This window comes from Suillus discolor (genome assembly GCF_016758755.1).
Source record: "Suillus discolor strain FC423 chromosome Unknown F5147scaffold_5, whole genome shotgun sequence".
Lineage (NCBI taxonomy): Eukaryota > Fungi > Basidiomycota > Agaricomycetes > Boletales > Suillaceae > Suillus > Suillus discolor.
This window is the reverse complement of record NW_024541252.1, coordinates 1-504283: the sequence shown is the minus strand read 5'-3', so window position 1 is coordinate 504283 and position 504283 is coordinate 1. Positions and strand designations below refer to the sequence as shown.

The window sequence follows — 504283 nt, the reverse complement described above, 5'->3', positions numbered from 1 at the left end:
AAATCTGATGAATGTGAGGTATCTCAAACATAGGGGAAGTGATGTGAAGGTATGTGATGCACGGGAGTGTATCCGAGCAGCCAATGCTAGCATGGGAATGTCTTTTCCTACTTCTCTGTATAACCTATCACTGTCTTCATCTGCACAAATGCGATGGGTGCAAACAACTCAATGTCCGAGTGTCCGATGGTATCTGAATGTCCGAAATCATTGGCCGATGCAATGTCCGAAAATCTGTGTTTTTGTCCTATGTGTCCCCTATGTCCGTGTCTTGGGTCCAATGCTAGGTTGTCCCCATTAGGGTGCCTATATAAATGATGAAGGAACATATTCGTAAGTGCGAAGTAGAATTTCAGATAACACAGTCAAAATGATACTAGAGTCATAAGAAGGCACCTGTCAAAGGTGCTTCTGGTCTTCTATTGGTCCTGAGATGGGATCGGGGGATCTTCATGAAACAAGGCCGGTCTAGGCCAGGTCCGGATATCTGTGCCAGTTCTATGGGGACGTATAGATGGTGGATTGTGTGGTCAAGGGACAATGAACAATAGTAGAGTGGGGGCTCGTGTGGAAGATGTTACTGTAACATGTAGGACATTTTTAACTAGGAAAGGGGGACACCCGTGTCCCCCACTGCGTCTCCTACTCTGCAAATGCCCCAATGGAGGGTTGACCTCCAATGGTCCACCATTCCCACTGGCCATTTTAGATGCATGAGTCTGCTACTCTGTGGGCCGTGCTGATACTTGTCATGTGGAGAATGGCCTTTCATGTGATATGGTTATACATGTACTCAGTTCACCGAAGTGTTTGTCGTATGAGGGGAGTAAATGGAGCATGGGAGAAAAGTAAAGTAAATGGTAAGGTGGATCTAGTGCGGCGTGCTGCTGAGGGGTCCTTCTCTGTACTGTGTCTCTCTTTAATGAATTGTCTCACACACCTTTTTATTAGTAAGCTGCTCAGGCTATATCTCTTATTCTTCTCATCCTAGGATCATGCTCTGGCTGAGAGCAGGGCATGGCCATGGCACCATCAGCTTCAGGTAAGTGGGTCAAAAAATGAGATTGTGCACTGGCCAAGAGCAGGATATGGCCATGGCACCATCAGTGTCATAGCGGCAGGTAGTGATGGGCATGAGGGTACTTGATGGGTATGACATTAAAATATGCTGTAGATACATAGGTCAAGTTAATAAAGACTAGATAAAACAGGACTCACAACCCTCAAACTCCGAAATGAAATCCTATGCACAGCGTCTGACAAGCTAGAAGAAGCCTTGGGCAGTGCTTGAAGAAGTTGAAAGCAAAGTTCAGTTTTGAACAAGGTCATGATTCATGATGTGTCCATCACTGACCAATTGTTGGACACTGGAACTTGTCATTTCAATGTTTACCACAACCACCCACCTCAACTCATCATCCTCGTCAGTCAGCAGTAAGCACAGTCCCCATCTTCATCTCACAGCCATTTCCCTCATTGCTATCATTAACTAAATATTGCAAGCACCATCCAGCACCCTCTTTCCATCATCCCCATCATGGATCCTAATACACAAAGGTAAGTTGCAATTATGTTGATTTGTGAATTCCAAACCTCTGATGAAGAGATGAAGAAAATCATCCCAAGGTGCTCCAGCCCTGGTTTTCTTTCCCTCTCCTGCTGTAGCACTCGAGCTCATGCTGAGCATATATTCAGTTATTTTCCAATACACATCCAATGCCCATCACTTGCCAATCATTCCCTGATGTAACCTGATGCTAACCCGCTCAAACCTGATGCTTTGACTAGTGGACCCGATGTTTCAGCCACATTGGCTGACCTGAAATCCTGCACACTTGTCCTATCTGTGTCCCATTACGTCTTGCTAGCCCCACTAGGTGCATAGTTGATTATTTTGCACATTACTCATGTCATAGCCAGCGCTATTACATGTTTTTCCATTATCCGCAGCACCTCATGTTTATTTACATGTACTTTGGACCCGAAACCATCGGCCACTACTTTCGCCTATGGGTTTCTGGATTTCTATGTACTTACATATATATATTGGACTGACCTTGAGTATTTTCATCATCCAAGTAGTAGGGAGCCATTTCCCGATACTTAGTGGTCAAACCCGATATTTTGTAGTTCTTAGTTGATATTGTGAATATTACCGCTCTTTCTATCCGAAATACCTGTCATTATCGTTAATCCGCATACCACTTGCTTTTCCGACACTCGCTATTGCGATTCCCACTAACCCACTAAACCCAAACCCAAAACCTGCTAACCTGAAACCCAAAAACATCGGACCCAACACTTTGGCATCAGACATCGTAGATATACCTTCGGACATTGTTTCTCACACTCGGACTTTTGACTGTATATCATTTCACTAACTGCAGATCTATTCCAAACAGGTAACCCCTCAGATCGAACACACTTGCTCTGCAAGTATAGCAGATTAGGCTGTGCAAGACCACAACACATTTTATATTGCTAAACACTTACTTCATGTAGTGTCCAGCCATTGTTGTATCTTTACACTGCCTCTCCCTCTACTGCTGCCACCTTGTCTAAGCCTGCAGGAACTTGTGCTGCTCTACAATGGAGGCCTGCAATGACTGATCACAAGGTTAGGAGGCTGCATGGTGTAGCGGTACCATTGCCTGCTTACCTGGGTAAACCAGGGGAAAGTGAGATAAAGACTCAAGTTCGAGCCCTGCCCCTGCCCTGGAGGAAAAAATTAGTTTTAATTTTCTCCGGTTTCGACCGCTTACTGACTGTGACCACTGCACAGCCATGAAACATCACCAAATAAACCTATCTCTGCATTTGGAAGTGTGGATAGTCCAGTGGGAAAACCAATACTGGGAACTGATGGTGGCATGCAGAGTGGGGGGCCTGCACGTCCAGGAGTGGTTGACCTGAGAGCTATCTAAGTACCAATTTTGGCCCCACACTGAGGCACATCAGTGCCATTGTTAGTCAGGAGGGAATAGGAGGGTCTAGAGGTCACGTGTAGGTTGAGGGGTCACAGGATTCACTACTTACTATCCTTGAAAGAAACATGTTGGGAGGGTTGTATGAGAAATGGGGGGTGTACAGATACATTGGGAAGTCACAACCACCACAAACTTCTGCCTTTAGCAGGTGTTACCATCCTCATTCACACTTGGGACATTGTAAAAGTCACACACTATGATTACCAATACCTGTACATACTGTCTGACATAGGGCATTGCCCCAACAGACAATAAACAAGGATTTCAAAAAAAAATCACAAGGTTCACAGGACAATGAGGCATGCAAATACTAGTAGCAACAGTGGATGAGCACTTATTCATAGTGGCAAAAAATTCCTTTACTTAATTCACTTGTACACAATGGGCTTTTACTTGGCACCTTTTTACTACTTATTTGCTTTTCAGTGCTTGTGCACACTTGTGAATCACACACTTACTTGTAGACACTTGTGAAAAAAATGTGACAAGTGAATAAGCTTGAATAAGCAGCAATTTTTGGGACAAGTGACAGAAAAGGCTATTAAGGAATGTGTGGATTTACTGATGAGGCCAAGCGAAGCTGGAACATCACTACTCTCATTGACACCTCAGTATAAGTATGTAGTGCCATCTAAAGTGGCAAAGCCCACTACCTGACTTGCCCTATTGTACCAAGTTTCCACATTTTTCCGTTACTGTACAATCCTATATGCTGATACAGCAGAGGTGAAGGCCTTGCTTGTGTTCACTTACCCTTTATAAGGACACTAATGTGCGATTTCAAATGCTTTCTCAGCCACAAGAGACTATCACCATCATATTCAACATTGTGACAGTGCAACAAGTGCAACAAAGGCTTCTGAGCAATGCAGTTTGGCACAACAAACTCAAAATGTGGATTTGTAAATTCGACATCTGTTGGCTCACCAATCAGAAAAATCATCATAACTATCTGTAGGCCTGTTAAACCCAATGTCTCCTTCTGGTAAACTTTCAGCATGATACTCATTAATCACTTGAGAACAAGCTGATCGACAATCCTGTGAATACAGGGTGCACATACCCTTAGATGTATGGTCAATGATCCTATCCAACAATTCATCCTTGGTACCCACAAAGCACAGACCATGCCAAGAAATGATTGCAATGACTTAGACACAGCTTCATATGCACCCCAACTGTGGAAGATATTGAGAATGCAAACAGTTCTCCTGTGACAGTGTGGGTACAACAATTCTGATGGTGATGAAAGATTAATACAAGTTCACGCGGATCTGTAATAAACAGATGCTCTCAGTCGTTGCGCGTGAATGCAAATGTCTTTGGTATTTTACCTGTAATAAATAGATGCTCTGACATGACATAAGTAAAGGTAAAATATAAAGTAACAACTGGTCTTACCTCAGTCGTTGTGCGTGAATGCAAACGTCTGAGGTTCAAGTGCGAAATCTGTGCGAATGAAATAGTAAAGAATGTCCTTGTACAAACGAGACAGTAGTGAGACTGCAACAATAGTAATAGGGCGCTGGCCCGAGCAAACAAAAGATTTAGTAAGTACGATAGCAAAACAAAAGAAACAAGAGTGGACAAATAGAAACATACGACTCATTGGGTTGAACCAATCAAAAGACACGAATATCGAAGCACCTTGGCTGCGGGCGCACTTGCTTAATTCCAACAGGTGATTCAGAACAATGTATTAAGTCTTGCAGAACCTAGCTGCTATTCAACCCTAAAAGGTTTCTGGACCAGGCTCAAGGCTCAGAGGAGAAGAAATGTCATGAAAACTTGCTGAGTACTCAGACTCATACTAGTACTGGTGAAAAGGTAACTTTCTTATGTAAGCCAAGGTGCAAACATAACACTAAGTAAAACAGTCTCTACAAGCCTAGCCAGGAATCAGTTCCTACAACAGTCTTCTTGATGACAAACAGAGTCTAGATCACTGCAAATACTCTGTGCAACAGTCCAAAGATTATCGCTCGATATCACAGAAGTGTCCGTGCTCATCAACATATCTAACATGCAGTTAGCTAGATCGGATGAAGCTACTGCAACCTTACAATATGCAGTATAATCATGGTGCTTGGAATGTGTGTCTGAAGCCAAGCACTTGCCATGGAGAAAATGTGCAATAACAAACTGTGTAGCTTAACAACTGAATGAGAATGCCCAAGTGCCAAGCCATGCAAAGAGCACGCCTGGTTAAGCAGCTCAACATCAGACAATAAAAGGCTAATACAAATCCCAGATTGACATGACCCAAAAAAAATTAAAGACAATGGATGCAGATTGTCTGCAAGACAATGAAACTGCCCCACTGAGGGATGACTAATGGGATGAACACAAGTAGGCACCATGCGCAGCTTCAACATTGTTGACATCATCATGAAATATGCATAAAGTGTCTAGAAAAAGCAAAATGAAGTTCGCAGAAATTCCAAAGAAAAGCAAACTGAGACACTCTCACCTCAAATGCCAGACAGAGAGAGAATGAGGATTGTGAACAGGGGTCTCATCTTCCTGACCGATGGTGCACCCCACAGCATTCCAGTTCATCCCAACAACTACTAATCAGAGTTGAGAGCGTGTGTGACCATGAAATCAATGTCGGTGGTGAGTGAGTGACCTTCATCAGAGGCCATGAGAACTTCGGAGAAAAGCGAGCCCACACAAGCAAGCAGAGACAAGACAATGTCACGATTTGAGGTTGAAAACAACAGATACTGGCAAGCAGCTGACAAATGACATGATGATTTGGAAGCTAGAAACAGACAATGTTGCAACAAGCAGACAAGCATGAGATAGTGCACAGTACAAGGGAAGACTAGCAAAAGGCTAGGTTTTTGATTGATTGATCAACACAGCCCATTACTATATAAAGTGGAAAAAATAGGGTCGCCAAAATCGGACGAATCTACCACCAAAACGTGAAAATCAAAACCTGCATATGTCGCAAATTCTTAATTTAAACTTCAGTGCCTTTTATGGCATTTCAACGTTCAAAGACCAAACATAAATTGAAAGCGCTTACAATAGCAGAGTCACAATTGTAATCAAATTGGAATGACGGTTGCAATTGAGATGGCAACCGCTGTCACAATGCGTGGCAATCTGTCTTAGTCATTGTAATGAGCTATTTGGCTGGGAGTTGTAACAGGCAATTGCAATGTCAAACAGCGGCTTGCAAGTCAGATTGTAATGTTTATTTGTCAATTTTAATACATTATTTATATTTTAATATTGGTATGGTACTGGTGGCTCATCTGCGGGGTGCGCATTCCGTCATAATACATCCCTATGCTCCTCCATATATCCATCTCCACAGATAATCTCATTGGTGTGGATGACGATGCGGTGGTGGTGGTTGTCATAGTTGGAACTCATTTGGCGGAAACATGGGGGGAAAGGAACTCCGACTCGATGGATTTTGATTGCTGGGAGGACATGGTTTGAGTTCGAGTAGCGCTGGAGGGTGCGGTTGGATGAAGGTAGGGTTCTGGAGGATATAGTTTGTAGTTAGCGGTAGGGTTCCCATTCCACATCAATGAAATCATTCACCAGTATTAGACTGAGTGCGAGTCAGCCGCACATCTCTCCCGTTGGCTTCAACTCCACTCAGGCAATGACCCGATGGCCGATGTCTGGTAAGATGGAACTGTTTGAGTATGAGCGAGCGGCCATGGTGGCATGGATGTGCATGTGGAATGTGAGCGATGAGCTGGCTCGAAATTGAACGGACCACTTACTGATCACCCGGCGGTCAAATGCCTCTCTGGTAAGACGGAACTGTTTGAGTATGAGTGAGTGGCCATCTTCGTGTCCTTGGAGAACGACGCGACCTTCATCTATGAGATCATTGGGGTCTTCAATTAATATCTTTGTTTCTAGGGTGGATATGCTGCGGTAAGAATGACTTACTGTTGTCTAGTCGATTTTTGCTGCCAGAGGTCTTCATCGCTAACTTCGTGTCCTCGTCCTTGGAGAACGACACGACCTTGATCTACGAGATCATCAAGGTCTTCATTTAATATCTTTGTTTCTAGGGTGGGTATGCTGCTTACCGTGGTTTATTATAATAGTTGATGATTTTTGCTGCTGGAGGTCTTCGTCGCTAACTTCGTGTCCTCGTCCTTGGAGAACGACGCGACCTTCATCTACGAGATCATCAGGGTCTTCGTTTAATATCTTTGTTTCTAGGATGGATATGCTGCTTACCGTTGAGTCAATTTTTGCTGCTGGTCCAGGAGGTCTTCGTCGCTAACTTCGTGTCCTCGTCCTTGGAGAATGACGCGACCTTCAATCATGAGATCATCCCGGGGGTCTTGGTTTCATTAAAGGCAGAGGGTCCAAGGAAAAGTTATCATCTACTAATAGCGGATGGTGGTGAGAGCTGCTGTAGCGGTGTTGAGTATCAGAACAGTTGTAATGTGGTTGCTGTAGAATTAAAGTCTCTGAAAAATTTTGTAATCTTGTTGTTATGTAAGCATTGTCGATTGAACTCGATTGTAACGACATTTTTGCGTTCAAATTCAAATGCAATGCACTACACTAGACGGTGGATCACTAACTGTAACAATTTCTATGAGACTTTTTGAGAACGACCACGACGAATATTGCTATGAGTTGCTACTGCCCTTTTCCCCCTAGTCTTTCCCTTCCCTCGGCCCCTGCCTATTATCTGACCATCAGCTTCATCTACATCAGCTTCGTCTGCTTCAACATTAGTATGAGCAGCAGCTCGAGATGCTGATTCAGATGCTTCTTCTGCAGGTCGGTTGACGAGACCTGCATTGAGACCTGGGCCTGGACCTTCATGTAGCGCTACTGATGCTGGTGGAACCTCATCTGCTTCACTGTCTGATGACATGTCGAGTGCGAGCATAGCGCGATTGATTTCATCCGAAAAGTCTTCGCCACCAGCGGGATTGAGGGTGGACAACTTTGCGGTGCCAAAAATGTGATTGTTGATACTGACCATAATATTCTTGATGCGCCTGGTGTCCCACTTTGTAATGAGCATCTTCTTATATTGAAAGAACAGGTCTTTGTAACTGATGGTCGATGATTTCCCCACTCCCGAACCGGGAAATTCGGAGTCGGGTGAGAGCAGAAATATTGCCTGCGTTCAAACATCAGTAGATATATTTGATGCAATATACACGACGTACGATAACTGCCGCCCATGCGATAGATCCTGGAGTGACTTGTTGAAAGTTCCACTTCCGAGCATTAGTCTTTGATCCGCCACAAGGCTCTTGATGAAGCGAGGTGACGCCATGCAGTGATGCTCTCAGAATCTAGTAGATAGACCATTGTCATAGTAAGTAGCATACATGATACAAATATACGAGCAGTGAATGATAGCGCACCTTGGCGAAAAGTATCCAGTTGCCGAAAACAGTCTTGAGGGTGGTGTCTTCTTGCAGACCTGGGAACAAAAGAGGCGGAAAGATTTTATAAGCCTGCGTCTTGCCAGACACTCCAAGCATCTTTTGAATTTCAACAACGCCGGCTCTGTCGAAACTAGGATTGGCAAAGTACTTCGCAGGAAGGTCAAAAATATCTCCAGCAACGCCACGTAATTTTTTGATCTCGTTTGAACGAGCATCGCTGATGCACTTATGTACCTACCATAGTTAAAGAATACATCAGATGATAGTTAGAACAAAACAAAATATGTGACGTACGAGGTCTTTGAAGTACACACTCTGTATGGCTCGATGGACGCGTTCTGGGAAATGCTTGTAAAGTTCGTCTAAGAAGGCCGTTTCCTGAGTTGCAGCAGTCTTGTAACGGTCATGGCTATCGAATGGTGTAGGCAAATCCGGCAGCTTCTTGGTGAGAAGTTCATTGTCCGGAAACATCTCCACTGTCATGCCGTATTTACGAGCATACAGTGAGATGGTCTGTTCGTGAGCAACGAGTTCATCAGGTGCTTCAACGCGCCGCTTCCGTTTGGGCTTCTCGGCAAGTAGAACTTTGTTCTTCTCCTTGAGAGCACGATTTTCTTCGCACAGACGCTGAACTTCGAGCTGCAATGCTTTGACTGCCTGGAGCACGATATCAAGTTGAATATAGTTAAGATAATAAGTTGTAGCTAGTACGTACATCCATGAAATCTCCCTTGGAGGCGTTGGGCCCTGGGATGGAGATTTGCTCGATGTTGCCCTCATCGAAGTCATCATCGGAGTTGCTGTCCGATATGTGCACTGAGAGATGAGACATTGTCCTACAAGATGTTCAGTGGCAAGACAGCGAAGGAAGAAATGGTGTGATGCACCTTATATACAATTCGACACGTTGCCTACCCACATCTTCTTACGTCTTTGGGAATGACTATGGTGGCTCGGCATTGTGATTGATAGCGGCAAACTGATGTGAGGCACGTAAACGAGCGCACGACTAGAGGGTGCCCTCGCAAGATGAAACTTTAAAGAGTGAACCTTAATACACGTGCATCAAAAGGGCTCGTCACAAACCGGCTGATAGTCTGATTGCTGATTCAGACCCTTGAGGTAGTTAGGAATCCCCCAGGATGGACGCTTCACGACCTTCGACCCTCGAGGTAGTTCAGGATCCCCCAGGATGGACGCTTCGCGACCTTTGACCCTCAAGGTAGTTCAGGATCCCCCAGGGACGATCTGGTGGCGACTAAGATGGGGTTGGGAGGATGCATCTAGTGATGGTGATGGCCGGTGACATGGAATTGGGAGGACGTGTCTAGTGGCGACTGAGATGGGGTTGGGAGGATGCGTCTAGGAGATGGTCAGTGACAGAGATGGAGTTGGGAGGACGCGTATGGTGATGGAGATAGCTGGTGATTAAGATGGGGTTGGGCCATGATTGAGTTGTTGATTCCAGCGCTGATGAGTGCTAGGTGATCTTGGGGGTTCTTGGAAGAGAGCTTGATCATGAATGGCGAGAAAGTCTTGAAGGCGTTGATGCATTGAACAGAGTGAAGTCGGTGCCGAGGAAAATGAGGTATATCATGAGGCAGAGTATGCGGAATGTATGTCTAGAGGCGGTGATGACATTGCCTGGTATTCACGAGAGGCAAAAGCAGACAGTCAGTGAGACCAACGAGTGAAGATACTAGTAAGCAGGCATACCATCTGTAAGGGGAGGAAGACTATGTGTGGCATCAAACACGTACAAGGTGCCCTGCCTCAAGATGCAGCGCCTTCACACGAAGGAACATGTCGGTGTCAACAGTATCGACAACAATGTAATCATTGCTACCATCCGGCACTAGGAAAGCTCCGCGGATGATCGACCTTACTGAAAAAAATTCAGCCTGCGCCCGGGGTCTTGCTCGCACACGAAAGATGGAGAGATGCTTGTCTTTTCGGATGCGAACACCAGTGGGAGCATCAAATGGGTGAATAAGGGCAAGGGAGAGGGCTGTATCTTCCAGTGTACATTCAAAAACAAAGAGCAGGCGACCAAAGATGATCTTGTCGGTTGTCTGGACGAACACACAGTCGAAGCGCGGAGTACCAAAGAACTTGGGATTACAACGAAGGAAATCGGTATGTTGGCGCCAATCTACCAATGACTCATAGTTAACCTTTAAGAAACGGCACCCGGTAATCTATCCCTTCACGTCAGTATAACAGAACGCAGCCAAACTGGACAATGATCATCGTACCTTGCCATTTGCTTTGAGCTGGACCCGCTTTCCGCCTGGTAGAGGGACTTGAATGGCTGGTAAAAAGTTAGTTAAGAAATCATTGAGCCTGATACGAAAGTTAGTAAATGCGCTGTCATGTCTGTGAGTGTTCTCGACAGATTCAAAAGTCTGTGGAGCTTGTCTGGATCCAAGCTTTAGATGAGGCGAGTCGTTCGAGACGACCAAATCATCCACCACGGAATTGTCTTCGTCCAGCACATTGTCGACATCGTGTGACTGATACTCATCGAAGTCGGATATGTTCCGGCAAATGCTCTCGGCGACCACTTGCCAATGATTGATGCGAAGAATCTGTAAATATTGTAGCAGTAGTCTAAGATCAACAAGTCAATGATATTGAGAATAAAATCTGTTACCTGCGGCGCCACATTCCTGAAGTTGGTGCGCATTTGATACGAATCTTTCAGCGACCCGTGCATCTTCTCGTTTGGCTTCGTGTTGTAGTTACGTGTAGCTCCTTTAGCTTCGATGTTGTCAAAGATATGCACACTCATGTGCAATTTGGGGAAGTTCCAGTTCTTGTCGCTCGTGTCGGCTGTTTTAGTTATATATTGCTATTATAATAAGATTCATTGACGAACAATTTCGAGGGAAGTCAAAAAAACACACCTGGAGATAGGTTGAGAACGCTTGAACTGCGTGTCGGCCTGCACGGATAGTATCAGCTGTGTGAACCTCGAGTGCTGCATATAAATCAACTTCAAGAAAGAGTCGAATACAACGAAGTAAGAGGTAGCCGATTGGACACTCGTCCTCAGTCACAATGGTATGTGCAGCATAGATCACCATCTAAGAGAACAACCATCAGACTCGACTCATCAATAAGAACCTACGAAAACATACCTTCGAAATGTCTTCATACACGCTACTATCCGCAAAGGAAATGCTCATGACTTGCGATAGATGTTTGAGATTGCACCACCGTGGAAACGCCTCGTAGCTAGTAACACGAAATCAAAAAAGTCCTAAATTGCAAGCTATAGACTTACTTGTGGTCCATCTGCGCTACACTTGCTCTCCCAAGACTAATGATTATTCTCTGCAGTTCGGCCCACAAATGATCGCGGTACAGGCCACCATTGAAATGGAGCCTATCCCACGAGAGTGCATAATGTACACAAGTAAGCGCAACGATCCAAAAAGCGTTCTAACATGGTTGGGTTAGTAATACAACACCGCTGGTACTATAGATAACAGAATCTTACCTGGACATCACGAAGTCCATATTGTTTGAGCATATCATCTCTCTCTTCAGCGGTCTGCTTGCCCCGCGCAACCTGCAAGACGTTCTGTGACTGATCGGATGTTCGACGAGGATAGGCCTTCAAAGTATCCAAAAGGTCGTCATGGGGAACGAGACAAACTGGGCATGGCCACAGGGACTTGATCCCTCGAGTGAGCGACATAACACATCTAATACATTGACAAGTAGTCAATTATTCATATGTACAGATAAACGAACGCACTGACTGTTCCTCGTAATCGGCTGACAAGATTAATATCGAAGGAAAGAACCAGCGTTGGATGCTGTCGAGACATTCAAACCATTGACCTGTACTAGATTTTGATGCTAGCGGAGAGAGAATCTTCAAGAACGCCTCGTGCCAAACAGTGTTCTTGAAATTGACCCAGCTTGGCTTGCCAGCGTGATCCTTCTCCTCCTTCACCTAGAACTACGATCAGTGCTAACCGCTAACTAATGAAATACTCCATACAATAGGAAGCCACCCAACAACGTAGCCGCCACCCATACCTTGACCATTGCGAATGTCGGTGGGAAGGTTCGCAAGGCGTGCAACAACGGGGTAACCTCTTGCGGTACCAAATGAGGACAACTTCGTCTTGTCCGCATACAGAATAAACGCCAGAGGTTTGGCGCCCTCTGGTAGCTGAGACTATGAGGCAAAAGAATAGATCAATTCATGAATACAAGAAATCACTACAGCAGTATTACATACTTGAACATTCCAAAAAGCTTCAGCCGTGTAAGGTTCATCTACAAAGTTTACAAATGTCTCGCCATCAAACTTTGAGAAGCGCTGCGCATCAAATACCATGTGCGGAAAGAGCTGAGGATCACGAAGGAGATCAGTAGCCCACTCCCAGAGATTGCGATAGTGTAGATCAAACTCTCGTATGGTACCGTCATACGGTACTGAAATCATGTCTTGAGTAAACTAAACTTGAGAGTCGTCAGAAGCTAAAGATCAGAGAAAGAAAGAAATAACCCCCGTAAGGCGATGGGAAGCAGTCTCCCACCTGTCGTGAATGTCCTTGTGGGTCCGGAATGTGAACTTCTCCTGTCGGGAAGTGCACCGGTTGCAAAGTCGTATGAGCTGATCAGTCTGCTCGTTGTTCAAACAAGCCTCCAGGGCAAGTTCAGCAAGTTCAAACTCTAGTCGCGACTTGAATGGCGCCCAGGGGTGCTGGTTAGGCGGGATAGATGCCAGTGGGGTTGGACGCCGTTTGAAGTCCTCAAAAGCGTGGACCTCAGGTGGGATCCCACTGCTTGGATGATACTCACACCTAATGTCGTCAACCCGGAATCTGGGAGTGCTTGCACGTTCAGAGACATCGGCATCAGCAAAGTGATCTGTGAACAGTGAGTCATGAATTATAATACATAACGAATGTAATTAAGATTCTGACTTACCGTCAATATACCCCATGCCATCATCCATCTCGTTTCCCATAAATTCATTGGCACACTCTGAATCGTTGACACTTGCGCGTGATGATTGATGTCTCGTTAAATTTGAAGGGCCTATGAGTCAGTTTAAATACAAAAACTTAGACTGATAGACAAATGAATTGAACTTGGACATACCTGCTTCTGCCTCTAAATCTTCCCTTCGAATGGATTCCGCAACAAGCTGATTCTGACGCTGTTTCTCGGCCTTCTTCTCACAGGCCTTGCGATGAGTGGACCACCCACGTGGTTTGAGGTCTTGTTTGCACAGATCGCAGAATTTTGTGCGTTCGGGGGCCATGTCCTGGATAGACGGGTAATATATAAGTATGGGCAAGGGAGGGAAACTGTTGAGAATGTGGTCGAAGGCGAGCTGTAGGATATCCATAACGTTGTAACCGCATTGTAATCGATTGAAACTCCGCTATAATGATTACATGAAGGTTGATAGCGTCATTGTAATCCAATTGTAACGTGATACCAACGGTTCCTGATTACAATCGATTTCGGAAATTTGCGACATAACCCACTCCCTAATGGTAGCAGGAATTGTGTCCAGAATCCTAACTCTACTGAGGTGTGTAGTACTCTCTCATATCTCACATGTACACTTACTGATGTATTCTAGCACTCGTTCTCGCTAGGTACTCTATCAATGTTGCAGCAGTAGCTCAGTGGACGTGCGAAGTCAACTAATGTATATTGATATGTACCTGTTGCAGCAGTAGCTACAGACAGTGTCAGCTAAATAGGAACTATGTACGAAGGTAGTACTAACCTCAGTGGATGTGCGAAGTCAACTGAGGAATGTTGCGAGGCGTGGGAACAAATGGTATTTGTAGGTAGATAGAAATGAAAACGGTACTGAGTGTCCATAGTAGCAAGGATTGATATAACAACACTCCCCCTCAAGCCGAGCACAGGCCGAGGGCAGAGGCAAAATGTTTGACCTTTAAGCTAGGGAGGGGTTTCGTAAGTGTGTCTGTGACTATATTGTCCGTAGGGCAATAAACTAAAGAAATTGAGCCTTTGTCAACAGAAAATCTAATAAAATGATACCAGATATCAATATGCTTAGTCCAGGCGTGAAACACCCTGGACTGAGCAAGTGCAATTGCGGACTGATTGTTGCAATGAAGGATGGTAGGTTGGGTAAGCGGACAGAAGATTTCACTAATGAAACGTCGAAGCCAAATGGCTTCTTTGGCAGTGTGCATCACTGCAACATATTCTGCCTCTGTCGTCAAAAGAGTCACAAGCTCTTGCTTCTTCAATCCCCAAGATACTGCTTCGCCATCTAGCAGGAACGCATAGCCGGACACTGCATGTCTATGCTCCTGCGATGCACCATCGGCATCGGTAAATCCCTCCAGCCCTTGCTTGCAGCTGCCGAAGGTAAGCACAAGTTTCTTCGTGCCAATGAGATAACGATAAATTTTCTTGACGGCCTCCCAGTGTTGCATGCTGGGGTTGGCACCGAACTGGGTGACTGTGGAGACCGCGAATGCGATGTCAGGGCATGTACCTACTGTGAGGTGCATAAGCAACCCAACGGCCTCACAATAGGGTACATTTTTTATTTGTGCAGCCTCAGCTGGTGTTTTTGGGGATTGTGAGTGGGAGAGTGGGAGATTAGGATCCATGGGAATAAAACTCAGCTTCATATCTACAAAGTTGTACTTCATGAGTATGGCGTCAACATAGGATTCATGTGAAAAGGAGATGGTGTGCGCAACTCGGTCAAGCATCACCTTCATGCTGAGTAAGGATGCAACTGGACCTAAGTCTGTAAGCTTGAAGTGTGCAGCAACTTGCTGCTTGAATTCAGCAATAAGTGAGGAATTACTACTGGTGATGGTGCAGTCGTCAATGTGAGCAGCAAGAATGAGAATGTCCATGCCTATATGCTTAAAAAATACCCCCCAGTCTGACTCTGCTCTTGTCATGCCGAGACTCCTCATCAAGTGGCATAGCTCCAAGTACCACTTCAAAGCTCCTTGCTTTGATCCATACAATGTGATGTGCAGGCATGCGATGGGATGCTTGAAGTGTGAGTTGATGTTGAGTCCAGGTGGTAGTTACATGAAGATGACCTCGTTTGCGTTGTAGGACTGGAAGTCCCTACAGCCTTGTAGAGGCTATTTTTGTGGTATCCCTCAGCACCCTATTACTTTCCTACATGAAGCGCAGCTTTCCCGCGAGTCGCAGTTAGCGGCCGCTACTTTTCCGTGACGGCCGCAATGTTCCCGCGCGCGCACAGCCGCGCTTAGTGGCCGCTTTTCTCGCGCTTCATTGGCCGATGTTCCGCATCCATCCATAGTCCAAAACCAACCCAATGGTATGTTATTTCATGATTATATTTACATATCAGACCATTTTCGCATCACACCACCTTTATTTCATCATAGACCCTTATTTACATATAGCTTTACATACCTAACTCAGTAGCACATCAGCTCGGTTCCGTTTGACAGCGCTTAGCGCTATACTTAAGCACTAGCAGTACATATCATTCAGTAGCTTGTTTTCCGGACATTCCAGTAGCAACTCCCATTAGCCTACAGTTGGTAGCTATTGGCAATCAGTATCCATTTACCACTCATATTGTATCTGTTATCACCTCACTCTACATCTATTTCTATTGTCCTTCATCTCTATTATCATCCGAAACCCTCACGCATCGGCCGCTTCGCAGCCGCATCTTTCCCACGCCTTTGGCCGCCGCTACATTTCCGCGCTTCGCATCGGCCGACAAGCAGCACCTTCTGCATCCATTTCTAGACCTTTGCTGCACTAGCTTCCCCTTTAGGGTCAAATGCACTTGTCCCACAAGTATAGCAGATAGGCAGTGCACAATCTACAACATAAAGATATCAGTTTGGAGCCTATAGAACCACTCTGAGTTGTAAATCTACAGTGTCTAGTTTTCCGTTGAGAAACGCGCTATGGAAATCAAACACATCAATATCCCAGTCGTTGCGTGTGGCAATTGCCGTGATTGTTCAGAGTGATGTGAGCTGTGCGACGGGTGTGTATGTGTCGTAATAATCGACACCATAGACTTGTGAGTACCCCTTGGCTACTAGCCAGGCCTTGTACTTATCTATTTCTCCGTCCACGTTTCTCTTAATGCGGAAGACCCATTTGCACCCAACAATATTTGCTCCCACCGGCTTCTCTATGATCGACCACATGTTTGCGTCTTTGAGCATGGTGAGTTCCTTGTTCACTGCATCATCCCATTTCGGCCAGTCAGTTCTCACACGAGCTTGTTCCAGCATTGTCGGGTCTGTACTCTCAACCTCGGCGACTCCTGCCATCATGGCAAAGACTTCTTCATTGTCCTCGTCAACCTCTCCATCCTCCCCCAGCATCCCGAGCTCAACTGCTAGATTGGACTCTTCAGGGACTTGCTGCATCCCGCGAGGTACATTGCTGCTTCGACCGTCTGTAGTGCCTGCGCCGTCGCGCAGGCTTTTGATGTACACTGACTCTACTCTTACTCTTGCAGAACGGCACGGCTGCACATTGCCCTCAAATTGGGAGCCTAGGTGGTCAGTAGGAGGAGGGTTGGTCGTTGGAGGTGATGATGGACCAGTGAGTTTTGAACCGACATCATTGATTCGTACTGTGTGGCTGACTGTTGGCAGGGTTGTTGAACCAACATCATCGGTTTGTACCATGTGGTGTCCCCCTTCTTCAGGTCTTTCTAGAGGTATGCGGACCTCTGCAGTGTCGAATCTGACGCTACGTTCAACCACCACCCGCCGTGTTTCGGGTAGATATACTCGATGCCCGTTACTCTGCGGGTCATAACCCACCCACCGGCCTTCTATTGCGTGCATGTCCAGTTTGGAGTCATCTGTCGTGTGCACTTTGACACGGCTCCCCCAGATAGGTAAGTTCTCTAAGTTGGGCCTTTTATTGAATAATGCTTCATATGGCATTTTGTTATTCAATGCGTGTGTGACAGTTCGGTTTTTCAACCACATTGCGTGCATGGCGGCTTCTCCCCACAGGTACTTGGGCAGTCCACTGGCGTGCAACAATGCATGAGCCCTTTTGACGATGGTATGATTCAAGCGCTCAGCGACTCCATTGTGCTTGGGCATGTCGTGCATGGTGAGTTTGCGTTCTGTCCCTTTGCTACTTAGGTGACGTGTGAACTCCTCACTAGTGAATTCTCCACTGCAGTCTGAATGCAAACACTTTATCTTCATGTCGAACTGCGTGTTTGCCCATGCTTCATACTTCTTGTACGTGTCAAATGTCTTGTCTTTGGTCTGCAGGAGATATAGGTGAGTGAATCGTGTGTGGTCATCAGTAAATGACGCGAAATATTCTTTGTGGCCAGGAGTTCTTACTGGAGAGGGCCCCCATAAGTCCATATGGACTTTGTCACCGAAGCTTTCACGATACACAGGGTCGCAAACTTTACCAATGGGCTTTCGAGTGGCTTTTGTGTACTCGCAGGACTTGCAAGTGTCCATTATCTTTTCGGCCGCATCAAGATCTATTCCAGTGATCGTGCTGTAGCACTCAAGCTCACGCTAGGCTCGTATTCAGCTATTTTCCCATGCATGTCAAATACATGAATCACTTCCAATGTTATCTGACACTCATCCGCTCAAATCTGATGTTTATCCACTAAACCCGATGCTAACCCACTAAACCCGACACTAATCCGACGGACCCGACGTTTCCCACGCATCGGACCCGATATTTTCCCGCGCACTTGTCCTCCCTATGTCTTGTCCTGTTGTATCTATCCCCACTAGGTGCGCAGTTGTTCATTTTCACATCGCTAACATTGTAGAATGCGTTATTACATAGGACATCGGACCCAAAAATCAGCACTACTACATTCGCCTATAGCACTCCAAATTTCTACATAGACACTATATATTTCGCATACCTCCTACCTATTTACTTTACCTTTCTACCTCCGAGTAGGAGGAGGTCATCCGATATTTGTAGTTCTTAGTTGGATTCCACAATATCATCCTTTCTTTATCTGAAACATCTGACAGTAACCCGCCATTCACTATCCCCGACATTCGCTATATTCCCGACGCAAACCCGACGCTGACCCGAAACCCAAAAACATCAGACCCGACATTTTTGACATCGGACTCATAATTATACCTTCAGACTTTGTTTCCCGCACTTCGGACTATCTTCCTTTTGTTTTAACTGATTATTCTAATACCATACAGCAAACCCCTCGGGTCGAACGCACTTGTCTTGCAAGTATAAGCAGACTAGGCTGTGCACAACCACAACACATTTTTATATTGCTGGTTACTTATTTCGTGTAGTGCCCACCAATTGTTGTATCTCTACAGCACCATCACGGATCATTTGTGCAATGCTGCTTGGTGCCATGTGGCCTAGACGCGTGTGAATTTCCCACATGGTCAGTGTCTCTTTCACACCTGCCACTCCTGCGAAGCTCCCTTTTGGCCCTTTGATACAGTATAGTCCTTTATTGACCGCTATTTCACCCAGCAATCTCTTTTTGTCATTGAAAATCTTGCAAGAGTTTTCACGAAACAGCGCAGCGTATCCTGCTGTGGTGAGCCAGCTGATAGATGCGAGGGTTACGCCCATCTTTGGTGCGTAAAGAACATCCTTCAGAAGTATTCGAGTGTTTGACTCTCCATTTGGCAGTTGGATCATTATATTGCCTTTACTGATCGCTTCGAAGGTATGTTTGTCCACAGTTGTAATAGGATTTGGGCTGATGCTGACGAAATCGTGAAACAGCTCTCGGTACGATGACATATGGTGCAAAGCACTGGAATCAAACAGTTCAATTCGAGTATGATCGTTTTTGCTCGAATCGGTCAATGTCGCGTAAGTGAACGATGTTTGTTCATCTGATGTGTTTGTTTCATGCATTAACCATACCCCTTCAGGTTCATCATCTTTCGACTTGTCCTTTGCGCTTGCTGCTGTTTCAGTGCATTTGTCTTTGCCCTTAGTGTCTGATTTTTCTTTGCCTTTGCTCCCAGCAGCTCCTCCACCTCCAGGAGCACGACAATCTCTTTGCATATGTCCGTATTTGCTGCAATTATGGCAGTTTCCTTTTATCCTCTGAGTGCGCTGACCTGCGTTCATGTTGTAGGCAGTGTCATCACTCGAGGATCCTGCCTTCTTCGACTTCAAGGCTCGGCGGTCATATTTGTTGACAATTGTCGATATCAACGTATCAGCAGTGAGCTTCATGCTCGAGACCTTGGCTGATGCCATCAGTGCAGATAGATGTGGGTCGTAGGATGCTGGTAGTGAGCTCATAATCATAGCCACGAAGCTTTCGTCGGAAGGTGCATGTCCCAACAAGGACAGTTGTTCTTTGATCATTCGCATTTTGTCAAAGTGCTCTCTGATGTTTCCTTTTTCAGCACACTTCTGGTCCTGGAGTTTTCACAATAGCTCCATGGACACCACACATGAGCGCTGCTCAAACAGGCTCGAGAGGTGCATGAATATTTCCTTCACCGTGTCTAAATTTTTGATTTGAATAAACAGCGAGTCGGGGATTGTCCCCACTATCTGCTGTTTCGTTATGGCCTGGCCCGTGTGCCACTCCTTCAGCTCGGTTTTGTACATGCTAACCTCTTTTATTTCGTCAGGGGTTCCCAGTGTCCATGACGCTCCTCTGCCAGGTAGTCCCTGGGGATCAATCGGCTTAGTCTCAGTGCCATCCAAATGGCTGAGCAGCCTGCAAGCGTTGATGGACCATTGCAAATGTTCCTTGTACAAGTTGTACATCATCCAATTCTCGCTGTCTGCGGCGAGCTTTGGGATATGGAGAAAATCCTCTCTGAGTTTTCCGTTCGAGGTAGACATTTCTTTTTGAGTCTTTTCTTTGCGCGCTTAATTTGAAATTTTCACTATAGGTGCGCAGGGCTCATAACCTGTTGCAGCAGTAGCTCAGTGGATGTGCGAAGTCAACTAATGTATATTGATATGTACCTGTTGCAGCAGTAGCTACAGACAGTGTCAGCTAAATAGGAACTATGTACGAAGGTAGTACTAACCTCAGTGGACATGCGAAGTCAACTGAGGAAGGTTGCGAGGTGCGGGAACAAATGGTATTTGTAGGTAGATAGAATGAAAACGGTACCGAGTGTCCATAGTAGCGAGGATTGATATAACGACAATCGATATAGTATTGTCTCCTAACTCTACTGAGCACTAATTCTCGCTAGTGCGTATAATGCCAATTAATCCAGGCTCAGTGTTTCGGCGCTTGCCGGTTCTATCTAATTACATACGTGGAACCTACTAGTTGGTAGACATACTTAGTAATACTGCTAGCGTGGCTCATTATACCTTCGAGAAACAAAATTCATAGTCCTCAGTCGCTCGATGCTCTTTACCTGGTTTTGCTTCTGAATCCTCGTCATGCCTTGTATTTCGCTTAGAAAGGCGGTTACGTTCTTTGTTCTCTTTGCCGCTATTTTTGAGAGTTCATTAGCATCCATACTAGCAGTTGACTATGGGTCGGACTGGATCAAGGCTTCGCTCATGAAGCCTGGTGTGCCCTTTGACGTGCTACTGAACAAGGACTCCAAGCGAAAGATACAGTCCTCAGTAGCATGGAAGAAAGACGAAAGATTATTTGGGTCTGACGCGGCGAACATCGTGAGTACCGTTCCCCACAACATTCTGCCCTTGGTCTGACAGAACACAGGCGTCCCGTTTCCCTCAAGACTCATTCTCATCCCTAAAATACCTACAAGGCGCACCATTCAACTCTGATATCGTCACCTATTTCACCTCCATATCTACCGCTCAGATTTCTGAGACCGACCGCAAAACCGTTGCACTGAAACAAAGTGACGGCACGGAATGGAGTACGGAGGAGCTCGTCGCGATGCAGCTATCATATATCAAGAAGCTTGCTGAGGATTTAGCAGGCGAGTCGGTACACGAGGTTATCCTCACCGTTCCACCATACTTCTCCCAGCTCGAACGCGACTCGATTGCAGATGCAATAGAAATTGCAGGATTGAGAACACTAGCATTGGTCAACGACGGCACGGCTGTAGCAGTCAACTACGCTATGACGAGGACTTTTTCGACCACTCCCGAATACCATGTCATTTACGACGCCGGCGCATCTTCGACACGTGCCACCGTGGTTTCGTTCGCTGCGGCCGAGGATCCCAAGACGAAGGCATCATACACGCAGATCAACGTTCTGGGTGTCGGGTATGATCGAAATACGGGCGGGACAGAGCTAGATCTGAGGTTGCGGGATATTCTGATAGACAGTTTTATGTCAAAGCACCGCCGGGATATACGAAAGGATAGGCGCGCTATGGCTAAACTTTGGAAGGAGGCTGGACGCGTCAAGGCTATCCTCAGTGCCAACTCAGACGCGACGTCGACAGTAAGCAAGCTTGCTAAACATAGTATGTGGTTTCGATGCTCACAGTCTTCAGGTGGAGAGTGTTGCATTTGACATTGACTTCAAGACCAAGGTTACTCGCTCGGAATTTGAGGACGCCTGTAAAGACCTTCATTCGCGCTTTGCAAGACCCATCTATGATGCACTTGCGAATGCTGAGCTTTCATTGGTATGCATGCCCGTGGGTTGTCCTGCAAATATTGTCTGACACACTTACAGACAAATATCTCATCCGTTATCTTAACAGGCGGAAATTCACGCACGCCCATGGTCCAGACCGCTGTAAAAGCAGCTGTTGGCGAGTAAGCATTACATATCTTTTCATTTTTGGACCATTGGAGTTTACATGTTTATTAGAGATCGCATTGCACTCAATGTCAATGCTGATGAATCCGCCGTGCTTGGCGCAGCGCTTTATGGAGCTTCCCTCTCTCGTCAATTCAAGACCAAGGACATTCGTGTAACTGATGTCTTAATACATGACATCCAGGCGTCGTACCTCGCATCTAATCCAGGCGCGCGAACGATTCACACGACAGTCTTACCTGCTGGGTCGAGGCATGGTGCAAGAAAGACTCTAACGTTCAAGCGTAAAGAAGATTTTTCTGTGATACTGAACTACCCCGATGAAGTCATGTCGTGCGTGTTCCGTAGACACAAATGTTCATATTTTATTAACTTTATTTCTAGTGGTTTCCCCCGCGAGATCCTCGAGGCAAAGATTGTTGGCATCCCCAAGGCCATTGATAATCTTACTGAACGTGGGGCACTCGATCCGGTGATCAAGGCTACTGTCGTGCTTTCCGAATCCGGCTTTGTGTCTGTCGGAGACGCCATAGCCTATGGCGAGATTAAAGACGATTCCATCACTGGTACGTATTTCCGCTTTTTCCTGTTCTTAATTATAAAGCTCGAATAGGGAAACTGAAAGGCCTATTTGGAGGTGGGGGTGACCAGGTACCATTAGAGACTGATGTTGATGAAGGAGCCCCAAAGGACGAGAAGATCGAGAAGGATAAGAAAGATAAAGCTAAGAAGCCGCTTGGGAAGGACCAAAATACTATTCCACTTGAGGTCGAAATTGTGTACAATTCCCAGGGCCCACTGAGTCTTGTAGCGAAACGGGCTGCACGTGAACGGTACGTCTGCATTGTCTGCGTTCATAAGACTGATCGGAGTCATGCTGCGACAGTCTCAGGGCATTAGACAACATGGAGATGTCAAGGCAACTTCGGGAAGAAGCGCATAATACTCTCGAAGGATACCTGTATAAACTACGGGATCTCTTGGATGATGGTCCAGAAACGCCATTCATGAAATGCTCTCAGTCATCTGAAAGGCAAACACTTTCGAACAAACTTTTGGAGACCATTGCATGGCTACATGACGAAAGAGACACCGCCGATACAGTGCAGCTATGGGAGAAGCGATCGGTTCTCGAGTAAGGGTCCTTTTTGGGGAAGGCTATTCGAGTGCTGACCATTTCTGGACAGGACTCTGGAGAAACCAATCGTACACCGCTACAAGGAGATCGAGTCTTTCCCACAGGCACTGAATAACTCACAAAAGTGGAATTGGAGTACTAGATTATTCCTTACCCAAGCAAGGGAGAACATCACGGCAGACGCCATCGCAGGTGTTCCTTCGAAGTGGACGTCACAGGAGCTTGATGCGCTCGAGAAAGCACTCAAGGAGCATGAAAGTTGGCTTCATGATGGCGTTGAGCGACAAAAGAGGACAAAGATGAATGAAGACCCGGCGATAGAAACTAAGGACATGCAGCAGCGAGCGAAGACGTTGGAGCAGCACCTGCAAAGATTGGTGAGGAGAAAGGTACCCAAAGTCAAAAAGACGCCCGCGAAGCCTGGTGACGCCGATGGATCATCATCTACTGAACCAACGCAGGCACCTGGGGACTCGGATAGACAGCCAGGACATGACGAATTGTAGATGGTATTCATACTCATTAGATGGGGTTTGCGTCACATCTGTTAATCTACATATATATGCGCAGTTGCGCTCAAGTGGTGTCCGCTGCGGGTCCAGGTAAGTGCATGATGTGTGTTTGTCGGTGCTTGCCCAGGGCCAATGTGGCCTATGATACAATCATTCGGTGGACAGCTTTTATCAACTTGTAGATATCTCTGTCCTTCTTTCACCAAAAATCACATTACCGCTTGCCAATCTATCGGAATCTGACTCCTTTGTTCAAACTTGGTCGGCCGCGCCGTTTCAGAACTCTCAATATCGGCTGTGACCCATGTCCAAGCGGAGCTACGATAGCAGTGCTCACGAGAAACGCATTTCCAAGTATCGTGTCAACGACGACGATTTGTTCGAGTACGTATGCATGAGTCAACATCGCCCACCTCATGCAATTGACTGTTTTTGGATCCGCGACATAGATATGTCCTTCGTGTAGCGTGCGTACCCTTGCCCCGCGTACCAGCACCAACTTGAACCTCACGTCATCTGCAGTATCATCAGCTATGTCATCCAGCCGAAAGCGTCCAATCATCACGCTCACGCCTCCGAAGTAAAGGAGAAGGAACATCATTCAAAATTCTCAGGAGCTATATCCAACTCCATTGTATCCATAGGTGATATATTCAAGGACCTCAGGGATGGGTCGAAGAGCGTCAAGTTTCCAGAGAAACTCCTCAAAGTATTGGAACAGAAACTGCAGAATATAGCAATGGGGAAAGATGCTGCGTCCGTGGCATAACTGCGTTGTGCTCTGGGATTATATGCTGACACTAAGATTGCAGGTATTCTGACCAATTAACAAGGCGAACTATGGCCGTTTTTTATGGGCAGTTCATAGGTGACTCCTTCAGGAGGCAGATGAAGGAGAACAGGAGCATAGAGGAGTTGATCTTGATGTTTGCCTCACAAGCCACCAGTGTGCTCAGGAAGGAGCCCACACTCGCTGATGATGGATGGAAGGTTGAGGTGAACAATCAAATTGCACAGTTCGTGAGGATGCTTCGGGATTGCTTGAAGACTCTGAGCCATGTTTCGCCCGAGCTCAATTCACGCCTGGATATGTATCACGCCAAACTTGCACCACCGCAGTCTGCGAATGATTCGGGGTACGACTCTGCATCGGCGTCGCGCGACCGGGGAGATTCCATCAGTACACAGCCGAGCATCAGCCAAAGTATTTCGGATATGCCCTTTGTGATGATTGTGGCACGCCTGTTCAAGATTCCTGAGAACGCCATGCAGGGCGAGGTGGATCGGATGTGGAAAACATGTACGGAGAAGGTGAGTGATGCCCTTCTAGCAGAACTTGCCACTGAACATCAGTAGGCTGCTGTTGTAGACCTCAAGGTGAGACGACGGGTAAAAGAAGAGTTATGTATTGACCGTGCGCGTATTGCAGACTTGCTTGAAGAATATCAACGCTGGCGCGCCATTTCCCGGTAGAAAGGAAGACTTCGGCAGTGATACCGCGTGGAATCATTGGCGCACTCAGGAAACCTCAATTCTCTCCCAACTCATGGTAGCGATGGTGTCGCTTAATCCCGAACTTGCCAAGTCCATGCCTTCAGATAATGGTTCCATATATGCTACATCGGGGGCTCGTCCAGGCTCGCTGCCCTCTACTCATATCGACTCTCCTAGTAGAACGAAGCGACATACTTCGATTGGAAGCCGACATTCGTTCTTCGGAGCCGTAGACGAAGGCGAGGAGAACGGCGACGACGAGGGGGACGACGATGACGAGATTCGTGTTGGCCACAATTTCACGTTTATTCCGCCAAATCCCAAGAAGTTCTACAGGCGTCTTGTCGAATACTGTCTCGTTACGGATCTAGAGTTTATGTTCAGCCCCGAAGTGGACGATGCTGATGAAGTTCCCTTGAGTATCCTCAGTCCTCCTCACGTGGACCTTATAAACGAATGTGCGATGCGTTGGCGCATAAACCATACGTATCGTGCGACGTGTTTTTTGGATCAGATCAAGCAACTATATGAGCGTAGCGACGTTCCCATGGAGTGCATACCAGAGGCCCTGCAAGGTACCACGAAGTTATTGCAAGATCTCGAGATAGACAAGTGGCCCATCCAGGATGTGCGTGGACAATACGCATGATCTAACCCGTCACTGAGTTTCTTGATAGTCAGAACTATTGGCATCCGTCTATGGTGGACTTTACAACATCTTCCTCTCTTCTCTATATCACACCATGGATACCCTGCCGAACCTAAAAGTCAGCGTGGCCCAGCCATATCTCACTATTCTCGACCTCATACGGGAGAGTGGACTCATCGAGCGTTTTGAGGCAGATATTAGTACCCGTTTGTCAGACTTGACGACTCACATTCAAGATGTGTCAGTCCAGTTTTATCAAGAGAAGATGCAATCTTTGCAAGCAAGCCCCGGAGTCAACCGGGCGTTGCCATTGCTGCTGATGACGGACGAATTAGAGAAGGCAGCCAAACAGCTGGACAAGCGATTTCCTGATCCTCTTGTTGGGTATGACCCTGCACGAAGCTTGACGTTGGGATACTGATGCTATGCGTTTAGAAGGGTAGATCTAGTTTCTCTTGTAGTGGAAGCCCAGGTTCCACTGTTTGTCAGCGAACTTCAGAACTCCTCGAGGCGTTTGTATGAATCGTCGATGAATGGTCCAACCCCAGATGTGCCTATACAAGACATATTTTCGCTCTACCGACGAACGCAAGCGTTGTTGTCGATGTACAAAGCATTTGTTCCTCAGTGAGTGTTTTCGTAGGGTTACGGCGAAAACCTCATTGTTTGCAAGGGGACAACTGGAATTTGACCTTGGGCAGTTTTTCACGCCATACATTCATCACTGGCTCGTTGACACAGACAATAAGACCGGTCAGTGGGTGCAAGCTGTAAGTCTCATTCACAGTTGCTGGGATTAAGCTGAACAGGAGTTGCCAGGCAATCGCAGCGGACAAGGTTCGTGCTATGCTTGTATTCTCCCATTTTCTACTTAATGCTACTCTAGTTTGAGGCAGAGAATACAGAACGACATAGTGCATCTGTTGTCGATCTCTTTGACTCCCTCCGTAGTCCAATATCTTTCTTGCAGGACCTCGAGTGGTCAGATGAGTATCAGGAGGCGAGATTTTTCACCAGTCTGTCCAAGGTGCTGATTCAGTGCGTTTGTCGCATAGTGTTTATTGACGATGTTATTCCCAGACGATATCCAAGGCAATCGAGCAATACTGTCGCTCTGTCGAAGAACTTTTCATGACAGAGATGTTTCCACGCCCAACAGACTACCTGCAGCCGCAGAAGTCCTCTGCTTGGCTCGAGAAAGCCAAGTCGCTTGCAATAGCAGGCGAGAAGAAAATCGAACCATTCAACTTCCGCCCAGAGTCTTGCGTCAAGCTGAACAACGTTGAAGCTGCGCGGAAGCTCCTTGACAATTTGTATAACCAGATGCAGGTGGACAAGATCGCAGACACGATCGCTAACCACGGGCCGCCTGTTCCCGACAAAAACGAGCGGCCGCGATTCCTGTTTGCTGTGAAGATTGTTATGGCGGAGGACTTGATACCACTTGATAGCAGTCCGTCCTCATTGCTAGACACCTTCGTGACGCTCAGTGACGAGGCTGGGAATCGCCTTGTGAAGACGAGGACGATTTATGAGAGCTTGAACCCACGTTGTAAGTCTCCGTCAAAACTCTTGGACATGATTCGTTTATATGCCGAAAAGGGGAAGAGACTCATGACATATCGATCGACAAGCCTTTATGGTTAATGTGCAGTATACGTGATCGCGCGCTCATGGGTCAACATGACGTTGTTGGCCGGTCCTTCATATGCCTCAACCCCAAGGAATTTGGTGATTTCTTGACCCATGATGTATGGCTGAACCTTGAGAACACCAACAATGGCCACCAAGGGAGGATACTTCTTCGAATCAGTATGGAAGGGGAGAAGGATGACGTGCAGTTCTACTTTGGCCGGGCCTTTCGATTCCTAAAGCGGAGTGAGGGAGACATGATGCGGATATTCATTGACAAAGTAAGCCGTCGAATACGATGCTTAGGCTCTTATTCTAGATCTTATTTGTTGCTAGATGTCACCATATATACGACAGTCACTGTCCCGACCTGTCCTCAAAACCTTGATCAAAGCCGGATCTCTGGGGCTGGATTACAACAAGGCACTCGGGAATGTCACAGCGCTCTATCGCTCAGCACTGGGCTCCAATGCCAGTGAGGTGCAGATACCTCTTCCTCACAACGAGAAATCTCGTGTTCGGCCCGAGGAACTCACTGACGTGGAGATTGAACGCGCAATCATTCCTCTGTTCGATTATTTCGACGCCAACCTCCATATTCTCAACACCTATCTTAGCGAGACTGCAAAAGACATGGTGATGATGAGAGTCTGGAAGGAGATTCTAGTTATAATAGAGGGTCTACTCATACCGCCGTTGTCCAAGCTCTCTAGCGACATGAAACCACTCAGTGACAAGGAGGTAGACATAGTTTTCAAGTGGTTGAAGGTGCGTATGATACTTTTGTGCGCGTACATTCCTGATAGCTTCAAACTAGTTCCTCCGCGACTATTTCTATGCGGAAGGCGAAGGCGTTTCGCTGGAAAAGCTACAGAACCAGAAATATCGGGATGTTGTCTCTATTCGTTTGTACTATGACTGGCATACGTACGCAATCTCGTTTCACGTACTGGTAACGACGCTTCATTTTGCTTTGCAGGGATACTCTCATGGAAGAGTGTGTACGCACCATGCAGCAAAGCTTGCGCGAAGCTGTTCCTATCAAGAAGCGGGTGAAGAGTGTATACAACCAGCGGAATCTGGGGACCATTAAGGAGCGCAAGAAGGTGAAGAAAGAGGAGAAGGAAGTCTCGAACGGTGAAACTATTATGAGAATTCTTCGCATGAGGTATGCATTACACGGCTCTTGTGGGCATCAATTCTAACCGAGGTACACAGACCAAACACACAAGAGTTCATTGCCCAGCAGCTTGAAATGATGACAACTGTGCAAGCCGAGCGCGAACGTGCGCAAGTTGATAGACAGCCACGAAGATCTCAACGACCGCGGCAGGCGGAAATTCCTCAAGTTCCGCCACTGCCCTCCGCTGCCTCGTAGCCTTTGTACATTGTACACCGTATACCTTGCAAGCCCTTTGTACGCATCTGTTGATGTATCTCGGGATGGGATGATGTATTTACACGTGTCCAAGAACTAAATTATTACAGACTCTCTAGTGGAGTGGACAATAACTAACGTACAAGAGGCTGCGGAAACTAGGTCGACTGGATTGAGAAAGTACAAACTCGACGAATGTGCATTCCTGTTTACACGTGTATCAAGATCAATCTGGTGTAGGCGTTCAATCCTTTTGTTGGGCTGACGATAGTGTTTGGTCATTATATTGAATACATGGCTGTTTCGCAACCTTGTTCTTTTCGAATCACAGTGCTGTAGTATAGTCAAATGATTGGAGTGCTAGGATGACTATCACTTGAATGAAATCACACTATCGCGGTACAATCGCGGCGCTTCGAAAGTACTTACCTTATTTGGCCAATATTATACTTTCGTCGTACCGTTTACTTGTGAAAAGTCGCCCACACTGTGTCCACAGCGACGGCGACCCTTGCGAAGACAATGGTGCTTTATTCCCCAGATCGGGTGCTTCCCTGTGCCCGGATTTTATGAAAAGCAGACCGGTGGCCAGTGGAAGTCTATCAATTCAGAAATCCCCTTTCCTTCAGTCCACTTCAGCTGCCACCAGTGGCGGCATTGTCGTTCCCTTTTTTCACTTTCTCTGTTGCTGGTCATCCTCTGTCTTTGTAGCATTTAAATTTCCTCTCTGGTATAGCGTCACTTTGATCTTCTGTTGCATTTACGTCGCCCGCGATGCTACCAGCCAAAGCTTGTGAGTCGCTGCCATCCAGGAATGTACTTGCGAGCTGACAGGATGATGGTTGTTAGATGTCTTCATCGGTCTCAATGCTGTCCGCACTGTTAGCATTATTGCTCTTCTTTTGGTTTTTTCTAGCAGCATCCTGGTGATGGTCGATGACATCGAAGCAGTCAACGCATTTGTCGATGGCGGGAGCAACTCGAGCTCCACAATTAACTCTGACTACATACAGTGAGTTTTTTTAGTGCACGTCATCGCGAATGTGCTCAATATTCTGCCTAGAAACAGTACAGTTCCTAATCAGCCAGCTGGCGTGTTTTGGGCAGTATTGAACCGGTTGTTGATCATTGCACAGACCGTCGTTTTGATTCTTTCAGAACTAGGTATGATATTGGCGATAATATGTTAGTATGCGTTATCTCAACCTTTCTCAAGGCTGGCCCGCGGGGTTCTTTGATTACTACTTTCCCGTTCTCGGGAGTGACTTTGGACTAGGTGCTCTTGGAGTGATGCAATGTTTGTAAGTTGATATACCCCTCCAATCGTTTTCTTGTCAACTCATCCGTACATCAATAGGATAGGAGCTTCTGTTCTTTCTCACTTCGTCAAAGTCTTCCCCCTCGTCTCCGGTTTCTTCCTCTTTTCCATCGGCTGTCTCAACATGCTAATCGGCCTTATCTTCCGAGAACGTGCCAAGTCTACGCGTTCCATATTATCATTCCGGGACAGAGCAGATGACATGCTGTCATCACTCGATAAAACTAAAGAAACACCGTTCAGCAAATATAGGATGGATCGAGATGCAGAGATGGGTGGGTGATAAGATTTGGGTTTGCATGGGCGTCACTGACTTTTACTTGCTGTAGGCGTGGGTGTCAAAGAACCGGATACTGCGCACGCTCGCACTTAGGTGTATGATGGATGCTATCGTTCCCCAATTTCCGCCAGTATTTAAACAATGTCCGCTGTGCTCTTGGGTACTATACTAAGTTATGTAAACATGTATTTTATCTTTCTATCCATACGGCTTGCACTGAACTCTGAAACTACTCAAACGACTGTAATTCTTGCTCTGGTAGCGGCGTTGATCAAGCCTGATCTGACTTGACGGGGATATGGATTTCAGTGCATAGTTGACACTATCTTGGAGCTAGAATTTTATATACGTTCGTCACAAGTTGCAACGGCAGGTTTTCAGCTACCGAAAAATGTATGGATAGTATACATTGCAAACGAAGATGGCAGGTATTTGGTATTGGTATCGTACATAGAGGACGGTTCGAAATGCATCAGAGGAAGTGGGTAAAGCACATCAATGAGAGTCCATAGAGAGATGACATATCAATACGACCCGTGAAGGATGAGAAGGTCTAATGATTACCGTCCGTATATTCAGGAGAAATACAACCAATGAAGAGCCAGAAGCGAGTCCAGAGTCCAACGTCTCTTATCGTTGCGTAAGGGCGTGACGCCGTTGCTGAAACTGTAGCTGCGGTAGCATCACCGGCAGCAGGCGTGGTGGACAACGAAGAGTCAGCTGTCTGTGGTTGCGAAGATGGTCCAGCGATGTTGGGACTGGGAGGCTGTGGGCTTCCTGCAGTAGAGATCTTCGAGTGTGATGGTTTCGTTTTCGTTTTCTGTTTCTGTTTCTTTTTTGCAAATGCAACCTCCCCTGCTGAAGCATTTCTCTATGTAATATTAGATGAAGTTGCCAGTGAACATCCGAGAGAGAAAGAACATACACGTTTGCCCTTCGCATACGGAACTTCAACAGCAGGGCTGCGCCCTTGCAACTCGGTAGCTTCATCGCTTCGCCCACGCTGTTTCACAAGGTTTCGAGCCCATTCGAGAGGGGAGGATGGTGATGTAGCATGAGCACCAGAGGGGCTGCGGTTGCGGCGGAATAAACGACCAAGAAACGTGCTGCCTGGCAGTACTGAGGAGTGGGGATGGTTTCGTGCGGAGGACTGAGAACATGAAGGTCAGGAAAACAAAACCGAATTGATAGTGATGACATACATGGGAACGATCTGGTGGGACACCATCAAAGAAACCTTGAGGTATCCGATGATTAGGCGGACGTTGTTGCACTGGAGGTCGTGTAGCACTAGCCTAGTAGAGCTTATATAGTGAGAACAACAAGATCTTTTAATGAAGCCGCGGTCACGTACATGGAGTGCCAACTTGTTGACCAGGCAGAGCGCATTCAGCTGTGAGAATATACAATGGGCATTTATATCGACTCACCTTTGAATCCGAAAGTAGGTCGTCGAGGCTAGCTTCTTTAACAATCGCAGCAACATCCCATGTATACGCGTTTTCACCACAGCCAGTGGATATCAACTTTCCATCTTGCGAAAACGATACCGTAGAGTTAATGAAGACTGCGTGCCGGAGAGGCGGACCGATGAGTTGTCCATTGTCGAGGTCCCACAATAGCACTGTATTCCAAGATGCGCTTGCGAGGATGCGTTCATTTGGTGATATTGCAATGGCCCAGACCCAGTTGGTGTGCGCCTCCAGTAGTTCGGTTTGCTTCCATGTTTTGATATTCCATTTCCTAATCGAGCGATCGTCTGACCCGGAGATAAGAGTTTTTCCGTTCTTGGTCCAAGCCAGGCAACCCACTAGATGTGTATGTCCTTTGAGAGTTGCGACAAGCTCGCCTGTCTTTGCATCCCAGATTTTGATCGAGCACTCGATACGTTCAAGTCTTTCAGTCCGGGGCCCATCATATCCACCAGTCGCAATCATGGACATGTCTGGTGAATAGACCACTCTCCACACGTAGGTGTGCCCGGTCTTGATTGGCTCGAGGATTGTCTCTCCGCTTTCGACGTCCCATTGCCTTGCGGTCCCATCGTCATATCCGCTTAACACTCTTTGACCACCTCGACTCCAGCAGACAGACGCCACTGACTGTGTGTGCCCCATCCATCTAGCGATGACTTTGCGTGTGTCGATGTCCCACAACTTCACTGTGCCGTCCTCACTCCCGCTAACCACTTTCTTCCCGTCCGGAGACAACGCTATACAGTACACTTCACTTTCTCCATCTCTCCAGTCTTCTCCTATCTGTTTCCCGCTCTTCAAGTTCCATACACGCAGCGAGCCGTCACTTGAACAAGTGATGATTCGCTGTCCACCTGGCAGGTGTACGACGCCTCGCACCGGGTTGGTGTGTCCTTTGAATTCCTGGTGGGGTTTTATTGCTGATGTCTCTTTCGTTTTAGTGGTGGATGAAGCCATAATTTCAACTACGAAGTGCAGCACCATCTCAGCTTTCATCGATCAATTTCTAAATCACCACTTACAAAGAAGCCTCTAATCGGCGATGGGCAGGCAGCAGGGAACAGTCGTTTTGGTGGTCAAGTCAGAATTGAATCCACTGCTTCCTGGTACGTTTTTGTACATGCTGTATTCCGGTGTTCGCTTCACAGCTTATACACAGCATAGGCTGTGCACCTAAAGCGCCTAAACATCCACATGATCTCATTACGTTAAGCTTCAGTCCATGATTAGCTACTAGCTCTCAACAACTATGAAAGGCGAGAGGCCCTTCTGCCAAGCATTCCCATGGGTTCTCAATGTCAGCTGCTGTCGAACGCGACGATGAATTGGCACTGCAGTGGCTTGCGTTAGCTATATGCTAGCAACATTTAATCAGCACTGAATTCTCTCAAACTCACTGGTGCTTCAAGTTAGAGTCATCCTCTACCTTCAATAAGGACGTACATCAGATCAGCAACATCTTACGAACAAACAGCTAAGGAACATTTCCTATCATGTACTTCACTGAAATAGAATCATACGCGGTGTCCAATCAACGAGAGTCATCTAAGCAGCGTCACAGTCCGCATCATAGGCTGCGTCACCGTGGTAAGCGTCATGCTTACAAAGAGTCTGTTAGCTAGGGCAAGAGGAATGCTAGGATGGTGGCGGTTTCGAGACGAAGTCGGCTTTTGGTGTGCGGACACACTGCGTCAAACCAAGCTGCTCAACGTTCAACAGCATAATCATATCAGTACAGCTTGGTAGCGCAACCAACGTTGTATCCCATGCAATCGACATCCCGAGGAGTCGACAGTCACGCTTGTTCGTAGCGCAGAATATGACGAACGGTGACTACAAGTAGCGAACTTCGAAATTGTGAGGTTCCTCGCGAGCAATGAATTGTTTCGCAACACGGGATCCGCGTAAGGATTCGATTTTTGTGTTTTAACAACTAGTACACATCCGAGTCCGTCGTTCAGCAGTCCATTACAACACGATAAATGCCAGGCTCAGAAACTGATGAAGTACCGCGGGTTTCAAAATAAAATCAGGAAGTTACAAGTCAAGACGGCTGATGTAATCGTCACTAGTTCGATTTTAAATGCATCCGTTTAGCTCAGTGGTAGGGCACGCCACTCGTTAAATGAATGGAACCCTTCATTCCCCCGTAGTTCCGGCGACAATGTTTCCATGCACACCCCACTCAACCCCAAAGCCGAATATCACCCAAGCTGTGAGGACTGTGGCGAACCCAGCTCCAACCGCCACCCAGCGCGCATATGAAGACACAGAGCCTGATACAGGGCTCTTCAACATTACTTCCTTCTGCTTTGGCGTCGCACTCTCATCCTTGCTTTCCTCGGTAGCAGTATGCAGGCGTAGCTCCCAAAGCTTCTCCACTTCTCTTTCCAGATACTTTGGGCGTACCTCTGAGAGCCGCGCGGCGGGAAGACACCGCTTCCCGAATGGTGTATAGCAGGCGCCCAGGAGTGCACCTGAGACAAGCACGCAGGCAAACGCATATACAAGCCAGACCGTCACAGCACTCTCGAGCGAGTCGTTGGGGGAGAGGTCTTGAAGCCTCCCAGCTGCCGTCACGACGATGACGATGGAACCCTGAATGATCGATTCTGCAAGAAGAGACAGTGAGCGTGATGAGATGGAGAAGAACCAAGCATACTTTTGATGGCAAAGCTAGAAATCACGTCAAGAAGGTCAACAGTGAAGATGTGCTAGAGAACTCACGCCGTTGCATAGTAGCGAGAATCCGGTATAATGCTGCGCAAGATCTCCACTTGCGGAGCTGGTGTTAAGCTCTGCAAGATAATGTTAGAGTACTAGTGAATCGAGGATCTCGTGCATCTACCTGAGCAAACGCATAGAATACATATGCGCAAACTAAATTGGATTCAGTACAACATCTACCTGAATTGTCCCAACTCACCAAAAGTCGGCACTGTCTCGGAAAATCTCAACAGCAACATTGAGATTAAGAACATACACCCCGAAAGAAATACTAGCCTTATGATCAGCTTCTGCATTACCAAATGAGAGGACGCTCACGGATAGTCACACGGTGCCCACATGTATCAATAAATACGCCCTCCAAAGGGACAAGTCCAACAGGAAGGAGAAGGTAAAAACTCGACACCCATCCGCCAACTACGGCGCCTTTCTTGAGCCTTTGCTGTGCGAATTGCCTGCGTAAAATTTAACAGTCATAACACTATCGAAAGACAATCACTCACGTAGATATTGACAAAAATGACTGCACGCCAGCGTTTTCGAAGGTCGCAAAAAGAATCACAAACCAAAAAGTAAACGGCATCTGGCGCACAGCTGGCCAATTAAACGTTCTAGCCTTACCCGTACTTGGCTGGTCGACCCGTTTGGAGTGATCGACAACTTCGTAATGTGAACGAAGGAATTTATCAAGGATGACGATACAGATAGCACAGAGAAGAGAGAAGAGGCTTATGACGGCGCTTATCCAGAGAGGCCATGAATATGAGCCAAGATTTTGGGACATCACGTTCGCGGTGCTCTGACCGATATATTGAGCCAGATTCGCCATCGACCTACACGGTACAAGTGCACATGAGTTGTGAAGGTGTAGTCATAGAACCTACCATATGAGACCTGACAAAACGGTCAAATAGAAATATAAGGATCGCTAACGATCATGAGGTACCTCACCTATAGACACTCCGAAACCTTTTCCCGGCGCAAAATATGTGGTGAAGATTTTGTGCTGTGCATTATCTAGGGATCCGTCACCGATAGCCGCGATGATCTTGCCCGCCATGAGGACATGATAACTATTGAGTCCGTTTGTCGTTGCGCCGGCCTCTACGATGGTGCCTGCAAGATGAAATGCGGCAAGTATGACAGACATGAGTGGGCCTCCAAATTTATCGATGACGAAACCGAGGGCGATGCAGAGAAATGTGTTGACCTTTTCGAGAGTGAGTACGTCGGTTCCACGTTAGCGGAGCAAGACCGGCCGTACCAGATTCGTTACAGCTACCTAGCGATCCGAGAACGTCAAGACTGCTACTGGCACGATTATGTTGAGCAAAATACTTACGAGAGTAGCAAATTCGGAATTGTTAATCTTCAGTTTTTCCTCGATCGTTGTCTTCAGAGCAACGATAAGACCCTGTAAGCATGGAAATAATCTGTTTAACTTGAAATATGGGTGCGTACGTTGGACCAATGATTTCCGACTTGCACAATTCATGAGCTACTCAGAAAAATTCATGGAGATGGATACTTACATGTGCACATGCACGTTAATGCAATCATCACTACCTGCCACCTTAAAGGTAGCTTTGGCTTGGCAGCAGGGACTGGGACAGACAGAACACTGATTAATGACTGACGTTGGCCATGTTTGCCTTCGGCATCGGTAGGAGCAACAGCGTTGGCGGAGCGAATGCTGGCGGTGGACATGATAGGTGTAGAGGACCCACTCACAAAAGCCTGGATGTGTTCTTTTAATCCAACTTCAAAAATAGAAGCAGAGAAGCTCTTTCGAGTCATGCAGCCCGATAGCAAGCGGGGACCAAGCGAGGACCATTTCGTGAAGACAGTCAGGGTGTTACGAGTCCAACACTGTCCGACAGTCCCAGAGATCTTGAATTTACTATGTGCAGCATGATCCTAATAGCCTTATGTTGATATTGATATTGATGTTACCTCCACGGTCCCAGCCCGGTTATGAGGCAAGCCGTCATAAACGGACGAATTTGAATTTGAATCAAGAGCGATTATCAAGGTAATTAGTAACGAATAAGCATTCATCCTTGCGCCGTCCGGAGGAAATTTCCACGCCATGAGAGTATGCCAAATTTGGTAATTTTTGCCGCGTTAACAGCGGACGAGTTCAACATGTTCCGTCGCAAACCAGGACCCGCGTTCTCTCCTTATCGCACTGAACTCACCTTATTACTTTATTCTCTCTTCTACATGGACATCCATACTCTTTTGGGAAATATTTAACCCTCATGCCTGCTATTGCACACTCACGGCCTCCGAGAAACCATACGACGATAGGCATATCATCATTGTATACGATACTCGTGCTTGCTTCCTAAGGTAGGTCCACTTCAACGTAATGTGTCTTCATTGACAGAGCACTTCGTTGTCTGTGGACAGTGCGCTCTGCAGTCGCAGTCATGTTCTCCGGTGCGGAGCAGTCTTGTTGTCAGATCAAATCCCACCGCACGTACTTCATTAATGGCAATATGGTTCCGAGATTTGATTGCTCTTCGGGATAGAGATGTGGATATACTAATACCCTTTTTTTCTCTATACCAATGCGTGAGGGTACATGAAGATAATGGTGTGAGCTGTAACACAGTTCATGACAAGCGTGCCGTAGAATTGGAGGTTAGGGGCATTAATCGTCCAGTGCGTGACTATCACATCTATATTCTTGTCCCCCTTATCGGCCCGGACAACTTTTGACCTGCTCCGTCGTTGTATTCTGTATTTGGTGTGTGCTCGCTTGTGATGGTGTATCGAATGCTAAAAGGAGCAACGTGACATGGAAGATGCTCATAATTGCGGAGTCGGGGATTAGGTGTGTACGCACCACTACGATACAAATAACGGCTATAGTCTCGGACCGGAGAGAATTTTTTGAGGCATAGCGACAGGCTTGCATCTGCGAAGCCCAAGCCAAAGCGTTCAGAAGAACGTCGCGAGGTAGTCCACGTTCAGCACTGCAGGCACCCGTCTCCTAAGATAAGGGTCTGTTAGCTAGGGCAAGAAGAACGCTAGGATGACGAAGATGGCAGAGTTTCGAGCCTGCGAAAGTTCTCGTCAAGGGGCTACCGCTACCCCAACCGTGCTTCTGGATTATACTACTGAGCCTAGATGCCCAGTGGGAATAAAGGTTCCGTCTCGCGACCGCAATCGCATTCGATTATCGGCCAACTGCATACGGTAACCGTAACCCACCGGGAGGGCTAGTGAGGTAGGAAGCTTCGCACCACAGGTCTCGTAGCCTTTAACACACTCACCGAGGGACCCCTTCGGCCGTTTCCGAACCGATTGGAAATGTGGTAGAGAGCTCGGAGACTAGTACCCTTTGCGGATCCTGGGATCGTGTTGATAAAGGGACCTCGTATGTACTAGCATTACAACCCGACTCCACGCAATATGAAAGTCGCCTTCACATTGCGCGGAGCAGAAGGTCCACTCGATACTTCCCGCAAATTTATTGCGGATGAGGCTTGCCCTAGGAATCGAACATACTTCTGCAACAATCCTATCCGCGTCATAACAATAAGTCAAAGTTTTTATCTGCCCGGGAGAGCCCACGTCCTTGACCGGATGAATTAACTCCGTCGCATTCGCGCTCTCGTTCTCCAGCATGTTTTCTTTTTTATCATGACGTGTTTAATACATCATCTCATATCGATTTCCACCTCAGCGGCCTACTATGCGCCTACCCTCTCGAAAATACCAGATAACCAGAGACTTGACTTCCCTTTCGATGTCAATACGTTCCGGTGTCCTAGACTCGTGGCTACTCCACTGGGCCATTCCACCAACGCATTCAGGAACTAGATAGGCATCTCCCGCACTATACTTTCTGACGATACTTGATGGGGACTAGCCGTTGCCTTGTCATGAGTCAGATGGATTTATTATAGAAGTCTGTGCCCGAAGAAACGTATGCCCTTGCAAATTGAAAAGAAAACATAGACTCCCGGATGGTATTAATGCGTGTCGCTCACGGACTTTGTGCCATAGCATCCGTATTGTTGTAGCGGATTGATTCATTAGTACTAATACGCCGATGCGTAACCTAGACACGCTGCGAAAAAAAGAACTGCCCTCTTGATAAAGATCGTGTCTCAACAGCATCTATACTCGATGCATCCTGAGGCACTCTTGAGTTCGAGATACAGCTGTACTCATGGCAGCGGATCAATTCCACAATTGACTCATCTGGATCTCACATTTATTGTCGTCAATTTTCGGGTAAGATCGATCGATCAATCGGTGTGCATGCATATGAAACATTCCATTTTTACACTTATACGTTGAGCTGGAAAATACTACCGAAACACTAATGTGATACATCTTCACGTAATGTACAAAGAAACTGAACGTCCACATATTCGATGATGATGGAGAAGAGGGGTATGCTTGCACAGGTATAGAGAGCGGTCAGCATGTCCGCAAAATGGTCATGAACGTCGTTGGAGAACGACAAAGGAGGAGGGGGCAACAAGATCGTCGTAACGCCACGAAAACCCCAAGAAGGGATACGTGGCACTGCTTTGACCAAAACCGGTTTGATCCTAGCTTGAACACTCCCGACCGATAAATCCAACCATGCAGACGTGAATCAGTCTTCCTCCGGAACCTCGTAAATACTGGACAATGAAGGTCGGCGACGTGGAGTCATAAGACTGGTGCTGCTCCTACGACGGTGGTGGCTGCGCTTGGAGGGAGAAGGCATGGAGCTTGACAGTGGATGAATGTTGTTAGACGGGTGCGAGGTGGGGACTGAGGAAATAGACAGGTCGTCGGATAAGGACGACATGGAAGATGACGGAGATGAACTATAGATGACGTATGGTTCTTGCTCTTCCTCGCTCGATGATAGAGAGAGTGATGACGCAGAGGTAGTCAAGCGGGTAACATCACCGTTCTCTGGCATGGGTGATGATGCTGCAAGCCTACCTGAGCAGCCAAAGTTCATCTGAAAATTGCATTAGTGACATAATTCATGACATATTTGGAGTGATGATAACTGACCACATCCTGCCGTGCACTAGTCGCCCGAATCCACTCAGCAACACGACGAGCCCATTCTCTCTTTTTCAGAAACTCGATCCGTTCTTTCCTCTGCTGTGCGGTTTCGATGAAATGTTGCTGTCTCCCGCGAACATCATACGGAGGGGAATAAACAGGGGTCGTGGCTGGATATGATGAAGCGAGCAGGAGATCGTTCACAGGGTATCCTGCATCGTATAATTGAGACATGGTAAAAATATAGAGTGGGTAGGTCCAGATAGTGATGGTAATCTAGAAAGGGAGTAAAGTTGTGTACGAGGGTTGTCTCTGATTATATATGACGGCATGAATCGTGGTCTAGAATATTTTCCAGAAGCGGTTCAAGCTGTCTCGGATTAGTCAGCGTCAATTTCATTTATTAATCCGATTCATTTTGGAATCATCCGATGGCGGATCCGTTCAATCCGGGTGTAAGCTTGGACTAAGGTCTAGCTACATAAGTACTGTACAGCAACTGAAGCGAGCTTTGCACATATGGTCTCATAAAATTTGGACCGAGGGATACATCAGGATGGAGTCACATCCTCCTTATAATTAATTATAATCCATAGTCCGACATGACGTCGTATGCTGTTTACCTGTCACGACCCGGCGGTTATCTATCATGTTTCGCATCCGCGGTGATACCGCGAAGCCCATCCCAGAGGTTCGGTTCCAATTAGCTAGTAGTGGTGCTCACATGCCCCTCGTACCTTTCTTCTGCTCTGTTTTTAAGCCCTTCAGCCATGGCTATAAATCCCTTCTTCAATCCATTCCCAACGAAGGCCCTGACCAGATACGCGAGGAGCCCACCAAACACCTCAACCGTCTCATAACGTGTTTTGCCTCCCTCAACTTCTACGAGCGCCTGCCACCGTTCCGCGGTGAGCAACCAGTGTGGCATTTCGATGTTCACCCATGCTGTACGATAATTTTCGTGATCCAATACTGTAATCCGCTCGAACGCGGAGCCTGGAAACCACGGGTTGTCATATGACGGAGGAATGTGCACCGGGTGGATATATAGGTAACACCCTTCACGTGGAGTCTCGTCGGGCAGGTGATTCTTCCGCGCATCTGTGATGCGTTGGTCTCGCCTTTTCAAGTTATTTGCATCAACTGCAAACGTTGTGAACAGCATAGCTTACACGAACGGGTTCCTAGATTACCGAGTCAGTTAGGTGATGGTTATGGAGAGTTAGACCGGTCATCGTCAAGTGTGCAGCATTTACCATTCCTTGTATGACTTCCAGTCCATCAAAACTTCCCACACTTCTTTGCGAGGCGCATCTATAACACAAGAAGATGAGACTGAGAAGACACCTTTCGAAGAAAGTGGGGGAAGACCAGTTCTAGACGACGACATGGGACTTCAAGGTAAGCTAGCTTACGAACTTCTTCAAACAGTGTGGATTATGTAAGCACAATGATTCAAGACAAATATTGAAATAGGGCAACGCGGCGTGCTGGGGGCAGAATTGTTTGCGAGCAATTGTGCCGGCATAACCGGCAGAAGCGGCAAAACCATCACTTCTGCCGCTTGGCAAAATTTTCAAAGCGCTACCAGGCTATGTGTATGACAATGTATACTAAGTGTCACTAGGAAACACCATTAGAAGACATCAGCGCGTCCACATCCCACTGTCCGTTGTCGCGTGAGGTGTGATCAACTACCATGATCTCGTCGTCAACAGATTTCGGTACAAGACTATCAACATGCTCCAATTCTGCAAAATAAACTTGGCCCTCTAGCACTTCATTTCCGTCAACCAGCTCTCGTTCCATGGCTTCTTTCTCGCGTTCCAGTAGCGCAAATGCAGCGTCAATCTCGTCGAGTGATATGGATTCAGGAATCAGGACCCACAAGATCATCATCGATGTTCTGAGTCTGAGGTGCGAGTGGTGGCGCCCATGCAAAATTGGCTTCTAGGTCAGTAGCCGTATCGATGTTGATGCCTGGCTCGGCATTGGTGTGCATGTGTGCGTGACGTCGACGAATTGGCTTGCCATTAACCACGGCCTTCTGATGACTGTGGTAGCGAAGATTTACTCGAATCTTGGCCAGCGCTTCAAACGTGTCTACTGAGAGATTGCAGCGCTTCGGAGACTGAGTGCTACCCATATCCGAGAAGAGGCGTTCGACGTCAGCAGCATGGGGAACAATGGATAAGAGGGTGATTGCAAGTGCCTTCAAAGGATGTCCGTCAGCACTGACTGCAAGACTCTCCCACCATGCTAATCCATCAGCGTGTCCACCTGAAAATGGTGCGCGACAGAGGAGTACAGGTTGTACAATTGAAAATTTCTTCTACTCTACAGGTAAGGAAGTGCAGTTGCTCTGAGTCGTTCGAAAAAGGCTACTATGGCCAAGTAAGGTGAAGAAAGCTATTGCACTGTGATCCCTGTAGTTTGACATTCTGCCGGATTCTGCCCGCAGAATTCTGCCATCTGCCGGGCAGAACCGGTTTGGCAGAACCAGTTGGCAGAATGGCGGACTTCTGCCCACAACGCCCCTTGCATTGAACCGTTATTGATCCCTTTGGGTGTGATTGTTACGTCAGCATTTTTTTTCTGTGAATGAAGATCTAAATGTTAGTGGTCACTCATACTAGTAGATGCTAGTAAGGCCCTAGTGAAAGCAACTTGGACGCGTTGTATTAATATGCCGTCTGCACTTGCGAGTCAGTTGGCCGCATCCGCATCTCTAAATGCATCTCTTCTCGACTCTCACACCAACAAACGGAGACGGACAGAATCATACCTTTTTACTGGTCGAGATGCCGACGTTCATGACCTCGACTCAATCCATGCACTTGCTAGCAATGCCTTCGCGCAATTATCCTCATTGTCTCCTGCTTTTACTGCGCGAACTGCAAAACTACCTTTAGATGGGTCTTCCCTGTCTGTGGACTTTGACCAGACTTTATTTTCCGAGGCTGCAAGGAATGTCGATCGCACCATGCAATCACGGGAAGTGAACGCAAACCTTGATCACACGCTGAACGCGTTCTTGTCCCTGTTAGGACCGTGGCTCATGGAGGCGCCTACAAGCAAAGTATTAGAATGGCTGGTCAGGAGATTTCGGTATGTTTGTACCATCTTGTCAGCTTCTGCAACTAACAACGCCCCTGAAGCATTAATGAATTTAATGTCGATGCAGTTCTCTCCCTCTTTTTCCCTTATCATGAATCCCCGCACTTTGTCAAGATGCTCTCAATCCTACACATACCGTGCGTTTCGTTGAGCTTCATGCGTGCCAGTTTCATTTTTGACATCTGTCCCCAGTTCTACTTCCATCTTTTCATTTCTGCTACCATTTAAATCAACAGTAACGCCTCTTGCACGGAGCTCGATTGTCAAAGCCATGGCTGCCAACCAAGCGGTAGCAAGATTTATTGCATCGTTACTTCCAACTGCGATCAGAGGTAAGAATCTCTGTTCGAATCGACTTTTAGCACCAACATAACGCTTTTAGGCTCATGTTCTCATCGTACACTTGTGGCTTTCAATGCAGCCACAATGCACGACTATATCGCATCTTCGCCGGCTCTGGATGAAGGCATTCTTGCGTTTCTGTTGTCAGCTCTCCTTGCGCCATTTCAGACTAGTCACAGTGATGCCAACGCAACTGTAAGTTTCCGAATTATGACGCCTTGGTATTACTGACACGATGCTGCCTTCCCTTAGCTCGGTAGTTACGTACTGCTTTCCACACTTTCGCATAAAGTTTCGCTGTCATCTGCTGCCGTAGTAGCTATCATCGGAGCAATGGCCACTTCAGCTGCTCCAAAGGGTAAACGGAATACGAAGGACGACAGATGTAGCGAACAATTTGTCAAAGTCGCAATTGCAGTATGCTCACCTCAAGAAGAGCTTGAGACTTTCCACGCCAACACAGGGAATTTATGTCTAAAGATTCCGTAAGTCAACTTTGGGAATGGCAACCCTTTGATGTTGAAGTCGTGTTCGCAGCACATTTACGGAAGAACTTCGAAGTGCAGTTCAGTTTGTTGGAGCTGAAAAGTTTATCTTGCCGCTCCTTGAATGTCTCAAGCCCCGGTATGTACAGGCTTTCTCAACCATCGAGAACAAGGACTTATTATTATTTAGACTCGAGGAGCCTGTTGTGTCCTCTCTTTACGCTGCAATTCTTAGTGCCACGGGTACTCCTCTGAGATTGCTTGAGCGCTTGGTGTCCTCGCTCATACGACTAATTCTCACTAGCAGCGATGAAGAGTCTGTCGCAACCTCAACGACTAATGCTGCACGTGCTCTCTTGTCTCTCGTTCATCAACGTCATGTTGATATCCTTCGTGATGCCGTGGGTAAAATCATCGAGGACGAAGAGAGCGAGCACGAAGGCGACGATCAGCGATTGAAAAAGAAAGAGCGGAAGACGAAAGCGGACGAATTGATGATCTCGTTTTCAGTGGTAAGTTTCCTCAGCGTGTCACTACATATATAAAGAACCTTCTCAGAGTCATCCATGGGCTCAAAGTACTGACGTCAACGAAATTGTCGTCGCTTCAACAAGCACCGCCAAGGAGGCACGCGTTGGGGCTGTCGAGCGGCTATACAAAATTCTGCAAGGGGGGTTGACGCTCGAGGCATCTGATAAGGTAACACTATCGACATCGTTGTTCCTGGTTTTTTTTACTAACATCAGTATTTTAAGGCCTCAATACAGTCAGCTCTGCTTGCTCGCGTCTACGATACGCACGCTGGAGTTCTCCACGTGTTGTACTCTTCACCTGAAGTATTCCTCTCGACGGTTACTTCAAGCATCACCCCTCAAAAACTCCTGGATGCCATCGTCTCACAGATTGGTCCGGACCCACCAGCTCGCGCTATTCTTATTGCACATGTTGCTTTCCTCGCCGGTCATTTCAGCAAGACCTACCCGGATTTATCACAAGCTGTACAAGAACGCGTGCTATTTCCGTACCTGCTTGCCAGCAAATCAAAGTTCAGGACTGCGCGGGGAGTATGGAAGGCGCTGAAGGAGGCTGGAGGTACTGCAACTGGATGGTTGAGAGGTTGTGTGGATATTTGGGAAAAGGCTGACCTTCTACGTCGCAAGAATGATGAGGAGAATGACGAGGCAGACGTAGACATGGAAAAAATCAGCCAGGCCAATCTCGATGTGGCAGCCAAGATTGCAGGTGCGTGTTTGTTTTCTTGTAATGTCATCATTTGCTTATTTTTTTTTGCAGAGAACATCCTTGCTTCCAACGACAGTTCAAGCGATATTTCCCTCATTCTCCTCAAGCTACATGACCCCCTCCCGCACGGTCGCGCCCTTGCTTACCTAGTCGTCCGCGTCTTGCTACTCAGCACCTCATGTGGACAGCAGGTCGACATAGCCTTACAGGTTCTGGCCGCCATGAAGTTACACTCTGTTGACGGTTTCGGCGATCTTGCAGATAGCTCCACGAACTTGCAGGAGGCATGACTATTTTCGTCTCTGTCTTCGATTTGCTGAATATGTGACAGGTGCTCAATGACGCTACGCTGGGCATGAAAGTCACGACAAAGCCTGGAGGCAGAATCACCGTGATGTTTCTTCAGGCATCCATATTGGCGTTGATCCCGGCTATTCGACTAGCTGACGCACGTACGCCTACTTGGATTACAACTTCATCATTGGTACGTTTCGAGCCTGACGGTTTACCAGTTGCTCACTTTCCTACTAGAGTGATTTGCTATCTGAAAAGAAGAGCGTTGAGGACCGTTATGTTGCTCTCATGCAAAACCTATACGCTGTCGCTGTTGCTTCTGGAAGTACCACTCCATCGCAGTTGTCTACTCATCTCATCCAGGCGCTCTTCCTAAACCTAAGGGATACTTCTCTCATGTTCTTACTTGGCGTCCTTCTCGCGCAATCTCCAACCCTGGAGCGCGTGCGAACCCGTGCTCTCTTGCATGCTTTAGCGTTCTTACGCGGGCACAACTCTGACAATGCCGTCGACTTTCAGACGGTATTGCCTTCATTCATAGCAGTGCTCATGGATGCGCGAACAGACAAGCAAGGCCGTGCTTTGATATTTGAGTGTATCTCGGTGTTGGCGTCTACCTCGGAGAGGAAACATGTCTATGGGCTGGACACTATATACGGGGCAGAGTCTAGTAAGTTTTCTGTCCCTGTTATACTATCCGGCTTCACAGCCATTTCACTGCTTAGCGCACCTTCAATACCTTGACGCAAAGGATCTCGAAGGCTATTTGAAGGCTCTTCTCGAATCCCACACTCTCCTTGCGCAGGACGGCAATTATATCAAAGTATTCCACCAACAACACTTTACCGCTGCTAGTGCAAAGTATGTTTGCCTTGTAATCATGTCTTCGCTTTTTGTTTATTCTCTCTCGACTCAGATACAGGCGTCGAGTGATCTGTTACTTGCTGTCGCACGCGGTCACTCATCCAGTGCCCGAAGCTCGCATATCCATCATGTCCTCTGTCGAGGATGTATCAGACACTGCAAGATCGCATATGGTGATATCTGCCATGGAGACATTGGCCAAAGACCCAGCTCCCATCTCAAAATTATTCGGCGTCAACTTCCACCGGTACACCGTTCTCGTAGCATCTACGTTCCTCAGCGTCCCTGTTGGAGATTTGAATACAGACACGGAAAATTCGGTTTGGAATATTTTCTCATTGGCGTTGCAAACATACTTCAAGCCAAGTAAGATTTTTTTTCTTTTTTTACATGAGCGGCGGCTTGACGATTTGTAGATGCAATTGCTACAGCCAGGAAACTATTTTCGGACGCGTTAGAAGAGAGGCTTTTTGCGCATCTCGACATGACACGGCAGGCTCAAATATGCGACATCCTTTTGTCGGCAGGATCGCTGGGCAATGAAGTGGTATGATGACGTGTCAGCTGTAACCAGAATTAGGGCTGACTGCGATAATAGTATGTATGCGCGAAGGAGCTTCTGAGCAACCTTCTGCAGGACGTCCATCTGATCAATCATCTGCTTGTGGTTTATCAACCAGCTGGAGCCCAGCTGGATACTCCTGCCAGTAAACGTGCTAAACTCGATAAGTATGCATCCTTGTACTATCATTGTGTCCTGTCCTCATTTCCGCGAATACAGCCCGTCTCACGGAGATGTCGAGGAAAAAATGTCGATATTCACTTTCCTTGCTGAAGTTCTCGGAACAAAGGAACTTCCTGGATCACTTGACCTTCTAACGCAGCTTCTTGATACTCTTGGCAAGATCATACATCACGACTCGCCGATTCCGTCCGATACGAGCTATCCTTGCCAAATGCTAATGGCTGCTGTGGAACAAGCAGCGAGCAAAATCACGGTATTTGATTCTATTGCTCGTACAATGGCAACTTTCTGACTACGATGAGAAGGAGCCTCCTGCTAGACCAATCCGATTAGACATACTTGTCGAAATCATCAGAGGTTTGATTTACTTTCCGATTTTTAGTGCCGACTGAAACATTGTTGTCACAGTATCGGAAAACCCGCAGACGTTCAACCAGGCACTCCTCCTCATGGCAAGTCTAGCTCGACTCACGCCTGATTCGGTGCTTCATAACATCATGCCTATTTTCACATTCATGGGCACCAATGTGTTCCATCGCGACGACTCGTATAGTTTCAAGGTGGTGCAAAACGTAAGCATCTTTGTGGCTTGTGGGGTGTAGTGTTTGATTTATGTTCACTTACAGACTATCGAAAACATTGTTCCTGTCATGGTATCATCGCTCAAATCTCGACACCCTCCTGGGCTTGAACTTTACATCGGAGCTAGGGAGTTCTTGCGGATCTTCACGGATGCATCCAACCATATCCCACGCCATCGTCGACAAAAGTATGTCTATCAAGGATTTGACGCTCGTGACTTAGCGCTGATGCACGAGCTAGCTTTTTCATACACCTCGCCGATGTGCTTGGGCCTCAAGAATTCTTGGCCCCGGTTTGCATGTCGCTAGTGGACAGGGTGGCTAATCGGGTGAGCCGGCAACATGAGGACGAGGCTTCAACCTCGTTAGGACTTCCGATATCCCTGCTACGCCATTTCCCCCGAGAGTTGCATCTTCATGTAAGTTTTCTGTGGTGATTCTGGATGCGACTGACGTCTTGCAGGTTCTCAAAGAAGTGTTGCGGGAGGCGCAAAGACTTATTCGCAATATCGCATGTTCCGACGAGGCGGGTGCTACCTTTTTGGATTACGTTCAGTACGCGGGCCAATCACTTTTATCTCACTTTCGTACTCATACATCCATCGCAGCGATGAGGAGCATTCTGCGAGATCGTCCTCTATCATCATCAAACGACGTGCTCAGGCGCTGATTATGTTCGTCGGTCATGCCATCATACCCATGCCTTCCACCGATATATCAAAGGGCGACAACGCAACGACGGAACTTGTCTCTCTTTTGGTCGATCTTGCCACAATAGAAGGCGACAACAACATTTCAGACATCCTGTCAGTCACACAGCAGACCACGTCAAAAGTCATGAATGCCATCGGAGCAGCAGACTTCCTGAACGGAGCTTTGGTCATGCTGCAATCAGACGAGACTAGGGTAGAATCATATTTCCTGTACGAGACCCTTTCTCACGCTGTTTCTAGATCAAGGCTGGTGCTCTTGAAATCCTCGCAGAGAGGATACCCAGAGTTACAGATGCAGTCCGTCGCGAACAACAGAAGACAATCATATCAATCATCGACTTTATTCGGGACGTCGTTTCTCGCCAGTCAGCGGGCGCGCTAGTTAATTCAGCACTCGATGCTTTGAGAGCGATCGGTTCCTCCATTTGTCCTGGCGAGGAGACAGCATTGGTATCTACTGTCCCTTCTGTCATCAAAATCATCAAAGCACGTGCATCATTGCAATCTGCTATAGCTGTGTTGCCGTGTTATGTGTATGGAACTTTTCTTCCCTCGCGTTCCACGTTACTGAAGAATTTGTAGATCCTCTCTTGGACCTCGACTTATACCTCACTTCCGAGAGATTGCACAACAGTGCACATCAGTCCTTCAAGAAGGATTGAGTGGCAAAATGGGTGAGCGACTTGTCTCCCATGTAAACCTGCGTAACAGCTGTTGACTGTTCTGCTCGAATAGCGCAAACCCCAGTGGATGGTGCAATTGCTACCCTACAGGGCTTGGTATCGACGCTTCCCGCTTTCTGTGGTGCTGCAGAACTTAGAGACATCGTCAAACTCCATCTGGAATACTCTGTCACCTTGAATGGTCTCATGACAGGTTTGATGAAAGCTATTGCGAAGAAGATCCCAAGCAACATGCTACTGCCGGTACTTTGCGATCTGTGGCCCAATTTGGAAAAATCTCAGAAAAAGGCACGCACCTCGCGATATGAACATGATTTTGAATATTGATATCCTGTGACAGGAACATGTTGATGGACTCATCGCGTTTTTCGTCTTTTTCAAACGCAGTCTTCGGGTAGCTCGACGTCCTGACATCCAGGAGCACATCCGTTCAATATTCTCGGTATTCCTCGACGGCTTTGGCGTGAACATGAAGTCTACGACTGATGTGAGTCACTTCGTTGGGATTTGTGGTGAGACTAACTAGTACCAGGGAGAACCCCACATCATTTCGGCATTCTTGGAACTTGTTGTAAAACTTAACGAGACGGCTTTCAGACCGTTGTTCCGTCGTTTGTATGACTGGGCATTTGCAGCTGATGATCATCGCACAGCAAACATCGAGCGCAAGGTCACGTTTTGTCACATGTATTCTGCCCTATTGGATTATTTCAAGGTGCGCTCGTAACACATCTTTCAAGTATGACGTTATTAATCTAGTGCAGGGCTTGATGAATCCATATATGTCAATGCTTCTTCAAGCTTTGTGCGACATATTGGAGTCTTTGGCCGCAGGGTCAATTCAAAATGCGTCTCTATGGTTGGCAACAGTTCAGACTCTTACAAAGAGTTTTGAAAATGACGACGGTGGTGAGTGAGAACACGCGACCTACCTTACGCTGCGCCACTCACTCGCAATTTTTGTAGTATTCTGGCGTGACGACAAACTGGCCTCAATAGCAAAGCCTATCATAGCTCAGATTTCGAGTTGCATCAAATTGAATACCGGGAAACAAGCGCTGACTGATTGCTTGATTGCTATGACGAGCGTGGCCGTAGATGACTCCTTACTCAAATCGATCAACATCGACCTGCTCATGCATACTCGCGCAGAGGATGCTCGTGAGCGCATATTTGCTCTGTCCTGCTCGGAAGCCCTCTGGCGCGAACATGGTGGGAAGCTCATTGGTTCGTTCTCGTGTTGTGCATGCCATCGAGGATAATGCTAACATCATGATAGGTTTCGTAGCAGAAACCGCTACGTTCATTAGTGAATGTGCTGAGGACGAGAACGACAGCGTCGTCCGCGAGACACACAAACTCAAGAATGCAGTTGAAGGCGTGGCCGGGAGTATTAGCGGATTATGATTGTGCAATCCTGTCATTCTGGACTGATTTTTAAAGGGTGTAAGCTCGATAGATGCTGACTCGATGTACTGTGGTCAATACACGTCGATCGATAGCAACGCCGCCCGTGCCTTAATCATCTTGTAAATATCTACACAGTCAAACTTGGGCCCATTCTCCGCCGTAATCAATCCTTACACAAAACGAGTTCACTTGGGACAATGGTCTCGTAGTATCGTCTTCTGTCACTGCCCCACTTTGCATTCATCATTCGCACATGCCTCGAGGCTGTATCTAGATACGAGGTAACCATCTTCAGTGAATGATCTCACACGTTTTTTGTCCTCAGACAACGCAGCATTAATGATTTGTCAGGTGTGCTTTACTCTCTGCTCAACACATCACATCACATTCCTATGCCATGCACATCCATGATCGAGTTATATGCTCTACCGTAAGCCTCTTAGAACCATCATACTCCATATCGTTGAATTGTGCTTGAAACCAGATGATTGTTGTCGAACACGTAACCTGTCTGACAGTGGTCAGCGATTGGTTGGTTCAATCAGATGATCAATTGACTAGTGGTCTCCAGGACATCGACACCCTGCTTCCACCATTCATGCACGATTTAGCACTCCTTCTCTGCGGCCCAGATGGATCATGAAGGTGGCCAGACGTTCTTGCTGATCTGATACAGTATTAGCCATCTAGGGTTTCACGACTCGCTATCACTTCTTCTTTTGCTTCGCTCAGGTGCACTATAGAGCCACTGCGACCTGATCAAAAGTCCGTATATTGAGGCTTAGAACATCGTGATCAGCGCCTTACTAATACTTTTCCAGGTGCGCTTGCATGATGCCTTCCGACTTGAAGCCCCGGTTCTCTTCTCTACTTCCCTCTCACTGCTTCTCATTTCCTCGCCACGCGTATTCATTCAACATGTCAGAGGCAAATATTCACCTCGTAAGTATATTTTAAAGTGTCATACTCGACATCGCCGAATCATGCTTGAACAGACATTGATCAGTAATAATTGTGCCAGTAGCACCTGAAACAAGAATGGACCTGGATATCTGATGATCTGGTGTTATGATCAATCACGCCAATAGTCGCTGAGGACATCGACAGCCGACTTTTACCCTTCACGCACGACTCATTACTACTTCCCTACTGTCTAGATGGATGATATGTGGGTGAGCATGCGTCTCGCCTGTTCCGCTCTTATCTACAACCCTCAGCCATTCAGTATAAATGTATGGATTGATAGGTGGATAGCGTGAATAAAGGTCATCAGCGACGAGTCCTAACCTAATGGTTTCTCAAGCACGCCTTGAGCCAACTATGTAGGTCCAAAGCAAGACTCTGTTGTATCGCGTCACTGAGAATTCACTCGATTCAGATAAACAAAACAGAGCCAGCTGCAAAAACTTGAAGTGGTAGCAAATCGGGGATCTGATTGCTGGTACATTTGACAGATACTCTCGACAAGTGGCCGGGAGTATTAGTGGATTATGATCATGCATTCCTGTCATTCTGGACTGATGTCTTGAAGTGTGTAAGCTCGATAGATGCTAGGGCTGCTCAATTCTAAGGATTTCTGGTATCCTTCTTTGGGATTAGGTTTTCAATCACCTTTACCTCTTCGTCCTCCTGTCGCCGACATCTTCTACTGTGAAGCTTCAAAGCTTTATGTGTCACCTCGGCTATCCATGATGCTCTATCCCGAATTGCGTCTGGGCACATGTTGACTGTTTACACTGATAGTCTGGATACTGTCGCCATTTTTAATTCACTCGTGGTGAAACCTGGCTTCAATCAGCTCCTCATGAGTGTTGTTGATGTAGTGCTCACTACCTCTGTCGATTTTCGGGTATTTCATGTCTCTGGAGAACGGAATATTGTGGCGGATCGCTTATCACGGAATCGGGCGCAGGTTGCATTAGAGTGTACCCCATACGCGCGAAACCCCTGGGGGTAATGTCATTGTCACGAGGGGCCAGGCAACCCATTCGAGAGGCTTGGCCAGTTGCCAAGCGGCTCGTTCAACAAATCACACCTACACTTCCGCCCTTAACTTGTACCTGACTTTTTGCGACCTTCATCATTTTCCTATCGACGACACCTTATCCCACTTTGTCACTTTCATGACAGCACACATTAATCCTAGCTCGGTTGACAATTATCTCTCAGGCATCTGCAGCATGCTTGCGGAATATTTTCCTGCTGTTCGTTTTGTCCGGTGTTGTCGGCTTGTTGCTCGCACGCTGAAAGGTACAAAGCGTCGATATGGAGTTCCAGTGAAGCAAAAGCTTCCGCAGATCTCGCTCGTGTGTCGAATAGCTTGGCTGGCTCTCCCTCTCATGATGATAAGCTCTTTCTTGCCCAGCTGTTGGATGGCTTTCATAGTCTACTTCGTCTGGGTGAACTGGTCTGACCAGACAACACGAGTCTGCAACTCCGGGAGAAGTTGACTCTGCACACTTCTGTCTGCTTGGATACGAGCAAGCATTCCTTTGCACTCCCTACACATAAGGTTGACCTTCAATTTGAGCCGGGTGCAACAATCGTCATCCAACATTCCGTGCATCCTCAACAAAAGAGTACCTGTTTGAGTGGAGACTGAATCACCTTTGATTTCGAAGTGGACACGGAGAAGTTGAAGTAGTAGTAGTGCCGGAGCCTCGGAGCTTACTTGCCGCGCACGACGCTGGATCACTCGCAGCGCTGAGCCTCAGGTCGAGGAGAAAATCCCTTGCGGGAAAGGTGGAATTGCCTGATCAATCTCATCAAAGCTTTCACAGGCTTTCACTCGCATCAGGCTGGTGTACTCAGCGAATGAGAATTTACATCCGATCATAAGCTCGCAATATTAATGTACAGGGACATCAATAATTTGACATGAGAAATCCAAGTTGCGTCACGAATGCATCCCGTGTCCGTGAATGTGTAACAAGGCCGTTGGTCAAAGCCACATGGAACTGCACACATTATGAGTGGCGACATGTTTGACAGAGGGGGCCCGAATAGAAATAAGAGCGTGTGAGGGCTAGAAACGTTGAAAATCATTGAAGAACGGAAGATTTAAACGGTGGCAAAGTGAAAAAAGATGGTTGAAGTTTTGGCCACGGTTTAGCGCCCCACTAAGGTCACGTACGCAGTGTGGCCCACTCAAAGGTCTTAACGTACTACTACCTACCACCACCACCACATCATCACTACCATCACTCTTCTTCTTCGTCGTGGTTGTCGTCAGTGTTGAGTCGGTCGATGTATTAGAATGTCAAGCAGGAACAATTCTCGGTTCTCTACTCTCAACGTATTCAAGTTTAACAAGGAGAGATCACCACCACCGCCTCCTCCCAAGGACGATCAACACTTTCAACAAGGATTACAAGTATTAGGAGGTCCTTATGGTTCAAGCAAATCGCTTTACAACCCAAGCGTAACTTCTTTGTCTCCTCCTAGCGACCTACTACCATCACTACCAACGACGCCTGACTACAACCGGGCCTCACCTGAGTCCGCTCCTTCAGTCCGTTCTTTTGGTCCTGCAATGTCTATAGAGAGCGAGAAATCAAAGCGAAGCATATTCAAGTTCTCATCGATGGGCAAGCGTAATAAATCAACGAGGAATCTCATAGAAACAGAAGATCCGGAGCCTCCTCAAGAGGATGAGAGCATATCTAAACCATGGAATTTTCAGGTGAGTTTGCTTGTAATTCCCAGTCATCCTTGCTAAATGAACGGCCAGCATCATATCCATGTTGACGAGGGGTGAGTATCCTCCTCTTGTGCTCTACGACCCTAACACTTTTTCCAGATTCGTAGGACTTCCTCCTTCCTGGTCTAATGCTCTTTCCCAAGCTGGTTTTACCGACGACGAAATCGCAGCAATTCACGCCCGCCGCATAGCTGCTCGTAGAAACCCAAATGCATCACGTCCCGATTCACCACTTTCCATTCTTCACCACCCAGCACCCCGAAGTTCATCCCTTGCAGCCCACTCATCAAACGCAACACTCATAGCAAGTGCCTACATCAACGCCCCATCCCCGACGTCCTTCGACTTTTCCCCATCTCGTCAATCCTCATTCGCCACCACATCCTCCTCGCACTCGCACTCTGCTGTCGGACAAGAAACAGTAGACACTCAGTACGTATTCGTCAATGGTACAGGGCACGAAAGCATGATTGATCCATACCCCCTCGACACACAATCCGTGTCCACACACCACAGCAGTCACACAAATGCACCTCAAATCGCTCGTATTCAATCTGAGGCACCTCCTCGGACTAACTCCAGCCACGTCTCGAGCCCCCTGGTGTATTCTCACAGCTTGCCTCCGAGGAATCATCCCCTCGATGTGCATAGCACACACAGTGCTTCACCACGCACGCCTCCGAGGAGAATGTTCCAAGTTGCCAATGCGGACGAGTCGCCGCCTCCTGCTTACCATTCTCCAGTTCGTACGTCTTTTTTTCGGGATAAACATGGGTTCCCATCAGAAGAACGTGGAAGTGCGATAGAAAAGGAGTCTGGACAACTAAGGGAGAAAGAACGGGATGTGGATTCGATCTTGGATATCTCAGCAACAGCAAACACCACCTCTTCATCGCTCCGCACGGGCACAGACGTGGATCTTTCACTTCCGAACGTTGATCCTGCGCTGCTGAATAGGCACATGAGCCCGACGCCTCCACTGGTCATTGATAAGAGGCTGACGAAAGTGGGTGCGTTACCTCCGAGGCTTAGTTTTCACTTGAGCTCGGATTTGGGGCTGGAGGATTGGGGGGCTGGATTGCTTAGTGGGCTGGAAGACGGGAGTGGAAGTGGAAGTGGGGGAGGGAGCAAGAGTAGACTTGAAGACCGACTAGGACTCTCAAAACCAGGGAGATTCATCGAGTCGAAGCGGAAGAGCTCCTTGGAAAATAGAGGGGAAGGCAGCAGTAGCTCGCTCCTCCCTGGATTCTCACTGCCTTCTTCTTCCTCGCGACTATCACCATCCCCATCACTATCACCATCACCATCAACTTCAACATCACGCTCTCCATCAACTTCATCCCGTCCGTCAACACCCTCATCTTCAAAATCCCACTCTCCTATTACTTCTACAACTACATCGACGCCGTCTACCTCCCCTTCTCCTTCTGACCCTTCACATTCTCCTGAATCGACACAGCTGACTTTGAGCGTGCTTTCGCCGATGCTCTCTCCTACACAACCAAGTTCAAGCATGATCTCTCCAACCTCGACACAGACTCTCCCGACACTCCCGGATGTGTCGTTTGGAGCGGATATAACGCTTGGGGCTCCGCTACGTGTTATGATGCCGAGGTCACCTGCACCTGGGAGCAGCGTACCGCCTACGCCAACGACAAGGAACACACCACCGCCTACAACAACTGGAACACCGCCTACACCGACACGGAATGCACAGCGTACGCCGATGAGAGAACTTCCGCCTGTGCCTCCCGAAGAGGTAGAGGTTGATAGTAGTACTGGTCCTGTGTTACCGGATATTTCGTTAGGGCCTGACGTCTCTTCGCTTGGTGTTGGGTTGGGCCTCTCTTCACTTGGACCTGGGTTGGATGTTTCATCTCTCAGTGCTGGTGGACCAAAGATTCCCAGCTCGAGTACCCAAATTACCAGTACAGAACACAATGAGCTCACGAAACCCTTATCGCCTCCGGCTTACAGACCGGGAATTGAGGTTACTGTGTCACCGCAGTCGCCTACCAGTGCGAAGATTTCGGGTGGGGGTTCTTCGAGAAGAGAGGGTGTTGGTGCTTTGATGGCAGGCGATCGTGGTTCTCCCTCGATGACAGGTTCTCCTTTCACGACGGGCGCTTCAACAACAAGCAACCACAGTTCACCTTTAACCACCAGTAACCGCAGTGCCTCTACAACTCTCCTCCCCTTACGACCTCCAGGCGACCGCGACTCCGGAATGTCAACGATGACAGTCACACCCGCTACCATTGTGAGCGTGAGTGGAGCCGTGGCTATCACGTTGGCAACAGCTAGTGTCGTTGACTCTGATTCTGTATCGCTGAGTGCTGTTGAGCCTAGAGATGATGCAGTGAGCCGCACAGAAGACGGCCCGTCCGTTGTGTTGGACTCAGATGGTGCATCCGTGGTGCTAGGCTCGGATGGCGCGTCCATCGCGTTAGACTCGGATCCTGCATGGCCAGAACCCCCTCTCACCCCTGACCTCGACACAACCCCGCGTCAACCCACGCGTTTCCGCGCAACCTCCCTCCGTGTGCAGGGTTCTCCTCACAGCTCACATTTCAGCAGCGATACGGGCTCCACTACCGAAAGTGCACCCCTTGTCACGCCCAAGTTGCACGTGCCGCCTTCCCCGCTCCGGGATAAGAGGTTTGCGCCTGAAGCTGCGCTTCTCACATCAATTACCGATACGTTTGGAGTTGGAGGGCGGGACAGTGATGGCGATAGCGATAGCGATGAAGGGTTCACGCACTTTCCTCCAAAAGCACGCTCCCAATCCCAATTGCAGCGCTTACCAGAATGGATCGCAGACGCCATCTCCCCTCTCTCCGAATTCATGATCGACGTCGATCCCCAAGAATATTTTGCAGACCTACAAGAAATTGCAGAAGGTGAGAGCGGCTCCGTATACGCCGCCCGCCTCGTCTGCCCCGTCCAATCGCTCTCTCTATCCTCTGGAACGACGCACGTAGCCATAAAATCCATCGCAATCCACCCAGCTGTATCTCCAAAGTTCCAAGACCTGAGCCACGAGATGGAGCTGATGCGCGGGGTGCATCATGCGCATGTATTGCGCATGGACGCGTTTTATGTGAATTTAGTGGATGATTCGGTGTGGATACGGATGGAGCTGATGGAGAGGAGCTTAGCGGATGTTGTGGGGCTTGTTGGGGAGGGGTTGTCGTTGCAGGAGAGGATGATTGCGAGGTTTGCTAGTGATGTGAGTCTTTCTTTTCCTTTCTTTTTGTTTCGTTGTGTGGGGTATGCGTTGGTGGATCCTGACCGATGAATGGATGAACAGGTTCTACTTGCGCTCGAATACCTCCAGAAACACCATATCGCCCACCGAGATGTCCGTTCAGATAACCTCCTTTTAAACGCGAGTGGAATCGTAAAAGTTGGTAAGTGGCCCCCTTATATACTCGATTGTTTACTCCGATCATCACTTGTTTTGTTGCCATCTTTTGTTTGTTATTGGAGAAGAGATGCTGATTTCATCTTGATGACCGTTTGATCCATAGCTGATTTCTCGAATGCTGTGCGTGTGACGAGAAATTCTCCGATGTGTGTTGGGGCTGTGGGCGTTATCTACTGGCAGGTGCGTTTCATAAGGTTCTTCGTCCTCCGTGTATGTGTTGATGGTGTTCGTGTTCATGTTTTGCAGGCTCCAGAGATGCGAGTGTGAGTGTATTTCTTTCTTTCTTATTAGGAATCAAATCTCATCTTCGTTTCTTCTTATTACAGTGGAGCGTATAACGCGCTCAAAGTTGATGTCTGGTCTCTAGGCGCAACAGTATGGGAACTAGCACAGACAGAACCGCCCTTTGCAGACGTCCAAGACCCGCGACAAATCGGTGTCCAGTGGCCGCCTCTGCGTCAACCAGAGCTTTACTCGCGCGGGTTCCACGAGTTTTTGAAGTTATGCTCGAGGCCGTATGCATCGAGGCCGAATGCTAATGAGTTGGTGAACGTGTGTTTATATTCTTGTGCGATTTTGACTCGACGCTGACCGGACGTTGGTTTCAATCGTGATTTGGATTTGTAGACGCCTTTCATCCGCAACGCATGCGGCCGAGCGGTGAATGTCCAACTCTTATCACAGTGTAGAGCTATTGAAGAGCATGTGTTACAAAGGGAGAGTGAGAGTGGGGGTGAGTCGTGACGAGTGGATGGATGGATGGACGGACGGACGATTTGCTTTTGTTTTTGCCGGCGCTGTGCCCGCGTTACCCATTCCTTTCATAAAACTATCTATCATATTCATATCGCTATCTATATCCCCAAACTCATTACTCATATCTCACTTATTCCCATTTCATCAGATCTGACGGGGTTTTTACACATCATGATGCCATGGCTTTGTTTGTGATTCAATTTGAGCGATGCTACTGCATGGCGGTGTTCTTTGGGTGATATGGTGGTTGAGTGGGCGAGTGATGATATGATATTTCTCTTGTCTAGCGCTTCGGACAAGTGATGCGAGGGCTTTGGATTGCAATTTGTAGTAGTTCATATACAGCGATCAAGAGCGCAGAGCAACCAATGAGATCTATATTTGAGTCCTTTACAAGTTGAAGCTTTGAATCGGAGTAGTTCCGAGTCATCGGACGTACACCACGATAAGCTGAAAATATTGCTCTCAGCGAACGGGATGGATTCCCGCTAAAAAATCAAGTCTTTGGCCCGAACGCAAACAACTGTCCGCGCGGTGAAGGTCCGTAGACAATAGATTCATGCCACGTACTGTGTGACTTTGGCATGATCAGATTGATGGCGCTTGATCCAGAGATGACCGTGACACTTCCTTCGTATTCCAATAGGTCGAAGAACACCGGGGTATTGCTAACGAAGGTCCACAATATCTGCGAGGTCTCGGTCTAAATTTACATCAAGTGGAAGATGCATCGATGAAAAGCAGGGTGATTGGTAACAACCGACGAACCAGAAGCCATAGCGACCAGGACAAGGGAGAGGAGAATCCAACGACTTGAACTGTGTAATAGCATAGCCCTATTGATGCTGAGCGGCCCGTGTGGAGCCGCTGTGATCGCGCTCACAGATAATTTTTTTGGCGAGACGCCGTGTCTTCGAGAGACACAGGAATCGTAACGGCGCCAGTCCCTGACAAAACATTTGTTTAGACTTTCAATTTGCGGTGCGAATTTTGACCATGAAAACTAAGAAGCACAAACCAATTAATGTCAACACGAACTATGCGCATGCATGCTTTTTGATCGCCCCGTTCTTCGCTGGTGGTAAGTACTTGAAACTTGAAAGGAATCAGGATCATATCATCATCGGCTCCCGTGCTCATCGGAAATCGGAAAGCGTTTTCCACGATAAGACGGCATGACATCCTCTCCTGGCCTGGGACTCCGACTACTACCCTGAGCTAGCTATCCTGTCTTCCGTATTTTCGTCTTGCCTCTGGCTTGGATTCTCCTCAGAATGCACTTCTTTCCGCTGCCGCCGCCACTGGTCCTGTCTTTTGAGTTTAGATTCTTCCTCGTTTGTCACATTCAGGCCTGATGGCAACCTTACCCGTTCTCTGGGATTCCCTATGATGGAGTCCTTGCTTAATTACATGTCAGCATCCCCGAGTCAGGGACGAGGGTCCAGGCATGAGATGCAAGGTTTCAAACGCAATTTTGAGTGGCACATCAAACTACATATCTGCGTCTTTCTATGTGCCACTAACTACGTTGGACTCGCTCATGTTTTTAGCTCGTCACGATGATAGTAGCTGTCGTCGCTCCTACTCTAAGTCACTGTTAGTTGTTCTCACTTCCTTTATGCTCGCGGTTCTAGTTTCATGTCTCTTCAGTGTCCGCCTTGTAACGCCTGCTGTCAGTCACTTCTGTGCCTTGGCATCTACTACTAGTTCAGGCCAGCTCTGCCTGCCTACTTGTCATCCATCAGGTCTCATCAACAGCGCCCGCCTGTCTCCGGGAGGTTTGTCTGATGCCCCTTGTACCCGTTCAGAACAAGACCCGTGAAAGAGTTAAATGTTCTCCGATTAGCGCCCAGGAGCCCTGAAAAGCCGTGATCAACACCGCAATTTGATCCTCAAGAGCTATGATCCGGGCCTCCTGCACTAAAGAAATCGTGAAATTTCAACACTGTTGTTTGACACGCACTACCATGATAATATCTTTGCGTTCCATTTGACCACAAAAACGTCTCTAGTTCTGGAAGCCGTTTCATGCAGCAACTGCGTACGTAGTGGCATCCACCGCCTCCGTACTCTAAGTCTCATAAAAAATATATCAAAAGTCTTACGGTACTAACGGTAGTCTCTTCTAGGCACGACCTGTCCATTGATAATTTAACTTCTCGTCACATATCAAAAAAAAAATTCACTCCAATCAAAAGGTTAGTACGTTATCGTCAGTAACTGGCCCACTTACGAGGCTGTGATGCGTCTAGCGTTTCAGGTGCATCCTATGACCCTGGTGGACCACCTCCTGGAAGCTTTAAATGACCGTACGAAAAGCTAATACAATGTCCCTCTCGCCTCTGCCCGCGGTAAGCTCTGTCTTTGCTGTACCGTTTAATATTCCTTGACTGACATTCTTATTATCCAGCCATTAAACTGAAGATGAATCATGTATCGACAACCACTGATCAGAAACACCCCCAGTGCTATAGCAATCAGCTCAAGCCCTTTTACCACGGAGCAACATCGCGATACACTAGCCCCTCTAGCGGAAAATGCAAGCGCCTGATTGTGCAGTCCGTTAATCCCAGCTCGACAAGTGATTGGAATGAGCACGACGTTCGGTCGAACGCGCCACTATCCACTCGGCTTTCTTATTGGCTGACCAGGATGATATTCAGCCCATCCAGCGAAACGTTTTTGTGGTTATTCGTCTGGATCTTTTATATCTTCACACTATTATATCCATCCAGAGGCCATCCATTCGCCATCCATTACAAGCCGTATTTGAGGCGGTTTGTTGGTCAATTGTGGGCTGCACGCTCACAACGGGAATACTCTCTACGAGCACGAGCAGGTGAAGATGATGTACACGTCCGACGTATCACCCACGCTCTCTACCCTCGCATCCTTGTTGTATTTGATGGAAATACAAGAAGTTGGGCAAAAGTCAACGTTGAGGCCGTAGCGCGGCGAAGACCATATGTGGCTGTCAGCTACCGCTACGCCGACGTGATAAAATTCGGAAGTGAGGAGGCGATCATAGAGCGGGTGCGGTATGCTACCTTGAATCAAGGATTTGACGCGTACTGGCTAGATCTCGAGTGCCTACTCGAGGATAAGGACCAAGACCTATTTCGCATGTCAGATGTCTACCGACTTGCCTCCTTCACACTCATCGTGCTCACCGACGAGAGTGCTTGGCCCGACTGGGGCGGCCGGGTTTGGACTCTGCCGGAAGCTCTCCTTAGTCGCGAGCTGCGATACGTGGCTGGAAACAATGCGGTCACCCCCATCAGTCTCATCCAAATCGCCTCTTTAGCTTACCGCCACCATGATAAAGAATCCCAGATTATCCACTCTTATGGGCTCGGGAAGGATCCGCTCGAGAGGTTGGCGCGCAATCTCCAACTCAAAGAAGCAATATGGCGTCGAGAAAGCTTTTCCTTTCAAATTACGAGTCAGGGCGGAGATTCTCAGGGGAGATATCGCGCAGAAAAGGTCTATGCGCTCATGGGATTTTTCGAGCATCGCATTCACCCGGATCCTGAGGAGACAGAGCTGCAAGCGCTTGCACGCTTGTTTATGGCGAACGACAACGACCGCATTGCTGATCGCATGATCTCAATGTTTCCTAAAGATCGAAGCGCTATAAATCAATGGTACACTAATGAAGACGAATATGGTGCCAAGCTTTGGGACATTGAGCCCGCTGTACAGGTCATCGGCATTACATCCAACGGTTCTCTTGTGTTGGATGGCTGTCGGGCGGCAGCAATTAGGTGGAAGAATTTCCCATCCGTCGCGTTTGCTACGAGGCGCTCTATCCGACGTCTTCTGGCACTTGTAGCGCCATACGTGGCCTTGTTCTTCTTTGTGACGAGTTGCACGATGATTTCCGTTGGAAATGAGGAAGCCTCTGCTAGCGCAGATATCTATGGATCTTCCTCGGGAACCTCACCTCTAGTTGCAGGCGGCGGCGTCATACTCGCTTTCTCACTTATTCTGCTAATATTCTCACCAGTCCTCACATGTTATGCGCACTCTGGACGCGTCGTTCTTGCTTGTCCATGGCTAATTGGAGTCAAAGGAGTCATCTCTGCGCAGGAAGCCTCTGACCACCTGTATGGACGTCAGATGGGGGATTCTCGTCGCACCCTTTACACTCCTTCCGGTTCGCCTTTGGCAAAACCAAGGGAAAATGATTCCCCATTTCGCGAAGGTCACGTTTCGCAGTACGAGGCAGCCATCGCAGCCCCACCATTCGACCCTATTGAAGGTCACATGTTCACCCTCATCGACACCGTCTCGGGCACGATCTATTATTTCCGTGCGCACAGGCCGCCCACGGTCTGTCTTTTTACTGGATCGGAGGGTGGGCAAGGGAGGTTTGTGCTGGCCAGTGAGGAATGCAGCAGAAGTGAGTTGCGACGTGAAACCGTGCTCCGCATGCCAACTTTCATCTCTGCTTATATGCACACTTGTGATTGGATGGCTCTGGGTGGTAAGCCTCAAGACTAGTACAGACAATGACTCACTTCATCGTTACTCTTTTAATAACACCCTCATTTCTGTGGCGCGTTTATCTTCTCCTTTTCGTATTTCCTTTGTACTTGTATTTTTATTGCGTATCGAGTGTGCTCGTGAATAACTGGTTCTTCACCGGACGTCCGTTCATTTGTTCCCCTTCTTTTACTCTTGTCTATCATACGTTTAATATTTATTTGTCCTGCTCGAGATCCGTTCGTGTCTTTATATATATTATAGATGGTTATATTCTTTGGGCTGGGATTTGTTGCAGTTGACCGACCGTTTCATTGTAACCTGTGTCATTCAGTCCTCGTCAACTGAATTCATTTATGAGTGCAGTGCCCTTGACGGACTTACGCTGGACAAAACAGGTATTGCTAGTAACGGCAGTCAAATCCTGACGGATTACATCATAGAGATTGACTGCACAATCTAGGCAGACTTCGAGTAAAGGGCCATCCATGTTTGCTGTTTCAGAGGTGAGAATGAGTCTGATGATAAGGTTGATGAGAGTTGGAGTTTGTGGAGGGAAAGACTAGCTATATTGCGACGAAGTACCGAATGAACTGTCATCGCGGAAGAGAATTTGAATTTTTATATTTGGCCATCTACGCTGCAAGAGGTGAAGGCTACGTTTGTTGCTCGCTCAAAGACATGATTCTATTTCATCCACTCGTCCCTCGCCACGCGATAGACTGGCAACTGCTCAATGAGAAAAAAAATAGGACACAAAACAGAAAGAAAAAGAAAAAGAAAAAGAAAAAGGGTGTAGCGTCGACTGCTACCTTGGTGGAAGCCGCAGTCATAACTTGCATTGACTTTGTGGAAGCAGCAGCAGCCTCCGCTTTGGCAGCCATAGTTGCAGCGTCGGCTGCTGCTTTGAGGGATGCCTTATGCAGGGCAGTCACCTGGGCGTGCAGAGTCTTGAGTTCTTGCGTGTGCAGTTTTGAGAGTTCTTCGGTGGTCGGAGAGGCACTGATACTACTGGTCTTCTTGATCACAGCAGCATTCATGACTCTGTTGTTGAGAGACTCTATTTCAGATTCTTGGGCCTGATACTCCTCACGTTTAGAGACGTTTTCCCGCAGTAGCCTTTGCACCAGCTTGTCTCTCTTCTAGAAAGAAAAGCGGTTAGCACAACGACGCAAAGTAAGACCAGGTCACCGACATCAGCGCATGCGATTGCCTCGTCCCTCGCCCTTTCAAGTTCGCGCTTTTGGGACACCCATGAGCTCGCAGCGTCAGATGCGGTTGAACAAACCTTTCCCTTGGCCTCTTCAATAGTAGCATGCTCCAGCTTCATCGCTTTCATGCATTCATCAACGGTCTCATGGGGAGAGATGGGGATTTCGGTGGTGAGCTAGAGGAAAACAAGTCAAAGTCAAGAGTGTTATGGTTAGTACTGGAAGGGAAAATAAAGGGAAATATTGTGGAAGTACCTCACGCAGAGGGCCATCTTCGTGGTACACACGAATAGCGGATTTTAACTCGGAATTCTTCAAGTTGGGTGGCAAGCTGATACAGGAATCATTAGAATGTTTATCCACCGTGTACCGTAATATGAGGTTAGTAGGTGGAGCCATGGCGGTTAGTGAGTTCATTGTGGTTGGGTACTGGAAAGATGGGAGAGGGCCTGCCCCTGTTTGAGTTTCGGAAGTCAGATGCTTATTACATAATGTATTCAGTACTGCTTAGTAATAATGAAGGACCCTTTTTTGCACCTTGGACACGGAGCCTCGAGGCCTCAGCTCGAGGCTCCGTGTCCACTCCGAAATCGTCGAAAGGTGATTGATTCATTAAGAATACCATGGACGTGCTAGCAAGGAAGATTTCTTTTCACCAGTTACCAGTATGAGTCTGAGTACTCAGCAAGTTTTCATGATATTTCCTCTTCTCTGAGCCTTGAGCCTGGTCCAGAAACCCTTTAGGGTCGAATAGCAGCTAGGTTCTGCAAGACCCAACATTGTTCAGACTCACCATCTGAATTGTTGTACCTTCACCGAATCCATTTGATAGTAGAGTTACTGGTGTGTCTAGTCAATCTGTATCGTTATTTGTCTCACAGCCTCACTTGTCAGAAATGGCACAGCCTGCAGTTCGCCTTGCCCTTGCGCAACAGGATGCCAGGGAGCTCGAGGACAGTACCGTCATATCACTCCATGCTGAAGTAACACCCAGTGTGCTCATCAGCACTGCCATGGATCTTGAGCACGCACAGTAAGTTTATGGTTTCATTCTGTAACAAATGATTTCTAATGTGATTATATTTAAGACATCGTCTTCGGGTAGATGCAGCTGCACTCGGGCTGCATGCGACTGATGCACAGAGAGCAAACATCGTGACCTGCAGGAACACCCTGCAATGCCGTATTGAAGCATGGACAAGTGTTCAAGTCCTATATATGCCCATTGTTGCCAACCTACGTGCCACAGCCCTCCTCCATCAATCCCATCCTCAAAACGCTGGCCACGATGACAGCGGCTTACCGAGTCCAAGGCCTGACTCTGGGAAAGCCGAAGATTTCTCGCTCCTCTTCCCTTCCGACATCTGCAATCTCACTGTTTGTGATACAAAGCTCCTCGAACTTGAGTAGTCGCTGCAGTATGCTCAAGCCAACGATGCACTCAATGAGTGCCGCTCACACATTCGCCTTCAAACCCAACTACTACGTTTTAAGGCTCAGAACATTCGTGGGCAAGGTGCCAACACACGAGCGCGCAAGACTATTGATACGGTAGAGGAACATTTGGCAATGTCTCACATGAAGTACTGCTGTGCTCACAAAGTGCTCGTCACACTTTCAGCACACGTGGATCGCACTGGTTGGCAGCAGAGTTTTCAACTGCTCAAAAAGTCTGATCTTCGGCCTATGGGGGACTTCGGAGGACAAACCCAGGGCACTGCTATCATGTCTTGGATTTGGTGGACGCATGGAGTTTCTGCTGATGACAGTGCTGGTCTTCAGGACTGTGAGTAGCTGTTTGAATTCCCCAAACACAAGTCTATTAGTAACATTTTTTTTCTAGCTCTTCGCGTTGAATGGTGCAAGGCCAGGGCACGCCACAACCGGTGGCATGAAGAAATCCAGCTGCTTATGGAGGAAATGCACCGTGTATTGGCTTTCCTGAAGTGGCACATAAAGTGGTGGGAGGAGCGCGCGACACTTCGAACATTTGTAAGGTCTGAAGATGCAGAGGGGTTTGTTGCATATGCTAAGCGTCAGGGTGCTGTACGCCGTGCATTGTTGACGAGTTTCGAGAACAGGTGGGCTAGTGTTCCAGCACTCGTGGAATCTGCCTATAGTAATTTGGACATTGCCGAAGATGCGTCATATGATCGTGATGAGGGACCATCACTAGAAGCTCCCCCCCCCTTTACATATTGATTGACCTTTGTTTACTTTTTAATAATATAACATTTTCCGAAACCTGTGAGGGATCGAGATCGAGATCGAAGACCCATAGTCCAGAATTCCGGCCAGGGCATATACTTGTGGTACTTGTAGCGAGGCACCCATTGGCCATTGTACGGAGGTCAACGGAGTCCTGATAATCAATGTAGCTATAGACAACCTTACAGGACTGATGTATCATGGTATGGATAACTACATTCCTCAATGTATTACAGTTTATGGCTTATAAGCCAATATGATATATCATACTGCCAGCATGAGGTGTTGGGACTCCCATGAGCTCGCAGCGTCAGATGCGATTGAACAAACCTTTCCCTGGGCCTCCTCAATAGTAGCATGTTCCAGCTTCATCACTTTCACGCGTTCATCAACGGTCTCATGGGGGGAGATGGGGATTTCGGTGGTGAGCTAGAGGAAAACAAGTCAAAGTCAAGAATTTTATGGTTAGTACTGGAAGGGAAAATAAAGGGAAATATTGTGGAAGTACCTCGCGCAGAGGGCCATCTTCGTGGTACACACGAATAGCGGATTTTAACTCGGAATTCTTCGAGTTGGGTGGCATGCTGACACAGAGATCATTAGGATGTTTGTCCACCGTGTACCGTAATATGAGGTTAGTAGGTGGAGCCATGGCGGTTGGTGAGTTCATTAATGGTGGTTGCATACTGGAAAGAAGGAAACTTAGGAGAGAGGGCCTGCCCCTGTTTGAGTTTCGGAAGTCAGATGCTTATTCAGCTTGAACTTTGTTACCCTTTGAGACTTCAATGAATCAATCATCTTTCGACGATTTTGGAGTGGACACGGAGCCTCAGGTCGAAGCAGTACTAGTAATGATTAATGGAGCCTCGTACCTTACTTTCCGTGCACGATTCTGGATCAGCAGCGCCGAGCGTACGTAAGTTGCTGTACTGTTCTCCAGCGCATCACGGGAATGATCAACATAATTAAGCATTGTACCAAGCTCCCTGAGAAGATTTCTTAATCAGACAGTACTACCGATTGCAAACGAACCCTCATGGGATAAAGCATATCGAGTTAGACTGATCCACCACTTTTGACTTCGTACAAATTTCACATACTATTAGAATACATTATCACGTATAATAATCTCCTAGGATCATAATAATAAGCTATAACGATCACAGCTCACCCGTGTCCTTCATCCTCGTTCTATAATCACTTCAAGGGGGAGTCGCAATGTAAATACCAATACCATTAGGTAGGAAGTTCAGACCAGTGGCATTGGTATTATCCGTTCTACCTGCGTGGTCGTGTATTTGAGCTATGTTATATTCAGTATTGCTTTCGGGCGCCACCGCAGACTGCAGTTATTGACTCTTTATGTAAGGAACGACCCTCACAAACCTGGTACCTGAATAGGTCCGTTGCAAGGGAGGCATGGATAGTGATGGGCTTACGGCCTACATAATATGTGCACCTCCACGACTGATGATCACTCACAGTGTTTTGCGTTAGGGTTTCACCTGTCAGTCACCAGCACTGGTCAAGATTCGGAGGGCATTTCAGGATTGGCTTTGCCCCTTCGCCCCGAATTCGCGCCGCCTTGAATAAATTAGCATTGTGAAAATGTACTATTGCACAATCTATATAATCAAATGTTTTTCATTAGGTTTGAAGATTAAGTATGATTGGTCGAGCATGTGCGTTAAAGAACAACCTGAAAGGAGCAGAGGGCAACAGGATCGTCGTAATATCACGAAACACCTGAGAAGAGATAGATGGCACCAGTTTGATCTCAGCTTGAACACTTCCTCCCGATGAGTCCAACTATTCCGATACGAATCAGTCTTCTTCCGGAACTTCGTGAATACTGGACAATGAAGGTCGGCGACGTGGAGACATGAGACTCGCGTTACTCCTACGATGGCAGTAGATGCGCTTGGGGGGATGGGGTATGGAGTTTGACAGTGGGTAGATAATGTTTGACGTGTGCGAGGTGGATACTGAGGAAATAGACAAGTCGCTGGATAAGGACGACATGGAAGATGACGCAGATGAACTATAAATGATGTATGGTTCTCCCTCTTCCTCGCTCGATGATAGAGAGAGGGACGACGCAGAAGCAGTCAAGCGGGCGATATCGCCATTCTCTGGCATCGGTGATGCTGCAAGCCTACCAGAACAGCCAAAGGTCATCTGAAAATCGCGTTAGTGACATAATTTGCAATGATGATAACCAATCACATTCTGTCGTGCACCAATCGCTCGAATCCACTCAGCAACGTGACGCGCCCACTCTTTCTTTTTCGAAAACTCAACCCGGTCCTTCCTCTGCTGCGCGGTTTCGATGAATTGTTGCTGCCTCCCGCGCACATCATACGGAGGGGAATAAACAAGGGTCGTGACTGGATGTAATGAAGCAACTGGGAGGTCGCTCACAGAGTGTGCTGCATCGTGTAATGGGGACATGGCAGAAATCTATAGTGGGGGTCTAGATAGTGATGGTAATCTGACAAAAGCAGCAAGCTGTGTATGAGGGTTACCTCTGATTATATATGACGGCATGAGTTATAATCCAGAATGTTTTCCAGGGTACGCAGCCCATCAACACCTCGAAACATCACATAACGTATTTTGCTTCCCTCGACTTCTACGAGCGCTTCGCGGCGAGCAGCTAGTATAGCATTCGATGGCTCACCCATGTTATGCAATAATTGTCAATGCAGTATTCCGCTTGAACGGGGAGCTCGGAAACCACTCGTCAAATGACGGAAGGATGTGCACCGGGTGGACCTTCCTGTGGAATTTCGTCGGACATGTTATTCTTCCGTGCATATGTGATCTCACCCAACTTGTTCGCATCAACTGCAAAGATCATAGAGAGCATAGCTTACACGAATGGGTTCCTGAATTCCCGAGCCAGTTAGGCGGTAGTTAGACCGGCAAGTCATCGTCAAGTGCGCAGCATTTACCATTGATCATTGTATGACTTTCTGACAGTCCATCAAAATACTTCCCACACTGCTTCAAGTTCGCGAGGTACATGTATGAGACATGAAGACGAGGCTGAGAAGACTCCTTTCGAGGAGCACCAGTTCTAGACGCCACGAAATTTTAAGTGAGCTAGTAAGTACGAAATTTGTATAACAAGCTTACTGTCGGTAACGTTGGCAGTAACGGCGGTACTCCGTGTGGAAATCTGCGGTCCTTTTGTTTGTCGGCTAGTTGAATATACTTTGAGTTATTATGTAAGCAAAAGTGATTGAACATCAATGTCAGCGACCTTCAACGACCTTCTTTTGGAATTCTATCTCCATTTTTCTGATGACTCTCTCGACAATGACACATCTACCACAAGCACGTTTTTAGACAACTATGCCTTCTGAATTAAAAGCGATCTTCTCACCATGATGAGCGACACTTGGCCGGAGTCTAAGACGACCAACGAGTCAAAGCGTTGTGCAAAGGACGTCCGTTTATGATGATAAAGTGGGCATGGGCATTTGAGAACAAGAATATATCAGACGAGCAGCCTCAGCGCGAACGGTTCAGACAGTCTAGACTTGGTCTAGACTCAGGTCTGATCGATCTTGACAGGCAATGTTGAAGCACGGAGTTTGAAATTTACAGCCTGCCTAGTCACAATATTCTTACGGTCTAATAGTACTTCGATGCAACCAGAGGTAAGTCGCGAGTCGTCCTGATAGAGTTCCAGAAGCACCTAAAGAGCAAATTCCATAAAACATGCGCAGGTTACCGATTCATGTGTGTACATGCACAAAACGGTTTCCTTCTCACTGGCACTTGACTCGATATCATTACCTTGCATTCTCCCCCAACTAAGCTTGCGCATCAGTGCAGGCCGCGATTCTGGGTTAATTATAAATGCATCCCCATGGAAAAAAATGTGAGCCTATTCTTATAACAATTTGCAATACAGCACACTTCAAATGTCTTCAAACATTCCCATCCCCTCAAATTTCCCAGTGTTACCACGACTTATAATATTAATGTTCTCGCACGCACGTTCCAAATCCTAAATCATTCTAACGTCGAATCTCAATGATGACATTTTGGCCGCACACCAGCTACATCGAAAAATTCACCTCGATCTCACTATCACGTCCACAGCCTGACCTCAAGTAGCAGATACTCGACTCCTGCACTATTGCTGGTGCTGGCGCCCGCATGTCCATTCCTAGGTGCGTCCCTTGTCGCCGTTTTGAGCCACGTCAACAAGTTGTTGTTGTTTTATGTTTTGTGTCCGGTTAGCACCCTGGATTCCTTCAAATTCCCCTGACTCCCCAGAGGCGCCGGGTCTCAGCTGAAGAATCACGGCCTTCATATCGCAATGCTTAATAGGGTACATGTATCCCCCAGTAGTGTTTCAGCAACTATGTCAAACACGTTTATATTTGTATCCGTATGTCCACCTCGGCGAACGAAAGTGAAAGGCAAGCTCCTCCATAAGCGTTAACAAAACTCATCAAGTATATCTTGCATCATTAAGCTACGCATTCATGAACGTGCTTCGCGCACCTTGTAATCACCTTGAATACATCATCTGTAGGCCAATTGGCGTGAGTTAGCTGAGAAAACAAGATAGCAGTTCATAGGACATTGCATGAGGCGAGAAGATGGATCAAGTATGAATTGCTGAGGAATTGAAGTTGTGCGCTGTCCCTCGACTTTCCTCTCGCACGCGGCCTGAGCAATCATATGACATATTGTCATCGGACAGAGAAAAGAAGGACCAGTGGTTGGTGCAAGTTTGCGTGGGCAGCTGGTGCCAGTAGAGATATTCATCGATTTAAACATTATCAACACGTATAGCAAATCACTTGACTAAATAATATGACGAAAACTTTGTATGTCTCCTTGAAATCTACTTCGGAACACCAGATAACTTCGATCAATACCTTCAAGAAAGTGGTAATAAATAAAAGCAAATTTCCCTGCTCTTTGGAGGGCACCAGACAACCGTTAACTCCACCGAGTATCACACACCACTGCCGGTCGATATTTCTACGCGCTCCTGGAAAGCGATTGAGGTCATACCTGTTGCTGCGTCAGAATTGGCCACGAGCTTGGCGTAGTATTCCCGAACACCAAGGATCAGGCGAGGTCCCAGCACAAACATCCGCACGGCTGCCGAAATCTGAATAAACCCAGCAACAATCTGAGCAGCCAGGGAATCGCCCTATGGGAACGATAAATTGTGGTAGCGTGCATAGGCAAGTGAAAGATTGACATACCATGAAGAATGTTGGATAAAAATCATCAATGAGTTGGAGGCAAGAAACAACAACAAAGCTACCACGTCCGACCCGTCAGTGGAAAAAAGGAACAATAATCACAATATGAGCTTACCCCGCAAAGTAAATGACGTGAGTTTTCATCAACACCGTGAAACCGTCCTCGATCATCCCTCCTGCCGAATGTTGTCGCAGTTCGCGGAAGTGTCTTACCACAATCCAGACTGCGAGACATAGCACGAGGACCTCCCATACAGTGCTGAGTATCCAAACCGTAGACGTAAGAAGTGGGATGTCCCCCGCATAGTTCAACTGGCACTGATAAGTGCCAGAGAGAATGAGTTCCTCTGGTAACCATCAATGAGCCCAATGCCCGTTTATTTTCATTCACAATTAAACGCACCCCCTGAAGTATGTATTGTTGTCATTATAGTGGCCACTGCATCGAAAGTGTTGATAGCCAGGAAGGTGACAATGAGAAATATCAGAATCTTTCTGGATCCTTGATACATCGCATGTAACCGAGCGATGATGATGACTTGCACCATGTTTCAGTCAAGTCGATATCACTGAGGTATCACAAGTGCAAAGCTCACCCCACAGCATCGCAAATACCACAACACCAGTCCAATTCCATACGGTGTACATAATCCAGCCTGACGAATCCAGTCAGCGATCGGCCTTGGGTAGCACACACTCTAAACAGACTCACATCTGTGGTAGTATGATAGCATGGCAATCATTAGTGAACCAAGAAATTGGCAAATGACCACACCCACTGCTACAGGGCACTACGGTTAATTGGAAGGGAATAGCAAGCATCGCTCACAGTATCTGTCAATAAGATAGTCGGAACATTGACTATATGTCGTTTGTCAGAATAAGCACAGACAGCGAATGCACTAAGGGGACATACACAGAATGGTCAGGCTGGTTATGATCGGAGATAAACGATTAGCGCAACACCGATTGTGTAGCCTTCCGAACGTACGCAGCAAATAAGAATCCAAGGTAGCGGACCTAAGATACTTTCAAGTCAGCATAACATGGCAACCGCGACCAACGAGCTACATACACCGAGATATAGAGCTGTCATTAAAGACCATCGTTGTCTCTGGAATCAAGTTTATTTTCATGTGTGTTCCTCTCACACTAGACTCTACTCACCCAGATCAATTCCACCTATAAAGCCATTCTCAGCGAGATGACTGCCCTGGTCATACCATCGACATACCTCTTGTCCAAATGTAAGTGCTGAAAATAATCGTAAGACGTCAGCAGTCTTTTAATGTTATGATGCTCACCCCAATCATACATCACTGCAACACATGTGGCAACTGCGAAACCGCAGCCAAGGTTAGATTGACTCAGCTTTAACATCTGACTGCTCTCCACGAACCTGCAAAATAGCTGCTCAAACGATATGCATCGATGATCGGCCACCAAGTGGGACCATTTGAGACTACAATCATATTGGTAGAGAATGGGTGTGGATGAGGCAAACTTGGTAGATGTATGTCAATAACATTCGCAGTATCATATATAGGCTATGTATACCGCTATCCAGTGCGAGATGAAATCAAGGGGTGAAATCTGGGCAATCTACGTAGATCAAGCAGTTGCATGGTCATCGGGCTGTGTATCATGAGGATGCTAATCAAAATGGTATTAGTGCAGAACCTTCAATTTGCAACGTGGATGTGAAAGTCGACGAACGGTAACGTTCACTTGTCGGGTGGGGTTCTCGTACTCCTTCAAGTTATATATAGAAAATTGATTCCAGCTTGGAACTTTGGAGGTCAGGAGATGCCTAGAGCGTTAACTCTTCGCAAGCAGACGAGTATGAGATTCTGAGGCACAACAACTTGTTAATATATATGTGGAGACAACCTGAAGAAAGGCAAACACACCTATTACACGTGTACTAGCGAAGAACGTTAGGAGAAACAGGAACAGACCCGTCCAATGAAACCAAATTAAACTCGAAATATCACATTTGATATGACTAATTCCACGTTCCGTACCTGATTAGCTAATTATAAGCGATACCGTCTCACTACTACTAGTAGGCCGCACGGGGTCAAGACATCTGCTATATTGGACGCAATGAGTTTGTCAAGCGGTATGAGTACGCTACGCAGCGGCTGCCCCAATACCATTAGGTAGGAAGTTCAGACCAGCGGCATTGGTATTCAGTGAGGCAGAGAGTATTCACTGTACCTGCGTGGTCGTGTTGGTGCCTTTCGCTGCCCATGATGCGCTGATGTCCCTTGTGTTGCATTGCAAGTATTCTACGTTACTTATCAATCGCTTAGAGCAGCCCAGGCCCCATAGTGGCCTTGTCCGAGAGATGCAAATAGGACCGTAAGCAGATCAAGGAACGAATCGACGATTGGCTGCACAGGCCATGCAATTTGATGCGGATATCACAATGGCCAAGCATAGTTCCCCGCGAGATAGTCATGTATTGTTTGTGTGATTATGTGGATGGTTTGTGCTGGCGACCCGGTGTTATGTGTGGTGTGCTCGCGCCGCGGCGTGCGGCGACAGGTTCACACCGTGAATCAGTTGCGTGTTGAAGCCAATGTTGAACTGCCTTTGGGCTTGGGTTTGTTGCAGTTGACTGACCCTTTTGCAACCAAGTGTGTCATTCAGTCCTTGTTAACTGAATTCATTTTTGAGTGCAGCGCCCTCGACTGGCTCGACAGACTTACGCTGGATAAAACAGTAGTATTGTCACAACCCCTTAAACGAATTAACGCAGGGCAGAGACTAGGACTCAAACAATGAAAGATCACAACAGAGGATAGGCAGCAGGTACGTCTTGGATTGCTCACTTGGAGATACAAGAGGTTTGAACTAAAGAACTACTGACTACAAGACACTACCTATATACATATATTGAAACGGAGATTGAAGTTGAGTATGAACTGACTAACCAATGAGAATAATTAAAGGTATCGTACAATTCTATATATAACTATGATGTCATAACATGTGTCGCAGCCGCAGTAAGACTCTGGAACATTCCAAGAGTGTCGCGTGGTATGCTGTCATCATCACGTGATTCAGGTACAGTGGTATTCGGTAATTCTACAATAGACGCTGTAGGTGCTTCCTCAACTATAAATACATTCTTAGGTTTATCTTTAGGTACAGGCGCTATACTTGTGTGCTTAAAAGACTTCGAATTTAGGAAAGTATAATGGTTCGTATTTGGAACTCGTGACAAGTATCACTAGTAGCGGCGATCAAGTCCTGACAGATTCCGCCTTAGAGATTTCCTGCACAATCTAGGCAGATTTTGAGTAAAGGGTCATCCATGTTTGCTGTCTCAGAGGTGAGAATGGGTCTGATGATAAGTTTGACAAGAGTTGGAGTCTATGGAGAAAAAGATTAGCTATTGCAACGAAGTACCAAATGAACAATCATCGCGGAAGAGGTGAAGTGTCACATTTGTTGCTTGCTCAGAGACATGATTCTATTTCATCCACTCATCCCTCGCTACATAATAGACGGGCAACTGCTCAACGAGAAAAAAATAGGACACCAAAAAGAAGAAAAAAGAAAAAGAAAAAGGGTGTAGCGTCGACTACTACCTTGGTGGAAGCCGCAGTCACAAGTTGCATTGACTTTTTGGGAGCAGCAGCAGCAGCAGCCTCCACTTTGGCAGCCATAGTTGCAGCGTCGGCTGCTGCTTTGATGGATGCCTTATGCAGGGCAGTCACCTGTGCATGCAGTGTCTTGAGTTCTTGCGTGTGCAGTTTTGAGAGTTCTTCGGTGGTCGGAGGGGCACTGGTACTACCGGTTTCGTTGATCACAGCAGCGTCCCTGACTCTGTCGATGATAGACTCCACTTTAGATATTTTGTCCTGATACTCCTTACGTTTAGAGACGTCTTCCCACAGTAGCCTTTGCACCAGCTTGTCTCTCTTCTAGAAAGAAAAGCGGTTAGTGCAACGACGCAAAGTAAGACCAAGTCACCAACATCAGCGCGTGCGATTGCCTCGTCCCTCGCCCTTTCAAGTTTGCGCTTGTGGGACCAGGCCATAGTGTCATTTTGATACATCAAAACAGTACTATAAGCCATAAACTGTAATACATTCCCATCTGTCATTATCCACTGTCCATTCTGATGTATCAGGATATATCCTACAGGTGTAGCTTCTTTGGACCGTCTAATGGGGGGTCAAATACTGGAAATGGTAGCACAATCCTGGTTCGACCATTGCATTTGGCCTTTGCTCCTTCCTGACCCGAATTCCCGTATATCTGGGTACAGGTGCTGAGACATAGCCCGTCGGAGTTTCTCGGCACTGAGTGTAATCTTCCTTTCATTCGTTTTTTGACCTAGTAATACCTAGTACGACATCGAGCTAGGCATCCTTCAAACACTCACACGTTATCCTTCTCATTCCTTGCTCCCACCCTCCACTCCCTTTTATTTGGCCTTTTGGACCATTACTGCATCATATTCCAGTGCTATCGTAATCTACAAAGTGTTACAAGTAACATCGGTCACGTGGCCCCCCTATCATTTTCCCCTCATCCTCGCCCTCACCATCTACCGGCTCGTCCTCCTTTACCGACTTTCCGTTGATCGGATCCTCGGGACCGTTCCCGTCCCTCGCATCATCCGCCTCTATGCACGTGTACGCACGTTCCTCTCTTGATTCGACCACCAATGTGGTCCCGCACCTCTGACTCGTGCCACCAATGTGGCTTTCCTCTTTCTGTTTCCCCTGACTGCGGATTCCCGCACGTTGTATTCTTACCGTTGGTCCGTTCCAACGTTTCTCGGTCTCATTCCACATTTTGACCATCCATCACTAATCCGGCTCTGATGCCAGCGCACCTATACCATTCCTGTTTCCCCTTTACCCTTACCTACTGTGCGGTAGCCTTGCCCTTAACCCTCTCCACTTAGTATAAGTAGTCGGTCACCCTGTACTAGATTCTCTAACTTGAATCTACTCAATCTTCCCTGGAACATACTTCTCTCTGAAGCCCCCTCAGCTTCAGTCTCTAGTATCTTTTCTTAGTCGCTCTTCGCGACTAAGTCTACCTCGATCGACCTCATCGTTCGGACAAGACTGTCCTTACTTTGAGTGACTTCTCAAGACATCCGTCTACGAAGTCACGTGACACGCGCGTACTGTGATCGCTGCCGACTCGTCGTCGCCAGTCTCACTTGCCATACCGGATCCTTCCGGTTACGTCACGAACGTTAGCGGACGACGCCCCTCTTAGGGCTCCGCCTAACAGATCTATTTGAGTGCGTAACACAAAGATGCGTATCTTGATTTGTGTCGCACAAGCACACGACTGACTTCGTAAGCAGGTTTCCCGCCCTCCCAGGCTGCAGTGCCTCCACCTGCTTGCGTGCCTCTCTGAGGGAACCAGGGAACTCGAAAGTTCTGTTCATCCGTCCGTCCATGCCGGCCTGTCCCGTCTGTTTGGGACGTTCTGGCTGTCGCAGTTGTAAGAGCACGAGCCCATGTGACTTTGTACATCCAGCAATCCGTGCCTACATGAACCCTCCCAATCCTCTAAACATGCTGCCCATCGTTTGATTTCGCAAGGTACGTCAAAGTGTGGTTGCGCAGCACTGCCATGATGCTTACAAACCAACAATTTCAGTTCAAAAATGTTCGTACAAACTCTGCGAACAAGCGGTAAGGTCTGCACATGTGTAACAGGATCTTCCTCCATTCCGACAGCTTTGACACCTCAGAGTGTTTCGAATGTGTTGACTGAGAGATTATGTTGTCACACAGATTGTGTTAACATTATGAAAGACCGTTTGTTAGAATGCTAGCATCATTTTACTTTAGGGACTCTAACAGTGGGCATTTTCGTGTTCTGTTCAATTCAAACGATTTTTATTATCATAGTTAAATTATCGTAAGGCTGTGACCGTGCCAGTGATTGAGTGTTCCATGAGACATCCTGTCGAGCATCTCACCTAAGGTAAGCTGCTATTGTTGGAGACCCTCCACTGGAATTCCATAAGCAATGTCTGATTCATCTAACTTGGGTTTCATTTTCGCCTGAACTTGACATGAGTATCACTCTGAAAATTAAATCACGTTTGTCACGCTTTTGTCACGTCGCAAAAAAACATGTTCAATAGACTCCAAGAAACACTACATTATCAAAATAAATTGTAAAAAAGAGCTAAATAGGATGACAACTGGCAGTAAGATAGTTTTCCAACTGGAGAGTGTGCAATATTGAAGTCAAGTCTTTGTTCTCCTTGAGGAGCAGTTAGAAAACACAATACAAAGAAGATAGATACGAACTTTGATTTCACCCCAGAAGAGCCTCCAGCGTGTTCATGGGGACGCTTGGCAGATACGTCCTTGATGTGGTTGCCAATAGCATTCGCAGTGACGTGGCGAGTGGATGGTTTACATATGCGACCGGTCCGTGTGTGGCGAATATGGGTGTCACAATCTGCAGTTGCAACATTCTCAGTGCCGTCAGGATCTGCCGTAGCAGGAGCGTAGGATGCACTGGTTGTACTATTGGCATCTGCAGAAGAGGTTAAAAGGTTTGTCACCTGCCATTGTGTTTCGTCAGTAGTTGTCGCTTGCATTACAAGCTGCTCGGTAGGGTGAAGAGGAAGAGAGGGAGATGTGGGAGCCATCGTATGGGGAGCATGTGGGGCCGGTAAAGTAGGCGTGTCAGTGGTGAGACTCATGACAAGCTGCTCGGTAGGGTGGAGAGGAAGAGAGGGAGATGTGGGAGCCATCATATGGGGAGCATGTGGGGCCAGTAAAGTAGGTGTGTCAGTGGTGAGACTCGTGACAAGCTGCTCGGTAGGGTGGAGACTTGCAGTGGTGGGAAAAGTCGTAGGACTACAAGCAGGTGCAGCTGTATGCAATAGAGATTGGGTGAGTGCAGGTTGAGGGAGTTCCTTGCCTGCTAGCACACTGGATGACTCAAGGCCAAGCAAGAAGGCGTCAAAGTCTGGCCTCATCCAGAAATGTGTCCCATTTTCGTCTGGGAGGTTGGGATCTGAGTCAAGAAAGGAGCCAGAGTGGCTATGGAGGTCTGCGGATGTATTCCCTCTGGATAATGGTAGGCTCCCTGATATATCAGGCAGCATAAGGTTGGATGGTCCGTGTGAGAAGTTGGAATCCCAGTCAGAGGAGTAAGAATTATTGAAAGAGTCCGCGAATATATCGTCACTGGATGATGTTGGAAAAGGGGATGAAGGCAGCAAAGGGGAGGAAGGCGGTAGATGGTCTGATACATCAGAACGTGCCAATATATGCTGGTGGGTGGGTGATCCTTGTTGAGATATATCAGCTGCGAGACTGTCGGGTGAAAATCTTAAAAGACTGGCATCGTTGAGGGCTTTGGATCCAACATTTTCCCCTGCCCTCTTGACTGCTGCTTCAGCTGCACACAAGTAAGTCACTGTGAAGTACTGGCTATACTAAGTCAGACGCACGATATACACGATAAAGGTAGTCCCGGAATGGCTCCATAATTCCGGCGTCAAATTCTGGGTAGGCCTTACTGAAATCATTCCCCAGCTTTGTGAGGCCAACATGAAAGCTTCAATTACTGTAAGCATATATCGAAGATATCAGACATCACATGAACTAACCTGTAGCAATCAATCAAACCACCGGATTCGGGGGAGGGACCACCGGCAAGGAGTGTATATGACAGGCCAGTTGCATTGTGAAGTCCCTTCAAGAACTTGTTGACGACAGCCGCAAGTTTGTCGAGATTTCTAAATGGAGATTAGTGAGCACAGCAAGATTTGTATTCAGATCGTGACTAACTGTTGGTAATTCGAGTTGTCCTCACTCCAAATGCCTTCCTTTTTGTCTTTCTCTTGCGTGACCTTCTGCTGCTCGATGAATTCTTTCACCTGCATCTTGATCTCATCAGTCTCGGCCTCATATGCTTTGGCAGTCTCCTTCTTTACAAGAGCTACACATTGTCCTGAGGTGAGCCGCTCCCCAGTAGCCTTAAGCGCTTTAAGTGCTTCCTATACCTGAGGCTGTGCACGTTCTTTGTAGAACAGGACAGAATAAGCCTCTTGTTCTTGATAGGCACGCGTTGACTTTTCGCACTCCAAGATGCTCTCTACTACAGCCTGGAGCACATCTACGGCATCTGCCTTTGCCTGTCGACCGGCCCTCATACTGCCCATGCTATTTTTGAAACGATTATAAAGTTTCTAGCGGATATGTCAGCAGTCTAGAATAGGCCATAGGTGAGTGTTGTTCAAAACCCTCACATTTGTACGTGATTTTTCCGCAGCATCCATTATTTTTATCTCCTCTTCTGTGAGAGGGCCATAAGGAGTCACCGTACTTGGCCTTGGTTCAGGAAACTCGTCGAACCAAGCCTCATTGAGGTTGCAGAAGAAGTTAGTATAGTTCTTGACCTTTCCTATCAATGTTTCTTTGTACTTTGAATACCATGGCTGCAGCCACTCCTCCTGTTCAGGGGTAGTCCACTTTTTTGGTGCCATCTCTACGATAACGCGTTAATAATAGTGCTGCATTGAAATCGCGTGACCTACGAAGTACTGGTAAAAATGACTAATAATGCGTCCCATAAGGCATCAATGAGTGTGTTCATTGGGTAAAGGGTTGATGTACTTCAAGTAAATATGTCTAGACACGTACATAAGGTGTTAGTGAGCGCGTTCATCTCAGGCAAAAGTTGACGTACACTGGTAAAAATGTTGTATGTGCCAGCTGGAATGGGACAAGCAATGTGAAATTTTTGAAGCTTGGTATATCTATAATTAGCTTTGATCTAATACACAGTCCCGTCCCAGAAGTATTTTGTATTCAGCTTCGGTAACACATGTCTTGGGGTAAGCTTACAGTCTATTTCTATTATGCCGAGCGCGGTCGTATGAGCACTGACAGTTGTGTCAGAGCCACCCAGCAGCACAGTTTCTTCCTTCTCTTATGGAGGGGACAGCACGATTCTGGTGCAACAAGCACAGGTACTTCTTCTTCCGTTCTTCAGCCCTTACACTGTATTCCAAGGGAACGGTAGCAACACATTCTGGCACCACTCACTCCTCTTATTCCTGTTCTTCAACCCTTACACTGTATTCTAAGGGAACGGTAACAATATGTTCTGGCACCACTTACTCCTCTTATTCCCGTTCTTTAACCCTTACACTGTATTCTAAGGGAACGGTAACAACATGTTCTGGCACCACTCACTCCTCTTGGTACTTCTTCGTCTTTGCGGCGTAGCAGCATGGATTTCCCATTCTTCAGCTCTTACACTCTCACCCCTTGGATTTCCCGTTCTTCAGCCCTTACACTGTATTCGGTGCAACAGGCGCAGGTACTTCTTTGTCTTCCATTATTCCGTTCTTCAGCACTTACACTGTATTCCAAGGGAACAGTAACAATACATTATGGTACCACTGGGAACGGTGACAACACATTCTGGCACCACTCCCTCCCTTATAGCATGGATTTCCCGTTCTTCAGCCCTTACACTGTATTCAGTGCAACAGGCGCAGGTACTTCTTCGTTATTCCGTTCTTCAGCACTTACACTGTATTCCAAGGGAACGGTGTAGAGACTCGTGCCTCTCATTGTGCAATATTACAGTTTTCACTAGGGAGTACATGGCACGAACTTGTAGCATCACTCTGTATGCTATCCACAGCTATTCCTACATGAGGCGCAGCTTTCCCACGCAACGCGCAACTTGCGCGCGTACCTTTCCCGTGCTTCACGATGTATATGCGCACGCGCTTTCCTGCGCTTGAGCGCTCTATAGCGCCAGCCATCCGGAAGCATCCATCCACTGTCCACCAAGTTCCCTAGTGCGTATATTTCCATTTCTCACATTTGCTTATCGTTCCATCTTTATTTTTATCATGGACCCTTACTTACATATATCTTTACATACCTTACTCGGTAGCGCTTCGGCTCCGCATGACAGCGCTTAGGCACCATACTTAAGCACCAGCAGTACATACACTTACTCACTTACTCTCCCACCAGAATGACAGAGGACTTACTGGTTACTACCCACTATTTACCTAGCAGAACATAGTAGAAATCTATTTGTTTACACCTTGCATCTCCCTTCTCTTGTCTTACATCATATCATCACCTAAGCAAACTCACTCTTACTCTCTCTTGTTTCCGCATACACACGCGCGCATTCCCGCGCTTCGCGCATTCTCGCGCCTCGCGCGCACCTGCGCTTTCCCGTGCTTCGCATTGGCCAACCAGTAGCGCTTTCAGCGCATACCTCTAGATCCTTGCTGCACTCGCTTCCCCTTTAGGGTCGAATGCACTTGTCGTCTCAAGTATAGCAGACTAGGCAATGCACAACCTTACAACAATTATAGATACAGTCAGGAGCATTGTTCGTGCCTTGCTGTATCATTGAACCTTCAACGGTAACAATATGTTCTGGCACCACTCCCTCCCTTGTGAAGGGGACAGTTTCACAATGAGTTCTAGTGCAACGAGCGCAAGTACTTATTTGTCTTTGCAGCATTGACCAGCCCAGATTTCCCGGTCTTCAGCCCTTACAATATGTTCCAATGGAACTGGCTTGTCAAATAGTGCTTAGATATGTAGATAATACATAGGGACAAAATGCTAGTTCATCGCAAATTTCAGTTCTATAGTAAAAGTCTGACAAAATACTTGTTCATGACAGTGGATTCCAGTTGTAGTAAAAGTCTGACGAACTTTTGTAACAGTTTCACACTCAACATTTGTACTTCATCATCCTCACTCATGGGCCGACCAAAGCTTTACAACACTCCTGAGGAATGTAGGGATGCCAAACGAATGCATAGGCGTTCTCATTATACAAGGTATGTTACTGCTATGTACTCAAAGTCTGCGCATCTGACATATCCACCAGTGGTATAGGAATAGATCTGCGATTAGTTCCAAATGAAAGCAAAAATATTGGTCTCGACTTGGACAAGACAAGCACAGCGATACACCCTGCATTGGCACGAGTCTGTCTTCAATGAAGTAAGTTACACGTATCTTAAACTTGAGTTCTATCACTGAGTATTTTCAAGCCATACCACTCAGGATGTAAATACTGGTTTCAAACTCACAAAGAAAACACCCCGCAAGCAAGATCGACTAATGACCTATCTTGGAGGTCAACCTCACGACATTATCGATGGCCTCTATCTTGAATACCTGGAGACAAGGTCATCAGAGAAGCTTCGAGGCGCTGTAGGAATGATGGAGGAAATTTCCCTTGAGACTCGGCAGAGGACGACTTACTTATGCAGGAAGGTATTGGCCAAAAGTACACTAAGGCCTGCCTTGCTACGAAATGCATCAAGACTGTCCTCTCTGCACTAGAGGACTTGTTATGTGATGTTCTTGTGGACGGCACTGACTTACAACAAAAATATAACAGCAAGGAGTTCTTATTTCAACAACTATGGCAGTAGTACTTTGCTCGCACTCATAACTTTGTATTACATTTTAAATTAACAATATTACAAAGTCTATGTTTACCACAGAGGGCCATTGGGGTACTTGACACAACGTCCATCAGGAGTCCCACAGCATCCTGAACAACCATACATCGTACGAGCGCATCTCGGATTGAGCCACGCCCACCACATCCAGCTCTGCAAGGTCTAATTGTATAGGCCATTGTCAACTTACAATTTTGCAAGTGTATAAATCAGTATAGTAAGACTTACATCTCCGCGTGCTTGTTCGGCTAATTTTAACTGCATCTCGTCATCTTCGTCCAACTGAAGCTCCTTTGAGTCCTGGTCAGGCCATAGAACATCCTGCTCGGGCCATATTTGCAACCACCCTTCTAATAACTCCACCTTGAACGTCTTAGGCGTTGGGATCGGAAGCAGCCAGAATTCAGTGAGACGAGGCATTAGCCACACGTGTTGGTCTTGTGTTGGCTGCCAACGTTTTTGCATCTGCTCACCATTTTGTTAGCCCAAGCTCTCAAGTGAGCATTAAATCATGCACTCGTACCTCTTCGTGGAGTGCAAGCAGAAAGGATGGGTGGATATGAATCACCAGGACACGAACTTTATCAGGTCAGTCCCTATCCACCATGATATATCATGTGTGATTCGCCATGTTCTAGTATCCAACTTGATATATCGCCTGGATAGATCAAAGCTTCTCCCTGTAAGGACTACTGTATATTTGTTCAGGCGCCGCATCACTGTGTTTGGTACATTTTTTCATACATTTAATGTTCTGCTAAACAAGTAACGACATGGCAGGTGGACGTCCATCCAAAAAGCCGAAGCTTGTGAGGCATACGATCAGTACCGACTCTGCAGCCGCACATGTTCACAGGCACCAAATATTTGCTCTTCAACGAGACGGGGAATTCGCCTTGCGCACATCCTATCTTCCAGCAAACCCACTCGCTATCTCTGACTCGGTGGTCAAGTCTTCAGAATCTCACAGCGATGACACATTCAATCCATGGAACAAAGTGGAATTTGAGGCTGTACAGAATGAGCCTACTATCTCAGAAGAAGCGATCAGAGGAAAACAAATCAGACAGGTGCATAGGAGCATTATTTTCATTTGTGTAAATGGTGAGCTCATTCAGCCTGGATAGGATGAACTCACTTTTTGGCTGGAAGAGCGACATGCATACCTCGACGAATTCATTCGTTTGGAGGGTAGAGGTGGGGAAAGTCAGTGCCGGTGTGGTGTGTTATCTGCACAATTCCGATGTGAAGATTGTTTCTCGGTCGAGCTGGCCTGCCGTGATTGCATTGTCCAGTCACACTACCATGCGCCTCTACATAGAATCAAGGTGAGTTTTTTTTCTAATTGCATACTACAGAACGCTAACTTCAGGGAATCACTTCAGCAATGGAAGGATGACTTTTTCCATGCGGTCTCACTCAAGTCACTGGGCCTGTGTGTTCAGCTGGGTCATAGACCAGGTGAAGAGTGTAATAATCGCAGAGCAGCATATGATGATGATTTCGTGGTCATCGACATACACGGGATACATGAGATCAAGCTCGACTATTGTGGGTGTGGACACGCACCATCTCGCTATAAACAGCTCCTTCACTTACGATGGTTCCCTGCTACAACAATTGATCCTAGAACAGCGGCAACTTTTGCTGTCCTTGAATTTTTCCACCTTCTTTCATTTGAGTCAAAAGTCTCTGCATACGAATTCTACCATTCTCTCACACGGAGAACTGACAATGTTGGGACTGAGCCAATTCATGTCAGTCATTTTCCGTGCACCTCATTTCAGTATGTGCTTATCGTTGATTTACAGGATCGTTATTCTGTATTCCTCCGCATAATATCAGAGTGGCGACACTTGAAAGTGCTGAAACGATCAGGGCGGGGGCACGATCCTGCAGGTATTGAGGCCACACAAGAAGGGGAGCTAGCTGTATTGTGTCCTGCTTGCCCACAGCCTGGCAAGAATCTTCCGGAGGATTGGCAGAGTGCACCACCATCAGAACGGTGCGTATTTGAATTTGAAGTGTACACATCTTGTATCTAAGCTAATAGAATATGTTACAGGTGGCTGTATGCTCTTTTTCTGGCGATTGATGCGAATTTCCGCCTGAAGCGGCGTCTGGTGTCAACCGACAGCAAAGATCCAGGTTTGAGCCGTGGGTGGGGTTACTTTGTCAAAGAAGGTAAATATAAGGCACACATAAATATGAGCAACGAGGTCGTACAAGAGGTGAGCATAGAGGAGCTGTCACAATATAGTCTTAGGCTGATTTATGACTAGAAAAGCACATGTGTTAGCCACAATGCTGTGAACATGGCGGATACAAAGACTTCGAAGGGGCTTGCTGCAACAGGAGTCGGTACAGTGGATTGTGCTCGCCATGACATGAAGCTTCCAAATGGTGTTGGAGATCTGCAAAAAGGAGAGAAGTAAGGCGCTAACTGCAGTCCTTCCATTTGAATGAGCTCTCATATTACTTCCCTAGGTATCTCAACATGGACTACCTTGTATTTTCCACACTTGTTGCATTTTCACAACTTATCATCTTCAACTTCTCCTATGACATCGCTTGCCAGTGGCATAAGAAACTCTGGAATCGCATGCCCAGCCTTCCTCATGCGCTTCACCTTGATCACTCAAATAAGGTGATAAATTATTTCGTCCCAAAGTTCCACTTGGACGCTCACATCAAAGCATGCCAAACTCGATTTTCCTTCAATTGGACCCCTTGGGTCGGCCGAATGGACGGAGAAGCACCAGAGCGTGGATGGGCAAACATCAACCATGTCGCTGCAAGCATGAAGGAGATGGGTCCAGGAGCTTGTCAGGACACCCTCGACGACCATTTTGGTGACTGGAATTGGAAGAAGATATCAGGTTTTGGTGAGTCAAAACTTTTTTCTCTCACTGTAGTTTGTATAGTGTTCTCATGGTTCCTCTAGGGCGAACATTGCTGCGCAAGATTAAGGAAGCTGTCGAGGCGGAGAAAGATCATCGTGCTGCACTTCAAGAACTCGAGGGGTCAATTGAGTCCTCAGAGGTGGGCACTGCATCCATCACTGAGTGGCGGAATGAGGTTGAGGCATGGGAGGCTGATCGCACAAAGCCGAATCCATTTGATAGTAGAGTTACTGGTGCGTCTAGTCAATCTGTATCGTTATTTGTCTCACAGCCTCACTTGTCAGAAATGGCACAGCCTGCAGTTCGCCTTGCCCTTGCGCAACAGGATGCCAGGGAGCTCGAGGACAGTACCGTCATATCACTCCATGCTGAAGTAACACCCAGTGTGCTCATCAGCACTGCCATGGATCTTGAGCACGCACAGTAAGTTTATGGTTTCATTCTGTAACAAATGATTTCTAATGTGATTATATTTAAGACATCGTCTTCGGGTAGATGCAGCTGCACTCGGGCTGCATGCGACTGATGCACAGAGAGCAAACATCGTGACCCGCAGGAACACCCTGCAATGCCGTATTGAAGCATGGACAAGTGTTCAAGTCCTATATATGCCCATTGTTGCCAACCTATGTGCCACAGCCCTCCTCCATCAATCCCATCCTCAAAACGCTGGCCACGATGACAGCGGCTTACCGAGTCCAAGGCCTGACTCTGGGAAAGCTGAAGATTTCTCACTCCTCTTCCCTTCCAACATCTGCAATCTCACTGTTTGTGATACAAAGCTCCTCGAACTTGAGTAGTCACTGCGGTATGCTCAAGCCAATGATGCACTCAATGAGTGCCGCTCACACATTCGCCTTTGAACCCAACTACTACGTTTTAAGGCTCAGAACATTCGTGGGCAAGGTGCCAACACACGAGCGCGCAAGACTATTGATACGGTAGAGGAACATTTGGCAATGTCTCACATGAAGTACTGCCGTGCTCACAAAGTGCTTGTCACACTTCAGCACACGTGGATCGCACTGGTTGGCAGCAGAGTTTTCAACTGCTCAAAAAGTCTGATCTTCGGCCTATGGGGGACTTCGGAGGACAAACCCAGGGCACTGCTATCATGTCTTGGATTTGGTGGACGCATGGAGTTTCTGCTGATGACAGCGCTGGTCTTCAGGACTGTGAGTAGCTGTTTGAATTCCCCAAACACGAGTCTATTAGTAACATTTTTTTTCTAGCTCTTCGCGTTGAATGGTGCAAGGCCAGGGCATGCCACAACCGGTGGCATGAAGAAATCCAGCTGCTTATGGAGGAAATGCACCGTGTATTGGCTTTCCTGAAGTGGCACATAAAGTGGTGGGAGGAGCGCGCGACACTTCGAACATTTGTAAGGTCTGAAGATGCAGAGGGGTTTGTTGCATATGCTAAGCGTCAGGGTGCTGTACGCCGTGCATTGTTGACGAGTTTCGAGAACAGGTGGGCTAGTGTTCCAGCACTCGTGGAATCTGCCTATAGTAATTTGGACATTGCCGAAGATGCGTCATATGATCGTGATGAGGGACCATCACTAGAAGCTCCCCCCCCCTTTACATATTGATTGACCTTTGTTTACTTTTTAATAATATAACATTTTCCGAAACCTGTGAGGGATCGAGATCGAGATCGAAGACCCATAGTCCAGAATTCCGGCCAGGGCATATACTTGTGGTACTTGTAGCGAGGCACCCATTGGCCATTGTACGGAGGTCAACGGAGTCCTGATAATCAATGTAGCTATAGACAACCTTACAGGACTGATGTATCATGGTATGGATAACTACATTCCTCAATGTATTACAGTTTATGGCTTATAAGCCAATATGATATATCATACTGCCAGCATGAGGTGTTGGGACTCCCATGAGCTCGCAGCGTCAGATGCGATTGAACAAACCTTTCCCTGGGCCTCCTCAATAGTAGCATGTTCCAGCTTCATCACTTTCACGCGTTCATCAACGGTCTCATGGGGGGAGATGGGGATTTCGGTGGTGAGCTAGAGGAAAACAAGTCAAAGTCAAGAATTTTATGGTTAGTACTGGAAGGGAAAATAAAGGGAAATATTGTGGAAGTACCTCGCGCAGAGGGCCGTCTTCGTGGTACACACGAATAGCGGATTTTAACTCGGAATTCTTCGAGTTGGGTGGCATGCTGACACAGAGATCATTAGGATGTTTGTCCACCGTGTACCGTAATATGAGGTTAGTAGGTGGTGCCATGGCGGTGGATGAGTTCATTAATGGTGGTTGCATACTGGAAAGATGGAAACTTAGGAGAGAGGGCCTGCCCCTGTTTGAGTTTCGGAAGTCAGATGCTTATTCAGCTTGAACTTTGTTACCCTTTGAGACTTCAATGAATCAATCATCTTTCGACGATTTTGGAGTGGACACGGAGCCTCAGGTCGAAGCAGTACTAGTAATGATTAATGGAGCCTCGTACCTTACTTTCCGTGCACGATTCTGGATCAGCAGCGCCGAGCGTACGTAAGTTGCTGTACTGTTCTCCAGCGCATCACGGGAATGATCAACATAATTAAGCATTGTACCAAGCTCCCTGAGAAGATTTCTTAATCAGACAGTACTACCGATTGCAAACGAACCCTCATGGGATAAAGCATATCGAGTTAGACTGATCCACCACTTTTGACTTCGTACAAACTTCACATACTATTAGAATACATTATCACGTATAATAATCTCCTAGGATCATAATAATAAGCTATAACGATCACAGCTCACCCGTGTCCTTCATCCTCGTTCTATAATCACTTCAAGGGGGAGTCGCAATGTAAATACCAATACCATTAGGTAGGAAGTTCAGACCAGTGGCGTTGGTATTCTGTGAGACAGAGAGTATCCGTTCTACCTGCGTGGTCGTGTTGGTGATCGAGCCCAATCCAACATCCTTCCACGGCACGTAGACCTGCGCATTCACCAAGTTGGCAACGATGAGCAAGTATGCAGTGCCATTGTGCCAGAGACCGGCATCCACACCCAAATGGTCGTATGTGGCAAATGTGGCATTCGGGTCGACGATGAATGGCTGAATGATGTCTTTGATGATAACAGTGAGGTTAGTCGCTGTCCCCTCGATTGTCGTAACATTGCCGGTTGTGGTTGGGTATTGGAAGGACTTGGAACCTGACGACGTAAGTCAGTTTTATTCGTATCTGAGACATCACATAACTTACCTAGAGCACCATGGTTGAAGGAAGTGAATCCTAAAGCAGCCCATTGCTGCCCAGTGGGAGTGGTGTTCCAATATCTGCAATGAGAATCAAGATATATCGCATCGGGGGGTTCGTGACGACTTACGCGCCACTGCCGAACGCCTGGGGCGTAGTCCACACAGACTTGGTACGGTCAAAGCCCAAAATGTTGAGCCTGTCTTTGAAGGTCTGGACACGGGCCTTGACATCATACAAGGTACCCTTGCAGTTGTCGCAACCACAGTGACCAAAGTCCGGAGTACACGCTGTGTGCCACACAGGAGAAAATGTGGCGTTGATACCAATAGGATAAGCATCCTACACCAGAGATTAGAAACACGAGCGACGAAAATGTGACAAATGACTCACATGAAGAACAATATCGGCTCCATTGACGTAAGGCGAGAAGTTGTAGTCCTGGCAATTCAGAACAATAGAGACAGGGTGGTATCCGTCCAGCGTGTATATCAAGTCATATGTCAACTGCGCCGCGCCTAGGGGGTCTGAGTTGCCATCAGGCTCGTGGGCGGTTTCCCAGTTCAATAGGTTGGGAATCGAGGCGTAAGTCTTGACTTGTTGAGCAACAAGGGTCAAGTTTTGGTAGTTTCTGGATAGAAGATATCAGCAGCCATGTGATGAGGTGGTGAAGTCTGACATACGATCGCATATCATAAACGATGTACATGCCGGCACTGATGGTCTTGTTGATGACTTCTTCGAAAATAGTAAGGTTGTCATAAGGAGGAATCGGGTGAAGCTATGGCATAACGTTGAGTACAGGATAGATCAAATGTTCGCAAGACATACAGTGTTAAACCTGGAAAAGATTTGAGTCAATTCGCAGGAGGTGATAAAGATGTAAAACGAACCCGTCGGCTTTAAGTTGATCGATCATAGTCAAATTTTCCACCAGATACTCGTCGAAATTTATGTAGAAGCCTTGAGGGAGGAAGGGCGCAAACGCTCCACCCTTGCCATCTGCGGGCCTCACCCAGAGTGCGCCAGTGCGCAAGTCAGTCTTAGTGACGGAAGAATTTGTGTCAGGGAGATACAGAAGCGATGCGCCAGTCTTGAATTTCTGGGACTTTGAAGACGAGGGGGCAGTGTATGTAGCGGAGCAGCTGACATTGTATGCAGCCTTCCGAGCCTGGAGCTTGCTGATATCTACGGGAATTTGGAAGTTGGTGGCATTCAGAGGGACGTTTGCTGTGGTCTTGACGGAGCCCACGTTGATTGTGACGCTGACAGTTCCTAGGCCAGCGGAGTTGCTAGAAGAGCCGGAAGTAGAAGGAAGTGAAATGGGCTCAGCACCGGCGATCCAGTCGTAAACAATTGATGTATCCACGATGAACGCTGCGCTCTTGGCATCCTCCTGGAGGTATGGGCGAAAGACAGGGGCACAACGGAACGACAGAAGCGGATCAACACTCTGTGCAGGCAATACAAACTGTCCACCAGGGGGCACCACAGATTGATTTGCCATATAATTCTTTCCGCACCTGGAAAGATTTAAGAGTCAACAAACGATGTGCAGGACCGAAATTGAATTGTATGTACCATGTCTGAGCAAGCGAACCTTGAACCAGGGCGGCGACAGCCAAAGCCGCGAAGCTTTTATTGTATTTCATTTTATCCTCAGGCAAGAGGAAGATTGAAGGAAGGAGGTGTTGGCGTGAAGCTCTCTGAAGATTTGGGTCCTTGCTTGCCCATTACAACTTATATAAGTTCATACACAGCTATTCGCCCAATTTCACTAAACCCAGCAAAGGCAATCAGGATGATCGAACAGCGCTCTACTACCGTGTGATGATGGTGGCTTGCGACGGGTCAGGACGCTGATTAGCCAGAACAGGCTAGAGCCGCGGCTGTGATTCACCGAGCTTGTGACACTTGAGGCGGCTCAGTCCAACCGCCGTTGGTGGCATATTATTTGGTGATCCAAGGCAATATGTAGGTGTCAATTACATAGCTTTTTTAGTTGCCGTGAAGAAAAGTCGGACCGCAGATTGGCGGTAGAGGGTTTGTATAGAAGTCGAAAGGCCTTATGCCATTCAGTGACGAACATCGAATGTTGACCTTGACAATGCTCACTAATAGTTGTCTTGTTCATATCACAGTAGTGGATATAGGCTGTACGTATGAAGCACGAGTATAGCCTGTCAAAATCAAAATTGTGACCTGTGAGTCCGATGCAACCCTACGCAACCGCCTGCTCGGCGCCCGCCAAGCTCTGCTTAAAAACATGCGCGTGTCGTGTCAGGACCGTGATCATGATGCGGCTGTCATGGTTGTAGGCTCAAGTGCGCGTTCCTGCGGGGTTGTTGTGTAACCGGGAGCAAACCGGGAGAGTGCGTAGGTTCAAGTTACTTATTAAGGCATTGGCAGGTACCGAGTCTTCATAGCCAGACAGAAACGCTGCCGAGGCTCCCTCGCTTGAATCTTATTCTCTCTCGAGTGATGGATAAGCCTGGCTAACTTGAAGCAGACTAGAACCTTAGGGCGTTATATTCTGAGACCCTCTCGAGCCATCCTCTCAATTTCAAATTATAAATATACAAGTTACGGAGGTCACCGGTCACTTGCCGCTCTACGACCACTCTCCTGATGTGCACAGTTTTCACTCTGTGCAAGTCTTGACATTACAATGTGCACAATGTCAACATGTCAGACTTGGACCAACTCAGCTAGTCTATACTAGAGCTTCATACTAGTCACCAAGTCGAGATGGCCAACTACTTCCTCTCACTCAAATGACTCGCTTGGAGCCGCCGTGATCGGTACGAGGGAATGTGCATTTGTTCGGATTCACCCCTCCGGTTTGCTTTAGGTTACCGCATCCTCAGAGTCGGTCGCGGTATTCCTCAGGCTGGTCAGCTGGCATAACACGAGATATCAACATTCCCGGATCTCATCCCGAAGGCCTCATGATACCTTCCATAAAGTTAGTAGTGAACAGTTCCGGCTATTTCTAAACAGGTCAGATGAACTCACTGCCTTTGTTCAATTTTGGAGCGAAACAAACAACTATCCCGCAACTCCCTCCCCCCTTCCCTCATTGGTACGTCACATATTTTTAAATTCAACTACTCTACGTCGCTTACAAGGGCTCGCTGACACGATGACTAGCACGCCTCACAAGCCACTAGTTCAGTCCGCTTGGTGACCACACAGCACTCGGTGGCCCAGCGATGCTACACTTCCAAGTTCCAACCAGCCGTAGCCCTGACATTCTAGTTCAACTCCGTCAAACAAGCCACGCCTTTCCAAAAAAATTCCGATAGTCTGTAGCGACAACATCGGTATCCATCGCGTCCTAATACACACTGTGACTCTTGTAGAAAAACGTCCGGGGTACGCTCTTAGCTCCGAGTCTACATGAGCTTCAAGGTACTGATGACTATGGTGCAAGAATTGATCGAGTCTTAAACACGACGTTACTGTATCATTGAGAGCAAGTAGACGAGGATGACCAGCTTGCGAGGGTTTTGGAATGATGGGCCCTGTGAGCCCTGAAAGGCGAAGCGCGCAATTGACAATACGACAACTAGAGTGACTCTGAGTGACATGGCCGATATCTCTCTCTTGATTTCAATGTTGGCAGACATTGTGACCATTATTGATTAATGATTGACGGGCTCAGTCATGCGCCAACGAATCCCTACCATCATGATGTGATGGTGGTCATTATTACGCTCGATCCCGAAGCGCTAGCTGTGCTGCCGCGGTGCCTTTGTTATCAAATAGCTGTCATTTGGATCTTGTGCCCAATAAACATGTACTTACATGTGGAAGAATATGGTATGCCACCCCTAAATCCTTATATATAACTGCGGGCCAACATGCATTGATCGTATAGAACCTGTATGGTCAACTACTTCTGTCATGCTGTGTTTTAGACAGCGCCGCGAGAATGAGAAAGAGCAAGTCGGTTATTTATGGTTCGTACGAGGGATTTCCCGACTCTACGGAGTAGAGAGAGGGTTATGTCAGATGAAAACGTCCAGGCACCTACAAGAAAATCTGCAAGCGCGGGAACTTATTACCTCATTCGCATTCTCTATGTGTTGACAAGTTGAAGTGCATGATTCACCCATTGAATATGAGCTCATGCCCATTGTGCCTTCGGCACAAATCGAAGGAGTGCTACGCACTCCTTCAGGGGAGGAAAATGAGTGTTGTTCCTTTGTCACAGGAAGCCAAGGAGGGCTACGCCCTCCTTTGGCTTCCTGGCCTCAGGCTGCATCCTAATAAATCATGCATTTTGAATAAGATCACACCTTGATAGTGGATTTCAAAAAGAGGTACATTTATGAGCAGCATTTCAAGAAAACTAAAAGTACATAGTACATAAGATCAGTCAGTTCTATATATATATAAGTACATCAATCATTGATACGATCTGTGAGTCCTCTAAGCACTTCTGTATATACTACATTGGTTGTATTTGAGCCTTCTTCATGCTCCGGAAAGATAGCAAACACTCTGTCTGGGTGGGTGCAGCGAGATAAAGCCACATAGAGTTGTCCATGGCTGAAGACAGGAGTCCGCAAATTAAGGCCAACCCACTTGATGCTTTGACCTTGCGCCTTGTTGATTGTCATAGCGAATGCAAGACGAACAGGAAACTGGCGACGCTTGAGAGGGATTGGGTTCTCTTTAGAACTGGATTCCATAGTGATGCGAGGAATTAGGACTGTGTTCTCATCGACCTGCTGATCTTCATCATCTCCATCCCTAAGAACACGGCACCTAAGGACACGGGTGGTCCAAGACAGGAGGATCATGCGAGTTCCATTATAGAGTCCCTGCAAGGGGTTCAAATTGCGCAAAAGCATTAGAGGAACACCTGCTTTGACCTCCAATTTGTGCAAAGGGAAGCCTGATGGGACGAGGGTATGAAGGAACTCTGGGGGAATGTAATCGTATTCTCTCTCCATGACTGAGTCTGCACTGGTAAAGACTGCTTTTTCTCCAGGGAATGATTCGAGGATAGTGGCATTGATTTCATCCACATCAGTGTTCTTTGCAGAAAGAATGGTGCGATCCAGAAAGTATGAATCATTTAAGGGAGGATGATCAGGGAGCAGAATTCTTGAGTATAGGGCATTGATGAGAGACTGGAGATCATTGTTGGGACACCACATGCGGGCAGGGAGGGTCACAGTTCCATCTTCATTTGTGCCCCTACCAGCTCCAATCTCAAGAAGCCACCTTGCAAAATCATCAGAAGTGGGATCTTGACCAAGACACATATTTCTCTTGAGATGGAATATATGAAGCCTTGACCAAATGCGAGATCTGCAAAAGGTAGCACCCACTATCTGCTCCCTGGATCCATGAGGCACCACCGGCAGGGTCTGTCTGAAGTCTCCTCCAAAGAGCATGGTTATTCCTCCAAAATCAGCATCAACATTCAGAAGATCACGTAATGTGCGGTCAAGGCATTCCAGGATATGGCAATGTAACATCGGAATTTCATCACAAATGATTAGGGAGGTGGCCTTGAGAAGCTCATGAAGAATGTCTCCTTTCTTTATGTTGCAAGAGCTGTCTTCATGAATGGGAATAGGGATCTTGAATTGCGAATGAGCTGTACGTCCACCTGGCAGGAGGAGAGAAGTGATTCCGGAGGAAGCCACACATAGGACGATCTTGCCTTCAGCATGGAGTTTTGAAGCGATGAGCTTGCAGAGATATGTCTTGCCACATCCACCTGCACTGTGGACAAAGTATGAATGTCCTGGTCTGTGCTCATCCCGATGCATTGCATCATTGACCACCACATCAAAGACCGCCCTCTGCTCTTCATTGAGAGAAGGAACTCCTCTATCTACCACCTGCTGAAGCTCTTCTTGGTTGTACTGGAGCTGCTCAGCAATCAACTGGTTACCCTCCATGGCCCCCCATCTTGCTGCCATTTGAGAGACAGGCATGTGGGGAATGGCATCCAAAGACTTTCCATTTTTGCGAAGCACTCCATCAATGAGATAGAGACCATAGTCATAGACCTCCTCCTCAGTAGCATCTGGCATGCGAGTGAGACGATGGCGGAGATCATTGCAGAGATTGTCCTTGAAGCGGTTCCAAAGGTCGTCAGGGCTTGTAGGGTTGCAGAAGAGGAGGATGATGGCAAATAGATTTCGTGTATGGTATCCAGTGCACATATGAGAGGCATCCCGCAAGCACTGAATCCATTCATTATCATCATCTAGCAGACCCCTGAGCTGACATGCATCCTTGAAAGTCTCACAGACAACATCATCGACAGTCCGCAGGTGTTCGTAGGAGGTAGCACCTTTGAAAAAACACATTGAGTTTGATTCATACAAATCATCACAGAAATCATACCTTTCACTACGGTCAAAAGCAATCTCAGATAAAATCTCTCTCCAGAGCCAGGGGCAGCAGAATACATTCTTCCAATTGCAACTCCACGCTGACGTATCTTCCAAGCAACTTTTTGCCACACAAACTCTGAGGGGAAATCCTGGTAGAGGAGATCACGGGCTCCAGCTGCCACCATGTTTTCATCAGCATTGGCTTTGAACCATCCAGTGAGGTGAGTCTCCTTTGCTGCTGCACGCTCGACAACATCCTTGGGATTGTCCTCAGGATCATAGACAACCATGTGTTCACCTGGGAGGTGGACTGGCAAGCGGTAGACAGCAGGCCATTCAAGGTGCATCTCATTTTCCATGATGCGCCATGTAGCCTCAATTGAGCTAATATACCTGGAGTCAAGATATGATTTGACCTCATCCACTGGTCCTTCCATCTCCAAAGTCACACGGTCATGTCCTTTGTAGATGTACTTATGAATATACTTGACAGATTTGATTGAAGCACAGACTTCCAAATTGATGTGGCAGTTGAATTCGACCAGCAGTTCTGGAGGGTGAGGAACAACATCTTTATTGGTGAAGACATTGTTATTCTTTTGGATCATGTGACCATTGTCTGGTCTTGCATACTCTGGGTAGCCATCATCCTTCAAGGATGTCTGATGACAGAAAGACTTTGAAAAGTGCTTTTTGCACTGTCCATTCTCCAAGCAACGCTCTGGACTGCATGGGCCATGAAGCATGTATTTTGATACAGCTTCATAGAGTTGTGGGTGCGCATCTCTATCTGGTATCTGAGCAGAGATAAAGGAGTTGATCTGCTCTACAGTGCGTATCTTGTGATCTGAGTCGAGGAAGATGAGAAGGTGCATGTGGGGCAGACCACGCTTTTGATATTCGATGGTGTACACCAATCCTGCAACCTTCCCATAGTAGCCCTTGCGAACCTTCTTCAAGAGCGCTTGTTGCTTTTGGTAGAAGATGCGAGCCACCAAGTTTGGACGATCCACAGTGCTCTGACCTACATAAGCAACATTAGCAACAACATCATAAATCAATTATTAAAATTTACCTGGAAGGAGGTTTTCAGTGATCTCAGGCCAACTCCCATTTGCAGTCATTGTTAGGAAGAGGTCAGGCTTCTTGCAGGCACGGCAAATGGCCAAGGAATCCTGAAGCAACTGGTGCATATAGCGGGGCTTCCAGTATGTGATGATGGAAGAATGATTGCACGACCTGTCTGAGCCAGATCATCTGTGCCATCATTAAGGATGTTGTCTGCCAGGCCTCGGTAGCAGTCCGCCCTAAGCTTTTTTTGGTTTTTGGTGACCCAATTCAGATTGCTCTGTTCGATGGAAGCCCAAGCATCAACGATATACTGCTGGAACAGTCTTCCACCACGAAAGATGTTGTTGTTATCAATATGGATGGGGCGGGGGTGAAGACGGAAGGCATAGTATAACAGCTGGGTCACTTCTTTTGAACGTGTACGTCCGCCTTGAGGGATGTTGAGAGGTATTCCAAGGTGCCAGCCCTCCTCGCCAGAAGGAAAGAGAAGGACATAGTGAAGGGTCGAGTATGCATGGCTGAGCTGACTGATGTGTCGCAGCTGACCACCTTGAAGTCGCAAGACAATATCTCGTTTGTCGGATACCTCCTCAGATCCATCTCCAGGAATGATCACAGCAATTTCATCAGCAGTGGGAAGATTATATCTTTGACCATCTGTGCCCTGCTGAAAGTGAATGCGTGCACGAACTTCTGTGTGCTGCTCTGGAGGCTTCTCGCTCATAACTTGATAGGCCTGCTTATAAAGAGCCGCATAGGGATGATTTCGATAAATCATATCATGGAGGTCTCTGAGAATATGACAATCAAGGCTTTCGTTTCCTGGTTGGTTGGCGTGGATGTCAGTGGCACATTTGGGATCATAAATGTAGATTTGAGCATATGAAGGCTGAATACCTTCAGGGGGAATCAGGCTGCCCATAAGGTGGTGAAGAGATCCATGGATACGAAAAGCATTTGGGCCAGAGCCTTGAAGGGCCCTATCCTCGATGGTGACGCCTACAGATGTGAATGCAAGAGCACTGTTGTACTGGCGAATCTTGGAGACAAATGTTCTGTCTCCATATGCCTGTTGCAGCTCGAGTGGCCATGCTGGAAAGGGAGGAAGGTCGACTTTTCCCTCAAAGCAGCACGTACCAAACCGTGGATTTTGTGCAGATGATTTGGTGAGTCTTTCACATGCAAAATGCATGGCATGGCAGTTGGGGCACTCCACATTAAGAGGACCAAGAGTGTGACGATCAATGGGCTCTGTGTATGGTCGAGCTCCATCTGGGATAGGAATATTTCGGACAGGCGCCTGGTTGATATTTTCATCATCCTCTGCATCACGCTGCTGGCGACATTCTTGCTCCTGAGTTCTTCTTCTTTCCTCGTCGTCTTCATGCTGCTGCTGAGAAGCAGGATTATCATATTTGTGCAATGCCTCTTCAAGACGCTCCTGTTGCTCACAATCCCTCTGCTCCTGGCGGTGTTGTTCCTCTTCTGCCTCTTGACCTGCACGCTGTTACAGTAACATGGCACGAGTCCCCCGCCAGCAGAGAGCCCTCTGCCACTCGCACGGCTATAGACGATACCAGAGCCTCACCAGCTCTATAGACGATACCGGAGCATCACTGGCTCTGTGACGACAGATGATGACAGATGACGATAGACGATAAGCGGCAACTGCCGGCTTAGATAAGCGGTCTGGACCGCACGTGACGATACATGACGACATAGGTCTAGAAGACCTATTAAACATTATCAAGATAGAAGGCGAGCATCGTGCCGCCTTGAGGATGATAGAAGGCAAGCCTCGTGTTGCCTCATGGACTGATAGAAGATAGAAGGCAAGCCACGCGCTGCCTCATGTACTGATAGAAGGATACCACGTGGATCCTATCTATGATGGAAGCGTACCGCATGGACGCTATCTACGATAGAAGCCCGCCTCATGGACGCTATCTCTGACTCATGTAGATAAGCAGATTAGAACCCAGCTTTAGGCTGAGCTTAGATACGAAGAGTAGCCTTATATAAAGGTCGAAGATTACAAGTAGACGTTCCTTACTTTAATCTTACTAGGTTTACCCTTGAACTCCTTGTCCCACTAAAGCTACCTGCTCGACATCGACTCGTACCTTCAGTGACGCCTCTCACTGTCTGTAAACCCTGCTATCATCTCAGCGTAACCCCTCGTTAACCACCACGAGCTACGTTCGAGTACGCAACCTTTGCTTGTCTGTAAAGGCCGACGACTCTCAGCACTTGGTACCACTGTCGTGGTTGTCGCTGTTAGATTATCCTAGTCGCACACGACCGCTTGTCGTAACACACGCAGAATATCATAAGCTTGTCTATTGGCATTCTCAGCTTCCTGTTGCTGCAATCGCTGCTGCATCTGAAGTCGCTCAGCTTCCTGCTGCTGCCATTGCTGCTGCCATTGCTGCTGTAATTGCTGTTGCATCTGCAGTTGCTCAGCTTCCTGTTGCTGCAATCACTGCTGTATCTGCAGTCGCTCAGCTTCCTGCTGCTGCAATTGCAGCTGAATCTGCTGTCGATGAAATTCCTCCTGCACTTGTCTTTGAAGCAAGTCATTTCTGATGCGCTCATTTTCCATTTGCTCTACCTGCCAATGTTGTTGAAATTGAGCGTTAAACTGCCGATAATCAGGTTGAGGTGGTCCATGTAAAGGTTGTGCAGGATTGGGCGCAAAGTAGTGCAGGGGATTGTCGACATTGTGAGGACCAACTGCACCCTCATAATGAATAGGGCCATATATAGGAGGAGCAGGAGGAGCAGGTTGATTAGGAATGTGAGGTACCTGTGGAGGCTGCATCCCGGCTGCCTCTGCTTGTGCTTGCTGTCTTATCTCATTTCTGTCCTGTCGCCGGTGAAGATCGCACTGATGGCGTCTGTCATTTTGAGCTGCATTCACTCACTCATTCAAGCGTGCATTGTAATCAACCAGAGGAGGACGATGAGCACGCTGCACATGTGCAATCACATTTCGTGGCAAGCCAGGATATTGCGCAACTGGAAGTGGCTCATATTGAAAGTGAGGGGGAGGTTGCCAAGCAAAAGGTCATGGAACAGGTCCTGCTTGTGGCTCATTAGCTGGCATAAAATTTGGCTGTGGTGCAGGAGGCAGAGGCCTGTCCTGATTATCATGGGCAGCACGACGACGATTACGTCTGGTAGGAGAAGTCATTTGAAGTCGATTGAGTCTGTCTTGTTCACGTTGGGAGTGTCGATCACGTTCTGGCGTGATTTGTTCTTGATTGCTAATGTGCAGATATGAGCATCATGCACCTTGCACATAGCAATATATATATCAGCAACTCACAGAATAGGTATATATCCATCCATGGTTGTTAAATTCAAACAGTCGTTTAGCAAGTGCAAAATTTGTCTAAACTCATCAATTAGTCATTTCTATTATCATTGATAAGAAATAACACCCACCAAAAGTGTATCACACTTTATTACACTTGGCTGCAGGGAAAGGCAGTTTAACTTGAGAATTCTATTCAAAAGCAGCAGCCAAGTTGTGTAATGATTTGTGTAACCAAAAGTGTAATCAAATTTCTATTATTGCTTTTGATATTCTCGATGCCTCTCCCATATAGTAGGAAAAGTCTGTTGTTTGTCCGTTGCGTTCCCACGGCGCAGTAGGCATGAGGATTACTGTCCACTATATCGTGTTTGGCAGTATTTTCGGACTTGTAAAAATTTCACTCAATTTGTTCGTTTACACTCTTCTTACTTAGTCTTAGTCTTAGTCTTAGCGAGTCCATGCGAGAAAACCACGCGAGTTTCCAAAAAGAGGTTTAAGCGAGGTAAGCGACGCAAGCGAATCTAAGCGCATCTAAGTGTATCTATGTGAAAGCCACGCGAGCTGGCGACTCCTCCCGAAACCGTCGCACTTTACTTCTTAGATTGAATCCTTCAAGTTTGTCTATCTTACCTTCAGGCGTCCTGACCTCAGACGGCTTGTCAAACAAAGCGTTAAGTTGTAATTGGTGACGCTCAGGCCAGACGAGCGGATCAGAAGGCATGAGAGGCCAGGATTCGAGTGGTATTGTTAAAATCGGAAGTCCGAGTACGGTGTCAACAAAGAAAGGGAAACCAATACTCACTGAGTACTGAGTAACGGTGTTTGTCGGCCGAGTCGGGGATTGGCGCACGCGCCGCTACGATATTAATAATGACCGGTCTGACCCGTGACCATTTAAAAGCACCGCAACCTAGTGCTTAGTAATTTGAAATAGGTTCAAACATCCAAGTTAACGTTTGCGCAATCAGAAAGTCCACACGTTCGTTATGTTCTTATTTTACCCAATCTCCCGTAGCGCGGCTGCTTCAAGCTACTGATATCAAGCTATGCGAGGTTCATTATGCATACACGCTGCGACATGCATGATCGACCAGCCAACATTCGGCGGCTTCGACAATATTAATACTGTTGGCTTTCCCGAGCTTTGAGGACGTACGAACTAACTAGTACAGGATTTCACTTGTGGAAACGGTGTTCGGGATTTACCTGACGCTTGTCTCCTGGCTTACAGGTGTTCTCCGACTTTGGCCCACTTGACTTTAGCCTACTTAGTATTCTTTCACCATCAGGAAAGAGAGACAGATGAATGCACACGCAGGAGAATTCGACCACCAGGACACTCGTCGTTTCAAACATACCCGCATCGGTATATGGGATCTCTACGAGGAACGCCAATCACGCATACGAATCTCACCAATATCGAAGATATATGCGCCGATAATCTACAACGTTCCACTTCTAGTTCGCATGTTCAAGGATGTACTCAGCATCAGACGATGCTCCATTCTTCTCCCCGCATACCTTGTAGTAGAAGTTTTAGCTTCCCTCATACCCGCTGTTTCTCTGTGGTACGTCATAATGATGCGACTTCCCTATACATCCATAACGTCGTCGCGCAGGTACTCCGGACAATTGCTCCGCCTTGTAATATCCCTTCACTTTCATCTACCACTGCCAACTTATTTTGCACTAGGTAGAGAGCGTAATGGAAGCACGTACTGTGGACACAACGGTGCTCGTACATTTTGCGGCAGCACATACCATATGCGCAGTTGCTGTGCGCTTTCTCAGATACTCCCGAGACTGCATGATACCTCGTCTGAGCTTGTACATCAAACAATCCTACAATGAACGCATGCTCCTCTCAGCCTCTCGCCTCGACCTGCCCGCATTTGAAACACTTTATGACTCGTACACAGTGCAGGAGCTCAGCTGTGGCTTGGCTCATTGGTATACTTCGTCAATTTGGGACACTATCGAGATGTTGACGGACATCGCAATGATACTTATTCGTCTGCTCTCTCACCTTTTGGTTCTGAGTACAGTCATGTGGGAACAACAGGATGGTCTACTTCTCGTGGTTCTCAGTTTTTTGCAATATTTATTGTCCTGGGACAGCACGGGAAAAACAATGGTCGGATCCTTGGGTATGTCAACAGCTGATGCTTCTAAGCCTTTATTTAACCCAGATACGTAGTTTGGGCCGCGACAACGACCAACGAGAATTTGATTTGCATGCAAGGTCTGAAGGGACTCATTACTGGGCCCTCACACCGTCGAGAGTTTGTCGCAGGCAACTTCAGCGAACACATTAGTGCACGTATGTCGACGCGCCTTACCGGACAATCATATGCTGACCTGATCGAGACCAGGATTTCGCGAAGCATCTCAGCGCATTGGTCACGATGCGGTTGAATTCCCAGAACTGAAACGATTTCGTTCTTTTAAGGACTGTCTGAGCATCACATTCATCATCCGAGAAACAATGCATGTGTTACCCCAGGTACGTGGAGTTGACTTCAGAGTTGACAAAGACGACTAAGTCAATTAGATTGTCTTCTCCTTGCGCGTAGTGATAAATCCAATGACCACTCCAGTCTCCTTGGCATCACTCATATGGATCAAACAAGTCTTTGATCCATCATATTTCTCGATATCCAGCATGTTTTCCACTCTTGCGACCAACTTGACCCGAATACGCGATGTTTATGAGATAGAGAATACACGAAATCAGGTTGTGGATGGCACGGAACCGTTCCCCGAGAATCAACAATCTCTTGCAAATGGCATTTCTGTTGAATTCAAGTTGATTGGTATTCCTTACTTCATAGAATTATTTCTAATGCATATATGTCAGGAATGTTTCGTTCCGGTACCCTGGTCGAGACAGGTGTGCTCTGCGGAATGTATCGTTCAAGATTGAGGCTGGTCAGCTATGCGTAAGTTCATCTACTTCTATGGTGCTATCTAATCACAATAGCAGGTTGTCGTTGGTGTGAACGGCTCTGGAAAGAGTACGATCTTGAACCTGATCTCCCGCGTCTACGACCCAACGGAAGGCACCATCCTTATCGACGACCGTGACATCAAAACCTTGAAACTTGCTGACCTCCGTGCTGCTATGTCCATCCTCTTCCAAGACTATTCGCAATTCCCCCTCTCCGTAAGCCATACTCGTGCAACCTGGAAGTGACGTATTCTAACGTACACGCAGATGCACGAGAATATCGGGCTTGGTAACCCTGCCCTTGCACATGAGGATGACAAGGTTCGCGAAGCCGCCCGTCTCGGCGGCGCAGAAGACTTCATTGACGAGCTCCCTGATGGATTTGATACCTATCTCAACCGCGTCGTGGATAATTACCATGGAGACCTTCCTGAAGGTACTACGACGCTCTTCGGGCATCCCGCTGACTCCTCGTCACGGAATGTCATTGGCGGTGTCCATGTCACCGGAGCTCCAGGCATTCAAATTAGCCGCGGGCAGGCGCAGCGGCTTGCAATGTACGTGACCATACCTTGACTTCTCAGGTCTTGACATGGACTATTCAAATAGCTCCCGCACATTCATGCGGTCGTTGGTCTCTGAAACTGAGTCTTCTGCTGGCATGATGTTATTCGACGAGCCGAGTGCCTCCCTAGATCCTACGGCTGAACATGGTGCGCTCTCTTGTTTCTTCGAGATGCCAATTTAGATGTAGTCATGACTGATGGAAATAGATCTCTTTGAGCGTCTACGGAAGTTGAGGGGCAATAAGACCATGATATTCTCCACTCACCGGTTTGGAAATCTCACCCAATATGCGGACCTCATTTTGTGAGTTTCTGTCTGCTCGAACACCAATGCTTGCTGACGTGGTCGCCGCAGGTACATCGACGAAACTGTCCAGGAAAAAGGAACGCATGATGAACTCATGAAGAAAGAGGGAGAGTATGCTCGTATTTGGAATATTCAAGCGAAATCATTCACTCAATAACCAGATACCGAGACCACAACAATACACCAAAATATTCTGTACCACTGATTCTCATGCATATGTTCAATTTCAGTCACGTAGGTGATGACAGGTGCCATCAGACAACTGATGTATTCTTCCTTGCTATTGTCCCGTCTACTCGGCTCAATTCACTTGCCCCATACTCTCTAAAGTCTGAGTCGAAGACGAACGAACATCTATGCTCAATCGGTGACCTCTTGCACCGTCTTCACGAGCTCTGGGTGCTCTGAGCCTGCATTTTTCAGTCTTTGGACTTCATGTCGTATTGGTCACTTCGTCCTCATAATGACTTCGCAAGTCTGCAGTTCTATTTTAATGCAGTCCATTTCCATGCTCTTAGTGTCTTTGAACTGGGTAGCATGACTCATGAGCATCTACTAATGCTAAGTCAGGGTAATATTGTCAGTACGAGACGTATAAGAAGGCCAAGCACATATCCAGTCAACCGAATGACCTGCCATGAACTAACATGTTTTTATAAACAGGTGGTCCATAGTGCGCGAAGTCGCTATGAGCGGAGTACCGGCAAGAGGAATCAAAGATATACAAGTTTACGCTCAATACGCGTGAAATAGCTGGCCAAGTAAAAGGCGAGAAATACAAGCCCTGCAAAGAACACATGAAACCAAACATATCAACAAAGAGAGATACTGTCGACGTACTGCCGGAGCGACTGATGAAACTTTTCCGTCCATCTCCTTCCCTAGTGTCTTTGATACAGCTCTGCGCATTCACCTGACAAAGTAGATCAATAAACTCATGTATGTCGCGAATGAGCAGACTTATTGAACTCACCTTGGGGGCAGTCCCGGTCCTCGTTCAAGTATAGAGAACCTTGAGCCTCAAAATGCACGAGTCTACGGTGGTGAGTTCCTGGGAATGAGAGGGAGTTGTTCTAGAGGCATGTGGTGGTGCTCTGAGAGGGAGGTGCGAGAGGATGCGACAGATGTGCGAAAGGGGTATTTTGACCGATGTTTGTGTTTTTCGTTTGTCTCAAGCCTCCTCGGGCTCACAAAGTGGTGACCTAGCCCCGAAGATGCAAGTTGAGCTTTGCGAGTGGGAAGACATCGTGGAGGTAAGGCGTACGCATCATGAAAAGGGTATCAACAAGACTCCAACGTAAAGTTCATGGAAAGCACGCGAGGGAGGTGCTGGAGGTATAGGACATGTTTACGACAGGTGTCGTAAGGGATATTCCACTGAGGTAAGGAGGGTCAGAATATTACGTCAGCTTTGTATCTTGACTCGGATTAAATTGTCTCGCTCGTTGTGTCATATTTTTGACTCTTTTTTGTTCACCAGTACATTTTTGGTCAAGCGCCTTCACACGTTCCCTGTGTGCCATGTGGTGGACGAGGACCTTTTTGTGATTATCCTGAATGGTACGATGCTTTTTATTATTATCCGATATTTGCTACTCCTCAGACATTCTGTGCTCGGCTCTGTAGTGAGCCTCCGTGATGCGTCTGTCTCACTGTCGCCAGCTGATTTTAGTCGTCGCCACTGTTCCATTATCTGTCAATTCTTTCTTGATTCGTACCAAGGTGTATTATTTTCGCGTTCGTTTGAACAGTATGCCTCTTGGCTCTTTTCAAGTGAAGAGACAGTCAGAACTCAGTTTGAAATGGTATTGACCTCTCCTTTATTTCATTCTATCTCACGTGTTCTAGGTCTTTCTGTCGCCCGCCGTACCAAAACCAAGTTTGTCGCCGTCATTTGCCTCCACTTCCTTGAACTACGTGCATTGTTCTCTGTTCCTTCACCTTACATCAGAGGTCTTGTAGACACAGATCGACGATGGGGAAATGTGCCACTAGTGATTGGTAAGGGAAAATCAGATCTGCGGAGACAAACGTTGGGACACTGCCAGGCAGGTTGCAAATATCATATTCGCGCGCGGCACTGACGTGATGTCGTAGCCAATACCAATGTGAGAATCAAAAATGAAGAACATCTCGGGGGCCGTCTGAAAAACACCCCAGTTCTCAAGGTAGTGGAAGATGTCTGATGCATTTACGGCTCAGTACTGAACCGTAAAACACATCAAACTTCCTCCACGTTCAGTGATGAAGCGAGTTTTTTTGTGTTTCCGCTAGGTTTTAAGTGGCGTCGTTGATTGACCATATGTGTTATGGGCGGGAGAGACTATCCTGATTGAGTAAGTATATGGCAAGTCAAAACCTTGGTTGATTTGCTGCATATGGCATCATTCACTCAGACTAACCAGAATATGGTATTTTTGGCGGTTTGAACGAAAGATTACTCTCGAAATATCTCACCTTGCTCGATGCTCGTACCCGAGGTGAGGCTGTGGTACTAACTCTTGACCTACCAAATCATTCTAACGTACATCTCACTTTTTATGTGTCAGAACTCAAGCGTCACTGAATATCCAACAACACCTGGATCGAGATGTACCCATCACGCTAGCTACAACGTTCCGGGCCTGTCATCATTAGTGGATAGCGGTTCAGGAGCCGAGAATATAAAGCACATTTTCGATCCTCGGACGTGTGGTCGCTGCTTTTAATGTCTCGGATACGGACCTGAGGCGGATCTCTGGCTAGCCGGTCATGACCATCGAAGACTGCCCTAATACTGAATAGTACACTACAAGAATATACGCAAGTTCGGGGGATGAATGTGTTGCTTACGATATTACATCACTATAACTCATTGTGAGCGCATTCATTTACCCCTGAGTAGGGTCTACAGTGACATTGCTCCTCAGTATTGTGTCTTGAAATCCACGAATTTGTCTCTGATCTTTGCCTCATTCGCTTTAGTATGTCCCGCCGTTCTTCGGGAGGTTTCCAATATTTAATGCATCTTTCCAATGTATGTATGATACATTTTCTCCCTTCTGTTCCACGCTTACCGTCTCTTCCTGGAAACCCCCGTCCCTGTCAATCATTGTCTTTACCATTCTTCTCCAAGTGGTCCAAGATGCGGTTCCTAACCGCCCTTGCTTCCACACTATATTTTTCTTCAGTTACATACGCTTCCCCTTATCATCCAGACCTCACATTCTACAATCTCAATGTAAACCAATCCGCCCAGTCTCCTACAGATTATTCAACCACAAGATCAAACATCACCTACACCCCTTCTCCACAGAACTGGCGTTCAATCCCAATGTACACCGTCCTTATGGACAAGTTTGCCGATGGTGACCCTTCAAATAATCAGTTCTTCAACTCCCCATATGAATGGGATTGGAGAGAAACCCAACTTCGTTTCGGTGGTGACCTCAAAGGTCTAATCTCGAAATTGGACTACATCCAAGGCATGGGCGTCAAGGCCATATATCTCTCAGGTACGATATTCTTGAACATGATATGGCAAGCCGATAGTATGTCCTCATCTCAATCTCATTTACCGCTCATACTCACTTCCTTCAGGTTATTCTCCTCTCGACTTCACCGTGTTGGATCCTCATTGGGGTACTATCGATGATTGGGTAAACTTCATCGACATCCTACACGCACGCGGCATGTATATCATGTTGGATTTCACAGTCGGAACAATGTCCGACCTTCTCGGCTTTGAAGGGTTTGTTCACCCTATCCACCAACTACAATCACTCACATTCACTCACCCATCAGTTATATAAATGCCAGCGCCCCATTCAGTCTCACTGAATATCCTGCAATGTACAAAAACCCAAAGCACCTCCCCTGGGGTTTCGAGCAGTATGTTGATTTTTCCGTAAGTAATTATTTCCGTTCACCTCGTACCTGAACCCCCCTCAACTAACTTTTTTTCCTAGGTCATCAATGAGCGTAACCATTCTTGCCAACTTCCCGTGTTTTGGCAAGAGGATGGAACAATCCTGCCTGCGACGGGATATGATGGTTGTTACGAGTCCGACTTTGACCAATATGGTGACATGGACGCCTTTGGTGTTCACCCTGCCTGGCAGCGTCAACTTTCCAAGTTTGCATCTGTACAGGACCGTCTCCGCGAATGGAAGCCTTCAGTTATGGACAAACTCACTACCTTTTCCTGCATGGCCATCACAGCCCTTGATATCGATGCCATTCGTGTCGACAAGTCCACGGAGATCACCGTCGATGGCCTAACCGCTTGGGCATCTGCAACTCGTGCTTGCGCCACTGATCTTGGAAAGAAGAACTTTTATATCACCGGTGAAGTCACTGGCGGTGACACCTTTGGGTCCCTATACCTGTCAGTCGCTATTTCACTCACCACCGGCACCAATTGATCTCCTTCATAGCGGACGTGGCCGTACCCCGACTATGCTGCCCCCCGGATTCCTCGCCAACTCGACAGAATCCGAAAACCAGTATTTCTTGCGCCCACAGTCGTCGAATAGCCTCGACGGCTACGCGTTCCATTACGCGATATACGGCTCCCTCATCCGTTTCCTTGGACTGGACGACAAAGTGGATCACAATACCAACTTCATCGCCACTTGGAATCAGATGCTCGTGACCGACGACTTCTTGAATCCAAACACCGGCCTTGCCGATCCGAAGCATTTATTCGGAACAAGCAATTTCGATGTTTTCCGTTGGCCCAGTTTGGCGAATGGCACATTGAGATCTGCATTGGCGTCTTATATCACGTACCTGGTCATGCCAGGGGTTCCATTGGTAGGAGTTATACTTGAACGTTTGTCACTGCAGTACTTACCTTTTACAGATCTACTATGGCGAGGAGCAGAATTTCTATCTGTACGACTCCACAGCCTCAAACTATCTCTTTGGGTGGGTCACCGACTGCTTCAAGTGATTACTTTTTTGATACTGCTACTTTCAGCCGTCAAGCTATGATGAGCAACAAGGCTTGGCAGCGCCACGGGTGCTACAAGGTTGGATCCATCGAATACTCCAACATGCCGCTTGAGTCCGCCTTAACGGGATGTGACGACGATTGGAACTCGCTCGATCATTTTGATCCCACGACGGACATGCGTCGCCTCCTAAAACATTTCTTGTACCTCCGAACCACCTACAACGCCCTCCAAGACGGCTTCGAACTCGTACAGCTTGGAAACTGGACCAACTTTGTCGAGTTCCCAGGTTCAAACAACATCGTAACCGAATTGGGCCTCTGGTCCGCATCACGTGCAGGTATACCGAACGTACAAAACCTGACAGGGGAGCACACCGATCAGGTCTGGCTATTGTACTCCAATCAGAACAACTCACAGTCGTTTTCGTACGATTGCAGGGGTCCGCTGTGGATATCGTCACCCTATGTGGGTGGGACGACGGTGAGGAACTTGCTTTCTCCGTACGAGAACTATACGCTCGTGGACTCGGGGTTGTCATATTATAATAACGGAGGGGGACCGTGGTATGGGTGTCTCCAGATGGTGGAGATGGACACGTTCGGCTTCAAGGCTTTGGTTCCTATCAGCGAGTGGGTCCCTGCCCCCCCTATGCTCACCAATTTCCTGCCTGGGCATGACGCGCGCATCGAAGTCATGTGGGGGGAGCCAAACGCCACGATTGTGAACCTCGTGCTAGAGTTCAATGTGGCAATGTCGTGTGATAGCGTCACACAGAGTTTATCGTTCAACATGTCGTCCTCTGGCATCGGTGGGCAGCCTACGCTCAACCTGACTTCGGTGGTGTGCAATGCTGTCACAAATCCCACCATGTCGTCCGTTGCGGGAACTCCGTACTCGCAGTGGTCGTGGTCTGGTACACTGACCGATGTTTCGGATGGGATTTTGGAGATTATTGTTAATAATCCAACATCATTCGATGGGACGCTGTCTACTGGGGTATGTCTGTGTTTTTCTGTACTCTGTCATGTTTTGCTCATGGTTTGTAGAGCATAGATCATCTGCTGCTGCGCAAGGGCGAAGCGAACAATGTCATAGTGTTCCCCGAGTCCGATTATGATAACACAGATTTCAACTACACTGACGGCCAGTATACATTCACGCACCGTGCTTACGGAGCGGATATGTTCAGGTACTCAGGCGACTTCACACTGAGTTGGTCTAACTGGACGAATTGGGAGAATGTTACGACCATACCCGCTGATGTCCTCAGCAATTCTGATACTTTCTGGACGGGACAACATATCATAGTACAATGTGAGTGCTCGTAGTTGCTGCTTCTTTTTTTAGTGTTGACGTTGCGGTAGATTGGAGTGGTGTCGCGACTACCTCCAGCGTCGTCGTGCATGCAGATCTGAACTACAAGCAGCAGCGTCGCGTTCCCCAGTTCCTCGCTCGAGGTCCTTTCAACGACTGGGGTTATGACCAGGGTATCTCCAATGCGATGAACCTAGTCAGCGATGGCACTTGGGAGCTCGAAATCATGGCTGCGTGGCCAACGTACCTGCAACTCAACGTGTTTGGGTACGATGATTACTACTACGGTGACGTCGACGGGGACGGCGTTATGGATCGGCTACCACCAAACAGCATTGCGCTCAACTACCTGAATTTGTCGGCACCCCCCTATCCTGCGCTCGCATGGACACTCATTGTTGATGATGCCACGTTGGAGTGGACTCTTGAACCTCGTGGCCAGGCTTCTGTCAGCGCTACCATGTACGGGCTCCTCTGCTCTCTCTCCCTCATTACCGGAGTTCTCGCAGTCGTCATTTTCATGTACTCTTTCTACGGCATCCGCCACAACCTGTACGGCGTGCAAACAAATCCGGGCGCAAACAAGTGTTCCCCTATCATCGGATCGCTCGATAACAAGTCGATCATGTACTTCAAAGGGAACGTGACGCCTATCATGGAGAAGACCTTTGGGCACAAGCCGAATGCGGAGATTATAGGATGGCCAGAGGACAGGAATAAGCTGCGCAAAGTCCTCATCGCGACGCTGGAGTATGAGATCATTGACTGGAAACTCAAGGTCAAGATCGGAGGTCTCGGTGTGATGTCATCGCTCATGGGAAAAGCTATGACGGACGTTGACTTGATCTGGGTCATTCCAAAAGTGAAGGACCTAGATTATCCCGCTGGTGAACCTGCGGAGCCTATCGAGGTTATCATCTTCAATGAGCCTTATCGCATCGAAGTGGAGACGCACGTGTTGAACAATATCACCTATGTCATCCTCGACAGCCCCGTTTTCCGTACACAGACCAAATCAGATCCGTACCCAGCCCGCATGGACGATCTCAGTTCCGCCATCTTCTACTCTACATGGAACCAGGCCATCGCAACCATCATCCGCCGATTCCCCGTCGTCGACATATATCACATCAACGACTACCATGGTGCGCTTGCTCCGATTTACCTCTTACCCAAAGTAGTACCCGTCTGTCTCTCGCTGCACAATGCCGAGTTCCAGGGTCTATGGCCGCTTCGAACACAAGAAGAGGTGAAAGAAGTCTGCTCCGTGTTCAACATCAGCAAAGAGCACTGTACGAAATACGTCCAGTTTGGAAACACGTTTAACCTGCTTCACGCTGCTGCGTCGTTTATCAGCGTTCATCAAAAGAGCATCGGTGTCGCTGGAGTGTCGGACAAGTATGGGAAGCGCAGTTGGGTGCGGTATCCTGCTCTGTGGACCCTCAAGTATGTCGATTCACTGCCTAATCCTGACCCTACGGATATCGTGGCTTTGGATGAGAACCCGGTGGCTATTCGTGAAGTGCAGATCAATCAGGTTGTTGAGGCGCAGCGTCCGGAGATGAAGAGGCAGGCTCAGGAATGGGCGAATATCAAGCAGGATCCCAACTCTGATCTGTTTGTGTTCGTTGGTCGGTGGTCGAAGCAGAAAGGTGTTGACCTGATTGCGGATGTTATGCCATCGCTGTGAGTCCGTTTCTAGATTTTGTGAGATTCGGCTTTGACGAGACCTCTCTCGCAGTTTTGAGAAACGCCCTTCGATACAGTTAATTTGCGTCGGACCTGTCATTGATCTTTATGGTCGGTTCGCTGCGGATAAACTTGCTCGGTTGATGGAGATGTACCCTGATCGTGTTTACTTGAAACTGGAGTTTACTGTGTTGCCGCCTTATCTGTTTAGTGGTGCTGATTTTGCTCTGATTCCTTCTCGTGATGAACCGTTCGGATTGGTCGCCGTCGAATTCGGGAGGAAAGGTGCCCTTGGTGTCGGTAGTCGACTCGGTGGTCTTGGGTTGATGCCTGGATGGGTGAGTGCTCAAGGTCGTCTTCTTGGGGCACGATTTGATAAGATTCTTGGTAGTGGTTCCCTGTGGAATCTACCTCGACGGACCATATGTTGTCTCAGCTTTCGAAGACGATCAAGCTGGCGTTAAAATCCACAGAGGAAGAAAGAGCCATGCTTCGTGCTCGGTCAGCTGTTCAGCGTTTCCCAGTCGTCGAATGGCGTCAGCGGATGGAAGACATGCACCGACGGAGTATAAACGCGAGCCGAAAGCGAGCTGGTTCAAACGCTTGGCGGGAGGCGGACTGCGGGACTGAGCCCTCTCAGCATGCGTTTCCGGAGGCAGAAGATTGGAACCCTGTCAATCAAGGACTGCCTGTTCAACCTGACTGGGATGCACAGAGCGCCATGTCATCCCCAAGATTTATGCTTAGTTCTCCTGGAAGCCAGGCTTCAACGCCCCACGATGAAAGCTTTCCACCTGGTCTCAACTTCAACCGCGACTCCTCATACCCATTGGATCCTTCTGATAAGGGACACTCGTGGCATAGTTTCGCGACTACTAGTAGTCGGTCTGGGCACAGTGACTTTTTGGAGAAAGCAAACAGGACGAATATACGAGATGTGCCAGATCCTTTCTTGAGTCCGGCGCCCCCTTCGAAACCGTTCGGGTCACATTCTCAGGCTCCAACGGCCTCCATTGGCAGCATCATGAAAGAAAAGACCAGCTCACCGCTAAACAAGGCTATTGTGACGGTGAATATCTCGAGAATTTTGGCTACCGCTATCATCTCATTCACTTTTTAGTTTACGGATTCTGATGGCGGCGTTGCCTCAGACTTTGTGCAAAAGCTGCAAGCGTTGAACTCGGACAACTCCAAGGGCGAACTCTCTATTGAGAAGTACCTCGTCAAGTCTGAGGAGGCTTTCTTCGAACGTGTGAGACGAGACAAAGTGTCCAGTGCAACCAGTCACACTTCCTCGCACCGGGAGTCTATCCAGACCATGCTGGCTCGACGAATTGGAGGCTGGCCGTTGTATACTATCACCATTGCTCTTGGCCAGGTAAGACCTTTGATTCTTAATCTTCATCCATGAGCTCACGTTTGTTCTCAAGGTGCTTGCTGCAAACAGCTACCAAATGACTTTGCTCACTGGTCAAAACTACCAGAGCAACATCCAGCTATATGTTCTCGGCGCTGTATTCTTGGTTTCGTCTTTCGTTTGGTATACGGTGTTCCGCTTAAAGCCTTCTGTCTACGTTCTTTCTGCTCCCTGGCTCTTCTATGGCATAGCATTCTTTTTGATTGGCATTCCCTCATTATCACCGAAAATTCGAGAAACTCATACCATCTTATCGGACATTGCCACTTGGTCATATGCTGTCGCTTCTGCTGCTGCTTTCATCTTTTTCGGCTTGAACTTTGGAGAAGAAGCGGTGCGTCATTTTTTGGGGGGTCCATTTGTGTGCAACTGACGTTTGTTCTTTAGGCTGCTCCTACTGAAGTCTGGATACTGCGCTCTTGCATTGTACAAGGTTCTCAACAGATCTGGGTGGCTGCCCTATGGTACTGGGGTAGCACACTGAATACTGCGACGCCTGGGTCTGTTACGCCTTGGTGGATTGTCTTTATCTTGTGGCCGCTCTCAATAATGTCGTTTGCGTTTGCATACTTGACGCTGCACGGGCTGCCAGGTAAGTCCCATCTGAGTTCTCAAGCACGACAATAATACCAATTACAAAACAGAGTACTACCAACAAACTCCTCCGAAAGTTCCAAACTTCCTCAAAACTCTCTTCCGAAGGAAGCTAGTTCTTTGGTTAGGCTCTTCTTGCTCGCGGCCAAGTTGATGACGCTGATACTCCACGCAAGGTTCCTCGCGTCTGAAATCTTACGTGATTATTGGCTCAGCGGTGTATGTTAGACCCGGTGCTTTGATATCCTTATGTTCTGACCTTATTGCAGCCCTACGGTCGCAACTGGAGTTTCCTGTGGAATGTTCCGATCCCCAAGTGGGCGATCTTGCTTCTCACAATCTTCTTTTTCGTCGGTGTCTGGGCTCTCATGCTCTATATCCTCACGTCTTTGAGTAAGACCCATACTTGGTTGTTGCCCGTGTTCGCTGTCGGCCTCGGTGCTCCGAGATGGTGTCAGGTATGATCTTGTCAATGTTGCATCAATCTTCAGACATCTAACATGTGTCGCAGACATTGTGGGGCACCTCGTCTCTCGCGCTCTATATCCCGTGGGCTGGCTCAGGGGGACCATACCTTGGTCTTGCTCTGTGGCTTTGGCTCGGTGTTTTGGATGCTGTACAGGGTGTGGGCTTGGGAATGATTCTCCTGCAGACGTTGTCAAGATTACACGTCTGTTCCACACTCGCTCTCGCTCAGGTCATTGGGTCTATTTGTGTTATGGCCGCCCGCGCAACTGCACCAAACCGCATCGGTCCAGGAAGCGTATTCCCTAATGTCGGAACATGGGACTTCTCGCATGGTCTCAAGGGCAGCCCGATGGCCTCCGCTCCATTCTGGCTGGCGCTGATCTGCCAGATTGTCATTGTACTAGGTTACTTCTGGTTCTACCGCAAAGAGCAACTAGGTAAGTCGTCATGCAACTTGGCCGTGGAAATGCTCTCACCACCGTTGCTTCAGCTCGACCATAGTTATGCTATTGCTATCCACCGTCATTCATGTACATACTAGAACCGTTACTCCATTCAAGGCCTTCCTTGGATACTTTCACTCGCTTATATTTTTTTCGCTGTTAGATTATAGGTTGTCATCAAATTTCTGGAACTCTGTACTCACTCGCACATCACATTGTCAGCCGAAAATCACGTCGCTAACTCCAGTGTTTGTATGGGTGCCAGGTGATGTAGCCTGCCGGAATGAACTGGCACCACAAGTCCAGCTGAGCGAACGCGCTGTTCGCTTCCTACGTTCGTTTTCTCCCTCTACTACGTGCCACGTCGAGTTCGTCGTACCTCATTCGCACACCTACAGCTTTCTTTCGACCCACCCACTGGCCACTCCTTTTTTCGTCTTCGCACACTCAGTTCATATTCTGTAGTTTAATTGATTGTTCTTTAATGCATAATCGTTTCGTGGCTCCTCAAAGAGTCGTTCGACATGTTCGAATTCGTGAGCAGTTATCCCGCCCTCCAGAGTTGCTCTACCTGCTTGCGTCCCACCCTGAGCTAACGTTCGGTCTAGCCCAACCTGTCAGATCACATCAGCGACTTTCAGGCCAGACGAAGCTAGACTCATATATGTATTTCAAGTATTTTTATAGATCTGCGTTTTGGTGTTGCTAGAATCATACAAGCGGTCCATTCACCTTTAGATGTGAATTATAATAAGAGACGTCTGTACACTACGTCTGTGGTGGTCTTTTCCTCTTCTCTTGGAAATAGCGCTCGAATGTCTCGGTGACATCGTACTCTTAAAAGTGTGGTATATAATGGGGAGGCGTGTTCAATTGGCTGTGTCAACATCGCGAGGTAGTCTGGAGTTTGCTCGGGTGCGTCTGGAAGAGCCTGCTCTGCTTCTTTGAGAGTGTCGAAACTGAAGAACAATTCTCTCTGATGAGGTCGAGAGATTGACACACATATGAGCACGGACTTGAGTGTAAGGTTAGCGCACCTGTAGCGAGTACACAAAAAGGAAACCAACTGAGGTCTCAAAGAGTAAGCATAAGCCCCAAACCGTCAGTTGTGATGTCCGTGGACGTCACGATGGGAAGGCAAGTTTTCTCTCGCCAACACGAGGATGTATTCAAATATCAAATAAATCACGTACTTTATCGTCTGTTTGCGTGTCCATGAGTGGCATTATGCAGGAACTTCAAGGAAGGCAATATACCATCTGAAAAATCGATGACATCATCGGAGTAGCTCGAGTCTCTGTTGCTGGAGATCGCTTCGAAGTAAGAACACGAGAGAAGTATCTCCAGGTTTAGGAAGAGCGCCTGAGTAGACAGCGCGATGGAGTGGACCTCCCAGAAGGCAACCAGCGTGGATGTTTTGCACGAGAAGACATACCTAAAAGTTAACGGTCTTGAATTCCCTATCTCCCCTTCTTTTCAGGTGGCAAATCGGTCTAGTGTGTAGTAGAGTGAGCAACTAACAAGTTGTCGAAAATACGCACCAGCGATGTAATCGAAACGGGAGTAACATCCATTGTCGAGGAATAGCCTGAGTATCAACATGATCAATATGTCGGATTCGGATATCGAAGGCCTCTCAAGTTAGCACAAGGTGGCTATGATTACTTAATTATTTGGCGTTGTGGAACGCCACAGCCACAATTGTCAAGGACCTTGACCTGCTAGAATTTGATTTAAATTAGACTCGTTGCGACGGTGGACATATATATACATACAATCATCACGGGGCCACATCAATCATGATGAGATTACGGATTCAGAATCTGTACGAAGTCCCCGCGTGAGATTCATCCGGTATCTTCCTTCAACTACTAGAAAGAAGTCAAAATCCACTAAAAATGATTACCAGGGCCCAGCAGGTGTACGTCCAAACGAAATCCAACTTATTCCTCAACTCACATGTTCGCACGACAGCAAGTTCATCGAGAGCCTGAGCTCGGACTCTCTAAACATCCGCACTTCGCAACCGTATCACCTGTTGCGATGCACCGGACACTGCCGGGCCCAAATCGCTGGTAGATCACGGTGTCTGCTTATGGGCTACGCCAGAACCATGACGGAAAAGTGTAATGCATCGCAATAGTCCGTTTTTCAACTCGTCTTCAGGGCTATCTTTGTTGTTCGCACCAGTGAGGGATATAAATTTGGACACACTGATAATCAGTTTCCCGCTTAAACTTGAAGCACCCCTCAATGCCTCATCCAATCATATCAGAATTTGATATTATTTTTTCTGGGGGTGAGTGATGCATCTCGCACTGGGGTGACTAACTTGACATAACGCTGTATCATGGTTCAGGTGGTAGCACAGCTTGTGTTGTCGCAGGCCGCCTAGCTACATTAGATCCCTCCCTTACTATCTTAATTCTCGAAGGGGGCCAACACATTCTCAATCAAGCTGCGCATGTGCGGCCTTACAAATTTACAAGTCATCTGGTGCCAACGAGTACCACTATGACATTCAATGTTGGAAATCCAAGTCCACGTCTCAACGGCCGCGCTCCAATCGTTCCGTGCGCCCATTGCGTTGGTGGAGGCTCAAGTGTAAATGGTTTGTAGCGTTCTTGCACTGAATACCATGGCTCTGATAAGTTGACTCGGTCAGCTATGTGTTACACTCGTGGACCTGCCTCAGATTTTGATGACTGGGGAGCCGAAGGGTGGGAATCTAAGAACTTGATCCCCCTCATGAAGAAGGTCTTCGACTGAATCATCTCTATATTTTTCAAGCTGAACTATTCATTGCTTAGCTGGAGACATATCAGGTACAGCCCGATCGCCTAACCCACGGGTACGGTGGACCTATCAAAGTGTCCTCTGGTGGATGCAAACTAGTTGTCTCCGAAGAGTTCATACACGTTGGCACGACATATCACAAGAGGCAATATGCTGAAGACACTGATGATTTAGAAACATGCAACACATACAGTGTGCGCCACCTGAATTTCTTTCACCATGTGTGGAGTCCGCTCACGAGATCCACTTCAGCCATGGGCGAAGTGAGCTTGTGCTCATCATCTATTATTAATTGGGCTCATAGATGAGAAGGTACATTGACGGGACAACTGGAAGGCGTTCCGACGCGGCCCACCACTATGTCTACAACCAAGCTCACAATGCAAATTTGCAAATATGGGTTGGCAAGCGCGTGAAGCGCGTGATCTTTCAGTGAGTGTTCCACATTCAAGTTGGATTTTAACCGTGCCAGACTGCTGATGTCTTTTTCGAATGAAAGAGATAAGCGTGCTGTAGGTGTCGAGTTCACCAGCGATCCAGTGTCTTGCCCAGACGCGGATCAGTCATCAAGCATCGTGAAAGCATCAAAGCTTGTTGTTATCTCTGCTGGGGCATTCGGTTCGCCGGCCATCCTCGAGAGGTCTGGGATCGGTGCAGAAGCAATTCTCAAGCGGTGCAATATCAAGCAACTAGTGAACTTGCCTGGCGTTGGAGAAAATTATCAAGGTCCGCATTCAACCATTTGTTTCATGATGTTAACTTAGGGTTAAGAGATCACAACCTTGTCTTTACTCCATACTTTGCCGCTGAGGGAACTGTTACTATGGACCCCCTCTATCTTGGGGAGGAGAGTGACGTTGTTGTCCAGAGTAAGCATGTTCTCGCCATATTCCGAGTCCATTTAACTACCCATGAAATATTATAGAAAATCTGGCCCAATGGAAAATTGATGGCAAGTCACTTATTGCCCAAAAGTTGGTGCAAAGCCTTCAATACTGGTGACGTATTGATTGGCATTTCAGTAGCAGCGATGCAAAAATAAAATGGCGTCCTGATGACGATGAACTGAAAGCCATGGGTTCAGCTTTTCAACCACGATGGAAAGAGTTCTTCCAGGATCGCCCAGACAAACCTGTTGCACTATTTTCTCTCTGTGCAGGGTGTGCACATTATTTTTGTTTGATGACGCACGAATACTCACGGTAACCAGATCCGCTGGGTTCTCGCGTATCCTTCCTCGTAGCAATTACATCGCTGCCAACTATTTTACAGTACTACTTCCATATTTACTACCCCGTGATTTTTGTTCTGAATTTTCCAATAGCTGTACCCCGTGTCTACTGGCAGCGTTCATATCAAATTGGACGAGAACGGCCAGGAAGGAATCGACTTCAATGCAGGCTTCCTGGATGAGTGAGTCGGAAATTTCAACTCACTGATGTGACTACGATAATCCTCACAGTCCATCCGATATTGTACCTCTTATCTTCGGGTACAAAAAGCTGCGCGAAGTCATTCGACGCATGTCTTCATATAGAGGTGAAGTCCCCATAGGCCACCCTGATTTCCCACAGGGAAGCGCTGCAGTCTGCGGAGAAACAACCGGGCCGGTGGACTTGAATGCGCCTGACATAATCTACACAGCAGAAGACGACGATGCGATCGATCGATACATTCGTGATCGCGGTATGTTGCATCCCTATCGTTATGTCAAGATACTGAATTGATACTCAGTGCAAACGACATGGCATTCGGTATGTACAGCTGAAACTTTCATGCTTTCACCTGGACTTTACGTGTCTAGCTCGGAACTTGCGCCATGAAGCCAAGGGCAGATCAAGGGGTCATTGACGCTCGGTTAAACGTGTACGGCGTGACAAACCTCAAGGTGGCGGACATGTCTATTGCGCCGATAAATGTTGGCACGGTGGGTACTGGTCGGGGATCCTCAATATGCAGTCTAACCGTCTCTCTAGAACACATATTGGACAGCGCTTCTCATTGGGGAGAAGGCTGCGATGATCATTGCTGATGAGTTGGGTATTGAATGTCGATCATCGTGGAAAAGTCCTCAATCACGTCTGTGATCAGTAGGTGTCATTGTAGGAGTAATCTTGAGCATGTACTTTACGCGTCAATCGCTGATACGCAACCAGCATATATATCAAAATCGTGAGGACAATATATCGATTGCAAATTCTGGTAATAGTATATTAGCTTGCAACCTTCTTCATACCACCTGACAAGGATCAGCACACTCTTGGCTTTTCCTTTCCGCGCGCATTTTGTGTGCCAGTCAGTATGTCTACAACCAGGCTCACAACCCCAATTTACAAATGTGGACGTGAAGCGTATGGTCTTCGAGTGAGTGTTGCGCCCTGGATCGTAATCGTGCTCAACTGCTGACGTCTTTTCCGCCGTAGGTGTCGAGTTCACGCGAAATCTATCGACGCATGTCTTCTTACCAAGGTGAATTTGCCGCTTTCAGAGGGAAATGCTGCAGTTTGCGGAGAAGCGATCGGTCCAGTGGACTTGAATGCGCCCGACATGGTCTACACTGTAGAAGATGAGAAAGCGATCGAAAATCTTCTCCGTGATAACAGTATGTCCTGAATTCATTTTCCCATTCTTAAGGTAACATATCTGATTGAATCCCAGTGTGATCGACGTGGTACTCGGTATGTGTAGCTTGTACTTCTACAGGAGGTGCCTTATCCTTGTGTGTGGCTCGGGACTTGTGCCATGAAGTCGAGGGAAGATCAAGGAGTTGTCGACGCCCGGCTAAACGTGTATGATGTGACGAACCTCAGGCCTCAAGGTTGCAGACTTGTCCATCGTGCCGAAGAATACTACTAAGGTGAGTAGTGAACAAATTGGATCTCCATGTGTGATTGCGCACACAACTTGGTTGAGGTCTAGGAATGTCATATCACTGAATTGGCTCAGGTGAATGAGATGTACTGAAACTGCCAGCCTTGCACTCTGAAGAGGATGAGGATGTGCTGCCTGCGTGTCGATGCTGGCCATTAGGGCTCGGTGAGAAATACAGATGTTACTAACATTGGTTATTAACATCAGTTATTAACCGGTTAATAACACCGAGGAAAGTCAGACGCACTTTTAGCCTGTTAATAATTGTTAACAATCATATGTTCAATACAAGAGCCTCCAGCTGCATCAGTCGACTACTGTAGAGATACGACACTAGGTTCGTCACGTGCAGCCCGTGACGATGTCACGCTTAGTCTTACAGGTTCGAATGTCCAGGTGACCTGTGACCTTACCCAAATAGATTCGCCTGCGGATCGTAGTGCTTCGCCGCTCGCAACGCCATTTGCAACCATCTGACATGCTGCTTCGTGATTCAAGCAACTTGCTTCAGTCTGTCATGGATTCACCTCGCATAGCGCTGACTGGTAACGAGTGGAATTGGAGATTCGCGAGCCTCGCAAGTCGAGAGGCGTTGCAATATTTACGTGATGTTCAGAAGAATGATCCAGCTGGATGGACGAGGATTGCTACTGCTCAGTACAAGACTGTCAGCGTTGACCAGGCAACAAACTCCGAGTCAGAGAACGAGGCCACTGATACTACCGGAGCCGAATCCCCCTTTGACGATGCTAGTGAGCATGACCTCGATGCCAGTGACGTGCCAATGGATGCACTCCTTGATCATATGGCTTCCGGGGGTGAACACGTCCGTTCTGACTGCCGTATCGATGCAGATGGCGGACTTCTGTGTTCAAACCACTCCGAAGTCTATGATGTGGGTGACATTACTGCCAAAGATGTGGAGAGTGGCTCAAATAGTGTTCCGAAGGTTGATTACGGGCGTGGAAAGCGTAGACGCATCGCAAATTCGATGTATGATGATTTCTGGTCCCATTAGCGCATAACCTATGTTTTTTTTCCCATATGTCACAAATTAGCTTCGTCCCACCAAAAATTCATGTGACAGTCACACCAAATAGATTCGATTCGTTAAGGGCTGTGACCTGTGACGAACCTAGTGTCGTATCTCTACAGTACTAGTCATGTATAATCTAGTATTTAAATCTCGTTTAGAAACACTCTGAGTGACAAATGTCACAATTGTTACAGGTAACAGTCAAGCGTTTAATCACAATATTTGCCCAGCTTTTTTCTTATCTGAAAATATGTCCGAGTCACCCACAACGGAGGAGTTTGTCAACACTCTCGACAAGCTTAATATTCTTCTCACCAACCTACCTTCCCAGCTTCCCTTGGCTGATAATTACTATGACTCCCAGTACCCCTCCTTTCTACAATTTTCCTTGGATCCTGATATACTTGAGAAGACTGGTGATGAGGTAGCGACTCTAGGTGAACAACTGGAGTCTGTCTTTGGCTGGAAGGCTCGGACTTCAGGTGATGGTGTTATTCCAATCCTAGAATGTGGAAAAGCAATATGTGCCTTGCATGGTATCTTGATGCTATATTACAAAAAATACCCTACAAACAATGTGCTCAAAAAGTGGGTCCATGACATCACTGCTGGAGCAGAGAAAGTTTACGAGATGTATGGTGTCCCTGTACGTGATCCGGAATTTATTTGCAAATTGCACTGCCCCTAAAACTAATCCGAGTTAAGATTCCAGAGTGCTCAAAAGAGCCTGTAAGGCAACAGGGTACCAAACGTCCAGCACCAGATGTCACTATCACGCACTCACAAAGCACTGGCAGTAAGGTATGTAATGTTTCCTTTGTAATAATACCAATATGATATCGTGTTGTCTCCGCAGGCTGCCACGATGGTGACCGACGATGGAGATGCAGATTGGAATTATTAGACTCACAGACAACCTTTTTAACAATTGTTAACTGCGTTTTTGTTGTTAACAATGTTAATAATGTATTTCTAACACGTTAGTAACACAAATGTTAGGAATTGTTATTAACCTGTGTTAACTATGGCCCTGGAGCGCCCGATGTTACTAACAAATGTTAGAAATCGGCCGTGAATTATTCACCGAGCCCTACTGGCCATGTACTAGTATATGTACTCTGGGACCCCAAGACTCCTGAGACCCCGGTCTCTGCCTCATGCTGCTCTTTTTGTTGCTCTCTAGATCTCTACACTCGTCTCGCTCTGGCTCTCCTCCTCATGTCAGGTTCTTCGATGTGATCTTGTTATCCGATATGTTGCGAAATAATCGATCAAGGCTTGTAGCTCAAGCTTCAAGCCCGGATCATGACACGACAGGACATCAATGCAGGCTTTAAATGTATTAGCTAGGCACTTTAGACTTCAGTAAAGATAGTCGCCCTGCCACTACTTGTCAGATTGAGACTCCGATGTTAATAGAAGGAAGGTCATCGTTCCTTCTATTAATGGTCTGCCAATGTGGGAGACTAGTCTCTGATGGCATGATGGGCCGCTCAGTGTGAGTTGGATGAACGGGCTCTAACTGGTTCCCATGCCGCCTTGTTACTTGGTCTCAGACCAGATAATTATCCACCGTGACGTTTTCTACGACACGAAAAAAACAAACCATGTTGGATGGAGGTAGCAAGTTAGTCTGAGCGCAGCTGGCAGTTGACCATCTGAAAGTTCATAACGACCGTCTTCCCATCCATATCAGACGCCAAGTTTCTGGGTCAGAGATATGAATCCATACCACCATTCCAGAGTAGAGAAAACCCTGGACAAGTGAGCTCGCTGATGATATCAACTCGTTGTTCTATTAAACTAGGTGTGTCTGAAGTCAGATACCACACGTACCTAAACCATTGCTTGGTACTTACCTTTTCGCAAGTCCAACCCCCTTTCCAGCTGTACTAGCTAGGTCCGTGCCAGGTACAGGTTCTTTATTATAAGAGACCCCTATTTTTGAACGTGCTTTGGAGAAGCTGGACGGATCATTTGGAAAGGTGATTAATATCATCGACGAAGAGATGTCATCCCAAGGTACGGGTAGCAGAGAAGTTGAAGGGGTGGAGGGATGATATTGCGGAGATGTGGACAGGGGGAGGCAGAGTTTTCCAGATTTCAAGGATCAGAAGTACGCAGGTGGATTGTTTATCGACTAAAATGATGATACAGCAGTGTATGTATTATCACAAATATAAAACCTCGAGGGATAGCCAGTAGCAAAATGTGTCAATGTTAGATGTAATACAGGTAGTTGGGATCCATATTCATGGGATGACAAGTATCAGAAAGGCGGATGATGATGCAAGTGCAGGATATATTAGTCAATGCAAACAGTCCTGGCAGAAGCAACTGGTTGCTTCCCAGTGCAAAAAATGCCAAAATATTGGGCATTTGTTCGAGTGAATACCCTTCGAGGGCAAGAAGGTTCTTCGTTGTCGCCTGATTTAATGTCAGCCGCTGGATATTCCTTAGGCACTAAAGGTCTTGTCCAGTTGTCACCTGGGTCACCTGCTGGGTATTGCTTAGGCACTAGGTGTTTTCGTGCGTGTGACTCCCTCGTAGATTGCTGCTTTATAAATTCCCCAAGCCGGTTGATTCTCGCTCTTTTTTTCACGAAAGAATCTGGTGCTAATAATCATTTGTCAATCTAGGGCTCGTATTGCAGCAGGTTCACATACGTGGCATAGCCTCCGCCGTGTTTGGCTTTGGTACTGATAAAATAGTAGCAGCAGGCGGGCAGGTCATTTTTCCTGCGGCTGGTGCGTTCGGAGCGACAAGTAATTCCTTGATGCCCAGTTGGGTACGGGCAGTGTCAACTCCCCCGTAACGTATGGCGAGATGAGTGTATAACGGAAGCAAGAGCCGGTTTATTCTATCTGTACGGATCATGAGAAGAAAATGCAACAAATTACTGATAAATGTTCACCGTCCAGTTCCAAAGGAAAGGCATGTTTGTGGTGTCTGATTAAAATCAGCATTTTGAAGTACGCTGATTTCAACGGCAGCAATGTCTGTGAACAAGTAATGAACAGGTACAATTTCACTCCCATACGTGTAAGAGTGCTGCGTGCGACCTTAATTACCAAGAGCATTATTAAAAGAGCTTGCGACAATTAAAATTATATTCACCTCAGTCAGGGCGATAATCTTCACAGAAAAACCGTTAGTTGACTGTAAAATGGAATTAACAAGAAAGACAAGACTTTTCGACCGTAGCACTGAAATTCTGAATCTCGCAAGTGGCTGAACTTCAGGAGGTCATTAATACCATCTTGAACATGTTTTTGAGAGCAAAGACGTTCAGTGAGTTCCAGAGTGACTCGTCGACGATGAAGTGTAGGGGGGATGTCATTGTTCATGACTAGTAGAAAGTGGGTGTGGGTGGAGGGAGGTGGAAAGATATGGAAAGAAGAGAGATACTGGCAACACAGAATATGTAGTAATATTAATGTGGCACAGCTTGAGTGATCTCTTGGTCCACGAATATGATTACATAGAAAGCCTTGCCAGCCAGTGCAGGCAATGGAGTCATTAAAAGAATAAATATAGATATCATCACAAGCCCTTCCAAAGTCACCTGTGGATTTCCATCGTTCCTAGAATGTGCCACAGCCATGTCTGGTGGCATACTTGCGTTGCATCATGTTCGCCCATTTATAAATTACTACACCCTAGTCACGGTGACCCCACTGGAACTTTGGTGGAAAAATACAAACCTGTCATATTTACGTACAACATCATCAAATAACACGTCCACAAGCCACAACCTTGCCAACATCTCAAATACAGCGGCTTTCATTACTACAGCGTGTTACTCGGCTGTACCAACCACCGCGCGTCAATCAAGGCGACACGCAATGGAATCATCTACGAACAGAACAGAACAGGAAATACAGAAACAACTAGAGATTCGGAGAGAGATAGAGCGCTTGCAAGCTCAGCTTACACCCTTTCCCGACTCCGCCAACGATGTAATCGGATCTCCCAAGAGGAAACAATCATCTGAAAATTTGCTCGCACCCGCTACTCCGTCTCCTAGTAAGTAAGCGTGCGTGCTCTCGGGGTTTTATCAAATGAACGCTGATGGCAGAGAAGAAGAGGAGGGTCGATCATGCAGGACATACACACCGCCCATTACTTGGCAGAACGAGTGCCACCTCAGGGTCTCTCTCAGCGTCTGGAGCTCGGAGCGTGAATTCTCGGCCTTCGGGTAAAGGTCCGATTGCTGCAGTGCAATACCAGAAACCTGCTCCTTCCAATCTCCTGAGCAAGCTTTCTAAATTATCAGGCGGCACAGCAAAGCAAGAACAAGCAAATTCGACTCAAAGGTCTCACAGCTTACTGGCTCGGCCCGAACCTGAGCCCTCCATTGCTTCAAATCCCAAAATGATTGCAGTGCCACCTAGTGCCTCCCAACCTGTTTCGGACATCGTGCCGAACAGAGATGACCGACTGGCTATCATCGAGCAACTTAAAGTCGGCCCCGTGGATCACAAGCCGCCACTTGACGATCCCCATTTTCAGCGACTTGAGCCAAATTCTGGCATCCGACTTTCGTACGTCTTGTCATCACAATTGAAATCCATTAGATCATTGGACTCAAGAATTGTACGTAGGTCTCGTTCATTACCGCACGATGATTTGCAGGAGTATCTCCGAGGTCGATATTACCTCTCACCGTCTACATTTTACTCTTGCATACGACTGTTACCCAATCAGTCAGGCTACGATGTGCCCGTCGAAGGTGACTGGATCACTATCGCCGTTGTTGCAGAGCGGGGCCCTATAAAGACTACACGTGCTCCCGTAGACATCGCTCCTGGCGACGATGGACGTGCAACTGATGATGAAGGAGGCCCCAGTAACACCGACGATCGTAAAGCTGGCGATAATTCTCGTACCCAGGACCCGCAGAAACAGAAGCCCTCGAGAACTCACGGTAAAAAATTCGTCAATATGAAATTAGTTGACTTCGGGGCGCGTTCACGACCATCGTCGTCAGGCGCAGTGACCATTCGAGGAGACGCATTCCTGACCCTCTTACTATTCGAAGCTGATAGTTTTGACCGTGTCACGAGCGACGATGGCAAAGTCAAGAAGCTCTACAAAGGTGGCAGCAAAGGCGCTTTCGAATCGATGTCAAAGCTTAAAGAAGGGGACGTCATCGCTCTTCTGAATCCAAAGGTCCTCAAGCCCTTCCAGGTGAGCTTGCACGAGTAGCATTACCCATGATAGTGAATAACTTGCTCAGCGGAACAACAAAAATGGAAAACCGCACCCAACCGACAACATACTCGCCGTCACACCCGAGTCCGCCGAATCCATTGCTGTCATCGGACGCGCACAAGACTTGGGCATGTGCAAGGTGCTCAAACGCGACGGAAAAATATGCGGAAGCTGGACAGACAAGCGAGTGAGCGACGTATGCGACTGGCATTTGACGAACGCTGTGCAACGGCAAAGAGCCAGGCGAGCTGAGTTTTCTGCAGGGTAGGTAATGTGAATGGTTCTATACCTTCGCTCCGACTCACGTTCCTCAGGACCTCTGGAATGACAACTTCGTCATCAAAGAAGCGAAAAGCAGATTATGATCCGCAACGCCAGTGGGGCCTGAAGCCTTCTGAAGCATCTGGCTCGCGTGGAGACAATACCACGTACGTTGTCTCAGGGCACGTCGTGAGCGGGTCGAATCGGGATGTCTCGTCGATGTTTGTCGCTGAGAACATGGGCCGCGAAGGCCAGGCGCGCGCGAAGCGAAAGCTGATGCAGGATGCCGATCGCGAGCTGAAGGGCCTACTCGAGAGGGACAAGGAAGGTATGCGTGTTGTTGCCAAGGCCAGGGAAATAGGTGCGATGAGGGCGAAGCGACCCTCTGATAGCGCTAAGGATAAGAAGTCCTCAAAGGGGAAGCAAGCCGCGAGAGATTTAGATGGTATTTCAGAATCTGATGCGGAGACATCGAATGCACCCCAAACGAAGCTGGCCTATTCGGCAGATATCATTAAGAAGCTTGGATTCGATCCTGCAGCGAAAACAGGGCAAAAGCGTGCGGTGCAGTCCTCGGTGCAAGATAAAGTGCGTTGGTTAACCATGTCTACTTGACTCTCTCTAACAGAGTCTTGGTGCTTGTTTCATAGATTGCAGCTCTCGCAGCTGTCCGCGAGTCCCGGAAGGAAATTAATCTTGGTCCGCGACCAGGCCCTAGAATTCGTTCTGGGGTAACTGTTCCTGCATTCATGCTGGAACATGAACTGGACAATGATGATTGTGGTGAGGAAGGGGATGAGAATGTCAGTACTGGAGGTGGACATGAATGTGACGAGTTGGTAGATCTCGATGACTGATTCACAGGCCACTACGGACAGTTAGTGCTCGGATATACGAACAGTCTTAGTTTTCACTTGCAACTTTTCACGTTGGCAATGCAACTTGATGTGGTGCCAAAGGAGCGCGTCGTGCAAGAAGATTCTGCTGCTTGTACTAACACGTTCCATGTGTACTTTCAAATGCTAATGACCACAGATCTCGATTCTCCAAGTTGCATTCAAGCTCCTTGCAAGGCGCCATGCTGCAGGCTCTGACCAACTGGGGTCATCATCTATGTACGTGAAAATGTATTATAAGGGCTATCGAGTGTACTGACACTCAGGGCAGCGCTCGACGCTCGTGCATTCTTATTTTTCCATCCTAATGCGGTGCAGCGAGAAGCGTCATATACGTACCAGTGTTGCAACGTGCCTCCTGTGGAGCATCAGGTCTCTCAAATTTCAACTCCCCCAGCGCGATAGATTTCAGCAGCGAGCACAAATTTGCTTCTGTCCTCTCATACTAATCATGCTTCTAAAAAATCATTCAGTCCCTGAACATGCATGGAATAATCTATGTGATTGGGACACAAAGGCGCTTTCGATTCTGGAAAGCGCCAGTCGTACTCAAGATGCACAGAGATGCACACGTATTACTGCGATACGCACAAAAGCTGCCGCCATTATTTCTACCATCACGCACCAGCTCGCACTAGCTTTCCCGGTGCGCATTCGAGGCAATATCGAGGAAGCAGTCGAGGAAGACAAGATGCTCCTATCGTCTAGAAATTGTCGCAGCGATCTGTTCGTGTATGCTGCCATGGCCATCAATTATATCTGCCGCTCGTCATCATCCGAAGCAGCGACTAAATTTGTTCTTTCGTGAGCAGCCAACTGTGACATATCAATGTTCAGCTTTTTCGACAGATTTCGCAACTTCGGCTTCGGAGGATCCAGTTGCCACTGCCGGATGTTGGCGTCTATATCCAATTCATCTCAGACCCGTTTCCACTTGCAAAACTTCAACATCTCTTCCATGCGGATCAAGAAAGCTTGGCTACGATGCTTGAAGCATTTCACCTGTTATCTTGAATTCATCTGACGGGGAAATGTTGAGATCTATGATCACGCTTGGCTCTGCAACTCTACGCTGGAAGAAATAACACGTGAATGATGCACGACACGAGCACCTTGCATGTTGCTGCCTTGATTTCTTTGTACGACAAGAACCATCGAAGCCCGATTTACTATGCGGCGACCAGTATCAATTTCTGCGCTGGGTTGAACATCTTTCTTTGGCCTATCACAGTAACAAAATTCGAAATATGTCTACGGAGACAACACTGCGACGTTGGGCGTTGTACTTAACAGTGGCCTTGCTTCGCTTACTCTCTTATCATAATCTGGTTGCAAGAGACTCATTTAGCCTTGGTTTGCCGATCGTCAATGAATTAGACATGGCTTGGGTCTGTCGGACAATATTGTGGTTGACATAATTCTCTCAGAGAAGGTACTGTACCCTTCAAATACATGTCACTGAATTTGCTACTTACTACACATTGTTAGGAATGCCATGGCAAAGATGGGTAACTGATCGTCAACAAGAACTGAAAGAACATGAAAGCCAGTACACATGACAATTACACAGAGGACCTCTAGTCCAATTTCTTGTCCGAAACAGCCCCAGTCGCCTCATTGTGCCTACCCACAAGCCGATCAACTTCAGCAGCCTGTTGTGCGGCCTGCTTTTTGAGGTTTGCTGAAGGATGTATGTTTAGTTTAGAAACGAAACATCGATGAAAAGCGATAAACGCACCAAAGTCACGGTCCTTCGCTTCACTCGCGGCTAATTTTTTCTTCAGTTCTTCGATTTGCTTGGATTGGTCACCCTTGGCGCCAGCACCAACCTGCAAAACCAATGATATATAAACAGGAGCCAACCCCGCATGGAGGGTACTCACAACTTTCTTCAATTTGGCGTATTCCTCCTGCGTGTGGATGAGGTCCAAGATGATGGAAAATGTGCGGGTGAGGACCAAAGAGAGGAAGAGGCAGAAACCAGTTAGGTAAGTGTTTCGTTGAGCGCTGATAAGAAAAATACAACGCGTCAGATTGAATCATACGTTATGACAGAGGATGGGGTGCGCACTAAAACTTGCGAGCGGCGAAATTGGTCTCAGTTCGTACGTCGTGCATGCCCTGGCCGCCTGTTTTTGCCATTTCGGTTTCGGCTGTTACACGGAACATGCGTTGGAGGGCATCTAGGAAGAGAATGCCCACGAAGCTGTGACATGATATTAGTAAGTGAGTGAGATGTGAGCGATTAGAGTGCAGACATGAAGGAAATCTTGAGTCCATACGCGACTTTGGCGACGATGGGGCTTTCAGAGAGAAAATGGAAAAGTTTTTTGCGGACTGTGAAAGGGAGTGGGGATACGAGCAGGCAGAATGTTGCCATCTAGTTGAGACGCATTATGAATCATGAATTGAAGTCAGGTGCTGCCGGACTTACTTCTGCTGCTAGGAGCAAGAATGTAAGCGAGTAACTGTGGGACCATGAGAGCTTGTCGAACTCGGTTTGTTCAATACATACTAGATTGTCATCGTGCTTAAAGTCGTTGTTGCTGTCAATGTCAAGGTCGTCGTCGAAGCTTTGAATTTAAAGGTTGAAGTCTACGTTGCAGCCTTTAAATCGGGATGGGTGCACTGCCTGCTGTGGAACGTGTTCAGCGTGACGTCACAGACACGTCCCCATCATTACATAATCGATTCCCATCTACCCCTTGAACGCGTCACTCTGATCACCCGATTACGCTGCCGCAGACCTGCATTCCCATCCAAACCAATGGCTCCACTACAAGTACACGTTAAACACGCAGGAAAAACTATCGATGTTGACCTAGAGACATCACTTCCACCTGCCGCGTTCAAAGATGCGATTTATCAGGTCACGGGCGTACCGCCGGATCGTATGAAAGTTATGATCAAGGGTGGCGTGCTCAAGGTGCGAACTTTTCGTGTTATGCGGGTGCTTCGATAGATAGCTTATTCGTGTAGGATGATACGGATTGGAAAAAGGTGGCCCCTAAAGCAGTGAGTGCGCTCTTGTTTTGTTTTGTAGGATGTATATTAAATATGCGGTTAGGGACAGACGTTCATGGTTATTGGCGCTGCGGGCGAGCTCCCGAAGCCACCTGAAAAACCGATTGTTTTTCTTGAGGGTGAGCGTCTCGGTATGCATGTGATTTAAGGGTTGTAATGATCGCTTTTGCGTAGACATGGACGAGTCGGAAATCGCAGAAGCCGTACGTTTTTTGTATCTGCGCTCGTGTGGATTACTCAGGCTTTTGTTCTTGCAGCTCTCTTTACCAGTTGGATTGAAAAAGTAGGTGCTACAGCAATCCACAGTGTACCGTGAAGTGACGAGTATATTCTCGCAGTCTCGGAAATACATGCTACATGAACGCCACCGTCCAAGCGATGCGTGCAATACCAGAACTTCAGACAGCTCTCTCAACGTATGCCTCTATTTCTTACATACGTGGCTCGTGATCCCATGTCTCATAGGTCACCACATTTGGATGTCCTACCTCGTGCACTGAGAGACTTGTACAGCAACATGTCTCGTACGACGGAGGGATATATCCCTAACTCGTTTTTGACCGTATTGCGTCAGATTGTGCCTCAGTTTGGGGAGGTTGATAGATCAGGCAAGAATGGAATCTTAGGGGGGTACGCGCAGCAAGGCAAGTGTTTTTCTGCCGTCTTTTTGGTTGGGTCGTTGACTTAAGGTATAGACGCTGAGGAGTGTTGGACGCAGCTTGCGAATGGCTTGAAAGAGGTTCCTGGGATCGATGCTACGGGTAATACAACAGCGGGGGGGAGGAGATTCGTCGATCAGTTTATGATGGCAGAGATACGCAGAGAGTGATCCGGATTTTCCCTTTTTTGCTCAGCTTCAGCTGACTGATTCGGACAGATTGAAATGCGACGAAGCGCCTGAAGAACCTAGCACTGTCACGATAGAAAAGGTGCTGAAAGTCGAGTGCAATATTTCGGCGACAACGAATTATATGCATACTGGTATCAAGGATGTATGCATGTTTTTTGTGCTTGGGTTGGTCTTTGCTTATACGTATGCAGGCACTGAACTCTCAATTGGATAAGAACTCTCCTTCGCTTGGACGTCAAGCAGTTTACAGCCAGACATCGCGTCTATCGCGTCTACCGAGTTACCTGACGGTGCACATGGTTCGTTTTGCATGGAGACGCGATATCGGAAAGAAGGCTAAGATCATGGTGAGCATGAATTATTTCTGATTCTGCCTCACGTCTCACGGTCCCTTAGCGCAAAGTGAAGTTTGCGTCAGAGTTTGATGCGTTGGAAATAGTGACCGATGAACTGAAATCGAAGCTCACGCCGGTGTCCAGCCGCCTAAAGTCTATTGAGAAAGAGCGTGCCGAGCGGCGGAAGGTGCGTAAACGGACGAAAGTGGCGCAGGAGGCGTCGTCGTCATCTAGGCCCGCAGAGGAGAGTGCGGATGTTGAAATGGCGCCTGCGAGTGAGGTGGTGCCGGGGGACCTGGAGGAGGAGAGCGTATATCGTGCGCGGGAACTGCAGGAGCTGGAGGGATTGGCTGATGCTGACTTGAAGAATGATTTTGGGTGCAGCGTGACTGGGTTGTATGATCTTGTTGGTGGGTGTCGCTGTGATTTTGCTTGGGGATAATCTGAATTTTGGAATTTTGGACAGCCATCGTTACGCACAAGGGAGCAGACGCTGATGCGGGGCATTATATCGGTTTCGTGAAGAAGAGCGTATTCCATGCGAAGTCAGGTGATGGACGTGCGTTTGATGAAGACGATGAAGATTGGTACAAATTTGATGATGACAAGGTGTCGGTGTTTCCCAAGGAGAAGCTGGGGACGATTGATGGAGGAGGGGAGGACGCATCTGCCTATGTGCTTTTGTACAGGAGTAAGCCGTTAGCATAGTGTTCGATAAATGACGGTGCGTAGGTATAATGCAAGAAGAATACAATGAATCTAAGTACTACGATTCGCATCATCACCATCCAGGTCGTGTGCACCATCTAGGTCGTTTGCGGAGGGAACGGCGGCTGATGCTGCAGCGCCTGCAGCGGCGTAGCCTTGTGATTGTGGCACGACGTCCCTTTGAGTAGATGAGATTCAGATCACAAATATGAAAAATAAGACGAACCACTTGATTTGAAAGCGGGTGACGCGTAGTTTTGTGCTTATATCGCGTACGAGTCTATCAAACTGGATTTTCTCCGGAGGAGTGGCTTTCATGTCCTCATTATCGTACTCTGTGTTCTGATAGTACCCAACGCGTACAAACTCTTGATCACGATAGGATCCTGTGAGGATAAGAGCAGCGACGCCCAGGACGTCCTCTGTTGGTATTTTCGCGGGATCAGGAGCGAGACCCTCGAACTCGAAAGAGTTTACGCCGACTGGGACTGGACCTACGAGGCAGTCGTCTAGTTCTTGGTCTAATTCTTCATTCCCTGGTGAGGATACATAGATGAGCTTCCATTCTAGATCTATATGTGAAAAAGTTATTAGCAGGTGAAAGCTACGAATGAAGTATTATGCTGACCGTCTTTGAGAGGCGCTATGCACTCAAAAGTGACGCGAAAGTGGTAAGGATCCAAAAATCTTGCTGGATTGTTAAAGAACTCGACATTCTACGGATTCGTTGACGATTTTCAGTGATTTTTTGGTAGTGAATTAGACGCACGCGGATTGTAACTATCGACATCGTGGAAGAAGATGATGCGGGGTAAGGCACGTGGTTTGCATGCGGTGTCACTCTGCTTTTGTTTCTTCGAAGCCACTCATGTCTTACTGACAGTCAACTGCGACTACGACACCGACCACGACGACCACGACGACCACGACAGCGAGGGTGGGGTTGAATATGACGTCGGCGATGAGTAACGCGACGACTGACTCAGAGATACCCACAGACGAACTCGCACCAGCAAATCTCTTGCTCCCAATTCCCGCACCTTCTTTAAACAATTCACAGTCTTCGTTCTCATTCTCCCGTGCATCAGATACAGAATGGAACTCGCTCCCACAGGAAGTAGCATCTGCAGACATTTCAATAGCTCGTATGTTCTTTATTTGTCGTTGGTCCGCATGCCTCTAATCTTTCACCAGCTGATGGCAGCTTCGTTGAGACTTCATCTGGTTCAGCTGCCAGAGAATTAAAGAGGCGCTACGATCAATTTCTTGGTGTAGGTAAAGATGTCCGTTCTCCATACGCCATCACCGCCTTCGTCAATCAGCACGGAAAGCAGATGTATCGTGTCAGGTGCGGTTACTCCTGTGTCATCGCCACCATGCACAGCTAATTTCGTTACTTACTTATTTAAAGTCGTCGCGATGCAGTCGCTCCCGCTGCTGCTGCAGAGGAAGCAGGGCAAATGACTCACAAGGTGTCCATGTCCGCTGATGCCTCTCGTACTCGTGCCTCCAAAACCCGTTCCCGCATGAGTTTTCTCACCCAGAATAAAGTAAAGTTCACCGCCCATGAATCTCAGTCTAGTTCCACGACCACGCAGCCGCGTAAGTTAGTACGAAGGACCCGCTCTATTCCAGACATGTTCGGCATGGCTGCTAGCTCGTCCGTTGCAGGCCCATCCACACAACCCACCTTCACTGGTAGGACTCATTCACACAGTGTCACTGGTGCAGATATTCCGCGTCCACAGCCAACTGCGCTTTTCTCTGATTCGCCAAAACAGCCTGTCGCAGACATTTTTGCGGAAGTCATGCAATGGCCAAACGGCTCCGTACTCGCCTCTCCATTTTCGAGTTCTGAGTCCGAAAACAACGTTTTACCAGGTCTCATCCCACATCCATTTGGACTCAGCACTACTTTTGAATCGCCCACTAGACCTTCTTCTCATGGTTTTTTACCCATGCCGCGCGCATTACGGGAGATGCAGTCGTTTGAGTCCGGTTTGACTGCGCGCGCAGGAGATACCACACAACGAACAGATACCCCTGATTCCATCCTCCCTCTCCGTGTCTCACCCGACCTCGTCCAAGATTATTCCCCCTCCCCACCCCCAGGCATCGTCCCACCTGACCCAGAACTCATTCCACTGCCAGAAACGAGCATGCATTCCCGATATTCAACAGAGGTGTTCGATGTTCTCCAGACTTACCGCGGTCTTCCACAGCTGGATAGACTGTTTTCAGATTCTGCAGGGGAGACGACTATCAAAATGTCTCTTCGCGCAGAGGATAGCGCCGCACCCCGTAATGACCCCCGGTTTGTCCTCTGGGGGGAAATACACGTTTCTTCTGATTTGGATGGTGATGATGTCTCGGTGTCGCAGAGCAGCCGTGGTGGAATGTCTTCTCCTTCTAATTCTCGCAGGGGCCGGGGGCCTATAGATGTGCCTGTAGTGCGTGTCGACGGGGAAGGCGTGACCACCAAGGTGCTCATCGCAGCGACAATCGAACGATGGATCGCCCAGCTGACAAGCGATCTTGATTACGACGAACTACTCAACTTCTTCCTCACCTACCGAACATACATATCTGCTGTCGACCTCTGCCACCTCCTCATCTGTCGTTTTCATTGGGCGTTGAGTGGTAAAGATGATATGATACGGAAAATCGTGCGCGTGCGGACGTTCGTGGCTATCCGATACTGGCTATTAACGTTCTTCGTCATGGATTTTTTACCGAACCAAGAGTTGAGGCTTTTGTTGGCAAGTTGGTTAAATACCCTCGTGAAGGATCCTATTTTGAAGAAACATCAGGATGGCCTGGTGAGTATTCCATCTTTTATGGGTTTTTTGAGCTCAAGTATGAAACACAGAACATCGTAAGGAAACTTATTAAAGTCGTCAAAGACTGCAAAGAAGCCCATACCCGCAGACACCGCTCCGGCTCCGTTTCCGCGCGCCAAAGCCTAAATATTCCTACCAGACCCCGGCCCACGCACGTTCTAGGAGAAAAATTTGCAGAAGCCATATCCTCCAAACAGCAAGACGACTCTGATGTAGACCTCGATTTTGCACCTGACGAACCACCCGCACATCCCCAATCTATCTTTCATGCCGACAACAGCAACGCATTTTCGTTCAATTCTGGCAGCGTGTCTTCTCCACCCAGGGCTGCTGCGATTTTGCAACAACCGTTGCAGATGAACATACTCCATCAGAGTCGAGCTTCTATCTCAGCAGCATCTTCTAACACAAGCGATACCACCCCTACGAACAGCTCCCCCCCTCCTATTGTGTTTCCTCAGAGTGCGATCTCTCGTGCATTCGTGAAGACAATCGGGCGTTTGGGAAGATGGAAAAGAGTGTTGAACTCGAGGCAGACTGTGGATACGGGCCTTGCAGTTCCTGCAAACGTTTCGGCGTTTGATTTGGAGTTGAATGCGACGGGGGATCTATTGATGGTCAGGGGCGGTGTTGAGCAGTATCTGAAGATGATTGAGCCAGCGGGTGTGGGTGGGTGTAAAGGGGAGAAGGTGTTGGATGGGGGTGCGTGTCCCGTTATTGGGAAGCAGAGCCAGAATGTGGTGGAGAATGCGGTCAAAGGACTTGAGGCGAAGCTAGATCTGTCCTCGCTGCAGACGCAATTACGGGTTGTTACGGAGGTGGAGGAAGAGGAAGAGCGGGATAGTGTGGCGGTGGGTTCTTTGAGTGATAAGCGCGTGTCGATACAGGAGAAACACCAGACGACGCAGGAGAAACGTCAGTCTACTCAGGAGAGACGCAAGTCTACACAAGAGAAGCGCCTATCCATATCGTCGGTCTCCCGCGCGTCCACGCGCACACATTCAACAGACTCCTTCGGCTCAATCCTATCCTCACGATCACGGATCAACCCCCTCGTCGCCCAAGTGCAGGCCCAACCACCATGGCGTTTCGACGTCGTCTCCATCGACGATCTAGATCTCTCAGATACCTCTTCTGAGGCGCATGGTGAGAATCCACCCGCACCACCAGGTCTGCGCAAGCCCCCGCGTCGACTGCCTCTTAGGCGGGATTTCGAGTTCATACGCCGGTCGGTGGACAGCGTTTCCTCGTTGGGGATTCGTTCTCGGGACTCAATAGCCTCGGGTGGATCTGCTGTGTCATCTGCGTCTGTCGGAGCTGCATTGGGGAATGGTATCCAGCAATGGCAGGTCAACGCCCTCGTGGATTCCTTGAGCGACGATGAGGATAATGGGGGCGTCGAAGAGGCTCTGAAACGTCTTGAAGGCCAGATCAATCCTCAGAAGCGGAAAGAAAAAGCAAAGAAGGTGGACGGGTGGGTACGTACGATTCAGGAGCGGATGGCTGTGGGTGATTTTGGGGATGAGCAGCCGAGGTTTTTTGCGTTGGATAGTGAGGATGAGGAAGAAGAGGAGGATTATGAGATTGATCAACACGAGACTGGAGCATTGAGGGTGGATGAGCAGACTCTTGTGGGCACTGGATCGCAGGTGACGATTCCGAGGGCTACAACGGCGACGGATGGCTTCTTCAGCTCGGTGGCTTCGGAGTTGACGTCTGGGATGGTGGAAGCCATGTTTGGAGGGTCGGGACCGACGTCACCGCCCGCGAGGATGAGCGATTTGAAACCTGCGCCTGAAGATGCTGTTCCACTTGAGATATTGCAGAGCAGGGTACCGTCAAGACCGTCTACGTCCCATGGCTCGCCTACAGCATCCCCCTTTATATTAACCTCTCCATCCAAATTCATATCTCCTGGTCGAAAACAGCACCGAAGCTGGATCCTGAACGTGAGCGCTGACACGATCGTACAGCATTTCTCGATGATCGACCGAGAGCTTTTCTTGGGGGTCAAGCCTGAAGAATTGATCATGGACGATTGGATGTCGTGTCAAGAGGTGAATGTGTTGGATTGGGCACAGTATCTCAAGGACCGGGCGCGTTGGAAGGCCGAGTCACGGTGGAGCCAGAAGACGACTGCACTGGCTGCTGTTCGAGGGCGCTTTAATTTGCTTGCGAATTTTGTGGTTGCCGAGATCGTGATGACGCATCCGAGCGACAGGGCGATGTTGGTGGGCAAGTTCATTCGTGTCGCTTTGGTGAGTTTGCATTTCGATGATGTTTTAGTTTAAATCTGACTTTGCGCGACGTGTTTCAGAAAGCATACGTCCAGAGTAATTTCAATACGTTGGCAGCCATCATCGCCGGTTTGCAAAACGAGTGGGTCGCGAAGGCTATGCATCGACATTGGGGACGCGTGAGGCTGTGGGAGAACGGGGTGCTTCAAAAGCTGAAGCAATTTGTGTCGCCGGACAATGATTTCAAGGCTATGCGCGATGCTATCGCTACTATGGCAGACCCGAAGACTCTGAGCGTGACGACGCGGACGTCTACGGTTTTGAGTAGCAGCAGCACAGACCTACCCTCGGGAAAATCAAAAGGTTCTCACGATGCCAAGACGCCATCAGCCTGCGTCCCATTCATTGGGGTCTATCTTTCTCAACTATACCGCTACAGCAGACTCCCAGATCTGATCGACCCAACCTCACCTCACGACCCCGTTGGCATCGATTCCCAAACCGTCAATTTCGAGTCTCCAGCCCATCCAGAGGTGTTTGATTCGCTGACGCCTCTCCCGCCTTCGATGCAGCTGGAGCCATTGATCAACGTGCATAAGCAACGGCTTATTGCTGGCGTGATCAAGGATCTGGTGGGCGGACAGCATCTTGCGAGCCGGATTCAGTATCAGGTTGATAAGAAGTTATTTGGGAAGTGTCTTAGGATAAGAGGGCTTGATAGGGAGACGATGCAGATGGCGTATGGTATGTATGTGGAGTCGGAGACGGGGGTGGTGCGTCCGACGGGGTTTATCCCTTTGTAGAGTGTCATGCTGGATGTTATTCCGCTATGCCAGTGGGAGGTGCTCACTTTGTGCTGCTTTTGTTCTTCGACATTCTCTTATTTGATTTCATGCGCAATATGGATATAGAGCCTTTTTTCGATCTTTGTTGTATTGACAAGAGTAATGTATGCAATACGTAGTTGAGATTAAGGTCTCGCGAGGACTGATGACGCCGAGCCTGTGTCCCGTACTACATAAGTACAGTAATAGTCGTTGTATATCACCACTGCTGATCATTCATTCTGTTTCCAGTATGTATCATTGCGCTTCTAAGCGCAGCCCAATGCATATATTTCTTCCTGACATACATGTCCTACACATTAAAGTGCGAGACGGGCACTCAGGAAGACTGCGCCTAAATATTTTGACCATGAAGTACTGCATACCGCTCTGCCCATTCGAGTAGCCATAAAGTAGGGTTGGTAGGGGGAAAATAGTAGTAAAATACAAGGACAAGAACGTCAGCACATAACGAGAAGTAATGCAAGTAATGAAACGCTGCTTCATCAATTATGGCCATTCGTGTTGTCAACAGAGACACAGCAGATGCAGAGCACTATGCGAGTCCATAGACTGACGAGACTGTTGACAGCAGGACGCGACGGTGTTGCAGTTGCAGACGCAGGAGTTGCACCAGCAGCTGCAGATGTCATGGATGTTGCGGTAGCAGAGGTCGCTGGGGGACGAGACGATGATGCCTGGCCATGGGATTGACCTTGTTGTTGCTGTTGACCTTGAGTGTGGGTACCTTGCAAAAGTTTTTTTTTCTGGCGCGGTGGGGAGACATACAAGGCCTTTGAGGCGAATTATCATCGAATCAGGCAGAACTCGGAGGTAGACATACCTTTCTATCCTGAACGGTGGGCACATCAACGACACGAGGTGTAGTGTGGTCAAAACGTGGGAAGAGCGAGGAAAGCCGACCAAGGATGGTACCTGATGATGAGGGTGTTGTGCGGCTGCCACGGCCATGACGGGGAGGGGGATGACGCGTTGCAGAAGACTGAAAACTTGATTGTCATTAATACGTTGGACCATGATTCTGAAAACTCACGCCAACGTGTATATCATTGAAAAAACCTGGCGGCAATCGATGCGAATCCGAGAATTTCTGATTTCGACGTGGTGTGGCATCCGTCTGGCACAAAAATGAATAAAAGGGAGGCATGTTTAAAGAAACGACTTATTACCTCTAAAATTGACATGCCGCCAACCTGAAATAATACGGATCAGTACACATCATTGCCAAACATTCAAAGTTGAGATACCTTTGGGGCGGAGGCCTAAGGAACATGCCATGCCATCAGTGTGATCGATAAGAAACAGGAATCAAACTCACAGTCAAAAGTTTACCAAAGCCAGCTTCCTTGACGATAGCAGCGGCATCCCATGTGTATATGTGATGGTCATCGCAGACAGTAGCTAGCAGTTTGCCATCAGGAGAAAAGACCGCAGATCTCACTGCGCCTTCATGGAGGAGGGGTGGTCCAATAGGCTGACCGTTTTCAATGTTCCAAAGTCGCGTTGTCTTGTCAGATGATGCGCTCGCAAGGATACGGTTATTGGGAGATAATGAAAGGGCTTTAACAAGATGTTCATGTCCTTCGAGCACAGCGGTTTGTGTCCCAGTGGCGGTGTCAAATTTTCTAAGGGAGTGGCCTTCAAAATTAAGTGACCCGGAGATAAGTGTGTTGACATCCGAAGACCAAGCCAAACATAAAACCTCGTTAAGCGCTGGCATGTTTGCCTTGAGTTTTTTGAGTAGTTCGCCTGTCTTGACATCCCAGAGTTTCACCGAGGCCTCGTTGACGTTGTTGTGCCCGCCCGTTGCAATCATTGTTGCATCGGGTGAATAGTGAACCGTGCGCACGGGTATATGCCCAGTTTCGATTGGTTCAAGGATGGTCTCGCCGTTGTCGACATTCCACAATCTTGCTATTCCATCGTTTGATCCGCTCACCAGTCGACCTCCGTGTGGACTCCAAGAGATAGACGACACCCCCGAACTGTGGCCTGTCCATCTTGCAGTGACTTTACCTGTCTCGATGTCCCACAATCTCACTATGCCATCTTCACTCCCGCTTGCTACTTCCTTGCCGCCCGGCGACAACGCTATGGCCCACATTGTTCCACTGCCCTTATCCTCCCAATTTCTGCCTTGCTGCTTGCCACTCTCCAAGTCCCATACTCGCAACGAAGCGTCGTCAGAACAGGTGATAGTGCGCCGTCCATCTGGGAGGTACAAAATGCCCCAGACTGGTTCCTTTTGTCCTGCAATCTTCCTTTGTGGTTTGACCGCTGACATTCAGGAGCGTGGTGAGCTATGGATAATGCGCGCCGAATTTATCTAGACAGTCCAGCTCTGCTCTGATATTTTTCTATAGCGTTCTTCAAGAGCACGAAACTTTATTTTGCCAGACAGCAATCGCTGGTGCAGGTCTATCCCTCTTTCGCCTCAGTGGTTTTGGCTGAAGCATGTAATACATTGATCACTCACCAGCAAATTTCAATAGAACTTGATGTGCACACACTTAGAATGAAAGACCGAATCGAAGCATGTGTTTTGTTGGACGCAGAGGCGAGTTAGGGTGCGTGCTTGTATAGGTTGTTTACTAGTTACATACCAGGTGCGCCACACGCACCGTGACATAGCAGCGCCCAAGTCTAAGCTGCTGGCCATGCGGATTACGCATGCCAAAGTCTCGTCATCGACACTTGGGGCGCTCCATGCATTATTGCTATGAACTTCACCTGGCTCCATGAAAATAGGCATTCATATCAATATGATCGTGCATTGATGACACAAGTTGGCATATGTCCACGGCGCTAGTACATGACATTATGACTAAGAATTCCACATTATTTCGTTTAACAGGTATATTCATAATTTTGGCCAAAGTTGCCCAACGGTGCGATTGGTTCTCTGAGAATGTTCTTGATGCTTCCGGTCAAGTCGAAAAATGGCTCGGGGGCATGCTTTTGGTGTACGCTGTCACTCTCGTTGCTCATCGAAGGCCAGTGATTTCAAAAAACGCGTCAAAGCTCGAAACGAGGAACAGAACAATAGCATGCTGTTGAAGTTGGAATTCCAAGTTGTAGTTCTCTGCCGGATGAAGAATATGCGCCCGTCAGATGTCGACGTGCTCCACAGACTCGGAGGGTCCAGAGAAGGAGGAAAATAAAATAGTCATTGGTTGATGTTCTAGTTGTGCATGTCCCTATGATGTATAAAATAACAAGTGAATGGTCGTGAACCCATGCAACTTGATCTGAGAGTCGAATGTAGAACATATAGGTTGAATGCATGCCAGCGGCGTCAAGGCGACGTCACATGCGACGTGACGCCCCGTCACAGCCGCGTCACGACCGTAGCAGGCGCAAAATAACTACGCCCGCTGAGACCTAACCCTATTAGTATTAGGGTCAGGTTCTGTCCTCGTTTCATGAAGCTGAAAATTTTGATAACACGCAGTGCATGTTCATTACATAAACATCCAACATATGTCTACACACGGTGACCATAGAACAGGAGAAGAATTCATCTGCGTCTCGCGAACTTTGAATTCTCTACGTTACGGAAACAGGTACAGCCCAAGAGACTGCTGATGCAGCTGATCGCATTGCGAGGGAATTTCGAAGAGTTCATTTTCACTGTCGTGTGAAGAGCACGGATGCGTATCCACCAGTAGGCGGCTTCCCAGTCGTTATAGCATAATATTCAGGTCCGGTGCAGGAAAACATTGATCTCGGAACGCTTGGTCATCTTCGTAGTTTCGACCACTGGCTGGGGAGCTGAACCCAGAGCTATGAGTTGGTTATTGAACATGTTACTCAGGTCTGATCTCCCAAACGATCTATTCGAGGACACGGATTTCTGCGTTTTCGGCCTTGGGGGCACCGCCTATGAGAAATTATGTTGGCCAGCGAAGAAGCCGTCGAGAAGGATGCAGAGCTTAGGAGGTCATGCAATTTGTTCACGAGGAGAAGGAGACGAACAGCATTGCATGGGGTGGGTATACTTTGTTTACTGCGTTTCACGTGGCTGATCGATGTGCAGGGTGGATGGTGCATTGGACCCATGGATCGAATGTCTCCTAGAAGTTCCCACACAGTTCTATCCACTGCCGCACGAGCAAGATAATATTCCTGCTGGTCGACCATATCCTTGAGCAATGTGGCATCTGATACGTCGCTGAATCCAGATCCTCTAGATGAGGACACGAAGTTTCATACAGCTTCGGTAAAATGTAACAGACGGATCACTGCGGAAGATTGGTTTCAGGACGTACGCCATTTTAAGTTCTCCTTCGAAGACAATATAAAGTACGAGTCTTTGTCTTTTGAATTCGCGGCTACTGATTGGAAATTTCAGATATAATCCTGGAGATGTTGCTGTGATCCATCCGTCCGCAGCTCCATCAGAAGTCGGCTCTTTCCTTGTCGCCATGGGCTGGGCAAATGACGATTTTTTCAGTGGAACATACAATGTTAGGTACGACGAAACAGAACCCAGTAAACCCCATCTAATATCTTACAGATCAAACGTTGCCAGACCGTCTACCGAAATTGTTTCCCTTCGAATTCTATTCACGCGCTATCTTGATTTTAATGCTGTGCCCCACCACTCTTTTTTCCAACTGTTGCGATATTTTGCTACCGATGAGCTTGAACGCGAAGAACTTGATGAATTTGTATCGATAGAAGGAGCGGTACGTCGGGCCTCGTCATTTTTCTTTCTTTTATGACGTGCAGGACGAAATGTATGATTATTGTCAACGCGTGAAATGCACAACCTGGGAAGTATTGTCCGAGTTCCGGTCCACAAGGATACCGAGAGAGTATGTCTTTGACTTGTTTCCTCCGCTGAGACCAAGAGAGTTCTCAATTGCTAGTTCCATCGAGGTGAGCTCGAGTTAAAATGCGTTCACTGCAGTTCAATTCACCTCTGTTTCGTCAGCTCCATCCCTGTGAAATACATCTCTGTGTTGCTATAGTGCGCTATTGCACGAAGTTGAAAATTCATCGGAAAGGCGTCTGTACTCGTTATCCATCAGGGCTTAAATTAGGTCCGCACGGCGTCCTAGCGTAGTTCCTGAACTCATATCATCTCCAGGAGATACCCTTCGTATCGGTCTCAGAAAGGGCTTCATCTCACCTCCTACGGATCCAAACACACCAGTGGTGTGTGTAGGTCCAGGGGCAGGCATCGCACCTATGCGTGCCGTCATTGAACAACGCATACACGAGGGACACAATAGTATGTTTGGCTGTCTTTGTATATCAGCTGATCCTCGATGACCCCAGATACTACCTGATACTTCGGCTGCTGTTCTGCATACAATGATCACCATTATCACACGGAATGGGAATCTCATACAGAAGAACGAAAACTCCGCTACCGCGTTGCGTGTTCTCGTGATGGACCAGAGGGTATCAAATGGACGTATATGCAAGATCCGATGAAAGAGGATGCACAATATATCTGGACAATGCTGGGGCAGCAACGAGGCATCCTTATCATCTCAGGGTGGGTCAAGATTATATGTAACGTATGATGAACCCTAAACTTTTATGATAGTTCTTCGAACAAAATGCCTACTGCTGTGGAGAGGCTCGGAGGAAGGTTGAATGCCGAGGCTGTGGAGTATGTTGCTGCGATGGAGAGGGATGGAAGGTTGATTGAGGAATGTTGGGAACATTCGAAATCAGTGAGCATCAAATCGTGAAGAAGGCATACTCTTTGATAAGCAGATTTCGCAATTTCCGTTGGTCGCATCAAACCTTCAGGCCTGCAGGCTCAAAAACGGTCCCAACTTCGCTCGGCTTTGTAGTCCTACACGGCAAACGTTCTGGCAACGTGCTCGCATCACTGCTGCTTATCGTGCCGTACACATCTTCCTGGAGTAGATACTCAACGAACACATTTTATCGCCACCTCTTCGGACTGCCTGCAAACCTCCCCCAAAGGACTGTCAATTTTTATACGAAGTGGGTTTGGGTTCGGCTTCATGCTAAAGGCTGACCGAATCTGGGAGAGATGAAGCTTTCTATTCCCCCACTTAGAAGTCAGTACCCCCCCCCCCCTCCCCCCAATTAACCTGTAAACCAACCTGCCGGTGAGTCATGAGTATCAGGGTTACAGTAGTGAACAAACCATCTACTCCCTAGGTTGTATGAAGGCTCAATGGTATCCTCCTAAGAACTGTGCGGTAGGTGTAGGGGTAGCCCCCTGACAAGAACCTTCGCACGTTCAAAACTGCTGCCACCTGCCCTTCTAGCGTCCCTCTAGCTCTAGTTAACAGACTCTTATCCTGGGAGACCGGTGCCTGCGGCAGGTACCAAGGATGTGGTCTACTTCGCGACGCTCAACTGGATGTTCTGGCTTCGGCTTCGCTTTGTAGCCAGTCACTAACTCCCAGCTTCGCGCTTGGAAATTGATTGTCCAAGCTCCGCTCAGCTTTGCAGTTCTAGTGTCGGCAGCTACAATCTCACTGTAACCGTCCTAGCAACGTGCTCGCCTCTGCCACCGCTTATTGTGCCTAGTCTAATACTTCCTCCCAGTGTTGTTATCAAGCCGGGTTGTGGCTGAATATATTATAACTGGTGTGTCCTGTTTCGAATTAACCGCAAAATAACTGGGGTTGACGGGTGAAACAACAATCAATTATTTAAAGTGCTAGCTAGTCCGAGTCGTCAATAACGATCGAGCTCGATGACCATATCTCATGCCTGATGACACCCCCCAGACATTTCCGCTAGTACTCTCTCTGTCCTGGGGCAGGTGTGATGACATTGGCTTATAGAGTAAAGCCTCACCATGTTTTTCACGCCTTGGAATCAAATCTCGTCCCATCCAATCTCAACAGACGATCGAACATGCCGTGGATGCAAAACATTCTCTTCTAACCAAAGAGGGCTGTTGCTCTCGTGTCTCGTCAGCCTGCAGTATTCCGTGTGCGATGGCCTGCTAACGGATCCATTTAACTAACCTAACCGGTTATGAACAGGTCAAGTTCTAATTCTTAACGGGTTAGTAACAACACTGCTTTCTCCTGCTCATTCCGACTAGAACAAACACTTCATTCTATAGTAGATACTTTGATGAATACATTTTTTTCACCACCGGACTGTAAACCTCGCCCAAAGGATCGTCCATTGTTCACACGAATCTGTCGTCGACTTACCGGCAACTTCCATAGCTCCTGGCGAGAACGCGTTCAGTCCTATCTTATGATAGTAACCCCAACCTCACCACGCGTCTGAAACTGCCGGCACGAACGGCAAACTGATGTCATAGTACACCTCACACTAGAGCATTCGGCCCCGGAGGTACGGAAGAGACAGGGGTCCCCAAGGCTATCCTACGTAAAGTAAATGGACAAAAAACTTCTATAGCACGCGGCCCAAAGTGTGCATGTGATGTGCAAAGCCGCTTTTCGCTCTCTTTTGCTATATTCTTCCAGCATTCGTCCGTTCTTTGATCTAGTTACATTACCCTGTGTGAGCATGCATTAATTACTAGAGTTCCCGTAATCTACATAAATACTAATGTCCGCGATATCAAAACACAAGCTTTGCCTTTTGGCGTAATAGTTAAGCGGTCCGACGACAGTCTTGACTAAGTCACAACCTGTCATTTTCTCCACCATGACGCTACAATGAATATAACAAGCAAGGTTTCACCCAGCCGATGCACAGGTAACACGATTAGGCGGTGCGTTATTACGATGATTGAGTGGAGCTTCGTGTCTAAAGATCAAACTTAGGTTTAAGATCACTGTCACCGATGGGTCAAGAACACAGGTTGCTTGTCATTCCGGTAGTTTGCGGAATGAGGAGATTGACCCAGACTGGCCCACATACGGGGATATAGTCATCTGAATGAGATATAGTTTATCAGCGGTGACAAAATATATTGCACCACACGAGTTTACCGCATTGATTCTGATAGGAAATGAATGTGTCCCGATGAATGGTTTGGAAGATCCAAATCTTGAAGCTTGAAGAAAATTATTCGATCTGTGAATGCCTGTAATAGCGACGGCGAAGCCAGAACGTTGCGACTACAAAAGAGCACGGGGATCACGGACACTCGCTTGGCGGAAATTAATCCTAGCGGCCGATTATTCAATGACACACCCTATAACACTCCTAGACCGGCTTTGAGCTGATCTGCGAGATCGTCTGCTTCCTGGGTGTTGCTATCTGATTCCTTCCAAACCTTCTCTTCCGTAACACAGCGCTCACAGCGGCAAGGTCCGAATCCCCATTCTGATAATCTCCGGCGTCGATCTCTGAGACTGCTCTGGGGGTTGGTGTATGTAATGAGGAGCTCCTGTCCTATTTCAAAATCCTCCTTTGCGATCACTGTGATGCGCGAGAGCGCGGTGCGCTGGTCCAGGTGTCTTATCGAAACGTTGGGAGTGCAACTGTGGTTAAGGTGAGAGTGCAGCCTGTACAGTCCACCGTGGGCCTCCAGATCTACGAACCGATGTAAAACAGCGAACAAAAATACGATGGTTATGGAACAGCTTACTGAGACTCATGCGGCCCAAGCCACGTAAGAAGGCCTGATATTCGAAAGTAAATTTCTGTAGCTCTTCGGAAATTGACTTTTTCAAGACGCGTGCGAGTTTTTTCTGTTCTGCAGGTGTCCGAGGTTCTTTGAATGCTTGCAAATACAATTCAAAGGCTCTCCGCCAATTCTCGCGATCGGGCTCTAATCCCTGCTCGCTATTAGAGGGTCAGTAGCCATCCGCCATCGAAGTGTTGGGGTTCAACGGCTCACCGAAGACATTGAGCACGTTCTTCCATCCCAAGCTCAGCGAGGCCCTGGACTACTTCCCAGTCCAAGTCGAACGTTGCAGCATCCTGCTGAGAAGCCAGTAAAAGTCGGCTGGTGCACTGCGCGAGAGCATGCAGGGCCATCCACTGCGCATCTCTTGCGAAGGTAAGGAGTGGTACAGATGCGGGATTGCGTGCGGAACATAGGAGAGGGTGTACTTTTTCTGCTTGCAAACGACAGAGTCTATTGCAGTATCTGGCCGTGCAGGGAGTTGCGGTTGTAGAGGCCTCGCAGGATATATGCAACGGGGAATGATCGCGGATGATGGACGAGCAGAAGGAGCACGCCTCAGATAAGTGCTGGAGATCATAGATCTCCCTTTGCAGACATGAGCTCTTCCATTCGAGCAACGGAACGTGTAGGGGAGCTCACCATTCTGGGGCCAGGATGAAGGGGTCCTCTTTCCATAAAACATCCCCTTTGGCTATATTTTCTTTGGCAACGAGGCCCTTGCCCTTTATCGCGTCGAAGTACTTGACTTCTACCCTATTGGTCCACTTGTTGACATCAAGGCTTTTATTGAGGCGAAAAGATGGATGGATGATGTTGGTTGTACTGTTGGGCGTCCCAGGGTCCGAATTGATGAGCCCTTCACTCTGCAAGATCTTTCGGACGCGTTTTTCGCTGACCGTCCATGATGAATTTGCGTGAAGTAAGAGGCTGTGGATTTTGGCGACGCCAGAGGCAGGGTTGCCTTTTTTCAGTTCGATAATAGCTTTCCTGACTTCGTCTTCGATGGGGATGACGTTCCTGCTGGTGGATGACATGATCGTTGGGTTCGACGAGACGGTTTCAAATCATGATATGTTCTTTTGAGTCCTTGGTAATCAATTGCAAGAACGGACGAGAAACTCCTTGTCGAAAGCTCTACCAGCTGCTCCGGACCGAGTCTAACTATCTAGTACGTAAAACTTTGAAGTCAACTTGCAAAACCATAGCACTCAGGTTGTTACTACATCTCCTATGGATAGTAACAGTGCAATGCATGCCACTAAGCTACTGCAACGGGGGAAGTTCTAGCCAATTTTCATCGCAATTGAGAGCTAGCCGTCCATTGAGAGCGTGAACACGAGGTAAATATTGAAAGTCAGTAATTTGGATCCCCGGTTAGCACCGCACGCATCGATGTGACATCATCTTAACTCGACTTGGAGCGGCAACTGCCACTTAGCATCCTCAGAACCTTTAACGTTCGGAGATGACACATGCAATGTCCAATCGATCTCTTTCGTCGGAGTGAACTTAAATGTCTGGATGAGCATGCAAAGGACGATTTCTGACCAACTTGTTAGCCGGAATCTGATCAAGAACGAAACCTACGAACTCATCTCGAGTTCTGAAAACTTGAATCCGCTATGTATGTCCTCATCAGAGACCGACAGTCGTGGCACAACGTTTAAATCTCACATGCACGCTCTTCCACCACCAATGAATGTCATTCTGGAGGAGAAACGGATCACTGGGTATGAGCATTCTAGGACTGATATTCCCAAATACCACTCACAAGTGGGAGTAAACCCCTGGAATCTCGGCATCGATAACACTTTGTGGAAGCGGAGACAGCCATCTTTCCGGTTTCCACTGGAGCGCGTCGTCTCCCCAGATTTCAGGATCTCGGTTGGAGTTCAAGATTGACACAACAACATTCGTGTTCTTGGGCACAAGGACCTCGCGCATATATGTCCCATCATTCCCTTTGACGGGACGCGAGAAGGGGATGACTATATTGTCACCTGCACTAGAAAAAGCAAGGTTCGTTCGAACATATCCGGCGAAATTTGGGTGGGACATACGTGCGTGTGACGGTGGTAACTGGAGGATACCTACGCCCTTATGAGTATATACAAGTCAATAGAAAATGAACCCTTACAAGCGCAGTGTCTCTCGGTATACTGCATCGAGGTATGGCAAATTGACCAGGGCATCATAGTCAAGCTCGCCAAGTTGAGCCATTGCTTGTCGGATTTCCTCGCCCAGTCTGTCTTGTGCATCTTGGTGATGAGCAAGAGTCAAAAGAGTGCGACACAGGGCACCGGAAGTCGTATGCGTTGCGGCAAAAACAAGTGTGCTAAAGTAATATTAGACAGATACATGAATGCAGTCACACCCACCTCATTTGAGCCACAAGCTCTGAATCTGGAAGACGGTCTTCTGCTGAAGCATCCATGTTGGCTCGGACTATTGCAATAGATGGTTCAGTGGTTAGGGACGCATAAACCTTCATGAACGCACGTAGTATGCTCATGATGTCTTTTCCTTCTTGGAACTGGTGCAACACCGCGTCGTCTCCCTTAGAAAGCGCACGTTTCTTTTCCTCAAAGACCTTCGTCGTTATCTCGTCCATAACGTCGACAATACTACAGATCTCCCTCAATGCCTTCCATGGAAAATTCTTCACGACGAATCTCCTGAAGTTGGGAGAACCAACATTGATAAGAAATGGGAGAAATTTCCTCGCAACAGACAATTTGAATAATGTTGGCCTGGAATTCTCGTTAACTCTCACCTATAGAGTTAAAAGGAATCATGGGAATGCGTACAGGAGGTTCTTGACGGCAGCACTGTAAGGATTGGCATAGCCTTCTTTCAGACAATCAAAAGAATACCCCAGTCCGCACTGCCCCACAAGTTCAAGAGCGGTGCGATCGAGCCATTCCAACATATTGATTTCACAGGGCCCGTGCTCTACCTGCGCTGCAATGCCGTCTCGGAGCTATTATATGTGCGCAATCAAGAACGCCACTGACGCCAGACAGATAAGGCACTTACGCATTTCGTTACCTCGAGAAAAGCAGGCACCATGTCTCGCACGTGGCCGATAGAAAACACAGGGTTGAGCATCTTCCGTTGCTTTCGGTGGTGTTCACCTGTATTTGGAATAAGATACAGGGATAACACGACAAGAGTCCCACCGCACCCAAAGTCGACAGCAGGCCATCTCCAAAAAGGACTTTGCTTGTCCTGCAGGGCTTTCCAGTGAAGTGAAACGTCAAGTACAGTGGAAATCCCTACGCCAAAAAGGTACGAGTCACTTCAAAATTGTTCTGATCTTTGACCATGATATGGTACATGGCCTTTGGATCAAATACATACAGCTCCCTTGTCTGTGAATAACATTCTCAAAAAATGCGATGCGTTTGTGCGATTGACGTACCCCAAAAAGTCCATAGAACTTCGATACTGGACCGTAGCGTTCCGCAAGCATCTTGTGGAAATCCCATGCATACCGCGCAAATATCTGTCCCAAGTTGCCTGAACGATTTTGTCAGTGCATCAACTCCCTAAGATTGTGCACTCGGTACCCTTACCTGTCGACCAACGCTGACAGGGGGGGCCAGGAATGTTATCCAGCGGGTTTCTCGCATAGTAGCTACCCCAAACGGCGTAGAGAATTAGCCCTGCGACGCACAACAACTGCCAGACATAGTAGTGCATGATACTGAGTAAATACCTTTTAGTCAAGATCAAAGGGTTATGTATGCCAGAACGTTAAAATTTATCTCATTAATGTCACCCAGACCCTTCTTCCGTGGACCACTGCGTCACGAACAAGAAGCGAATTACTATCGAGCGCTGCGCGATTAACCGGTGATCGGGATCTATTCGTATCCCCAAGTTACTCTTGCACCAAGATGGTTAGCATGATAGAAATATTGACACCAGAGTCGAGGAACAACTTGAAACTAAGAAGCGCGAGTTTTTCCGCACGAAGGCGCAAAAACTGTTGAGGTTCGTCGTTAATGCAACGGGAGATAAAGCGCCAAGACGCGGCAACTTCCCCAGATGCGGGAATAAACAACGGAATAACGGTTCCACGCATATCGAGTGTCTGTTGATAACACAGGGCTCGGAATATCTAGAAAAGGCACTAGAAGTAAGATTTATGTGATGCTATCATACAGCTGAAAAGATAATACGAACTACATAACCTCAATCAACTCTCGCACGTTTCCCGGGCCTACCTTCTGAGTCATCACCACTACCTTCCTCTGGTCGATTTCCAAGCTCTGTTCGTACTTCACTCTCACCAAACGGACCTCTGTTAGACGGCCCATCCTGTCCTCGCTCAACTGAACGTGAACGAGATTTATATGGAATCGTTGGGGCCTGGCCCGACACACCCCTCAGCACATCGAGTTCATTCTCTGCTCTTTGTCGTGCAATGCGCTCCTCTTCCCATAGCCTTCTTATGTCCTCCAACTGTGCTTGCAAGTCACCCATTGCTTGATCCATGAGCAACTTCTCTAGTGTCCATTTCTCAATGTTGCGCGCCTCGTTTTCTTTCAGATGATGGATATACTGCACAGCACGCTGAAGAATTGCGCCTTTTGCCTTTTCACCAGAACTGTTTGGTACTATGCGACCGAGTTCGTTGATGCCCTCGTTGATATTTCCTCGGCGTCGACGCTCGACTTCTTTCTGAGGAATTATATGAGTACCAATGACAAGAGCACAGGAGGACTCATCGAAAACACCTACATGGTTGTCCTTACGCTGGCGGGTCCACTCATCAGTGCCCATTGCAGCGCTCCTGGCGGCCCGGGATCTTCCCGTTGTTCCGGACGGCGGTTGTGGAGCTGTCGAAGGAGGCTGTTCTCCAATGTCTGTGTCACTGAGAGCGTCCCCTCCATCCTGCGTGTGTGGGGCGGCTGGAGGGGTGTGACCTGCAGCAGCTGCAGCTGCAGACAAGTGCCCAAGGTTAGGAGGGCCGCGGGGGTGTGAAGAAGGGCCAGGATCGCCAGGGAATGGTATCGGGTGCTGAAGTTGGTGTTGATTTTGAAGAGGGAACAATCCGGCTTGAGCGAGAGCCTGCAAAGATTGAGCAGCCTCTCCGGTCATATCGCCCTGAGCAGGAGACTGTTAATGTGACAAAAAAATGGTGTCAGCGGCACATTCAATGAAAATTGACGAATATGACAGAAGCAGAGTAAACTTGGACACTCGTAACTCATCAACCATAAAAAGGTAATCCGATATAATATTCAAGGATACTTGGTCACGAACCTTGTGGAAGAGACTCGGTAGGTTCTTGAGGAGATTAGAAACTTGAGCAGCATCCATACCCTCTATCTGTAATGGAATGCGGTCGCCATTGGGAACAGAACCTGCAACTGGTGCTGGTGAGCTCTGACCAACGCTGGTGGTGGATGCGCCGGCGGGAATGGAAGAGTGCTGTGCAGAAGCCATGGTGAGGGCTGGAGTCGCCAACGAGCCAAACAACTGCTCATGTAATTTTATTTATTTTGTGGACTGTTTTGAGAGTTTCTTGACTCACAGTTATAACAGGGATGTAGGCACGGGATGACTTTGAGGGAGCAAGGTGTCGTGCTGGTCACGGGGTAAGGAGGTCAAAGTCACGGGAAAGTCACATGTCGCCTCTTATATCGCGAAACTGATTCTCACAAATATAAACAAATATATCACGCCACCTTAACGGCAACAAAACTCGTGCAATTGTAAAACGTTTTAGTTAATAAGCTAGGGACGGGCGAACGTCCCCACTCGGTGGGATAGTCAAGACAACTTTCGTGACGGTCCTGCAGGAGTCAGGACTGACATAGCACATTTACTACTTCCGCAAGTTTATGATGATTAAAACATGGTTTATCCATTTATCCAACTTGCTTCTTCAGGTTCTGACATGCGCCAAGGCTTGTGAACTCTCCAGGCTAGTTATCCATATGCCGTACGGCGTCTATTGATCCATTTGGTCGTCTCCCTCGGCGGAGTAACAATTCATCGTCTTTTCTCTCGTCTTCATCCTTCATCTGGTAACCTCTTGTTTCTGGTACCATCTAATCAGTGACAATGCGCATATCTCTGGAAGACCCTCTTACACTTGCAATCGCACCTCCTAACGATGAAACACCCAAAGAGAAAGAAACACGGGAACAGGCTGAGATCGAAGCTCGTCGAATAAGCGAAGATATCGACGAGCAAATCCGTCAAGAACGAACCGTGCTCAAAAAGAAGAAGAAACCCGTCAAAGTACTTCTCCTTGGACAAAGCGAGAGCGGTGCGTTTGTCAGGGCATGATCTCGGCAGTGAACTTATTCTGATACAGGAAAATCTGCTACACTCAAAAGTACGTTTCGAGGGCACTCGTGGATTACTAAGGGGTTAAGATGATCACATTTCACAGACTTCCAATTACAACATGCACGACGCGAATGGGCGGAGGAGCGAGCTTCATGGCGGATAGTCATTTATTTAAACCTCGTTCGCAACATTGTCAGGGTCCTGGATATCCTCAGTCGGGAAATTTCACTAGCCGAAAGCGAAAAGCGCCCAGGGTCTACAGGAATAGAGTATCTCAGCGATTCCGACGACGAGACAACCAATCATGAGATTGTTTATCGTTTCTCGGACAAGCATCGTTTCATGCAACGGCGTCTCGGCCCGTTACGCAGCATTCAGAGTGACCTCGAGAACAAGCTCGGTCCTGAATCGCAAGAAGTTCGCTCAACGGCTTCCATATCCGCAACACCATTTGATTCTCCGAGCTTTCAACTACTACCCAAACGCCCCTCGCGAGATTTTGGTATCAATTCAACAAATGGATGGAAGTCCGCCTTGGAAAAGCTGCGCCCGTCGATGATGGCCAGTGCCCGACCTCAAAGACGGAGTGATGGCGATCACGACGAGATTACTGATGTGCTCGTCGCGTGCAAGGAAACCATGTTAGAGTTGTGGCAGGACCCCATCGTCCAGCAAGTTTTGTCTCATCGCAAGACAAAGATAGAAGATTCTCCGGGCTTGTGAGCGTTCCCTATCCTGTATTTTAATAGCCTTACTTATTGGGTCGAAGCTTTTTGGACGACATTGACCGCATCATATCATATGACTATGAACCTAGCGACAACGACATTGTTCGTGCGCGTCTACGAACGGTTGGCGTTCAAGAACACAGAGTCGTGATGGACGACAGTAAGTTATTCAATTCTTCCGAACACTGTCATTAAGTAGCATTCCTCAGGCAACGGGAAAGAGTGGCTATTGTATGATGTTGGCGGAACGAGGTCTTTGGTAATCTTGATCGCTGATCTAGTCATATTTTGGAACTTACAACCCTCCTATGAAGCGTGTAGCATGGGCGTCGTATTTTGATGACGTCGATGCCATCATTTTTCTCTGCCCAATCTCTTGCTTCGACGAGCAGCTCCGTGAAGATCGTCGCATAAACCGCCTGGAAGATAGCTATCTCCTATGGAAATCAGTCTGTTCGTCTCGTATTCTAGCCAAGACCGAGATCATTCTCTTTCTTAACAAGTGCGATCTCCTGCACAATAAGATCAAGCGAGGGTTGTCCATAAAGGATCACATCCCGAGTTACGGCAGTCGCAAAAACGATACCGTTACAGTAATGAAATGTAAGCCCAATTTTATGTACTGTTTGCGAACAGGTCATCGCTATACGTCGATGCTCACGCAATCCTTCTCTTCTTTTCAGACTTCCAACAACATTTTAGGGAAATTTCTAAACAGCATTCTCCGGAGCCACGGCCGTTTTTCATCCATTTCACATCGGTAATCGTGAGTATCTCCCACCGTTTGACGTGCCTGGGTTCCTTGAGAATGTTCCACCGTTGAGGAATTGCGTACCCATGGCCACGCTGGTACGGGGGATGTCTGACTGGTTTTTATTTTTAGGACACCAAGGCGACCGCAGCAACGCTGAGCGTAGGTGAGTGTCCACAACAGCTTAGGATGTTCTCGTTCTCACATGAGTACTCGTAGTCGAGGAAAGTATTCTTCGTACTCATTTACGGAATGCGGATCTTCTGTAATATCGCTGTGTTATCTTATCATGACCTTAGTATACCCCACCACCACTTCACTACTTTCTAACGTGTTGTACCACCACCTTACTAATGTATTTCTCTCCATACTCATTAACAATATTGTCGATGCTATAAATGGCAACGGCCCTACCTACATTTAGGTGATGTATACTATGCATAGGGCAGTAATACTGGTTAACACGCTTTACTGCACCTAGATTGCTATAATCCATTTGTGGTGAGGGGAATACATAGGAAGATCTCTCTGGCCATGGAATTCTGCAACCCACAAATGCAGCCATGCGTCTAATTAAGATACATCTTTTTGCAATGCAGTGAATCATGATGCCCCCAAGCTCATGATATCATCAGAAGTGAGCCCTGAGTATACTCTTACCAGGTGCATGAACTTAAGGAAAAGACGTTCGGAAGTTGTTCAAAACGCGTGTAATGCTGCTGTAATTCTACTGATTAGAACTTGCCTGATAAATGTGTGGTAATTCAAGCTTCATGTCACTGACCGACTGCACACACACTTACTGCTATTCAAAATGTGCAGGCAGGTGAAAGACCTGACGAATGAATTAGGTACCTGACTCCCTCTCGAACATATTACTACTAAGGTTCACCGCCAGTTTTGGTCTAGTCAACGACTCTCAATTGAGTAAATCCTTGGTAGATCACTTAGCAAAAACACTCTAACTAGGTACATAATACCATGAAACGACTAAGACAAATGTCTTTACGAACCCGCTCGACTCTGTCCTTCATCTCTACCGTTTCCGTTCCGCAAGACGGGTGTGGCGAGTCCCCTCTCAGAACGCATTTGCTCATCTGGAGACTGTGAAAACTGCCTGCCAGGCGTCATCGTACCCACTACTCCAAGCTCCACCTCTGGGCTCTCGGCCTCGTCTTCACTGTCATGCGGCGTACCCAGTGCGCTTAGATTCCCACCTGCGGGTTGACCGGATACAGATACATTCCTCCGCGCACGTCTGGCGTGGAACGTGCGGCTAGCAGTGGCATTTGAGAACAACGGAAGAAGATATCTCTCATCTAACGCCTGGAACCATTTGCCATCCTCGTTGGCCTGTCTGTCATCGTGTCTTTCCGCAGACGGACCGGCATCCGCTGAGGTCGTGGCCATAGGGAGTACTTCCGCTTCTGACTCAAAGGACTCCGATGATGCTGCAGAAAACATAGTATTACCGATCGGTGATGGTGGTGCTCCCGAATGGTGATTATAAGTCCGTGATGCATAGTGTGACCCTACTCTGCCTGCAGCCCGCCCATATCCATGTTGCGATGGCGAAAAATATGGTAAGGGCTCAGAATCGTCGGTGTACCTGTTCCATGAACCACTATGGCGGCGGTTCTGCCATGCGTTGCGTCCTGGAGGTGCATCTTCGTCGCTGCTGCTAGCAGCTTCATCTTCAACGCCTGTGCGAATACCAAGGATCTCTAGCATGCGTGCAGTTGTACCCCCGAAGACGAAAACAGTAAGCACCACTACAACAAGGACAGTTGTCCGCAGTGTCTGCGCATTCTCGCCCTTGAACCCAGCCGCGAGTGCCACACCCACTGCACCTCGCAAGCCAGCCCAGAACAACATCATCTGGTAAGAGTGTGGAATCTCCTCTGTTCGCTGTCCCCGAGCATGACGAGTGAAGAAGTTGATCGCTTCAGATAGTGGGAAGACGGCTGCGTATCGGGTGAACACAACTGCAACCGTCGTGACCACAATGAAGAGTGGCTTGACATAGTTGGTAACACGCTCAGATGACGGAGGACTTGTGAAAAGTGAGAGACCGAGGTAGATAAAAATGAAGTTCTCGGAGAGTTGAGCGAGGGTCGAGAAGATGTATTTTGTTGTTCGCTGTGTTCGCCGGGACATGGTATGATATGCATAGTGTTTCAAGGTGATTCCGCAGAACAGGAGGGATACGATGCCAGACATTGACAGGCCATTAGACAAGAAATAGCAGGTATATGCGCAGAGGGCAACGAGACAAGATTCGATGGAAGGATACAGACTCATTGAGGAGTGTTTCAGGGTTAGGGACATTGCCAGGCCGAAACTAACGCCAAGGGCCATGGATACGCTGAATGAAAGCAAGAAAATTCCGATCCCATGGAATATGGAAGAGATGTATATCTCTGTGCCGTGGAATTGCGCGAGAGTTCTGAAAATAACAAGATAAGTGACGGATTCTAAGAGGAGAAAGGCAATTCGAACTTACTCATACATGACAATACTGACCGCATCATTTAGCAGACTCTCGCCAAAGATGATGGTGTAGAGCTTTGGGTCCACCTTATACTGATTGAATATGGCAAGAACGGTCACTGGATCAGTTGCAGATAGTGTAGAGCCGTAGATCAAGCACTCCAGCAGTGTAACATCTAAAGATTCTAGTCCCAGGAATGAGTAGAGATACACCAGCACACTGTCCTAGAACAGTTAAGCAAAGTATCGATAATGCAAGCAGCGTTTTCGCATTTGACGCACCCGACACCGACAGCTGATATTAATGTGCCCAAGAATGCAAAAGTAAGGATGGAGGCGAAATTTCGGAAAAAATTCTCCTGCAGCAAGGTTGTATATGTCTGAATCTATTTTGATATCTGCGCATTACTCACTTGCTTGAGCTCGTATCCGGAGTTAAGAATGATGGGAGGAAGTAGCAAGTTGAAGAACAGAGTATGTTTGAAAGTCTATGAATCAAACTTCAGCCACGGCACTCGCAGTTTTCAAGTATTAGAGACATGCTCAATAGAGCAAGACACATCTGCCCGTGAAAGCAGTACAGAGACGTGACGACGAGTGGATACTCACCAGCATTTCTCGAATCATCGTTCCTGGTGCAAGTCTAACCACCAACCCTACAAACATCCCTGCAAAGATAGAGACGGTAGTCTCATGGATGGCCCGGATTTTCCTGATTTGCAGGTAATAAGATGTCCATAACGAGACGATGAGTAGCAAGCAAACAAGAAACAGAGACCATGACGAATAGTACTCTTCATCTGCTGGAACGGGGGCGTCAGGGGATGCTGCGGATGGCGCCTGTACTGTTATTGGGCTCAACTTGAAGGCCATGAAGTGTACGCAGCCGAAAGTACCACGGCTGTAGCTAAGTCGGGGTTATGGGTACTCCCACGCATTACAACCGTAGCATTACGTAATAAATTCCTCCCATTTTGATTTAGAACGAGCAGAAGCCTGGGTGTATTAATGGATGAGATATACTATAGGACACTCTATGCATATTGTCTCGCTGCTTATTTCATCTCCTCCGGGTCTTTTCTGCCTGAGTTCGAGCAGCGATGATCTCACTTCTCTTGCTCATGTACCACGATTTTGCGTATTGCATAGATTCCATCATGGTGGGTGGTTTGACCTTTGGTTCTACACGGGGGGTTATCTTGAGCCACCTGCGCACCGTTGCACGTTGCAGGATGAAGGACTGTAGGCATGACACCGCCACACCAGTCAGGATGGACAACCACAAACCCTGAATATATAATTATTAGAATTGAATGTACAGGAATTAACAAGGAACCTTACGCTAGGCAGTGAGCCCATGAGAGGGACACTCATGAACGAAAAGATGCGCATGAAATTCATGAGATGGGCCATGTCGGGACGCTCGGCAAAATTAACGTCATTTTTCATCACCTGCGACCACCATTTAGTGTCAATTTCCCAGTGCATGACTTCTAAGCACACGCACCGACATTTGGATGTTGATGGCAACAGTGGACAAGATGGGTAGGATATAGTATGGGTCCGACATAGTCAAGTCAGGCAGAAAAAAGATGCCGCTCTGCTTGAGCTGTTCTACAGGAAGCATGGTCATCTTCCTGACAGCAAAGAATAAACCCAATGTGACTGGGATTTGAACAAAGGGCATGATAATGGAAGGAAGCACCCGCGCTCCCGCTTGTTCGTAAATTTTCTGTCTCTTCAGGGATATACGCTGCAACGCAATGCGGTCGCTGGTGTTGATTGATTTCCATTCCGCCGTCACGGCCTGCAGTTGATCGGTATAGGGAAGTAAACGCGACGAGTTGCGAAGGCTCATGATGTTGGCAGGTAAAATGAGCACACGCCACAAAAGTGTGCCAGCAATGATCGTGTAAAACCACGGCATTCCAGTGCTGACCTGTAGAAGTTCGAATGACCACCTTATGATACCAGCCGGTGACCAGCCAGCGAGGCCTAGTTCTGCTAAATCTCCATATTGAAGGGGTCGGATAACGGTGTCAAGCGCAGGAATATCGATACCCGCACCGCTGTCAACAACAGCTGTTAAACTATCCTGCGTGGTAGTCGCTGGTATCGGAGCAGAGTCTAGCTCCAGTGTCGCTGCATTGGTTGTTGTTGCTGGTTCCAAGTCCACAACAGCGGTACCGATGTTGCTACTGGAAGCTGGTGCTGACTCCACTACCAACGTCGCCTGCTGCTCAGGTATTGCCGATTTTGATTTTGACCACCAGAAGTTACGAGTATGCGGTATGTGCCGAGAAGAGATCACCCTCGGCATAATTTTTGAATGCTGGAGGAAAACTGAGTGAACAAGCGTATGTGACACTCTTCAACACGCACCGGCAAGGTTAAAAACCGCGTTTGGTTTTGAGACACTTGCGGCAATATTCTGTAGTGTCATTAGCAGTGTTATGTCGGTAGACTCATTCATCAGAAACCTACCTTGCACCAGAAACCCTTGGACCCAGGCGAATGCCTACGCGTACCGTTGAAGGTAGAAGCATCAAATTTAATGTCAAGCCTACACTCTGTTCAAGCTGACCACCACCGCAACTTGAGCTGTAAAGGTTAGAGAAATAATTTAATGTGCCGAACCGAGCCGAGCCAGTTTCTCACAGTACTATCGATGTCAATATTTTGGACCCGTGATTATATTGATACTTCACTTCACCTTAAGCTTCATCATGCACACATACCGGTGAGCCCTACGAAAATAACTTGCGATCATTAATATGGTTGAATATTATTATAGAGGTCATAGAGCAGATTCATATAAGCCAATTGATGTCCTTGAGCTCACTGAACTTCGGGCACGCAATCGCACATTTAACGGTGCTTACCGCCGTACCGCCATTGCTACCCTTGGGTACGCACTAACGGCCCTCCGACTATTTGATTCACGTTTTCTTCGAAGTAAGTCTGCTATCTTATCGTCTTTGACTTCCTCCATGATGACCGTCACCTGGTTCCCCCTCCGTCACCCATAACATCGAACAGTTGGTATTGTCTATCTCGTTCTCTCCATTCTCCTTTTCGCTCTCGGGTATATTCGTGCTCGACACTCACAGCACGACTTTTCCGACGGATCAAAAACTAGCGCTCTTTATGAACAGGCGCTCCCTACTGTCGGGCAGGAAGACAAACGAGAGTATGGTCGTCCATTCATAACGGCTGGACGCGATGTTATTGCTGTTGGTGCACTCGTGATGATAGTGGAAATCCTGTTGCTTGCGTTTGTACTTCAAATGTGAACCTCTTCTGTGCTGCAACAACTTCATGTTGGCTATGGTGCGATGATTTACCTTGCTAGCTCGGAGCTCCATCTGAACTAATTTGTATATAGGATCTATTCATACCCGCACTCCTATCCTTCGCTATTTCAGCCAAGGAATGCAGAGCATTTGATACGCCACTTAGTGTCGATGTATTGTAACCATTGTATGAAACTCAAACGCATTTCCAAGGTGGTTTCCAAGGATTCGATCATCCATCAACCGCTGATACGTTTGCGAACTGCACTTGTTTATTTGGATACTGTAGGTATAGAACAATTCTAAGGCCTCGCGGCACAGCCGACAAGCTTATTGTATCATTAATGAGATGAGTACGTTGGTATATTGAGCCGAATTGATACCGGGCAAACGACTGAAAGGATTCCAAGCACACCATGTCCACAAGGATCAAAAAGTGAAAGGGAAGAAGACAAATAACTTCAAAGATAATGCCTGGAGAGTATTTGTCTAAAGAGGAATTGCAACAGGTATAATAATAGACAAGTCCGTTCCAGTCACCATAAACAAACCATCAAAATTCCACAACTATCAGCTACGAGTCTTCTAGACTTGTATAGTGTAGGCCTCAGAAAGCTGTGACCGCAAGACCTGCAGCACCTAAGATAGCACTGACGAGCAACGATACATCTGCATTTATTGACCGGGGACTGCCACTGAGAAGACCACTGGACAGGCCGCCGGCAGCCTGCACAGCGCCACTCAAGAAGCCACTCGAGCAAGTTGTCGTGACGGCATTGTAAAGAGTAGACTGACCACCGAGCAGCAAGCTGTTGCTCAGACCTGGGGCGTAAGGGAGGCTGGACTCGAACGTGATGTATGACGTGAGAATGTTGCGTGTGCAAGTGGTGCAGAGTTGAGTCGAATTCATTTTGGGATCAAGGAAGAGGAAGACGAGATTGGTATCCTGGAATGTCGTGGTGTTGGGAATAAGTGCAGTGGTGGAGTTGCTGACGTCCCGACGTGCGGAAGCCCCACTATTAGACGTTGTATACAGGTATTGCTGCAACGCCTGTTGTTTATTGGGGGTCACCAAAGCCACATTTCCAGCAGCAGAACTGCTGGACGTGGTGTTCAGCTGTGTGACACAGTATTGCCCGTTGTCAGATTTTGAGCATACGGCTTCTCTGAGTGGCGTCAGGACATAGAGAACATCGTAAGTCCTGAGGACATCGGTATTGATATTCGTCGTGAGCTCTGTTGAGCATGCCGAGTAGTAGGACAACAACTGAGAACGAACAGTGCTGTCAGGGCATGCAGCGAATGCAGATGCCGAGCAGAGGTTGCTCAATACAGTGTTGATAAGGCTCGTGGTGATGTCACTCGAGTTGACCCCGGGTGCGAACGCAGATGTCGCAGATGTAATCGGCGTTGTACAGGAGGAGAAGCTGCTGTTGCTGTTCAGACTAGTCAAATAGTCTGAACAACCTTGACTGATTCCTGAAGGAATGTAAGGATTGGGACTGGAGGACTGGTTTCGAAACAGTGTCGTCAGTCTAGCAACCAATGATTTCACCAAACTTGATACTTACAGACTGTGCCAAAGAAGCAGTGATAAATAAGGAGAGAATAGCAAATGACTTCATTGCAAGGTATGATAGATATCAACGAGTGGACGGGTTCTTTGCAGTCGATGGCGACGATGGCGACGAAGTTTCTGTTGTGAAAGAAACCAATCGTGCAAAAATATCATTTACTATTTATAAACAAAGCCAAATACATAACACACGTGGTGACCAGTCACTAGCACTAGTCATGTTTTGCTCCAATTGTAGCTGGCAGTCTGCACTAGCAACGGTTTGATCAAAACTTGCGCCCATTGTGACAGATATCTTAAGATGTCGAATACGAGGCTTCAGGAAGTTATCACCCTCAGCACTCTTCACTCTAAATATTTATGGCATGCCGCCGCCGCTCGTCCCAAGCGGCCCTGTATAGACGGCCCGCACCTTTTTAATGTACCTTTGGTCTTCAGGATGGATGCGGGGGATACAGGGACGAATCGTGGCCTATTGAGGTACTGCTCTTGTTTGCTCTTTCACCTTATCGGTTGGTCTCTACCAATGTGAGTGTACCATTTACCTCGGTACCTGGATTAATCTGTTCCACGCGAGTCTCACTCCACAGATCAGTTGGTTGATCGGGCCGCAACTTGGTATCGCACACTTACAAGGAGCATGCAATGATTTATTGCGAGTCGTGACCGAGCTTACCCATATCCGATCGAGCACGGATCTTGTAGACACCTGCCAAGTGGCCCATACGGCTGCATCACAAATGTCCTACCTGAAGTATGCACCTTTGATTCCTTCTCACACACTAGGTTAGTGATAAGAATTCCCAGTACAGAAGGTTGTTTCTCTCCTGCTCTCCCCCGGTTCCAGGAAAAACCTACTAGTACGGACATGAAAGAGTCTACGTTCTACTCCAGTAAGTCTATCGCCGCTTAATCTCGCCTGGCTCATGTGCGTCACCTTCAGGATCCGCACTGTCGTGCTGACACCGCTTCTGTTCACATACCCCAAACCTATCTGGATTCTTGTTCAGTTAGGTTGCTTCTGCAGACAAATACATGGCATGTACATACAAGGAAAGTACTTTGAGAGCACCAGGACGCTCGGATTGGATCGTACTCGTTACAGCAAGTTGCTTGACCAGAGTCCTGGAACTCCGCTCAGTTCAGGTTGCGAATCCTCTTATCTGCGCTAGGCTGTACATGCGGCAAGGCCAGCTGATATTCTACCGGCAAGGGTTCATCTCCACAACGCGGTAAGCACCGAGTGTCTCCCATAATTGCTTATCGTGGCGACCACTTTTTTGCCGCCTTATTCCATCTAGTATCCATCGAACTCCCTTGGCTTCGATGACCAGTCGTAGGCGGGTTTACTCCGCCGGCTAGAGCCCTGACCTGTCTGCACATGACATGTAAAACGGTGTGATACCCGTCTCACCCCCAATCGCTTTCGATGCTCAAATCTTTGTCGTAGCAACATAGAGGATAGTTCAAGAGTCAGCAGCGCCAGCGTGCTGGTTATCCACAACCATTTCGAGTTGGAATATTGTCAAATAGATCAGTGAAAATAATCCGCATTTGGGTCCATTTCGATCATAATCACTCATTTCCGTCGAGGTGCTGCATGAACCATTCGCTCATGATCGTTCCTCGTGCGGCATATCGTCACTAATGTCGCCACCAGTCTATAATATCGGGAGCGCATTTTAATAACACGTAACCGCTCAGCAGACCACACCTTTTTGTACTTGAATGAAATGAGCGAACGGATGACCTCCCGGGTGGGCGAAATACATAATGCAGAACTGAGGTATTGGAAATCAATTGGAAATCGTGGAAGCTATAATCTGTCCAGCTGAGGGGATTAGCGCAAATCGTAACTGTATATCATTCATCATGGGGTGCCACAAAGGTCTAGTCTGCGGAAGTCGGAGATTGACATGTAGAGTCGTGTTTTATGCATCGATATTCGGCACCATAAACTCGAGAAATAGAAGACGATCTATCGGATTGATGCGCAACATCAATTCCCGCAAAGCCTCGCAACCAACATGAACCTTGTCGTGAAAATAGAGGTGTCGGCTGGTGTCGGGCTCACGGTGATCTTCGATTGATCAATGGGGCGGCGATGCTTACGTCAACAGTCTAATGGCCAATGAAAATAGTTTATCGTTTAGATGTAAAGCTCAAGCGTTCGGACACAACCAGGAAGCAAGAACACACGCCAGCTGGATGGGTTATCTTATCACTCAAGTATATCAGGCAAGAACTTTGTCACAGCACGGAACCCAAGATCTCTCATTGGTGGAAAGGACTCCGCTACTATGACTAAAAAACAGCAATATTATTTCCGGAGCTAGCACGAAAACAACGCGTCAAAGTGTTTTCGGCTTTGCTGGTTCATCAGTAGATTCTAGGTCAGTCCAGGAACTCCAAGAGCTCTTACAGCAGCAAGTTCTGTCCACGCTCCTTCCCCCTTCCCACAATTTGCGCGGACTTCCGTGTTATCTTCCAAAATAAGAATTACAATGTATTTTACAAAAAGTTTCGTCTACAGTCTACAGTAATGGGAAGGCGGATCATCCACCTTGGTCAGGCTAAAAATGCCCCGTAAGCTCTCACGTTCGGATACACCAAAAGATCTCCAGCGTCCGACAAAGGAGCGTCTATTGTGGATATAACCTTCAAAGATCCATGTCCCACGTCCCTCGTCACCCGAGTATTTCTGCGCAAAAAAATACGTCATAAGAACGTGAAAAATACGTCGAGCGAAGCATGGCTAACTGGTTTTCTCGTCAGAGTGACAAGTCCATCAGATAAGCGGATTCTTCCAAAGAAGATAAATGCACCCCAGGTGGCTTCCAGCCTGCGTGGAGTCTAGATGAATGCGTGAGCAATCCAAAAAACCCTTTTAATAACGAAATGCTCACTTCACCAGTGATCACGACATCCAGGGCATGCCGTGGGTCCCTGTGGTTTTCCGAAGAATCAGTTGGGCGAAAAAGTTCATATCGATGTTTTGATGATGATCCTGTGGCGTCCGAAAATTCATTTGCTGTCTTTGAGGTGGGAAGGCATGACAATCGTGTCAACAACTATGAACGCAGTGAGAACCATACGCACAGTGACTCCTTCACAATCATTCATGAATAGATGTTTGAACGCTGACTCTCCGAAATCACCATTCTGCGCAACGCTGGGCAATGGAATGCATGGTGTGAAGCAGAGGTGTTCCTCAAGTCGGCATTGGATAGGATGTCTGGACACGAAATCAGGCAAAACCGTGGGATCCGATTTCTGGGAAGGACATCGACAAAACGATGTTGGTGATGTCTGTGGAGGTTTTAGTCGAGTTCTCGAAGCCATTGATCATCGCCTACCCTGTGAAATTCATCATCGATTAGGACTAGTAAATGATATCAGGCACTCACATATATGTACCTTCCCAAGTTCCACTTAGCAACCCAATGCACGACCGAAGTTCCCAAGTGTCATCCGGCAAGCCCAGGCGATGGGCAATACGATAGAACTCTTCATCGTGAGCGAGACTTCTTGATGCCCGCATCTTCCTTCCCGCACGATCCGCAAAGGGCTCACGGGAGGAGCTTTGATGACCCGAATCAGCGACAAGAGGTGTCCTTCTCCTTGTGATGGCAAAGAAGTCTTCTATAGTAGGACCATCATGTTCCGTGGGGCGTGCAACCGCCTGAGTTTGCGGCAAGTGTTTGGGCACTTGCAGAGCGATCGCCTCCTTCAGTGCAAAAGTGAGAAAGATTGACGCGGAAAGAAGGCTGGGAGTGGTTAGCGTGTATTCCCTAGTGTAGATCGAGGAGACGAGCGCCCGGCAATTATTTGCGATACAAGCGCCGGACATTATTTCTGGTCCTCGGCTGTACGAGCCGTCTAATGATAAAGGGCATCGTCTTGTCCCGCTGTTCACATAAAGCGAAGGAACCTAATTAAATGATGTCAGTGATGGTTTAATATGTGGGCGCGGTCACTTCATCACATTTGACGACCCTGTGACAAAAGGTCTTAGTTCCGAAAGCGTCTGACTGCGTTCCTCCGGCGGCATATCGGTAATAAACTCTGGACGATGCATTAAAATCAGGAACGCCTATATACTAGAAAGGTGTGCAATAGCCTCACTGTGAGACCAAACCAAACATGCGACAGATATAGCTAATGCGCGAGCCGTGTCGTCACGGAGGGCCCCTTGTTGGCCAAGGCAACGTTTCAAGAGCATACGTATATATTGCGCGATGCCGGCAGAGTGAAGTTGAGATTCGTTCATCCCATCGCTCTCCAACAGCATTAGGTAGATTGTCCAGAGGTCGGGAAGGATACTGTGATCGGCAACATGGCGATGCCGGATACGTCGAAGCACCGCACATCGGCGCTGTAACTCCAATGCCAGGTTCGTAGTCGTTGGAGATGGTAGCTTGCTGCGACGGAGATGAGCAACTAGGTCGAATCTACTGCGAAACACCCGCGCATAAAGCTGGGGGCAAGATTTCAGAGAGAGGGCGTCATGTAGGTTGCGGCTACACAAAAGTAGCTGGAGAACAGCACCAAGACCAGTGAGCGGCGCGGAAGCAACAGTGAAGAAAGCTATCTGGGACAGAACATCGACAGGGATTGATTCGAGGTGAGGAAGCATCATATGCTGTGTAGAATCATAACTCCAAGCCCCTTTTAAACTAGAAAGCAGGTGAGTGGCGGAGTGCCGTTCAAGCAATGAGATCACCGCGCGAACTAAGCGGAGGTTCACTTTTCTCATTGAGAAAATCGAAACGTCTGAAAGAGAGGTAAATACACGTTCTCCAGATCAGATCTTGATTGTAATCGTGGCTACATACCCGTGTGCCTGGTTGAATTCATATATCCGTCTTCACAGCAAGTGCTATCGGAAGCGCACCGTAATTCCTGGCCTAATGGTTTCCACTTCTAGCACGGGGCAATATATGTGGCGTTGATTGCGCAACTGCTGTCCTAGTGGTCATCTCCCAGACTAGTACTGCTGAATCAGGTCCGACCGCTAAAGTTGAACGTGTACATCACTTCAAATTTGAGTGCAAAGCAAGAAGGCGGATAGCTTGCTGCGACACCATTGCGCAGTAAATGACTGCTGAGCACTCAATGGATCCACCATATTTTGTGAAACATCCTTTGAGCTTCCAGCATCTGACGAGGGTAAGAGAGCCTCATCGAGAGCCGTCGCTGCCAAAGCAACTTGCTCAAGCACGGAGATGAATAATCCTGACTCGTTGTCAGATGGCAACAAGCGTTCCGAGCATCGAACCACTCCGATGGTGCATTGGCATTATGATAACGGTCAAATGGCGGTGGCAAAACGCATTTCCTAAGATACACCAAGAAAGGCAACATAGGTTTGCACTGCTTTGTGCATTCCCCCATCTGTTTGAAGTTAACCTTGTCCACTGACTGATCTAGCGTGACAACCACTCACAAAGTTGTGCGTGGGTGAAGCGAAATATGAACCCGCGCGTTGCCTACGCACTGTGCGCAGCAGCTATTTCTTCTCTGTATGTAAATGACCTAAACTTTACAATCAATATTGATGCGTGTTTTGTGCATGCGGGTGGCCGATACTATGCAGTGTCAGCGTTATGAACAAGCCAACTCATCATACGGTTGGGACTGTGCTTTGCAGGGAGCGTCTGATGTGTGGGTCCATTTAATTGGCACTAGTACTTTCATCACGCACATTAACAATGATCGTATCGCACAAAACCTTCACATTTCCTAGAATGATGCTTCTTCTTCTTAACTTGTCTTGTTACAGCTTACAAAATCTCGCTCATCCACACCCAGTTTAATTACAGTTCTTTGGGAAGAAGTTAGGCGTGAAGCGTTATGCAAGATACAAGAGGATGCTTACTCTGCATGGCAGCGATATCGGAACTCTGGACGTAGTCCTCGAATTCAGCAACCTTCTCCTGTAGATCATCCAAGGAAACGAGTTCGTCCTCTGTTCAAAAAGTCATGAATGACCCCTTCATCGATACGATGAGGAATGATAACTCACCAACAACCACAGTGATTTGGAGCTTTTTGATGCCATAGCCAATAGCGACTAGTTTGCTGGCACCCCAAACAAGACCTTCCTGTTCAATGGAACGTACAGAGTCCTCGAGTGCTTGCATGTCGGTTTCATCATCCCAAGGTTTAACCTCCAAGGTTACAACAGACTATTTGGAGGCAGCTGTCATAAGCGCCGCGATATAAAGCAAACGAAAAGACCAACCTTCGCAGCTGCTTTGGGTTTATTGGCTTTCTTTGCATTGTAAGCGGCGACACGCTCTGCTTTGAGCCTCTCTGCCTCTGCGTCTTCTTCATCGTCTTCAGCGAAAAGATCAACTTCGTCGTCTTCTTCAGCAGCAGCCGGAGCCGGAGTCGATGCCGATTGAAGGAAAGCCTGCCCAGCCGTGCTTGTGCCAGGTATAGTCGCATGCTCCGCAGCGTAAGACTTGATGTGAGAGTACCATCTGGCAGAATGCGGGTACTTGGATGGCGCTGGTGCCGTGAGCAAGTTGTAAACGTGAACGTCTGCCTGAGAGGGCGTGTACCTGGAAACTAAAGATTTAGCTAAATATAACAAACATTACAAGCCAAAGGAGAATCAGAAGGCTAGGTAAAGAGTTATCGGCATATCTGAGCAGCGGTGTCTAGTCGCTTCTTGGAAACACGGACCATAGCATGATGATCATCACGAAAAAATGTTGAAGGATGGAAAAAAACTCACCCTTCGATGTAGGACCTAGTACTTAGGTGTTGCTCAAGGGTGTCGAAGTTCAAAGACATCTTTATCACTGCAGCGATGGTTGAGTGGAATGGTAAGTTTAAAATTTAAAGTTTTTTTCGAAATGCCTCTTTAGGGCCGGCCCACCGAACAAGCCCGACTTGTCCGACGGTAGTGAGACCCCCGACTCGTACTACAACTCGAAGTACCAACAACAATTTGCTTGGTGCTGTTACATCTACCCTGCAGGATACTACAAGCTGTCGTTGGTAATCCATAGAATGCGAACCTGACGATACCCGGACTAGCAGTTGACCCGATGTGATTTTTTCTGTATACTATGAGGCTTGATTGACTACCCTAGACTGTCACCAATGCTGAGCACTGAGTACTGAGCGTTTGTAAGTCGTCCTTGTATTCCCTTCGTGTGTAAAACTTGTTAAATATGGTGTCCCCTGCATTTTATAGAGCCAAACCATTTCGTCATATTAGACACACCCTTGCCTCATGGCATCCTGTGCATTCATATATGAACTTTTCTATCACGGTGTAGAAAGATCTACGCGGCTTTTGGCATAAACGAAATGCACCGGTACCGGGGAGAATCAATCCCATTGGTACAACTGCGTGACTTTCATCTGACTTTCAAGTTCTCTTGTTACTGAGACTTCTCAAGATGATATGACGCTATTAATTTGCCTGAATTATGGGACTAATGACACAAGGCAAGTGATTATTCACTCCTTACAAAGCCTTTACTCATTCTATGCAATAGGTAGTAATCAAGCAACGGAAAAGCTTGCCAAATGTGATGCAAAACTGTCATCTTACCTATACTTAGACAATTATGTTGGGAATTCTCGTTAATTCTTCGTGAGTACTACTTGCCAAGCCAGTGACAGTTGCTCGTATCCTATGCCGGAACAGGAAAAATCAATTGTTGGTGACGATGGGCCACACAAGACCCCTACTCAAATGTCTGTCCGTCTCGCTTCATAAGGCGGAAATTGACTGATCAGAGTTCACTTATGGAATACCGCTTGATCCCGATATCTCAGCCCTGCAAGGCCTAGTCCCCATTAATGAGAACACGACATTTATACTGCATACCCCCCTTTCGAATAAAATATATAGTCACTCATTCTGGTCTCCGTCTTCCCCGCGATGGAGCGCCATCTTGATATTGACGTTCCTCGCCTGAGACTCGCATACTATGCGCTTCCGTCATTCCTCGGGTACTCACATGATGACCGTCAGGCTACATTCCCGCTATTCTATCCGCCTAATGGACCCTCGCGCTTCGATTACGCTGATATGGTTTTGATATGGAGTGGTGCGAATCTCATTATATTTATTATGAGATCAAGGGTTCGCAAGCAGTCTGATGCGCGTCCATTAGCGATGGTGTCGGCATGGGGGCTCCTTATGATTGAAAGCTGTGGTGGCCACTGGGCTACCGTGAGCGTCGCGATCATCTTGGCTAGTTCTCGCCTGATCGATGTTAATGTCTCCAGTCCATCATGATGTTCCTCTAAGGGTACTTCCGCGTAATGTTCCACTTCATGTCACTCCGGAGTGCTTACCTGGCGACCGCAGCACCGTGACGTCAATCAACATTTGCTGTACTTACAAAAGTTAGTAAGTACAGGAAATTCGAAGTGGTGTGGAACGTGTGGATGCCGTCAAGGCTGCATGCATTCGGGCACAATCTGAATTCGCGCTCGACAACCGTTGCTCGTGCGTTTTTTTGTTCTGCCTGATGTATGTAAGCGTGCATAAGGCTAAAGCCCAGCTGTCATTGTGGTGATTGGCATGAGTGGTGTCGCGCGGGTTTCCGAAGTCGTCGGAATTTAAGTACGCCGTCGGGATTACATCATCTGGATCCTGGAAAGGATACAACGACTATCAGGCCTTCAGGAGTCGTGTGAATGAGTTTTGAGTCGTCGAAAACTCATTCACACGACTCCTGATAGTCATTCGTCTGCATGCTTGCAAGGGTGCGACCATTCATTTATGAAGCCTTCAGGTGAAAGGTAACGTGTGAAGGGTGACAAGGTGGTAAACATTGTATTTGGCGAGTTATGAGAGAGACGCATATGAGCACTGCGGAGATCATCAGATTTGACATGAGAATCGCAGGGCCCGGGAGTGCTGATACGATAAAGATTCTCGTAACCCGCGCATTAAAGAGTTGTAACATACTTTTGCATCCTAGATCTTGAGAATTGCTGTGGTACAGCATTCGTGGCAGTTTTCTGTTCGTGCCTCTACTTACCTATGAGATAAATTACTCGACTGGGCGTAGTATGTACTATGAAGCCTATTAGTGCGGGGAGCTTCATCCACATGCCCAACAATGAAGGCGCTGAAACGCCTACTTATCACCTCGGGATTTGGTGATACGTACTGCCGGCGTATCGACGAAGAGATTGTGCCATTTGACCCACGATCAGATGCGGCGGCTGGGTGTTTTATGAACATGCTCGGACCAGAACGTTTTATCCGAGACTGTGGCGGGAAGCATGTTGTACGTGCGCTGTCGGGAAGTCGCGAATTTGGACCAAAACCTTGCGTCATGACCCCATAATGTTGGGAGTCTGTCCCACGGAAGTACTCGAAATAGCTAAGTTGAGTCCTAAGAAAGATCCTGTTTTGGAACATAAAGTTAACATCTCAACAAGGAATAGAAAAGGAAAGCGCTTAAACTCACAGCCATGGTCCTGAACGTTGACAATAAGTATTGCGTGTTGACGAAGCGTCGCAAGAACGGAAGGGTTGATCATATCCAGCCAGGTTTAGTTGGGAATCACCATAGTCTTACGTGCAACTTCTTCGTGAGATAAAACTCTAGTAATGGTGGATTATCCCCTTCAGCTGAACATATTATTCAACGGTGGCCTTGAAGGCTGAGATGGGCATGAAGAAGTCCTGACGCAAGTGTCGATAGTGATACTGTTATTGGCCCTACATCCGCCCACGCCAGTCATAGTGGCTGTTATGCCTCGTTGCAACTTGAAGTTGGCGATACTTTTGTGGGAACGACCGCGATCTCACCTTCAGGACAAAGGTTTGCTCTTGCGAGTTTTGTTTCCAATGACGTGAGAGCAGCGCGCATAGTAGATGCAATGTTTTTTTTCATCAATGGTTGCAGAATACATCGATGAGAACTGGTCATCTGATTCCATTTTCCATCATAGTCATGCACTAACGATGGCAGAAGGAGTCGTGGACTTTTACCGGGCGGAGGGGCGTAAATGCGGCAGAGCAGTAGTGTGCCTATGAGAGTATTGAATTAGCTCATTCTTGCAATGAGTCATACAGTAAACGCCCGTTCCTGTAGTAAATGCAATGTGACACATTGTGAGTTGGTCTACCCTGAATCGCGGGCGAAAACTTTGCTGGCAGGCCCATCATAGTACTTGCAATCATCTGGATTGGCACTGACGAGAGAGTGGAGCTGGGGTGTAGAAAATGCAGATAGAAATTGAGGCCAGACTTGGTGTAGACACGAGGAGATGCCCAGGAGTTGCGGAATGATGACTGATGGGAGAACGGGATGATGGTCTAGCTATGTAATTAGCGATAAGCGTAGGTATGCAATTGATATACAACCGGGACGCGTCCGACTCGGTCCTCGGAGTCTTTGAAGCGAATCTCGGGACGGAAGGCTTGTCCGAGTCGAACTCTAATAATATTCGAACTCATTATTTCTTTAACGAGTTACCTCCCCGAGGGCCTCAAAACTAATCGGGACTGAATTGAATGGTTTAATATCATACAAGTATACAACTTGACATCGGGTAAAAGTTCGCGCGCCGACTAAAACGTGCACTAACGTTTCAGCAGTGTGAGCCACGGGTTGTTCCCTTTTGCTAACTGATTATCTCCGAATGCACTTCTGGTAATCGAACGCTTCAAATGCCCGCCTGCACTAAGATCAGTGCGTATTATCGTACATTGTACGTCTGTTTAATTGCATCTTCACTCACAAGGTGCGCGGAGCTCAATTCAACGGAAGCGAAGGTCCTGCCCCATGGGGAACCCATGCCCACTAAGCCTATGTAGTGCAACATCGTCTGCTTCGTCGAAGAATTATACGGAGTCGAGATCTCGGGATGATGATCCAGGCCCAAGGTACAGATAAAATTGTTCGATCAGGATGGAAAACGCCATGTTAATTGGGCACGGCGCCACTGCTATGGGTCCGAAAAAGTATGAGGTAAGTTGTTAGTTTAACTCTCGCTTGAGCAATTACGCCTACCAATGTCGGGCACCTCATGCTCATATTTCCTATCGCCGCCTCTTGTTGCCTTGAATCATTTCACGTGCTTTGGCAAAGTCCTGTAGGGCGAAAGGTCAGATACCAATCGAAAGAGATTTAACGTCATCTCGTTGGACGTAACAGGGAGCGGCCAGGGCACGGAGTCCGCGATATTCAACGACAGATATTTGGCTCCTACCGTATGGAGACATTAATATTAGTAAGAGTCAAAAGGTTTTCAGTCTAATAACTGATATTATTTATCGAAGGAAGTACCCGAGATGATGGCACTTACTATTACTAGCGCGCCTCGGATGCGATCTCATGACATGCTGCGCATACCGTGATCCTCTTGCTGCGTGGTGTAACCCGTGTGCGTTCTTCGTCACTAGTACCGAAAGTTTAATCTGAGATTCTTTTTTCCTATTTAGGTAATATGCGTTCCAACAGCATGGCGCAATCACATTCCGGATATAACCGGTAAGTTGGTTAACAAGACTCAATTATATTGACGTCCTTTATATGAGCGGCTTACTTTCGCCTTCCAATGATATCAATGACCGTACCATAGCTTCTTCGCGGAGCGCCCTTGCGATCTTGTTCACATGAGAATCTCGTGCCAATCTATACCCTTCCAAGCAATGATTCGCAAGTCGCCGTTTTACTGAAAAGCAGAGTCATTCTTCGAGTTTTGTCCCTCCTCGAGCATGTCCGCCTCTCTTATCACGACTCCAACTGAGCTTTTAGAGCAAATTGTCCTAATCGCAGCTCGCCAGCATCTCAAAGGCCCACCAAGTGTCTTGCGTTCCCTACGATTAACGTGCCGCATGGCTAACAGTGCCCTTTCACCTGAATCAAACTCATATATGTACTTCATGTTATTCAAGGACAGATTTTCTCCTTGGAGACATTTTCCAGGCGGTCAGCTCACAGTCGATAACATAGAGCATGAGCTGAGGAAACGTTTTCGAGCACTTCAGCGCATTCGGCGAGGCGATGTTGCTGATCCTGACATTCTAGAGTCCCTCTCCACCATCTATATTATGATGCTGGAGGATGATGGTCGGAACTGGGACCAGTTGCTTTGGGCTCGACTTCCAATTTTCATGACGCGCTTCCTTCGGGAACGCTTAATGGTTGGTGCCGAGACCAACAACGGATGGCCCACAGAGAATGAGATCAATGTCTTGGCGGTTTCCATCTTCTGGTTGATGTCCTGCTCAGGTTAGTATTCACCCACAGTCTTCATTACCTGCATCCGTGATTATCATGCCTCCGCAGAGTCTATACGCGATGAAACCGATGAACTCAGGAGAGAGTTCGTGCAACTGCTATCACCATACTCCTTTGCTGGGTTTCGAGTTCGTTCTCTATTAATTATGCTTATTATATTTTTATAACGCATTTTCCAGTATCCATGTTTCACTGGGCTGGAGTACGATTTCTGTCCTTTGGAAAATTCTCCCAAGACTGTTGTCACATCTGCTTATGGGGTATATTCTCCCATTCGTCCAGTTTCAACTACCATATGCTACTTTGGGCGGCCAGTATCGTTCAACCTTCCACCAGTTGCTCCATATGCTATTCTCGTTCACTTCTCTCGTTTGGAGACTCGCCCTCTTATGATCCCTTCACACCTACCAGAGACTCGAGCAGAGGCGATCGCGAACGGTATTTCAGGGCCTACAAAGGAGGACATAGTATACTTTAATACTCGTTGCAAGACTCACTTTCCGGGCACGATGTACGGCAACCGCTTCGACACTCTGCTTAAGAGCCGGCGACATGATCCTGATTGGACGCGTTCCATTCGTGATCCTCTCTATCGCTCCCCTTCTTCCTTACCTGGACAATATATCCCTGGCACGATTTCCGGTCGCTGGCAGGGATCTTTCATCGTTGAGTTTTGTACTTGTTCATCTCACACGTGGACTAATATGAATAGGCCCCATATTATGATGTATACAAGGATATGCTGTCATCTCCCTCTGCTCCGTCACCTTTTCCAACATTTGGCCGGTTCCCTCTTTATGTTACTTTCAGAGAGCTTTACTGTTATTCTCCGTCAATTCCCCTCCCCTTGGGAGGCAATCAAGGCGTATTTGAAAATGCATTTTTGCCAATCGGCTGTCGGTGGCATGAGACCGAGGCTAGTCTTGTCATTAGTTCCAGAGCAAAGGTTGACATCTTCAACAGGCAGGGATTGAATTTACTGGAAAAAACGCGTCGTTCAAGGCCTATTATTCTCCGCCGAGGCAAGAGCACCTCGAAATTGGCTTCGTCGGAGGCACTGCCGGCGAGTCAAAGCCAAGTGCGCATGGTGCTTTTGATGTCATCATCACAGGAGTGGTATGCGCCATAGAATCCTTCCTGTTTCATATATAATAATTCGTTCAACAGACAGAGGATCGATATGCATCTGCTTGGGGTGGCTACCGCTACATGGGACGGATACGACCCTCAGATGGTCTAATCGTTCTTCTCCGTGAACCAGTAAGGAAGGCTAGTCTGCTGTCTTTTCTACGCTCAAGCAGTATGTAGCTGGACCCTCAGATGGTTGAACTTGGGCGAGCGTTATTCAGAGGCTATAGTGCGTTAGGTCGATTCAAACAATTGTTGTGTAGTCGCTGACAAGGTCGCATTAGTTATCTCTTCTCGCAACTTTGTGGGTCGCTGGAGACGTGTGTCGAGCGGCGTTCATCCCCCTGAATGGGAGTCAATATTTAGTTTGTGCAAAGACATGTCATGGGAATAGCGTCAATGTGATCTGCGTTCTCCTTAATTGTGTACATCGCCATAATACCTATTAGTATAAAATACATGTTCTCACACCGAGTGTTTGGGTTAACTTCACCTGCTAAGGAAAAGACTGGCCGATGGCGGCCCGGCAGGACATACCGGTACTACACAACAACTCAACAACTACAGTGTTTTTTAAACAATCTACGCTCACTGCCACTGCGACCGACATAATGTCCACTCAAGCCATTGCGTTTGGCTGGCTCCCTCAGGAGGTGATGGAGAACATTGCTTTCTTCGCAGCAACAACGACAGATATAGGACCTCCCTCCGACCTGCTCCCTTTACTTCTAAGCTGCAGGAGCATATACCATGCTCTATCACTTGATGCAAATCTACATCTTTGCGCACGCATATTTGAGTATAAATTCGATCTCAGTGCTGCTGTTCGTCGTCTAGGCCAGCATATCGCTACGCCTGATGTCTTATCGAAGGAGTTGCGCAAGAGATTTGTTTACCTGAAGCGAATACGGGCGCGGACAGATTCTCGAATCTGTGCACCAGACATGTCGAATTCGCCGATGATCAGCGAGTTGCTTTGGCTCGCCTACCTAATGATGCTTGAAAACGACGGAAAGAATGTCAAGCAACTGAGGGAATACGCTGGAATGGAGCAATGGTTGATGGAGTATTGGTTCGATGATAAGGGTGCATCGTTCGCCTCGAAGGCGCTCTTGGAAGATGTGTGGCTGCTCGATAATGAGCACAATTCTCTGGCAATGTGGTTGTTTTGGTTGTTTCTCAGACCCGGTGCGTCGTATGGGTTATCTCCACCGCTGTACTTCTGTTTAACCCTCATTCACAGATCGTTTCCAGCGTACTGAAAGGAACTATCGGACTTTCGCAACCGTTTTGAAACCGACTGCTTTAGCAGCCAACAAGGTATATCCTTATTTCTACCTCCATGCACCTGCTGATAATCCAAGTATAATATATGCCACACCCCATGGGAGGACTTCATCCCCAGGTCCTGCCTGCTTGAGCCTACGTGCATAAATCACTATTCTAATCCATACCAACTAACTCCACCGACGATGGCTATTCCTGCAATCCTCTCTTACTTCAGCTTGGTGGGTCCACTTGTAGGTCCAGCAAGGGCTGTCCACAAAGGACTACACACACCAAACAGCTTTCCATCCTCTCTGAATCAGAGTCTTGAATGGGAAGCTGACTGGCAGAGGTGCATAAATCTTGCTAAAAGCCCTCTCGCTAGCCAATTCTCAGGTGCATATAAAGTGGGCAGCCTACAAGGTGTGTGGGAAGGTGTCTTTACGGTATGTCGATTCATATCACAAGCCTGAAACCCTCCGATTAAACAAGGTATCTTTAGTACACGGAATTCACTACCTATGCCGCGCTCCTGTCTGGACGCCCCCCTTCGATCCTCCATAATTCTATGGTGGCGCAGCACCGTCAAACATGGAAGTTGCGAGAGTATTACTTAACTGTTTCGAGGGGCGCTGATAGCATTGCTGGCGACCTAGAATCACCACCGCTGAGCTCGGGTGATCCGCTCAAGGCATTTTTTCCATCTGGCATCCGTATTCACGAGCACGCAGGCAGTGCAGAGGTGCACGAGCCTGGGAAAATGGTTCCACTTTCTTACAGGCAGCCATCGGCTTGTGGCGTGGAAGCCGAGGGCCTCTATATTCAAGATATTATTGTCGTAGGAGAGGTCATTAATCATTTACTTATCTTTCAACTGTTCTCATTTTTTTTGACAGGGTCATTCTGCTTGGGGTCAATTCAATCTCATTGGTAGGGTACGACCTTGCGACGGGTTTGTTAGTTTTTTGAAAGAATATGTATGTCTACTCAATTCATATAATGTATCGTGCATGAACTCGTCTGTTTATTAGGTCGAAGGCGATCGAGGACAATGGCTTTATCGGGGTTATCTGGTCGGTAGCATCAATGGGAGCCTCTCCGGACGCTGGCGAGATACACTCAGTCTCCCCGATGCCAATGGTTATGAGGGTTGTTTTGTGATGAGTAGGCGGAGATGATGGAATCATCATATACTGATATCTAGATATAAATTTAGTTTACCAGCATTCTTACATTCTTCCAGGTTTAGGCGAAACCAGAGCGCGTGCATCTCACCTGGACTAGTCTTACGACAAGGTTTGCCGGTCTGTGCAGGATTAGTCCGACTGTTGAGTGACAGAACGAAGATCTTGAGTGAAATGGAAGGAAGGAGTCTGATTCATGATTATGGGCGAGTAGGTAAAATATGATGTCTACGCTGATGTCTATAGCGTTAGTTAAATAGATCATAAAGGATACAGACTGAGGGATGTGGCAGATAATACAGGCAAGTGGTTGGGGTCTAGGAGGATGATGGAATTATTCGTGGATGTCTTGTCAAAGGCCATATGTCAACGTGCATTTAGTTATCAAGGATTCGCACTCACTGGTTAGATCCGAGACTTGGGCGGTATGCTACACAGAAAGTTAGACAATATTGCTGGCAAAATTAGGGACCTGAAATAGAGTAAGAATAAATAGAATGAATCAAACCGTCACGCATATATCGAGTAGCGTGTTCCCGATGACATCATATCACCAGATTAAGATGTTAGCCATCGTGCGTGGCTAATAGGAGCTTGTGCCTGGTGATTGTCAGCTACGATGATGAAGTGTCCCCACTTGCATAAATCGACTATATGAATAATAATTAAAAATACAACAACATAATCAGGGAAGACGTACTTAGCGGCCGCGGCATTTGACGCAAGGCAAGCTAAATTTCGCATCCTCCGATACTCGAGGGGATGGACAAGGTCGTCCGCTCATGCCCTTAGAGCAAGGCTCAAGTACATAGAATCGTACCTGGTGGAGTGAACAGAAGTAGGCTTGAGAGATGCACATCGTTAATACTTTTGCGAGGAGTGATGGAGTGCTACTGTCGACTCACCGCGCATTTTAAAGTAGAGACGAGTGTCGACTCTTGAGACAAATATCTCTTATGGGACGAAGTAAAACTGGTGGTAGTATGGACTCACCAGGGCAGTGAAGTTAAGTAACGAGCTTCGGTGACGTCGGCTCGTCAAGATTCCTAGGGAAAAACAGGACAAGACATTCAACTAGGCTTGTATACAGGTTGTGCTGGATCGCGCCCATTCAATGGGATAGATCGACTTCATGAGCAAAGCCAACCATAGACAGTCCAAGCGAAAATCATTTCGCTTGGACTGTCTTAGTCTCACTTGAATATGCAGCCTGTATTGAAGATCGTCTCGAAGGAGAACCAAACGTAATATTTGAAGTAGAAGTACTGCCACGTGCTTCATCCGACATCCGTTTGAGGAAACTCTAGTATTAACCATCATTATCGATTGGCACGATGAAACACAGCAAGAACGAACGTGTTTTGCCCTCTCAAAGTCACCGACATGGAGTACGCAAGTGTAGGTCCAACTATTACGCCACTATTTTTGCAGAACTGAGCCCCTCCCGTAGAAGGATCTCACCATCCGCAAACTCAGGCGCACAACCGATTTCGAAAATCTCACTTTCCGTATAGGCGGCTATACCGAACATGAGCTTGGGCGCTTCTACCATCTGTGGAGGAATGGCCAAGTCCTATGTATCCAAGCAGAACCTTATCGTCGTCCTGGCATTGACTATCTTCAATCACCCTCGACTCAGAACTTATGCTCATCTGACAAGGAGGCCTTTTATTACCTGCAAGAAGTGCTGCAGACGATGCTCGATAATCTGCAGTTTGGTACAGAGAACAATTGTGCACATCTTGTGAGGCAAAAGGTGAGAGTAACTGAAATCATCCTCCACTCATTATTCACAAACGATCCCCAAGGACAATACCTACAGCCTGATCTACACTAGAAAGGAGTTTGTTCGTTTGAAATGCCCGGTTTGGACGAAGAAGGTCAATTTGGATGATATAGAAATTACTCGCATTGTGGACTGCGCTTTATGGGAGGGAATTCACGAAGGTCATGTAGTGTAATGCCCTCTTGAACATGATTCTCATACCTCCTCGTACAGAAATGGAAGTCGACCTCTTCATGGGCGTACACGCACTTTGGTCTCAATTTGTTGCTGCAGAGAGTCTTGGGCATAAGCTCATGAACGAGGCTGGTGTCAGCCATTACACTTATAAACTACTCGCCCACGTTTACAAAAGTGGAATGATCATTGGTGTCATGTGTGAGCCCATTATTGGACGTAAGCTGAAGTTATACTTGATGCTGTTGTTCGCGCTCATTTCATACAGGGCGCGTGTGTCCTACCGATCGTGCCGCTGTTTTTGCAGCAGTAGCTGATATCCAGAGACACGGAATTCTATTGGGATCTCTCCTCCCTCACGATATCCTTATCACTGAGGAAGGTGTTCGCTTCCTGAATATCTCCGCTGTTCAATTTTACAAGGATCACGATAAGCTAGCGGCCGAGGCAGAGACATCTCACTGGGCTGAATTGGCGAATACCTTTGGGTCAGGAATGATAGCACCCCACACCCCACTTGGCTCTAGAGCACGTGACGCCCTATCCTACGTTATACCTCGCCTGCCTTCTCCTGGGCGTCCAGTTTACACCACTCCCGAGCTGGCCATGATGCGATTTGTTTGGTCGGTGATGACATCACCGGGAGAGTTTGCTCGTACAGACGTTCTGCCATTGCTCAAGTTCAGAGACTCGGAGCAGCAACGGAAGAAATCCGCCGTCACTCATGATCCAAAACACAGAAGACGTGCAAAGATTAGTCACAAAGTACTAATCGCACCTCTTGATTATTCGGAATCGGAAAACCGCTTTGAAGAACTTGACCAAATCGTCCCTACTGATGATGAACCCTACAATCCAAAGTGGCGTTCTTCACAACACACCCCGTATGAGCGCCCGAAGAAGAAGCTCCTTCTCCCACCAAGGGATGATGAATGATCCATGAGTTTCAACTCACAGAACGCATGTCGGTGGATCAATCCACGCTCAATCTGGAGGGTCTAGATCCACAGGTCATATTCACCTTATATTTAATCTCAAGGAAATTATTTAATCCGTTCGTACTTTGCTGCTATCTAAGCTAGCAGCTATGGGATGAAGCGTTAATTGGACCGCTATTCGTGTCAGTGATGTCGCGAGGTAGTGGGCATTGCGGAGATAATCTCGATGGGTCTTGAATCTTGATTGTGTGTTTGTCGAGCCCTGTACATATGTCTTAATTACAGTGTACAAGCTATCCCTGTTTATAGATTTTACCAGAGATGTTCAGGTGGTTATGCTATCATTTCACTCGCACGGTACGTCCCAGCTCGGGATGAACATCTGTCTTCAGGACTCAACATACGTACTGGCAGGTACTTTTGCAAACTCAGCGAGGGCCAATCGCTCGACATGAGGTTATTTTGATACTAGTAGTTTCTGATCCCTAGTTTACATAAATTGCAATTGCCAGGTTTCGGTGATGATGACCACAACAATTGTACAAGCATCGAGCAAGTATATTTGAGCACGCCACTGTCCTTTCACTGGATGGCCGGGACTACCACAGCGATCGACACCAGAATACAACTACACCTTAGAAGGAAGTCGCGTTTTTAACCAATCTTGTCAAAGTGTACAACAGTGGCACTGCGTCCATGGGCTTACGATAGCATGGTCCCGACATCACGATTTGCCTGCCAATCATTCAAATACTATATGTCCAAGTATTTATCTAACAACGTGGCCAGAAAGTTGTCAACCAGCAGCGCCCTTCGCTAAGAAGTCTAGGCTGTGTCATATCGGGTGTCGCAAAAACCAACATCCGACTCAGAGTCCGATGAGTACTATTGGCCGACTTCGAGAAACTTGGTGGGTATTGGCAGTGCAGTGGCGTGGCGCGACGATAGTATGCTAGATACAAGTCCAGGGAGTAACTGTTTCAAATGACCGCGGTGCTTGCCAACCAGCCTGCGCGAGTCAGTTGAATCAAACTTCGGGTTGAAGTGACTGTCGTAGCCCGTGTGACAAGTTACAACCGTATCATATAGAATGGGGTTGTTTGGTTTATCTTTAGACTCAAACAAACACTGATACTATCCACCGGTTGCCTTTCTAACCGTAACAACGACGGAAACGCGTCACGATCAAGAGTCACTGCCAGATTTTGACTGGAGTTGGAAGAAGTTATCTGTTCACTCTCCGGGTCCCCTTCTTTCATACTGCAGCAAACTATCATGTCCTCGTTTGTATTCTCGTGTTATCTACAGGCGGGAACTGATGAAATCCACAGTAAATACGACAGTATTACAGATGCTATCACCCCAACGTGTGCCACGATAAAGCGTACTCCATCACGCGCTAGTGTTTCGAGCACATATTCAACCCGGAAGCGAAGGCGGGTCTCCGTGGCTTCGCTTCACTTGGGACAAGATTTGGCAAGACCATTAGTACCGGAGACTCCAATCGAGGAGATAAACGTAAGAACCTTGCTTAGCCAACATATCATGCTACACAGAGGAGATTTAGGGAGACCGATTTGTGACAGTCCGAACTTCAACGTCATTCCCATTGAATATTACACCGAGAACAAATCGTATCGCCAAAGCATTTGGTCTACTCGATGACCGTGTATTAAGTCCTACCAACTCTCCCTCACTCTATTCAGACCGATGTTTTCGTTCATTGCTTCGCCGAAGTGCTTCAGAGTTGTTTTCAACTTCGCGTGCTGCATCTTTGCTCTCAGCAAAGGCCAATTTAGGGGCTCGGAACCATTTTGTACTAGCACTCGACGGACCTGGGATGTCTACGGACCTTTTCGCCTCTCCAATGGCATGGTCGCATGCCAACTGCATCGGGGTTGCTTTCAAATATGACGTGTATTTTCAGGACCTTGAATCCCGGGCAGTAGTCCACCTATGTCGTTCCTCACTTTCAGACGGGACAGTCCACAGTATTGATTGGGGTGGCAAAGCCAAACCTTATCTCCTCGCGCTTGGGACGACATTTGGTGATGTTAGAGTTATGGATGCCGAGAAAGGAATGCAGCTCGTAGATTGGGTCGATGATGGTCATGGCATGGGAGGCATGCACTGGAATGGTGATGTTCTTGCCGTTGGCAGAGCTGGCGGCAATGTGACTCTGTTCGATATCCGGATGCGGGCTGAGATAGCCAACATCATGGGCCATAAACGCCGAGTACACGGTGTAAAATGGTCGGTTGACGGACACCATCTGGCCACAGGGGATGACAGTGGTATTGTCCATATATGGGACCATAGAGCAAGTAATCTTCTAACGAATGGGGACAAAAATATCCGGATGAAACACAAAGGTCCGGTCAAGGTATGTAGCATAATGAGATTACCTTTCCGCCGCAGTCATCACATTTTTAAAGGCCTTATCATGGAGTCCATGGCAGCATGGCCTGTTGGCAAGTGGAGGGGGTTCCCCCGATGGTGCAATACACATTTGGAATACCGGAAAGATGGCCCCATCCTCTGGCCCTGTGCATACCATCCCCTTACAGACAACTATCACATCTTTGCACTGGTCCCTCCACTGCAAGGAGCTCTTGAGCACCCACGGATCTTCGTGGGCTGTACCCCAAATTAACGTACACCCGGCAGCTCATGCATCAGCCGTAGGTGTAGAAAACTCACTCGCCGTTCATTCTTACCCTTCCTGTCGACAAATTGTTAACGTCAAAGCACACTCCGCTCCTGTGGGCCACTCTTGTATGGCCCCTGACGGATGTTCTGTATTTACTGTCAGTCCCAAGGAGGAGACCATTAAGATGTTTAGGGTGTGGTCCGCGCCCGATGACAAGGACAAAAATGAAGGCAGTGACATGACCTTCAAGTCCACCATACGATAAGCATCAATATTTTCGATGCATGTACCACTACTACTGCTACCCACGTACTTATTCATTCACAGCACGCCACCCACATGCTTCTATATTTTTGCATGTATACCTGTGTTAATGATTTCCTTCTCTTCCTAAATCTGCTTGCATACTTATTTGGATACCTTGGACCCACCTGGCTGGTATCTTCATGTCATCATTGGTGTCCTTGCGCTCTGCCTCTGCTTGGACTGTCCATATGGTTCACCCTAGTACGTATGACGGATGTGGTAAGTGCGTCCTGAATTAAATTGTCCTTCTACAACAAATTCCTTTGAATGAATATCTGGTGATCATTTCACAGGATAAACTTAAGGCCTCGGGAAGCTACAATCAGCGGAGGAGCACAGCACGTTGCCAATCTATTGGGGGATCAAAGCCGCCACAATTTCGCTTTGACATGATCCATGGAAAGAACTTCATGTTGAACCTGTGGGCCAATCTTGAGCATTTATAAAAATCTGACCAATGTCGGTGCCTCAATCTCTCAGGGCGAACTGAGGGGTCATATGCATGAGACGAGAGCCTGGTTCAGATGATGAGGCAATACGTCGTCGTAGTTACGTCGTGGTTTCAACTGAAAATTCTACCTACCTTCCAACATCGGTCTTGCATGTATATCGATTTTCGAGAGTCCATGCTATACATAGATTGCCCTGTTATGCCTGAGGCTTAGTAGTCACATGACGTCTGAATCGGTTGGTGCTATCTTCAATTGTTCAGTGGGAGTTGAATTATAACTGAGTAATACTCATTCACTTCTTCCCGTTGCCCCCTACTTGTCTCGTTAAGGGAGAATCGACTTTCATTCCATATGGCACCTAGTATCGTACTAGTAGCACCTGGAGGTCAGCTACAAAATCAGACACCCTTATTTCCCAACGCTAATCTCGCTTCTCCAAACAGAACCTCGCGAAGGCAATAAGCCACAGCCATTGGGAAATTTTGTCCTGATATTCCTCTTCACCACTTCCACGTTGTGCTTGCTTTACTTGCTTTGGCGTCGCGCAAGTACTCTGCGTGCAGTAGTATCCCACCAGTGCGATCATTTAGTTGAGTTTGTGCTACATAATTTGGACTTATACAAACACAGACTACAAACGTGGACAAGGCCAGAAGGTCAAATTCGCCTCTCCGAGGACGACGGTCCATCTGCTACCGAGTTTCTGACTGATGGGGACGACGAAGATGTCGGAATAGTAGATGATGGTGTGATCCTGGGTCAGGGTGAAGAACGACCGAGGAATGAAGTCATCACTCTACCTTCTGTCAGACCTGACTCCTCATCGTAAAACATATATTTCATCATTTGTTTTGCCATGACCTGCCGCTTGATTCTATTCCTGGGGACGGTAATGCATGACCGCTATTTTCACACTGGGTTATCTGACCTTCTCTATCGTCTCAGAGTATCTCGTTGTTCTAACTTCAACACCATGCCTTGCTGTTTAGATTCCATTATGTTCGCGAGCTAGCGGTCCTAGTTTTACTATTGACTTGTACGACAGGCTCCATGTTTTGACATCTCCCTGATCTGATGTTCAGTGGTCACTCCTTGTCAGGTCTTATCTCAGCAAAGACACAGTGTCCATACAGGTCTCTGGGCATAAAATCTCTCGAATGGTCAATTCTCGTCATGCGCACCCTGGCGTCTTGTTCCTGTCACGAGAACATGCACATTGCGCTTGCTTTTTCGTGTCTTATGATGGCACACTGGATATTTCAAGCTATTCTATGGCCTACCGCCTTCATAGATAACGCCCATATCCTCTGACTCTTCCTCCGCGTTGTTATCTTTTCTTCCAGTCACAAATGGTGTAGCCGCACTGATATACTTTCGGACGATTGGCTTGGCGTGCGCTTGCTGTCACTAACTTTGCGGCGGATATCGAAAGAGTTACCTAGGCATAAGGCGCGGTACGTCTACTCCTAGTATTTGCTATATTTTGTGGCTAACGCGAACGCCTAGAGCAGCACCTTTGCTGCTGATGACACCCTGACTCAGTACTTTGCGCCAGTACCATGTTAATATACATAACATTGTTATGGGCACGAAGTGAGTGGTCTGATGGGGGTTATGCATAAACACTCACAATTCTCATTTCTAAGTCGCAGGGAACTTTTCATGCGAACTACTCCAGTCCAGGTCTGTCAAATTGTTCAGAATGCAGTTCATACAGGGCCCAATCCATAATTCAAAGTTGAACGGGAGTCTGGTTCAGGTCTTCGGGACTGCAAACGACACATTTATAACTTCCGAGTCATTCTATTTCAAACCATATACACATTTAAATTGGCCCGGTGTCTATGCGAATTCAGTCACCAATGATGTGGTCTTACGAAGTCCTCTAAGACCAAAGACAGATTCTACCGAACATCTTTGGTGGAAATGGCATTGCTGCATCCCTTGATTTTGGTGTCTGTGTTGGTCCTTGAACATCAAGAGATGTACGAGACACTCGTGTACTATTAAGTTGGTTTGCAAGTTTCAGACGACGTCGCGTTGCCGCGAATAGATGACAAGTGAGTCAATGTTGCGTTTCGAAATTTTGGACATGTTCGCTGAAGGTCTGCGTTCCAGTACTATTCAGCATTAATCTCATACTTTCGCAGTATGATTATGTTATTTCTTTCCACTGTCTCTCTCTCATGAGTCCCCGACTTCCATATACATCAGGTTACAGTAATTTTTTTGTTTCCATTAACCACTCACCATTCAATAGAAATCTTGAATTCAATCTAAATTGACAACTCTGTCATCTCTCTGCAGACCGAACACACATCGTTTGTGGTAAATGCAAGCACCTAAATACCCAATAACTTCGATTGCCTTGCTTCCAACTGGGCGCAGCCAGTTCAAACACCCTGGGGAGGCCTGGTGACGACATGAATGATTGTGCTCATTTGTCTACCCCCAAGCGAGGTACGGGTATAGGGTTAGAATAAGGACATCGTGCAGCGGCTGTGCAGCATGTGGCTTCTTTTCTCCGCCTAATCACCACAGTGCCAGACTCCAGCAAGCTCTAACCTCCTGTCTGCAGCCTGCCACATTTTCGTATTTTCTTTTCCCCACCCACCGCTCCCTTTCTTGCACAGCCTATTACCTTACGATTTTCTACTATACTCATACGCAAGTCACTTGGCTACATAGTCACATCTACTAGATACTGTGACTGGGGCCCCGGGTGTCTATCCGACCTGCCAAGTTTGTGGCAGTGTGGGCGGGCAGCTCACTTTTGCACAGGTCGGAACCGCCGTGTTACCCTTTCGGAATTTCCACCTGATCTGCCTGCAATCAAGCAAACATTTTGTTTCTCACTACTTACACAACTGCACAAGAGTGCCCACAGACTTGTCAACTGACTGGATATTTCCATGACAAATCAATCGATTACCACGAACCGGCGCGGCAACCGAAACTATGACAATTAAGGAAATGCCGTCGGCAGAGTTTCGACCACATGGCCGCCAACAGACAAACTTTTGGCGTGCCTAGTACCTACGGTTTGGTCCTGGCCAGCTGCGGGCTGCGGTTGGACCGATAACATACAGGTGCCTCATTCATGGCTAGACAGCGTGTCGATTGGAGATGTGAGTCCTGCAGCACCTTGCCTGCTGCGTGTTCGCATAGTGGTCATTGACTTCTAAGAACGCACTATTGCGTAAATGCTAGGGTTGCTCGACCTTCGCATCTACTAGTACAGTCGGACACTGGAAATTACGCTTCTCCAGTGAAGGAGGACTACTGAATTTGGTGCATTGCGGACAAACGCATATCCCCGTTAGTACATGATGGACTCGTCTCATCTCCATGGATGCTAGAGCGGGCCGAGCGCATCTCATCATTGGTGGTGGCCTACTCAATTTGGGGGTCCTTTGGCCAACGAGATATACAGTCCGGAGTATGAGTTGTACTCTACAATCATCGAAATAAGCAAGGGTTCTAATATCTAATACACTATTAGTCTCCGAATCTGCAACTTGCCGGGCAACTCGAAATCGAATACCTTCTGCGAAGCACCCCGCTTGACGTCATCAAGACCCAAGCCTACACGACATCCCACCTATAGTCACCGCTACTATATCACTACCACTCATAAACACTTACCATCCACTTGCTACCGTCCCTTAGGCTCGTTATATGCGTCAACCTTCTTGAGGTGCGCAGCCCCAGCGGCCTGGCAGGACAGGCACACTGAGTAGCAATTATTTCCTCTCCTCTCAGAGTATCGCTAAATGGAGAGCCTGAGATTGAAAACATGATAGCATTAGGCTAGTACTATATTTATGTAACTGTGCTACTCTAAGCGCCGAAGTGCAAAGTTTTGGACGAGGCCGCCGCAGCATCCAGTGGCATGCAATTCCTTCGCATCGGTTACCATACACTTTCACGTTTCTGCAGGCGCAGCTTTGCGGTTGACAGGCCTCTTGTAGTATCATGACCTTACGTGACCCGTATTTGTCGCTGTAGGGTGCCGCAGTGCCGACGGAGTGAGTATATATGAAGTAATCAATGTCATAATAACCCGTACGTACATAGCCGCTAAGCTGGCAAGATACTCAAACACTTTCTTCCTGCTGATCCTTGATGGTCGTTTGAGTGTTCCGGGTTCGCCCTTCTTCGTAAGACGATCATGTTCTCCAGTTTCTCCTCCTTCCTATCATCCATTCCACAACCGAGTCAGGAGCAACGCTCACATCAGTCATTATCAACTCCAAATAATGTCACTCCAACCAATGACGCTCCAGAGCCAGATGTTGATTCTCAGCCACTGGATTACACTGCTAGTGATTCCAAGGCGAAGAAAAAAGACAAGAGGGAGAAACTTGTAAATGAGGCGCGTCTCATACTGTTCTGGTCGAATCTGAAGGGCTCAACAATATGTCGTTCAGACATTCATTGTTGTGCGACCTCCACCGAGTAAATCAAATCACCCGCTCAATCTCCAGGTTCAACTTGTACCCCCGCAATCTCGTCATGATCGACCCCATGCGACTGTCCAGGCGCTCGACCAGTCAACCCCAGATACAGTTGACACCACTTCTGATTCCATTGATCTTCGAAGAACTCCTTCCGGCCAGTCAGAGACGTCTACGTTTTCAGCTTACACCTCTGCAACCTCTATATCATCATATAATTCGTCGTCAACTGCGAGTTCGGGACGTCGCATGATCATTCCACTTTACAATCTTCAAGCTCATAACGTCATGACCAATGTTATAGTTGATGCTGGCACTGATGCCAAAGTGGCTAAATTCGCCAAGAGAGGTTTGGAAATTCTTGGTCTGGCTATCCTCGAACCCATCGAAGTCTGGGGCACTGTTCCGTTGCCAGGTACTTTACTACCAAGCAGCAGCGCGCGCACTAGCATTGATGATCCCAAACGAGAACTAGGTTTGTTCCCTCGATCACCTACCCACTCTTCGAACAGCAGGCCTGTTACGCCCGAAATTTGCACCACTCTCCTTCCGCCTTCTTCGCACACGGATATTCTTCGTAAACCCAGCTTTACCTTCATTCCCACTACCACAGACGAAACCATAACAAGCAACGCACAGCCCCAGCGCGGAGGCGCTAAAAAGTTGTTTACCAAGATGTTCAAGAAAAGAGACACGTCTTCACGAACGCTCCCATTAGTGACGCCGACGGTCGATTTGCAGGGTTTGCCGAGCATAACTTGTGTCCCGTCTCGCCGATCGCATGACATACACCTGTCGAGTCCTCAAGTTGTGGATGTACCTCGTTTTAATGATAACCCCCCACGCACTTCATTGTCAGGAATGTCATCCACTGTCACACTCTGTCCTCCTGTCCTCGGTATCCAGGCTTCCCTTTATCCATCAATATCTCCACTCAAAGGCCGACCCACTAAGTATGTTTGGGTTGTCCGTAAATGGCTGAAGGGCACAGACACAGGCCTTTTGAATGGAATGATGGGCAAATTGAGCGTAAATGGGCGCGGGGATCTCGCTGGAGCTAGCGCTCCGCAGGTGGAGGTGCGTTTTGAGTGGTCACGAGGGCTGAAAAAGGAAAAGGAGCGGGGTAGGAAGTCCCGTACTGATAGGAGATTACCGACGCAAGGCCCCGAGAATGGGAGCGTTAGCCGCCGCGGAAGCGCGGTTGTGGCATCCGAGCCTCTGTTGATGAGGTCGGTTCACAAATCGCCATCTCGTTTGTGTGACCCCCCATCGGCCCTCGATACTTTACCAACAAGCCATAGTCAGTCAAGGTCCTCGCACCACAGTACCAGTTCAGATGGTAGCAATAGCATCGGAAGTAGCGCTCACCGCGCGGACGATTCCGGTGACGACAGTGAAGCGGAGGATTCAGAGACGCCTTGGACGTGTACTCTCACGGTGCAACGCACAGGTCATCCGCCACTGATGCACAGTTCTGCACAACAGCAAGACCATGTCGTTCGACTGAAAGTTGCCACACTTAAGCCGACCCCACACCATCCCCAAGTCGTCGGACTCCTGAAAGTCCCCTTTCCGTTGCCAGACATAGATGTTGAGCGCCTTGCGGTGCACCGTCGTATGGTTGCTGCGCAGAGCATTATCCGAACTGCCTCTAATTCGGGCGAGTTAACGCTTACCGCTGAGGAGATCAAGGATTCGATTTCATCCACCGCTTTATGGCTTGTCGTGCGAGAAGCGTTCGGGGGCGTTGGCCGAGAGCGCAGAAAGGGCGACGGGTGGCGAATCAGAGCCTGATCGCTCCCGGCGCAAAATAATGTCCGTCTACTGCATTCTAGTCTGTGACATATCTCCTCCGACACCGAGCCATTCCTACCTTATCTATCTTGCAATCTATCCTCCCCCCTCACAAGGCATGAATCTATCTTCCTGGTTTTTTTTCGTTTAGCAAGTAGGTACATCGTGCTAATGTATTTATCTCGAACGCCCCTTTACTGCTTGGTCGCGTTTAACTCATCCTCATCTTCACCTGTCATCTTTTCATCACTCATATGATACACTGAAGTCATTACAGTTTTGTACATACTAATGATCTGATTATATTATCTGATATGTACTCAGCATTGTACCTGATCGCAATCATACATCTCGTTTCATGAATCGTATGCAGGCAATTCATGATTGGTCGCGTGATATTCTAGTCATATTGGCAGCAACAGACCAGGGTCTCACGACTCACGAGATGATCTGAGATGATGCGTTCCGACGGATAAGGGATCCCCTCGGTCGTCGAGGCGAGCAACATGCATAGCCTTGAGACTCATAATTCCGACATTAATTTAACATTCCCATCTTTGAACCCTTTCGAACTGAACCTCTGATGTAGATGCTGGGAAGAGAAAACGAAATCTTTCCCGCTCTAGACGGACGGACTATGTTCCGCAGTAAGCAGCGCCTGTGAAAGAATGTTTTTAAAACAATACTTTTTTGTGTTATTCACTAGGGCTGCACCCTAGGATAAATCGCATGCAATCGCGTGCAATGAGTACATTGCCTGTAGTATGTATTGGGCCGATCCCGCGGCGAGCACTCCATATACTTGCCCCGCATATTACAAAAGCGGGCGATCCCGTTGTCAATGTGTTTATCAGATTGACGCGTGGATCAGATGAATCACGATCATACCGCGGACCAGCGGGGCCGAAATCATTGCCAGCGGCTTCAAGGCAACAAATGGCTTTTTTATTGGTTCGCATGCGTCGATGGTCCAACGGAACAGATCGAGACGAGCACGCAATCACCTTTATATGGGAACGGATAAGCGCTGACTCGGAGTACCTAGTGCACCCTGTTTTTGCGAAGAATCGGACTCGGGCTACTAGGAGAGGGAGTCAAGGTGGATTAGTCCTCCACGGAAGGTTATAATTATCGGTGACAAAGTCAGCTTGAGTAACGATGCGTTAAGTCCAACGCTGGCAGGCGCTGGCCTTTAATAACACATAATGAGATCGCAACATGGTTTTGGCTTGGTTACACGCACGACACCGCACGACAGCGAAATAACGGACGATACCAGGCTATACCCTCAGGAGAACTGTGCAGTGGCTAGCCCTAATAGATTCTGCTCCGTGATGCGGCGTTTGGAGTTCATCAAGATCTTGGCCATCGGCGCATCAGAAATGCATCAAGTGTAGTATCATTCATTTCCCCGCACTTTTTGGGTTGAACGTAACCTTCTTGAAGCCCGATCCCCCTACCGTTGTGGATTGAGGTGCAGATAGGCCCACCAAATCTTGGATACGCTGTAGTTCGTAACTGGCACAACCCCTGACGGCCGCACCAGTGCCTCCGTAATCGGCATCTCCTGGAAGAGGAAATGCTAAACGGTTCATATACGTGTTGTCTTGTGATGAAAAGGCTTCCCAGAGAGATTTCGGTTCTATTTGTACCTTGATTACAGCTAATCAAAAGACGCGTATGCGGTAAAGAACTACCACTTACACTTCCAAACCTTCTGTTACTTTGCTCAGTTTGGGCGAGGAAAGCTGTGGCTTCATTTATCCAAGAGAGACGTATGCGGTATACTGGTCTAGCCATCGGTTCGGATGAAATTCCGAGTCGACCACGATGAAATCTTCCGCAGAATTTGATACATGGGGCGCCAACAGGCGTCCATAACACCAGATATTGATTCCCGGGTAGATATCATTAACGCCCAGTTGTCTTGAAGACTGAATAAGGAGACACTTTGAGAGATTTCATCACCGAGAACTCCTTTTGAAATGAAGATGACTCGGATACAGTTTCAACAAACATTATTGTGTGAGCAAACTGGTATTTCGGGGATAAGTTGAATGGTCGATGATACACTGGCAAGTTTCGCGATTAGTAGCCTGAATCGTGTAAGCCGAGAGTTGAATCGAGTAACATGTTGGCTGCACTGTGAAAGCTGAAGTCAGCAAGGTGACCTAGACCTCGTATTACGGCATGTCTAAGAGACGATCTTAGATCGGATTCTTCTATGTAACGGTATTCGACGAACTCGGCAGTTTCTTTAATATCGGGTATAGATACTAACCACAACCCTCTCCGTGGCCTGCAGGGATTCGGCGTGCTAGTGGAGAGCACCCTCGGCTTTCTGGCTTGATCGGTTTGATAGGCAGTCTACCTCCGGTTCATGACCTTTCGCCACTTGGTCCATTACCACTTGATTGGTTGATTGAAGCTTCGTAGAAACAGCCTGAAATAAGCACACACGTACGTCTTCTTGATCGTCTTGTTGGCACGTGGCATTTGGGGGCAGCTCATGATACCGCAGTCAGATCTTGGGCCTTCACCTATCTCTTCCCGATGTAGCGTATGAGTTTTCATACTAGCGCGAGATTTAAAATAACAACGCCGAAGCGGATTCTGGCTATACGGGCTGTACAGATGGATATACTTATTTACCCGACTTATACGAGGTTGGTTCTGCATTAAATTCTCTAGGGACATCATAAATTGCACCAGTCATTCCTGCTCTTCCTCTCCATCATTCCCCTTCTCTGCTTCTCGTAGACGTCGCTCTTCGTACAACGATAATACAGTTCTAATGTCTTCACACGTACGTGCACACAATTCGTATAGCAGCTCTCATCTGACCCTCCTCAGTCTACTAGTGGTCAATATAATTACAACCCTATGGATGACGACATGGTAGCCCCACGGGTCCCACGTAGGACAGCCATGGCTTGTCAATTTTGCAGAGGTTGTGCTTTTACAATATAAAGTACCGATACGCGTACTTACTGAGCACTTCTTTATCAAGGTCGCAAGCTAAAATGTGATGGAAGTCGACCTAGTTGTGGCAACTGCAACCGCCGGGGCTATCCCTGCGTCTATACCCCTGTGTATGACATCTATCTCATTCAAGGCAGAACTCCTTTAATCACTCTTTCCAGCGGTTCGGAACAGCAAAAATAGCCGCATTGCTATATACTTCTCGCAGGATGCGTTTATTCGCCTCGTGCAATTCTCGTTTTCGTGGCTATAACTTTCTTCGTCGCGGAACGTTCTTCCGGCCGATTCCGCTTCTTCAAATCGTACAATGAAAGAGCATCCCCGAAGGGGAAAGTTAGCATCTCTTTGACATGGACTTATCAGATATACATAGGCTACACCTACCTGAGTAATGTGCACGCAGCCTCCTGTTTATAGTATTTGATCAGGCATTTTGTAGATTTAAATTTACTTTTGGTTCTGTGTTACCCACTGACCGATTGAGTGGCTCCGTGTTTGCGTCGCCTTAAAAGCATTACTTATAAGCACGATCATCTCGGAAAAAAATTATCACGGCATCCATGATGGATAACCGCACTTCGTAATCTCGAGCGGGAAGGTCACCCAGGAGAATAAGTGACACGTTTAAACCACGACATCATACTGTTGGCCATTCATTTTCATGGTCACAGCGGCAGTGACGGCACCAATCAATGGAATAGATCCCGATAAGCCCGTCGATCGCAAGTTTGAATACTTACAGTTGTGTGCGAACGACAACCTGGTCGCAACCTGATGTCGTAGTCTGACGCCCCAATGTTTGGTGCATTGAGATAATCGCATGAAACGAAAAGCCGACACCGGGACATGTATAATGCACGGTCTTCCGGATCTCGCTCAGGATCTCGAGTACCTATATCCGGTTCCCCGTCCTGTGTCGTAAAGCATTGCAACTGCTGCCAATGAAGCATATAGCCTCAATTCCTTCAATGAAGTGCACCCGGGTCTGGTAATTTCATTTTGACTGGCTGGCTGTACTCTTCTACTTCATGTAATATTTTCGAGTGCCTTTCAAGTCGGGTATATTGATCGAAGCTACACTTTTGATAAAGCTTTACACTCAACTTATGGTTAACTGGACACTTGGTCAGGTTCGATGCACGGAACCGTTTCTGGCGCTACGTTTTGCCATCCGATAACGAGAGGAACAGGTTATCGGCACCGCGAAGGGTTCTGTTGAAATCCAGGGGTCAACTTCGAATTTGATGTATGAATCTTTGGCTGGCTCCTATAACACATCATGAATAGGGAACGAGCGTTTGAGGTGTCCGCGAGATCCCCGATCAAGTTGAAGGACTTCCTTTTCAAGCACGGACATGGTCATGCATGACTTTGCACAAAACCGTAGTAGTATTAGTATGAGACAGCAGTGCTGCACATGACAGCAATTTCCATACCATTTGAGGGCCCCGCGAGGATTTAGAAATATCTCTTAGTTTGAGATCCGCAACACTAGTTAGTTTCACTGCCAAGGCAAATCAGCCCTCCCTTTCTCGAATGTCTCTGCGTGCCATGCGACTAACCTATGTTTGGCTAACCTGACCCCGGACCAATATTTGATATGACCCCATACGAATGAAGAATGAGAAGGGCAGTACTTGCCGCCATGAAGCCTACGCCAACCATAGAAATACACGGATCGCGGGTGGAAACGTAAGTGAGTCATAAAGTTGTACCATCATGATTATTTCTGATGGAGTGCGGTGAGAACGGATCGTGGAAGCAGTAGCCACCCGAATACATCCAGCCAGTCCATAGATGTTCAATGTTCATTGACGGAGATAGATGTGCCTCCGAGCTCGCGAAGGTTCATGAAGAGGACCTTGTCACAAATGGGATATGAAGATAAGTCGTCAGACAAGCGAACCAAATGTGAAGTAGCCCAGTGAGATGGATTCAGGGTGGCCGCGTAGCCTGACTAAGGCAAAACTATTTGCTCAAGGACTAGTCGGAGTGGTTTCTCAGTCTAGCGAAAATGAATGGTGTGTGAAGGAAGTAGGTTTGCACTATGCACCGCACCCAAGCCGCACCCACATTTGACCAGACAAACGTGGCCGAGATTGTAGTGAAAGGCATGACGTAAGAACCTGAAGTCTTCCCAAGCGCGATGCTTCTCGGTTCAGATGATATCAATATGGACCTCCTTGCTGAACACCACCTGCAGGGAACTTCAGCTGTATTCTATATCCCAAACTTCATCTCTGAAGATGAGGAACAGTACTTACTACGGAAGGTGAGTTCTAGCTGGACCAGTTAGTTCCTTAGGCGGGCTCCTTAGCCAGTCGTCAGATAAAAGATTCCCCAAAGCAGAAATGGAAGATGTTGAACAATCGCAGGTTTGTCATGCACGCCACTATGGAGACGTGCGCAGCAATTCGGAGGCTAATTCGTTATCTTTATTTAGATTACAATTATGGGGCGAGTAGAGTCATCCGCTGCTGGTTGAGGTTCCTCACGCAGGCTCCTTCATTCCATACAGGGGGTGAAGTTCTCCAGAAGAACATCCTTTTTCGCCAGGAATTTCCGGCATTCTTGAATGATTTGTGAGTCGATTATCATGCTTCGCGTAGTCTGTCTCCATCATCTGATCTGAATCATCTGATAACAGTCCTGATGTTCTAGGACGTCTCAGACTCCTTGGGGCCTTCAACCAATCCCCACACAAAGGACCCAATCACGTTATATTGAACGAAGTGAGATCATTTCATCTCACGAATTATTTTCACACCTCTCATCGTCGTGAAAGTATCATCCAGGACAAGGCATCATGGTACGATCCGAAATATACTGTTTCAACATCGATGATTGATACCCAGTTTGAAGCCCCACGAAGACGGTCCCTCATATCACCCAGTCGTCGCAACTATTTCCTTAGGATCGCATACTATCTTCCACTACTATCAGTATAATAAGGATAAAGACAGTTTGAGTGTTGACCCTGGATCGACTCGGATGGGACGTAGCGTCAATCCAGCACCTTCATTGTCATTGTTTTTGGAGCCTCGCAGTGTTGTGGTTACGACTGGGGAACTTTACACAACACATCTGCATGGCATAGACGAGGTAGATGCCGACACATTCACCGGCGATGGTTTCCTGCTTCTTCCCAATGGATCGCACTCACAAATCGTCAATCGCCACATGATTAAAGACGAGACTGTCGCGAGAATGATTGAATCGGGAGGGACGGTCGAGAGGACGACTAGGTACAGTCTCACTTGCCGCGATGTCGAGAAAGTGGCAAGTGGGAGGGTAGCAGGAGTCGTCAATCGTACTTGACTATGGTAGCCTTTGGCCTAGAAGGACGACACCCCCACGTTCAAGTCCTTTGAGAGCCTTGAAGAATAACATTCTTACGTCACGACAGTTACGCTTGGACTTGATTTGGTCAAGGTGTTGAGCGAGGTATAGTATATCATTTGATCCCACAAGGCGCTTCCTTTCCTCTTCTCCACATAATGATCATATATGATAACGATAACCTACGTGGCTTCCTTTGGTGCTCACTCAGCAGCACTGAGCATCGCTCGGGCGGCACGTTGGATTACAGCAGCTAAAATTATGTCTGCCAGTGTAATCTCATGATTCTCGTCAGTGACAAGGAATTTGAACGAGCATTTTGCAAGCACACCGGCTTACCTGAGTTCCCATAATCAGTACAGGGCTCAGGGAATTTAGGGTGCCCGGCTGTGCGCGGGCGGCAGTCTGAACTACTTGGACGTTGTCGCATAAAAAAACCCTTCTGGATCTATTAAATTCCTATGTACAAAGACTAACATCTTCATCGTAGGCCTGCAATAACTGCAGAGCGGCTCAGTATCTGGATTGCGTTCAGTCAGTAGAACTCATCAAAATAGAACATAAAACAGAACTGACACATTTAGATTGGATCAGGAGCACCTCGGAGAGTGCTGTTAGGAGTCATCGGGTTTGATATAGGAACTCCGAGACGTTCTAGGAGTGCTGTAAAGCATTGTTTCGTCGAACAGCCTCTTGTACTAGCTGCTACGCAGAGTAGACTCCACAATCAAACGGTTTTCCGAGTATTAGCTTCTCCAAATAGCTTTACTCAGCCACGACCTATGTTCGTACTGCGCCACGCTCAGTCTTTGAAAATGAAAAGCTTACAACACATTGCTCACTAGCATGTCTTTCAAATCCGCAACTAACCCTGGCATGCATATTCCAGAAGTGAACAACATGCGGGGATTGTCAGGGACCGGTGTCAGTAGTTTGAATGCTTCGCGGATCAGAACCATCGCCTTCAGATGATTTGAGAACTTTGTCAACCGAGTCCAAGGAAAAGAGGGAAAAGGGTTACTTTCAATTTTAGATCTGAAGATGGCTATGTACGCTTAGAAACACTGATCGCAGTGAAAGAAAGGACGTACAATAACAATGTCTGAAACTGAACGTGGTCACTTTAATTTGTGGAACAAATTCTGGGGACTTTCAGAAGAGATGTGTCTCGCCCCTGTACATCTCACGTACTCCAGTCTTCTCCGGTTAAAAATGACACGCATGAGACACACGCCCAGTGACTGGTTGGTACGGTTAAGATTTGCAAATAGACTCGCCGAGGCTTGAACCGCCCGAGGTTGTATTCCTCGCAGATTCGGAGATTAACTAGTGATTGTAGCGCTGGCACTACATTAAAATAACATTAGCGTTCCTGATCATGGCGGAGTATATAGGAGCACATACCGTTATCATGCAACACATGTTGCCTCATTGTTTCCACACTTGGTGAATGGCAGGCACTGGCAGTGCTTGCTGATCAGTGTTAGGTACTGATATGCTCGATAATTCCTTGCTAGAATTGGGATGCACTGCCCAGACTAACGTCTCATTGTGATGATGGACAGAATTATCCACTAGTCTCCCGTGGTCAGACCATATAGACTCGGAGGAAGACAGTCGTTCTTTCTGTATCACCGCGCTAGCTGGAAAACGTTCATTCAGGGGTGCAAAGAACGACTGGAAAGATTCTAGGGACGGTCATCTTCCTTCTTTAAAGTCTGGGTCACAACGATGGAAGGAAGCTTGTCCTAACGCTTAAGTTTCGCCTATCAAAGTTTTGATGTCAAGTTATGAACATTGAACCTTCGCGCGGACGAGAAAGTTTAATGATGCTGCGAGATCAGAATGGGCAAACCCAGTATCCAAATTCTTACTTGCTTCGTACTGCTTCGGTACAAGGGACTTCATAGACTCTTGGCTATGTTTGATCGAAGCTCGAGGTGGATATCCGCCGGCACCGCTTTTGTCGCAAAGGATACTACTGCCTGGCTCGCGCATTAGCCTGAGAGTGTCAACGTTTAACCAAACGTTAACTGTATGTAAGTTGGTCTTGGTGCCACATCCTCAAATACATCAAGCTACTTGATCAGTTCCAGAATGCCCTATGAACTGCAGGAAATGATTGCCGCATCTCACAAGAAATTAATGATATAGTTTTGAGGACGTGACCGATCGATTTGAAGCGGCTTCGGAGCTTGAACATACACAGGTGTGCCCTCGAAATGCCGAGCGGACTATGAAATAGACCAATGTGACTAGATGATTCAGAACTGGTGGTACGTAATCGGTTTAACTGACGATTAGCTACGAACTTTAAACGCGTTCATCTTCTGACCAACTTCTAAGTAAGAGGCATCGAGTGTAACACTAGACAGTGTGTGTAACCACTACTCTTCCACAAACGTAGGTCAACGGATGGTTCAAAGTAACAAGATCTACATATAAGAGACACGATAATACACGAAATCAATACTGCAGCTTCCCAAAAGTCCCGCGTTCTCCGGCCCATCAGTACTTTTTACTTGAACTGCAACGCAAACATCAGCGAAAAGTCATGGAACACGATAGAAAGAAAACGATACTTACGTTCTTTCCATCTGCCCATTTCTTGCCATCGACTTCCAGATCCCATGCAAGTGCGCCCTCAAAGAAGGCTTTCTCCTCTTGGTTACCGAACACATCTAGTTTGGTGTAATTGTAGCTTTCAAAGTCTGGTGCGCAGTCTACGGCCGCCTTTGACTCTTGGCCCCTCAGGATGAGGACACCGGTGATAATAGACGCATTGGCCTGGCCAAGCACGCCCACCGATCCGAAGAGGTACTTGCGCGATGCCTCCAGGCGGTTGAAGAAGCCACCGATCTGGTTAGAGGACATGAAGACTTGCGTGAGTTCTTCATTGTATTTGAAGTCTACGCGCCAGACGGAGAAACCCTCCTTATCGAAGCTGCGAGTGCCTTAGTCAGCACGACCAGCGAAGGAGAGGTATGTGCTTACTTGGCGTAGAACCACTCCAGCGAACCATCAGCGCCGCGCGTATCTTTGTTGCTGTAGGCGCGTTTCCAGTCCTCAAGGTTGAACGTGCTCTTTGGGAGCAGTTCCAAGGGATTCTTCTCCTTGGGCTCCTCAGGAACAAGGTTGCCATCATCCTCCTCATCGTCCTCAGCAACTTTCTTTGGCTTCTCTTTCTTCTCTTTTGGTGCGGCCGGGGGTGCGGGCGCCTTCTCCTTTTTGGGAGGGACGTATTGCAGCGCCTTCTCGCTGTACTCAGTAGGACCGTAGATAGCTTCGAGTTTGGGCTGATGCACAATAGTCTCCAAGAAGCGAACAGTGTTGATAAGTTTGGCGCGTACAGCGGCATCTGCGGTGACGACAACGGCGCGCTGGAGAACAGAGGCAACAGCGATGTCAGCAAGAGTGATGCGGTCGCCAACGAGGAAGGTACGGGTGCTCAAATGAGCTTCGAGGGTGTTAAGGCTGCGCAATTGGTGCTCAGCCATGAAGGTGTGGATCTGTAGGGGGTCATTGAGTGCGAACAGTCCGGTGGCGAGGAACTAACTTACGCCTTTGCTGTAGGGGACGAAGTTGTTAAGCATCCCTGTAATTACATCGGTGAATGTGGCAATTTCTGATTCGGCAAAGTGAACCCATTGATCAACGGTTGCGACATCCTCTGGTGTTGAGCCGAGAAGGCCAGAGTTGGGAGCAAGCCCGGCAACTGTAATCAAACGTTAGTACATGCGTTTCAACCCCACAACAACAAACATGAAAGTGAGAACGGATAACACAATCAGAATTACATGAAGCTATCGACACAGAATTAAGACAGGGATAACTGTAGATCTTCTCATCCTTATGGTATCCTAGCTCAAGATCAACATGGAAAATGGTATGACTCACGATACCGCGCGATCGGGGCACCCTCCGTGAGGTTAAAGCCGTTTGCGCCCTCGAAAGCGGGGATCTTTCCATGAGGGAACTTGGCAAGAAACTCTGGCTTCTGGTTGTCCGAAAAGTGCTTGTACTCGGGGATCTCCAGCTCAAGACCTGCTAGTGCACAGACGCTCCTGATCTATGGGTTATTATGAGTCATATTAAAAAACGCGAAATGATACAAGTGCACTAATTACCGTCTTGGTCTGATACATGGTAGGGACACAATAGAGCTTGCCCACAGGTGCCATTTTGAAAACTTGGAGAATGTGGAAGATGGGGAGAAAGATGAGATGGCTGATTTGATTAGCGCACCTCCTGAAATTTTATCGGAGCACAACCAAAACACAGGTCAGATAATCGCAATGAGGTCCATCTGATCCCATTAGGGCAGGCTTTATCGATCAGAGATAGGGTGACTCCAGTTTCTTTCTAACACAACGTTAACGAGTCATCCTAGTACTAAATCGATATACCCCAGCATTCGATATCCTATGATCAGCTTCCCATTCAAAGAGCATTTCTAAGATCATGGCACTCGCCACATTTTTTGTAATCTGATTGGCTGAGACAAACTTGCTGACAGAGACAGTAATACTTTGGCAGCACGAGTCTTGAATTCAGCGCTCAGCTTCAAGCTTCAAGTTCGGATTGAAAGCTGAAAGGTCCTCTTGGAGAAGCGCTCTGACTATGTAGTGCCGATCCACTCCCAACCTGCCTTGGGTTTTGAGCAAGAAAAATTGCAAGTACACATGAAATGATATCTCCGACGTCCGTCTGCAATCGCGTTAACATTTTATATCGCGTCATAACACTTCGGATCCGTTGACAGATTCACCACTAGAAGTTTTTTCAATCCGAGTCTTCTGGCAGCATCAATTACTTGCGCCTAACTCTTTCTTGGACACTTCCTTAGCCTGGGGTAAGTTCTTAATTTCGCATCGTGCAACTTCTAGTGACCCTGGACTAGAACACGAGTTGACCCACGAGACTCTCGTGTTTGTCGGATGACATCAGATTCAGTGATCAATGTTATTGTGTGCATCGCACTAAGTAGTCCTAGTGCGCTTACGAACGTTGGACCCTCGAACTTGGTTCTAAGTGGCAAAACTAATGGTTCCCGACGGCTGCTTTGCTTTCCAATCTAGGTATCGAGTTGTCAAAGTGTTTGTGCATGCTGGATCTCTTGGTGACGCCAGTACTGTACAGGCGAATGAATATTACCTTCCGACGCGGTGAGGCCTCCAAGTATATCCGTAGTGACAGTTGGCATGGATAGTAATAACTTATAAGTACCATGTCCGTTATTGAATAAGGACAAGCCCGGTGATCGCTGCCAAGTGTGCCTCGGGTGCTGCAGTAGTTGTTGCAATATAATTCGAAACGAAATATCTGAGTAAACAGATCTGCCTCGCGCCCAGTTTCCCAAACCTGCTTGTCGCAATATAATTCGAGACGAAATATCTGAGTAAACGGATTTGCCTCGCGCCCAGTCTCCCAATTGAGCAGGTCTGGGAGTGAATGGCAAGTATTGGCGTCCCTGACACAGTCGACTGGGTCATGTTCCTGGTATATTACAGCCGTCGGCCACCGTGGACAAATCGATCCCACAGGCCAACCTAAATCGTTTTCTCCGGAAACTAGTTGGATAGCATGATCATATAGCATGAGATGTATTTGCGAATGTGAATCCACACAATTCATGGAGTTTGAGGTCACCGATGACGACAAAGCTCGGCGAATTATCGGAGAACTCTGGAGGCTTGAAACACCAAAGTACACCGACAAGTTCTTGGCCACCGAGTGCTGTCCTTGGAACTGCTGAATCAAAATTTTGGAGACCACTGGCAAAGTCCTCGGACCCCCTCATCCACAATGGGTATCGTCGACAATAAATATGACATTCATCTTGTGCAAGACCAGAGCGAATATATTTTCACCTGAAGAGATGACCTCACGGTGAGGTTCTTTCAATGGATGCATTAGGAAATAGATGACTTATTCCTCTAGAAGAATCTAACCTTCGTCCCCTTGGTGACTCCTGCCCTTGGTGGTGGTGGTGGTGAAATGGGGGAAGGAGGAAGAAGGCCACTTCTACACAATGCACCTCTCCGAGCTACGTCACTGTCGTCACCAAGAAGTGTTACATCATTGCACCACCACCGTGGGGTGAGTATGCACGTTCGCACGTTCAGCCAACCCGCCAAGCTGTCTCCCAATGCCATATTTTGTGCCAACGAAAACGTTCTGTCAACCCTTGCGCTTTGCACCAGTTACTAGCGTAACAAAGATTGATGACGGGATTGACACGAACGGCTCAGTGCAACCGCTGTAGCGAGCTCTCGCATCGACTGGGACCCATGAAGGCGGGTGACCAAAAGACTTTACAGTGTAATGGTATGCGAGGGGCGTTGCACATTGACTACTCAATGATGTGGACAAAATGCTAATATTGATGATGATCAACACAAGTGGAGGCTGGAACCGGCTTGAACTGACCCAAACATTCAAGGATGACTCGGGTCGCTAGTTCTTGAAGCCTGAAGTTTCGACTCTTGCTGTAGTCCACCAACATCAACCAAAGGAACTTGAATCTAGAAACCCTTCAAGATTGTACACGATAGATAGGTGCAGTCACCGTACATTTGTGTTTCTTTGCGCGCCCACTTTTTCATTTCTGTCCCACCATTGAGTCTGGAGATGATGTGCTTTTATTAGGTATCGTGAGCTAGGCGTAAGAGACGTGCGGGTAAAGAGAGCAGTATTTGACACACAAAAGATACAAAGTGAGTAAACCATACTAAGGCTATTCCTTTCGTATCTTTTGCGCGCAACGTAGTTGCTGTTATGTGGTGATTTGATCACTTGCCAATGCAAATGTAAGTTTCCTTGTTCAAAATGCATTGTAGGCTGCAGAGCGAGCTCCTTCAGAAGGATGTACAGTACTTGAGCAAGTGGTGGTTGACGTGACAAGTCTGGTTGGCTTGGTTTGAATCCGGAGTTAAATAGGTCGCAAACAAACAACCTCAAACGGACCTCATCGTGATGGACAGCGACGAAGGATCTGAGCTCTATGCCTCAGACGTCGAGCACAACTATGCCACCAACATTTTCAAAGAATCTGAAACTGACGGTCTGATCGATTCTTACCAGCCGTCTTTTGATGCTTATTTTACGCACGCTTCATCACGCACGCGCACATCCACCAATGTCTTTTCACAGCGTGTCGTGCCCCTCAGCCCTGAGGAGCACAATGCTGCTCTCGCACGAGCTTCCGTACATGCTTGTACGCCACAAGTTCCTTTTGATAATTCCAGTTTCAAGAGATGGGCTCGCGAGCTCGACGAAGGCTTCAATATATTGTTCTATGGACTGGGTTCGAAGCGCGGTATCCTCAACGATTTCGCAAAACATGTGTCGAAACTTGGACATGTCGTTGTAGTCAACGCCTTTCACCCTTCGGTAACCGTGCGCGACATGCTTGTGTCCATTGCACGCGTCCCAGGCGTACAATCCACCTCTACATCTGCTCCTACCCTGGAACGCGTAGCGGAGCACTTTGCAAGTTCAGACAGCCCCCATCTGTTCCTCATAGTTCATTCCCTCGACCGCTCTCCAAAACTTGCGCGTGCTATTTCTTCACTCGCACTCAGCCCCCACATTCACATTGCCGCGTCTATCGACAGGCTTAACGCGCCACTGCTCTTCAGCGCGTCTCAGCTCGCAGCTAGGAAAGGTTCTTTCTTTTCTTCGGATCGTCCTACAACAAACGTGGGGTACAGCTGGCTCTGGCACGACCTGACCACTCTTGCACCATACACCACCGAACTCACGTTCGCTGACCGTACCTCCATTTCTGGCGCCTCATCATCCCGTGCACGCGTTGATATTACCAACCCTGTCTCTGGCCCGATGACAGAAACGGCAGCAATGCATGTCCTCGCAGCGGTGACCGCTAAAGCCAAGAAACTGTTTTCCTTGCTCGCTGCAAAACAACTCGAGAACGCCAACTCTTCTGACGTCTCGGAGGTCAACTCCGCACATAACCCTCATGACCAGCAGCATTTTGGCCTGACATACGATGCTCTCTTTACTTTGGCGCGGGACGCGTTCATTGCTACAAATGATACTGCACTTAGAGCTCTGCTTGGCGAATTCAGGGACCACGGACTTGTGGTGAGCGCAGCACAGCCTGGTACTAGTGGAAGTGAGGTGTTGTGGATACCTCTGAGGAAGGAGAGGCTGTCAAAGCTAGTTGAGAACCTGGATAAGGACGCAACATGATCGTGCGCCCGTATTGCTAATTATTTAGAACACATGTTCTCGTGCTGTCTCCGTGAAGAGCTACCGCTGAGTGTATAGGAGGCTCTAGGACAGAAAATACAACATTTTGTTATTTCATACAAATATGGAAGCAATCGGACCAAATAGCATCAATTCCGTCGGAAGCACAGGCGCGCACTGATCGAACGACTCAAACAGAACCACCATTTACTGCGCGTTTCATCGCGTTCAAACTTCTCCACAATGTCGACAACGACAAAAGACGAGTCAGAGCCTGTGGCAGACTTGAATCCGCGCTCGACGACCTATGAGTTCCTGGGCCCACCGGGTGCCTTTCTCATCTCATTCGGCGTCCCTTTCATGACGTATCTCCTATACTTTGGTTGTTCAGAAGAATCTGGCGGCTGCCCTCCTCCTTTACAATCTATTCCAGACCGGTTCGTGGAAGCATTGAGTGACAAGACATTTTGGGCAAGTCTGTGGGATACCGAGGCCAGTTTGATTTACTTGGGATGGTACGCGTTTTGCGTTGTTGCATGGGCGGTGCTGCCGGGAGATTTGGTTGAAGGAGTGACCATGCGTACTGGGGAGAAAAAGAAGTACAAAATCAATGGTTCGTGTCTGGTCATAGCGGCGAGCATTGGCGCTGATGCTGTTGTTATGCAGCTTTTTCGACGTTCCTTTTTGCAATGGGCATTTCCTGTGGCTATATCGTTCGCAACGGTCCCGAGTCCTTCACCTTCTTGTATCAAAAATGGATAGGATTTGTGACTGCTTCGTTGGTTATGTCCTTGGTGCAAGCCTTCTATGTGTATGCAAGTTCGTACCGCACGGGCGCTCTCCTCGCGCTTGGTGGCAACTCGGGAAATTTCATTTATGATGTACGTTAAGTTCGCTTGTTAGTGCCGTTTATGACTCAAGTGACCTATTTAGTGGTACATTGGCCGCGAGTTGAACCCCTCCATTGGTTCTTTTGACATCAAGTCCTTCAATGAGCTCCGCCCTGGCCTCATCCTCTGGGTGTTGGTGAACATGAGCATGGTCTGCGAGCAAGCTGCACGTCGCGGAGGTTTCGCAAACGTGACCGACTCGATATGGGTTGTACTCGCATTCCAGACTTGGTATGTCGCTGATGGACTGTATAACGAGGTTGGTCTCCCCAATTCTACATGATTGAGTTTGTACTAATCCACTGTGCAGCCCGCCATTTTGACGACGATGGACATCACAACCGATGGTTTTGGGTTCATGCTTGCTGTTGGAGACCTCACCTGGGTGCCTTTTGTGTACTCGCTGCAGGCACGCTACCTTGTGTTCAAACCCGTCGAACTTGGACTCCTTCGTACTGCTGGAATACTTGCGTTCAACCTCCTTGGGTATTATGTCTTCCGTGATGCCAATGGAGAGAAGAATGATTTCAGAAACGGACGCAACCCCAAAAGTGATTTTTTTTCTCTTTCACAGATGCCTTTATCAGTATTGATTTACTGCTGTTTAGATTTGAAATATTTCACGACGTCTACCGGCTCGAAGCTTCTCACTTCAGGATGGTGGGGTCGATCAAGACATCCCAATTACTTGTAAGTTCCTCTTTTTTCCCGTGTTCTTGAGATTTGATTCGTGTTGTGCAGCGGCGACCTGCTGATGGCATTTGCATGGTCGCTTCCCACTGGGTTCGATACGCCAATTACATACTTCTATGTTGTGTACTTCGCGGTACTGCTCATCCACAGGCAGCGCCGTGATGATGAAAATTGTGAGAAAAAGTGAGTCGGTCGTTTCCTCTATGGTCGATGTATACTGACCAGTTAACACCAGGTACGGTAAGGATTGGGAGACGTACAAGAAGCTGGTACCATACCGTATTATTCCATATGTTTACTAGGAACGATAAATCGCTACTCACTCTATGGACGATCAACTTTGGAGAACGTTAATGTATTATGTTCTGCTGTCCAGTATTAATTTTTATCATGCAAACGACAGCTGACCGGTTTGCACCAAGGTTGGGGATGTAAGACCTGCGACTGGTGATGTATAACGATGTGTATCATTAGCGCTACAAATGCTGGAAAGTCCATTTCCCTGAGGGTGAGCCGCTTTTACATAAACGATTGCGGGATCAATTGCATAATTAAAATTGGCTCTTCCGAGTCGGAGAGCGCCAAGTTCATGGACCGGATCGTGTCAGGCCTGTGGCTCAGGGACATTGGAAGCACCCGAGGAGATTAGGGTGAACAGTCATGCTATTTTGGGACGCCTTCAATATCATCCGACATATCGGTGTTGATACTCAGTCTATTCCTCGACAACTCCCGTTTCGATTACATCGTTGGTGCGTATTTTCGACAACCTCATTCTACTACACACTAGACCGATTTGCCACCTTCTTTTCAGGGAAGATAGGGAATTCAAGACCGTTAACTTTTAACTATGTCTTCTCGTGCAAAACATCCACGCTGTCACGCTTGCTTGCACTTCTGGGAGGCCCACTCCATCGCGCTGTTTACCCAGGCGCTCTTCCGATACTTCTCCCGTGTTCTTACTTCGAAGCGATTTCCAGCCCAAGAGACTCGAGCTACTCCGACGATGTCATCAATTTTCAGACGGTATATTGCCTTCCTTGAAGTTCCTGCATAATGCCACTCATGGACACGCAGACAGACGAGAAAGGACGTGATTTGATATTTGAATGCATCCTTGTCTTGGCGGTCAGAGAGGAAACTTGCCTCCCCATCGTGACGTCCAGGGACATCACAACTGACGGTTTGGGGCTTATGCTTACTGTTTGGGACCTCAGTTGGTTGCCTTTTTGTGTATTCGCTACAGGTACGCTACCTTATACTCAAGTCCGTGCTCAAGCGTGCGTCAATCCCGACGTCACGGGACCTCAAGGCCTCACAGCTTGCCTTCAGTGCGCCTTCCCCATCTCCGTGAAACATTTAGACGAATTCAACGACATCATGTTGGACGCCCTACCTGGCGATTACGGTAAACATCAATACAAGCTAAGAACAAAAATTCAGTTTCGACATTCTCAAAGGAGCAGAGCAGCCTCCTCCAAACGCACCCGAGCAAACTCCAGACTACCTCGCGATGTTGACACGTCCAAACACGCCTCCCCACTGATCTGAAAGTCAATGCCGTATGCGCAATACAACGAAGCATGCCCGTCGAAACCGGATTAGTACGAAATGCTCAAGTGCGCACCTCTGCAGATTCGTCGAGGTTCAGATTCCTCATACTGGAGAGATACATTGCCTGCCTCAAATCACCTTCTCTTTCAGTCCAGCATGTTCAAGCTGGACCGTGAATCGCAAACAGTTTCCCCTGCAGTCTGCTTATGCGACGACGTTCAAGGGATCTGAAGGGCTGACGCTCGAAAAGGCCTCACTTGACCTGCACACGGGATTCGTTCGCATAGCTACACACCAGCACTTTCAAGAGTACGATGTGGCCGAGACATTCGAGCGCTATTTCCGAGTCTAAGAGAAGAGGAAAAGACTACCACAAGTGTACAGACGTACAGACATCTCTTATTATAATTCACGATAGAAAACGTCTGAAGGTGAACGGACCGCTTGTATGATTTTAGCAGCACAAAAACGCACATCTATAAAAATATTTGAAGTACATGTGTGCATTCATATGAGTCCGGCTTCGTCTGGCCCAAAAATCACTGGCGTGATCTGACAGGTTGGGCTAGACCGAGCGTTAGCTCGAGGTGGGACACAAGCAGGCTGAGCAGCTCTAGAGGGATGGATAACTGCTTACAAATTCGACCATATCGAACGACTCTTTGAGTAGCCACGAGACGATTATGCATTATATAAAAACTTCAATAAGAACAATCGATTAGGAGAAACTATGTATGAACTGAGGGTGCGAAGACGAAAAAAGGAGTGGCTGTACGACGAACGCACGTGATAGAGGGAGAAAACGAATGTAGGAAGCGAACAGCGCGTTCGCTCAGCTGGACTCGTGGTGCCAGTTCATTCCGGCAGGCTACATCACCTGGCACCTATACAAGCACCGGAGTGAGCCACGTGATTTTCGGCTGACGGAGCTCGACAATCTAATGTGTGAATGAGTACAGAGTGTCAGAAATTTGATGGCACTACAATCTAATGGCGAAGAAACTGAGTGAATGAAGGTTCCGGTATGCGCGTGAATAACGGTGAAAGTGATTAACCATAGCATAATTATGGTCGAGCTGAAGCGACGGTTATTAGAGCATCTCTACGGTCAAGTTGCGTGTCGACTTACCTAGTTGCTCTTTGCGGTAGAACCAGAAGTAACCTAGTACAATGACAATCTGGCAGGTCAGCGCCAGCCAAAATGGAGGGGAGGCCATCGGGCTGCCCTTGATACCATGCGAGAAGTCCCATGTTCCGACATTAGGGAATACGCTCCCTGGACCGATGCGGTTTGGTGCGGTTGCGCGGGCGGCCATAACACAGATAGACCCAATGACCTGAGCGAGAGCGAGCGTGGAACAGACGTGCAATCTTGACAACGTCTGCAGGAGAATCATTCCCAAGCCCACACCCTGTACAGCATCCAAAACACCGAGCCAAAGCCACAGAGAAAGACCGAGGTATGGTCCCCCTGAGCCAGCCCACGGGATATAGAGCGCGAGAGACGAGGTGCCCCATAATGTCTGCGACACATGTTAGATGGCTGAAGATTGATGCAACATTGACCAGATCATACCTGACACCATCTTGGAGCACCAAGGCCGACAGCGAACACGGGCAACAACCAAGTATGCGTCTTACTCAAAGACGTGAGGATATAGAGCATGAGAGCCCAGACACCGACGAAAAAGAAGATTGTGAGAAGCAAGATCGCCCACTTGGGGATCGGAACATTCCACAGGAAACTCCAGTTGCGACCGTAGGGCTGCAATAAGGTCAGAACATAAGGATATCAATGCATCAGGCCTAACATACACCGCTGAGCCAATAATCACGTAAGATTTCAGATGCGAGGAACCTTGCGTGGAGTATCAGCGTCATCGACTTGGCCGCGAGCAAGAAAAGCCTAACCAAATAACTAGCTTCCTTCGGAAGAGAGTTTTGAGGAAGTTTGGAACTTTCGGAGGAGTTTGTTGGTAGTACTCTGTTTTGTAGTTGATATTATTGTCCTGCTTGAGAATTCAGATGGGACTTACCTGGCAGTCCGTGCAGCATCAAGTATGCAAACGCAAACGACATTATTGAGAGCGGCCACAAGATAAAGACAATCCACCAAGGCGTAACGGACCCAGGCGTCGCGGTATTCAGTGTGCTACCCCAGTACCATAGGGCAGCGACCCAGATCTGTTGAGAACCTTGTACAATGCAAGAGCGCAGTATCCAGACTTCAGTAGGGGCAGCCTAAAGAACATACATCAGCTGCATACAAATGGACCCCCCAAACATGACGCACCGCTTCTTCTCCAAAGTTCAAGCCGAAAAAGATGAAAGCAGCAGCAGAAGCGACAGCATATGACCAAGTGGCAATGTCCGATACGATGGTATGAGTTCCTTGAAGTTTCGGTGATAACGAGGGAATGCCAATCAAAAAGAATGCTATGCCATAGAAGAGCCAGGGAGCAGAAAGAACGTAGACAGAAGGCTTCAAGCGGAACATGGTATACCAAACAAAAGATGAAACCAAGAATACAGCACCGAGAAAATATAGCTGGATGTCGTTCTGGTAGTTTTGGCCAGTGAGCAAAGTCATCTGGTAGCTGTTTGCAGCAAGCATCTCGAGAACAAACGTGAGCTCATGGATGAAGATTAAGAATCAAAGGTCTTACCTGGCCAAGAGCAATGATGATAGTATACAACGGCCAGCCTCCAATTCGTCGAGCCAGCATGGTCTGGATAGACTCCCGGTGCGAGGAAATGTGACTGGTTGCACTGGACAGTTTGTCTCGTCTCACACGTTCGAAGAAAGCCTCCTCAGACTTGACGAGGTACTTCTCAATAGAGAGTTCGCCCTTGGAGTTATGCGAGTTCAACGCTTGCAGCTTTTGCACAAACTCTGAGGCAACGCCGCCATCAGAGTCCGTGAACTAAAAAGTGAATGAGATGATAGCGGTCGCCAAAATTCCCGAGAGACGCACCGTCGTAATAGCTTTGTTCAGCGGTGAGCTGGTCTTTTCTTTCATGATGCTACCAATGTCACTGTACCCGGACCGACTACTAGTCGCCAAACTATGCCACGAGCGTTTCTTATCCAACGTGTATGAGGAGTTGAAGTTGAGACCAGACGGTACTGACAGAAAGCTCTCATCGTGGGACGTTGAAACCTGGCTTCCAGGAGAACTAAGCATCAATCTTGGGGATGACATGGCGCTCTGTGCATCCCAGTCAGGTTGACCAGGCAGTCCTTGATTGACAGGGTTCCAATCTTCTGCCTCCGGAACCGCATGCTGAGAGGGCTCAGTCCCGCAGTCCGCCTCCCGCCAAGCGTTTGAACCAGCTAGCTTTCGGCTGATGTTTATACTCCGTCGGTGCATGTCCTCCATCCGCTGACGCCATTCGATGACTGGGAAACGCTGAACAGCTGACCGAGCACGAAGCATGGCTCTTTCTTCCTCTGTGGATTTTAACGCCAGCTTGATCGTCTTCGAAAGCTGAGACAACATATGGTCTGTTGAGGTAGATTCCACAGGGAACCACTACCAAGAATCTTGTCAGATCGTGCCCCAAGAAGACGACCCTGAGCACTCACCCATCCAGGCATCAACCCAAGACCACCGAGTCGACTACCAACACCAAGAGCACCTTTCCTCCCAAATTCGACAGCGACCAATCCGAACGGTTCATCACGAGAAGGAATCAGAGCAAAATCAGCACCACTAAACAAATAAGGCGGTAACGCAGTAAACTCCAGTTTCGAGTAAACACGATCAGGGTACATCTCCATCAACCGAGTAAGTTTCTCCGCAGCGAACCGACCATAAAGATCAATGACAGGTCCGACGCAAATCAGCTGTATCGAAGGGCATTTCTCAAGGCTGCGAGACAGGTTTCATCAGAGCCGAGTCCTACAAAATCTAAAAACAGACTCACAGCGATGGCATAACGTCCGCGATCAGGTCAACGCCCTTCTGCTTCGACCACCGACCAACGAACACAAACAGGTCAGAGTCAGGATCTTGCTTGATGTTCGCCCATTCCTGCGCCTGCCTCTTCATCTCCGGACGCTGCGCCTCAACAACCTGATCGATCTGCACTTCACGAATAGCCACCGGGTTCTCATCCAAAGCCGCGATATCCGTAGGGTCAGGATTAGGCAGCGAATCGACATACTTGAGGGTCCACAGAGCAGGATACCGCACCCAACTGCGCTTCCCATACTTGTCCGAGACTCCAGCGACACCGATGCTCTTTTGATGAACGCTGATAAACGATGCAGCAGCGTGAAGCAGGTTAAACGTGTTTCCGAACTGGACGTATTTCGTGCAGTGCTCTTTGCTGATGTTGAACGCGGAGCAGACTTCTTTCATCTCTTCTTTTGTTCGAAGCGGCCATAGACCCTGGAACTCGGCATTGTGCAGCGAGAGACAAACGGGTACTACTTTGGGTAGAAGGTAAATCGGAGCAAGCGCGCCGTGATAGTCGTTGATGTGGTATATGTCGACGACGGGGAATCGGCGGATGGTGGTCGCGATGGCCTGGTTCCATGTAGAGTAGAAGATGGCGGAACTGAGATCGTCCATGCGGGCTGGGTACGGGTCTGATTGGGTCTGTGCACGGAAAACGGGGCTGTCGAGGATGACATAGGTGATATTGTCCAACACGTGCGTCTCCACTTCGATACGATAAGGCTCATTGAAGATGATAACTTCGATAGGCTCTGCAGGTTCACCAGCGGGATAATCCAGGTCCTTGACTTTTGGAATGACCCAGATCAAGTCAACGTCCGTCATAGCTTTTCCCATGAGCGATGACATCACACCGAGACCTCCGATCTTGACCTTGAGTTTCCAGTCAATGATCTCATACTCCAGCGTCGCGATGAGGACTTTGCGCCGCGTATTTTTATCCTCTGGCCATCCTACGATCTCCGCATTCGGCTTGTGCCCAAAGACTTTTTCCGCGATGGGCGTCACGCTCTCTTTGAAGTCTGCGGTCGACTTATTGAGCAATCTGATGATAGGGAAATACTTGCTTGCGCCTGAATTCGTCTGCACACCGTACAGATTGTGGCGGATGCCGTAGAAAGAGTACATGAAAATGACGACTGCGAGAACTCCGGTAATGAGGGAGAGAGTGCAGAGAAGCCCGTACATGGTAGCGCTGACAGAAGCATGGCCACGAGGCTCAAGAGTCCACTCCAACGTGGCATCATCAACGATGAGTGCCCATGCGAGTGAAGGATATGGGGGTGCTGACAAGTTCAAGTAGTTCAGCGCAATGCTGTTTGGTGGTAGCCGATCCATAACGCCGTCCGCGTCGACGTCACCGTAGTAGTAATCATCGTACCCAAACACGTTGAGTTGCAGGTACGTTGGCCACGCAGCCATGATTTCGAGCTCCCAAGTGCCATCGCTGACTAGGTTCATCGCATTGGAGATACCCTGGTCATAACCCCAGTCGTTGAAAGGACCTCGAGCGAGGAACTGGGGAACGCGACGCTGCTGCTTGTAGTCCAAATCTGCATGCACGACGACGCTGGACGTAGTCGCGACACCACTCCAATCTACCGCAACGTCAACACCAGAAAAAGCAGCAGCAACTACGAGCACTCACATTGCACTATGAGATGTTGTCCCGTCCAGAAAGTATCAGAATTGCTGAGGACATCAGCGGGTATGATCGTAACGTTCTCCCAATTCGTCCAGTTAGACCAACTCAGTGTGAAGTCGCCTGAGTACCTGAACATATCCGCTCCATAGGCACGGTGCGTGAATGTGTACTGGCCGTCAGTGTAGTTGAAATCTGTGTTATCATAATCGGACTCGGGGAACACCATGACATTGTTCGCTTCGCCCTTGCGCAGCAGCAGATGATCTATGCTCTACAAACCATGAGAAAACATGACAGAATACAGAAAAAAACAGACATACCCCAGTAGACAGCATCCCATCGAACGATGTTGGATTGTTAACAATAATCTCCAAAATCCCATCCGAAACATCGGTCAGTGTACCAGACCACGACCACTGCGAGTACGGAGTTCCCACAACGGACGACATGGTGGGATTCGTGACAGCATTGCACACCACCGAAGTCAGGTTGAGCGTAGGCTGCCCACCGATGCCAGAAGACGACATGTTGAACGATAAACTCTGCGTGACGCTATCGCACGACATTGCCACATTGAACTCTAGCACGAGGTTCACAATCGTGGCGTTTGGCTCCCCCCGCATGACTTCGATGCGTGCGTCATGCCCAGGCAGGAACTTGGTGAGCATAGGGGGGGCAGGGACCCACTCGCTGATAGGGACCAAAGCCTTGAAGCCGAACGCGTCCATCTCCACCGTCTGCAGACACCCATACCACGGTCCCCCTCCGTTATTATGATACGATGACCCCGAGTCTACGAGCGTATAATTCTCGTACGGAGAAAGCAAGTTCCTCACCGTCGTCCCACCAACATAGGGTGACGATATCCACAGCGGACCGCTGCAATCGTACGAAAACGACTGTGAGTTGTTCTGATTGGAGTACAATAGCCAGACCTGATCGGTGCGCTCCCCTGTCAGGTTTTGTACGTTCGGCATACCTGCACGTGATGCGGACCAGAGGCCCAATTCGGTGACGATGTTGTTTGAACCTGGTAACTCGACGAAGTCGGTCCAGTTTCCAAGCTGTACGAGTTCGAAGCCGTCTTGGAGGGCGTTGTAGGTGGTTCGGAGGTACAAAAAATGTTTCAGGAGGCGACGCATGTCCGTCGTCGGATCAAAATGATCGAGCGAGTTCCAATCGTCGTCACATCCCTTTAAGGCGGACTCAAGCGGCATGTTGGAGTATTGGACGGATCCAACTTTGTAGCACCCGTGGCGCTGCCAAGCCTTGTTGCTCATCATAGCTTGACGGCTGAAAGTAGCAGTATGAGAAAAGCAATCACTTAAAGCAGTTGGTGACCCACCCAAAGAGATAGTTTGAGGCTGTGGAGTCATATAGATAGAAATTCTGCTCCTCGCCATAGTAGACCTGTAAAAGGTAAGTACTGCAGCGACAAACATTCAAGTATAACTCCTACCAATGGAACCCCTGGCATGACCAGGTGTGTGATATAAGACGCCAATGCGGATCTCAATGTCCCATTCGACAAACTGGGCCAACGGAAAACATCGAAATTGCTTGTGCCGAATAAATGCTTCGGATCGGCGAGGCCGGTGTTTGGATTCAAGAAGTCGTCGGTCACGAGCATCTGATTCCAAGCGGTGATTAAGTTGGTATTGTGATCCACTTTGTCATCCAGTCCAAGGAAACGGATGAGGGAGCCGTATATCGCGTAATGGAACGCGTAGCCGTCGAGGCTATTCGACGACTGTGGGCGCAAGAAATACTGGTTTTCGGATTCTGTCGAGTTGGCGAGGAATCCGGGGGGCAGCATAGTCGGGGTACGGCCACGTCCGCTATGAAGGAGATCAATTGGTGCCGGTGGTGAGTGAAATAGCGACTGACAGGTATAGGGACCCAAAGGTGTCACCGCCAGTGACTTCACCGGTGATATAAAAGTTCTTCTTTCCAAGATCGGTGGCGCAAGCACGAGTTGCAGATGCCCAAGCGGTTAGGCCATCGACGGTGATCTCCGTGGACTTGTCGACACGAATGGCATCGATATCAAGGGCTGTGATGGCCATGCAGGAAAAGGTAGTGAGTTTGTCCATAACGGAAGGCTTCCATTCGCGGAGACGGTCCTGTACAGATGCAAACTTAGAAAGTTGACGCTGCCAGGCAGGGTGAACACCAAAGGCGTCCATGTCACCATATTGGTCAAAGTCGGACTCGTAACAACCATCATATCCCGTCGCAGGCAGGATTGTTCCATCCTCTTGCCAAAACACGGGAAGTTGGCAAGAATGGTTACGCTCATTAATGACCTAGGAAAAAAAGTTAGTTGAGGGGGGTTCAGGCACGAGGTGAACGGAAATAATTACTGACGGAAAAATCAACATACTGCTCGAAACCCCAGGGGAGGTGCTTTGGGTTTTTGTACATTGCAGGATATTCAGTGAGACTGAATGGGGCGCTTGCATTGATATAACTGGTGTGAGTGAGTGAGCGAGTAATTGTAGTTGGTGAATAGGGTGAACAAACCCTTCAGAGCCGAGAAGGTCGGACATGGTTCCGACTGTGAAATCCAACATGATATACATGCCGCGTTCGTGTAGGATGTCGATGAAGTTTACCCAATCATCAATAGTACCCCAATGAGGATCCAACACGGAGAAGTCGAGAGGAGAATAACCTGAAGGAAGTGAGTGTGAGTTGTAAATAAGATTGAGATAAGGACATACTATCGGCTTGCCATATCATGTTCAAGAATATTGTACCTGAGAGATATATGGCCTTGATGCCCATTCCTTGGATGTAGTCCAGTTTTGATGTTAGACCTTTGAGGTCACCACCGAAACGAAGTTGGGTTTCTCTCCAATCCCATTCGTATGGGGAGTTAAAGAACTGATTATTTGAAGGGTCACCGTCAGCAAACTTGTCCATAAGGACGGTGTACATTGGGATTGAACGCCAGTTTTGTGGAGAAGGAGTGTAGGTTGTGTTTGATCTTGTGGTTGAATAATCTATAGGAGACTGGGCGGATTGGTTTACATTGAGATTGTAAGGTGTCAGGTCTGGACGATAAGGGGAAGCGTATATAAATGAAGAGAAGCATAGTGATGAAGCAAGGGCGGTTATGAACCGCATCTTGGACCACTTTGAGAAAGGAATGGTAGAAAAAATGATTGACAGGGATGGTGGTTTCTAGTCGGGGGTTCCAGGGAGAGACAGTAATCGTAGAAAAGAAGGGGGAAACTGCATTATACATTGGAAATCTGCCGAAGAACGGCGAGAGACACTAAAGCCAATAAGGCAGATATTAGCGAGACAAAACCATGGATTTTTGGGACACACGAAGGAGTTGAATGCAGTACTATAGGTAAGAGACCCTGCTCAGGGATGAAAGAATAACCGTGCGACGTAATGCTGTAAGCAACACCCGAAGAACTTCGTCTGGCGTTATATTCTTGTGGTGCACCAGGGCAGTCTTCGACGTCATGACCAGGTAGCCAAAGGTTCGCCTCAGGCCCGCATCCGCCAACACACAAGGTATTGAAAACCGCAACCACGCATCCGACAGTCGAGAGGGTGCTTTATCTCCCATGCTTCGGCTCCGCTATTAGTGATGTATAGCGCTCCAGGCCTGTCACGGTCACCTCCGGTTTCTGGTGTCACCTCGGAACGTTGTAGTTCGCCTGAAGGATACATCTCGATCCAGGTACGCTTGAGTTCTGACACGTGAAAAGTGAGGTGTATGCGATAGTACTAGTTCAAGAGTTAGTGCCGTATCCCCACCTCTGGCACGAGCAAACTGAGAAATTTTGAAAGCTATTCAAACCACCAAAATACCATAACTTATTTCTTGGCTAGTTTGAACCATTTGTGACAAATCAACCGAAGTTTTGTTTCATTAATTTGTCACTGAAAAAAAATCACTTCCTTCAAAAGTCCCGAGGACGGACTTCAAGTTGTACCGCGCAACATACCTTATTCGTATCATAACGCCGTGTAATACTAACCGGTCGATTCCCGACTCTACCGACCTAAAACTCCGTTGACCACGTTAGCACAAGGTATTGAAAACCGCAACCACGCATCCGACGGTCGAGAATGTGCTTTATCTCCCATGCTTCGGCTCCGCTATTAGTGATGTACAACGTTCCGGGCCTGTCCCCGGGAACGTTGTAGCTCGCCTGAAGGATACATCTCGATCCAGGTACGCTTGAGCTCTGACACGTGGAAAGTGAGGTGTATGTTAGTATACGATGATAGCTCAAGAGTTATTGCCGTATCCTTACCTCTGGCACGAGTATCGAGCAAGCTGAGAAATTTTGGAAGTTGCCTTTTTGTCCACCAAAATACTTCTTGGTTAGACTGTACCATTTGTGACAAATCAACCGAGGTTTTTTTCATTATGTAATTTGTCACTGAAAAAAAATCACTTGCCCGAGGACAGGCTTCCAATCATACCGCGCAACATACCTTATTCACATCGTAACGTAATGCCGTGTAACGCCAATTCCCGATTCCACCGACTTAAAAGTTGAAGATCACATGTGGTCAGAGTCTAGCGGTAAATTCACTTCATTATTTGATTCTCACATATTAATATTGGCTAAGTACTACATCACGTTAGTGCCGTGCAGGAATATGATATTTGCAAATGAAATTCCCCTACCTCAGTGTCCCAACGCTTCGTCTCTGCAGATCTGAATTGCCACTGCCAAGCTCTAGTGGCACATTTCCGCCATTGTCCTATCTGTGCCCACAGGACCGCTGCCAGGATGGATTGTGAGGTGCGAGCAGACTTTGCCGAGAACAATGCACATACTTCAAGGACGTGGAGGCAAATAGCGGCGACGAAGCTGATTTTGGTGCGGCGGACGACAGAAAGACCTAGAACACGTGAGATAAAATGAGATACAGGAGAAGCCACTACAATTTCCAGGTGGGTGCTACTTGTCTCTTCACTTGAAGAGAGCAAGAGGGATACTGTTCAAACTAAGGGAAAGTGGATAAATGATAGAACAGTGGCAATAACTAAAATCAGCCAGCGACAGCGACACGTCACGGTGGCTCACTACAGAGCCAAGCACAGAATGCCTGAGTAGCAAATATCATAAGATGATACCGAGAGCATGTAATATGCAGGGTAATCGTGAACAGTCCTAGTCCACCACACGGGGGACGTGCGAAGGTGCCTTGACCAAATATGCATAGGTGGACAAAAAGTACGAGGGAGCTCAAATGGAGGGGAAGAACTTCGAAGAAGGAAACAACCAGCGAGTGAGCAAGAGACAAAGCTGACATAATATTCCCACAGATGTTAGGACCGTCTAGTCACTCCAGTGGTCGACTCGAGAAATCCTAGTCCACCTCGCACCCCTCCAGTACTACCCTCCCGTAACCCTCCCGTATCTGTCGCTATACCTGTCGCGCCTCTAGAAACCCTCTCACGACACCTCTCGTGGACCGCCAGACTCGACATGTCTCATACCTCCAGCATCTCCCTCGCGTGCTTCGTTTCCATGAACTTTGCGTTGGAGCCTTGTTGATACCTTCTTCATGATGGTATACCTTGTCTCCACGATGTCTTCCTCGACACTTGCCACTCACAAAGCACCATGTTAGTTCATGATGGCAGGATGTTGAGGTGACTATATGCGCTTGGCCTCCTCCTTGTACGTCTCGTACCGACAATATTACCCTCACTTAGCATTAGCAGATGCCCATGAGCCATATGCTACCCGGCTCGAAGACACCAAGAGCGTGGAAATGAACTGCATCGATGGGCAATTGTACACCTTGTACTGGCTGTTATGGCCTGTTACATGGTTTGCATAGCTACGTTTCTTTTGTCGATGTAGCTGCTACCCGCCCAAGGAAACCAAGTGCCTAGCCAGACGGTATGAAGAGAGGGTTGTATGCTAATATACTATTGCCAGAATTTGCGATCCATATATTGTCCTCACGATTTTGAGATGCGTGTTGATTGCTTATCGATATATCAACGACTGACGCGTAAAGTACATGCTCAAGATTAATCCTGCGAAGACACCCACTGATCACAGACGTGATCGAGGACTTTTCCACGATGATTGACTTCCAATACCCAACTCATCAGCAATGATCATCGCAGCCTTCTCCCCAATGAGAAGCGCTGTCCAATATGTGTTCTAGAGAGACGGTTAGACTGCACATCGATGATTCCCGACCAGTACCCACCGTGCCAACATTTATCGGCGCAATAGACATGTCCGCCACCTTGAGGTTTGTCACGCCATACACGTTTAGCCTAGCGTCAATGACTCCTTGATCTGCCCTTGGCTTCATGGCGCAAGTTCCGAGCTAGACATGTAAAGTTCAGGTACCTCATGTAAAAGCATGAAAGTTTTAGCTATACATACCGAATGCCATGTCGTTTGCACTGAGTATCAATTCAGTATCTTGACATAACGATAGGGATGCAACATACCGTGGTCACGAATGTATCGATCGATCGCATCATCGTCTTCCGCTGTGTAGATTATGTCAGGCGCATTCAAGTCCACCGGCCCGGTTGTTTCTCCGCAGACTGCAGCGCTTCCCTGTGGGAAATCAGGGTGGCCTATGGGGACTTCACCTCTGTATGAAGACATGCGTCGAATGATTTCGCGCAGCTTTTTGTACCCGAAGATAAGAGGTGCAATATCGGATGGACTGTGAGGATTATCGTAGTCACATCAGTGAGTTGAAATTTCCGACTTACTCATCCAGGAAGCCTGCGTTGAAGTCGAGTCCTTCTTGGCCGTTCTCGTCCAATTTCATATGAACGCTGCCAGCAGACACGGGGTACAGCTATTGGAAAATTCAGAACAAAAATCACGGGGTAGTAAATGTGAAAGTAGTACTGTAAAATAGTTGGCAGCCATGTAACTGCGACGAGGAAGGATGTGCGAGAACCCACCGGCTCTGGTTATCGTGAGTATTCGTGCGTCATCAAACGAAAATAATGTGCTCACCCTGCACACATAGAAAATAGTGCAACAGGTTTGTCTGGGCGATCCTGGAAGAACTCTTTCCATCGTGGTTGAAAGGCTGGACCCATGGCTTTCAGCTCGTCGTCATCAGGACGCCATTTTATTTTTGCATCGCTGCCACTGAAATGCTAATCAATACGTCACCAGTATTGAAGGTTTTGCACCAACTTTTGGGCAACAAGTGACTTGCCATCAATGTTCCATTGTGCCAGATTTTCTATAATATTTGGGTAGTTAAATGGACTCGGAATATGGCGAGAACATGCTTACTCTGGACAATAACGTCACTCTCCTCCCCAAGATAGATGGGGTCCATAGTAACAATTCCCTCGTCAGCAAAGTATGGAGTAAAGACGAGGTTGTGATCTCTTAACCCTAAGTTAACATCATGAGACAAATGGTTGAACGCGGACCTTGATAATTTTCTCCAACGCCAGGCAAGTCCACTAGTTGCTCGATATTGCACCGCTTGAGAATTGCTTCTGCACCGATCCCAGACCTCTCGAGGATGGCCGGCGAACCGAATGCCCCAGCAGAGATAACAACAAGCTTTGATGCTTTCACGATGCTTGATGACTGATCCGCGTCTGGGCAAGACACTGGATCGCTAGTGAACTCGACGCCTACAGCACGCTTATCTCTTTCATTCGAAATACATCAGCAGTCTGGCACAGTTGAAATCCAACTTGAATATGGAACACTCACTGAAATATTACGCGCTTCACGCGCTTGCCAGCCCATATTTGCAAATTTGCATTGTGAGCTTGATTGTAGACATAGTGGTGGGCCGCATCAGAACGCCTTCCAGTTGCCCCAATGTACCTTCTCATCTGTGAGCCCAATTAATAATAGATGATGAGCACAAGCTCACTTCGCCCATGGCTGAAGTGGATCTCGTCAGCGGACTCCACACATGGAGAAAGAAATTCAGGTGGCGCACACTGTATGTGTTGCATGTTTTTAAATCATCAGTGTCTTCAGCATATTGCCTCTTGTGATATGTCGTGCCAACATGGATGAACTCTTCACAGACACCTAGTTTGCATCCACCAGGGGACACCTTGATAGGTCCACCGTACCCGTGGGTTGGGCGATCGGGCTGTACCTCATATGTCTCCAGCTAAGCAATGAATAGTTCAGCTTGAGAAATATAAAGATGATTCAGTCGAAGACCTTCTTCATGAGGGGAATCAAGTTCTTAGATTCCCACCCTTCGGCTCCCCAGTCATCAAAATCTGAGGCAGGTCCACGAGTGTAACACATAGCTGACCGAGTCAACTTATCAGAGCCATGGTATTCAGTGCAAGAACGTTACGAACCATTTACACTTGAGCCTCCACCAACGCAATGGGCGCACGGAACGATCGGAGCACGGCCGTTGAGATGTGGACTTGGATTTCCAACATTGAATGTCATGGTGGTACTCGTTGGCACCAGATGGCTTGCAAATTTGTAAGGCTGCACATGCGCAGCTTGATTGAGAGTGTGTTGGCCCCCTTCGAGGATTAAGATAGTAAGGGAGGGATCCAATGCAGCCAGGCGGCCTGCGACAACACAAGCTGTGCTACCACCTGAACCACGATACAGCGTTATGTCAATATAATCACACCAATGCGAGATGCATCACTCACACCCAGCAAAAATGATATCAAATTCTGATATGATTGGATGAGGCATTGAGGGGTGCTTCAAGCGGGAAACTGACTATCAGTGTCTCCAAATTTATATCCCTCACTGGTGCGAACAACAAAGATAACCCTGACGTCATTCTAGAAGACGAGTTGAAAAACGGACTATTGTGCTTTTCCGTCATGGTTCTGGCGTGGCCCATAAGCAGACACACCGTGATCTACCAGTGATTTGGGCCTGGCAGAGTCCGGTGCATCGCAACAGGTGATACGGTTGCGAAGTGCGGATGTTTAGATTTCCGAGCTCAGGCTCTTGATGGACTTGCTGTCGTGCGAACATGTGATTTGAGGAACACGTTGGATTTCGTTTGGACGTACACCTGCTAGCAATCATTTTTAGTGGAGGCTTTTTGTACGGTGTTGATCTTCCGACCCGCGGGTGTACCCGTGCTATACCCTACTAGTTGAGTCGGAGGAATCTCACGCGGGGACTTCGTAAAGATTCTGAAAGAGTAATCTGATTATGATGATGTGGCCCCGTGATGATTGTATATGTCCACGTCGCAGCGAGTCTAATCCAATTCTATAGCAGACAGGTCACCTTGTTCACACAAGGTCTGTCAACTGACAATTGTGGCTGTGGCGTTCCACAACAATGCGATCGTGCGAAACAGCCAAATAATTAAGTGTATGTACGGTTACATATAAGGATTTATAGGGGTGCCATACTACATTGTTTATTGGGCACGAGATCTAAATGACAGCTATCTCTAAATCGATAACTCAGATTCTTTGAAGTGTTTGGTCAGAAATGTCAACAAAGGCGCCGCGGCAGGGGATCGGACGTCATAATGTCTACATGATGCCGTAGGGAATCGTTGACACATGACTGAGCCCGTCAACCAACAATGGTCACAATATTAATGTCTACCAATATTGAAACCGAGAGATATCGGCCATGTCACTCTAGTTGTCGTATTGTCAATTGCGCGCTTCGCCTTCCAGGGCTCACAAGGCCCGTCATTCAGAAGCGCAAGTTAATCATCCTCGTCTACTTACTCTCAACTTGAATGATACAGTGAGGAGCGTTTAAGACTCAATCAATTCTTGTACCATAGTCATCAGTACCTTGAAGTTTCTGTAGACTCGGAGCTAAGAGCGCACCCCGGACTTTTTCTACAAGAGTCGCAGTGTGTATTAGGACGCGAGGGATACCGATGTTGTCACTACAGACCATCGAGAAGAATTTGGAAAGGCGCGGTGTGTTTGAACTAGAATGTCAGGGTTACGGCTAGTTGGAACTTGAAAGTGTAGCATCACTGGGCCACCGAGTGCTGTGTGGTCACCAAGCGGACTGAACTAGTGGCTTGCAAGGCCTGCTAGTCATCGTGTCAGTGAGCTCTTGTAAGCAACGTAGAATAGTTGAATTTAAAAATGTGACATACCAATTGGCAGGGAATGGGGGTAGGGAGTTGCGGGGTAGTTGTTTGTTTCGCTCCAAAATCGAACAAAGGCAGTGAGTTTATCTGGCCTGTTTAGAAACTAGTAGCTGGAGCTGTTCGATCATCACCACTACTAACTTTATGAAAGATATCATGAGGTCGGGATGAGATCCGGGAATGTTGATGTCCCATGCTGACCAGCCTGAGGAATGCCGTGACCGACTCTCGGGATGCGGTAACCTAAAGCAAACCGGAAGGGCGAATCTGAATAAATGCACTCCTTCGTGCCGATCGCGGCGGGTCCAAGTCATCCGAGTGAGAGGAGGTACTTGGCCATCTCGACTTGGTGACTAGTATGCACCCCTAGTATAGACTAGCTGAGTTGGTCCAAGTCTGACATTGTGCACATCAGGAGAGTGGTCTAGAGCGACAAGTGACCTCCGTCACTTGTCGAATGATACTGTATTATGCCATAATTTGAGATTGAGATGATGGCTCGAGGACTGAGGGTCCCAGAATGGAACGCCCTAAGGTTCTAGCCTGCTTCGAGTTAGCCAGGCTACTCGAGACGGGACATGAGAATAAGATTCAAGCCTCGGCAGCGTTTCTGGATATGGAGACTCGGTACTTGTCAATGCCTTAATAAGTCGAGTTTAATTGAGTTTATACCAGAGTAATTGGCCGAGCGTGCTCATCAGCAGACTCGTGCCCGGGTCCACCCGCATTTACCTTTGGTTTGGGGCACTCCCCCTTAGCCACATTGGCTCATGCCTTGGGCATTCCTCGGCACGCCGATCAGGTATCACGCAATCATCATTGCCACCTCCTTTAGTGGAGTCTTGCAGCCTATGACTAGCGAGGCGGGGTGTAATGGGGTTCCTCACCTCTTCTCACTCAAACTACTCGCCTCGCTAGGTACGCTGTTCAAATTTTATTTTATTTCTCTTCTCACTCAAAGTACTCGTATCGCTAGCATACTTTGCGCATTTGTTAATCACATCGAACTTCGTCTCTCATGTCTGAAAATGCACCAACAACGCAAACCATATCTTCCAACCCCTCTTCAAACATCCGGCAGTCCTCTGATAACCAACCATCCTTTGACCAAAACTCAGTCACCCAGTGTCTTATGTTCGTCACCGACTTCGAAAAGGGAGTTATACAAAAGGGGGAGGCCTTGCTCGAAATTCAACAAATCTTGCACCGGGCCATCAGTGAATCAGATACGCTCACCCAGCAAGACTTTAAACCTGGATTCATTCACTTCCTCGAGCTTCTCGACTCAGCATCCAAAGATTCGGACAACATTGGACAGACTTCCCAAGTCGAGAATGAGCCTTCTGGAGAAACGCCCGAACCTCCAGGAGCAGAATCTGTTGGGTCAGCGAGTGTTAAAGAGAGATCTTTGCGAAAGAAATTACGCAGGCGAGCCATGTCAGAAGAGGATGAAAGTGACGAGTCGCAGGATGAGCATGAGTACGTCTTGCGAGGGAAGCGTCGCAAGCTCACTGCGGATCGAGCCGTTTTCTATCCCTGGCTCGACCCCGATCAGTACCGTCATGTCTCCCACCAACGAGCGGAAGAGCTTACCCTCGACTGCTATGAAGAATGGTCTGATGACACCAAGTATTACCGAGGACAGGTTACCGCAACCCCTAGTTGCCCCAGCTTTCCTCTCTCCCAATGGACTTTGCTCCTTGAAGGGAGAGCACCAGACCTCGAAAAGGTCTTGTCAGGTCATTACTCCACTTCCATCGATCCAAAGCAAACTCAGTCCCTTGGAAAGGGATTCGAAATCACTCTCTCGCAACCCACCACCACTCACAAGGTCAAGACTTACGGAGACTGGAGTATTGCGACCGATTTATGGATCGAAGCCCTCACTTTCATTATGCCATGGAAGGAGGTTGAATTACGAGGATATAAACGCTACATCTCGGGCTTCTTCGTCGACGTACACTACGCACTTCACACCCGAATCCTCGACTTTGATAAGGCATGCCGCCTCAAAGTTGAGGGACAAAAATACCTCCGTTTTGACGCCTTCACCAAATTCCGACGACTTGAGGTCTCACACCTCTCATCGCTCGGAATGGTGGCATACGCTGAACTCCATCCGTCCAGCTCGTCACCTGGAGACAAAGGAAATATCAGAGCGGGAGGAGTCCCTAGGAAGGGTCGTGGAGAAGGGTCAGGACGGGGCGAACCTTGCCACAATTGGAACCGAGGTATATGCGACAAATCTGCGACAGACTGTACTCGATTCCACGTGTGTAGCCGATGTCGGGCAGGGCATAAGAGAACCGACTGCCCATTGGCAAAGACAACTAAATGATACTATCGCGGAGGGTCAGAGATTTCGGAGGAGAATGATCTGGGGAGATGACGCTAAGTCTGTCAGTGGTACCGCGCTTTGGACTGAATCTGCAGAACCACTTCCCCGTCCATCTCAGTCCGAGTTTGAAAACGCCGAAGCCCTTTCCACCATTGCCAAATATCCTCAGCTATTCAAGGTCTCAACGCCGATTAATGTTGATCGTTTCGAAACTCTCCTTACACATGCTCGACATCCCAATCTCCCGTTCGTGCGGTCAGTATGCCAAGGACTCCGTGAGGGTTTTTGGCCCTGGGCTGACACACATGTGAGAGTGTACCCCACAACCTGGGAGATACCTTCACCTACTCCGTCTACCTCTCAAGAACGAGACTTCATTCGAAGTCAAATTCTTAAAGAAGAATCCGTCGGGAGGTATTCCTCCAACTTCGGCACTGATCTCTTACCGGGCATGTATTCCATGCCCATTCACGCTGTTCCTAAAGAGGGAGGGAAGTTCCGGCTCGTCACTAATCACAGTGCGGGCGAGTTTTCTCTTAACTCAATGATTGCTAAGGAGGATATCGCCGGGGTTACTCTGGACAATGTCCAGGACCTCGGTGATGCGATTCGAGAGTTCAGACGCCTTCACCCTAACGATCCATTACATATCTGGAAAGCAGATGTGTCCGAGGCTTACCGACATATGCCCATGCATCCTTTGTGGCAAATTAAGCAAGTCGTCTCATTTGAAGGAGAAAGGCGTGTCGATAGGGCAAATGTCTTTGGAGGTCGCGCTTCTCAGCGTATCTTTCATGCCTTCATGTCCCTCGTCATTTGGCTCGCCATCTTTGTTCGCCTTATTCAGGCCTTCATCTATGTAGATGATTCCTTCTCGTTTGCTCGGATCTCGGATATGTCTTACTATGTGAAGTATCGCAAGATGCTTCCTTCCGAAATGGTTTCCCTCCTCCTCCTATGGGATGAACTGGGCATTCCTCATGAGGAGCGGAAGCAAATTTTCGGCTCTCCCCTTCCTGTCATCGGCTTTGATGTGGATCCGAATTTGATGAGAATATCTCTCAAGGACGATTCACGGATAAGTCTCGTTCGGGAGCTCAGATCCTTCGCCAAGTACAATCACAAGAGGACCTTACGCGAATTTGAACATATTGCAGGGACGCTTAACTGGGCACTCAATGTCTGTCCCTTGCTTCGTCCTGGCCTTTCGGCTGTATACGCCAAGGTCAAAGGTAAAACAAATTCGAAAGGTTTGATCTGGTTGAATCGGAGCGTCGTGGAGGAATTGCAATGGGCAGCATTTCACCTCGAACGTTCTGATGGGATCTATCTCTTCAAATCTGTCTCTTGGCGCTATCTCTCTCCCCAAGCTGATGTGCTCGAAGTCTTTTGCGACGCATCCGGTTCTGGCATGGGATTTTGGTATCCTAGCCTTAATATCGGATTCCAATCTAGTCTACCAACTCGCTCCCCTGTAACCGACATTTTCTTCTATGAAGCGCTCTGCGTTTCATCAGCCATTCATGACGCCGTCACTCGTCTACCCATCAATGGTCGACTGGCTGTCTTCACTGACAGTTTAAATACGGTATACATGTTTAACACTTTGTCGGCGGGACCTGGCTATAATCGGCTTCTTATGGATGCTGTCGAAACTATTCTAATTTTCGACGTTGATTTCAGAGTGTTTCACGTTGCAGGAGAAGACAACGTCGTCGCGGATCATCTTTCTCGGTGGCGTGGAAGGGATGCTCTCCTTTGTTCACCGGGACTCAGAATCTCGCCCTTTCAACCCCCTCGACTTGCGCTGGGGGCTGCGCAAAAATGAATCACAGCTCGATCGAGGCTCGGCAGCCCCTCCGCGCTGCCTGGCCTATGGAGCGTCTCATCCATGAGCGCTCCATCAATCTAGGACTTGCTCTTGACAAGTCTACTAACCAAACCTATTCGTCGGCTGTTAACTCATATGTAACGTTTTGCGACCTCCACCGTCTCGCTCTTGATCCCACTCCTGACACCCTCTCACTCTTTGTCACGTTCATGTCAGCGCATATTAATCCGCGTTCGGTGGATAACTACCTCTCAGGCATTTGTAGTGTGCTCGAGGAGTACTATCCGCATGTTCGTCAACACAGACGCTCTCGGCTAGTGTCTCGAACTCTCAAGGGCGCCAAACGGCGCTATGGAGTTCCGGTTCGCCGAAAACTCGCCTTAACCCGTGCAGACTTACAGTCCACACTCGACTCACTTCCCTCACATCCCACTCATGACGACTTACTATTCATCGCTCAGCTCTTTGATGGCTTCTACGGCCTCTTACGCCTTGGAGAGCTTGTTTGGCCAGATAACTCGTCCTTGCGGGATTTCGACAAAGTGACTCTCCGCACTTCTGTTAAGGTTACCGACTCCCATCACTCCTTTGAGCTGCGGCGTCATAAGGCTGACGCGCAATTCGAAGGAAGTACTATCGTCATCCAACACGCGGACTCTGCTGACCCACATAACACCTTCATGTCTTACCTCACCTCTCGGGACACACTTTTCCCGTTTAATAGCTGCCTTTGGCTTCGCGGGGACGGATCAATTCCTACCCGTGCTTGGTTCATTTCCCGTCTCAGAGCTTTCTTCCCCGACACAATCTCGGGTCATTCTCTGCGGGCGGGAGGTGCCACTTCGCTCGCTGCATCAGGTGTTCCGTTTGATCGTATCCAGGCTATGGGCCGCTGGTCAAGCGATGCTTTTCGTATCTATGTTCGCAAGAATCCCGCCTTACTTCACGCACTTGTTTTTAATGGGCGGTCCATCCATGATCCCGTCCACCCTTTCCATTAACACTACATCTCCCTCCCTCCCTCCCTCAATAGCTGGTATTATGGCGCTTGTATTAGGTACGGTCTCGGATTTGATGTCCGAATTCACTGGGGACCCCTTGTCCTCGCAATGGGGTCCCCGACTTGCTGGCTAGATCCTCGCCGTCTGCGTCACTACGAGACCTGAGCGAGGACAATTAGTAGCTTAAACCTAGTACGCACTCGGAGTCCTACACAACAACCCCGCAGGAACGCGCACTTGAGCCTGCAACCGTGACAGCCGCATCATGATCACGATTCTAACACGACACGCGCATGTTTGTAAGCAGAGCTGTGACTGGCGGGCCCCGAGCAGGCCGTTACGTAGGGTTGCATCGGACTCACAGGTGACAATTTTGATTTTGACAGGCTATACTCGTGCTTCATACGTACTATATCCACCGCTGTGATATGAACAAGACAACCATTAGTGACTAGTGAGCGCTTGAGCATTATCAAGGTCAACATTCGATGTTCATCACTAGTAAATTCAGTGAATCCACCGGTTGTAGCCGCCGTGGGAACTGCAGCTGGAGCACACAATTCTGCTCCTGCTAAATATGATCTTTTATCTTGTGAGAAATTTGATTTCTAGATACATAGTCATCGATGCCCGCAAATCTAGCGTAACATGAACAATCCGAGGCAATTTTATGACATTCCTCCGTTGCAGCAGAAGATGGGTACTAGCTAAGGTTGCGCCTCTAGAAACCCTCTCACGGCGACACCTCTCCGAGGCTCGAGCCATGTCTCATACCTCCAGCATCTCTCGAGTCCCTCGCGTGCTTCGAGTTTCCATGAACTTTGTATTGGAGCCTTGTTGATACCTTCTTCATGATGGTATACCTTGTCTCCACGATGTCTTCCTCGACACTTCCCACTCACAAAGCTCAGTTCACATCTACAGGGCTAGGCCAGGACTTTGTCAAGCTCGAGACAAACGAAAAACACAAACGTTGGTCAAGATACCGGACGCGCGCACTCCCCTCGCACCTCCAGCGCATCCCTATCAGAGCACCATCACATGCCTCTAGAACTCCCTCTCATTCCTGGAAACTCGCCACCGTAGAGTCGTACATTTCGAGTACAGCTTTTACCTGGACTTGAACGAAGACGGGGTGAGTTCAATGAGTTTTCTCATTCGCCACATACATGAGTTTATTGATGCACTTCGCCAGGTGAATGTACAGAGCTATATCAAAGACACTAGGAGATGGATGGAGAAACTTCATCGGTAGCTCCGGCAGTGCGTCGACGATATCTCTCTTTGTCAATGTGTTTGGTCTCATATACATAAGGCTTGCATTTTCCCCGTGTATTCAATCACACCTATTTAGCATAAACTTGTATATCTTTCATTCCTGTGCTCCGCTCACAGCGACTTCGCGTACTATGCACCCTTGTTCATGAAGTCATGTTAGTTCATGATGGCAGCATGTTGAGGTGACTGTATATGCGCTTGGCCTCCTCCTTGTACGTCTCGTACCGACAATATTACCCTCACTTAGCATTAGCAGATGCTCGTGAGCCATATGCTACCCGGCTCGAAGACACCAAGAGCGTGGAAATGAACTGCATCGATAGGCAATTGTACACCTTGTACTGGCTGTTATGGCCTGTTACATGGTTTGCATAGTTTCGTTTCTTTTGTTGATGTAGCTGCTACCCGCCCAAGGAAACCAAGTGCCTAGCCAGACGGTATGAAGAGAGGGTTGTATGCTAATATACTATTGCCAGAATTTGCGATCCATATATTGTCCTCACGATTTTGAGATGCGTGTTGATTGCTTATCGATATATCAACGACTGACGCGTAAAGTACATGCTCAAGATTAATCCTGCGAAGACACCCACTGATCACAGACGTGATCGAGGACTTTTCCACGATGATTGACTTCCAATACCCAACTCATCAGCAATGATCATCGCAGCCTTCTCCCCAATGAGAAGCGCTGTCCAATATGTGTTCTAGAGAGACGGTTAGACTGCACATCGATGATTCCCGACCAGTACCCACCGTGCCAACATTTATCGGCGCAATAGACATGTCCGCCACCTTGAGGTTTGTCACGCCATACACGTTTAGCCGAGCGTCAATGACCCCTTTATTTGCCCTTGGCTTCATGGCGCAAGTTCCGAGCTAGACATGTAAAGTTCAGGTACCTCATGTAAAAGCATGAAAGTTTTAGCTATACATACCGAATGCCATGTCGTTTGCACTGAGTATAAATTCAGTATCTTGACATAACGATAGGGATGCAACATACCGCGATCACGAATGTATCGATCGATCGCACCGTCGTCTTCTGCTGTGTAGATTATGTCAGGCGCATTCAAGTCCACCGGCCCAGTTGTTTCTCTGCAGACTGCAGCGCTTCCCTGTGGGAAATGAGGGTGGCCTATGGGGACTTCACCTCTATATGAAGACATGCGTCGAATGACTTCGCGCAGCTTTTTGTACCCGAAGATAAGAGGTGCAATATCGGATGGACTGTGGGGATTATTGCAGTCACATCATTGAGTTGAAATTTTCGACTCACTCATCCAGGAAGCCTGCGTTGAAGTCGATTCCTTCCTGGCCATTCTCGTCCAATTTGATATGAACGCTGCCAGCGGATACGGGGTACAGCTATTGGAAAATTTAGAACAAAAATCACGGGGTAGTAAATATGGAAGTAGTACTGTAAAATAGTTGGCAGCCATGTAACTGCGACGAGGAAGGATGTGCGAGAACCCACCGGCTCTGGTTATCGTGAGTATTCGTGCGTCATCAAACGAAAATAATATGCGCACCCTGCACAGAGAGAAAATAGTGCAACAGGTTTGTCTGGGCGATCCTGGAAAAACTCTTTCCATCGTGGTTGAAAAGCTGAGCCCATGGCTTTCAGCTCGTCGTCATCAGGACGCCATTTTATTTTTGCATCGCTGCCACTGAAATGCCAATCAATACGTCACCACTATTGAAGGTTTCGCACCAACTTTTGGGCAACAAGTGACTTGCCATCAATTTTCCATTGCGCCAGATTTTCTATAATATTTCATGGGTAGTTAAATGGACTCGGAATATGGCGAGAGCATGCTTACTCTGGACAACAACGTCACTCTCCTCCCCAAGATAGAGGGGGTCCATAGTAACAATTCCCTCGGCAGCAAAGTATGGAGTAAAGACAAGGTTGTGATCTCTTAACCCTAAGTTAACATCAGGAGACAAATGGTTGAACGCGAACCTTGATAATTTTCTCCAACGCCAGGCAAGTCCACTAGTTGCTCGATATTGCACCGCTTGAGAATTGCTTCTGCACCGATCCCAGACCTCTCGAGGATGGCCGGCGAACCGAATGCCCCAGCAGAGATAACAACAAGCTTTGATGCTTTCACGATGCTTGATGACTGATCCGCGTCTGGGCAAGACACTGGATCGCTAGTGAACTCGACGCCTACAGCACGCTTATCTCTTTCATTCGAAAAAGACATCAGCAGTCTGGCACGGTGGAAATCCAACTTGAATATGGAACACTCACTGGAAGATCACGCGCTTCACGCGCTTGCCAACCCATATTTGCAAATTTGCATTGTGAGCTTGGTTGTAGACATAGTGGTGGGCCGCATCAGAACGCCTTCCAGTTGCCCCAATGTACCTTCTCATCTGTGAGCCCAATTAATAATAGATGATGAGCACAAGCTCACTTCGCCCATGGCTGAAGTGGATCTCGTCAGCGGACTCCACACATGGAGAAAGAAATTCAGGTGGCGCACACTGTATGTGTTGCATGTTTTTAAATCGTCAGTGTCTTCAGCATATTGCCTCTTGTGATATGTCGTGCCAACATGGATGAACTCTTCGAAGATACCTAGTTTGCATCCACCAGGGGACACTTTAATAGGTCCACCGTACCCGTGGGTTGGGCGATCGGGCTGTACCTGATATGTCTCCAGCTAAGCAATGAATAGTTCAGCTCGAGAAATATAAAGATGATTCAGTCGAAGACCTTCTTCATGAGGGGAATCAAGTTCTTAGATTCCCACCCTTCGGCTCCCCAGTCATCAAAATCTGAGGCAGGTCCACGAGTGTAACACATAGCTGACCGAGTCAACTTATCAGAGCCATGGTATTCAGTGCAAGAACGCTACGAACCATTTACACTTGAGCCTCCACCAACGCAATGGGCGCACGGAACGATCGGAGCACGGCCGTTGAGACTTTGACTTGGGTTTCCGACGTTGAATGTCATGGTGGTACTCGTTGGCGCCAGATTCCTTGTAAATTTGTAAGGCTGCACATGCAGATCTTGATTGAGAGTGTGTTGGCCCCCTTCGAGAATTAAGATAGTAAGGGAGGGATCCAATGCAGCCAGGCGGCCTGCGACAACACAAGCTGTGCTACCACCTGAACCATGATACAGCGTTATGTCAAGTCAGTCACCGAGATGCATCACTCACCCCCAGCAAAAATAATATCAAATTCTGATATGATTGGATGAGGCATTGAGGGGTGCTTCGAGCGGGAAACTAATTATCAGTGTCCAAATTTATATCCTCACTGATCCGAACAACAAGGATAACCCTGGCGTCAATCTAGGAGGCGAGTTAAAAAAAAACTATTGCGATGCCATTACGCTTTTCCGTCATGGTTCTGGTGGCCCATAAGTAGACATGCCGTGATCTACCAGCGATTTGGGCCTGGCAGTGTCCGGTGCATCGCAACAGGGTGATATGGTTGCGAGGATGTTTAGATTTCCGAGCTCAGGCTCTTGATGGACTTGCTGTCGTGCGAACATGTGAGTTGAGAAACACGTTGGATTTCGTTTGGACGTACACCTGCTGCAATGCAAATTCATTGTAGTGGAGGCTTTTTGACATCTTTCGTATACATAGCTGAGCGCTGAGGGAAGATAACGGAGGAATCTCACGCGGGGACTTCAGCCTTCAGGGGTGTTTTGTAAAGATTCTGAATTCGTAATCCCATCATGATGATGTGGCCCCGTGATGATTGTATGTCCACGTCGCGACGAGTCTAATCAAATTCTAGCCGACGGGTAGACTTAGTAGAAATTAGAAGCAAATGTTGTTTTTATCGTCATTGCTGGTAGAGTGGTCCAACTCCTGGCTGGCCACTATCCAATGTCAACTTACCACGGCAGCAATCAATTTTGATTGAAGATGACAAACGCTATTGTTCAGAAGCACAAGAATCTACGTGCGAGAAGCGGTCGTCAGAACTAAGGAGTGTAGCTGAACTAAGGATGGTAGTGTCCGATGTGTGTCACAGGATCGATGAGATCTAATTCCCTCACATCAACACCTTCAAATGACTTGTTCTTGACTCGCCGGCTCTGCAGCTCCCGTTTGGTAAGCCAAAGATGTAGGAGATGCAAGCAGTCCTTTGCCTGGAACAGCGTCAGTATAAGGTCATCGTTTATGATATCGGTGTCATACGACGGTGAAAAGACCCAACCCTAATGAGTTTCTCCACCTGGATCGTTTCCTTGGTAAGAATCCATGCCCTTTGATCAAAGGGAACGAGCACTTACCAAACAGGATCACATTCTGCCCAAACGGGAGTTCCCCGCCACGCGACGCTAAGACCCATCAATCCAGCGACGCTGAGCCGTTTCACAGGGCTCAACTGGCGCCACATTTCCTCATCGATCCAAGTCCCTACCAGCGACGGCCGCACATCAGGCGGAAGAGGTGGGCGCACAGCAAGGAAACGACGTAAAAGCGGTGAATACTTGGATAGTCGATACAATAGCGAGCCCATGAAACTGGAGATGCGCGGGATAATCAAGGCTCCTCCAATCAGTCGCCCAAGGGAGGTCCCCGATACCCGAATGGTATTCTCGGCGGCTGCAGCAACGTCTCCTGCAATGGCTTCGCCATCGCCATTTGGATTATTGTTGGCACCATTGTTAGCAACACCTGCACCTCTGTCCTGTTGGCCTTGACCATTAGGCTGAAGCTGGGCGTTCCGTTCTTCGCCGTTAGCATTGATGCGAATGCGAAGAAATGGGTCGTCATCCTCCAAAGCAAGCATCATGGGCTGTGTGGTATTGGTGGCATCCGGTTGCGTATCCAGCACCCATCTCGAGAACTGAGAGAACAGGCGGTTATATGTGATACGAACAGACGGATAGATGATCAAGCCGAGCAATACTGGCGGAGGGGGCCAGCTTGGGAGTAAGGGGAACATTTCCCGTTGTATTGGTTCCTGGATACCCCAACGATCGAGAACTATGCGCTTGTCAGTCCGCGGAGGGGTGGACGTTGGCCATGCGAGGAGAAGGGGAACAAGTGGCGTGACACTAGAGTTAAAAGGAAGACGCGAGATGATGAGAGCAAGGGGAATGAGTGGAAGATTGAGGTAGCAATGCCACGGCCAATTAGTAGGGTCCTCCGTTAACAGGAGATCATACATCCTACAAGCATGAGATTTGCGACTAGCTGCCAAATGAAAGTGGCACGTACTCAGCACCCAGAAACTCCTTCAGAGCATAGGCACCATATGCTGTGCTGAGGATATACATTCCTATAAAATCTTATAAAATTGAATCTTAAAAGTAAATGCCCACGGACCAGTCCCAAGAGAAACCACCACCACTGTCACGCTTGCGATGGTTACAATCTTTCCCATCGTCGAGAGGCCCTTGTTTGCTGCGTCCAAGATGCGTAGAATGAGTGGATTGTTGCTTTCAAGCTCATATACTGAGCTGCACTGCGGGCACTTGAGAGCATTTGGGGCTCGTGAGCGGTTCTGCTGCGAGGTCTGTATCCATTGCAGTAGACAGGACTCATGTGCAATAAGTGTGCATTTGCATGGATGCGTCCATGCTCGGGGAGGATGCTCGGGTGCTGAGAACGGACAGACAGGTCAGATAAGCGCTTGCATGACAATAATGCGCTTTCGACATACCATCATACCGCTCCTCCTCCCTGCAAATGTAGCAAAGCTTGATCTAGACAACTGTGAGCACCAGGGCTGCGCATATTTCAATGTATGCGTACCCTGAGGTCGCTAATGGTGGGCACTCGCCGTTGTGCCATGATGGTTCAATAAGGAATATAACTTGGCAGCATCATGTGTGGCATAAACGCTTTTAGACGGTAGGCTAAAGCTTCTCATAACTAACTTTGTGGCGACAACATAAATCAGACGCAACCATCACATTAACATCTAACAAAACGTGGCTACAACATTCACAAAAAAGTTACTACGAGTAGAGAAACAAAGTCTCTGGGATTATTTTGAACGAAGAAACGTAGAGAACAGTTTACTCATTTCACTGTGTAACCCGACACAATTTTTACGGCGCATACGGATTTGGGGTGCGCGACTGCAAATCACGATCATCATCTTTCTTGTGGTCTTCCATCGGAGGAGTACGCGCGTGATCATGCCTCCTCCTGTCAGGAGAAGGGCTCCTCCTCCTATCAGGGCTCCTGCTCCGCCTCCTCCTGTCCCTCTCCCTGTCGACATCGCGGTCACGTTCGCGTTCGCGGTCTCTGTCACGGTCGTCATGACGGTCGCGGTCATCTCTGCTGTCTCTTTCGGAGCGACGACGAGGGGGGCTTCGAGAACGCTCACGATCACGACCTGAACGATGAGGAGGAGAAGAACGCCTCTCGTACCGCCAAACAGAAGAAGGGGGATTCTTTGCCCACTACAAATATAATTAAGGACATTGAATTGCTCTCATGAGGTGCTGACTTGCCTGAATGCTCAAGCGAGATCCCTCAAAGTACCTTCCATGCCTACGCCTGACGCGTCAGGCAAGTTACAAGTGAACGTGTGAGAGAGAACATACATATCGTAGTAGGCATCTTCAGCATGGCGCTGGCTTCGAAACTCGACGAAAGCGTAACTGCGAGACGGTGCGAGACATGTTGAGCGATAGGTGATTCTCGGAACCCGAAACATCGAATGATATCGCAGCGCAGAGCGGCGAATACGAAGACGACTCGCGAGTGACTAATCGAATCGACGAGACAAGGCAGCAGGGCATCGCAAGGCAATCGTCCCTCGAGTCGTGTTGACTGGACAGAGGTGAAGAAAACAAAAATTATGATTACACTTACGGGTTCGAACTAGCATGAGGATTACGCGGGGCTGGAACGTCACAGCGGACCAGAGGACCGAATCTAAAAATACGAGGAAAAAATTGAACATTTTTTGACGGATATAAATTGAAGGTCATAGATAGGCTCACCGTTCGAATTCGAATGCGAGGTCGCGTGCCCTAGTAGAAGGATGAAATCCACTGACGAAGAGGATGCGCGGCATTTTCGAGTGTTGGGCAGACAGATGGTCGTGGTTTGGATCTAAGAGGAGCAGGGTTTGTGCGGAGTGTGAACTCGTCATATGTGTATCTATTTGGCTTTTGTGGCGAGCACGACCATCAATTTTGAGAATTGAGACCTGGTTGATCCAAGAGCCTTGACACCAGGTATACTTCCTGTCGACAGTTTCCAAGTGTTATTTTTGATGATTTTTGTAGATGCTGTTCGCGTATGCAGTATCTTGTCTTTTCTCTTCATAGACGACCATCGCAGTCTACTTTCACCCGACTCTATCAGAGGACTTATTCTTCTCTATCTGGCAGTAAACACCTCGTCAATTTCGCGAAGCAAGCTTCCCTCATTACAAAGGACCCTGTATGGGATCTCGTTTTTCAACTGAAACGCGAGCGCAAAGATGAACAAATACACGGTGCTTTGGAGAGCTGTAACATACCATTCCTCGATTATGTTCTCTGGAAACATGTGGTATATTCACCCAACCTAAACACAGCAATATCTGCAATAGAACAGAGTCAGGGTTTTGCAAGTCAACTCCCTGAAGGTTCTGCCAATGCGCGTCAACAGACGTTGCAGCTTCCCGCGTGGGTTGCTTTCTCCTTACTCTGTCACAAAGTTCGGACTGCGCAGGATGCCCAGGACGGTCTGTTACGTCTTACGTTTAAGCATTCGTGGTCCCTTGGCTCTAAAGACCGCCCAGCATTATTGATTCTGTCCACGCACGCGCTCGCCCACTTCGACATTCTTACGCCGATGCGTAAAATCGTGGAGCAGTTCCTCGCACGCACAATTCAGTTTCCTGCATTTCACTTCAATGCTTTTCTCCGCGGCCTTTCTGGTTTCACTCGTTCAGAAGAGGCGGCCAATCTTGCTGTATCTGTACTCGAGGCAATGTCAGCACGAGGAGTGCCGTTATGGCTGGAAACATACAAGTCGCTGATGCGAGATCGTTTTGTCACTCTCCAATTGACCAAGATCCTCCACACGAAGATGGTCCACGAAGGAGTTGTACCAACCGCAGAACATTTAGAGGCCTTCCTTCGCATCTTTTCCAAACATGGAGCCGTTCAGGATTCACAGGAATATCTCCGTGCCATCCGTCGATACTGTGTAGAGCATGGCCTAACAGTACCTCACGGGCCGGATGTTCACCTCCGCGGTGCTGATCTCTCAGGGACAACACACCCTGCAAACACGCTATATATCGGATCTTTGCGGCATGACTGTGCTTCCGCGTTTCATTATCTCCATAAGCTTCTGCAGCTTGATGCTGCCCACAACTCTAGATCTGTCACAACCGTCCCAGGACCTTTATCTCGCCACGCATCCACAAAGTTCTGGTCTGGTACCAAGACCAGCGTGGACATCTTTGATTGGACAACTGCACTCATTTCTGCAGCAAACGACAAGCGGACCTCCACATCCACCCTTGTCACGCTTTTTGAGCGCGCACGCGAACGAACGAAGCAGTTCAGACCCACCGTTGTCACATATACCGTCGTGCTTCGTGGCTTACTCTTCCGAGGAGCTTTCGATGAAGCCTTAAAGATATGGAATCAGTTGCTCGATTCAGATCTTTTGCTTGATCGCAAGGCACTGACTGTGGGTGTACAAGTCCTTGCTCGTGGAGGGCACCCGCAGGATGCATTCTACCTTCTGAACTCGTTCATGGACGCACAGCGCACCTCTTCGCATCCAGCATCCCTTCCAAATGACAAACATATTGCCCCAGCAGTCCATCATTGGATCAATATCATCGTCATCAACGAATTCATGGTCTCCCTACTGCGCATTCGCCGCCCAGATGTCATCTTCCAGCTGTGGGACCACCTCGAACAGCTCTATTCTGTGCTTCCAAACGAAGCCACGTTAAACATCCTCCTCAAAGCTGCCGTGCTCGCAACCAAGATGGATAATGAGTCTGTGCGAGGGACATTCGCGCACTTGTTCCATACGCCTACAGCAGAGTCCAGCAGCCCTATCGACTTGATCATGGAACAGCTTCAGTCTGCGCATCCGCCGTCAGTCGTTGGGATCTGGAAGGACCGCCGCGCGGGTGACGTAGCTCGAGACATTTTCCGTACTATAATGTATGGAAATTGGAAGCGGCTCCTAGATGTAAAGGCACCCGCCTCCGTCGTGCACTCTAAGAACGCTGAGGCTACCCCTCTTTACCCGCTAGTGGAACTAGCCAAAAGCATTACAATACCGTTCTCCACGCGCAAAGACCATGATGCGCAACTGAAAATCATTCCCGCAGATGCCCATTCACCCGAAAAGAAGCCATACCATCCCTATCTGTCTATCGTACCCACCGACCTGACCTTCTCGACCTACATCCAGCTTCTGGGTTTCACTGGGCGCGCTTCAGAAATTTCGCTTACACTCGCGTGGATGCGCGCGCTTCAGATAAATCCCTCGCGCAACACATTGTCGATTGCGCTCGTGTTCTGGGCTGAGGTGTCCTTGCACGGTCCATTGTTTGAGGAGTGGGCGGAACGACGAAAGAAAGGGGAGAGTGAATATGGGCGGCTGGTTAGATGGATGACTGAGTGGGTTGGGGAGGAGGCTCCGACAGAGTCAGACATACAAAAGGCGTTGAGAGCGGTGGCCAAGATGAGAAACAGTTCTTTTGGTCGATCATGATGTACGATATTCCACATTTTAATGCCGGGTTTGTTTGTTGAAGTTGATGCAGCAGCCACTAAGCTCTGAGACACCCGATAATCATTTGCCTCACGACAAGCGAAAAGACACCACGAAAAATATATATCACTAGTTGGCAGATTGTCCGTGAATCTTGAGTGAAGATGAAATAGTACAGGGAGGAAATAATGGATCGACTAAAGCAGAGAAACTGTTAGTAACGGAGGAAAGAATCAGTGACTTGATCATACACCTACTGACGGTTTCTGTCCATCAGGAATTGCAAACCGAGAAGATAATTTCCAATAATAAGTGAGAGGTCAGCAGAGGCGATTGTGCTGCGACTTGGGCCGCGGCTTTGACGTTTCAGCATCTCAGGCCAGGAGGGTTACTTTTCAAGTGGTCTGTCAAGTAAGGATCACCTCGGGTGGCGTATTCTTGATTGTTCAATCCCGGATTGTCGCGGCCTGAGAAGGAGACGGTATAAGTATTATTTCAATATACATCAGAGACAGACTCACCTTCGAGTTACTGGGGTTGCAGGTTGGAGAAAAAAAACGGAGGAAAGCAGGAATTATCGCTCATAAAGAGGACGGGTCGGAGAAGTTATGGATACACTGCGCAGCAGCGACTAATGTGACTCATACATCCAGAGAAATCAACGCCTTAAAGGACGAGTAAAGGAACTTCGTCGTTTAACAATATCCTCGCATAGTCGTGATCCTTCTCGTTGTCCAAACCGAGATTATGTGCCATTACTCGGTTTTAATTTTCCACCGGAGTGGGCTTGATCGCGCTGTCGACCTCAGCTCGCGCATGTTGGCGAGGAAGCAGACTTCGTAATCATAGCAGTGTGCCACGACCGGACCTAGCGGCACTGAGGGGGCGAGTAGGATGGACCGTCAGCCAAACACACTGCAACCTCAACTAGATGCGGAGACAGAGCTCGGCGTGCATCATCGGTTTCATGAACAGGGGACCCGCTCGAGCTCACAGAGCAACGAGAGTGTTAAGTTAATGTAGGCCTGGTACCATTGAAAGCCATGGTGCGGACCAGTGGCCAGACCTGAGATGCTGAGACCTCCAGTGTTAAACATTAAAATGTTGATGTCCATTAAAAAGGTCACTTTGGAAACCTAGGCGTGAATAAGAAAGCAGCGTCAGTGGTGAGGCTGGCAGGTGTGGCGGACAAGACATACTAGCAGCTGTTGCGTCCTATGATGCCGGGCCCTGGGTACGATGAAGAAAACAAAGCGTTAGTCATCTGCTACATAGACAGCGAGCACGACACATACTCTGTGGTGCTGAGCGTGGAAGATGAAGGACGGGGCCACTGGCGAAAATGACGAGAGTGTCAAATGGTGCCAACGCTACTGCATGTACCTCATAGTCACATCCCTTAGTCGAATATCCAGCATGGGATGAGGAGGCTGAAAGCTATGTGAAGATGAACGGGTAGAAGAAAGAGCGGATGAAGGGGTGAAGCAGGATCTAGGGAGTTTATATACTACAAGCGGCTGACATTATCTGGTTTAGGATAGCAATGATGCCATAGAGGGGTAAATTCGCCAAATGCGGATTTGTCGCTCGGACTCCATCAGTAGCTGCACGTGCACGATGATACACCAAATGTTTCAAAATTTGTTGCTCCTCCAGGAGTATATTCTGTCCAGCTGGGCGTTTCAAAGGAAATTGTAACTTCAGGCATGGTTTCCCAGATATCTCATACTATTGCATACTCATTGATAACCACCTGGACGCATATATGCACCAGCGATATTTTTTTTGGCCGGTCAAGCTTGGAAATCTTCATACTAAGCAATGTAGTGGACGAATACTATCTAAGTCTCCAAAGACCCTTGGCAAGGTACACCAATCTCGACAGCCCATTGGGGAACCCGACTCGGAAATGCAATCATGAACAACACGAAATAAAGAAGCGTGATAAACAAATATTCGAAATCACAATATCACACCATCGATCCTCCGCGAGTCACGACCGGCGACTCTTGCGTCGATGAGCAGATATTATGCCACCCTCGGTGGAAGAAACATTCGCTCCGAAGTAGTAAAAAACTGCGACCCTGATGTCGTTGTGAAGAGTCATGATCATAAATCATCGCACCTGTAATAATTTCATTTCTCGATTGTGCCGGCTGATCCGAGTCGTGTCAGTATCTGAATTCTGTTGTAGAAATCATATTCATCCTAACAACAAATATCAGATGGGCACGAAGTGATATATAAGCAGAGACTGGCCAGAAGCGTGGACCGTAGACTGTCCGATGGAAACACCTGAAGTCCCGTCATGATGTGATAAGTTGCTACACCCCTGATTTTCTGCCATTACGAGACATGGGAAAGATGAATATTTTAAACCAATCTTATATTAATTAAACCGGTACAACATCGACTTGTGTCAAGCCATGAAACGGATGCCTCCAACCACACTTCCACCTGTCTGCAGGATACACGCGGCCTCTCATGGTGCTGGCACTCCCGCCTATATGATCCATGACGAGACGAGAAGTGATGACCAGTGTCGAGTTACGCGGACATAACAAGTCCTTTCCCCCAAGGCAATCTTGTATGATGATATCTGCAGGCCGGTACCGCACAGAGGGGGGTATGGGGGAGTGCTGGAGAGCATGTATGCGCATTATGTACGTGAGAATCGGCAACAGGCTGCGGTGGATTATCAGGCCACTGAAAGAACAGGGCCGTCAGGGCACAGAATATTCGCGTGAATACGAGACACGAACCTGCCACCGGTTCCAACAAATCCTCCATATTTTCCACCACGTTGGAGTTCGTTCATCACGCTGAGGACGCCTCGCCATCCCCACTCGTCGCATATCGGAAAATCATCTTCCACGAGCATAACCCACTCTGCCTGAGATGGGCCTTTCTCAGAAGCCCACCGGAACGCTTCTGCAACATGTAGATGCTGACCTGAATATGAGTCAATATGTATGTCCGTGTCTGTATAGAATGTAATAGGCATCTGAGCATAATGCTCCTTCGCCTGAGTGAACGACGCATGTGCAGTGGAATGTGTGAACACAGAGAGCACTGTGTTGGAGTCGATATAAGGAAGATATGAGGAGATGGTTTGCGATAGCAATGAGTCGGTGGAAGCTGCGTCATTCGAACGGGGATAGGAAAGGATAAGGATCTCCAAAAAGGGGTGTGTTCCTTGAGGAGAAGTGGGCATGTGTAATAATATCGTGCTCGAGACTATGGTAGCAAGGATGAAATGCACGAGTAGTATGAGGAGCAAGAAAAGCACTGCAGTCTGTATGACTGTGCGCAACCGTCGTATGTCCCGCGCCATAAGGTGGTGGGGATGGTATTGTGGGGATGATGTATTCGTGGCCTGAAAAGGCCATAGAACTACAGAGGCTATAGAGGCCATGGAATAAGTCCATGGCGCATTGTCGAACCAGCATAGGGTCAAACATGAACATATTATTGTCAGTAATTTCATAGTATCACTGCAATACTTCTGAAGCTGCGAATTTGTCCATGGCCAAGCACCATGCGTTATGAGGTATGCAGTGAGTGCAGGACCTATGCCGCTTGATGTCTCATATAACGCCCAGTGGCTGAATAATTGGGGGTATGTCCATCCTACGCTCCGACAAAGTAGAAAGCCGAAAAGTGTTCTTGCGAGAGCAATAACGACCCAAAAGGCGAAAAGATGAACCGGTAATGCCTGCGGGAAGCATGCTACTATGGCGGCTTGAAAAAAGCGCGAAAGGTGACTGGGTATACATGTTGGAGAGGCCCAAAACGCTGTAATGAATGGTAGAATATCCTTCCCATAGATGAGTTGTTGAGGTGTGAACTGAGCGAACCGCCAGGCAGGATTCAAGAAAGATATGACAAGAGGGAGAACGAGACTGAGAGCGAATACAATATTTATTTTCAATGGTCCAGGTTGAGGCGAATTCCTGGGAGACATCCTGGCATTGTCGTCATACGAAACGTCGAGGTGAAAATGCTGATGGCAACACTATTTGCGGTCTTGAACAGCGTTGCCCTCGGCCGGCCGGTAAGCCATATGAAAGCGTTCCACGACGCCCATAATTAACTGACACCGTTTCTGAGAAAGTTATGATGAGCCTGTGATCATTGATCCATACACGGTACCGGTGCGGGCGGTTGCCACCTACGTAGCTTAGTCAGGGGTAGTGCCTTCGGGCGTTGTTGCCGCTTGTAGGTAGCATTATCATTAGGTTGAGGTTGGGTCGAGGCCTGAGGCCACACGAGCTTCCGTCTGCCAGAGGCAGCACATCGCCAGCCGCGCCGGTCCAACGTAGTACTATTAAGGTATGGTTATCAAGTTATATACCTTGTTTGTACAGGTGTACTAATGATGTCATTAGACACAATCACTGAGTCACGTGCGGATCTGTCCGTGTACTATACATATAGGGTGATAGGCTCGTCGGAGCCCGTTGGTCCATGGAAGTGCGGTGGATGTCCCTTATGTGACCAATGGTGGCCAGCGGTGATCTCATACTTCTACACGTTAAGTTAGCCATCCTCGGATGGGGGTTAGATCAATCCGCGCGGTCTACAGAAGCCCTGCGTCGGCATCTTGAAATATCGTTGAGCTTTGAGGCGCGAGGTATATACTATTATTCCTGAGGTCAAGCTCAGGCTATTGGGTGCAGTTTCTTGTAATTGACATGTAATAAGTGCACAATGTCATGATACCACCTAGGTCCTGTTATCAATGAGTATGATGAATTGGTGACACGAATAAGATCCCTAACAATGAATGTGCAAAGAGATTATGCATGCTTAATGCTACAAAACGTATCTGAAGTCCCTGTTTTGCCTATCTGTCAAATCCAGGAATTCCTAGTGAAGGTAAGTCATCAGCCTTGTATACAAACGGTAATCGTCCATTCGGAGAACCCACCTTGTCGACCTTAATTTCTACACGCTTTCCATCCTCAGTGATTCTCTCGATCACGTATTCTTCTTCATCGTCAACAGGCTCGGCATCACGGATCTTGTTCTCTCGGACGAGAACGGCACGGATGATAAGGAGAAGTACCGGACAGACGACATAACATGCGCCAATTACAGCCCATGGGACGTGGTTACTGCACATGTGATTCGAACCTTCCTTCCTAGAGTCACTCGAAAAATAACCTACCGCGGCTTGTATTGTGTTTTCCACATGAAGGGGCCAGCTGAGTTGCCAATGCAGTATGCCGAGAGCATGATGGCGTTAGTAACAACCTGCAGGTAGATTTTAACTTGAGGAATAACTGCAATAAGTTACATAGCACCTACCTTCTTCGTATGACCAGCAGTCACACTATTAAGCCACGACAACGACAGGACGAATCCAGGCACACTGACCCCAGCTATGAAGCAATGAGTATACAAACTCACACCAGGCATCAAACGCACTCAGGTACTGGCCAATCAGAAGTCCAGTCTAATATCGTGTAATGAGTGATATTGAAGACACCCAGGTAGATCGCGGAAGTAAGCCACATACCCGATTCGACCAAGGAAGCAGGTTGACTAACAAGATACCCAACCACGCTGGGACGAAGTAAATGGCACCAACATATGCTCTGGAATTGGGCCGTCGTGCAGCGAGCCGAACACCAGTAAAGATTGCCAATATTTCAATGATACCAGGAACACAGGACAATAGAGTCGTCTGTAGAGCGCTAAATCCGAACGAAGCGAGGATGAGCGTCTGCTGGTTTGTCAGTGAGTTAGGCACATTGTCCAAAGCCGAGAAGAGGGCGAAGAGCCATGTCTTGGGGTCGGTCAAGGCTTCAATCATCCTAGTGATGTTTATGTGAGGAATGAAAGATCACAATTGCATAAGACACGTACTGCTCCATCTTGAAGTGTTTGTTTTCCACCCCCGTTTGGTTTTCCTGTGCTAAATGTAAAACAAGGAATAATACAAATTCGTTTAAGACGCGTACCTTAATGCGCTGCACAGCTTTCGCCCGCTCGTCAGGAGTGAGGAACCAGGCGTTAGTAGGCGAGTCGGGGAATAAGAACCTTCATCCGGTGATGTCTTAATTGAAGGGAAAACTGAAAACCTTTATATACTCACCAGAATAAAATGGCAAGAATGAATGTAATTAATCCAGTGATGATCATGAGCCTGCGATCTATCAGAAAGAGTATGGTGGAATAAAAGGGAATGCCCAACCATTGCCACGGTTGAAAGCCTTTGGTATTGATGTGCAAAGCACCAAAGCTGATGAAACCAGAGATGATTTGTGCTAGAGTTTGCTGGCTTAGGCGGCAACGTTAAGCATCACATTTTGTAAGCGCACCAGTGCCATTCATGAGAACTAGGTTTCCCCGTGCGCGTTCAATTAGTTGGCTTGGCAATCATGTGTGTATGGGAACTTACACCAATAACCAACCCGTAGGGTCTGTTCCGTTCGAGTGTAGAACATGGAGCTAACAATCAAGAATCCGGCAGTGATCGACCCCTCACATACGCCTAGCAACAGGCGCACAACAAGAAGCCCAGCAAAGTTTTTGCATGCTGCATGACATGCAAGTGCAACTCCCCAGACGAAGATATTGATACTGATACATGCTGTCATCGAAGTCCATATCGATGATGTGTTTGAAGCCTACCTCATCCATTTCCCGACCGGGAATCTTTGAAGGGCAAGGTTCTGGGGGTACTCGAAGACAAGATAACTGAGATAGAACACTGTGCCAAGCCTGGAAGATACATTAGGCACATGGAAGATCGAGTGGTGTATATCTTCTCACCAATTGTACCTGAAGATAGTTCAGCATCAGGCTCAAGCGTCAATTCCAAGATAAGAACAGCTTACTCATTCGTAGTCAGATGCGTGGCCTCCCTGATAACACGGAGTCAGTACCGGGTTGGCTAGTCTCGATACACGACCCTTACTGAATTCCAAGGATGGCCGCAGAACCCAAGGTTGTCTTGTCCATGAATTGGACCCTGTGCGCGAGTGAGCGCTGATTCGTGGTGAATACAGTCAACAAACCAGTAGAGAGCTGGACCGCGATTGTCAGACGCGATCATCATTGATTCAAACAATAGTTGACTCACCACACATCAAGGGCATGATATGTTTATCGATCTTCTTCCTGGAACAAAATCGTACGATGTTGATGTGCATACAGTTTCAGAAACGCACCTTATTCTCAAAGCCTCATCGGGATCAAGAATGGAGGTTAAACCAGCGACGAGCTGAGCACCAGTGTCAACATCCTTAGTTGACACAGAAACCCCTGCATGTTTATGGTCCTTGAATACGCCGGAGGACTCCAAACTCATTTTGAGAGGACGTGAAGGTGCAGGCGAACTGTGGATTCAGGAAGAACTTCCTTCCAGCGCTTGCAAGTTTAATGGAGAAGTTGATTCGCCTATTTTATGTCGTCCCCTCATGGGCCTGACGCATCGTTGGCGCAGATAAGGAGCTATAAGGAGCTACAGAAATATATGGGTGCATGGGCGTGTGCCTGGTCCTGGAGCCAAACCAGGTGACAGTGGCAACATCCAGCTGATCTCGGTCAATTGAAAGGATGTCATGATGAATGCACATATCATGGTAGCATGCGGTAACCCAACCTTAAAAATATCACAATGGGGACACTTTTTCTCGCAGATAATCAAAATATTGTACATGATATAAGTCTGTGAGATACTAAATCATCTCGCTGAGTAACGGCACGGGACGGGAGAAGTTCGGCTTTCAAACAAACTTCACCCTTCCGATTAGCTTCCGATCAACATTCGTAATTTTTGCTGGGCGTTTCATTTACTCAGTCACGGTAGTGGACGCTCTCAAAGGTCTTTCACTCACAACTTCCAGACCTGGCTCGAATTTGTTTGGTACGTCTAACTGCTGAGATGGCATGTCTTGTGCACTGAATGTCACGCGGCTCTGTATAATATATATGAACATTATATAGATCTGACTAAGTCACAACACACTTACGACAATAATCCAACTGCCAATAGCTGAACCAAAGCCGAACGGTTTTCCAACATGACGTCCACCATCACTGCGACCGCTTCTTTACTGCCGACGGGGCAGCTCAGCACACAACCGCCCATCGCGCAGGTCATTCCCATACTTCGTGCGACATTCAGTCTTCTGCGTACTTTCTTGTCCCAGGCCTCGCGACTTGTGGTCGCGCTTGCCACTCCGTTACTCATCTTCGTGCCCCTTATATCCCGCCTGCTTGGTCCAATTATACTCGTCTTCCATATCGTATTGGACGTCGCACTTTACACCCCATACACGATCATTTCCAGCGTAGCTGTTGCGCTCTACCCCATCTATATGTTCTGCGGTGTCGCTTGCATCTTTGGCGCGGTTCTTGGCATTCTTGGGAGGTCTTTGGTCACACTCTCGAACAACATCATTGCTCCCGAATTACCGAAGGCTGAGTTGCTGCATCCGAAGCTGTCGATGCGACCGAAGAAGAGAAGGAGAAAGAGTTCTTTTGCTGAAGATTCATAGTCTCTTTTACTTTTACTTCACTGTTCAGCAGACTGGTTGGGACTTTCAGTAATCTTGTAGAGCGCAGGCCGTCTAAGTCTACCCCTTGTGCATCCTTTCGTATGTCTATTAGCTATAGTTCGTCTCACGCATCCAGAATCGCTGACTCCCACGAAGTGTCATAACCGAGAAGCAACGACTGGTTTGTTGACTAGGGGAGACTCACGGAAGTGTGGAGGTCCGCTACGGCCCACCACGGTCTTCTGTTGCCTATCTCCACTGCCTCTTGCACCTTGACGCCCTTGCGCAGCCGCTTGCTCTCTTAACCTCTCGCAGTTCTCCGTACAATCATGATGTAACTCTAACCTAGTCATAACGCACATGTGTTGGGTCGAAACTCCGAATTCCGACACTGAGCCACCTTCTGTGCAATTTCTTGTCTCAAGCCTCACGATTTGTGGTCGTGCTCACCACTCCGTGATTCATATTTGCGCAGCCTATATTGCGCCTGTTTGCTTGACATCGCAGTCTACACCCCATTATACACCCCGTATACGTTAAGCCGCGCTCGTGACCCCTTCTTTCGAACAACGTGATTGCTCCCGCAGTTATCAAAGATCGTTCAGTTGTCGCAAGGGTTGTCGCTGCGACTGAGGAAGAGAAACAGTTAAGAGTGTAGGCTGTCCATTGACGAAGTCTTCCCGCAGCCTCTTGCGCATTTTATTTTATGTATAGGCCCTCAAGGATTCATTCAGGCAATTGCTTGACCGTTGATGACTGTCAACTACAGTGCATCTCACGCTGTTCGGGATAAGTTGGCTAAATAAAATGTAACCTAATACACTGAAGTAGAGGGGTGTTGTTACTACATCCTGGTAGTGATATCGTCTTCCTATACATATTCTTCGCGATCGTCAAGACGTTGATTACCTGCCCTGCGACTGTATCAAATCATATACCGATCTAAAAGTAACTTTAACATGACAAAAACGGAAGTTTGCAAAATAACTGACCAATTTCGTCGGGGTACTCATACGGATCCAAGTAGGAGAGAGGATCCGTTGTTCTATCATATCTGTCAAGTATCCCGATGATCGATGTGATGGCCTGGGATGCAATGGTATACTGATCTAAAAGCAAGCTTCAGCACGTCGAAAGAAGACGTTGCAGAACAACTAACCATGTTCGTGGGGGTGGTGATGCGGATCTAAGTAGTGCAATACGTCCCTCTTCAGGTGTTGGTACTCATCCATCTCCCGAACTTTCCGGCGTATCTCTCCTGAAAGTGTTGTTAGCATTATATCTCAGAATCAGGAAAGCGTTTACCATAAGACGATAAAGATTCCAATGCGGCAGTTATGCGGAGAACCTCGCCAGGATAATGACTACTGAGCATTTCAACCAGTATCTGGTCATCCCTTGTGATTTCATGACGCAACGATTCTGACATTTTCATGAGCGTGTTGCGCAAAGGGTTGTTTTGAGACTCTCACCGTCACGCGCAATCTTTCTTAAAACATCATTGAGAGCATCGATGTCCACATCCGTGGCTTTAAGGCACCACAAAAGAGGTCCTATGATTTCGGCGCCAACCATCGCCTGGCGTGCGTCCTCTGTATCTTAATCAATGTGCGTTCTCGACAGCAACACGTAAACCAACCGTGATCAGCAATAATGCGCAGGTAATTGATAGCGCTATTCTGAACTGAGTCGAGCGGATGTGCTTCGATCATCTTGCGCAAAATCCCAATGACGTTTGTTGGGTATCTAGGGCCATCGGAATCATCCATTGCGTTTTTGACTTGTCTGCGGAATGTCTTCTCCAGGACGTACTTTGCCGCTTTCTTGAGTCGCTGATGGGGTGCATCCTTGCAGCCGAAATTCCAGGAACCGTTATCGAAAGACGGTCGATTATTTGGGTCTAACATCATGGATCGCAGGTCATCTGCACAACTTGTAAGAACCGCATAGACCGCAGGAATCCAGATTGCCAAACCATTTTTGAATATGTCCGCAAGGATATCTATGCCTTTCCGATGAATGGTCCCGTCAAAAATGCGTCCATAGATCATCTGCAGCAAATGCAGGTCCACTTTAGTGTTCAGTATCTGTTCCCTGGCCTCGTCTGAACATAGCCCAGTCAAATTTGTTGATAAGATGTCTCGGAGCACTTACCGTATTTCATGAAAGTTAAAAGCGCATTCGCAGCAAATAATGCGTGGTCTGGTTTCGCCAAATTATCGACTATGCTGTCCAGGCCTCCTTCAGCGATGATTCGTTTGCGGAGTTCAGCTGAGACAAATATCAGTTTTCCTGAAACAAGCATTTTATAGACCATACTGTGTTTTGATAGCGCCACGAGTTCCTCAGTCGCCTCCTTGCTCTTTTCCACTGCGTTATCTCTCGAAAACGCAACTAGTTTTCCGATGTGCGGACCCTGTGCGAGATCGTAGCGTATGTACGCTGAGTCACATGGTGAGCAGGGTCTTCTTAAGCAGTTTTAGATACGAACCAGATTCAGCAAGCAATATCAAGCCGCGTAGTCCGCCGCTCAAACCTTGCTTATCGAACTCAAACCGGTTGATCAATGTGACAAGGATATTGCGGCGTATAGCCTCCGCACGGAGTGCTGTTTTCGGAAGAACATCAGCATTGATCGTAGGAATGGGAAGGGTGTGTACCTGGACTTTTGCGACAAATTTCGCATAATGCAGCGACTGCAGCCGGAGTGACAGAGATTTCACGACGCTTTATCAAGTTCGCGAGTCGTTTCATAAGTGCTACCCCTCGGGCCTCTCCGAAGTTTCCTGGACACGATATATTTGAACATACTGATTCCTGTGAATCTATGTCGCGACTGACTATTTCCAGCCACAGCTGCCAAGATCTTTAAGGCAGGAACGACAACGGTCGGGGCTGAGATAAAAATGTGGAAGAGGAACGAATTGAGAGGTGAAGACTTACATTTTTCTCTCAACATAATAAGGATGGTATCGATGAAATCGGAATGTCGAGAAATAATGAGAGATGCATCATCTTTAGTTCGATCGCATATGAGGGGGCATGTTCGAAACGATTCAGATGAATAATGCAACTAACCAAAGTGTTGGGCAAGGTATGACAGCGTCCTCATCGCGATTAGTTTGTTCTCGCCGGTGTTCCGACAGAGGTCGACGATTCGACCAACCATATCCTCTTTAAGGAGCTTCTCTCTTAGTGTTTTGATCTCGCAAAGAGCCGGAAGAGCCGCACAGGCTCTGCCTTGGTATTCCGTGTCTTGGAGCATGGCAGGAACGTCAAGACTGTCTAGTGTTTTTTCCGTGTCTTCGTCCGCGTTCTCGACTGTGCATTTCTGAGAGTTCGTCGAGGCAGCAATGTAAAAGCGAGACATACTGAGTGCGCAGTACGCGACGAATGCGCTGAGGCACACTTTACGAGCATTAATGCGTTCTTTACGAGCATTGATGCGTTCTTTACGAGCATTGATGCGTTCTTCTTTGGCTGCGTCAGTATCTATGTTTTTCGGGTCCGACATGGGAGATGTCTCCTCCTTCTCGTCTGGTGCGTATTTAACATCCGCAATAGTTTTGCCATGAATGCCAAGCAAGGCTTCTAGCGTCTCGAGTGCATTCACCTTCCGCGCCGCTTCAACTCCGAGTTCTGCAATCCATAAGATCAGGTCAGTATGTCAAAATTGTCTGAGATCTCACCAAATGAACACATGAAGGCCAAGCGATCAACATAATTCAGGGTGTGTTTCCTGTGAATTGTACCAATGAAAGCTTCAGCAGTCGAGCGCTTGAAAGGAACTTCCCAAGCATGGCCTAATTGTTCCTGGTCATAGGCAAAGTGAAAGTGAATCGCTTCAGGCCATTGCATGAAACTTTTCCAGAAAACTGCTTTTGGTTGGTAGTTGGAACGAAATAGAACCGACGCATGGAGCTTTTGACCAGGAAAGATGACACGGCCTCTTCCAAGATGTGGTAAAAATGTACTGAACATCGAAGTCAGATAAAGTAACATTTCCATTCAGTGTGGCATACTGGTTGTTGTCGCCGTGGCGACGATGCATGATCGGCAAAACCTCAAGGAGCCACCATGCGACATTCAAAGAGCTTTTGATATTGTGTCCACGCCAGTCTTCGTATGCGAAGTCTATATTGGAATTGTTTAGCAGGAGTCCGGCCGCGAGAACTTCTTCACACATCCATAGTAGAGGCATGTCTTGCAAGGTAAGGTGACTAACTGCCTTTCCCCTCCGTGCGCCTCCGCTGGAACAAGTTATTAAAAGATTCCATCCTAGTGCAAGGGGTACATACATATCCGAATGATTACCAGCAAACCAAACCTCCTTAACATGTTCGTGCGAGGGAGGTAGCCCTGGTTTTGATTTGGATCGTTCGCCCATGCCACCGCAGACATACTCAGGTAGGAATTTTACCCTGAGCTCATCTAGGGCCAGTGCCTGGCGGAAGTAGCGAATGTGATCGCATGTATTGGCAGACGGCAAATTCCTTAAGCTATTAATACCAATAGACGACACGGTGTCCCTGGATGGTCCGTCAGAAATGCTGGTATGGCTACATTCGGGGACGACTCGAATATTCACCATACGCCGACGAAATATACCGACGCGCTCGTCGAGAAGGTCCGTTTAAAATCCTTTGCAAGACTAATATCCTTGAGTTTCCCACTCTTAATGGCAGAGTAATACTTGAAGGCGCTGCGAAAATCAGCCGGTCAGTTCAAGAATAGTCATCTATAGTACACACTAGGGAATTTGGTCTTTGTTGCCGGGAATGATGAGCCCCACCTATCGGAGGAAAGAAAAATGAACAAGAATACAACTCGTGAATCGATCGATAAATACTTCGTGGATCATTCCCGCCAAAGCACGAACTTGGTATGCACCTCTTGAAAATCCTGGCCTCGCTTTGTAGCAAAACAAATGAGGCTACCAGGGGACTTACCAAACAGAAAGATCTTGTCACCATCACGGTACCTGTCTGCGAGCCATCTATAAGCGTTCATAATCGATCGGCTGACATTACTTCACTACCGTCACTATGAATCATAGAAGGTCAAACACACAGTACTCACTGGGCAATGGCTTGGTCCAAGATATTCGTGGCCCGTTCCACCAATCGCGCGTGCGCGAGGCCTCCAGGTCTTCCATATGTTCCCACGCCTGTAAGGTAGCACACTAACTGTTTATCATTCTTGACGATATTACTACACAGTCGGATGATATTGGTGTTCTGAGCACAGATATAGTCGCATCGCATCACCGTGAGAGGTAGGTGCAACATACTTTAGTACCAAACTTGTTGGATGTCCCGTCTGCAGACCTCAATAATTCAAATTATCTGAGACTGCAAGTTAAAACACGAACCGATGCATACAACCAGATTCCTGCCCATGTCGGGGCCGGTGTGACATCTACAGCTCGGGGGACATGGACACGATTGCTGTGCCTTGAATTTAAACTCAGCAACGCAGCAGCTTTGGAGTCATTAACGCTCAACTGATGACATCGTGGGTGGGATTGGTTTGGATTCCGAGGAGGTTGGTCAGTGACTGGAGTATGCAAGATGTTGGATAGGATTCCTTGCAACAGCGAGGTTTTATATTGTGCCGACCAAAGTATGCCCGTGGACAAGGTGTGCATGTGCCGCGTGCGGCAATACTCTGCACAGTACAGGAGGATACCGCACCTCTGAAACATGTAGCCTACTGAATAAGAGGGACATGCTATTGATGAATATTAATGATAGGGCGCCATTTCAATTTCGCATGAATTCGAAGTGTCGCAAATTTCATGATCTGTTTGACAGTTAGAGCGCTAAAGAAGCGGCAGAGCATTGAAGACAGGTGTCCTCATGCACATGTTCCATCTCCAAGAGACGCATGCGAGTAACGTGTGATCGCAAAGTTGAATGGTATCGGAATCATCCTAACATCACTGAGCCAGTCATTCGAAAAGACAAGAAATAACCCTAAGCGGAGCCTGCTGAATTTGCATCACTTCGAGAAATCAGTATGCGAGGTCAAACATGAAGACAGTGGCACTCATCAAGTACATTTCACCAATATGCCATGTGTCAAACGAGCGGGAGCCTGCCGCATAGGGTACTTTGCGCGCTAACAAGTGGGACCCTTTTGTTTGTTGAGCTCCACAAAGAAGTCCAGTTTATCGATATGAAAGTAGCTGGCCGTCGGCTGCTGGTTTCAACTAGATCCGACTTGTTCCGTCACAGTTTGCTGAAGCGGACTTTGACAGCACGTGGCTTGGCCTGCCATGCTCGGAGCGGCAGGCTCAAACCTTCTGCTTTTGCCTTATTCTTCTTTTCGTGACCCTAAGCTACTTGGTAATTTGATGGGCTTTGAGCGCCTAGATTCTTGCACGCATCCGCATGCAATGAAGACAAGTCCAGCTGGGAAGCAGTGGCCATGGGTAGAGAGCATCTGAAAATCCTTCTGCGCCGCCCTCTCAAATTTACTCATGCAGGAAGTTTGCTGTTGCAAACTCTCGGGTTTCTAGCCCATCTGGGCAGGGAATCTGACAAGGGAAGGGAACTATTTGATCACCCGCCCTGACTCTGTGGATTAGGCTGCCTTTACCTTATTATTTCTCCCATTGCTCTTGCCTGCACTGCTCATGCAGATGCTTTCAAGCTACTGCCTCTTCCTCACCTCGAAGCGTCGCTCTATGGCTCCTACAATTTGGGATTCAAGGTTCACTTCGCTGGGTCGCTCTCACTCCTACTGCAACGGAATTGCAGCTCACCTCAGCTCTCTCACAGGTTACGACAACTATCAGGCTTCCACCCAAAAACAATACTCGCTTTATTAAAGCAAACACTTCTTTTATCCCCACTATATCATCTATTAAGACCGTTGCATGACAGCAAACACTTCATGGGCCTACCACCAGGATCCATCCAGGGATTGCAATTGCATTTCAGACTTGACTGTCAACTATAGTTCATCCCATGCTGTTCGGAATAATTCGGTACAAAATGTAACCTAATAGTAGAAGAGCGTTGTTGCTACAGCCTAGTAATGACATCGTCATTCGCGATCGTCGAGATTTTGGTTACCTGCTCTTCGACCGCATCGTCACACATATACTTGTTCTATCATGTGTCAAATACCCTGATGATCGTTGTGATGGCCTGGGATGCAATGGTATACTGATCTAAAACCAAGTTTCAGCACGTCGAGAAAAAGATGTTAAAGAACAACCGACCACGTTCGTGAGGGTGGTGCTGCGGATCTAAGTAGTACAGGGGATCCCTCTTCAGGTGTTGGTACTCATCCATCTCCCGAACTTTCCGGCGTATCTCTCCTGAAAGTGTTGTTAGCATTATATCTCAGAATCAGGAAAGCGTTTACCATAAGACGATAAAGATTCCAATGCGGCAGTCATGCGGAGAACCTCGCCAGGATAATGACTACTGAGCATTTCAACCAGTATCTTGTCATCCTTTGTGATTTCATGACGCAACGATTCTGACATTTTCATGAGCGTGTTGCGCAAAGGGTTGTCTTGGAACTCTCACCGTCAGGCGCAATCTTTCTTAAAACATCATTGAGAGCATCGATGTCCACATCCGTGGCTTTAAGGCACCACAAAAGAGGTCCTATGATTTCGGCGCCAACCATCGCCTGGCGTGCGTCCTCTGTATCTTAATTAATGTGCGTTCTCGACAGCAACACGCAAACCAACCGTAATCAGCAATAATGCGCAGGTAATTGATAGCGCTATTCTGAACAGAGTCGAGCGGATATGTTTCGATCATCTTGCGCAAAATCCCAATGACGTTTCTCGGGTATTTAGGGCTATCGGAATCATCCATTGCGTTTTTGACTTGTCTGCGGAATGTCTTCTCCAGGACGTACTTTGCCGCTTTCTTGAGTCGCTGATGGGGCGCATCCTTGCAGCCGAAATTCCAAGAACCGTTATCGAAAGACGGTGGATTCTTTGGGTCTAACATCATGGATCGCAGGTCATCTGCACAACTCGTAAGAACCCCATAGACCGCAGGAATCCAGATTGCCAAACCATTTTTGAATATGTCCGCAAGGATATCTATGCCTTTCCGGTGAATTGTTCCGTCAAATATGCGTTCATCGATCATCTGCAGCAAACGCAGGTCCACTTTAGTGTTCAGTATCCGTTCTTTGGCGTCGTCTGAACGTAGCCCAGTCAATTTTGTTGGAAAAATGTCTCGGGGCACTCACCGTATTTCACGAGAGTTAAAAGCGCATCCGCAGCAAACAACGCGTGGTCTGATTTAGCCAAATTATCGACCATGCTGTCCAGGCCTCCTTCAGCAATGATTCGTTCGCGGAGTTTAGCTAAGAGAAATATCAGTTTTCCTGGAACAAATATTTTATAGACCGTACGGTATCCTGATAGCTCCTTGAGCTCCTCAGTCGCCTCCTTGCTCTTTTCAACTGCGTCATCTCTCGAAAACGCAACTAGTTTTCTAATGTGCGGACCCTGTGCGAGCTTGTCGCGTATGTCGTCTGAGTAACATGGTAAGCAAGGTCTTTTTAAGCAGTTTCAGATACGAACCAAATTCAGCGAGCACTATCAAGCCGCGTGGTCCGCCGCTCAAACCTTGCTTATCGAACTCAAACAGGTCAATCAATGTGACGAGGATATCGCGGCGTATAGCCTCCGCACGGAGTTCTATTTTCGGAAGAACATCAGCATTGATCGTAGGAATGGGAAGGCTGTGTACCTGGAATATAGCGGCAAAACTCGCATAATGCAGCGATCGCAGCCGGAGTGACAAAGAAATCACGACGCTGTATCAAGGTCTTAAGTCGTTTTACAAGCTCTCCGCCTTCGATATCCTTTGCGATGTTTCCTGAACACGAAATATCTGAACATACTGATTTCCGTGGATCTATGTCGTGACTGACCTTTCCCGGCCACAACTGCCAAAATCTTTAACGCAGCAACGACAACGATCGGGCCTGATATACAAATGTGGAAGAGAAGCAAATTGAGAGGTGAAGACTTACATTTCTCTTTCAACATGACAAAGATTTCACTGATGAAATCGGATTGTTTAGAAAGAATGCGAGATGCATCATCTTTAGTTCGATCGTATATGAGGGGGCATGTTCGAAATGATTCAGATGAATAATGCAACTCACCAAAGCGTTGGGCAAGGTATGACAGCGTCTTCATCGCGATTAGTTTGTTTTCGCCGGTGTTCCGACACAGGTCGACGATTCGACCAACCATATCCTCTTTAAGGAGCTTCTCTCTTAGTGTTTTGATCTTGCAAAGAGCCGGAAGAGCCGCACATGCTCTGCCTTGGTATTCTGTGTCTTGGAGCATGGCAGGAACGTCAAGACTGTCTAGTATTTTTTCCGTGTCTGCGTCCGCGTCCTGGACTGTGCATTTCTGAGAGTTCGTCGAGGCAGCAATGTAAAAGCAAGACATACTGAGTGCGCAGTACGCGACGACTGCACTGAGGCACACTTTACGAGCAATGCGTTCTTCTTTGGCCGCGTCAGTATCTGTGTTCTTCAGGTCCGATATGGGAGATGCCTCCCCCTTCTCGTCTGGTGCGTATTTAACATTTGCGATGGTTTTGCCATGAATGCCAAGCAAGGCTTCTAGCGTCTCTAGTGCATTCACCTTCCGCACCGCTTCAACTCCGAGTTCTGCAATCCATAAGATCAGGTTAGTATGTCAAAATGGTCTGGGATCTCACCAAATGAACACATGAAGGCCAAGCGATCAACATAATCCAGGGTGTGTTTCTTGTGAATTGTACCAACGAGATCTTCAGCAGTCGAGCGATTGAAAGGAACTTCCCAGGCATCACCCAACTGTTCCTGGTCATAGGCAACATGAAAGTGAATCGCTTCAGGCCATTGCTGGAGATTTCTCCAGAAACTCGCTTTCGACCGGTAGTGAGCGCGAAACAGAACCGACGCATGGACCTTTTGGCCAGGTAAGATGGTGCGACCTTTTCCAACATGCGGTCTACAAGTGTTCAATATCTGAGTCAAACGGAACAACATTGCCACTTACACCACTGTATGCTGGTTAGAATTGTTGTAGCAAAGATGTCTGACAGGCAATAGCTCGAGCAGCCACCACCGAAGTGTTAACGAGTCGTTAATCTTGGGTTCCTTCAAATCTTCAAATCTGAAAGCTATCTTGGGTGGATTGAGCAGAAGCCCCGCATCGAAAGCTTCTTCTCGCATCCATAGTAAAGGCATATCTTGGAAATTGAGTGCTTTGCCCGTCTTCTCCCTGTTTCCACCACCGCTGGAACAAGTTGTCAAATGATGGCCTTCCCGTGCAGGGGATACATACATATCCGAATGACTACCAGCAAACCAAACCTCCTTGACATTATCTTCCTTGACATCCTTGACAGCATTGTTTGGAGGTTGCGCCAATTGGGATTCGGCTCGATTGCTCGTGCCACCATAGACATACTCAGGTAGGAATTTCACCCTGCGCTCATCAAGCGCAAGTCCCTGACGGAAACAGCAAATGTGATCGCATGTATCGGTGGATGGTAAAATCTTCTCCTTCCTGATACCAACAGACGATACGGTGTCCCTATACAGCGTATTAATCATGCTGGTGTACTCGCACTCAGGAATAACGCTCACCATACGCCGATGAAATGTATTACCACGCGTCTGGAGAACGTCGACCTGAATCCTGCCGCAAGTAACTTATCCTTCTGCCTTCCACTGTTGATGGCGGAGTAGAGCTCGTAGGCACTGCTGGCGTCAGAAAGCCAGTCAGGAACGATCATCGGATATACTCACTAGGGGATCTGTTCTATGTTGCCGGGTAGTATGAGTCCTATCTATCAAAAGAGTATTAAACAAGAAAGATCATAGATCATAAATCGACGTTGATGGATACCTCGTGGATCATTCCTGCCAATACACGAACTTGGTAGGCACCTCTCGAAAATCCTGGCCTTGCATTTTAGTGTAGTTGACTATATGCAATGTCCAAGGAACTTACCAAACAGGAAGATCTTGTCACCAGGACGGTACGTGTCTGAGAGCCATCTGTAGGCTCCCATAATAGTTCGACTGATATTACTTTACTGACGTTACCCCGAACCATGAAAAGTCCAATAATGATGCTTACAACGCAAAGGCCAGATCAAAGACACTCTCGATCTGCTTCATCCAGTGTGTGTGTCCCTTAGCATACGTTCCTACACCACTGTTGTAGTACGTTAACTGCTTGCTATCCTTGACCATCTCGCTATACAGTTCGACGATATTGGTGTTCTGAGTATAAATTTTGATTGTCAAGAAAATCAGAAGGCATGAGCGTCAGACGACCTACTTTATCACCATACTTGTTTGATGTCCCGTCTGAAGAGATGAATAATCGTCATCGGGAGCTGTAAGCTAAAACGCCCACCGATACAAATGACCAGATTTCTCCCTGATGCCTGGTCCCCGGAACACTTACACGATATCATAATCCGAAATTGTCAGCGACTACCCAATTTGGAGCCGTAATAGTAGGATATGCCACAATGGTGGCTTGAGTGCGCGAGATGTTGGATGAATTCCCTTGCATCAACAACGTTTTATATTGTGCTGGACAGGGCCTGGCACGAAGGTTTGGTCATACGATGACCTGTGCATGCGGCGCACGTGGAAACACTACACCCGGCCTCCTAGAGAAGCGCCACACTAGATCCATGGAAACTGCAGTACGATTAAGTGCAATACTTCGTTATTTTGCACACCACGTTGCAAACCTTATAGCTCAAGCAGCTGATACACGGCAAGGATCAGTAATATCCTTGGCGTCGGGTACGACGTTGGGCGTCTTGTTCAATTTGTATGAACACAGAATGTAGGGGCTCAATCGGGAAGTGATGAACAGAGGATGGAACATGAGGCTGCATTGTGGCGACGCCAAAACTCTGGGATGGAGATAAAGTCGTCGAATGAAAAATCACAGGTTACGTACACGGCTTATTTTAAATCATATTACATCCCCAAACTCTTGTAGGGTAGAAGTGACTTTGCGGCTCACATGACTTGTGAAGCTTTCAAATATCAACCGATCCTTGCCCTCAACCCAGATGAAGAAAAGATCGCATGCAATGTCACTTGAAGTATAAGATGATCGTTCGCGACATTCAACCGAACAACGCAGGACTGGCAAATCTTGATCCGCGCAGATTGTCCCTGAAAGTTTCCCCCTTCGTGCTGCGCGGGACCAGGTGTTACTTAGGGCATGCACCAGCATGGTTGAAGAATGATCATGAATCGCAGGCGTAGCCGAGGTTGTAACCGTTATGCCATTAATAAGTGCGAGAACATTTCGTAAAGCGCTTGCTAGAATGTCTGCAGATCGAGCGCCCGGAAAAGCGTGATGCAGCGTGTTGCGAGAAGGCATTATATTCTGCAAGGCTGGGTTGGAGACACGAGCAAAGGCCTGGACAGTGATGAAGTAAATAGCTTGCGTGGTGGTGAAGTTAACGAGAAGTCATACATCAGGAAGCCTGGCATCTTGAAATGACCAACCAATAGCCCAACGACGAGTTTGACCCTGAACAAACTCTGTTATAGCATAGTTGTCTACCTTACGTCACCAAATTAGATAGTAGACTGCAGACTTCCACGACGCACGCACGTTGTGTTCGCGAAAGAGGGATATAATATCAGGGATTGATGACATCTTCCCAAGCATAGAAGTGTACCATCTATGGGGACGCATCAGCACATCTGAAGTCGCACTGTCGATGCAATTAGGTCACCGGCACTTCGTCCTCAACTGTAGGCTTTCTAAAAAAATCCGAGCAACAAAATTTGTCTCTCCCCCTGGTGTTATCATCTCCACTTCTGCTCCGGAGCAAACCTGAGTCAATTGGTTAAATTATCTTACATGAGTGAACACTGTCTTTCTCACTGCATTTGGACCAAACTCCTTGAATTCGGCTGAGCGCGAAACGTCTTCGGCGCTGCTATAAAACGGTGGGTTACACATGGTGAAGTCAAAATCCATTAGACTTGTATGAAGGGGTTGAAGAATAGGCCCATCAGCCTGTACACGCTCGACAACAATGCGACTGTCCATAGAATTCTGAGAAACGTTTTGTTTGGCGAATTGGATGGACCGTTCGTCGATATCTGAATCATATGTTCCCGTCACATTTCGAAAGTATATGTACCGTTATGACACTTACCGGTAGCTACGAAGTTCCAAATATGTTCAATACCACAAGCCAACAACGGGTAGATTGCTGAAGCACCAGTGCCACTGAGTGATGTTTGCTCCACGTGCATTCAGACCAGTGCTAATGTGACGCACATGTCAAGTCCTCTGATGGCAGCGGAACCGCAAGTGAATTTCACTATATCTTGTAGCCAAAGAACATAATTTAATCTGTGGAGCAGATTTCAGCCTTCCTGCATTGATCTTCTAAAATGTGAAAGCACCTGTTCGGCACCTAATGTGCATCTGGTGTGAGATAATATAAGTGCGCAGCAAAAAGCCTTACCGGAGGGCAAAGTCTATCGTCCGGTAGGGTTAATGAAAGACCATAGTCAAGATGAAGGAGTGCTTCTGTTAAACGCCTGCCCTCATTAGCGTACCGCAACAAACGGAGCTTAGACTTATCATTGCTCACTTTTGTGCAGGAAGGTTTTTGAAATTTATCGTGCTTGATCCTGTATGGTTGATGAAGACACTGGATAATTTCAGTATTTCTCCGAGGCTTTCGTCCGATGAACGCGTACTGTGGTCTGAGAGGAGGGTAGCGCCTTGCAAGGTCAGCAAAATCAGGAGGTTTATTATACGGATTGCGAGGATGCATGTAATGTGATTCCCAAGAACTTGAACAACTCAAGAGTAAGAGGGACCGATCACTGGTCGTTGAGTGACACAGTGACTTTAGTCCGAGTCTCCGAGCATCACCAAAATTCCCCAAGTCTGAAATTACCTTATGCGGACACTTTCCCGCGCCACAATCTTTTACGGACTGATGACGCGATGACGATTGATGGCAGGTTCAACAACACTCCCTCACACATACCTCAACACTCTCCTAAACGCGTAAGGCTGCCATCAGTCTGACGTGCCGCTGGTAAGTTCAGATTTCCCCTGATATGTTATTACCGTATCAATTGACCAATGTGTCACACGACAAAATCATTACATTGTTGTCGATCGTGTTTTCGTCAATGCACACAGTGTTACATTTACGCGTCGTTCGGTGTCACACAGCTTACTCTGCAGCTGGGCTCTGCTTCTCGCGCAACATTCTGTAAATATCACGAAGTCTTGTGTTCAAGTTTTACTACTGACACCAAAAGTTAGAATGTTTTGGGAATTCCAGGCAACTCCATTTCCCTCCTTTCTTCTTACCACCATCTTCCCAACAACTTTTCTCGCCGCCGCTGCCTTCCTCCACTGATTCCACGAGTCTGAGTGTTTCGTGGATTCAGGTAGTATAAAAGGTATTTTTCAACGCATATACTCATGTTTACTAAGTAGATGAGTCTATGGGCCCTTTTGCAACAGTCGAAGGTACATCCCCTCTAGCGACATCGCCGACGGTTCAATGTATTAGTTGTCCCTATTGCTTGCCTGCTCTCACCTGCCTCGTTGCCTCACGGTCGTCTGCTCTCGCTTGCCTGCTCTTGCCTGCCTCATTGCCTCGCGGTGTGGTCTCGCTTGCCAGCCTCGTTGCTGCGTTGTATTTGCTGCCGTCGTGTTGATCCTGTCGTGTTTCGCATTGTTATCATGTTTTCTGGTCGCATATCACATTTTCTGATCGTGAGTCGAGGGATTTGTATCATTAGGTTATAGCACAATTGACAGGAATACAACCGATTTTGTTTTACACACGCAACTGAGAGAAATGTGGCTACAACATTCGACAAGATTACAACGGATGTGCAATATTATATTAGTCTCCACAGCGAGTCTCCTATTGTGAAATATGTTGCTCCCAAATTCATCATATTTCGCGCGATTGCAACCGTTTTCAAAGGCCATGTTCAGTTTTTCCTGCAGGGTTGACTTGTGTCACTGGGCAGTGCGAGAGTAATGCGATGATCATGTGTGTTATTGATACGTGAACCAAACATCACGTCAATAACACCAAATATTGATAACATTATCTCGTCGGCGGTCGTGTCTTAACCCTTAGCCCTACCACCACCATGTTGGCCTGTCGCACTCAAACTCGTCTGATCCCCTATTATGATTATTTCTCGTCGTATGGGACTTCACTTGGAAAGTGTGAGCACACTACATATATACATCATCGGAGTCATCACTAGTGCCCTTGAAAGTCAGAACATGGAACTTTGGAGGGGTAAGCCATCACATAACGAAGTTGGAAGAGCGAAATCAAGTAGTCTAAGCATCCACAATCGTGAGTTCTCAGATTACATGCCAAAATATAGTGCATATATTGACTTTATTTGATCTCGCAGTCTTTTGAGAAGATCTTGTCACTCGAAGTGCTAGACAACCCAAACCCTCCCAAGTGAATTCTCCCTTGGCAGGTAATCTAACGAACTATCTGATGCAGAACTCTGTGCAGCTCACGGTACCTGAAAAGGGAGCCAACGAACTTCCGAACATGGGTGTTGACCATCCTAGACTAGCACAATCTAGGTGTGTCTAAGTTTTTGTTTATCCATGTACGTACATTGCTGACAAGCATCTTTGCTCATTTCTGTGTGCTTGTGCATGCCTATGCCTATCTCAACATGTCTGTGTCTGATGTCTTGCACAATAGGTACAATTTTTCACATTTATAACTATAGCTGATCATTTGTGTAGGAACTTACAACGCACAATACCGGGTATCATTTACACACCAACCCAGCCGCACATGGTGGCCGCCTCTGCTGGTCTTACATCATGTCATGTGCATAATTGTTCTTGTGGTTAGCGCTGGAAGGCTGAGTGCGTGTCTTCAGATCCCATTGCCAAGCGGTCTTATCATCAGATCCGCTGACCATTCACTGGCTGTCAGGAAAGTAGGATATGGATCGAATCAACTCTCCATGACCCTTCAAAGTCGTTACCGGTTTCAGAATCGATTTCGTGGCAGCTGCCTTCGTCAATGTGGAAGCCATGGCTGCATCTCCACGAGCGGTAGTCAAGTACAGGAAAGGTAGTCGTTGGGTGCATTCAAATTTCGAAGGTGAGGTCTCCTGGTGTCAGTGTAATTTATGAGTCATGACTGACGTGAGCAGTGATTTGAAGATGGGCCCTCTGGTAAAGCCAAACATCAGTTCATTTGCGCTGGAAGTCCAGATGAGATTTTCGTGTTACTGAGAGGTTAGCGAAACTGGAAATATCCAGTCCTGGCATCGATAACAGCAACTGGCGCCCTGGAGGTTGTCATTGGTGATGCATAGACTATGAGAGCGTGTTCGAGTCATAACTCTGCAACCCATGCGGATAGCAAGCCTGATTCAGAAGGGGTAGATGCAGGTGCTGGTGTACGGTTCGTCTCATTGTCGACACTGCTTTTTCTCACTCAGGATGTGTCTTTCTCGTCTGTCTGTCTCTCTCATTTGCAACATTCAAGCCGCTGTCCACTCGTCGCATGTTTCGCTCTTGTCGTCGTCCCACTTCTCATTCGCAGTTCGCATTCAAGCTGCTGTCTAATCATCCTCTTGTTGTGGTTGTCATACCGAGTCTCCTTCAGAAGCTTTGGCGCGTGTCTGCTCTTAGAGAAGCTTTGGTGCATGTTCCACTCTTAGATGTACTTTTACTTTCTGCTCATACCATGTAATGCAATACCAAAATGAAATGGTCTTATCAGAATTCATCACCAAATCAGAACGTATAAGTAGTATTGGCATATCAATGCTTCTAAGCTCAAAATCTGCGCTAAGGTACGAGTTACTTACCCAACCTCCGCCGTCTTATCTTCAATTGAGTTTCTCAACCAGATCTTATAAGTTGTTTCCCCAGCCTTCCGCACACTGATACATCTGGTGTACCTTTTGCGACCTTGTGCATCCTGGTCAGTCATTATCAGCCCTTATCCGAGTTGGGGAATTTCGGTGATGAGTCTGGCCAAATTACTAGCGGCTTACTAAGCGAGTCCAGAGTCCGACCTCTGGAGTCACATCCTCATACCACCGTGAAACGCCTGGTATCGTACGACCATGTAACAATGACCCCACCAAGTCTCCCACTGGAAGCACAGTTCAATTAGACCACAAGTGACACACCCGTTGACGCATCAATTACTCTTATCCGGTGGTCCTCCCAAGATAAAATAAAACTACTTATGTTCGCTGAACATTTCCATGTTCTCGTGCATACTGGTTTAAATTCGTGATTTTTGACTTTTCTGGGCCTGCTGTCGCGTCCTCACTCGCTCAAATTACAGAGAGAATCAAATAACCCCTCAGCGAATCCTCCAGTACCTTTATTCACGATTGTTTTCTTTTTCTTCCACCTCACTTCTAATACACATGCACTGTATTGGGTCTTCTGGACATAGACTTGGAAGATCATCCATTCTGTCACGAACGAGTGTCGCTAGTTGATTGAAGTATAGCCGATATTTAATGGCGAGACGATAAAGACTCTTAGGAATGTATGGAACACTTTTTCCTCATCCAAAATTAGCCGCTCATAAAATTAAGATTTCCTCCCGAGGCGTGAGCTATAACTGTGAGCCAGTTCATGCGGCTTCGCGCATAAAGCCGTCGTGTTTTTCAAGAACCCTCTGATTGCTGAGCTCAATTCTATGTCTGCCAAAAGAGTCTTATCTGACATTTACTTGTCCGTAGTTTGGGTGCCTAGTACTTCGGCAACCTTGACGGTGTCCATTGAATGTCTTCCACATAACTCCGGGAAGGAAGTTTTACATGAGGTCTTCGGGTTCAGAGTTATTTGCGTCTTGTGTTTGGACCATGATATCCTGATCGATGCCGATTCCCGAGGACAAGTATGAGCGCTTGAGCAACGAGCAAGAGATCGCTACTATTTGCGAGGAAATGCATCACAAGAACTACGATGCTACTTCTATCTGTAAAGCGGCCTCCAAGTGATGAATATGAAACAAAGAACAAGAGTTCTACCACGCATAAGATCTGATTTCTTCGCCCATTCTAGATGCATAAATATATCTGATATCTCAGGCACGTTTACCAAATTCGATATCTTTTGGGTGCTTATACTTAGCGGCATCTGATTGGAAACGATGTTCACACCTACGAGCTGCGTGTTGTCGGACTGCTTTTCCTACGATACTCGTGGTCAAATTCAGAACATCCATTGAATTCAACAAACGGCAAGATCGGGCGTGAGTCACTAGTGCTGGGGTAGAATTATTTACGGGCAATTATGCTGATTATGCCCGCAGAAGTGGCGATTCTTGTCACTTCTGCCACTTGGCAAAATCTCAAAGCGCTACAAGGCTATGTGCATGACAATGTATGGTATAGGAAACACCATTAGAAGAGACGTCCGCATCCCACTGCCTGTCGTCATGTGAGCTGTGATCGATTGATTAACTATCATGATCTCGTCAACAGGTGGAAGACCTCGGTCAAGATTGGGGTGCGAGTGGTGGTGCCCACTAATGGTGTGCATGACGTCAACGAATTGGCTTTCCATTAGCTACGGCCTTGTGATGATTATAGTACAGACTGTACAACTGGTTTTTTTCTACTCTACTCTACAAGTCAGTTGCTCGAGTGAGTCGATCGAGAAAGGTTACATTATTCACTGCAATCCCCTGTAGCTTGACATTCTACCGGATTCATGCCCGCAGAATTCTGCCATAGCACCGCTTTGATAGAACCGGCTGGCGGGCTTCTGCCCCACGGAGAATTATGTTTAGAACTGCTGTACCTGGCCAAGTTTAAAAAATACTAAATTAGGCAACGGGGGACCGTACGACTGGTTCAAGCCGACAACAACAGCACTGGAAATTCTGCCAAGCAGCTGAAATGGTGATTGTACCACGGTCGATCTTGGTCCCACCACTAAGCTGGCAAGACCTGCACCGTAAGTCATACGTATTGCATCCACATGGTAGCAGATCACACGAGCTCCGAACCTTTTCCGACCATGTTCATGAATATTTATACCGGAAAAACCAAACAATGTTATCCCATACTTATTACTCATCCCACCCTTACTACTCGGGTGCGCGACCGCACTGGCAAGAATGCCACGTCTGACTTTCGCAGTGCTCAGTGGCATACAGCTTCTCGCTCGTGTATCAGCTCAAACATGGTGAGTATTGTTCGTTTGGATATCCCGACGCAACTTGTCTGACCAACATTTTTGACCCCTTCCGAAGGTGTAATAAGCACTACATGGCCAATCAGTCTGTTGTCCCACCAGGAGGCGAATTCACTATCCCAGCTGTGTCAGACGTCCCACTTCTTGCCTTCCGGTGTGCGGCTGCTGTAAAACCTTACTTGGAAGAGGATATAGGCACACCTGCAGGCGTCCTCATTGATTCACCCGTGGTGTACTCAGAGATAGTCGGGGCACAACCAATCGGCCTCCCCGCAGGGCCTCTTTCCAGTGCAGGACAATTGGACGTCACTGTGAGCCTGAATGGAAAGACTCTCGTCAATGCGCTTGTCCCACTCAATGCTTCTGCATATGAGCTACCATTTAGCCTTGATGGGATCACTCCTCAGATGACCCCGTACAACCTTTCTTGTGGAGCCACATACCTGGCAAGCAACTCAACAAGTTCATCGTCACTTCAGACCTACAACGCTTCGGCAGCTCTTTCTGTGCTCCCTAATCCGACCAACAGCTCTGTGACTAAGATGGATTTAAGGACTGGAGCACTTCTGGTAAAGCCAGCAACTGGGCTAGGTGGAGAGTACGAGCCAATCTTTCCGGTTGGCTTCTATACGACCTTTGATGGATACCTCTCAACAAATATTTCGGTGGTTGATACGCTGAAAGAACAAGGGTAGGCCTCTTCCTGTGTTATTGTCTGTACAAATCTGATACTCGCCTTCAGGTTCAACATTGTACGTTTTCCTAATTTTTGCATAGAGGAGCCGAGTGCTTACTACCAGCGCAGATTCATATTGTCCCCACATTCGACAATATGACCGCCTTTGAAATGGTTCTCGATCGTATGCAAGAAGTCGGCATGTATCTCATGTATGATATGCGATTCACCTACATGAACAACACCTCCGTGATGGAACAGGTGAATTCTATCAAGTATCGTCCCAACCTCCTACTATGGTACACCGGTGATGAACCAGACGGAACCTCAGACCCACTGAACGCCACGAGTATTGCATACGACCTCATCTACAGCCTGGATGGTTATCATCCTGTCAGTCTTGTGCTGAATTGCCAGGACTACGAATGGGCCTCGTACACTGCAGGCACAGATATCGTCATGCAAGACGTGTACATGATCGGGAACAATGTCACCTGGTCCAATGAGTGGAACACGACTTGCACACCCGACTATGGTGACTGCGGTTGCGACAATTGCTTCAGCATTCCTGCCGGAAATAGCGCTGCTGTTTCACCCAACTCTACCTATTATGAAAGCGTCGTTCCCGCAAACAGCGGTATCGGTTCGTACTTTGATATCAGCGACCGGGTTGCCAGCTTCCAAAATCGACTGGAGGTGATGGGATGGGAACGTACCAAAGCGGTATGGACTGTTCCTCAAGCTTTTGGCACTGCACAGTCAGTAGCCTTTGTCACTTTCTTGTATCTGCTGTTGTTGACTGCGCTCGTCAGATATTGGACGCGGACTCCTACAGGCGAAGAATGGGTTGTCCAGAGCATCATGGGCATTAATCAAGGTGCTCTGGGTGTTGTCCCCTGGGTAGATCCGAACCCCGAATACATCAAAGTGGCGGCGTCCGCGTTCGCGCTGAGCTTACCGAAGTTCACATCATATATCTTCAACGCTACCTCGCCTCGGAGCAACTATTTAGTCGGGGGCGTTGACATTGCTACTTGGGCGGCAGGACTTGGGACGCTCGTCCTTGCTACCAATACTGACTATGTCACCTCGAATGTGACCTGGGCAGACATCGGACTCTTTGGCGCTGGTGTTGAGGTTGTGTACACGAGCGGAAGTGTCAACACAACGGGTGACAGTTTCACGCTTGGTAGCGTGGCCTCTGCGGCCTTTGTGGTCAGTTCAACATAATCCCTGATGCAGAATGCGGACAACAATAGATGGACATTTCATACTTAGTCTAGCTTGATGATTGAAAATACCATGGACGATGACATCGCCGCCAAAAAAAAATGAAACATATGAAAGTGGCATTTTGTTAAATTATAACATTGCAAACTATATCTATAGCTCCATTACATGTGTATAACGTGTAACACCTTCAAACGCCAAGTCTGCCTTCGTTTTATACGAGGATTGATCTTGGGATATTTGGTACCTGAATATATCGGTATTCCGCAAGCTCGTATGCGGATGCGTGCTGAACGAATTCGAGACAGTCTCCAATGCCGCTCCAAAGTAACCCATGTCTGAAAAGTAAGATGCAGTCAGCAAGGGTTTGAAAGAAAAGCCACGAGCAGAGAGGTCAGATTTTCATATCTCGACATGAATGTTAAGACAGGGATAACTGAAAGATAAAAAATCTCATCGTAGAAAAATAGCACCGCTGGGTGCTAATGAAACATCGGGCTGAATCGAAGTACTTACATTCGATTGGGCAAGTGCGTGCGATGGATTGATGGCCGGCATTTGACAAGCTAGTATAGGGCTAGGACGACAGAAAAAAAAGGAAGCTCCATGAAATCGTCTCTATAAGTCGGTTTGAGCAGCGGAACATTTGGGTATGCACTTCAAAAGCGACAAGATCGCAGAATAATGAAAGCTGCAGAAGAAGAGAATGTGGGGGCATTTCTGAGACGTGGTTGAGACGAAGCCTAACCTAAAAATTCTTGTCTTTTGAAGTGACCTTGTGCAAACAAGTGACAAACACTTGTGGGAACGTCATTCCCAACCCCTTAAGCTTGTTATCAACATCAGATTTCTCGCTTTATATACTTCTGAATTCTCTTGTTAACGTTGATCATAATATTAAAGCGAACGCAGAACTCGTTGGAGGCAAAAGTAGGAGGACTATCACTCTCAGCTATCTAGATGTTAACTTCTAGCACCGGCCCAGCAGTGATCCTGACGCAACCTTCGATGCGGTGGTTAGGTGCCGCCTTAATAATGGCAAGCTTCTCATGGATGGCGGACAGTTTGTCTTGCCCAATGCCCATGCAGAGGATTGAATCACTTTTGTCGTTCCGCTGTGCTCCCGCCTTCCGCATATACCTCGAGGAGGATGCGAAGAGTGCAACATTTGTTGTTGACGCACCAATTGTTTACGATTAGATCGCCGGTGTTGAGCGTATCTCACTTCCTTCCAGCTCCACAAGTCTCTGTATCACCGTTAGCGTGGGCTCTGTCCACATCACAGCAAACGTCCATCTGAATGCCACTGGCGTTCAAATTGCTGTAGATATTAGTAATCTTGAGGCTCAGAAGACTGCATCCAGTACCCCTTCATCTTCAAAGTCTAAGCCTGCAGCTTGGCACCAACGCGACGATGCAGCTAAGTATTATATCACTAGTCTGAGGTTTCGACGTTTCAACCTCGAGGTATTGGTATTTTCACTACAACATCCTCAAGCGGACATAGACAGCAGTACTTGAACTGGAGAGGCGCCTGATATCTGACATTTAATGTGAATAGCTTTGGACTAGCTTGTTTACATAAATTTGTATCTTACATTACTGCATGCGCCCACAACCTCGAATTCCATGAAGTCGAGTATCAGGTGCCCTGTTCCAACTCGGAGCCTTGATCGGTTCGAAAATGAGGTAACATTCAAGTCCAAACATCCATAGCACCAACCCCCCCGTACACCATCACTTAGTATACAAAACAAATGATTATAAAACTACTGCTTATAACATAACATATTGATATCGTAACATAGTTCAAAGACAAAGAATCTTCGAAGTTTGCATTGCCTGCAATTTACTGGCCAGTGAGTCTCATGCCCATTGCAATATGGAAGGCATCACCAACGACTACAAACGTGAATGAGCAAGCACACCACAACATCAATCGTGTGCGTGGATACCAATACGATGTCCGTGCCGCATCTAGCATTGACTTCTACATTATACATGGGATTTAACAGAGTCGCGATAACAAATCAACACATCTATACTGGGCGAAGCGCACTCATGAGTCGACAAAGTAGGCACAAACTGAACATTTTTAACAGTATATACTGACATGAATGCATATGCGTTGACGCCAGGTGCCGGTATCGTTGACTATCGTATCTTGAGACATCCGACATTGAGAAAAGAACCTGGAAGTCAGACATGAGCTTGTATTAGCATGTACAGCAATCTAAGCAGGGTATTGGGGCATTCTTGAGTAGTGGAATAGATGGACCAATGTACGCGACTTACCAATTTGCATAACTCGTCTATTTTTTCTTGGCGGAGAGCAAGAATCGAATGCGAGGATATACCAATTTGCGTAACTCGTCCTTTTTTTCTTGACGGAGAGAACAAGGATTAAGTGCAAGAATATAATAATTTGCGTACCTCGTCAATTTTTTCTTGGTGGAGAGAACGAGGATTGAGTGCAGGGACGACATAGACGATGAGGCAAATGGGAGGGATGACGCACGCAGGGGCTCACAGGCAAGGAGTATATAAACACGGTATTTTTAATAAAGGAGTACAAAGGAAATGGCGTAGACAGACCGGTTCCGAATGTTGCCGGGGTCTCTCGGTGGTATTCTGCTGGTAACTGAGAGTCATTAAGCGAACAAGCCCCGAGTTGGAACAGGTAACACAACACCGATGAAGTCAAGTATCGTGCGACTTTGTCTGAATGAAGACAAAAACTCTGTGAGCAAAAGCAATATTAATCTGTATCGTCATTTGTAAACTTGCAACGGCACTATTGAAAACAATACAGGGCGTGTCATGTGGCTTGGCTATGCAAATTCGATGATGCTCTGGAACTTCTGGCGGTCTTGATCTGTCCAGCGTAGCGCAAGATGAACCAGAGTATACTTCTTCAACCCGTCCCCTGCTCAGCGGCTAAAGAAATGACAGATGGATTATATGTTTGAAGAGATAATTATTGGGTGAGAACTTTCAGGTCCGAAGCATGTACTTGGACCTGGGTGATCCGTAGATTCTCAAAACTAAGAGTAAGACACATCCAGCGAGGTTTTGGGAATCATACTCGAAAGCTAAGTAGGTGGACTCGCCGCACGATTTGTCATTCGAAAGATGAGAGATGTGACATGATGTCAATTTATTCATACCAGTATCACGGTGAAATCATGCAGCGGCACAACGAATGATAAACTTTGACGCCAACTTGTATGACGTTAACATTCAAACAATTATCAACGCTATGTACAAGCACAATTTTAGCTTGGCCAGATGGAGCAAGTTACCATAGTATATTGGTGACCAAGTAAATGATAATGTGTGTCCGTATGTCATTCAGGTGTCGTGATCATAATGCCTTCTTCGTAGAGGCTCGTTTGGAGTAGATCATGTCAGTGAATGGTCTAACATTGTCCTTCAGAAACGCTGACACAATTGGCGAAGCAATGAACTTACCCTTCAAATCGTAGTGCAATCAGGTAAACGATATACACGTACAAACTCACGAGGAGTCCGGCTGGCCGCTCGTACCTGTGCACAACAGATTTAGATCGTGCCAAAATGCAGGACAAAAAAATACCATAAGGCCGTCGCAATAAAGCACATCGTACTTCCAACATACATAGGATCCCTCAGAACATTGAACGGGAAACCCTGTACGCGATGATCCATCAGAATACCGAAGTAGTCCCCGAGGAAAGTTCCAGTTATTCCCAGGGCCCAAGTGGAAGTGACAACAAACAGCTGGCCGATGGCAAACAGAACGACCGGTATCAGAATGTCATATGGCGCAGAGAGCATAGGAACTCGAGGTTGGTCGCTCAAAGCACGCTGATATCTGCCGGATGTCAAGCAACGTCTACCAGAGATATCGTGTACCTTGAACATACAAATGATCACGAAGCATCCCAAATGAAAATATCATGATGGCTAAGAAGTAACATCCATAGCGAGCATTACCACCAAATATGCGAGTAATCGTCTTGTTTCTGTACTCTGCAACATATAAACACGTGTTAATACGAGTTGGGTACGATTATCAATTCCTTCACCATTCCGGGCCACGATGTTCCAAGCTGTTGGGTTAAACGCGATGGCAAGAAGCGAAACATGCAGAGACATCGCAGATGCATTTACAATGGTAGAAAAAACGTCCATCTTGTTGCAGTTGAAGCTGAGAGAAGGTGAAAATACTCCATTCAACTCTTAACTTCTACGCGAACTTCTCACGGTACCTGTCACCGCGGACTTGAAAAGCTTCACTTGACTTTGAAAGGCGCCTGGCAGCGCTAACATGTACAAGAACTATTCATAATGAGACGAAGTCATTTCCACTTGGTGTAGGCTAGTTGGTGATGCGATAGTCTTCGGCATCGAGTTCGTAGATTGTCTTGGTGGCTGAACGTTGTTGAATGTTGTACTTTGTTTTGTCTCAAATTGCCTGACTAAGCTTCTATAATCCACTCTGCGCCTCTTGATATTAATAGTACTTGCCAGCTGTCGATATGATCTTTAAGGCGAACTAACTCACAGCATATGTGGCTTGCTCTCGACTATAATCCCTTCCCATGCTCTTCACTCTAGGGATATCGTGTATTATTGCCCTGCTTGTCGCTTTGCGTCTGACTCGCAAACGTGTTTATCCTTTACCTCTGCTACCTGGTCCTCGTCCCTTACCATTTTTGGGTAACGCGCTGCAATTGAATACTAAACGTCCTTGGCTCACATATACTGCATGGGGAAAGACATATGGTTGGTAGCAGACCAGGCTCTTTGCTAACCTCCTGGATTTAACTTCATGCCTGATCGTAGGAAAAATTATTTACTCCCGGATACTTGGGATCGACATGATCATCATAAACTCCGAAACAATCGCGCATGAGTTGCTGGAAAAGCGTTCTGCGAATTACTCTACCCGTCCCGTCGTTCGCACCAACGAATTGTATGTATCGCCTGTTTTCATTCAATTTATTCTTCATCCACTGACGATGCAGAGCTGGACTGGCTTTCAATTCTGTGATGCTTCCGTATGGGGAGACTTTACGACAACATCGCAAGATATACCATCAAGTCCTTAGGGCAGAGGTCTCGGTCTCGTACCACGAGATATACTCTCGCCATGCAAATGGACTGGTCATCGATCTCTTAGATGTCACTAGTGACTCACTGCAGCAACACACTGAAGCGTTCGTACCTAATCCAGTGATGTCGTTGTGACGTACGGTCCAGTTGACGATTAATCCTTGTGACAGATACTCGGGATCCCTAATTATGGCCGTGACATACGGACATCTCGCTAATGAAAGTTTGTTTCTTTCCCGCGCGCACGAAATCGTCGATATCGGAAAACAGGCTGTCTCTCCCGAGAAGGCTGCCATGTTCACAGCCTTTCCTTTCCGTGAGTGCCTCTGTCGACGACATCATCTTGAACACTCAGCATGAGGTTGCAGTTGAAAAGTTGCCGTTTTGGTGCTTTGGTGGATCATTTTCCCTGATGGGACGTTGTAGAGAATTATGTGAACAACTTTTGAACGAGCCCTTTAACGAAGTGAAGGCACAGATAGTACGTTCGCACGGACTTGTGGATGGAAATTCCGCCTGATCAGTTTGCGTGAAGGCAGATGGTACTGCTTCACGCTCATCAGTTGCTGACTTTCTCAGTCAAGCTCACGACAACACTGACGAAGACATGATGAAGTCTGTTGCGTTGACGGGATACTTAGGTATGAATTTGTTTTTATCAGGACAGAGTTCATCTATTGACGGGAACGCGGCATCTTAGCTGGCATGGAAACCGTGAGTCGCTACCTGAGCACTTAAAGCAGTTCTGATTCTTACTTTGATGTCCCGCAGACTGCATCCATATTGCAGACATTCCTGTTGGCTATGATACTCTATCCTGACGTCCAAGCTCGTGCTCGTGCAGAAATTGACCAGGCTGTGAGGCATGACAGCATGCCGTGCCTTGATGACAGGGCGTCACTGCCCTACATTGATGCCATTCTCCACGAGGTCATGAGATGGTATCCTCCCGCCCCCCTAGGTTAGTCGGTGGTAATATAGGTTTGTGTTTGCATGGCTGACCCTTTGCACAGGAATCGCGCATGCGACATCAAATGATGATGTTTACGACGGGCACTTTATACCCAAAGGTTTGAAGTCGTACGAGTCAAGGTTGCCGTCGACTCACCTGCAGTTCGGCCAGGTGCGATAGTAATGGTTAATCAGTGGTATGTCGGGCCTGAGTGCATGTATTGGTTTAAACTGAGCATTGCTCAGGGCACTGTCTCGGGATGAAGACATATTTCCCGATGCATCGCGCTTCGATCCTAGCCGCCATCTGACCGTCGATGGGAAGCTGAAGAACCCTTTCGTCAACCACTTTTGCCTTTGGTCATGGCAGGTGAATATTCCAACCTTACCATCATTTTCAATGATCCACTGACCCTTGCAGGCGTATTTGTCCTGGTAGGCTGATTCGTGGCTGATTTGTCAGTGTCGAGGATGACAAATGCCTTTGGCAGGTCGTTGGTTTGCAGAGAACAGTCTGTGGAATGCATTTGCTACCATACTCGCCGTCTTGCGCATCGATCATGCCAAAGACTCAAACGGAGACAAGATCGAGGTGAAGCCGGAGTACACCGCCGGCTTGGGGATGTAAGTGATCTAGTATGCATTCAATAACCTGCAACTGACTCTGCCGAAGTCACCCTGAACTATTTCCCTGCTCGTTTGAAGTCGTGAACACAGCGAGAGAAGCACACATCCGAGCGATGATGAATTCGAAGTAGACTTGGTTTGTACTCGAGGTGGTCTACCATATTATATAGCGCGAAGTGTACGATGGCACGAGTTCACGGCCTCTGTTTTTTTCTGTCTCTGATGAACAAGAAAAATGCTTTTGAATTCATTGACTCTTCAAAAAATAGACGCATTTCCAAAATCTCGTGAACCGGCGCATCCAAGCTGCATACTATCAATCAGTTCACAAGCCCCTCCCGTTGGTCCACTTCTATCGGTGGATAGTAATCCATGCACTCGTACTACAGCATACATATATCGAGTCATTCAACGATGCAACTGTAGCGCAGTTCATTGAAGTTCGCTCTGGAGCATCGTAATCACCCAGACTGACAGGGCGGACCTCATGAGCCCGCATTCTGACGTTGAACCTTGGGGTTGAAGCTTAAAGGCATCCATTGACAGCCTAGGCACCCTCATGCTATGCTTACGGCAGAGGAATCGATCTCACAAGGTTGCGCATGAACAGAGCGATAAGACACACATTTGTCCAGGTGGTGATTACCTGAGATTCGACGCCATGGGTAAGTAAATTAACCAATCGGCGACCCACCAGTTTACTCTGCCTGTCCGTTGGGTACCGGGTATTACTGACCTTCCCGCATTCTCGCAATTTGGCAGCAGAAAGGCGCTATTCGACACACGAGCAACAAGGCAACGAGAAATAAGATTTGGTACAATGAATCTCCGCCCCGCTGCGACTTCAGCGACTGGTTGGAATACGGACGTATGGAAGGAAAAGCCCTGATGCAAGAACTCCGTGATTCCGCTCGAGCGGCAGGGCGGAGAGCTCATTTCGAACTGGATGTGGCCTCAGTCATGCATTGCGAATTTACTCAAACTGAAGATCGTCATGATTAGACTGACTTGCAGCCTGCAGCGAGGCCGAGCGATTGGAAGGAAAGGGCGACGTACCAGGGAACTGTGAGAGACAGTCGAGTCAACTCTAAAGGCAACGAGATAAAGAAATGAATATCCCATGAATCGCGAGGCGAGCGAGCCATACAGGAGGAACTGATTTCGTGCGAGAAGAAAAGTGAAAAGTTTGCGGAAATGGCGAAGGAAATGATTTGATGGCCCATCTTAGGCGAATGGATTTGATGCATGGGGGATATGATAACAGGCTGATTTGCTGAGGTTTTGCGCATTGTGTGAGCTCCTCGTCGCAAGCTCTGTCCGCAGGACCTGCAAAATGGCATTATGTAACACTTTTGGCCTTGCTGACCGCTTACATCCAATGTGCTGGGCAGCATCACGCAGGACGGAAACAGTCAAACAGCTCAGACTGGTTTCGTAGGACACAGGCGACGCAGTAAACCACGATGGATTACGTGCGGCGACGGAGAGACCGCAGACCCCTGTAGAAGACTGAAGGTCCTGTGAACGCAACGTAAAACGTTGAATAACAAAACAATGCGTGTAAGACAGCGACTCAAATTGAGAACAAGGAAAACCAACTGATTCCTCACCCACTCGAACCAGGACATCGGGTTCATGGAAGATCACAGACACAGGAAGGTCAAAACTACTGCATGCAGAACAGGACTGGACATGAAGCTCAAGTGGCGATTGCAACCACGCACAAAAAGCAGGGGCAGTTGCAAAAACGGTGGAATGGGCATGATGGTGATACAACGGGTTATAATACAATGGGTATGTGGGTGTCTCGTGTTCAACATCATGGGGTGGACAATCATGCAAGCTAAGCACGGGTGCACGGGGACTTTCGCAAGAACACAGATGACGAATGGGCATTAATAATAAAAAATACATGCACGACAGAACACGTACTCGAAGCGGGACTGAAACAGCCACGAAAAGCGAGTGCCCACTAAGGACGGCAGAAGAGGAAGAAATGGGAAGGTGCACTAGTTCGGACTAGACCCAAAACCCTAGACTAAAAAAACCGCGCGCATCAGAAAATACCGTGTGCCTGGACAATTTGATCCGACAGGACGCTCCCTACTCCGTACTTATAGTCGGAGAAGACCAACTAACTCACAGCATGCCTTGCGCTCAACCACAATCTCTTCCCATGCTCTTCACTCTAGGGGTATCGTGCGTTATTGCCCTGCTTGTCGCTTTGCGTCTGACTCGCAGACGTGTCTACCCTTTCCCTCTGCTACCTGGTCCTCGTCCCTTACCATTTTTGGGCAACGCGCTGCAATTGGATACTAAACGTCCTTGGCTCACATATACTGCGTGGGGAAAGACATATGGTTGGTAGTAGACCAAGCTCTTTGCCAAGCTCCTGGATTTAACTTCATGCCTGATCGTAGGAAAAATCTTCCGCTCCCGGATACTTGGGATCGACATGATCATCATAAGCTCCGAAACCATCGCCCAGGAGTTGCTGGAAAAGCGTTCTGCGAATTACTCTACCCGTCCCGTTTGTCGCATCAATGAATTGTATGCATTACCGGTTTCCATTCAATTTGTTCTTCATCCACTGACGATACAGAGCTGGGCTGGCTTTCAATTCTATACTGCTTCCGTATGGGGAGACTTTACGACAACATCGCAAGATATACCATCAAGTCCTTAGGGCAGAGGTCTCGGTCTCGTACCACGAGATACACTCTCGCCATGCAAATGAACTAGTCATCAATCTCTTAGGTGCCACTAGTGACTCATTGCAGCAACACGCTGAAACGTTCGTACCTAATCCAGTGATGTCGTTGTGACGTGTGGTCCAGTTGACGACCAATCCTTGTGACAGATACTCGGGATCCCTAATTATGGCCGTGACATACGGACATCTCGCTGATGAAGGCTCATTTCTTTCCCATGCGCACGAAATACTTGATATTGCAAAACAGATTCTCTCTCCTGAGAAGGCTGCCATGTTCACAGCCTTTCCTTTCCGTGAGTGCCTCTGTCGACGACATCATCTTGAACATTCAGCATGAGGTTGCAGTCGAAAAGTTGCCGTTTTGGTGCTTTGGTGGAGCATTTGCCCTGATGGGACGCTGTAGAGAAATAAGTCAACGACTTTTGAACGAGCCCTTGAACGAAGTGAAGGCACAGATAGTACGTTCGCGCAGACTTGTGGATGAAAGTTTCGCCTGATCTGTTTGCGTGAAGGCAGATGGTACTGCTTCGCGCTCATTAGTTGCTGACTTTCTCAGTGAAGCTCACGACGACACTGACGAAGACAATCTGAAGGCTGTTGCATTCATGGGATACATGGGTAGGAATTTGTTTTCACCCAGACGGAGCTCATCTGTTGACTGGAATACGGCATCTTAGCTGGCATGGAAACCGTAAGTCGCTACTTAATTACTTGAAACATTTCTGATTCTTATTTTGATGTCTCGCAGACTGCATCTGCATTGCAGACATTCCTGCTGGCTATGATGCTCTATCCTGACGTCCAAACCCGTGCTCGTGCAGAAATTGACCAAGCTGTGAGGTACGACAGCATGCCGTGCCTTGATGACAGGGCGTCACTGCCCTACCTTGATGCCATTCTCCACGAGGTCATGAGATGGTATCCTCCCGCCCCCTTAGGTTAGCCGGTGGTAATACAGGTTTGTGTTTGCATGGCTGACCCTTTGCACAGGATTCGCACATGCGGCATCAAATGATGATGTTTACCAAGGGCACTTTATACCCAAAGGTTTGAAGTCGTAAGAATCAAGGTTGCCATTGACTCACCTGTAGTTCGGCCAGGTACAATAGTCATGGTTAATCAGTGGTATGTCGGGCTTGGATGCATGTATTGGTTTGAGCTGAGCATTGTTCAGGGCACTGTCTCGGGATGAAGACATATTTCCCGATGCATCGCGCTTCGACCCTAGCCGCCATCTGACCGTCGATGGGAAGCTGAAGAACCCTTTCGTCAACCATTTTGCCTTTGGTCATGGCAGGTGAATTTTCCAACCTTACTATCATCTTCAATGATCCACTGACCCTTGCAGGCGTATTTGTCCTGGTAGGCTGATTCATGGCTGATTTGGCAGTGTCGAGGATGACAAATGCCTTTGGCAGGTCGTTGGTTTGCAGAGAACAGTCTGTGGAATGCATTTGCTACCATACTCGCCGTCTTGCGCATCGATCATGCCAAAGACTCAAACGGAGACAAGATCGAGGTGAAGCCGGAGTACACCACCGGCTTGGGGATGTAAGTGATCTAGTATGTATTCAATAACCTACAACTGACTCTGCCGAAGTCACCCTGAACCATTTCCTTGCTCGTTTGAAGTCGTGAACACAGCGAGAGAAGCACACATCCGAATGATGATGAATTCGAGGTAGACTTAGTTTGTACTTGAGGTGGTCTGACATATGATATGGCGCAAAGTGCACTGGATGGCACGGTTTTACGGCCTCTGTTTTTGTCTGTCTCTGATGAACAAGAGAATTGCTTTTGAATACGTTGACTCTTCAGAAACTATACCCGTTTCCAAAATCTCGTGACCCGGCGCCACTGCAACGTTGGTCCACCTCAATATCGGTCGACAGTAACCTATGCATTCGTACGTATATCGAATCATTCAAGTATGTAACTGGAGCGTCATTAAAGTTCGCCTTGGAGCGTCATAATCACGCAGACTGACGGGGCAGGCAAGTCAACAAGGCAACAAGAGATAAGAAGATTTGTGTTACAGCGAATACGGGTTAATCCAGAGAAGATGGTTTCATGTGAATGAATGCATAGTTCGGGGAGAGTGAACCGTACTTTCGCGATAGTAAGCAGAGCGGGGGGTGATGATGCATATATAGGTATTGGGATCATCAGTATCGTAGAACGTGTAAGCTAGTTGAAGTGAGTCGGTTGACTCGGGGTGAGGATATAAGGATTTTGGCAATGCCATCGCTGTTGGGACTTGAAGGCCCAAAGATTGATAGTCTTATCATCAGATCCGAAGCACTGACGAGGAGGGCGCCGACCGTTTACAGTATTAATATGAGTGTGCTCTTTGGAGGAGTTCCGACCGGGTGACCACTATGTCCCTGATCCGTTTCGATATTTTCACACAAGTAGTGATCACACCTGGACATTCTTAAGCTTGAAGCTGAAGCTTTGATCAGCTTGGTTATCATCATTTGCCATGGATCTTGGATTGAAGGGAGTGCATGTCCTTGTCACAGGTTGCAATTGTATCCTTTTACTATGCGAGTGCTGATCTGATACTACTTACACAGGGGCAAGTGGCGGAATCGGGCTCGAGACTGTGAAATTGTTTTGTAGTAAGTCATCCCCCAAAAGATATCTGAGCACTGGGTTGAGAGCATCCAGCACTTGGTGCAAATGTGACCGCACATTATAATTCGCAGTTTGGTCCGATACAGGAACTTTTGGCGTCGAACACCAATCTTCAACACGTCCAGGCGAATCTGTCTGAAGAGCAGGCTGTTATAACCATGTTCAAATCGCTGTCTACTATGCCTCATGGTCCCGTGCAAGTAGTGGTCATCAATCACGCTATATCTTACAGTTTAGCTGTGCCCATTGCAAGGATGACGCTGGATCAATGGAACACTACAATGACTGTGAATTTGACATCTTCATTCCTTGTGTGCAGAGAGTATTTGCAGCATCTGGAAAGGGCTTCCTCGGATATCAAGGAAAAGGCAGCAATTATTCTTGTCGGAAGTACTGCTGGGAAGTATGGTGAAGCCAACAACGGGGACTACGCTGCGACTAAGAGTGGTCAGTAATAGTTTCTGTCAACACTTTTGACATGGACTCACGATATTCTAGCAATGATGTATGGTTTGAACCTGACGCTGAAGAATGAGATCGTGAAGATAGCCCCAAAAGGTAGAGTCAACTGTATCGCACCTGGCTGGGTCAAGACGCGTATGGTTGAAGACATCTTGAATGATCCTCAAACAATGTCTCGTATATTGGCTACGTAAGCGATACCATTTGATCCATTGTTGAATAATTGGTGATGAATGTCATGCCACCGCAGGGTTCCACTTAAGAAAGTGGCCATGCCAATGGACATCGCGACACAGATTGTGGTTCTTGCATCGTCTACTCTTTCTGGTCACGTCACTGGACAAGTGGTGATGGTTGAGGGTGGAATGGAAGGGAGACTGCTAAACAGGCCCGAAGACATCGATGGGCTGCAGAGCAACTGCAGAGATGCTGAGAATTAGTAGGGAGAAATATTTGAATGCCTTTTCTAATTGCCGATTGTGGTGTGCTTTGTAAGCATTCGCTTGAGGCTAGCAGCGGACCGGGTGTGGCCTTGCGAACCCTCTTGATCCTGTACTTCTAGTTCTCTCGCAATTCTTACCTCTGTTTTAATCAAATACAAGCCAGCCAGATAACATGGTATGCGAGCATCAAATCCCATCGTCTTTGCCGCTTATGATTTCAATAGTCTACCACCTGCAGGAGACGGCTTATCCGTGACTTCAAACGACTCTCTAGTGACCCGCCAAGCGGCATTTCTGGAAGTCCATGTCCGGATAACATCATGATCTGGAACGCTGTAATATTTGGGCCTTGTCAGTTTTCTATCTCTGTATATAACTATCCTTCTCTGACACTACTTACAGCTGATACACCCTTTGAGGACGGCACATTCAAACTTCTGCTCACGTTTGATGAATCTTACCCCAACAAGCCGCCTACAGTGAAATTTCTTTCCAGAATGTTCCATCCAAATGTATATAACAATGGCGAGCTCTGTCTGGACATTCTACAAAACCGCTGGTCTCCCACATATGATGTCGCCGCCATCCTTACTTCCATCCAGAGTCTCCTGCACGATCCTAATCCGAACAGCCCAGCAAATGCAGAGGCTGCGCAATTGTACCGAGACAACATGAAGGAGTACGTAAGAAGGGTGAAAGCCACAGTGGAGGATAGCTGGTTAGATCCAGAAGAGAAGCAGAAGATGATAGTCGATGGCGACGGAGAAGGTAGTATAGAGTCTACTGCCTGACGCATCCTTTCGTTTGGTTTATGTTCTCACGGACAACTTCTGCGATCTCTGTTGTTCTGTTTCAGTTTACCAGATTTAATTTAATGAGGTTTGTGTTCGGACTCCTTGTAAATTGTCACTTCGATCATACCCGCCAACAGTGGTTTCCCCGGCTATGAACAATACTCATCTATGCATTAATCGTGCAGTACTTTAAGCACACCTTAATATCAGTTGCTCTACCAGGACAACCTCCTCTGTTCAAACTTTTGCTATGAGCAATACGAGTGTTTGAATTATATTCGTGCTAATCACAAACAGGAAAGAATCGGTGAGTTGGCAAAAAATCATGTTGAATGTTAATGTCGAGCATTCCGTAGAACGCAGTCGGTGGAGGCTTGTGAGCCTATTGGCCGACAAGTTGTGATTTATTATCTCATGTTCTGCGTGGAAATAGCTCCGGGATCGATATGAAGATAGGTTTCGGTGCTACCGATCATCATAATTGGCTGCGTGGAGTTTGCACGCGAATTGCATATCTTGCAGTTATCATCGCGAGCAAACGACTGCTCAAGCGTTGCTTTCCGATAACAGCGTACCTCTCGTCTGAATCGGTATGTGTTATTGTGTGATGCATTCTTTCTGATGGAATGTGTCATATCTCACCTCAAGGCTGGCTAATCGGCTAGTGGTCCGTGCTGTTCTATGCAGTTGGACCAGAAGCTACATCGGGCGTGCTTCGCCCTCATAGCCTTCATTAATCCAGGGTGATTGAGAGGTCGGGACTGCGGACCGCCTTGCAGGATTTGTACTGTGTTAGTGGGACCTTCTTTCGGATGCAGTGAACAGAATATCGTGCTTCCGACTCTTCCCCACTGAAGATCGAAATTGTGACACGTTTCTGAAGATTGTGGAATCGGATGGCCGTGGCATTGCATTAGGATCTCTCCGTGTACGAGTCATCCCTGTGCGGAGGATCTGTTGATGCGATCCTTCGGTTTGATGTATATGGGACTTTGCACATAATAACCTTGGACATATACGCACCAAGTTTTACCAGTCGCACGTTTCGATTAGCCACCAATCGGATATTCCGACCTTGCACTACACATGTTGTCCAACTGCCCTGCAGGTGTACATAGAAACTTTGGACTAGTATATGACACATACTAATTAATATTAGCCCACGAAATTTGAAATTCGATCGCAACAGGAGGGTTCGCGTTGTCTTTTCACTCCCACATCATGCCGTGCATACACTACGCCCGGACCTGCAAAACCACTCACGCACCTCACCTACTTATGCAGAATAGTTTATGTCGAGAAGTCGCCAAGAACCATGGGATGCACATAGTCACACGTGCAGTGTACCTCGCCAGTATCGGAGTGCATTAGCCTTCCACAAGATTGAATCTTTGTTCCACGACATATAACGAGCATATGATGAAGCAATCGCTTTCCACAGATGAATGTGATCTCGTGCGGCGTCACTACTAACCTAAACTCGGTGAAAAAAAAACCGAAAAACCATGCTAACGCGGCCGATGATTAAAGACAAAAACAAGCGGTGCGTGAGGCGCCAACGTTGGGTTACCCAAGGGTGGTCAGAATATCAATACGTTGAATTCTTCAGATTCGTCAGTCTACCACACTTCGTTGTAAGCAGAAGGAATCAAATATAAGTTGCAACTCACTTTGAATAGCATAATTCTACTTTCGTCCATCAAAATATTATCCACATCAAACAACTCCTCGCTAACGATCTCACGATAAGGTAACGCAGATCCTAGCGGTTCCATAAATGGGCAAAAAATGGTACTAGTCAGCTCGCCTTCCACAAATCGACCAAGCCAGATTGATTTATCTTCTGCGTGATAATTCCAAGCGATGTGTGGGTTAAAATCTCTGACGCGTAACCGTTGGCGCTTGCGTGACACTCGAGAAGAGTCGTTGATGGGCTCAACAACACGAAATCACAGAGTAAAAACTGCCAGTCCTAGACCCTTTGAACCCGGAACCACGACGTATGCTGCGGCCCCCACGTTGACCAAAGCAACTTGGGATCATTCAAGGTCGGTTGGCCATAAGTCTTGACGAATAAGTTTTCGAGTTGCACAATGACACTGCGCAACATAAAGAAACTATAGCGGCGGGAATCGATTGGGCGAGTGAGACCCATTGTCCCAGTAACAGAGACATGGATGGCTACGAGTTGATCGTTCGTACTGGGGTGAAATGAGCATGTAGGTTGGTAGGACTTTTGAGAATATGGAAGCATGGAGGTTGGAATTATATTTACGCCCGTGACTGCCCCTGTGTATGAAACATGATCCATGAGAGAAGGCAAAGAGAGTTTTGCGATGCATTTGATTTGTCGGCAACGCAGTATATCTCCATGGTCCCGCGGGACTCGAGAACGAGGAATTTCTCCTCTGCAATGAAGGAGTAGTCATTGATACTACTGTGAAACCGGAGAACGAACTGTGGTGTAAACAAGCCTTTAGTCATTCTAGCTTATGACAGTACTATTGATTTACCTGGTAACCATTCTTGGATTTCCAGTCCCACATTTGTATCTAGTCCCAAACCGAGCCCTCATTCACCATCACATGCAGCAGCAGCATACTAATGTAGTTCCCCATGATTCGGACGTTTCATTGATTGGTGGATTGGACTATTTCGCAGTCTTATCGACTGTTTTCAGGATTGGTTGCGTTGCATCGGCGTGGATTTCGTTCGTTGTCAGAGACCTCAGATGGAGATCGTACGTATGAGTCCGGCTTCCAGCGCAGTTCAGTCTGAAAATGAACTGGGCGAAAGACTGCAAACGCTCACGGGTCTGGCGAATATGCCACCACGACAAGTAGATCTTGCACAGCACAGAAAGTGAAGTCCAGTGTCGACAGGGCAGCTTCAACAATGTAGATCATTGAAATCAGTCGCGGATGGTAGATGCGTAAAGGGGATGCAATCCTCCCCAACAATGCCGTATACACCACCTGAAAATTCAAGGGTAGTTTCCAACATCACTTGGGGGGAGCGTGCGCTTCTGTTTGTATTCGAAGCGTTGCCATGCAGCGTCATGCCGTCTAAATCATTTGCGGCGTGTAGCTGGCGGCATGTCTATTTCAGAGGTTCCCACTGGAATTATTTGGAAATAGCTGAGGTCGATCATATGATACTGCAGCATCTCTGAATTGTCGATGATTGCTTTCAGCGCTTTGCACATCTATGGCTGATAAGTATCATAGTAAGATGGATGATGATGATGTGTTCGCTTACCTGTCATACCCGTACTAGGTCGTACGCGTCAAGAGGTGACAATATAAGGTACAAAAGCTCTTGGGCGAGCTGTACCAGTGTTGTAGCTTTCAGCATGTGGCTCATCAGAAATTCTAGGATGCATTACAGCGGGAGGCCAAGCGCTGGCTGCGCTGCAGTGCATTGGAACCAAGAGGAGATTTTACCAGTCAGATCAAATCGACACTTCGAAGTTCGACTGTGAAAGGTGCAGCAGGTGCAGCTCAGTAAGTACCTTGTAGGCGTGGAGGGGATGAGAAAGTACAACTTATGCTTGGGCTAGAAGTTAATAGAAGCCGCTTTAGCTTCAGCTTCAGCTTCAAAAATACGACTGCCAAGTTCACACGCATCGGCTGACACCAACTTGGCCTCTACTTCAAGTACTTGTAACTTTTCTGTGTACAACCAAGTGCAGTACCAACAGCTGCAACTCCTTGGCAGGAATGCTGATCATCGCCCTCCTTCAGCACTCAGCGCTTCAGCCTGTGGCCACTTCATTTGGCCACTCAGTTATGTATGCAATCGTGGAGTTGATATTCTGCAAATCTTGCATTTCCGCTGGCACATGTGACATGGTATATTACCTCTACTATGAGCAGCGCAGGGATCATTGGCCTGGTATTCAACAAGCATGGATACGAAGTGTGGCTGTCCCTACTAGTTGAACAATGTTTTGAGCCCAAGCGCGTCAGCCTACTGCACAATGTCACCAATAAGACACGCGTGTGTAGGAGGAACCGCTTTGAGGTCCAGGAAGGGGCAACGATGAGATGGCTATGGACTGCCAGGGTAGCAGGAATGGTAAGGTTTGCAAAAGGCGAGTGGAAGGAAGAGGTCAAACACGGTGTATCCGACCAGAAGAACACGATCAGTTCTACACACATTGGCGTATCAATCTCGCATGCCTCGGTGAGATACAAGAGCACATGCTAAAAACTATTATTGTCCGTCACGGAAGGCCGTCTTGCTTTCGTTTGGCTGAATGGTGACCTATCGTGCAAACTTGTCATTCCGCTGGCAGGGAAACAAATAGGGTGAAGATGCGCATCCGAGACATGCAACCAAGTACTTCCAAGTTCCAACTTGGTCCGCTCAGCCAATTGCTCCCGCGTATGTTTTAGAGTTTGTTTGGCGTTGTTTGGCAACGCCGTGTTTAATTAATTCAAGTTGCTGTACCTAGTATACTTCAAGTGCGCTCATCTATCCCAGCCGTACTCGAAGATGGGTGATATATCCAAGAGCACCCAAAAGAGCACATCACGCGTCCTGGCTGCGCTGGATTACTCCATGCCTTCTTCTTCCTCAAGTTCTCATACCACTATCCAAACATCCCAAATTCTCGGCAAGCGTAAATCCGAGTCTGATACCTTTCCTGTGTCGCCAGTGATGAGAGCACGAACTCTCCCAGACATCGATTCAATGATTCATGGACCACACTCATCACTCAACAGGCCTGTGCATGCGAGTAAGAGAATTGCAGATATTCGTTATTACCATCTCACGACTCGACTGCAGCTGGCGCTTCATCACAAGGCGCTTCATCTAGAGCTGGCAAATCCAAACCAAGAACCAAGAACAATATTCAAAGCAAGCTCATTACATCTGGCTTCTCTCTGAGATACGACAGCGAAACTCCTGCTAGTCGCATTGATCAAGGAGGCCCTGATCAAGAACAGAGGTACTTTGCCTGAGCAGTGGAATATCACCCGTCGCTGACACAAGTATAAGATTGGCAGAATTTGTTTATAACTCTATTGAAAACCTTGGGGATAGACGGTCCGTTAAGGATGCTATCCGGAACCTCGGTCTTCAGAGGTGCGTGGTGCATTCAACATGACATTCGCAATGGTTGTACTGAGGTCGTATAGTGACAAGGATCTCCTCCCCGGTCTCGAAGTACGGCTTTTACCTCACCAGCTCATCGGTGTCGATTGGTACAGTATTAATATATAGGTTTCTGTGCATATATTAATTTCAGAGCACAGGATGGTGGACCAAGAAAGAAAGTCCCCTCACAGGGGTGGTATCTTAGCGTAAGTATTTTCATTTTATTTTCAACTCATGCACCTTAATGATATTGACCTGACTCAGAGATGAAATGGGTCTTGGTCAGTTGTTTCAACTTCGTCAAAATGCATCTGACGAAATATTCTGCCTCAGGCAAGACTGTCCAAATGATTGCCACAATGGCAGCCAATTTGCCCAGGGACACTGATGCTGTGAAGACCACGCTCGTCGTCGTTCCCGCCGCGCTCCTTCAACAGGCTAGTTTGTTTTCCGTGATCGGTTTTGACCACGTTGACACCATTGCCAGTGGAAGGAGGAAATCGAGACGAAGTCGAATGACTTATTTACCGTGCATATACATCATGGACGGGATAAGCTTTCCACCCTGATGGACGTCAGATCTAAAGATGTATGTTATCTGAATCATCACAGTTTCGCAAAGTGACTGAGGTATCGTTAGGTCATCATCACTACATATCAAACCCTGAGCACGGAGCTTACTATTCCAAAAGACATCGAAGAAGGCAAGGAACTGGCATATCTTGAGGATCACGGGTAGGTAACACATTATTTGTACTATGTCGACCCCTTCAGCTACCTTGCAGAGGGGTACTTGGTCGCATGAGATGGTATCGTGTGATTTTAGACGAGGCCCAATTTATTCGAAACAGGTATGTTCAGCATTATTCCATTTATTGAGTCATTTGACATTCCCAACAGAGGAACGCACGCTAGCCGCAGTGTAGCTCTACTCCGTTCAACTTATAGGTGGATGCTTACAGGCACACCTGTCACAAATACACTGTATGCCCAATTTTTACAGCATTTCTTAGTTACCCAACTTCTCCCAGTGCTGACATATATGGGCTTATTCGCTTTGGGCGTTTTCGTCCTTGGAATGACTGGGAGTCATTTAAACAATATATTGTGCGTTCCTTCGCGTTTTGCATGCTCTGCTTCTCATCTTCGTTTAGGCAAAGGTGCAGCAAGAGGATGCGCCGCTTGCGGGTGAGTAAACTGCCCGTTCTGATGTAGTTCTCGGGCTCAATCATACAGCAATGCGAGCGCAGGAGATTCTGAAGCCCCTGTTGCTTCGCCGCACAAAACAAGCTAGATTGGTAAATCACTAATAGGATATCTTATTCCTGTATTCTCACTCGTGAGTTTTATAGGAAGGAAAGCTCATTCTTCAGCTGCCCCCGAAAAACATTGAGCTCGTGACTCTTGAATTCTCGGCAGACGAGCAACAGGTACGTTGATTGGGTACTCTGACATTTCACATACTCATATCTCACAGCTGTATGATGATTTCGAAAAGAAAAGCCACGTTCAAATCAATCGCTTCATCAGAAAAGGGACGTTGTTGAAGAAGTATGCACTCATTTATTTTTGCGTTATATTTTCTAAATGCAGTTTCCATCTTAGTGCAACTTATATCCTGGTACTTCTTTGCATTTGCATTCTTGTGGTCATTTTTGATACATTTTATAGGCGATGATCCTCCGGCTTCGGCAGCTGTGTTGTCACCCGAACTTAATCTTGGCGCGTCTTTTGTTCTTCGATTACATAGGTGAATTAACACACCCCACAGTGTCACACGGAAGAGCACGAAGACCCTTCCATACTGATGTCTGATGACAAGGGAAAGGAGTTTGCGCGAGCAATCCGAGTCATGGGGCCAGCCTGGGTCGGCGATGTGAGTACTGTTAGTCTACCCATAGCCAGTATTAAACTATCTGCCTACAGATCAAGAAGAGGTTCAGTTTTACTCTATTATGTGACAGGTAAAGGAGCTAACAAATTGCTACACTCAGGTTCATGACACGCGCGCTAGAGAGTAATCTACTCGTATTCTCGGATGAGGAGGGCGCAGATGCAACATGCCCTGTCTGCAAAGATCGTATGTACTCGTGTCTCACTAGATTGATGCTCACATGTATGCGAAAGTGTACGTCAACAACGCTGGTCGTGTCCTTACCTGTGGTCATGAGATTTGCTTTGGTCAGTGGACCCTCATCATGCCATCGTTGTCGTGTTTTGATCGCGGTCTTGTATCTCTAGATTGTATGCTCATGCTTTCAAATTCGCCGATTACGCACAACGGGGAATTGTAAGCTCCTAATTCCTACTCCTTCTGTTACACCTAAACCATTACCCAGTGGTCATGGAAATGAGAAAGAAAATATTCGTGCCGAACGTGAGTATGAAGCTGCTGCTGCGAAAGGTCACCGGCCTTGTGCGTATTCCTCTTTTCTTCGTCACGCTGTACTCTCGCTCATTCGCGCAGGCCCTACGTGCAAGAAGATGAACGACCTGAGCCCAACGAAGGTGTTCAAGTCCATTGCATTCGAGCCAGAGGAGGATGAAGTCGAGGAGGCAAATCGCGCTCGTAAGCACGCTCGTCGGCTTGTGCTCGAGAAGCCCGTGCGCCAGGGTACAGTTTCAAGTGAAGAGTCGTCTGACTCGGATTCGGAAATCGAGTTATCTGTGCCTTCACGCTTCAGGGGCGCGACGCCAGAAGTCGACAGCTCCGACGACGATATGCCAGATTTCTCACAGCTATTCGCGAATGGAGGAAAACTCAAGAAGAAGGATAAGAAAGCAACGGGGAATAAACGGTCGCGCCAGCAGTCTGACAACGTGCGCATGACTTTTGTCTTTGTTGGTGCTGGGTTTGACTATGCGGTGTGTACTACAGGACGAAGTAATTGACTTGACTGTGAGTGATGTGTCGGACAACCTTGATGGTTCCGACATTAAGCTCGGAAGGAGGCATGCCGTGCGGTCCTCGAAGAAGCACTATGATAATGGAAAAGGGAAAGCACCCGCGAGGGACGACGAAGAGAAACCTTCATCGCAAAGTGCAGAGAAGACAAATTTGGAAGGCCCCGGCGCCCCTTCCGACGCACTTATTGCCATGTGGCGAAAAGGCGATTACGACCTGGAACCGAGTACGAAGATGCTCGCCCTCATCAGTTTCCTCAAGTCATGGGACGAGAGCGGGGACAAGACAATCTGTTATTCACAGTGTTCGTACTTCACATTCTACAAGTTATTGCTGACACAGTATCACACAGGGACCTCGATGCTTGACCTCATCGAAACACTATTCTCGCGATATGGGATCCGCAGCCTGCGGTATGATGGTTCCATGAACCGGATATCGCGGGATAATACCCTTGCAACATTCAAACGACCTGATGGACCCAAGGTCATCCTCATCAGCACGAAGTGTGGTAGTGTAGGTTTGAATCTGGTTGTGGCGAATCGGATCATCAAGTAAGTCACAGAGTTTGAACCATTTACATCACGATTGCTAAAGACTGATGATGGATAGTTTGGATCTATCCTGGAATTATGCGTCCGAGTCACAAGCATACGACCGCGTACATCGTCTGGGACAAGAGAAAGATGTTTTTGTCAAGCGACTTGTTGTCAAAAATACGATAGAGGAACGGTGAGTCAACCGTTTCCGTTATTCGGACGCTAACTCGGGTTCACTGTTTTTATCTTCTTATCGACTTTCTATCTCCCTCACAACAACCTCGCAGAATGCTCCGCCTTCAGGAGGTTAAAACTGACCTCGCGGATGCCGCGCTCGGCGAGGGCGCGGGAACGAAGCTACAGAAGATGAGCGTTAAGGAAATCAAGACTGTATGATATCATATTATCCCTCGCTACGGTTGCTGATTGCCCATTTTCGTAGTTGTTTGGGATGAAAACCTAATCCGAAAGCGCGGACATGTCACCCTTTATTCTATTTTCTCTCATGAAAGTGTTGTGCGCGCCTTGGCACGAGCGTAAAACTGGCGGCTAAACTTGTTATTTATTTTGCAGTCATGTTGTGCCCATGCATAACACAAATGATTCGTTCTACTAGTATACCTTATCACGACTAATTGGTAGCATAGCACAATGCATAAACTAGTCTATTCCTCTATCTAGATATAGTTGATCCAACGCTCCATCGTAAAAAGGCGCGCATGGCCGTTCTCACCATGGTCCATGTATAAACTAGTAGTTTTCACACTAGAAAGGCAAAAACCCCGAAGAACCCTGCCATAGCTCCCATTACCAATTCAGTGTCAGCATACGAGCCTGCCAGTGCCATTGCTGCGCCCGTAGACTTGACGGTTGCACTCGTCGACGTGGACGTGGACGTCGTCGTATTAGGCCCGAATGACATGCCACTAGGCAGTGTTAAAGTTGGACCGGTTAAAGTCAACGAAGATAAAGTCATTGAGGGGGGCGGAGGGATGGTGAAGCTATAGGGATCAAAGTCAATCTAGCAGCTTATGACAACTGAAGAGGGGGGAGGTACTTACGTTGGGGGCGTAGTACCACTGGGTAGTGCTGAGATATTGACTGAGGGCTGAGCCTGCACACCAGCAACGAACGCAAGGACGAGAGCAGAGGTAACTTTCATGATGATGACCAGTGATGAGCACGATCGTGACAAGTTGAAGTCTGGAAGCACAATAAGTGGTTAAGTTTCTCGAGGTTGGCGACTACAAAATCGGTGTGGGCAACCCTGTAGGGCTTGTGTAGACACTGTAATTGAGTGTAAGGAGTCAGGACGCCCCACCAACAAATTTTTTGTGATATCCATTACATACCTCGCAACTGTCCAGTACAGGGAGAACGTAGTATGTACTAAGAGAAACAGTAAGCCATGCTACCCATACATATGAGCCAACCTTCGATGCTGAACCGATTAGTAGCTGCGGAACTTACGAGAGCGCACAAAAAATCGTTCGATGATGGACCTGAGAACTCCACGTTAGCGAGTAAGTAGTTTGATCCGTTAACGTTACTTAGTACTATACGGCATCAGATCTGAAAACACGAAACTGCTGTACGTTGTTTCACGTTCTGCACCACCTTGATCTCTATTTGTAATATTCCACTCACCGCCTTTCGAGTTGAGATACTCCCGTAACACACCCTTCTACTGGTTGTCTTCCAGAAGTGGTTCGGATGAAATGCCAGAGGTGTGCTGGAACAAGTTCAAACGACGACTTGTTGTCATCACGCATATATTATCCCCTGCGCAGTGCGCATGACAGATTCTGTATCTACTGCAGCGACCAAACGCATTATGTAATAGGCTATGATGATTTGAATCATTTCTAGGTCAGTTTTAATATCAATATGTTTGCGCCACATTGCAGACCTGACGCAGAACATGACGAAATCGAGCTGCTAGCCTTACCAGTTCACCTTTGAAGTTCCATGAGAACAGGCCGGTCACCGTGTAGGAGCAGCGCATGTTCTGTTACCGTCATGACCATATGATGATCCGGACCCGAAAGAGTCCACTTAGTACGGTGGTAGGGACTCTCCATCGAGACAATATCTACACCAATATCCTTGCAGTCTATGCTACAACCTGCTGGACCGGGAAAAGGAACTTCGCGAGAAGAAGACTCCGCACAAGCTGAAGCTAAAGCAAGTTGAAACATCTTAAAGTTTGCTCAATTCTCCTAACAATGAACACTCCAAGTCGCGCAGTCCACAATGCGCCACTTGATTAAACTGTGGATGTGGACCTTTCCCGAGACCCTACAAAAGGCTCGCATTGCCATTTTCCAGTGTCCGCATCTTTAACTTCTAAGACTGACAAGTCATTTTGCATCCCGGCCTTCCTTACTCAATTCCTAACTACAAGAACTTGCTGATTCGCAAATGATCATCGGCCGTTTGCACGCAATCCCGGACTGGGATACTACAAGCACTTCCAGCACGGAGCCAGATGAGCAACCGTCTCTGACGGATGTGAAGTGGGACAACTTGGAGAACAGTCATTACAGGTTGAACCCTTTGTGGCCTGAGAATATCTCGGAGTCGCTCCCCTCCGAACTCCAGCCGTTTCTGCTGTCACGTCCAGTCCGCCCTCAGCACTTACAAGACAAACAGACCTATTGGCCCCAGTCACACGGGAATGATGAAAGAGTTGAGTCCATCAACGAAGGATCTTCTTTGTTTGGGGACAATACGAACCACTCCATCAGCGAGCAGTCTTCCCTTTTTGACGACGACGAGACAGACCACACTATCAGCGAAGAGTCTTCCCTTTTCGAGGACTCGGATGAAACAGACTACATGATCAATGAAGCGTCGACACCCGCAAGTTTGCCGCAGGATCACACAGTGTTCCTTAATGTTGGATCGCAGCCTCCTGCAGGGCAGCATTATACTTGGACTCCTTCTAATGTTGGGCTACAGCATCCCGGGATTCAGCATGACGCTCGAATGCCCTCTAGTGTCGAGTTCCAACCTCCTGTGGGGCGCCATTATGCTTGCACTCCCTCTAATATCGGGATGCAGCATCCCGAGGTCCCGCATAATGCTCGGATGCCCTCTAACGTCGGGATGCAGCGTCCCGGGGTCCAGCATGATGCTCGGATGCCCTCTAGTGTCGGATTTCAGCCTCCTATGGGGCGGCATTATGCTTGGACTCCTTCTAATGTCGGGATACAGCATGCCGGGGTCCAGCATGCTGCTCGGGTGCCCTCTAGTGTCGGGTTCCAGCCTCTTCCTGGGGCACATTACTATTGGATGCGACCAAGTCTGGGGGCCAGCGGCATAATGATGTTGCCACCTTTGAACCCGACATATCCCTATGGGATAACCACCGCGTTCCCGCCAAGCGCTCAATTTAATTCATCTGCCAATGCTTTCACAGCCCCACCCCCGAGCACGTCGTCGTTCCGGCATGGTACATGCACACCGGCGACGAAGCAAGGCTGAGAAGAAATTGAGGACTCGAAAGATGGTATGTAGTGTAGATAGAGATCTCAATGTTATACGTCGCATGAATTTTGTACATTATTCATTCCCAGAGGAGTCCATACTATTACGTGTATACAGTACATAGCATTGTAACCATGCATAGGATAACGACAAGAATGAAACAGAGGAAGGAGTTACGATGGCAATAAACACTAGTAGAATGAAATCTAGACCAGCAAGCGACGCAGAAGAAGGAGTCTTGGGGCAGAAGAGGAAGGTTGCAGTACGAGTTGGGTGCAAGTGGTCGAAGCAGTGGGTGCGAATGGCTTGATAGTTCCACCCCTGAAATGTGACTGTATACCAGTAGGCCTATAAGCAAGATTAGTTGGCACTCTCAGAACAGATTGGTGTACAAAACCTTGACTATCCAGCCAACAGAGCTAGAGCCTCATTTGTATCAGTCGGTTTCACAGTCATAGTCAATCGGCGGACCAGCAGAGACCTGAAAGAATGTGAGTTAGAATATATCCATGAGGCTGTCAGTGTCTCACGGAGAAGCAGGTTTCGCTGGCGACGGATATTCGAAGAACATCATGATGGCGCTGCCGAGAAGCCTCCTTCGGGCTCGTCCATAGAGATTCAAGGACAGCCTTCAAATCCACTTCATTGGTGATGGCTTCGAGTTCGTCGCCCGTGATGAAACGAGCAAGAATAAATGTACCTATGCACGACTTGATGAACAGGCAGCAAGAGGAGAATAATCCATGCTTACTGGTATCTTGAAAGGTACCCCATCTTCTCGTTATTGTCGACAGCAGGTACAGGTGACTCCGGGAATTTGAGAGGCTTGTCGAGGTTGTCCATTTCATTTACTGCAGCACTATTCGTTTGTTACTACTGTTTGTTGCCGATACTTGGGGTGTTCGAAGTCCTGATCACCTGCCACGACACGAGGATTGGCACATGTACTATGCATGTCTCATGTATAAACGATAAACGATGTTCATGTATGGTCAGATGGTAGCGAAAGTACATAAGCTGTTATTAGGACCAATATATTACATAATTGGGTATGCATTCGAATGAAAAAATGATACCTAAGTTTCAATGCGCAACTAAGACATAAGTAGCATTACCCTTTGAGGACGTTATGTCAAAGATAATGCTCTGCTCCGCGAGGTCACAGTAAAGTCGAGTCGAGGCTCGTCTGCTGTTACACGCTATTACTAACTCACAATATTATATATTGCTCTATGCCGAGAATGTTGGAACTTCATTTGGGATACCACCTTGTCTGCACGCTGCGACAGCGATTCACCATAGTCCGAACACCCACTGGCAGTTCAACTTGAAGTTGTGTCACATGCCCGCAGGTATGTTCTATTTTTCCTTCTCATTTCAAGCTAACCATGCGTGTTAGACAAGAACCAGACGTTCTCAGATCTCACTTTCAAGTTCTTCGACCCAGCTTCAAACGGTTTGGTTGCCGGGATCGCCGCGCCTCCCAAACCCAAGAGACCAAAAAAACCCCTCAAAATTTTAGAGAGAGGCGGGTTTCTGCATTATGTCCCTAATGTTTCCGAGCCAGGCTCGAGTGATGGTCATGGTAGCCTGCCAGAGCCGTCATATGCTCACCCACTGACATACCAACTTGCATCGTTCCAACCTCCTCCACCTCCACCTCCACCTCCATCTCCACCTTCACCTCTACCACCACCACCACCACCACTACCACCTTCACCTCTACCACCACCACCATCATCTTTACCTCTACCACCACCACCATCGCCACCACCATCACCGCCTCCACCGGAGTCTAGCACGGAGTTAGATGACCAACCATCTCGAGACCTCGCTGGTTCACCCATCATCGGCCGTTTGCACGCAATCCCGAACTGGGACGCCACAAGCACTTACAGCGCAGAGTCAGATGACGAACTTGAATCGTCTCTGATGGACGTGGAGTGGGGCAACTTGGAGGACAACCATCGAAAGTTAAACCCTGTGTGGCCTGAGAGTATTGCACAATCGCTCCCCCCCAAACTCCGAACGTGTCTGCTCTCACGTCCAGTTTGCGCTCAGCGCCTACAAGGCAGCCAAAGTCAAGCTCAATCACGTGGGAATGATGAGAGAGTTCACTCCAATCACTCCATCAGCGATCAATCTTCCCTTTTTGGCGACGACGAGACAGGCCACACCATCGGCGGAAAGTCTTCCCTTTTGGGGGGCTCGGATGAGACGAACCGCACCATCAACAAAACGCCGATACCTGCAAGTTTGCCGCGGGACCGCACAGTGTTGCCTAATGTCGGATTGCAGCCTCCTGCAGGGCAGCATTATACTTGGACTCCCTCTAATGTCGGGCTACAGCATCCCGGGGTCCAGCATGATGCTCGGATGTCCTCTAGTGTCGGGTTCCAGCCTCCTACGGGGCGGCATCATGCTTGGATACCCTCTACTACCGGGATGCAACATCCCGGGGTCCAGCATGATACTCGGATGCCCTCCAATGTCGGGCTACAGCATCCTGGGGTCCAGCATGATACTCGGGTGCCCTATAGTGTCGGGGTCCAACCTCCTGCGGGGCAGCATCATGTTCGCACTCCCTCTGATATCGGGCTACAGCATCCCAAGGTCCAGCATGATGCTCGGATGCCCTCTGGCGTCGCGTTCCAGCCTCTCGCTGGGTGGCATAATCATCGGATGCCGCCGGCCGCCGGCATGATCATATTGCTGCCTTCAAACATGACATATCCCCATGCCACGTTTCCGCGAAACACTCAAGTATATCCATCTGCCAATGCTTCCACAGCCTCACCCCCGAGCACGTCATCGCGCAGGCATGGTGCATGCATACTGGGGACGAAGAAGGGCCGAAAATGATTTGAGCACTCGAAAGATCGGAGTCATGGTGTATGATGTAGATAGATAGATATCTCAGTGTTATATTTGAATGGAGATTGCCACTATGCATATGATAAAGACCAGCATGAAATAAAGGAAGGAGTTACATGATAATAAACACAAGTGGAATGAAATCTAGACCAGAAAGCTACGCAAGAGAGGAAGTTGCACTCTCTGACTGATGATACAAAAACTTGTAGCTCTTAGCAAGATTACCTTTCAAGCAGCAGATGCTGCACGTGTCTTTCAAAGGATCTATGTGTGCCAATGAGATCGAAAAGCTAATTTCATTCCTTGCGTCTTCGCTAGTGTCACCATAGATTGCCTCGCAAGTGCCCAATGCAAATGAAGTCACTGCACCAATGTAATGACATTGTCCATCGATGCCTGGGATAGCACCGCGCCTGACACCTGGGAGAATTGACTGCGCATAAGCAAGCCTTTGAACCTCCCTCCGACCAGCGACGAGCTCGATGGCACAAGCCTTTCACGCTTGTCAAACCGGTCAACAAAAAGCCTACAGAATTGTATTAGCCTAGGGAAACACATGAATGCAGGCTTACGGAGTCGTAGGACCGCTGTGGCGAGGGATGAAGGAAGTGTGCACGTTGCGGAAGCAGAGCATTGAGTGCTGGAGCTGTGAAGCGAACACGAGACTCGAACAACGACCTCCCTCCTGACTTGAGTCTCTATCGAACGAAACACCCACTCCGTCGACCAGCTTCTCGGATTCGTCTTTAGTCGAGTACATCTGGTTTCTGAGTAACTGTTGAATTCGTGTGGTAATTGATGGTAAGAGCTGATGCACCCGTCGAGCGAATTCCGAAACCAAAATGATGGGCATCGAGCCCCTGCGAAGCACGAGAATCTAGCAACAATTCCTGACCAAAAGATCAAAGCAGATAACGCCACATCTTACGCCTATCCAGTGGGCAGAAAGTTATCACCAACTATCTACGGGATGGGTCACTTCGAGTCTGGGAATTGGAGACGGACATGCAGGTCGAGGAATGGGAGGAGAAAGACGAAAGAGCGCGCGTCATAGAATCTTCGCCGGGCAGCAAGCGGGTGTGAGGATGGTGCAGTGAAGTTGTGGAACGTCGACACGGGCAAGGTGGTCAAAATATTGACGGGGCGGGATACAGAGTGGGTCCATTATGTGTGTTAGAGTCCAGACGGCGAGTGAGTGGAGCAGAACCTGGGAAGGGATATTCATAGTGTGGGATGTCCAGAACGCAGAAACTATCTTTGGACCAGTCAACACAGGGCAATCCATGAACACGGTTTGCTACTCACCTAATGGCAAGATGATTGCCACGGTCTCGATGAGCGGGGGCATTATTGATGCACCGATGACAGCCTACTTCAATTGGCGTTGAGGTCCCAGAGTGTGTTGTCAGGCAGGAGCCCGAAGTGTGACAGTATGGCGGGCCACTTTACAGTGGCAGTTGCTGACCGAGTGACTAATCAGTGATCCCAACTCGGAATCAGTATACTCAGTACTCAGTGACGCAGCCGTGTGAAATAACAAATTGGACACCGTACTGTAGAACAGACTTCCTGCAACGCAGCTAACTATAGCAAGACAGTTCGAATGTCAGATCCAGATCCATATTACCCTGAACCAGTGCCGCATTGTTACATGCAGCCTGTGTGTTTTTCTTCTTCATATTAGGTTTTTCCACTGTCTTAGACTCTCATTTTCATGCAGAGGAACTATCATGCGAGAAAGAAGACAACCCCACTGGACTCTAAGTCAGATTCTCACTCTCCCAATACTCACGCGCCCCAACCAAGCGAAACAATGCAGAGCACACCATTGGCAGTTGGGACGTCATCACACACTGATATCACCGAAAAGCAGACCAAATGGTGGATTCGGTTCTTACGATGGATTGGTATGCCTATTCAGTACACGGAGGGTTGATCAATATTAAGGAAGACGGATGTGCGTCTTTTGATATCTCCTATCCTCATTTTATGCATCTCCTACACTCCATTATTGTATGCATGACAATGCTCGCCACCATGTTAACGTTGTCGATTGCTTGACACTTCTCGTGTATTGTGGCTTCGAACATTTGTTTTACGTTGCCGCTTAGTGAATAGATAGTCAAACGTTGTGCTGCCTACATACACGCTATAGGCTCGGAGTCACTACAATAATTTTTGTACGGATCATATTTTCAGTACAATCAGACTGATACTATGACCAAGTATTCTTTTGTCATAGATGTTGCATCGAGGATGGTCAGTCGTTGCACGCATGCTGGCCTATCCCTAAATTTTGACGGAATTTGATTTGATCAATTATGAACCTTGTTTATTCTGCAATACATGAGTTATGAGAGAAGATCTAACTGATTATTGCAGAGGTTCATGTCTGAGTTGAAAGTCTTGCAGGGATCAGGATCAGGAACCACCACACCCTGGCAGGAGTATCCATACTCCTTAGCCATAGTAACAGCATAGTTTTTGATACTCACCAAGGAATCCCCGGTGCTTCCTTTATTGATACTCTTCCAGGGAGTATGGTCCCTTCACGTGCTTCCCTTTATTCATACTTTGCTGGGGAAAGGTAGCACAGTTCCTAGCGCAGTTTCTCAGGCCCCACTGATCGGGGAAGATCTTACTGGTTCTCGTCCTTAGCACGGTTTCTCAGGCCCCACTGATCGGGGTAGATCTTACTGGTTCTCGTCCCTGGATTGTTTCCCTTTGTGGGCTTAAATATAGATCCTCCCCATCAATGGGCTTAAATATAGACCAATCGCCATCAAATATGTCGTCCCACACGGCTACCGCTTTGTTGCCCAATTTGGTAAACACGGAGAGTTGTTGAAAACATTAAAACATAGCATTGCTATGCCATTGGGAACAGATAGGTGCTAGTTTATTGTTTGGAAAAGATAGGTACTAGTTTGTTGCGTCAATAGCATGTAGTTAATCAGACATTAATGACAAAATACATCAGAATCACAGAAAAAAACATATCCCATTAGATAGCGGTATTGCACGATGACTGGGCAATGAGGCCAGGAACAACGCTCCAAATTGAAGAGCAGTGGTCACGCATCATCCTCCGAATGGCAGCTTGCCGATGTGCATACGCTACTGTGCCTTCATTCTCGATGGGCCCGAGCCACGTCTTGGATGTTGCACGTTCCACCCACCAGGCCGCATGCCAATCAAAGAATGTGAGAACGCGCCGCATTTCCTCCTGCAATAATTCTACCTCCTCGGACCATCGGTGAGCGCGTGCACGAGCCTTGCACCACTCAATGCGCATAGCTGGAAAACGGGGTTCAGAAGGGAACTGGCTGAGACGGTGGGGGACGGTGAGGTGAGCTTACCATCTGAAAGCTCTTCCTCTCTGGCGCCATAACGTTGCTTCCAAATCCATGATATGGAGACTAATCTTCGCCCCTCAGAAATACTTTCACCTGCTGCTTGGTCCTCCATCATTCCACGGACATCCTCTTTCTCGAGCACCGGGAACTCAGCCTTCCACTCAATTTCAAGAAGAGGCTCGGCAAGAGCACTGAGGGAGGCCCAAGCAATGCGATATTTGGTGGCAGCAGCGTCAATCTTCTTCTGCACTGTGTCGATGATCCCACGTGACCTCGTGTGTCCGCGTTGACCGGTAATCCAGTCCTTCTTGAAGCCGGTAAGATGACGCTTGAGCCGCAGATGCTGACGAAGTTCATGTAGCGCCTCGTGTCCCTGGGCTCTGCGAAGCTTCCATTCGATGAGCAATAGGTTTCTGTCACAAGATAGAGACTGGGTGACAATAGCTGAAGGCATCCAGAGCTTGATACTGTGGACGTCTTCTTCTGTATTATCAGAGGTAGCATCGATCATCTCACGAAGACGTGCGACACACGGCATGTAAAGAGTTTGAATTTTGATCCAGTGTTCGATTCGACGACGAAGTGTGTTTGTCCGCTGCTGGAGTGTAGATAGCTGGATTTCGGTAGCGTGTGCACCTATGCTTGAGGTTTCATGAACAAGCCGGCGCCTGTCAAACAAAAACTATTTGTCAATTACATTGAGGATCGGAGAATAATGGTACTTACTGCTGAGTCTCGAGCTCGATTCCGACAACTATCAGGACACTTGGTGAAACCTCAGAGTGCAAGGACATGTCGAGTCCGCGTTTGAGTTGGTTTGCTTCAACTTGTGAGAGCTCCAGTCGAACAGAAGCTTGCGTCATGGGTGAAGATGCTGAGTCGAATGGGTTTGCGTTAGATCGGTCAGTCTCCCAACCCTCTACCATTGTACGCCAGGTTGCGAGGCTCTCGGCTGGAATTGCATCTTCAAAATCGACAAGGTCCGAAATATGTTGATCACGTTGAGGGATGGCATCCTTGAGCTTTTGCAAAAGAAATACACCTGTTGAAAGTGCCAGTCAGATAACTATTGATGACGAGGGTAATGACTTACCAAAGTTAGACACCTTCCGCCAGTTCCAGTCGCCAAAGTGGTCGTCGAGCGCATCACGCCTCGAACCAGGTCCCATCTCCCGTGTGCTGGTAGCCACGGGATTAATATTGGACCATCCGCGTTTGGGCACTTCGCCATCGGTTCGGGCCATCCCTTTGATAAGATTGAAGGAGAATTTAGTCTGGCATGGAGCGACGTGGGCGGGGAGGTGGAATTTCGGCACGAGGAAGGTTATTGTCTTGCTGGTGTGCGCCAGATGAATGTTGGAGGGATACCGAGACATGCGCTCCCAAAGATGTTTGTTCCACTGGCACGCGATGTCATACGAGACGTTGACGACAACAATCTCGCTCGAGTGTGTCATTGTTGAAAAAAATAAGTAATCCATGTTAACATATCTCTCCCCCTTCTGGAGATCTCCTACCGCCGAGGGACGCTTGAAGTTATGCCTTGCACAAACAACGGCACCAATGCCCGTCGCTGCAAGGCCGCGCACTCGCTTCGAATCTGCAAGGTTCACTGCGTTATGACTTGCGCAGCTGCTCTTCTCCTGTGTGAGCCCCGCGTGCGTGTCTAGGACGCTCTTGAACCCGGAATCCTTGACAAAATACGCCCAGCCCTGACTAAAACTGGGATCCGCTTGCTCCGATGATTTGTTCCGACGACACATTCGAAAATTCGCGTCGATCCCGACAAACAGGCTATACAACCACCTATGTGGATCAAGATAAGCCCTCATGTATAGGTGAATGGACTGGACTTACTGTTTTTCTTTAGGGGCGTCTGCCCAGTGTGGTGGAAGGTTTTTCCAGGTTGGGGACAAGCCGGGCAAACCACGGCAAGTTCGCCCGACTCCGTCCCCAAAATCCCAGAGATGTCGTGAGCCCGGCCTGCTCTTTTGAGGGCAATTAGATGGCGGTACTGGCGGCTAATGCGAAGGAGGGATTCATAGCGGTCCTAGTATATAGTTAGTCATAATATGTATGAAATAGCGAAAGACTTACCTTGGGCCTCTTTGCGCCTGTGTTGTCAGTCAAGCGAGACAAAGCTTGATAATACTCGAATGCAGAACCCTTGGATTCGAACGTATACATTTGAAAATGATCGAGGAGTCGGAAGGTAGCAGCCGTTCGAGGGTCAGTACTTGTAGCAGGGTACCATCGAGCACGCAATAACTGAATGGCGTGAGTCTGTGCGGCTTCACAGTTGCAAAAATCGAGCGCAACACTGTGAATACCGTTAGTGTTAAGAACTGTGAATTCGGCATCAAATGCTGGCACTGGGTTACAACATGAGACCCCCGGGGGATGCCCGAGTTGCATGCGTAGCCCAAGATCGCGAAGGGAGGTGCGCTGAAAGTATTCGCCTGTCCAGACCTGTGTGTAATCGAAGATCAGAACTTAGAAGGCAAATAAACTTTCAAAACAATACCTCGACATGATGCAGGGGCATGGCACAATGGAGAGCTACCACGCACGATTGACAATACATTTGAAGTCCTTCACAGTCGCTACAACGATATACGGGCTCGTTGTCACAACCATGGAGGCCGTGACAGAATTGAGACAACATTGTGTCCCCACGGCTTTCGAGCCTGATGAATTCGCGAAGGAAAATGTCTCTCTCCAGAAGCCACAGTTTTTTAGGGTCGTCCTTTAATTGCAAAAAATTAGCGACAGGTAAAAGAACTTGAAGTGAGATGCACATACTCCTGGTGAGCGTTTGCTTGTCTTTCCGACTGGCTCTGGATTGAAGTTCGTGTCCGCAATATAATCTATATAAGCGTCTTCAACGACGAAATCAGTTTCCAACTCGGAGGGTGTAGAAATAAGCGTTGATGGCACATAATTAGCGGCTGGTGAGATTACATTGGGCGCAGAGAAATATGTCGTTTTGGCTAAAGGACGGAGTCTGTTAGTGACGTCAACAGACGTGTGCGTGTGACATGAAGTGCCAGGCCCCGCATCATCATGCCCAGCTGCTGCAGCTCGTTGTGCTGCATTAGCAAGATTTTCTGCAATAAACTGGCGTTGATATTTGTCGAATTTGCGCTTGCGAGATGGGGCCATGATCGATCAACAAAAAAGATCGATCAACAGAAACGATTGATCAACAAAAAAAAGCTTGTCACATGAGTACACAGCGATTCGAATATGTAATTAATGATCAGGGCCTCTGCCAGACTAAGTTATTGGTAAATAATGCATCGTCGAGGACATCTGGTCCTTCATCCATAAGCCGGAGAATTTCCTCCTCTGATGCAAGCCAGAGACGAGCACGGCAGAGGAGACGCGAACATTCGGTCATTAGCTGGACAGTACAGGGACCCTCCAAATTGGTAACCGAACTTGCCAGTGTCTCGACTTCTTCAAGTAAAATCCTCGCCTCCGCTAATTCACCCGCAAACCCAGGTCTAACCGCACTCCAGCCCTGTTCGTCCACATTTTGAAGAAGGGCAATAATGCGAGGTTCACATCCGTTGTGATTTCGGCTACCACCAGTGTAAGTTCTGGTCCATAGGTCTTCCATAGTATGAAAAGCATCGAGGGTAGCCTATAAAACGAATAAAAATGTCTTAAACCTCCAAAATTATGAACATACCTCTGTAGCACCCTGACGCCGCCTCCATCTATGCCGTGCTTTGATTCGTTCATAGCCCAGATGCCTTGCGTTTGAGTAATAGTTACTGAATTGAATGAAAAAGAATGAAAAAAAAACCACTTACCATGCATAGTGTATACGTTTTGAGTGTTTACGTGCTTCTTTGCGCTCTGGCGAAGGCTTCCGATGCCGCCCCATTTTTTTGGGTGAAGTGAGAGTGTGAGTGGTATGATCGGGAGGCGAAGTTTGCGGTGAGGCAAAGGTGTGGCAAATGCTATAAAGCACAAACACAATTACATAGTACTTACTTAGGTGGCACTGCCACAGCTTCGGGACAATTACTTTGGTAGCATCGTTGCATCGTGCGTGCTGTACTAGCTTGAGACGGGCTTCACCAGGCGTTAGAGTAGCACGTTTGCAGAATTATATACTGCTCACATTCAGAATTTTTTACATATCCTGAGACATCTTCATGAATGTACGCCCAGAGTCCAATTTGAACAACATTTGTCACACGACGGACTAGAATTCAGCTGTCTCAGGTGACGATGTATTTGTGAACAAGAAAATGCGATTGATTGACAAGAATATGACAAAATAGACTACATAGATACATCTACATTGTGCAGCGTGGACTCTCACATCATGCCGGCACCTGCGTCACTCCACCAGCAGCCAGTGCCTCTGTGTACGCTCCTTCAGCAGCAGCACGAGTGGGGTGACGAGCAAAACATGCACCCGGGACTCCAACAACATGAATATGAGCACTGTGCCTAACAATTAGTTAGAGTGAATTCAAAGAAACACGGTTAGGGTGTCAGAGAACATACCAGCCCTGAAAGACGCCTGTCTCACGCCCAACGGTGATAGTGTACCAGCGTGAAGAGGCAGGAGGGTTGGCATGCGCTTGTGCCAGAGGCTGTGCAGTGACAGTTGGAACAGGTTGCGCAGCTGGTAATGTGGATGGTTGAGCGGTTTGCGCAGCTGAATCAAGTAATGTGGATGGTTGAGCAGTCCGGGCTGGAACAATGTCAGGAGGAGGCTGCGTCTGGGCTGGAACAATGCCAGGAGGAGGCTGCGAGACAGTTAACTCGTCATCACTGAGGTCATCACCGGCAGGATCAGCCGCACCTTCATATGAAATCAGCGTCAGCGTTAGGTTTGATTGACATAATGACACTTACCGTCGGCTCGGGCAGGGCTATTCTGGGCAAAGGTCAACTGGTGGGATCCGTTGTCAATAGCCGCTTGTTATATATACAATCTCAGATACACAAATAAAATGATGACAAGAAAACTTACCATTCTGGCGTATCAGTTGTAATGCACTCCAAAGCTCGGTCAAGGTGAAGGTGTCGTCCTCATCAGGGTAGACCTTCATATTGATCAAACAGGAGGAATGTTGCGAATTTGAACTAGCTGTGAATGTTGACGTTAAGTTTCTCATACACACGGGGCTTATAGGGCTGAAAAATAAACGCCTCATCTGATTGGCTGAATTGGAAATAGAGTTGAAACTCCGTCCTATATGGGGCATTCATACAAGTCGGAGGTGTCGGTGTTATCAAACGTCAAAAAACATACCGTATGTGTGTCACACGATCTTGTATTGATACCTACTTACCTTGATGGGAACAATAGATGCCTGGAGCCTCGTGGACGACTCACGAACAGACTGTTTGGTTGAAGTCTAAGATGGATGGCTTCCGCTTGAGTCAGCTGCAGGGTTCTGTCTCCGCATACTTGAACCAGTTGTGCTTAGAATGGTTTGTGAAATGGCCAGAAGTTGGCATCCATTTCAAAGATAGCACAACTGGGATACCTCTTACCGAGGCTGAATTAATGAGTGATCAAATAAAAGAATTAGGTAAACTCGTTAAGCAGCGCAAGGGAGTACGTTACATACATTTTCATTTCGGTTCACGGCTAAACCACCTTAATGCAGCAACTGCGCTCTTACTGTTATCGAGGAGCGTCTTCTGCTGGTAGGGCACGCCACACCCAGTTCACCAAGACCATCACCAAGTTGATGGCAACTTCGACTGCTCGGACACGTGGACCTACCGCTGTGGAACATTTCTTACAAACGGACTACAAGGAAGACTCCTCGATCAAAGAAGAAGTTGCGGCCCAAGTGGAGAATGGTGAGTACACAAAAAACACCCGCATGTCCGGCATTCGCGCAGAAGCCAGCAAGGTGATGGCAGCCCGCGGCGAAGCCTATGTGATGCAGATGGAGGAGCAGGCGAAGGCTGAATGTCGGCGTCGTGCTGAAAGGGCAAAATGTGAACTTGAGGGGTTGCGGAATCCCTCAGACTCTCTCAAACTTCAGTACGTTTGTTTTTCGTTCACTCAAGTTTCTAAGTGCAGCTAACATACAAATAGATATATTGAAGGTTTGGGTGGGGTAGCCGGGCAACTACTAGAGACGATATTTGAGACAACTGGTTGGCACGGGAGCATATACCTAGGTGGCCCGGATCCACGTGCAAATGGGGACGTTCGTGTTTTCAGGTGAGTATATGCTGCTACCTCATTGGAAAAGGTATTCTAATGCGCGGACAGTTTTCACCATGGGAAGGGGAGCACTGGGTTCACCTTCCGCGACTCACTTCCCGACCACACCAAACGGATTGTTGAACCATTCACCATGTTTCTGAAGGGCGCATTTGGTAAGTACACGACCTTTTAATTATAAGTGAAATTTTAAAACTTTCACAGCTACTAGTGCTACATCTGCACCACCTGAAGTATTGGAGCACATCGACGTTTTCAGTGGGGTCGACACGTTCGATCCCACTCCTCTTACGTTCGATCCCCCTATCATCCCTCCAACAACTTCTGACTCTGTGCCCATCGTGGAAGGTGGAGGTGTATCCATACACCCCGCTGAAAACGAGCTTCGTACAATGATTCACCCAACTTCCCATGGCCCGCATGAGTATACATTCCCCAACAGTTCCTTCGATTCTGGGTTCTACGAGTCTCTCAACCCTTACCTTAGTTTACCTGAGCCTGAACCTGACACGGAGTCCGGCCTTCCAATACTCCCTCCCTTCCTTTCTCAGAATAGCCCAGACACGCCCATCACTGCATGGAAGAAGGACTTAGATGCTGGTAGGATTACCAGCTTTTCTCCACCTCGTCTTAGCGCCACCTTTGCGCGTGTGGCTTCACATAGTCCTTCTGGCCGCGGCAAGACAATACCCCGCGCGCGTCCTGTCACTTTGGGTAAAGCTAAGGCCCCTTCTATCTATGATCACCTCTGTGATTCAACATCAACGTCTCCCCGTGCACCTCCGGCAGTCCCGGTATCGACGGTTCCTATGGTTCCGGCTGTGCCTGTGCCTGCAACTCGCGGGTCTGCATCTCCCACCCCACCTCCGTCTGCTTCTGCTACTCTTACAGCTAACACGTCTGCACCTCCTGCCACACCTGCAGCGTCTCCATTCGCTTCTGCTGCTCCTGCAACTCACGGGTCTGCAACTCCTGCCACACCTGCAGCAGATGTGCCTCCGTTTGCCTATCCTCCTACCTCACCTACAGCAGTCGCGCCTGTAGCAGATGTATCTCCGTCTGCTTCTCCTCCTACAACCACAATTGATTTGGCGCCGAAGGCCCCCGTGTCTAACATGTCCACGAGCATCGAAATGTGCCCTGCCAGCACCACTGTGGACCAGATGACGGAGGAGGTGCAACCATTTGATGATGTACTCAATCAGTCGTTCCGTCGCGGCAGTCGAATGCGCCTCCCATCAACCTGTCTGACGGATGCTAACAAGATTGGCGGCACTTCAAAGAGGTAAGTCAAATATTCTCAGTGTGGTGTAGAAGGGTCACAGCGTCTTTTTGCAGATCTCGCAAGTCCGTCGCGTGAAGAAGGCCACTGTAAGCTCATTGGGAGCATTTTCTCAATGTTCTTGTCACCATGTATATACGCGCGCTGTCTTAATCTTGTACCATGTATTAATCAATGCAAATATATTCATTCTTGATGATACAATTGTTTGATTGGCGCCAACAGCACATGCTACTGTATTGATACATGATGGGCCCAGGACTTACTAGTAGCGAAGCATGTTGCTTTTAATACTGTACAGTCTACAGGACTTAGCAAAATTTTGGTTGCAAATGGCACGTGCTAATGTATTGATACAATGAGAAGACGAGAAGCAGACAGTCTACAGGACTTAGCAAAATTTTGGTGGCAAATGTCACGTGCTTATGTATTGATACAACGAGAAGAAATATCATAGGGTCAAATGTCACGTGCGTATGTATTGATACAACGAGAAGAAATATCATAGGGCTTGTTTTGGAATGCGTCAATCTAAAGAACCAAGGTATGCGACATATTTAGACAGGATAAGAAGGTGTATCCTAAATAGGAACAGAAAACCGAAGGTATGTGATATATTTAGATGGGAGAAGAAGGTGTATCCCAAATAGGATGGGTGAGGAACACTCGGCTTGCTGCTTGCCGGATAATTGATACCGAGAAGCGCAGAAGCACAGCAGGAATTATCCTGAATAGGATAGCCGGTGATGCCCGAGAAGCTGTTTTTCAGCCCTGGCATGAGTATTGATACAGAGAAGCCTGTATGCATACTGGCCGAGAAGCTGCTTTCTAGCCCTTGCATGAGTATTGATACAGAGAAGCCTGTATGCATACTATTGTAGGGGCTGGGGATCCTCGCTAAGTATCAAAAACTGTCCTGTTACTATCCCTGGGTTTGTATTGATAAATATGCCAGTATACCCTCGATCTCGATTAACTTGTGAGGACTTTCAAAGAAAGTAAACCAGAATCAGGATTCCGGTACCTTGTCAGCTTCCTTCGACACCAAGGTATTCGAGTTCAGCAGCATCGTGTTTGGCAGTCCCTGCGCAGAGTTGACAGGCTGGGACAAAGGCTGAGAGAACGACGTGTTACCAGAAGACGAAAATACCGAGTTGCTCGACCAAATGCACTATGGCATGTAGATGGTCATCACAAGCTCATTCGATGGGGCTTCGTCATCCATGGTTTCATTGACGGGTATTGTCGCACTGTAAGTCAATTAATTCATATAAGTAACAATACACCTTACTGTACCAACAGATAACAGCGCTACGAGTTGGCACAAATAATCGTGCATCAACTGTGTTGGATTTATTCATCTATGCAAGAAATGAATATGGTATCCCGTCTCGTATTCGTGGAGATCGTGGCGGCGAGAATATTCAGGTTGCCACTCACATGATTGCGACAAACGGTCACAATCGTGGCTCATTCCTATGGGGATCGTAAGTGGAGTCCTCTGGAAATCTACTTGAATAATAATGCATGTTAGATCAACACGGAATTCTCGCATCGAACGATTGTGGGTTGAAGTAGGCACACAGTTTGTACGCCGGTGGCGGGGGTTCTTTACCAGGCTCGAACGACTTCATAAACTTGATGTCGACAAGCCTGGGCATCTGTGGCTCCTCAGTGTGCTTTTCTTAAATGCGCTCAATGATGATTGTCGACAATTTCAACAAGAATGGAATTTGCATCCTATTCGTGGTTCTGATACCAGGGATCGAAGCCCTCAGGTCAGTGAATATTCAGTGGTACAGAATTTTTATCTCATAACTACGAAGGATATGCAGCCTTCTAGGACAGGCATCATTAGGTATCTATGAAGACGAGTTTGAGGGAATCTGTCCTACAGTTCTGCAGCGCTATTATGGTATTCATGGCAGGGAGGTTGTCCTGTCATCGAAATCAGACAGGTGCTGGCCACCCAAGTGACGAGGCGGATGAACCAGAAGAAGAAGATATTATTGGCCGCATTGAGCAGGAACAAGCAAATGATGTCCAGCATGATGCTGTTGAGGTTCCAGACAGCAATACTCCTTTTCGGAACGAAGAGGATGAAAGTATGTTCTTTGAAACACTTGAGGAGGTTGTCATGGAGGGGATTGTACCGGAGGGATACAATTTACGCGAGGGTGAAGACAAGTATGATGAAAACACAAGTGAATACCTACGAGTTGGAAGGCGGAGGGAGCATCATGTGGAGATATCATTGGCTGACCCTATCTGGAGAACTCGCTCGACATTATGGGCTCAGGCATCTAGTATTCTAGATCACTTTGAAGCAAATGAATTTTTTTGAGTCGCTTAAGTAGTACTTAACAAAATCCGGAGGGACCCAGGACCATTGAATACAAATTCCGCACCTCGCCGACTAATTTGTGTTCCAGTCCTCTCTTCCATCTCACTTAGAATGCCGAAGCCAGCATTTTGCAAGGGCAATCCTGATGAATCAGTACCCTGCTATTGCGAAGAGTACTCGGCACCCACAAATATTCCAGTTGGCCAAAAAGAACTTTGCGCTGAATGTTTGCATGGGAAGAGCAAACATCCACGACCTCAACCGCCTGTACTGGCTGAGCTACCAGCAGTCGCTACTGCAAAGGAACGAGTTGGAGTGATGGCTATATTCAAGCAATCGCTCGCTCGACGAGCAGGACAAGGTAGTCAGAATACAACTACTGCGACAGCTGCGAGAGATGAGGTAATGGCAGGATTTCGCCCACCTGCAAAGCAGAGATTCCAGTGAGTAACTCACCTGACTTCTGTGTGTTCGAAATGACTGGTGCCGCCTAGGGCAGGATTGTATCCTCGAGACAGGCCAGCTCTTCAAAGCAAGGTCACATCCCGATCAAAGTCGGTGCCATTGCCATCTTGGTGAATTACCTCGATGTATGTTAGTTCAAACAAGCTATGACTAGTATGAGCTTACCTGGCAACCAAAAGGACAAAGGAGAGTTGTTGACCACAATTCCGCCTGTCAGAACAGAGATGTCGAAGTTAAAACGAAGAGGATGCGCTCATTTTGATGGAGATCAGTCTGAGGACGGAAGTGTGGATTTCAGCTTTTGTTTAGACTGGACATTTGAGGAAGTTGATGCTTACATTCGAAGATTATTTCCCAAAGTCTTTGAATACCTTGACTCTGTGAAGGTTGGTGATGTCAAAGGGAAGGCTACGGACAATGGGGCATCTGAATGGGTGTTAATTTCGAAAGAGAACCGCAGGCTCAGTGTCGCACCTGAGCCCTTCCCAACTGGCAAACACCTCGAACGGTACAAAGGCAGAAGCAATGCCCCACTTCAACAGACAAATATCTTTATTGGTGAGTCGTTGATAAATTCGTCCTAGATTTTCTAATCAGTGTATGTATAATGATAGGTATCCGGAAATTCGTACCTGAGCATACTTATGCACGCTGGGACCCAGACATGGTTATTATTGATATAGCTGATGACAGCGATGACGGTGATGACGGCGATGATGGCGATGACGGCGACCATAAACAAGAGTATGGGCTTAAAATCGAAGACGACATATTCACTCAAGTTCCAAAGATTGGTTAGTCTCACGTGTACAGTCTCGAGCGCTGTGTTTAAAATTCATTGTGTTACTTACTCAAGTGCGTCCAAAACGTCCAATGCAGCGTGGAACCCGTCAAGAACCAGCTCAGAAGAAATTGCGTGGAGGTAAGTACTACCATTTAATTGTATGGGAACACTACTGACACATAATATTTAAAATCAGCTCATGGACAGCCCATTGCATCGAAAACGGGGAACAAGTCGGGAAGATCCTCAGGCCAAGTTAAACGTAAGTGTCGAGTTTTTATTTTCTGGCAGAAGTCAAATGTCTAACACTTGGAATTTACAGTTTTCTGTCCAAGTGGCTCTGATACGGATGACAGTCTCAACACCCTACCAGCTAGTCTGAAAGGGATGTCAATCTCACCACGGGTTCAGAAGCGTGCTCCACGCCATAATCCAATGATGCCATTGATCAAGGACGAAGAAAACCACCAGGATATCGACCTGCGAGACTTCGCAAAGGCTCAGAATCATCATGTGCCCGGCGTACCTAATCGACCACTCTTCCAGCCTCTCGTTTCGGTCCAACCTACGCTGAATGACCTGTTGCGCGGCCACCCAGACGTCAATGATCCATTGTCACGTCCGTTCCACAACCCCTGGACGAAGGACTACTTCATTGGCTCTATCAAACTTTGGCTTTAATTTTGTGCGAAAGTCTCATCATCCCATTTAATTCCCCTTACTTCTTTGAATCCTATGTCATTTGCCCTTTAATCTTCCTCACTCCTTTTAATCCTTCATTCTGAGCCCATACTACTATTCAACTCTTCGTTTAATTCCTATCCCGCCAACTTATCCTTCATTAAATGCTGGTTGGTTCAATTGAAAAATTTAGTTCATCAGTTTATCTCACACATCCTCACCTTCATCGTTGCATCCGGTGGCATTGTCAATGAAAATCTCATTGAATTTTTCGCCAACTTGCTCTCAGCCGTGTCCGTCTTCTGGCTCAAGAAGCGTGGTCTCACATTCTCATCAGCCGGGTATGTACACCAATTTTGCATCAGAATGTTCCAATTGCGCGAAATTAACCAGATAGAGCGCGAGATGTGTCAGTATCTGGAGCGAGGACATGGTCAAGAAGGATTTCGTAGGTCAAGGACCTTACCCGGCAAAGACAACCCCTCCTCCTACCACGAATCCCTTCCTCCCTCCTCCAGCTGCTTTGGCACCTATGCCTTCATATGGCCATCATTATCTTTCAGTCACTTTCACAGTGTTGCGCGGTGTAAACGGGTTCAGCGTGCCGACCTCATAGGCCAGGGAGACTCGAAACATCGGCCGCTTTGCTTTCGGTCATCGGTAGTGCTCGATTTTCTTCATTACAAGTGAGATATTTGCCAGGGCTGCAGCGGCCTAATGATTCAAGACCGGCTGCAGGGGCTGGTATTGGTACGTTTCACTTGAGCGAGCATGTGATGTCTTACTGATGAGTCGAGTACAGCCAGCCGAGTCAGTGCGGAGCCCCTCCGTCTCTTAGTAGAGAGCTCCTCAAATGCCAATGCAAACATTCGCTTCGGCCATGCCCTTGCCAATGCCAACGTGAATGGCAATGATGACTCTGACAACGTCGCCCGCTTGGTGCGCCCGAGCCTCGTGATGATCACCTCCACCGAAGTCAAGGGCAAGCATCACTTCTGTGGCGCATCCCTGAAAGCGAAGGCGCTTCGCATGTCAAACGCATTCCGTCATGCTCTTGGCTTTCCTCTCATCGAGATGGGTGATCATGACACCTTCAAGGGCGAAATCGCCAGCAACCCCGGTCCTGTTTCTGGAGAACTTCATATCCTTCCCCATTCCCTTGTTTTTGACATAGTTGATTTGGAAATGCGTCTATAGTACTGAATGTGTTACAATACTACAAGACATGTGTGTGTTTTAACTATATGTGTGTGTCTCGTATGTGTGTGTGTGTGAGTTTTGTGTGTGTATCATTTTTGAACTGATCCAGCGCCATACAATTTTGCTGTCAAACACGAATATAACCAGTTTATTCCGTCCCGACTTACTCGCAATCATGATGGGCATACTTAGTGACTATAGCCATCGATGGACGCACGGCGCAAATCAAAGATAACTTCGGTCGTCCACGACAATTTTCTGACATTCCTCCACTGCGGCCGGCGAGGCCTTGAGCTCGAGGGGGTAATATCATCCCATCCTTGTGGCAATCCTTTTGAATGTTGTCATTCAAGTTGAGGTACCGACTCGGGCCCACTCTGGAAGGATTACTAGCGCTCAACTCATCTCCGCCGATTCTCATGGAACATGTGATAGAAGCCTGGTATGTAAAAGGTGCACGAGAGGTGCGTTGCGCCAGGTTACGCCGAATCATAACGCTCATGTCTATCTCAAAAGGTATAGCATTGATAACAGGGTCCGCTCAGGGAATCGGTCGTAGCATCGCTCTTCGGCTCGCACGGGATGGCTTTAACGTCGCTCTCAATGATCTGCCCAACAAGGATGCCAAGCTGGAGGTGGTAGCGAATCAAATTGAAAGCCTTGGAAGGCAAGCCTACATCGTTCCCAGCCGATGTGACTGTCGACAAACAAGTCAAAGAGATGGTCGATGATACTGTTACAAAACTTGGTGGACTGGACGTCGTCAGTCGAGGCTCTTCTTATCTCACTAGACGTGTTTCATGGATATTTATCGTGTAGATGGTTGCCAATGCTGGAGTGGTGGAGTTTGCCTCGCTTGTATCATGTACGATTATCTCGGTCAAAGTCTATCATTGACAGGTTTCTCATGCCCTCCACTAGCGACTGTAGAGTCATGGGACCACACACTCTCAGTAAACGCCCGTGGAGCTTATCTATGTTACAAGTATGCTGCAATACAGATGATCGAACAGGGGCGCGGCGGTCGAATCATTGGTGCGAGCTCAATCGTGGGCAAAATGGGTGCGTCATATAGATATGAATTTGCTTGAGCATTCTTATCCAGATGACCAGACAGGCTTCCCCACAACTCCTCGTATACGGCGAGCAAATTTGCGGTTCGAGGGCTCACTCAAGCTGCAGGTAATTCCTGAGATACTCGCATGGACAGCTTTTAATAAAGACCGCTTGACAGCTGTTGAACTCGGTCAATATGGGATTACAGTTAATGCATATGCTCCGGGCGCGATACATGCTTCCATGAGTAAGGTCAAACTAATTTCTGATTTCTCAGCTGATTCCTAGTTAGCCAAGGTCGTGCTGGACGAGTCTGGGAATGTAGATTATGAACGACTTATCGACGATCCTTGATCGAGGAAGTGGTTTCAGTCGGTGAGCAGAGCGCGATGACAAACTTTACCCAGATCCTGCTTTCTAACAACCTCGATCAGGTATTTGAGAATGTCCCCATCAAGCACATCGGACAGCCTGAAGATATAGCTAGCATCGTGAGCTATCTTGCATCGAAGGAAGCGCACTTCATTACCGGTCAGTTCATGCCTTTATTGTGCCTGTCTCCTGCTCACGTAGCATGTGATGTCTCCAGGTCAATGTGTAGGTCGATTTAGTTTATTGCATATAGCTGGTCTAATTTTTTCTCCTAGATTACTGTTGATGGGGGACTCAATATGGGCTGAGAAGGCCTTGTAAACAGTTATTATGTTATTACTCCTTGCAGATGCTATGGTGTGATTCCAATGTCAAATTGAGGATTTCTTCCTTGGACTGGTGCTGATTGAATTACCAGGAAGGCCTTAAAAGGATCAAAACACTTCGAGTATTTGTAAGTGACGTTAGCCAAGTAGCAAACACTTTGAGTCAGAGTCCGTATAAACAAACATACATCTAGTCGGTGCTTACCATTCAGACCTCTGGCTTAGACAGAACGTGTAACTCAGAAGAGTGGGTGCCCACTTAGCTATTGTCAGTTTGTTTTTCGGATTTCCCTTTGCCCTCGACAAATCTCGTGAGCTCGTTGAATTTCACCACCGTCCCTGCAATCTTTTCGTCATGATTTCCATCGATCGACATTGGATTCTCATCATGTCCTGACCTGGGGCTAAGAAAGATCTCAGCCTTCGTATGGAACAACCAGGAGACCCGTGCGAACCCTATCGCATATGCCTCACGCGCACGGGCCTGACATGGCCGCAGAGACAGAACACAAGGGTATAACTTGTGTTCAAGCGTGCGTTTCTGCCCTGCGGCGGAGGCCTGGCCGCCTGAGCTTCGTTGGGGCAAGGCGGTGGATTCGAGGTTCCGCAGTAGTATTCCTGAAAATTCAAGGGGTTTTCATATTCGGATCGTTGCAAGTCTAGTCCTTACCTTCTCCCTTCGAAGCTTCAAGATTTAAGGAATGGATTACGCACGGAGTAATGAGTATGTTTTATTGAGTCTATAATCAGTATGTCTAGTATGCGGCGGCATAATCTCATAATACAGGAAGGTGATCAACGCGAGATGAGAACTCGGAAGAACTACTATGTACACACAAATCAGTCATTTCGATCCCCACGCCACCCAGGGTGCGCAGTATTCGAGGAGGGCAGAAAGTTGACACTAGTCAGCCTTACGCAGTTAGTCGCACAACCTCAAAGTGTAAGTATATCGAGTGTCGGGGTTATCACCTTGTGGGTGACATATCTACGCATCTGTAGATGGAAACCAAATTGAAAGTCTGCGTGACAAATTTCTGCGCGCATAACTTACGTAGCAGGAGGGAGTCCCTTTTCAATATTCCTGTTGCTTTTATCATTGATTCATGTGAGGGTATAGATATTACGTATATTGTCCTGTATAAACGAGTCGATGCTTGTTCGATTTAGCACCGGAATAATGTCAATCACGAACAAGTACTCACAAGCAACTACAGCGGCTCATGCGCTTTCGCTGACCCACCAGATCCCCTTCACTTTCCAAACTATCCAGAGTGCCAGAAAAGAGCCAACAATATACATTATTATCCGCATCTGTCTAACGCCGCCTGCGCCGGAGAGACCGAATGCTTGCGCAGCTCGTCGAGAGGACTGAGACAAGGATGTTGAAAGGCTAGAGAACGCGTTTCCCTACATGCGAATATTAGTATGTTCAAAGTGAAGAGGAGAATTACTATAAGGTACTGTATCATCTAGAGTCAGATGTTGTCTTTCGGCATCGTCGTAGATGTCTGTGGTGACCTGGAAGACCGTTCAGAGGTATGTAGAAATGAGGTAATATCAATCGTACTCCGCGCAATGTGCGTATCTTTGAATGTAACTCATCTAGTCGCTGATCATTCTGTGCTTCGTAGGTCTCTTCTGTAGTTCGTGACGAAGACATGGAAGGGCTAATGTGAGAGGCAGCTTTGTTATGGCAGGGGGGGTCTACCGTTTTTAAACTCCGCTCGCCGCTAGCGGTCCATTGGACCCGAGAAACAACTGGACAGTCTGGACCTGGCTTTGTGAGACGGCTCTTTCCTTCCTTGCCAGGTACATCCCGCCCAGCAACATCCGGGTAGACCTCGTCTACAGCTTCACAAGATACATCGGCATTTATTTGACGGGTACTGATGCGGTATTGCCTCCCGGACATAATATAGTTGGGGGCGGCCTTCCAGCGGAACGCATTGATGACGAACTTGTTACATCTTCAACAACCGACCTGACAATTATCGTCGGCGCCCCATTCAGAAGTTGGTTGACGAACTCACCAAGTTCATGGGCAGGGAGCCGTAGTGGTGGGTACACAGTTTTTCAGGAAGCTTCTTCGAGTGGTGAGCGATTGAATTCGTGGAGGACCAACTGCAAGGGTTGGACTGGGCGACTAGTAGCAATAGGGGGTAAACTCGATGTAGCGTGGACCGTCCAAGGTGTATGCAATCATTCCATGCAGGCAGTGGCTCTGTCGGATAAGCAGGAAGCCTGCGCCCCTGCAGACTACAGTTGATGCAGGCGGGGGTACATATTTCATTGGCCACTACAACACAGTACCACCAGGTATCATTCGTCCACGTTATTCACTATCGCTTGAATACCCGATGAAGAAGCTTGATTGTGCTGGATCTCTTCCAATTCTTGTCATCATGTTCAGCGATTCGGTCGTTCGGACCCATCGCGAGGGGAGCTACTGGATTTGTCTGTTAGTGGAATTACGTGAGTAGTTCCTTATCATTCTGGCAGACTCTACACACGTTGAACGTTGATTGTGGGTGCACAACAGCGACGGTTCGGCCTATTTTCGAAGCTGGAATAACAAAAACTACAATTCTCGCAGGGTTTGGTGACTGGTCGTAACGGACACAACAGCAACTGGCCTATTTTCGAAGCAGGCATAACAGAAACTATGATTCGTGCAGATTTGTGTGACTGGCCGTAATGGACGCAATAGCAACTGGCCTGTTGAGGTAGGAATAACAATAGCTACATATTCTCGGTGACTAAAACTTTTCAGACAATGTTCACCTTTATCGAAGCCTCATCCGTCACCGTCGGAGTCTCTGACCAAACGTTTGGTCGTGACTTACAACCTGGAACAGCTTGAAATCACTGGTAGCATACAGGTTACCGCATCGACTCAGAAGCACACTCAACAATGCCGACCATTCAAGCCCCTATGAACTGATGCCGTGATCATTGTCGTGATTTGTCGCCGCAATTGGCTTCTACGGCGAGAGATATTCCAAGAGTAGTTAGTGTCTTACACCCTCCAAGCGATATGAAAGGAGCTAGGATTCCTGTGATATATAATCTGATGGTACCACTTTTTTCGATGTAGCAAACTCATAACCTTCTACCATGACCATGTCGCCTCACAAAGGGATCGCGCTCATCACAGGATCTGCTCAGGGCATTGGTCGCAGTATCGCTCTGCGGCTTGCGAGGGATGGCTTCGACATTGCCTTGAACGACCTTCCTATGAAAAGTGAGCAGCTGGCTGCTGTTGCTAGTGAAGTCGAGGCATTGGGACGCAAAGCGTGTATCGTGATTGCGGATGTGACAATCGAAGAGGAAGTGAAGAACATGATCACTGACACCGTAAAAGAGTTGAGTGGATTGGATGTGGTAGGACCCTGAGCTTCCGTTCCTGGAAGCTTGCTTATGATTTTTTTATAGATGGTCGCCAACGCTGGCATTCCAGGAGCTAATACTGTCTTGGAAAGTAAGCTTAGAGGTTCTGTTCGAGTATGCGCTGCAATCTCATGATATGGTGTAGCCACTGTTGAAGACTGGGAGCGCACATTCACCGTTAACGCCCGCGGAGTTTTCCTGTGTTATAAACATGCCGCAGTACAGATGATATCTCAGGGTCGCGGTGGCAGGATTATTGGCGCAAGTTCCATTGCCGGAAAGATTGGTGACTGCTATTCCGTGTTGAGTCGAGCTCGAAGGGCTGATATGAGTGCTGTCTACAGGATTTCCATCAGCTGCTGCATACTGCGCTAGCAAGTTCGCTGTCCGCGGATTGACGCAGACGGCTGGTGAGCAGAAACATCTTTGAGTGTGAATGATCACTAAATCTGGCCAAGCTCTTGAGCTTGGAAAACATAATATCACAGTCAACGCCTATGCGCCGGGTGTCATACAAACCCAGATACGTACGTTCCATGTGAACATGGTATGTAGCTCGAAGCTGATCACTTTCGTGAACTTAGTGGATAGTATTTCTGACCAATCGGGAAATGTCAGCCTGGCAGACGAAGATTCGACGAATTACCTTACCCAGGTCTGTTTGTGTTCCCTTCATGCTCGCGTGTATCTGTACCGTCGGCTCACGTCGCGCAGCTAATTGGAAACCGGCCGATCAAACATAATGGTCAACCAGAGGATATCGCAAGCATTGTCAGTTATTTGGCGTCAAAAGAGGCGCATTTCATTACAGGTGAGCTCTTATTTTGTCGTTCATTCCCTGCAGCTTGTTCAACGCTGCGACAGGGCAATGCGTAAGTGTACAGTGCCGGTCACCTAACTTTCAAGGTATTCACTACACTGCAGATTTCTGTCGACGGAGGCGTCGTTCTATCTTAGCGAGTCAGACATCTTCCGAACACAATGCATTAAAAGAAGAAACAAATGTATCTTCAAGAGGTAACGCCGAACATGACGGACTAGAGTTACTCCTGTTTGATTCAAATGAATGAATGAATTTATATTTGGCCGTCTACGCTCACAAGTAAACAAGTCTGAGTATCACGAGTTCCTGCTGATATGTCGCAGCACGTTCGTGTTTTGCAAGTCCGCACGTCAAAGACCCAGGAGCCGGTGTTCCTAGACTGATATCTGGAAGTAGACCGGAGGCCCTTCCTTCCTCATTCCAAGGCTTTCAAGTTAAGCAAGAGTTCTAAATGCTGCGTAAAGTCAGTCAGTAATCAACCCAAATAATTGAGACTCGACGCATAGTTTCTGCTCCAGACATTCCATACTTCTGGATCAGGGTTTGACAGTCCTAGAACTTCCTTCTGACGATAAAGTGGGAGTGGCCCCTGAGTCTGCTGGGATGATATAAACCAAGGGAAACCGAACAAGTGCGGACTATAAATTGATAACGAGTTCAGGGATTTTCCTTGCAGGGAAAGCCCTGTCAAAGGGCTGTCGGGAAGAGCTGCACGAAAGTAGTCTAGTTGAACCAAGACAAAGTGCTGGGTAGGCGCCCGAAGTGATGTGGTTGGTCACTTTAGAGGGAAATTTGCTAAATCTCACAGATAAGCGCATTACTTGTAACTTGAAGGTCGAAGCTGAGGTTGTCTCCTCAGGTCAACCTCATGTTGCGATACCCCGTGGCAATTGCAAGTATTGTACAAGAGTCAAAACGATTGTGCCATAGGGCATGTTCAGTAGGTTAGTCAGCGGATAGCTCTTTTAAAATTTAAACTTCCGCCCAGGAGATTTAGAGTTCACGACATCGTTTTTGCAATTCAAATGAGTTTACCTACCAAGTTAAGTACTTCCTTAACTGGTCTTTTTTTATTCTATCTACTATTCTTCCGCAATATTTGAGCCTTCGGATAATCACCCAATGATTACTTGTAGGTCATAGCACTATAGATCAAAACATACCAACATGGTACCACTGCCAGTATCTCCTTGGGAAGCCCGGTCACCGTCCCCAGTAGGCTCGGGCCTTACCCAACCATAGGCCAGCCTAAAGCCTTATGATGAGGGCTGGGCCCAATGTGACACCACTGACTGACAGTGGCGTTGAACGTTGAAGGCTTGCAACTGCGTTCTATCCCCTTCGTGCCGTGCCGTTATCCTGGTCTGCTGTTTCTGGACACCATGATAAGAACTTGAAGCATTCCAAAAGGTATTTAACATCCATAGATTATCTTGGGATTGCTCGATCAATATTCTCGATGTCTCAATCCAAAGGTGTCGCCCTCATAACCGGTTCAGCACAAGGAATCGGCCGTGCGATAGCGATCAGATTAGCCCAAGACGGCTTTGATTTAGCGCTCAATGATCTGCCCGGAAAGAAGGAAGTATTGGAAGACTTCGCAGCCGAACTTCGGCGAGGCGGAGAATCAGAGAGCTCCTACCATCCTAGAACATGCATTGTGACTTGCGATGTCAGTAAAGAAGACGAGGTGAAGAGCATGATTGATACCGCAGTCGACGCTCTAGGGAGCTTGGACGTCGTGAGTAGTCACCCGAAATGCGTAATCGTTGGACTCATGGCATACTACCGCAGATGATCGCGAATGCTGGAATTAGTGGCATGGTAGATCTCTTGAGTGGTACGTGGATCGATCATGAACCATACCTAGCATAGTACTCACTTTTCATGCAGAAACTCTAGAAGGCTGGGACCGCATGATGAAAATCAACGGCACCTCTGCATTCCTGTGCTATAAATACGCCGCAATCCAGATGGTGAAACAGGGACGTGGCGGCCGCATCATCGGTGCCAGCTCCATGGTAGGAATACAAGGTAAGAGGCTGTCCCTGAGTCGAGTGTGGCACCTGAAAATCATGCGTCTATTACGAAGCCACAGTCCCCTTTGATGTCCTACAGTGCAAGTAAATTTGCTGTTAGAGCCATAACGCAAGCGGCTGGTAAGGTCATTATCTCATGCACATGCATTAGTACTGACGTCCTCATCAAGCGCTGCAACTCGGACAATACGGAATCACGGTCAATTCCTATGCTCCGGGAATCATAGCGACACCCATGGGTGAGTGCTAAAAGTAGGTTTTATGCTATCCCGGCTGAATCACGGACAGTTGTCGCATCAAAGTCCCAAATTGCAAAGCGAGGCGACAAGGTTGACTACTTCCAAAAGGTGCGACGAGGTCTACTACCATAACATGTCCTTGGCTAAATTGCAGCACAGACGATCGACACCTCTGCAGTCGGGTACAGTCGGACAACCGGAAGATGTTGCCAGCGCCGTTGCATACCTCACTTCCAAGGAGGCCCATTTCATCACAGGCAAGTCTCCATCTCACGAGGGCTGTGTGTGAACTAACCTGTATTTCTGTGTGTTAGGACAATGCGTAAGTTCATTCGAGCCACTGGTATGTTGAGCAACTGAGGAACCGGTCACGCAGATTTCCGTTGACTGGCGGTTTGATGCTTTCCTGATGTGAGTCCATGAATTGCCGAATAATCGAATCTCAGCGGGAATCCACAAGTTAAGAAATTATTATCACACAATTTTTCAGTCACTTTGTAGGTGTGGTTCAATTTAGGGGAATCAAGCCGTCGTCGTTTATGATTTGATATGCAATATGTTCTTACTTTTCGTTACGCTGGATCTACGAGAGCACAGTTTAATAGTATTGCTGGATTTTGATGATGTGCGGGGCCTGCACAAGACAACTGTGACGGCTCGACGATCTGTTGATCACCGTATAAGACAAGTTACTTCAATTGTCGCCGGCACGGCCCACTCGGCCGATGTTCTTGCTTATCCGTTCGTAGATGCGTTCATGACTTGCTGCATGGATTCGCAGATGTATACGTGGAGCGTGGACGATTGCCAGTAGTCTGCCGAGTCTGAGTGTCCGTCGGAATAGTATTCGTTCGGCAGATACACCGAAGACGATGGATTGATTGATACAGGAGAATGGAGCTTGCAACCTTCATCGTTCGCCTCGGATAAACCTTCGGCGTGCACTTTCATGGCGGCGAGGCAGTGTAGTGGGGAGTACAAGATAATCGTGTCGGATCACAATATCACCACACATACTAGGGACTTGACTGCTTTTCATGACACGACGGACGTTAGGATATTGTAATTCGAATGACAAAAACTCATCTGATGCGTTTTCATCCATGCCTTGGCAGTCCCTCTATCCGAAGATATCATCCCCGTGCGTTCTTATCAATCGCGGTCATTATTACTTCCACCCGAAACAACTCATCCTTGCAGCACTCTGGTACATTCAGCCTGTCTTCGCAATATTCAGCTGAATTCATATTCAGTATTACTAGCGCACACTCACAAAGGAGCTGTTGAGATCACGAAGTCTCAAAGTACATATCACCTCGATTTTGGAACTTTTGTAAGTGTCAAGACACTAGAGCCTAGTAATTCTTTAGGCGTGGTAACTGATCATGAAAGATCGAAAGGATTGCAGAAATGGAATGGCAGACATAATTTCTCTCGGATGATTTCACTGCGCACCAATAAAGGAGATGCTGTATATGACGAAAATTTAGCTGTGCGCAAGTGGCGTAGTGATGAAATGAAATGAGATCCACGCTCAGGTAGCAGCATGGTGGGGAGCCACTAGGAACACCAGAAAAGCGCCTACATGAGGTGGGTTGTGGGCACAAAATCAATGCTACTCACCACCTATTAGCTTTACGGTATAGACATTTCCAGATTCCACAAAACACACCCATCGTTCGCTACTGACTGTCTGTTTCTCTCTAGACTAGCACAACATGTCAGTGGAACTTTCGGAAGAGCACTTGACGCAGTCCCGTATAATGCTAGGACACAAATCGTCGGTGTTGGCAGCTGCGTTCTTCAAAGACGGTCGACGGGTCGTCACCAGTTCATCGGACAAAACCCTGCGAATTTGGGATGTGCAAAAAGGAGCGTTGGTAGGAGCGCCATTCGAAGGACACAAGGGCTGGGTACGAGCAGTCGCTATATCCCCAGATGATAGGAGAATTGCGAGCGGCGGAGAGGACAAAAATATTATCCTATGGAATGTGGAGAACAAACAGAAGACTTTGGATCCGCTGGTGAAGCATGCGCGAGATGTGAACTCGTTGTGCTTCTCTTCCGATGGCAAAAAACTGGCAAGCGGGTCATCTGATTGCACGATTGTTGTATGGGATGCAGAAACTGGCACTGTCCTCGCAACACTTCGTCATGACAGTATGGTGTTGACTGTGGTATTCAGCCCCGATGGGTTGAAGTTGGCCTCAGGGTCAAAAGACAATAACATTCGTGTTTGGCGCACTAATGACGCCGAGGTTCTTCTCGAGTTCAACGCTCACCAAGATCGGGTTCGAAGTGTTGCGTGGTCCCATGACGGCCAGCAACTTGTCTCCGCATCATACGACCAAACAGTCAAGTTTTGGAACTCATCAAATGCAGACCAGATTGGTCAACCTTGCGCTGGTCACACTGCCTGGATTTACTCGCTCACCATCTCCTTTGACAACTCCTTCATTGCAACTGCCTCTTGTGACAATACTGTACGGCTGTGGAGCACAAAAACACACCAACAGATAGGGCAGGCACTTGAACACACCACCTGGATTGGCTGTGTTGTAATTTCTCCCAATGGAGAACTGCTCATGAGTGGAGATGGAGATGGGAAGGTTTGGCTCTGGTCCATCAAGAACGTACTCGAAGATTATAATGCGGAGGATAGACTAAAGGGAAGAGCAACAGCGACTCTTCACTGACGTTGCCGCTGGCGTAAGCTTCTATATCCGTTCTGAGTCCAATTGAACAAAGTTATATGACCTTTCAAACCAGAATGTTCTGTCGACACCTTTCACAACGGTAAGTTTTCTTCTTAGCGTGGCATCGTATACTGCTAATGACACTGAATAAAGGACATCGCTCAAAATGATATCCAAGCTCAGGTACGCTCTTACCCATGATTTTTTCACTGTGCCTTTCTTACTCGCAGGTCATTCTTCTGCGCTATGGTACAGCCGCGCAATGAGGACTCTGACAATTCCGACATTAAAAGCCATTATTCTTCGGAAACTCATGCAGCCTCTAGTATCCTCTCGTTTCCTTCATCATTCGATGTGAGTTTTCCTCCGGTGCATCTGCTCATTATGAAATGTGAACATGTTTTAATATGCAGAACCTCCCTATGAACCCGACAGTCCGCAATGCATGCATCATTGGGGACTTGCATACTGCTGAAGAGATTTTGACTCAGGAGATCGACACTGATGGCGACAAGTGTGATTCTTATGCCAGTCGCTCAGTTGTAATGGCGCGAAATTCTAATTGGGACCAGGCACTTCGAGATGCAGTCAACGTAAGACACTCTGCTCTTCATGACTGTTGATTTGACTTCTCTGTGATCTAGTCAATCGATATCCAACCCTCATTAATGGGCTGCATCTCTAAGGGCATTGCCCTTTGCGGCAAGGGGCAAGTTTGGAATGCCATGGAAGCTTTTGATCTCGCTTTCACATTTGCTACTCATGATTCGATGACCATTAATCTTTTACTGTTGATCAAGGTACGATTCATACTACTTGCTATTTGAGTCATTCTCAGTCTCAGTCTTCAACTTTTCAGGCTATTGCGCTTTTCAATGCAGGTCATCGCGAAGAGGCAATCCGGCGAGTTCAAGACCTAGCCATTGCTTGTCAGCATTTAGACACACTTTCGTGCAACGTCGTAAACGTGAGTCTTATGTCAGGGCTTACAGAGTGTCACTGAAATGCACTTGCCAGTCATATCTACATGTACAACTTGCAACCATTGCTTTTGAGAATGGGCGGTACCTCGAAGCTGCCGAACAATTCACGGAGGTCCTCATTACGAATATGAATATGACTGGCTCATCTTTACGCGCGGCGTTGTGCGAACCTAGATTAAAGATATTCACCGTGGTCTGTCACAACAACGTCACAACACTTCCAATAATTGACGACATGTGCTTTGCAGCTCTTCGGTTGGGACTTGGATTCATTATGGCAAACCATCCACCAACGACAGTGTGACGCGTTCCTCCGTGCGGATCAAGTGATCGAAGCGATCGAAGCGTATCAATACATGATGCGTATGATTGACGAGGCTGAGAGGACCAGCTGTCTCGGATGGTCTACCAGTGAGTGTCTTACGATTTTAACAACTTGAACATCGATATTGACTTGAGGTCGATTAGCCTTCAAGCAAGACTGCATTGCACGCTGTGTGGCCAAGGGAAAGGAAGCTGTTGTTGCAAACGATCAAGCAAGAGCTTTCAAGCTTTATTCTGCAGGGATAGGGCTAGATCCCTCATACGACCTCCTTTTTGTACACCGCAGCAATGAAAATTTGAGACGCAACTTATATGCGGAAGCCCTTTCCGACGCAGAACAGGTGCGGATGATAAGCAGGATCTTTATCATTGGGTTGACACCGTCATGCATAGGTGATCAAACTCAACCCTTCGTCTCATATTGGGTACCAACTAAAGCACGAAGCGCTTTACAGGGTACATCGCTATGATGAAGCAGTTGTGACCTTCAGTATCATGCTCTCCAAGTTGGAAGATGCTCCCGACACGCAGATACGACGTAAGTCCCGAGTCTTTCATGAGTTGACGTGGACATAATCACGTTTTTCTCCAGAACTACGTCGGAAATATCATTATGTCACTCCTTGTGAAGTAGAACGTGCTATTCGAGGAGCGATTCATGCTCACCTGGACACTGCTCCACTTCATTTACTCAACACCTCTACTGGGCGTTTGTGCGATCGACAGGCACAGATAACGGCTTTCATGGAAAGCACAGAGTACGAGAAACTTATGTCTTCGTTGATGACACACGGGCACCTTCAATTGGAGTGCATCAAAGAAGTGGTGGTGATGTACTTCCGTTGGGTAATGTTATCGCATACATGGGAAACGAAGGAGCCGCTGCTACTCGACATTCAAAACAAGGTCGTGTACGATTTGGATCCAGTCGGAACTATGGTGAAGCTACAGACGTTCTGTAAAATTTCCCGTAATGCAGGGTATCACTGGGCATGGAGTGATACATGTTGCATCGACCAACATAACAATGCTGAGCTCCAGCGCTCGATCAACTCCATGTTCATCTGGTATCGCCATTCATCGTTTACGATTGTCTACCTATCCGATGTTGCGTCATCGTCGAAGTCTGGCGCACTGGCAAAGAGCGCTTGGAACACGCGAGGATGGACTCTCCAAGAGTTCCTGGCTCCCAAAGTCATTCTCTTCTACCAAGCAGATTGGACCCCATATCTCAATGACCGTTCCACCAACCACAAGGAGTCTGTTACTATCATGCATGAGTTGGAGGATGCAACAAGCATAAACGCCCAGGCCCTCGTGGCTTTCCGTCCAGGGATGAGAGATGTCCGAGAGAAACTTCAATGAGCGTCGACACGCATCACGACATTACAGGAAGATATCGCACACTCATTGTTTGGCATCTTTGGCGTTCACCTACCTGTAATCTATGGCGAGAAGAAGCATCACGCTCTCGGCCGACTGTTACAGGCCATCGTGGCTCAGTCGGGTGACATCAGTGCCCTGGACTGGGTCGGAAAACCGTCGGAGTTCAATAGCTGTTTGCCAGCCGATATTGCCTCATACGAAGCGCCGCCATGCATACTACCATCGCTATCCGAAGATGAGATGCAGGTGTCGGTCTCCAACCTCCGAAGTGCCGCGGTTGTGGGGTTGGCCGTGGCATTGTACGCCCAGCTTGACAACCTGTGCGCTCCTCGTTTTGCGAACCGCAGACTGCTCCTTCCTTGCATCACCTTTCTTGTCACAGGAGTCAGAAGGAGGCACGGTCTACATCGGGAGACATATTTCACATATGACATCAAAGCAGACGGACTCCAAGACTTGTTAATCACCACGGAAGACAAGCTGACTCGGACTCAGTTCTCGCAGGCAAGACCTTCGCGGCAGACTTTCTTGCTCGTCCGTCCCTGGAACCATTATGACCTCAGGCTGCCTGATTTCTCAGATGATATGCAGACCGTTCCCGGGTCTCCACTAACTGATTTATGTTGGGGCTACCCTAAAGAAGTTGGCCTAGTTGATTTGGAGTCTCAGTCGCGAGCGTTGAGGTTGATGGTTCGCCTCGGACAGCCTTTTAGCGCACTTTTATCAGCGCAGCAGCGTGGTGGGGAATATAAGAGAATCGCATCGGACCATGACATTGTCGCACGTGTCAAGGACGTGACTGCTGTCCGCGACATGTCGAACGTCAGAACGGTAGAGATATTATAGTCTCATGTATTTCGAAGGACGAGGGATTTTGACGCATCTTCATTCATATCTTTGACTGTACTTTCATGGAACTTCCAGTACCCCAATTCGGCCTTTAAATTGATACGGTATAATGATAACTTACAACATGTAGACAATCTGCATCAGGCCCATGACATCGATTTGCAAGCTCGCGTGTTTGGTAGCCAAGTTATGTAACTATCATAGACCTTTTTCAGTTGAATGCATCTAAGAAAAAATGCACAAGCACAGGTGCATGAAGTCAGATATGGACCCAACCTGAGATGGGCGATGAATATTTAGTAAATTAAATGGTGCCACTCAGGTAGGATAAGTACGTACGTACGGTACTGTTCAAATGGCTGTATCAGAACGTTTAGCCGGTTTTTACCGAGTGTTTTATTTACAGCTGTTTTTAATAAATGATGGCAGTGGCGTCGTTTTTTTTGTCAACTACACGAATTAGGACTTAGAACGGATCATATCAGTGTTTACAAAAAAAATGACACTGCCATCATATATTAAAACAGCTGTAATTAAGACTCTGTGCTCAATTCCACATGTCATTGTCAATATTATCAGGGACCTGCATGGTAACCCGCGCGCATCGCGGGTACTACCTACTACCTGTGCTGATACCTTGTTTGCACCACGGCTTGGCAGCCGAATGGTGGCTCCAGGAGTGATAACAGGGCATCGCACACTCGCTCAAACTAATCGCGATAAAAGCTATGGTTGGTAGTATACTATCTGCAGTGTGCACATATCCCACAAGCTCCATCCTGATATGACCATAGTCTCAGATGATCCTGCTTGGTGGCCAATCATCAATTTTTGTCGTCTTTACGACTATTTTCTAGGTTAGTGGACTGGGAGAGCAATTTGGATGCCAATGGTGACATCTCAATATGTTTGCAGCTGCATGCTCTACTGCGGTGGTATACGACTGGGGTAAGCGAGATAATACATTCCGAGAGATTATTGATATGTATACAACATCCAAGCATTAACGTTCGGACAAGAGGTAAGTTGGTGTCATGACCTGCGCATCTCACTAAAAATGTTTCAACAGTTCGAATTGATCTTGGTGAGTAAGGTCCTGTATTAGAACCAGATAGAATGATGCAGTTGACTTGGGGCAGAGGCAACGTTGGTCCTTCATGACTGTTCTTTATATCTGTGTACGTTATTGCTACGAGCGCAGTTGGCATCTTGTGCTGACTTCAACATATACTAGGTGCGCTACATTGGAATACTATATTCTATGTACGTTTTCAAGGCTATCTACACTGCAATGAGCTAATAAGTCATCTCTCGCAACCAGCATTAACATCCTGCGTATGTGTCCTCTCATGCACTTGCTTCTTCTACTAACCGGTGGCATGCAGTGATGCTCTCTATTATCGATGTGGTGCGTATCCTGCACTGATGCCTATCATTTTCATTCCCATTCAACTACTGACTACGCTGCTATATTAGGGGTGAGTTATATTATCGGTCGGCTTGTGTCTTCAAGGTAACGACTTCAACAGCTGTGAGTGTGTTTGAGGTATTTATTACACCACTAAGTATCTGAGGTTTCAGGCACTATCCTTTGGTACATACAGGCATGGAACCCTGTCATCGTTAATGCCATGTTAGGTGGTAAGCCCACCCGCGGTTTTCTTCCTGACATTGATTTCACTGAAATATCATTCAAGTCATCATGATTGCTCGGATAAATGCCATGTATCAGGGATCGAAAAAATTGTTCATCTTTCTTGTTGTGGCCTTGCTAGCCTCCACGATCGCCTCCGGAGTTATGATGGTAATTGCAAACATGGGTGTTTCATCGCGTACGTTTGAATCATTGATGAAAGTCTGGAGCACAAGAGACTCACGAACATTTACCAGAGGAGGCCGTCCTTTCCGGCTTCCATACCTGCGTTACCGAAATTGACATGGACATGATGTATCTGACTTATGAGAGTGTGATATCCACTGCTGTATGGGAGATCCTCGTCTTGTTTCTTGCAGTCTGGATTGTTATAAAGCACTTCCGTGAACTGCGACAATCGCCGACAGGATCGACGGTCGGGGACTGTCTCACGATATTAATAGAGAGCCACACGTTTTACTTTATAGCGTGAGTTCTATAGGTGATTTGGACGTCATTATCTTGTTTTACTGAAGTTCCGCATTTGCTAGCTTTGTTACTATGACTTGCTTCACACTGGGCTCACTATCTCCAAATATCACGGTACGCCGACCAGTGACTAGCATCTGCAGCTGACCACTGTCTCATCATTTCTGTGCAGAACACCACGGAACGTCTTATTTACTTTGGCATTTGGGCAATTGCACAGATGTTGCAGATGTTCGTGCTGGGACCGCGTCTGATCCTCAGTGTTCGAAAATCTCACGCTAAGCTCGTAGCCAGGGCCGATGGGGGAACAGGCATGACGTCCATTGCTTTCCATGCTGGTGGAGATGTGTTGATCGGCGGAGATTCCTCGACTGGCAGAGATGTGTAACACATGAAACGATCCAAATGATCAATCACGGTATACTGTGCGAGGACCATGCATGTTTATTTGTTTCGTTGTGATATTTAGATTCGTCGCACTATATATTTGGTGCTCCGAAGTGATTTAGAGGATAGAACTTCTTGTAGCATACAAATTTGTTTGTTTCGTTGTGATATTTTAGACTCGTGAGAGTGGGCTTTCAGAGTGAAATTTCACCGCAACTTCAACTGAAATTTCAGAGTGAAAAACGGAACTATCAGCACCCTGATTTCAGTATATGATAATGCTCTGAGTTTTAGACCATTATCTTATGATTTTGCCCAATGAATTTCACTGGAACCACTATCTACAGTGATTCCCGGTGAGTTCATAGCTTCGTTAAGTGTATCTCTTGCTCACGTAGCATGTGATATTAAAGTATTACTTATTGGCTCGACTTCTGAAGATGGGTGGATTGCCCTTCTCATTTTCAATGTCATGCTCTTTGCCTTCACATTCCCCCTTGTGCGGGCACACCTGGCTGATGTTGCAGTTCCGGAAGGCCGGGCTGGGGCATCATGATAACATTGATTTCAAAAAGTCGAATGTCCTGTTCGTACATACACAGTGCTACTAGCCTGAGTACTGTAGGAAAGTGACCAAGAGACGAGTCTCAGCGTGTTGAAGAAGAACCGCTAAACATTCACGGTACCTAATAGACGAGTCCACAGAGAAATATAGGAAGAGAGAATCGAAACATAGATAGGACGCGATACATACCTCAGCGTGTTGAAGAAGAACCGCCGAGGTGTAGTCACAAACAGCGAGAATATAAGGTACAATAAAAAGTCCGGGATGCCAAAGGAGACACGACGAAGGCAATGACGACGTTGTACCTCCAATAAGTCCAAATAGTCTTTCAGCATAAATAAGGTACTCCTCCCAATTGCCTACTCTGGTAGAGTGTCCAACAAAAGATTCAGGATACCAAGGAAAGCCGATGCTGATGCGCATGCTAAGACAAGAGCACCGATCCAGGCACCATTATTGGCTGTGGTTTCAATAATCACATCATACGCTGCGCCTCCCCTGCTAAACACGCTGGAATTGCAGAAACACCTATCGTAAAAGTTGGAGTACTGGAATACGCACGCCAAGATCACCAGGAAAAAGTTTACTATGGCAAGCAATTTGCCCGTCCACCGCAGGATGTGTGAAGATGCTATGGCAACACGTGCAGATAGCGATACTCGGCGGCGGCCAGCGGCGGAATAGTGGGCGAGAATACTGGATACCAGGAGCATCATCCAAATTAAAGTCGAAATGGCTCCGTAAAGGAGATAGCCCATAAAGCGACACCCAATTTTCTGTCAGACGTTAGCCAACTTGATCACAAGTATACAGGAAGACCCACTGTTGTAGGAGTGAACCACGCCACCAGAAGTGCTGCTCCGACTGTTCCCCATTGTAATCCCAGCGAAGCGCAGGAAGCGATAAACATTCTTGTGAACACACCAGGTGCCCAATGGCTGCGTACAATCTGCACCCCATTAGGTTCCGCGCAATACACTGCAATGTGCTGGAGGGATTCGCGTCGGTTCCTATCGTGAATGCTTTGGGTAGTGTCGATGTATTGGATGGTCTCGATGTTTTCAGTAGGGTTATGAATGCCAGATTCGTCCCCATCACTCCCGCACACGGGAGAATAGCTATAGGCCTTCTCTGATGCCTCTGAGTCCTGTTTGAATACCATGAAGATAGTCTCTGCTGTAGATGCCCATCGCAGTGAACGCGAGTAATTGAACACCGGAGGGGTGAGGAGTTCGTCTGGAGACATCACATCATCCTCTTTAGCAGTGATTGCCAACGCTCTCCGGGATGACGCAGGAAGCATCCCGACACGGACGTCTGCTGTTCCTGTGTGCATACTGTGTCTGTCTGCACGGTCATACGCAGCTTGTAAGCGACTGAAGTCGCATTTTGGGGAGAGCTGCAGCCATCCGACGACTATCGGAATCAGCCACAACCACAATGAGCCAGTCGCCTGTCCGTTGGATTGGAAGTCTGCACTATTCGATGGTGAGTTGGCAACAGTCAGGATATAGGCGATGATGACCCATGCAATGGAGGTTGCGGACGCGATTGACCAGGTATGGGTGTAGTCCACAAATTCAGCGAGACACTTCCACCAGTTATTTTCCGGAAGGATGAGAGATGGCAAGCGTTCGTGATCAGGATGCAGTCTGAGAGGGACTTGCTGAAGGCTGCTCAAGATGGAGAGCGCGAAATGTGAATTGGGATGATAGTTCAGCGAGTCAAACTGGTAGGTAATCCAGCGAGAGTTGAGGAGGGTGACGAATAGAGAGTAACCAGCAAGTGTCGGCGAACCAACAGTTAACACAACAGACATGAGATTATCAAGCCTGTACTGTGCGCCAAAGGGGAGCTGCGAAATCAGTGCAATATTTGGCAGCAGCCATGCACTGAATTCTTGCGAAAATTCAGACCACTGAAAAGCTTCTTGTCCAGTTCCGCATTCGGATTTACACAACGAGTAGCTGATCGCTGTTGCATCAGAAACATCCGACACGGGATATCCGGTACTGTTGAATAAATCATCGAGGGTAGTATTTGGATTCTGAATGATGCTGATTAAACACTGAGAGAAGTTGGTTGCCGCAACGACTGTTCTGGCAGCGTGCACCAGTAGTAGTAACAGAGCTATGGACAAGTATTGAATGAGACACCCATAAATCCGTAATCCAGTCATTGCGCTTACCTGCCTGAGAGCCTTTGTGCAAGCGCATTTGATTAGTTGTGTCGACTATGTATGTAAATAAATTGGGGTAACTTACTAGAGACAGGTATCTCTGCCTTTATACTTTAGTGCGCACTGTCGAGCTTCTGCTCACGAGATCCAGAGGGCAGTGTTACCGGGACTTGTTCGGTGACTTCCAACGAGGATAGTGGCAGTCGATGCGGCTGAAATGACAATATGAAGGCCCATCTCGTTCATTATGGCTATGAAGACCTGACCTGCGCATCTGTCAAGGAAGTTTTGTCTACCAAATTACCAAAAAGATTGTGTACAGGTTACGCCGAACCCACTGTTTACATGAATATCACTGGTTTCTGGTGAATCCGTCGTATCGCCAAGAATTCCTTTTTCTATTCGAATATCTACTGATGACCGATAACGCCGTGTATGACGCAGAGGTCACCATAGTAGTGAGGAAATAGGAGACAGAACGCAGCATAACGTGGTGGCAGTGGATGCACGGTTGTAATAGATAATACCCAAACTCGAAACTAGTAGTTGCCCGTCAGAACAACGTCAGAAGATGCTATCAAAAATCTTGCTTGTTGATTTCAACGAGCTGGCTCGGCTTGGGATCGGACACAGCCAGTGTGCAAGGTGGTTGAACGTTAATGTTGAAATCTTGTTTGTCGGAGTCTTTGGACGTACAGCGCTGCTCTCCCGCGGACATTATATAAGCACCAGGTACCGATCTCAAAGCGTTTTGTCTCTCCAAGTCGCAATCATTTCTCATCACACTCATTAATATTATTGTCATTCACTGCTGCGCATGCAGCTTCTCGTGTCGCAACGTGTCGCAAACCGTCCGCTCTCGATCATCCGGTTAGCACGGACTCCTCCCTAATCCTGGTCGGTGATCTTCCCAGTGCTCGGTGCAATCATACCAGCGTTTATCGTACCGGACAGTTCTCGACCATATGGAAATACATGCGCAACATGCCTTGAAACCTCAGCCAAACTCCATCTACAGTTCCCATATTCTTTGAGTCTTCCTATCCCAATAAGCCCATCCTCGTCCATCGCACTACCATGTTTGGTGGCTTAGAATGCCGATATATCAGACTTGAAGGCGAGTCCTTCCATATTACCTTCGTATCTGTTTCACGATCCTCACACTCTATTAACGGAAGATGGCATCTACATATTCATCAATGTCGACTCTCTGAGACGCCGGAAATTGGCCATCGGCCATTGGTGTCTTATCATCCAATGAATTTGTAGCATTGGGGAAATACTATAAGTCTGTAAAGTCATTGAGACTCCTGACGTGATATGAGAACTGATCTTTGGTTTACAGTTCACCACATGTCTCATCTGCGTTGTCAGTGGAGATCAGGGCATTCTGTGAGCTTAGTCGAATGCTAAGCAGTAGAGAGGTATCTTCAAATGTCGTGGGATGAGCCATTCGGTGAGTGACTCGCTTCTTGTTCATGCACATATACTAACATCTCGTAAATATATCCTTCCAACCCGTGCGTGGTGTTCAACCTTACATCACACTCGTGGTTTCCGTTATACATGCTTGCGACCATCAAAACAGCGCACTGTTTGATGTGAGTGAATCCGGACTCTGCCCTGTGAGCTTTTGCTGATGAATAACTAACTGCGGTCCCTCATAGACTGCGAAGTCGCTTGACACACGGATGCAGGCCACGCACAATTTGCCAAATACGTGGCGAGCAAGAAAGTCCCACCTGAACGATCCTGTAGAGCATTTTCAGTTGATTCTGGACCAGTGTCCGGTCAGCCATCCCGACCACGCGACGGCTCTCACCAACCTTGCGTATGCGCGCCTTCAAGGGTATATTCGCACTTCAAACATCGACTTCACCACTTTCCTCTGCCGCGATACCCTTGCATTGCGTCGCAGGACCGTCAATTTGCTCGTGCTCAGTTTACTAGATTTGGGCTGCTCCAGTTTCGTTTCTGGTTTGCAAGTCAAAGAATGGTGTGCGTGCGTCCCAGACAAAACAAGCCGAGGCTTCAAGGAAGGACTCTGGAAACTCGGGTCTGGCAACAATCCTGTCTCGAGGAAAGGGATGATATCGGCGAGTGTGGCGCAATTGCAAAGCTTGACCAGAATCCAGATAACGATTATGAACACTAAACATCGACAAGTTCCTATCGAGCCACATTGGATAGCCTCAATATGTAGCTAGCGCCTTGAGTTCATAGCTTCATTGAGCCTATCTCTTGCTCACGTAACATGTAATGTCTCCGTCAATGTATTCTTACTTCTTGCAAATACTATGGGGCGCAAAAACCTTTTCCGAACTTCTGGCAAAATTAAAAGGCTACATCCGGATAAGTCAGAAGTTGGGGTATTTAGAGTCTGCGGCTCAGTATTGATCAAGCGCGTTCGAGACTTGCCCACACTCTCACTAATATTGAAATTCCTCTCTTCCATGTCGCAACCTAAAGGCACTGCTATTGTCACAGGAGCCAGCCGGGGAATTGGCCGTGCCATCGCACTTCGCCTTGCTGACGATGGCTTTGATATCGCTCTGAATGACATTGCGACCAAGAGCACAGAATTGGATGTGGTAGCCAGTGACATTAATGGTAAGGGACGACGAGCGATCGTTATTCCAGCAGATGTATCGGTGGAAGATGAGGTCAAAGAGATGATCGCAACCACTGTTCGGGTTCTAGGGGGCGTTGATGTAGCAAGTCTTCCTTAACACACTTCTGATAGCATCAGCTAATATCGGGCAGATGATAGCTAATGCCGGGATAATCACATTTGGCAACGTCTTGGACGGTAAGTGGCCATTATGTGGCACTAACGTCCACCGCAGTTATACCTGTACCCAGCCAACGTAGAAAGTTTCGACGCCACTTTTTCGGTGAATGTCCGAGGGACGCTCCTCTGTTATAAGCATGCCGCCCGGCAGATGATCGAGCAAGGACGGGGCGGAAGGATTATAGGCGCATCATCAATACTCGGGAAGAAAAGTACAATGGTTTAATTGCCTGTTCAAATAGTATTCTAACTTACCTGTGATACAAAGGTGCCAAGGATTTTATTGTGTATAGCAGCAGCAAATTTGCTGTGAGAGGGCTCACTCAGGCTGCAGGTGAGATGGTGATAAACATGGAACGAGTGACGGATAACCGATTCCCTTGATCCTCCGCAGCTATGGAGCTTGGTCCTCACGGTATCACCGTGAACTGTTATGCTCCAGGGCCCATCCAGACAGAAATGCGTGCGCATTAAAGTGTTCATGTAGTCCGAACGATGTCTGAACCAACCTTCAGTGCAGACTTTGAGAGAACAAAGAGAACGATGGACAATTGAACAGGGACTTGATCCTGGTTCGATTCAACGAGTAAGACGCGAGTTGATTGTGCAGAGTTATACATTCCCATGTTTTTTCGCATCAGGTGCAGACAACAGTTGGGTACGAGGGTACTCCAGAAGATATCGCAAGTATCGTCTCCTACCTCGTGTCGAAGGAGGCGCACTTTATAACCGGTGAGTTTCAATTCCCAGTCAGTGGGACATCGGGGCTTATTGGATACCTGATGTTATATAGGGCAGAGCGTAAGTGCACTTGGAATCCCGTCAAACCTTTTGATAATCTCGATTCTCGACACAGGTTTCTGTGGATGGAGGTCTCTTTTTCACTTAGGCTGCGGCTGGAATCAGGGACCAAATAAATTATTGCCTAATAGTTAGCATAATCAGGCACAAACTGAATTGATTCTGGCCAAATCTCGTACGAATTGCGTCAGATTTACGTCTGGATCACGTACCCTGGGCCGCGACCCACGTTTGAAATTTATTGATTATCCTCGTATGATCTCGTTGTAATCCGATTTAGCGCGACATCGGACGATTAGATATGGACTAGTACTCAACTTGAGCCTGAACGCTTGCCAACGCCGCTGTCCACTGCTTTCCTCTGCTTGACGCCGTCTTTGAATCCAATTCTTCTCTCTTCCACCATATACCTCATATGCCTCGTCAATTCTTTGTAGGTGGAAATTTCAAGATGAACCCCGTCTCGCGGGGTCAAAAGGAATCTATCATCGGTGTCCTCAACTCTGCCGATTTGGACAGTACGACTGGCGCGTATTTTTCTTGCATCTATGAGACCTTCAGCTCACAGAGATTGATGCAGAGATCGTCATCGCGCCTCCGTCGCTTTATCTCATCCCACTCAAAGACACGGTGCGATCGGAAATACAGGTCTCTGCTCAAAACTGCTACTACAAAGATTCAGGAGCATTCACTGGTGAAATAAGGCGAGTCAATAGAAAGCCTGAGTTGGCTCAATCTTGAACTTTCTTTCAACATTAGTCCTGCGCAACTCGTCGACGCCAGTATCCCGTATGTGATTCTGGGTGAGTGATTTTTAAACTTCCATGGATGTCGGCTGAATTATTTTAGGCCACTCTGAACGCAGGACCCTCTTCCATGAAACGTCTGAGTTCATTGCCCAGAAGACTAAGGCTGCTTTAAATGCGAAGTTGAAAGTCATCCTTTGCGTCGGTGAAACCCTTCCGGAGCGTGAAGCAGGGCAGACTGCAGAAGTCGTTCAGAAGCAGTTGCAGGCCGTCGTCGATGTGCTGCAGGAGAGTGACTGGAGGTGCGAACTTGAATAGTTGTGCTGTGCCATGCCGTGCTGATTGACAACGTTCCAGTACTGTTGTGATCGCATACGAACCTGTGTGGGCGATTGGCACAGGCAAAGTTGCCACATCCGCTCAAGCTCAGGAGGCTCATCTGGATATCCGCACGTTCCTCTCTCATAAAGTGTCCACCGCTGTAGCAGAGAACACCAGGATTATCTATGGAGGCAGTGTTACTGCTGCAAACTGCAAAGAACTTTGTACGTCCACGGAAAAAGACAAACAAGAATATACTGACTCTCTTTTTCAGCTACTCAACTCGACGTAGATGGTTTCCTTGTCGGAGGAGCTTCATTGAAGCCAGAGTTCGTCGATATCATCAACGCGAGGAGGAATTAGAGAGTGTGATGACTCTGTAGTGTACGATACCGCTTGATATTCAGATGAACTTGCCGATTATGTACTTAGACTTGCGAAAGAAATAGGATCACTGTAGATCGTGAATCAGTATGTTCAGAGATATTGATAGGTCTGACATACTTATCAGAAATATTCGGTCGGAATTTATACGCGCGATCATGATCATGATGTAATAGCTCACTTTCCCAGCCAGGTCGTCTTTCGCATGTACGTACTTCAACACTATTCAACATACCCCAATCGTTATTCTCTGGGTCGCGTCCTAACTGATTGGGACTTGAATCTAATCGAGCACATATCCTGTCGGGATGTTTCGGTCACTTCTTGCACCATGGCAAAGGCATGAAGACCTCGCGCCTACTTCGCCTGCAATTAACATCATTGGTGGCGGTGCCCCAGATACCAGCAACAGTGGTGAACGTGTAGCCAAACAAACCATGCGAGATATGGTAGAGGACTTGAAAGTAACAGAGGCAGTAGTCGCGAAGACAACTGTGAGCCCCGTGTCGTTGTATGTTCAGTGGTCATGAGATACCCATAATTGCATCCTGTAGCTCCTGCAACGGATTGCTACTCTTGTTCGCGAAGTACCCGCAACGAAGGACGCGTTTCGCGATTCAGATGGATTTCTCTTGCTGGTTCACGTGCTCTCTACACTGTCAACCACGATCGGACGACGAGGATCCCAATCGACGCGTGATGCCGTGGCTTGTATCAAGTCGGTTTTCACGTTGGCCTCTGAGGCTTTGAAGGGACATGCAGTGAACCTTGAGTTCTTTGAGGTGCGTTTCTTTGCGCCTGATGTTAATACCATCGTGACCTCGAGAACCAAGGAATTCATTGGTTACTCTTCGCTTTCTGATGCTGCGGACCTGCTGGTCTCTAATGCGGTGACAGCGGACGTGACGCTCGGGTGCTTGTTAGCTCTTTCATTTGGTGATTTCTTCCTCGTGGAATTTTTCAGCTCGTTACGAACAAAAGTGCCTGAGATCGAAGCGATGCACATCCACTTCCTGGAATTTGCACCTGGTCTAGCCAGTATCAGACTCCCTGGAGCATTCAATGTTCTTTGGAGCTTTATTCTGCAAAAAATGAACACGGATCGCGCCTTGAGGCTCATCGTTTACCGGCTTCTAGAACATCTGACGCATAGCACGCATAGAAACCTCGCCGTCCTAAGCATGCAAAATATCTTGCCGCATCTTTTCAAATCGTGGAAGACTAATATGAGCAGCGCCAAAGATGACGATAAGGAGCACCGAATCCTAGCAAAAATTCTTCGGCGTCTTTTTGAAATGGGTGCTAGTACCCAAGACTCGAGAGATTTGCTGCAGTGTACTGCGAAGCAAGATGGAACTGTAGATGCAGACATGCTCGAACTTCTGCGCTCAAGTGCGAAGTCGAGGTGGCCCCAACACTTCTCTCTTGATGGCCGTTCTGCGCTAGCTATGTCGTCCACTGAAATGAAGACTTTCCCTGCTCATGGGTTCACATTCATGGTAGGTTATTTGATTTGCAAGGTTGCGATCGCGTCTAAATCGTGGGCAGGCCTGGATTTGGCTCGAAAGGATGCCTTCGGAGCCACACAAATTGTTCAGCATATCCTTTGGGTCAAACGATGCCGTGGCGCTCTCTGTCGGTAGCAACGGGGCATTAGCCTTCCGATCACGCGTCGTTCAAAAAGTTGAAGTGCTTCCGAAGTCGAAACTGGCGGCTTCTCGATGGACACACGTCACCCTTGTGCATCATAACCATAGATCATCGCATCCTTCCGTCTGTACGTGCTTTGGATACACTCTTGTATTCTTTTGACCCCGCCGTGTTTCAGGCTTGTTCATTGATGGTGTTCCAAGTGACTCGTTGCAATGGGCATATCCAAAATTCGATGAGACGTCGCCTGCGACTTTCATGGTAGGTGATGATGTTACCGCAGTTGAATCTAGCTGGTGCGTGGCTTCTGCCTACTTGCTTTCGGTCGCGCTCGGTAAGCATTTTCTATTAGCAAATGGCTCTGATCACTTCAATACATGTAGATGACGACTTGCCGAGATTTATACACCACCTGGGCCCCCGATATTCTGGGTCATTCCAAGATCAGACTCTCATCAGGTTCCTGACGTACGAAGCGTCGACTTCGCTCAACATGCATATTACAGCTCAAGGCGCATTGCTACCTGAGAATTCGCAACTCAAGAAGGCCATTCGTGGGGATTCGATTATTAGCGATTCATCGATTATATTTCGTGTCGTCCCTCAACCGCACAATAAAAAGGACCAAATTACTCGAGGCGATGTGTTTCCAGTATGCTGTCAGTCGTTGGACCTTGCCGTGTGGAGGATTGGCGGGGCGGCTTCATTGCTGCGACTAGTAGCACTTGCTCAAACGCCGCATGAACTTTCCAGAGCATTGAGCGTTTTCTCTGACTGTCTTCGCAACAGCTGGCAAAACTCTGATGACATGGAAAGGTTACGTGAGTACAGAATATGCGAGATCTTGCTTGTACTTGATTTTCGTATAGATGGTTATGATGTTCTTGCAAGCACGCTGAGAGCTCGAAGTCATCTCATAAACACGACTAGCTTTGAAACCTTGTTTGAATTCCTTGGTCTAAATTTCCGTTCTCCAGAGTATGCCTGCCTTATATCTTAACATGCAAGGCACTGACCCTCTATCAGTTTATCCACTGTCGTCAACACCATCGCATACAAAGCCGTGGCACTTGACTTTGAGCTGTGGTCAAAAACCAGTGCCGACATCCAACGGGCTCATCTCGAACATTTCGCCTTCTTGTTGCGTGCCAGCCGATATAGACAGTTCACCATCAAGATGCGATTGTCGAAACTAGGCATCGTACGCAAGTTATTATTCGCCATTCAGTCAGTCTGGTACCCGCAAGAATCTATACCACTTGTCGTCAACACATTGGTGCTTGTTGCACAATCATCATTTACAGCGGAAGAAGCGATCAAACCAATCGTTTCATACGTAGCTGCCACCCTTGCTGAAGGTGAGTTATCTCATCTTCAAACCCCTTTCGTCCAATTAGATGTTTCCCAGAGTCCCGATCATCGTTCTCATCGTCACCTCGATCAACAACATCCCGTGGAGACTTGCTACGTTCTAGTACCAGGGATAAAGCCGAGCAAGTCCTTGAAGGTCTTGTTTCCATTATGCGCATTCCTTCGCTTCACTCTAAGCTTGCTGGTACGCTCCCTATGCCACGGATCTGTTTACTGTTACTTGGCGACCATCCTTCCGTACACACTGCTTGCCAAGTGCTTGGCATGCTTGGCCTCAGCCTAAAAGCCTCGGTATCATCTGGCAAAAACTTCGAGTTGGCCAGTGGTTGGGGCATTCTCAAGACTGTGTTACCTCCAGTCTGGGATCGCAGTGTACATGATGCAGCTTTAGATATCCTGCCTGGGCGCTCTGGAGACCGATTCAGCGATGACTCAGGATCCCCTCAAATGGTGTCTGTGTTTCTCTTTGCGTTGTATCAAGGACTGTCAATCGAGAACAATAATGCAGAATCCGATGAAGGTGGGCCATCCGTTTAATGTCTTGATATTCAATTCACTCTTCGTGCAGCTCCTTCAAAAGATGCAATCATCTGGATTCTCGATGACTTAACAAAGCTGCACGAGTCGAGTTCATCATTCCGCCGCGTCTTCAGGTCCCAAAGCACTGTCCAGCTACTTGTTGATGGCCTCAATATATTCTCCCCAATAAGACAGCCTCCCAGGGTGCTGGATGCCAAAATATCCGTCAAACTAACGCACTTCGGATTACTTCTTGCGATGGGCAAGCACATATCTACGTCTCAAAAACAACAGGTATTCTACCCCGTTGTCATATGACAAGTCGTCTCAGACTATATGCACAGATTCTTGATATCGTTCGCCCGGACGCTCAGCCAAAAGGGCGAACTGAGCCTGTAGACACTTCTGGGTCACGACTCGGGCTTGCTCAAGCAGACACAGTCTGTAAAGCGTCTGCGCGTCTTGAAGAATGGCGGCAGACGATTCTTGTTTCAGAGCGCAAACGCTTCAGACAGACACTATTAGACTTGTGCTTAATTGTCCATGCTCCAGCAACCTTGAGATGTACTGACTGTTGTTATAGGCAGGAAAAGCGACGTAGAGTCGCATCTTTTGAAGAAAATGTATCTGTATCGACGACCGAACGCGATATTTGGCCCCATTTAGCTCGGAAACGCGTGTCGAGATTGGACGAGACCGAAGGACCGCACAGAGTTAGGTCAGTGAGTTTTCGCTGTTGGAGGCAAAACAATGATATCAGCCAGGACAAAGATGGAGAGCCTCCTGGAAATGTTTGTGCAGGACTCGAGGTCTACTAGTCATGAGGAAGCTTCGTCAGCTTTTGATTCAGAGTTGCTGTCGTTGTCCCAGTCAGAACTTACTTCTCCGAATACCGTGGTTGTTCCATCTTATACAGGCGAAGACGGTTGTTGTTTACTTTCAATGCTTTATCAATTTTGACTAACATTGTTTCCAGGCGATCATCAGCTCGCTGAAGAGGTAACTGAGGACAAACTCAGGAGAGTGAGGCATCAACTCGAACCTGGCGATGTCATTGAGGCTGTTAGCACTGTCTGCCGAGTATCCGGCGTCGATTCCTTTCGTAAGCGGTCCAACTGCTGACTTGCTCGCTGGCATTCTCAATCGTTGATTCCTAGTTGGCATGTTGATCTTCGGGCGTACCCACCTGTACATGTTAGAAGGCCTCGTAGAGAATAGTGAAGGCGAAGTTATTGATGCAGGTGATGCGCCGGAAGGATGGTTCCTTATATCCGGAAGTGCCGTGGACGTTCGGAACTCGCAGCGGGCTCAACGATGGTATAGAGAACAGTTTTCTATTCTATCTTTTGTCATACTGAATATCTTCTATGACAGGTCATTAGAGCAAGTTTCAGGTTTCTCTGACAGGATGTTCCTTTTCCAGGATGTAGGGTAAGATGCGTCACTCACTGCATGTCACTTTACTAACCCGGTCGTCAGGTTCGAGATCTTCTTCAAAGATAGCCGCACACTGCTGGTTATTTTCCTTGATAAGTCACGTCGCCTAGTGGCTTCCCAGATGCTTTTGTCGATAGCTTTGAAAATGAGGACATCCGACCTCAGTTCAACACCTAGATCTATTACACCCAAATCGCTTTTGAGAAGTAGATCATCCACTAGCGCAGTAGAAAAAGAACTCCAATTGGCGCAACAACAGTGGCAGAACAGAGAGCTAAGCAATGTGTGTGATGTTTACATCTCTTATTTCAACACTCACTTTGAACCAGTTTGGTTATTTGAGTATTCTCAATCAACTGTCGGGACGTACCCCAAACGATGCAACTCAATACCCCGTTTTTCGTCAGTGGTTTTTACCTCCTTATTCACAAGCAAACTCACGGCGAGTTTTAGCTTGGGTTCTGAATGATTATGTTTCGGAGGTGCTAGATCTTTCATCTACTGATGTGTTTAGAGAGTGAGTTCGTATACTCAAATCGTAGACTCCAATTAACATAATAATTCAGTCTCACTAAGCCTATGGGAGCGTTGACGGCTGAGCGTCGTGAGGCTGCGGAAACTCGCTATACTAACCTGAGCAGTGTTGACGAAGAGCCATTCCACTACGGAACACACTTCAGCTCGCAAGTTTATTCTATTTGCCCATATTTTTTTCTTGACACCGAGTACAGATCGATGATCGTTTGCCACTTCAATATTCGCATGCAGCCGTTTACCAATATGTTCAAGACGCTACAGGTATGTTCCTTTTTGGTGCGAAAAAACATCTATTTATCCCCTCAGGGAGGAAACTGGGATTTGCCTGACAGGCTTTTTGCGTCAGTCTTCAGTTGGAACCAGGATGTGGGGTAATGTGTAACGATTTATACTTCAGTGATATCAGGAGAACATATTCCTCAGCATCGCATGACATCCGAGGGGATGTGCGTGAATTGATACCCGAATTCTTTACTTGTCCGGAGTAAGTCCTCCGATTACCCTGTCCCGTTCAAATTGATAATGATTACTACGTTCAGATTCCTCGAGAATTCATCAAATCTCGACTTCGGTATCTCTCAAACTACCGGAGAACGGATTCACAATGTTAAACTGCCTGCGTGGGCGAAAGGAGACCCGCTCCTGTTCATCGTAATGCATCGCCGTGTAAGTTTTACAATGGAAGATTGTTTTGATTAACTGATTTTATTCTGGTGCGTAAACAGGTTCTTGAGGGCCATTACGTCAGCAAGAACCTTCCCGCTTGGATAGATCTCATATGGGGATGCAAGCAACGAGACGTGGATTCGGTAAACGTTTTTCACCCTCTCAGTTACGAAGGCGCAATTGGTAGGTTTCTCTGTCGGAATTTACTTTTCGTTGATGGGCATGTACAGATCTGGACAAGATTACCAACGATCTTGAGCGACAAGCTACTGTTGGAATCATCCACAATTGTGCGACAGCCCTTGTCCCAGTCACCTGAAACAGTCAACTAATAGCAATGCAGTCGGGCAGACTCCCAAGAAGCTCTTCACCTCACCACATCCACCACGAAATCTTGAAGGGTTCCTGAGTCTCCCTGTCACGATAGCCCGTGGTGTCCCTGAGGACGCACTTTTGTTAGCAAGAGATTCCATGCCTTTCAAAGGCAAGTGTCCCAGTGTTTTGCTTCGTTCGTTTCAAGCTTTTAACTATTTGACGCAGTCGTGCTCGATAGTGCTGTGTCAAATATTTCCGTCGACCTGTTTGATGCGAAATATAGCGGTATCCGTCCGTTGCCTCTTGGAGCGATTGGCCTTCCTTCGATTAGTCATGAACAAATCGAATGGGATTGGAACGCGAGTGATCACTCACTGCGGTTGGTATCCCACGGAAAAGTACTCAAAAATTTTGTTGACGATGGTCTCAGCTAATGTAGTCCTCTCAGGTTACCCAAGTCATTGAGCAGGTGGCACCCACATGTGCTGCCTTCGCGGACCAGGACACTCTAGTAACGGGTTCTGGTGACAATATTGTGCGTGTTTGGCGTGTCAACCAAGGTCAAGTGGCGCCTTCGGGTTTTGTGGGAGCTTCGGGGCGGTCTCGCAGGCATGCATCTTCAACGCTGTCGATGACGCATATCCTCAGAGGACACACTGAACGTGTGGCGTGTATTGCAACATCGCGTACATGGTCCGTTATTGTTAGTGGCAGCGAGGACGGGAGTGCCATTGTTTGGGACCTGAACAGAGGGTCTTACCGGCATTCAATTTGGCACGGCAATGAAAGCCTGAGAGCAGAAGTGTATCTATCTGCCATCAACGAGTCTACGGGATACATCGCTACTTGTTCCGTTTCCCGCTTAATGTTGCACACAATCAACGCGAGACCAATTGCCAAACTCGACACTGTGCGCGCGCTGATTACTTCTCTGGCGTTCCATGAACGCGAATATTCGCATTTGGATATCCTTGCCACAGGTCACGACGATGGTTCAATCACGCTATGGACATGGAACGCAGACGGGACTCCAGCCGGAATGCAAGCGCAATGGGAGTTTGTTGAAGTTCGTCGGATGAGTTCTGGAGAGGGGGTATCTGATGTTGCTTTAGGATCTGTTACTGCGCTCAAGTTCATCGGGTATGCGGACAATTCACTCTAATCTTAAGAAAGCTTGCTGACAAAGGTTGCTTCTCCTAGTGAACGCCTTTGCGCTGGTTATGCTTCTGGATTGACATATATGTGGACCATTCCTACTTAATGTCAATTGTAACATCGATTGTCGGACTTGAACTAGAGATGATAATCCTTACCCGAAAGATGAGGGATAGTGTAACTTGAAGCTTGAGTACTTACTTTAAGGATCGCACTCAAATCGCATCAATTAGTTTAATGAATATTGAAATTCTGGCCACCCCAGCCTATCACAAGTGCTGATTATGTAATCGTTAGTTACTTTCCTAGTGTCACCCCCTTGGTCACCCTTTTCAACAATTTTTGATGGTTTTGTATCTTGCTTGAATCATGTCTACTGAAGGGGAACCTCCTGCGGGAGAGTTGTCAGAGTTCGAGACGCAATTTGAGCCTCGATCTAACGATGACGATGCTCTATGGGAAGTCATAGAAATCGTTGCCGAGCGGGGTAAGAAATATCGGGTTAGGTGGGCAGGCAATGATCCAAAGACGGGGAGGCCGTGGCCGTTAGACTGGGTACCCAAGCATGACTGTACAGATCACCTTGTAGAAGAGTGGAAGAGGAAAAAGGCCGTGAAGAAACGTCAATCGAGCAAGACGGGTAAGTGCCATTGTAACAGCAATAAGTTTGACACGTATCATTCCTTCTATCAGGTGGCCAGAAAACTGCTTCACGCGCCTCGACGTTTTCGAAGGTTTCTACGACTTCTACTTCCCGAAAATCACGCTCTCTTGGGGAAGAAAGTGTCCCTATTTTAACAGACTATGATGAACCTCCTCGTGCTCAAGCATCAACATCAAAAGCACAGGTCTCGTCTTCAAAGCGTAAACTTGCAGATATGGCAAAGGACCTATCACGTTCAAGCGACTCGGCGGATCCTTCAGAGTCGGAGCATCCAAGGAAGAAGAAGAAACTCGTCACTGGTGAACAAACCAGCACGAAGTTGAAGCGCAAGGCTACACAACGCGCCCCCGCTAACCACAGTCAATTTATCGAGTCAGATGCCGATGATAATGTCGTTGCATCAAGCGGAGTAGGCGATGGAATTTCAGTCACCAGAGTTGGTCCACCTAGAAAACGCGCCGTGCCCAAGCCCAAAGACAACGTCCCCTCATCTGTCACTGATCATCGTCGCGTCACAACCACTCAAAAACCTGAACAATCCAGTGGCCCAAGTCGAAATGGGCAGTCTTTTTTGAAGAACGATGTTATCGAGTTGTCATCTACAGAGGAAGCCGAATTGATACCCAATTCGAAAAAGCCACCCATAGCTCGCTTCGCTAATAAGAAGACAACCTCAAATATTGTACCACAAGAGACTGCAGCCAAACATGTCGTGACTCAATCCTCAGTCGGATCACGCATTCCTACTCCCGCGATACTCCATTCCAGAAAGTCATCTTCAGTCTCTCCCCCTCCAATTTTGCCACGTCAACCATCATTGTCTCCTGCCGCCCTAGCTCGTCTAGAGATATTTGACCGCATGATGGGCATCGTTTCGGATAAAGGTGACGGAGATCCTTATGCAAATATGGGCGAGAATGCAGACTATGGTACTGCAGATCCTTACGACACACCTCTTAATCCGCCTCTTAAGTTTGTAACGCCTCCACCCACGACTGCTACTGCGACAGGTTACGAGAAACCTACTGGCGATTCACCGTTTTCAGGGATTGTCCCAGAGACAGAGTCTTCGCAGTCCCAGCCTTCACTTCCCAACCACATGATGAATGGGAAGCACACCGATCAGCCGCCGTCACCCAAACAACCTTCTCTCCCAAGATCTACTTCAAGGAAGGCCCAGACAGCATCAGCCTTGCCTACCGTCGCTTCAAGCAGTGAAGTGCCACTTCGACCGCGGAAACCACCCACAAAGCCAATTCCACGTATCTCTCCCAAAACCTTTCGTAAGAAGGTTGAATCGCTCACTACAGAACATGATAACGAGCCTCCGATGAGCTCCATTGAAAGCTTCTCATCTCCGCGGAAAGATAAGGGAAAGCGACGATACTCTGGTCCTGACGAATATTCAAGCGACGATGAGCTTGTTCCTGGTGTCACAGATGCTGCACTGAAAGCTAGAGGGAAAGCACTGTATGAGCAGGCTTTGCGTCAGAAGGAGCTTTTCCAAGTTGCCGATAAACCACCTAAGAAAACTATCAATGACCTTGCGCGATTACATGTGCCTCTGGCTATGACAAACAACGGCAAACAGTCGAGACCAGACGCTCACCCATTCGCGTCTAACAAGGGAGCTCACGAAGGAGACTTCGAAATCGTTCAGCAGATGGAGGATGCGTATGTTGACCTCAGCGGAGGAAATAGCACGACTATCGACACTTTCACACAAAGTGGGCCCCAAGACAAAGAGGCTCAGCGTATCCTTCTTCGTGAGGAGGACGAGGAATGTACGCAGGAGGCCTTGTTCAGTGGTAATCCAGCGCTTGTGGTGCCAAAGGTAGATGTTGTGGAAAATTTAAAATTTGAATCGCGACGACAGGAGGTAGCCATCGACAATCCAGAGACGGGCAATGATAATGATGGTGTTCAGGTTTGTCGCTAATATATTTTGTTGGCTCCCACCTCATTTCATTTAGCCGTCTCCTATACCTGCCGAGCCAGGGGGAAGTAACGCCGAATCGAATCAGCCTTCAACACATGTAGATGACTTACAAGTTGCCAGTATGATCGCCAACCCAAGTCAGGGTCAGCGGCAGGGCAGGGATGATGAAGATTTTGATACGTCAGATATTAACTTGAACAGTTCACCAACACGTAGTGTACTGCAGCATGATGTACGTATTGCATTGCAGCCCAACTTTACCGATAGACTAACCAACCCCTTTACCTTTTTGCGCAGAGCGACGTGACTGTAAGACGGCTCAATCAAGCACTGTCCACCCTCCACAAGAAGTCTGACGAGATTCAAGCTTTGCAAGTTGCATTGGCACTTGAGCGCGAGAAAACTTCAAAACTCGAAGCCGAGGCAAAGGCAGCCTGGCAGTCCCCAAGCGCGACTACTCGGGAAGGAATCGCATCAAATGCTCAGCCCGTAGGCGCAATGCACACCAATTCAGCCGTTTCCGAGCTTGCCGACATGAGGGTCAAGTGGAACCAAGAGCGCGAAGTTTGGGAGGCGGGGCGCCGTAATTTGGAAGAGGATATCGTGAGGCTCACCGCTGAGCGAGATCGCTTTGAAACCAACGCGCGCCCGGTTGACGAGCTTAGAGCCGCTTGGGATGCGGACCAGGCGACTTTCCGGCGAGAACGTGAGCTATGGGAGAATGAACGCAAGAAATTGGATCTCCAAGTGGCCGAAATGCTTGGTGAGCGGACCGGATGGGTGGAGGAACGTGATCGTCTTGCTGCTCAGATCAAGTCGTTGACGGAGACTTGCGGCACATTTAAAGCGGCGCGAGCTCAATGGGAACAAGAACAAACAGTTATCACGGCGGAGCGTGCTGCATGGGTATCAGAACGGGAGAATTGGGCACAACAACAAACAGCAAGTGCCCGAGAACGTGCTTTGTGGGACGCTCATCGAGAAGCTATGGAACTACAAAGTACCAAATGGGAAGCCGATCGTGCTGAATGGGTAGGTAGCAAGGAACTTTGGGAATCCGAGCGCGAAAAGTGGTCTGCAGAGCGCGCCTCCATGATCGAGACGCACGAGGCACTTGTTGCAGACGTGACGAGATCAAATTCTTCTTTGGACGCCCTGACTCGCTCTAAGGCTCTGGCTGAAAAGGACCGCGACTTTTTCCGTGATCAATACACGCAGGCTTCTAGTTTCGTGAACCTCACTAGAGCAGAGAATGTTGACTTGGAGCTGAAGGCTAAGATTGCAGAAGGTCAGGCACGCGATGGAGTTACTCTGATCAAACACATGTTCGAGGTAATTTATCTTATTGTATTTGGTTCATCTCTTGACAACGTTGTGATACAGAGTCAGATAAAGGCGCTGAAAGAAGACGTCGATCGATGGAGGGGAGTTTCCGCCCTTCTTCAGGAGAAAGATCGGCGAACAGATGATCTTGTCAGACGGCGTGCTGCCGAACACCCTGAGCTTGTAGAACGATGCCGGCAACTGGAATGTCAGGTTGACTCCTTACGTGGTGACCTCATCAAGCTTGGACGTAATCATCAAAAGTCTTCCGTGGAGCACGACAAGATTCAGGATCTGAAACACTCCGAAGCGCGAGAGCACGATCAGATGCCCGATTTCCATCTGGTGAAATTGTCATACACCGAGCTTGAACCAGGTGAAATCCTAGAACTAAACGGTCTATCGGATCCAGACTCCAGCTCCTTGAGCCAGGTGGACGCTTTAGGAGTTGACGTCAGCCCGGGGGAAGCCGACGAGGACGAGTGTGGGCTGTATCCCTGCAAATGGAAAATTGGCGCCGACATAATCGACCAATGCCAGCAGTCCTTTGACTGTAGAGAGGTAGGTTCAGTTCTCTAAACCGATTAAGTAAGTTCTCAACGCCAGTATAGGATCTGGATAAGCACATGCATCATCATCATTATCTCCCTTAACTAGAAGCGAGCGGTCATGTCTGAGTGATGATCGGATCTTATTTTTTTACTGTAATGGGTATCTGCGTTCTGATATTTACAAAAGGCAAACAACACATGATAGTTTTTGGGACTAGTGCCAAGTCACGATGATATTTAGCGTGACTTTTCATTGCGCCCAAGGAGCGGATCTACATAGTTCAGATCTTTCAGAGGTGATATAACATTCCTGCTTTTATGATACATTCGTAACTTGTTCGTAACTGCACCGCACTGTAGCCACTACCACGCCACTCTCTCATACCATATGACCATGGCCAAAATTTTACTCCTCGTCTCGCTCTTTCTGACATTTGCGTTCTCGGTTGTGGGGTTCTCGGTTGTGATCAATGCTCTAGTGAAGTGAGTGAAGACTGTAACTTCCACAAGGACTGAATTGAAGAGTCCCAATGAAGGTCCGACCAAGAAAGCTCATACATTAGGAGCGTGGCCCCTGATGGCGCCATTGTGGATATTAACTATCATGGTAAGGTGCTTGTGAGACACGCAATGGGCTTATTTGACGCTCCTCTCGAGACATCTACTCGGTTTGCGCTGTCATGGCGGCAGTCTGCGCACTTTTGACAATCCTCTCCCTCGTCTCAACTTTCTCCCAAATTTCATCAATCGGGAGAAAACAGCGCCTTTTGCGCCTCCAAGCCTTTCTCATATTGTTTGGCGCCCTGTGGCTTTTGGCTACTGTTATCGCGTGTGATGTTCTCTTCGCCACTGGATCAACCAAAATCACAGCAACTGTGGGCGGTGTTGCATTACCTCAAAGCGACATTCAGCAGTTCGAGCAAAGTATCGGTGTCTCACCTGAATATAGTAAGCAGAGCTACCGTGCGTATTTTAACCCAGTTATAGTATTCGATCTCCGTGCTAAACGAAATGTACAAAGTGCGACTATGTGCGATCCTTCCATGGTTCGCAGTCCTTTTCGCAACACTCAGCGGACTGTTACTCCACAAGGCTGCTAAGAACACCGATGGCTATAGGAACGCGGAGGCAACGGAGTCGGAGAAGATTGCACGAGCCTCTAATGAGCAATCGGCTTGAAATATGGGATGATCATTCGTATGAAATTTGGAATCCACTGCACATCTTGTGTTGAATTATAGTTACTGTAGTATATATACCAGCTGGTGCTTAATGACGGCACGCGAATACGACTTATGAATCTACTGCTGATCCAGAAAGATCTGTATCACGATTTTCCTTCCTCGCACACACCGAATCCTCATCTCCACCTTTGATAGCAGGTGCGAAGTTGGATTTAGGTCCGTTGAACCAGTGCACACCACCATATACTGGGCAGTAATACCAGAAAACAGAAAGCGACATGTATCCTCCCAGGACAACGACTGTATAGTTCATCGCCTGGGCATTTATTTGCGCGGTGGAAGGGAAGAAGAAAATGATGATCATGAAGACCATCCACGATACAGCGATCGTAGCGATAGGAAAACTCTGCAGGAGGAAATCAGCAGGAATACCGCGATATTACTACAGCTCGACTGACCAGTCTCCCAAGATTAAATGGGCCAGGTTTGAAATCGTTCTTGAACACAAAGCGAGTCGCGATTGGCGTTATGTAAGAGACATATGATGCGGTGACAGCAATTGTGAATACCGCATCGATAGCCTGAGTGCCTGCAAACGCCAAAAGTCCGATTGCGAGAGCAAGGGCAGCGTCAAACCAGACTGTATTAACTGGTGTTCTTGTATAGCCATTGATCTGGTATAGATACTGTGAAAATGGGAGGGCTCCATCGCGAGCAAATGCAAAGGTCTGGCGAGAGCCGACCAGGAGACAGCTGGACCCCATCATGTACCTGCTCTGCGATTAGTCTATGGACGTACTGCATGTCGACAAACCGTACTGCGCTAAAATAACGAAACACCAGAGAGCTAAGGCTCCACTCTTTCCGAGTGAATTATACAAGATCTGCGCCATGGGCTGGCCTATGGGACTAGTTAGGATGGCGTTGAGGTCAGTGCCCATGCAAAAGGCAAGAGAGACGTTGACTCCTAGATAAGAAAATGACCTCAAGATTATAGCGATGTTGTATATCATTCCACATACCCCAGCCAAGGATGGCTGACATGGCAATGGAACTAATCTAACTAGGGTAAGCTGGATAATCGCTCATTTTCTAGTGTTACTTACAATTGCCCATGGTATCGCGGTAGCGGCATTTGAGGCTTCCTCGCTCATATGCACGCTAGAATCATAACCCCCTGGTGGGTTGAGAACGCGAATAGACAACTCAGAATAAGATGTTCTAACCTATTGTATACAGAGGAGCCATTAAGCTCAAAATGAATGCAAACACTGATGGCCAGCCGTCCACTACAACTGATCGTGAGCCGCGATTTTAACTGGTACATAATACATACAAGTTGTAAAGCTCCCTAGCGCAAAACTCGCGCTGTTTCGGTATTGCGATGGCGTTGCGATCGGGAGCACAATGATGACTATGAAGCAGAGGCTCCAGGAATGTTCGAAAAACGATTAGAGAGGAATGCATAATACTCACCACACATTCAACAAGATGTATAATCTCTGCAGTCTTGCCAAGAATTTGGTACCAAGGCTAACGAGGATGGCATGTGATAACACCAACGCTGCATATATGCCGCTGGTGACAGACAATCATAAAGGGTGTGATGTCGGGAAGAGGACGGGCTCACTAGAGCTGCTCGTTGGTCGTTGCATACGCCTGGTCAGAAGCGATACCGACTGCTGCAGTGATCTGAATTGCGCAAGCCCAGTCCACAGAAGCTAGCCCCATGATATCAGAAACAGGTCGTTTGAAGGAATGAAGAGAACTTGTTACCGACTGCTGTGATGGACTGTATGGTATTTGAATCTGCGGAGGTCAGCACGGGTTGTATATCACATCAAACTCAAACATGGGACTTACAGCCAACTATCCATGCCAAAAAATTGCGACGCCGTGGAGAGGCAAGTGAGTAAGTCCAATAATATAGCTAAACTTTGTTGAGTCAAGTCTGTGACGACGACAGTCTAGGACATACACCACCGGAAGTAGGCGCCGCTGACGCGAGTTCTGCCATTGCTAGTCCAATGCACATGATAAAACCACTGGCGATCGCCCACTGCGCAGAGGAAGAGTATGAAACTTTATGAGAGAGTACTCTTCGCATATGAATATCAACACTTACCCCCCAGACCATCGCGAGAGGCCCGCCATTTGGGACGGCATAGAAGAGCACCGATCTGAGTAGCTTTATCAGTAAACAAGCTATGCTCAGTGTGTCGGAGCGGTAGCTTACGCTATAGAAGGGAGTAGCCCTATATAGCTGAATGCAACTCCAAACACCTGTACAATGGGTTTGATTACGCGTGTGTTTGAGTCATTGGCAAGCCTACCTCTAGTGGAGTGAATGCCCTGTGAAACTCCTGCTTGTATCCCAACTTGGCAAGAATCTCCTCGGAGTCGTCCACGTTTGGTTGTAAGTGTAACTTGGAGGCTGCAGTAGTCCTTGTAGCCATACTAGTACGCTACGAGTTGCAGAACTGCAAGGACAACCGTGACTTTGAACGAGCCGAAGTCTCCAAGCAAGAGTTGAGAATTACATCAATGTATCAACGTAAGTTGACTTAGTTATACTCGTATGGTGCCAAGTGGGCCGAACACTGGTAAGACCTCGGAAGTGCCAGGGGTCCTAGAGCAGCGGTAGGTTCGTAATCTGCGAAGTTGTGGTTGTCCTCGATCCTATATGAGAGAGTTGCAGCCTCTCGCTATAGAGGTTTGGCCTCGGGTTTCCCTTGCAGTCGGTATCTGGTCCAACCGCCGGAGATGACAAAACAGCATGTACAAATAAGCAACTTGATTAAGTACGTCACCTTTTGTTCTTATCTAGCAATCAATTCGCTCGTGACATCCCCGTTCTTGAGTTGCTCGATCCTTTGCAAGTAGTAGACCATGTTGACAACCACCAACGTTACTTGGCTAGACCTACTATGCCTTACTGGTGTTACAGCCGGAGTCTATCTGGTAAGGCAGGTGGTCATCAAGAAGAATCCTGCACCTTATCCACCTGGTCCCCAAGGGTGGCCTCTCATTGGCAATATTCTAGACATGCCTCGCGTCAAGCCCTGGCTCACATTTACTGAGTGGGGTCAGAAGTATGGTGAGTGCCTTCCTTTTTCCGAAGTCACGCATTTTCAAAAACATTTTCTGCAGGTGATATCACGCATATCAAGATTCTGGGTCGGCACATCATTGTGCTGAACTCTGTCAAGGTTGCAATGGAAACGATGGACAGTAAAAGCATTGTGTACTCTGACCGTCCTGTTCTTCCTATACTTGGCGAACTTGTTGGCTGGAAGAACGCTTTGCCTTTCATGGCTTATGGTGACCGTTTTCGCCTGCAGCGTAGGAACTTCCATCAGGTCATTGGAACTCGTGCCGCAGTGGAAGTATACAATATGAGCGAGGAGGTTGAAATTCGCCGGTTTCTGAAGCGTGTGCTCGCAAAACCCGACCAACTGCAGGAGCATATTCGACAGTATGTATTATTTATCCTCGCAGTGATACCATCTTAAATTTTACTATAGTACTGTTGGCACTGTCATTCTGCGCATCTCTCATGGTTATGAAGTGCAAGAGAACAATGATCCTTTCATTGACCTTGCAAACCGCGTTACAACCCATGCCTCGCAGGCCGCAGCTCCCAGTGCCGTTATGATTGACATCTTGCCATTTTGTGAGCTATATTATTCTGACGTTTGCGCTGGCTTCTGATGACCTGGAAATCTTAGTGGCAAAGGTCCCCGCCTGGTTCCCCGGTGCTGGCTTCAAGCGCATGGCACGTAAAGGGCGTGAGAACCTTGAAGAGATGGTCTCTGCACCCCACAAGTTCGTCAAGGACCAAATGGTGACCAATTGACAGTTTTGCGATCATGTATTGTAGTTCAAATCTTCCAGGTTGCCTGGCATCGCCCCTGTGTCTTTTACCTCGACTCTCTTGGAAGGCAGTGATGTGTCTGCGGAAGAGGATCACGGTGTGAAGTGGTCTGCCTTTTCCCTAATCACCGGTGGTACCGATACAGGTTTGTGCTTCCCTATAACATCTTTTGAGAGCACCTAACCTATTTCCTCAGACTATTGCTGCATTATACTCGCTTTTTTTAGCTATGACACTTTTCCTGATGTGCAGAGGAAAGCTCAGGCTGAAATAGATGCAGTTGTCGGTCCTGACCGTTTTCCCACCTTTGCCGACCGCGACTCCCTCCCCTATACTAATGCCCTTGTCAAAGAAATCCTCCGCTGGCACGTTGTCTCTCCTGCAGGTATTGAGATCTCGTTGATGACACCACTATTTGATCACGGGTATCTCAATGACAGGTCTCCCTCACTGTGTGACTAAAGATGATATCCATGACGGGTACTATATTCCAAAAGGCTCCATAATCTTGCTTAACATTTGGTTAGTCCTCCCCTTCGAATGATGAACAGAATAAAATGTTCTGAGTTGCGACAGGTTCATGCTCAATGATCCACGGACATATGTTAACCCCTCGCAATTCAATCCTGAACGCTTCTTAGCTAAGGATGGAAAGGAACCTGAGATGGACTCTCGCACGGCCTGCTTCGGATTCGGTAGACGGTAAGGATATAGCAGGTTTTGAGCGTGGATGTTAACTTCTTGCTCCATAGTATTTGCCCAGGTGTGTTAGACTCGCGTCAATCGACAGACAAATATCTGAGCTGCTAACGTTTCATTGAACATTGACAGCCCTCCACCTCGCCGATGCCTTCATTTGGATATTTACTGCAATGTCACTGGCTGCGTTTGATATTTCAAAGGTCGTCGAGCATGGCGTTGAGATCACACCTGCAGTCGATCCATCCACAGCTTCATCCAGGTATGTCGCATATTTTGTCACGGCGTTCCGCGCTAGTTTGAATATACACACTCCCAGCCACCCTAAGCCCTTCAAGTGTTCTATCAAGCCTCGCTCCGCAATTGCCCTCGAGCTTATTGAGCAAGATGCTAACTACTAAGTCCACGATGATGAGACTGGAGACACGCACTGGTGATAACATTTATAAGAGGACAGGTTGTTAGATATAGGATCGTCGTCATCATTTCATACCACTTTTCCTTTTTCTACTTATCGCGTGGGCTTGCATACTTGATATGCATCGTTTCGTTTCCTCATACCTCAGTCGTTATCTCCAAACACTGAGGTATGGTTCTTGGTCTTGTCGTTCCGCCGTGTAAGGCTGGTATCGAGTACGAGAGGGGAAAGTGAACTAATGATGGACTTGAGAGAGGTACAGTTAGACGGCAGAGTGACAACGGAAAGGGACTTTGAGAGTGTTCGGACGTGTTCTGAAGTGGGGAATCAGCGCATGAGATTCTTCTTTAGTTATGAGAGTACATGGACTGTCTATAAACGCGAAATGGTAAGGGTCCTCGGGTATAAGCTAGACCGAACGATTATGAGAAAACGGACGCAGAAGGGAGTGGCGTTGAGAGCACAAGGTAAGTTTAAATGAAAGAAAGTGGAAAGCGGCATGGCTCGGATACGAAGAGTGATGCGGCGAGTCACGTGGACAGCTTCGAGCAGAGGATGTTCAAATTTCAAATTTCAAACCTTACAGCCGTCTCTTATTATATTTCTCTAGGATGTTTCGTTTCTTAGGTATTGATAATATCTAGTTGTTCTCTTCAAACACTGAGCGTTGTCTTAGCTTCTTTATGTTCGTTGGGGCGATACCCCACATATGGTAGACAAGACGTACAAGTATGTATGAGAGAGTCGCAGCCTCTCGCTATGATAGAGGTTTGGCCTCGGTACTTACGTATCGAGAAGTTCGTCCAGTTAATATTGGATATTTTAATTTCCCCCGGGCTCTTGTTCTTATCTAGCAATCAATTTGCTCTACATTCCTGTTCTTGAGTCGCTCATCCTTCACCAGCAGGAGACCATGTTGACAATCACCAATATTACTTGGCTGGACCTACTATGCCTTACCGGTGTTACAGCCGGAGTCTATCTGGTAAAGCAGGTAGTCATCAAAAAGAATCCTGCACCTTATCCACCTGGTCCCCGGAGGTGGCCTCTCATTGGCAATATTTTAGATATGCCTCGCATCAAGCCCTGGGTCACATTCACTGAGTGGGGTCAGAAATATGGTGAGTACCTCCCTTTTTTCCGAAATCATGCATTCTCAAAAGTCTTTTCTGCAGGTGATATCACGCATATCGAGATTCTGGGTCAGCACATCATTGTGCTAAACTCTGTCAAGACTGCAATGGATATGATGGACAGTAAAAGTACTGTTTACTCTGACCGTCCTGTTATTCCTATGACCGGCGAACTCGTTGGCTGGAAGACCTCTTTGCCTTTACAGCCTTATGGTGATCGTTTCCGCATGTTCCGCAGACACTTCCATAAAGTCATGGGTACCTGCGCCGCAGTGGACATATACAACGTGATCAAGGAGGTCGAGACTCATCGATTCCTGAAGCGTGTGCTTGCGAAACCCGACCAACTGCAGGAACATGTCCGACGGTATGTATTATTTATTCTTGTAGTGATGTTATCCCTAATTTTTACTATAGCACCGTTGGCGCTGTCATTCTGCGCATCTCTCATGGTTATGAAGTTCAAAAGAACAATGATCCCTTCGTCAACCTTGCAAATCGCGTTACAACCCAAGCCTCGCAGGGATCGGCTCCTGGTGCCTTTATGGTCGATATTTTACCATTCTGTGAGCTATATTATTCTGACGTTTGCGCTGGCTTTTGATGACCTGACAATCTTAGTGGCAAAGGTCCCCGCGTGGTTCCCCGGTGCTGGCTTCAAGCGCATAGCACATGAATGGCGCGGGACCCTCGAAGAGATGGTCTCTGCACCCCACAAGTTCGTCAAGGACCAGATGGTGATCAATTTACAGTTTTTCAGGTTTGAAATCATGCATTAAAGTTCAAATTTTACAGGTTGCTGGCATCGCCCCCGTGTCTTTTACCTCGAACCTCTTGGAAGGCAGTGATGTGTCTGCGGAAGAGGAACATGTCGTGAAATGGTCTGCTTTGTCCCTATGCGCCAGCGGTACTGACACGGTTCGTCCCTCCCGATAACATCTTTTGAGAGCACCTAACCTATTTCCTCAGACTGTTTCTGCAATATACTCGCTTTTTCTAGCTATGACACTTTTCCCTGATGTGCAGAAGAAAGCTCAGGCTGAAATAGATGCAGTTGTCGGTCCTGACCGTTTTCCCACCTTTGCTGACCGCGACTCTCTCCCCTATACTGACGCCCTTGTCAAAGAAATCCTTCGTTGGCACGTTGTCGCTCCTACAGGTATTGAGATCTCATTTATGACACTACTATTTGATGATGGGTATCTTGATGACAGGTTTCCCCCACCGTGTAACTGAAGACGATATCCATGACGGGTACTATATTCCAAAAGGCTCCATAGTCTTACCTAACATTTGGTTAGTTCTCCTCTTCGAATGATGAACAGAATATAATGTTCTTAATTGTGACAGGTTCATGCTCAACGATCCACGGACATATGCTAACCCCTCACAATTCAATCCTGAACGCTTCTTGGCTAAGGATGGAAAGAAACCCGAGACGGAGCCTCGCACAGCCTGCTTCGGATTCGGTAGACGGTAGGTATAGTGTGGGTTTTGAGCGGAATGCTAACTTTCTGCTCCACAGTATTTGTCCAGGTGTGCCCGACTCGCATCAATCGACAAACAGGTATTTGGGCCACTAACTTTTCATTGGACATCGACAGGTCTCCACCTCGCCGATGCCTTCATCTGGATATCTACTGTAATGTCACTGGCCGTGTTTGACATTTCAAAGGTTGTCGAGCATGGCGTTGAGATTACACCTGAAGTCGATCCATCATCAGGTACATCCAGGTATGTCGCATATTTTGTCACGCCCGACGCCGGTCTGAATATACACGCTCCCAGCCACCCTAAACCCTTCAAGTGTTCTATCAAGCCTCGTTCTGCAATTGCCCTCGAACTCATTGAGCAAGATGCTAAACTAAGTGCATGATGATGAGACTGGAGACACACGCACTGGAGATAACATTCATGAAAGGTCGCCCCGCCGTCTCTTATCATATTTCTATAGGGTGTTTCATGTCTCAGGTATTGATCATATCTAGTTGTTCTCTTCAAACATTGAGCGTGTTTTATGTTCGTTGGGGTGATATGGTAGACAAAACGTACAAGTATATACCAAGTATGAAATGTCATGCGTCGATGCCATGGAGGTCTTTGTAGCACGGGGAGTCGCATAATGTTCGCTGCCTCACGTTGTTTCAGAGCTGACTTGTTGACTGGGAGGGTGACGATCGTGCCATTTCTGGATGTCAAGGGTTTCGGGAGTACGTGAGGCTCATGATGCTTAGGAGAATGGTTTCCTCATCAGCCGCAAGACCATATAGAGCGGTGCGCGGAGAGTCAGATCCTATACTTGCCAGTGTTCCCAACAACTCAGGTAGCTGCTGCTAGCTCTCCTGAAGAATCCGTACCATCTTAGTGGCATATTGGGCATGTTACCCTCTGAAGAACTGGCCTATCGCGTACTGTAATTATAACGCCTATTCACACACACCTTTCTGATGAGCGAGACTCACGAGACAATTAGACGATTTCCCTAGAAAGCTCCATGGCAATGAGGAGCTGGTGCGCCTCAGTCTGTAATTCTGTCGCCTCAGTGCACTGCATCGTTCAAGAGAATAGCAGGAACTGATAAATGAGTGAGGTTTGGTGGTGATTTTTTTTCGCGAGGATTGTATTCACCTGATATGCGGATAACAAGACAACAAAATCTGTCCGTATAGTGGACGACAGGTTACGGTTTGATCTAGCATTACAGGCATACCTGTCAAACCGTGTCACTCTCTCGACACAATTCCCTTGCTTGCAGACTGAGACTCGAGTAGCATGGGCCGACCTTGGCCTGGTAAAAGAGTGATGATGGGCTTCAGATCAGTCGGCGAATTGAACTGTAACCTATCGTCCACCACGTGTCCGAGCCTATTCCACTGGGAGATATTGGTAAGATTGGCCTTGTCAGCTATACCATACCTTGTAGAGACAAAGTTCATGTCTGCCGTCAAAAAGCCTCATGGACGACATAGTTCACGTGGATACAGCAAAAATCCCGCAGGGAAGATGGGGAATTCATGTAGTGTATCTGTGCAATATCTACCAATGAAGTCGGAGCTACACTCCAATTGGGAGCCTTGTGCCCGAGATTGACTAATGATTGGGATGTCACAGGATCTAAGAATGAAGCTCACTATCAGCTCAGAATACATGCAGTATGATTGCCCCAACAAGGCTTAGTGCATGACGTGCGATTGATAAAACTTCGTGCAGCGTGTTTTGACTTTTACCCTATCATTCGACCGAGAACATTCTTCGCCGATCGGTGTCGTTGTCTTCGAGCCCATATCGCTCCAACGCCACAGCGTGCAAGTTACGCCAAGCAAATACATACAAATTTACCAATTGAGTTCAACGTGTCCAGTGAGCGTTTATTGAAAACACTATAATTCTGTATTCTGTGAAGCCCCTGGATTGTAATTTCACTTTTTGGCGGAAAAACATCCTTTGCGGTTCTTATGAAGAACTACTCTGCACCGATTTTTGAAAATGGAGATGAACGACTCTGGCCATTAGCTTTATACTAGCTAGTACCTTACTTGGGGTGCAGTATTCTGCTCGTGACATGCTTGGATACTTACGTGAACTGCACAAGGTCGGGAATGCTTTTGTATCTCGCGGAAGCAAGCCTGGCGGCCTGAGGGTGACCTATTTGGCTTGTATGGTCACTGCCACTGCCATGCGTATTTCGGTGAGTTTTCATGCTAGTTATTTGGTAACTTCAAGTCTTTAGCAGCACGTCGGGCTATATAAGTGTTGGCTGCCGGCTCAAAAATGAGCAAACAATCAGACCATGCTGTCTCAAGCCCTAGAGAGTGGTCGTCGTATCATCCGGCACATCATGACATTATTCTTGTTCACGAAGTCCGATGTGTTGACAGTTCTTATCCCAATCGTGCGTGCCCCTACATGTTGCTTGTATATTCCCTGACATTGGTCAGACTCTATCTACCCTCGCAGCTGCTCCCCATCCAAATGTAACTCGCGTTCCGGACATCATCATATGGATATGGCTGCACCTCCTGAAACATGACATATGTAACCAGATCCAGGATCCAGAGGAGGACCGCAAAAACAAGCCTTATCGCCCTCTCCCTGCCGGTCTTATCACTGCCCAAAATGCGGCAGATGTGCGCTGGCTGCTACTGCCAGTCTGCCTGATATTTTCTGCCATGTATGGCATCAAGGCTCTTGCTTGTAGCGCTTGCCTAGAAGCCCTCAGTATCTGGTACAATGAGTTTGGCGGCGATGAGACTGGTCTTTCGAAGAATTTATTGACAACTTTCGCATATGCGACTATTGAACTGGGCGCAACGGCCGTGATTGGTACGTGGGCCGTGCCAGAGGACATAAGCAAGCTTTTTCGCTGACTGGCGTTTATATTTTAATAACCAGGGTCTAGCATTGATAACATTTGGGTACATGCAGTCGCCTTCAGCTCTGTAGTGTTTGCAACGACGATTCACGCACAAGATTTCAAAGATGAGGAGGGAGATCGATTGGCAGGAAGACGCACTCTTGTCACCTTGTTCCCTGCCTTTGCACGTGTGTCTATGATGATTGGCATCCCCCTTTGGTCACTCTTCCTCAGCAGACTTTGGAAGGTAGATCTCGTCTCTTCTATCGCATTCATAGCGTACGGAACGATTGTTGGGGCGAGATTCGTGGTTTATAGGACCGCAGATGCCCACAAACAATCGTGCAAACTATACAGCGTCAGTGATCTCGAGTCAGAAAATTCTACTCACTGACTCATTCCGAATTTCCTGTAGCTATGGTATACCCTCGTGCACATACTCCCTGGCTATTGGCGATTTTTCAACAGCACTTGAAATGGGAAGCTCAGTGCAATGTATTATATTACGAAGGAATGCTTGTAATTGTAGGTTGTATTTTTTTACCGCATCTCGAAGTTTTTGGGTAAAGGCACTTCTCTAGACAAGAGATTCTGTTTATTACCACCTTACGTTTTTTCTATGTACTTCCTGTCCACCTATGAAGCCTGTGCCTTGCCAAGTGTACCATTGAGTGTGCTTAATGTAACATTTTTTGAGACTCGATCATGATGTACCAACCACACAAAGCCTGGCGCTGCCTCGAAACCCCACGGGCACCCCTCAAGCCAGAACGTGACCTCTGAAGGATCTCCCACCACTTGCTGTCGCCCATTCACCAGGAAAATGTTAGATCGTTCATTTAGCCTCATTCTACTTAGTAAACGACATAACGTGGAAGGTGATTCAAGAAAAATGCAAGTGAATTTGAATATAGCAAACACTGAACATTATGGAGACATACGAAAAATTTATTTCCAAACAAATTAGAAAGACACGTCTCTATGTTCTAAGCTTGTCCATCTTCGACAAAGGATCCCAAGACGGACATGTCAAAGCCATCATTGCTGTTCAATTTGCCGTTCACGAGTGCGAGAAGGTTCAAATCTGTAGGAGATTAATCATTATTTTGGCTGGAAAGCGAGCTCGCAGGTGTGACAGAGAATCATGATCGCGGTGGTACTGGTGCAGGCTCGTGTTTTGTGATATCTGGTGATGATGCATTAATGATACCGATAAGATACGAGCAGTACAATTCTAAGTTCTCCATACCTGAGGAGATGTGGTTGAGGCCGGAGATATTGATGCTGAATAAGCATGTCCAGTGTTGTTGGAGAGATAATGTAGGATGGATTTGGCGGAGGGAAGGAAGGCTTTAGTGGAGAACGACGATGGTGGCCGTACGAGCGAGTGGGCGCCAAAAACATACTTTCAATCACTGGAGAAGGACGAGGGCAGCGAAGGTGATGGATGAGTGGAGTTTGGTCGGTGGACGGCACACCCTGCCGCATGCACTGATGAAACTTGACTTAGGAGCTAGACTCGGAGGAGCATGGTGGGTATTCTGGACAAGCAAAGAGATGGGTAATGAACAACCTGAGCTGTAGGTTGAGTAAGAGTTGATTGAAGTTTAGGTGGCGCCTTTCGTGTAGACGGAGCATCGCTGGCGAGCGTCAGAAAGTTGTCTTGTTCGTGGTCAAGAGGTTTTCGCCGTCCTACTACTCGGGTAAGTCAGGCAAATTCGGCATTGCAGGTTTTCGAGGTCCTATCATTACGTTCTTACGTTACACCAGATGTACCTACATACAATGTTTTCAGGAACGTTTTGAGCCGAGCACTTCAAGGCACTTCATCACTCATACACTTTCGAAATTCGAAGTTACCTCCAAGTTATTTCGCTTCGGCTACATAGCCAGAAACGATTTGCGTGCGGCATACAGGTGGTAATGGAACGATCTACATAGAAACATGTAGAAAGCTGTGCAAGGGAGGAAATATCCCGGTTTGTTATTCGACATGAATGTTCGGATCGGACAAAACCGAAGCGACTCCTACACGTACTATACAGTCACTGTCACTGCGGAGACTGTGGTCACCGCTTCTTGATGATCCCGACATGTAAGTTAAGTTACAAGTACAGTTGAAACGTTGACATGCATATCGTAACAATGCATAAACATTTGCAGTCCCGACAGTACTAATCACCAAATTGCCTTTCACTTCCGCACATGATGCAACCTCTTTCATCATCCGTCTCAGGCTGGGTCCATATTTGGCTTCCTGCACCTGTGCTTGTGCATTCTTTCTTAGATCCATTCACCTGAAAGGATCACGGGTGACGGAGCTAATTTGGCTACCAGGCCCGTGTGCTTGCCACAGATCGGTGTTTCCTCAACAATGCAAAAACATTCCCATCATCCCATGTGAAAGTGGTATGTTGATGATTGTGATACTCAATGATATATTGCTTGAGATACCAACATTTAATAGATCTATTCACAGGTTCATTGATGCCGTGAACAGCACAAGGTCGGGAATACTTTTGTGTTTCCCGGAAGTTGAGGTCACCTTTGACCGAAGTCGAAAGAAGGGTAGCCTATTCGGTTTGCAGGGTTACCGCCACTGCCACACGCATTCCGGTGAACTTTTATGTCGGTTAGTATTTGGTTTTTTTTTACAGCACGTCGGGCTATAAAATCGTGGGCTGCTGGCTCAATAATGAGCAAACAATCAGACCAGCATGTTGTCTCAAGCTCTGGATAGCGGTCGCCGTATCAGCAGGCACATCATGACATTATTCTTGTTCACAAAGTCCGATGTGTTGACAGTTCTTATCCCAATCGTGCGTGCCCCTACGTGTTGCTTGTATATTCCTTGACATCACTTTGTGTATCAGACTCTATCTACCCTCGCAGCTGCTCCCCATCCCGATGTAACTCGCATTCCGGACATCATCATATGGATATGGCTGCACCTCCTGAAACATGATATATATAACCAGATGCTGGATCCAGAGGAGGACCGGAAAAACAAGCCTCATCGACCTATCCCTTCTGGTCGTATAGATGTCCAAAATGCGGCGGATGTGCGCTGGCTGCTACTGCCAGTCTGCCTGATATTTTCTGCCATGTATGGCATCAAGGCTCTTGCTTGTAGCGCTTGTCTAGAAGCCCTCAGCATCTGGTATAATGAGTTTGGTGGGGATAAGACTTGGCTTTCGAAGAACCTATTGACAGCCATCGCATATACAATTCTTGAATTAGGTACAACCATCGTGCTTGGTACGTGAAGAAGTCATAAGCAAGCTTTTTTGTTGACTGACATCTATATTTCAATAACCAGGATCCAGCATTGATAACATTTTGGCACGTGCAGCTGCCTTCAACTTCGTAATGTTTGCAACGACGATTCATGCACAAGATTTTAAAGATGAGGAGGGAGATCGATTGGCAGGAAGACGCACTCTTGTCACTTTGTTCCCTACCTTTGCACGCATGTCCATGACGATTGGCATTCCACTTTGGTCACTCTGCCTTAGCACACTTTGGAAGGTAGATCTTGTCTGTTCTCTCGCGTTCATGGCATACGGAACGATTGTCGGGGCGAGATTCATGGTTTATAGGACCGCGAGTGCGCACAAACAGTCGTGCAAACTATATAGCGTCAGTGATCTCGAGTCGGAAAATTCTATCTACTGACTCATGATTGTAGCTCTGGTTTGCCCTTGTGCACATACTCCCCGGCTATTGGCGATTTTTCTACAGCACTTGAAATTGGAAGCCCAGTGCAAGTCGACACAGGTAGCAATTATATTACGAAGGAAATACTTACAATAATGGACTATAGATTTTCTACTACATTTCGATGTCTTTGCGTAAAAGGCATTTCTATGTAAGCCTAGAGCTTACCACGTAATAAAGGCGTTCTGCATACTCTTTCGTTTCATGGGTAGTCGAGCCCTTAGCGCTCAGCGCTCATCCTTTTAACTGGGGTATCTTCCATTGGTAATGTTGTTGGGATTGGGCATGGTATAATTGGCGAAGCAATCATGCGCAAAGTCGATCTGCCCAATTCGTTCATGCATCCCGCTGATGAAGCTGGGCAACGCGCAGAGACCGTTTGAATCCTCCGTGCAACCATGAATGCCCGTCAGTGGCACTACAGCGTCGTTCAGAAGGAACCGGATATGAGTTGGTTCCTCTGAAGCTGGGCAACTCAGCACCTGAGCCACGAGCTGGCTGGAAAAAGGTGCGATCTGGCTAGAAATGTAAGACTGATGTGACTGGTCAGAAATAGAGACAAGCGGTGGTCTATGAGACTGCGTACACGGTGAGGGGGTATGTGGTCGGTTGGCAGAGGACCAGTTGCAGCTAGACTAGTAAAGTTCAGAGCAGTGACGACTGAGCCCTTCCGTCAGTAGTCTTGTATTGGAAAGGAAGTGGCAACATACCACTTGCAATGCCTACGCCGTGGGTAAAATCCACGTATATAGGTTGATCAAGAGGGAATGTGATGTTGCTCGAGTCAAGAGTGCCGTTGGTGCTGCTGTTCCAGACATTGATGGGAGTGTGGGTGAGACGCGACACTAGTTCCTGAACATAGCCAAGGCCCTGCGCTGCTCCTGTTGGATTGCCTGGTCCACAGGTGTACCAGAAATCTTTGTTCACAATCAAGTCATTAGTCACTTAGGCTGCAAGTTTACCACTCAATGTGCTCACCGAGGTCTGCAAATAGATATCACCGCCGAGCTCAGCAAGGCAGACAGCAAGGATCATTCGAGGGAACATACCGGCGTAATACTCGTATCCTTCCCATTCTTCCTCAGTGAAAAGGTCGCAAAACTTGGAATATCCGAGGGCCACGGTCTACAGGAAGTCAGAAATCCATAAAGACCACATAAAGGATGAGGTTACCTCCAAGGCGCACAGTTCCTGCATGCTAACCAATAGTGGGATGGTCAAATTAACTCCTTTGATCATTGGTTGCAAGCGCCTTCGAGCATCTTGGAGATAAATATCCGCCCATTTACTAGACTGAGTGTCACCGAAGTTACCGATATCCTCCGAATTGGCATTGGGGCACGCTTCACAAGGAGCGAGGGTGTTGTTGAAGTTGTTATCCTGGATGATGATCTCCTGGTGATAGTCGGTCTTGTAAGTTCTGACGTCAAAAAAGCCCGCAGCAAAGGTCAGGCTACCAATAGCATTGTTAAGCACAGCGCACGCAGAAATATGAATGAATTGCTCACGCAGCATCCACCATGCGATCTATAGAAGTGGTACGGAATACCGGGAGGTGGTCCGTGAACGCATTAAGCAACTCGCCATATCTGTAGCGGAAGGCAACCCCATTGCTAAACCTGATGAAGGGGTGTGTTAGTGGAGGTATCGCAAAGGAGAACGAACGTACATCGATTCACGGCCGAAAGGAGTCAGGATAGTCGTGGCCAACTTATATGTCCAGGTGGCCAAGAATTCTAAATCACCAGTGACACTCAAGGCTTTTTTCGATGTAGCAGCATGAATTTCAGCAGCGAACTGAGAAGGCCCAGGCTCATCGGGAGCTGGATAGCGGGCGCCGTGGCGCATCAAGAGATGTACAGCATTGAGGCCACACCCTTCTGGGATGACGGGGGATGCATCAGGAAGACCAAATGACTCCACGGAGTACATGGGTGCGAAGTTGCCCCAGTGACGCATCACATTGAAAGTGGTGTCTGCGCCGTCTGCCGAATTGGGCCTCGACAAGGGAAATACGCCTTCGACCTTAGAGAACGGGACTGCAGTGACAATGGCCGCAGGTTCAGCACCAGCTGATTTTATTATTATTAGGACACAGGAATCAACATTATTATGATTCATGACACTGACTAGGCGTTGGACCTGCATAACCGACTTGAGATGCATCTGGGAAGTAAGTGTCGACAGCAGTGTTGGTGGCACCGGGGGGAGGATAAGAATCAACGACGGTTGATCCTGCGTAACTGGATGCTGACTCTGCGTTGCAGAACGGCAGAGCAAGCAGCAGAACGATGGCAAGCATGGCTTGATAAGTTAGAGAGGTCGGTAAAATCCCATACTTTATAGCAAATGCAAGCGATCATTGGAAGTTGATCCCGAACAGAATTGCGAGAACAGGCCGAAGGGGCGGAGCCTTGTTGGGTGACGAAATAACAACCTGCAGGGTCCAGCATCACGTTATGAGCTTCAAGTTAGTAACGAGTGTACTTAGTATGCACTGTACCTTGCGTGTTTTTATACTACGCTAATCTTGAATTCATGTTATGGTTTATGGTACGTATTATTACAGCAATGTTATCGATTGATGAGGCTCAGCCTGATCAGCAAAAGGCCCATAATTTTCGCTTGTCAAAAAGAAGTTTGATGGTGCGTGCGCTGCTAATGGAGCAACGACGCGATTGGTGGAACAGATTTTTCCGTATTAAATATCGAAATGACCTGACTTATGTAGGCTGACTAGCGCTGACTATTTGTGCAAGTTGACACGGTCACGTGAATGAATCACTCTGACGCGTCAGAGGGCCAAGTTAATTGACGTGTCCAAGTTGTGCGAGAGGTCACCTACTTTGACTGGGTCTTGACAGCTTTTTTGAGTTAGGCCTCAACAGCTACCAACCTTCAAATCCCACTTGAGAACTCTATGGGTGAGCTCACCACTTTATCCGCGAGGCTCTCCCCTGGGCTCACTGGCACCGTATGAAGCGCCTACAAGCTCTCACAGCTCAGGCTCCCGGAGAGCCCCAAGGCTGTCAAATTACGGCATACAATACCAGAATCACGAGTTGCCGAAGAACCCTCGTCAGCATCCTCGTCACGGCCATATGGCTGACACTACTGAAAGCTGCGAACCCCAGTATCGTGACAAGAGGGAGCAGTATACAGCAAGCCCGGAGCCTGGGGAGTGTCAAGAGCAAAGTCTTAGCAGTGTCTATATGCAGCAGGAAACACCGGAAGGTCCCAACCAATTCTCGGACGTATCTGATCCCACAGGCCCCAATTTTTCCAAAGCCCTGATGGAGGGTACAGCCGTAAACCCACTCCATCAGCAACAGCCCGTAATAACCCCTGCGCAGCTGTCCAGCACTCTCGGCTCAGATGTGGCAAATCAAGGAACGCCACTTAATCTCGCCAAGCTGCACCCATCTCTTCCTAACCGTCCAGTGTGCCCCGATCCACCTCCCCGAATTGTTTCGACCACCGTAGCATCATCGCTGCGCGGGAAGTCACGATCAACCTCCAATAATCATGCAACATCCCGACTCACGCGCGATCTTTGGGATACCCGGCGGGAAATGACTGCCTTACAAGCACGCGAAACCGAGCTTGTAGCTTCATTGCGCCGTTTAGATGCTCCCCGCCACATCCTCGAATCTCGACCAGCGCAAAAATTCTCAGGTGACTAGTTCTGAGCTGCATCCAGCCTTGGTTTAATATGATAACGCAGAGCTTGAAGTTCGTCTCGCTGAGGTAGAGAACGAAATACGGCGAGAAAGGTATAAGCGCCTTCAAGCTGAGCGAGGTCTCGATGAGATTGAGACGGAGAGAAGGGGTCCGTTTGTTGTTCCAGCTCTGTTTCGAGCGTTCTTGATGATTTCTGAGATGGATGGATGATCCCTCGAAGGTTCATGTTAGCCATGGGGCGTTTACTGCAGCTAACGCTACGTATTTTCGAAGACTTCGAGCGACTGGGAACTAAAGCAGGGAAAATCCGTGTCACAACAACTACAATACTGCTCGATAATATCATTGAATAATATCAAGAACTAGACTCATGCGTCCACGATCAAGACATCTACTCCTTGCTCTTTCCCCGTCTTCTCTGACGCCGATTCATCATCTCGCCCTTTGTCAGCTGATGCTATATTTGACACAGGTCCATTGAACCAGTGTACTCCTCCGTATACCGGGCAGTAATACCAGAAAACAGCGAGGCCCATGAAACCACCTAGGACGACCACTGTATAGTTCATCTCTTGCACATTAGTCTGTGGGGTCGTGGGAAAAAAGAAAACGATGTTCATGAAGACCATCCATAACACGGCGATTGCTGCGACGGGAAAGCTCTGCAAGAGAGATAAGTACAAGACCACATCGATTGCTTTCTGACCTACAAATTTCCCGAGATTAAATGGACCGGGTTTGAAATCATTCTTGAATGCGAAACGGGTTACGATCGGTGTGATGTAAGATACGTATGACGAGGTCACTCCGAGGGTAAAGATCGCGTTGATAGCCTGTGTACTCGCAAACGCCAGAAGACCCATCGCAAGAGCGAGAAAAGCATCGAGCCAAACGGTATTGACTGGCGTTCTTGTGTAGCTATTGATTCGGTAAAAGTATCGGGAGAACGGTAGACCACCATCACGAGCAAACGCGAACGTCTGGCGGGAACCGACAAGCAGACAGCTCGATCCCATCATATATCTGTTCATCTTTTAGAGCAGTATGGGAAGACCAATGTCAGGAGAACACACTGTGCCACGATGACGAGAGACCAGAGGGCTAACGCTCCTTTTTGCCCAAAGGAGTTGTAAAATATCTGCGCCATAGGTTGACCAATCGGACTGTTCAAGATACCTTCGAGGTCACTACCCATGCAAAATGCAAGGGTGACATTGATACCTGGAAGCTGTTAGATTCGTAACAATGTATTTGGCAACGTGACACGTACCCCAGCCGAGGGCTGCAGATATCGCAATGGAGCCGACCTGCTGACATTAGTCTTATAGCTACAGTATCTCTAGTCTCGCTCACAATGGCCCATGGTATGGCGGTAGTCGCATTGGATGCCTCCTCACTCATGTGCACGCTTGAATCATAACCACCTGTTGCGTTGTCAAATAAAATGCGAGCGACAAAGATAGGCCAAACCTATCGTCCAGAGAGGCGCCAATAAACTCAATATGAACGCAAATCCAGATGGCCAACCGTTAACTGAGAACAATGATCAGATGAGATGACAATAATAGACGTTACATACAGTTGGTAAAGTCCCCGAGTGCATAGGTAGCGCTGTTTCTGAATTCTGATGGCGTCGCGATGGGAAGCGCGATAATGACCACAAAGCAGAGGCTGCCTCGGGCAGTGAACTTGAAGGAACTAGGATAAAGCGGAAATACAACACCTACCATACGTTCAGAAGGATGTATAGTCTTTGAAGTCTTGCTAGGATTTGCGTCCCGAGGCTCACGAGGACAGCATGGGACAAAACTAACGCTGCAAATATACCACTGCGACGGATAAGAGAAACTGGCACCTAGACAAGACATAGATAACTCACTAGATCTGCGCATTGGTTGTCACATATACTTGATTAGATGCGATGCTAACTGCCGCTGTGATTTGGACCGCGCACGCCCAATCTACTGAGGCTAGTTTTGTAATTTAATAAACATTTTTTTCGTGGCACATCGAGTTCCTCACCAAGTCCTGCGATAGACGTGATTGTATTTGCATCTGCATAATACCTTGTGTTAGCGATACGAGTTTGGAAGGAAGGATGATACTCACATCCAACTATCCATGAGAGAAAATTACGGCAACGAGGGGAAGCAAGCGAATGGGTCCAGTAATAAAGCTAGATATTTATGAGAGGTCGGGTCTATATCGGCGATAGGATAAAGGACATACTCCACCTGAGGTTGGTGCTGCAGACGCAAGTTCCGCCATGGCCAACCCGATACACATGATAAAAACGCTGGCAAACACCCACTGTGTAACGGAATGAGTACAGCATCCAAGACTCTTGATATGTAAAGCCTTACACCCCAAACCATCGCAGAAGGACCACCATTGGGCATGGCATTGAAGAGTACCGACCTGAACAACGGTGTATCAGTGAACAATTCGTCTCGGTAGAATGACGCATCATACGCAATGGATGGAAGGAGCCCCACGATGCTGAATGCAACACCAAAGACCTGTGCAAGAACGTTGTCAAAGCTGCCCAACGCTCTGATAAGGACCCACCTCTAGTGGAGTAAACTGCCTCCGAAACTCCTGCTTGTATCCTAAGCCGGCAAGAATTGCTTCATCTCTAGTGTGTCCCGAGTGCGAATTCGAACTTGTGGAAGTCATTAGGACTGGAAAGAAAGCTCAAACCAGCGATAGAGTGCAACTGTCGAACTGAACATAGATAATAGATCTGATTTTATACGACACGGGCAAGATAAGTACAAATACAAAGTTCCAGAAACAGACATAGCTCGAGTACGTATTAGACCTCAACGAGGGTGCAAGCTCATATGGGAGCTGGTGGCAGAGCTTTTGAGGCCCAGCGAACGTACAGATAAAGCGTGAGAGGGGAGCGAGCGTGCAAAGATCATGTCAGCAGAGTTCCTGGCTTGACAAGCAATCATACTAGTGATTGTGCAGGAACAGAGGAAGGACTCGAACCGGCCGATTTGGGAACTTGATGGTTCCAGTATTTAAAATTTAGTATGGCTTCTTTCATGTGTACGACTCACCTTATATGGCACGTGGTCACTATTACATAATGAATAGTGGTCATGTAGACCATGTGGTGCATGCGTCTGGCTTCTTCATCTCAGATGTACTTCTTTCTTCCGTAGACATGTAGCTTACCAGTGAGAGGGTCGCGTAGGACCTGAGGTACTGCTACAGTATGATGAGCTGTTGCGGATGGAAGCCGCATTTGAGAAGGATGCACTGTTAAGTGAATGGATGGGCAGTTGACCTTATCAGCTAAGAACGATTGTGCATTAATATCATACGGACTCCAATGGGATGTGCTGCTGCTTCGGCAAGAGTGCACCAAAAAACTGTCCATAGCGAACAACCAGGGATGTTGGTGGTGAGAATTATTGAGTCAGCTGGTCTTCCGTCGCGATAAGTCAGGCTATTTGGAATCCTTGGCTGTCCGTACTAGACGGATTGCCACTTGTCGGATGACGCGGACGAATTGACGTCCATAATTTTGTCGTGTATCGTTAGTTAAAAATAAGTTTATCGTTGACTTTGTTTCAAACTCAGTTTTACAAGTCACATCACGATATCGGTTGGACTTCGGATCTCAGCTGTTCGTCGTTCGAAGTTGTCAAAGTGTTATCGGTGCGAGAGTCCTTCAAGTTACATGTCACGCGAACTGAACTCAGACGGTTCATCCCATGCAGCAGGGTGCATCGATGGTTCATCACCACGTTGGTTTCCTCATGCGGCAGACCTAATCCAACAGCCCGAGTATATGATCTCCTGATATGCCCCATACGCACCTTCACAAGGCCCACGATGATGCCCACCCTCTTTACACCCATCCAAGTGGGCCACATGAAAATCAGCCATCGTATCGTCCTCGCACCCCTCACTCGTTTTCGCACTTACCCTACCCACGTCCCCGGGCCCCATGCATCCACCTACTACGCACAACGTGCATCCCTCCCGGGGACACTCCTCGTCTCCGAAGCGACCATCATCTCCCAGGCTGCTGGTGGGAGGGACTTTGTCCCAGGGATCTATACCCAGGAACAGGTAGAAGGATGGAAAAGCGTCACCGATGCTGTACACGAGAAGGGTAGCTTTATATTTTGCCAACTGTGGGCAAACGGGAGAGCTGCATTCCCAGATGTTCTCGCCAAAGAGAATAACTCCCCGCTTGTATCTGCCTCTCCTATCCCACTTTCTATCCGTCCTACTGCAGTCCCGCGCGCACTCACAGAAGCAGAGATAAAATCATACATCGCCAGCTTCGCCACTAGTGCCAGGAATGCTATCGCAGCAGGCTTCGATGGCGTCGAACTCCATGGTGCAAATGGATACCTCGTGGACCAGTTCTTGCAAGAGGTGAGCAACACCCGGGAGGATGGATGGGGCGGGAGTATCGAGAAGAGAGCAAGATTTGCGATAGAGGTCGTGGATGCGCTTGTTAAAGAAGTCGGCGCTGAGAAGGTCGGCATCAGATTAAGTCCATGGAGTCCGTATCAAGGTGTGTTCCATCTCTGTGACTTGTTTAATACCCGACCAACATTCATGCAGACATGGGCCTCCCCGATCCAAAACCACAATTCTCCTACCTCGTCAACGAACTCAAGAAGTACGACCTCGCCTACCTCCACGTCATCGAGCCACGTATCAGCGGAAGCACTGATGTGGACGCGCCATTACAGAGTAACAACGATTTCCTGCGCGAGATATGGTGCAAAGAGGGAAAGAGCGGGGTGTTTATCAGTGCGGGTGGGTACACACGACAGACTGCAATCGAGACAGCGCAGGAGCATGGGGACATGATAGCATTTGGCAGGTTGTACATTCCAAACGTAAGTCCTTCTGTCCATGTTCGATCTTCTTTGTCCATTGTCCTTGCCCATCATGTGTGCTGACGGCTTCCTCTTCCCACGCCTGGGTCGATCTTTTCCATATTCTGCCCTCTATTGCCACATTCTTTCAACAGCCCGATCTCCCTGCCCGACTCATACACAACCTGCCGCTTGCTAAGCCTGACCGTGCAACATTCTACCTCAATGGCGATCTCACTGAGAAGGCATACATCGACTTCCCAGCGGCAGATGTACTAACAGAGGTGAAATAGTGAATGCTAAGATGGTGAAGGTGAATTTCCAAGATCGGGAGGTGCGTTGTAGGGGAGATGAATATCATTCGAGGATAGCCATAGACCTGCCTCCGAGATGCATTGCTGCATCGACCTCAAATAGATGTAGGCTATGACACGATGATACCATACCCCGTGCGTAAGTTGTGAGCCATTTTCGCCTCCCGAGGTACGCATGGGGTATGAATTTCTTTTGACAGCGGCTGTGTTAAGTCGGTTGCTTACGATTGACTGATCTTGTTTTCCCGTCCTCAATCGCATATGGGGTTGCACTAGTACTCATTTTCAAAATATGGGTATGCAGACTCAGACGGTTGGGAATCTTTGGGAATTCACTTGAATGGTGCGCAGCCACAATATTTGTTAGTGAAACCTTGACGATCCATGTGTTTTTTATGGCAGGCACTCCCATGTACAGTCATCTAAGGAAGTGCTCTGGATGTTGACGCTATGTGGTTCTTCACAAAGTTTACCAACTCAGTGCAGTGCTAGTACAAACTGTCCAGGTTTGACACCCAATCCACGAATCTCCCATTGAGAACTGTCGAGTACTGACTCGGATACATGTAGTCTCGTTACTATATAAGTCTTTCGATTCAAGAAATTTTGGGCGTTCGGCCAAGATGTTGGTGCTTACGCGCTGTCTTTCAACTTAACTATAACATATCCCAGGAGGGACTCCTCTTATCAGTATCCAACCGCTCAATACAGTCTTACTCGTCCTCAGCTGGTACGTAGGACCATGTTGACCCTGGCCCACCTTCGCTGTGTGGGGCAAGAGACATCGTGAGTTTTCTTGTTTTCTGGTGCGAGGCATTTTAACTCAGTGCCGTGCAGGTGACATCTCACAGGTCAACACATTGTTATGCTGGCGAAAACAAACACTGTATACTCGGATCGTCTATCCTTCAAATAGGCAGTGAACCTGTTAACTGGAAACACACTTTAGCTTCTCTTAGCTGTTTTCGCTGGTACGTTTACATTCAGAACATCTACCGCGTGTATATGCTTGCGCGAACTGGGTTCAGAGCCTCAGGTAAAATTGTGCAAGATGGCTGGTCCATGGGATATTAGAATTCCTACCAGGAGTCACGTTCAAACTTCACGTGATGTGTCGCGGGTGGTGCGTCGATGCATCTTTAGCTGAGAACGCTTTCTCATGGCGGCCGACTGGTACACATCATTCCACGCCTGTCAACAATGCCCGAGTACTTATACCTCGCACAGCCCAAAGACCACCCTTACGCACCTCGCTCACTGGGCTCACGATGACGCCCACACTCTTTACGCCCATCCAAGTGGGTCACATGAGACTAAGCCACCGTATAGTCCTTGCCCCCCTCACCCGTGTTCGTGCCTACCCCACCCACATCCCCGGGCCTCATGCAGCCACCTACTATGCACAACGTGGATCCCTGCCAGGAACATTCCTGATCTCCGAAGCGACCTTCATCTCACAGGCTGCTGGTGGGAGGGACTTTGTCCCAGGGATCTATACCCAGGAACAGGTAGAAGGATGGAAAAGCGTCACCGATGCCGTACATGAGAAGGGTAGCTTCATATTTTGCCAGCTGTGGGCACTCGGAAGAGCTGCAGTCCCGGATGCCCTCGTCAAAGAGAATAACTCCCCGCTAGTATCTGCCTCTTCTATCCCACTTTCCATCCGCCCTATGGCAATCCCGCACGCACTCACAGAGCCAGAGATAAAATCATACATTGCCAGCTTCGCCACTGGTGCCAGGAACGCTATCGCAGCAGGCTTCGATGGCGTCGAACTCCATGGTGCAAATGGATACCTCGTGGACCAGTTCTTGCAAGAGGTTAGCAACACCCGGGAGGATGGATGGGGCGGGAGTATCGAGAAGAGAGCAAGATTCGCGATAGAGGTCGTTGATGCGCTTGTCAAAGAAGTTGGAGCTGAGAGGGTCGGTATCAGATTAAGTCCATGGAGTCCGTTTCAAGGTGCGTATTGTCTCTATTCCTCATTTTATGCTGGACCAACATTTATGCAGACATGGGCCTCCCTGATCCAAAACCACAATTCTCCTACCTCGTAAACGAACTCGAGAAGTACGACCTCGCCTACCTCCACGTCGTCGAGCCACGTATCAGCGCAGGCACTGATGTGGACGCGCCATTACATAGTAACAACGATTTCCTGCGCGAGATATGGTGCAAGGAGGGCAAGAACAGGGTATTTATCAGTGCGGGTGGGTACACACGACAGACCGCAATCGAGACAGCACAGGAGCACGGGGACATGATAGCATTTGGCAGGTTGTACATTCCAAATGTAAGTCTTTTGTCCATGTTTGATCTTCTTCGTCCATTGTCTGTGCCCAAGTGTGCTGACAACTTTCTCTTCCTGCGCCTGGGTCGATCTTTTCTATATTCTATCTCTATCGCTAACTACTCTCCACGCTCTTCCAATAGCCTGACCTCCCTGCGCGACTTATACACGACCTACCGCTTGCTAAGCCCGACCGTGCAACATTCTACCTTGCTGGCGATGTCACTGAGAAGGGATACACTGATTTTCTAGCGGCAGACGTACAGGCAGAACAGAAGCCATGAATGTAATTTTTTGATGACCAACATAGTGGAGGTGAGCATCTCTAAACAATAACCAAGATCAGGAGGTACGTTGTGAGATCTTTGATTCCATAGAGGAGACGTGTTGAACTTCACAGTTTTCAAATATTTTTATAAATGAGTGCATAAGCTTACTAGCCTAGTACCTATCTGATGAACTTGGGCTACCAAGGATGCGATGCCACTTAGTTTCAGGCAGTTGTACCACCATTCCGCTTCATCAAATGTAGTTCGGCTGCGGTGGGGCACTTCTTTAGTTAGATCGAAGTGTGTATTGTTATCATTTCACCTCACAATGTCCCTTGAGAGACGATATCAGACAAACTGTTGACCGATCGCTGGACCTGGTCATTGTTGTTCTGTTCGATGCAGCATATATCTATATCACGCCACACGCAGCATCACGACATTACGAAACTAGAGATAGACGGTCAGTGGCATTTGAAGTTGAAGGAGTGGGACGTGTCGGCAAGGACTTAACCAGCTTGTCTTCGGAGGTGATCAGTAGGTCTTGAAGACCATCTCTGGACCATGCCTCCGCCTGAGTTCCGTAATGGGAAATGCAATATACGATAGCTGCAGTCTGGAGTGTGTGAAACGAGGTGCACTGAGGTTGTCAAAGAGGATATACAGGATATACAGTTTTCGAAGTCGACTCCACTGACACAGTATTTCGCAGCATGGAGACAGACATTTTCATCTCATCTTCGGGAAAAGATGACATCAATACTTTTCGTGGCAAATATTTCAAGTTTCTAGACTGCCTGTCGCTGTCGCAAGAAAGAATACAGTCGCATTGGACAGGGTGGCCCATCTGATGTAAGTAGGATAGCTGGTAGGTACATACGCATGCGAGAATGAGGTGCAATGTAGGTCATTTTCACTGGACTCTACCGCACAGGAACCACCTGGCGAGGACTGTCAAGCACTTTGTCTCCGGAACAAGTTCAGCATCTAGTGGCGAATGGTCGCCAGTCATTGCAGAAGCATTATTTGTTGTGGTCCGCATGCTTGCTGAGGCTGCTCCAGTAGTAATATTGGACATCCCCAGTGCGCCGGCGTTAGTCCTTGGGACACCAGCATTAGATGTGTGGGCCTTTTTGCGAGGAGGATGTGATGGCCGTGCTAAATGCCTTTTTCCACTAATAGCATTTGCATTGCGCTACAGGTGAATCAATGAATAACAGAGGGATATAAGATCATCAGAGAAGACATACATATTTACCCCGTGTGGCGAAGATATCCACAACAGCGATCTTACGAGTGCGTGGAGTAGGACTCTGAGAAGTAGAGGAGCGAAATGAGAGACGATTGATGAGTTGTTTCATGCGGGAACCTTCGGCATGACGCTGTGATGTTGTTGGAACAGTGCGAGTGTTGCGTTGAGTTTGGGAGCGCATGTCAAACTGGAAGCAGGGTAAGATGAGCAGGCTGTGATGAATCTACTACATGAAGTCTTACATCATCGAAAAAGCCCCGAGGGATTCCAGCACGTTTTGGTCGAGACTTTCCAGTAGCAGTGATGTCAGTGACAGTGTAGAAGGACAAGTGTGAAAGCGTACATCTGGTTTGGAAGACCGAGTGCGGTGCCGATCCTGTATGTCACCAGAAGTCAGTATATATGCGGGTGTGTCTGAGAAATCTAGAAACCTTGTGCACGGACTGTATGATAGGTTAGTATGAAACATAGCACAACATGAGAATTTGCTCGCCTGCTTAAATTCTTCTGACTCAGCCCGATCAACCTCCCATATGCGAACGAGTCTATCAACACAACCAGTCGCGATGAACTGGCTGTCCTCGGAAAAAGTGACGCAATACAGTGCATCAGGGTATTCAAGTGGCTCGCCAAAAGGTTCCAATGTGGTCAGGTCGAAGAATCGTGTTGTTTTGTCGCTTGACGCAGTGGCGAATTTCGTGCCATCAGGAGCAATGGCCAATGACTGGAGAAGATCAGTGTGCACATCAAATTGTTTGATGATTTCCCCAGTGGCAGCGTGTGAGATTCGAATGTCGTTGAAATTCCCACTGATGAGATGGAGACCATCTAGAGTGAACATGACCAGCCATGCCCGCTGTTCTATCTTCAGTAATTCTTCTCCGCTCGTTGTGTCCCATATGATAATATGTGTTTCGGCGCCTGCTGCTAGTTTACTCCCATCAGGAGAGTATGCCACCGAGTGTGCCTCACCGCCCATTTGGAATGGTCCAAGGGTTATATTGCCTGTCTCCCTCTGCCACACGCAGACTGTTTTATCGTATGATGCACTTGCAAATGTTTTGCTGTCTGGCGCAAACACAACGCTCCAGACGTCCCTCCTATGTCCCTTGCACGTGTCTGAGACCGGCACGCTCAGGCTTTTCGTTGTAGGAACCTCCCATACCAGGATGCTTCCATCCCTTGAGCCACTAACAATCCAGCGCCCATCGGGAGATACTGCAACCCTCAAGACATAGTCACTATGACCCAATAAGGGCTTCCCCACTTGTTGTCCTGTGTCCAGGTTCCATAGCCGAAGACTTTTGTCGTCAGAGCAGGTGACGAGGAGACGGGTACCAGGGATGAAAGCAATGCCTCTCACCCAGTCTTCATGACCCTTGAGCATTATTTCAGCCTGAAGTGCCTTCTTTCGAGCAAGAGGTGTGAGAGCTTGTGGAGATACGGCGTGATTTGACATTGGATCTAATTTTCGTTATCGATGAGCAGGAATATGGGACGGGAGGGGATCAGATACTTACATGCGCTATAATGGCAGGTTGGTGGGGAGTGATAAGGAATTGTGCCACTTCATCTTATCGCAGTGGCGCAAGGCGCCTATCGTTTCGGGAAAATGACCAGAATACAACGATAAAGTTGTTGGTAACTGACACTCAAGCTGCCCGCAGAGATGTTGCGCAGGACATACCATGGGATAATGCCCTTGTGAAGAGCAGGGTACGATTCTCGTTAGGTCAAGTACTGATGATGTTCATGCTGGGAAGGACAACTTTGAATAATTTTCGTCTGTCATAAGCACTTCTAGTGGGAACCGCAATCCCATGTCCTCTCGAACGAAGATAAACTCTCGTCTGTATCTTCCCACTTTATAACACCTGCTCTATTCTGGCCCCATATGCCTTTACTGACCCAGAAATAAAACCATACCTTGCAAGTTTTGCTGACGCTGCAACTTGAAGGAACTCCAATACTGGCAACATAGAAATCAGTACAAACATACTTATCCTTAGTTGAGAACCCCTGAACGCTGGCCATATCTTCCACGTCTGCTAAGATCAAAAGGCGTCAACAATAAAGATCCGAAAGATGGTCAGAGGCCATACCAAGCTGGTCCGAGGCGTTGCACACCGGGGCCCTGCCCGGTAGGTAGTGAATCATCATATGTTCGAGAGACAGCTCACTTCAACTATGGGACCTGGGGAGATGTATACGTGCGTGGGCACTGGAATATTGTGCTTGACGCTCTATTCAGATGGCCTCAGCGCAGCCCAACCTCCTTGCAAGCGCAAGTGCAGTCCGCTAGCTCCACCCTGTTGTGCTTTTCGCCCCCCGGCACACCAAAGGGAGTTACACGGCAAGGTGGGCGGAGCTCTGGGGCACATGAGCGCAGTGCGCTAGCTCTGCCTTGTTATGCTTTTCGCCCCCCGGCACACCAAAGGGAGTTACACGGCAAAGTGAGCAGAGCTCTGAGGAGCGGCGCAGCAGCCAAAGTGCGCAATTGGTACTAAGAGCGCGTGGATTTAAGAATATGAATAGCGGTGGACAAAAACTTAGGACATGGATGCGACAAGGGAAAAGTCACGGTGTGAATGGCGGATATGAAACGAAAGAAAGGTGCCGGGTTGCCGTGACGATTCAGAATTATGTAAAATCTGGGACGGGCTGATAATGATCGCACAAAATTTCCTTTTCACTCCATCATATTTCAGTTCTATCTAAGGTCGCTACATAACTGTGCTTCAAACCAGTAGTTTGTTGGCCCCATGTACCATGGTCCATTCCGCTTCATCAAATGTAGTAGTCCGGCTGCGGTGGGACACTTCTTTAGTTAGATCGAAGTGTGTATTGCTATTATTTCACCTCACAATTCCCCTTGAGCGATGATACCAGACAATTGAGCTGTATGAAGTTGACCGATCGTTGGACCTGGCCATTGTTGTTCTGTTCGATGCAACACGCAGCATCACGACATTATGAAACTAAAGATAGACGGTCAATTGCATCTGGAGTTGAAGAGAGACAGAATTCGGAGATGTATATGTTTACATCGTGAATCGTGCAAAATGATCTAGTGTAGCATTGGCAATCTTAGTGCTTGGAGATACACTGCAAAACTACAATATCTCTAGCGCCCTAATGTCCATCGTGTCGTCAATAGAAGCCATGTCCTTGACCTTGGCAATGATAAGGTGGTCCGAAGCAACTCTCTTATACTCCCCACCACGCTGTTGCGCTAGCAAAAGCGCACCAAAAGGTTGTCCAAGGCGAACAACCAACCTCAACTCTCGCAAGCGAGCCTCCGAATCAGCTAGCTTAGAGTCTACAAGAGAACCACGGACAGATCTGTCTGTTCGAGAGACAGGCTCAGTCCAATCGTCCACATCCTGTGCATCATCTGCAAAATCAGGCTCCGCAAAGTCAGGCAGCCCAAGATCATGACGGTTCCATGGACGGACAAGCAAAAATGTCTGCTGAGTGGGCCGTGTCGGCGAGAACTGAATCAACTTGTCTTCGGAGGTGATTAGTAGGCCTTGAAGACCATCTGCCTTGATGTCATAAGTGAAATATGTCTCCGGGTCTGGACCACGTTTCCGCCTAAGTTCAGTGATTGGAAATACGATGCAAGGTAGCTGCAGTCTGGAGTGTGCGAAACGAGGAGCACTGAGGTTGTCAAGGAGGATATACAATTTCGAAGTCAACTCCGCTGACACAGTGTTTCGCAGCATGGAGACAGACATGTTCATCTCATCTTCGGGCAAAGATGACAACATACATGGCGGAGCTTTGTATGATGTAATGTCAGCTGGGAGACAGCTATTGAACTCGGATGCTTTTCCGATCCAGTCAAGGGGAGTGATATCGCCTGAATGCGCAATAATCTCCTGCAAGAGTCGTCCGAGCGCGTTTTGTCTCTTCTCGCCGTAGATCACAGGGAGATGGACGTGGAAGATGCCAAATAGTGAATACGCGATGTCTTCTTGTAAAGTCGTGACACGGCTGGATGCCCATCTAAGTTTCTCTCGGGCGCCTCTCGTGCCCGGGCGGAAGGCGACGAGGGCTTGTGCATCTATACCTGTTGAATCCTCCAACTCCTGCATGATAGCGACAGACGTCTTGTGATTGGGAGAGCGATCATTGAGATACAAGGTCCAATCTTCTCGATAAAAGCGAACAGTGTGAGGAGCAAGGAATTCCTGCACAGTCCACCCCCGAGTGTTCCAAGTGCTATTTGCGAGTGCCCCGGGTTCCGACCAAGGCAGAACATCTGCCAGGTAGATAATTGTGAGCGCTGAGTGGCGGTACCAGACAAACATGGAGTTGACTGATTCTTGAAGTTCAAAATTGTTGCTCTGGTCGATGCAACATGTATCGCTCCACGCCCAGCGATACCCCGCGTCACGAGCGGTTTTGCAGAAGGTTTGCAGTTTTGCTATGGTTCCGAATGGCATTATGGTGTACACGTCCTTGTCCTGAATGTCGTGCAGCCGTGGCTCCTTATTCTCCCACCTATGCGATAACATTACCCAACTGAAATATTCCGTGACTATGGCCTTGATGAGCTCCGTTTGGAGGGTTGCATGCGCCATCAATGATGATAAGACTTCTTTGTATTTTTCGCTTTTAATGAAGGTGTTGATTTGTGTTTGTCTATCACACAAACGCCCAGTGAAGGTGTTGATGAGACGAAGTGGGGCATTTTCTAGTTGAATGTGGATAGCTCTTTGAATGGCGTCATGTGCTTCAGATGGACTGACATATTGCTGACGCAACTCTGGGGAATGGATTAGCCATCTTCTATTCGACGCAAGGTACGCGGTGCTTACCTCGTATCTCCGGGTCAATCGCATTGTCCAACTTGAAAAGCATGATTTTTAACGCCTTGATCGCTTCATCGTAGCGTTGTACTTCATGAAGCACTGCATACTTCAATTTGTACACAGTATAAGACGAATGGTTGAGTTCAATGACCTGTACATCGCTGGTATCAGCACTTGAGCTCGACAATAAACATCACTCGCACCTTTTCTGCATCGTCAAGGGCCTCTGTATAGAGCCTTCGTGTCAAATTTGCCTTACTTCGGCGCGCAAAAAGAGACTCGCATGAAGAGTCCAGGCTTATCCCTGCTGAATACAGTTCAACAGCCATTTCATAATTGCTCGCAGTAACAGCTTCGTCTCCCTTTGTGACACAACGTGAAGTACACTTGTACTTGAAGGCTAAAGGACACTAGAATGAGTCTCGATTTTTAGATTGTTCACAACCACTCACCGGCAGACCATTCGTGGTAAACGGGCTTCACAGCCTCGCTAATCATGAGCATCATATACTGATGAGACCCAGCCGCTTCAATCACACGATCAGCACAGAGAAACGCTTCACAACGTCTTTGGTTGGCGGTCTGCCATAACCAACCGAAGTCCCAGCCGAAGAACTGCAATGCATATGATCAATCAGTGGGGATATCCTCTGAGGCTTCGTAGTGATGTACCTCCGTGAACGTACCCATGAACCCATCCAAGTTATGCATGAGTTCACCCGGTATAGATTCATAAAGTGTTGGACGTAGGAACCTGTCAGCGATAGTAGTAATACCGGCCGTAAGTTGATCAGCGGCTTCGCTGTAGTGCCCACCCTCAAAAACAATCATTGCGCGTTGCACATGAAGGTATGACTGGCGAGTATATTCAAAATGAAAAAAAAATTGTTAGGCCTGACGTAGGACTCACATCGACTATGTGGCACTGAAGTGTCTCTGAGGACTGACAGGCGGCGGCTAAATCTTGAACCCGTCGTATCGCTTCATTGTGGCGACTTGAGTTGAAAAGCGCAATAGCCTGGTAAAAATTACATTGGAGTCTTAGTATAAAACACACTATTAGAAATAACGAAGAGAGTACCTTAATTAGTAAGATCTCGACAGTCATTCGATTGTGATTTGAAGATGAGAGAGCAAGATCAAAAGCTTCCATGGCATCCCAAAGTTGATGCTTGGCGCAGAGGGCAATGCCTTTAGAAATATAGCCCTTCTGCATCAAGTATGTTCACATTCAGTATACGCATCGAAGCCAAACAACTTACGATGAATGATGAACAACTGCCGGGCTCTTGGCGACTTTCCTGGGAATGAGTGTTTGTGCCGCCGTGATCGCTAGATAGCTCATTGTTGGTAACATGACTGCAGGGCTGCATGTCGCCGTCGAGAATGACTTGAATGTGGATTGAATAGACAAGGAAAGGGGATAGCGTACCTGTGTGAAATCGCGTCCGATTTCGATTTGTATCCTGACGGATTTGTAGAAATTATCCATGCCGCCCTGATAATCGACGCCGAGCTGTACGAAATCACCATCTTTGAGCTGATATGGTGCGCTCTCAGAGCCTGGACAGCTTATGTGGAAAATGATTGAGGAAAGTGCCTGATGACGATTTGGTGTCCTTGATGTAAATCTTGCCATTTTCTGACCAGATTTCTGCATGGAGGCGAGAGAGTACACGCGTGTCAAAGGTAATTTCGTTCGTGGATTGGGCATCTAAAGCTGAATGACCTGAGAAGCGACCAATGCGAATGGGGGTGTCGCCGTCTGTGAGGTCGCGGAAGATTGGCTCGAAATGGAAGGTGTGGTTGGAATCGACGTACGGGACCAGGCAGATGCGGTGGGTGAGGGGGTGTGTGGCAATGGAAGAGGGAACATCGTTGACGGGTGTAGTGCGTGACAATTCGGTGGCTGGGGGTCTTGAGGAGGTGAGTCCTGCTTTGAAAGTCTGGACAGTGCCTGGAGCAGAATGATATCGCTGTCGGGAAGGAGGATGAGGGGTTAACTTGCGAGGAGGTAGGCCGGAAGTGGCTGGTTCAGGAGAATTTGAGGTTTCTCTTCGGCGTCCGCGCAGAAAGGAACCCCAAATAGTCATGGTTTGACGGTAGAGATCATGGAGAATCACTCAGCTGAATGTCGGTACTTCAAGCATTATTTATAATCACCATCCTGAGCTGCAGTGCCCTGAAAGCGAACAGCCTGGCTTCAGGCCTGGTTCTCGTAAGTTCTTCAACTATAGCTTTTGATTCTCCCACCATCTGTCAAACGCTGTTCCTAGACTTTGTATTAGAAAATCAATGGCTGTCTTATATACTGATTACTACTTGCCTCATTTCTTGTCGATGATTGATCATGTACATACCTTTCCTTGCCATGAGCACTTCAGAGGAACTGCGACCTCAAGACAACCCCGCGTTATGATCTTTCCTCTTTAGGACACCCGTCAGGTCCCGGCCCCTGTTCCGGCCCCACCGATCTGAGTATAGTAGAGTTTTACAATGGCGCTAACCCATTAGAAATTGTTGAGGAGTCTGAGCAAGCTAATTACAGGGTATGATTATCATTAGGGGCTACTGAAATGATTACGTCTGGTTCTTCAAAGCTTCATCTCTTGCCACCATGAACGTCTCTGGTCCCTCGCGACTGCGTGGTCCACGTCCGGTCCCTGGTTCAAGAGAAAAAGACAGCTATGAGGATCTTACCCGTACGATCGCTGAGCTAGGTCTTTCTGATGTCGAGAGATTGCAGAGCCTATATGATCACAAAGAGCGTCGAGCAAAGGGGCCCTCTGATCGCGAAGTTGCTATCGTATTGTTGATGCAGAATGCCCGAGAACTTGCGCAGTTTAATGCTGATCTGGCACTCGCCCAGCGACTTGCTGTTGATGGAGATGAGGAGCCTGATCCTACAGTTAGGTCAGGCTGCATATTGTGGAATTCACCAAAGCTAACATTGTTAAGCAGGCCAGCAACAGCTGTTGCTCTCCAACGCGACATTGAAAGGTACGCACGCGAGTACAATGCTCCTTTGGAGTCACTGACGAGAACTTCAGAACTAGATCAAACATGCAAACATGGAGTCAATTGCTTGACTCCTTTCTTTTGACGCCCGTATCAAGTGGTCAGACAACACCAACCCCAGGTCAAGCGCCGACTATAACGGCTAGATGTCCTCATCGGTGAGAGCTGTCATGATACCGGTGTAATGCTTAAACCGAACGAACCATCATACTAAGTAGGGCAACTGGTCACATCTGTGTGATTTGTCATGATCCTATCTTTGGAGAGGAAGTTCTGGCACCATGTAATCACTTCTTCGATATCAGCTGCATCATCGACCTATTCCGGTCAGCCATGCGCGACGAGCGCCTGTTTCCTCCTCGGTGTTGCCATCAGAACATTCCGCTACCGCAAGTTCGGCCTCACTTGACGCAGGCATTCCTTACTGAGTTTGAACTCAAAGCCCAAGAATATGGGACTCTGAAGCGCGTTTATTGTGTCGAATCAACGTGCAGCCGTTTTCTCGGACCATTACATGACGGGGGTTCCTCAAAGATCTTTACATGCCCGTCCCCTACATGCATGACGATGACATGTGGAAAATGTCGTGGGAGATACAAAAGATTCACCCACTCCTGCACTCCCGATGCAGAGACTGAGGTTGTACTCACGCTTAGCCGCGCCTCAGGATGGTCCCGTTGCCCAGGCTGCGCTCAGATGATTGAGCTTAGCGTAGGGTGTTTCCATATGAGCTGCCGATGCAAGACGGAGTTCTGCTATCTGTGCAGAGCATTGTGGAAGACTTGCAAGTGTCCCCGATGGGACGAGTCTAGGCTGCTTGCTCGCGCACAGTGAGATCGTGGGGTGAGTGCTCTGCTACAGTTGTGGAGCATGCTCATCTTCCTCGAGAGGCACCTGGAATGAATGGTTGAGTCACCGCTTGTTACTTGCTGCCAAAATTCCCCTGGCTCACGTAAAGTACTGGTTTGGTGTTGGTATTCCGGAGAGGAAATACGATGATCACTGGAAGCAGCCATCAGGGAGGAACAATCAATATATACATTCCGCAAAAAGTATGAATTTTAAGGTCCTTGACTCGTGCGTTGATATTGTGATCCGGCGCTATACTCTTACACTCCCCACCACGCTGCTGCACTAGCAGGGGTGTGCCAAAAGGTGGGCGATCAAGCAAGGCATGATCTGCATGGTAACTTGAGACCCTTCGGGCCCACCTCGAATTTGAAGTAGACAGTACCACAACTAGATGGTGATACTTGAAACACCGCAACCGTTGGAACTGATGAGCACCATGTTGAATTCTAAAGACAGTCTAAGTGTCATCCGGTTGACCTTGCGAGGCTCGAGATCCGAGTCAGAGTAATCGTCGGGCATAATGACAAAGTACTCACCAGCCACAGCTGTATATCATGGTCAACACTTTCTCTGCTCACAGCATCCAAGGTGCCGGGTACCAACTTCTCAGATTCAGAGATATGAAGAAAAATGGCGTGATGCTCGACGTTGACGGGGTTGCAAGGACAAAAAGCGACACCAGCAGGATTTGAACCTGCGCACGGGAACCGTAAGAGATATCTGTGATTCGAATCTCTCGCCTTAACCACTCGGCCATAGTGCCATGGATGAGTATACTCAGTTGTCCTTGTCAAGGATACATCTGAACGTGGGAAGAACGCACGTACCCACAGGGACAATACTCAACGTATCTATTGTCGCGCACGACGTCTGCACTTCTCTCAAAATACGTGCGCTCTGGCTCACAAGCCTACATGGGTCAAGCCCGCCAAACCAATCCCGAATACAGATGTCTCCTTACAGTCGATTCCGAGTTAGAGGAAAGAGCCTGAGATGAGATAACCAATTTCAAGACCACCGTGACGACACAGTAGATCCCGCCCGTCCGGTGCACTGAAGCCTCTACTTCCTATGGCTCGGCCCCTCATGTCACACGTGTGTCCTACTCCGACCACTATCTTCACTCCCAATATTGCAGAAGACCAGCTTGCGCCATTTTTTCGAGCACCTCTTCCATTCCCTTCGAACAGTAGCAAACGAGCTCCCACAGATTCTTGCTGGTTAATGGAGGGAAGAGTGGGCTATCTGATGCAGTTTGCTCTGGGGTATGAGAAGACTGATGTTAGCGCGCACCGTGATAAACACTCTAACCAAGAAGACACCGATGCTGGAAGACAAACGGAAATCTGGCTGACTTGAACACATGCAGCAGCCTGAGTCATTTCTTGCTATCTTACTTCTACATTCAGATCTGAATTTTGTTATCTATTCGCGGACCGTGCACCACGTTACCGTCTCTCGAAATGCCACCCATAGCCGACATTTATTTCATCAACATGTCAAACCAAGTCGCTTGCGGAAGAGGAAGAAAGCGAAACCAAAGGTGATTACACCACCCTCCGTCGAGCATCTGGGATCCTTTATGGAACAAACTCTCGAATGGGCGGCTAATGTCCGTACATCTCGCACTTAGATACGGACGCGACTCGCCATAAGAGCGTTTCAATGCCGTTCAAAGTGACTCATGTCTCGTTGAATAACGAGTACCGGTCTTACATCCGAGATCGTGGCTCGGACCGAGTTGGAACAGGGGCACCGGTAGCCAGTACTCATTTCCTTCTAATGTGTTGCTTGTAGGTTCACTTTGATATCAATACGAGATGGCTTCCTCTCATCTGATTGTTCGCTCCACATCTCCGTTGGGTTACTCATTCTCTGCTAGTACTCAGTAGACCATGTTGACAATCACAAATGTTACTTGGCTGGACCTACTATGCCTTACAACCGGAGTTTATCTGGTAAAGCAGGTGGTCGCCAAGAAGAAACCTGTACTATATCCACCTGGTCCCCCGGTGTGGCCTCTCATTGGCAATATTTTGGATATACCTTGTATCAAGCCCTGGCTCACATTTACTGAGTGGGGTCAGAAGTATGGTGAGTGCCTCCCTCTTTTCCAGAATCATGTATTTTCAAAATCTTTCTGCAGGTGATATCGCGCATGTCGAGATTCTGGGTCAGCACATCATTGTGCTGAACTCTGTCAAGACTGCAATGTAAATGATGGACAGTAAAAGCCTTGTGTACTCTGATCGTCCTGTTTTTCCTATGGCTGGCGAACTTGTTGGCTGGAAGGAAGCAAAATTGAGGAGGTCGAGACTCGTCGATTTCTGAAGCGTGTGCTTGCGAAACACGACCAACTGCAGAAGCATGTTCGACGGTATGTATTATCTATCCTCGCAATGATACGATCCTGAACTTCTGTTATAGTACTGCTGGTGCTGTCATTCTGCACATCTCTTATGGTTACAAAGTGAAAGAGAACGACGATCCCTTCGTTGACCTTGCAAACCACGTTCTAACCCAAACCTCAGAGGCTGCAGCTCCCGGCGCCTTTATGGTCGATATTTTACCATCCTGTGAGCTATATTATTCGATCCTTTTCGTTGGCTTCTGATGACCGGACAATCTTTAGTGGCAAAGGTCCCCGCGTGGTTCCCTGGTGCTAGTTTCAAGCGTATAGCACGTGAATGGCGTGGGAGCCTCGATGAGATGGTTTCTGCACCCCATGAGTTCGTCAAGGATCAGATGGTGACCAATTTGCAGTTTTGCGAACATTTATTGAAGTCCAAATTTTACAGATCGCTGGCATCGCCCCTATGTCTTTTACTTCGAATCTCTTGGAAGCTATGATGTGTCTGCTTTGTCCCTATACGCTGGTGGTTCTGACACAGTTTGTTCTTACATATTTTATGCGTATTTCGTTCGTAACATTATTTATTTACCAACGGGTATCTAAATCACAGGTTTTCCCCACTGTGTGGCTAAAGACGATATCCATGACGGGTACTATATTCCAAAAAGCTCCTTAGTAATGCCTAACATTTGGTTGGTGCTCCCCCTTCGATTGATGCACAGAATATAATGCTCTTAATCGCGACAGGTTCGTGCTTACCGATCCACAGACATATGCTAACCCCTCGCAATTCAATCCTGAGCGCTTCTTGGCTAAGGACGGAACGGAACCTGAGACAGAGCCCCGCACAATGTGCTTCGGCTTTGGTAGACGGTAAGCATAAAATTGGTCCTGAAACTGATGGGAATGCTAACTTTTTGCTCTGCAGTATTTGCCCAGGTATGCTCAACTCGCATCAATCAACGAACCGTATATGACATTGACTTGCTTTTGATGTACAGGTCTTCACCTTGCTGATGCCTTCCATTTGGATATCCACTGCGATGTCACTGGCCGTGTTTGATATTTCCAAGGTTGTTGAGAATGGTGTTGAGATCACTCCTGAAGTTGAACCCTTACCGGGTGTGGCCAGGTATGTCGCATATCTTGTCATGCGCAAGGCAGGCCTAGATTGACACACTCCAAGCCACCCCAAACCCTTCAAGTGTTCTATCAAACCTCGCTCTGCAACTGCCCTTGGACTCATTGAACAAGATGCTAACTACTAAGCTCACGATGGTGAGACCGGAGAAACGCGCGGGGATGACACACACTCAGGAATTATGCAATATGATATTTGGAGTTCGGGAATCATTTGCTCCGCGGAACTTTTGTGGACAGTGGACGCAACGAACGAGATTATGTACTCATAATATTAACTTCGATATTCCGAATCATGCTGATTCAGTTCAGGATACACCCGCTCTACGATATCGACGATACCCTGACTTATGATAGTCATGTGGTCGGGACTGTCACAATCATGATATAGCCAATGTGAAAGTCGGCTACGTCCTTAGGTCACACCCACAGCACCGGGTTCCCAATCCTCCCGCTCATCTCGCCACATGCATGAATACAATCTAATATGTCACAAATCAAAGAGATACGTTCACGTAGTCATTTGATATTCCGGACTAAAATTGCGCTTTCCGTTTCATCAGAGATGATCTTGGATTCTGTACATTCACTTGGTCCCAGCTGCATATAAATGCATCAGCGTCACGCAGCAAAAACAAGTCCAAAGAGGACACACGGTACAAACACAGTTTGCATCTTTCCATGTGCTTCCCAAGTAGGGTCCAATTCGGGATACACGCGCTCCACAATGTCCATGACGGCCTGGAAGACGATCTTTAATCTTGGAAGTTAGCAAGCCTGACAGGTCGGGATTCAAGTTTGCGCGTACGTTGTAACCATCACTGGTTAGATGTAGCCCATCTTTCAGGTATTTTTCGCATGCTTCTTCACTTCTACCAGCACCATCGAATATCTTTGTCCAGACGTCTGCGACGGGCACATTCTCTTTCTTACCTACTTCCTTGACAGCTTCCGCGTACGACCTCGTAGTCTCGAATACACGTGGACTGTCAGGCTTGTCCCATTGCTTCGTATTTACTGGCGGTGGGGTGATCAAGATTATACGGGTCTCAGGGGAATAGTATGCTGAAGTTGGCGATTTCACCATTTGAATGATATGGCTCAAATTAGTTTTGTATCTGTCTATCGGGACGTGCCGTAGGCTGGGAGCAGGTGCAGCGTCATTGGCGCCGTACCAGATTGTGAGTAGCTTGACCTGCGGAACGTGATGTTGCTCATGCTGTTTAGCAAAGATCTACAAATATGTCCGGCACGATTTATAAAATGACAACATTGGATTTCACCTGCTCGCAAATTGGAATTGCCCAGTCCGTTTGATAACCCCCGAGGCCACGATTGATAACATCGAGCTTCCGAACGTACATTTCTATAGGTCGCAGCCTCAGATTCAAGTTCATACCAAATATTTGTTATATGCGTACCTGCAAGTAACTGTGCGAAGCCTCCTTGCTCCCATCCACGTTGAGTAAGGGAGTCACCGACGAGCATGACGATATCTTGTGTATTGGCCGCCATATCTATCTAGATCTATCTTCGCCTTTCGAGGTCACAGACCGATCAGTATTTGATAGATATCCAAAGACAGTAGACATTTACCTGTGATCGCCCACCCAATCGCTCTATTCAAAGGTTTGAAATGAAGGGGTATCAGGCTGTATCATGATGATCTTATAAACGCATCCTTGGCTTATCATGTATGCTAACGGAATTCCGCATTGGGAGTCATGTGGGCTCAGTTCAGAGGACGGGTTGGGCGTGTTGCGGCACGGATGCGGTAGTGGGCGCGGTAGCAGTGAGTCCTATATACATAGTAATCGGTACAAAACCATAAACATGTATGGACGTGGGAAGAACGCGTTTTATTACTTTGTGGTTGCTCGCAGCACACTGACAAGCCACTGAACTAGAATGCCGACGCCGTCTGAGACGTCAACGCGCTCACGCTTGTCGTTGTCACGCACGACATCAAACTCAACCACTACACGTACTTCCCTCAAGACGCGTGCGCTGTCAATCACAAGTGATGCAAGCGGTTGTACGACTGTGAAGCCCGCCAAACCAATTTCGAATTCGAACTCTACTTCAAACATGCTCTCCACGATGCCGACGCACTTGAAGCGTTCTGGCACAGGTCCGCCCAGTGCTTTCCCGCGTTCCTTGTCTGCTTCCACTAGTAGCACTACAGGTTCGAATGGAAATCGAAGTGTGGTGTCATCAACCCCATCTCGAGCACGCGTCGTTTCCGAGACATCTATCCCAACTCTATCCCATCAACACCGTGCTTCAGTCAACCTCGCCTCTCCAAAACTCGCCATAAACTTTACATCCCCAAGTCCCGCAAAGCACAAGAACAATCCTTCATCCCCGTCAGTCCGTGTGCTCGCAAGCTCTGCTAATTCCAATTCAACATCAGTATCTGGGAGCGGCGAAACGGCTTCCCTGACCAGGACCGTCTCCATGGAGAGTACTCCGACAACTATACCCCCGTCTTCCGCGCCTAAGCCCCATTCAAGTAACACACCCTCAAAACCTTCAACACACACACCTTTGACCATCACACCCTCTAAATCCTCTCCTCTCGCTCGTACCCAGCTACAGCGTACACCATCAAAGACATCGAATATGACACGATCCCCTGGAGCAAAAAATATACACTCTCCAAGTCCAAAAGTCCGTTCTCCAGGTTCAAACTGCGTAGGTAGAGAGCCTGTCGCGTTGCTCTCTGAATCGCTCGCCTCGAAAAATGGTATGGCTGCAAGTGCCATGGGCGGGACCAGAATAGGAAGCGTCTTCAGTGATGGTACCGGGAGTATCATTGGTGGTCCTAGACGCGTGAATGGACGCGTCACGAATGGTGCCGTGATCAATTTGAACGATGATACGGGTTTAGAGGATATATGGGATCATGAGGATGACGGGATGACGTTTGATATGGTTACGGATGTGGATGGGGAAGGCGATGAAGAGGTGAGTTCGTTTCATTTTAGTGTTTCGTTTGTCTACTCTTTTCTGTCTGTACTTTTGCGATTATTGGATTGTATACGGCCTTGATGTCGTTACGTACGCATGTCCTCCTGACGCGCACTACATGCATACATTCGTTCCTACTTATCACTATCCAGCCCCACTTTCACGTGCATACATCCACTCATCCCTCTCATCTCATCTCACTTCTTTATAAAACCCAACTAACTCAAGTCTACAGCTCGACCAAGCCCTCATCCAAATTCGCACCCTCCACACCTCCAAACTCCTTGCCTACAAGCGCCTCCTCGAACGCGCGCACGCAAGTAGCGCAGCGCAGGTTTATCATCTTCAAGCTCAACTCGCAGAATTGCGTTCTCAGTCTCAGGCTCAGGCGCAAGGATCCTTGCAACTGGAGGGGGGTGAGTATTGTGTTTGTGGTGGGAGGAAAAGGGGGTATTGGGACGGTGTTAGTTGGGGGGATGTGGAGGAGGATGAGACCGCAGAGGGTGGCGATTTGGTAGATGCTATGAAGAAGCTTGATGAGAGGGGTATTAGGAGGGCTATGAGAGGGTTGGGGAGGGAGAGGCGGGGGAGAGTGTGAGTCTTTCTTTGTTATGATTTGGGTTCCTGTTTCTTGGTGTTGGAGGTCGTGCCTGCTGATTGGTGCAGGGGCGAGATGATGTGGTAGTCTCTGGATGTGTTCCCTCGTCTCTCTTTCCTTTGTGACTCCACTTTTTGGTGAAGACGCTGACACTTGCATTCTATCGCGTAGTATGCAGATCATACTCGAGTGTACGTCCCGCACATCTTCATAAAGAAGCGCCAGCTGATTAACCCCTCTCTTCCCCGACCATCCCAACAGCAACCCTCCCAGGTGACATCCCCCTCCAAATCCTCCTCCTCCAAAAATACCTCAAAAGCTCATTCGACATCATCGGTTTCCTCGCACCTGAGATCGCCCTTCAGATCTTGAGCAAGTTGAGCGTGAAAGAGGTTGTGAGGGCTGGGTTGGTGAGTGTTTTGCTGTGGATTTGTGGGATGTTGGGGCATCTCGGTTCCGCTCGGAACCCTTTTTTCTTGAGACACCGGTCGGAACCATATGAGTACTGATGGCACATGACAGGTCTCGAAAAAATGGTACACCGCAACTCGTCATCCTGCATTGTGGAAGTGGCATTGTCTGCGCTTGACTGCCAATGATCCGGTCCGTGTGAGAGCACCAGCGCAGCGTGAGGGATGGTGAGTTCTCTTTCCTCGCTTTTCATCTTTCCTCCGATTCGTACTCGCCCCTGTGTTTCCTCTCCATTGTAAGCTCAACACTTGCATTTACTGATTCTTTCAATGTATTGCATCACAGGTACCCTCTCTACCGATCCCTGCACCACCGCGAGTCCAATTTTGCTCATGCGCTCCCACAGAGCATACGCTTCTTGAATGGACATACGAATTTCTGTACGACGTTGTTATTGAGAGGTGAGGGGCGTTTTGGGAGTGTTTTTTGGTGTCGTTATTATTTTTGGGGAGGACGGCACTTTTTTTAGGATGGGGAGGGTTTCTATGCTGATGAAGAAGAGCCGTAGAATGTGAATCAGGGAGGCTAGTCAGCAGCTGTATTGCAAGTCCTGCTCTTCCAGCCACTCCGATTCACAGCTACTCTACCTCCATTCCGCCCTACATCCGGTGCTCGCGTGCCCTTTTGACTCTATACTTAGGAGACGTAGAATGCGGATCAGGGGGGCTGAAGGTCAGCAGCTGTATTTCAAAGCAGGTCTTGCTCCTCCAGCCACTCTGATTCACAGCTATGCCCTATCTATCACCCTTTCTCCTTCACATTTTGCCTTTACTCTCCCTAAATAAGGACTTTCGCTGATGCTGTCGCAGGCAAGCGCCTCATCTCTGGCTCCTACGACGAAACTATCCGTTTCTGGGACATCGACACCGGCGAGATGAAAAAGTGCCTGCAGGTGAAGAAGCCTGTGAGCTGTGTGGATTTCTTGGCGGAGGAAGGTGTGTCGTTTTTTGTATAGTGCATTATGCATGCTTGGGGCTCATGTGCCGAAGAGGTTTTCGTGGTTGGATTTCACGATGTTGGGTGCGTCCATTTGTGTATATCTGATATTTGAACTAAAATTATTGCCACAGCCGCGTTCACCTTTTTTCCTCCGTTACATTCACGCCTCTTCAACAACTTGCCGGACACCTCAACGGTATCCGCGCCGTTGCACTTTCCTCCAAGAACCTCGTCAGCGCGGGCGCTGACAAGGCTCTCGTGTGTTGGGATTGGCGTGCCGGGACGAAGATCGTGAGGTTTGGACAGCAGACGACGATTAATATCGGTGTGCAGATTGTCCAAGGGGGCACAGAGGCGGAGGGGGAGCGTGTAGTGGGTGTGACTATCGATGGCATCGTTCGGGTTTTCTCGATTAGTGAGTTTCTGGTTTCTTTGCTGTCCTCTTTACTCTGTTGCTGATGGTTTGATGATGGTGCGCAGAGAGGAGAGAGATGATCTCGCAGTTCAAGCTCAGTGAACTCGGCGGTAGCGACCCTGTGTTGCATGCGAAGCTGTTTAATGTGGGCTCTGCACCTAATAATATGTTGCAGTGGTTCGCGGCCAAAGGCTCGCAGATGACTGTAAGCGTTGTACTCATCTTTTGTCTGCATACTTCATTCGCTTCTTATTAGTGCGCGACTAAATCCGTGATCTTGCATCTGCAATGGAACGAAGATGAAGACGAGAGGACTCCTGCCGAGACAACTACAATGAGCCCTACGTTCACTGGAAGGACTCTTACCTCTCCTACGCCCTCCTCCCTTAACCCGAGATCACGCGCCGTCTCATCCCTTATACGGCCCACGCAGACGTCTACTCCCCAGCGCAGACAGTCTGCACTCGGGGTGAGTACATCGGGCTTGCCCAAATCGCGACTTTCGCTTGGGACACCTTCCACGCCTCTCTCCTCCAATATCAGCGCATCTCAAATTTCTGGTATATCACCATCTCCGCTCTCCCTACTCCCTCGATCTGGCACCCCGCTGTCCCCGATGGGTGCACCGTTATCTCCTATGGGTGCGGTGGGTGCAGACGGGTTTGCGATTCGGTTCGGGCGCGCGGCAATTTTGACTGCACCTCCCAAGCTCGTTGCGCTCGTAGAGACACCTGATGTTGCTGTTGGCGCAGTGGATCCTAGGAAGAGGAGGGTGGTCACTGCTACGAGGTTTAGTTCGCGGGCGGGGGCTGATCGGAGGGTATGTCTGTTCTTTTATTTTCTTACCCGAACCTCCTCCTCACTTGTTCATATCGTGCACCCAGATTCTGATGTCGACACATCAAGACAAGGACAAGGTTGATGGCCTTGATGGTCCAGTGGATGAAGACACGGGGCCTACGACGGACCATGCAAACCCGATGTTCTCGTCCCCGACGCCAAGCGTTGATATAGATGCAAATATCATTCCTTTGTCAGGCGCATGGGAAGCGCATGCTCATGCCACACCTGTGGGTATGAAAGGTCTTCTTGGTCCGTTACCGCCCAAGTTCGCGGGCTTGGCGACGCCAGAGAAGAATCCGATGTCGATGCAGCTCACACATGAGGAAGTAGTGGTAGGTTGTGCGGACGGGACAATTTAGTGAGTGACGTTTTGTTGCATTGTGTATTAGGCGCGTGCTGATGTGTTGCTGGTAGTGTAATGAATTTCTTGGGGCATGAGTATGTGAAGGAGAGGTCTAGGACAGAGGAAGGGATTGAGGAGGACGAGGCAAGCAGTGAGGAGGGAGATGCATCCGTGGATAAGAGTTTAATTTTGGGGGCTTGAGAGGTGTCGAAAATTTCACGCAGCCGCACCAAAAGGACAGGCACCAAATACCACACCGAACAACTAGCAAAGGAATACCAACTACTACCGCACTGGATGGAACACACGGACTAGAGTATTCAACAATTTCGACTGGCAGGACAGCTACTACCTACCACACTCGTTTTATACCATCAATGACTCGTTTATTTGGATTGATATTAGCGTTAGTTAGAGACAAATGGCTCTTGATATATAGCTCGTGTTTAATTCTCTTGCTTTTGCGTCCTGCAGGAGCTAGTAATGTTGGCCATTAAGGAATCATATATCATACCTGAGCTGCTGCGTTGAACGAGCCATGCAACGGACGCCTGCATGGAGGCATGGTCGAAGAGGGTTCGCGGAGCTTGAACTTGAATATCATGATAACGCCTCTCAATGTGGGACCGTCACGCGCACTACTATCGAGTAAAGCAGGGGCGTAGTATAATCCACGGCGTGCAACTTTGAACATGCTCATCAAAGTCAAAGTAAGTACTTAAACTCACTCTCAACAAACGTTCCACTACGTTGATGACCGCCAGACGCTCACTGGCAAGGAGGTGCCCAATCCAATTCTCGCGATCTGTTCATGACTAACTGTCATGTATGGACAGATTGAGTTGGACATAGATCCCGAAGACAAGGTATCTACAACCAAGCGTACTCGTCGCTGTCAAGCTCACGAACCATGGTAATACAGATTACTCGCATCAAAGAGAAGGTTGAAGAGCAGTCTGGTGTGCCACCACAACAACAGAGGTTGATCTTCGGTGGGAGACAGATGTGCGTGGTCGCCCTTATTTCCATCAGATCATGCAAACTGACCATATCTTTCTCGGTTATAAATCAGGCCGGACGACAAGACTGCCAAGGAGTTCAACATCTCCGCAGGATCAGTTCTCCACCTTGTTCTTGCTCTACGTGGCGGCTTTTGAGATAGCGAACGGTTCTTGCGCGTATGGAAATCATGCTATAGCAAAGCAGAAAGTCAAACGCAAGGTGTACTTTGTGTGTTATTAGACATCATTCATAATTGATTTTGGATCGCTCTCATCCTGTATCGCCCATCTTTGAGGATGGATAACTCAGCATGGAAGAATTTCCTTTCTGCTCATGCAACTGATCATTTCAGGTGGTTCCACTTACTCTTGATGGATCTTCTCCGATGATGTCTGCGTCTGGCTTGGCAAGAGCTCAGGTTTATTTTCGGTGCTCCATTCGTCTAATCTTCAACTCTTCAACGTTGAAACTTGAAGCAGATACACCAAAGGCAGTTACTGAGTGAGCAGAGTAGAGGTACAATGGCACCGTTCGCACTCTTGTACAAGGATCAGACAGAACATGTTGAACAATCAGGACGACTTGGCGTGAGAAAGAGAAGAGAAAACAGAGTCAGGGACTGGCGGCTCGCCGCCGCTACGATGAGATATGACACTGCGCACACTATGGACACAAACATACAAAGCGAGGGCAGGCCGTCGAGCAAGTGTAGCGAGCGAGCGAGGTGAGAACCCAATACAATGAGCAGGTATAAATAATGCATCAAGCGAATGACGAATGACATGAGGGCATGATGCAGCAGCGGCAGGTGGAACGAGAGCATGAAGCCAGAAAGTGAAACAAGCAAAACAAGACACAGCCTTGATAGCGGTGATGTAGTGAAACTGGTACGCGCTCGTTCTCGCTTGCTTTTCTCACTTTCGTTTGGTGTTTTTTGACAACGTCCCTCGCTCAATCCAGTTCGACAGTGAGACTACACCGTGACCAGAAGGGGATCGTTCAACCATAGTTTTTCGACGAGTCAAAACTTTGATGGGCCTAGCAGGATTGTGCTAGTTCTTGTGATGTGACATTGGCCTTGTTAGCTGGTCGAATATAGATGACACCATACCTTGTAGAGACAGTTCATGTCCAGAAATATGCCTCTGTATGGTATAGATTACATGTAGTGATGAACAGTGGAAGGACGGACTCGATCTGACGCCAGTAGACGGGAAATTCATGCAGCAGTGAGTCTGCAATATCTACCAATGGCCCATGGGCGCAGGCCGAAGATTGGGAGCCTTGTACTCGATATTGACTACCTATTGCGAGATCAAACGAAGACCATCAGCTCAAAGGGGGACATACAGAATACATACAGTAAGCTGTTGCCCAACGAGGCTTGGTGTGCACTGTGCAGCGTGTCACGGTTGCATTCAAATTTTATACCGAGTAAACATATACACATACGTTGGACCCCGAGGACTTCTCCGAGCCGAAAAAAAGGGATTTGGGCGTGTACTTAGTATGCGCTTATTCTTACTTTCAGTTGTAGTCTTCATCTTCAATAGATGATATCCAGTATTCAATTATCGGACACAGGGCTTCCAATTGAAGTGTAGCTCCAGCTTCATTGGTAGTACAGACTCACTGCATATTGAAAGTCCGTCCTTCCATTATTTTACAGGTGATCTATGTCATCCACGAGGCACTTTGGCAGACATGAACTTTATATCTACAAGGTTGAAGGTATGGTGCGGGTTATCTCCACATCCTATCTCATACTCGATCACCATCCGTCATTAAGTACGCCGCCTCTCATGTACACCCGTCTGTGGATCCAGATATATCGGAATAGGCGGTCACATTTACTTTCCCAGTAAGTTCAAAGTTTTATCTTCGAGATCATCCCACTTGAAAATGACTATTTATTCGTGCACTTTATATCTCGTATCAACAGTCAGCCTAAACGTCTACAATCATTCAAATCATGGTCGCTTCATATCGAGGTCATGTCAATTACCCTCCCCTCGATGGATCTTTGTCCCTCCCTCAATTGGTTGAATTCAATGCGCAACATAACTCGGACGTCACTTTCTTTGTCTACGACAAACCCGACAGCAATGACCTGGTCTCTATCTCTCATTCAGACCTCTATCGAGCTTGTCATCGGGCCGCCCAGGCAATTAGACCAGCCTCCGCAGGCGCAGACAAAGAAGTAGTCGCCCTCATCGCGAACTCCGACACCCTTCTTTACCAGACAGTATTCATGGGCATAATATTCGCTGGGCTGGTTGTGTGTACATAGATTTTCTTAATGATTGGGTTTCTGATTACTGTTTTCAAGCCGTTCCCTATGTCCCCCCGTAATTCAGCGGCGGCAGTCACGAGCATGATGCAGAAAACAAGATGCCGTCGTTTGATCACCACTCGGCACTCTCTCGCTTCCCTAATCGACGGAGTCGAAGCGGGTCTGCTATCTGCCACTGAAACGAGCCAGCTGCAGATTGACGAGATTCCAGCGCTGAAATACCTGTACCCATCACTCGTTAGTGGTACTCCCAACGAGGCTAGTGACCCGTACCCTTCCCTAGGTCCGCCGTCGTCTGAGAACGATGTATTATTCTACCTGCACTCCTCTGGCAGCACTGGCTTCCCGAAACCTATTCCAATAAGTAACTTGACTTCCATCCACTGGTGCCTAACGCGTGAGTCACTAAAATAATCCGCACAGCGAACAATGCTAAGATAGGGTACGGTTAGCATCTATCTACGACCTGACTAACCATCCCACTCCTATTCTCCTCGGTGCTGCGTCCTTGCCACCATTTCATACCCTTGGTATATATATTCAGCTGCTCGCCCCTATCGCCACCCTGAGCAGTGTGTCTATTTACCCGCCTACATCCTTGCTCGATCCCTTGGCGACTCCTATAGTACCCAACTCGCAAAACATCCTAGACTCTGTACTCAAGACGAAAACGAACATTTTGCCAGTTGTGTCTGCCTTTCTGGAACAGTGGGCGTTTTCTCCGACTGCCGTCGATGTTCTGAAGACTCTCGAATATATTGTAAGTTTGTTATCAATGCTGTCACAATGAATGACTCGCGTTGATACCAATGCAGATCTATGGTGGCGGTCCTCTCGTGCCTAAGATCGGAAATACTCTGGTGAATGCAGGGGTCAAGCTTTCTTGTTGCTATGGCGCTACAGAATTTGGTATCAACACTCATTCTATCCGAAATTCGGTGGATCAAAAATTTTGGGACTGGGTGCGATTCGGACCCAATTCCAAGATCAGATGGGCTCCACAGGACGATGGTACATATGAATGTCAAGTCTTGGTGCGTCTCCGAGTTGATCTTCGAACACGCGTTGAATGCTCTTTTGCCGACAATTCCAACGCATCGAGTGTCAGTAGAGAATCTTCCGGACGTCAAGGGTTATGCTACCTCAGATGTATTCATCAAGCACCCGACCATTGAGGGTCTGTGGAAGATGTACGACTGAATTTTGCGTTATTCGTGTTTTCTGACATTTTCCTTGCAGTGTAGGAAGGATCGACGACGTTTTGACACTCTCGTCCGGGGAGAAGACAGTACCAGCTCCCATGGAAAGCATCATCTGCGCCAACCTCTACGTAACCAGCGCCGTCATCTTTGGCCGTGGACGCAATCAAGTTGGGGTCCTCATAGAGCCACGAGCAGGGTGTGAAATTGACGTTGATGACGAAAAGCAACTTGCCGAGTTTAGGAACCGAGTGTGGTAAGTCCCCTAAAAGATCGCATGCTACTGTTGCGTCTGAAGAAGTTCTTGAAGGCCGGACATAGAGGATGCGAATCAGGAGGCTCCTGCCTTCAGCAGGATCTTCAAAGAAATGATTCTTGTGACACACGGCGAGAAGCCCATGCTTCGAGCTGGAAAAGGGACCGTCATGAAGAAAGCAACCCTCAAGCTGTATGAGGAGGAGATCAATGTCCTGTGAGCATAGTACCCATTAGTCACTCTGTTAACTAGCATTCATGGGCGACAGATATGAAAAGGTCGAGGGCAGCACTAGAGCAGGTATCGATGTACCTTTGCCCACAAGCTGGACTGCGGAAGATGTTGAGGGATGGCTCAAGGTCCACGCTGCTGCTGTGAACGCCGACAAGGAAGTTGATCCTGATGCGGACCTTTTCACTCAGGGATTTGACAGGTGGGTCGAGACTGACAAAGGCTGGTGCTCTGCTTACTCTGTACATCTAGTATCTCTGCGACATTTCTTAAAAACCGCATTATCGGCTCTCTCAGCTCATCTTCAGATCGTGACCTTCAGGCATCAGCATCACGGATTGACCAGAACATCATATTTTCAAGTCCTTCGATTCGCCAGCTCGCGAGAAGCGTTATTAATGCGGTATTGCAGCGGAATGGTACAACTACCGTCGACGCCAAGGCCGATATCGAGAACATGATCGAGAGGTATTCAGTCGGATTAGGGAACTCTGTCACAGAGGTCGACACCACTCCAGTTAATGGGTGCAGCCAAAGCGATCATGTGGTTGCCCTGACCGGGTCTACTGGTGGTCTTGGCTCGTACCTGCTTGCAGATCTACTCCAGCGTGAGAACGTGTCTGCGGTATATGCCTTCAATCGCCCGTCAAAGGGGGCATCCATACAACAACGACAGGAAAACTCGTTCAGAGATCGCGGTTTAGATTTCACCGTACTCCAATCTGACAAACTAGTGTATGTGGAAACTGATACATCCGATGACCACCTAGGGCTGGATAAAGAGTTATACCAGAAGGTTTGTGTCATTTCCAGTGTCACTGAATTGACTAAAGATAGCGTAGATCTGCACGTCTGTCACTGTCATCATTCACAACGCTTGGCGACTCGACTTTAACCTAGCGCTCTCGTCATTCGACACTCATGTGCGAGGAATGTGGAATCTTATAGATTTGGCACTATCTTCTCCGCGTCATCCAAAGCCGCGTTTCATGTTCGCATCTTCCATCTCGTCTGCTCAAAGTTGGGATAAAGCGAAAGGACCATTCCCTGAAGAAGTGAAATACGACGCAGGGGTCGCAGTAGGTTTTGGCTACGGCGCGAGCAAATATGTTTCGGAAAGGGTGAGTCATGAGCTACTTTTTGGGGCGTGGATTCTACGAATACTGTTTCCATCAAGGTTCTTGTCAACAGCAAGTTACCAGCATCATCATTCAGAATTGGACAAGTATCGGGAGGACCCCCGCGAGGAGCTTGGTCTACGACAAACTGGCTACCGATCATCGTCAAATCAAGTGTCAGTCTAGGCGCACTTCCCGAAGCTAAAGGAGTAAGTCCGTCACTATCGAGGGTATCTATTTGTGACATGCGTGTTTTAGTTTGTGTCTTGGATCCCTGCCCACGCCGTATCAAATGCCATTCTTGATGTAGCTTTCGCGGAAGAAGAACCTCCCATCGCGGTGAATCTGGTGCATCCGAGACCGACTGCATGGAAGACGTTGATGCAGCCCATTGCGGACGCCCTGGTTGAGCGCAAAGTAACAAGTTACCCGCTACCTCTTGTGCCATTCTCAGAGTGGCTCGAAAAGCTCGAAACGAGTGCCAAGGACTTGAGCGAAGAGACCATGGAACGCATCGTACGTGTATCTCGATAGCTGGCTAGAACGTTTCCAATATATTCTTCGATTACAGCCTGCCATCAAGCTTCTCAACTTCATGCGTTCCATGACTCAATCAGACATCGCGATTAGGGCATCCGGAGAGATGCGATCCGAAGCGGGTGGCATGACTTTATTCACCACTGCCGTAGCCGAACGCGTCAGTCCAACGATGAAGGAACTGAAGTCGCTGTCTTCGGCAGATGCGGCACAGTGGGTGGATTATTGGGAGGCAATGGGAATGTTTCAATGAACATATGAGTAAGTCTTGAGGTTATGGCGCGAGGTATGAGGTGGTTATGCTAGAAAACGATATCTCAGTCTATTGAACTCTGTTATTAACCCTACTCAATCACGATTTCATTTCATGACAGTTCGAGGCCATGCAGCTAGAATGGTTCATCGAAACAGGACTATCAACCTACAACTGGGATACATTCAGAGTAAACGCAAACTTGAAGACATTTTGGAAAAAATCACGGTAATGAATATGAAGCTCAGAGAGTGCATCAGGGTATGATATTGATGCACTTTTGACTTCATCAGGTATAGTCTTAGTGTAGTAGTCAACACTATTTTTGCCATAGTACAAACATAGTTGAAAAGAGCTAATGACGCTCACAACACATTTTACCGACTTCTGCGATTCCATCTGCCAAGAGGCCAATTCCTTTCTGCCCAAGACACTAACATTTAGGCTACTATGATGTTACCCGATTTAGACTGTCGTGCGCCACAGCGCTTGACCTACCATCGGACGTCCACCATACATCATGGATGCCTCAGAGATAAGACAGAATTTCGACCGCTTCCGAATCCTCATTATAGGAAGAGCGAATGCAGGAAAAACCACCATCCTCCAGAGGGTTTGCAAGACACGTGAGAACCCAGAAATATATGACAGGGCCGGGCAAAAGGTGCGGTCCATGATACTAGCAGCACTACTGAGACGATCATAAATTGACCAAAGATCAGATCGATCCCGCCGTGTTGATGGCATCTAGAGAGGTAGGGCGTGTTCTTTTGTTCGGTAACATTACTTGACGAGATTTCAGCGCGGGGTACACGATATCGAGAATGAAATGGTGTTTCAAAACAACCAAGGATTCATTTTCCATGATTCACGCGGGTTTGAGGCAGGAGGACAATTTGAATTCGACAAAGTGAAGGCTTTTATCAGACATCGTTCTAAGAAGAGACGTTTGAGTGATCAAATCCATGTCATATGGTAAGTAATTGATCGATTTTGTGGCGTGCGCTATCTCACATCTTTTGCATAGGTACTGCATTCCGATGGATGAGGATTCCAGGTCTTTCACAGAAGCGGAAGCTAAGTTTTTCTCTCAGTGCGACACAGGAAGTGGTAAGCTTTTGTATCTGCCATTGTCCATCATCGACTCATTCCCAATCCTCAGTTGCAGTAATGGTGTTGTTCACTAAATTCGACGCTCTCTACGATGATGAATTTGCAGAGCTGACGAGTAAGGGAGTATCGAGAAAAGATGCTCAAACGCTGGCCTCGCAGCATGCCAAAGAAGCATTTTCCAATGGGCCACAACTAAAGCTTTTGTACAACCACAAGAACAATCAACGTCCTCCAAGGTGTCACGTATGCCTGCCTGGTAAGTCAACTAATTCTCGAGCTGCTAATCAATTTACTGCTTATTTCTGTTCGCCGGCATCTACTAGATATGGACAAGGATGATGCAGACTGCGGGATACTGATCGAACGCACGGCCGAAACTCTGGATGATGATACGCTCAAACAGATGTTTGTTTCAACTCAGCGGAGCAATTTGGAGCTGTGCATGAGATATGCAGTCGAAATGTAACTCTTCAAACCTCACTTATCAAGAGATAACTCACTGTATATTAAGAACTCTTGCACAGCATCTTGACTTCTCCAAGACAATCTCGTCGCGCATATCTGGGAAATCCGACTGCCAGATCGTAAACGAGTTGGGTCTATGGTTTCCGCATAGTTCAGTGAGATCGTAGGAATTTTTGAAATTTCCTCATTTATATTCGACGCTTACTTTTAGGCAGTACTAATGTCTGATCATCTGTACCAACATGCTGACCTAAGGCATTGCTAATCCCTTGACAGGACGTGAGTTTGTTGAGCCTGTGTCGAGCTTGAGCCTCACTGACCGAACACGTCGCTGATCCCTTTACAGGGTGTGAGTGTGTTAATCCTCTGTCGAGCTCGAGCCTCGCTGATAGAACACATCCCTGATCCCTTGACAGGCTGTGAGTGCGTTGGTCCTCTGTCAAGCTCGAGCTCGCTGACCGAACACGTTGCTGATCCTTTGACAGTTGGTGAGTGTGTTGATCCTTTATCGAGCTCGAGCCTCGTTTACCGAATATATTGCTGGTCCCTTGAAAGTTGGTGTGTGTTGATCCTCCGTCGAGCTTGAGCCTTGCTGACCGAACATGTCGCTGGTCTCTTGACTAGTCTGTGAGTGTGTTGATCCCCTGTCGGGCTTGACCTCGCTGACCACACACATCATTGATCCCTTTGACAGTCGGTAGATGTGTTGATCCTCTGTTGAGCTCAAGCCTCGCTAATTAAACGCGTTGCTAATCCTCTAACAGGCTGTGAGCGTGTGGATCCTCTATTGGGCTCAAGCCTTACTAACTGAACACGTCGCTAATCCCTTGACAGCGTGTAAGCATGTGGATCCACTGTTGAGCTCGACCCTCGCTGATTGAACACGTTGCTGATCCTTTGACAGGATGTGAGTGTTTTTACCTCTGTCGAGCTCGACCCTCGCTGATTGAACACGTTGCTGATCCCTTGACAGTATGTAAGTGTGTTGATCCTTTATTGAACTCGAGCCTCGCTCACCGAACGCGTCGCTGCTTGACAGGGTGTGAGTGTGCTGATCCTCTGTTGGGCTCGAGCACTGATGTGTTGATAATTATAGTATGCAAGTATATTTATCCACAACCATTTTTACCTTTTGATCATAATTCATCAGCGTTACCGCCCCGAAGAAGATGAGATGTGGTCCATGTTGCGATTTTCGGCATGTGCCATTGCTCACAGCTTGTCTACATGATTCTTATCTCAAATGCTCACTAATAGCGCTCCGAGTCGTCAACATTGGAGAAAATTATGCAGCTTGGTTCTGGTGAGATTTTATGCCATATCGCAATGAATCTGCTGATTATTGATCATAAGCTGCCGTTATTATCTTCGAAAACACTTTCTATCTTTGGGGCCAGCAACGCTATAGACTTGAGCAGGAGTCAGTTTACCCTATTCGTATTGCTCTTCAGCAGTACATAGCGTCTCCCAATGCAGCTGCTGTCAGGGAAGCTCTGAGCTCTGCCGTTCACACATATGAAGCAGGCTTCTCTCATTGGATAGCAGGGTCGGCCAGACGCTCTCAAAGGAAGGCGGAGTTAATCGACACAATTTTCGAAGTTGTTTTACAGCACCGCCTGTGTATGTGATATCTGGTGCAGTTGTCAGAGTCCCGCTGATATATTCGTATTCAGCAAGACCTTGAAGTTCAAGCAAATTAAAGCAATACGATGATATTCAGAAGATTAGATGGCATATCCGTGACAGTGGTTAAGGGGGTGGAACTGTATGAAATGTTGTATGATCAAGCAATTGGCGATATTTTATGGTGGGCACGCACACGATAGATAATGCCCTACGTATTTCATACGATGCTTGCAACTTTCTTCAAAGAAAAGAAATGTATATTTCCATCCAATTGCTTTTGGGCGGCGTTGGCATGGTGCATAGCAATTTCCTGCTGAGGGCACACTACAAACACACATGACTACAAATCCACAATCCTAGTCATATCATGCACGAATATGACAGTATGTCCTGAAAATTACAGTGGGTACTTTGCTATCGTGGATAACTGCCGAGGAGTCAAGTTTCTTTTAGCCAATACTGCAGGCATTGTGCATTCTGAACCCTCATTTAGTCCTGACAACATGATCATTAAGCTGCTCTGGACCAAGACCTTGTTACCTTGAGCGTGAAGAAATGCATTAGTACCTGCCGTATCCCACAGCCTGAAGCAGCCTGCTAATCGTCACATCATATGGAGCGTGTGATGCGACGACCTAGCATGGTGAGGTTTATGAGCGAGCGAGCTTTTGCCTACTCCACTCTCCCCAGAGTACCACGTTACATGGTCGACCTCAGGCTTGATGTCCCTACAGGAGACGACGATCGCATCCATTGACCGATCTCACGGATCACGAACCTGCTGTAAATATGTACTCCTTGTGTCTACTGCACCTGTTGTGTCTGTGGAGCCAGTAAGTTCACTGAAAGGTTGGATAACGGCTACCGGGCGTTGACGTAATTGGCTTTGTGACGAGTGCCTTTGGCCAGAATCAACGTGTTGTACCCTGTACCACGGCTATGAGGGCTGCAGTAGCACTACGGGAGCATCCGATCAAAGAACACAACGTGGTAAGCATCGAAATAGTTAAATTCCTCTTCGGAATTGTATGGCAAACGCACCGAGGAGGCGTGGCTCCAACACCTTTCGCATCATAAATACCTGTTACAAATAGGATCAATCATCCTGGGGCAATTTCCATTGAACAATACAGTGCGGAAACACCACAGTAGGCTACATAGGTACGAGTAGCACCATATCCAACCTGAAGGGTCGTACTGACCGCGAGTCTAACATAAGATGGCACCAGCATCACTGACTCGGAACATCGTGATCTTTGGAGAAACAGGAGCAGGAAAAAGCTCCGTCATCAACTTGATGGCTGGCCAACAGATTGCGAGCATACTATCACCTGACTCTTACCGCTGCACTCTGCATTGGACGGAGTACCGAATAACCTTCGAAAATGGGACTCAATACCAGGTGTTTGATACGGTCGGCCTCGAAGAGCCCCGTTTACAAACTGGAGAGTACCTCTCCGCAGTTACAAATGCATATGGCCTCATCAACACTTTGAAAGAACGTGGAGGTGTCAACCTCTTGCTCTTCTGCATACGTGGAGGAAGAGTTACGGCAACCATGCAGTGTAACTATAGGTTGTTCTTCGAATTTTTCTGTGAAGAAAAAGTCCCGCTCGCGCTAGTCGTCACAAATCTGGAAAGAGAGACAAGGATGGAAGACTGGTACATGCGGAATGGGCATTACTTGGAGAAGTATAACATCAGGTCCGCGGGACACGCATGCATCACTGCAGCAAATCTTCTGGACGGGAGGCATAGAGACAAGTATGAGATGTCACGTGGAATACTCCGTGGAGTGGTTGAGGTTCATTGCAATGCATCCATGGAAGGGTGGACCGGTGGACAAGGATGGCTTGCTTCGTTCATCAAAAAGCTCGTGGAATTTGTCGTTGGACGTCCCAAAAAGAGGGATATCATTGGGATCCTCACGAAACGATGTGGAATGTCTAAGGAGGTGGCTTGGCAGGTAGTGCGGCAAATTGCAGACGAAAATCAATCGTAGGATGATTTCGGACTCATCAGTAACTTCACCGATTCCTTATATATTTAGCCTTCTTTTTACTCAACCGCCCTTGATTTAACAAGGTTTTCGAGCCGACTTACAGCTGGATCTGATTCAATTGTTCCCTTCACCTTACTTGTGGAGCTGGACAAACAAACAGTGGTGCGCTCAGTACTACATAGTACTCATTAATCATTAATCATCTATGTCAAATCTATGTATGTACAAACATCTGCAAATGTTCTGGTGTGTAAGGCCGTGTATATTGAGAAGTTCCAGCGTGTTTTGGCAGTGTCCAGGCGCTCAAGACCGTGTATAGCGAGAACAGCATGTTTTGACTCCAGATATTACAAAGGGAGGGTAGGCCGCTGAGCAAGTGTGAATAATACAGCGAGAAAGACGAGAACCTAATACAGCCTGAGTGATCGGGTATGGGTGTGAATAATGCAGGCTGGCAGCAAGCGAACGACACGGGCGCATCATGATAATGAGTCCAAACTTTGATGGGCCTAGTAGGATTGTGCTAGTTCTTGTGATTGCATTGGCCTTGTCAGCTGGTCGAATATACATCACACCATACCTTGTAGAGTCTGGAATATTAATGACCGTAGGCCGAAGCTACACTCCAATTAGGAGCCTTGTGCTCGATATTGACTGCATATTGGGATATCAAACGAAGACCATCAGCTCAAAGGGAACAAACATAATACATACAGCAGTACTAGTAAGGTTGGCCAACGAAGCTCGGTGTGCGATTGATAGAACTTCATGCAGCGTGTTGCATTCAAATTTTATGCCGAGTAAATATATACAAATACGTTGTGTCCAAATCAAGAAGTGAACGTTGCCAAATTTTTATGCAAAACATTAATTCTGTGAAGCTCCTCGACCATAATTTTCACTTTTCGGTGGAAAAGCATCCCTCACAATTCTTATTTAGATCAACACTGCGCCACTAGATTGTTTGAAACTGGAGACAAATGATGTGAAACGAGAGCATGAAGCGAGAAAGTGAAACGAGCAGAACAAAGATCCTTTTGGATAACGGCGTCAGCGACTGGTGGCCTTGGATAAGCGAAGCCCAACCCAGAGCTTCTAGCAGAGCGTCGCGAGGCGGACCACGTTTATAGCACCCGCTGCAGTCATCCATGTCTTAGGATAAGGATCTGTCAGCTAAGGCAAAAGGAACGCCGAGTGGCGGCGATGGCAGCGGTTTCGAACTTGCGAAAGTTCTCAATCAAGGACTACCGCTACCCCAACCAGGCCGACCTTCTCGTTCAGTTTAGGACTGACACTAGACTGAGCCTATAAGTATACCTAATTGGTGTACAGGACCAGTCGCACGACTGCAACCGCAAGCTAGTGAGGGGTAGGAACTTCTTCAGACGTCGAGTCTCGTGGCATTTAGCACTCACCGAGGACCCGGCTGCCTGTTTCGGTCATTTCTGAACCGAAAAAAGATTTGGGCATCTCCGAGTCCGTGCAGATATGCTACTAAAGGCTACTAAGTACTGGTACGGGCTTGTTCTTCTTTGCTTTTTTTCACTTTCGGTTGTTGTCTTCATTCTTAGGTCCCAATGTGGTCAAATATCGAGCACAAGGCTTCCAATTGGGGAATGTAGCTCCGAAGACCCACTTCGGCGGACATGAACTTTATCTCTACAAGATATGGTTGTCTCCCCATCCCAATACAGTATAGTGACATAGGACAACCCTCTCATCAACTACGCCGCTGCTAATGTAGACCCGGGTCTGTAGATCCAGATAGGAATAGGCGGTCACCCTGTAAGTTCAAATAAGTATTATTTTTTTCGCCGAATCTTCTTCGCGAGATGCCGCTTGAAAATGACTACTTATTCGTGGACTTCATATCTCATACTATCAACAGTCAGCCTAAACGTCTACAATCATTCAAATCATGGTCGCTTCATATCGAGGTCATGTCAATTACCCTCCCCTCGATGGATCTCTGTCCCTCCCTCAATTGGTTGAATTCAATGCGCAACATAACTCGGACGTCACTTTCTTTGTCTACGACAAACCCGACAGCAATGACCTGGTCTCTATCTCTCATTCAGACCTCTATCGAGCTTGTCATCGGGCCGCCCAGGCAATTAGACCAGCCTCCGCAGGCGCAGACAAAGAAGTAGTCGCCCTCATCGCGAACTCCGACACCCTTCTTTACCAGACAGTATTCATGGGCATAATCTTCGCTGGGCTGGTTGTGTGTACATAGATTTTCTGAATGATTGGGTTTCTAATTACTGTTTTCAAGCCATTCCCTATGTCCCCTCGTAATTCAGCGGCGGCAGTCACGAGCATGATGCAGAAAACAAGATGCCGTCGTTTGATCATCACTCGGCACTCTCTCGCTTCCCTAATCGACGGAGTCGAAGCGGGTCTGCTATCTGCCACTGAAACGAGCCAGCTGCAGATTGACGAGATTCCAGCGCTGAAATACCTGTACCCATCACTCGTTAGTGGTATTCCCAACGAGGCTAGTGACCCGTACCCTTCCCTAGGTCCGCCGTCGTCTGAGAACGATGTATTATTCTACCTGCACTCCTCTGGCAGCACTGGCTTCCCGAAACCTATTCCAATAAGTAACTTGACTTCCATCCACTGGTGCCTAACGCGTGAGTCACTAAAATAATCCGCACAGCGAACAATGCTAAGATAGGGTACGGTTAGCATCTATCTACGACCTGACTAACCATCCCACTCCTATTCTCCTCGGTGCTGCGTCCTTGCCATCATTTCATACCTTTGGTATATATTTTCAGCTGCTCGCCCCTATCGCCGCCCTGAGCAGTGTGTCTATTTACCCGCCTACATCCTTGCTCGATCCCTTGGCGACTCCTATAGTACCCAACTCGCAAAACATCCTGGACTCTGTACTCAAGACGAAATCGAACACTTTGCTAGTTGTGCCTGCCTTTCTGGAACAGTGGGCATTTTCGCCGACTGCCGTCGATGTTCTGAAGACTCTCGAATATGTTGTAAGTTTGTTATCGATGCTGTCACAATGAATGACTTGCGTTGATACCAATGCAGATCTATGGTGGCGGTCCTCTTGCACCCAAGATAGGAAATTCTCTGGGGAATGCAGGGGTCAAGCTTTCTTGTGGATACGGCGCTACAGAATTTGGTGTCAACACTTGTACTATCCGAAATTCGTTGGATCAAAAGTTTTGGGACTGGGTGCGATTCGGACCCAATTCCAAGATCAGATGGGCTCCACAGGACGATGGTACATATGAATGTCAATTTTTGGTGCGTCTACGAGTTGATCTTTGAACGCGCGTCAAACACTTTTTTGCAGACAACCCCGACGCATCAAGTGTCAGTAGAGAATCTGCCGGACGTCAAGGGTTATGCTACTTCAGATGTGTTCATCAAGCACCCGACCATTGAGGGTCTGTGGAAGATGTACGACTGAATTTTGCGTTATTCGTGTCCTCTGACATTTTCCTTGCAGCGTAGGAAGGCTTGACGACGTTTTGATACTCTCGTCCGGGGAGAAGACAGTACCAGCTCCCATGGAATGCATCATCTGCGCCAACCCCTCCGTAAGCGGCGCCGTCATTTTTGGCCGTGGACGCAATCAAGTTGGGATCCTCATAGAGCCACGAGCAGGGTGTGAAATTGACGTTGATGACGAAAAGCAACTTGCTGAGTTTAGGAATCGAGTGTGGTAAGTCCCCTAAAAGATCGCATGCTATTGTTGCGTCTGAAGAAGTTCTTGAAGGCCGGACATAGAGGATGCGAATAAAGAGGCTCTTGCCTTCAGCAGGATCTTCAAAGAAATGATTCTTGTGACACACGGCGAGAAGCCCATGCTTCGAGCTGGAAAAGGGACCGTCATGAAGAAAGCAACCCTCAAGCTGTATGAGGAGGAGATCAATGCCCTGTGAGCATAGCACCCATTAGTCACTCTGTTAACTAGAATTCATGGGCGACAGATATGAGAAGGTGGAGGGCAGCACTAGAGCAGGTATCGATGTACCATTGCCCACAAGCTGGACTGCGGAAGATGTTGAGGAATGGCTCAAGGTCCACGCTGCTGCCGTGAACGCCGACAAGGAAGTTGATCCTGATGCGGACCTTTTTACTCAGGGATTTGACAGGTGGGTCGAGACTGACAAAGGCTAGTGCTCTGCTTACTCCGTACATCTAGTATCTCTGCGACATTTCTCAAAAACCGCATTATCAGGTCTCTCAGCTCATCTTCAAATCGCGACCTTCAGGCATCAGCATCACGGATTGACCAAAACATCATATTTTCAAGTTCTTCGATTCGCCGGCTTGCGAAGAGCGTCATTAATGCAGTATTACAGCGGAATGGTACAACTACCGTCGACGCCGACGCCGATATCGAGAACATGATCGAGAGGTATTCGGTCGGATTAGGGAACTCTGTCACAGAGGTCGACACCACTGCAGTTAATGGGTGCAGCCAAAGCGATCGTGTGGTTGCCCTGACCGGGTCTACGGGTGGTCTTGGCTCATACTTGCTTGCAGATCTACTCCAGCGTGAGGACGTGTCTGCGGTATATGCCTTCAATCGCCCGTCAAAGGGGGCATCCATACAACAACGACAAGAAAATTCGTTCAAAGATCGCGGTTTAGATTTTACCGTACTCCAATCCGACAAACTAGTGTATGTAGAAACTGATACATCCGATGACCACCTAGGTCTGGATAAAGAGTTATACCAGAAGGTTTGTGTCATTTCCAGTGTCACTGAATTGACTAAAGATAGCATAGATCTGCACGTCTGTCACTGTCATCATTCACAATTCTTGGCGACTCGACTTTAACCTGGCGCTCTCGTCATTCGACACTCATGTGCGAGGAATGCGGAATCTCATAGACTTGGCACTATCTTCTCCGCGTCATCCAAAGCCGCGTTTCATGTTCGCATCTTCCATCGCGTCTGCTCAAAGTTGGGATAAAGCGAAAGGACCATTCCCTGAAAAAGTAGAATACGACGCAGGGGTCGCAGTAGGTTTTGGCTACGGCGCGAGCAAATATGTTTCGGAAAGGGTAAGTCACAAGCTACTTTTTGGGGCGTGGATTCTATGAATACTGTTCTCATCAAGGTTCTCGTCAACAGCAAGTTACCAGCATCATCATTCAGAATTGGACAAGTATCAGGAGGACCCCCGCGAGGAGCTTGGACCACGACAAACTGGCTACCGATCATCGTCAAATCAAGTGTCAGTCTAGGCGCACTTCCCGAAGCTAAAGGAGTAAGTCTGTTACTATCGAGGGTAGCTATTCGTGACATGCGTGTTTTAGTTTGTGTCTTGGATCCCTGCCCACGCCGTATCAAATGCTATTCTTGATGTAGCTTTCGCGGAAGAAAAACCTCCCATCGCGGTGAATCTGGTGCATCCGAGACCGACTGCATGGAAGACGTTGATGCAGCCCATTGCGGACGCCCTGGTTGAGCGTAAAGTAACAAGTTACCCGCTACCTCTTGTGCCATTCTCAGAGTGGCTGGAGAAGCTCGAATTGAGTGCCAAGGACTTGAGCGAAGAGACCATGGAACGCATCGTACGTGTATCTCGATAGCTGGCTAGAACGTTTCCAATATATTCTTCGATTACAGCCTGCCATCAAGCTTCTCAACTTCATGCGTTCCATGGCTCGATCAGACATCGCAATCAGGGCGTCCGGAGAGATGGGCTCCGAAGTGGGTGGCATGACTTTATTCACCACTGCCGTAGCCGAACGCGTCAGTCCAACGATGAAGGAACTGAAGTCGCTGTCTTCGGCAGATGCGGCACAGTGGGTGGATTATTGGGAGGCAATGGGGATGTTTCAATGAACATATGAGTAAGTCTTGAGGTTATGGCGCGAGGTATGAGATGATTATGCTAGAAAATGATATCTCAGTCTATTGAACTCTGTTATTAACCCTACTCAATCACGATTTCATTTCATGATGATTCGAGGCCATGCGGCTAGAATGGTACATCGAAACAGGACTATTAACCTAAAACTAGGATAGATCCAGTGTAAACGCAAACTTGAAGATAGATTTTAGAAAAGAACACGGTGATGAATCATGATGGCATGCACGTAGGGAGTACCGCAGGGACTAAATGGTAGTACGCCATTGATATTTTAATTCTCAACCTGCGACCCTACGAGACAAAGGTTAGCAAGAAATTGATGGGAGATGATGACACTGCTCACAGGAATATGGAGTCTGGACACAGACATTACAAAGTTCGTGTAGACGGATCATCGCTGGTGAGCACCAGAAAGTTGTCTTGTTCATGGTCAAGAGGTCGGATCCTACTACTCCGGTAAATCAGAGGCAAATTCGGCATTGCATCATTACGTTCTTACGTTACACTGCACGTACCTACAATGTTTTCGAGCCGAGCACTTCAAGGCACTTCATCACCCGCATTTTCGAAATACAAAGTTACCTCCAAGTCATTTCGCTTCGGTTAGCTAGAAATGCGGCATACAGGTGGCAATGGAACGATCTACATGGAAACTTGTAGAAAGCTGTCACGGTGCAAGGTAGACTCGTAACCAGTCTGACTATGCGTCAATTTGAGATGGTGAGAATTTGTTGACGTAGTCAGACTGGTCGAACTCAGAGTGATTTGGCAGGCGAAGCGAGGAGTTTGAAATTTGGCAGATGCCGGTATGCCGCTTTGGGGTAACATTACCGCAAACTCTTTCGTTCGTACCATGAAAAGTACAGTATCCTCTCAAATACAACAGTACATCACGCTGGAGCACTAATAATTGATTAGGATAAACTGCTCGAACTCCTGAACCCATTATTTACAAGGACAAATTTAATGCCTTGAGTGAGTGAAAATGTTGTATCTTTAGCGTACATGATCTCGCTGCAGCAATAAGTTCAAAGGTGACTGACAGTGATCACTGATAGCTGTCTTGTTGGGAGAAAGGAGTAGAGGGAGAATCATAGCAAGGGTCTTTCCAGAGCCTGTCGCAGCTCGACACTGTGGGAAGTAGAAACAATGAATTTCAGTGGTTCGAGCACTGAACCAATGAGCCTCAATGTGTGTAACACTGAATCCACCAGCAAGAGTATTCATTGTTTCGGCTAATACCATAGATTTCATTGCCAGTGTGAGCACTCAGTGGTGTAAACAATGATATGTGACTATGAAATATGATAGATAAAACAATAAAATCTAGTGGTTAGGCCAATGAATTTTAATGGCATGACACATGAATTTCAATGGACCACCAAAAAAAATGGGCGCGACCTATGAAATGATGCAGAGAAAACAACAAAATGTGAAAGATTAGCCAATGAATCTCAGTGGTGTGAGATATGAATTTCATTAGTGAAACGGACTTAGTGGAATTGTCGCTCTTCCTCGGATAAGGTAGACATGTTGGCATTTTTTTGTCATGTGACCATTGGATATATTTGTGTTATTGTTGATATATAGAAATGGTCCTGTGGCCCAGCAGTCACAATGATGCAGCTATCATTGTTGGAGGTCTTGGGTTCAATCCCTGCCAATGGCAAATTATCCTGGGTTAAATGGTACATGTACATGGAGTATACCTGTGGGCACCCATAACTTGGTGCCATATTCTTTTGCTAAATACAAATACCCTGTCAAATTCAATGGTTATGTCGTCAATAATCAGTGGCCGCACCATCAAAAGTCAGTGATTTGCTGCATTGAATTCAATGGCCATGTCGACAACAATCAGTGATTCAACCACTGATGTCCATCGTCTTTTCGGGGGATTCAATGGCCGTTGATTCATTGTGCTACCTCATTAGTTTCAGTGGCTCTCTCTATTGATTTTCAACGTTTTCTCCTACTTAAATTCATGGGCTTTCCTTTCCACAGTGTCGAAGTACAACGTGTTTCGCAGAAAGTAATGATATGAGGCATCTGAGCTGGAACAATTTCGCGAATCGGACGTTGTGATCCTTGGGAAAGAAGATCGAGTCGCGAGAAAGCCTCGAGAACTTGCTGGTGTTGTGTCATTTAGAGGGACCTCGTAAAGTCCATTGGGAGATTCTCAATTGTATCTCGAGCAGTGAGCGATAAAGGTCGTACAGAACTCATGGTTGAAACTTAACATAGCGTAGTACAGTCTGAGCAAGAGCAGACACATAACTTGTGCTATATGATCGTAACTACCTCCGGCACGACCAGCACCTATCAAATTTCAAACTCCTCGCTCTGCCCTGCCACGCCACTCTGAGATTGACCAGCCTGGCTACACCACTCGTGCAACCATGGTAGTATTAGGCCAGGCTGGTCACGAGCCTAGGTGCAAGGGAGGAAATAATGTTCCAGTTTGTTGTTCGACAGGTACCAGGTACTGAATGTTCGGATCGGACAAAACTGAGGTGACTCCTACTACTACATACAGTCGGGGACTGTGGCAACCGCATCCTGACATGTAAGTTGCAAGTACAGCTGACATGCATATCGTAACTTATGCATAAACATTTGCAGTCTCGACAGTACTAGTAATGGCACCAAATTGCCTTTCGCTTCCGTACATATTGGAACCTCTTTCATTGTCTGTCTCAGGCTGGGTCCATATTTGGCTTCATGCACCTGTGCGAGCCCCTTCAGTGAATTCACCCGTCTCAGACGGGCAGCTGAGGGTGACAATGTACCAATAGGGACGGGCCATCCCATGTGGGCCCATGGCAATAATTGTACCATGATACATGAGTGGGCCGGAGTCAATGTGTGTACTCGAGACAAATGGATGGGCCGGGGGTATATAATATAGACAGTAGTATAGGAATGTGCTAGTATATGGGATATTATAAATGGTAAATCAGGTTTACAATGGTGTTACAAGTAACATTGGTCACGTGGCCCCCCTATCATTTTCCCTTCATCCTCGCCCTCACCATCTACCGGCTCGTCCTCCTTTACCGACTTTCCGTTGACCGGATCCTCGGGACCGTTCCCGTCCCTCGCATCATTCGCCTCTATGCACGTGCACGCACGTTCCTCTCTTGATTCGACCACCAATGTGGTCCTGCACCTCTGACTCGGACTGACTCGTGCCACCAATGTGGCTTTCCTCTTTCTGTTTCCCCTGACTGCGGATTCCCGCACGTTGTATTCTTACCGTTGGTCTGTTCCAACGTTTCTCGGTCTCATTCCCATTTCGACCAACCATCACTAATCCGGCCATGTTGCCAACGCACCTATACCATTCTCGCATCCCCTTTACCCTTACCTACTGTGCGGTAGCCTTGCCCTTAACCCTCTCCACTTAGTATAAGTAGTCGGTCATCCTGTACTAGATTCTCTAACTTGAATCTACTCAATCTTCCCTGGAACATACTTCCCTCTGAAGCCCCCTCAGCTTCAGTCTCTAGTATCTTTTCTTAGTCGCTCATCGCGGCTAAGTCTATCTCGATCGACCTCATCGTACGGACAAGACAGTCCTTACCTTGAGTGACTTCTTAGACATCCGTCTACCAAGTCACGTGACACACGCGTACTGTGATCACTGCCGACTCATCGTCGCCAGTATCACTTGCTATACCGGATCCTTCCGGTTACGTCACGAACGTTAGCGGACGACGCCCCTCTTAGGGCTCCGCCTAACAGATCTATTTGAGTGCGTAACAAATGGAGACGAGTGGGCCAGAGGAATGTGTGTACCCAAGGCAAACAGATGGGCCGGCTATACTAGCGTGGGCTGAGTGAATGTGTATGCTGAGACAAACGGATGGGCCGAGGGTATATAGTATAGACAGTGATATAGGAATGTACTAGTATATAGGACATTATGAATGGTGAATCCAGTTTACAATGGAGACGAGTGGGCCGAGGGAATGAATATGCTTGAGGCAAACGAATGGGCCGGGAGTATATAGTATAGACAATGATATAGGAATGTATTAGTATATAGGATAGTATGAATGGTGAATCCGGTTTAAAATACGAATGAGCCGGAAGAAAGGGTGTACCCAGTGCAAACAAATGTTCCGGGGATACAAGCTCATCCAGTACATCTAGTATCAGGTAAATCCATGATCCGGTGAGTGCGGTATCTGGTACAACTATAATCTTATAAGCCTATTGTCCGGTAAATCCACCATGCATGAATATCAATTAGAGTGGACCAAAATACATTTTCCCGGCTCATGTATGTCTATCCTACTGATTTACTGGACCTCGGCACATGGATAAATGCTGGATATAGTGACCGGTACATCCAAATATGTATGGCTTTACATGTATAATGACTTGTCTAAACATCATTCTTTGCAACCGGGTCACTGCATTTCACATTGCCATATTTTGCATAGTCTGTCCTTGGAGTTCCAACAAAGTTATGGATGCTATCTCGCATGTACCATGCAGTGACAATCCAGCTGCCCTCTTCCACATGCATGTGATGTCTCACAAGCCGACATGATGAAGCTAACATTGACCCGGAGTCATATAAAAATTTGATTCCAAGATTCATGAAATCCATCATGACCGGGTGATAAATACCTGCAGTTGTCATGATATCAAATGCCTCCGGTCGACATTTCGGATCTCTATGAGGTGATGACCGGCGGTTGCAAATGACTGACACCACATTGAAGACCGACGTCCAACGTTTCAGATGATGGCACATGTCATGTAACTGATACCGGATTGCCCATTTGCCCAGCCTGACTTGAGTTTTGATTCCAGCCTGATAAAGATCTGGGTGCATGACCCGAAGTGCAGCAGAGACAAGGATACCGGATCTTTGAAGGGAGGTTGTGATTTTGCTACCAACATCACCTTTCAACGACACTGATACTTCAGGTGAGAAGCCATCTCCTGGATCAAGATTTGGGAAGCCATGTTTCTGCAATACTTCAGACCGGCAACCTCAATTCATATGAACCGGACATACCTCTCATCCTTGCTGAAACCATGCTGGTGATATATTGATGCAACTGGGGGTGATCTTCCCATTCAGACTTGGATAGAAATTGGACACATGTGTCCTCCATGCAGTAGGCTTGCCGGTTGTGATACTATTGTTCAACAAATTGCCCATGGAATTTGTGGCACAATACATATCTGTCTGTAAATTTGTCATATACATCCGGATGAGATGAAGTAAGAAACGGATGTTGATAGAAGACATACCATTATCATACCGGTCATTGCTTCAGGCAAATACCAGACAATAATTCTGCCTCCGGAATCAATGATGACACTCGGTGTTGTCAAGACAAGCTCTTCTTTGGGAGGGAATTTGTCTAACAGAATCTGTTCTCGTTTTTCGCTTCGACCGGATTCATGTGTGTCAAAGCATTCATTGTATCTAACCATGTCAATTTTGAGGTGAACTGCCGGCAAGTTACTCAACCGGAACAGATATTTATGCTAGAATGCATACCAGGATTGCAGTAGGCGACGGCCAAGACATTGGCAAGCTGCTCCAAAGCAATACAGGTGTCGACATCCAAGAATCCAACGCTCTTTGGCTTTACCGGTTGCTGATGAATTTTGGACATGAAGGTGTCATAAACCAATTCACCGGCAAGGTAGGTCTGGTATAATGCCCAGTCCGGTGGGATTGTTGTCATGTGTCAAAGCACTGAATGAGCTGTTAATGTATGAGGAGAGAAAAGAAAGCTGGTCCGATCCAACCGTAACCGGATAATGACAAGCAGGAATCCGCGTCACATGCACACAACCAGATTTCATTTTTGGAAATCTCCACCCATTTACATTGCAGTTCAATATAACACATGGTATAACATATCTACTGAAGGCTTCCAGACATCAAATTGTGCTTGACCGTACGGATGCACTGTCATCTGTATTCAACCGGTTCATGAGTGCCTGTGAGGACGCCACAGCCCTAGTGAGTTCATCAACCGGGCCAACTAATCCGGCCAACCTATCACTTGAATGTAAAAAATTCGCCATCCTCCCCTGCAATATTTCCAACAGCTCTCTACCGATTGGTGTCTGATGGCACCTCTCAAGAGATGCCGATCCAATGGTCTCTGGTTTAGTAACTGGGCCAAGCGTGAGCATATATGGAAGGCGGCCGGTTTCCACATGATCAGGCTATTACCATGTTACATGTCAGATTTGGTAGGGATCCGGTGTAAAAGCTGAAGAGCACATGGACATACAAGTTCTGAAAAATGACCCTCCACCAACTCCATCACATCTTGGACAGATGACTTTGGCAACATGTCTGACACCCTGCAAGAGCCCAGGTTTTCCTTCCACCAGGCATTGAAATAGTCTGGCATGTGAGCAATGTCATATTCATCAGATGCGGGGGAATCCACAGAGACAGGCAATTCTTTTATGTCCCTGAGAAACTCATTCACATCCGGTTGCTGGTCCACCAATGCATGTACAACCATGATTGAGATTATATCTTGAAGATGTTTTGGAATGACAATGGAGCACCTGCTAATGAAGGATATGTTGATGAAAGGCGTTACAAAGGTCTATATGACAGGCGACAACATTTGAGTGCAAGGAAATATGAGGACCGGACTACCGGACTACCAGATGCTTACCTCCATTTCCCATTTCATGAGTTGGTAGAATCTTGCTGCATATCCGGGCATGGCAGTAGCAAAGCTCTTGTCAACATAAAGGCGCATAGCCAACAAACGTGAATTGGCATAGAATAACACCTGAGAAATCTCTCCAGCGGTGATCTGACCATCCGAGTAAGCCACAATGACTTGGTCAGAGGAAACCAGAGTTCCGGTGTTGTTCATGGAGAACGACTATGGATGATGTTGTGGGAGAATGAGAGAGAGGGATCGTTTGCACCTGTCCCAAATAATTCCATATTAGCTACCCTGGGAACTATACAACCGGTACTCTGAACCAACCGGAACTAACCGATAACCGGTACATACGGCTGAATGACCAGCATCAGAGAGTGGGATCGTTTGAACCCGGCCCAAATAATTACATATTAGCTACCCTGGGAACTATACAACCGGTACTCTGAACTGACCGGAACTAACCAATAACCGGTACATCCGGCTCAATGACTGATATCATTTTTCGAAAGGAATCCGCTGCATGTGCAGACAGTTCTTGATATATGTGACATTGCTGGGCAGCATGACATGCATGTCCGGTCAGCCCGGTGGAAGCGGCATTGTCCATGCAACCTTGCCATTGCTTGGCCTTGTGGTTGAAGAAATTGACCGACCACTGCATCTCTTGTTTGACAAGAATAACCTCTTCATTCCAACGATCGCACAGTGCCTTTGTCCGGAGCCAATTTACCCGATAAACTATTGTTGGAGCATGTGAGACTGGACGAGCCAATATCACTGAATGTCGTGGATACTCACATTCTGTCATCCAGTCATTTCCGGATGTATCACCCTGAACGTCAATAGACCAGAACCATGCGAGAGTAGCGTCCCTCTGACCACATGCATTTGGATCTGCCACTGCAGTGCTTGCTTTAAGGTGTTCTTTCTGTAGGGGAAGATATTTCTTCCGGAGGTCATGATCAGGGAGTTTAGCTAGCTGCAACAGGCATTTTGAATATATCCTGGCATTGAGATTGACTGCTGCCTCCACCGAGCGAACTTGAGTCCATGCCCTGGTGGAGAAGGCTTGTGACATAGCTAACCGGACAGTATTCCGGAATATGACAGCTTTATCTACCAAATGAACTCTAATTGCATGGAGGGCGTCATTGGCCTGGCCTTCATGGAGGGCGGCTTCTTCTGTCATGAGATGGGTGAGATCCAATGCATTGCATCTGTCCATTCCAAGATTGGAAGGCAAAGGTATAATAGTGAGTTCCGGTTGAAAGAGGGAGGTATGATGTGGTGCCTGATCCGGATGGTGGTCACAATCATCAAGATCGGAATAATCGTCCAGCGAATTATGAACGGGGTCTACCGGAGGATCCAGATCATCAACATCAACTCCAAATCCAAGATAAGTTGGTGCCATCTCAAGAAAGCTTGTAATGCGAGTTTGTAGCTTATCCCTGAGTCGGGCCACTCTCAGCAATTGAATATCTGTAGGATGCCTTCTGAGCCTTTTCACATCTCTAGAGAGAGAGATTTGGGATTCTTCTATGGTGAGACCGGTTGCTAGCCAAGTGGCTGCTCCTCATCGACTGAGGAAATTGTTGACTAAATTATCATGACAATTTTGTGCCTCCAGCAGGCGCAACTCCTGCTGCTTTCTAGTTGGAGCTATAAATACATGGCATCTGGATCATAATCAGAATGCAATCCGGCCCGGATGAATGTTGGTGGAATTTGACTTGCCCTTTTCCAACCAGACCTCATAAATGTCCATGGCTGTTGGATCCTCCAGTCGGTTGGCCTGAGCAAGTGCCTCCTCTGCTTCCCAAAGAATGACCGTGTCAGGGTGAGCTGTCTCATTGAGATTTTGGAGTGAGAGTTTGCTCTCTGCAGCACCCCTGGCAGCCTCCTTGAACTTTCTGCACAGAAACTTAGCTGCAGAGCAAGTGAGCCGAGAATGAATTAGATGAGACCGGACCATATTTGTGCATCCGGAGGTTGCCAACTCACTTATGCGAATCATTTTCATGAAGTTGGAATCATTCATCTGATAATCTAATACCTCCTTGCGATGCGGAGTTCCCATGCCCCTGGCCAATGGAGAAATTATGTTCAAAGTTGCCCAGAGTGTTTCCATGATCTCTCCGTCTATCCTGCCGGTCCTGTGGATAAAATTTGATGCATACCGGACATAGCAGCTGTCCTGATGCCCATGTACATGCCACAAACCTATTCCGGGAATGATATCCATGCCCATGGGGATCGAAAGATACATGCTGGATGCGATCTGGTCCTTGAGAAACTTATTATACTGACAATTTATGTCATAGAACGTTATCACATGCGAGATTCCATTGGTATTGTAGTTGAGTACTTGACTCAAGGCATAGTCCATGTTCATCTGCCTGATTAGTGTGGGTGAGATCAGTAAGACCGGAAATGCATGTAACCGGATGCAATGTGTATTCACCTTTCACCCTTCTGAAAATCCACCATGGAATGTGGGACAAAACATCCATGGCGTGCACATGCACATCCTCCTATCCCGGTGGCTTCCAGCTTTTGCCGGGAGGCATTTGCTTGATTGACTGCATGGTGATTGTTGCAATCTGACTTTTGGACGCGGTCTTGGGCAATAGACAAATGATTCTTGTATCTTTCATCTCCGACCATGAATGCAAGACCATCCATCAATGATACTTCATCGGATGGATTCACCGGATGGAGGTGCTCAGCTTTAAAATTACCATCCATGATGAAAGTCCTGGTGAAGAGCCAGGAGGGGGTGTTGTCGGGGTCAGTGGCTGTATCAGTTGACAGGTCCAAATTTATCCCCGGTTGAGGACATGCAGGACAAAATAGGGCGAGATCACCAGCCTTTGGCTCATCATCTTCGTGGGCAAACCCATGCCACTTGTAAAGCTTGCATTGGTGCCACTGTCTGGCAGTTCTCATGAGCTCTCTGTAGCGATCCTGCAATTATTGTTGTTCAATGACTGGATGGTGAAGTAAAAAAAATGAAAACCGACTTACAGGAACCATCAATGGAAAGATGCTCGAGGTTAGCCTCTGGATCTTACTGTAGTAATTCATGGCTGATGTACCACATTCTAGGTTGTCTAGCAGAAAGTCGTCCAAGACAGAGAACGTAAATGCAGTTTTTGGTCTGGTGAAGGATGCCGGAAACAAGCCTGCTTGAAAGAGCTGCATATCCCGGTCGAGAGCACCAGGGCAGTGGCAATACCATATGGATAGGGAGTGAACACCGGATTTGTCTACTATGGTTGTAGCCGGATGATCTGAGTCTGTGACAAGTGGAATGGAAGCTCCCTCCGGATAATCATCATAGTTGATATTTTCATCAGTATCGGACCAATCAAAGAGGTCGGATGTGTATTCAGTGCTGCTGGGACAAGGAGTGCCATCATGAGCAAGGTGAATGTGCAGGCCGACTTTAATGAGTGAAGTTTCTTGAAAAAATGATCCGGTCCATTGACTGATACGATGGAATGGATGCCTTTGATGTTGGGTTCTGCAGCAGTCTGTGCAAAACAGGGGCTCGTTGAAACAGCTATGGCATTTATAAACCCCATCCTTCTTGCAAACTGCACAAAGCCGGTCCAGAGGAGGGGCCTCTCTGACCATCAGTAAATTTATGTAGTCCTTGAACTTGCGCTTCCATTGCTGGAGATATTCATTCTGACTCTGCATGATCCAGTCAGATGCAGACTGCCAAATCAGAAGGACTTCTGCTTGCCAGAGATTTTGGTAATTTAAGCTGAGGGATGTCGCCTTGGTCAAAGTCAAAGTCAGCACCCTCATGGAGCATCTGAGAGGACCCGGCTATGTGTTTTGAGGGAGATTTTGTTGGTGATGATGTCACCGACTTTGTTTTTGGGGACCATGAATCTTTAACCCATAATGACCTGGATCCTCTGGAAGTAGTTTTCTCCTTGAGTTTATATAGCTGAGGCAATCGTTTCCTCATTGGAGGAGTGTATGTGATTCCCCTTTGTTTAGTATTTGCCATGATTGATACCACCACCTAAAAGGATTGTTAGGCTGGGGAGTGTACTCAAGCTTGATGATCGGCAGTGCATATGACTTCACATTGTGCTTTCCTTCAACTCCGGATTGAGTGATTTTAATCACCGGATTACCACATTTTCTGTTCCTGTTTGTCATTGAGGTAACTCAGGGCATCAGAAATCTCGTAACTTCATCTCCATTTAGGATATATTAAGGTCAGAGCCACTGAGATTGCCATAAGTTTCATCATTTAGAAGTCGGTTAATCAAACACATTGTAATCCTGCCATCATCACAATTCCCATGGATGTCATCCGGTATCAATGTGTCTCCCTGTGCTGTATGACATATTTGAGAGTATGACTGTATGCTGCCTGTATACTATATGATGAACTTGGTGTATGTTTGTATGTTTCACAGTTCTAAATTCTATGAACCGGAAACACAGGGCATGTTGAGCCTGAGAGTATCATGCCGGCAGACAATCTCTTGTTTGGTTTACTGTCGGATACATGGTGGCAATCGGCTATGTGACCTTATACTGTATCCTTTCTTCTACCAAGACCTCAACTGCTTTGCAATGGCCTGATCCTGTTACAGGCATCTGTAACACCTACAGGAGCCCCAGCTCTGCCTATGCCAGCCACCGCTCTGCTAGACTCCCCACGCGGCGGTGCGCCGCCTGCACTTAGAAAGACAGCGGTCTGGATCACTGTGACCCCGCCCCTGGCGCTATGACCCCACCCCTGGCCTAGATGGCCTTGTACCTGATCCATGGAGGCTGTACACCTCATGGTCACCCTAGAGCAGCGCATGCATACCGCATGTCGCTTCATGAAGATCCAGAGTGCTCCTGGCGCTTCCTGTACCTATGCGCAGCTGCCCTTGGCGCAGCATGCTTGATCAGAGGTTAAGCCTCATGTACTTATCTGAATCTCATGTCTTGTTATCATAGATCATAGATATATTATTGATTACAGACTGAGCTAGAATACTTGTAGTACTTCCCTATAAGTAGACAGGATTATTGTACTTAGACTTTACTTTAATCTACTAGGTTCATCCCAGAACTTGCTCATCTAAGCCTTACCAGCTTCCTTATGTGAGACCACACTTCTAAGCCACTCCCATACGACTTAGCACGTATCCGCTAGCCCTGCATCTCGACGAGTGCCGTCTTACCGAGATCGCCGGAGGAACCCTTGACATTCCGTCAAGCCGAGAACCACCCTCAGCTTCAGTAGGCTCACTCGAGCCGTCGCTGAGAAGACCTATCCTAGTTCACACACGCCGACCGACGGTCAGCGTAACAGATCCAACTCATCAGTACACAGCCCTGAAAAGACCAAGCAGAAATTGACTGAGGAAGAGCTGGTGGTCTTACAATCTCACCTAGAAGAATGGAAGGAAGCCACCGGTAAGGATAGAAAAACAATTCTGAGGGCGGTCATAAAAGAGGCCAAGATGCAAGCCCCTAAGATGGATGCCAGGCTTTTGAAGACAAGGAAATCTGTGAGCAGCTGATCCTCTAATTGTATAAATGCTCATGATGTATTCAGATGTACCGGGACTGGTTATATAACTGGAGAGCTGAAAAGACTCTCAAAAAACAAAGCAAGTTCAGTAAGAAATGGACTGCCCGGTTGGTGATAGAACACCAGTACAAGAAGGAGATCCTTGAAAAGACTGGAGCAAGGCCAGGAGGGAAGGAAATGATTAAAAACTACCAGGGTGCGGTCAATGCAATTATGGGTGGTTTATCTGAAGAGCAGCTAGAGGAAGCAAATAAGACTGCGATAGAATGGTCTAGCAGGGCTCCTCCTACAGATGTCCAGGCTGAGTTTGCTCAGAAGAAAGCTCCTGGTATGATGAAGGATCTTGCGACTCAGTTATGGAGGCAGGCTGGTATGAGGATATTCATATTGTCGGCATGGAAAACTGAGGAAGGCGAAGTGAGGATCAATGGGTGAGTGACATTTTCATTCTCTCAGCCGGTAAAGATGGCCTGATCTCATCATAAGAATTGACTTCAATGACAAGTTAGAGGGCAGTAGTTTCACAGATACAAAGGACTGGAAGCCCATGTTACCGGAGTGGAATGCCTATGTTGGAGAAGAGTTCGGTGAGCTTGTTTGTGCAATGTGGATTGATCCGGTCAAGTACTAACATCATGTCGTAATACCAGCATTGACCGGAATGATGATGAGGATGGCAATGAGGACAGGGAGGAAAAGGAGAACAGAAACCAAAGGAGAAAGAAGGAGGAATTCGCTTTGGAGGTGGATACCTATGGGCTGCCGGTCATACCGGATATGAAGTCACTTAACCTGGAGGACAAAAAGTCTCTGATCCGGACATTCCTCACAAAACACTACAGTAAGTTTGACAAATCAAATATCCTGAGAGTTGATAAAGCAACTATGTGTTTTGTAGGGTTTTGCAGTCAAAAGCCTAAGGTGTCTGTCCCTTGGTCTGCAGTGAGGGAGGCTCAGGATGATTTTATCGAGGCCAAGTTTTTATTATCCGGTGGGAAGATCCAGGATCCGTCAAAGCTTCAGTGGCATGAGGCTGACTGGCTCTTAGAGTTTTGGCATCAGCGACAAAAGGACAAGGTTCGGCCAACATTTGAATTCAAAGCCTGGCAAGACCAGGAGAAGGAGATGAGAGAACCGGTGGAGAAGATCACAGGGTGCGACTCTAGCACTATATGCAGTCAAGCAACAGCAAAGACCAAGGTTCTGGTTAAAAAATGACCTGCAAAGTCGACCGGAAAGTCATCCAGGAAGCCAACCAGAAGGGTGGAACCAGACTCAAGTAGTGAGAGTGAGGATGGTAATGGTGAAGGTGATGAAGAGGTTCAATTACCGCCTTCAAAGCTCACATTGGCCGGAAAGCGGGGCAGAGATGTCCAATTTGCTCCAGTTAAAAAACCTGCAGGCACGACCGGAAAGTCATCCAGACGGCAGACTGGAAGGGTGGAACAGGAGTCAAGTGGTGAGAGTGAGGATCTTGATGAAGCTCAAGGCGATGAAGAAATTCAATTATCAACTTCAAAGCTCGCATCAGTCGGAAAGCGGGGCAGAGCTGTCCGATCTGTTCCAGTTGAACAACTGCCTAGCAAGTCAACCGGAAGGTCATCCAGGAAGCCGACCGGAAGGGTGGAACAGGAGTTGAGTAGTGAGGGTGAGTTTGGTGATGAAGGCGAATGTCATGAAGGAGTCCAATCCCGGCCTTCAAAGCTGAAATCAATCAGAAAGCGGGGCAGGGCTGTCCAATCTGATTCAGAGCAAGATTCCTGCCTACCGGTCAAGAAAGCCAAACCAAATGTCATTAGGCGCAACAAACCATTGGAGGACAATGCTGGCACTCCTTCAGCAGAATCATCCAGTAACCTTGATAGGGCACCACTGCCTTCAAACGATGCCCGTGGAAGTCACTTAGTAGGTCCTGCATCAGCCATCCGGATGAAGGAGACGAGGAATAAGATACCTGCACCCGAACGAACAGCTCCTTCCACCACACAGGCCACTGGTAAGAAAGCCAAAAGAGATGGAGCTCAAGTCCACAATCTGGAGCCAAAGTGGTCGACTAGAACTGCAAAGGTGTCTTATAAAGTTAATTACATGCAAAAAGAGTAATCCTTGAGATTCATTGAATGTACTATACAAGGGGTAGAGTATTGACTGTATATATATCAAGTCGACAGTCGGTATATTGATATCAATTGAAATGACAACAACAACTCATTGGTGGACTGAAGAACTTCCCAGCTGACAGACACTTCTTCCGGTGACATTGTACCATGATTCCTTTCCATCTCCAACCAGTGGATCGCCAAGCACAAATCTTGTACAGCACGCTGGATAACAAATCCGATGGGTTCCGGTCCACCAACTATGCTAGAATTTAAGTAATTTACAATGTGATGTTGCATGGGATGACTCACCCGAGTGATCAGGCAGAACATGTACCGGATCCAGCGTCTCAAATCCCATGTCCAAATGCATGTCGTCAAGTCGATTATCCACTGAATTCACATTTAACGGTGCTACCAATGAATGAAGAGACTTACATGACTGATCCGGAAAATCATGAACCGGATGGATACCAAAGCCCATATCCAAAGGCCTGTCTTCCGGTTCAAGATCAACTAAATCAATATTTAACAGTGGAAACCATCACAATGATCAGACTCACCTGACTGATCTGGTAGATGATCAACCGGATTGATGCCAAAGCCCATATCCAAAGACATCTGGTCCAGATGCTCATGTTGAGCCAGAGGTGCATGATCAACCGGATGCATGCCAAAGCCCATATCCAAAGACATCTGGTCCGGATGCTCATGTTGAGCCAGAGGTGCATGATCAACCGGATGCATGCCAAAGCCCATATCCAAAGGCATCTGGTCTGGATGCTCATGTTGAGCCGGAGGTGCATGATCAACCGGATGCATGCCAAAGCCCATATCCAAAGGCATCTGGTCCGGATGCTCATGTTGAACCAGAAGTGCATCGAAACACATGTCCAGAGGACTGTCTTGCGGTGGAATCTCTTTGGCTGAATTGGAAAAATGAGTTATGCAATATATTAGATACATACTGGAGACATACCCGAGGTACTGGCCGGACGATTGACTGCCAGACAGTTTAAAGGGCTCTTCATTGGATCAGGTGAATGGTGGAAATTTAATTCATATAGGTGGGGGAATCCCATGTCTAACACTTCTGACGCCGGTTGACTTGGCGTCCGGTTGAAAGTCATGTTGATTTGTGCTCTTCGTGCCTTGGCTCCAATGTGTGAATCAAATACAGCCGGATAATGTTAGTTTTAATGACGCCGATGGGACAATGATGACATACCAACAATTGTATTCACACGATCACAAATGCCAAATATTCAAAATCAAGAACCGGTTATTGAACGGCGTATTCAGCAATCTCCAGAATCACCCGGACATCCGGTAATTTTCCAATTGCCCAAGCATCCATTGTTCCCTTCCGGATCTCTTGTCCAAGGTAACCTGCAACTGCCAACGTCCACTGCTACAATGTCTTCCAATGCTACTACTCCTGCTGCTGCTGCTGCCACTGCCAACCAGGCGCTGATTGCTCTTCTTGACAGGCTGAATGAGCTTCTTGAACAGGTCCTGCGGTCCCAGTCAGAAGAAGAGAAAATGAGATTAAGCTGAACCATTGCATCTCAATTGGTATGTTTCACATTCATTTATGTATTGTATGTATTCATTCCCTTCAAGAACCATGCTATCCGTTCTTACCAGACAGTCGCCACCTATATCCCCCTTCGCCTGCTGTCAATGGCAGCTGAGATCCATTGTGCTCAGATGGGTACCGTGCGCTTGGTGCAAGTACCGGATTGGAATCGTGTTGGGAGCAATGAGGACATTTGCCAGGGGCATCCCTTGTACCCCATGACATTGGGTCCAGCACCTAATGTTACCACCCCTACTGCTGGCGCCACATCTGTATCTGTACCTCAACCGGCACCGGTACCGGCACCTGCACCACCTCTATTGCTGCCTTCAATCGCTACTTTACTGGCTCCCAATACGACAATCGGCATCCCTGGAGGTACCAACTCCGGTGCAGTTCCGGGGCCATCAAAACCTCGCAAAAGGCAATTTAGTGTGAGCCCTCCCCGTCCGGTCAAGAAGGCCTGGAAGGCTGCCCCGAAGTCGAGGCGGATCTTAACTGACACCGATACTGACACAGATGGAATTCGCATTGGGAATCGTAAGGTGAAGGGCAAAGGAAATGAAAAGGGCAAGGGCAAGGACAAGGGAAAGGGAAAGGCGAAGGCAAGGGCACCGTCACCGGATAGTGATGAGCAAATGACAATGGAAGTCGATGATGATCCGGAAGTTGATGTAAGTTGTCGTGTTCATTTATTTCATGTGACTCATAGCGGTACTCAGGCCCGGAATTCAACACGCAACATGATGAAAAAGGTATGCTCATTTTTTCAATCTCAAAGGAGCCAATATTAATTTTCACAGAAATTACCGGCCGTGGTCATTACTACATGGCCGATACAACCTGCCAAAGAGAAGAATGTGACTGATTCGGAATACCAACCGGAGGACGATGACGAAGATCAACTCGAACCCCGTGATGACTCTCAATACAAGCGAAAGGTGAATATCGTTTATCTCTACTGGTTGGTGACTTATCCAGATGCAGCCAAATGTCAAGCCGACCAAAGGAGAAGAACCTGTATGTTTATTTATTGTCACACCAGTGATTTGTGAGGCTTATATCACCCTTTATCATAGTCCAAGTCCAGGTATGCTACAAGAACCAACCAGCCCAAGGTGAAGGGCAAGGCCAAGCGTCCACATCCGGTAAGACATCTGGTACTGCTCATCCGGTAGCACCATACTGATTCTTAATAGCAACCCATTGGTGTGCCTCTACTGCCATGTGAGAGATGCACGATGATGCAGTTGGAATGTGAGAGCTGGGTGACCAAAACAGGTGAGGTTGCACATACTTGCACCCTCTGCAATAAATGGAGGATGAAATGCATCTGGCCAACTGAACCGGACACGCCTACAACCGGTACCGGTCCGACCACCACACCTACCCCGCCGGTCACACCCATCACCACTCAATTAAAGACCACCGCAAAGAGCAAGACTGGCAGGCAGTCTAAACGAAAAGGCAAGTCTCTTCTTTCAATTTGTGCTTCTACTAATTGATCCCTCCAGACATTAACACTGAGCGTCCTAGTCCCATCCCGGAGGAACTGGATGTCAATGTTGAGATGGACACTGTGGTCACAACCCCCGGTCGTCCTGGCACCACCCCAGATGCAGCACCAGTAGTATCTGAGCATGATTTCCCTGTTGATCAGTGGATCAAACCTATGGATGACCGCCTCTTGCCTCCAGCGCAATTCATGGACATGCTGGACGATATCCGGTACTCGCCCATCTATCTGGCTCGCACTGAACGACCCCCCTCTCCTGCTACAACTCCCATACCCCTTCAGTCCCACCAGCATCGTCCTTTAACTACTTTGGAGATGGACGCCATGTTGGCTCAACTTCAGATCAATATGGATCAGCTCCGCACACGCGATGACATGATTCATGACGACCTGTCCAATCGCATTGACCGGCTGCACGCTAATTATACACAGCAATTGAACACCCAGAAGGGACTGGTGGATCACTTGGCTGTTCAGATGGGCGGCATTGCCCAGTACTTGAGGGACAACCAAAGGAACACTGCAGCAACCGCCTCCATTCCACCAGCATTCAATCCACCACCCATTGTCATTCCTGGTACTCCCATATTCCCTGGGTTTGGCTCTATCAGTGCCTTGGGTCGAGCCATCACGAACAATGTCTTTACTCCGGATGTATTTTCAACTAATGCACGCCCCAGTGGTGATGGCTCACCAGTCACAAGGCACGAGCAGGCACACACATCCGCCTCTACCTCCACCTCCACCATTAACCCTATCCCTACCATGGTGGTATCTGCTCCACTGATTCATCTGGTTGGTCTACTTCCAGTACCACCTCTCCCAGTTGGTGCACCTCCGGTACCACCTCTCACTGTCCCGATGGAATCTATGCCTTCCACTAGCACCCTTCGCACATTGGTCACCGGGCCATCAAATGCGCCAGAGGATGGTCAGTCCATCTCAGCTCCTTTGCCAAACCGGTCATTTGCACCTCAATCACGCCAAGGTCGGTCAGTGAGTGCTAGGCATGCTAAGAACGCTTCCGGTAATGCGCCCAAGTAATAGTAGTATACACTTTTTTTATTTTTACTTGTGGTTTTTACCAGTGAACATTGTGTTGTTCTTTCAATGTGTGTGGTACAGTTTGTCACATAATTATACAGTTTACTTGCATGACCTGTGTGTGAATGCCTATAAGGAAGGTGTTGCTTGGTTGGTGTGTTTCATAACATGGTAGATTGTACCAGATGGTGTACTATATTTACTGGTTAGTGTATCCAAGATATACCAGACGATAGGTTTGAGATGCATGATGGATGTACTGGATAACATAACTACCGGATAATATAACTACCAGATAATATACGTACCGGATAATATGCCTATCCAGATCACATATCTACCTGATAACATACCTACTGGATCATTAAATTTAGATGCTAGATGAACTGGACCTACTTGTTTCCATTGTAAACCGGATTCACCATTCATGATGTCCTACATACTTAGGGATCCGCACGGGTGAACCCTGGGGTGTCGGCAGGTCAACCCGCACCCGCACCCCGAGGTAAACCCACACCCGCAGCAAGGGTACGGGTTGCACAGTGGGTAGCAAAGTAAGGACCCGGGGTACAACCCATCAAGGGTGTACCCACGGGTCATAGATCCACCAGTGCTTAGCACATATGTCCAGCACACGTCAGTGAATGCTGACGTGACTTGAACATATGTGGATGGCACAAGAAGGAGGAGGGGCGCGCACTGGGCATTCGCGCATGGCATCCGTCGCATTGGGAATGGCGTAGTGGTCGTTGGTGATGGTGTCGCTGGGGTATGCGCTAGTGCCAGCGCGAATGACAAAGATGGTGGTGCGAATGATGGCGAAGGTGACGCAGATGGTGGTATTGGCATTGTGGATGGTGGCATTGGCGTGAAAGCTGGTGGTGGTGTGAATGCTGGTGGTGGTGCGAGTGCTGGTGGTGGTGCGAGTGCTGGGTGCACAAAGATAGGTGCTGGCGACGTGACATGTATGATGTCATTGTTGTTGCTGGGGGTAGAGTCTTCAATGTGAGTACTCACTTCCAGCATGCCCAAAGTCTCGTCTCCTCGAGTTCCTCTTTCCTCCTTTATCTCTATACCATCCCTTCTCCCTTCTTCGATTCTCTTGTCCTTTCGTCCTCGCATGTCATCCGCGTGCGTTTGCATCGCGTCGACACTTGTTGATGCGTTTCGGGCGCGCGCGCTGTGAACGTGGAGTTGGTGGACTTGGGAAGGCGCATTAGGTGCCAGTGTTGGTGGTGGTGCCGGTTGTAGCGTGCACACGGGAATGCTGGGTGCGAAGATGTTGATAGTGGCATGGTGAGCGAAGACGTTGATGACGGTTGCAGTTGAGGAGTGTGCGAGGACGAGAGGTAAAATTACCGAAGGCACGAGTATAGCTGGGGTACAGGTAAGAGCGCGGGTCTTAGAATCCCGACCCGTACCCGCACCCCAGTAGTACCTGTACCCGTGACCCGCGCGGGTTACCCGTACCCGTGCAGATCCCTATACATACTAGCACATTCCTATACCCATTGTTTATACTATATTCCCTCGGCCCATCCGTTCGCGTACTCACATTCACTCGGCCCACTCTTATATCATGGTACAATTATTGCCATGGGCCCATCCGTTTACCTTGGGTGCACATTCATCCAGCCCACTCGTCTCTTATTGTAAACCTGATTCACCATTCATAATATCCTATTTACTAGCACATTCCTATACTACTGTCTATATTATATACCCCCAGCCCATCCAATTATCTCGGGTACACACATTCACTTGGCCCACTCATCTATCATGGTACAAATATTGCCATGGGCCCACATGGGATGGCCCGTCCCTATTGGTACATTGTCACCCTCGGCTGCCCATCTGAGACGGGTATATGTTACTGTATTATGTGCCTGTGCTTGTGTGTTATTAATATTTATTCAACTGAAAAGGTCACAGAGCTAATTTGGCTACCATGCCCGTGTGCTTGCCACAGAATGGTATTTCCTCGACAATGTAAAGACATTCCCATCAGCGGTATGTTAATTATTGCGATGCTCAACGATATATTTCTTGAGATACCAACATTAGATCTGTTCACAGGTTCATTGATGCTGTGAATAGCCTGAGCGCAAGGTCAGGAATACTTTTGTGTTTCCCGGAAGTTGAGGTCACCTTTGACCGAGGTCGAAAGAAGGGTAGCCTATTCAGTTTGCAAGGTTACCGCCACTGCCACACACATTTCGGCAAGCTTTTATGTTGGTCAGTATTTAATGTTTGTCACAGCATGTCAGGGTATAAAACTGTAGGCTGCTAGCTCAAAAATGAGCAAACAATCAGACCGTGCTGTCTCAAGCGCTAGAGAGTGGTTGTCGTATCAGTGGGCACATCGTGACACTATTTTTGTTCACAAAGTCAGACGTGTTCACAGTTCTTATCCCAATCATGTGTGTCTCTACTTCATGTTGCTTGTATATTCCTTGACATTCAAACTTTGTTCATTAGACTTTATCTACCTTTGCAGCTGCTTCCCATCCCAATGCAAATCGCATTCCAGACATCATCATATGGATATGGCTGCACCTCCTGAAACATGATATATATAACCAGATGCTAGATCAAGAGGAGGACCAGAAAAACAAGCCTTATCGCCCTCTCCCTGCCGGTTGTATAACTGCCCAAAATGCGGCGGATGTACGCTGGCTGCTAGTGCTAGTCTGCCTGATATTTTCTGCGATGTACGGCATCAAGGCTCTCGCTTGTAGCGCTTGTATAGAAGCCCTCAGCATCTGGTACAATGAGTTTGGTGGCGATAAGACTGGGCTTTCGAAGAACATATTGACGGCTATCGCATATGCAAATTTTGAATTAGGCGCGATGGCCGTGATTGGTATGTGGACTATCCCAAAGATCACAAGCAAGCTTTGTCGTTGACTGGCGTTTATATTTCAATAACCAGGGTCCAGTATTGATAACATTGGAGCATGTGCAGTCGCCTTCAGCTCTGTAGTGTTTGCAACGACACTTCACGCACAAGATTTCAAAGATGAGGAGGGAGATCGATTGACGGGAAGATGCACTCTTGTCACTCTGTTCCCTACCTTTGCGCGTATGTCCATGATGATTGGCATCCCCCTTTGGTCACTCTACCTCAGCAGACTTTGGAAGGTAGATCTCGTCTGTTCTCTCGCGTTCGTAGCGTACGGAACGATTGTCGGGGCGAGATTCATGGTTTATAGGACCGCAAGTGCGCACAAACAGTCGTGCAAACTGTATAGCGTCAGTAATCTCGAGTCTAAAAATTCTACCTACTGACTCATGTCTGTAGCTCTGGTTTACCCTTGTGCACTTACTCCCCGGCTATTGGCGATTCTTCTACAGCACTTGAAATTAGAAGCCCAGTGCAAGTTGCACAGGTAGTAATGTATTATATTATGAAGGAGATACTTATAATAGTAGGCCGTGTAAAGATGGCTTCGCCTCTAGTGATGGACACACGCTGCATCAGACACTTCAGCGATTCTGACTCTGTATGCCTTGGTTTCCTTCATTATTTCACATTCTCACACCTTTCCTTTTACTCGTTCACTGCTTTGTTTGATTATCGTCTCATTCTCCTTTCGCACTTATACCAACGCCTTTCCATTTCACGTCTCACTACTCGCGCTTTGACAGCGCTTTGATCTTATCGCATGTAAAAACCGCATGTATATCTTAGTATCTCCAGTGATTCAATCTCACTCAGAAGTCAATGTTTCGAGATGGTGATGAAGGTGTCTTCGTGTCTATTGTACATGATCGGAGGTCTTGTTAAGTTGTATGAGTAGTCTAGAGGTGACACAACCTAGACACATATCGGGGACTGCGTGCGTGCGTGACGTGGGTTCCACAGTTGGGCCTCAAGAGTATTGAGGCGTCCAAATACAGCACGCATGAGATCGTATCCGCAAAAGAGAACCCGTTCTTCAATGGTATCACTTCATTCTATTACGACGAAGCCGAGACCATTGAAAGACGAGGCCTCAAAATTTGCAACATTGCTACTGGATTCTTGAGCATTGCTGTATTCCCTGATAGTTGTCGTGCTGCAAGCTCAAGGACGAATGAGTGATCTGGAGTCGAGAAAAGGTGAGCAAGAGAAGACGAACGTTAGCAGGGGTCACCCAGCCCCGTCATTAGTGGTAGATCGTCATGCTTCTACTATGGACAGAAGTCAACTGACGGTTAAGAGCAGAACTAGGGAGGAGTGCACGAACCATGTCAAGTATGTGACCAACTAAGGTCCTGCCTACCCTTGCTTCATCGGGTAAGTGAAAAACAAAGAGAGAATGCCCATGTTTTTAGGGTTGTGCTTAGTACCGGTATATGGAAGACTCTCACAGGCACCATAGGGTCCTGTCATCATCGTCATATCCAGATACTAAGTTAACCATGTCCCGCACAGGGTTCCTTAAGTGTCCGAACGGCCAAGTCAAGGTACAGACCTGTGGAGTGCTGGTGACAAGCAACTCTGCGATCTCTTTGAAACACACCACCGCCCCCCTGCAAAGATATCTTTGTGTTTTGCACGAAGATCCCAGGTGGTGACGCTACGACTCCAATTTTAGACCCTGTCAAATATTGATATCGTTAACAGCGTCCAAACGAGCATGCGACTAGGCCAAGGTATGGACCTACAGAATAAGGATTGGGAAAGCAACCCTGAGATCTGTTTAAAACGCAGCGATGCCACCTGTCACGATGTCTTGAACGGATGAATCACTGCAGGTGAGGACACTGCGACTCCAATGAACACCGGATATTAGGTGCCGCCGAAAGGAGCACTGCGAGTAGCAGCAGGTATCAGGGTACTGCATATGTCTAAAACGAGTTTCAAGTGGACTAATGACGATTTTTTTGGGGGGTGCCTTCCATGCGCAGGGAGGGGCGAAGAAGATGGCACAGGACTGTCAAGGGTACGCGGTCAGCGTATGTTGTGTTATTCAACCAAGATACAGCGCAAACCTGGTGAATGAAGAGCAATTCTGCAAGCTGTTCGAACCGCGGTGACACCAACTGTGAGGATCTCCAGGCGTACCCTTGGGCCTTTAGGGTGTTTGTCCAGGTCCTGAGTTTGTCATGCACTGGGAGGGGTAAAGAAAGGTACTTGGCGGAACTGAGAAGGATAAAGACATCAAAACAAAAGTGCTGGCGTCGATAACAAATCAGATCAGCTGGTGTCGTATAGGGGCAAAGGCGACGTGGCCTTTTGAAGTATTTTGGTGCTCCCTGATGCCCTGAGACGAGCACGATCGAGTTGACCACGGCATTGGGAGAAAGAGCATATCAAGTGCCGGGGGATGAGATGCTTATCACTTGATAAATATAGCTAGCTGATAGCTATATGCAGTGAGAGAGGTGGGAGCAAAAACCGGATGAAATCTTCGAGGACACTATTTAAGTAACGGGTCCGGCATAATGTTAAGTGCCCGGGAATTGTTTTGGGGCGAATCAACTGCCATTTGTGAGCGCAATTTGCAAGCAGGGTCTCGACAGCTCCGAGTCTGGATTAAACGCAGGCAGAGTGCGTATCACACAAAATATATCTGTGACCTGCATTCTGTCAGCAAGACATCATGCCTTCGTCGACACACCATGCCAAAGACTCCACACTTACAGATTCAGTGACACTAAAAAATATTACTGCGATTGCGAGAAATTATGCAAGAGCCAGCTGCACCAAGTACTTTTATGGAACATGGAGACGGCATACAGAGCTTCGAGGTGCCGGTACGAAGTGGACGTGTTCCCTGAACGCATACTGGTAATGCCAGCTCTGCTGTGCAACATGCTTCCTGGTAGGGGCTGTTCTACTAATGGTAGCGCGTTAGATATTCGTAGGTCTCTGGATCGGGACCCACAACCTGTCCAGCAGGATGAACAGGATCGTGATACTGGTATAGAGGTTTATCTTGTTTTGCTTTTGCTTTCTACTACAATGACTTATGGTTTCAGTTCATCCCTACAGGAGAACCATTTCGCAGGGTCATGTACTTCATCACCTTACATCATGACGGTTAACACTATATGATCTCAATGTGATTTCAATACCGTCGAAAGACACCAGAGAGCTCGCTAAGAACCGAGAAGGATCAGCTTGGATGACATCATTCATAGGCACCAGCAGTGGGGGAAGAGTCGGAGGAGGGTTGAGTCAAACGGTGGTGCACATTGCGATTCTTGGGGCTGCAAGAAGTTTGTCCATTGTGAATATTCAAGAGTTCTTGGGACGCATTATGTCATAATCCAGTGAGACGCACGCCAGCACTGAGAATCTATGCGTATATTGACCGGTACGTCTTCTTTGATACTTGACAATATATGTGCCAATTTATAAAGTATGATGGACAGTCGGACTCATCTGCGGACGTATACCAACCTGCCCCGAGCTATCTATGAATACACAAGCTCCTGCGGCCCGCTACATCAGCCTTTCCAACGAGCGTGGTCAACGTTCGAGTTCAGCCAACACGCACGGCATTTACTGCTTTGCCGCCCCTTATTTCATGCTCAGGCCAACATCTTCCGTGGAAAACTCCAAACATGCAGACGTTGTCGAGCATTATGGGATGTCACCCATTCCAGAGGGTGTCTCACATCCTGACATGCTCTTGTTTGCTCTCAGATGTTTCAAGGATCAATTGTCTGGAAGATCTCAGAAGATCGAGCTCCATTTACAGAGAATTCCCATATCACTGCTTTCAACTAGACAGGTAGGGAAGAACGAAATTCTGTCATTTCCGTCGTATTCTGATCATTCATTATAGTTAATATCTTTATCGATGTTCTCATTATTCGGCATCATTCATTGTGTAATCCTTGTGCTTTATCGTACGAACGACTGAATAGTTGCAAGTTCGTATCTGTGCGAGGGTATAATCAGTTGCCTGATTGGCAGAGAGATAGATAGGATATAGACGCCGTGTATAGCTGTTGTGCCACAAGCTATAGGAACCCTTGTTTCGTGTCCGTTCGCTGCCATATCTCGCCACGACCTCGTTCTGTACCGCAGTACAACTTTCACAATAAACCAAACTACCTCTACTTCAGAACGCATATCAAGATCTCCCAATGGCAACCATCATCGAAGCCCAGGACCTCAGAGAAAGAATCAGGCGCTTCCGAGTTCTGATCATGGGGAGAGCAAACACAGGCAAAACGACCATCCTTCAGAAGGTCTGCAACACCACGGATCAACCAGAAATTTACGATACCCAAGGAAACAAGGTGCGGGTGATGATCTATGCCATGCACACGTCCATCGCTAATCAATCGTGGGTAGATCGATACTGCCATCATAGAATCATCAATTAAGGTGTGTGCATGATTTTCCCTGTGGGCATACATGGGCTGACAGACGCTCAGCGTGGAAATCACAACATCACGAACGAAATGGTGTTCAAAAGCGATCCCACTTTTGTATTTCACGACTCACGTGGTTTCGAAGCGGGATCCGAAGAAGAATTCGAGACCATGAAGAAATTTATCACAGAACGCGCACATGCAACAAAATTAGAGGAGCGAATCCATGTTATCTGGTAAGTAGCCCCCTTCCGACGTTCTGCGCCTTTTGATTGCCATCAGGTATTGTATTCCGATGGACGACCATTGTTGAACATTCCAGCGGTCGGAGAAGTTCTTTTGGGAGTGCGACACCGGGCACGGTGAACTTGCAACTTCATCGTCAGTTGCCATGCTCGGACTAAATGATCGATTTTCAGTTCCCGTGGTCGTGGTGTTCACCAAGTTCGAAGCTCTGCGTCCAGTCGCATATGGTGAAATTAAGAAGCAACTACAAGGGGTATCAGGCGAAGAACGCTCAAAGAGGATTGCCGAGGGCGTCGAGGAACTGTTTACTAAGACAGATGTCTTGAATCGGTTGTGCAACCCTAAAAACTGGGCTCGTCCCAAGTCCTACGTGCACTTGCAGAGTAAGTGGTTCAGATTGACTTGTCCAATGTCAAATTTGATATTAGGAACCGTCCTAGATATGAACAAACCGAATACAAACTGCGACACTCTACTGGAAAGCACCACCCTCGCATTGGACGACGAAGAATTGCGGTTGTGCTTGGTGTCAACACAGAAATCAAATCTGGAGCTTTGCATCAAGTGTGCCATCGGGTGAGTCTCAGATTCGCAAGTTACATTGTTTGTTCCAACATCATCTAGAACACTCGTTGATTGTGCAGATAAGTAAATCGATTATGACTAGTGCTGCCGCGGTCCGGTCCAGAACCATGGTTCGAACCGGACTTTTGGTCCGGTTCTCCGTGGTTCGGTCCATGGTTCTTGCGCCAGCCAGAACCGGACCGGAAAATGGTTCTCGGTTCTAGATCTTCCCAAATGGTCCAGTTCTGGTTCGACCTTCCCGAACCATTCCGAACCCCGAACCCATTGTCAACTTTGACTTTGACTTTGACTTCAACTACGACGACGTCAGTCTCTATGTCGACGTCAAAGTGTCATCTTCAGGAGTTGCACTATTGGTTAATTAGGCTACTTTTAGCCTCTTTGAAGATTAGTACTAATCAATCAACTCTCAAGACTCTGTCCTCAAGGTAGTTATTTGTATATCCGTTTTCATTTTATTTACTGATTGAGTCAACCATGCCGCCACCACCACCACCACTTGCTGCAACCACTACCCCACTCCAGCAACAACCAGTGTCTAGCGCATGCGCCCAGCACACGCCAGCAAATGCTGGCGTGGCTAAGGCGAATGCGGATGACACTTTGGTGAAGGAGAAAGGAAGACACCGGGGGAAAGAGAAAGGAGAAGAGGAATGGGAGAAAGAAAGTTGTCAAGGAGATGAACAAGGTGCGCTGCCCACTCCCAACATACCTCAATGACCTCTCACATCTGGCTCGTGATATTCTCGCTATTCCGGGCTCAGCTGTTGCTGTCGAATGCATTTTTTCCGGTGGCCATGATACTATCTCTCTTCGGCATGCTAGCTGTATCTCACCCACTGTCTCTCACCCCGCTGTCTCTCACCTGCCACCTCTCACTCGAGACGTGCAGGTGTTTTCTCCCTGTTCTGTGTATAAAAAAAGGTGACGGCAACATCTGAGAATGGAGGCGCAACTCAAACCGCATGTACCTCTCTCATTGTCCTGAATGTCTTCCTTCGCTGACGACGGAGGTAAAATGATTTCAATTCTGGCAAACACTCTCACTGATGCGTGCCTTACAAGGCAGCTTACTTCAAATTGCTTGTCTGGATCAGACGCCACAGGTTCACATTACCCACTAACATCGACGGTAAGCATTGGTTGTTATTGTGTTTTATTTCATTCTCACCATTTGTATAGATCGAATCAGTTAGCTCTTGGATCAGCGGCTACAGTCATATGTAGCCATGTCATTGGAGTAGCTACTTGATGTGTAAACTAGTCTTTCAATGATTTTTTTTCACGCTCACCACTGAAAATTTTCGGGTTCGGTTCAAGTTCGGACCAGAAAAAAACCGAACCGGACCACAGAGAATGGTTCTCTGTGGTCCGGTTCTCGGTTCTCGTCCAGGACCCTCTGAACCGGACCGAACCGGACCACGGCAGCACTAATTATGACTATCAGCGTGACATTGCTAAGTGGTTTCCACATCTCAAAGTAAGACGAAGATTGATTCAATCTGACGATCCCTGGTAATGGTTCTCATGGATGGTAAATATCAATAATCGCAGCGCTAAAACTGTAGACATTCTGATATGTTTTCATTGATTGTAGTTGTTTATTGATAACAGCTGGTAATATTGTGGCTTACAAAGCCAAGCAAGGACAACACTGACGCCTTACTGCTGCTCGCCTGTTGACAGTATGTGAGTACCTTGATTTTTTGTAGTCCTCGGTCCATGCTCATGATTGCCATCCCTCGCTGCTGCTCGCCTGTCGACAGTATGTGAGTACCTTGATGGTTTCTGGTCCTCGGTCCATGCTCATGATCGCTATCCCTCGCTGCTGCTCGCCTGTTGACAGGCCGTAAGTACCTTGATGGTTTCTAGTCCTCGGTCCATGCTCATAATCGCCATTCCTCGCTGCTGCTCGTCTCTCGACAGTGGGTAAGTGCCTTGATGGTTTCTGGTCCTCGACCCATGCTTATGGTCGCCATCCCTCGTTGCTGCTCGCCTGTTGACAGGCCGTAAGTACCTTGATAGGTTCTGGTCCTCGTTCCATGCTCATGGTCGCCATCCCTCGCTGCTGCTCGCCTGTCGACAGTATGTAAGTGCCTTGATGGTTTCTAGTCCTCGGCCCATGCTCATGATCGCTATCCCTCGCTGCTGCTCGCCTGTTGACAGGGAGTAAGTGCCTTGGTAGTTTCTGGTTCTTGGTTCATGCTCATGATCGCCATCCCTCGCTGCTGCTCGCCTGTTGACAGAAAGTAAAGTGCCTTGATTGTTTCTGGTCCTCGTTCCATGCTCATGATCGCCATCCATCGCTGCTGCTCGCCTGTCGACAGTGGGTGAGTGCCTTGATGGTTCATCAGTAAATTCACACTTTTCTTGGCCGCCCTTATTTGCAAAATTAAAACTTAATTACAACTTATTTACCATTATTTACTTGAGCGCATGCAAACGAAAGGAGACGCGCGACAAACAAGTGCAATAATTGATCAAAAGGTAGCACGTGACAAACAAGCGTGATAATACAGCGATAAGCCATCAAAAGTGCCTTCGTCAATTGCAAGTAACAGAAGTGAAGTAAGTACTACTAAGACTCATTTTAGCTATGATAGATTGACGAGATGGTGTTGATTACAGTCCATGGCAGCCTCAAAAACGTTCGTTTGCGGGCGGGGGAGCAGGCGCCAGTGGGGCGATGTAGTGATCAGGGCGGATGCTGCCATTCGGGCTGAAGCAGAGGCGGAGGCGGAGGAGGCGAACACGGAGGGGGCCTCGTTGGGCTTTTGGAAAAGGATGAAGAGGTGGATGTGGAGCAGGGATCGAGACGAGACGAAACGCGTTGCGTGAGGCGCGTGGGGTGATTCCAAACTACAGTGAGTACAGAGATGTCCGATAATCGACGAGCACTCACCATTCGTTATGATAGTGTCGTCTCGGTGTCTCGTGGCCTGTAAATATAAGCCGTCAGCGTTGTAGCATTGTACACTAGGTAGAACGAACGCGAACCTTTTTGCCGTCCTCCTCGCCATTTCTCATAGCCTCTTCGACACTCTTCTCCGTGATCGCTCTCCACACCCGAGTTCGCGAATGACGTGTTGAACCCCTCATCGAGTGACTTCGCAGAGTTGAAGATCTTGGGCAGGACGAAGTTGAGGAGGGCCAATAGTTCGGGAACGTTGTTCTGAAGGGGGGTACTGGTGAGGATGAGGCGGTAGCGGAAATGGTAGTACTGCGTCAGCGTCTGTGCAAGGGTACCGGTGAGGATGAGGCAGTAGCGGGAATGGTAGTACTGCGTCAGCGTCTGTGCAAGTTTCGACTGGGTGTTCTTCATGCGATGTCCCTCGTCTGATAGCGAGCATGAACAACTTAACCGAAAAAAAAATCAAACCCACTTACCAATGATCATATGCACCCATTTGAGTTTGCTGAGAATAGGTCGGTCCTTGATGATGTACTCGTACGTAGTGAGCAGAACCTGGAACTGGCCCATCTGCAGGTCGTCTTGGAGGTTTCGACGTTGTGCAGGGTTGCCCTTGTACGAGATCATTTTCACCGTCGGCGCCCACTTTGCGAATTCGCCAGACCAGTCCGTCATTGTTGATAGAGGCACGATCTCGAGGAGTTAAATATTCTAATGGGATCTGACCGTTAAAAACAGATCAAAATTTGAATTGAAGACGTACCTATGCCATACATGGCGGTCAGGAGGCTATCTCGAACGCATGATGATCAGCGAACTTGTTGACATAAAATGAGCGGAAACAATCAATGGAATGGTAGAACTTAAGGTCGTGAGGGATGTACTCCGAACCGTATATAGGTATCAGGTGTGCTGCACGGAACACCGTCTCGATATGAATAACAGCAAGGTTCCGGGAACCATCCTCGTGGAAACTGGGACGGACCATCCACATGCCAGTGTCTTCGTCAGCACAATCATCAATCTTCTCAAACCAATGAATGAGAGCGCATGGATATACTTCCCAGTTGTGCTTGAAAGAAAAGAAGCATACGATTCTCGCAACTTCGAGTCCTCGCATGCCTTGAGCGTCCGAATCAGTGTTGATGAACACACAGTCATTGCGCGGGTACTCGTTTCTCCAGAGTGGACATGCACGGATATGTTCCCGTCGCATGCCACCAGTACCACTCAGATCGCTGGGAGCAAAGAAGGTTGCGGCAGCAGAATTGAAGACCTGGAGCTTGCCTTCATGCCGAGGCAAGCTACCAGTTGGGACATCTGCAGGATCGCGGGGATCATCTTGGTTGAGCTGAGTGAACAAAAAGTGTCGAATGAGGCGTCGCAGATCTGGAACAGCAACTTCGTGTGCTAACGCCGCTACTGTTCGCGCCCGTTTTCGTTCTGTATGATACAATAGTTAGCATCGAGATTTGACGCTGCATGGTATCACTTACGAGGAGTTTTGGCAAGCACTACATAACCAAGTACTGTTGGACCATCAACTACCTCACCGTCATCGATATCGATGTCTGGTTGCGGTTCAATGGCATGGGCATCTGGCTGTGGTGCAATAGGAGGGACAGCCTGTTCATCTTCATCCGGTGCTGTATGTTGCTGTTTGAGTATGCGAGAAGACGACCAGAGAAAGAAATCTTACTGAGAGCGGCTAAAGCACTTGATAAAATAGTGCCAGTGAGCATCCCTCGTGCATCAAAGTCCACGCGGGATGCTGCAAGCTTGTCAAGGCGTTGATTGGTTACAAGCATCTGACCAAGAGCATTATGCCTGCTTGACCAACGCCAAGGCTCCTTTACAGCCTTGATATGTTTTGATTCTGTGATTGACGAGCATAGTCCGTTCGGGGCACCGAAAAGTCGAATCATGTCCATATAATGAATCATTGAGTGCTGGCGAGGGAGTGAGAAGGTAGGAACGACGAGATCAAATATCTGGCGATAGCGATGGAACCGGTGAAGTGCGTCTTGCATCTGGTTCAGGGTATCTTCGGTGACAACATCGCGCCGCGCAAGATAACAAAATTCTAACAATGCGCGAAATGCGCGAACCATATCTCCAGGCACATGGCCTTCAATAGCTGGAAGAAAGACCTTCATGAGCGCTTTCGAATCATCGCCCGTCCACTGTTTGAAGTCGCGGCCTTGAGGAAATCGTCGTAGACCAGAAAATGATGGTGCAGCAGCGACTCTGACTTAAATTAGAAGATAATATCAATATAATGAATGAAGGGCATACCTGCGATCTATGTCGCTCATAATCTCCTCCGCCCGCCTGGTCCCGTGCACAGCCTTGAGGTACTTTGCTACCCAGTCGACGAGATGGTCTTTGAAAGCACCTTTGATGAGCTGATGGAGGAGGTCGAATGACAGTAACTCGTGGATATCTGCTCGGGGGAAGTCGTTCGTAAAGGGCTACACAATACATATTAGTTTCGAATTGCAGAGCGGCCGGCTCCACTCACGACGAGATCACCAATGATACCGAATTCATCCCATAATACATCCCCGTGTAGCTCACCAATAAGGAACTCAGTGTGCTCACGACAGCGATCCATGCCACCATTGTCGAGGTTCGTTCGAACTGCAATACATCTATGTGTATTATTAGTACAGATGGATAATGATTACAACTTCCAATACTCACTTCGGGCACCAATGCTTAACAATACAGGATAGCACTAGTTGTTCCTCGTAATCCGCGATGTAGGGTCCTAGACTGTATATAATGCGCCGAAAATGTCCATCTCCACAGCGCACAACTTCGTATTCGGTCATTGCGGATTTCAAGCTAGAGAGAATGGCAGATAGCGAGCTGTGGAATAGCTGGCGACGAAATATCCGAAACGCATCATCTTTTGAATGCTTCTTGTCAGCTGTAGTGCAGTAAGTCAGATGAGGCGCAATAAAATCTAAAATATCAACACACGTACTTTTGGGTATGGCGAGGAAACCGATTATGACAAGAGCATCGCGGTGAGCACGCCGTACACTGTTGCGTACATTGCCGATCGAGGCATAGAGGGGATAGTACTCGTTGTTACCAGTGCCCACAGAAACGGTAGTCTTATCACTACCGAGAATGATTGGGACTAACGCAGATCCATGCGTCTCTGGATCTTTTGATATGATGTCCTTGATGAAGCGTTAGCTCTGTCCCGAGCAGTAATAGATGGAAAACATACTGATTGTTTCCATGCCCAGTCTCCAGACATGAAGTCTTTCCAACGGCGCGTCTTGTCCGATGCATCGTATTCACGAAATGGCGTATAGTCGATTTCATCTTTGAAGGTGGGGTTGGCTAGTATGTTGTGCGCCATCGCGCGAGGGTCCCTATACCAGACATCGAATTCATCATCCATCCATGGCGGGACAACCTCAGGGCGTTCTCCTGTGTACTGAACCGAGAAAGATTGCCAGGGGACATCACCAAGCTGTGTCGCATCTATGACATTGTGGAGATCTTTATGATCGGCGAATGGAGGGACATCGCGGTGTTTCACGAGAGTTGCGGCCATTAAATCACATAAGAAATCCAGGTTTTTGGCAGACATATGGCATTTTTTGAACGCGAACTCAGCCGCCTCAAATTCTATTCTATTGCGATATGGGCTCCAGTCGTCAGGAGCCTTTTGTGGCATGGGAGTTGGAGGGGCGCCATGTGGCAGAAATTCTCCATCAGCCGTGCATGGTCGTCCTAAGCATAGATCTAAGTCAAAAACAAAACAACAAGAGTACAGATGTAAATGAACGTACCGTTTAACATCGAATGGTATGTACGATAACAACGCTCACTTGAATCGGTAAATTCTGCGTCAGCGTTGTCCGAATCCTCATGAGTTGGTTCAGAGGGCGTAGGAGGTGATGGCTGGGGAGGTTGTGAGAAATCCCGAGGAGGCGGTGAGAAATCCGGAGGTGGTGGTGAGAAATCTCGAGGGTGGGATGGTGACCGGGATGGTTGAGGAGGTCCTGGAGCAGGTATATTTGGGTGGAGTGAACGCCTGTGTTGAGTGAGACCTGATTGGTTTCGAAACCAGCGTGCGCAGCCTGGAGCCGGGCATGGAAGCTGAAGTAGGTGGTGAGCACGGCGGGGAGGCATATATGTGTTATAGGCCAAGTTGATGTTGGCAGTCGAAAAGTATATCTGAAGGCGAACGAGAAATTCGGACCGGCACCAATGTGACCAAACCAGGCTAAATGCACAAATGAAGGCTAGATTCGGGGGTTCTTGAAAGCGCCCAAATTACATAGGCTCATTGACGTTCGAGCAACACCAGAAACTTGAAGGTGTCCAATACAGTGAACTCTGGGTTCACAGCACCCGAAATATGCCGAAAGTGTTACTGAACTGCCTCCTTGCCGGACAGGTTTTAGTAAATGTTGGTGTTCAAACTGCTTGCCGAGAAGCGCTTGATGAACATTGACGCCTTGCAGCAAAACTATGGGTAAAAATTAATATTCAGACTACTGGGGCTGGTGAAAAATACTGGTAGACAAACATTTGGGAGCGGCAGGCGCGAAAGGATCGCGGTAATCTAGTGGGTACGTCAGCTTGGTAAGGGTCAATGTAGATATTTATTCAGAGTCAGCTTAGACTACAATTTTTGAAGAATGGTGACGAAACATACCTTGTTGTGAGCTACCATCGCCCTCAAATTTCTTTACCCTCCCAAACGCTCCATTGACACCATGCCCACCAGCGCAGCTCCAAAACGCATGGCGACTCGACCTAAGAATGCAACTCAGCATCCAGGACATATTCTGACTGGGGGCGAAAACCGTACAAAAAGACGTACCAAAGCTCAAAAGGCCGCCGACGACCAACGTGAAGAAGAGGAGAAGAAGGCAAGTAAAGCAGCTGTACTGGAAACTAATAAGCGCGTTGCGGCATTTCATAAAAAGATGGAGACAGACCAAGCTGCTGCGCGTGCTGATGCACCTAAGCCTAGTCGTCCTCGTCCTCAGTCCTGTGAAAAAGGCTGTGAAAGCTCCAGAGACCACCGACTTGACTACGGCTGCCGGTAAGGCTGTTGGCGCTATAGGCAATGGTGGCAGGGCTGATAAATCAGCAGCCAGTGCCAATATTGAGCATCCTGGGAGTGAAGAAGACGAGGAGTTGGAGGTGCAGATGCCAGGAGCACGCAAGAAGAAGGGAAAGAGGATGGTGATCCCAGTGAAAACACCTGTGAGAGATGCGATTGATGTGGCGGGTGCCCTTATCGCCAACGAATCAACACAGGCACGTGATGATGATAAGTCGTCTGACTCGGATGTGTAAGGCATTTAATCGTTTTAACCATGAAGCTCCATCTGACCGAAACATCACTTTTTTTCTTCAATCTTATGGTCTATGATGACGATGCTAGCTCTCCACCTGGTTCTAAAAAATTCAGTCATATCGGTCGTATCCCGAATTGGAGGACGCACATTCACATTGGAAAGCCATCCTCCGAGTCCAACTTGAAGCACCGTGGGAGAGCTTCTGGAGCGCCTTCTACTATCTCTAGTGCCACTCCCTCCTCTAAGCTCACCAGGGGGAGCACTTTGAGTAGTGGTGGTGCCTTACTCACGCCTATCGATACTCCCGATGCTGGGGCCAACGACGTGTCGGATCTTTTTACAACTCTGTTTGCAGACGACGAATTAACCGACTCAGTCGAGCGCTCTCAAGCACTCGCTCGTATGTCAAAATCAAAGGCTTCTCAGGTGAGTCCAACCATCTAGTTTATTTCTATGTGCTAACTGCATTTCCAGGGTGTCAAAATTTCTCAAAAGGTCTCAGAGAATTCTCGACTTCAAACGAAGTTACCCCATCGCAATGCCAATCTGGCACCCAAGCAGCTCGACCCGATTGAGCCTGATGTCACCGCGGATGATGGTGCCTTCAATCTCGTGGACGATGATCTTGAAGTGAATGCGGAGACCGCTCCTCCAGTAACTTCCCTCGTTGACTATGATTCCAATACCGAGAGGGAATCTGATCTTGAACCCCCTCCTTCTGCACAGGTTCCAAAAGGATACTATGATGCCGACCGGCCTCCACGTCTCGCTCCATCCTACTTATCCCACCCTACCAGCGTCAAGCGCAAACTCGTAGATGCTGAGGATGACATTACTGACTGATGACTTGATTGAGGACACTCTAATCGAGGACAACCTCGTGATCACAGATGACTTTGTGATCGAGGACGACCTCATGTTAACGGATGTGATCAAGGACGACATCATGATCGAAGACGACCTCATGATCGAGGACGACCTCATGATCGAGGATGGCCTGGTCGACTGAAGACTCACCCTCCTCCGAAATCGAGTTTGTGGCTCACGTCGAGCCTGTGGTCAAGACTGTGGTCAAGACTGAGTACAAACCAGTGTCCTTGCGGTTGACTTCTACGGTAGTGTGCTTTGGGTTCAATTATTTGAATTCTACTGACTACAAAATTTATAGACCGGTGTCGGCGTCAAACGCAATGCCCCCCCTGCAGCAAAGCGGCTGAAGTCTTCTCACAGCATGTCCAGCATTCCAAGTACTGTGAAACCTCAGGCTGGTCCCGCGAATCCGTTAGAGGTGACAGTGGAGATCCTCCCCCATTCTTCATATAGGATCAAGCATCTTCCTGGAGGACCTCGGGCAGTGGCTAGGTGGAGCACAACCTTCATTCCCACTCTCATTTCTGCTATCGGAGACCAGGAAGAAGTCTGGGGTCGTATCGAGTCGGAAGCAATGTTCCACGCTACTATACAGGACACCTGGGATGCTGTCTATGAAGATATCCCCCATATCGTCACGAATGATGGACCCGTCATAGCTATAGTGAGTTATCTTTGACGCTATTCATGTCTGACCTTTATTTTTTCCTAGGCTCTGCAACGGCTATCAGAGTGGCGCAATTGCATTGGCACCACTGGCTGTCACGGTATACACAAACTTCCTGTCGTTGCAAGATGATGTCGAGACTGATGAAGATCGCAAAGCATTTTCCGAGAGCTTACTTGTCAAGTTAGCGTTCCTGTATGGGAACATCACGGAGGAAGGGAAATTGGAGGACCCTTTCGAGTCTGAGCTTATCATTCAGGTACTCACACAGCACGCATGCGCTACTTTGGGTGCTATTGGCGACCATCACACAACAGCGCATGCAAAAGGTGCACTCAGCCTTTGCACTGCAGCGGCATGTATCTTCCTGCCCTCTCTTCACAGCACGGCTAATTATTTCCTGTGTTTTAGGTGGAACGTGCCATCCGCCTTATCGCTTCCGAGACGCTTGTCAGCGAATTGGAGGTGAACAGTAAAGGCAAGGCCGTCAAGGTCCCTCACTCTCTCAACAAGTCCTCGGGCAAGATCAGTGGCTCTCGAAAGGCGTTCTCGGACACTAATTTCGGTGTAATGACCAGGTGCTACATGACATCCATCAACCGCCTGCAAGACTCGGTCATCCAGGATATCTGGGAACGGGCGAAGGAGATTGCCTTTAAGAGGTGTGGTGCACCCTCCACTCCAGACGAAGACTCGGAGGATGAGCGCGCACTCATAGGGTTCTAGTTGTTGTCTTTCTTGTTGCCCACTGCATGCATCTCCTTCACTGCTTCACTGCTTCATAGTATGCTACTGCTTCGCTAATTGCTGCTTCTGAAACTCCTTTTAGTGTCTTTTGTCCAACTTTTTCTATACTTAATCTACTTGTCGCTTGAAATGCTATGTTTTGCCGTCATTTTTCTCTCAAAAAGTGTGATTAAGTCGCAAACAAGTAGAAAATAAGTAAGATAAGTGTTATTACTTGCTGCTACTTTTGCTAGCACTTGCACTACTTACAAAGGCAAAATTATCGAAAAAAAGGCCAAAATAAGAGTGGAAAAAGGTCCAGTCAAGAGGAGGCATCTGCTTTTTCAACTTAAAATTGCTTGTGGCAAGTGGGTGTCACAGTTCTTGCGCGTGGCTTATCCGCACCTTTTTTGGAAGTTAACCGGCGGCAAGTTACCAAAAAGGCAGTTCAAGAAATGTGAGAATTTACTGATGCTTTCTGGTCCTCGACCCATGCTCATCATCTTCATGCCTCCCTGCTACTCGCTTATTGACAGAACATATGGACTTTTGATGGTCTCTCATCCTCAATCCATGCTGACAATCGCTGCTCTTCACCTGTTGACAGAATGTAAGTGCCTTGATGGTTTTCCGTCTGCAACTCATTTGTACAGCTCTTACACTTACTGTTTTTTTGGCAGGTGGTGCGTGTCTTGATCATATCTTGTATTCAGATGATGGTCAATAGTATAATGGTGTTCACTCGTTTCCATAGCCTAATGTAAGCGCGTTCTATTCCATCAGATGAGCCGAATCATCATTACTCATAATGCTTAGTTCGTTGAGTATCCCTCCTTGATAACTTATTTTCCATGTTCATTCATCTCGCATATTTTCGTGTCCTATGCAGAATGTGAGTCGTTTGACCTTCGTAATGCGAAGCGTTAAATATCTCAATCATTTTGACTCTCTGCCGATCTGTAGGATGTAAGTCTATTTCAATCGTCAATCGTTTCAGCTAGATAATCTCTTGCGTTCTTCACATGTTCGCAGAATGTGTGTTGATCATATCCTGTCTGACATCATGTTACTTCACACAATCTCATTTAGCTCGTACGTCCATGAATGGTATTCACCAATATATAGTGATACTCATTCGGTTCCAACCCCTGACAGTTTGTAAGTTACCTGAGCACAGCAGTCATTGTCTACAATCAGGTGGTTGATTATTCACAACCGTTACGTTGACCAAATAGAATGTGCGTCTCTGTTATTAATCAAATGCCAATTTTCCACCTCATAATTCTGACATCCCTTTCTCGCAGGGGGCAAGTGCTTTCCTCAGTAGAGTTGATTCCGATACCCATACTTTCAACCTGTGGCTAGGCAACGACCAACCGAAATGATACTCTACGTGTCCTTCAGCCCTTGGTATGTTGGCTTCCCCCCGCATTGATTCCTAGCACTATATGAGTGTGCAACAGGCTGTGAAGGGTTCATTGTTCACTTCTGCTACAAACAGAATAATTCAGACTGGCATCGGTTAGTTTCTCGCCACACGAACGGTTGTAGTCTCAATCACAGGATGCAGCTACCATTATCGTCCTCGAGTATTCTGCATTTCTCCCAGACAAGTTGGATGGCTCGGAGCTCGTCGAGTGTGCTGTGAGCTACTACCTGAAATCTCCTATGGTTGCCGCAGTAGAGGAAGTAGCGAAAGAGATTTGTCGTCAAGGCTACCACGGAGAGGAACTGGGAAAGAAGGTTCTTGGGTTCATCCTTGATAATCGCTTGTGTACGTCCCTCGCCTCGTTGTGAACCTCGAGGTCAAAGTTCACGAACAACCTGCAGCAAAGGACTTGACAGAAAAGAAGTAGACGATGTTCGGGCCAAGCTTCCTGTTTTTCGATGCGTCTTTCCTCATACTATGCGCTCGTGTTGTGTACGATACCAAGTACGCCAGCTCTAACTCCTGAGCGGGTGCAGTTGTTTCCGATTCTCTTCCCCGTGTTATGTACTATACTCGGCCCTCCAGTTTTAACACCGACGAGTTTTCTATAAGTCAAGCAGATTGTTGCTGAGTTTACTGGAGTCGAGTACATCGTGCGTGACAGATTTCGCAGCCAGTGGTCCTAGCACTCACTTAAATGCTACAATCCATCCGCCCTCGTTCTGATTTTCTCGTTTGTTGTTGCTGTGACTCATGTCTGCTTTCGCTCGCATTCTCTTGCTATCGCACCTGCATTGTTTCCATAGTGGTATTCACTAGTTATGCACTCTACTTGGATTGCGCACTATCGCATTAACGATTGTACATGCTGCAGGACTATTCTGCACGCTCGTAGACTGTAGTACCCATCGCTATTGTGTTGCCTCTGTATGCCACCGCAATCTACATAGTATCACTGTGTCTTCCCGCATTTTGAGAACATGCTATAAATATACCTAGCTAATAGCTATATAGAGGGCTATGCAGTGAGAAAGATGGGGGCAGGAACCGAATGAAAAACTTCGAGGATTGTTCGAGGACACTATCATTTGAGTAACGGGTCCGGCATAATGTTAAGTGCCCAGGCACTGTTTTGGGGCGAATCAAACTGCCGGTTCTTTGTGAGCACAATTGCATCAGAGGCAATTCCGAATTTTCTGGTTCTTGACAGCTCTGCCAGTAGTTTTGCCTTGAAGTGAACTGACTCGGAAGAAGTGGAAATTTGACGCACTTCAGTAAATTTCAGTGACCACTTCTCCCCGTTTGCAGTTGACCAGTCCAGGCCAAGCCGAAAATCCAGCTGTGTTGAGAAGCTTTCCCGTTTTCACATCTGCTACGTATCACCAGTGTCTCCGCCCGCCGCAAGTTTTGAAGAGTCAGGCAAAAACATCACCGTATACACATCTTTTCCTTGTTTCAATTGTCAGGACAGTTTTGCCGCTGTCGACATCCCAGACTCTTGCTGTCCCACCCCAGATCCTACCATCTGCGCTCCATATGTCCTATCCAATTGACAGTGACCCTCCTCGTCTCAATATCCCACAACCTCACTTTCTTGCCATCGCCTCCACTTGCAATTATCTTGCCGTTTCGAGACAATGCCATGGACCACACTGCATAATTTTCTTCATCCCACCAGTCCTTGCCTGTACGCCCTTTTCTAGGCCCCATAGTCGGCCGCGGAATGAGCCGTCCGACGAACATGTTATGATATGTTGTCTGCCAGGCAAGTGCACAATGCCGTTTACCCAGCCGGTATGACCTCGCATCGTCTGGCATGGCGTTATCTCTGGTGTCTTATTGGTGGAGGAAGACATGGTCCGTGCTCGGAGGTTCAACTATGGCAGATCGTGTATACGAGAGAAGTCTTCCAGGATCTTGGAATCAGACGAGGTATCCGACAATGGAAAAGTTTGTTGGTGAGTCCAGGGGCCCATCTTCTTTTACTTGAACCCTTATCAGAAGCACACAGGCCATTACACATGAGACAGTCTACTTACAGGACTTAATTGTTACTCGCAAGACGGACAACGTATGTAGGTGCTACGAAAACCGAGAATGTGCAAGAGATCTTTGTGGGTATCCGAAGTCGCTGGTAAGTAAGCAAGTTGTCAGCTTTAGCCTGAAAAAGAGCCTAGAGTATTGTCCACGAGAAGGACCTTTGAGACGAGCCCGGTGCTCAATCACGAACGTGATTAGGCTCAACAAAACAGTTAACTCAGTAAGTTCTCACTGTGGTCTATAACATGCTACCGATCGAACTCGCACTTAGCAGCAGTCAAGACATTAATGAATTCTTAAAAGTAGTTCCATTCATGAATGATGATGACTCAACCCGCAATGCGGCCTTCGGCACGGAATGCAACCAGCTTATCCCCCACTAGTACTCAGACACGTATATGCATCGCTAAAGAGAGAGATGCGCCACAGAAGACCAACAGCGCAGCAACATAGCATGACGTGGTGCATGCAATAGCCACTGTTTTTCTCTCCAAACACGTCAAGGCTTTCCGAGTTAGGCCCGATGCATTACTGCCACCAAGTCGCCTGTTGTTAAAAGGGGATCGAATGTGCCAGCATGCCATAGTTGTCGTCAGTGGTCACCCTCTACCTCAAAACCTATTCGTACCTCTAGGCTCTGAATGTCTGATTCTACTCAGTCCAAAGAGATATCAATTTTGCGATGTATTGTTCTGAAATATGGTCCAAAACGGGTCCTTGTTAAACGGCAAAAGTTGTACAATGTGAGTGAAACGACTATTAAGATCTCTAATGGCTCACAGATACCATAACTTGCAAGCACATGTTTAACTCCGCCTGCAGAAATTTCCCAAGCATTTCGAGAGACATACTCACATTTCAGACCAATCGACTCGATGTTTGCGATGGCCACTATGTGGAAATCACGGCTGAAGTATGGGACGATATCGTCGACTTGCTTCACGTCGTTGAGGTGACTCGGCGTGTAGAAATGACATTGCCCGTCCCACTGCCGCTTGATGATCTGGCCATTTCATTGCCTGATAATCAATCGACACCAGGTCAGGTTAACGAACAGGATAGCTCGTACGCACCCCAAATATTCTACAAGTGTTTTCAGTACTGAAGTTGAGACCACATAGCAGGAATGTCGACGAAGTTTGGGACATCGTCCCAACCCTGTCAGAGCAGGTGCCAGAGATGCATGTGAACCGGAGTATCGGATCGTACAATATCGAGGATGGCGACTCCGTCACTATGCGAGTTAATAAATGTGCGCTTGCCAAAAAGCCAGTCATTTATCTATACTCGCCCTCCGACATCGATGTTTCTGTTAAGCTGTCCCTCATTCCTGAGTGGAGACTCTCTGTCATCTATCCCGTTATTACCACAGAAGACCATGGACGGCGTTTAGAATGGAATGTCCGCACCCATCAAGATGGCAGTCTGACTGAACGCGATTCTGGTTTGAATGTCTCGTACTTGTTCTGGGAGGCGGAGTAAGTCCCTTGATGATACAGAAATCACTCTCCTGACCTGTCTTACTCTTCGCAGGACAAATTCACAAGCAGCATCCAAGCCGCAACCAGTGGATACATTCAATCCAGCATCCAGCAGTCTCGATAATACGGATTCAATTGTCACTCCAGTGGACAAAGTGACCGCTGTAGGGATTCATTTCTGGCTGGGCTTGCAGAGACTGTTTTTACCTTAGTGTTATGTTTGCACTTTTGTAGCTTACATAATCAAGTTACCTTTTCACCAGTTCTACTATGAGTCTGAGTATTCAGCAAGTTTCTATCATATTTCCTCTTCTCTGAGCCTTGAGCCTGGTCCAGAAACCCTTTAGGGTCGAATAGCAGCTAGGTTCTGCAAGACCCAACATTGTTCAGACTCACCATCTGAATTGTTGTACCTTCACCGCTTACCTCGATAACTCACTCAAGGCTTTGGGACTTCACACAGAAGCTAGAACATCATTCATAACGTGCGTATATATGCGCTATCCAGGCTGTCCTTGATCATACAGAAATCACTCTCCTGACTTGTCTTACTCTTCGTAGGACAAATTCACAAGCAGCATCCAAGCCGCAACTAGTGGATACATTCAATCCAGCATCCAGCAGTCTTGATAATACGGATTCAATTGTCACTCCGGTGGACAAAGTGACCGTTTACCTCGACAACTCACTCAAAGTTTTGGGACTTCACACCGAAGCTAGAACATCATTCATAACGTGCGTACATATGCGCTATCTAGGCTGTCAATTCGTAAACACAACACTGAAACTGTCGTGGTAGCTACTGGCTACCATCCATCCTCAAGCACGAATACGTTGCCCTCCGATTTGTCCCTCAAGCGGCATTCGAACGCGCCGCTTCCTTACGCATTTCTCCGCAACCCGACGTCGTGACTCGCGTATTCATGTTGTTCAAAGGTATCCGTAAGGAGGACTTGGCAAATTGGACCAATGCACAAATTCAAGCAGAGAAAGACGTTGCTTGGTGGGTGGATGTGGTTGGAGTTGATCCTGCAAGAGCTGGTGATGTGACTTTGTTCAGGGTGTTGGAATGGGGTGGGATGGAGGTTGTCGTTTGATATTCTATCAGATTATATATTCAATTTGTGTATGTGTTATCGCACTTTGCCTTGATTAGTTCTGCATCCGACAAATGTGCAGGTGAACTTATGCACTCGGAAACGTTCACTCCTTTCTGTGAGTCCATGAAGTGTGAATTATCAGCCGGGAACTTGACCTCTCGTGTACCAAAGACTTGCTAACCGTTCGTACGATTCTTCAAGTAACGCAGTGGCCCTCTTTTTGAGATGCAATCAGGCTAAGCTCGAACGTGACAGTCATTGATTTCAGCATCCCCGGATTAAAATACACAATCGTTTCTTCTTTTCAAACCCTACATATATCTATATACTACGTGGTGGTTTGCAACATATCCAAAAGTTCCGCCAGTTGAACATGAGGACGAGCTGAAATACTGCAAGGGAAAGTCTTAGGGTGACTAAAGAATATCAGCGACGAGAGGATAGAATAATAGGAAATGAAATACTAAGTGATTCCCGTTGCGAACTTGGGGGTGAAATCGACTGCTTTGCCCTGATCATCTTTGGCGGAAGAAATATCTACCGTGGACAACATTGTCACAATGGCAGACCACATAGAGGCGTCAGCAATGTATCTGCCTGATCAAACAACACCTTGGTTCATCATATGTTAATGTCATTAAGAAAAATCGACCCACCTGGGCATATACGTCGGCCTAAGCCAAAAATATATTGCACAGGGTCATCGTCCGTCAGCGCGCCGTTAATGTCGATGAATCTCTCTGGAATAAAATGACATGCATCGGGATACCGCTTTTCATCGTGTGAAATGGCCCTAAAATTAGGTTTTTTGATATTTCGTTGAAAGTTGAGTAGGATGTATCTAACCATAAGTTGCACATGACGATCGCTCCTGATGTACGGCATTTAGCCCATTGATCATCTGTTCATTGAATAACAGACCTTTTGGGATGTAGTAACCATCATATGTATCTTCACTCGAGGTAGCATGTGGGATTCCTATCGGGTAGTCTTCAACAAATGCAAGATCACTTAAAGACGAGCATCACCAAGTGGTGCAATGGGCATCCACTGGTAAGTCTCCCGCACAACTGCATCGACATAGGGTAGTGATTTCTTGTCCTCAAACGCAGGCAAACGATCTCTTCCAATGACCGAGTCGATCTCCGCTTGTGCGCGTTTCTGGACATCTGGATATAGCACCATTGCAAGAACAAAGACCATCAACATCCCGGTGGTCTGTGGAAAGGTCAAGTAGCAGCAAAATACGTCTGACGTCTTACAGTCTCATATCCACCTACATAATGTGTATATCGTGAGCGTTGCTACCATCTCAAAAAAAGCTGTTCACCTCCAACAGCAGTGGCAGCTGTGTTTTTCAAGGCGGTCTCAAACATTGATTTGAACGCCTTGTCTTGCTTCTCTACCCTTTGCAAATTTTCGGCCACCATTGAAGGTGTGTCCAGGAGTGAGTTGTCAGCCTTGGCGGGAATGGAATTAGGTCAGACTACCAGCAAGAAATAAATAGACGTCACCATACGACGCTGCACATATTGAAACGGCACATCCACCATTTCATTGATGCTGTTGGTCGAAATCCGAGCATCACATTTGATCGAGGATCCTGGGCACCAGTCAGGCAACTTCAGTACTACAAAATGCATAAAATATCAATGATTCCTCGTCAGAGGTGCTGAGCTCACAGAAGGGGAAAGTTTTGATCATGATTGCCCTCTCTGGAGTCAACCAGGGAATGCCAAGTTGCATTGAATGTGCGAAGAGTCCAACCAAAGGATCATCTTGAGCACTGGACTCGTAGCCATATACAGCTGATATCACAACAGAGGACGAGAATCTATGAAGAGGTTAATAATCGCTCGATATTCGAGAAAATACATTAGCTGACGTTGCAAAGTGAGAATCATAATGTCGAGAATCAGAAATTAGGTTGACGATCATCTCATGAGCCCGCCTGATCTGCATTGGGCGGAACTTGAGTGCAGATTCGGCATGGAAGGTTTGGTGGAAGAGTCGTCGACTAAGACGCCATGCATCATTATAACCTGCGAATAAAAAGTTGAACATCCAGCCAAATCTATGTAGAGATCTCAGATCGATTCAACAAAAAAGACCAAGGAAACACACGGTTCAACTGTGGCTAAATAGGGTCGATCGGAGTAGATTCGGGAACGGTTGTGCAACAAGGCTCGTGCAACACGCTGAGAATTGATCACAACCACTTTTTGGTCTAGGATTCGCACGAAAAACAAGTCTCCTGATAGTACATGAGCATCATATCAGCGCTAAACTTTTTGCCCACATACCATAGGTAGCATGCCATTCAGTATAGGTTAACCAAGGTTGCTTTGTGTCAATAGATAAAACATTCCCCAAGATTGGAAGCGGCACTGGACCAGGAGGAAGAAGAGGTTTATGTTGTCTGTTCCCAATGAATCGCCTGACAGTAATGACAACAAAGAAAACATACAGGACGGCAAGAACGGCAAGGCTATCAACTGAAGGGATCAGATCGATCATGATTAGAGCAATCCTAAAATTAACAGTCTTTTTATTCTTATCGCGAGTTGTGATTGGTGCTTCCTCGACTCCCACGTTAGTAGAGGAGGGTCATTGTCAGATCACATGGGTTCAAACTACGCCGTTAGATCCGGTTCAAATTCAACATGCCGAAGAAAGAATACAGAAAACGAAAGCCCAGTTACCCCGATACTTCGAACCAATCCATCAACTTACATTACATGGTCTGTGCGAGGCCATGCGCGAGGCACATTCGACGAGTCATCGACGGCTCAACTGGAAACGCTCCTTCTCCACTGGGCGTTTGTGCAACCGAGAGGCACATCAACACCTTCATAGAAAGCATAGAGTACAAAGAGCTTTTGCATTTATTAATGATCCATGCTCCCCTCCGCACGAATGTTATTGGTCACGAACTTTTTCAGCTATATTATGTTGGTGCATACGTGGGAGAGCCAGAAGCTGCTGCTACATGATATTCAGGACAAGGTTGTGTATGATTTAGACCCAGTCAGAACTGTTGTGAAAATGCAGGCATTCTGCGAAGTCTCTCGTAATGCAGGGTATCACTGGGTGCGTACTCAGTGCTGCATGAACCAGAATAACAACCAACGATCAGTCAATTCGATGTTTAAGCAAGATAAACACTCGGCACTCACCATCGTCTACATGTCGGATGTTCTGCTTTCTTTGAAGTCTGGCGCACTCGCAAACAGCGTTGGGAATATGTGAGGATCATGGACTAAGTTATGGGCTTTTGAGTTCTTATCAGAAATTGCTGATCAGACAGAGAACATGTAAAGTTCATTGAGAGGAAATGGTAGATTGAGACTCGACGCAGTTTCATGATTAACAATTACAAATTTGGTCGCTACAAACAATAAATAATAGTAGGTCCACGTCGACCCCTAGTAGTACTTTCTCATTTGTTACCTGATCATGCACTTAGTATCATACGCCACACAAGACCAACCAAAGAGCTCGAGCAGCAGCGATAACCGCACAACTGCCAGCAACATAACAGAACATAGCATGACGTGGCAATAGAGACCGCTTGCTACTAATATTAAGGGATCCAGTGCCAGCATACCAAGCCTGATTATAGACGACGTCGTCAGTGATCACCCTCTACTTGAAAGCCTCAAAATTTGTACCTCTGAATGTCTTCTTCTACTAGTGAGACTCAGGCAAAAGAGAGGCAATGTCCGCAACTTGTTCTGAAACACGGTCTAAAACGGGTCATGGTTAAACGGCAAATGTCGTATAATGTGAGTGGAACAACTAGTTAAACCTTTAATGGCTCATAGATATCATGAGTCCATGCTTGACGCCGCCTGCAGAAAATTCCCAAGCATTCCGAGAAATGAGGTTATGTTGCAGACCAATCGACTCGCTGTTTGCGATGGCCACTATGCGGAAATTACGGCTGAAATATGGGACGATATTATTCCTTGGATTCACCCCGTTGAGGTGACTCGGCATGTGGAAATGACTTTGCCCGTCCCACTGCCGCTTGACAATCGATTGGCGCCAAGTAAGGTTAACGAACAGGACAGCTGCTCGTATGCACCAAATATTCTACAAGTGTTTCCAGTACTAAAATTGAGACCACACAACAGGAACGATGACGAATGGTACGCTGACCCAAATCCATTAGGCCAGGCGCCAGAGTGCGACGGCCAAGTCACAATCAAACTTGCTTTTCGATCTGGCGAGATTCAGACTACTAAAATCTCGAGGGAAATGCAGGTGGACGAGCTTGTTGCTGATATTGGTCAGACATTGGGACATTCTCCTGCTTCAGGTCTGCGCATCCTGGCATTTTTTGGTCGGGTAACGATGTGTGCGAACCGGACTATTGGATCGTACGACATCGAGGATGGTGACTTCATCGATATTCAAGTTTGTCGTCGCCGTCCGCTTTGTAAAAAGCCAGTCATTTATCTATACTCGCCCTCCGACATCGATGTTTCTGTTAAGCTCTCCCTCATTCCTGAGTGGAGCCTCTCTGTTATCTATCCCGTTGTTACCACAGAAGACCATGGACGGCGTTTAGAATGGAATGTCCGCACCCATCAAGATGGCAGTCTGACTGAACACAATTCTGGTTTGAATGTCTCGTACTTGTTCTGGGAGGCGGAGTAAGTCCCCTGATGATACAGAAATCACTCTCTTGACCTGTCTTACTCTTCGCAGGACAAATTCACAAGCAGTATCAAAGCTGCAACCAGTGGATACATTCAATCCATCATCCAGCAGTCTCTATGATACGGATTCAATTGTCATTCCAGTGGACAAAGTGACCGTTTACCTCGACAACTCACTCAAGGTTTTGGGACTTCACACTGAAGCTAGAACATCATTCATAATGTACGTACACATGCGCTATCCATGCTGTTAATTCGTAAACACAGCACTGAAACTGTCGCGGTAGCTACTGGCTACCTTCCATCCTCAAGCACGAATATGTTGCCCTCCGATTTGTCCCTCAAGCGGCATTCGAATGCGCCGCTTCCTTACGCATTTCTCCGCAACCCGACGTCGTGACTCGCGTATTCATGTTGTTCAAAGGTATCCGTAAGGAGAATTTGGCAAATTGGAATAACGCACAAATTCAAGCAGAGAAAGATGTTGCTTGGTGGGTGGATGTGGTTGGAGTTGATCCTGCAAGAGCTGGTGATGTGACTTTGTTCAGGGCGTTGGAATGGGGCGGGATGGAGGTTCTCATCTGATATTCCATCAGATTATGTATTCAATTTGTGCAGATGTTATCACGTTTTGTTTTGATCAGTTCTGCATCCGACAGTTGTGAGGAAAACGTGAACGAAATGTCAGAGCAAGGCTAAAGATCCAAATTTGAGTGTACATCTTATGACCAGAAATCGTAAGTTACACGCCGTTGACCCAAAGACACTGATGAATATACCAACCAAAAATCACGTCCGACTCCTGCAAAAACCGCACCTGTCCCAGCGTCCCAACGGTCTGTCGCTTCGCCGTCTCCGCACAACAGTGATTGCGCGCTCGACGAGTTGTAAAGTATCCCTCCTGATGTGACTATCCAAGCCATCGGCGCCCTCTGCCAAGTTGGGTCATAGGTCCACGTTAATACACCCGCACAAGCCGAATTTAGTGCCTAACAGCGTTCTACGAGGCCTGCCCTACCCAAACTCCCATGACAATGTACAAGGATACTTGCACCACACATGATCAGTGCTGTCCAAATATGAATAAAATAATCTCGAGGGCATATTTTATTCTAACCACATCAGGAAAACCCCAACTTACTTAAACTTGCCTTAAACAGACTTAAGTTGTACTTAGTGACTTAGCCTACTTTGCTAGAAATTCAAATTTGACATATTCGGGAAAAAGTTGTTCAGTCATATTAGCATACATATTTTGTTACAGGTTACACTAAAAAAATACAAAATTTACTAGGTAGATGATGCATGAGAGAGGAAACAAATGTGGCTAAGTTGATTAAGCAAGATTAAGTAAGTTGGGGTTTTCCTGATGCATATTATATTCTCAATCCGCCCCGAGATATTTAATGATAGTGTTATTTTATTCATATCGTATTCATAGGTATTCGTATCTATTTGTTACGACAAACGGTCGTGTGCGACTAGGATGATCTAAACAGCGACAACCACGACAGTGGTACCGAGTGCTGAGAGTCGTCGGCCTTTACAGACAAGCAAAGGTTGCGTACTCGAACGTAGCTCGTGGTGGTTAACGAGGGGTTACGCTGAGATGATAGTGGTTTACAGACAGTGAGAGGCGTCACTGAAGGTACGAGTCGATGTCGAGCAGGTAGCTTTAGCGGGACAAGGAGTTCAAGGGTAAACCTAGTAAGATTAAAGTAAGGAACGTCTACTGTTAATCTTCGACCTTTTATAAGGCTACTCTTCGTATCTAAGCTCAGCCTAAAGCTGGGTTCTAATCTGCTTATCTACATGAGTCAGAGATAGCGTCCATGAGGCGGGCTTCTATCGTAGATAGGATCCATGAGGCATCCTTCTATCAGTACATGAGGCAGCACGAGGCTTGCCTTCTATCTTGATAACATAAATAGGTCTTCTAGACCTATGTTGTCATGTGTCGTCACGTGCGGTCCAGACCGCTTATCTAAGCCGGCAGTTGCCGCTTATTGTCTATCATCATCTATCGTCATAGAGCTGGTGAGACTCCGGTATCGTCTATAGCCGTGCGGTGGCAGAGGGCTGTCTGCTGGCAGGGGACTCATGCCATGTTACTGTAACAGAGGGTCTGTATAGCGTCCTTGAGCGTCGAAAAGAAAGAGCAAATGTTGCTAAGTCGAAACTCACCCTCTATGAGGCCCATCACATCTTGGGCCATGTGTCCCAGGCAGCCGTCAAGCTTATGGCCGAAAAGGGCCTCGTACACAGTCTTCACATCGACACCAACACGGCGCTGGAGTTTTGCGAAGTCTGCACAAAAGCTAAAGCCACGTGTCAGTCTTTCCCCGATGAAATGAAGAAACGAGCCGAAAAGTACGGAGACTTGGTCCACACAGACCTGTGGGGACCAGCCCAGACCACCAGCATAGGTGGATCGATGTACTATATCAGTTTCACAGATTATTATTCCCATGAAATGAAGGTCAGGTTCTTGAAGGCTAAAAGTGAGGCACTTACGGCATTCCAACAGTACGAGGCGAATCTTGTATGACAGCATCCCAACGCCCGTATCCGTAAGGTGCGATCAGATCGAGGGGGAGAATACCTTTCCGCAGAGTTTGATAAATACCTGTGGGAACAAGGGATCGAACGAGAGCTCACCATTCACGATTCTCCTCAACAGAATGGCGTCGCTGAGCGCCTCAATCACATGCTCGTCTCGCTCGCACGCGCTATGATACTTGGCTGGAACCTCCCAAAATATCTGTGGGCAGAGGCGGTGAACTATGCTGTGTGGTTGAAAAACCGCGCACCTTCTAGAGCCATTCCAGGCCATACCCCCTACGAGCTCGTTCACAAGGCTAAACCAGATCTCTCGCGTGCACAGGAGTTCGGCGTGAAGGTGTTTGTTCATCAGGTGGAGTTGGGAAAGCTTGAGGCGAGAGCTGAGGAAGCTGTGTTTGTGGGCATAGATGGGGAGAGCAAGGGATGTCGGATATATTGGCCTGGAAAACGTAAGATCTCGGTGGAAAGGAATGTGATGTTCGCACCTCTCACCGTGGACGTTGCTGCTGATGTAGTGGCTGAGGGGGAGTCCAGTCCCACTCTAACGATATCCGGCCAGGCGACACCAGCAACAGCAACAGCAACACCAGCAACAGCAACACCGGCAACAGCAAAGACGCCATCCACCCCTTCAAGAACCCCCAACCCCCTACCAGAACCTCCCGCAGCTCCAAGGTCCACCAGGGTACGCCCGCCGCCAGGTTATTACAGCGCCCTCAATGAGGGGGAGCGTGCTAACCTGGCAGCCGAAATCCAAAAGGTGGAAGAGGAAGAGTCAGTACCAGGGGATGAAGAGTATGTTACTCACCAGTACGCCATGGCTGCGGTGCAGCCAGAACCCTCATTGCAGCAGGCGCTGAACGGTCCAGATGGTGAGGAATGGCAAGAGGCCATTGATTATGAAATCAGCCAATTGGAGAAACTCGGCACTTGGGAAGTTACCGACTTACGATGTGACGCAAACATCATTCCGTGCCACTATGTCCTCGCCACCAAACACGGACCGGACAGCGAGAAGCTTAAACTCCGGGCACGCCTCGTTGCAAACGGTCAACGTCAGCAATACGGAGTGGATTATTTTGAGACATTTGCACCCACCTGTAGCATGACCACCATCCGAACCGTTCTAACTATGGCCGCACAGTGCGACTGGGAAATCCACCAAGTAGATATCAAAAGTGCGTATTTATATGCAGACGTCCAGGAAGAGATTTACATGAAGGCGCCGCCGGGCTACTTGAGGAGAGGACAAGAGGGAAAGGTTTTGAAGTTGAGGAGGAGTCTCCCGGGATTGAAGCAAGCAGGTTTCGAGTGGGCGGAAGAGCTGGCTGGTGTTTTCTCAAAGATTGGGTTCTCTTGCTCAAAGGTTGACCAAGCCGTTTACTTTAAACGCACGCTGCAGGAACATACTGTCGTGACCATGTCCGTCGACGACATGGCCATCACCTCCAATCATATATCCCACATCCAGCGTTTCAAGTCTCAACTAACCGAATTCTTCGAAATCTCCGACCTAGGTGAGCTGAATTGGCTTCTGGGTCTGAAGGTCACCCGTGACCGAACTACACGCACCATCACTCTATCCCAGAAGGCGTACGTTGACACGGTGCTAGAGCACTTCAACCTCACAGATGCCAAAAGTGCCCAGACGCCCATGGACGCCGGCACTACCCTATCGGATGATCAGTCCCCTGCCACTCACGCCGAACTGAAGGCCATGGCAGATGTCCCTTACCAACGCGCCATCGGGTCGCTCATGTATGCTGCCACTAGTACACGGCCCGACATCTCTTTTGCAGTCGCCACCCTCTCTCAATTTATTTGCAACCCAGGAAGGGCGCACTGGGAGGCGGCAAAGCGCGTTATGCACTACCTAAAAGCCACAGCCCACTTTGAACTAACCCTTGGCTCTGCAGATGGAGGCCTTGAGGCGTTCGTAGATGAGACTGGGTGTCCCAGCCTCATCAGCATTCTATATCAGGATACATCGTAATGTTGAACGGCGGCCCCATTGCGTGGAGCGCGCGTAAGCAGCCTTTGATCACTTTATCAACTGCCAAGGCAGAGTATATTGCGCTGACCACTGTCGCACGAGAGCTACTATACCTGCAGTATCTCACCGAAGAGCTGTATGAGCCCCCCATTCTCCCCACTCCAGTCTATTGTGGAGCCCATTCAGTCACATAGTCCGTGTTATACAGACAGCTGAGGTTGAAAATATACCGTTCCACACAGGCTAGCGGATATTGGCCGATTGAATGTGTCTGCCCAAGTCTAACGTTCAGCCGGCCGGCTCACTAACAGATGATTTTCACAGCTGGGCCTATAAATCATGATGCTCAATATTAACATGTCGGCCGGTGTCCAGGAAAGAAAGGCAGCACAGTGTGATACTGTCATCTGGGCCCATGTAGCAAATAGTTGCTGTGTGCACCGGTCAGCTGATGCCAAAGGTTGGCATGAAGCCATCATGTGGGCCGATGTAGAAGATATTTCAGGTGCATATCAATAGGCCCATATGGAACACATTGCTTGTGCGTATCGGTCCGGCAATATTGGGTATGAGGCCATCAGGTGGGCCGATCACAATGAACAGCCGATGCAATCGGGTGGGCTGATGGAACTGATAGCATCGGTTTGGCCGATAAAGACGAATTCCTGATGCTCTCAGGTGGGCAGATGACAATGAATGGCCCGACATAATTGGGTGGGCCGATGGAACTGATAGCATTAGTTGGGCCGATTGAAGCAATTTCCCGATGCTCTCATGTGGGCGGATAACAATGAACGGCCGACAGAATTGGGTCGGCCGATGGAATCGCAACCGTTGGTTGGGCCTATAGAAACGAATTCCCGATGCAACCAGGTGGGCTGATATGAATGAAAGGCCGATGCTCTCAGGTGGGCCGATAGAATTGAGACCGTCGATTGGGCCGAGGGAAACAAATTCCAGATGAAATCAGGTGGGCCGATAACAATAAATGCCTGATATCATCAGGTGGGCCAATGGAATTGAGACCATCGGTTGGGCCCATGGAAACGATTTGCTGATGCTCTCAGGTGGGCCGAGAGTACTGAATGGCCGATGTAATTGGGTAGGCCGATGGAACTGATGGCATTGGGTGGGCCTATGGAAATGAATTTGTGATGTGCTTGGGTGGGCCAATGGAACTGAAGCTGTCAGATGGGCCAATAGACATGAAGTACCCCTACGCCATCAGGTTGGCCGAATGGAATGGACGCCTGATGAAGTCGTGTGGGCCGATGAGGAGCACCATATCATTCTATCAGGTGAGCCGGCGTGGAGCAGGTCTCCCATGCGCATCGGTCGGCACACATCAGCACGGTCGGTTGGTCGGTCTCCAGGAAAGATGATCTAGCAGATTCAACAACATGAATTCAAATTAATTTTCAACCTTGTAAAGGAACTATCTACAAAGTTCAATGTAACTGTCATATACTATTATATGTGATCGCATGTCCGACTAGGCTGTAACCGAGACATAACGATCAACATCCATATATTTCGCATACTGTGGCCGGGGTGTCCCCACAAAGTTGTGAAGGCTATCGCGCATGAACCATGCCCACACAATGTGATCACTAGTACATGTGACTCCATGCCTGACAAGGTGTCCAGAGCAAGCAACAATGGCGCCAGACTTATATCGCAACTGTATACTGAGGTTGGACAGGGTCATCAGCCCATCACAATAGTGGCCAACACTGGTCATGATGTCGAACCCTTCGGGAGCAGATCTTGGATCTCCGTGAAGAGGGCATTGCCTGTTACAAATGACGGCTGTGCAGTTGAAGACCGAGGCCCAAAGTTGCAGACGAGTGTATATGTCATTGTGACCGTTGTCCATGGCCCACCAAGCGAGTTTTATATGCGTGGTAACTGAGGCCCAATACAACTCTGGATGCATCACCTGAAGAGCCGCCGAGGCCAGGAGTGCTGAGTGCTGCATGGATGTTATGACTGTAGGACCACCTTCGCCCTTCAATGCAGCCAACACCTTGGGGGAGAACACACTGTTGGGAGGAAAACCATGCAGCTGGAACAGCTGAGTGAGTAAATAGATCATAGTGGAACACCCAGACCTCACCTCTCGGCCTTGCTGGAACCAGCAAGGAGCTATGTTGATGCATCCTGGGGTTAATGGGCGTCGGTCACTCTTATGGAAATACCCAGGGAAAGTTCGCCATTGGGTCTCTTCTCCCCTGGTGATGCTTCTCTTCAGAAGATGACCCATGCCGACGGTGGCGTCTTCCATGTCGGCCTGATCGGTGTAGAGACTCATGCCTCTCATTGTGCAATATGGCAGTTTTCACTGGGGAGTACATGGCACGAACTTGTAGCATCACTCTGTGTGCTACCTGCAGCTATCTCTATATGAGGCGCAGCTTTCCCGCACAACGCGCGCCATGCGCGCGTACCTTTCCCGCGCTTCACGATGTATATGCGCGCGCGCTTTCCCGCGCTTGAGCGCCCTATAGCGCCAGCCATCCGGAAGCATCCATCCACTGTCCACCAAGTTCCCTAGTGCGTATATTTCCAATTCTCACATTTGCTTATCGTTCCATCTTTATTTTTATCATGGACCCTTACTTACATATATCTTTACATACCTTACTCGGTAGCACTTCGGCTCCGCATGACAGCGCTTAGGCGCCATACTTAAGCGCAAGCAGTACATACTATTGAGGGGACTCCCAACAAACTTACTCTCCCACCAGAACGACAGAGGACTTACTGGTCACTACCCACTATTTACCTAGCAGAACATAGTAGAAATCTATTTGTTTACACCTCGCATCTCCCTTCTCTTGTCTTACATCATATCATCACCTAAGCAAACTCACTCTTACCCTCTCTTGTTTCCGCATACACGCGCGCGCATTCCCGCGCTTCGCGCATTCTCGCGCCTCGCGCGCACCTGCGCTTTCCCGCGCTTCGCATTGGCCAACCAGTAGCGCTTTCAGCGCATACCTCTAGATCCTTGCTGCACTCGCTTCCCCTTTAGGGTCGAACGCACTTGTCGTCTCAAGTATAGCAGACTAGGCAACGCGCGACCTTACAACAATTATAGATACAGTCAGGAGCATTGTTCGTGCCTCGCTGTATCATTGAACCTTCATCGGTCAGTCTAAATGTCAACTGACAAGCAACAATGCATGGGGCTTACTTGAATCCACGGGCTGATGGCATCTGGAAGGTACCATAGGATGATATGACCGCCTGAATCAACAAGCACTGAGGGCTTGTCAAGCAATTGTTTGGAACGATAAGGAAATCTTTGGAGTAGAGCCTCTTCATGTTTTGTGATCCGCCCGGTGGAGCGTTTGTTAAGTGCCTCATTATACCGAATCATGTCGATATCAAGCTGAACTGCCACGCGGTTGGCAAAACACCGACAATATCAAGGAATAACTCACTTGGGTTTAAATAAGCATCGGTGAGAACTTGGGCCAACTGCTGACATGCAAGCATGGTCGGCACATCCAATGTCAGTGGAGGCAAGACCGACATGATCAGCAAAGAGCTGGTGCACAAAGTCACCAGCAATGCATGTCATATGCAATGCCCAGTCAATAGGAATTGAAATCATCTGTGGAGGCAGAACAACAGGCATAATAACTTGTCAGCTTATATGGGACATGACCGAGATTCATTGAGTAATACTATATACATTTAGAGAATCAACGTAAATTTGGCAATACTACCGATGTCTATTTAGTAATGATGTCCACAATGCCAGTGATAACAGTAAAATTAACATCGGCGAAAGAGCAGCACAAGCCATGCGAAGTCAATCCTTGCCCGACAATTGCCCACTAGAATTCAAAAGTGCTTCCTCCAGGTCGGCAATCGGTCCCTCAAGTTGGGACATGGTGGATGCAGCTGCAGTGGCAACCTGGGTCTTCTGGTCCAGCAAAGCACCCATTGCATCACCGAGATGTTTGAGGTGGGCCCTCACTGCCACGATTTGATTGAAGAGGGCATCACCATCCACCTGCCCAGTCACCACAGGACCAGGCACAAGCATGGCTCCCGTCGGCTAACAATTACCATAAGTGCAAGTCCAGCATGAGAAAGAGAGCAATAACTGACCAGTTGTGCGAAGTGGTCTTGGGTCATCTCCATGACCTCATGGATGTTCAAGACCGGCAGGTCCAACCCCAACCGGTCGAAGCGATCCTTCCACCAATTGTACCGGTAGTTAGGCACAACTCGGTTAATAGCCCTCAGTTCAGGGCTATTCAGAGAGCAGTGTGCGAAGAATTCATTGTGCAATTGTTTGGCGGTGATCGTCCCGGTTTGGAATCTGGCAAGTCTTCCAATGATGGTGCGGAGGAGATTGGGCATTGTTGGATGAATGTTGAGGACTAAAGAAATGTTTATGTATGGGAAAACAAAACACTGATAAAGGCATGAGTTACAACATAATGTCGACCGACCGACCGACTGACCGACCGGCTGATGGACTGATTGATGAGACACTCACATCAGCCTCCCATTGAAGGTGCCAGATGAAGCTGGCTTTGTAATCTGGTGTCCGAGGTATATGGTTCTGGTCGCAAACTAGCCAGATGGCAGCAAATCGGGCAGTGGCAAACTCTAAGACGTTTGCAGCATCCCATGCAGTAAAGTCACTGAGTTCATATGTATGGAGTGTGGAGGAGTTGGACATGCTGGTGGTAGTTTGGATCAAAAAGTTTCATCCGGATTGGTATTGTGATACTGACTAATCCACTTCGGCACTTGCCAATGTCCGAATGCAGTCGCGGCCGCATATGGACCCCTGTCACTCTACAACCGCAGCCACCCCTTTCATTCGTTCAAAGCTGTCCTGTGCATGTTGTGAGAGTTGGAGATACATTTGAGCCTGGTGGGCAGCATAGCACCGGTGCCCGACCGTGCGCTGTACATCGGCCTCCTGCATTCGGCCTACCCATTGTTGAGATTTATGAAGAAAAAATTCAACCATCCATGTCATTTCCCGACCAACCAGCAGCAGCTCCTCTGCCCAATGATCACGCAGTGCCAGTGTCCTAAGCCAATGGACACGGTAAACTATTGTGTAAGTATATTAGCACCCCACAGGAACAGGTAAGTCGGTGAAGTGCAAACATTCATTCATCCAGTTATTGCTTGCAGAATCCCCCTCAACATCAATGCTCCAAAACCATGCTAACATGCTATTTCTTTGACCGTGCGCGTTTGGGTCTGCAACAACCATGGTAGCCTTGAGGTTGGCCTTCTCCAACAGCCAATACTTGGACAATAAGTTATCGGCACCGAGATGGATTAGCTGCTTGCGGCATTTTGAGTATATCTGCATGTTTAGGTGTAGGACCTTGTCCACTGAGTGCACCCAAGCCCATGCCCTGGTTGACTGTGCTTGGGATTTTGCCGACCGAACCGTGGTGCGAAACAGAACGGCCTTGTCGGCCAAGTTGACCCAGATGGCATGTAAGGCATCATTTGCTTGGCCTTCTCTCAATAATATTTCTTGCAGCACGAGGTCGGCAACGCCCCACAGGGCGCATTTTCAATGCCGATGTTTGATGGCAATGGAATCACCACGGTCTCGGGATTGAACTTCACCGGAATATCATATCGGTCTTCGTCATCTGACCTCTCGGGATCCTCGGATGATGACCCGACAGAATCCGCTTCTACTGTATCCAACATCACCGTCATGCCATCCAAATGGTCACAGCCATTTAATTCATCGCCGAGAAATGTCACCGCGACCCTGACAAATTTATCCAGTTGGCCTTGCAATCTGTCACGACGCCAGGCCACAGCCAGCTTCTGGGTGTTGGTCGGCCGTTTGCCTAGCTTTCTTACGTCGATCAGGAGAGCTACTTGAGCCTCTTCCAGCATAATTCCAGAGGCTAGCCAAGTAGCAGCACCCCGATGAATCTCACCGGCTGGCCATTGAGCCTGACGGTTCAGCAGGTGTAACTCTTGTTGTTTTCTTGTTGGCACTTTGCCAAAGTATATCAGCATATTAAATACTGATGTTCCAATCAACATACATTTTGTCAATTGAACCTCATATATGTCCATGGAACTTGGATTATGAAGTCGGTCATCCTGAGCAGCAGTGGCCTCCGCTTCCCATGTGTGAAGGGTATCACCCTCGGCGGTCTCGCTTAACCAGTCAAATGCATACTGGCTGTCTCGGACACCCTGCACAGCCTCCTTGAATTTTCTGCCAAGGAATTTGCCTAGATGCATTTGGATTTGTCAACTCGGTATAATAATATTACTCACTGATGCATATCATCTTCATAAAATTACAGTCATTCATTTGAAAGTCTAAACACTCCTTTTGGTGGGGGGTGGACATCCCTCTTGCTGATGGTGATATGATGTTCAAGGGTGCCCACAGGGTCTCCATTATTTCTCCGTCGATCCTGGCGGCACCGGTTATGAAGTTGGACGCATACCTCACATAGCATTTATCTTGATGGCCGTGAACATGCCACAGCCCAATTCCAGGAATAATGTCCATGCCCCATGGAAGGTCAAGATAAGGCGACTCTTCAATCCGCTTGCTGAGATGCTTGTTGTATTGACAATTAATGTCATAGAATGTGAATGCCCGATTGATCCCATCAGTATTGTACCCCAGAGCTTGACACAGGGCATAATCCATGTTCATCTGCCTTTGGCCGGCCGACTCATCAGTTGAACCTGGCCGATGTAGCAATTTGAAAGGCTAACCTTTCCCCCTTCTGAAAGTCTACCATTGAATGAGGAACAAAACACCCGTGCCTCGCACAAGCACATCCGCCTATCCCTGTTGCTTCCAGCTTGTGGCGCGAGGCATTTGCCTGGTTGACCGCTCAGTGGTTGTTACAGTCTGACCTTTGCACAATGTCCTGCGCCTGGGATAGATGCATTTTGTATCGGGCATCACCGACCATGAAGCCCAAGCCATCGGTCAATGCCACCTCATCGCTTGGATTGGTGGGATACAAATGCTCTGCCTTGAAATTGCCATCCATGACTAACGATCTGGAATACAGCCATGCAGGGTCGGACTCATTTCTGTCTGACAAATTGAGATTTACACCGGGCTGAGGACATGCAGGACAGAAGAGTGCAAGCTCCCCTGCCTTCGGCTGTCGCTTCTCATGGCCAAACCCATGCCACTTGAGCTGCTTCACTTGTCTCCACTGCCTGCCGACCCTCATCAATTCTCTGTACCGGTCCTTTCAGCCATTGTGAGCAATGCAATGTTCAAAATCCACATCACTCACTGGAACCAGATGAGGAAACACGCTTGAGGTGATTCGCCTTAATTTACTGTAGTAGTTCATTGCCGATGTCCCGCATTCCAAGTTGTCCAGCAGGAAGTTGTCCAACACTGCAAATGTGAATGCTGTCTTCGGTGAAGTGAAAGACGCAGGGAAGAGGCCGGTCTCGAATAGTTGCATGTCAGGGCTCAGTGCACCAGCGCACTGACAGAAGCTGATCATCATGGAGTGGAGCCCGGAAGTATCTACCACCGTGGTCGTCCGAGAATCATTAACCAAGGGTATCCATGGGCCTTCAGTCAATTGGTCTCCCTCATCATCTGTATCGCACCACTCGTCGGTCAGTCCGGGACAAGGCTTGCCCGCGTGGCCAAGGTGGACTTCCAACCCTATCTTTGTCAAGGAAGTGCCCTCGAAGAATCCCCCAGTCCATTGACTGATCCGATGAAAAGGCATGAGGCTGTGAACTGTCCTACAGCAATGAGTACAGAAGAGAGGTTCACCCATGCAACCATGACATCTGTAGACTCCATCCTTTGGACAGACTGAGCACATCCTGTTTGGAGGTGGACCCTCTCGCCGAAGTAGCAAGTCCAAGTAGTCCTCAGTCTTGCGCTGCCACTCGCGCAAATAGTCATTTTGACTCTGATATTTGGTGTCAGTACATGGGACAAGGCAAGTGAACAGTCAACTTGCCATGGACTTGCGAACACAAAAAGGCTCGAAGTTGCATTCACCCAGGTCATAGTGTTCATAGTCGCCCTCCACATGAAGTCCTTTGGTGGATGGCTGCTTGGTAGGCGATTTTCTGGGGGATGAATGAACCGATGTTGTTTTGTTGTAACATCAAGCTCTGACAAATCGTCCTGTATCTCCTCTAGATGTTCTTTTGTTCTCCCATTGAACCAAAGAGGATGTCTTTGGAGGACTCCAGGCCTTTGGCTTTGACTTGACCATGGACCGAAGTAGTGCTGCGAGTGTCAGGATGTCTTGTTTGGAGTGAGATGCTTAGACTTTGGGACATTTTGGTGCTTACATGCAACTGCCAAATGCAATGCCTAGTATGTAATAGTCACTTTGATCTCTCGGAAATCATTGGCATGGATATTCATGGTGCAATTCCAATGGCCGATAGTGATTTGTCTATATCATATGTCAAGAGCACTTCAGATCCTCCAATTTCATGCCACCCACCCACCTATGCATCTACACCACTCAATAAGTCTTGTAGCGATAGGGCTCACACTATTCGGCACAATCTAGCCCTTATGTTCACTTATGACATGGGTGTCACTTATGTGAAGCATTACTCACATGAGCTTCCTTCCATTTTTCGTTCCATCAACCACATCAACGCTCTCCTACACTTACATTTCCAGGTCCTTTACTCCAAGCTACCTACTGTGACATGACTCGGACGAAGATAAATGCTGGGGATCAGCCTCGGTTGAACGACTGAGAGAACACCACTCTGCAGTCCCATGTTGAGGACTGGGGGAAGGCGAGTGGGACCGAGAGACGACAAATCTTCAAAGCGGCCGCCAGAGAAGCCAGACTCTTGGCTCCAAAGATGGACCAAGAGCTCTTGAAGCAACGAAAAGAGGTAAGTGTTTCAGCTTTGATGTAGGGTCATGCTGCTTTACAGTCATCATAAACAGAAATACAGGCAGTGGTTCCACAACTACAAGAAACACAAGGCCAATGCCAAAGCGCCAATGAAGCTGCAAAAAAAATGGACAGCACGCCGAGTAATTGAAGAGCAGCACAAGGCCGACATTCTTCAGCAAATACATGAAGAAATTGAGGATGAGACTGGGCAGAAGCCTGAGCAGAAAGAAATCTTCAGGAGGTATCAACCCACTATGACGGCAATCATGAAAGGGCTGGGCGACAATGAGTTGGAGGAAGCCCGGGCAAAGGCCGACGAGTGGACAAATCAAGCACCTGACCCCGCAGTCCAGGCCAAGACGGCTAGGAAGAAGGGTGAAAAGATGATCAAGCACTTCACAAAGGAGATGTTTACTCAGGCCAGTATGAGACTCTTTGTATTGGGTTCCTGGAAGGATGAGAAGGGTGGCCTACTTACATCCGGGCAAGTTGATACAGTCGGTCGGTCGGTCATTTTGCTTACATGGTTTGGCAGATTTGACTTCAATGAACACCTCGGGATAGGCTCCAGCTTCATGAAATGCAAGGACTGGCAGGTCATCTTACCGGCATGGGAAGATTTCATAGGTGATGCATTCAGTGAGTCTCAAGACCATCTCAGAGGTGCTTCATTTAATTTGTCACGTCCATTAAGACCAGGATCAAGACCAGGACGGCACGCTGCTCGGAGGCACTCGCCGGGTTCCCAAGCCTTACCATGAGTTCGACCTGGACCGCATGGGTTTGCCGATGTTGCCCGATATTGAGGGCGTGTCTCTTGACGCCAAGAAGGGAATGATTCGGTCATTTCTCACCATTCATTACCGTAAGCCTGTTGATAGAAAACCTGCAGCATCATCTGATGCCCACCGCCACAGGAATATGATGTGGAAAGCCAAAGGTCCCAGTGCCTTGGAGCGACATAATGAAGGGACAGTCCAGATTTATCTCCAGCATATACTTGCCTGAGGACGCAAAGATCATGGACCCTTCGAAATTGCAATGGAATGAAGCCAACACCTTGTTGGAATGTTGGTTAGACCGACAAGACAACCAGGTAGGGCTCACATTGAAGTTCAAGGCCTGGATCGATGACAAGGGCAAGATGAGGGCTCCTGTCAGCAAAGAGTCTGATGACTCTAACGGTGATGCTGATGATGAGGGCATGTGGCCCATGCCAACCAAAAAGTCATCGGCCGCCGCTGCACCATCACCAGCCGGAGTTCCCAAAGTGCGGCCTAGGTTCATCAAACGAGCTCATGTCAGTTCCGCCAATGAAGAATCTGACAAGACCGATGCAGATGTGCCTCTGCCGAAGGTAAACAAACATGCACCCTACCATGTAAGGAAAGGCGCAAATGCAACATGAGGTGACCCAGTGGGACACCCGTCAGTGTTACAGGCATCCGTAACACCTACAGGAGCCCCAGCTCTGCCTACGCCTGCCCCCGCTCTACTAGACTCTCCGCGCGGCGGTGCGCTGCCCGCGCCTAGAAAGACAGTGGTCTGGACCGCTGTGACCCCGCCCCTGGCGCTATGACCCCGCCCCTGGCCTGGACGGCCTTGTGCCTGATCCATGGAGGCTGTACGCCTCATGGTCACCCTAGATCAGCGCATGTATACAGCATGACGCTTCATGAAGATCCGGAGCGTCCTTGGTGCCTCATGTACTTATGCGCAGTCGCACTTGGCACTGCATGCTTGATCAGAGGTTAAGCCTCATGTATGTTATCTGAACCTCATGTCTTGTTATCATAGATCCTCGATATACTATAGATTACAGACTGAGCTAGAATACCTATATGTAGCACATATAAGTAGACAGGTTATTGTACTTAGACTTTACTTTAATCTACTAGGTTCATCCCAGAACTTGCTCAACTAAGCCTTACCAGCTTCCTTGTGTGAGACCGCACTTCTAAGTCGCTCCCATATGACTTAGCATGTATCCGCTAGCCCTGTATCTCGACGAGCGCCGTCTTACCGAGATCACTGGAGGAACCCTTGACATTCTGTCAAGCCAAGAACCACCCTCAGCTTCAGTAGGCTCACTCGAGCCGTCGCTGAGAAGACCTATCCTAGTTCGCACACGCCGACCGACGGTCAGCGTAACAGTCGGAGTCAGATGACCGACCGGCACCCAAGAGCATTGGCAAGAGAGTCAGAACTCGGCCTGCCATCATCTCACCCTGAACAGACTCGGCCTATGAAGACCGACCGATTAAAGATTCGGTCAGACGGGTCTCTCATGATAGAGGGGCCTATGCAGCAGGCAAAACCCGCATGCCCATTGCACAGGTGACCGAGGGATCAGAAGATGAAAGTTGTAGCCATATTGGCATGAAGGCCAGGTATCAGCCAGCCCGCTCACATCATACCGCCCAGCAAGTTCATGGCTTCGGCCCACATTCAACTCGTCAAGGTCTTGAACATATTCGGACATCCCCCGCAGTGCCGGACCAGACGCTGAAAAAGACCAGGGCTGCCCGAGATGTATTACCAGCGGTAAATAACCGATCGCCGAGGAAGACAACGGCTCCCAGAGAGCGGTCACTGGCGATAAATGACCGGTCGGCCAAGAAGACCAAGGTCACCAAATCGGTGGCTTGCTCAATTCCCGATGCACCAGCAAAGAGTACCAGGAGCAAGGTCGACAATGCGCTTGGCACCCGAATTCGGCAAAAGCCTAAGAGATATGCTGACTACATGTAGTTGTCAGCAGCATCTTGTGTCATAGAGGTTGTTCCATTCTGCTCGGTAATCAATGATTTAAGTATATACATTGTATGTGTGGAACATTGTCGGTCCAGGTGCTCGGTTTTGGGTGCACTTGATATATACATTGTCATTCCTGCTCAGTCTTCTACACTACTGGATTGGGGAATCTCCCCGGCCCATTTTCCTCATCGCTAGTAGTAATATATGCAGTGGATCATCAATTTGCCAGTGCATGTTCATCAGATGTTCGATTTTGGCAATGTCATCGCTGGCCGCGAGGAATTCATCGCGAGCATACCGATAATCTGAAATTAAATCCTGGTTGGCATCCAAGATATCCATGGATTGTGCTCTGGGGTCATCTGCTGTAGGGAGGTGGTCGTTGTGATGACATTCGTGACCAGAAGAAATATGAACCTACCGATAACAGCGTCAATGCTGTCAAGCCTCACATTTGCTCAGCGCAGCAATTCCTCACTGGCTTCGACTATCTGATTCGGCGAGTCATCCCTCGGTCCTGGAGATGTGGCCGGCAAGGATGCATCAAAACACAGATCATATAATACCGGTGTGTCGCCCGCTAAATGTCATTGTCAGTACGAGTGATTTCATCCAAAATTTGGACAAACCTAAGTTGACCGTCTGACTCGGCGAGTCATCCATTGGTCCTGGAGATGTTGCCGGCAAGGATGCGTCAAAACACAGATCATATAATACCTGTGTGTCGCCCGCTAAACGTCATTGTGAGCAAGAGTGATTTCATCCACAATTCGGACAAACCTAAGTTGACTGTCTGACTCGGTGAGTCATCCCTTGGTCCTGGAGATGTGGCCGGCAAGGATGTGTCAAAGCACAGATCATATAATACCGGTGTGTCGCCCACTAAATGTCATTGTCAGCACAAGTGATTTCATCCACAATTCGGATGAACCTAAGTTGACCATGTTGATGGTTGGTGCAGCGACTAACCCACTGTCAATGTGACCATCTCCGCCAGATGTTGAATCTTCCCAGCACATGTCGAAATCGCCTGAATGATGGTTAGTGATGGTCGGTGGTAATGACCAACACTTGCCCCTGTATCCATCCACTGACACAGACGGACTATTATTCCAACACATATCATATTGATTGGCCGCCAGGGGCATGGTGACATCCAAGGTGTGAGTCTTCGTAGCTGCCAGCTCTTGGATTGGCGCCAAATTAATCTTCTGTGGACTTCCTTGGCTATCCCAACAAAGGTCATATGAACCTGCTGCCGGCGGTGTGGCTGCGTCTGCAACAATGATCGGCGCCGGATCGACCTCGGTGTCCCAACACACGTCAAACACTGATTATTCGGTCAGATGCCTGCAATGTCCTCAAAGCACTGGAAGTACCTTGGCCTTCATATTGTGGTTCGGCCGATGATGTTGCAGTGGTTGTGTTCACCGTCCGCACTAGATCAGCCTCAGTATTCCAGCACATGTCAAATACTTATATTTTTAACCGTTAGAAATGGTCAATAGAGCAGGAAACACACCTTTACCGCCCAAATGTTTCTTGGGAAGTCCTTCAGGATGTGGCTGGCTGGATGGCATACTTGAGACGTTGGATTTCATGACTTGAGGCAGGCCAGATGTAGTTGTAATGTTAGGTCGAATGTGAATGTTGTGGTTACCCACAGGGATCCGCACATTTTGAGTGGCTGGAATCGGACACAACTTCGGTGGCACCCACTGTTCCCAAGTGACGAAAAAGTTCCAGTCGGCTTTGATACGCTCGTCCTGTATCCTGCGAGCTTTGTCAGTGGCATTCTCGTGGGAATACATTGACGACTTTGGAGGGCTTGAACTGTAAGGTGAATAAACAATGCAGAAGTCCGACGCCCGCTACCACACTTCGGCCATTTCCGTGTCTCGGCCGATCCCAGCGGTATTACAATGTGGCGGTTTGCATGGCATCAACTTCTGTCAAGTTCCTTCAACATCCACACAGAGTCGTTCGTAGGTCGATACTCATCACATCCTTTTCTCCTTTTGTTGCATCAGTACCTGTGCCATCGTCGCCCTTATATTTCAATTCTCTACCATGCCATCACAACAAGAATCCGACCATGCTTTGGCGCTCACCGATATATCGATGCGCGATTTGGTCAGCCTAATCGGACGTGGGGAAGCAGATGGCCGGACAGTCGTTGATCAGGCTCATGAGATTGCAAGGCAGGTGGTGCATGTTTTGCTTTACTATAGTTATTATGTACCTGCTCACCATGAACAGTCTCGAGCCCTCCAACAGCACGGCAGGTTGTCCTCAGTCATCTCGCCATTTCTTCTTTCTGCAGCCACCAAGGTCCGTGCGACCATCAATCAAGGTCTTGTTCCTCAATGGAATTGTGTTCGGGTTGATGATCCGCATATGAAGTCCCATCCCTTCTTCCCAAAGACTGTTGGATATGGTGAGTCGGCCCTGTTTGGATTCACATTGGTAACTTAATATTCTTATAGTACAACCAGCACCGGCACTGGCACCAGCACCAGCACCAGCACCAGAACCAGCACCGGCACCAGCACTCTCCCCAGTCCTACCCCCAGCTCCCAAACGGATGTCAGTTCTGCCGATTGATGCACTCCCTCGTGCCGGTCATGCTCACAATCTGACCGTGACTGGCACCATGACCGACAAGGGCAAACAGTCTGACCGTGGCACTCGTAGATCCCGTGACGACAGCCCAAATGCCGAGCCAGGCAGAAAGAAACAAAAGGTGTTGAAGTGTTTGTCGAAGGCCATCATCTCCGACACCGAGGACAAGGACAGGCAGCCAACAGGGACCATTGTAGTGAAACAGGTATGTCTTCCTCTCATCATTTCCAACTGACTGCTTACATCACCTTAGCGGCCCAAGATCATCGAATCTTCAGGTGCAGCGGCGCCAAAATCAAAGGTAAGCATGGTGATAATCTCGGTGCCGATCTCATTGCTGACTCCTTTGCAGGGAATGACTAAAAATGTCAAGCAGGTGAGATTTACTACGTCCTCTCTGTCCTCCCACATCACCGATCTTCAGCCGGAAGCCGAAGCCAACATCGGCCGAGTCCAGCCAAAGGGCAAAGGCAAGGAGAAGGCTGTGAATATCGCCGAGCCTGTGAGAGGTCGTGGGCTACTGAAGGCCGATGCTGAGGAGGTGAGTTGGGAAAGTCCATGCCAGTTGCAGAGTACTAACTATTTTTAGTACGCTCCACCTTGCAAAAGATGTATAGGGGAGCCTTGTTTTGTTGTGGTCGGCAGGAAGGGCCAAGCCATCAAGTCCTGCACCAAGTGCTACTTCATGAAGGTGCGGTGCAACCGACCGGTGTCAGTCGATACCCGGCGTCCCTCAACAACGCAGGCACCAAAGTCACACCCTCGGTCAAAGGCCGCACCGGCGTCCAAGTTGAAGGCTAAATCCCAGACCACTAGAGCGACCTCTCGTGCACGTCCACCAACTCCTATCATGGAATCTGAGGATACTGCGGATACCGGTAAGTGATTTTGTGCTTCGCGATAACATGCTTTAACCCTGGTCTTTAGAAGCGTCTGCTACCAGTCAAGATGATGTCGAGATGGACCATGATACTGACGCCGAGCGGGACACCGACATCGCCGCTGATATGTCGGATGAGCCTGCTGATCAAATCATGGTTGACCAGCCCGGAGCCATAGCTTCTGCAGCCGACTTCCCTGCTGACCATTGGCTGGAGGCCACTGACGACGCGCCCATTCCGATTCCCCCACCAACTCCTCCAGCCGATCCCCTTTCCCTTCCTTCAACACCCACCATCCTCGAATGCGTGCTCGCCTTGACCACTCAGGTGACTGACATGCAAATGGCCGACAATAATGCCCTCGCCAGGGTAAATGCAATGGAACAGGAGTTCGACACCCGCATTTCCTCGATGTGTGCCGAGCTGTCCTCCATGCAGCTTGATGTCGGTGCCACCGTGACATTGGTGAACGGACTTGTCTGCCTGGTTGAGAAACTTCGGCAGGAGCGGGTCATTGCCAATCCATCATTCCCGCCGCCAATGCTCAGCCATGGCAACGAGTCCTCCGCCACCGCATTTGGTATGAGGTACATGAACGGCGTGTTCGGCCCTTTGGCTGCTCCCACCTCTCTTTCTGCTGGAGTCGGTCAAACCTCAGCCTCCTGCCCTCCTGGTCGTCCCGACACGCAGGGTGACACTTTCACATCCGAATAAGTGTGCCGGCGGATTATATAGTTGTTCCATAGATCATGTGTCGGTCGGCTCACCATTCCTGTAAATCACTTGGTTCTGTACTCATTGTTTTGGCATTGATTCAATTGTAAATTGACTCCGGTGACATTGAAATGTTGGCACCATTTGATCTTGATCGGGTTTGCAGTTGGCGCGGCACAGTATACTTCGGTTTGTTCAGATGTAACTCGGTCATACTTGTGACCGACCGGCCTGTCGGCAGAATTCATCTCGGTCGTTTTATTGAGTTGGTTTGACCTATTGATTCTGCATGTGACCGATCCCATGTTCCATATGATTTGCATATCATATCAGCAAAACCAGTGCATATGTCTCGGCCAATTGTTTTTTCGACCGATTAAGTACACTTGGTGGCCCTTGTTACACTGCAAGGCGGCTGTTTACTCCAGTTCCTGGCATATCATTATACATTATGTTTGACCTAGCATATTCTGACTGGTTGTCATGGCAAGTATATGATGACCGATGGTCTATGAACAACTTATTGACCGATCAATCCATTAGTAATATTTGACCGAGGTGGTCCTGGCAGGTGTATTGTGGAAGCTGGTATGTAAACACGGACCAATTGACCGACCTGTGTCCATGATCCTTCTGTATACTTAGAATTTCGGCCCATCTGTATATATCAGCACCACCGCCCACTCGGCCCGCTTGTTCATATCAGACACATACTTCATACACTACCTACCAAAAGTCAATAGAAAAGTCTACACTTATCTACTATACTACATACCATGGGCCCACATGGGATGGCCCGTGTAGAACAGGGATATTTCAACCTCGGCTGTACGTATTATACGAGGGTAAAGTGACTGCAGTATGTGTATTGCAATAACCAAGCTGCCATTGCCCTCGCCTCAAATGGAAAATTCCAATCTCGCACCAAACACATATCCATTCGCTATCACTTCATATGTGCCCACATAAGGAACGGCACGTTCCAACTATTCTACTGCCCCACTGATGACAATGTTGCCGACACTTTCACAAAACCCCTCCCACGTCCTCGCCTTCAGAAGCTTCGACTCTCGATGAGCTTGGAATGCGCTCGAGGGGGAGTGTTGGAGTCCGAGCGATCCGCTGAGTCGTTGGCCAACAGATCCGAGATAGGAACGATGAGGGAATAGCATATTACGAGCGCATCCCGAAAGAGCAACGAATGAGCAACGTTTGACGTCGGCTCGTGCTCTCCAATATACGACTACAATTTTCATTCCTATTCTATCCGCACTTATAAGAGTTTGCATTTTCGTAGGAACATCTCAGTCCGTTTCCAGAGACTGAGATGTGAGTACATACGTCTACCTACCATTGACAAAAGCTAACGAGCCATAGATACTTTGTCTGTTTAGGTACATAGTTTCTGGCCAATGTTACAGTCCGTTTCCAGAGACTGAGATATACTTTGTCCATTTAGCTCTCTCCGCGTCATCTACGTGCCTCGAATCACTATAGGCCCCTCTTCTTCATCAACATTAAAATCACAAAGGTGTGTGGCAAGAGGGCTATCCTCCGTTCCTTCTGGCACAGTCAATGGCAGGCCTGTGATTGCATTTTGAAGGTCAGCGAGAAGCTGATCAGTGCTGTGGCCGCCAGACATGGCCATGTTTTTGATTTGAAGTGCGAAAGTCGCAGTGTTTCCAATTCTGCTGAATTTTGGCATGTGGGAAATTTGTAGATAAACTGTACAGTTCACGTTGTCTGCGGTCAATTTGTCTCTCTTTGTTCGTGTTCCTGGGCCACCAATCTTCAACTGTACTAGGTTTGTTTTATATTAAGTGTTATGTTCTATCTAATTTATTTGAATTTAAGGGAGTGAACAGGTTCACGCAACTTGCTGATGACAGCGAAGAAGTCCCCAACTTACAAGGGAAAACATATTCGGCATTCAAGCTCACACAACAGGAGTGGGCAAAGTTGGAGTTGATTCGAGACGTGCTACAGGTCAGTTCCTTCAACTGTCTTTTTTTCACCTTCTGTATTAACTAGCACTACACTGCGCAGGAGCCTGCTAACGCTCAACAGACTTTCTCAGCTACTCAGGAACCTACAGTCTGGCGCACCATTCCTGTCCTCGAATATCTTCAAGAGATGTGGGAATGCATGGCTGGCACTTCAACATTCGACGTACTTTCAGCATCTGTCACATCCAGCCTGGACAATCTGGCTAAGTGGTACCGCAAGACAAATGACACAGATGTCTACTTCATCTGCCTTGGTACGTGCCCCATTCTTAATTCACACATTCTCATTTTGATGACACTCTTACTTTCATGCAGCCCTCGACCCTAACTACAAAGTTGCCTATGCTAAGGCAAAATGGGCGTCTCAAGACTTTGCTGATGGAGTGAAATGGCTCGAAGATGTGGTAAGTCCATGGGTATCTCAATAAATTGTCTGTGCACTAACTTAGTATCTAGTTTGATCAGTATTATTGTGCCCCTCCTTCATCTGCCACGACAACACATTCTGCTACACCATCCCTCTCACGCCAAGGTTCCTACAGCCAGAGCTGGATGCGCGATGCAATCAAAGCTCGCGTCTCAAATGATGCAGCTCATCAAAGGCCTCGTCGGGAATTGGAGGACTACTTAGCTGCACCACTGGAGGATGTTGAGAATGTAGTCGCGTGGTGGGGTGTAAGTTCACTTCCCTCATATCCTCAATATTCCGTGTAACTTGAAGCTGACAATTATTTTTTTAAAGCATCACTCGGTTCAGTATCCCACTGTTGCTCGCATCGCAAAAGACTACCTCGCTATTCAGGGGTCTGCGGTAGCATCTGAATGGGCATTCTCAAGTGGTGGCATCACCGGCACCACACATCGCAACTGCTTGCTTCCAGAGACATTCGAGGCACTTCAACTGTTAAAAAGTGCGTACCGTCAAGGCCATGTCTCAGCAATGGTGCAGGCTGAGCTCATTGCTCCTCAAATGTTTATTGTTGAATAGTCTAGCCTACTACAATTGTTTGTACTTGGAAAATTTTGCTAATTTCATGTTGCGTTCGGTGGTTCGAACTGATTCGAACTCGAACCCGACCATTGTGAACCCATTCGAAGTGGTCCGGCCCAGAGTCCACCCTACCTTGGTGAACTTGACCGAGGTTCAGTTCTCGGTCCTCGATTATTTTGAAAAAACCGGACAGAACTGAACTTCGGCAGCACTAAACTGTAGGTATTCAGAATATGGATAAATACACATCAGGAAAATCAAAAAAATTCTTAATGAACCTTAGATAAACTTAGCATCACTTAATAAATATTTTAAGTCGGATTCAGCCAAAAAACATTAAGGGGATTGTGACTTGCCACAAGTAGGGTCTTCAGATGAATCTGACTTAGCTGCTCTGATTGCTGTGCTTATTATTAGAGCTAAGTGAAAGGTAATAGGGTCTTCGGCTGAATGTGACTTAGCTGCTCTGATTACTGTGCTTATTATTAGAGCTAAGTGAAAGGAAGTACTAGTAGTACGGTACTACTAAGGCTACTACTAGCAGAAAGACTGTTTCAAAGTACTTTCAGGCTCCAAAGCTTCAAAAGTCAATATTAAGTAAAAAACAACTGAACTTTTGCATGGGTGACTTAGGGCTGTTTATTGCATGCGCACCACTTAATGTACTTCAAACTACTTTACTACGCTCTGAAAGGTCCTGAACTGAGCTTGAGCGCACCCTTAAGGACATAAAATCACTGAGATAAGTCAAACGCAGCATGATAAGAATCTGTTCAAGTCACATGCAGTAGCATTCAAGTTGTGCAAAGTAGTACTAGTAAAACAACGAAAAAAAACAAGAATCACCGGCGCCGGCTTCAAGGAGGAATGAACAAGCGACTTTGAGGCTCCTACTCCACATCCGAGTCAGATCCATCATTTCCCTCGGACTCGGTGTCGGATATGTCCACCAGCTGAGCGCGTTCATCCAGATCAAGGTCATCCTCCACAGCAGCATCATCAACGTCATCGCCAGGACGACGACTCTTCTTCGAGAATTCCATGGCAGATGCAATGATGACTTCGAACTTGTCTTCGCGGAGATTCTTCATGATAGCCTTCGCATAGGCGCGCATCGATGTACCCCAGGAGATGTCGTTGAATCCTGTTTGCCGACAGGACACCTTGCCAGTCGACTGATTCATCATCTTCGGCAACGAGATGCTGGTTTTGTTCTTCGTGGCCTGAACCATTTTGATGGTGAGAGTACGAGTAGACCAGAGAGTTAAAGCTCGTTCGACCTAGTTAAAATTGTCAGTTCGTGAGTTTCGAGAATAAATAGGATGACGAGTACTTACCGCAGCACATGACAATGCGAGACCCCCAGCAGGATTTGCTAGTACACCTGGCTTGTCTACCCCAGGTATCTTTTGGGCACCACGGGTCGCAGTGAAGTGTGCACCGAAGGTTTGCACAACAAATGCGCCTTGATAAAGGCCCCGGAATTTCTGCGTTAAGCATTAGCACAACAACAACAACAACTCGGAAATTGATTGAGACGGAAGGAGTACGTACAGACTTGTCATCACCATTTGCCTTCTTGTATAAGAATCGAAGGTTGCTGAGTGTGAACGCTGCGAATTCCGCACGATTGTCATCAGAGTCCCTCAGCGAGTCCTGAGACTCAAAGTACGCAATGACAATTGCGATAGCTGCGGAGCCAATGTTGCTGCGGTAGGAGTCGGCAACTCGCTGGACAGCCTATATTGAAGTAGATCTAAGTTAGTACTGTGTTAGTAAAATTGAGCGCACTTACGATGTAGTAGACTGAACTAAGGCTTGTCACTGTGTGGCTGATATGGGAAAAGATCGCATCCCATATCACCTGCATCTTCTCACAGGCCAGCTTGGCGGGAACCTCCCAGGGATTCGCCAATGTCGCGACATATTGTATGTATGTCGAGATAAAGACACGGCACCAGATTTTGGGATTGATGCCTTCGGGGAGGTCATCATTGCTGGGTTTCTTCGCTCGTTCAGTTTGACAGGCTATTGGCTTGATGGGGGAATCTTTAACAAGAGCCTGTAGTAGTCAGTAGTAGTAGAAATAAACATGACGTCAAAACAGACACTTACTGAGCTCGTAACTCGTTTTTTCCCTTTGGGAGGGCTGGCGACTGCAGCCTCACGTTCGAGACCTTGAGTCTCATCCTCGTCAGAGAGCCCTCCATCAATGACTCCAAGGTGATAGTTCTTCTTGGGTTCTTCTTTGATGCGAATGACCGGTTCTGTGTGAGAAATCAAAACATTGTTAGTCAGGACTGAGTTGGACGATGATCGAGTGCTGCCATTGGTCAGGGGGGGAAGAACGGATCCATTGCGGCGCGAGGCTGATCTATTTTTAAAAATGCTGGGCTGGCTGGTGTTGGCCTTGCTACCAGGCTTTGAGTTCTCTGGGATGCTTGCAGCCCAATCATTGATGCCAGTTGAAAATTCCTTTGAGTCCATAGCACTAGCAGAATCACTGAGAAAAAAATAATAAAGTGTCGTTTCATCGAGAGTGAGCATGATATTGATGGACAAGTGACGACAGGAAAAGAAGAAGGGAACTTCGTACCTTTTCGGCTGAACCGATTTCTTATCACATTGCTGCTTCCCCTTCCCCTTATCATCTGACTTCTCCTTCGCCTTCTCCGTCACCTTCACCTTCGCCTTCTCCATCACCTTCCTGCTACCCCTTTCCTCAGTCTGACTACCACGAGGCCGCGCCTTAGGTGTGTTCTCATTGCTCAATGCTGGCATTGCCCACTGAGGCTTAGCTGGGATATCAGTAAGCATAGGTTCGTCATCCGAGTGATCGGCTTGCTGAAGGGCTGATCTTTTGCTGTGAGCTGCTGTAGGCGTCGCATCAATGACCAGGACATTCGACTCCATATCTGAGTCAATGCTTATTGTGCTGGGAGGTTGGGCTGTCTTCCTCTTCTTCCTCGTCTCCTGCTCATTTGCCTCTTCCAGTTGCGCCACCTTGATAGCATCCCGCACCTTAGTCTTCTCAGCCGGCACCTTCTTGCCCTCCCGTTTGTCGATCCTTGCCTTCTTTTTTGGTGGCGAAGTAGGAGTTTCACTCAACTCTGAGCCATCCATGCGGGTGTCAGTTGTTTCTGAGGCTTGGGATGGATCTGGGTTGTAGGTGCTGGTGTCAATGGCGGCGTCGTCCATCTCGACATCAGAAATGAATCCATCGTCTTCAGGAGGCGGAGTGGGTGATTTTGCACGAGTCTTCTTTGGAATGGGCTTTGGACGGGGCTTTGACTTTGGTAAGACTGCAGCCCGCGGGGTAGCATCGGTTGACGCGTCCTTTTCTGCTTGTTTCTTCTCATATTCAGCAACACGCTTGATCCCAGCGCCCTTGGCACGTTCCTTTTCTTCTTTGGCATCTAACTTAGCCTGACGCTCAGCAGCTACTTCTGCAGCCGTGCGACGTTTCTTCTTCGGGACCGCGTCTACAAGACCAGGACGCTGAGTTGCATTCTTGGTGCGGGTAACACGGCGAGTAGACATTGGTGAGTCGGAGTGGTGGAAGGAGCAAGACGTGAAAGGTGAGCAAATTTCATCAACTTTACGATGGTGGTAGTCGTAATACTAACTAAAGTGGTTCAAATCGGGACTTAGGGTTTTGCCACGCCTCACCAACATGGCACACTGGCATTGGACTCCCACTCTGGTATGTGTTCAATGATATCTATACAACTGATATCGATCTTTTTTTATCTACAGAGCTAATCAATGCTCACCCAGATGTCGAATGGAACTCTGCGATTGAACTTGTGTGTGACAATCTCGCCACATTTTCTAGCCTGCAGGCAAGCGTGTTCTTCGGTATGTGCTCGTGTCTATTCAGTGGTTCAGAGAACGCTAATATGAGTTTATTATGCCAGATACAGCAGTCTTCTCAATGTTCACCCAGATGTTGAATGGAACTCTGCGATTGATACGGCAGTCTTCGCATCGTTTCAGCTTTGTCTTCATCCTCCACTCGCATCGTTTCAGCTTTGTCTTCATCCCCCACTCGCATCGTTTCAGCTTTGTCTTCATCCCCCACTCGCATCGTTTCAGCTTCATCTTCATCCCCCACTCGCATCGTTTCAGCTTTGTCTTCATCCCTCCAGCCCGTTCTGCTCACTATGGCTGCTGTACATGGTCCCATACTACCTGCCCATCCCTCTCCATTCCGCTCACTATGGCTGCTGTACATGGTCCCATACTACCTGCCCATCCCTCTCCATTCCGCAATGCTCAGAGTGTGCCCCATTCCAGAATGGGCTATCATCCCGCACCCTTGGTCAGTCTTTAGTAGCCGCTCGTCATATTCGCACTAACCTGCAGTGCTAGATCGGGCAACCGATGACGGCAAATTGGACCATCATCCTTCACGACACCATCATCCAGCCCGTTCTGCTCACTATGGCTGCTGTACATGATCCCATACTACCTACCCATCCCTCTCCATTCCTCTCCATTCCACAATGCTCAGAGTGTGCCCCATTCCAGAATGGGCTATCATCCCGCACCCTTGGTCAGTCTTTAGTAGCCGCTCGTCAACTCATCCCCCACTCGCATCGTTTCAGTTTCGTCTTCATCCCTGACTTGCATCCCTCACTCACATCATTTCAGCTTCGTCTTCATCCCCACTCGCATCATTTCAGCTTCGTCTTCATCTCTCACTCGCATCGTTTCAGCTTCGTCTTCATCCCCCACTCGCATCATTATCACTTCGCCCAGATGTTGAATGGAACTCTGCAATTGAACTTGTGCGTGTCAATCTTGCCACTTTTGCTAGCCTGCAGTCCGCATGTCAAACACTTTCTCTAGAAGAGCCCACTACCCTGCCCTTTTCCCGATCTGGATCTCCTGGTGATCATTCATGCTGTCCAACTTAATGGCTGCCTCGTTGTTGGTATGTAGTATGCATGTTTGTTGTACCATTGCCTCATGTTACTTTTGGAAGGTTCTCACTGCTCCCAACAACGCATACACCTCGCGCTTCAAGTGGCGCCTTCACAGGCTCTTATGCTAAGGTAAGTTTGCATATAAATATCATGCCGCATGCACCTCTGAAGCTCAGACTTGTAGGCTCTCATTACCCCGCCAGTTCTACACCATCACACTATACCATCCAGTACCAACCTCCATATTCGCAAAATGCGCACCCTTAGCCATTGTCAGCCTACGCTACCATGCTTAGCAGTAGGCTGCACCCGCCATTTCCATAATAGGTCCGGGCGCACTTCCCACATGCGATCACAGCATGAATCACAGACTTTCCGACTGCCACACCATTCATCCTCCAGTTCCAGTAGTTCTCCCCCACCTGCTAGTTGCAAGCGCAATTCATCATCAGCGTCTCAGTCTGGCCCTGAACGTCCCTTATTTGACTCAACATATCATTCACGCAGCCGGAGCAGATCAGAGGGAGCTTCTGACAGTCGCACTCAGGCTAGTGGCGGTCGTGATTTTGATATGGTGTTCAATCCACCTGACTTGGAGGATGTCATTGAGGATGGTCATGGCAGCCATCATGATTTTGAGTATGATGCACCACACGATACCTTTGAGGATCGGCATTCTGCTGAGCCGCCGGCAGACTCTACAGGTGGTTTGGATGTAGATCAGCCTCCTGGTAGTAGTGCTAGTTCTGACAGCCAAGCTTGGAGTCGACCTCAGGTAACTAGGTCATATCATCCCATCATTAACGGTACGTGACTTCTCTTGATGCTCATACAATTTATGCTCAATTCTCCTCTACAAAGGGAGAATCTGCGATGGTCAAGGGAATCCCATACCCCCAGATGCTCCACCACCTCCACGCCCATCAGATCGTGGATCTGACGACTGGACGCCATACAACGATCGTGTCAAGTTTGAAGTTGCTGATTTCCTGTACCATCGCAACCAAATGTCTGCAGGCGATATTGATTTTGTATTCAATCTGTGGGCAGCTTCATTAGCAGCTCACGGTGATACCCCGCCATTCACAAACCACACCGACATGTACGACACCATCGATTCAACTCCTCTCGGTGATGTTCCCTGGCAAAGCTTCAGCTCGCAGTACAACGGAATTTTACCTGACGACCCGGATGACATTCCATCATGGATGAAGTCTGAGTATGACGTATGGTTCCGAGACCCTCGGCTCCTGGTTCACAACATCATATCAAACCCGGATTTCAAGGACGAATTCGACTATGCACCGCTACAGGAGTATAGCGTTAGTGATGGAGCGCATCAATTTCAGGACTGTATGTCCGGCGACTGGTGTTGGAAACAGGCCGTAAGTGTTGCTCACTTACTCCTTCGCGTTGTTGTCTCACTTCTATCATTCACTGCAGGACTTAATTGCGCAAGATCCGGATACAATAGGATCGATGTTCGTCCCTATTATCCTTGGAAGTGACAAGACAACAGTCTCTGTCGCCACTGGCCATAACCAATATTGGCCGGTCTATATGTCCATTGGCAACATCCGCAACAATGTGCGGCGTGCACACCGCAATGGTGTCGTACTACTTGGCTTCTTAGCCATTCCAAAAGGTACGTACTCTCTACTAATTGTGTGCGCTGCTGTTACTAATGTGGTACTGATTTACTTAGCTGATAATGAAGACACCAAGGACGCACACTTCCGAAAGTTCCGCCGCCAGCTTCTACACTCGTCACTTGCAAAAATGCTTGAAACCCTCAAACCTGGCATGACCAAACTGGAGGTTGTCCGTTGCCCTGATGGCCACTTTCGACGAGCTGTGTATAGTCTTGGACCATACATAGCTGACTATCCCAAGCAAGCACTGCTTGCATGTATTGTACAAAATTGGTGTCCAAAGTACGTTTTTGTCTTATTCTTCGTGTCCCTATGCTAAGTAGGACTATGGTGCTCTTACACTGGCAGATGCACCGCACCAGCAGACGGTCTCGATGAAGGCACATATGGCCGACGTTCCCGCAATCACACCAAAGTTTTGGTTGAGGAATTCGAACTAGGTGTTCTGTGGGATGAATACGGCCTTGTTGGAGACATTGTGGTGTGTACAATACTTCATCTACTCGTCTCTTTTGAACTTACACTATTGATACAGCCATTCACTAATTACTTTCCACGCGCCGACATACACGAGCTTCTCTCCCCAGATATCTTACACCAGCTCATCAAGGGAGCGTTCAAGGACCACCTAGTTAGTTGGGTGCACGACTACATCGAAGCTCAATATACAGAAGCCAACGCGAACAAGATACTGGACGACATTGACCGTCGGTAAGTTTATCTTCAAATTCACTTCAAGCTGCTGCTGCTGCTGAATAGTAGTATGTGTCACACAACTAGCATCGCTCTAGCTCCAGCATTTGCAGGCCTTCGACAATTTCCAGAGGGTAGAGGATTCAAACAGTGGACTGGTGACGACTCAAAAGCTCTCATGAAGGTCTGTACCAATATTCTTATATTTTACATAGCAACAGTACTAATATTTTTAATGCGCATTTACTGCCCAGGTCTATATACCTGCTATCGAAGGTCATGTACCCAAAGAGATGGTACAGGCTTTGCGAGCGTTACTCGACTTCATCTACATCGCTCGCCGCAACATCATCAGCTCTAACAGCCTCGACGCAATGGACGATGCCTTGAAGCGTTTCCACAGGTACCGCGAGATATTCTGAACATCCGGTGTTCGACCCAGAGGATTTAATCTCCCTCGACAACATTCACTCATCCATTACCATAAGCTCATTCAAGCGTTCGGCGCACCAAATGGGCTTTGTTCGTCTATAACAGAGTCCAAACACATTAAAGCTGTCAAGGAGCCATGGCGCCGGTCGAGTCGTTTCGAGGCTCTCAGTCAAATGTTACTTACCAATCAGCGTCTCGACAAGCTAGCCGCTTCACGCGTTGATTTTGTTGACCGCGGGATGCTACGAGGGACGTGTTTGTCATACATCCTCAACAAACTTGGTATGTGATTTTCATGATGCTGGGCTCGCCAACACTAATCACCACCTTTACAATTCACAGGGATACTAAACGCTCCATTGGAAGCACACATCGAACGAGATGTCCCAGACCAGGATGAGCCTTTTGGACGCTACCATCATGCAACTAATGATGGCGAAGGTAGTGCAGACGAGGGTGAGGGTAACACCAATGCTGAGCCTGATGCTGATGCTGTTGATGGGCCAACGGTCCTTGCCCATGTTGACCTGGCGAAGACAGCTGGTAAGTAGTTTTGTGTATACTTGCATGCTTCCGCTCACCATACACCTTACTACAGCCAGATGGATCTACCCAGAGCTCATTGCAGATCAGATAGGTCAACCCAACTTCACAACTTTGATTCAGCATTTTCTGCGTGACCAATGCCGTGCTGACTCTGACTCATCTAGCTCTGACTCCTCCCGGTCTGCACTTCCTGAGATCTACGAAAAGATCACACTGTACACTTCAGCTGTGGCCACCTTCTTTGCTCCTAGCGATTTATCGGGGATTGGCGGTATGCGCTACGAGCGTATTCGCGCTGTAGATACGTGGAGAAATGGCCCTGGGTGCTATGATTGTGTCTTTGTTAGCACTGATTCGTCTGCCGATGGCATGCGCGGCCTCGACATTGCTCGAGTGAGACTATTTTTTTCTTTGAAGCATGATGGTATCACGTACCCTTGTGCACTTGTACAGTGGTTCAAACGTGTGGCTGACTCCCCAGATGAAATTACGGGAATGTGGGTTGTAGAGCCGGAGCTTCTTGAAGATGGAGCACGCTGTGTGTCTGTCATCCACCTTGATAGTATATTTCGTGCGGCCCACCTTATACCAGTATTTGGGGGCGACTTTGTGCCAACCAATCTCACTTACTCGCAGACACTCGACGCTTTTTGCACTTATTATGTCAACAATTTCATTGATCATCATGCATATGAGATCGCATTTTGACTTATCGTAGTACTTATTATTGTTTAGCTGAAATCAACTTATGTTTTCTGCTTAGTAATGATACTCTGAGTGAGTCTACTACTTAGTAGATCTCAAATTTCACTTATTATCACCTGCCTACTTAAAATTCTGAATAACACTTGATTCACAGATTTCTTTCTTGTATTTCCTTTGTGAAGAATTCTCTAAGTAGAAATTAAGTAGAAATGATCTTCTTACATGACTTGGTGCACTTAGTATTGTTTCAAGTAAACATAAGTAAGATAAGTTGGCTAAGAATTTTTATGATTTTCCTGATGCAGTGACCATAATGTATTGTAACATATTCACCCATAATCTTCATGACTAGGAATACAGGACCTATGTATTATATTCAGGGTATTCGAATATAATCTGAATAATATTCAATCATATTCAGTATTGTGGACAGCACTGCACATGATGTAACCGTTGATGAATTCTGTCAGGGACTCGTTGACTAGGGCGATAGTGAAGCAAGGCCTTCAGGGAGCGGTATCCTGAAATTACAATGAAAGTGAGCATCTGAATGACTCAACAGGTTACAGATGAAGTATTTACGGAAGGAGAGAAGTGGAAGGAAGCCATCAAACATAGATGAACAAAGTTTAGTGCTCACTGTTCGGCATCTTCCGCATCAATCCCTGTTCTCGAAGCATGTCTTAGTCGAGTGCGCACAATATTAACTCACATCAGACCACTTTTTGACCATTTTTGACCAGTCATTTCAAGTGAGAATTATAAAGGCTTCAGATTCAGAAGTCATGGACTCGAGTCACTTCAGCATCAACCTTTCTTCTGTTTCCACTCGTCATCGGAAAGTGTCCTTAGACTCTAGGGTATCATGGATCCTCGTCCAAGGGTAATCTGTCTTCCAAACACCATGACCAACTGGCCCTGGCCCCGTGCGATGAATCCTCATTATGAAGTTGTGAAAGCTGAAGTCGATGCTTCGTTTCGTGAATTCAAGGCTCTGAGTGCCGAGTCACAGGAAGCATACGACAAATGTGATTCTGGTTCGGCCTCTGTTTCTACTTGCCCATAACTCTTTAATGGTTGACAGCGGACAACTGCTGCTTTTGTAGCCCGTTTAGCAGGACTGGGTTATCCCAATGCATCAAGAGGTTCGTCCCTGACCCTAGCTTGGATTCTCGTGAATCGCACACCTCTAATTCTGTTCTGGCCATATAGAACACCTTCGAATCGCCTGCGAGCTCATCAATGTTTTCCTCATCGTGGACGAGTACACCGACGTTGAAAATGCAGCAGTTGCCGAGGCAATGGTGGGCATCGTCATCGATGCCCTACACAATCCTCACAAGACGCGACCAGAAGGCGAGTGCATCCTCGGAGAAATCATACGACAGCAAGTATCTTCAAATTGTCTGATCATGCATTCTGAAGTCCAAAGAAATTTTGCGTAGATTTTGGGCTCGTGCGATTCAGACCGCAAGCCTACCTTTTCAACGTCACTTCCTTGACAGCTATACCGCATACCTTCGTGCAGTGATTGTCGAGGCTCTCGACCGCGATAAGGCTCATTGCCGTAGTATCGATGATTACATCAAGCTTCGGCGGGATACATGTGCTGCAAAACCTGCTATCGCAATATATGAAATGGGAATGGATCTTCCCGATGAGGTGTTTTATCATCCCATCATTGTCGAACTGGTCGAATGCATTGCAGAGTTGATGTTGACTGACAATGTAAATCCGCATCGAAGACGTGATCTGCAACCGCTAACAGCATTTACAGGATATGATCTCGTACAATAGAGAGCAAGCGACAGGGGATGAAAACCATAACTTGATCACTACTGTTATGGTGGAACTTGGCCTCGACAGAAGCGGTGCGATGGTCTGGGCAGCACGCTATCACACCGAAGTCGAGAAAAGGTTCACCGATGGTCTTGCCAAGGTACCTTCGTGGGGACCTTCTACCGACGTTCTAGTCAAGGAGTATCTTGATGGGATGGCAACATGGGCTCGAGCAAACCATTCTTGGAGTTACGAAACTCAAAGGTCTCAGGAATTTCCAATTGGATAAACGATTACTTACCCTGATTGAAACTGCAGATACTTGGGTACAAGGGGCCCAGAGATACTGCGAACTGGTCTTGTCCAATTATTGCCCAAGGTCAACTGCAAAGCCTCATCCGCGGGAGCAAAGGTCAATGTGGCTGATTTATCCATGATGGATGCCACAGCAGACCGTAAGCATCTAGAAGTTCCAGACCAACCCAACTCGTAACTCGTGTGTTCCACAAGCGCCGGGCACACCGTCGCCCTAGGTGATAAGTGTAATATAATCCACATCTGTTCAGAAGAACGGGCATAGACCGCAGATAATGTTGCAGCGAACATGAAATTTATCTTCAGGTGTGGGGCCCCTCTCGCAGAGTTCGCAGCTCGTTTTCCATGCATGTACCTCACGTTTCGTGGATTGATTGTTCAAGCTCGTCAGATGCACAGTAGTTTACAGCGGCGATATCATGAATACAACATCTCTTTCTACTAGTTGTGGACTTGATACGGACACAGAAGCAGGGTGTAATGTGGTCAGGCCGCTCGCGCATGATCGTTACACCAAAAGGTGAAATACTGAAAGCTTGGCTTTCAGCATCAGCGACGGTATATATAGAACTCAGGTAAGCCAGCGTGCTTACACAGGGGCGATCTACTGTAAGCTCTCCTTTTATATGCTGCCAATCTCGGGTTACCACCAGCGCACAGTGATGACGGCTCGCTTGATGTGGACAGTGTATGTATGTAGTTGGTAGTACTAGAGATATCGGCCTACGTATTTCTGGTCAGCGATTTAGCTACAAAGAAGGTACAGAATGCCATCCAAGCCAATAAATAATACATAAATGTATCAGGGACCAGTACATGTGTACAACAAAAATGGTCCGTATGTTTGATTGATGTAACAAATTGTGACGACCATAAGTCCAGAGTGAAAAGTTCTTGGATCAAGCCTCCAGTTCAGTAAACACTATGATATATGTATGCGGGCTTCATGGAAGTAACGCCAGTAACCAGGAAGCAGATGTGCAACAGAAAACCAAAGCTTCGGAAAGTACTTAGTCAGGCCGAAGTTACACAGATGAGAGTATAACTCACACTATATAGCTGACACGACAGACGGTCCGCCTGAGTTGTCTTGCATACCATGAATCGTAATCCGACAAGTCCCGAATACAATACGAATGCGACACTACAGTATGCATCCATCCTCCAGACCTGAGTAAGACAAATCGACCACATCGGAAGTCCTACAAACATGGACACACGAGCTGGAGAAGGATGTGCGATCGGCAGCGTTCGTCTGCCTATGGAGCGATCTCCTTCCTGGTCTTTGAAGTCCTGCGCTTGGAGCGTGGTGGCGAACATAGCGATGCTAAGCAGCACAGCTAAGAGAGCATTCGGCTCTAGCTGTGACATATCTCGACCTGGTTGTGATAGTCAGTAGGTGTTTTCTTATTTGATGTCAGCTACATACCTGCAATGAGGGTGGCCCCAGCCTGGAAGCAAGCATATCCCAAGCCGGTCATCAAGTTTTTTGAAAACCAATGATTATGGGCTTTGAATTCATTGTACCAAAGAGTGAGCAGAGTTATCGCTAGGCTTGCACTGAGCACTTGGATGCTGTAGAATGCTGATGATACCAAGCATATGGGGACCAAGGACCAGCGTAGATAGACCGCATCTCGTAAACTGATGTATCCCGCTGGTATTGGTCGGCTAGCTTTGTTCCTACCATCTTCTGCTGGATCAATCACTTGATTGGCAACATTGAAATGAAGGAGGTGAAGCCAAATCCACCAGACCACATGAACACATCGGTAAGGGCTGTAGAGGGGGGCTGACACCAGTGCGAAAAGTGTCTGCGTCTATGATCTCAGAACAGAAAGTTACTGGGAAACGCTATTGTTTACCGTTGGAATGATCGTCGTCAGAATGTCATTGTGCGTGAAGAGATAGAGTGTAAATAGGGATTTTGAGATGGCTCGTCCAAAATCAAGGGCGCTCATGAGTGTGGAGATTGTAGCACATATCCTGTATCCTTAATAAATGTTGACCAGAAGAAGCAGAACCGAAATTAGATGTTTGAGCCTCATCAGAGACACCGTGCGAAAGCACGGAAGGGGTCGAGGAAGAGCTCGGTTGGGCATCCTGAATAGGACGGGAAGAACGATCTTGTTAGACAGGGTGGGTGTTCTCGGGGGACCTACGAGATAACTGTCAGCTCGGAGAATTGTTCCTACAGGATAGAGAGTCGAGATGCGAAGTGGTGCGGATGGGCGGTCCGAGCGGTGAAGAGGAAATAGGACTACGCATACCAGTACAGATGTTCTCCGAGTCCCGTAGCCTCGTAGTGGTTCAGGAACACCTCGATAAAATACGTCAACGATTGCCCAAGGGTATGGTGAACAGGCAGCGCGTTAGATGATGTGCGAGAAGCAGGTTCCACGCTGATTGCCACAGAATTTATGGTACATGGGATGCCGCCAGCCGGATCACATCAGAACATGTGGCTGTGGTCCTGGTACAACATACACAAAGTAGTATTGTAGTATACGGTCGCACAGTTGCTCGAATTTGAAATTATGCCAGCTGTCGACGGTCGTCAACTTGACCGTGGATTTCATACACGGCAGCACGCACCAACTCCACTTTGCGAGCCGGTGATACGGATCGCTCCGATGGGGTGTCCTAGCGACGGAGTAAAAGTAGTTATTAAACAGTCAGCTTGTATAAGGTAAACGCTTTGCAAACATACCCCTTTTTAACCGATATTAGCGGAGGACTTAGGCGCCTCCACCGATAATAACATGGAGATACGGCTCAAGCGCTCTTCAATCGCTGTCAAATCAGACATCATAGCGGCGTGTCTATGTTCCAGCGATTCAAAAGTGTTATCGTCGCTTTGCAGATTACTGCTTGCCGTAGATGTAGCAGAGGGGAGGTTTAACAAACGAGTAGAATAGGATCCGGATATTGTGGGCGTCACGCTTCTTCGGCTGAGTATAGACATTGCAGAACCGGGGCGTGGACTGGGGCTGGGACTTGGTGGTCCATCCGACTCGGTTTCCTCTGCTCCCTCAGATGCCGAAGCAGCCACCACGGCTGGGAAATCATCCGAGTCATAAGTTTTGTCAGTAACAACGGGCCGAAGACAAAAGCGCAGCTCTTTTCGAACGGTGTTTGAGAAACTTCGGCTAGAGGACTGTATCAAGCGCGGCTTGCGACCACTGGCGAGGACTTTCTTCCTGGCACTCATTCCGATGCATTCCACGAGTTGCTTCATGGCTTCACGATCTGAAACAGCGCGCCGCTGAGCTGTACGCCGAATAGTGCCTGTGCGGGGAAGGGTGTGGAATGCTGATAAACTATGGGGACGAATAGGTGTTGCAAAAGCGGTGGCAGTGCTGGAAGCTTTGAGCAATTGACGAGGGCTATAGTTCCCGGAAGTGGCCTGTAAAGGTTGAGGAGTGGCCAATCTGCCTGTCTCGTATTTTCGAGATGAATTGGTTGGCAGAAGGTATGCATCCTCAGTAGGACCCCACGAAAATCCGATGAAGGCCGACTCGGCTCGTGGAGATATGTGATGAGACGTGTCCTGCAAAATTGATATTCCAAGCGAAGTGTTCGGGGAAGAATGAAATAAAGCAGAAAACGCAAACGGCTGTGAATTTTCTTCATCCGTGGGATCAGGGGGTTCGGGTACTGCTGATGCAGAATATGTGAATTGCGGCACATGGATATCAGACGGTGCAAGGCCTACGCAAGAAAGAATGGATATAAGAAGAACTATTGATACTCAAGACTCACGCGAATCTACACAAGACCAGTCGGTGTTTCCGAAAAACTGGTGCTCTGTTATTTCCAGCACGCTACATCTCCCGAGACGATGGTGCCGATCAGTGAGAAATCTGTATCCACGTGGTTTGAATGATAGTAGCATGAATAGTTTCACAACAGACCTGCGAAGTAACTCCTGTAGTTGTTTAGAAACGGGAATCGCTGCATTGAAGCGCAAGCTTGTCTGTCCAAATGAAGGGTCAAAGTAGGTACTAGCGAGCTTAGTAATACTGCAGTACCTGATAGTCCAAAATCCTCAGATAAGTAGTTCGGATGTCTTTAGCGAAGAAAGGGGCCACTCCATAAGCCAATTCATACAACATTGCGCCGAGGCTCCACCAATCGACTTCAGAGCCATATGAACCAACTTCTTCGGAGAATGAAGGAGAAACATTGTCGTCCGACAACTCCAACGCAAGGAGGGCATCTTCGTGTGCTTGCAGAACCTCAGGAGAAATGTAATCACAAGTACCACAAGGAACAAGGGTATATTGTTTCGGGACCGACTGGCTCCCGTCAGGCTCTGGAGGTGAAAGTGGCGCAGCAGACCCGAAATCTATTAGAAGCATGTGATTTCTTGCTGTGAGAACGAAGTTCTGTGGTTTGATATCACTGCATTGCGTTTATATGAGTACGCAATGCTAGAGGGTGGTTCTCACCGATGTACAAAACCCTGGGAATGACACCAGTTGATGGCGCAGACTGCTTGAGGAGCCCACCAAAGTAAGTCTGCCTCAGGAACTCTACCTTCAGGGTTCGACTCAAGCACGTCCCATAATGTACCTCCTTCGGCATAATCCATGACAATATTGAGATGAGTGGAGGTTTGGAATGCACAAAATAAGTGCGGAGCCCACGCAGAGCGCTCACGTTTTGCACGTAAAAGAATGTCCCTTTCCAACTGTGGAGAACATTGCTGCAGAATTTTTCAGCATGAAAAGTCGCCGATAACAAAAAAGTGCTACTTCACGAGTCCGCTGGGCAAAATGTTTCTCAATAGATTTGCGAACATATACGCGACCATTTAGATGGCACGTCACGACGTCAATCTGAACAGACAAATCAGCGTATACGTAACATATGTTCTTTACGGACCTACCGTCCCGAATTGGCCTTGGTCCAGTGTGCCCAGGACGACAAGATCTCCGTCTGAGAAACGGAGAGATTCTATCTCTGCAGTTCTCGCTATTTCAGCGGAGGTTGTGAGTAAAAGACCGCCAGAATGCATCTGGCTCTTACCAGTCCTTCCTATGATCCGCTGACCATGCAAAATGCGATCCAAGGCAAGGCCTTCTTCATCATCATCCGAGCTATTGAGTAATGAACCCAACAATGTTTTCCGTTTTGTCCAGGGTAGAGACATGCATTAGGTCAAAATGAAAAAGATGACGTTTCTGGCTCCTATAGCTACAGAGTGAAGGAGATGATTACAGGAAGCTACAGACTAGTCGTTATCTAAGTCTAAAGGTTGTGTTGAGTGTGTTGCTAGACAATCAATAATATTTTGGGCTCGGCTTTTTGCGTGATGAACGTTAACTCGTCCACAACATCAACAACAACGTCCATATTACTGACAAACTGGCAACCATATTTTACCATGAAGCTTGCAAGGTGAATATTACGCTTGTTTCTATGATATTAGACTAACCCCGAAAGTTTTCTCTATTCGAGCATTGCAAGGTTCGGGCGCTGACCCCAAGTTGTTTTCATCAGATTCTTGATGAAACTCAACAATGAGACGGTGACTATCGAGCTCAAGAATGGGTCACTAGTCCATGGAACAATCACCGGTTCGTCTAATCGGCTCGTTTACTCAAGCCTTACAACCCTCAAATTATTCGCAGGTGTCGACATGCAGATGAATACCCACCTCAAAACTGTCAAAATGACAGCCCGTAATCGGGACCCGACATCCCTAGACTCCCTATCTATTCGTGGCAACAACGTCCGGTATTTTGTGCTCCCTGATGCACTTCCTCTAGATACCCTCTTAGTGGATGATGCGCCGAAGCCGAAAGGTAGGAAGAAGGACGAGGGGCGCGAAAGGGGAAGGGGACGAGCTCGAGGGATGGACCGTGGGCGTGGTAGGGAAGAGAACGAGGAAGAGGAAGAGGTTTCTGATGGTATGGTCAAATACCATTATCATCGGAGGATGAAGAGCTCGCATAGGATGCACCACTCAGCGGATATAAATCCCTCTATGTAAATCTAAATGCTCCAACA

The 504283-nt window shown here is 47.7% G+C and overlaps 158 protein-coding genes and 1 non-coding gene across 159 annotated transcripts; 87 read left to right on the top strand and 72 right to left on the bottom strand.

The window, feature by feature from the left end:
* Nucleotides 1–7569: 7569 nt before the first annotated feature.
* Nucleotides 7570–9215, bottom strand: F5147DRAFT_768519 (uncharacterized protein; the record flags this gene model as incomplete). The annotated part of the gene is made up of 5 exons (XM_041440983.1): nt 7570–8109; nt 8159–8287; nt 8360–8617; nt 8678–9040; nt 9099–9215. 5 exons carry the CDS (start codon nt 9213–9215, stop codon nt 7570–7572), a joined length of 1407 nt encoding a protein of 468 aa, XP_041298028.1.
* Nucleotides 9216–10146: 931 nt separating this feature from the next.
* F5147DRAFT_811351 (uncharacterized protein) lies at nt 10147–13722 on the bottom strand (the record flags this gene model as incomplete). The annotated part of the gene is made up of 12 exons (XM_041443454.1): nt 13498–13722; nt 12909–13236; nt 12639–12857; nt 12396–12575; nt 12151–12347; nt 11886–12093; nt 11670–11827; nt 11524–11620; nt 11290–11469; nt 11037–11234; nt 10639–10971; nt 10147–10581 (listed from the first exon to the last, which is right to left on the bottom strand). Coding segments are annotated over exons 1-12 (2706 nt in total), but the record flags the coding sequence as incomplete, so codon positions are not given.
* A 3963-nt stretch (nt 13723–17685) lies between these two features.
* F5147DRAFT_543097 (uncharacterized protein) lies at nt 17686–17889 on the bottom strand (the record flags this gene model as incomplete). Its single annotated transcript, XM_041430278.1, has 1 exon — nt 17686–17889. A coding segment is annotated over one exon (204 nt), but the record flags the coding sequence as incomplete, so codon positions are not given.
* A 1009-nt stretch (nt 17890–18898) lies between these two features.
* Nucleotides 18899–19153, bottom strand: F5147DRAFT_531746 (uncharacterized protein; the record flags this gene model as incomplete). Its single annotated transcript, XM_041430095.1, has 1 exon — nt 18899–19153. A coding segment is annotated over one exon (255 nt), but the record flags the coding sequence as incomplete, so codon positions are not given.
* A 1534-nt stretch (nt 19154–20687) lies between these two features.
* On the top strand, nt 20688–23989 carry F5147DRAFT_833438 (Hsp70 protein-domain-containing protein). Its single transcript, XM_041443865.1, has 9 exons — nt 20688–21019; nt 21069–21770; nt 21823–21957; nt 22008–22090; nt 22146–22427; nt 22479–22660; nt 22708–22927; nt 22981–23229; nt 23282–23989. The coding sequence occupies exons 1-9, from the start codon at nt 20780–20782 to the stop codon at nt 23736–23738; spliced, it is 2550 nt and encodes an 849-aa protein (XP_041298024.1). The 5' UTR covers nt 20688–20779; the 3' UTR covers nt 23739–23989.
* F5147DRAFT_671378 (uncharacterized protein) lies at nt 23990–29206 on the top strand. Its single transcript, XM_041435589.1, has 17 exons — nt 23990–24128; nt 24194–24211; nt 24267–24500; nt 24557–25055; nt 25101–25121; nt 25174–25866; nt 25916–26271; nt 26323–26514; nt 26561–26657; nt 26707–26724; nt 26774–26914; nt 26968–27439; nt 27490–27800; nt 27856–28287; nt 28337–28446; nt 28499–28687; nt 28738–29206. Exons 1-17 carry the CDS (start codon nt 24049–24051, stop codon nt 28895–28897), a joined length of 4023 nt encoding a protein of 1340 aa, XP_041298023.1. The 5' UTR covers nt 23990–24048; the 3' UTR covers nt 28898–29206.
* Nucleotides 29207–29359: 153 nt separating this feature from the next.
* On the top strand, nt 29360–31075 carry F5147DRAFT_627907 (uncharacterized protein). The gene is made up of 6 exons (XM_041432726.1): nt 29360–29690; nt 29747–29909; nt 29961–30061; nt 30114–30198; nt 30255–30490; nt 30545–31075. Exons 1-6 carry the CDS (start codon nt 29672–29674, stop codon nt 30586–30588), a joined length of 648 nt encoding a protein of 215 aa, XP_041298022.1. The 5' UTR covers nt 29360–29671; the 3' UTR covers nt 30589–31075.
* A 2894-nt stretch (nt 31076–33969) lies between these two features.
* On the bottom strand, nt 33970–36674 carry F5147DRAFT_604590 (MFS general substrate transporter). The gene is made up of 13 exons (XM_041432306.1): nt 36230–36674; nt 36159–36178; nt 36040–36111; nt 35962–35979; nt 35649–35907; nt 35582–35591; nt 35201–35530; nt 35016–35152; nt 34897–34968; nt 34819–34850; nt 34698–34768; nt 34633–34646; nt 33970–34582 (listed from the first exon to the last, which is right to left on the bottom strand). Exons 1-13 carry the CDS (start codon nt 36492–36494, stop codon nt 34110–34112), a joined length of 1773 nt encoding a protein of 590 aa, XP_041298021.1. The 5' UTR covers nt 36495–36674; the 3' UTR covers nt 33970–34109.
* Nucleotides 36675–38966: 2292 nt separating this feature from the next.
* F5147DRAFT_671349 (uncharacterized protein) lies at nt 38967–39999 on the bottom strand. The gene is made up of 2 exons (XM_041435588.1): nt 39729–39999; nt 38967–39672 (listed from the first exon to the last, which is right to left on the bottom strand). The coding sequence occupies exons 1-2, from the start codon at nt 39954–39956 to the stop codon at nt 39316–39318; spliced, it is 585 nt and encodes a 194-aa protein (XP_041298020.1). The 5' UTR covers nt 39957–39999; the 3' UTR covers nt 38967–39315.
* A 280-nt stretch (nt 40000–40279) lies between these two features.
* Nucleotides 40280–41145, bottom strand: F5147DRAFT_671346 (uncharacterized protein). The gene is made up of 3 exons (XM_041435587.1): nt 40979–41145; nt 40895–40906; nt 40280–40843 (listed from the first exon to the last, which is right to left on the bottom strand). The coding sequence occupies exons 1-3, from the start codon at nt 41110–41112 to the stop codon at nt 40426–40428; spliced, it is 564 nt and encodes a 187-aa protein (XP_041298019.1). The 5' UTR covers nt 41113–41145; the 3' UTR covers nt 40280–40425.
* Nucleotides 41146–41387: 242 nt separating this feature from the next.
* F5147DRAFT_671345 (uncharacterized protein) lies at nt 41388–42255 on the bottom strand. The gene has a single exon (XM_041435586.1). It carries the CDS (start codon nt 41866–41868, stop codon nt 41593–41595), a length of 276 nt encoding a protein of 91 aa, XP_041298018.1. The 5' UTR covers nt 41869–42255; the 3' UTR covers nt 41388–41592.
* A 110-nt stretch (nt 42256–42365) lies between these two features.
* On the top strand, nt 42366–50386 carry F5147DRAFT_627895 (uncharacterized protein). Its single transcript, XM_041432725.1, has 31 exons — nt 42366–42830; nt 42881–42976; nt 43032–43171; nt 43222–43376; nt 43434–43666; nt 43719–43805; nt 43857–44178; nt 44225–44365; nt 44422–44908; nt 44960–45192; nt 45240–45392; nt 45440–45872; nt 45928–46063; nt 46119–46432; nt 46483–46613; nt 46665–46795; nt 46848–47064; nt 47117–47168; nt 47220–47383; nt 47438–47580; nt 47634–47811; nt 47856–47947; nt 48001–48298; nt 48346–48638; nt 48688–48779; nt 48841–49076; nt 49129–49275; nt 49321–49503; nt 49553–49697; nt 49755–50015; nt 50068–50386. The coding sequence occupies exons 1-31, from the start codon at nt 42409–42411 to the stop codon at nt 50193–50195; spliced, it is 6243 nt and encodes a 2080-aa protein (XP_041298017.1). The 5' UTR covers nt 42366–42408; the 3' UTR covers nt 50196–50386.
* A 2934-nt stretch (nt 50387–53320) lies between these two features.
* Nucleotides 53321–58308, top strand: F5147DRAFT_671328 (uncharacterized protein). The gene is made up of 8 exons (XM_041435585.1): nt 53321–53880; nt 53929–53951; nt 53998–57127; nt 57209–57308; nt 57429–57505; nt 57572–57588; nt 57652–57877; nt 57953–58308. The coding sequence occupies exons 1-8, from the start codon at nt 53455–53457 to the stop codon at nt 58067–58069; spliced, it is 4116 nt and encodes a 1371-aa protein (XP_041298016.1). The 5' UTR covers nt 53321–53454; the 3' UTR covers nt 58070–58308.
* A 2100-nt stretch (nt 58309–60408) lies between these two features.
* F5147DRAFT_811322 (uncharacterized protein) lies at nt 60409–62869 on the top strand (the record flags this gene model as incomplete). The annotated part of the gene is made up of 2 exons (XM_041443453.1): nt 60409–60432; nt 60536–62869. 2 exons carry the CDS (start codon nt 60409–60411, stop codon nt 62582–62584), a joined length of 2073 nt encoding a protein of 690 aa, XP_041298015.1. The 3' UTR covers nt 62585–62869.
* Nucleotides 62870–63258: 389 nt separating this feature from the next.
* F5147DRAFT_768504 (uncharacterized protein) lies at nt 63259–64176 on the bottom strand (the record flags this gene model as incomplete). The annotated part of the gene is made up of 3 exons (XM_041440982.1): nt 63259–63708; nt 63762–63953; nt 64033–64176. The coding sequence occupies 3 exons, from the start codon at nt 64174–64176 to the stop codon at nt 63259–63261; spliced, it is 786 nt and encodes a 261-aa protein (XP_041298014.1).
* Nucleotides 64177–64673: 497 nt separating this feature from the next.
* Nucleotides 64674–65979, top strand: F5147DRAFT_768503 (uncharacterized protein; the record flags this gene model as incomplete). Its single annotated transcript, XM_041440981.1, has 4 exons — nt 64674–64810; nt 64866–65154; nt 65197–65563; nt 65621–65979. The coding sequence occupies 4 exons, from the start codon at nt 64674–64676 to the stop codon at nt 65977–65979; spliced, it is 1152 nt and encodes a 383-aa protein (XP_041298013.1).
* Nucleotides 65980–67563: 1584 nt separating this feature from the next.
* On the bottom strand, nt 67564–68760 carry F5147DRAFT_671310 (uncharacterized protein). The gene is made up of 2 exons (XM_041435584.1): nt 68212–68760; nt 67564–68163 (listed from the first exon to the last, which is right to left on the bottom strand). The coding sequence occupies exons 1-2, from the start codon at nt 68434–68436 to the stop codon at nt 67810–67812; spliced, it is 579 nt and encodes a 192-aa protein (XP_041298012.1). The 5' UTR covers nt 68437–68760; the 3' UTR covers nt 67564–67809.
* Nucleotides 68761–74495: 5735 nt separating this feature from the next.
* On the bottom strand, nt 74496–75273 carry F5147DRAFT_768499 (uncharacterized protein; the record flags this gene model as incomplete). Its single annotated transcript, XM_041440980.1, has 3 exons — nt 74496–74603; nt 74822–75157; nt 75211–75273. 3 exons carry the CDS (start codon nt 75271–75273, stop codon nt 74496–74498), a joined length of 507 nt encoding a protein of 168 aa, XP_041298011.1.
* A 451-nt stretch (nt 75274–75724) lies between these two features.
* Nucleotides 75725–76168, bottom strand: F5147DRAFT_757908 (uncharacterized protein; the record flags this gene model as incomplete). The annotated part of the gene is made up of 1 exon (XM_041440388.1): nt 75725–76168. Exon 1 carries the CDS (start codon nt 76043–76045, stop codon nt 75725–75727), a length of 321 nt encoding a protein of 106 aa, XP_041298010.1. The 5' UTR covers nt 76046–76168.
* A 1231-nt stretch (nt 76169–77399) lies between these two features.
* Nucleotides 77400–79719, bottom strand: F5147DRAFT_768498 (uncharacterized protein; the record flags this gene model as incomplete). The annotated part of the gene is made up of 7 exons (XM_041440979.1): nt 77400–77477; nt 77536–78629; nt 78682–78788; nt 78841–78969; nt 79022–79209; nt 79237–79422; nt 79483–79719. 7 exons carry the CDS (start codon nt 79717–79719, stop codon nt 77400–77402), a joined length of 2019 nt encoding a protein of 672 aa, XP_041298009.1.
* A 3746-nt stretch (nt 79720–83465) lies between these two features.
* Nucleotides 83466–87265, top strand: F5147DRAFT_742928 (uncharacterized protein; the record flags this gene model as incomplete). Its single annotated transcript, XM_041439569.1, has 13 exons — nt 83466–83762; nt 83820–84020; nt 84078–84449; nt 84504–84697; nt 84758–84923; nt 84975–85123; nt 85180–85577; nt 85637–86018; nt 86074–86362; nt 86480–86593; nt 86632–86770; nt 86828–87103; nt 87237–87265. 13 exons carry the CDS (start codon nt 83466–83468, stop codon nt 87263–87265), a joined length of 3006 nt encoding a protein of 1001 aa, XP_041298008.1.
* A 191-nt stretch (nt 87266–87456) lies between these two features.
* F5147DRAFT_768495 (uncharacterized protein) lies at nt 87457–87844 on the bottom strand (the record flags this gene model as incomplete). Its single annotated transcript, XM_041440978.1, has 2 exons — nt 87457–87621; nt 87701–87844. The coding sequence occupies 2 exons, from the start codon at nt 87842–87844 to the stop codon at nt 87457–87459; spliced, it is 309 nt and encodes a 102-aa protein (XP_041298007.1).
* A 414-nt stretch (nt 87845–88258) lies between these two features.
* F5147DRAFT_604571 (uncharacterized protein) lies at nt 88259–90548 on the bottom strand. The gene is made up of 8 exons (XM_041432305.1): nt 90391–90548; nt 89703–90332; nt 89641–89650; nt 89493–89590; nt 89203–89440; nt 88940–89151; nt 88816–88889; nt 88259–88765 (listed from the first exon to the last, which is right to left on the bottom strand). The coding sequence occupies exons 1-8, from the start codon at nt 90459–90461 to the stop codon at nt 88395–88397; spliced, it is 1704 nt and encodes a 567-aa protein (XP_041298006.1). The 5' UTR covers nt 90462–90548; the 3' UTR covers nt 88259–88394.
* A 10183-nt stretch (nt 90549–100731) lies between these two features.
* Nucleotides 100732–103677, top strand: F5147DRAFT_301625 (P-loop containing nucleoside triphosphate hydrolase protein). The gene is made up of 12 exons (XM_041429111.1): nt 100732–101129; nt 101181–101205; nt 101255–101708; nt 101759–101881; nt 101934–102064; nt 102113–102366; nt 102419–102500; nt 102545–102724; nt 102776–103065; nt 103118–103221; nt 103282–103378; nt 103430–103677. The coding sequence occupies exons 1-12, from the start codon at nt 100864–100866 to the stop codon at nt 103536–103538; spliced, it is 2115 nt and encodes a 704-aa protein (XP_041298005.1). The 5' UTR covers nt 100732–100863; the 3' UTR covers nt 103539–103677.
* Nucleotides 103678–104854: 1177 nt separating this feature from the next.
* Nucleotides 104855–105318, top strand: F5147DRAFT_671271 (uncharacterized protein). Its single transcript, XM_041435583.1, has 3 exons — nt 104855–104918; nt 105007–105186; nt 105230–105318. The coding sequence occupies exons 2-3, from the start codon at nt 105020–105022 to the stop codon at nt 105291–105293; spliced, it is 231 nt and encodes a 76-aa protein (XP_041298004.1). The 5' UTR covers nt 104855–104918; nt 105007–105019; the 3' UTR covers nt 105294–105318.
* Nucleotides 105319–106485: 1167 nt separating this feature from the next.
* On the top strand, nt 106486–114463 carry F5147DRAFT_671255 (glycoside hydrolase family 13/glycosyltransferase family 5 protein). Its single transcript, XM_041435582.1, has 19 exons — nt 106486–106911; nt 106961–107111; nt 107165–107267; nt 107329–107747; nt 107797–108175; nt 108225–108289; nt 108342–109314; nt 109365–109632; nt 109683–111318; nt 111374–111659; nt 111713–112390; nt 112442–112699; nt 112752–113072; nt 113126–113330; nt 113383–113455; nt 113509–113551; nt 113602–113790; nt 113844–114237; nt 114291–114463. The coding sequence occupies exons 1-19, from the start codon at nt 106506–106508 to the stop codon at nt 114299–114301; spliced, it is 6858 nt and encodes a 2285-aa protein (XP_041298003.1). The 5' UTR covers nt 106486–106505; the 3' UTR covers nt 114302–114463.
* A 1558-nt stretch (nt 114464–116021) lies between these two features.
* F5147DRAFT_604562 (GMC oxidoreductase-domain-containing protein) lies at nt 116022–119186 on the top strand. The gene is made up of 18 exons (XM_041432304.1): nt 116022–116097; nt 116153–116164; nt 116218–116542; nt 116603–116854; nt 116909–117000; nt 117054–117233; nt 117292–117302; nt 117352–117471; nt 117539–117765; nt 117813–117908; nt 117965–118013; nt 118062–118199; nt 118250–118310; nt 118364–118452; nt 118502–118725; nt 118774–118793; nt 118844–118966; nt 119016–119186. The coding sequence occupies exons 3-18, from the start codon at nt 116497–116499 to the stop codon at nt 119124–119126; spliced, it is 1839 nt and encodes a 612-aa protein (XP_041298002.1). The 5' UTR covers nt 116022–116097; nt 116153–116164; nt 116218–116496; the 3' UTR covers nt 119127–119186.
* A 1107-nt stretch (nt 119187–120293) lies between these two features.
* On the top strand, nt 120294–121850 carry F5147DRAFT_833422 (uncharacterized protein; the record flags this gene model as incomplete). The annotated part of the gene is made up of 4 exons (XM_041443864.1): nt 120294–120903; nt 121148–121592; nt 121652–121747; nt 121803–121850. Exons 1-4 carry the CDS (start codon nt 120389–120391, stop codon nt 121848–121850), a joined length of 1104 nt encoding a protein of 367 aa, XP_041298001.1. The 5' UTR covers nt 120294–120388.
* A 1222-nt stretch (nt 121851–123072) lies between these two features.
* F5147DRAFT_671226 (uncharacterized protein) lies at nt 123073–124337 on the bottom strand. The gene is made up of 6 exons (XM_041435581.1): nt 124138–124337; nt 124064–124081; nt 123861–124008; nt 123613–123810; nt 123434–123562; nt 123073–123373 (listed from the first exon to the last, which is right to left on the bottom strand). Exons 1-6 carry the CDS (start codon nt 124291–124293, stop codon nt 123252–123254), a joined length of 771 nt encoding a protein of 256 aa, XP_041298000.1. The 5' UTR covers nt 124294–124337; the 3' UTR covers nt 123073–123251.
* A 379-nt stretch (nt 124338–124716) lies between these two features.
* Nucleotides 124717–128125, top strand: F5147DRAFT_833421 (uncharacterized protein; the record flags this gene model as incomplete). The annotated part of the gene is made up of 8 exons (XM_041443863.1): nt 124717–124972; nt 125025–125490; nt 125551–126136; nt 126186–126424; nt 126475–127009; nt 127072–127224; nt 127286–127298; nt 127791–128125. The coding sequence occupies exons 1-8, from the start codon at nt 124792–124794 to the stop codon at nt 128123–128125; spliced, it is 2508 nt and encodes an 835-aa protein (XP_041297999.1). The 5' UTR covers nt 124717–124791.
* A 587-nt stretch (nt 128126–128712) lies between these two features.
* On the bottom strand, nt 128713–129947 carry F5147DRAFT_671221 (B-cell receptor-associated protein 31-like-domain-containing protein). Its single transcript, XM_041435580.1, has 7 exons — nt 129833–129947; nt 129752–129785; nt 129576–129697; nt 129389–129523; nt 129201–129324; nt 129056–129146; nt 128713–128998 (listed from the first exon to the last, which is right to left on the bottom strand). Exons 1-7 carry the CDS (start codon nt 129841–129843, stop codon nt 128895–128897), a joined length of 621 nt encoding a protein of 206 aa, XP_041297998.1. The 5' UTR covers nt 129844–129947; the 3' UTR covers nt 128713–128894.
* Nucleotides 129948–132291, top strand: F5147DRAFT_750863 (uncharacterized protein). The gene is made up of 12 exons (XM_041440171.1): nt 129948–130243; nt 130297–130332; nt 130385–130460; nt 130516–130544; nt 130599–130624; nt 130680–130757; nt 130807–130985; nt 131037–131166; nt 131219–131333; nt 131383–131538; nt 131588–131936; nt 131993–132291. The coding sequence occupies exons 1-12, from the start codon at nt 130085–130087 to the stop codon at nt 132232–132234; spliced, it is 1575 nt and encodes a 524-aa protein (XP_041297997.1). The 5' UTR covers nt 129948–130084; the 3' UTR covers nt 132235–132291.
* Nucleotides 132176–133046, bottom strand: F5147DRAFT_301367 (anti-silence-domain-containing protein). Its single transcript, XM_041429109.1, has 4 exons — nt 133004–133046; nt 132863–132950; nt 132461–132806; nt 132176–132412 (listed from the first exon to the last, which is right to left on the bottom strand). Exons 1-4 carry the CDS (start codon nt 133022–133024, stop codon nt 132286–132288), a joined length of 582 nt encoding a protein of 193 aa, XP_041297996.1. The 5' UTR covers nt 133025–133046; the 3' UTR covers nt 132176–132285.
* Nucleotides 133047–133050: 4 nt separating this feature from the next.
* Nucleotides 133051–138158, top strand: F5147DRAFT_301398 (uncharacterized protein). Its single transcript, XM_041429110.1, has 5 exons — nt 133051–133379; nt 133429–133582; nt 133646–135053; nt 135104–137332; nt 137392–138158. Exons 1-5 carry the CDS (start codon nt 133184–133186, stop codon nt 138112–138114), a joined length of 4710 nt encoding a protein of 1569 aa, XP_041297995.1. The 5' UTR covers nt 133051–133183; the 3' UTR covers nt 138115–138158.
* A 3478-nt stretch (nt 138159–141636) lies between these two features.
* F5147DRAFT_742912 (riboflavin synthase domain-like protein) lies at nt 141637–143861 on the top strand (the record flags this gene model as incomplete). The annotated part of the gene is made up of 11 exons (XM_041439568.1): nt 141637–141681; nt 141734–141810; nt 141869–142144; nt 142193–142287; nt 142338–142458; nt 142508–142844; nt 142888–143037; nt 143093–143201; nt 143249–143392; nt 143515–143662; nt 143714–143861. The coding sequence occupies 11 exons, from the start codon at nt 141637–141639 to the stop codon at nt 143859–143861; spliced, it is 1650 nt and encodes a 549-aa protein (XP_041297994.1).
* A 2414-nt stretch (nt 143862–146275) lies between these two features.
* Nucleotides 146276–147747, bottom strand: F5147DRAFT_742911 (uncharacterized protein; the record flags this gene model as incomplete). Its single annotated transcript, XM_041439567.1, has 4 exons — nt 146276–146616; nt 146672–146868; nt 146924–147298; nt 147353–147747. 4 exons carry the CDS (start codon nt 147745–147747, stop codon nt 146276–146278), a joined length of 1308 nt encoding a protein of 435 aa, XP_041297993.1.
* A 183-nt stretch (nt 147748–147930) lies between these two features.
* On the bottom strand, nt 147931–150662 carry F5147DRAFT_301225 (cytochrome P450). Its single transcript, XM_041429107.1, has 14 exons — nt 150289–150662; nt 150135–150232; nt 149993–150084; nt 149898–149941; nt 149750–149847; nt 149521–149693; nt 149213–149463; nt 149092–149158; nt 148851–149048; nt 148774–148803; nt 148485–148718; nt 148388–148420; nt 148305–148333; nt 147931–148256 (listed from the first exon to the last, which is right to left on the bottom strand). The coding sequence occupies exons 1-14, from the start codon at nt 150413–150415 to the stop codon at nt 148114–148116; spliced, it is 1617 nt and encodes a 538-aa protein (XP_041297992.1). The 5' UTR covers nt 150416–150662; the 3' UTR covers nt 147931–148113.
* Nucleotides 150663–152310, bottom strand: F5147DRAFT_301233 (uncharacterized protein). Its single transcript, XM_041429108.1, has 3 exons — nt 151985–152310; nt 151460–151837; nt 150663–151399 (listed from the first exon to the last, which is right to left on the bottom strand). Exons 1-3 carry the CDS (start codon nt 152165–152167, stop codon nt 150911–150913), a joined length of 1050 nt encoding a protein of 349 aa, XP_041297991.1. The 5' UTR covers nt 152168–152310; the 3' UTR covers nt 150663–150910.
* Nucleotides 152311–152451: 141 nt separating this feature from the next.
* Nucleotides 152452–155033, top strand: F5147DRAFT_671181 (guanine nucleotide binding protein, alpha subunit). Its single transcript, XM_041435579.1, has 9 exons — nt 152452–152996; nt 153045–153065; nt 153123–153738; nt 153789–153907; nt 153957–154006; nt 154062–154350; nt 154431–154513; nt 154631–154664; nt 154718–155033. The coding sequence occupies exons 1-9, from the start codon at nt 152789–152791 to the stop codon at nt 154765–154767; spliced, it is 1470 nt and encodes a 489-aa protein (XP_041297990.1). The 5' UTR covers nt 152452–152788; the 3' UTR covers nt 154768–155033.
* Nucleotides 155034–155734: 701 nt separating this feature from the next.
* On the bottom strand, nt 155735–157861 carry F5147DRAFT_540427 (Sodium/hydrogen exchanger family-domain-containing protein; the record flags this gene model as incomplete). Its single annotated transcript, XM_041430219.1, has 5 exons — nt 155735–156944; nt 157002–157208; nt 157271–157347; nt 157402–157476; nt 157598–157861. Coding segments are annotated over 5 exons (1833 nt in total), but the record flags the coding sequence as incomplete, so codon positions are not given.
* Nucleotides 157862–157939: 78 nt separating this feature from the next.
* Nucleotides 157940–159608, bottom strand: F5147DRAFT_671175 (60Kd inner membrane protein-domain-containing protein). Its single transcript, XM_041435578.1, has 5 exons — nt 159473–159608; nt 159371–159419; nt 158496–159320; nt 158330–158440; nt 157940–158276 (listed from the first exon to the last, which is right to left on the bottom strand). The coding sequence occupies exons 1-5, from the start codon at nt 159532–159534 to the stop codon at nt 158049–158051; spliced, it is 1275 nt and encodes a 424-aa protein (XP_041297988.1). The 5' UTR covers nt 159535–159608; the 3' UTR covers nt 157940–158048.
* A 39-nt stretch (nt 159609–159647) lies between these two features.
* Nucleotides 159648–160520, top strand: F5147DRAFT_671174 (uncharacterized protein). Its single transcript, XM_041435577.1, has 4 exons — nt 159648–159728; nt 159783–159943; nt 160028–160318; nt 160374–160520. The coding sequence occupies exons 1-3, from the start codon at nt 159715–159717 to the stop codon at nt 160279–160281; spliced, it is 429 nt and encodes a 142-aa protein (XP_041297987.1). The 5' UTR covers nt 159648–159714; the 3' UTR covers nt 160282–160318; nt 160374–160520.
* Nucleotides 160521–160531: 11 nt separating this feature from the next.
* On the bottom strand, nt 160532–161985 carry F5147DRAFT_833407 (uncharacterized protein). Its single transcript, XM_041443862.1, has 2 exons — nt 161853–161985; nt 160532–161791 (listed from the first exon to the last, which is right to left on the bottom strand). The coding sequence occupies exons 1-2, from the start codon at nt 161904–161906 to the stop codon at nt 160889–160891; spliced, it is 957 nt and encodes a 318-aa protein (XP_041297986.1). The 5' UTR covers nt 161907–161985; the 3' UTR covers nt 160532–160888.
* Nucleotides 161986–162101: 116 nt separating this feature from the next.
* Nucleotides 162102–162882, top strand: F5147DRAFT_301121 (uncharacterized protein). The gene is made up of 3 exons (XM_041429106.1): nt 162102–162385; nt 162453–162611; nt 162665–162882. Exons 1-3 carry the CDS (start codon nt 162159–162161, stop codon nt 162768–162770), a joined length of 492 nt encoding a protein of 163 aa, XP_041297985.1. The 5' UTR covers nt 162102–162158; the 3' UTR covers nt 162771–162882.
* A 1502-nt stretch (nt 162883–164384) lies between these two features.
* F5147DRAFT_567353 (uncharacterized protein) lies at nt 164385–166493 on the bottom strand (the record flags this gene model as incomplete). Its single annotated transcript, XM_041430847.1, has 7 exons — nt 164385–164558; nt 164618–164710; nt 164764–164888; nt 164971–165188; nt 165265–165788; nt 165843–165922; nt 165983–166493. 7 exons carry the CDS (start codon nt 166491–166493, stop codon nt 164385–164387), a joined length of 1725 nt encoding a protein of 574 aa, XP_041297984.1.
* Nucleotides 166494–167246: 753 nt separating this feature from the next.
* F5147DRAFT_671151 (uncharacterized protein) lies at nt 167247–168682 on the bottom strand. The gene is made up of 5 exons (XM_041435576.1): nt 168600–168682; nt 168102–168423; nt 167883–168045; nt 167736–167825; nt 167247–167681 (listed from the first exon to the last, which is right to left on the bottom strand). The coding sequence occupies exons 1-5, from the start codon at nt 168656–168658 to the stop codon at nt 167674–167676; spliced, it is 642 nt and encodes a 213-aa protein (XP_041297983.1). The 5' UTR covers nt 168659–168682; the 3' UTR covers nt 167247–167673.
* Nucleotides 168683–173552: 4870 nt separating this feature from the next.
* Nucleotides 173553–175705, top strand: F5147DRAFT_627828 (uncharacterized protein). Its single transcript, XM_041432724.1, has 8 exons — nt 173553–174081; nt 174139–174218; nt 174270–174755; nt 174803–175006; nt 175054–175206; nt 175258–175350; nt 175399–175447; nt 175503–175705. The coding sequence occupies exons 1-8, from the start codon at nt 173565–173567 to the stop codon at nt 175610–175612; spliced, it is 1692 nt and encodes a 563-aa protein (XP_041297982.1). The 5' UTR covers nt 173553–173564; the 3' UTR covers nt 175613–175705.
* Nucleotides 175706–175779: 74 nt separating this feature from the next.
* F5147DRAFT_671144 (uncharacterized protein) lies at nt 175780–177758 on the top strand. The gene is made up of 6 exons (XM_041435575.1): nt 175780–176406; nt 176462–176538; nt 176583–176930; nt 176987–177331; nt 177381–177461; nt 177516–177758. Exons 1-6 carry the CDS (start codon nt 175830–175832, stop codon nt 177660–177662), a joined length of 1575 nt encoding a protein of 524 aa, XP_041297981.1. The 5' UTR covers nt 175780–175829; the 3' UTR covers nt 177663–177758.
* Nucleotides 177759–178964: 1206 nt separating this feature from the next.
* On the top strand, nt 178965–180897 carry F5147DRAFT_627824 (uncharacterized protein). The gene is made up of 5 exons (XM_041432723.1): nt 178965–179066; nt 179119–179424; nt 179477–179615; nt 179668–179847; nt 179897–180897. The coding sequence occupies exons 1-5, from the start codon at nt 179052–179054 to the stop codon at nt 180562–180564; spliced, it is 1308 nt and encodes a 435-aa protein (XP_041297980.1). The 5' UTR covers nt 178965–179051; the 3' UTR covers nt 180565–180897.
* Nucleotides 180898–181692: 795 nt separating this feature from the next.
* Nucleotides 181693–183812, top strand: F5147DRAFT_671138 (WD40-repeat-containing domain protein). Its single transcript, XM_041435574.1, has 4 exons — nt 181693–181849; nt 181898–182084; nt 182134–182949; nt 183002–183812. Exons 1-4 carry the CDS (start codon nt 181842–181844, stop codon nt 183479–183481), a joined length of 1491 nt encoding a protein of 496 aa, XP_041297979.1. The 5' UTR covers nt 181693–181841; the 3' UTR covers nt 183482–183812.
* Nucleotides 183813–184215: 403 nt separating this feature from the next.
* Nucleotides 184216–185030, top strand: F5147DRAFT_671137 (uncharacterized protein). Its single transcript, XM_041435573.1, has 4 exons — nt 184216–184359; nt 184418–184550; nt 184605–184863; nt 184920–185030. The coding sequence occupies exons 1-3, from the start codon at nt 184326–184328 to the stop codon at nt 184801–184803; spliced, it is 366 nt and encodes a 121-aa protein (XP_041297978.1). The 5' UTR covers nt 184216–184325; the 3' UTR covers nt 184804–184863; nt 184920–185030.
* A 205-nt stretch (nt 185031–185235) lies between these two features.
* On the bottom strand, nt 185236–185708 carry F5147DRAFT_671130 (uncharacterized protein). The gene is made up of 3 exons (XM_041435572.1): nt 185621–185708; nt 185481–185567; nt 185236–185428 (listed from the first exon to the last, which is right to left on the bottom strand). Exons 1-3 carry the CDS (start codon nt 185636–185638, stop codon nt 185318–185320), a joined length of 216 nt encoding a protein of 71 aa, XP_041297977.1. The 5' UTR covers nt 185639–185708; the 3' UTR covers nt 185236–185317.
* Nucleotides 185709–188053: 2345 nt separating this feature from the next.
* On the top strand, nt 188054–190588 carry F5147DRAFT_671126 (uncharacterized protein). The gene is made up of 2 exons (XM_041435571.1): nt 188054–188349; nt 188405–190588. Exons 1-2 carry the CDS (start codon nt 188146–188148, stop codon nt 190223–190225), a joined length of 2025 nt encoding a protein of 674 aa, XP_041297976.1. The 5' UTR covers nt 188054–188145; the 3' UTR covers nt 190226–190588.
* Nucleotides 190589–193120: 2532 nt separating this feature from the next.
* Nucleotides 193121–193390, top strand: F5147DRAFT_567197 (uncharacterized protein; the record flags this gene model as incomplete). The annotated part of the gene is made up of 2 exons (XM_041430837.1): nt 193121–193175; nt 193236–193390. The coding sequence occupies 2 exons, from the start codon at nt 193121–193123 to the stop codon at nt 193388–193390; spliced, it is 210 nt and encodes a 69-aa protein (XP_041297975.1).
* A 1954-nt stretch (nt 193391–195344) lies between these two features.
* On the top strand, nt 195345–196784 carry F5147DRAFT_671115 (uncharacterized protein). Its single transcript, XM_041435570.1, has 7 exons — nt 195345–195479; nt 195536–195582; nt 195651–195664; nt 195726–195789; nt 195855–195939; nt 195993–196016; nt 196070–196784. The coding sequence occupies exons 1-7, from the start codon at nt 195354–195356 to the stop codon at nt 196523–196525; spliced, it is 816 nt and encodes a 271-aa protein (XP_041297974.1). The 5' UTR covers nt 195345–195353; the 3' UTR covers nt 196526–196784.
* Nucleotides 196785–198790: 2006 nt separating this feature from the next.
* F5147DRAFT_671109 (uncharacterized protein) lies at nt 198791–200822 on the bottom strand. Its single transcript, XM_041435569.1, has 6 exons — nt 200674–200822; nt 200444–200615; nt 200107–200261; nt 199541–200055; nt 199133–199490; nt 198791–199073 (listed from the first exon to the last, which is right to left on the bottom strand). Exons 1-6 carry the CDS (start codon nt 200725–200727, stop codon nt 199065–199067), a joined length of 1263 nt encoding a protein of 420 aa, XP_041297973.1. The 5' UTR covers nt 200728–200822; the 3' UTR covers nt 198791–199064.
* Nucleotides 200823–203479: 2657 nt separating this feature from the next.
* Nucleotides 203480–204883, top strand: F5147DRAFT_671104 (origin recognition complex subunit 2-domain-containing protein). The gene is given in 2 exon segments (XM_041435568.1): nt 203480–204778; nt 204790–204883. 1 exon segment carries the CDS (start codon nt 203522–203524, stop codon nt 204758–204760), a length of 1239 nt encoding a protein of 412 aa, XP_041297972.1. The 5' UTR covers nt 203480–203521; the 3' UTR covers nt 204761–204778; nt 204790–204883.
* Nucleotides 204884–204947: 64 nt separating this feature from the next.
* Nucleotides 204948–206765, top strand: F5147DRAFT_671100 (ERG4 ERG24 ergosterol biosynthesis protein). Its single transcript, XM_041435567.1, has 7 exons — nt 204948–205373; nt 205427–205641; nt 205694–205909; nt 205961–206201; nt 206259–206340; nt 206392–206526; nt 206579–206765. Exons 1-7 carry the CDS (start codon nt 205004–205006, stop codon nt 206643–206645), a joined length of 1326 nt encoding a protein of 441 aa, XP_041297971.1. The 5' UTR covers nt 204948–205003; the 3' UTR covers nt 206646–206765.
* A 278-nt stretch (nt 206766–207043) lies between these two features.
* F5147DRAFT_833394 (uncharacterized protein) lies at nt 207044–207889 on the top strand (the record flags this gene model as incomplete). The annotated part of the gene is made up of 4 exons (XM_041443861.1): nt 207044–207369; nt 207421–207589; nt 207665–207751; nt 207804–207889. Exons 2-4 carry the CDS (start codon nt 207538–207540, stop codon nt 207887–207889), a joined length of 225 nt encoding a protein of 74 aa, XP_041297970.1. The 5' UTR covers nt 207044–207369; nt 207421–207537.
* Nucleotides 207890–208962: 1073 nt separating this feature from the next.
* Nucleotides 208963–216633, bottom strand: F5147DRAFT_833393 (glycoside hydrolase family 13/glycosyltransferase family 5 protein; the record flags this gene model as incomplete). Its single annotated transcript, XM_041443860.1, has 19 exons — nt 208963–208973; nt 209027–209420; nt 209474–209662; nt 209713–209755; nt 209809–209881; nt 209934–210138; nt 210191–210511; nt 210564–210821; nt 210873–211430; nt 211484–211769; nt 211825–213457; nt 213508–213775; nt 213825–214797; nt 214850–214914; nt 214964–215342; nt 215392–215810; nt 215872–215974; nt 216028–216178; nt 216228–216633. 19 exons carry the CDS (start codon nt 216631–216633, stop codon nt 208963–208965), a joined length of 6735 nt encoding a protein of 2244 aa, XP_041297969.1.
* Nucleotides 216634–219447: 2814 nt separating this feature from the next.
* F5147DRAFT_604480 (GMC oxidoreductase-domain-containing protein) lies at nt 219448–222207 on the bottom strand. Its single transcript, XM_041432303.1, has 15 exons — nt 222138–222207; nt 221825–222077; nt 221679–221770; nt 221446–221625; nt 221211–221335; nt 220919–221145; nt 220776–220871; nt 220674–220722; nt 220488–220625; nt 220377–220437; nt 220235–220323; nt 219962–220185; nt 219894–219913; nt 219712–219834; nt 219448–219662 (listed from the first exon to the last, which is right to left on the bottom strand). Exons 1-15 carry the CDS (start codon nt 222180–222182, stop codon nt 219552–219554), a joined length of 1833 nt encoding a protein of 610 aa, XP_041297968.1. The 5' UTR covers nt 222183–222207; the 3' UTR covers nt 219448–219551.
* Nucleotides 222208–230512: 8305 nt separating this feature from the next.
* Nucleotides 230513–233455, bottom strand: F5147DRAFT_627790 (GMC oxidoreductase-domain-containing protein). The gene is made up of 16 exons (XM_041432722.1): nt 233200–233455; nt 232895–233146; nt 232749–232840; nt 232516–232695; nt 232447–232457; nt 232281–232397; nt 231987–232213; nt 231844–231939; nt 231739–231787; nt 231553–231690; nt 231442–231502; nt 231300–231388; nt 231027–231250; nt 230959–230978; nt 230777–230899; nt 230513–230727 (listed from the first exon to the last, which is right to left on the bottom strand). The coding sequence occupies exons 1-16, from the start codon at nt 233243–233245 to the stop codon at nt 230617–230619; spliced, it is 1836 nt and encodes a 611-aa protein (XP_041297967.1). The 5' UTR covers nt 233246–233455; the 3' UTR covers nt 230513–230616.
* A 368-nt stretch (nt 233456–233823) lies between these two features.
* F5147DRAFT_671047 (uncharacterized protein) lies at nt 233824–235808 on the bottom strand. Its single transcript, XM_041435566.1, has 7 exons — nt 235762–235808; nt 235670–235712; nt 235333–235608; nt 235225–235285; nt 234291–235175; nt 234196–234232; nt 233824–234146 (listed from the first exon to the last, which is right to left on the bottom strand). Exons 1-7 carry the CDS (start codon nt 235798–235800, stop codon nt 233997–233999), a joined length of 1491 nt encoding a protein of 496 aa, XP_041297966.1. The 5' UTR covers nt 235801–235808; the 3' UTR covers nt 233824–233996.
* A 93-nt stretch (nt 235809–235901) lies between these two features.
* Nucleotides 235902–237088, bottom strand: F5147DRAFT_671046 (uncharacterized protein). Its single transcript, XM_041435565.1, has 5 exons — nt 236964–237088; nt 236833–236895; nt 236562–236618; nt 236469–236508; nt 235902–236417 (listed from the first exon to the last, which is right to left on the bottom strand). The coding sequence occupies exons 1-5, from the start codon at nt 237035–237037 to the stop codon at nt 236061–236063; spliced, it is 591 nt and encodes a 196-aa protein (XP_041297965.1). The 5' UTR covers nt 237038–237088; the 3' UTR covers nt 235902–236060.
* Nucleotides 237089–237448: 360 nt separating this feature from the next.
* Nucleotides 237449–239697, top strand: F5147DRAFT_648669 (uncharacterized protein; the record flags this gene model as incomplete). The annotated part of the gene is made up of 2 exons (XM_041433295.1): nt 237449–237463; nt 237565–239697. The coding sequence occupies 2 exons, from the start codon at nt 237449–237451 to the stop codon at nt 239695–239697; spliced, it is 2148 nt and encodes a 715-aa protein (XP_041297964.1).
* A 2352-nt stretch (nt 239698–242049) lies between these two features.
* Nucleotides 242050–244160, bottom strand: F5147DRAFT_671023 (uncharacterized protein). Its single transcript, XM_041435564.1, has 3 exons — nt 244086–244160; nt 242463–244029; nt 242050–242406 (listed from the first exon to the last, which is right to left on the bottom strand). Exons 2-3 carry the CDS (start codon nt 243659–243661, stop codon nt 242091–242093), a joined length of 1515 nt encoding a protein of 504 aa, XP_041297963.1. The 5' UTR covers nt 243662–244029; nt 244086–244160; the 3' UTR covers nt 242050–242090.
* Nucleotides 244161–244311: 151 nt separating this feature from the next.
* F5147DRAFT_671000 (MFS general substrate transporter) lies at nt 244312–247143 on the bottom strand. The gene is made up of 19 exons (XM_041435563.1): nt 246876–247143; nt 246788–246825; nt 246723–246732; nt 246623–246676; nt 246543–246569; nt 246478–246486; nt 246337–246426; nt 246104–246285; nt 246024–246041; nt 245897–245969; nt 245798–245848; nt 245664–245742; nt 245569–245612; nt 245219–245516; nt 245128–245155; nt 245008–245081; nt 244868–244953; nt 244628–244814; nt 244312–244566 (listed from the first exon to the last, which is right to left on the bottom strand). The coding sequence occupies exons 1-19, from the start codon at nt 247013–247015 to the stop codon at nt 244513–244515; spliced, it is 1542 nt and encodes a 513-aa protein (XP_041297962.1). The 5' UTR covers nt 247016–247143; the 3' UTR covers nt 244312–244512.
* Nucleotides 247144–247385: 242 nt separating this feature from the next.
* Nucleotides 247386–248258, top strand: F5147DRAFT_300089 (uncharacterized protein). The gene is made up of 2 exons (XM_041429105.1): nt 247386–247573; nt 247654–248258. Exon 2 carries the CDS (start codon nt 247731–247733, stop codon nt 248205–248207), a length of 477 nt encoding a protein of 158 aa, XP_041297961.1. The 5' UTR covers nt 247386–247573; nt 247654–247730; the 3' UTR covers nt 248208–248258.
* Nucleotides 248259–248810: 552 nt separating this feature from the next.
* On the bottom strand, nt 248811–250323 carry F5147DRAFT_300019 (uncharacterized protein). Its single transcript, XM_041429104.1, has 7 exons — nt 250183–250323; nt 249847–250131; nt 249680–249799; nt 249513–249629; nt 249367–249465; nt 249200–249316; nt 248811–249149 (listed from the first exon to the last, which is right to left on the bottom strand). The coding sequence occupies exons 1-7, from the start codon at nt 250256–250258 to the stop codon at nt 249133–249135; spliced, it is 831 nt and encodes a 276-aa protein (XP_041297960.1). The 5' UTR covers nt 250259–250323; the 3' UTR covers nt 248811–249132.
* Nucleotides 250324–252258: 1935 nt separating this feature from the next.
* On the bottom strand, nt 252259–254096 carry F5147DRAFT_811189 (uncharacterized protein; the record flags this gene model as incomplete). The annotated part of the gene is made up of 10 exons (XM_041443452.1): nt 253712–254096; nt 253579–253660; nt 253498–253526; nt 253287–253444; nt 253157–253236; nt 253057–253109; nt 252959–252999; nt 252796–252909; nt 252506–252736; nt 252259–252427 (listed from the first exon to the last, which is right to left on the bottom strand). Coding segments are annotated over exons 1-10 (966 nt in total), but the record flags the coding sequence as incomplete, so codon positions are not given.
* A 1221-nt stretch (nt 254097–255317) lies between these two features.
* F5147DRAFT_670977 (uncharacterized protein) lies at nt 255318–256453 on the bottom strand (the record flags this gene model as incomplete). The annotated part of the gene is made up of 7 exons (XM_041435562.1): nt 255318–255384; nt 255436–255534; nt 255582–255698; nt 255749–255868; nt 255916–256200; nt 256252–256380; nt 256431–256453. Coding segments are annotated over 7 exons (819 nt in total), but the record flags the coding sequence as incomplete, so codon positions are not given.
* Nucleotides 256454–257888: 1435 nt separating this feature from the next.
* On the bottom strand, nt 257889–259678 carry F5147DRAFT_567534 (uncharacterized protein; the record flags this gene model as incomplete). Its single annotated transcript, XM_041430864.1, has 10 exons — nt 257889–258198; nt 258247–258464; nt 258531–258786; nt 258840–258953; nt 259002–259042; nt 259102–259154; nt 259207–259286; nt 259336–259481; nt 259540–259568; nt 259618–259678. 10 exons carry the CDS (start codon nt 259676–259678, stop codon nt 257889–257891), a joined length of 1308 nt encoding a protein of 435 aa, XP_041297957.1.
* Nucleotides 259679–260029: 351 nt separating this feature from the next.
* Nucleotides 260030–262107, bottom strand: F5147DRAFT_604461 (S-adenosyl-L-methionine dependent methyltransferase). The gene is made up of 11 exons (XM_041432302.1): nt 261954–262107; nt 261845–261904; nt 261716–261791; nt 261654–261664; nt 261526–261600; nt 261401–261474; nt 261124–261344; nt 260972–261072; nt 260848–260917; nt 260707–260796; nt 260030–260649 (listed from the first exon to the last, which is right to left on the bottom strand). The coding sequence occupies exons 1-11, from the start codon at nt 262028–262030 to the stop codon at nt 260194–260196; spliced, it is 1311 nt and encodes a 436-aa protein (XP_041297956.1). The 5' UTR covers nt 262031–262107; the 3' UTR covers nt 260030–260193.
* Nucleotides 262108–267291: 5184 nt separating this feature from the next.
* F5147DRAFT_670955 (uncharacterized protein) lies at nt 267292–269600 on the top strand. Its single transcript, XM_041435561.1, is given in 6 exon segments — nt 267292–267438; nt 267506–268138; nt 268190–268199; nt 268253–268881; nt 268936–269472; nt 269485–269600. The coding sequence occupies 5 exon segments, from the start codon at nt 267371–267373 to the stop codon at nt 269351–269353; spliced, it is 1758 nt and encodes a 585-aa protein (XP_041297955.1). The 5' UTR covers nt 267292–267370; the 3' UTR covers nt 269354–269472; nt 269485–269600.
* An 823-nt stretch (nt 269601–270423) lies between these two features.
* F5147DRAFT_757866 (uncharacterized protein) lies at nt 270424–271880 on the top strand. The gene is made up of 5 exons (XM_041440387.1): nt 270424–270523; nt 270554–270826; nt 271162–271212; nt 271243–271296; nt 271369–271880. The coding sequence occupies exons 1-5, from the start codon at nt 270431–270433 to the stop codon at nt 271429–271431; spliced, it is 534 nt and encodes a 177-aa protein (XP_041297954.1). The 5' UTR covers nt 270424–270430; the 3' UTR covers nt 271432–271880.
* A 624-nt stretch (nt 271881–272504) lies between these two features.
* F5147DRAFT_670946 (phospholipid methyltransferase-domain-containing protein) lies at nt 272505–273637 on the bottom strand. The gene is made up of 5 exons (XM_041435560.1): nt 273421–273637; nt 273259–273364; nt 272949–273206; nt 272825–272899; nt 272505–272772 (listed from the first exon to the last, which is right to left on the bottom strand). Exons 1-5 carry the CDS (start codon nt 273524–273526, stop codon nt 272718–272720), a joined length of 600 nt encoding a protein of 199 aa, XP_041297953.1. The 5' UTR covers nt 273527–273637; the 3' UTR covers nt 272505–272717.
* Nucleotides 273638–273936: 299 nt separating this feature from the next.
* On the top strand, nt 273937–276159 carry F5147DRAFT_768445 (cytochrome P450; the record flags this gene model as incomplete). Its single annotated transcript, XM_041440977.1, has 14 exons — nt 273937–274120; nt 274181–274310; nt 274363–274554; nt 274621–274766; nt 274819–274931; nt 274986–275091; nt 275151–275164; nt 275222–275411; nt 275464–275520; nt 275574–275598; nt 275648–275771; nt 275841–275859; nt 275893–276025; nt 276075–276159. The coding sequence occupies 14 exons, from the start codon at nt 273937–273939 to the stop codon at nt 276157–276159; spliced, it is 1518 nt and encodes a 505-aa protein (XP_041297952.1).
* Nucleotides 276160–278174: 2015 nt separating this feature from the next.
* F5147DRAFT_833379 (cytochrome P450) lies at nt 278175–280426 on the top strand (the record flags this gene model as incomplete). Its single annotated transcript, XM_041443859.1, has 14 exons — nt 278175–278388; nt 278449–278578; nt 278631–278822; nt 278889–279034; nt 279087–279199; nt 279254–279359; nt 279419–279432; nt 279490–279679; nt 279732–279788; nt 279842–279866; nt 279916–280038; nt 280090–280103; nt 280160–280292; nt 280342–280426. The coding sequence occupies 14 exons, from the start codon at nt 278175–278177 to the stop codon at nt 280424–280426; spliced, it is 1542 nt and encodes a 513-aa protein (XP_041297951.1).
* A 797-nt stretch (nt 280427–281223) lies between these two features.
* F5147DRAFT_627759 (NAD dependent epimerase/dehydratase) lies at nt 281224–282300 on the top strand (the record flags this gene model as incomplete). The annotated part of the gene is made up of 5 exons (XM_041432721.1): nt 281224–281263; nt 281318–281362; nt 281412–281825; nt 281877–282030; nt 282091–282300. 5 exons carry the CDS (start codon nt 281224–281226, stop codon nt 282278–282280), a joined length of 843 nt encoding a protein of 280 aa, XP_041297950.1. The 3' UTR covers nt 282281–282300.
* Nucleotides 282301–282455: 155 nt separating this feature from the next.
* On the top strand, nt 282456–283074 carry F5147DRAFT_742882 (ubiquitin-conjugating enzyme E2 2; the record flags this gene model as incomplete). Its single annotated transcript, XM_041439566.1, has 3 exons — nt 282456–282458; nt 282508–282634; nt 282686–283074. 3 exons carry the CDS (start codon nt 282456–282458, stop codon nt 283072–283074), a joined length of 519 nt encoding a protein of 172 aa, XP_041297949.1.
* A 4500-nt stretch (nt 283075–287574) lies between these two features.
* On the top strand, nt 287575–292087 carry F5147DRAFT_768442 (SNF2 family N-terminal domain-containing protein; the record flags this gene model as incomplete). Its single annotated transcript, XM_041440976.1, has 28 exons — nt 287575–287818; nt 287869–288031; nt 288082–288168; nt 288222–288287; nt 288339–288386; nt 288445–288461; nt 288514–288632; nt 288668–288769; nt 288821–288915; nt 288966–289031; nt 289081–289164; nt 289194–289287; nt 289335–289368; nt 289417–289478; nt 289533–289610; nt 289658–289731; nt 289786–289801; nt 289852–289950; nt 290003–290056; nt 290107–290117; nt 290175–290260; nt 290308–290470; nt 290520–291000; nt 291059–291389; nt 291438–291639; nt 291698–291817; nt 291912–292014; nt 292067–292087. The coding sequence occupies 28 exons, from the start codon at nt 287575–287577 to the stop codon at nt 292085–292087; spliced, it is 3120 nt and encodes a 1039-aa protein (XP_041297948.1).
* Nucleotides 292063–292889, bottom strand: F5147DRAFT_299670 (uncharacterized protein). The gene is made up of 2 exons (XM_041429103.1): nt 292686–292889; nt 292063–292625 (listed from the first exon to the last, which is right to left on the bottom strand). Exons 1-2 carry the CDS (start codon nt 292784–292786, stop codon nt 292385–292387), a joined length of 342 nt encoding a protein of 113 aa, XP_041297947.1. The 5' UTR covers nt 292787–292889; the 3' UTR covers nt 292063–292384.
* A 1044-nt stretch (nt 292890–293933) lies between these two features.
* F5147DRAFT_299591 (uncharacterized protein) lies at nt 293934–295466 on the top strand. The gene has a single exon (XM_041429102.1). It carries the CDS (start codon nt 294046–294048, stop codon nt 295108–295110), a length of 1065 nt encoding a protein of 354 aa, XP_041297946.1. The 5' UTR covers nt 293934–294045; the 3' UTR covers nt 295111–295466.
* A 769-nt stretch (nt 295467–296235) lies between these two features.
* On the top strand, nt 296236–297975 carry F5147DRAFT_833375 (uncharacterized protein; the record flags this gene model as incomplete). The annotated part of the gene is made up of 2 exons (XM_041443858.1): nt 296236–296465; nt 296513–297975. The coding sequence occupies exons 1-2, from the start codon at nt 296456–296458 to the stop codon at nt 297973–297975; spliced, it is 1473 nt and encodes a 490-aa protein (XP_041297945.1). The 5' UTR covers nt 296236–296455.
* A 1934-nt stretch (nt 297976–299909) lies between these two features.
* On the top strand, nt 299910–300660 carry F5147DRAFT_670877 (uncharacterized protein). Its single transcript, XM_041435559.1, has 3 exons — nt 299910–299944; nt 300214–300424; nt 300482–300660. The coding sequence occupies exons 2-3, from the start codon at nt 300376–300378 to the stop codon at nt 300643–300645; spliced, it is 213 nt and encodes a 70-aa protein (XP_041297944.1). The 5' UTR covers nt 299910–299944; nt 300214–300375; the 3' UTR covers nt 300646–300660.
* A 331-nt stretch (nt 300661–300991) lies between these two features.
* On the bottom strand, nt 300992–304143 carry F5147DRAFT_567135 (uncharacterized protein; the record flags this gene model as incomplete). Its single annotated transcript, XM_041430835.1, has 7 exons — nt 300992–301284; nt 301347–302011; nt 302070–302385; nt 302437–303149; nt 303197–303393; nt 303441–303812; nt 303868–304143. The coding sequence occupies 7 exons, from the start codon at nt 304141–304143 to the stop codon at nt 300992–300994; spliced, it is 2832 nt and encodes a 943-aa protein (XP_041297943.1).
* A 459-nt stretch (nt 304144–304602) lies between these two features.
* On the bottom strand, nt 304603–305235 carry F5147DRAFT_768437 (uncharacterized protein; the record flags this gene model as incomplete). The annotated part of the gene is made up of 3 exons (XM_041440975.1): nt 304603–304989; nt 305038–305101; nt 305162–305235. 3 exons carry the CDS (start codon nt 305233–305235, stop codon nt 304603–304605), a joined length of 525 nt encoding a protein of 174 aa, XP_041297942.1.
* Nucleotides 305236–305680: 445 nt separating this feature from the next.
* On the bottom strand, nt 305681–306418 carry F5147DRAFT_768436 (uncharacterized protein; the record flags this gene model as incomplete). Its single annotated transcript, XM_041440974.1, has 4 exons — nt 305681–305810; nt 305868–306168; nt 306222–306284; nt 306340–306418. The coding sequence occupies 4 exons, from the start codon at nt 306416–306418 to the stop codon at nt 305681–305683; spliced, it is 573 nt and encodes a 190-aa protein (XP_041297941.1).
* A 3418-nt stretch (nt 306419–309836) lies between these two features.
* F5147DRAFT_567377 (uncharacterized protein) lies at nt 309837–310142 on the top strand (the record flags this gene model as incomplete). The annotated part of the gene is made up of 1 exon (XM_041430851.1): nt 309837–310142. A coding segment is annotated over one exon (306 nt), but the record flags the coding sequence as incomplete, so codon positions are not given.
* Nucleotides 310143–311692: 1550 nt separating this feature from the next.
* Nucleotides 311693–312229, top strand: F5147DRAFT_566863 (uncharacterized protein; the record flags this gene model as incomplete). The annotated part of the gene is made up of 2 exons (XM_041430826.1): nt 311693–311770; nt 311825–312229. Coding segments are annotated over 2 exons (483 nt in total), but the record flags the coding sequence as incomplete, so codon positions are not given.
* Nucleotides 312230–314753: 2524 nt separating this feature from the next.
* F5147DRAFT_670873 (uncharacterized protein) lies at nt 314754–316046 on the top strand (the record flags this gene model as incomplete). The annotated part of the gene is given in 9 exon segments (XM_041435558.1): nt 314754–315003; nt 315023–315076; nt 315211–315372; nt 315424–315492; nt 315545–315613; nt 315659–315687; nt 315730–315741; nt 315801–315935; nt 316014–316046. The coding sequence occupies 9 exon segments, from the start codon at nt 314811–314813 to the stop codon at nt 316044–316046; spliced, it is 756 nt and encodes a 251-aa protein (XP_041297938.1). The 5' UTR covers nt 314754–314810.
* Nucleotides 316047–316785: 739 nt separating this feature from the next.
* On the bottom strand, nt 316786–317752 carry F5147DRAFT_670861 (uncharacterized protein). Its single transcript, XM_041435557.1, has 6 exons — nt 317635–317752; nt 317529–317585; nt 317270–317474; nt 317119–317220; nt 317037–317060; nt 316786–316977 (listed from the first exon to the last, which is right to left on the bottom strand). Exons 1-3 carry the CDS (start codon nt 317725–317727, stop codon nt 317286–317288), a joined length of 339 nt encoding a protein of 112 aa, XP_041297937.1. The 5' UTR covers nt 317728–317752; the 3' UTR covers nt 316786–316977; nt 317037–317060; nt 317119–317220; nt 317270–317285.
* Nucleotides 317753–319092: 1340 nt separating this feature from the next.
* On the top strand, nt 319093–320541 carry F5147DRAFT_299514 (uncharacterized protein). The gene is made up of 9 exons (XM_041429101.1): nt 319093–319448; nt 319500–319545; nt 319600–319740; nt 319799–319864; nt 319913–319981; nt 320039–320109; nt 320169–320265; nt 320319–320326; nt 320379–320541. The coding sequence occupies exons 1-9, from the start codon at nt 319182–319184 to the stop codon at nt 320409–320411; spliced, it is 798 nt and encodes a 265-aa protein (XP_041297936.1). The 5' UTR covers nt 319093–319181; the 3' UTR covers nt 320412–320541.
* Nucleotides 320542–321736: 1195 nt separating this feature from the next.
* Nucleotides 321737–322844, top strand: F5147DRAFT_768430 (uncharacterized protein; the record flags this gene model as incomplete). Its single annotated transcript, XM_041440973.1, has 7 exons — nt 321737–322018; nt 322072–322117; nt 322171–322298; nt 322370–322436; nt 322487–322555; nt 322605–322663; nt 322734–322844. The coding sequence occupies 7 exons, from the start codon at nt 321737–321739 to the stop codon at nt 322842–322844; spliced, it is 762 nt and encodes a 253-aa protein (XP_041297935.1).
* Nucleotides 322845–324273: 1429 nt separating this feature from the next.
* Nucleotides 324274–331303, top strand: F5147DRAFT_768429 (uncharacterized protein; the record flags this gene model as incomplete). Its single annotated transcript, XM_041440972.1, has 27 exons — nt 324274–325188; nt 325238–325264; nt 325325–325351; nt 325405–325434; nt 325507–325605; nt 325665–325844; nt 325896–326051; nt 326111–326218; nt 326269–326427; nt 326483–326645; nt 326703–326899; nt 326952–327096; nt 327151–327902; nt 327951–328766; nt 329566–329650; nt 329709–329741; nt 329795–329814; nt 329863–329877; nt 329933–329971; nt 330028–330056; nt 330115–330128; nt 330179–330201; nt 330398–330434; nt 330491–330625; nt 330684–330915; nt 330978–331029; nt 331088–331303. The coding sequence occupies 27 exons, from the start codon at nt 324274–324276 to the stop codon at nt 331301–331303; spliced, it is 4704 nt and encodes a 1567-aa protein (XP_041297934.1).
* A 582-nt stretch (nt 331304–331885) lies between these two features.
* F5147DRAFT_670832 (uncharacterized protein) lies at nt 331886–332374 on the bottom strand. The gene has a single exon (XM_041435556.1). It carries the CDS (start codon nt 332200–332202, stop codon nt 331972–331974), a length of 231 nt encoding a protein of 76 aa, XP_041297933.1. The 5' UTR covers nt 332203–332374; the 3' UTR covers nt 331886–331971.
* Nucleotides 331886–334083, bottom strand: F5147DRAFT_811149 (uncharacterized protein; the record flags this gene model as incomplete). The annotated part of the gene is made up of 3 exons (XM_041443451.1): nt 331886–332643; nt 332691–333997; nt 334056–334083. 3 exons carry the CDS (start codon nt 334081–334083, stop codon nt 332227–332229), a joined length of 1752 nt encoding a protein of 583 aa, XP_041297932.1. The 3' UTR covers nt 331886–332226.
* Nucleotides 334084–335254: 1171 nt separating this feature from the next.
* On the top strand, nt 335255–336350 carry F5147DRAFT_670829 (uncharacterized protein; the record flags this gene model as incomplete). The annotated part of the gene is made up of 3 exons (XM_041435555.1): nt 335255–335334; nt 335392–335647; nt 335714–336350. A coding segment is annotated over exon 3 (512 nt), but the record flags the coding sequence as incomplete, so codon positions are not given.
* Nucleotides 336351–336499: 149 nt separating this feature from the next.
* F5147DRAFT_768427 (uncharacterized protein) lies at nt 336500–337726 on the top strand (the record flags this gene model as incomplete). Its single annotated transcript, XM_041440971.1, has 9 exons — nt 336500–336757; nt 336810–336855; nt 336909–337049; nt 337106–337171; nt 337232–337300; nt 337353–337423; nt 337479–337569; nt 337631–337638; nt 337694–337726. The coding sequence occupies 9 exons, from the start codon at nt 336500–336502 to the stop codon at nt 337724–337726; spliced, it is 783 nt and encodes a 260-aa protein (XP_041297930.1).
* A 167-nt stretch (nt 337727–337893) lies between these two features.
* F5147DRAFT_670822 (Triosephosphate isomerase) lies at nt 337894–339276 on the top strand. The gene is made up of 6 exons (XM_041435554.1): nt 337894–338165; nt 338219–338342; nt 338398–338441; nt 338488–338686; nt 338742–338929; nt 338980–339276. The coding sequence occupies exons 1-6, from the start codon at nt 338054–338056 to the stop codon at nt 339066–339068; spliced, it is 756 nt and encodes a 251-aa protein (XP_041297929.1). The 5' UTR covers nt 337894–338053; the 3' UTR covers nt 339069–339276.
* Nucleotides 339277–339296: 20 nt separating this feature from the next.
* Nucleotides 339297–346959, top strand: F5147DRAFT_299314 (uncharacterized protein). Its single transcript, XM_041429100.1, has 29 exons — nt 339297–339583; nt 339644–339871; nt 339923–340588; nt 340638–340866; nt 340918–341073; nt 341123–341560; nt 341609–341717; nt 341766–342097; nt 342148–342630; nt 342679–342923; nt 342974–343347; nt 343394–343554; nt 343606–343731; nt 343787–343946; nt 344004–344060; nt 344109–344349; nt 344396–344468; nt 344520–344583; nt 344633–344749; nt 344798–344864; nt 344910–344944; nt 345001–345087; nt 345143–345269; nt 345329–345452; nt 345500–345559; nt 345613–345753; nt 345810–345982; nt 346033–346724; nt 346785–346959. Exons 1-29 carry the CDS (start codon nt 339398–339400, stop codon nt 346843–346845), a joined length of 6012 nt encoding a protein of 2003 aa, XP_041297928.1. The 5' UTR covers nt 339297–339397; the 3' UTR covers nt 346846–346959.
* A 106-nt stretch (nt 346960–347065) lies between these two features.
* F5147DRAFT_604424 (uncharacterized protein) lies at nt 347066–347627 on the top strand (the record flags this gene model as incomplete). Its single annotated transcript, XM_041432301.1, has 2 exons — nt 347066–347379; nt 347433–347627. Coding segments are annotated over exons 1-2 (465 nt in total), but the record flags the coding sequence as incomplete, so codon positions are not given.
* Nucleotides 347628–348646: 1019 nt separating this feature from the next.
* F5147DRAFT_543719 (uncharacterized protein) lies at nt 348647–349204 on the top strand (the record flags this gene model as incomplete). Its single annotated transcript, XM_041430291.1, has 1 exon — nt 348647–349204. A coding segment is annotated over one exon (558 nt), but the record flags the coding sequence as incomplete, so codon positions are not given.
* Nucleotides 349205–350434: 1230 nt separating this feature from the next.
* F5147DRAFT_567254 (uncharacterized protein) lies at nt 350435–351244 on the top strand (the record flags this gene model as incomplete). Its single annotated transcript, XM_041430840.1, has 2 exons — nt 350435–350674; nt 350726–351244. The coding sequence occupies 2 exons, from the start codon at nt 350435–350437 to the stop codon at nt 351242–351244; spliced, it is 759 nt and encodes a 252-aa protein (XP_041297925.1).
* Nucleotides 351245–351610: 366 nt separating this feature from the next.
* On the top strand, nt 351611–352395 carry F5147DRAFT_768424 (uncharacterized protein; the record flags this gene model as incomplete). The annotated part of the gene is made up of 4 exons (XM_041440970.1): nt 351611–351699; nt 351753–351823; nt 351874–352179; nt 352238–352395. The coding sequence occupies 4 exons, from the start codon at nt 351611–351613 to the stop codon at nt 352393–352395; spliced, it is 624 nt and encodes a 207-aa protein (XP_041297924.1).
* Nucleotides 352396–352509: 114 nt separating this feature from the next.
* Nucleotides 352510–354856, bottom strand: F5147DRAFT_566969 (amino acid/polyamine transporter I; the record flags this gene model as incomplete). Its single annotated transcript, XM_041430830.1, has 15 exons — nt 352510–352806; nt 352859–353171; nt 353220–353367; nt 353423–353459; nt 353507–353577; nt 353627–353689; nt 353737–353828; nt 353877–353978; nt 354031–354121; nt 354177–354209; nt 354264–354330; nt 354379–354459; nt 354526–354580; nt 354637–354683; nt 354734–354856. 15 exons carry the CDS (start codon nt 354854–354856, stop codon nt 352510–352512), a joined length of 1620 nt encoding a protein of 539 aa, XP_041297923.1.
* A 433-nt stretch (nt 354857–355289) lies between these two features.
* Nucleotides 355290–357502, top strand: F5147DRAFT_811132 (cytochrome P450; the record flags this gene model as incomplete). The annotated part of the gene is made up of 11 exons (XM_041443450.1): nt 355290–355497; nt 355551–355875; nt 355925–356073; nt 356129–356244; nt 356281–356419; nt 356471–356659; nt 356715–356796; nt 356851–356976; nt 357027–357037; nt 357106–357235; nt 357293–357502. The coding sequence occupies 11 exons, from the start codon at nt 355290–355292 to the stop codon at nt 357372–357374; spliced, it is 1557 nt and encodes a 518-aa protein (XP_041297922.1). The 3' UTR covers nt 357375–357502.
* Nucleotides 357503–358275: 773 nt separating this feature from the next.
* F5147DRAFT_811123 (cytochrome P450) lies at nt 358276–360400 on the top strand (the record flags this gene model as incomplete). The annotated part of the gene is made up of 11 exons (XM_041443449.1): nt 358276–358512; nt 358567–358891; nt 358942–359090; nt 359146–359261; nt 359320–359442; nt 359494–359683; nt 359739–359820; nt 359875–360000; nt 360050–360060; nt 360129–360258; nt 360313–360400. Exons 1-11 carry the CDS (start codon nt 358305–358307, stop codon nt 360398–360400), a joined length of 1548 nt encoding a protein of 515 aa, XP_041297921.1. The 5' UTR covers nt 358276–358304.
* A 1529-nt stretch (nt 360401–361929) lies between these two features.
* On the top strand, nt 361930–363527 carry F5147DRAFT_670776 (UbiA prenyltransferase family). Its single transcript, XM_041435553.1, has 4 exons — nt 361930–362065; nt 362117–362416; nt 362463–362847; nt 362917–363527. Exons 2-4 carry the CDS (start codon nt 362315–362317, stop codon nt 363270–363272), a joined length of 843 nt encoding a protein of 280 aa, XP_041297920.1. The 5' UTR covers nt 361930–362065; nt 362117–362314; the 3' UTR covers nt 363273–363527.
* A 2068-nt stretch (nt 363528–365595) lies between these two features.
* F5147DRAFT_833359 (UbiA prenyltransferase family) lies at nt 365596–366944 on the top strand (the record flags this gene model as incomplete). The annotated part of the gene is made up of 4 exons (XM_041443857.1): nt 365596–365697; nt 365752–366136; nt 366198–366517; nt 366567–366944. 4 exons carry the CDS (start codon nt 365596–365598, stop codon nt 366624–366626), a joined length of 867 nt encoding a protein of 288 aa, XP_041297919.1. The 3' UTR covers nt 366627–366944.
* F5147DRAFT_299098 (histidine phosphatase superfamily) lies at nt 366567–369060 on the bottom strand. The gene is made up of 9 exons (XM_041429099.1): nt 368726–369060; nt 368265–368667; nt 368104–368214; nt 367769–368048; nt 367645–367720; nt 367574–367579; nt 367306–367512; nt 367182–367255; nt 366567–367128 (listed from the first exon to the last, which is right to left on the bottom strand). Exons 1-9 carry the CDS (start codon nt 368895–368897, stop codon nt 366838–366840), a joined length of 1620 nt encoding a protein of 539 aa, XP_041297918.1. The 5' UTR covers nt 368898–369060; the 3' UTR covers nt 366567–366837.
* Nucleotides 369061–369888: 828 nt separating this feature from the next.
* F5147DRAFT_567517 (uncharacterized protein) lies at nt 369889–370486 on the top strand (the record flags this gene model as incomplete). The annotated part of the gene is made up of 2 exons (XM_041430859.1): nt 369889–370270; nt 370320–370486. The coding sequence occupies 2 exons, from the start codon at nt 369889–369891 to the stop codon at nt 370484–370486; spliced, it is 549 nt and encodes a 182-aa protein (XP_041297917.1).
* Nucleotides 370307–373144, bottom strand: F5147DRAFT_299029 (amino acid/polyamine transporter I). The gene is made up of 15 exons (XM_041429098.1): nt 372845–373144; nt 372749–372795; nt 372640–372694; nt 372506–372586; nt 372386–372452; nt 372299–372331; nt 372156–372246; nt 372004–372105; nt 371856–371947; nt 371747–371809; nt 371630–371700; nt 371547–371583; nt 371350–371497; nt 370987–371299; nt 370307–370938 (listed from the first exon to the last, which is right to left on the bottom strand). The coding sequence occupies exons 1-15, from the start codon at nt 372950–372952 to the stop codon at nt 370645–370647; spliced, it is 1602 nt and encodes a 533-aa protein (XP_041297916.1). The 5' UTR covers nt 372953–373144; the 3' UTR covers nt 370307–370644.
* A 978-nt stretch (nt 373145–374122) lies between these two features.
* F5147DRAFT_768415 (NADH:flavin oxidoreductase/NADH oxidase) lies at nt 374123–375419 on the top strand (the record flags this gene model as incomplete). Its single annotated transcript, XM_041440969.1, has 3 exons — nt 374123–374816; nt 374867–375147; nt 375282–375419. The coding sequence occupies 3 exons, from the start codon at nt 374123–374125 to the stop codon at nt 375417–375419; spliced, it is 1113 nt and encodes a 370-aa protein (XP_041297915.1).
* Nucleotides 375420–376708: 1289 nt separating this feature from the next.
* F5147DRAFT_627719 (uncharacterized protein) lies at nt 376709–378078 on the top strand (the record flags this gene model as incomplete). The annotated part of the gene is made up of 3 exons (XM_041432720.1): nt 376709–377402; nt 377453–377733; nt 377874–378078. 3 exons carry the CDS (start codon nt 376709–376711, stop codon nt 378012–378014), a joined length of 1116 nt encoding a protein of 371 aa, XP_041297914.1. The 3' UTR covers nt 378015–378078.
* Nucleotides 378079–382343: 4265 nt separating this feature from the next.
* F5147DRAFT_298941 (uncharacterized protein) lies at nt 382344–385232 on the bottom strand. The gene is made up of 8 exons (XM_041429096.1): nt 385150–385232; nt 384979–385086; nt 384884–384923; nt 384741–384822; nt 384521–384683; nt 384272–384468; nt 384075–384219; nt 382344–384022 (listed from the first exon to the last, which is right to left on the bottom strand). The coding sequence occupies exons 4-8, from the start codon at nt 384777–384779 to the stop codon at nt 382365–382367; spliced, it is 2202 nt and encodes a 733-aa protein (XP_041297913.1). The 5' UTR covers nt 384780–384822; nt 384884–384923; nt 384979–385086; nt 385150–385232; the 3' UTR covers nt 382344–382364.
* On the bottom strand, nt 384827–385999 carry F5147DRAFT_298969 (uncharacterized protein). The gene is made up of 4 exons (XM_041429097.1): nt 385501–385999; nt 385331–385435; nt 385150–385278; nt 384827–385086 (listed from the first exon to the last, which is right to left on the bottom strand). The coding sequence occupies exons 1-4, from the start codon at nt 385780–385782 to the stop codon at nt 384937–384939; spliced, it is 666 nt and encodes a 221-aa protein (XP_041297912.1). The 5' UTR covers nt 385783–385999; the 3' UTR covers nt 384827–384936.
* A 571-nt stretch (nt 386000–386570) lies between these two features.
* F5147DRAFT_670725 (uncharacterized protein) lies at nt 386571–388157 on the top strand. Its single transcript, XM_041435552.1, has 4 exons — nt 386571–386981; nt 387030–387068; nt 387119–387244; nt 387302–388157. Exons 1-4 carry the CDS (start codon nt 386686–386688, stop codon nt 387918–387920), a joined length of 1080 nt encoding a protein of 359 aa, XP_041297911.1. The 5' UTR covers nt 386571–386685; the 3' UTR covers nt 387921–388157.
* A 454-nt stretch (nt 388158–388611) lies between these two features.
* On the bottom strand, nt 388612–388701 carry F5147DRAFT_t23. The gene has a single exon. It is a non-coding gene; the product is annotated as a tRNA-Ser (tRNA).
* A 1132-nt stretch (nt 388702–389833) lies between these two features.
* Nucleotides 389834–391559, top strand: F5147DRAFT_768410 (cytochrome P450; the record flags this gene model as incomplete). Its single annotated transcript, XM_041440968.1, has 11 exons — nt 389834–390032; nt 390085–390111; nt 390231–390315; nt 390366–390514; nt 390571–390667; nt 390723–390828; nt 390902–390941; nt 391014–391157; nt 391220–391230; nt 391293–391423; nt 391478–391559. The coding sequence occupies 11 exons, from the start codon at nt 389834–389836 to the stop codon at nt 391557–391559; spliced, it is 1071 nt and encodes a 356-aa protein (XP_041297910.1).
* Nucleotides 391560–391935: 376 nt separating this feature from the next.
* Nucleotides 391936–393159, bottom strand: F5147DRAFT_670717 (SGNH hydrolase-type esterase domain-containing protein). Its single transcript, XM_041435551.1, has 5 exons — nt 393028–393159; nt 392853–392968; nt 392715–392797; nt 392240–392665; nt 391936–392184 (listed from the first exon to the last, which is right to left on the bottom strand). The coding sequence occupies exons 2-5, from the start codon at nt 392944–392946 to the stop codon at nt 392053–392055; spliced, it is 735 nt and encodes a 244-aa protein (XP_041297909.1). The 5' UTR covers nt 392947–392968; nt 393028–393159; the 3' UTR covers nt 391936–392052.
* Nucleotides 393160–393311: 152 nt separating this feature from the next.
* Nucleotides 393312–398406, top strand: F5147DRAFT_670711 (uncharacterized protein). Its single transcript, XM_041435550.1, has 13 exons — nt 393312–394398; nt 394637–394995; nt 395171–395190; nt 395261–395409; nt 395522–395637; nt 395756–395871; nt 396280–396405; nt 396460–396490; nt 396541–396824; nt 396890–397029; nt 397081–397644; nt 397709–398025; nt 398082–398406. The coding sequence occupies exons 1-13, from the start codon at nt 393340–393342 to the stop codon at nt 398209–398211; spliced, it is 3411 nt and encodes a 1136-aa protein (XP_041297908.1). The 5' UTR covers nt 393312–393339; the 3' UTR covers nt 398212–398406.
* Nucleotides 398407–398630: 224 nt separating this feature from the next.
* Nucleotides 398631–399248, top strand: F5147DRAFT_670709 (ubiquitin). The gene is made up of 5 exons (XM_041435549.1): nt 398631–398720; nt 398775–398792; nt 398847–398876; nt 398933–399015; nt 399083–399248. The coding sequence occupies exons 1-5, from the start codon at nt 398703–398705 to the stop codon at nt 399165–399167; spliced, it is 234 nt and encodes a 77-aa protein (XP_041297907.1). The 5' UTR covers nt 398631–398702; the 3' UTR covers nt 399168–399248.
* A 1736-nt stretch (nt 399249–400984) lies between these two features.
* On the top strand, nt 400985–404899 carry F5147DRAFT_567042 (putative aminoadipate reductase; the record flags this gene model as incomplete). Its single annotated transcript, XM_041430832.1, is given in 13 exon segments — nt 400985–401290; nt 401342–401702; nt 401758–402065; nt 402121–402339; nt 402353–402495; nt 402545–402760; nt 402815–402976; nt 403029–403193; nt 403244–403787; nt 403834–404112; nt 404169–404339; nt 404368–404625; nt 404681–404899. The coding sequence occupies 13 exon segments, from the start codon at nt 400985–400987 to the stop codon at nt 404897–404899; spliced, it is 3351 nt and encodes a 1116-aa protein (XP_041297906.1).
* Nucleotides 404900–405419: 520 nt separating this feature from the next.
* Nucleotides 405420–405878, top strand: F5147DRAFT_567294 (uncharacterized protein; the record flags this gene model as incomplete). The annotated part of the gene is made up of 2 exons (XM_041430842.1): nt 405420–405568; nt 405695–405878. The coding sequence occupies 2 exons, from the start codon at nt 405420–405422 to the stop codon at nt 405876–405878; spliced, it is 333 nt and encodes a 110-aa protein (XP_041297905.1).
* A 1675-nt stretch (nt 405879–407553) lies between these two features.
* Nucleotides 407554–408177, top strand: F5147DRAFT_833348 (uncharacterized protein; the record flags this gene model as incomplete). The annotated part of the gene is made up of 4 exons (XM_041443856.1): nt 407554–407576; nt 407644–407780; nt 407831–408097; nt 408155–408177. Exons 2-4 carry the CDS (start codon nt 407765–407767, stop codon nt 408175–408177), a joined length of 306 nt encoding a protein of 101 aa, XP_041297904.1. The 5' UTR covers nt 407554–407576; nt 407644–407764.
* Nucleotides 408178–409235: 1058 nt separating this feature from the next.
* On the top strand, nt 409236–410105 carry F5147DRAFT_757837 (uncharacterized protein; the record flags this gene model as incomplete). The annotated part of the gene is made up of 1 exon (XM_041440386.1): nt 409236–410105. Exon 1 carries the CDS (start codon nt 409323–409325, stop codon nt 410103–410105), a length of 783 nt encoding a protein of 260 aa, XP_041297903.1. The 5' UTR covers nt 409236–409322.
* Nucleotides 410106–411933: 1828 nt separating this feature from the next.
* F5147DRAFT_670673 (putative aminoadipate reductase) lies at nt 411934–415946 on the top strand. Its single transcript, XM_041435548.1, has 13 exons — nt 411934–412329; nt 412381–412741; nt 412797–413104; nt 413160–413378; nt 413428–413534; nt 413584–413799; nt 413854–414015; nt 414068–414232; nt 414283–414826; nt 414873–415151; nt 415208–415357; nt 415407–415664; nt 415720–415946. The coding sequence occupies exons 1-13, from the start codon at nt 412024–412026 to the stop codon at nt 415936–415938; spliced, it is 3294 nt and encodes a 1097-aa protein (XP_041297902.1). The 5' UTR covers nt 411934–412023; the 3' UTR covers nt 415939–415946.
* Nucleotides 415947–420356: 4410 nt separating this feature from the next.
* On the bottom strand, nt 420357–420914 carry F5147DRAFT_566956 (uncharacterized protein; the record flags this gene model as incomplete). The annotated part of the gene is made up of 1 exon (XM_041430828.1): nt 420357–420914. A coding segment is annotated over one exon (558 nt), but the record flags the coding sequence as incomplete, so codon positions are not given.
* Nucleotides 420915–421001: 87 nt separating this feature from the next.
* F5147DRAFT_768402 (uncharacterized protein) lies at nt 421002–421680 on the bottom strand (the record flags this gene model as incomplete). The annotated part of the gene is made up of 3 exons (XM_041440967.1): nt 421002–421172; nt 421238–421440; nt 421491–421680. The coding sequence occupies 3 exons, from the start codon at nt 421678–421680 to the stop codon at nt 421002–421004; spliced, it is 564 nt and encodes a 187-aa protein (XP_041297900.1).
* A 199-nt stretch (nt 421681–421879) lies between these two features.
* F5147DRAFT_768401 (uncharacterized protein) lies at nt 421880–422844 on the bottom strand (the record flags this gene model as incomplete). Its single annotated transcript, XM_041440966.1, has 3 exons — nt 421880–422170; nt 422239–422565; nt 422638–422844. The coding sequence occupies 3 exons, from the start codon at nt 422842–422844 to the stop codon at nt 421880–421882; spliced, it is 825 nt and encodes a 274-aa protein (XP_041297899.1).
* Nucleotides 422845–423094: 250 nt separating this feature from the next.
* F5147DRAFT_567389 (uncharacterized protein) lies at nt 423095–426276 on the bottom strand (the record flags this gene model as incomplete). The annotated part of the gene is given in 7 exon segments (XM_041430852.1): nt 423095–423375; nt 423436–424206; nt 424222–424289; nt 424371–424721; nt 424935–425036; nt 425102–425604; nt 425665–426276. The coding sequence occupies 7 exon segments, from the start codon at nt 426274–426276 to the stop codon at nt 423095–423097; spliced, it is 2688 nt and encodes an 895-aa protein (XP_041297898.1).
* A 1847-nt stretch (nt 426277–428123) lies between these two features.
* F5147DRAFT_768398 (uncharacterized protein) lies at nt 428124–430297 on the top strand (the record flags this gene model as incomplete). Its single annotated transcript, XM_041440965.1, has 6 exons — nt 428124–428171; nt 428219–428625; nt 428681–428776; nt 428845–429035; nt 429093–429394; nt 429422–430297. The coding sequence occupies 6 exons, from the start codon at nt 428124–428126 to the stop codon at nt 430295–430297; spliced, it is 1920 nt and encodes a 639-aa protein (XP_041297897.1).
* A 56-nt stretch (nt 430298–430353) lies between these two features.
* F5147DRAFT_768397 (uncharacterized protein) lies at nt 430354–431423 on the bottom strand (the record flags this gene model as incomplete). The annotated part of the gene is made up of 5 exons (XM_041440964.1): nt 430354–430553; nt 430606–430686; nt 430732–430809; nt 430857–431219; nt 431273–431423. 5 exons carry the CDS (start codon nt 431421–431423, stop codon nt 430354–430356), a joined length of 873 nt encoding a protein of 290 aa, XP_041297896.1.
* A 124-nt stretch (nt 431424–431547) lies between these two features.
* Nucleotides 431548–434432, top strand: F5147DRAFT_768396 (uncharacterized protein; the record flags this gene model as incomplete). The annotated part of the gene is made up of 8 exons (XM_041440963.1): nt 431548–431805; nt 431941–432546; nt 432595–432627; nt 432676–432813; nt 432860–432892; nt 432952–433020; nt 433072–433099; nt 433387–434432. 8 exons carry the CDS (start codon nt 431548–431550, stop codon nt 434430–434432), a joined length of 2211 nt encoding a protein of 736 aa, XP_041297895.1.
* Nucleotides 434433–434875: 443 nt separating this feature from the next.
* On the bottom strand, nt 434876–435922 carry F5147DRAFT_768395 (uncharacterized protein; the record flags this gene model as incomplete). Its single annotated transcript, XM_041440962.1, has 3 exons — nt 434876–434898; nt 434948–435870; nt 435903–435922. 3 exons carry the CDS (start codon nt 435920–435922, stop codon nt 434876–434878), a joined length of 966 nt encoding a protein of 321 aa, XP_041297894.1.
* Nucleotides 435923–436778: 856 nt separating this feature from the next.
* Nucleotides 436779–437720, top strand: F5147DRAFT_567536 (UbiA prenyltransferase family; the record flags this gene model as incomplete). Its single annotated transcript, XM_041430865.1, has 3 exons — nt 436779–436856; nt 436911–437299; nt 437372–437720. Coding segments are annotated over 3 exons (816 nt in total), but the record flags the coding sequence as incomplete, so codon positions are not given.
* A 3665-nt stretch (nt 437721–441385) lies between these two features.
* On the top strand, nt 441386–442635 carry F5147DRAFT_811024 (uncharacterized protein). The gene is made up of 6 exons (XM_041443448.1): nt 441386–441671; nt 441727–441759; nt 441810–441982; nt 442069–442127; nt 442166–442375; nt 442421–442635. Exons 1-6 carry the CDS (start codon nt 441516–441518, stop codon nt 442570–442572), a joined length of 783 nt encoding a protein of 260 aa, XP_041297892.1. The 5' UTR covers nt 441386–441515; the 3' UTR covers nt 442573–442635.
* Nucleotides 442636–445713: 3078 nt separating this feature from the next.
* Nucleotides 445714–446055, bottom strand: F5147DRAFT_548143 (uncharacterized protein; the record flags this gene model as incomplete). The annotated part of the gene is made up of 2 exons (XM_041430358.1): nt 445714–445913; nt 445965–446055. Coding segments are annotated over 2 exons (291 nt in total), but the record flags the coding sequence as incomplete, so codon positions are not given.
* A 214-nt stretch (nt 446056–446269) lies between these two features.
* F5147DRAFT_567299 (uncharacterized protein) lies at nt 446270–449062 on the bottom strand (the record flags this gene model as incomplete). Its single annotated transcript, XM_041430843.1, has 7 exons — nt 446270–446910; nt 447206–447735; nt 447784–447959; nt 448010–448139; nt 448192–448420; nt 448478–448679; nt 448730–449062. 7 exons carry the CDS (start codon nt 449060–449062, stop codon nt 446270–446272), a joined length of 2241 nt encoding a protein of 746 aa, XP_041297890.1.
* Nucleotides 449063–450233: 1171 nt separating this feature from the next.
* On the top strand, nt 450234–453087 carry F5147DRAFT_768388 (uncharacterized protein; the record flags this gene model as incomplete). Its single annotated transcript, XM_041440961.1, has 10 exons — nt 450234–450565; nt 450621–450818; nt 450911–451250; nt 451299–451637; nt 451681–451824; nt 451859–451939; nt 451993–452358; nt 452426–452620; nt 452679–452720; nt 452773–453087. 10 exons carry the CDS (start codon nt 450234–450236, stop codon nt 453085–453087), a joined length of 2352 nt encoding a protein of 783 aa, XP_041297889.1.
* A 4110-nt stretch (nt 453088–457197) lies between these two features.
* Nucleotides 457198–459233, top strand: F5147DRAFT_811009 (uncharacterized protein; the record flags this gene model as incomplete). The annotated part of the gene is made up of 6 exons (XM_041443447.1): nt 457198–457299; nt 457356–457621; nt 457681–458034; nt 458090–458201; nt 458546–458772; nt 458837–459233. 6 exons carry the CDS (start codon nt 457198–457200, stop codon nt 459132–459134), a joined length of 1359 nt encoding a protein of 452 aa, XP_041297888.1. The 3' UTR covers nt 459135–459233.
* A 367-nt stretch (nt 459234–459600) lies between these two features.
* Nucleotides 459601–461654, bottom strand: F5147DRAFT_648615 (cytochrome P450; the record flags this gene model as incomplete). Its single annotated transcript, XM_041433294.1, has 12 exons — nt 459601–459734; nt 459794–459930; nt 459984–460038; nt 460059–460127; nt 460166–460355; nt 460400–460413; nt 460468–460597; nt 460652–460767; nt 460820–460971; nt 461023–461211; nt 461262–461391; nt 461441–461654. 12 exons carry the CDS (start codon nt 461652–461654, stop codon nt 459601–459603), a joined length of 1530 nt encoding a protein of 509 aa, XP_041297887.1.
* Nucleotides 461655–462076: 422 nt separating this feature from the next.
* F5147DRAFT_670650 (uncharacterized protein) lies at nt 462077–462457 on the top strand. Its single transcript, XM_041435547.1, has 2 exons — nt 462077–462241; nt 462314–462457. Exons 1-2 carry the CDS (start codon nt 462087–462089, stop codon nt 462384–462386), a joined length of 228 nt encoding a protein of 75 aa, XP_041297886.1. The 5' UTR covers nt 462077–462086; the 3' UTR covers nt 462387–462457.
* A 357-nt stretch (nt 462458–462814) lies between these two features.
* Nucleotides 462815–464438, top strand: F5147DRAFT_810999 (uncharacterized protein; the record flags this gene model as incomplete). Its single annotated transcript, XM_041443446.1, has 5 exons — nt 462815–462922; nt 462972–463216; nt 463274–463795; nt 463851–464024; nt 464089–464438. 5 exons carry the CDS (start codon nt 462815–462817, stop codon nt 464384–464386), a joined length of 1347 nt encoding a protein of 448 aa, XP_041297885.1. The 3' UTR covers nt 464387–464438.
* A 5410-nt stretch (nt 464439–469848) lies between these two features.
* Nucleotides 469849–470676, bottom strand: F5147DRAFT_768382 (uncharacterized protein; the record flags this gene model as incomplete). Its single annotated transcript, XM_041440960.1, has 2 exons — nt 469849–470421; nt 470473–470676. The coding sequence occupies 2 exons, from the start codon at nt 470674–470676 to the stop codon at nt 469849–469851; spliced, it is 777 nt and encodes a 258-aa protein (XP_041297884.1).
* Nucleotides 470677–472176: 1500 nt separating this feature from the next.
* Nucleotides 472177–473058, bottom strand: F5147DRAFT_768381 (uncharacterized protein; the record flags this gene model as incomplete). The annotated part of the gene is made up of 3 exons (XM_041440959.1): nt 472177–472425; nt 472479–472753; nt 472830–473058. The coding sequence occupies 3 exons, from the start codon at nt 473056–473058 to the stop codon at nt 472177–472179; spliced, it is 753 nt and encodes a 250-aa protein (XP_041297883.1).
* A 114-nt stretch (nt 473059–473172) lies between these two features.
* F5147DRAFT_768380 (uncharacterized protein) lies at nt 473173–476095 on the bottom strand (the record flags this gene model as incomplete). Its single annotated transcript, XM_041440958.1, has 8 exons — nt 473173–473441; nt 473499–473855; nt 473909–474361; nt 474413–474604; nt 474651–475041; nt 475104–475213; nt 475240–475594; nt 475643–476095. 8 exons carry the CDS (start codon nt 476093–476095, stop codon nt 473173–473175), a joined length of 2580 nt encoding a protein of 859 aa, XP_041297882.1.
* Nucleotides 476096–476763: 668 nt separating this feature from the next.
* On the top strand, nt 476764–478826 carry F5147DRAFT_768379 (uncharacterized protein; the record flags this gene model as incomplete). The annotated part of the gene is made up of 6 exons (XM_041440957.1): nt 476764–477042; nt 477117–477242; nt 477298–477886; nt 477942–478222; nt 478266–478628; nt 478689–478826. The coding sequence occupies 6 exons, from the start codon at nt 476764–476766 to the stop codon at nt 478824–478826; spliced, it is 1776 nt and encodes a 591-aa protein (XP_041297881.1).
* A 743-nt stretch (nt 478827–479569) lies between these two features.
* On the top strand, nt 479570–479998 carry F5147DRAFT_648609 (uncharacterized protein; the record flags this gene model as incomplete). The annotated part of the gene is made up of 1 exon (XM_041433293.1): nt 479570–479998. The coding sequence occupies one exon, from the start codon at nt 479570–479572 to the stop codon at nt 479996–479998; it is 429 nt and encodes a 142-aa protein (XP_041297880.1).
* Nucleotides 479999–480154: 156 nt separating this feature from the next.
* On the bottom strand, nt 480155–481815 carry F5147DRAFT_648608 (uncharacterized protein; the record flags this gene model as incomplete). Its single annotated transcript, XM_041433292.1, has 7 exons — nt 480155–480369; nt 480483–480584; nt 480634–480672; nt 480785–480886; nt 480978–481334; nt 481384–481443; nt 481527–481815. 7 exons carry the CDS (start codon nt 481813–481815, stop codon nt 480155–480157), a joined length of 1164 nt encoding a protein of 387 aa, XP_041297879.1.
* Nucleotides 481816–482255: 440 nt separating this feature from the next.
* Nucleotides 482256–484221, top strand: F5147DRAFT_648607 (uncharacterized protein; the record flags this gene model as incomplete). The annotated part of the gene is made up of 7 exons (XM_041433291.1): nt 482256–482289; nt 482328–482441; nt 482491–482831; nt 482880–482927; nt 482979–483167; nt 483318–483504; nt 483554–484221. 7 exons carry the CDS (start codon nt 482256–482258, stop codon nt 484219–484221), a joined length of 1581 nt encoding a protein of 526 aa, XP_041297878.1.
* A 3887-nt stretch (nt 484222–488108) lies between these two features.
* F5147DRAFT_567354 (uncharacterized protein) lies at nt 488109–489271 on the bottom strand (the record flags this gene model as incomplete). Its single annotated transcript, XM_041430848.1, has 4 exons — nt 488109–488498; nt 488556–488705; nt 488773–488831; nt 489010–489271. Coding segments are annotated over 4 exons (861 nt in total), but the record flags the coding sequence as incomplete, so codon positions are not given.
* A 1878-nt stretch (nt 489272–491149) lies between these two features.
* F5147DRAFT_648604 (uncharacterized protein) lies at nt 491150–491452 on the bottom strand (the record flags this gene model as incomplete). The annotated part of the gene is made up of 1 exon (XM_041433290.1): nt 491150–491452. The coding sequence occupies one exon, from the start codon at nt 491450–491452 to the stop codon at nt 491150–491152; it is 303 nt and encodes a 100-aa protein (XP_041297876.1).
* Nucleotides 491453–492399: 947 nt separating this feature from the next.
* On the top strand, nt 492400–496177 carry F5147DRAFT_742855 (uncharacterized protein; the record flags this gene model as incomplete). The annotated part of the gene is made up of 11 exons (XM_041439565.1): nt 492400–492747; nt 492922–492952; nt 493029–493531; nt 493590–493791; nt 493852–494080; nt 494147–494279; nt 494334–494509; nt 494579–494675; nt 494746–494894; nt 494934–495205; nt 495522–496177. The coding sequence occupies 11 exons, from the start codon at nt 492400–492402 to the stop codon at nt 496175–496177; spliced, it is 2796 nt and encodes a 931-aa protein (XP_041297875.1).
* Nucleotides 496178–496917: 740 nt separating this feature from the next.
* Nucleotides 496918–498712, top strand: F5147DRAFT_670643 (isoprenoid synthase domain-containing protein). The gene is made up of 7 exons (XM_041435546.1): nt 496918–497211; nt 497281–497319; nt 497387–497561; nt 497620–497902; nt 497952–498217; nt 498272–498408; nt 498464–498712. The coding sequence occupies exons 1-7, from the start codon at nt 497040–497042 to the stop codon at nt 498484–498486; spliced, it is 1095 nt and encodes a 364-aa protein (XP_041297874.1). The 5' UTR covers nt 496918–497039; the 3' UTR covers nt 498487–498712.
* Nucleotides 498713–499282: 570 nt separating this feature from the next.
* Nucleotides 499283–500229, bottom strand: F5147DRAFT_567632 (UbiA prenyltransferase family-domain-containing protein; the record flags this gene model as incomplete). The annotated part of the gene is made up of 3 exons (XM_041430868.1): nt 499283–499647; nt 499698–500082; nt 500134–500229. 3 exons carry the CDS (start codon nt 500227–500229, stop codon nt 499283–499285), a joined length of 846 nt encoding a protein of 281 aa, XP_041297873.1.
* Nucleotides 500230–500917: 688 nt separating this feature from the next.
* Nucleotides 500918–503528, bottom strand: F5147DRAFT_670633 (kinase-like protein). The gene is made up of 8 exons (XM_041435545.1): nt 503300–503528; nt 503160–503245; nt 503026–503109; nt 502720–502976; nt 502300–502672; nt 502183–502244; nt 502031–502131; nt 500918–501979 (listed from the first exon to the last, which is right to left on the bottom strand). Exons 1-8 carry the CDS (start codon nt 503421–503423, stop codon nt 500985–500987), a joined length of 2082 nt encoding a protein of 693 aa, XP_041297872.1. The 5' UTR covers nt 503424–503528; the 3' UTR covers nt 500918–500984.
* Nucleotides 503529–503584: 56 nt separating this feature from the next.
* Nucleotides 503585–504283, top strand: F5147DRAFT_627681 (uncharacterized protein; the record flags this gene model as incomplete). Its single annotated transcript, XM_041432719.1, has 3 exons — nt 503585–503671; nt 503774–503850; nt 503905–504283. Coding segments are annotated over 3 exons (526 nt in total), but the record flags the coding sequence as incomplete, so codon positions are not given.

Bases quoted from the DNA above. Each gene is read 5' to 3' on its own strand.
- F5147DRAFT_833438 (XM_041443865.1), top strand. From the start codon at position 20,780: ATGCCTTGTATTTCGCTTAGAAAGGCGGTTACGTTCTTTGTTCTCTTT. The intron at 22,428-22,478 runs GTGCGTGTTCCG...CTTTATTTCTAG, and splicing joins TACCCCGATGAAGTCATGTC to TGGTTTCCCCCGCGAGATCC. The intron at 23,230-23,281 runs GTAAGGGTCCTT...ATTTCTGGACAG, and splicing joins GAGAAGCGATCGGTTCTCGA to GACTCTGGAGAAACCAATCG.
- F5147DRAFT_671378 (XM_041435589.1), top strand. From the start codon at position 24,049: ATGTCCAAGCGGAGCTACGATAGCAGTGCTCACGAGAAACGCATTTCC. The intron at 24,501-24,556 runs GTCCGTGGCATA...CTAAGATTGCAG, and splicing joins GCAATGGGGAAAGATGCTGC to GTATTCTGACCAATTAACAA. The intron at 26,515-26,560 runs GTGAGTGTTTTC...ATTGTTTGCAAG, and splicing joins TACAAAGCATTTGTTCCTCA to GGGACAACTGGAATTTGACC.
- F5147DRAFT_627907 (XM_041432726.1), top strand. The intron at 30,062-30,113 runs GTATGATATTGG...ACCTTTCTCAAG, and splicing joins TTTGATTCTTTCAGAACTAG to GCTGGCCCGCGGGGTTCTTT. The intron at 30,199-30,254 runs GTAAGTTGATAT...GTACATCAATAG, and splicing joins CTTGGAGTGATGCAATGTTT to GATAGGAGCTTCTGTTCTTT.
- F5147DRAFT_604590 (XM_041432306.1), bottom strand. From the start codon at position 36,494: ATGACTCGAAAGAGCTTCTCTGCTTCTATTTTTGAAGTTGGATTAAAA. The intron at 36,112-36,158 runs GTACGCACCCAT...CCATGCTTACAG, and splicing joins TCGGAAATCATTGGTCCAAC to GGTCTTATCGTTGCTCTGAA. The intron at 34,851-34,896 runs GTGAGTTGGGAC...AATCCAATTTAG, and splicing joins CGAGACAGTGCCGACTTTTG to TTTGCGCATATGTATTCTAT.
- F5147DRAFT_671349 (XM_041435588.1), bottom strand. From the start codon at position 39,956: ATGTCTCAATTATACGATGCAGGATACCCTGTGAACGATCTCCTGCTC. The intron at 39,673-39,728 runs GTCAGTTATCAT...TGCAATTTTCAG, and splicing joins CTAGTGCACGGCAGGATGTG to ATGAACTTTGGCTGCTCAGG.
- F5147DRAFT_671346 (XM_041435587.1), bottom strand. From the start codon at position 41,112: ATGTCGTCGTCTAGAACTGGTCTTCCCCCACTTTCTTCGAAAGGTGTC.
- F5147DRAFT_671345 (XM_041435586.1), bottom strand. From the start codon at position 41,868: ATGGGTAGCACTCAGTCTCCGAAGCGCTGCAATCTCTCAGTAGACACG.
- F5147DRAFT_627895 (XM_041432725.1), top strand. From the start codon at position 42,409: ATGCCGTCTGCACTTGCGAGTCAGTTGGCCGCATCCGCATCTCTAAAT. The intron at 46,064-46,118 runs GTATGTTTGCCT...CTCTCGACTCAG, and splicing joins TTTACCGCTGCTAGTGCAAA to ATACAGGCGTCGAGTGATCT. The intron at 48,780-48,840 runs GTGAGCGACTTG...CTGCTCGAATAG, and splicing joins AGGATTGAGTGGCAAAATGG to CGCAAACCCCAGTGGATGGT.
- F5147DRAFT_671328 (XM_041435585.1), top strand. From the start codon at position 53,455: ATGTCAAGCAGGAACAATTCTCGGTTCTCTACTCTCAACGTATTCAAG. The intron at 57,128-57,208 runs GTGAGTCTTTCT...ATGGATGAACAG, and splicing joins TTGCGAGGTTTGCTAGTGAT to GTTCTACTTGCGCTCGAATA. The intron at 57,309-57,428 runs GTAAGTGGCCCC...TTTGATCCATAG, and splicing joins GAGTGGAATCGTAAAAGTTG to CTGATTTCTCGAATGCTGTG.
- F5147DRAFT_671310 (XM_041435584.1), bottom strand. From the start codon at position 68,436: ATGTCCCCATTACACGATGCAGCACACTCTGTGAGCGACCTCCCAGTT. The intron at 68,164-68,211 runs GTGATTGGTTAT...CGCGATTTTCAG, and splicing joins CGATTGGTGCACGACAGAAT to ATGACCTTTGGCTGTTCTGG.
- F5147DRAFT_604571 (XM_041432305.1), bottom strand. From the start codon at position 90,461: ATGAAATACAATAAAAGCTTCGCGGCTTTGGCTGTCGCCGCCCTGGTT. The intron at 89,441-89,492 runs GTATGTCAGACT...TCTTCTATCCAG, and splicing joins ATCGTTTATGATATGCGATC to AAACTACCAAAACTTGACCC. The intron at 88,766-88,815 runs GTAAGTTATGTG...TTACGTCGTCAG, and splicing joins CTTCAACCATGGTGCTCTAG to GTTCCAAGTCCTTCCAATAC.
- F5147DRAFT_301625 (XM_041429111.1), top strand. From the start codon at position 100,864: ATGAATGCACACGCAGGAGAATTCGACCACCAGGACACTCGTCGTTTC. The intron at 102,065-102,112 runs GTACGTGGAGTT...TAAGTCAATTAG, and splicing joins CAATGCATGTGTTACCCCAG to ATTGTCTTCTCCTTGCGCGT. The intron at 102,501-102,544 runs GTAAGTTCATCT...TCACAATAGCAG, and splicing joins TTGAGGCTGGTCAGCTATGC to GTTGTCGTTGGTGTGAACGG.
- F5147DRAFT_671271 (XM_041435583.1), top strand. From the start codon at position 105,020: ATGCGTCTGTCTCACTGTCGCCAGCTGATTTTAGTCGTCGCCACTGTT. The intron at 105,187-105,229 runs GTATTGACCTCT...CACGTGTTCTAG, and splicing joins TCAGAACTCAGTTTGAAATG to GTCTTTCTGTCGCCCGCCGT.
- F5147DRAFT_671255 (XM_041435582.1), top strand. From the start codon at position 106,506: ATGCGGTTCCTAACCGCCCTTGCTTCCACACTATATTTTTCTTCAGTT. The intron at 107,748-107,796 runs GTCAGTCGCTAT...TCTCCTTCATAG, and splicing joins ACCTTTGGGTCCCTATACCT to CGGACGTGGCCGTACCCCGA. The intron at 108,176-108,224 runs GTAGGAGTTATA...TACCTTTTACAG, and splicing joins TCATGCCAGGGGTTCCATTG to ATCTACTATGGCGAGGAGCA.
- F5147DRAFT_604562 (XM_041432304.1), top strand. From the start codon at position 116,497: ATGCCTCATCCAATCATATCAGAATTTGATATTATTTTTTCTGGGG. The intron at 116,855-116,908 runs GTTTGTAGCGTT...TGACTCGGTCAG, and splicing joins TGGAGGCTCAAGTGTAAATG to CTATGTGTTACACTCGTGGA. The intron at 118,967-119,015 runs GTGGGTACTGGT...CCGTCTCTCTAG, and splicing joins CGCCGATAAATGTTGGCACG to AACACATATTGGACAGCGCT.
- F5147DRAFT_671226 (XM_041435581.1), bottom strand. From the start codon at position 124,293: ATGAACAATGACATCCCCCCTACACTTCATCGTCGACGAGTCACTCTG. The intron at 123,563-123,612 runs GTATGTGAACCT...AATGATTATTAG, and splicing joins CACGGCGGAGGCTATGCCAC to CACCAGATTCTTTCGTGAAA. The intron at 123,374-123,433 runs GTGACAACTGGA...ACATTAAATCAG, and splicing joins ATACCCAGCAGGTGACCCAG to GCGACAACGAAGAACCTTCT.
- F5147DRAFT_671221 (XM_041435580.1), bottom strand. The intron at 129,147-129,200 runs GTGAGTACCCTC...TTGGTTTTGCAG, and splicing joins ACGCCAAATTGAAGAAAGTT to GTTGGTGCTGGCGCCAAGGG. The intron at 128,999-129,055 runs GTGCGTTTATCG...TACATCCTTCAG, and splicing joins AGCGAAGGACCGTGACTTTG to CAAACCTCAAAAAGCAGGCC.
- F5147DRAFT_750863 (XM_041440171.1), top strand. From the start codon at position 130,085: ATGGCTCCACTACAAGTACACGTTAAACACGCAGGAAAAACTATCGAT. The intron at 130,986-131,036 runs GCAAGTGTTTTT...CTTAAGGTATAG, and splicing joins AGGGGGGTACGCGCAGCAAG to ACGCTGAGGAGTGTTGGACG. The intron at 131,937-131,992 runs GTGGGTGTCGCT...AATTTTGGACAG, and splicing joins TGGGTTGTATGATCTTGTTG to CCATCGTTACGCACAAGGGA.
- F5147DRAFT_301367 (XM_041429109.1), bottom strand. From the start codon at position 133,024: ATGTCGATAGTTACAATCCGC. The intron at 132,951-133,003 runs GTGCGTCTAATT...ACGAATCCGTAG, and splicing joins TGTCGATAGTTACAATCCGC to AATGTCGAGTTCTTTAACAA. The intron at 132,807-132,862 runs GTCAGCATAATA...TTTCACATATAG, and splicing joins CATAGCGCCTCTCAAAGACG to ATCTAGAATGGAAGCTCATC.
- F5147DRAFT_301398 (XM_041429110.1), top strand. From the start codon at position 133,184: ATGACGTCGGCGATGAGTAACGCGACGACTGACTCAGAGATACCCACA. The intron at 133,583-133,645 runs GTGCGGTTACTC...ACTTATTTAAAG, and splicing joins AAGCAGATGTATCGTGTCAG to TCGTCGCGATGCAGTCGCTC. The intron at 137,333-137,391 runs GTGAGTTTGCAT...GACGTGTTTCAG, and splicing joins AGTTCATTCGTGTCGCTTTG to AAAGCATACGTCCAGAGTAA.
- F5147DRAFT_301225 (XM_041429107.1), bottom strand. From the start codon at position 150,415: ATGCACTACTATGTCTGGCAGTTGTTGTGCGTCGCAGGGCTAATTCTC. The intron at 150,085-150,134 runs GTACGTCAATCG...TGTTATTCACAG, and splicing joins AGTTCTATGGACTTTTTGGG to ACAAGGGAGCTGTATGTATT. The intron at 148,334-148,387 runs GTGAGATTTAAA...GGACATACATAG, and splicing joins GGTGGTGGAAGAGCGTGCAT to CGGATTCAAGTTTTCAGAAC.
- F5147DRAFT_301233 (XM_041429108.1), bottom strand. From the start codon at position 152,167: ATGGCTTCTGCACAGCACTCTTCCATTCCCGCCGGCGCATCCACCACC. The intron at 151,838-151,984 runs GTTCGTGACCAA...TCACATTAACAG, and splicing joins TACCGAGTCTCTTCCACAAG to TCTCCTGCTCAGGGCGATAT. The intron at 151,400-151,459 runs GTAGGTGTTTTC...ATAATTCCTCAG, and splicing joins GCCAGCGTAAGGACAACCAT to AAAGAAGTCGAGCGTCGACG.
- F5147DRAFT_671181 (XM_041435579.1), top strand. From the start codon at position 152,789: ATGCGCATATCTCTGGAAGACCCTCTTACACTTGCAATCGCACCTCCT. The intron at 153,739-153,788 runs GTGAGCGTTCCC...ATTGGGTCGAAG, and splicing joins ATAGAAGATTCTCCGGGCTT to CTTTTTGGACGACATTGACC. The intron at 154,007-154,061 runs GTAATCTTGATC...CCTCCTATGAAG, and splicing joins TTGGCGGAACGAGGTCTTTG to CGTGTAGCATGGGCGTCGTA.
- F5147DRAFT_671175 (XM_041435578.1), bottom strand. From the start codon at position 159,534: ATGCTTCTACCTTCAACGGTACGCGTAGGCATTCGCCTGGGTCCAAGG. The intron at 159,420-159,472 runs GTAGGTTTCTGA...ATGACACTACAG, and splicing joins CCAAGGGTTTCTGGTGCAAG to AATATTGCCGCAAGTGTCTC. The intron at 159,321-159,370 runs GTGCGTGTTGAA...GTTTTCCTCCAG, and splicing joins CGCGGTTTTTAACCTTGCCG to CATTCAAAAATTATGCCGAG.
- F5147DRAFT_671174 (XM_041435577.1), top strand. The intron at 159,944-160,027 runs GTAAGTCTGCTA...AACATCGAACAG, and splicing joins TGATTCACGTTTTCTTCGAA to TTGGTATTGTCTATCTCGTT.
- F5147DRAFT_833407 (XM_041443862.1), bottom strand. From the start codon at position 161,906: ATGAAGTCATTTGCTATTCTCTCCTTATTTATCACTGCTTCTTTGGCA. The intron at 161,792-161,852 runs GTAAGTATCAAG...TTTCGAAACCAG, and splicing joins CTGCTTCTTTGGCACAGTCT to TCCTCCAGTCCCAATCCTTA.
- F5147DRAFT_301121 (XM_041429106.1), top strand. From the start codon at position 162,159: ATGTCGAATACGAGGCTTCAGGAAGTTATCACCCTCAGCACTCTTCAC. The intron at 162,386-162,452 runs GTGAGTGTACCA...TCCACAGATCAG, and splicing joins ATCGGTTGGTCTCTACCAAT to TTGGTTGATCGGGCCGCAAC. The intron at 162,612-162,664 runs GTATGCACCTTT...AAGAATTCCCAG, and splicing joins TCACAAATGTCCTACCTGAA to TACAGAAGGTTGTTTCTCTC.
- F5147DRAFT_671151 (XM_041435576.1), bottom strand. From the start codon at position 168,658: ATGTCTTTGAACTTCGACACCCTTGAGCAACACCTAAGTACTAGGTCC. The intron at 168,424-168,599 runs GTGAGTTTTTTT...TTTAGTTTCCAG, and splicing joins ACTAGGTCCTACATCGAAGG to GTACACGCCCTCTCAGGCAG. The intron at 168,046-168,101 runs GTTGGTCTTTTC...GCCTCCAAATAG, and splicing joins AACCCAAAGCAGCTGCGAAG to TCTGTTGTAACCTTGGAGGT.
- F5147DRAFT_627828 (XM_041432724.1), top strand. From the start codon at position 173,565: ATGTCCGCCTCTCTTATCACGACTCCAACTGAGCTTTTAGAGCAAATT. The intron at 174,219-174,269 runs GTTCGTTCTCTA...CGCATTTTCCAG, and splicing joins ACTCCTTTGCTGGGTTTCGA to TATCCATGTTTCACTGGGCT. The intron at 175,448-175,502 runs GTGCGTTAGGTC...AGGTCGCATTAG, and splicing joins AGCGTTATTCAGAGGCTATA to TTATCTCTTCTCGCAACTTT.
- F5147DRAFT_671144 (XM_041435575.1), top strand. From the start codon at position 175,830: ATGTCCACTCAAGCCATTGCGTTTGGCTGGCTCCCTCAGGAGGTGATG. The intron at 176,539-176,582 runs GTATATCCTTAT...TGATAATCCAAG, and splicing joins CTGCTTTAGCAGCCAACAAG to TATAATATATGCCACACCCC. The intron at 176,931-176,986 runs GTATGTCGATTC...AGGTATCTTTAG, and splicing joins TGTGGGAAGGTGTCTTTACG to TACACGGAATTCACTACCTA.
- F5147DRAFT_627824 (XM_041432723.1), top strand. The intron at 179,425-179,476 runs GTGAGAGTAACT...ACGATCCCCAAG, and splicing joins CACATCTTGTGAGGCAAAAG to GACAATACCTACAGCCTGAT. The intron at 179,616-179,667 runs GTCATGTAGTGT...CTCCTCGTACAG, and splicing joins ATGGGAGGGAATTCACGAAG to AAATGGAAGTCGACCTCTTC.
- F5147DRAFT_671138 (XM_041435574.1), top strand. The intron at 182,085-182,133 runs GTAAGAACCTTG...GAGGAGATTTAG, and splicing joins CTCCAATCGAGGAGATAAAC to GGAGACCGATTTGTGACAGT. The intron at 182,950-183,001 runs GTATGTAGCATA...ACATTTTTAAAG, and splicing joins AACACAAAGGTCCGGTCAAG to GCCTTATCATGGAGTCCATG.
- F5147DRAFT_671137 (XM_041435573.1), top strand. From the start codon at position 184,326: ATGGCACCTAGTATCGTACTAGTAGCACCTGGAG. The intron at 184,360-184,417 runs GTCAGCTACAAA...TTCTCCAAACAG, and splicing joins CGTACTAGTAGCACCTGGAG to AACCTCGCGAAGGCAATAAG. The intron at 184,551-184,604 runs GTGCGATCATTT...ATACAAACACAG, and splicing joins CGTGCAGTAGTATCCCACCA to ACTACAAACGTGGACAAGGC.
- F5147DRAFT_671130 (XM_041435572.1), bottom strand. The intron at 185,429-185,480 runs CTAGGCGTTCGC...GAGTAGACGTAC, and splicing joins TCAGCAGCAAAGGTGCTGCT to CGCGCCTTATGCCTAGGTAA.
- F5147DRAFT_671126 (XM_041435571.1), top strand. From the start codon at position 188,146: ATGTTCTCCAGTTTCTCCTCCTTCCTATCATCCATTCCACAACCGAGT. The intron at 188,350-188,404 runs GCGCGTCTCATA...TATGTCGTTCAG, and splicing joins GGGAGAAACTTGTAAATGAG to ACATTCATTGTTGTGCGACC.
- F5147DRAFT_671115 (XM_041435570.1), top strand. From the start codon at position 195,354: ATGCTTCTCGGTTCAGATGATATCAATATGGACCTCCTTGCTGAACAC. The intron at 195,480-195,535 runs GTGAGTTCTAGC...GCCAGTCGTCAG, and splicing joins AACAGTACTTACTACGGAAG to ATAAAAGATTCCCCAAAGCA. The intron at 196,017-196,069 runs GTACGATCCGAA...CCCAGTTTGAAG, and splicing joins ATCCAGGACAAGGCATCATG to CCCCACGAAGACGGTCCCTC.
- F5147DRAFT_671109 (XM_041435569.1), bottom strand. From the start codon at position 200,727: ATGGCACCTGTGGGCAAGCTCTATTGTGTCCCTACCATGTATCAGACC. The intron at 200,616-200,673 runs GTAATTAGTGCA...AATAACCCATAG, and splicing joins CCATGTATCAGACCAAGACG to ATCAGGAGCGTCTGTGCACT. The intron at 200,262-200,443 runs GTGAGTCATACC...GTTTGATTACAG, and splicing joins TGCCCCGATCGCGCGGTATC to TTGCCGGGCTTGCTCCCAAC.
- F5147DRAFT_671104 (XM_041435568.1), top strand. From the start codon at position 203,522: ATGGACAGCGACGAAGGATCTGAGCTCTATGCCTCAGACGTCGAGCAC.
- F5147DRAFT_671100 (XM_041435567.1), top strand. From the start codon at position 205,004: ATGTCGACAACGACAAAAGACGAGTCAGAGCCTGTGGCAGACTTGAAT. The intron at 205,642-205,693 runs GTACGTTAAGTT...TGACCTATTTAG, and splicing joins CGGGAAATTTCATTTATGAT to TGGTACATTGGCCGCGAGTT. The intron at 206,527-206,578 runs GTGAGTCGGTCG...AGTTAACACCAG, and splicing joins GATGAAAATTGTGAGAAAAA to GTACGGTAAGGATTGGGAGA.
- F5147DRAFT_604480 (XM_041432303.1), bottom strand. From the start codon at position 222,182: ATGCCTCATCCAATCATATCAGAATTTGATATCATTTTTGCTGGG. The intron at 221,146-221,210 runs GTGAGTGTTCCA...TTCGAATGAAAG, and splicing joins GTGAAGCGCGTAATATTTCA to AGATAAGCGTGCTGTAGGCG. The intron at 219,835-219,893 runs GTATGTATAGCT...TTACATGTCTAG, and splicing joins TGCAAACGACATGGCATTCG to CTCGGAACTTGCGCCATGAA.
- F5147DRAFT_627790 (XM_041432722.1), bottom strand. From the start codon at position 233,245: ATGCCTCATCCAATCATATCAGAATTTGATATTATTTTTGCTGGGG. The intron at 232,841-232,894 runs GTTCGTAGCGTT...TGACTCGGTCAG, and splicing joins TGGAGGCTCAAGTGTAAATG to CTATGTGTTACACTCGTGGA. The intron at 232,696-232,748 runs GTCTTCGACTGA...TTCATTGCTTAG, and splicing joins TGATTCCCCTCATGAAGAAG to CTGGAGACATATCAGGTACA.
- F5147DRAFT_671047 (XM_041435566.1), bottom strand. From the start codon at position 235,800: ATGGCACAACGGCGAGTGCCCACCATTAGCGACCTCAGG. The intron at 234,233-234,290 runs GTAAGTGCTCGT...GAAACGATCCAG, and splicing joins GCAGAATGTGATCCTGTTTG to GTGGAGAAACTCATTAGGGT. The intron at 234,147-234,195 runs GTATGACACCGA...ACGCTGTTCCAG, and splicing joins GGTTGGGTCTTTTCACCGTC to GCAAAGGACTGCTTGCATCT.
- F5147DRAFT_671046 (XM_041435565.1), bottom strand. From the start codon at position 237,037: ATGCCGCGCATCCTCTTCGTCAGTGGATTTCATCCTTCTACTAGGGCA. The intron at 236,896-236,963 runs GTGAGCCTATCT...TCGTATTTTTAG, and splicing joins CTCGCATTCGAATTCGAACG to ATTCGGTCCTCTGGTCCGCT. The intron at 236,509-236,561 runs GTATGTTCTCTC...CGTCAGGCGTAG, and splicing joins GAAGATGCCTACTACGATAT to GCATGGAAGGTACTTTGAGG.
- F5147DRAFT_671023 (XM_041435564.1), bottom strand. From the start codon at position 243,661: ATGTCTCCCAGGAATTCGCCTCAACCTGGACCATTGAAAATAAATATT. The intron at 242,407-242,462 runs CAGGTTCGTGTC...GCCCTGTTCTTT, and splicing joins GGATTTGTTGGAACCGGTGG to CAGTGGCCTGATAATCCACC.
- F5147DRAFT_671000 (XM_041435563.1), bottom strand. From the start codon at position 247,015: ATGAGTTTGGAGTCCTCCGGCGTATTCAAGGACCATAAACATGCAGGG. The intron at 246,286-246,336 runs GTAGGCTTCAAA...AGCATGTATCAG, and splicing joins CCGGTCGGGAAATGGATGAG to TATCAATATCTTCGTCTGGG. The intron at 244,815-244,867 runs GTAGGTTATTTT...TCACATGTGCAG, and splicing joins AAAACACAATACAAGCCGCG to TAACCACGTCCCATGGGCTG.
- F5147DRAFT_300089 (XM_041429105.1), top strand. From the start codon at position 247,731: ATGACGTCCACCATCACTGCGACCGCTTCTTTACTGCCGACGGGGCAG.
- F5147DRAFT_300019 (XM_041429104.1), bottom strand. From the start codon at position 250,258: ATGATCTATGGACGCATTTTTGACGGGACCATTCATCGGAAAGGCATA. The intron at 250,132-250,182 runs GTTTGGCAATCT...CAAGTTGTGCAG, and splicing joins TGCGGACATATTCAAAAATG to ATGACCTGCGATCCATGATG. The intron at 249,800-249,846 runs GTTGGTTTACGT...ATTAAGATACAG, and splicing joins GCGCATTATTGCTGATCACG to AGGACGCACGCCAGGCGATG.
- F5147DRAFT_604461 (XM_041432302.1), bottom strand. From the start codon at position 262,030: ATGCATCCTCGCAATCCGTATAATAAACCTCCTGATTTTGCTGACCTT. The intron at 261,345-261,400 runs GTAAGTGTCATA...CATATGATTCAG, and splicing joins TTGGAACTTCGTAGCTACCG to ATATCGACGAACGGTCCATC. The intron at 260,918-260,971 runs GTGACCTAATTG...GCGTCCCCATAG, and splicing joins CAGTTGAGGACGAAGTGCCG to ATGGTACACTTCTATGCTTG.
- F5147DRAFT_670955 (XM_041435561.1), top strand. From the start codon at position 267,371: ATGCCACGTCTGACTTTCGCAGTGCTCAGTGGCATACAGCTTCTCGCT. The intron at 267,439-267,505 runs GTGAGTATTGTT...CCCCTTCCGAAG, and splicing joins CGTGTATCAGCTCAAACATG to GTGTAATAAGCACTACATGG. The intron at 268,882-268,935 runs GTCAGTAGCCTT...TGCGCTCGTCAG, and splicing joins CAAGCTTTTGGCACTGCACA to ATATTGGACGCGGACTCCTA.
- F5147DRAFT_757866 (XM_041440387.1), top strand. From the start codon at position 270,431: ATGCCCATGCAGAGGATTGAATCACTTTTGTCGTTCCGCTGTGCTCCC. The intron at 270,524-270,553 runs GTTGTTGACGCA...GTTTACGATTAG, and splicing joins ATGCGAAGAGTGCAACATTT to ATCGCCGGTGTTGAGCGTAT. The intron at 271,213-271,242 runs GTGAGTCTCATG...GCAATATGGAAG, and splicing joins TGCCTGCAATTTACTGGCCA to GCATCACCAACGACTACAAA.
- F5147DRAFT_670946 (XM_041435560.1), bottom strand. From the start codon at position 273,526: ATGGACGTTTTTTCTACCATTGTAAATGCATCTGCGATGTCTCTGCAT. The intron at 273,207-273,258 runs GTATGTTCAAGG...GACATCCGGCAG, and splicing joins GGGATGCTTCGTGATCATTT to ATATCAGCGTGCTTTGAGCG. The intron at 272,900-272,948 runs GTATTTTTTTGT...TGTTGTGCACAG, and splicing joins TTTATTGCGACGGCCTTATG to GTACGAGCGGCCAGCCGGAC.
- F5147DRAFT_299670 (XM_041429103.1), bottom strand. From the start codon at position 292,786: ATGAAAGTTACCTCTGCTCTCGTCCTTGCGTTCGTTGCTGGTGTGCAG. The intron at 292,626-292,685 runs GTAAGTACCTCC...TGATCCCTATAG, and splicing joins AGTGGTACTACGCCCCCAAC to CTTCACCATCCCTCCGCCCC.
- F5147DRAFT_299591 (XM_041429102.1), top strand. From the start codon at position 294,046: ATGATCATCGGCCGTTTGCACGCAATCCCGGACTGGGATACTACAAGC.
- F5147DRAFT_670877 (XM_041435559.1), top strand. From the start codon at position 300,376: ATGTCTGAGTTGAAAGTCTTGCAGGGATCAGGATCAGGAACCACCACA. The intron at 300,425-300,481 runs CCTGGCAGGAGT...TTTTGATACTCA, and splicing joins AGGATCAGGAACCACCACAC to CCAAGGAATCCCCGGTGCTT.
- F5147DRAFT_670861 (XM_041435557.1), bottom strand. From the start codon at position 317,727: ATGTCTTCGTCACGAACTACAGAAGAGACCTACGAAGCACAGAATGAT. The intron at 317,586-317,634 runs GTACGATTGATA...ACGGTCTTCCAG, and splicing joins AGATACGCACATTGCGCGGA to GTCACCACAGACATCTACGA. The intron at 317,475-317,528 runs GTACCTTATAGT...ATTCGCATGTAG, and splicing joins ATCTGACTCTAGATGATACA to GGAAACGCGTTCTCTAGCCT.
- F5147DRAFT_299514 (XM_041429101.1), top strand. From the start codon at position 319,182: ATGACCATGTCGCCTCACAAAGGGATCGCGCTCATCACAGGATCTGCT. The intron at 319,741-319,798 runs GTGACTGCTATT...TGCTGTCTACAG, and splicing joins TTCCATTGCCGGAAAGATTG to GATTTCCATCAGCTGCTGCA. The intron at 319,982-320,038 runs GTACGTTCCATG...TCGTGAACTTAG, and splicing joins TGTCATACAAACCCAGATAC to TGGATAGTATTTCTGACCAA.
- F5147DRAFT_670832 (XM_041435556.1), bottom strand. From the start codon at position 332,202: ATGCTGAAAGACTATTTGGACTTATTGGAGGTACAACGTCGTCATTGC.
- F5147DRAFT_670822 (XM_041435554.1), top strand. From the start codon at position 338,054: ATGCCTCGTCAATTCTTTGTAGGTGGAAATTTCAAGATGAACCCCGTC. The intron at 338,166-338,218 runs GCGCGTATTTTT...AGATTGATGCAG, and splicing joins CGATTTGGACAGTACGACTG to AGATCGTCATCGCGCCTCCG. The intron at 338,687-338,741 runs GTGCGAACTTGA...ACAACGTTCCAG, and splicing joins CTGCAGGAGAGTGACTGGAG to TACTGTTGTGATCGCATACG.
- F5147DRAFT_299314 (XM_041429100.1), top strand. From the start codon at position 339,398: ATGTTTCGGTCACTTCTTGCACCATGGCAAAGGCATGAAGACCTCGCG. The intron at 341,718-341,765 runs GTATGCCTGCCT...ACCCTCTATCAG, and splicing joins CTAAATTTCCGTTCTCCAGA to TTTATCCACTGTCGTCAACA. The intron at 344,061-344,108 runs GTAAGATGCGTC...CCCGGTCGTCAG, and splicing joins TTCCTTTTCCAGGATGTAGG to GTTCGAGATCTTCTTCAAAG.
- F5147DRAFT_670776 (XM_041435553.1), top strand. From the start codon at position 362,315: ATGCTGTCTCAAGCCCTAGAGAGTGGTCGTCGTATCATCCGGCACATC. The intron at 362,417-362,462 runs GTGCGTGCCCCT...GACATTGGTCAG, and splicing joins TGACAGTTCTTATCCCAATC to ACTCTATCTACCCTCGCAGC. The intron at 362,848-362,916 runs GTACGTGGGCCG...TTTAATAACCAG, and splicing joins GGGCGCAACGGCCGTGATTG to GGTCTAGCATTGATAACATT.
- F5147DRAFT_299098 (XM_041429099.1), bottom strand. From the start codon at position 368,897: ATGCTTGCCATCGTTCTGCTGCTTGCTCTGCCGTTCTGCAACGCAGAG. The intron at 368,668-368,725 runs GTCAGTGTCATG...TAATAAAATCAG, and splicing joins TTATGCAGGTCCAACGCCTA to CTGGTGCTGAACCTGCGGCC. The intron at 367,129-367,181 runs GTACGCAGTCTC...CAGTCACATCAG, and splicing joins ACCACATACCCCCTCACCGT to TCTTACATTTCTAGCCAGAT.
- F5147DRAFT_299029 (XM_041429098.1), bottom strand. From the start codon at position 372,952: ATGACTTCCACAAGTTCGAATTCGCACTCGGGACACACTAGAGATGAA. The intron at 371,948-372,003 runs GTAGGTGTTGTA...TGCCCGAGGCAG, and splicing joins TACATCCTTCTGAACGTATG to CCTCTGCTTTGTGGTCATTA. The intron at 371,300-371,349 runs GTGTGTTCTCCT...AAAGATGAACAG, and splicing joins TCTCTCGTCATCGTGGCACA to ATATATGATGGGATCGAGCT.
- F5147DRAFT_298941 (XM_041429096.1), bottom strand. From the start codon at position 384,779: ATGCATAACTTGGATGGGTTCATGGGTACGTTCACGGAG. The intron at 384,469-384,520 runs GTGAGTGGTTGT...AGTGTCCTTTAG, and splicing joins TTACCACGAATGGTCTGCCG to CCTTCAAGTACAAGTGTACT. The intron at 384,023-384,074 runs GTAAGCACCGCG...TCCATTCCCCAG, and splicing joins GATTGACCCGGAGATACGAG to AGTTGCGTCAGCAATATGTC.
- F5147DRAFT_298969 (XM_041429097.1), bottom strand. From the start codon at position 385,782: ATGCCCAATCCACGAACGAAATTACCTTTGACACGCGTGTACTCTCTC. The intron at 385,279-385,330 runs GTAAGTTGTTTG...TACTTGATGCAG, and splicing joins GCAGTTGTTCATCATTCATC to AAGGGCTATATTTCTAAAGG. The intron at 385,087-385,149 runs GTACTCTCTTCG...AATTTTTACCAG, and splicing joins TCGAGATCTTACTAATTAAG to GCTATTGCGCTTTTCAACTC.
- F5147DRAFT_670725 (XM_041435552.1), top strand. From the start codon at position 386,686: ATGAACGTCTCTGGTCCCTCGCGACTGCGTGGTCCACGTCCGGTCCCT. The intron at 387,069-387,118 runs GTACGCACGCGA...CGAGAACTTCAG, and splicing joins CTCCAACGCGACATTGAAAG to AACTAGATCAAACATGCAAA. The intron at 387,245-387,301 runs GTGAGAGCTGTC...CATCATACTAAG, and splicing joins ACGGCTAGATGTCCTCATCG to TAGGGCAACTGGTCACATCT.
- F5147DRAFT_670717 (XM_041435551.1), bottom strand. From the start codon at position 392,946: ATGGCGGCCAATACACAAGATATCGTCATGCTCGTCGGTGACTCCCTT. The intron at 392,666-392,714 runs GTGAAATCCAAT...ACATATTTGTAG, and splicing joins CAATTCCAATTTGCGAGCAG to ATCTTTGCTAAACAGCATGA. The intron at 392,185-392,239 runs GTACGCGCAAAC...CCAAGATTAAAG, and splicing joins TAACCAGTGATGGTTACAAC to ATCGTCTTCCAGGCCGTCAT.
- F5147DRAFT_670711 (XM_041435550.1), top strand. From the start codon at position 393,340: ATGCCGACGCCGTCTGAGACGTCAACGCGCTCACGCTTGTCGTTGTCA. The intron at 395,638-395,755 runs GTGAGTTCTCTT...ATTGCATCACAG, and splicing joins CCAGCGCAGCGTGAGGGATG to GTACCCTCTCTACCGATCCC. The intron at 398,026-398,081 runs GTGAGTGACGTT...TGTTGCTGGTAG, and splicing joins TGTGCGGACGGGACAATTTA to TGTAATGAATTTCTTGGGGC.
- F5147DRAFT_670709 (XM_041435549.1), top strand. The intron at 398,877-398,932 runs GTATCTACAACC...ATGGTAATACAG, and splicing joins ACATAGATCCCGAAGACAAG to ATTACTCGCATCAAAGAGAA. The intron at 399,016-399,082 runs GTGCGTGGTCGC...GTTATAAATCAG, and splicing joins ATCTTCGGTGGGAGACAGAT to GCCGGACGACAAGACTGCCA.
- F5147DRAFT_670673 (XM_041435548.1), top strand. From the start codon at position 412,024: ATGGTCGCTTCATATCGAGGTCATGTCAATTACCCTCCCCTCGATGGA. The intron at 413,535-413,583 runs GTACGACTGAAT...TTTTCCTTGCAG, and splicing joins ATTGAGGGTCTGTGGAAGAT to CGTAGGAAGGCTTGACGACG. The intron at 414,016-414,067 runs GTGAGCATAGCA...CATGGGCGACAG, and splicing joins GAGGAGGAGATCAATGCCCT to ATATGAGAAGGTGGAGGGCA.
- F5147DRAFT_811024 (XM_041443448.1), top strand. From the start codon at position 441,516: ATGGCAACCATCATCGAAGCCCAGGACCTCAGAGAAAGAATCAGGCGC. The intron at 441,983-442,068 runs GTAAGTAGCCCC...TGAACATTCCAG, and splicing joins GAGCGAATCCATGTTATCTG to CGGTCGGAGAAGTTCTTTTG. The intron at 442,128-442,165 runs GTCAGTTGCCAT...ATCGATTTTCAG, and splicing joins GGTGAACTTGCAACTTCATC to TTCCCGTGGTCGTGGTGTTC.
- F5147DRAFT_670650 (XM_041435547.1), top strand. From the start codon at position 462,087: ATGTTGGTGCATACGTGGGAGAGCCAGAAGCTGCTGCTACATGATATT. The intron at 462,242-462,313 runs CTGCATGAACCA...CTCGGCACTCAC, and splicing joins CACTGGGTGCGTACTCAGTG to CATCGTCTACATGTCGGATG.
- F5147DRAFT_670643 (XM_041435546.1), top strand. From the start codon at position 497,040: ATGGATCCTCGTCCAAGGGTAATCTGTCTTCCAAACACCATGACCAAC. The intron at 498,218-498,271 runs GTCTCAGGAATT...TTGAAACTGCAG, and splicing joins TGGAGTTACGAAACTCAAAG to ATACTTGGGTACAAGGGGCC. The intron at 498,409-498,463 runs GTAAGCATCTAG...GTGTTCCACAAG, and splicing joins GATGGATGCCACAGCAGACC to CGCCGGGCACACCGTCGCCC.
- F5147DRAFT_670633 (XM_041435545.1), bottom strand. From the start codon at position 503,423: ATGTCTCTACCCTGGACAAAACGGAAAACATTGTTGGGTTCATTACTC. The intron at 503,246-503,299 runs GTAAGAGCCAGA...CCGCTGAAATAG, and splicing joins GCGGATCATAGGAAGGACTG to CGAGAACTGCAGAGATAGAA. The intron at 501,980-502,030 runs GTGAGTCTTGAG...TTTCTTGCGTAG, and splicing joins CTGGTCTTGTGTAGATTCGC to GCCTTGCACCGTCTGATATC.